This window comes from Pongo abelii, chromosome 13, assembly GCF_028885655.2.
Source record: "Pongo abelii isolate AG06213 chromosome 13, NHGRI_mPonAbe1-v2.0_pri, whole genome shotgun sequence".
NCBI classification, from domain to species: domain Eukaryota; kingdom Metazoa; phylum Chordata; class Mammalia; order Primates; family Hominidae; genus Pongo; species Pongo abelii.
In genome coordinates, this window is record NC_071998.2 from 122,611,572 (window position 1) to 123,181,430 (window position 569,859).

Sequence of the window (569,859 nt, forward strand, 5' to 3'; positions counted from 1 at the left end):
AACCGTGAGTGTCTGTGGCCCCATCCTGTCCCCCATGTCTGGACACTACAGTCGGTAGTTTGGGCTAGCCCACCAGATCCCATGGGGATCCCTCCCAGCATGGTCCCAGCCACCCCACCTTGACTACTTGTTTCTTTTTTCTTTTTCTTTTTTTAATTGAGTTTCGCCCTTGTCACCCAGGCTGGAGTGCAATGACGCGATCTTGGCTCACTGCAACCTTTGCCTCCTGGGTTCAAGCGATTCTCCTGCCTCAGCCTCCTGAGTAGCTGAGATTACAGGTGCGTGCCACCAAGCCCTGCTGATTTTTGAATTTTTAGTAGAGACGGGGTTTCACCACATTGGCCAGGCTGGTCTCGAAGTCCTGATCCACCTGCCTCGGCCTCCCAAAGTGCTGAGATTACAGGCATGAACCACTGGCCCGGCCTTTTTTTTTTTTTTTTTTTTTTGAGACGGAGTTTCGCTCTTGTCGCCCAGGCTAGAATGCATTGGCATCATCTTGGCTCACTGCAACCTCTGCCTCCCAAGTTCAAGCAATTCTCATGCCTCAGCCTTCCAAGTAGCTGGGATTACAGGCGTTAGCCACCACACCCAGCTAATTTTGTATTTTTAGTAGAGACCAGGATTCACCAGGTGGTCAGGCTGGTCCTGAACTCCTGACCTCAGATGATCCACCAGCCTCGGCCTCCCAAAGTGCTGGGATTACAGGCATGAGCCACCGCGCCCGGCCTTGACTACTTGTTTCTATCCTGCTTTAGGGCACAAGGATATATGTAGAAGGACAGCCACCCTAGAGTAGTTTTTGAATAGTTACACAATGGAAACAATGAAATGTCCAATAACAGGGGATTGGTTACATAAATTCTGGCCCATCCATGTGACAAAATGCCAGGCAGCCTTTGAAAAATAATAGAGTGACATGGAAACATGGCCAGATTTATATTGTTAAGTGAAAAGGAAAGGTTGCTTTTCAGAAGAATGTATAACGTCATCACATGTTTAAAATGCATATTTTGGGGCCAGGCGCAGCAGCTTACATCTGTAATCCCAGCACTTTAGGAGGCCGAGGCAGCAGACCACTTGAAGTCAGGAATTCAAGACCAGCCTGGCCAACATGATTGAAACCCCGTCTCTACCAAAAAATACAAAAATTAGCTGGGTGTGGTGGCATGCACCTGTAGTCCCAGCTACTCGGGAGGCTGAGGCATGAGAATCACTTGAACCCGAGAGACGGAGATTGCAGTGAGCCAAAATCATGCCACTACATTTCAGCCCGGGTTGACAGAGTGATACCTTGTCTCAAAAAATAATAATAATAATTTTAAAATGCATATTTTTGTGTATGTTGCATATATATGATATATAGAGATATAGGTTATTTAGTATATATTATTTTCTAATTAATAAAGTAATGCTTGGTTGATGCAAAATATTTTAGTAATTGGAAATGAGACAAGTGAGAAGCCCTTTATATACTGATCACTCTCATGTTAACACTGGGTGGTAGGATGAAACCTATATCAACCGTGTGTGTTGAATCTATTGCAGTAAGTATGTAACACTTTGATAGTAAGAAAAAATAAGGCTATTGGTAAAATTATACTGTTTTATAAATTGGCTAATTATTTTGTGGATGTGTGTCCTGGTATCCCCAACTAGACTGCGAGATCAATGAGAGGACGAGATCAATAAAAGCACGGAATGAATGGATGAATGAATGAATGAATGAATGAACGAATTCTCAGTCTCTTGGAAAGTGGGATTGTGCGGCCCATATTGGGTGCTTATAAAGGTTTGTGGGGGGCAGGCACAGTGGCTCGTGCCTGTAATCCCAACACTTTGGGAGGAGGAGCAGGAGGATCACTTGAGCCCAGGAATTCGAGACCAGCTTGGGCGGTATAGTGAGACCTCATCTCTAAAAAAATAAAGTAAAAATAAAGGCTTGTGGGTTGAGGCAACCAGGAGTGTCTGTGGTCCCATCCTGCCTCCCTGTATCTGGGTGCTATAGTAGGTGGTTCAGGTTAGCCCACCAAGCTTGCTTGCTCTTGCTTCCCAGCTACCTGAGAATGTGAACAGAGTCACCCCACCATACAAGGGAGAGAAGCAGGTCTCAGGGTCCTGGAGGAAGCCACCAAAACCATCACAGACAGAAACAGCCCTTCACACAATCTCCTTGCCAGCCCTCAAAGGGGAAAATGGGCCTGGAATGGCGAAAGGACTTGCCTGGGGTCACTCTCTGGAGGTGGCTGAGCCAGGGTTTGAACCTGGGGCCATCCTACCCTAGACTTTATGTCTTAACTACTGCTGGGCAGGAGTCAAATCAGACCCCATGGCCCCGACAGTGTGAGGCCCATTGTGGCTCTCAGAACCTGCCAGCAGCTCTAGGCAGATGAAATGCTGACACAGCCTCTGGGTATTAATAGCCCCTGTCTGGACCGGGCTCCTGTGCCCCTCCTGAGGCCACCCAGGGAGAATGGGGTGAGTGCTTGGTGGAGAGATGAGCAGATCAGTTCCCTGTGGTCCAGGGACCTGAGTCCAGCGGCCCTTGTGCCACCCCCCATAGGGACCACTTAGGAGCCGGACCTCTTCTCTTTTCAGCTTCCTGGCTGGAGGCCTTCACCCACTCAGCCTCAGCTTCCATGTCTGTAAATGGGGATATCATGGCTGCATTACAGGACTGTCATTAGACTTTGTCGATAAGCTGAACACATAGAGAGCTCAGCACACAGAGAGCTTGTACACACTCAATATCCATGCCTGGCTTGCACACTTCCATGTGCACCAGTTTCCAGCCATCTAGTGTCCAGGATGAAGCAGCACATGTCATCATTGCTGCGCCCAAGATGGCAGGACGTCTCGCGGCCACGACATCCCCTCTATGGCCGCACAGTCTGAGTGGAGCACGCTGGAGAGGAAGAGGGGGGAATGAGGCAGGTCTAGCCTGCTCCAGCCCAGCCGGACCCAGCCAGGGCATCTGCAGGGAACCCCAGACTGAGGGCTCCTGGACTCTGGCCTCGTCCCTACCAGGGATGGGGTGGAGGCCAGACCACAGGGTTGGGTCCTTCTGAAGAGGGCACTCAAAAGGAAGAAACGGCTGTGCCTCGTTTGTCAAATGAAATCAATTACTAACCCACAGGGCTGAAATCGATTCTTAACTCACTCTGCAGCAGGGACCCAGCTCAGCGTTTCACAAACACCGTCTCACCCAGACTCACGAGAGCCCTAAGAAGTGGACACTGTCATTCCCATGCGACAGATGGAAACACCAAGGCCCAGGGAGGCCAAGTGACTTGCTCAAGGTCTCCCAGCTGGTTGACGGCGGGGCAGAGCCCCATCTGTCTGACTCCAGAGCCTGAGTGCCCGTCCCCCGTGGCCAGGGAACACCCATTCTCTCCCAGGGCAGCTTCCTGTTCTTGGGAGGCTCTAGGTGGGCCTGAGGCACCGTGGGCTGGCTCCATGGTTGGAAGAGAAGTTGCAGCCCCCTGCCTTCATCTGGGTGAGCAGACAGGCCTTGGCCACTGAGAATCAGCAGACGGAGGAGCTCACTTCTGACTCTTCTGGTCAGCTTAAATTGGCAGCTTCCCCCATTGAGCCCAGGCCCAATCAGCCCTAAAAGGGCTGTGGAGACTTTGGGTTCCCACAGGTGGCCCAGGTGGGAGCAGGGATACCTACCTCACATCCCGAATCCTCAGTTGGGCCCTCTGGGTCTGCGTTCTGGGTTTGCAGCCTCTCGCCCCTTGGGCCCCATGCAGCCACACGGGCCTCCTGGGCCTCCTGCAAGGCAGGCTCTCCCCAAATGGGGCTCCCCCTTTGTTCTTCCTTCCTGGGGGCAGCTGTCCATGACTCCCAGACCAGACCCAGAGGCCCCAGAGCCCTGCTTCTAGGATCCTGCCACACATTTGCACACTTGTGACCACTTACACATGTCCTTCTTTCCATCCCCACTGAGCTGTGAGCTTTTTGCAGTGTGCCCAGCACTGACACAGTGCCAGGCGCTCGGAAACTATTTACAGGTGGCCTGAAGCTGCTGTCACACTCCTGTCCTTTGCAAAGTTCCAGGTAGTGGAGGCAACCTCCAAGAGGCGATCCATTACCAACCGACTCATGACCCCTCCCTCTGATGGAAATCAGAGCTCACGGATTGTCATTTGATTGGACTGTGATGCGCTGAAGCTGAATTCAAGACTGATTTAAAAAAAGACCTGCCAGCTTAATGAATGCTGTCACAGAGAGAGGAGCTGGACCTGGCCCCAGGGACCCAAGATGATGCTGTCAATGACGTCGTTCACTCCATCTGGTGCCCAAAGAGGCCTCGGCCCGAGCAACACCGTCCAGTTTACAGGACCAGGTCCAAGCTGCCAGGCCGCTGGGGCAGGCAGGCCTGGCTTGCAGGGGTCTGGACGGCTCAGAGGGAAGCTGGTAAAAGCAGGGTAAGCCCAGGTCCCACCTCCGCCCCTTCAGAGGCCAAGGCCACTGCAGAGTCCAGAGCAGCTGGAGGACTACATTTCCCAGAGTCCCCCAAGCCCAGGGATGAGCCATTGGCCGATTTAAATAGCCCAGGCCCGAGGCAGCCAGGCCGCAGCTGTGGACTCCTCGCCTCCTGGAGGCTCTGCTGGTGCAGGCCCCGCACTGGAGGGCTCGATTGGCTGCCCGGCTGGCACTGACGTCCCCTTGGAGCCGGGTGGCAGCAGAGATAAACAGCCATGTGCAACTCTCCACCCTATATTTAACAGCTGCGGCGGAGAAGGCAGGGAGGCAGCCACGGTGGCGGCTCTGGGGGCAGCTCTTGTCTTCGGGGAGAAGGCCCTTGGAGCCGGGCTGGCATCGGCCTTCTCAGGGTGAGCGAGGTCACCATGCCAGCTTCCCAGAGCCGGGCCCGTGCCCGGGACCGCAACAACGTCCTCAACCGGGCTGAGTTCCTGTCCCTGAACCAGCCCCCCAAGGGGGGCCCGGAGCCCCGCAGCTCGGGCAGAAAGGCCTCGGGCCCATCGGCACAGCCCCCACCTGCTGGTGACGGGGCCCGAGAGCGACGCCAGTCACAGCAGCTGCCAGAGGAGGACTGCATGCAGCTGAACCCCTCCTTCAAGGGCATCGCCTTCAACTCCCTGCTGGCCATCGATATCTGTATGTCCAAGCGGCTGGGGGTGTGCGCCGGCAGAGCGGCGTCCTGGGCCAGTGCCCGCTCCATGGTCAAGCTCATCGGCATCACGGGCCACGGCATCCCCTGGATCGGAGGCACCATCCTCTGCCTGGTGAAGAGCAGCACACTGGCCGGCCAGGAGGTGCTCATGAATCTGCTTCTGGGTGAGTGTGCCTGCCGTCCGCCACTCACTGTCAGGCCCATCGGGAGGGAGCCCGGCCTGCCCAGCCCTGCCCTGGCCAGGACCTGCACAGCCCTCTGAAACCGGCTGGGATGGTCTAATGAGGTTAGGCAGGAAGGGTGCCCCAGAAACAGGCAGGCTCCGGCGTGGGGGAGCGACACCAGGGATGCATAGACGAGGCTCTCCTGCCACATGCCAAATGAAGGCAGAGGGCAGTGCGGCCCTGTGAGAAGGGCCTGCTCAGCAAAAGGCACCACTGCCCAGAGGCAGCTTGAAGGGAGGCTGGGCCAGAGGCGGTGGCCTCAAGGGAGACGGTCAGGGCTCTGGTGGGCGTCCTGGAATGGGGTGTCACTGTTTGACTCCTGCCCCACGGCTGAGGTCCTCGCTCCTTGACAGCTCCCAGCCAGGCAGTGCCCGTGAGCTGCCCCATGAGCACCTCCCGCCTCGGTTCAGGAACCTGGAAAGCTGCCCAGCCTTCTTCCCCAGGGTCTGGGGATCCAGGGAGTTCCCCTGGGACTGCCACCCACTCACAGCCCCCTGGAGTTCTTCCCTGCTCCTTCCCAGGGGGAGTCACTGGAGAAGGGGTCGGGGGGCCAGTTGTTGGTTTGTTTGTTTGCAAAATCTTTGCCACCAACGTCTTGCAGATTAGCACCGCCCTGTGCCAGGTGCCATGTGGGGCACATGTGGAGGCAAGCCATTCCCTCCACCCAGAGGTGATGCCCAGTCTGCGTCCGGCCCACCCTTTGGGCACCACCAGGTCCCCAAGGTGTCCCAGGAACGTTCCACCCTCCATGCCAGGCCCGCATCAATTTCCTTGTCTTTCCCAGTGTGGCCATCATTTGGGGCACATGTGAGGTGGAGGTCTCAGGCAAGGCAAACATTAACAAGGGGTCTTGGTTCCAAAAGGGCATTGGGTTGGACCATGGAGAACACGGGTTCCAGAGGAAGTTACAATAAAAACATGTATCTCCCTGCTCTAGTCTCAGTCTGGAGGCTCTACGTTCTGTTGGTGGGACTCGGGGAGGCAGAAACCATCAGATACTTCATGCAGGAGATGGCTGGGTCTGCCACCTTCGAGGTTTTCTTGTTCTTTTTTTTTTTTTTTTTTTAGACAGAGTCTCGCTCTGTTGCCCAGGCTGTAAGGCTGAAGTGCAGTGGCGCGATCTTGGCTCACTACAACCTTCAGCTCACTACAACCTCCGCCTCCTGGGTTCAAGCAATTCTCCTACCTCAGCCTCCCGAGTAGCTGGGATTACAGGTGCACGCCACCACATCCAGCTAATTTTTGTATTTTTAGTAGATATGGGGTTTCACCATGTTGGCAAAGCTGGTCTCAAACTCCTGACCTCAGGTGATCCACCCACCTTGGCCTCCCAAAGTGCTGGGATTACAGGCGTGAGCCACCGTGCCTGGCCGGTTTTCTTGTTCTTATTACTAAATTATTTACGTTACAATAACTTATGATTTACTCCTGAATAAACAGTCTCACGAGGTTGGTGCCATTATCATGCCCATTTTACAGGTTAGGAAACTGAGGTTCCTATAAATAAAGCAACCTGGCCCAGCCTCAGGGCTTGAGATTTGCACCGGCTCCAGCTGACACACAGGCCTCTGCTCTTCCAGGTGCCGTGCCACCGGTGTGGGAGGGAGGGACAGAGCAAAGTGGCCGAGGCACTAGGCCAGGCGCTTCCAGGGGCAGAACCTGCTCTCATTATCCACAGTTTCACACAGGGCCACGTGGCTCAAGAAGACTGTTGGGATTTAGAGAGGTAGGTTGCCTGCTGTCAGAAGATGGGGTGGGAAGGCATATGCCCGAGTCTGTCTCTCAACCCTGCTCCCTTGACCCCATCTCTTCCTTCCCACCTTCTTTCCCCATGTGACAAGGGAGGTGATGAAGTTGTCATTGGTTGAGTGCTTACCGTGTTCCAGGGCTTTGCATAAATCATATCATTACTTCTGATCTTCACCATAACCCATGGAGCTTGGTGCTGTTATTATTCCCCATTTAAAGAGGGGGAAACTGAGGCACGGGGTGATGATGGTTCTAAGGTCGTGCAGCTAGTCAGTGATGGAGCCAGGAGCAGAACCGGGAGCAACTCTAGCTTTCCTTTGCATTTTCAGAGGAGAGGGAGAGGGAACCAGCTCAGACTGTGTGAAGCTTCCAGCAGGGGGAGGATCAGAGAAGAAAGGAGGTGCATCTCAACTTACCCACAGTCAGTGGATGCTCTAGTAAGGGGGTGAGCTCCCCGTGGTAGGAGGTATGCAAGCAAGCTGCCTCTCATCACCAAGTAAAACAGCTCTGCTTTGATTTGTTTGTTTTTTTTTTTTTTTACAGGAATGTTTGCTTTTAAGAACATTTCCCCTGCCCCAACCATTGAAAAATTTACAACCTACTTGTTAAGATAAGGCTTCAGGCTCATTCCAGCAGCCAGCTGCCATGGGCACAAAACTGTTTGCCCCACAGGATAAAGATGAAGATTTGAGATGCCTTCCTCCTTGAACAGAAGTGATAGACATTTTAAAAAATCTTTAAAAACATCATTTATTGAGCTTTATTATGTACCAAAGACAATGGCATGAACGGCCTGTATTTTATGATGTAAAAAAGCTGCTGATGACCTTTCAAGGTAAATATTAATATGCCCATCTTACAGCTGAGTAAACTGAGGCTCAGAAAGCTCAAGCAACTTGCCTACCACACAGCTATAAGCGGTAGGTTCAGGAAGTAAATCCAAGGCCCTGTGACTGCAAACCCGCCACTCCTTGCTGCTCACCGTGGGGCTGCAGGTCGGGCGTATCACCAGTGTTCACTGCACTCCTGGAGCATGTATGCTTTGTGGAGGGGAATGATCTGGGAGGAGGTTGACTGTCTTCATATCCAGGTATTGAGACCATGGGGACATAGGGCCTGGCACAAGTCAGGCATTCAGCACAGGCCACAGAGCAGGCCGGGTGGGTCTGGGGACCCTGAGGTCATTCCGTGGGGATGCCAGCCCAGCCCTCGGCTTGGTGGGGGAAAATGGCAGCAAATGGCCAAGGCAGGCTCTAATCCTGCAGCTGTGGTCTGACCTGCCAGGAAGGAAGGTCCCACGGTCCCCTGCCCCGGGGAAAGCAGACCACCCACTGAGCACACGCTGCAGGTTCCATCTGTCCTTTTGTCTTTGGAGGGCACCCTTCAACCCTGGAGCATAGGCTCTGGGGTCAGACTGGCTGTTGTCTAGGTCCTTGCTCTGACCCTTACTTGCTGTACGCACATGCTCAAGTCAGTTCCTGTCTCTGAGCCTCAGTTTCCCTATCTGGGGGCTGAGGGGGATGTGGCAGGGATGTGAAGGGAGCTGGCAAAGCATTTGGCATGGTGGATGCCATGCTGCACAGTGACATCACTGCAATACTGAAGGGGGAGGGAGCCCTGCCTAGCCCTGCCCACCCGCTCTGGCCCCGTGGCACTGAGCTAACCCCCAGGGGCAGTCTCTGGGCTGGAAGCAAGACCTCCGAGCTTGTGGTTGGGACCTGGGTTCCACTTGGCTCTGAAGAGGCAGACTTGGGAGCTTGGGAAATGGGAGCTGCAGCTACGAGGCCTAGGAAGGGTCCCACTGGGCCCAGGGAAGTTCTCTGCATGCTCCCTGCTTGCCCCTCCCCTAGTGCACACTGTCAAGACTAGAAAGCTCAGAGCCAGAAGGGGTCTTAGCAGCAGGCAAAAGCTTCGACTCCAGAGGCAGCTGGACCTGGGTGCAAATCCCAGCCCTACTGTGGGAACTCAGGCAAGTGACTTTGCCTCTTTGAGCCCCAGTTTCTTCATCTGTCAGATGGGTTGTTGGGAAATGTCCCTGATGAATCACACATGAAGTGCTTGGCACTTACTGATGTTGGTTAACGCTTATGTAGCAATGATTATCATCATCATTATCACCATCATCATTGTCAGAAGTCCAGGACTAGCCTCCTGCCGGGTACCTTCCAAGCTCTAGATGCCTTGAGACCACCTGTCCCCTTCTCCCTCCCGAGCAGCACCCAGCTTGATGATCTGAAGGGAGCCAGGTGACAGGTGACAGGTGACCAGGCCCATCCTGGTTCACTAAGCCCATCCTTGTTTCCTCATGGGCCTGTCCTGTGATTGGAAATGCCTCCGGTCTTGTTCCTTGATCTATGTCCTTTATGAAAGTATCTTTTTGTTTGTTTGTCTTTTTGTTTTTGAGACAGAGTCTCTCTCTGTTGCCCAGGCTGGAGTGCAGTGATAAGATCTTGGCTCACTGCAACCTCTGCCTCCCGGGTTCAAGCAATTCTCCAACATGGTTTCGCTATGTTGGCCAGGCTGGTCTCGAACTCCTGACCTCAGGTGATCCACCCACCTTGGCCTCCCAAAGTGCTAGGATTACAGGCTTGAGCCACTGCACTGGCCTATAAAAGTATCTGTTTTTTTTTTCCCTTTGAGACGGAATCTCGCTCTGTCCCCAGGCTGGAGTGCAGTGGCGTGATCTTGACTCACTGGCATGAACCCAGGAGGCGGAGCTTGCAGTGAGCTGAGATCGCGCCACTGCACTCCAGCCTGGACGACAGAGTGAGACTCCGTCTAAAAAAAAAAAGCATTTTTATTGAGATTTTCCTGAATATGAAAAATACTTTTTTTTTTTTTTGAGACGGAGTCTCGCTATGTCACCCATGCTGGAGTGCAGTGCTGTGATCTCGGCTCACAGCAACCTCTGCCTCCCTGGTTCAAGTGATTCTCCTGCCTCAGCCTCCCGAGTAGCTGGGATTACAGGTGCCCACCACCACGCCTGGCTAATTTTTGTATTTTTGGTAGAGATGGAGTTTCACCATGTTGGCCAGGCTGGTCTTGAACTGCTGACCTCATGATCCACCTGCATTGGCTTCCCAAAGTGCTGGGATTACAGGAGTGAGCCACCACGCCTGGCTAGGAAAACTACATTTTTATGTCATTTTTTATTGTGATAAGCTGTACCTCACATAAAATTGATCATTGTAATCATTTGAAGCGTACAATTCAGTGGCATTGAGTCCATTCACACTGTTGTGCAGCCGTCACCACCATCCATCTCCAGAACTCTTTTCATCTTTCATCTTAAAACACAGAAGCTCTGTCCCCATTAAGCACTGACTCCCCACTCCCCCTCCCCCAGCCCCTGGCAACCTCCATTCTACACTCTGTCTCTGGATTTGACTGTTCTAGGGACCTCACATAAGTGGAATCATACTGTATTTGTCTTTTGTGACTGGCTGATTTCATTTAGCATGATATCCTCGAGGTCCATCCATGCTGTAGCAGGCGCCGGCATTTTCTTCCTCTCTAAGGCTGAATAATGCTCAGTTACAGGATGGACCACATTTCATGTATCCATTCGTCCACCCATGGACACTTCGGTTGCTTCCACCTTTTAGCTGTTCTGAATAACGCTGCCATGCGCACAGGTGTATATGTATCTTCTTGAGCCCCTGCTTTCAGTTATTTTGGTTGTATACTCGGAATCAAGCTGCTGGATCACAGGGTAATTTTATGTTGACTTGTTTGAGGACCTGTCCTACTGTTGCCCACAGCGGCTGCGTGATTTTACATTCCCCCAGCAATGCCCAAGGGCTCCGATATGTCCGCATCTTTGCCAACACTCATTGTCTGGTTTTTCAATCAGAGCCATCCTAATGGGTATGAAGTGGTATCTCTTGTGGTTTTGGGTATTTTTTGTTTGTTTTTGTTTTTTTTTTTTGTTTGGGGGGTTTTAGTTAGTTTGTTTTTTGAGACAGAGTCTCACTCTGTCACCAGCCTGGAGTGCAGTGGTGCGATCTCGGTTCACTGCAACTTCCGCCTCCCGGGTTCAAGTGATTCTCCTGCCTCTGCCTCCCAAGTAGCTGGGACTACAGGCGCCTGCCACCATGCCTGGCTAATTTTTCATAGAGATGAGCTTTCACCATGTTGGCCAGGCTGGTCTCAAACTCTTAACCTTAAGTGATCCTCCTGCCTTGGCCTCCCAAAGTGCTAGGATTACAGGCGTGAGCCACCGGCCCTCATTGTGGTTTTGCTTTGCATTTCCCTAACCATCAGTGATGTTGGGCGCCTTTTCATTATACATTCTTTTTTTTTTTTTTTTGAGACCGAGTCTCACTCTGTTGCCCAGGCTGGAGTGCAGTGGCGCCATCTCGGCTCACTGCAACCTCCGCCTCCTGAGTTCAAGTGATTTTCCTGCCTCAGCCTCCTGCGTAGGCAGGGATTACAGGTGCACGCCACCATGCCTAGCTCATTTTTTGTATTTTTAGTAGAGATGAGGTTTCACCATTGTTGGTCAGGCTGGTGTCAAACTCCTGACCTCAGGTGATCTGCCCACCTTGGCCTCCCAAAGTGCTGGGATTACAGGCGAGAGCCATGGTGCCCAGCCTATACATTCTTGGAATAAGAAAAAATGCAGTGATTACAAGGCTAGATCAAGAAGAAAGTGAGCCTCTCCCTTAAACCCTCTCCCAGGAAGAGCCTCTGCCGCAGCTTGGGTCACGCGCCCCTGGATTTTTCCCCGTGCGTATGCTAACGTGTGATGTTTTTCTCAGGTTGTGTTTTGCCCGGTTTGGCCTCACTCTCACAGCTGTGGCCCTCCCACCTGGAATCCTGATCTGGACCCTCCATGTCCCTCGCACCAGCATGAGGGGTTCAGATGCTCCAGATAATCTGTTCTGGCAGCTCTCCCATCCCCTGCCCTCTGGCTCTTGCTCTCAGGGACAATTTAGGTGACAGCCTCTCCACGAGGCTTGTCTAGCCTGTTCCTAACTGAGGGATATTTAGGCTGATCCCAAATCTTCACTCAGATACCCTCCTGTGGGAAACCGCACGTGCTACCTCCTCGGAAGTAGAGGGGTTCCCTCCCCAGCCTCCTTTCTCAGCATCTCAGTGGGCCTCAGTGCAACAGTCAGTCCCTCAGGGGGGCCTTTGGCCACCCCCAGGCCAGGTCAGGGCCCCTTAATACACTGCCTTGGCAGCTGTCCACACAGCGGATGCAAGAGAAATGCAATAGTTTGTGATGCCAGTAGGCAGGGTCTGGATCAGCATTGCCCACCAGCACAGCTAGTGATTTCATGTCCCTGGGACCTGCTCCTAGCAGGGCCTGGCGCTCAGCAGAGTGAATAACCAGCGCCATCAGTCTTTCTATTGATGATCCTGAGTGCTTTGCATACCACTGGTCTTCAAAGATAGGGAGAGCTGGCTTTAGCAGGTGGAGTCTTTTTTTTTTTTTTTTTTTTTTTTCTTGAGAGGGTCTCTCTCTGTCACCCAGGTTGGAGGGCAGTGGCGCGACCTCAGCTCACTGCAACCTCTGCCTCCCACATTCAAGTGATTCTCCCGCCTCAGCCTCCTGAGTAGCTGGGATTACAGGTGCCTGCCACCATGCCTGGCTAATTTTTGTATTTTTAGTAGAGACGGGGTTTCACCATGTTGGCCAGGCTGGTCTCGAACTCCTGAGCTCAAGCTATCCACCTGCCACTGCCTCCCAAAGTGCTGGGATTACAGGCATGAGCCACTGTGCCTAGCCTATAAAAATAACTTTTTAAAAATGTGCACAAATAATGCGTGCTTGTGGCAAGAAAGATTTTAAAGTGCAGAATTACAAAAAGACAGTAAAAATCACCCCTAATCCTCTTGCCCAGCAAGAAGCATTGTTAGCATTTAGAGCAGTACCTTCTAGATTTTTTTTCTCTTCATATAAGCACATTTGCTTACATACAAATCTTATTTTATGAAGATGGCATCCTACTGGAAATCCTATTTTATAAGTGGCCTTTTCCACTTAACATACCCCATGGCCTCTGATATAGTCGGGCTATAAATATACATGGGCCTTATCATCTGCAGTGGCCACAGCATGCTCTGGTGTCTAGATTAGGCCACGGTTTGTCCCGTCTGTCTCTTGAAGGGCGCTGGGTCGTTTCACGTTTTTCGGTGTTATAAACAATGCTGCAGTGAACATCCCGGGCCATGAATCATGGCCCACATCCCTAACAATTTCCCAAGGAGATATTCCTGCAAGGGGAAGAGCTGAGTCCAAGGGAGACACGCAGAAGAGAGTTCTGATTCCGAAGCCAAATGCCCTTCAGGAAGTTCAGACCGATTTACACACCCCCTGGGAAGTATATGGCTGGCTCCCAACCTTCCAAAAGCCAGAATGGGGGATGAGAAGCAGGATTGACTTCCCAGCCCAGGAGCACTGGGACCCCTCCTCTCAACCCAGCCGGAGAGAGACATCTGCCCACAAACCCAGCCCTTCACAGCCTGCAGGGCATCATGGAAGCCCCGTCCTTGCTCCTTGCTTTAGAACAGCTGAGCCTACAGCCTTCACCTCCCACCCCTACCCCACTAGCCCCAACTCCCCAGAGACCCTGCCCTGCTCTGAGCTGGTCCCACAGAGTGCGTCTTCAGGGGGAAAGCAGCCCAGAGCCACAAAGGGCCACACTAGGTCACCCCGGCTGCCCCTCTTCCTGCAGGGCACATAGCTGCCGGCAGACAAGTGACGTTCTGATTTTCAGAGGCCTCAGGAGGAGATGATTCCAAATCTTCCAAGATGGCAGCAGCTCTTTTCCAAGAAAGCCCTGGCTCCTGCCTGGCCTCTGGGAGCCTCCAGCACTCTGGTTCCCTGGCCACCACCAACCCCGAGGGACCTGGGCTAGAGGAGAAGGGTGGGCCTCGAGGTGGGTTCTTGTTGCCCTATGAGGGCCGGGAAGCCTCTAGGAGAGCAGGGCCCTGGGGACAGCTGTGCTTCCTGCATGGGGGGGTTCAGACATTCAGGCCCCAACCCTGTGAAAAGAGCTGAGAGTGGAGCTGGTTGGGACGGAAGAGCGTGAGGGGTGGTGGAGCCAAGCCCTGGTGTCCTCTGACATGGTCCCAGGGGTCCATTACCGAGTGTCTGCTGCATACGAGCATCAGAGCAGGCCCCTTGTCATCCCAGCGTATCCATGGCAGGGAGCTCTGGGGGATAGACACACCGAGGTTATGCTGTCCACAAGTGGCCGACCTTGAAGCCGGTCTCTTTGTGGAGCCTGAGTGCGCAGCCACCGCCCTGGGTGATCCTAGTGAGTGGAGGCCAGTGGAGGCTGAGTGACCTCCCTGAAATGTGCACATAGCAGGTCCAGGGCAGTGCAGCTCCCACCAGCTCCCCGGCTCTTGCCCCTGAGCCTCCTGCTGGGCGGACCTTTCCCCTCACAGGGGTCTCCTTGCCCTCCTTGAGTCGAGAAGGGAATGTAGGTCGGTCAACTGGACAGGGCCACGTGGGCAGAATCAGCCTTGAGTGATGGCGCCATTTGCTTCTATTTCTGGGCACCAGATGATGCTCTCACAGTGTCAGAATCACAGTCACACCGAGGCCTGGCTGCACTGGAGGAGGGAGAGAGGCCCTGCAGGGGCAGCGGGAGAGGGCAGAGTGGAGTGGGAGGCCCAGGGGAGGCTACGGCTCTGTTGGAGAGCCGCCCTGTGGTCTGAGGGTGGCAGACGGGCCGCTGCCTCTTCCATTCACAACCCTCCTGGCCAGACGGCTGCGGCATGGTGAGGGCGAAAAGCCACGCACCCCGTCACACCTGTGATAGAGTAACGCTCTGTGTCACTATGTGCTTACTGCCCACTGTCCCGCTTGGCCATAGGGGACCCTGCCAGCCTCGTTCACAGTGCCAGGCCTGACACACACCTGAAATACCCAAGAACCGGCGGGGCCCAGGAACAGGTGGAAAAGTGAGTGAACCAGGCACAGACTGGGTGGGTCAACCTGGCTAGAGAGCCAGGCTGGGCCCTATGGTCCCCGCAGGGCCCAGGGAAGAAAAGGGGCAGATACCCTCCATCATTACGGCCTGAAGAGAGGGAACCAGCCCGAAATAGCCACAGCTTCCCAAAGGCCCAGCTGTGGGGCATCTTAGTCCATTTTGTGCTGCTGTAACAGAATACCTCACACTGATTTATAAAGAATAGAAGTGTATTTGGCTCATGGTTCTGGAGGCTGGGAAGTCAGCCACATCTGGTGAGGGCCTCGTTGCTTCCTGTTGCCTTCTGCATCACGCGCAAGGGAGCACATGCCTGACAGGGCGAGAGGTGACCACACTCACCCTTTTGTCAGGAACCACCCCCGATACCTGCATTAATTGATTCATGAGGGGAGAGCCCTTGTGGCCTATCACCTTTTTATTTTATTTTATTTATTTATTTTTGAGACAGAGTTTAACTCTTGTTGCCCAGGCTGGAGTGTAATGGCACGATCTCAGCTCACTGCAACCTCCGCCTCCCGGGTTCAAGCGATTCTCCTGCCTCAGCCTCCCAAGTAGCTAGGATTACAGGCACCTGCCAACACGCCTGGCTAATTTTATACTTTTAGTAGAGACAGGGTTTCTCCATGTTGGTCAGGCCGATCTCAAACTCCCAACCTCAGGTGATCCTCTCACCTTGGCCTCCCAAAGTGCTGGGATTACAGGTGTGAGCCACCATGCCCGGCCTCCCCTTTTTTTTTTTTTTTTTTTTTTTGAGACAGAGTCTGGCTCTGTCACCCAGGCTGGAATGCAGTGGCAAGATCTCGACTCACTGGAACCTCCACCTCCTGGTTCAAGCAATTCTCCTGCCTCAGCCTCCCAAGTAGCTGGGATTACAGGCACCTGCCACCACGCCCAGCTAATTTTAAAAATATTTTTAGTAGAAATGGGTTTCACCATTTGGCCAGGCTGGTCTCAAACTCCTGACCTCAAGTGATCCATGCGCCTTGGCCTCCCAAAGTGCTAGGATTACAGGTGTGAGCCACCGCAGCCACCCTGATCACCTCTTAAAGGTTCCACCTCTCAAAACTGTTGCATTGGGGATTCAGTTTCCAACACATGAACTTCAAGGGACTCACTCAAGCCATAGATGGAGTTTCCAGATCATGAGACGTGGGCACCCACAGAGACCTATCTGTCAGCCAGGGGAGTTCCAGATGACCCCCACCACACACGAGCTTCAGCCACATCTGTTTCATACACCGAGTCTGTATGCTTTCATCGGGAAAAACAATGTTTTGCTGCTAGAGATTTGAAAGGAGCCAGGCACAGTGGCTCACACGTGTAATCTCAGCACTTTAGGAGGCTGAGGTGGGAGGATCACTTGAGCTCATGAGTTCAAGACCAGCTTGGGCAACAAACTGAGATACTGTCTCTACAAAAGAATCAAAAAATTAGCCAGTTGTGGCCTGTGCCTGTGGTCCCACCTACATGGGAGGCTGAGGCAGGAGGATCATTTGAGCCCAGAAGTTCAAGGCTGCAGTGAACCATGTTTGTACCATGTTTGCACCACTGCACTCCAGCCTGGGCAACAGAGGGAGACACTATCTCAAAAACATTAAAAAAAAAAAAAAAAAAGGGAAGATGTGGGTCTAGCTTAGTTCTTGGCCTATGGATCCTGACAGCCCATGCAGAGAGCTGGGGCATGTGGGGAGGTCGAGGCACCCAGCCCTCCCTGCCTTTGGCCACCCCATCAGAGTTGAGGTGCTGGGCCCAGTGTACCCCCCGGGTGACTTAGTAAAGTCACCCTTTCCTCCCCACTTTTTCCTTGACCACAGCAGCTGTCCATTAGGGCCCCTGTGCTCGCAAGGCAGATTTTATTTATTTATTTATTTATTTTGAGACAGAGTCCTGCTCTGTCACCCAGGTTGGAATGCAGTGGTGCCATCTCAGCTCACTGCAACCTCCATCTCCCAGATTCAAGCGACTGTCCTGCCTCAGCCTCCCGAGTAGCTGGGACTACAGGTGCCTGCCACCACATCCGGCTAATTTTTGTTTTTTTAGTAGAGATGGGCTTTCTCCATGTTGGCCAGGCTGGTCTCGAACTCCTGACCTCAGGTGATCCACCCACCTCAGCCTCCCAGAGTGCCGGGATTACAGGTGTGAGCCACTGCGCTGGCCTCGAAAGGCAGATTTTGAACCCATCAGCTGCTGAACCCTGATTTTCAACCTAAAGACCTGGTTGCCAGTAGGACTGATGTCCCATGCCTTCCAGTGGCTGGTGTCATATTTCAGCCTACCATGGAGCCCAGTCCTGGTCTGCATGAACCACCCCCTACCCCAGATTCTGGCAGCTCTTCCGGCACCCAGACCCTAGCTGGCCACCAGTCACCAGCCACCACCACCAGGGAGGTCCTGGCCTTGCCTGGCCCGGCCTCTCTTACTTGCCTTGAGGTGGTGGAGGTCTTGGAACCTGGGCCAGACAATTTTGACCCTGGTGGGACCTTAGGAAAAAAAGACTTCGCTGATGCTCCTGCACGGTGCCCCAGCCTCCAGGACCAGAGCCTCCCACGGCTTCCCGGGCCGGGCGGGGCCAGGACTTACAGGCAGTGTAATGGCAGCAGTATGCTGTCAACCACCACACTCCTCCCAATTCATTGGCTCATTTCCTCCTGGGACCACCCTTGCTATGGGTGAGTAGACCAAGGCCCTGAGAGGGGAAGGAACTTGTTCTTTTTTTTTTTTTTTGAGACAGAGTCTCGCCCTGTTGCCCAGGCTGGAGTGCAGTAGCGCAATCTTGGCTCACTGCAACCTCTGCCTCCCGGGTTCAAGTGATTCTCCTGCCTCAGCCTCCCAAGCAGCTGGTACTACAGGCTCCCGCCACCATGCCCAGCTAATTTTTTTGTATTTTTAGTAGAGATGGGGTTTCACCATGTTGGCCAGGCTGGTCTCGAACTCCTGACCTCAGGCGATCCGTCCACCTCGGCCTCCCAAAGTGCTGGGATTACAGGCGTGAGCCACTACGCCCAGCCAGAACTTGTTCTTAATTAGCAGGGTCGACCCCTAGGCCAGAAGCACCAGGACCCCTCCTCACAGCCCCAGCCAATGAGACTTGAACCCCACCTGTGACTCCAGAGCCTTCAGATTTAACCCCCTCCCCATGAACTGCCTTCCCTCCCGAGGTGGAGAGAGCCTGTGGCCAGGCCATTTTTGGGGAAGTGGGGGGGCTTGCAGATGAGAGGGGCTCCAGCTGGGCTGGAGAGGACCAGCTGGCCCCTCTAAGCTGGCTTCCTCAGCTGCTTCATGGGGCGAAGGCATGCCAAGGTCAGCACAGCTACCTCCCTCTCCCACCTGCCCTGGGGACCTAGCAGTCCCCAGTCCCTCTCTCCTGCTGGAACTGTGATCTCCCACAGGCTTCAGATGGCACCAAACCCAGGTATGGTCAGCACATGAGCTGGCCAGCCACACGCCTCCCCAGCCACCTCCTGGGAAGACCCAGCCCAGGGGAACAGCTGCCATGAAATTGGCAGGCAAGAGTAGAGTAAGGTTTTCTCCAGACCTTCAGGCCCCGCCCTCCTTGGGCCAGCCAGCTCCTCTGTGCACCTGCTCAGCCCCGTCCTGTGCTGGCCAGGCACTTCCAGGGTGAGAGGCTCTCAGCCAGCCCTGTGGCTAATGAGAGGGGCCAGGAGAGGCCAATGTTCAAACCCCAAACAGAGAGACCAGACTACAAGCAGCAACCCTGAAGTGGGCAGGAAAAGGGGAAGTCCTGAAGTTCTAGTCCTCCAGGGAGGACTGCGTGATCTGAAACAGTCTAACTGCCTGGCATGGACAGTTAGGTGCACCACAGTGCCTCACACCCTGCAGCAAGGCGATCGGGGGTATGCGATGGTGCAAGACTTTCAAAAGCAGGCAGCAGAACAACATATGTAAACCATGTTACAAGCTTTATTAAATCTATGACCTTTGGAAAAGGCCAGGTGTGGTGGCTCACGCCTGTAATCCCAGCACTTTGGGAGGCCGAGGTGCATGGATCACCTGAGGTCGGGAGTTCAAGACCAGCCTGACCAACATGGAGAAACTCCAGCTCTACTAAAAATAGAGAAATTAGCCAGGCGTGGTAGCACACACTTGTAATCCCAGCTACTCGGGAGGCTGAGGCAGGAGAATAGCTTGAACCTGGGAAGCGGAGGTCGTGGTGAGCCGAGATCACACCATTGCACTCCAGCCTGGGCAACAAGAGCGAAACTCTGTCTTTAAAAAAAAAAAAAAGCTATGCTCTGTAGATGGATGGAAGGGTCTGAAACAACGGCTACCTCTGAGGGACAGGATTACAGGTGATTTCAACTCTAACTTTTGTTTTCTGTTTTGTAAATGTTCTGGAGTGAATAGCATCTTCTGTGTCTTTTTTTTTTTTTTAATTTTTTTTTTTTCCATTTCTGCCAAGAGCTGACTATTCTGATAAACCCTGAAAAGTTTTCTAGGAAAGCTCCCAGCATCCGGCTGCACTGAACTGTCATTGAGTCATAACCCCCCACCATTATCCAGCCCTCCTGGTGGGCCAGGCGTTTGGGGGGACCAACTCAATCGTTTGCTGAGACTTCCCTGCTTTAGCACTGAGTGTGTTGTGTCCTAGGAAACCCCTCTGTCCCAGTGAAACCTTGTCACCCAGCAGTCAGCCTGCAGGCATGGTGCTGGGCCCCCTCTGGGAGGTGGGTGTCCCTGAGCTTCATCTCACAGGTGAGGAAAGTTAGGCGGTTTGCCCAAGGTCACACAGCAGGGAGGCTTCAGGGCTGGAACTCACAACCGGTTCTCTGGCTGTGATGCCTGTGAGCTTTGCCACCACACTACACTGTGGGTGTTGTCTTCACTGTCCACGAGGCAGGGCTTGCAGGGGCTGTGACCTCACTGGGGTCCCCAAGGTCACCTGAGGTGGGGAAGCACAGGGGGCAGGGGCACGGGCTCCCTGCTGACTCTGCACCAGCCCTGGGGGTGCTATCTGGCCTGCCGATGCCAGCCCCACCCTCAGGTCAGAGGGTGTGAGCTCCAAGGGCCTTTCTAAGGGTGCGGAGTGTTGACCCGGAACCCCCACATTGGCTGTCTGGGTGCCACTCAGATCAGCTGGGTGAAACTGGGGTCCTGGCCTGGTGCCTTCCTCTCACGGCACAGAAAGGCGGAGCAGCCCCCCAAGGCCATGCAGCAGGGTGTGGCAGAGACACAATGGAGATCCAGGTCTCCCCTGTATTTCCAAAATAGGGAAAGAAAGGCCAGGCGCAGTGGCTCACGCCTGGAATCCCAGCACTTTTTGGGAGGCGGAGGTGGGCAGATCCCTTGAGGTCAGGAGTTCGAGACCAGCCTGGCCAACATGGCAAAACGCTGTCTCTACGAAAAATACAAAAATTAGCCAGCCGTGCTGGCAGGTACCTGTTGTCCCGGCTACTCGGGAGGCTGAGGCCGGAGAATCACTTGAACCAGGGAGGCGGAGATTGCAATGAGCCAAGATCATGCTGCAGCACTCCAGCCTGGGCGACAGAGTGAGACTCTGTCTCAAAAAAATAAAGAAAAAGAAAAGGAAGGAAAGAGCCCACCTCGCTGGTTATGAGCCTCAGGCCAGTAACTCAACTACGTTTGGAGACTGGCTCTGTTTCTAGCCCTGGGGGAAAAAAACCTATGAACAAACAGGCACGGCCCCTGCCTCCACAAAGTGATGACTTCATGCCGCAGACAGCGAACCCTCACCTCCCAACAGATGACTCAGTGACTGCGGGGGAAAAGCCACGAAACAGAGGGCCAAATGTTGAGACTGAACCATTCAGGGCCTGAGCTGTCTGGAAGGCCGGGACAGGTCCCTGAGGTGGTGGGTTGGGAAAGAGTGGAACATTCCAGAAAGCAGGAGCCTCAGGTATGAATGCTCTGAGCTCCAGGGGTTCATCTTGTCCTCTGTAAAGGGGGGATGACACAGTGTAGTTGCTGGGGAAAACAGTGGGGTTCCTCAAAGAGTCACACACAGAGTTACTGTCATTACCAACCAGCGACTCCTGTCCTAGGGATCTACCAAAAGAACTGAAAACAGGCACTCGGCAAACACTTGCACACACGTGCATAGCAGCATGAGTCACAGCAGCCGAAAGGCGCAAACAACTCGATAGCCATCAATAGATGAATGGATAAACAAATTGTGACCGGGCACAGTGGCTCACGCCTGGAATCCCAGCACTTTGGGAGGCTGAGGTAGGAAGATAGCTTGAAGCCAGGAGTTTGAGACCATCTTAGGCAGCAAAGTAGGATGCCCATCGGTAAAAAAAATATTTTTTTTAATTAGCTGGGCATGGTGGCACACTCGTAGTCTCGGTGGCTCAGGAGACCGAGGGAGGAGGATCTCTTGAGCCCAGGAATTCAAAGTTACAGTGAGTTATGATTGCACCACTACACTTCAGCCTGGGCAACAGAAAGAGACACCATCTGTGTCTCTCTGTTTCTCTCTCTCTCTCTTTTTAAGACAGGGTCTCGCTCTGTCACCTTAGCCTCCCGGGTAGCTGGAATGAGAGGCGTGCACCACCACACTCAGCTAATTTTTGTATTTTTTTGTAGAGATGGGGTTTTACCATGTTGCCCATGCTTGTCTCACACTCCTGGGCTTAAGCAGTCCTCCCACCTCAGCCTCCTGATAGCTGGAACTACAGGCGTGTGCCATCACGCATGTCTAATTTTTGTATTTTTTGTACAAACAGGGTTTTGCCATGTTGCCCACGCTAGTCTCGGACTCCTGGGCTCAAGCAATATGCTCACCTCAGCCTCCCAAAGTGCTGGGATTATAAGTGTGACCCACCGTGCCCAGCCAGAGACATCCATCTCTTAAAAAAAAAAAAAAATGCCGGGTGCAGTGGCTCACACCTGTAATCCCAGCACTTTGGGAGGCCAAGACGGGCGGATCGCGAGGTCGGGAGATCAAGACCATCCTGGCTAACACGATGAAACCCCGTCTCTACTAAAAATACAAAAAATTAGCCAGGCGTAGTGGCAGGCGCCTGTAGTCCCAGCTACTTGGGAGGCTGAGGCAGCAGAATGGTGTGAACCCAGGAGGCGGAGCTTGCAGTGAGCCGAGATGGCACCACTGTACTCCAGCCTGGATGACTGAGCGAGACTCTGTCTCAAAAAAAAATAAAAAAAATAAAAAAGAGGCCGGTCACGGTGGCTCATGCCTGTAATCTCAGCAGTTTGGGAGGCCAAGGCAAGCGGATCACCTGAGGTCAGGAGTTTGAGACCAGCCTGGCCAACATGGCAAAACCCCGTCTCTACTAAAAATACAAAAATTAGCCAGGCGAGGCAGCATGCGCCTGTAATCCCAGCTACTCGGGAGGCTGAGGCACGAAAATCACGTGAACCCGGGAGGTGGAGGTTGCAGTGAGCTGAGATCATGCCACTACACTCCAGCCTAGGCAACAGAACGAGACTCCATCTCAAAAAAAAAAAAAAGAAAGAGAAGATGAACAAATAGTGGTCCATCCATACAATGGAATATTATTCGGCCATGAAAAGGAATGAAGTGCTAACACATGCTGCCACATGGGTGGACGCTGGAAACATTATGCTAAGGAAAGGAAGGCAGACACAAAAGGTCACTTACTGTCTGATTCCATTTACATGAAGTGTCCAGAGGAGGCAAATCCACTGAGACAGAAAGCAGATTGGTGGTGTCCAGGGGCTGGAGAGAAGGGGATGGGGAGTGGCTGCTTTGTGGGTATGGGGCATTTTTTGGAGATGATGAAACGTTTTGAAATTAGAGAGAGGAGGTGGCTGCCAACATTGTGATGTGCTAAATGCCGCTGAACCATGCACTCTAAAATGGTTCACTTTACAAGATGTAAATTTTGCTTCAATTTTTGAAAAATGGGAATGGGGCTGGGCACAGTGGCTCACGCCCGTAATGGGTGAACACTTTGGGAGGCTGAGGCGGGCAGGTCACCCGAGGCCAGGAGTTGGAGACCAGCCTGGCCAACATGGCAAAACCCCATCTCTACCAAAAATACAAAAAATTAGCCAAGGATGGTAGTGTGCATCTGTAATCCCAGCTACTCGGGAGGCTGAAGTATGAGAATTCCTTGAACCTAGGAGGTGGAGGTTGCAGTGAGCCAAGATCGGGCCACTGCACTACAGCCTGGGCAATAGAGCAAGACCCTGTATCGAAAAAAAAAAGGAAAAGGGGCCAGGCGCAGTGGCTCATACCTGTAATCCCAGCAAAATGGGAGGCTGAGGCGGGTGGATCATCTGAGGTCAGGAGTTTGAGACCAGTCTGTCCAACATGGCAAAGCCCCATCTCTACTGAAAGTACAAAAATTAGCTGGAAGTGGTGGTAGGGGTGCCTGTAATCCCAGCTACTCAGGAGGCCGAGGCAGGAGAATCGCTTGAATCCAGGAGGCGGAGGTTTCAGTGAGCCAAGATCTCGCCTCTGCACTCCAGCCTGGTCGACAAAGTGAAACTCTGTCTCAAAAAAAAAACACAAAAAAACGAAACAAAAAACAAAAAAAAACCTAAAGAAATAAAATGCGTATTATGTCAGGGCATGAAAAAAGCTGTAGGAAAAAATTAAACAAGGTGAGGGGAGACAGCGTGGTGGGGGCTTTTACAAACAGCATGGTCAGGGAAGGCCTCTCCGCTAAAGAAGTAGCTACGGGAAGGCAGGACGTGCCAGGCAGGGGAGACGGCAAAGGCAACGGCCTGAGGGGGGCCGTGCCTGGGGGTCAGCGTGGCTGAGTGGCCTGAGTGAGGAGCAGGAAGGGGAGGCGAGGTGGGGGGAACGTGGGGGGCCGGGGCCTGGGCCTGGCTGGTGGCCCTGATGGCCCAGGGGCCTCTGTCTCCCCCCAACAGCCCTTCTCCTGGACATCATGACGGTGGCCGGCGTGCAGAAGCTCATCAAGCGGCGCGGCCCGTACGAGACGAGCCCCAGCCTCCTGGACTACCTCACCATGGACATCTACGCCTTCCCGGCCGGACACGCCAGCCGTGCCGCCATGGTGTCCAAGTTCTTCCTCAGCCACTTGGTGCTGGCGGTGCCCCTGCGCGTGCTGCTGGTGCTCTGGGCCCTCTGCGTGGGCCTGTCCCGCGTGATGATCGGCCGCCACCACGTCACGGACGTCCTCTCCGGCTTTGTCATCGGCTACCTCCAGTTCCGCCTGGTGGAGCTGGTCTGGATGCCCTCCAGCACCTGCCAGATGCTCATCTCCGCCTGGTGAAGCATCCATTGGCCCACACAAGGCTCTGGGGGCAGGGCTGGCCCTAGAGAAGGGGCAGGGGGTGGCAAGGTGGCGGGCGTGGGTGGAACAGAGCGGCCAGGAGTCGGAGCGGCCATCCTCACCTCATCTTCCCCTCCTGGTTGGAGGCCGGCAAACCCAGGCCACCCCTCCCGGTGACAAGCGTGTTCGGCAGTGCCAGGCCTCTTGCCCCTTTGCTTGGACTCCAAGTCTCCTCTCAAGGCAGCCAGGACCCACCCACGGGGACAGCCCTATTTAGCTTCTGCTCTGGGAACAGCAAAAACCAGGATGGTGGGAGGGGCCGAGTCTTGTCTTGTCCTTTCATCGTCATGACTGTTGAGTTCTTGGCTGTGCCTGTCACGCCACAGCACGACGCCTGCCAGAATGCCCCCAACCTACTGCCTGATGCAGGTGCCATTGCCATTAACGGTCATCGACAGCTTAGGGCAGCACTTTCCAACGGGTGCCCATGGGACACCAGCCTGTGAGACGCTTTTAGGGGAAAGGGGTTTTGTGGTTCGATAACTTTCGGAAGTGCTGCACACTCTGTCCCCAAGTTGGACATTCACAAAGGCCGTTATTGCCATAAAGGCTCTGACAAACCCTGTAGAAAAGCTTCTTGCTAAACCTTCTTTAATCCATATTTTCTAAACTTATTTCACCACAGAACCCTTTTCTTGGGGAACAGCTATTAACCCCCAAGGAAACATTGGTTCCTCAAGCGCATTTTGGGAGCTGCTGCCAGAGAGCTAAAGGGCCTGGGGTGTGAGCTGACTCTCCGCTGGGGAGACCGGGTGCACGCGCCACAGCCCAAGGAAAGCGCTGGCCACCGCCCATGGGCATCGATGAGGCTTTGGCCCCCAGGGGCCGGACTCCGTGTGACCTAATAGGTCGTTTCCAAGTCACCCGTTTTGGATGTGCATTTCATGTGACAATACAGATGACATGCAAATGGCCCTCTCCCGTGTGGCTTTTTCCTCGTGCAATTCAATTGCTCCAGATGCATTCGACTTATTAGCATGGAACGGGCCGGGGGGGTGGGTGGGGGCGGGTAATTCTTCGGCCCTAGACAGTGTCATGATGCCAGGGATCAGGGGCTCTGGGCACAGCTGGCCTGCTCCTGGACTTTACCAGGCTGGCCAGTCCCTTTGCCCTGGGGTGGCTGCCTGGTACTCCCTCAGCCCCCAGGCCCTGTGCTGGCTGCTACCTGGGGCCTGGGCAGGGACCGTTTGAGAAGGCCTCACTGTGATGCTGACGGACTAGAGACCCTCTCTCACTTCAGCCTCAGGCCTTCCCAAGCCCTCCGCCCCGACTCCTGGCTAACCTGATCCTCATCTGCCAAGAAGTAGGCAAGTGACCAGTGAAACACAGCCAAGCCTACAAGAGATGCCACGAGGGATGTGCAGGGCAGTGAGGGCTCAGAGAGAAGGCCCTGGAGCCCAGCCTTGGGGTGTCAGCGCATAGGTCCCAGAAGGGGGAAGTCTGAGCCCAGATGGAGGGAATGGGTGGAAGAAGCCAGGAAGGAGGGGAAGATGTTCTAGACAGAGGGAGGAAAGGGGTGAGGGCCAGGAGGCAAGAGCCCCCAGGTCCTATCACAGATCGGCAGGAGGCTTGGGGATACCCCGAGCTCCCTGAACTACACTTTGAGTGTGAGCGCTCGTCTGCGGCTCTCAATTGCCCTCTGATGTGAGGTGATCGACATGCCCATTCCACAGATGGGAAAATTGAGGCCCTGAGACTCGCCCAAGGTTGCCCAGCCAGGAGGCAGCACAGTGGGGTGGGAGCCAGTTTGCCTGGCGGTGGCCAGCCGGCCTCCGCGTTCCTTGGCTCTCGGCCGCATCCCGCCACTCTCTGCCTCTGTCCCCACATGGTCTTCTCCCTGTGTCTGCGTCTGTCCTCCTGTCACTGTCTATGGTCCCCTTCCTATAACAATAACAGTCATACTGGCTTACAGTCCATCCTACTCTAGTATAACTTCATCTCAACCCACATCTTTTTTTTTTGAGATGGAGTTTCACTCTTGTTGCCCAGGCTGGAGTGCAGTGACATGATCTCGGTCCACTGCAACCTCCACCTCCTGGGTTCAAGGGGTTCTCCTGCCTCAGCCTCCTGAGTAGCTGGGATTACAGGCATGTGCCACCATGCCCGGCTAATTTTTTTGTATTTTTAGTAGAGATGAGGTTTCACCATGTTGGCCAGGCTGGTCTCGAACTCCTGACCTCAGGTGATCCTCTCACCTCAGCCTCCTAAAGTGCTGGGATTACAGGCGTGAGCCACTGTGCCCAGCCCCCACATCTTAGTCACATCTACAAAGACCCTATTTCCAAAGAAGATCACATCTATAGACACTGGGAATTAGAGCTTCAGCATCTCTTTCTGGGAGAACCCAATTCAGTCCATAACCCACAGGACACTTTTGGGGAGGAACACATCATCCCCTCCTAGCTGGGTGGTCTCTGGAGTCTTTAGGATAAGGAAGGGTTTCTGAAGGATGGAGGGCTCTGGGCAAATCCTCTAAAGCTTGGAGGGGATGGTGGAGCCCCAAGGGCGCCTGGCGCACCGTGAAGGGGAGAGGCTCCCGGAAGGCAGTCGGCGTGCTGCCTGGGAGCCACATCCTCTGTGATGGCAGTGGCAGCCGGTGCTGGCTCAGGACAATGCCAGCACTTCCTGGCGGTGCTGACGTCCCGCCCCAGAGCGTTGGTGTCGTTGTCTGTCAAACGGGGATGACAGGGGCCCCGTGGGGTTGACGTGTGACTCGGGGTGCCCTCCACCTGTGAACCTGACACATCACAGGTCACGCTCAGTGTTGGTCGCAGGGCTCCTGGCGTTGTTGCCCCTGGTGGCAAGGAAGGAACTGGGACACGCTGTGCTGACATGGCCGTTAGCACAAGGCAGACCCGGGCTCTGACTCCTCCAGGCTTTCCCTGGACTTCATCACTCTCAGACACCAATGTGTCTCTAGAACCATCACTCTGCAGCCCCTTTCCATGAAGACCCAAGGGCCATGGGAGGAGCTGCCAACCTCAGATTCCAGATGACAGGGAAGAGGCTGTGACTCCTTCAGGACTTGCCATCCTGCCTTGTTGCAGGACAGAGCCTGGGTGGGGAGGTCGATGCCGCTGTGCATTGGTTGACAGCTTCCAGTGCCCATCATGGAACAAGAGAGATAGTGTGTACCTGCTCAGGCATGGGTAATGCACTTTGCTGAGTAAAGCCAATAACTGCTTTTTTTTTTTCAAGAGTTGAGGTCTCTTGGCCAGGCACAGTGGCTCACGCCTGTAATCCCAGCACTTTGGGAGGCCAAGGCGGGTGGATTACCCAAGGTCAGGAGTTCGAGACCAGCCTGGCCAACATGGAGAAACCCCATCTCTACTAAAAATACAAAAATTAGCCAGATGTGGTGGTGCATGCCTGTAGTCCCAGCTACTTGGGAGGCTGAGGCAGGAGAATCACTTGAACCGGCACGTAGAGATTGCAGTGAGCTGTGATTGAGCCACTGCACTCCAGCCTGGGTGACAGAGCGAGACTCCATCTCAGGAAAAAAAAAATAAAAGAAGAAGAGTTGGAGTCTCGCTCTGTCACCCAGACTGCAGTGCAGGGGCACGATCACACCTCACTGCAGTCTCAAACTCCTGGGCTGAAACGATCCTCCCGCCTCAGCCTCCCAAGTAGCTACAGGCATGCACCACCACACTGGCTAATATTTTTATTTTTTTACTTTTTTTTAAATTGAGATAGAGTCTCACTCTGTCACCCAGGCTGGAGTGCAGTGGCGTGATCTCAGCTCACTGCAACCTCCGCCACTCAGGTTCAATCGATTCTCATGCCTCAGCCTCCCGAGTAGATGGGACTACAAGTGCCACCACGCCCGGCTAACTTTTTTTTGTATTTTTAGTAGAGACGGGTTTTGCCATGTTGACCAGGCTGGTCTGGAACTCCTGACTTCAGGTGATCCACCCGCCTCAGCCTCTCGAAGTGTTGGGATTACAGGTGTGAGCCACCACGCCCAGCCTGTTTTTATTTTTGTAGGGATGGGGTCTCACTATTTTGCCCAAGCTGGTCTCCTAGCCTCAAGCAGTCCTCCTGCCTTGGCCTCCCAAAGTGCTAGGACTGCAGACGTGAGCCACCGCGCCTGGTGATTGACATGCCCATTCCATTTTTTTATGGTGAATTATAAATGATTTTTGAATGGCAGCCGCTTCTGCATATCTGAGACACACCCCACGTGGCCCTGGCGTATTTCCCTTCTAAATATGGCTGGGTTGGATTGAACAAAGAATGTGTTCTGGGTTCTGGCATCAACGTCCATGAGGGATGCTGGTGTCTGTTTCTTGATTTGGTTACCAGGGGCATGCTGGCCTCTTCTATACCTCTGAAAGAATCTGTGTAAAATTGGTATCATCTCCTCCAGCCCTCAGATCCCAGATCTCTGCTCTCCCTCTCGTTCCCAGCCTCTTGCAAAGCACCCTCTTCTTAGAGTTGACATTCTGTTCTCAGCCATGATCTGAGGGGAGGAGTGAAGAGCGGGGCTCACACCTCCCACGGGCCTGGCCATACGTCTTCCATATGTGTCACTGTGATGACCTTATCCCTATTTCACAGACGAGGAAACTGAGGCTCAGAGAGGGAAACCCACTTCCCTAAGGTTGCCCAGCTTGGATGTGGTGGAGCCAGGATCAGAAACCAGGCCTGAGTGGCCCCAGCGCAGAGAGCCCTCCGGAAGACAGAAACGCAGGGCGCCCGCCAACCTCGGAATGAGGCTGAACTGGCGAAGCGACAGGCACAGGGAGGCGGGATGGGGGTGACTTGTTTTTCTATTTTTTAAACAGAACCAAACCCCACCGCGCCAGGCGGCTGCCTGTGCTGCCTCCGGCAGTCTTTGGCCAGACTCTGTGGGCCTCACCCTGGGATTCAAGTTGGGTGTGGCAGGAATGGGGCCTGCTCCGTCCTTACGTGACCCCAAGAGGTCTATACAAAGGTGACACCTCCTCCACCCCCTGCTTGTTCCCACCCACACCCTCTCCTGCCATCAGACAGACCCAGCCCTATGGATTTCGGCCTTCTCTGCACCAGCTGGGATCCCTGGAGCCTGGCGCTAACCCTGATTTTGCCCCATGCCCTTCCACCACCTGGTTTCTTCCTTCCCACCCCACCCGCCTGGCATCACCTCCTCGCCACCCCAGCTGTCATGGCCAACGTAACCACTTCCCAGAATACAGAAGAACGGGAGACCGGAGACGGCCTGCAGGAATCATGACTATGGAAAACGGAAAGGGCGGTTTTCAATGTGTCATTTCGCCCCCAAGCAAGAGCCGTGAAGGTCTAAGGAGCGTGGCAAACTGCGGAAATGCGTGGCTTGTCCTCAGTTCTGATCTGGCCAAGGAGTCTGGGTCTGGAGGGTGGACACCCACAGCATAGTGTGTTGAGCAGGGTCTGTCGGGGGGGGGTCTCTTTACTTTTTTTTTTCTTTTTTGAGACAGAGTCTCAATCTGTCGCCCAGGCTGGAGTGCAGGGGCACAACCTCGACTCACTGGAATCTCTACTTCCCAGGTTCAAGCCATTCTCCTACCTCAGCTTCCCAAGTAGCTGAGACTACAGATGGTGCCACCATGCCCGGCTGATTTTTTTTCCCCTTGAGACAGAGTCTCGTTCTGTTGCCCAGGCTGGAGTGCAGTGGCGAGATCTCGGCTCACTGCAAGCTCCGCCTCCCGGGTTCTTGCCATTCTCCTGCCTCAGCCTCCTGAGTAGCTGGGACTACAGGTGCCCGCCCCCACGCCCGGCTAATTTTTTTGTATTTTTAGTAGAGATGGGGTTTCACCATGTTAGCCAGGATGGTCTCGATTTCCTGACCCCGTGATCCGCCCACCTCGGCCTCCCAAAGTGCTGGGATTACAGGTGTGAGCTGCCACGCCCGGCCTAATTTTTTGTATTCTTAGTAGAAATGGGGTTTCTCCATGTTGGCCAGGCTGGTCTCGAACTCCTGACCTCATGTGATCTGCCCGCCTCCGCCTCCCAAAGTGCTGAGATTACAGGCATGAACCACTGTGCCTAACCCCTGCTTTTTTGATTTTTTGGTTTTTTTGAGACAGAGTCTCGCTCTCTCACCCAGGCTAGAGTGCAATTGTGCGATCTTGGCTCACTACAACCTCCGCCTCCCAGGTTCAAGGGATTCTCTTGCCATAGCCTCCCAAGTAGCTGGGACTACCTGCGTGTGCCACCACGCCCAGCTAATTTTTGTATTTTTAGTAGAGACCAAGTTTCACCATGTGGGCCAGGCTGGTCTTGAACTCCTGACCTCAAGCAATCTGCCTGTCTCGTCCTCCCAAAGTGCTGGGATTACAGGCGTGAGCCCGCTCCTGGCCAGGGGTCTCTTTTCAAGCAGAAAGGCCAGCTCGTGGAGTAGTGGGGAGAAGCAAGGGAGAGCCTTGAGCACACAGCCCCCTTGAGGTGGCAGGCAGGGTCCCACCTCCAGCTGTGGGCCACAGGGCTTCACTCTCTGCATGTCCAGACACATCTCTCTCTAAGCCTCAGCTCTGTGCTTTGGGAAGGTCACTGGCTGGAAGCCCAGGGTAGGCTGAGGGGGCCAGGCTGGAGCTGGGCTGGGCTGGGTTGTGTGAGGGAAAGAGCACATACATGCGAGTCGGGCAGACCTGGGTTCAGATAACAGCCCTGACAGGTTGCTGACCCCTTCTGAGCCTCAGCTTCTCCGTCTGTGAAATGGGGCTAATACTTGGCTTTCACAGTTGTGAGGGTTGGAGACAGGGCAATGGGACCACCCAGCCCGGTGCAGAGGGTTGCTGGAGAATGAGCTGCTTAGGCCACTGCCCCCTGGAAAGGACCCTGAGCGTTCCCTGGGCATTTAGGGACACTCTGGGGCTTGGACAGGTGGGCAGCAGGAGGGACTTGGGGAACCTCCAGGCAGGCAGCTCACCCATGTCATGATGGCACCTGTCCCCTGGCCACAGTTTGCCTGGGTACCTGGGTGTTTGGGTGGCAGGGACAGGGTGGAGGTGTGGGGAGGAATCTCTGTTCCTGCCCCTGTGAGCCTCTGGGAAGCTTTTCTGGGAAGCTCTCATAAGAGTGTCCAAGGTATAAGCACCTCTCAGGGGTGGTGAGGGTGTTGCGTTGCCTCCTTCTACAGACGCAAATGCCACCTAATCACACAGCTCCCTCTGCAAACCCGCTCCCATCTCCATAGCAACTACAGGGCTTCGGCGCTCCTGGGCTCCTGGTCACTGTGGTTCAACTCCTAAGAGAGGGAGGGACCCCGGGTTTGTCCCCATCCAGCCCCAGGAAAGAGATGTTGGCTCGAGGAACCCGTCTCAAGGTCAAAGAGGGCGAGGTGAGGGCAGGGCGGGGACAGGCAGGCTGCAAACAGCTCCGCTGTCTACCGCTCTGGTCAGGAGGCTTCTGGGAAGAGAGGACGGAGGGACAGAGATGCAGCTCTGGGTGGGAGGGCCACAGAGCTCAGCGTCCGCTCCTCCTGTGTGCAGCTCCCAACCGCCCCATCTGAAAAGTCTCAGGGAGGCAGTGGGGGCAAGGGCTGGCTCTGGGCGGTTTCCTCACCTGTAAGATGCGTCAATGCTCTGCGCCAGCATATGGAAAGGCGGCCGCTGCGGTCTGTGCCCCCCACAGTCTGTACATTGAAATCCCAACCAAAACACGAGGGTATGAAGAGGTGGGCGTTTGGGGTCATTAGGTCATGAGGGTGGGCCCACACGATGGGATTAGTGCCCTTACAAAAAAGGCTCCAGAGGCCAGGCATGGTGGCTCACGCCGGTAATCCCAACGCTTTGGGAGGCTGAGGTGGGCGGATCACTTGAGGTCAGGAGTTCAAGACCAGCCTGGCCAACATGGCAAAACCCTGTCTCTACTAAAAATACAAAAATCAGCCCTGGGCAGGGTGGGGCATGCCTGTAATCCCAACTACTCAGGAGGCTGAGGCAGGAGAGTTGCTTGAAGCCAGGAGACGGAGGTTGCAGTGAGCCAAGATAGCGCCATTGCACTGCAGCCTGGGTGACAAAGCAAGGCTCCATCTAAAAAAAAAAAAGGCTCCAGAGAGACCCCTTCCCCTTCCCCCAGGTGAGGACGCAGTGAGGAAGCCCCATGTATGAACCTGAGAGCGGACCCTCACCAGACGCCAAATCTGTGGGCACCTTGATCCTGGATTTTCCAGCCTCCAGAACTGTGAGAAGTCAATTTCTTCTTTTTTTTTTTGAGACAGAGTCTCGCTCTGTTGCCCAGGATGGAGTGCAAGGGCGCAATCTCAGCTCACCGCAACCTCCGCCTCCCAGGTTCAAGCGATTCTCCTGCCTCAGCTTCCCAAGTAGCTGGGATTACAGGCACCTGCCACCACGCCCAGCTAATTTTTGTATTTTTATTAGAGACAGGGTTTCACCGTGCTGGCCAGGCTGGTCTGGAACTCCCGGCCTCAGGTGATCCGCCAGCCTTGGCCTCCCAAAGTGCTGGGATTACAGGCATGAGCCACCGCACCCAGCCCAATTTAAAAAAATTTTTTGTAGAGATAAGGTCTAGCTCTGTTGCCCATGCTGGTCTTCAACTCCTGGGCTTAAGCAATTCTCCCGCCTTGGCCTCCCAAAGTGCTAAGATTATAAGTGTGAGCCACCTCGCCTGGCCCAATCCAAATTCTTTTTTTTTTTTTTTTTTTTTTGAGATGGAATCTTGCTCTGTCGCCCAGGCTGGAATGCAGTGGTGCAATCTCTGTTGCCCAGGCTGGAATGCGGTGGTGCAATCTGCCTCCCAGGTTCAAGTGATTCTCTTGTAGCACCTGCCACCATGCCCAGATAATTTTTTGTATTTTTAGTAGAGATGGGGTTTCACCATGTTAGCCAGACTGGTCTCGAACTCCTGAACTCAAGTGATCCTCCTGCCTTGGCCTCCCAAAGTGCTGGAATTACAGGCATGAGCCACTGCACCCGGCCCCCCAATCCAAATTCTTATGCATGTACACACACACACATTCTGAATAGGGAACTTCTCCATACTGTTTGCTGATCTGCTCTTCCACATACTAAGATGTCATGGACCTCTCTCCCTGTAGTTTTCATCCTCACCTATAGTATTCCCTTGTACTGAGCCCTGATCACCTTCCTAACCAGTATCCGATGGGTGGATGGCCCCCAAACCCACATGGCTGGAAATGCAGGGAGTGAAGCTCTGTGACCCACACCGTGAGGTGGGGCCCTGCCTGCTTCCTCGAGGGGGCTGTGTGCCCAGGGCTCTTCCTTGCTTTTCTGTTAGGTTTCTCAAAACTTTTCATAGCGCCCAAACGCAGTGGCTCATACCTATAATCCTAGCACTTTAGGGGGCCAAGGTGGGAGGATCACTTGAGCCCAGGAGTTTGAGAACATAGTGAGACCTCATCTCTACTAAAAAACCAAAACAGGCTGGGCGCGGTGGCTCACGCCTGTAATCCCAACACCCTGGGAGGCCGAGGTGGGTGGATCACCTGAGGTCAGGAGTTCAAGACCAGCCTGGCCAACATGGTGAAACCCTGTCTCTACAAAAATACAAAAAAAAATTAGCCAGACGTGATGGCGGGTGCCTGTAATCCCAGCTACTCGGGAGGCTGAGGCAGAAGAATCCCTGGAACCCGGGAGGCGGAGCTTGCAGTGAGCTTGCATTCCAGCCTGGGCGACAGAGCGAGAGTCTGTCTAAAATAAAATAAAATAAAATAAAATAAAATAAAGTAAAGAAAAGAAAAGAAAAATAAAGTAAAATAAAATAAAGTAAAATAAAGTAAAGTAAAATAAAGTAAAATAAAATAAAATAAAATAAAAGCTGGGCACGGTGGGTGAGCCTGTAGTCCCAGTTACTCAGGAGGCTGGGGTGGGAGGATCCCTTGAAACCAAGAGGTCAAGGCTGCAAAAACAGTTCTTCACGGCTATAAACCACACCACAGTAGAAACGTGGTCCATCTTTGTGCATATCTGTGATTATTTCCTTAGGATACATTCCCGGGCGGGGCGTGGTGGCTCACGCCTGTAATCCTAACACTTCAGGAGGCCAAGGCAGGCAGATTGCCTGAGCTCAGGAGTTTGAAACCAGCCTGGCCAACATGGCAAAACCTCATCTCTACTAAAAGTACAAAAAATAGCTGGGCGTAGTGGCATGTGCATGTAATCCCAGCTACTCAAGAGGCTGATGCAGGAGAATCGCTTGAACCCCGGAGGTGGAGGTTGCAGTGAACTGAGATTGTGCCATGCACTCCAGCCTGGGCAACAGAAGAAAAAATCTGTCTCAAAAAAAAAAAAGGAGAAAGGAGATTAAGACAGGACAGATACCACAGAAGGAAGGCAATGGGAAGATCTGAGTAGAAGGCGGCCGTGCGCAAGCCAAGAAGAGAGGCCTCCTGGAAAAGTCACCCTGCTGATACCGCAATCTCAAACTTCCAGCCTCAGAACTTCCAGCAGGTAAATGTCTTGTTTAAGGCCCCTACTCTGTGATCCTTTGTTATGGCAGCCCTGGAAACACACGTCGGCTGGCTGTCACCTGTCCCCACAGGAAGAGCAGGGCTGGGGGGCTGGGGCAAGATTGAACGCACACCAGCCAAACCTGGGGACAGATCCACAGTGCAGAGACTGCTCCGGAGCATGGCCTACATTATGCCACTGGCCTGGCTGCTCTGCTTCTGAGCCCAATAGGAAGAGCACTGTGCGAGGAGTCCACCCTAGAGGAGATGCATTGGCACAGACCCCATCATGGCTTCATGAGGCCCTGCCCAAGGGAAGCAGCTTCCCAGGCCAAGGCAATTGTCACCAGGACAAAGCCCCCGAGTCCCCAGCCCTTCCCTGCCTGGGGAAAATCCGGGAGGGTCAGGGAAGGGGATGGCAGGAGCTAGAAAAATCCACCAACTCCCACATCCGCCGCCATCTGGCTCCAGGAAGAAACAGAACATCTGGCACCGGCTTTGGCCCATGGAGTTTATGAAAGCCATATGTGACCCCACGTGGCTCAGGCGGCCCCTCGCAGGCTGGTGCCCTGGCCTCTTCCCACCTGACTTTTCCTCACGTGTGAAATAAGCGTGATAATCACGGGGCAGTCAGGGGGCGAGATGATGCTCAGAAAGCCCTGCTGCTCCCCCGAGCCCGAGCGCACACTCACTCACACACGCAGTCTCAGCCGCTGGCCCCCGTCTACTCATATGTAAAATTATGTACGTGAAATCTCCAAGCGTCCCTCCAGCTACAACAGTCCTTCAATAGTCCCCCTCCATACATATCCACAGGAATTTCCATATCTAAACTTCATGCATGCATACATGTAGATGCAAACATGAAAACACATGTGTCCACATTTGCACACAGTCACATTTATACATGCACCTAGATATAAAACGCACCTTTCGCCGTGGGCCAAAAGCCACGGCCAGATGTCCCATTTCTTCCTGGAGACAGATGGCAGTGGGTCTGGGAGTTCCTGGGTTTTTCTAGCTCCTGCCCTTCCCTTCCCTGACCCTCCTGGTACACATACAGGAAAACCTGTCCACACGCTGTGTTCTGGTACACACACGTCCATGTGTATATGTACACGCTTAGCTTTACCTACATTCATGCACAAATACTTTTTCTTTGAGACAGGTTCTTGCTCTGTCGCCCAGGCTGGAGTGCAGTGGTGCAGATCTTGGCTCACCGCAACCTCCGCCTCCTGGGTTCAAGTGATTCTCATGCCTCAGCCTCCCAAGTAGCTGGGATTACAGGCATGCGCCACCACGCCCAGCTAATTTTTGTATTTTTAGTAGAGACGGGGTTTCACCATGTTGGCCAGGCTGGTCTCGAACTCCTGACTTCAGCTGATCTGCCTGCCTCAGCCTCCTAAAGTGCTGGGATTACAGGCGTGAGCCACTGCGGCCGGCCGTGCACAGATGCTTATACATATGTGTGTTCTTGCACTGCTGTACACACTCACATGCCTGCATGTTCTCTTGAATGCACAAATTTACATGTATTCTGCCAGATTTAGCAAATCAATACGCAGGATGCATTATTTGGGACATATGTATACTAAAATACTATTTCATTCATCTGAAATTCAGTTTCACGGAGTGTCCTATATTTTATCCAACAATCTAACATGGATGTATAACATGCTCACACACGAAAACTCATGAAGCCATCAGGGTCCCCGGGGCCCAGCCCAGGACATACTGTTTTGCCAGAAGAATGTCCAAGCCCTTCTCTTTATCTGATAATTAAATCCACAGATGCTCTCCTGGCCACAGCGCAGCCCCGGGGCCCCATTGGCTGCATTTAATAACCTGGCCCTTGGTGGGGAGGGGCCAGCTTCCAGCAGGAGAGCCTTGGTTTGCTGGGATGCAAAGAAAGTTTCTGTCAGCCAGGCACAGTGGCTCACACCTGTAATCCCAGCACTTTGGGAGGTCGAAGCAGGTGGATCACCTGAGGTCAGGAGTTTGAGACTAGCCTGACCAACATGGTGAAACCCAACCTCCACTAAAAGTACAAAAATTAGCCAGCGTGGTGGCTAATGCCTATAATCCCAGCTATTCAGGAGGCTGAGGCAAGAGAATCACTTGAACCCGGACAGCCGAGGTTGCAGTGAGCCAAGATCACGCCACTGCACTCCAGCCTGGGCAACAAGAGTGAAACTCCATCTCAAAAAAAAAAAAAAAAGTTTTTCTCGCCAGCAGCCCAGCTGTGAAGTCTGGCAGCAGCGGGAGCTCTGGGAACCCTGGGGCCCCACCCGTGAGCCGAGGCCTGGGGCCTGGCCTCGAGGAGGGTTGTCCAGCTCGGGTGAGGGATGCAATCTCAGCCCCCAGGGGCCGGCTTGGCCTCTTCTCCATCCGGATCTGCTTCTGCTGGTGGGAGACAGGTCAGGACAGGACAAGGATGCTGTGAAAGCTGCTTCCTCCACTCAAATCCTTCAGCGGGAAGGGCAAGGAACAAGGTCCTCAGGGGACCTTAGCTTGGAGAGAGGGAGTCACAGAAGGCAGGACACAGCCCTGCCCCAGACATAAGACTTGGGCCCTCCTGTCCTCTCCGCTCCCGCGCCTCCCCTTAGCAAAGAAGGGTTCTGATGCTGAGCCCTGGGCCAGCAGATGCGCGATGAGTCTCTTAAGGGCCTCACAGGGAACAGGATGAATTTCATTAAGCAATCATCTATTTCCCTGATTAGTATGTGTTTTGGTTACACAAGAATGCTTTTTTATTATTTAAAAAATTAGGGGCCGGGCACGGTGGCTCATGCCTGTAATCCCAGCACGTTGGGAGGCCGAGGCAGGCGGATTACGAGGTCAGGAGATCAAGACCATCCTGGCTAACACAGCGAAATCCCGTCTCTACTAAAAAATACAAAAAAATTAGCCCAGCGTGGTGGCGGGCGCCTCCCAGCTACTCAGGAGGCTGAGGCAGGAGAATGGCGTGAACCCGGGAGGCGGAGTTTATGTTGAGCCAAGATCACGCCACTGCACTCCAGCCTGGGTGACAGCCGAGACTCCGTCTCAAAAAAAAAAAAAAAAAAAAAAAAAAAAAATTAGAACTTACAAGGAAACCAAAGCAAAAATATTTTAGTTATTCCTTTCAGATGTTTTTCAACACGTTTGTAAAAATGTAGACATATTTTGAAGGAAAAAAAGCAATTATATTCTATAGTTTTGTGACCTACTTCTTTTTCACTTACTAACATATTGTGAACATGTTTCTGCATCAAAAAGTAAACACCAGCTGGGTGCAGTGGCTCATGCCTGTAATCCCAGCACTTTGGGAGGCCCAGGCAGGCAGATCACTTGAGGTCAGGAGTTCGACACCAGCCTGGCCAACATGGCAAAACTCCATCTCTACCAAAAAATACAAAAAATTAGCTGGGCGTGGTGGTGCACGCCTGTAATCCCAGCTACTCGGGAGGCTGAGGTGGGAGAATCACTTGAACCCAGGAGGCAAAGGTTGCAGTGAGCAAAGATTGAGCCACTGAACTCCAGCCTGGGTGACAGAGTGAGATCCTGTCTCAAAAAAAAAAACAAAAAAAACTAAACACCAGCCAGGCGCGGTGGCTCACACCTGTAATCCCAGCACTTTGGGAGGTCGAGACAGGCAAATAGCTTAAGCCTAGGAGTTCAAGACTAGCCTGGCCAACATGGCGAAACCCTGTCTCTACTAAAAACAGAAAAATTATCTGTGTGTTGTGGTGTGCGCCTCTAATCCCAGCTATTCAGGAGGCTGAGGTGGGAGGATCGCTTGAACCTGGGAGGTGGAGGTTGCAGTGAGCCAAGATCATGCCACCCACTGCATTCCAGCCTAGGTGACAAAGTGAGACCCTGTCTCAAAAAACAAAACACCTATATCTTGACTTGTCACAGCCTCACAGTGGTCCCTGGTATGGAAGTCATTGCTTTTTTTTTTACGTTGCTCCTGGTTTTGTTTTGTTTAAATTGAGGTAAAATTCATATAAAAATATTAGGTTGGTGCAGCCGGGCACAGTGGCTCACGCCTGTAATCCCAGCACTGTGGGAGGCCGAGGCCGGTGGATCACCTGAGGCCAGGAGTTCGAGACCAGCTTGGCCAACATGGTGAAACCCTGTCTCTACTAAAAATACAAAAAAATTAGCCGGGTGTAGTGGCAGGTGCCTGTAATACCAGCTACTTGGAAGGCTGAGTCAGGAGAATCTCTTGAGCACGGGAGGCAGAGGTTGCAGTGAGCCAAGATGGTGCCACTGTACTCCAGCCTGGGCAACAAGAGCGAAACTCCATCTCAAGAAAAAAAAAAAATTAGGTTAGGTTGGTGCAAAAGTAATTGCAGGTTTTGCCATTACTTTCAATGGCTAAAACTGCAAATACTTTTGCACTAACATGATACAATAAACTATTTTTTTAATTTTATTTATTTATTTGAGACAGAGTCTCACTCTATTGCCCAGGCCAGAGTGCAGTGGTGCAATCTCGGCTCACTGCAACCTCTGCCTCCCAAATTCAAGCGATTCTCCTTCCTCAGCCTCCCAAGTAGCTGGGATTACAGGTGTGCACCACCACGACCAGCTAATTTTGTATTTTTAGTAGACATGAGGCTTCACCATGTTGGTCAGGCTGGTCAACTCCTGACCTCAGGTGACCCGCTTGCCTTGGCCTCCCAAAGTGCAGGGATTACAGGCGTGAGCCACTGCGCCCAGCCCAATGAACTATTTGAGAGTGTATGATTCGGTGGTATTTAGTACATTTACAGTGCTGTGCAACTACTACCTCTACTTAGTTCCAAAATATTTTCATTGCCTCAAAAGGAAACCCCATCTCACCTCCCCCAGGTCCTAATCTGCTTTCTGTCTCTCTGGATTTGCCTCTTCTAGATACTTCATGTAAATAGAATCAGACAATATGTGACCTTTTGTGTCTGGCTTCTTTCCCTTCGTGTAATGTTTTCAAGATTCATCCATGGGAATTCCTGGATCGATCAGTGCTCCATTCCTTTTTATGGCTCAATAATATTCCACTGTATTGATAATGCTATATTTTGTTTATCCAGTCATCTGTCGATGGGCATAAGTGTAGTTTGCACCTTTTGGCTATTGTGAACACAGTTGCTGTGAACAGTGAGGTACAAGCATTGTTGAGTGCCTGTTTTGGGTTCTCTTGGTGTATACCCGGGAGCAGAATTGCTGGTTCCTGTGGTAACTCTATGTGTCACATTTTGAGGAACCTTGAACTGTTTTCCACAGCAGCTGCACCATTTTCCATTCCCATCAACGAAGTACAGCAGCTCCAGTTTCTCCACATCCTTGACCACATTCCTTATTAACTTTTTCTTTTTCTTTTCTTTTTTTTTTTTTTTTGACATAGAGTTTTGCTCTTGACACCCAGGCTGGAGTGCAATGGCGTGATCTCGGCTCACTGCAACATCCACCTCCCTGGTTCAAGCGATTCCCCTGCCTCAGCCTCCTGAGTAGCTGGGATTACAGGCACCTGCCACCACGCCTGGCTAATTTTTGCATTTTTAGTAGAGACGGGGGTTTCACTATGTTGGCCAGGCTGGTCTCGAGCTCTTGACCTCCAGTGATCCACCTGCCTCAGCCTCACAAAGTGCTGGGATTACAGGCATAAGCCACTGCACCCAGCCAGAGACAGGGCCTTTAAAGAGTTTATGACGTGAAAACGAGGCTGTCACGGTGGGCCCTGATCCAATCTGACTGGTGTCCTTCTAAGTAGAGGAAACTTGGTCACACAAAGAGACACCAGGGATGCACAAGCACAGAGGAAAGGGCTTGTGAGGACACGGCGAGAAGGCCGCCATCTGCAAGCCACGGAGAGAGGCCTTAGGAGAAACCAAACCTGCTGAACTTTGATCTTGGACTTCCAACCTCCAGAGCTGTGAGAAAATAAAATTTCTGTTGTGTGAGCCACACAGTCTGTGGGACTGTATTATGACAGCCCTGGGAAACGAAACACTCCTCTCAGCTTGTCCACCATCTGATGTGTTCCCTGCGCCCACGGTCTGCCCTTCCTTTGTCACGGATCTGAGGTGTGCAGAGCCCCACACCTGTGCCGGTCAGCAGCTGCCATGTAGATAGTGGGACCCTGATGCTGCACAGAAGGTCCCTGGGAGCAGATGGTCCCTCTCAGGATGTGTAGAATACACATTAAAGCTAAGGCTTTAATTATTTTTTTTAAATACAGAAGCTCAGGTCTCACCTGAAGAGGTTTGGGTGTAATTGGTGTGGGGTGTGGGCTCCTCACGGGGATTGTTTTCCAAGCTTCCCAGGTGATTTGAGTACAGCCAAAGTTAAGAATCGATCCTGGAACCGGGCACCGTGGCTCACGCCTGTAATCCCCACACTTTGGGAGGCTGAGGCGGGTTGATCACAAGGTCAGGAGATCGAGATCATCCTGGCTAACATGGTGAAACTCTGTCTCTACTAAAAGTACAAAAAAATTAGCTGGGCGTGGTGGCGGGTGCCTGTAGTCCCAGCTACTCGGGAGGCTGAGGCAGGAGAATGGCGTGAACCCGGGAGGCGGAGCTTGCAGTGAGCCAAGATCACGCCACTGCACTCCAGCCTGGGCGACAGAGCGAGACTCCGTCTCAAAAAAGAAAAAAGAATCAATCCTGGGCCAGGTGAGCCAGCTCACACCTATGATCCCAGCACTTTAGGGGGCCAAAGCCGGAGGGTCCCTTGAGTCCAGGAGTTCAAGACCAGCCTGGGAAATACAATTAGACTCATAGCAAGATCATGCAGCTGCAGTGAGCCATGATGGTGCCACTGCACCCCAGCATGAGCAACATGGCAAGACCCCATTTCTACTAAAATTCAAAACATAGCCCGGCATGGTGGCATGCACCTACAGTCCCAGCTACTCAGGAGGCTGAGGTAGGAGGATCGCTTGAACCCAGGAAGTTGAGGCTGCAGTGAGCCATGAATGCACCACTGCACTCCAGCCTGGGTGACAGAGCAAGACTCTGTCTCAAAAAAACAAAAAACAAGAATCAACCTAACCTCCAGGCCCCTCAGCTGGAAAGGCCAAGGGAATCCATTGGGGTGTAGCCCAAGGCTCTGAGTCCAGGAAACGATGGGGTGGTTTGTAGGGCAAAGGTCCTTCTGCCTCTGGCCTGGTTCCTGGATAGCTTTGCCAAGAGGGGTCAGGTCAGGTCTCTCATGGGAGGGATCAGCAGCCCCTCACTCTTCAATGATCACATTCAAAATCTACGTGGGGGGTTGTGTTGAGATCTCAAAGGGGAGAAGGAGGAAGCCTCCATGCACTCCAGGGGCAATGGGAGACCCTCGACCTTGTTCCGTCTCCCCTTCCTTCCCCCACCAAACCCAAGCGGCTGCAACATTCCACTCCACGCCCAGCAGGCACGGGGTCCGGCTAGGATTCCGTTTCTTGGGAGAGACGGGCCACGGGACTGTGTCCTGGTTTTCAGGGGACTGGGGCGCCTAACTCTACCATCCGCGCTGTGGAGGCCGAGGCAAGGCTCGCCCGCAGACATGGGCTTGTGTTTGTTCTGTTCCTGGAAGACATGCGCCGCTACCGAGTCACTGGGCTTTTGACTCAGCTGTGTTTCCTCCTGCAGATGAACCCAAACCCAGGCTTTGGAGTCAGCAGAGCCAGCTGGGGCACCAGCCTCCCACTGGCGTCTGTGACTTTGGGCAATGCTCTTGACCTCTCTGAGCTTTGGTTTTCAGTCTCTCTGAAATGGGAGGAACCAACTAGGCCAGCGTCTCAATCCCTGGACTCAAGCCTTGGACATCTCAAGTGGGTGAGTCCTTTCCCTTTTTGGCTGCAGTGAGTTGGAGCTGGGCTTCGGTTACTTGTAACCAACAGAGCTGAGTGCAGGTGGGATGCTTTCTGCAAACGGCTGTGGAAATGAAGCGTGTGAGCTTTAACCAGGGTGGGACTCAGAGGGCTCATGGGGTACTGGGCTGTTCCCCACTCCACACCCAGGAAAGGGGAAAGCCCAGTGTCCCCTTGCATTCTGGCTTCAAGTCCCTGCACAAAGCACAGTAAGAATAGCTCCCACTGATGGGAGCCCGCTAGGCCATTGTGGACACTTCCCCGAACTCTTCAAGTGGGCTGTTATCATCTCGGCCCGCTAAGCAGAGTCAGGAGGTGGCTGAGCTGCAGTTCTTGCTAAGAGACCACAGAGGTCCAGAAAAGGATTAATCATAATCTTTGGGTCATCACAACTCTCATTATTTTGCCATGCTGCTTTACGTGTTTGCTTTTAAGATGGTTTTTTGTGCCTTTTTTTTTTTAGGAGATGAGGTCTCCCCCTGTCACCCCCGCTGGAGTGCAGTGACACGATCCTAGTTCACTGCAATCTCAAACTCCTGGGCTCAAGCAATCCCCTGACCTCAGCCTCCCGAGGAGCTGCATTGAGTCTCTAGATCAGTTTATGGAGAACTGACAACTCTGTAATATCAGGCTTACCTGTCCTTAAGAATGGGTTATCTCGGCCGGGCGTGATGGCTCATGCCTGTAATCCCAGCACTTTGGGAGGCCAAGGTGGGTGGATCAGGAGGTCAGGAGTTCAAGACCAGCCTGGTCAAGATGGTGAAACCTCGTCTCTACTAAAAATACAAAAATATTAGCCAGCCGTGGTGGCAGGCGCCTGTAATCCCAGCTACTCAGGAGGCCGAGGCAGAGAATTGCTTGAACCCAGGAGGTGGAGGTATAATTGCCTGCCTAATTCTTGCCTATATTTCATTATACTTATTCTTAGGTACTTATTATAATTTTCATACTCTTGTGAACATTATCCTTTTTTTTTCAAGGACATTTTCTAATTGTTTCTTCCTGGTATATAGAAATGAAATTAGTTTTTGTATATTTTTCTTATATCTAGGTATCTTGCCAAACTCTCCCTTTGGGGTTCCATATAGCTGGTAGTATCTGAAAATAATGTGTTTTATTTTCTCTTTCCCAATCCTTATGTTTCGAATTTATTTTTTCTAGTCTTAATGTTTGAGTGGAAGCTCCAATACTCTCTGTTGAACAGAAGTGATAATAGCAAACAGAACATTCTTGTTTCCAGTCTCAGAAGGAATGCTGCTAATGTTTGTCCTCCTATTTCTGACTTGCCAAGAGGCTTAATCACAAATTTATGTGAACTTCTAAAAATACTTCCTCAGCATCTATTAAAATGATCCTGTAGTTTTTCCTCTTTTCATCAGTTAATACGATAAGTAAGACTGATAGACCTTTTTTTATTTTGAGACGGAGTCTCGCTCTGTCACCCAGGCTGGAGTGCATTTGCACCATCACAGCTCACTGCAGCCTCAAACTCCTTGACTCAAATGTTCCTCCCACCTCAGCCTCCCAAGTAGCTAGGGTTACAGAAGCATGCCACCATTCCAGGCTAATTTTTTTTTTTTTCGTTTTTTTAAAGACAGGGATTTCACTGTGTTGCCCAGGCTGGTCTCAAACTCCTGGCCTCAAGCGATCCTCCCACCTCAGCATCCCAAAGTGCTGGGATTACGTGGTGTGAACCACCATGCCTGGCCCCACCCTTTCTATTATTGATAATGCTTTTAAAGTATAAGACAATTTTGCCTAATATCAAAATATATCTTTATACATATAGATAGATAGATAGATAGACTAGGCGTGGTAACTCACGCCTGTAATCCCAGCATTTTGGGAGGTTAAACGGGCAGATCACTTAAGCTCAGGAGTTGGAGACCAGCCTGGGCAACATGGTGAAACTATGTCTCTGAAAATTATTTTTAACCTTTTTGGATCCTTAAATTTTTGGTAAGCTCTCTTTTTGTGTGTGTGCAGATCTCTTTTAAGCTTCATCAGTCTGGATTTTTTTTTTCCTACCCAGTCTCAGAATCTCTTATTTATTGATTTACAGACAGGGTCTCAGTCTGCCACCCAGGCTGGAGTGCAATGGTGCAATCACAGCTCACTGCAGCCTCCACCTCCCACTTCAGTCCCCTGTGTGCCTGGGACGACAGGCATGCACCACCATGCCTGGCTAATTTTTGGGTTTTTTGTTTGTTTTGTTTTGTTTGAGACAGGATCTAGTTCTGTCACTCAGGCTGGAGTACAGTGGCGTGACACAGCTCACTGCAACTTCTGTCTCTTGGGCTCAAACAATCCTCCTGTCTTGCCTCCCGTGTAGCTGGGACTACAGGCATGCGCCACCACACCCAGCTAACTTTTGCAATTTTTGTAGAGACAGTGTTTTGCCATGTTGCCCAGGCTGGTCTCGAACTCATGAGCTCAAGCAATTCACCTGCCTCAGCCTCCCAAAGTGCTGGGATTACAGGCGTGAGCCCCCATGACCAACCAGTTTTTTGGTTTTTGTTTTGAGACAAGGTCTAGTTCTGTCACTCAGGCTGGAGTGCAGTGGCATGACACAGCTCACTGCAACTTCTGCCTCCTGGGCTCAAGCAGTCCTCCCATCTTGCCTCCCACGTAGCTGGGACTACAGGCATGCGCCACCATACCCAGCTAATTTTTGCAATTTTTGTAGAGACGGCGTTTTGCCATGTTGCCCGGGCTGGTCTCAAACTCGTGAGCTCAAGCAATTCACCTGCCTCAGCCTCCCAAAGTGCTGGGATTACAGGCGTGAGCCACAGTACCCAGCCAGTTTTTTGGTTTTTGTTTTGAGACAGGGTCTTGCTCTGTCACCCAGGCTGGAGTGCAGTGGCACAATCTCGGCTCACTGCAGCCTCGACTTCCCGGGCTCAGGTGATTCTCCCACCTCAGCCTCTTGAGTAGCTGGGATCATAGATGCACGCCACCACACCCACCACGCCTGTGGCAGTGTTGCTGTGGGAACCTGGCCTCTGACCTCCCAGCCCACTGATACTTGCCAGGCCAGACCAGTTTCCTCCTCTCGGGACCTTTGGTTGGCCACTGCCCTGGGCCCAGATCCCACCTCTGTGCCCAGCACCTGACCACCCACACTTTCTTCTTCAGCCACTGTGGGGCGGCTCACATTTCTTGATTTATCTCCTGTTTGAATCGGGGAGGGGGCCGTTTCCATGAACTCTCCTTTCCATAAGACCAACAGTGCTTCAAAACATATGCTCATCCAGGGTCAGGTGTAGGGAGCAGGTGTGTCCCTCAGGGCTCCCACAGTCATGACTCAAAAGCTGAGGCCCCTCAAGCACTGAAATCTGAACCACTCATGTGGAACTGGAAGCCGGTGCCCCTCTGCTGTTTCCCAGGCTTTTCACTGTTGGGTGACTCTGCCGTGACACCTCAGGGGCTGGCGACGTGTCGGGAGCTGTTTCCCCCCAAGCTGAGTGGCATGGCCGGCTTTGCTTCTAGAGTCCTCCTGGTCCCCCTCAAAAGCTTCCCCGCACCAGCCTTGCTGCCAGACCCTCAGGAGCATGTGGTGCTGTGGCCTCTGCGTGCCTCACTGGGCCGAGCCGGCACCACCTTCCCCGTCTGCTGCTTCTGGTTTACCAAGGGCTGGAAAGACAAGGCCGCAGGCTCCAGGGTTTGTGCAAAGGGAAGTAGAGTCCACGCAGGGCCTGGAAAGCTCCTCTGTGATCAAGGGGACCTTGGAGAGCATGGCACAGGCTGCTCTTTGCATCTTGCCTTGGCCGTGGGTGGTTCATGAATCCATTTGAAGGCATGAAGATGTGGCGCCTAAGAATGCACATGTTGAGGTCAAACAGCCTGGGATCCAACCCTGTTCTTCTGCTTAGGCCGGTGTGACCCTAGACAAGTGATTTCATTCATCTAAGCCTCAGTTTCTTCATCTGTACCATGGGAATAACAACTGTGTCTTGTTCTCAGAGTGCTGATGAGGATTGAGTGTGCTTATCCGTGTAAAGAGACTGGCTATGCCTGCTATTTATTTATTTACTTATTTATTGAGATAGAGTCTCACTGTGTCACCCAGGCTGGAGTGCAGTGACGCAATCTCAGCTCACTGCAACCTCCACCTTCTGAGCTCAAGTGATCCTCCAACCTCAGCCTCCCGAGTAGCTGGGACCACAGACATGCGCCACCATGCCTGGCCAATTTTTTGTATTTTTGGTAGAGATGGGGTTTTCAGGGCAGGTCTCGAACTCCTGAGCTCAAGCAATCCGCCCACCTCGGCCTCTCAAAGTGCTGGGATTACAGGCATGAGGCACCATGCCTGGCCACCTGCTGTTTAATTAGTGTAAGTGTCTGTATGTGTGAGTGTGAGTGTGTGTGTGTGCGCGCGCGCGTATGTGGCCCACAGAGAGAGTTTCAGCAGTACCCACCAGGGTCAGCTCTATACTAAGCCCTTTACACAGACTGCCACATGATGAAAGAGCTTCCAATATCTGTCATTAAGGATAAGAAAATTGAGACTCAGCAAGGCTTACTGACTTTTCCAACATCCAACCCAGCCACCTGATTTGCGTCTCCAAATCCTCAACCACCCACTATCAAGCCTGACTCATCAAGTATTGCATGAAGGAAATGGATTTTCTACAAAATAAGAAAATCCAGGCTGCGCAGTGGCTCACACCTGTAATCTCAGCACTTTGGGAGGCCGAGGCGGGTGGATCACGAGGTCAGGAGATCGAGACCATCCTGGCCAACATGGTGAAACCCTGTCTCTACTAAAAATACAAAAATTAGCCGAGCGTGGTGATGCGCGCCTGTACTCCCAGCTACTCGGAAGGCTGAGGCAGGAGAATCGCTTGAACCCAGGAGGCGGAGGTTGCAGTGAGCCGAGATTGCGCCACTTCACTCCAGCCTGGTGACGGAGCAAGACTCCATCTCAAAAAAAAAAGAAAACCTGAGCCTTCAGGCCTGCATTCTGGCTCGTTTATTCCTTCACCAATTGGAGCCCTTCCCCGTGGCAGGTGCTGGCTGAGCCTGGGGAGAGCAGGCCACACAGGGGAAGGTGCTTTGAGACCCTCCCCAGAAGAATTCTCCAGCCTCTGGCTAAACCCCCAACCACCTTCACCAGCCACATCCAGGCTCCCGGGAGCAAACATGAGCTCTGTTGGCTTCCTAAGAACCAGTTGTCCCTGTCCCCACCCACCCTCACCCCAGCGGGGTGGGGGGGGTCCCCTCCTGAGAAGGGTCACATTCTAGGCCTAAGGGCGGCCGAGCCAGCCCAGTGGTGTTTTCTCAAGCTGCCTGAAGAAAACAAGTCCAGCATCTGGTCTTCCTGCTGTGATAATCCTCCTCCTGCCCCTGCACCCCCTCCCCACTTGGCCGGAAAGCGTCAGGCTTTCTCTCCCCCTCCTTACAAGGGAGGCCTGGGCTGGAATGTGTCCCTTGATAACGGGGCTCGTGAGGGGCTTGGCATAGAATGGGCCGCCTGCTGTGGGCTCTCAGACACATGTGGGGCTGACTGATAAGGGCCCTGCTGGCCTTCTGCACTGAGGCCCCATTTGACAAGCTGTGGGCAGGATTTGAAGAGGGGTCAGTGTTCACAGAGTCCCCTGGAATCCATCAAATGTGCAGGAGCAGGCCAGGCACAGTGGCTCATGCCTGTAATCTCAGCACTTTGGGAGGCTGAGGTGGGTGGATCACCTGAGGTCAGGAGTTCAAGACCAGCCTGGCCAACATAGTGAAACCCCATCTCTACTAAAAATACAAAAAGTAGCTGGGTGTGGTGGTGCACGCCTGTAGTCCCAGCTACTCGGGAGGCTGAGGCATGAGAATTGCTTGAACCCAGGAGGCGGGGTTGCAGTGAGCTGAGATCGAGCCATTGCACTCCAGCCTGGCGACAGAGCAAGACTCCATCTCAAAAAAAAATTGTTCAGGGAGCACAGCCTTGGGCGGACCCTGTGTGTGCATGGGGGTGAGAGTGAGGGGAGGGAGATCCAGTCACTGTCCCCAGGGGCTCACAGTGTAAGGGCCCCTGGGGTCAAGGACTTGAAAAGAGGAATTTGCTAGGTACAAAGTTGTTTTTTTTTGTTTTGTTTTTCAGACGGGATCTCACTCTGTCACCCAGGCAGGAGTGCAGTGACGCAATCATGGCTCACTGCAGCCTCTACTTCCTGGGCTCAAGTGATCCTCCTGCCTCAGCCTCCAGGGTAGCTGGAACTATAGGCATGCACCCCCATGCCTGACTAATTTATTAATTTTTTATAGAGACGGGGGGGGTCTCACCTACCCAGGCTGGTCTCAAACTCCTGGGCTCAAGTGATCCTCCCACCTCAGCCTCCCAAAGTACTGGGATTACAGGCATAAGCCAGTGCGCCCAGCCTGAAGTTATTTTATTCACACATTAATTGCGTCGACAAATCCTACAGATGTCACACTGAATGAATGAGTCTACAATGAAGGTTAAGAATCAGGGCTCAGATATCAGCCAGGCCCAGATTCGAGGCATGGCTCCATTACTTGGTGGCAGATGACTTGCCGTGCGAGACTCCATTTCCTCATCCGTAAACTGAGGAGAACCAGCCGGCCGGGCGCAGTGGCTCACGCCTGTAATCCTGGCACTTTGGGAGGCCGAGGTGGGCGGATCACCTGAGGTCAGGAGTTTGAGACCAGCCTGGTCAACATGGTGAAACCCCATCTCTACTAAAAATACAAAAATCAGCTGGGCATGGTGGCAGGCGCCTGTAGTCTCAGCTACTTGGGAGGCTGAGGCAGGAGAATTGCTTGAACCCGGGAGGTGGAGGTTGCAGTGGGCCCACTGAACTCCAGCCTGGGCGACAAGAGCGAAACTCCATCTAAAAAAAAAATAGAGAACCAAGTACCTAACTCAAAGGCACCTCATGAGGATTTGGGAAGATGGCACACATATTGCACACAAAATGGGCTTGGGGCCTGGGAAGCCCTCAGTAAATGTTTTGTTTTTGTTTTTTTTAGATGGTGTCTTTCTCTGTCACCTAAGCTGGAGTGCGATGGTGTGATCTCAGCTCATTGCAACTTCCACCTGCTGGGTTCAAGTGATTCTCCTGCCTTAGCCTCCCAAGTAGCTGAGATTACAGGCCCCCACCAGCATGCCCAATTCATTTTTGTATTTTTAGTAGAGACGGGGTTTCACCATGTTGGCCAGGCTGGTCTCGAACTCCTGACCTCAAGTGATCCACCTACCTCGGCCTTCCAAAGTCCTGGGATTATAGGCACAAGCCACCATGCCCGGCATGTAAATGTGGTTTTTTTGTTTTGGTTTTTGTTTTGGTTTTTTTTGAGACAGAGTCTCACTCTGTCGCCCAGGCTGGAGTGCAGTGGTGCAGTCTCCGCTCACTGCAACCTCTGCCTCCCAGGTTTAAGCGATTCTCCTGCCTCAGCCTCCCGAGTAGCTGGGACAACAGGCATCCACCACCACGCCCGGCTAATTTTTTGTATTTTTAGTAGAGATGGGGTTTCACTGTGTTAGCCAGGATGATCTCGATCTCCTGACCTCGTGATCCGTCTGCCTCGGCCTCCCAAAGTGCTGGGATTACAGGCGTGAGCTACCATACCTAGCCCTGTAAATGGTTTTTAAACCATGACACTGGCTCCCAGTGCTTTGGGAGGCCAACGAGGAAGGATCCCTTGAGCCCAGGAGTTCAAGAGAAGACTGGGCAAGAGAGCAAGACCCTGTCTCAAAAACAAAAGCAAAAACAAAAAAACACAAAAACCATGACTGCTGGAATCCCAAGGGCCTGGAGATGAAGAAATGCTCTCCCCTCCACCTGCCTCTACAGGGCTGTGTGTGGGTTGGGAGTGGCCATGAGGGCAGTGTCTGGGGACACAGGGCAGCTTCCTGGAACCTGGGCTGGGAAGGGGGTGCAAGGGGCAGAGCTGAGAGCAGGGGAGCCTCTCTCCTGGGGCCCCGGGCTTTTGTGCATGTGCCTCATTCCGTCCTCTGCAGACCGGCCCCCTCTGCTGTCATGGCTGCCCCTCATGGATCCCTCAACCCAAGTCCAGTTTCTCTTCAGTTAGATAGGGCCCACCCCATGTGACCAGAGTCTCCCAGACCCGATTCCAAATGGCCAGGAGAGCTCGAACCCAGGCCCAGCTTGTGTCCAGCCCTGGCCGAGCCCACTCAGCTGAGGCTGCTGGTGGGGGCCTGTGGGTGCAGGCAGTGAGCTCTGTAAGAGAGGGGCTGGGCCACCCCTTGCTGTAGGACCCCAGCCTCCAGGCTGGGGCCCATGTGTAGCAGGCCCTCAAAAAAGCATTTTCTAGGCCAGGCACGGTGGTTCATGCCTGTAATTTCAGCACTTGGTAGGCTGAGGCAGGAGGATCATCTGAGGACAGGAGTTTGAGAACAGCCTGGCCAACATAGTGAAACCCCGTCTTTACTAAAAATACAAAAATTAGTCAGGTGTGGTGGTGGGCGCCTGTAATTCCAGCTGAGGCAGAAGAATGGCTTGAACTCAGGAGACAGAGGTCACAGTGAGCTGAGATCACGCCACTGCACTCTAGCCTGGGCAACAAAGCGAGATTCCGTCTCAAAAAAAAAAAAAAGCATTTTCTAGGACAGCTCTTGCTTCTTAGCCCTTCGCTTACATCAAACCGTTTAGGAACACTGTCTAATTACAGCCAGGGCAGGACAGTTCTTGTCTCCATTTCACAGTCCGGGGAAGTGCTTTACCCCAGGCCACGTGGCAACTCAGGCCTGCAGGGCCCCAGCCAGGGGTGGGCAGTGCCGGTGGGAGGGAGAGGGTGCCTGGGGAGTTAAGAATATCCCTGCAGTGCTCAGCCACTGGGTCTTGTGATGCCGAAACTCAAGAGCCCCCTGACTCAGCAGGATATTAATAAGCCTGGCCGGTTCCCAGGGGGCCGACTCTGCCAGGGGCTGGAACAGAAGGACTCCCAGCCCTGCGGCCCAGATCCCCCTCCCCATGGCAACACAGCCCCACCCCTACTCCTTCTCCAGGTGCCGTCTAGCAGCCCCACAGCCCAGAGTCTCCCAGAACAAGTTAATGTGGGGGAGCCCCCCAACCACCTGCTGAGCATATTGGGCAAATCTCACCGAGCTGAAGGGACCCTTCCTAGAAGGGATCCAGGAGGAAAGACAGAGCCAAGCAGCCTGGGAGAGGGGAGGGGTTTGAGCAGCCAACAGTGTGGGCTTTGGGATCGGAGCTGAGTTGCAGCCCTGGTTCTCCCATTTCTAAGGTGCCCACTTGGGACAAATCACTTAACAATACTAAGCCTTGGTTCGTTCGTTCCTTCCTTCCTTCCTTCCTTCCTTCCTTCCTTCCTTCCTTCCTTCTTTTCTTTTCTCCTTCTTCCCTCCCTCCCTCCCTCTCTCTCTCTTTCTCTCTCTTTCTTTCTTTCTTTTTGAAACAAGGTCTCACTCTGTCACCCAGGCTGGAACACAGTGGCACAATCATAGCTCACTGCAGCCTTGACCTCCTGGGCTCAAGCAATCTTCCCACATCAGCCTCCTGAGTAGCTGGGACTATAGGCCTGTGCCACCACACCCAGCTAATATTTGTATTTGTTTTTGTAGACACGGGGGTCTCACTATGTTGCCAAAGCTGGCCTCAACTCCTGCGGTGAAGCCATCCTCTGGCCTCAGCCTCTCAAAGTGCTGGGACTACAGGCATGAGCCACACACCGCTCAGCCTGAGCCTTGGTTTCTTTCTTCTTTTATTTTATTTATTTATTTATTTTTTGAGACAGAGTCTCGCTCTGTCGCCCAGGCTGGAGTGCAGTGGGTGGCGCGATCTCGGCTCACTGCAAGCTCCGCCTCCCGGGTTCACGCCATTCTCCTGCCTCAGCCTCCCGAGTAGCTGGGACTACAGGCGTCCACCACCATGCCCGGCTAATTTTTTGTATTTGTTAGTAGAGATGGGGTTTCACTGTGTTAGCCAGGATGGTCTCGATCTCCTGACCTCGTGATCCACCTGCCTCGGCCTCCCAGAGTGTGCTGGGATTACAGGCATGAGCCACCCGTGCCCGGCCTTTTTTTTTTTTTTTTGAGACAGAGTCTTGCTCTGTCGCCCCGGCTGGAGTGTAGTGGCTCGATCTTGGCTCACTGCAACGTCTGCCTCCCGGGTTCAAACGATTCTTATGCCTCAGCCTTCCAAGTAGAGATGGGGTTTCTCTCTATTTTTAGTAGAGATGGGGTTTCACCATGTTGGCCAGGCTGGTCCTCGATTTCTTAATGTGTAAAGTGGGGATGGTAATGGTACTTCATTTCTGGTTTTGCTATGAGGACGCAATGAGGCAGTTGTCCCGAAAGGCGAGCCTTGGGAGCCCCGGCTGTACAGGCTGGTCTCAGTGGACCCAGCTGTCAGGGCCACTGTAGGCTGAGTTTCTGTCCTACAGCGCTCTCTAGTGGGAAAAGGTGGTCATTGCAGGGGCATCCAACTCAAGTGGCCAGGGAGCTTTCCTTTCCCAAATTGGAGTCCAAAATGTGCCCTTTCTGATCAAGTTAAATTCATGGCCCTTATTACGTATGCACCAGCATGGTACGGCGAAGGAGGACAAAGAGAAAGGAGACCCACTTCCTTCCCTTTGGAAGCTCAAAGGACAGCACTGCCTGGTTTGGGCATCAATGTGATAGTCAAGTCTGGGTCCTGGTCCTGCCCTCTCTGGCCTGCACAAGCCACACCCTCCTTGAGCTCCAGAGTGTTCCTCTGTAAACAGGATCACAAAACCTTCTGGTGGTAAGAGCTACGGAGACGAGCTAGGAAGAGCCAGCAGGAGGCTTGTGTTTGAGATGCGGTGGCCAGGGAGCCCACCTTTGAGGAAATACCCGAAGCAGTGAGGGAGAGATCTTTGCAGAAACCTGGGAGGCCAGCAAAGGCCTGTGCCAGTTCAAGGAAGAGCAAGAGGTCAGTGGGGTCAGCGCGGAGCGATGGGAGCTGGAGGAGACGAGGGGAGAGGGGATGTGTGTCACAATCAGTGCAGTAGGACGCATAATGAAGGGCCCTGGCCCAGGTGGCCAGGGAGGCCTCCCAGAGCAAGGGGTGTCCAAGCTGCAGCATGGCAGAGGGGTGGGAGAGCTCAGAAGACCTGATCCCAGCGTGGACCCAACACTAACACTCTCTGTGGTCCAAGATCAGCCCACATCCCCTGAGCTCAGTTTCCTCATCTGCAACATGAGGGAGCTGGCCTAGCTGCAGCCCCTCTTTCTCTAATCTGACACCTGCCGCTGGGGCCAGGGCTCCAGCCTGACTGCGTAATGCACAGGGACCCCCAGCTAGCTCAGGATAGGGGGCGTTCGTGAAAGGTCCTCACACCCTCCAGTCCAGGCTTTTGCATCCCCTGGGTCTCAGCTGGGTGTGTGAGTGGAGTAGCGGCAGCATCAGATCTTTTGCCCTGAGGAAGACCTGCAACCAAGGCCCCAGGATCTGAGAGCTTTCTGTGCTCGCTGCTACCAAGTTGTCTTTGCTTACAGGCTGTTAAGGGGTGAATTGTGTGTCCCCAAAAAAATATGTTGACGTTCTAACCTCCAGTCCCTCAGAATGTGACCTCATGTGGTCTTTACCGAGATAACCAGGTTAAGATGCGGTCATCGGGGGTGAGACCCTAATCCAATATGACGGGTGTCCTTAGAAAAAGGGGAAATGTGGCCCGGTGCAGTGGCTCACGCCTGGAATTCCAGCACTTTAGGAGGCTGAAGTGGGAGGAGCCCAGGAGTTTGAGATCAGCCTGAGCAACGTAGGAAGACTGTGTCTCAATAACAACAAAAAATTAGCCGGGTGTGGTGGCACCACATGCCATGGTCCCAGACACTCCGAAGGCTGAGGCAGGAGGATCACTTCAGCCCAGGAGTTTGAGGCTGCAGTGAGCTAGGATCACACCACTGCACTCCAGCCTGGGCGACAGAGTAAGACTCCATCTCAAAAATATGAAATTAAAATAAAAAAGAGGGGGCAGGCATATCAGCTCAAGCCTGTAATCCCAGCACTTTGGGAGGCCAAGGCAAGTGGATCACTTGAGGTCAGGAGTTTGAGACCAGCCTGGCCAACACAGTGAAATCTCGTCTCTACTAAAAATATAAAAATTAGCCAGGCGTGGTGGTGCATGCCTATAATCCCAGCTACCTGGGAAGCTGAGGCAGAAGAATCACTTGAATCTGGGAGGCAGAGGTTGCAGTGAGCCAAGATCATGCCACTGCACTCCAGCTTGGGCAACAGAGCAAGACTCTGTCTCAAAATAAATAAAAAAATAAAATAGGAAGGAGAAATGGCCACACAGAGAAGACATGCAGAAGGAAAGAGGGAAAGCAACATCAACACACAGAGAGAAGGCCGGGCGTAGTAGCTCAAGCCTGTAATCCCAGCACTTTGGGAGGCTAAGGTGGGTGGATCACCTGAGCCCAGGAGTTCGAGCCCAGCCTGGGCAACATGGTGAAACTCCATGTCTACTAAATACAAAAATTAGCCAGGCGTGGTGGTGCACGCCTGTAATCCCAGCTACTTGGGAGGCTGAGACAGGAGAATTGCTTGAACCTAGGAGGTGGAGGTTACAGTGAGCTGAGATCGCACCACTGCACTCCAGCCTGGGTGACAGAGCTCTGTCTCAAAAAAAAAAAAAAAAAAAAAAAAAAAAGACACAGGGAGAAGATAGGCTGTGAAGAGGGAGGACAGGATTGACTCCTTGACTCCGCCACACGCCAAGAACACTGGAGGCTGCTGGAGGCTGGAGAGAGGCCTGGGCAGGAGGATTCCCAGCACCTTCAGACGCAGCGTGGCCGAGGCTGCTGGAGGCTGGTCAGAGGCCTGGGAGGGAGGATTCCCAGCGCCTTCAGACGCAGCGTGGCCCTTTCCAAGCCCTCACTTTGGACCTCAGGCCTCCAGAACTTTGAGGCAGAACATTTCTGTGTACTAAGCCACCAGTTTGTGACATTTTGTTACCACAGCCCTGAGAAACTACGCCACAGCTCTTCCAGTGTGCCAAAGACGGGAAGGATACCCCAAAATTCATAAGTTCATGTTGATATTTCTTTCTTTTTTTAACTATTTATTTATGTATTTATTTTTAATTATACTTTAAGTTCCAGGCTACATGTGCACAACATGCAGGTTTGTTACATGTGTATACATGTGGCATGTTGGTTTGCTGCACCCATTAACTCATCATTTACATTAGGTGTATCTCCTAATGCTATCCCTCCCCCCTCCCCCCACCCCACAACAGGCCCCGGTGTGTGATGTTTCCCGCCCTGTGTCCAAGTGTTCTCATTGTTCAATTCCTACCTGTGAGTGAGAACATGCAGTGTTTGGTTTTCTGTCCTTGCAATAGTTTGCTCAGAGTGATGATTTCCAGCTTCATCCATGTCCCTGCAAAGGACATGAACTCATCCTTTTTTATGGCTGCACAGCATTCCATGGTGTATATGTGCCACATTTTCTTAATCCAGTCTATCATTGATGGACATCTGGGTTGGTTCCAAGTCTTTGCTATTGTGAATATTGCCGCAATAAACATACGTGTGTATGTGTCTTTATATTAGCATGATTTATAATCCTTTGGGTATATACCCAGTAATGGGATCGCTGGGTCAAATGGTATTTCTAGTTCTAGATCCTAGAGGAATCACCACACTGTCTTCTACAATGGTTGAACTAGTTTACAGTCCCACCAACAGTGTAAAAGTGTTCCTATTTCTCCACATCCTCTCCAGCACCTGTTGTTTCCTGACTTTTTAATGATCACCATTCTAACTGGTGTGAGATGGTATCTCATTGTGGTTTTGATTTGCATTTCTCTGATGGCCAGTGATGATGAGCATTTTTTCATGTGTCTGTTGGCCGCATAAATGTCTTCTTTTGAGAAGTGTCTGTTTATATCTTTTGCCCACTTTTTGATGGGGTTGTTTGATTTTTTTCTTGTAAATTTGTTTAAGTTCTTTGTAGATTCTGGATATTAGCCCTTTGTTGGATGGGTAGATTGCAAAAATTTTCTCCCATTCTGTACGTTCACTCTGATAGTAATTTCTTTTGCTGTGCAGAAGTTCTTTAGTTTAATTAGATCCCATTTGTCTATTTTGGCTTTTGTTGCCATTGCTTTTGGTGTTTTAGTCATGAAGTCCTTGCCCATACCTATGTCCTGAATGGTATTGCCTAGGTTTTCTTCTAGGGTTTTTATGGTTTTAGGTCTAACATTTAAGTCGTTAATCCTTCTTGAATTAATTTTTGTATAAGGTGTAAGGAAGGGATCCAGTTTCAGCTTTCTACATATGGCTGGCCAGTTTTCCCAGCACCATTTATTAAATAGGGAATCTTTTCCCCATTTCTTGTTTTTGTCAGGTTTGTCAAAGATCAGATGGTTGTAGATGTGTGGTATTATTTCTGAGGGCTCTGTTCTGTTCCATTGGTCTATATCTCTGTTTTGGTACCAGTACCATGCTGTTTTGGTTACTGTAGCCTTGTAGTATAGTTTGAAGTCAGGTAGCGTGATACCTCCAGCTTTGTTCTTTTTGCTTAGGATTGTCTTGGCAATGCGGGCCCTTTTTTGGTTCCGTATGAACTTTAAAGTAGTTGTTGCCAATTCTGTGAAGAAAGTCATTGGTAGCTTGATGGGGATGGCATTAAATCTATAAATTACCTTGGGCAGTGTGGCCATTTTCACTATATTGATTCTTCCTATCCATGAGCACGGAATGTTCTTCCATTTGTTTGTGTCCTCTTTTATTTCATTGAGCAGTGGTTTGTAGTTCTCATTGAAGATGTCCTTCACATCCCTTGTAAGTTGGATTCTTAGGTATTTTATTCTCTTTGAAGCAATTGTGAATAGGAGTTCACACATGATTTGGCTCTTGTTTGTCTGTTATTGGTGTATAGGAATGCTTGTGATTTTTGCACATTGATTTTGTATCCTGAGACTTTGCTGAAGTTGCTTATCAGCTTAAGGAGATTTTGGGCTGAGACGATGGGGTTTTCTAAATATACAATCATGTCATCTGCAAACAGGGACAATTTGACTTCCTCTTTTCCTAATTGAATACCCTTTATTTCTTTCTCCTGCCTTATTGCCCTGGCCAGAACTTCCAACACTATGTTGAATAGGAGTGGTGAGAGAGGGCATCCCTGTCTTGTGCCAGTTTTCAAAGGGAATGCTTCCAGCTTTTGCCCATTCAGTATGATATTGACTGTGGATTTGTCATAAATAGCTCTTGTTATTTTTAGATACATCCCATCAATACCTAGTTTATTGAGAGTTTTTAGCATGAAGGGATGTTGAATTTTGTTGAAGGCCTTTTCTGCATCTCTTGAGATAATCATGTGGTTTTTGTCTTTAGTTCTGTTTATGTGATGGGTTATGTTTATTGATTTGTGTATGTTGAACCTGCCTTGCATCCCGGGGTGAAGCCAACTTGATCATGGTGGATAAGCTTTTTGATGTGCTGCTGGATTCAGTTTGTCAGTATTTTATTGAGGATTTTCGCATTGATGTTCATCAGGGATATTCGTCTAAAATTCTCTTTTTTTGTTGTGTCTCTGCCAGGCTTTGGTATCAGGATGATGCTGGTCTCATAAAATTAGTTAGGGAGGATTCCCTCTTTTTCTATTGACTGGAATAGTTTCAGAAGGAATAGTACCAGCTCCTCTTTGTACCTCTGGTAGAATTCGGCTGTGAATCCGTCTGGTCCTGGACTTTTTTTGGTTGGTAGGCTATTAACTATTGCCTCAATTTCAGAGCCTGTTATTGGTCTATTCAAGGATTCAACTTCTCCTGGCTTAGTCTTGGGAGGGTGTATGTGTCCAGGAATTTATCCATTTCTTCTAGATTTTCTAGTTTATTTGCATAGAGGTGTTTATAGCATTCTCTGATGGTAGTTTGTATTTCCGTGGGATCGGTGGTGGTATCCCCTTTATCATTTTTTATTGTACCTGTTTGATTCTTCTCTCTTTTCTTTTTTTTTTTTTTTTTTTTTTGAGATGGAGTCTCACACTGTCGCCCAGGCTGGAGTGCAGTGGTGTGATCTCAGCTCACGGCAACCTCCGCCTCCCAGGTTCACACCATTCTTCTGCCTCAGCCTCCCGGTAGCTGGGACTACAGGCGCCCACCACCACGCCTGGCTAATTTTTTTTTTTGTATTTTTAGTAGAGACAGGGTTTCACCATGTTAGCCAGGATAGTCTTGATCTCCTGACTTCGTGATCCGCCCGCCTCGGGTGGATCCCAAAGTGCTGGGATTACAGGCGTGAGCCACCATGCCCAGCCTCTTTTCTTCTTTATTAGTCTTGCTAGCAGTCTATCTATTTTGTTGATCTTTTCAAAAAACCAGCTCCTGGAGTCATTTATTTTTTGAAGAGTTTTTGTGTCTCTTATCTCCTTCAGTTCTGCTCTGATCTTAGTTATTTCTAGCCTTCTGCTAACTTTTGAATTTGTTTGCTCTTGCTTTTCTAGTTCTTTTAATTGTGATGTTAGGGTGTCGATTTTAGATTTTTCCTCCTTTCTCTTGTGGGCATTTAGTGCTATAAATTTCCCTCTGTGCACTGCTTTAAAATGTGTCCCAGAGATCCTGGTACGTTGTGCTTTGTTCTCATTGGTTTCAAAGAACATCTTTATTTCTGCCTTCATTTTGTTATTTACCCAGTAGTCATTCAGGAGCAGGTTGTTCAGTTTCCATGTAGTTGTGCAGTTTTGAGGGAGTTTCTCAATCCTGAGTTCTAATTTGATTGCACTGTGGTCTGAGAGACAGTTTGTTAAGATTTCTGTTCTTTTACATTTGCTGAAGAGTGCTTTACTTCCAACTATGTAGTCAATTTTGGAAGAAGTGCGATGTGGTGCTGAGAAAAATGTATATTCTGTTGATTTGGGGTGGAGAGCTCTATAGATGTCTATTAGGTCCGCTTGGTGCAGAGCTGAGTTTAAGTCCTGGATATCCTTGTTAACCTTCTGTCTTGTTGATCTGTCTAATGTTGACAGTGGGGTGTTAAAGTCTCCCATTATTATTGTGTGGGAATCTAAGTCTCTTTGTAGGTCTCTAAGGACTTGCTTTATGAATCTGGGTGCTCCTGTATTGGGTGCATATATATTCAGGATAGTTAGCTCTTCTTGTTGAATTGATCCCTTTACCATTATGTAATGGCCTTTTTTGTCTCTTTTGATTTTTGTTGGTTTAAAGTCTGTTTTATCAGAGACTAGGATTGCAACCCCTGCTTTTTTTGTTTTCCATTTGCTTGGTAGATCTTCCTCCATCCCTTTATTTTGAGCCTATGTGTGTCTTTGCATGTGAGATGGGTCTCCTGAATACAGCACACTGATGGGTCTTGACTCTTTATCCAATTTGCCAGTCTGTGTCTTTTAATTGGGGCATTTAGCCCATTTACATTTAAGGTTAATATTGTTATGTGTGAATTTGATCTTGACATTATGACGTTAGCTGGTTATTTGGCCCGTTAGTTGATGTAGTTTCTTCCTAGCATTGAGGGTCTTTACAATTTAGCATGTTTTTGCAGTGGCTGGTACCGGATGTTCCTTTCCATGTTTAGTGCTTTCTTCAGGAGCTCTTGAAAGGCAGGCCTGGTAGTGATAAAATCTCTCAGCATTTTCTTGTCTGTAAAGGATTTTATTTCTCCTTCACTTATGAAGCTTAGTTTGGCTGAATATGAAATTCTGGGTTGAAAATTCTTTTCTTTAAGAATGTTGAATATTGGCCCCCACTCTCTTCTAGCTTGTAGAGTTTCTACTGAGAGATCTGCTGTTAGTCTGATGGGCTTCCCTTTGTGGGTAACCCGACCTTTCTCTCTGGCTGCCCTTAACATTTTTTCCTTCAGTTCAACCTTGGTGAATCTGACAATTATGTGTCTTGGGGTTGTTCCTCTTGAGGAGTATCTTTGTGGCGTTCTCTGTATTTCCTGAATTTGAATGTCAGCCTGCCTTGCTAGGTTGGGGAAGTTCTCCTGGATAATATCCTGAATATTGTTTTCCAGCTTGGTTCCATTCTCCTGGTCACTTTCAGGTACACCAATCAAACGTAGATTTGGGCTTTTCACATAGTCCCATATTTCTTGGAGGCTTTGTTCTTTTTACTCTTTTTTCTCTAAACTTCTCTTCTTGCTTCATTTCATTCATTTGATCTTCAATCACTGATACCCTTTCTTCCACTTGATTGAATCGGCTACTGAAGCTTGTGCATGCGTCACGTAGTTCTCGTGCCATGGTTTTCAGCTCCAACAGGTCATTTAAGGTCTTCTCTATGGTGTTTATTCTAGTTAGCCTTTCGTCTAATCCTTTTTCAAGGTTTTTAGCTTCTTTGCAATGGGTTCGAACATCCTCCTTTAGCTCAGAGAAGTTTGTTATTACCGACCTTCTGAAGCCTACTTCTGTCAACTTGTCAAAGTCATTCTCCGTCCAGCTTTGTTCCATTGCTGGCGAGGAGCTGCAGTCCTTTGGAGGAGAAGAGGCACTCTGGTTTTTAGAATTTTCAGCTTTTCTGCTCTGGTTTCTCCCCATCTTTGTGGTTTTATCTACCTTTGGTCTTTGATGTTGGTGACCTACAGATGGGGTTTTGGTGTGGATGTCCTTTTTGTTGATGTTGATGCTATTCCTTTCTGTTTGTTAGTTTTCCTTCTAACAGTCAGGACCCCAAGCTGCAGGTCTGTTGGAGTTTGCTGGAGGTCCACTCCAGACCCTGTTTGCCTGGGTATCACCAGCAGAGGCTGCTGAACAGCAAATATTGCAGAACAGCAAATGTTGCTGCCTGATCCTTCCTCTGAAAACTTCGTCTCAGAGGGGCACCCAGCTGTATGAGGTGTCAGTCGGCCCCTACTGGGAGGTGTCTCCCAGTTAGGCTAGTCACGGGTCAGGGACCCACTTGAGGAGGCAGTCTGTCCATTCTCAGAGCTCAAACTCCATGCTGGGGGAACCACTGCTCTCTTCAAAGCTGTCAGACAGGGATATTTAAGTCTGCAGAAGTTTCTGCTGCCTTTTGTTCAGCTATGCCCTGTCCCCAGAGGTGGAGTCTACAGAGGCAGACAGGCCTTGTTGAGCTGCGGTGGGCTCCACCCAGTTTGAGCTTCCCAGCCACTTTGTTTACCTAGTCAAGCCTCAGCAATGGCAGATGCCCCTCCCCGAGCCTGGCTGCCACCTCACAGTTTGATCTCAGACTGCTGCGTTAGCAGTAAGCAAGGCTCCATGGGCGTGGGATCAGCTGAGCCAGGTGCAGGATATAATCTCCTAGTGTGCTGTTTGCTAAGACTGTTAGAAAAGTGCAGTATTAGGGCGGGAGTGTCCCAATTTTCCAGGTACTGTCTGTCATGGCTTCCCTTGGCTAGGAAAGGGAAATCCCCCAACCCCTTGCACTTCCTGGGTGAGGCGATGCCCCGCCCTGCTTCAGCTCACACTCCATGGGCTGTACCCACTGTCCAACCAGTCCCAGCGAGATGAACCAGGTACCTCAGTTGGAAATGCAGAAATCACCCATCTTCTGTGTCGATCACACTGGAAGCTGTAGACTGGAGTTGTTCGTATTCGGCCATCTTGGAACGATCCTTTTTTTTTTTTTTGGAGACAGAGTCTCGCTCTGTCGCCAGGCTGGAGTACAATGGCGGGATCTTGGCTCACTGCAACCTCCGACTCCCTGGTTCAAGCAATTCTCCTGCCTTAGCCTCCTGAGTAGGTGGGATTACAGGCATGTGCCACCATGCCTGGCTAATTTTTGTATTTTTATTAGAGACAGGGTTTCACCATGTTGGCCAGGATGGTCTCGATCTCCTGACCTCATGATCCACCTGCCTTGGCCTCCCAAAGTGCTGGGATAACAGGCGTGAGCCACTGCACCTGGCAATGTTGATATTTCTAATTAAAATTCAAAATTCACAGTTGTTTCTTTTGTATTTGCATCCCTTTTCTCCTACATATTTATTTCCATTCTCCTACACTACACATTAAATAGTTTCAAGATCAATTTTGGGTTTTCTTAGAGACAGGGTCTCATTCAGTCACCCAGTCTGGAGTGTAGTGGTGAGATCTTGGCTCACTGCAGCCTTGACCTCCTGGGCTCAGGTGATCCTCCTGCCTCAGCCTCCCAACTAGCTGGGACCACAGGTGCACACCACCCTGGCCAGCTAATATTTTAATTTTTTGTAGAGATGGGATCTCACTATGTTGCCAGGGCTGGTCAACTCCTGGGCTCAAGCAATCTTCCCTCCTTGGCCTCCCAAAGTGCTGGGATTACAGGCATGAGCCACTGCACCCAACCTCAAAATTAACTTTAAAGAAGCAAAATCCCAGGGCCGGGCACAGTGGCTCATGCCTAGAATTCCAGCATTTTGGGAGGCCAAGGCGGGCAGATCATCTGAGGTCAGGAGTGCGAGACCAGCCTGACCAACATGGAGAAATCCCGTCTCTACTAAAAATACAAAATTAGCCAGGCTTGGTGGCGCATGTCTGTAATCCCAGCCACTTGGGAGGCTGAGGCAGGAGAATCACTTGAATCCAGGAGACGAAGGTTGCAGTGAGCCAAGATCGCGCCATTGCACTCCAGCCTGGGCAAGAAGAGCGAAACTCCGTCTCAAAAAGATAAAAAATAAAAAGCAAAATCCCAACCAATCTAAGGGTTTTTATATTTATTCTTCCCCCATATTTGTACAATGCTCAAACCTGTCTTGACTCAAGTCTCAGCTCAAATGTCACCCCTCCGGGAGGCCTGAGCACCTGTTACTGCCCTGACCACTGCACCCATCACATTCCCAACACTGCCCAACATGGTGTCTCTATTTAAGTCTCTGTTTACTGTTTTCCCTTCTGGAATGTCAGCATGGTGCAGGCAGTGGTTGCTGTCCATTTCTTCACTGCTGTGTCCCCAGTGCCCAGAACAGTACCTGGGACATAGCTGGCATTCAGTAAATATTTATAAAATGGATGGATGGAACCGGGCACGGTGGCTCACATCTGTAATCCCAGCATTTTGGGAGGCCAAGGTGGGCAGATCACTTGAGGTCCGGAGTTCGAGAGCAGCCTGATGAACATGGTGAAACCCCATCTCTAATGAAAATACAAAAATTAACCTGGTGTGGCGGCACACGCCTGTAATCCCAGCTACTCAGGAGGCTGAGGCAGGAGAATCACTTGAACCCAAGAGGCAGAATTTGCAGTGAGCCAAGATTGTGCCACTGCACTCCAGCCTGGGTGACAGAGCAAGACTCTATCTCAAAACAAAAAAAGAGTGGATGGATGGATGGATGAACTCACCTGCTGGTTGTCTCTGCTGGGCTAACTTCACACATATGCCAGCCTCATTTCTGGAACATTCCATAGGCTATGAAGTACCTGTTGGAAATAAATGCAGATGTAGATGGTCACCCTCACAGCACATTGGGGCCACAGCTTGGAAGTCCCCTGGCCACTGTGTCACCTCGGACCTAGGATGCCTTTCCATTGAGACAGTCAGGTGGCCTTAGCGCCACAGAAGGACGAGGTCCATGAACATTCTGGTCTCCAGCTTTCCAGGAAACGTGAGGCTCCTGGCAGCGCCCTGGCTGCCAAGACAAGGCTCCTCCAAGCCTGGCTGACTCAGCATATTCTCCAGGCTTCTACTGAGACACCCCTTCCCGGTGATGGCCCCTCTGGTCTCCCTGTCATGGGAACTTGTGTGTGGGATGCTTCCTTCTCTTTCGTGGCATTGTCTGTGCGGGTTCTGCCTGAGCACATGAAGTGTGTTCACTGTGCCCAGCATGGTGCCTGGTACATACATGGCTCAACCTGCTCCATTTGAAGGTGAGTGAAGGAGGCGGCGTGTCCACTAAAGATGCTCCCTCTATGTGCCTCTGCCTTGAGAGCGGGTGTGGGGGGAGGCATGGCAGACCAGAGGCAGAGCTTCCTGGGCACCAAGGCAAAGGGAGGAAACAAAAGCCATGTGCTAAAGGCCAGACTCAAATCATGGGGGCAGCGGCAGGGAGTCTTTAGTGATGTGGAAAGATGGGTTCTGCTGCTCATCTCGGAGGAGAGGACAAGAAACCCAGACATGCTAGGCCATGCGCGGTGGCTCACGCCTGTAATCCCAGCACTTTGGGAGGCCGAGGTGGGCGGATCACGAGGTCAGGAGATTGAGACCATCCTGGCTAATACGGTGAAACCCCGTCTCTACTAAAAATTCAAAAATAAAATTAGCTGGGCGTGGTGGTGGATGCCTGTAGTCCCAGCTACTCGGGAGGCTGAGGCGGGAGAATGGTGTGAACCCGGGAGGCGGAGCTTGCAGTGGTGCAGAGATCACGCCACTGCACTCCAGCCTGGGCAACAGAGCATGACTCCGTCTCAAAAAAAAAATACAAAAAATTAGCCGGGCATGGTGGTGTGCACCTGTATTCCCAGCTACTTGGGAGGCTGAGGCGAGAGAATTGATTGAACCCGGGAGGTGGAGGTTGCAGTGAGCTGAGATCGCGCCATTGCACTCCAGCCTGGGCAACAGGGCGAGACTCCATCTCAAAAAAAAAAAAGAAAGAAAGAAACCCAGACATGCCTGTTCCAGAAGCAAAGGGAAGAGTGGAGTCCAGGCTCTAGAACACCCAGCCTCTGCCATTCCCCTCCCGCCCTCACTGTCTGTCCGTGACCTTTCCAGGCTGTCTGGAGCCCCCTACACTGGGCCCAGGTGGATCTTATCAATTCACTTAACAAATATTTGCTGAACTCCCATCTGTGCTGGCTCTGCCTGTGGGGCTGGGAACGTCAAAGGAACCCAGGCAGCCAACCCTCCAGGACCTTGGGATGGTGTGAGGGCCCCAGATTTCTGAAACTGGAACAAAGCCAGACCCTGTGGCCACCACCTTCTGGCCAACCTCAGATGGAGCCTTCCAGACACATCAACTCCCAGGGCTGTGGAAAGAAAGGGTGCGTTTTATGGAGACTTACAGAGGGGTGGGGCGGGGGGCACTGCGGTCCAAACAGCCATACTTGGTGTCCTCTCCCCCACGGCCCTTGCTCTCCCTTCCCCTCTCTCTACCCTCCCAAACCCCTCGCACCTGCCCCTCTGCCTCCCTCATCCCCCAACCCTCTTGGCCTCTTCACCTGCTCCTGAACAGCACAGCAAGCTCCAGGAAGGCTGGGTGGCAGCAGGCTCCCTGGAAAATGGGAGGGGGCCAGGCACACTGGTTCATGTCTGTAATCCCAGAGCTTTTGGAGGCCGAAAAGGGAGGAGTGTTTGGGCCCAGGAGATGGAGACCAGCCTGGGCAACATAGGGAGACCCCGCCACCCCCATCTCTACAAAAAATTTAAAAATAACCCAGGCGTGGTGGTGCACACCTGTAGCCCCAGCTACTCAGGAGGCTGAGGTGGGAAGATCACTTGAGGCCTGGGAGTTTGAGGCTGCAGTGAGCCAAAATTGCACCATTCCATTCCAGCTTGGGCAACAGAGCAAGACCCTGTCTCATACACACAACAAAAAGGTGACTAGTGTGATAGAGGAAGTGAGTCCTCAATTGTAGTTGTTATTAATTAGAATTAATTAGCTAGCAGCTTCTGGATGGGACAGTGCAGCTCTAGAGGCTTGCTCAGACTCAGGTTTACTTTCTGGGTGAGACAACCCCATGGGCGGGGTGTGCTGCATTCAGGTAGGAAGCCTGAGCCCGGAGCCCAAGCCCAGGCTCGAGGGCTGAGTCACGGTCTACATCCCACAGGCTGTGTGGCCTTTCTGGCGCCACCTGCCCCTCCTGGAATCTGAGGCTTTCTGCTCTTCCAGCCTGGGGGTGCCAGGCTGCTAGGGGTGGCACCTTCCCCTCCCCAGGAAAAGATGCAAAAGCCCCTGATGGCACAGGCAGCCCCTCCCCAGAAGGGACAGGATGGAAAGGGGACAAGTGGCAATGGCCCCAAACCAGGACCGCAGCTCATGGGTTCCCGGGTCCCTGGGGAAAGGGCTGAGGTCCTTCCTGCACTCAGCAAACAGGAACTGGGCGCTGAGCACCCAGCTGGAAATCAGCCATGGACAGGACAGACCTCTTCTCTGCCCCAACAAGCTCACGGTCTAGCCGAGGAGACTCATGTTGAAACATATAAATGGCCACTTCGCCAGGTCATAGCCACGGTAGTGGGGCTCGGAAGGAGAAGCCCATGGCGCTATGAGAGCGTGTGGTGCGGCGGTCGCCAGGGAGGGCTTCCCTGGGGGAGTGACAGTGAAGCAGAGCCCCCAGACCTGAGCGGACTTGGCCAGAAGAGAGCGAGGAAGAGCGTGGCCGGCAGAGGGAGCTGCGAGTGCAAGGCTGAGAGGCAGGAAAGCCCGGGCGCTTGCAGGGAGATGCAAGAAGTTTAAGGACGATGGCCCGGCTATGGCTGTTCCGTTTGGGGTGTTCCTGCTCTCCTTCCGCCCTGCGGGAGATGTTCCGATTCTACCGGGCGCTCTCCAGTCCGTGGGCTCAGTCTTTCCTTGTGGACTCCATTTCCCAGCTTCTCATCTCTCTGCGGCTCAACCCCTCTTCCCCTCCGTGTAGCCATGAAGCCCGGAGCCACCCCAAGAGCAGCCTTGGAGGCCTGATTGAGACAGCATCACCCCATCATCCGTGATGGTCACGGTGGAGCCTTTCTTGTTTTTCGTTTGTTTGTTTGTTTGTTTGTGACAGAGTCTCGCTCTGTCGCCCAGGCTGGAGTGCAGTGGCGCGATCTCGGCTCACTGCAAGCTCCTCCTCCCGGGTTCACGCCATTCTCCCGCCTCAGCCTCCCGAGTAGCTGGGACTACAGGCGCCCGCCACCGCGCCCACGCCCTGCTCATTTTTTTGTATTTTTAGTAGAGACAGGGTTTCACCGTATTAGCCAGGATGGTCTCGATCTCCTGACCTCGTGATCCGCCCGCCTCGGCCTCCCAAAGTGCTGGGATTACAGGCATGAGCCACTGCGCCCAGCCGCTGTGGAGCCTTTCATGCAAAGGCCCAGGAAACAACCTATGACTCAGGCCAGGGACAGGACTTGTCCTTATCTACTGCTTCACCCTCAGCCCGAAAGAGTGTGGTCAGAGGCTGGCACCACTGTGGCTGGGGACGTCCTGATTTCTCCCCTGCAGAATGTGGTTATTCTGGCGCTGGGGTGGCCCTGAAGCTTGGCTATGAGGGAAGCCTGTTCTTAGATACCCCAGCCTTGGGAGAGAAGAGCTGTGTGCTGCCGCTGATAATGAACAGTGGCTGGCCAGGCATGGTGGCTCAGGCCTGTAATCCCAGCACTTTAGGAGGCCCAGGAGGAGGGAAAACTGCTTGACCCCAGGAGTTCGAGGCTGCAGTGAGCCATGATCGTGCCACTGCACTCCAGCCTGGTCCACAGAGCAAGATCCTGTCTCAAAAAAAAAAAAAAAAAAATACTTTCTTGGCCCGGCATAGTGGCTCATGCCTGTAATCCCAGGACTTTGGAAGGCTAAGATTAGAGGATTGCTTTGAGATCAGCCTGGGCAACATAGTAAGACCCTGTCTGTATGTGAAACATTTTAAAAACTTTTAAAAAAAAGTCTTTCTTCAATAATAAATTAACCCTTAATGTAACTTTTAAAATTTTTACTTTATAAACTTTTTTGAACTTTTTCACTCTTAACGATAACGTTAGCTTATAATGCAAATACATTGCATAGCTGTACAAAAATATTTTCTTTATATCCTTATTCTATACCTTTTTTCTATTTTTAAAATTTCTTATTTTTTATTTTTTACTTTTTTTTTTATTTTTATTTATTTATTTATTTTGAGACGGAGTCTCGCTCTGTCACCAGGCTGGAGTGCAGTGGCGTGATCTTGGCTCACTGCAACCTCCAACTCCCAGGTCCAAGTGATTCTCCTGCCTCAGCCGCCTGAGTAGCTGGGATTACAGGCACATGCCACCACACCCAGCTAATTTTTGTATTTGTATTAGAGACGGGGTTTCACCACGTTGGCCAGGACGGTCTCAATCTCCTGACCTTGTGATCCGACCACCTCAACCTCCCAAAGTGCTGGGATTACAGGTGTGAGCCACCACACCTGATTTTTTTACTTTTAAAACTTTTTTGTTAAAACCTGAGACACAAACCAGGTAAGGTAAGATATGCCTGCAGTCCCACCTACAGGAGGCTGAGGCAAGGGGATGACCTGAACCCAGTCTGGGCAACACAGTGAGACCCTGTCTCTTATTTAAACAAAACAAAACAAAGACATTAGCACACACATGAGCCTAAGCCTACACAGGGATAGTCCACCTCCACATCTTGACCACCTAGAAGGTTTTCAGGGGCAATAACATGCATGAAGCTGAGATATGTGATAATAATGCCAGTGGGCTTGGTGGCTCATGCCTGTAATCCCAGCACTTTGGGAGGCCAAAGTGGGCAGATCACTTGAGCCCAGGAGTTCAACACCAGCCTGGGCAACATGGCAAGACCCCGTCTCTACCAAAAAACACAAAAAGTTAGCTGGGTGTGGGGTCTTGCACCTGTAGTCCCAGCTACGTGGGAGGCTGAGGTGGGAGGATCGCCTGAGACCAGGCGGTGGAGGTTGCGGTGAGCTGAGATTGCACCATTGCACTCCTGGGTGACACAGCGAGACTCCGTCTCAAAAAAAACAAAACAAGGCTGGGTGTGGTGGCTCTCGCCTATAATCCCAGCACTTTGGGAAGCTGAGGTGGGTGGATCACCTGAGGTCAGGAGTACAAGACCAGCCTGGCCAACATGGAGAAATCTCATCTCTACTAAAAAAGTACAAAAATTAGCTGGGCATGGTGGCATATGCCTGTAATCCCAGCTACTCGGGAATTGGAGGCAAGAGAATTGCTTGAACCCGAGAGGTGGAGGTTGCAGTGAGCTGAGATTACGCCACTGCACTCCAGCCTGGGCAATAGAGCCAGACTCTGTCTCAAAAAGAAATAATAAAAAATACTAGGTTCTGTACATAATCATATGCGCCTGCTGTTCTTTTACACCAGCATCACCACAAACACGAGTAACACATTGTCGTAGACATTGTGACAGCTACGATAGACTGAGCGATAGGAATTTTTCAGCTCCATGATAATCGTGTGGGAGCACAGTCATATGTGCGGCCCATCATTAACCAAAACATTGTGGTGCAGGACTATAGCACATCGTGCTTGTCCAGTCCTCTGCTGATGGACGTTTCGGTTGTTCCCACCTTTTGGCTGTTGTGAATAACCTCGCTATGAATGTTGGTGTACAGGTTCCTGTTTGAGTTCCTGCTTTCGATCCTGTGGGCATAGACCTAGGAATGGAATTGCTGTGTCATATGGTAACTCTGTGTTGAACTTTCTGAGGAATAGCCAAACCGATTTCCAAAGTAGAGACACCATTTGCATTCCCACCAGCCATTGTTACTTCCCATTTTTTTTTAATTAGAGCTGGCTCTAATAAAAATTAGTGGGTATGAAGTTGTATTTCACAGTGGTTTTGCTTTGTTTGGGACAAGGTCTCCTTCTGTCACCCAAGCTGGAGTGCAGTGGCGCAATCTCGGCTCATTGCAGCCTCAACCTCCCGGGCTCAAGTGATCCTCCTGTTTCAGCCCCCTTTGCTCATTTTAAAATTGCATTGTCGCCTGTAATCCCTGCACTTTGGGAGACCAAGGCAGGCAGATCACTTGAGGCCAGGAGTTTGAGACCAGCCTGGTCAACATGGTGAAACTCTATCTCTACTAAAAATACAAAAATTAGCCGGGTGTGGTGGCATGCGCCTGTAATCCCAGCTATTCAGGAGGTTAAAGCAGGAGAATCGCTTGAACCCGGGAGGCAGAGATTGCAGTGAGCCAAGATCGCGCCACTGCACTCCAGCCTGTGCGACAGAGCAAGACTCCATCTTAAAAAAAAAAAAAAAAAAAAAAAAAAAAAGGCCAGGCGCAATGGCTCACACCTGTAATCCCAACACTTTGGGAGAACGAGGCGGACGGATCAGGAGGTCTGGAGATCAAGACCATCCTGGCCAACATGGTGAAACCTTGTCTCTATTAAAATACAAAAAATTAGCCAGGCGGGGTGGTACATGCCTGTAGTCCCAGCTACTCGGGAGACTGAGGCAGAGGAATTGCTTCAACCCTGGAGGCGGAGGTTGCAGTGAGCCGAGATCGTGCCACTGCACTCCAGCCTGGCGACAGAGTGAGACTCCGTCTCAAGAAAAAAAAAATTGAATTATAGGGATTATTTATATAATCTGGAAATTAAACCCTCATCAATATGTGATTTGCAAATGTTTTCTTCTATTCTGTGGATTTTTTCATCCTTCATAGTGTCCTTTGATGCATAGAAGTCTTTAATTTTAATGAAGTATGATTTATCCATTTTTTCTTTTGTTGCCTGTGCTTTTGGTGTTGTTTAAAAAACCACCGCCAAATGGCCGGGCGCGGTGGCTCACACCTGTAATCCCAGCACGTTGGGAGGCTGAGGCGGGCGGATCACGAGGTCAGGAGATCAAGACCATCCTGGCTAACACGGTGAAACCCCGTCTCTACCAAAAAAAATACAAAAAATTAGCAGGGCGCGGTGGTGGGTGCCTGTAGTCCCAGCTACTTGGGAGGCGGAGGCAGGAGAATGGCGGGAACCCGGGAGGCAGAGCTTGTAGTGAGCCAAGATAGCACCACTGCTCTCTAGCCTGAGCAACAGAGCGAGATTCTGTCAAAAAAAAAAAAAAAAAAAAAAAAAAACCAAAGCCAAGCTCATGCAAATTTTCCTAGATATAGATATAGATACATAGTTTTTTGTTTTTTTTTTTTGAGACGGAGTCTCACTCTGTCGCCCGGGCTGGTGTGCAGTGGTCGAATCTCAGCTCACTGCAACCTCCGCCTCCCGGGTTCAAGTGATTCTCCTGCCTCAGCCTCCTGAGTAACTGGGATTACAGGTGCACACCACCATGCCCGGGTAATTTTGTATTTTTAGTAGAGATGGGGTTTCACCATGTTGGTCAGGCTGGTCTTGAACTCCTGACCTCAAGTGATCCACTCACGTAGGCCTCCCAAAGTGCTGGGATTAGAGGCATGAGCCACCTCGCTCAGACTCTCATGTATTTTCTTCTAAGAGTTTTATAGTTTTTTGCCTCTTAAGCTTTGGTGTTCAATCCATTTTGAGTAAATTTTTGTATGTGGTGTAAGATAAGGATCCAACTTCATTCTTCCGCATGTGGATACCCTGTTTACCTAACACCACTTATTGAAGAGGCTTCTTTCTCCCATTAAATGGTCTTGGCACCTTTGTTGAAAAGCACTTGACCATAGAGGTACGGGCTTATTTCTGGCTTCTCATTTTTATTCCATTGTCTATGTGTCTAGCCTTATGTCACTATCACCTGCTTTGATTACTGTAGCTTTGTAGTACGTTTTGAAATCTGGAAGTCTAAATCATCCAACTTTATTATTCTTTTTCAAGATCATTTCTGGCTCTTCTAGGTTCCTTTAAATTCCATATGAATTTAGGATGGATTCCGTATGAATTTAGGATAGATTTAGCGATCTGCCCGCCTCAGCCTCTCAAAATGCTGGGATTATAGGCATGAGCCACTGTGCCTGGCCAGGTTGACTCTACTTTTTAATATGTTCAAAATCGACATAATGGAGAGTTAGTAAGAAGAAAGTTGGTTGGGTGCGGTGGCTCACGCCTGTAATCCTAACACTTTGGGAGGCTGAGGTGGGTAGATCACTTGAGGTCAGGCGTTCGAGAATAGCCTGGCCAACATGGTGACACCCCATCTCTACTAAAAATACAAAAATTACCTGTAGTCCCAGCTACCTGGGAGGCTGAGGCAGGAGAATCACTTGAACCTGGGAGGCGGAGGTTGCAGTGAGCCAAGATCGTGCCATTGCATGCCATCTCAAAAACAAACAAACAAAACCAGGCTGGGGGTGGTGGCTCATGCCTGTAATCCCAGAACTTTGGGAGGCTGAGGCAGGTGGATCACGAGGTCAGGAGTTCAAGATCAACCTGGCCAACATGGTGAAACCACATCTGTACTAAAAATACAAAAATTAGCCAGGCGTGGTGGTGGGCGCCTGTAATCCCAGCTACTCGGGAGGCTGAGGCAGGAGAATTACTTGAACTTGGGAGGCGGAGGCAGCAGTGAGCGGAGATCGTGCCACTGCACTCCAGCCTGGATGACTCCATCTCAAAAAAAAAGGCCAAGTGTGGTGGCTCACACCTGTAATCCCAGCACTTTGGGAAGCCGAGGTGGGTGGATCACCTGAAGTCAGGAGTTTGAGACCAGCCTGACCAACATAGTGAAACCTCATCTCTACTAAAAATACAAAATTAGCTAGGTGTGGTGGCGCATGCCTGTTAATTCCAGCTACTTGAGAGGCTGAGGCAGGAGAATTGCTTGAACCCGGGAGGTGGAAGTTGCAGTGAGCAAAGGTCGCACCATTGCACTCCAGCCTGGGCAATAAGAGCGAAACTCCATCTCAAAAAAAAAAAAAGAGCTCATGTCATCCGCAAATAGAGATAGTTTTACTTCCTTCCCAATGTGGATGCCTTTTACTTCCTTTTCTTGCCTAATTGTTCTGGAGAGAGAGAACTTCCAGTGCATTGTTGATAGAAGTGGCCAAAGCAGGCATCCTTGTGTTGTTTCTGCAGAGGCTGAACTTTTAACCGCATAATGGACTTTTTCTGCTGAGTTGTCCTGATTCTTGGTTTGGGGCCGGAGATTACGGTTTGTGTGTCTACGCCAAAGGCACGGGTGGAAACAGGGAAAGCCAGCCAGTTAGCCGCTATGTGGGCTTTGATGCAGCCCCACCAGGTGGTTGCTTATGTCCACACCTGTAGCAGTGAGAAGGTGCCCTGGCATGACTAACTCCCTTCTCCATTTTGCTCGTAACTTCCCTCCCCTCCCCCGGCACCCTACAGGCCATGGTGGTGATATCTTTTAGGTTAACTGCTTTTGCCTGTCTCTGCATGTAGGCCAAACTTATTATGGGAGAAATTTAGTTTACAGTTTAACTTTGAAGCAAGGATGATAATAGTCCCTCCCTAAAACTAATCCTCCCTCCCTTCCCCCACAGAAGATGAGGAGGTTGTACACACAAGTAACAATGTTATGTTACAAATGTACATAAGCTGGCAAGGGTGACTCATGTGTGTCTGTAATCCTAGCACTTTGGCAGTCAGAGGCAGTGAAGTGGCATCGTTTGGGGAAATACCCAAGGATCGTTGTCTTGACCTAAGGAAAATGAAGACGCAGACGCACGAGGAGTCAGAAAGTTTGGGCCAAGCGCGGTGGCTCAAGCCTGTAATCCCAGCACTTTGGGAGGCCGAGACAGGAGGTTCACCTGAGGTCAGGAGTTCGAGACCAGCCTGGCTAACATGGCGAAACCCCATTTCTACTAAAAATACAAAAAATTAGCCAGGCATGGTGGCGTGCACCTGTAATCCCAGCTACTTGGGAGGCTAAGGCAGGAGAATAGCTTGAACCCGGGAGGCGGAGGTTGCAGTGATCCAAGATCGTGCCACTGCACTCCAGCCTGGGCAACAGAGACTCTGTCTCAAGAAAGAAAAAAAAAAGAGGGCAGAAAGTTTAATAGGTGAAAGAAGCAAGAGAAAAGCTCCTCCGTGCAGAGGGAGGGGGTTCCGTTCATGGTGGGATGCGGTTGGTTTTACAGAGGGGCTTGAAGAGGTGGTGTCTGATTTACATAGGGCCCAGAGGATTCACTGGACAAAGTGTGTCATTTACCTGGAGGTTGAAGAGGCTGACCATCCCACCCTAATCTTTTATCATGCAGATGGAGTCTCTACCTGGCTGGTGCCTGACACCTGCACACGTAGCAACAAAGAAAAGGGAAGAGAAAGACTCCATGTTGACTCTACCTGGCTCCCAGGTATCCCTTCTCTATTGGCACGGCTGCCGACTTCACCTATGCAAGTTTCCAGCTTGCTTACCTATGCTTGCAGCTTGATTTTTCAGGCTGCTTTTTGTTAGAAAAGAAATTAGTTGGGGGCTGCTTTATTATTAAAATAAAAACCTTACTTCCTGTACCCTAATAGGTTAAATAAGAAATTATTTAACCTAACTGCCTAAATAATTACTTTTTAACTCCTATATCAGCGGGAGGATTGCTTGAGCCCAGGGGTTGGAGACCACCCTTGGCAACACAGGGAGACTCTGTCTCTACAAAACATTAAAAAATTGCCAGGCGAAGTGGCTCACACCTGTAATCCCAGCACTTTGGGAGACTGAGGTGGGTGGATCACGAGGTGAAGAGATAGAGGCCATCCTGGCCAACATGGTGAAACCCCATCTCTACTAAAAATATAAAAATTAGCCGGGCATGGCGGTGGGCACCTGTAGTCCCAGCTACTCGGGAAGCTGAGGCAGGAGAATCACTTGAACCTGGGAGGCGGAGGTTGCAGTGAGCCGAGATTGCACTGCTGCACTCCAGCCTGGTGACAGAGCAAGACTCCGTCTCAAAAAAATAAATAAAATAAAAATAAATAAATAAAATAAAATAATTAGCTGAGTGTGGTGGCATGCACCTGTGGTCCCAGCTATAGGGGAGGCTGAAACTGAGCCGAGATCGTGCCACACCATTGCTCCAGCCTGGGTAACAGAGCGAGATCTTGTCTCAAAAAAAAAAAAAAAAAAAAGCGTATGCGCACTGTGACCTGACCAAAGGACGAAGAAGTTTCACAACACCCCTCTAGCCCTTCATAGCCAGTCAGACGTCTGTGGTCATTGGTCACCTTGTGACCTCAACCTCTTCCGTCTTCTCCCTTCTGCTAACAGAAAAAGAGCCTAGAAATTGATGTTAACTTAAGCTGATTCTTTAGAACACCAGTCTGCCATCCTCTTGGTTTGCTGCCTCTCCAAATCAAGTCACTTTCCTTGCCCCAACACCTTGTCTCCTGACTTACTGGCCATCATGTGGCAATCTGTACAAGCTTTGGACTCAGTTACAGCTTAATGGCCCAAACTGAGGCGTGAGAGGCAGCACTGGACCCAGCTATGGATAGAAGTTGGTCTTTGGACAGGTGCCCCAAAGCCTTCACACTTGAGAAGCTTGAGCCACTGATGGGGAAAGATCAGGCAACCTGACCAGCCCAGGGAGCCATTTCCTAGCAGTGGTTCTGCCCCTAACAGTGCACCCTGGGGACTCCTGCCCTTTCTGGGGCAGGTCTTGGAGGAAACCTTTGGCCACGTTAGTATCGTATATTGTACAACCCACAAGAAAATACACTTGAAAGGTTGGGATAAAATAAATTGATATGGCTGAGCACTGTGGCTGACACCTATAATCCCAGCACTTTCAGACGTCAAAGTGGGAGGATCATTTGAGCCCAGGAGTTTGAGACCAGCCTGGGCAGCATGGAGAGACCCTGTCTCTACAAAAATTTTAAAGTTAGCCAGGCTGGGCAGATCATGAGGTCAGGAGATCGAGACCATCCTGGCTATCATGGTGAAACTCCATCTCTACTAAAAATACAAAAAATTAGCCGGGCGTGGTGGCAGGCGCCACCCACTACTAATCCCAGCTACTCGGGAGGCTGAGGCAGGAGAATGGCGTGAACCCAGGAGGTGGAGCTTGCAGTGAGCCAAGATCGCGCCACTGCACTCCAGCCTGGGCGACAGAGTGAGACTCCGTCTCAAAAAAAAATAAAAAATAAATAAAGTTAGCCAGGCATGGTGGCGCATACCTATAGTCTAAGCTACTTGAGAGGCTGAGGTGGGAGGATCACTTGAAACTGGGAGGTCGAGGCTGCAGTGAGCCATGATCACACCACTGCACTCCAGCCTGGGCAACAGAGTGAGACCCTGTTTCAAAAAACAAAATGGGCCAGGCGCAGTGGCTCACGCCTGTAATAGCAGCACTTTGGGAGGCTGAGGTGGGTGGATCACCTGAGGTCAGGAGTTCCAGACCAGCCTGGCCAACATGGTGAAACCTCATCTCTACTAAAAATACAAAAATTATGGCAGGGCACAGTGGCTCACACCTGTAATCCCAGCTACTCGGGAGGCTGAAGCAGGAGAATCGCTTGAACCCAGGAGGCAGAGGTTGCAGTAAGCCAAGATTGCACCACTGCACTCCAACTGCGGCTACAGAGCAAGGCTCCGTCTCAAAAAAAAAAAAAAAAAAAAAAAAAGAGAGAAAAGAAAGAAGAGCGGCCAGGCACGGTGGCTCACACCTGTAATCTCAGCACTTTGGGAGGCCGAGGCGGGCGGATCACCTGAGGTCAGGAGTTCAAGACCAGCCTGACCAACATGGAGATACCCCGTCTCTACAAAAATACAAAATTAGCGAGGTGTGGTGGCTCATGCCTGTAATCCCAGCTACTCCGGAGGGTAAGGCAGAAAAATTGCTTGAACCCGGGAGGCGGAGGTTGCGGTGAGCCGAGATCATGCCATTGCACTCCAGCCTAGGCAACAAGAGTAAAACTCCGTCTCAAGGAAAAAAAAAAAAAATTAACTGGGCATAGTGGCCTGCCCCTGTAATCACAGCTACTTGAGAAGCTGAGGCAGGAGAATCGCTTGAATCTGGAGGCGGAGGTTGTGGAGAGCCGAGATTGCACCATGGCACTCCAGCCTGGGCAACAAGAGTGAAACTCCATCTCAAAAACAAACAAACAAACAAACAAACAAAGCCCCACATATACACCTTGATTTAATACTTCCCAAGAGCTATTGGTTTGGCCCTATGTCTGTGACAGCTGGAAAGAATGCTTTATAAAAGAAAGAAAAGGCTGGTCGTGGTGGCTCATGCCTGTAATCCCAGCACTTTGGGAGGCCGAGGCGGGTAGATCACGAGGTCAGGAGTTCAAGACCAGCCTGGCCAAGATGGTGAAACCTTGTCTCTACTAAAAATACAGAAATTAGCTGGGTGCAGTGGCGGGTGCCTGTAATCCCAGCTACTCGGGAGGCTGAAGCAGGAGAATCGCTTGAACCCAGGAGGCAGAGGTTGCAGTAAGCCAAGATTGCACCACTGCACTCCAACTGCAGCGACAGAGCAAGGCTCCGTCTCAAAAAAAAAAAAAAAAAAAGAGAGAAAAGAAAGAAGAGCGGCCAGGCACGGTGGCTCACACCTGTAATCTCAGCACTTTGGGAGGCTGAGGCGGGTGGATCACCTGAGGTCAGGAGTTCAAGACCAGCCTGACCAACATGGCAAAACCCTGTCTCTACTAAAAATACAAAATTAGCCGGGTGTGGTAGTGCATGCCTGTAATCCCAGCTACTCGGGAGGCTGAGGCAGGAGAATCACTTGAACCCGGGAGGCAGAGGTTGTGGTGAGCCAAGATCGTGCCATTGCACTCCAGCCTGGGCAACAAAAGTGAAACTCTGTCTCAAAAAAAAAAAAAAAGAAAAGAAAAGAAAGAAAGAAAGAAGAGCATCCTGGCCAGGCGTGGTGGCTCACGCCTGTAATCCTAGCACTTTGGGATGCTGAGGAGGGTGGATCACATGAGATCAAGAGTTCGGGACCAGCCTGGCTAACATGGTGAAACCCCGTCTCTACTAAAAATACAAAAATTAGCCGGGAGTGGTGGCGCACGCCTGTAATCTCAGCTACTCGAGAGGCTGAGGCAAGAGAATCGCTTGAACCTGGTGGAGCAGAGGTTGCAGTGAGCTGAGACCGCGCCACTCACTCCAGCCTGAGTGAAAGAGCAAAAACTCCATCTCATTAAAAAAAAAAAAAAAAAAAAAATCCTTTGCTGTGCCCAGCAAATCATGATAGCATATTTTTTCAATCCCATCTACCAATTACACAAAAGTTCTTGGTTACATTTGGCTTCTTAACTTTCTTCTTACTAACTCTGCATTATGTCACTTTTGAACATATTCAAAAGTAGACAGAGTAGTATAATGAACCTCCATGTAATCCAACACCCAACCCCATCAATCCTCAGCCAAGCTGCCTCGTCTATTCCCTGACTTCCACATTATTTTATTTATTTATATATACTTTTAAAGACAGGGGTCTCACTATGTTGCCTAGACTGTCCTCAGAATCCTGGCCCTAAGGAGTTGGGATTTCTAGCATGGGAGTCACGGTATCTGGCTCCCACATTATTTTAAAACAAACCCCAAACATTGCATCATTTCATCACAAATAATTATTTTATTTACTTATTTATTTTTAATGTTTAATTTTTCTTTTCTTTTTTTTTTTTTTTGAGATGGAGTCTCACTCTGTCACCCAGGCTGGAGTGCAGTGGCGCGATCTCAGCTCACTGCAAGCTCTGCCTCCCGGGTTCACGCCATTCTCCTGCCTCAGCCTCCAGAGTAGCTGGGACTACAGGCGCCCGCCACCACGCCAGGCTAATTTTTTGTATTTTTAGTAGAGACGGGGTTTCTCCGTGTTAGCCGGGCTGGTCTCAATCTCCTGACCTCGTGATCCACCCGCCTTGGCCTCCCAAAGTGCTGGGATTACAGGCGTGAGCCACGGCGCCCAGCCTTAATGTTTAATTTTTTTATGTTTATTTTTTGAGACGGAGGCTCACTCTGGCACCCAGGCTGGAGTGCAGTGGCGCTATCTTGGCTCACTGCAACCTCTGCCTCCCAGGTTCAAGCGATTCCCCTAACTCAGCCTCCCAAGTAGCTGGGATTACAGGCATGCAACACCATGCCTGGCTAATTTTTGTATTTTTAGTAGGGATGGGGTTTTGCCATGTTGGCCAGGCTGGTCTCGAAACAAATAATTTTATGATTTTATATAAAGCTCTAAAAGAGGCCTGGCACGGTGGCTCATGCCTGTAATCCCAGCACTTTCGGAGGGCAAGGCGGGTAGATCACCTGAGGTCAGGAGTTCCAGACCAGCCTGGCCAACATGGTGAAACCCCATCTCTACTAAAAATACAAAAATTAGCCAGGCGTGGTAGCAGGCATCTGTAATCCCAGCTACTTGGGAGGCTGAGGCATGAGAATCGCTTGAACCTGGGAGGCGGAGGCTGCAGTGAGCCGAGATAGAGCCATTGCACTCCAGCCTGGTGACAAGAGCAAAACTCCATCTCAAAAAAAAAAAAAAAAGCTTTAGAGCAGGAATGAAAGGAAGTAAATAAAGTACACTTGGAAAAGGGCCAAGCGGGTGACTTGAGAGATCAAATAAGCAGTTTGGCCTTTTGACTTGGGGTTTTACATGTTGGCATGCTTCTGGGGTCTTGTGTCCCTTCTCCCCTGATTCTTCCCTTGGGGTGGGCTGTCCGCATGCGCAGTGGCTGCCAGCACTTGGGAGGTGAGCATGCACAGTGTGTTTCCTGGAGCTGTGCACATGTTCACTTGAGGCATTCTTCCCTTACCAGTCAAATGCCCCTGGAAGTTCATATACCAGTTAAGGTCTACCATTTTGCCTCTTAATGCACATGCTCGAGCCTACTTGCCCAGCTCCTGAGATCTTATCAGGAAGCTGCTGATCCCCAGTTTCAGGTGTTCCTGTTTATTGGAAGACTGCTTTCTCTGCTGCCCGGTGCTGAGTCACGGTGCCTGGCACCCACATTATTTTTTGAACAATTATTATGTTAGAGAGACAGTTAACAACCGCTTAACCATCACATGATAGTTGCGGACATTCCTGGTTGGGGGGACCCCCTCCTGCTGTGCTCATGCCTGACTAGCTACCTACTGTAACAAGACCCTATCCCTAAAAAAACTAAAAATAAAAATAAATTTAAAAACTAGGCCAGGCACGGTGGCTCATGCCTATAATCCCAGCACATTGTGGGGCCGAGGTGAGAGAATTGCTTGAGTCCAAGAGTTTGAGACTAGCCTGGGCGACATGGCAAAGCCCCACCTCTACAAAAAATACAAAAATTGGGCTGGGCGCGGTGGCTCACGCCTGTAATCCCAGCACTTTGGGAGGCCGAGGTGGATGGATCACCTTAGGTCAGGAGTTCGAGACCAGCCTGGCCAACATGATGAAACCTCGTCTCTACTAAAAATAAAAAAATTAGCCGGGTGTGATGGTGGGCATCTGTAATCCCAGCTACTTGGGAGGCTGAGGCAGAAGAATAGCTTTAACTCGGGAGGCGGAGGTTGCAGTGAGCCGAGATCGCACCACTGCACTCTAGCCTGGGTGACAGAGCAAGACTCCATCTCAAATAAATAAATAAATAAATAAGAAGTATGGTCTTTCTGCCATAAGCAGAGACAGGCTAAAAACATCTGTAACATCTGTCTGACCCTGAATACTTTGTTCAAATTCAGCCTTGCTTTCTGCTGGCTTTCCAATGATACATGTGATTGATGAAGAAATATGTTTTAGTTCCTTGCCAGATTTTATTTTTATTTCTGTTACAGTTTTTACTGCAGAATTTTTTTTTTTTTTTTTTTTTTATTTGAGACGGAGTCACTCTGTGCAGTGGCGCGATCTCAGCTCACTGCAAGCTCCGCCTCCTGGGTTCACGCCATTCTCCTGCCTCAGCCTTCCGAGTAGCTGGGACTACAGGCGCCTGCCACCAGGCCGGCTAATTTTTTGTATTTTTAGTAGAGATGGGGTTTCATCGTGTTACCCAGGATGGTCTCAATCTCCTGACCTCGTGATCCGCCCGCCTCGGCCTCCCAAAGTGCTGGGATTACAGGCGTGAGCCACTGCGCCCGGCCAGAAATTTTTATCATAACAGGAAGAAGAAATGACTCCCAACGGTACGCAAGTTTCTGCTTTTGCTATTAAGAAACCTCAAAAAAGAAACCGGGCGCAGTGGCTCACACCTGTAATCCCAGCACTTTCAGAGGCTGAGGCGGGAGAATTACTGGAGCTCAGGAGTTTGAGACCAGCCTGGGCAACATGGCAAAACCCCATGTCTACAAAAAATACAAAAAAATTAGCCAGGCTTGGTGGTACACACTGGTAAGTTTCAGTTACTTGGGTGGCTGACCCTGTCCCAAAAAAAGCAGAAAGCTCAAAAAAGGCTTTGAATCATTTATCATTAAGTTTGAAGAAACTCTGGGGGAAGCACTGGATTAAGTATGACACAACTTTAAAAATCACTGGAGAAACTGTAGAGGTTCGCCTGGACATTTGATTTTCACATGCTCCGGTTCTTGGGATGGAGTCATATTATGTAACCCAGTATCTCAAGGCCCATCTATGCCCAGTGTGAGGTTTTTCATTCAAATAAATGGGTATAAATCCACAGTTCAAATAATCTTCTGGATTAATTGAAGTCCTGGGCCTTGAAAAAGGGTCAGTTTGACATTTTTTTTGGTCTCACTCTGTCAACGAGGCTGAGTGCAGTGGCAAGATCTCAGCTTACTGCAACCAACAACTCCTTGGCTCAGGTGATGCTTCCTCTTCAGCCTCCCAAGTAGCTGGGACTACAGGCATGTGCCACCATGCCTGGCTAATTTTTGTATTTGTTTTTTTGTAGAGACGGGGTTTCATCTTGTTGCCAAGGCTGGTTTCGAACTCCTGGGTTCAAGTGATCCTCCTCCCTTGACCTCCCAAGGTGCTGAGATTATAGGCACGAGCCACGGCTCCTGGCCTAATACTACCCTCATTCATTCATTTCTTTTTTCAAGAAGGCTTTATTATTCTTTTACAGCTTTACTGAGGTATAATGAATGTGCAATAAACTGCACATATATGAAGTGTAAAATCTGATGCGTTTTTGTGTTTTGACCTATGTCTACACATGTGAAATGATTACCACAACCAAGATGATATTTCCTTCACCCTCACAGGGTTCTTCCTGCTCTTTTTTTTTTTTTTTGAAGCAGAGTCTCACTCTGTTGCCCAGGCTGCAGTGCAGTGGTGAGATCTCGGCTCACTGCAACCTCTGCCTCCCTGGTTCAAGCGATTCTCCTGCCTCAGCCTCCCTAGTAGCTGAGATTACAGGTGCCTGCCACCATACCCAGCTAATTTTCATATTTTTAGTAGAGATGGGGTTTCACCATGTTGGCCAGGCTGGTCTCAAACTTCTGACCTCAGGTGATCCACCCACCTCCGCCTCCCAAAGTGTTGGGATTACAGGAGTGAGCCGCCATGCCCGGCCTCTTCCTGCTCTTTTGTAATCTATCTTTTACTTCTCCTACCCCCAACCCCCAACCCTAGAAAATCACTGATCTGTCCCTTTTGGTTTGTATTTTCTATAAATCAAATCACGCAATGTGTATTCTTTTTTTTGTTTTGTTTTTTTTTTGAGACGGAGTCTTGCTCTGTCACCCAGGCTGGAGTGCAGTGGCGCAATCTCAGCTCACTGCAAGCTCAGTCTCCCGGGTTCACGCCATTCTCCTGCCTTCGCCTCCCCAGCAGCTGGGACTACAGGCGCCCGCCACCATGCCCGGCTAATTTTTTTGTATTTTTAGTAGAGACGGGGTTTAACCGTGTTAGCCAGGATGGTCTCGATCTGACCTCGTGATCTGCCCGCCTCAGCCTCCCAAAGTGCTGGGATTACAGGCGTGAGCCACCGCGCCCGGCCACAATGTGTATTCTTTATCTGACTTTTCTTTTTCGAGAAAGAGTCTCTTTGTTGCCCAGACTGGAGAGCAGTGGCACAATTATAGTTCACTGTAACCTTGAACTGGGCTCAACTGATCTTCCTTCCTAAGCTCCCTAAGTAGCAGCTTGAACTACAGGCGTGTGCCGCAGCCAATTATTTTATTTTATTTTATTTTGTTTTTTGAGACGGAGTTTCGCTCTTGTTGCCAGGCTGGAGTGCAATGGCACAATCTCAGCTCATCACAACCTCTGCCTCCCAGGTTCAAGCGATTCTCCTGCCTCACTCTCCCAAGTAGCTGGGATTACAGGCATGAGCCACCACGCCTGGCTAATTTGGTATTTTTAGTAGAGACGGGGTTTCTCCATGTTGGTCAGGCTGGTCTCAAACTCCTGACCTCAGGTGATCCACCCTCCTTGGCCTCCCCACCCTCCTTGGCCTCCCAAAGTGCTGGGATTACTGGCATGAGCCACCGTGCCAGGCCTTTTTTTTTTTTTTTTTTTTGGAGAGATGGGGTCTCATTATATTACTCAGGCTTGTCTCAAGCAATCTTTCCATCACAGCCTCCCAAAGCACTGGGATTATGGGCACCACAACTGGCCCTTTTGTCTAGCTTTAAAAAAAAAGTTTATATTATATAAATAAATATTTTAAATTTTTTCTAGAGACAAAGTTTTGCTCTGTTGCCCAGGCAGATCTCAAACTCCTAGGCTCAAGCAATCCTCTTGCCTTGGCCTCCTTAAGTGCTGGGATTACAGGAGTGAGCCATGGCACCCAGCCTGTCTGACGTTTTGTTTTTGTTTTGTTTTTTGCTTTTTGAGATGGAGTCTTGCTGTGTTCCCCAGGCTGGAGTGCAGTGGCACAATCTCGGCTGACTGAAACCTCCGCCTCCTGGGTTCAAGCAATTCTCCTGTCTCAGCCTCCCAAGTAGCTGGGACTATAGGCAGGCAACAACACCCCTAGTCAATTTTTTTGTATTTTATTTTTGTATTTTATTTTTGAGATGGTTGGAGAAAGGTATTGTTTGTCCAGAGCAGAGTTACTACTTGAATCAGTCTCCCCTAAAATTTTGAGGCTAGGCTTTTTCAAGGATAGTTTGGCAGGCAGGGGCTAGGGAACAGGTGCTGGTAATTGGTTGGGAATGTGATCATGGGGGTGTGGAAAATGCTCCTTGAGCACTGAGTCTTCCTGTGAGTTGGGCCACAGGACCAGTGGGCATTAGTTTTTTTGTTTTGTTTTGTTTTGTTTTTTGAGATGGAGTTTCACTCTTGTAGCCCAGGCTGGAGTGCAATGGCGCAATCTCGGCTCATCACAACCTCCACCTCCCAGGTTCAAGTGATTCTCCTGCCTCAGCCTCCCGAGTAGCTGGGATTACAGGCATGCACCACCATGCCCGACTAATTTTTGTATTTTTAGTTGAGGCAGGGGTTTCTCCATGTTAGTCAGGCTGGTCTCGAATTCCCAACCTCGGGTGATCCGCCCATCTCAGCCTCCCAAAGTGCTGGGATTACAGGTGTGAGCCACCACGCCTGACTGGGCATTAGTTTTACAAAGGCAGTTTAGTTTGGGGAAGGACTACTATCATCCTTGCTTTAAGGTTAAACTATAAACTAGATTCTCCCCAAAGTTAGTTTGGCCTAAGCCCAGGAATGACCAAGGAGAGCTTGGAGGTTAGAAGCAAGATGGAGTCAACTATGTCAGCTTTCTGGTTCTTTCTGTTTGTTTGTTTGTTTTGTTTTTTTGGTTTTTTTTTTTGAGACAGAGTCTCGCTCTGTCACTCAGACTGGAGTGCAGTGATGCGATCTCAGCTCACTGCAACCTCCACCTCCTGGGTTCAAGTAATTCTCGTGCCTCAGCCTCCAGAGTAGCTGGGATTACAGGTGCAGGCCATCACACCTGACTAATTTTTGTATTTTTAGTTGAGATGGGGTTTCACCATGTTGGCCAGGCTAGTCTCAACCTCAGGTGATCTGCCCATCTTGGCCTCCCAAAGTGCTGGGATTACAGGCGTGAGCCACCGTGCCTGGTCTAGATTTCTTTCACTGTCATAATTTTGCAAAGGTTTCAGGGCTGAGATGAGAAAGAGTGGGAACAGGGCTGGGCTTCAGCTCACTCCCGCTAGAGCATTCTTCCGTGCATTCCCAGTGATCACAAACCCCACTCCACTTGATGCCATAATGTTTAACCATGCCTTTTACTTCAAGAATGCCAAGAACTGGCTTTAGGAAATCCAAATATGAAACCAAGGTTGTGGAGTGTTCCACCCTGGGAAGGAATGCTGAGCAACTGATTTACAGCCTTCTTGGTACCAGCCACACCACCAGGTGGCCCCTTAGTCAAGACAACCATAGCAACCAGCCATGCTAACCCATATACCCTACCCCTCAGTGTTTTGCCCAGTCCAGTCTGCACACCACCCTACCCCTGACGTTAACTCCCACACTTTGCCTAATAAAAAAGCCCTACTGACTCTTTTTAGAGAGGCAGTCAGGGAATTCTCCTCTCTCTCTCTCTCTTTCTGCTTCTCGTGCTACCTCCATTTTGTCCAGGCATAAGCTCCAATTAAGTCTTTCCTGGGAAAACTCCAGGCTTCATGACGATTTCTATTGCATTGAGAGCCCAAGAATCTATGATGAACAACAGGGAGCAGTGGCTCACACTTTTACCCAGCACTTTGGGAGCTTGAAGTGGAAGGATTATTTGAGCCCCGGAGTTCAAGACCAGCTTGGGCAACACAGTGAGACCCCATCTCTACAAAACATAAAAACAAATTAGCTGGGCATGGTAGCATACGCCTATGGTCCCAGCTGCTTGGGAGGGTGAGGAGAAAGGATTGCTTGAGCCAGGAGCTCGAGGCTGCAGTGAGCTATGATCCTGCCACTGCACTGCAGCCTGGGTGACAGAGTGAGACACTGACTCAAAAAAAAAAAAAAAAAATTTTTTTTTTTAAGGAATCACCAGCTTCTGCTGTGAAGAATACTACCAGGTAGTTAGGGAAGTACACCCGGAACCTGCTAATCTGCTTGTTAATCTCTCAGCAACACAGACTTTCCAAATCATATTCTTAAACTAGAAATAAAGGGGAAAAAAGATCTCTGGGGCAAGAAATTATTATCACAAAGACCTTATGCTAAATTATAATACTTACAAAAAAAAATTCATATTTGGATTTTTAGCCCAAAGCATTTGATCAGCCACATTTTGGGGGTGAGGATGGAGAGAGGTGGTTGGAGAAAGGTACTGTTTGAGACAGACCATAACCACAGGGAGTTTTGGCTGGGAGCCTGATAATAAGGTAACAGCAATCCAAAGAACAAAACAGAATTTTCCTAAAGCACAGGATGACAATGTTACACAGACTATTTCCACCCCTGCTGCCCCAAATTCATATGTTGAAATCCTAGCCCCGGCCAGGCGTGGTGGCTCACATCTGTAATCCCAGCACTTTGGGAGGCCGAGGTGGGTGGATCACCTGAGGTCAGGAGTTCAAGACCAGCCTGGCCAACATGGTGAAACCCTGTCTCTACTAAAAATACAAAAACTAGCTGAGCACAGTGGCGGATGCCTGTAATCCCAGCTACTCGGGAGGCTGAAGCAGAAGAATTGCTTGAACCCAGGAGACGGAGGCTGCAGTGAGTTAAGATCGCACCATTGCACTCAAGCCTGGGCGAGTGAGACTCCGTCTCAAAAAAAAGAATAAAAAAAAAAAGAAAGAAATCCTAGTCCCCCAAGGTGATGGTATAAAGAGATGGGGCTGGGCTGGGCGAGATGACTCAGGTCTGTAATCCCAGCACTTTCGGAGGCTGAGGCAGGAGGATAACTTGAGCTCAGGAGTTCAAGACCAGCCTGGGCAATATATCAAGACCCTGTCTCTACTAAGAATTAAAAAAAAAAAAAAAATTGTCGGGCAAGGTGGCTCACACCTGTAATCCCAACATTTTGGGAGGCTGAGGTGGGCAGATCATGAGGTCAAGAGATTGAGACCATCCTGGCCAACATGGTGAAACCCCGTGTCTCCTAAAAATACAAAAATTATCCGGGTGTAGTGGCGTGCACCTGTAATCCCAGCTACTCGGGAGGCTGAGGCAGGAGAATTGCATGAAGCAGGAGGCAGAGGTTGCAGTGAGCTGATATCATGCCATTGCACTCCAGCCTGGTGACAGGGCAGGACTCCGTCTCAAAAATGAATAAATAAAGAGAGCAATGGGGCTTTTGGGAGATGATTAAGTCACGAGAGGTGGATACCATGTAAGGACACAGCCAAAGGACAGCTGTCTCTGAGCCAGCAAGCAGGCCCTCACCAGACAATGAATCTACCAGCACCTTGCTTGTGGAACTTCCCAGCCTCCAGAACTGTGAGAAATACATTTCTGTTGTTTGTAAGCCACTCATTTTATGACATTTTGTTATAGCAGTCCAGATATGCTAAGACAGGTTATAAATACTAACAATAGTGCTAAGCTATTAAGAAAAGGTTGGGCCGGGCGCGGTGGCTCACGCCTGTAATCCCAGCACTTTGGGAGGCCCAGGCGGGCAGATCACGAGGTCAGGAGATTGAGACCATCCTGGCTAACACGGTGAAACCCCGTCTCTACTAAAAATACAAAAAATTAACCGGGTGCGGTGGCAGGCGCCAGTAGTCCCAGCTACTCGGAGACTGAGGCAGGAGAATGGCGTGAACCCGGGAGCGGAGCTTGCAGTGAGCCAAGATAGTGCCACTGCACTCCCGCCTAGGCGAAAAAGTGAGACTCTCTCTCAAAAAAAAAAAAAAAAGAAAGAAAGAAAAGTATAACTATGTCCAAGATCCTCTATTTCATAGGACAAAGATAGTTTGGTTTTTTTTTTTAGACGGAGTTCTGCTCTTGTTGCCCAGGCTGGAGTACAATGGCGCAATCTCCACTCACTACAACCTCTGCCTCCCGGGTTCAAGCGATTCTCCAGCCTCAGCCTCCTGAGTAGCTGGGATTACAAGTGCCCGCCACCACATTCAGCTAATTTTTGTATTTTTCGTACAGACAGGGTTTCACCATGTTGGCCAGGCTGGTCTTGAACTCCTGACCTCAGGTGATCCTCCCGCCTTGGCCTCCCAAAGTGCTAGGATTACAGGCATGAGCCACTGCACCTGGCCAATGGATCCATTTCTAAAATCTCTTAATAAATTTTACAAAAACTCACCATGGTATAAATGTGCCATCATTCTTTGCCTGACCAAGTTCCTGTGTGTCACCTTGGTGATGTGGTGCAGCACAACAGAAAGCAGAAGGTCTGTGATCAGCTGCATAGGGGTTCACATCCTGGCTCAGTCAGTTACTTGCTGGGAAAATTACTTCTCTAGTCCTCAGTTTCCTCATTTTGAGATGGAAGTCCATTTTGAGATGGAGTCTCGCTCTGTCACCCAGGCTGGAGTGCAATGGTGTGATCTTGGCTTACTGCAACCTCCGCTTCCCAGGTTCAACAGATTCTCCTGCCTCAGCCTCCCAAGTCGCAGGGATTACAGGCACGTGCCACCACGCCCTGGACAGTTTCCTCATTTCTTAAGTGGGGCAATAAGGCCGGGCACAGTGGCTCATGCCTGTAATCCTAACACTTTGGGAGGCCGAGGCAGATGGATCACTTGAGGTCAGGAATTCAAGACCAGCCTTGCCAACATGGTGAAACCTTGCCTCTACTAAAAATGCAAAAATTAGCCGGGCATGGTGGCAGGCACCTGTAATCCCTGCTATTTGGGATGCTGAGGCAACAGAATCACTGGAACCTGGGAGGTGGAGGTTGCAGTGAGCTGAGATCGCACCACTGCACTCCATCCTGGGCAACAGTGAGACCCTGTTTCAAAAAAATAAATAAATAAATAAAAACAAAGTGGGGTAATAATAGTACCTACTGCAGAGGGTTGTCGTAAGGATTTAATGAACTGATGCATGTAAAGCACCTGCACAGGTCTGGGACGTAAACTCAGGGTGCACTGGCTGTTTCTGTAGTATGAGTTACTATTCATGTTTCAGCATGCATGCCCCTTACTGGTTCTGAAGAACACAATGGTCTTTGGTTACCAAGATACAAGTAAACAATTCAAGATTACTTTTGGGTGTTCCTATACTGATGAACAATCCTGTGTGTTTTTATCTCCCTAGAAAATTTTAATGATCTGGAATGCTCTTAATGACCTAATTTGGGGCTGGGCATTCATACCTGTAATCCCAGCACTTTGGGAGGCTGAGGTGGGAGGATTGTTTGAGCTTAGGAGTTTGACACCAGTCTGGGCAACATAGTGAGAGCCCAGTCTCTACAAAACATTTTTTTTTCCTTTTTTTTTTTTTTTTTTGAGACAGAATCTCTCTCTGTCGCCCAGGCTGGAGTGCAGTGGCGCGATCTTGGCTCACTGCAAGCTCCGCCTCCTGGGTTCACACCGTTCTCCTGCCTCAGCCTCCCAAGTAGCTGGGACTACAGGCACCCGTCACCACGCCCAGCTAATTTTTTCTATTTTTAGTAGAGACGGGGTTTCACCGTGTTAGCCAGGATGGTCTCGATCTCCTGACCTCGTGATCCCCCCGCCTCGGCCTCCCAAAGTGCTGGGATTACAGATGTGAGCCACCGTGCCCGGCTGGGAGTATTTTCAAAACAACTCTAAAGCAGAATGCTGTTCAAGTCACCTAATTTCTGCCTCATATGGTGTCTCTTTATATGCATAAGCCTCACTATTTCCCTAGGTCCCTTGGAGATACTATCACGAAGGTGACTGACTGATGGAGTTCATCTTTTGGTATCATTATATACTTCCGGTGGCATGTTACCCTTGTTCAACAAGCCCAAGGGGCACTGCGTGCAGGGATTTTCACTAGACAGGATCGCGTCAGCTTATTAAATATAAACAAGTGACATCAGAAGTAAGATCTACCATTATCATTTCCTGTTTTTCTGATAACATGGAAATTTTGCCCAGTTTTCAGGCTGTTGCCATTCTTGCCACTGCCTAGCTTTATCACACTAGAAAGTACAGCGTGCCTGAGAACTCGAATAAACCTTCCAAAAATCTTCTCTCAGAAAGTGAACTGGATCTCTCCCGGGCCTCATACACCTCACAGATAACAAATCTTCATCCAGAAAAACGTTTAGCTTTTTGTCGTGATTAATTTCTTGCGAGTCTTCCATTTAACTTCTTCCACAACTTCACGACGATCTTTGCAGGTAAGCTCATTCCCACAGAGGTTCCTTCTCCTACAGAGAATTATGTCGAAGACAGGGAGTTTTTGGTTTTTTTTTCCCCCCCACAGATAAAAAACTACAGAAATGAGAGGACATGCACCAATTTCTGCTGATCACAGTTCTGGATCCTTCTCCTTTGACCAAATGTCCTCAATTCCCCCAGTTGACTCTGGAGATGGGTTTGTAAACCGAGAGACCTCGCTGTCAGCAATTAGCTTCCCCTTCACCCCGCCAAGACGGAGTCTCACTCTGTCGCCTAGGCTGGAGTGCAGTAGTGCAATCTCGGCTCACTGCAACCTCCGCCTCCCGGATTAAGCAATTCTCCTGCCTCAGCCTCCTGAGTAGCTGGGTTTACAGGCGTGCACCACCACGCCCGGCTAATTTTTGTATTTTTAGTAGAGACGAGGCTTCACCATGTAGGCCAGGCTGGTCTCGAACTCCTGACCTCGTGGTCCACCGGCCTCGGCCTCCCAAAGTGTGGGGTTACAGGCGTGAACCACCGCGCCCAGCCTTTAGCAATTAGCTTTTTGACTTTTTTTCTTCCGGTTCCTTTGCTCATAAACCTCTACAAGCGGATCACTTGTTCTGCCGCAGAAGCGCCACCTGCCACGACAGACTCAAGTTTGTGTGCTGCCGCTGATGGGTTGTGTCCATTTGCTTTCGGAGAAGTCTCCAAGTCTAGGTTCCGAATTCGGCTGCAAGCTGGGGACCTTACTGGGGGTCCTGTGCACAGACCACGGCGTCTGGCTTCCTCTCAATCTCCCCAGCCAAAGCTCCTGTCAGCATCTTGGACAGTCTTTCCCGGGGCAGCGGCCACCACCCCGCTTTGGCTGGCCCTCCGCCCTCAAGCCGGACTGTCGCTGTCCCGGACCGCCTCGCACTACCCAACACATGCACCGCGGCTGCGGGCGCCGGGACCCTGCGGGAGTCAACTGCTAGCATCTCAGCCCAGCCGACGCGAAAGCTGGTCAAAACCCAAGGCGGTATCTCGGCCAATCGGAGCTGGCCAATGGATGAGCGGCAGCTACTTCACTCAGTCATGTCCTTCCGACGGCCCGCAGCTCTCCCAATCGCAAAACGATGCAGTCAAAGTCGCTCCCGGAAGATGCGTGGAAGGCGGGGAATAGGGAGGGGGTGTGGCCACAGGCCCCGCCTTCCGCGCTGGGCCGCCGCGATTCTGGGCGTGCGTGAGGGAGGGTGGGTGCTGAAGGCGGAGGCAGCACCCATGCCAGGTGAGCCGTCGTTTCTTTGCGTGGATCTGTTAGGATCGCTCGTCTAGGCCGGGCGTGGTGGCTCACGCCTGTAATCCCAGCACTTTGGGAGGCCGAGGGGGGCGGATCGCAAAGTCAGGAGATCGAGACCATCCTGGCTAACATGGTGAAACCCCGTCTCTACTAAAAATACAAAAGATTAGCAGGGCGTGGTGGCGGGCGCCTGTAGTCCCAGCTACTCGGGAGGCTGAGGCAGGAGAATGGCGTGAACCCGGGAGGCGGAGCTTGCAGTGAGCCGAGATCGCGCCACTGCACTCCAGCCTGGGCGACAGAGAGACTACGTCTCAAAAAAAAAAAGATCGCTTGTCTACAAACAAAAGGTAATGTATGAGGTAATGGATATTTCAGTCACCCTGATTCGTTCATTACACATTGTATGCATGTATCAAAATAACACATGTACCCCCCAAATAAGAGGTATATCAATTTTAAAAATACCAGAGAAAATCACGCGTCCACACTTGTTAGTGTGGTTAAAACTAAACACACTGTGCATACTGTGGCTGGGTGCGGTGGCGCCCAGCGGAGACTCTGTCTCAAAAAAAAAACAAAAACTAAACACACTGCACTGATTCACTTATCCAAGAGTTGCAGGTGACGCCTTCTGTTTATGTTTATCTGTATTCTAAAAAAAGAAAAAAGTCAGAATGATATTAAATTTTGCTAACATGTATTACACAGATTGAACGCCACTCGGCATCAGTCTGTATAATGCATATTGTATAAAGTTTAACCTCGCTCTTTTTTTTTTTTTTTTTAGACAGAATCTCACTCCATCCCTCAGGCTGGAGTGCAGTGGCGCGATCTTGGCTCACTGCAACCTCCGCCTCCTGGGTTCAAGCGATTCTCCTGCCCCATCCTCCCAAGTAGCTAGGACTACAGGCACACGCCACTATACTCAGCTAATTTTTGTATTTTTAGTAGAGACGGGTTTTCTCCATGTTGGCCAGGCTCGTCTCGAACTCCTGACCTCAGGTGATCTGCCCATCTTGGCCTCCCAAACTGCTGGAATTACAGGCGTGAGCCACCATGCCCAGCCGATTTTTTTTTTTTAAGATTACAGATAAATGTAAATAGAAGGATCATATTTCCCACAAACATCCCAGAGGACCAGCTTGCACCCTCCCCAGGGTACCACTGCCTCTCTTAGGAGACTCTGCCCCACAACACTTCACTTCATTGTTTGTAGAGAGGCAGAAGCTGGGCAATTAATGTGTAGGTAGACTGGAGACAGACTACCCAGGTTTGAGTCCTGTCCCTTCCATACATGTGCTGAGTGACTTCAAGTCACATAACTTTTCTGTGCAATTTCCTCATCTTCAAAATAAGGGCACTAGCCGGGTGCTGTGGCTCATGCCTGTAATCCCAGCACTTTGGGAGGCCAAAGCGGGTGGATCACAAGGTCAGGAGTTTGAGAGCAGCCTGACCAACATGGTGAAACCCCGTCTCTACTAAAAATAAAAATTAGACAGGCATGGTGGCGTGTACCTGTAATCCCAGCTACTCGGGAGGCTAAGGCAAGAGAATTGCTTGAATCCGGGAGGCGGAGGTTGCAGTGAGCCGAGATTGCGTCACAGCACTCCAGCCTGGGTGACAGAGCAAGACTCTGTCTCAAAAAATAAATAAATAAATAAATAAATAAGGGCATTAACAGTAGCTGTCTGGCAGGGTTTTTGTGAGGATTGAATGAGTTATTATGAAGGTGCTTAGAATAGTGCCTAATCCATAATCTGCACTTAATAAATGATGCTGTTGAGGGAATGGATGTTGTCTGAGAGCAGGTAGGAGCTCGCAGTGTTATCTGTCTTTATTTCATTGTCTGCTACAGGCTTTGGGGTCGGAAGGATCTTGTTCCACATTGGTTCTCCAAGCATGCACCTTTTACCTTATAAAATTTACTTAAACTTTCTGAGACTCAGTTTCCTCCTCTGTAAATGAGAACTGATGTTAAGGGTGAAATTCGGCTGGGCGCGGTAGCTCAGGTCTGTAATCCCAGCACTTTGGGCGGCTGAGGCGGGGCGGATCACCCGAGGTGTTCAAGACCAGCCTGAGGTCAGGAGTTCAAGACCAGCCTGGCCAATGTGGTGAAACCCTGTCTCTACTAAAAATACAGAAATTAGCCGGGCATAGTGGCGAGTGCCTGTAATCCCAGCTACCTGGGAGGCTGAGGCAGGATAATCACTTGAACCCAGGAGGCAGAGGTTGCAGTGAGCTGAGATCTCACCACTGCACTCTAGCCTGAGCAACAGAGTAAGACTGTGTCTCAAAAAAAAAAAAAGGCCAGGCATGGTGGTGGTGGCTGACGTCTGTAATCCCAGCACTCTGGAAGGCTGAGGCAGGTGGATCATCACCTGAGGTCAGGTGTTCAAGACCAGCCTGACCAACATGGTGAAACCCCGTCTCTACTAAAAATACAAAAAATTAGCCAGGTATGGTGGCACGCATCTGTAATCCCAGCTAATCGGGAGGCTGAGGCAGGAGAATTGCTTGAACCTGGGTGGTGGAGGTTGCAGTGAGCGGAGATTGCGCCAATGCACTCCAGCCTGGGTGACAGAGCAAGACTCCATCTCAAAAAAAAAAAAGAGGACGAAATGATAACATGCATGTAGCATGCTTAGCATGGTGCCAGACATGTAGTGTAGAGTCTCAGTAAACGGTAGCTGTGACAGAGACTACTGGGTGTTCAGCAATCCTCATTTACTTTTCCCCCAGGGCACACCACTGGACTACAATTCCCAGCCCCCTGTGTAGTTAGATGGGGCCATAAGACAGGTATGGATGATGGAATGAGGCCAGAGTGATGGGCATGCTTCCCGGCCTGTGTTTCCTTGTTAACACAACTGGAAGTGGGAGTGGAACCAGGAGGTGACGTTTCCAGAGTCTTTACAGCACCACTTGGAACAGAGCAAAACCTACTTGGGACTGCTGTGTGGGAGAGAAATAAAAAAATAAACTTTTGTGCTGGTGCCTATAATCCCAGCTACTCAGGAGCCTGACACGGGAAGATCACTTGAGGCCATGAGTTTGAGACCGGTCTGGGGAACACAGTGAGACTCCCATCTCTAAAATCATTTAAAAATTAGCCAGGCATGGTGCTATGCACCTGTAATCCCAGGTACTCGAGACACTGAGGCAGGAGGATAGCTTGAGCGCAGGAGTTTGAGGCTGCAGTGAGCTGTGATGGCACCACTGTACTCCAGCCTGGGTGACACAGCAAGACCCGGTCCCTTGAAAAAATAAATAAAAAAACTTTGTTGTGATGCACCACTCAAATGCTGGGGTTATCTGTCGGTAGCCAACCTGACTAATACATAACCTTTTCTATTATACTGTACTATTAATTTTTTTTGTTTTTGAGGCGGAGTCTCGCTTTGTCACCAGGCTGGACTGCAGTGGCGCATTCGGGGCTCACTGCAACCTCCATCTCCCAGGTTCAAGTGATTCTTCTGCTTCACTTGTATCTGGGATACAAGTAGCTGGGATTACTGGCACACGCCACCATGCCCAGCTAATTTTTGTATTTTTAGTAGAGACGGGGTTTCATCCTGTTGGCCAGGATGGTCTCAGGATCCGCCCACCTCGGCCTCCCAAGGTGTTGGGTTTACAGGCGTGAGCCACTGCACCCGGCCTATACTATTAATTTTTTTTTTATACCTCCACAATTGTAGTTTTGGAGGATATGGTCTTTTGTGATGGCATTTTATTTAATTTTTCCTTTTTCTTGTGTGTGTGTGTGTGTGTGTGTGTGTGTGTGTGTGTGTGTGATGGCATTTAAATGTGTGCATTCCTCTCCTCAATAGAATTGTAAGCCCCTCTTTGAGTTCTGTTTCTGCACCCCAACCCCAGCCCTGGGATCCACATCCACAGTGCCCAGGTCCTGGGACAATGCCTATGGAATGACAAGAGGGTTTAGTGTCCAAGGGGAGGTGCAATGATTGTTTTCTTCTTTGTTGCATTTCATTCTGCCTCTTTCTCCTCTCCTCTCTGTTTTGTTTATTTGTTTGTTTTGTTCTGAGACAAGGTCTTGCCCTCTCGCCCAGGCTAGAGTGCAGTGGCACACACATGGCTCCCTGCAGCCTCAATTTCTTGGGCTGAAGTGATCCTCCTGCCTCAGCCTCCTGAGTAGTTGGGACCACAGGCATTCATCACCACACCTGGCTAATTTTAAAATTTTTTGTAGAGATGGCATTTCCCTCTGTTGCCCAGGCTAATCTTGAACCCCTGGGCCCAAGCAATCTTCCTACCTTGGCCTTTCAAAGCACTGGGATGGCCGGGCATGGTGGCTTACCCTTGTGATCCCAGCACTTTGGGAGGCTGAGGCAGGTGGATCATGAGATCAGGAGTTTGAGACCAGTCTGACCAACATGGTGAAACCCTGTCTCTACTAAAAATTCAAAAATTAGTGAGGCGTGGTGGTACCCACCTGTAATCCCAGCTACTCGGGAGGCTGAGGCAGGAGAATCGCTTGAACCCAGGAGGCGGAGGTTGTGGTGAGCTGAGATCGCGCCACTGCACTCCAGCCTGAGCAACAGAGTGAGACTCTGTCTCAAACAAACAGAAAAAACAAAGCTCTGGGGCTGGCACGGTGGCTCACACCTGTAATCCCAGCACTTTGGGAGGCTGAGTCAGGTGGATCACCTGAGGTCGGGAGTTTGAGACCAGCCTGACCAACATGGAGAAACTCCGTCTCAACTAAAAATACAAAATTAGCTGGGCGTGGTGGCACATGCCTGTAATCCCAGCTACTCGGGAGGCTGAGGCAGGAGAATTGCTTGACTCCAGGAGGCGGAGGTTGCAGTGAGCCAAGATCGCACCATTGCACTCCAGCCTGGATGACCGAGTGAGACTCCATCTAAAAAAAAAAACAAAAAACAGTTGCTGGGATCACGGGCCTGAGCCACCACACTTGGCCTCTCCTCTCCCTTTCTTTCTTCTTTTTTTTTTTTGAGAAAGAATCTCACCCTGTTGCCCTGGTTGGAGTGCAGTGGTGCGATCTCGGCTCACCGCAACTTCTGTCTCCTGGGTTTAAGCGATTCTCCTGCCTCAGTCTCCTGAGTAGCTGGGATTATAGGCGCTCGCCACCACACCCGGCTAATTTTTGTATTTTTAGTAGAGACAAGGTTTCACCATGTAGGCCAGGATGGTCTTGAACTCCTGACCTCAGGTGATCCACCCCCTTCAGCTTCCCAAAGTGCTGGGATTACAGGCATGAGCCACCGTGCCCAGCCACACCTGGCTAATTTTTGTACTTTTTGTAGAGACAGGGTTTCACCATGTTGGCCAGGCTGGTCTTGAACTCCTGACCTCAGGTGATCCACCTGCCTTAGCCTCCCAGTGTTGGGATTACAGGCGTGAGCCACTGCGCCTGGCCTCTCCTCTCCTTTTCATGGAATCATTTGTTTATTCCTTTATTCACTGACTTAGCAAGTATTTATTGAGCTCTTCTCTGTCCCAGGCACTGTGTGAAACTCAAGGATATAGTGGTGAACAAGAAATGCTGTCCTTGTCCAGAGGATTTGATAATCTGATGAGCAAGTAAGACAAATAGATGTTGACCCATTAGCTCCGTGAACGCCATGCCTGGCTTGTACGTCATGGCGTCCCTGGTCCTCGTGTTGAACAAGTGAGGAGGAAACTACCAGGTAAGAAGGCTGGTACTGGCTGGGCCTGGTGTCTCATGCCTGTAATCCCAGCACTTTGGGAGGCCAAGGCAGGCGGATCACCTGAGGTTTGGAGTTCGAGATCAGCCTGGCCAACATGGTGAAACCCCATCTCTACTAAAAATACAAAAATTAGCCAGGCGTGGTGGCACACACCTGTAATCTCAGCTTGTCGGGAGGCTGAGGCAGGAGAATTGCTGGAACCAGGGGGGTGGAGGTTGCAGTGAGCCGAGATTGCGCCATTCCATTCCAGCCTGAGCAACAGAGCTAGACTCCATCTCCAAAAAAAAAAAAAAAAAAAAAAGAAGGCTGGTACCATGATGGCAGTTTGGAGGTAGACACCCACAGGGAAGGGTTCTTAAAGGAGGATGTCCAAGATGAGTCCTGAGGGTTGAGTAGGATTCACCTGTGCCAAGGAGGCTGTGTGGGAATGGGAAGAGTTTCTTCCAGGCAGAAGAGGGTACCAAGGCCTGGAGCTGGGGGAAAGCTGAGTGTCTAGAAAGGGAGGAGGTGAGAGATAACATCTGGAGAGGCAAGTAGAAGGCGGATTGTATTCCAGAATGCCAAGGAGCTCTGCCGGAGGCATTAATGAAGACCTGGCACAACTGGTAGCTGGTATTTCACTAGTTAACTTCTCCTCTGAAAAGAATGGGAGAGAGCACAGGAGTGTTCAGCTCACCCTCCCAGGGCTGGGATGGAGGCTGAGCGCCTGGGAAAACCTGCTGCTCACAGCCCTTGGGGAACTTTTGCAGGTGGGGACCTGACCTGTGGGGACATAGTCCAAGGAAGCCCAATTATCTCATTATTCTTGGTGCATTTTAGATTCCACACCTGGGCCCCAATGGCGTGTCATTCCCCCTCCGGCTATGGTCCTCCTCTGGGAGGCTAGAGACCTGTGGCATAGGAGCACCCCCTGCCTTTGTGAGCGCGGGCCTGCCAGCATTTTTTTTTTTTTTTTTTGAGACAGAGTTTCACTCTTGTCGTCCAGGCTGGAATGCAATGATGCAATCTCCGCTCACCGCAACCTCCGCCTCTCGGGTTCAAGCAATTCTCCTGCCTCCGCCTCCTGAGTAGCTGGGATTGCAGGTGCTGGCTACCATGACTGGCTAAGTTTTATATTTTTAGTAGAGATGAGGTTTCACCATGTAGGCCAGGCTGGTCTCAAACTCCTGACCTCAGGTGATCTGCCCGGCTCAGCCTTCCAAAGTGCTGGGATTACAGGTGTAAGCCACCATGTCCAGCCCTTTTTTGGTATTTTTAGTAGGGACGGGGTATCACCATGTTGGCCAGGCTGGTTTCAAACTCCCAACCTCAAGTGATCCACCCACCTTGGCCTCCCAAAGTGCTGTGATTACAGGTGTGAGCCACTGTCCCCAGCCTAAATAAAAAAAAAATTTCAGTAGAGATAGGCTCTCACATGCTCGCTTCGGCAGCACATATACTAAAATTGGACATAGGCTCTCACTATGTTGCCCAGGCTGGTCTTGAACTCTTTCCTTCAAGGAGTCCTCCACCTTGGCCTCCCAAAGTGCTAGGATTACAGGGGTGAGCCGCTGAGCCCAACCTTGAATATTTTTAATGGTGTGTGGTAAAATATACATACAATTTACCATTTTAACCACTTTAATGTGTCCACTTCAGTGACATTTAATACATTCACAGTGTTGTGCAGGCATTACCTCTCCCTAGTTCCAGAATTGTTTTATCATCCCAAAAGGAAACTCGATATGAATTAAGCAGTCGCTCCCCATCCCTGCTTCTCAGTCTCCGGCAATCAGTGATCTGCTTTTTGTCTCTGTGGATTTGCCTATTCTGGGCATTTTGGGTGTTTTTGTTTTTGTTTTTGTTTTTTTAATTGAGATAGAGTCTACTCTGTTGCCCAGGCTGAAGTGCAGTGGTGTGATTTTTGGCCCACTGCAAACTGCCTCCCGTATTCAAGTGATTCTCCTGCGTCAGCCTCCTGAGTAGCTGGGACTACAGGTGCCTGCCACCACACCCGGCTAATTTTTGTATTTTTAGTAGAGATGAGGTTTCCCATGTTGGCCAGGCTGGTCTTGAACTCCTGACCTCAAGTGATCTGCCCACCTTGGCCTTCCAACGTGCTGGGATTACAGGTATAAGCTACTGTGCCTGACCTTTTTTAAAAATTATTTTTGCAACCTAACTCAGGATGGACATTTCGTACAAAGGGAATCATGCAATACCTGACCTTCTGTGTTCGGCTTCTTTCCCTTAGCATAACGCCTTTGAGCTTCATCCATGTGGTACCATGTGTCAGCACTTCTTTCCTTGTGTCTATCCATTCATCAGCTGATGGAATTTGGGATTGTTTCTGCCTTTGGCTATTGTGAATAATGCTGATATGAACATTTGTGTATACTTTTTTGTTAGAACATCTGTTTTCCATGTGTTGGGGTATATATCCAGGAGTAGAATTTCTGGGTCATATGAGAATTCTGTGTTTAACTCTGAGAAACCACTAAACTCTTTTCCACAGCAGCTGCACCATTTTACATTTCCACCAACAATGTATGAATGTTCCAGTATCTCCATATCTTTGTCAACACTTGTTATTTTCCATTTTTTTGGATGATGGCCATGCTAGTGGGTACAAAGTTGTATCTCATAGTGGTTTTGATTTGCATTTCCCTGCTGGCTGGTGATATTGAGCATCTTTTCATGTGCTCATTGGCCGTGTGTATATCTTCTTTGAAGAAATACCTATTGAAGTCCTTGGTCCATTTTTTTTTTTTTTTTTTTTTTTTTTGGAGACGGAGTCTCGCTCTGTCACCCAGGCTGGAGTGCAGTGGTGCGATCTCAGCTCACTACAACCTCCAGGCGGGTTTTACAACCTCCTGGGTTTAAGCAATTCTCCTGCCTCAGCCTCCTGAGTAGCTGGGATTACAGGCATGTGCCACCATGCCTGGCTAATTTGTGTATTTTTAGTAGAGACAGGGTTTCACCATGTTGGCCAGGCTGGCATTTAACTCCTGACCTCGTGATCCACCCGCCTCAGCCTCCCAAAGTGCTGGGATTACAGGTGTCAGCCACCGCACCTGGTCAGCCTTTTTTTTTTCAATGGGTTGTTTGCCTTTTTGTTCTTGAGTTGTAAGAGTTATTTATATATATATATATAATTATTATTTTTTTTTTTGAGATGGAATCTCGCTCTGTAGCCCAGGCTGGAGTGCAGTGGTGCAATCTTGGCTCACTGCAACCTCCGCCTCCTGGGTTTGAGCAATTCTCCTGCCCCAGCCTCCCAAGCAGCTGGGACTACAGGCGTGCGTCACGACGCCCAGCTAATTTTGTGGATTGCTTGAGCCCAGGAGTTGGAGGCTGCAGTGAGCTGTGATCACGCCACTGCACTCCAGCCTGGGTGACAGAGTGAGATTTTCTCTAAAACATAAATAAAAATCTTAATGAAAGAGTTCTTAGGCTGGGTGCGGTGGCTCACACCTGTAATCTCAGCACTTTGGGAGGCCGAGGTGGGCAGATTACCTGAGGTCAGGATTTCGAGACCAGCCTGGGCAACATGGTGAAACCTTATCTCTACTAAAAATACAAAAAATTAGCCGGGCGTGGTGGTGCATGCCTGTAATCCCAGCTTCTTGGGAGGCTGAGGCAGGAGAATCCCTTGAACCCAGGAGGTGGAGGTTGCAGTGAGCTGAGATTGCGCCATTGCACTCCAGCCTGCAAAACAGAGCAAAAACTCCGCCTCAAAAAAGAAAAAAAAAAAAGTCCAGGCGCGGTGGCTCATGCCTGTAATCCCAGCACGTTGGAGGCTGAGGTGGGCGAATTACAAGGTCGGGAGTTTGAGACAAGCCTGGCCAACATGGTGAAATCCCATCTCTACTAAAAATACAAAAAATTAGCTGGGCATGGTGGCAGGTGCCTGTAATCCCGGCTACTCGGAGAACCGCTTGAACCTAGGAGGCAGAAGTTGCAGTGAGCTGAGATCACACTACTGCACTCCAGCCCGGGTGACAGTGTGAGATTCTGTCTCCAAAAAAAAAAAAAAAAAGAGTGATTTGTATATTCTGGGTACTAGACCCTTCTCAGACATATGGTGTACACATATTTTCTCCCACTCTGTGGGTCGTTGTCTCACTTTTTTGACATCAGGTTAGATTTTGAGATCTATTTCTCCAGGGCCTACACTTCTAAGATACCGGCCTACGCTACATAGGGCAAGACTTGATTACTAAATTCTGCTGCCAATGACCCTCCTTCATCCTACCCTTATCCTACCACCTCCACCTCATATGTCAGCTTCACTAGTTGCTGTGTCTTCCTGGGTCTCCATGTTGAGGAATATTCTGAAGCGGTTGAGCAGGAAGAGGCCTGTGGTTCAGGAATGCTGACATGGGCACAGAAAGGGAGCAGGTGGGATGGCTTCCTGGGACTTGGCCATTCCTGTTCTTTATTTGGGAGGCTCCTTTGAGAGCTGCCTCTTTTTTCTTTTCATTTCCTTTCTCAAACGCAACCCTTCAATAATTTTTCATTGCTTCTTATACTCAGCCAGAGTTTCCAAGTTCTAGTTCTTTTTTTTTTTTTTTTTTCTGAGACGGAGTCTTGCTCTGTCCCCCAGGCTGGAGTGCAATGGTGCGATCTCGGCTCACTGCAACCTCCACCTCCCGGGTTCACGCCATTCTCCTGCCTCAGCCTCCTGAGTAGCTGGGACTACAGGAGCTCGCCACCATGCCCAGCCAATTTTTTGTATTTTTACTAGAGACGGGGTTTCACCGTGTTAGCCAGGTTGGTCTCGATCTCCTGACCTCGTGATCTGCCCGCCTTGGCCTTCCAAAATGCTGGGATTACATGCGTGAGCCACCGCACCTAGCCAATTCTTTTTTTAAGTTTGTTATTTTTATTATTGTTTTTTTGGGACAGTCTCGCTCTGTCCCCCAGGCTGGAGTACAGTGGCGTGATCTCAGCTCACTGCAACCTCTGCTGCCCAGGTTCAAGCGATTCTTGTGCCTCAGCCTCCCGTGTCACTGGGACTACAGGCACGTACCACCATGCCTGGCTAAATTTTTTATTTTCAGTAGAGACAGGGTTTCACCGTGTGGGCCAGGCTGGTCTTGAACTCCTGGACTCAAGTGATCTCCCTGCCTTGGCCTCCCAGAGTTTCCAAGTTTTATTTATTTATTTATTTTTGGAGACTGAGTCTTACTCTGTTGCCCAGGCTGGAGTGCAGTGGCATGATCTCGGCTCACTGCAACCTCTGCCTCCTTGGTTCAAGCAATTCTCCTGCCTCAGCTGCCCAAGTAGCTGGGATTACAGGCGTCTGCCACCACGCCCGGCTAATTTTTGTATTTTCAGTAGAGACGGGGTTTCACTATGTTGGTCAGGATGGTCTCAAACTCCTGACTTCAGGTGATCCACCCTCCTCGGCTTCTCAAAGTGCTAGGATTACAGACGTGAGCTACCAAGCCCAACCAGGGTTTCCAAGTTGTAAGTCTTACCCTCATTTCTTCTTTTATTCACCAGTCTCTGGTCTTTGTCTCCTCTCTTTCTCCAGTGTCTGGTAGGAAATGGAGGGCAAAATTATAAGTACTGGCTGTGGTTTGAAGAGAGGGTGCCAGGGGTCCCAGGGAACCCCTGTGTTGTTGAGCCCCTCGGAGACTTGCTTTTATCCTGTGTGTGTGTTCACTGCTGAGGCTCAGATGTCCCTCCCTGCTGTGAGCTCCTGGGTCTGTGCAGGGGCCCCCTGCTGCTGGTTCAGACCCAGTGTTGTATTTTTAGCTCCAGGCCCCCATTCCTTTTTTTTTTTTTTTTTTTTTTGGAGACAGAGTCTTGCTCTGTTGCCTGTCGCCCAGGCTGGAGTGCAGTGGTGTGATCTCAGCTCACAGCAACCTTCGTCTCCCGAGCTCAAGCGAATCTCCTGCCTCAGCCTTCCAAGTGGCTGGGATTATAGGCGTGCACCACCACGCCTGGCTAATTTTTGTACTTTTAGTAGAGATGGAGTTTCACCATATTGGCCAGGCTGTTCTCAAACTCCTGACCTCAAGTGATCCACCCGCCTTGGCTTCCCAAAGTGCTGGGATGACAGGCGTGAGCCACCGCACCCAGCCAGGCCCCCCATTCCTGTAGGAGTGCACCTTCCCTTAGGTGGAGCCACATCTCTAGTGGCTACCAGACAGCATGGAGTGTCCTCCCGGTGCTCAGACTCTCCCATCCCCAGGCCTTTGTTCATGCTGGTCCCTCCATCTGGACTGTTCCTCCACAGTCTCCTCTGATTAAACTCTGCTCTTCCTTCAAGGCCTGGCCTCAAAAGCACCTGCACCGAGAAGGCCTCCTCCGGCTCCCCAGCTGGAATCCATTTCTCCCTGGAATATTGTTCATTTTTCCCCTTGAGTTTAGATGGCTCCACTTTCTAAACTGAACATGGGAACTCATGCTGTGTCTTGTTAGTACAACTGCACTGTGGAGAACAGGTGCAGAGCATTTGAAAGCGGCCAGTCCAAGAATCCTGGAACAGCTCATGACTGCACCAGCTGGAGGCCTCACATTCCTGGATCGGATCATATTACAAGTTAGCTGTGGCCAAATCCCTGTTATCCTCCTGCCCTTTCTCGGGAAGGAGGAAGCACTAGACCACGTAAGAGCCAGGTCCCAAGACATTCAGGCCCAGCTTAGGCTGTGTCTGGCAGGTAGTAAAAGCTCACGAAATCAGTCTTTATTGTTGTACTTTATTGTTGTAGGGTTTTTGTTTGTTTGTTTTGATTTTGGTTTCTCTTTTTTTTTTTTTTTTTTTGAGACAGAGTCTCGCCCTGTCACCCAGGCTGGAGTGCAGTGGCCCAGGCTGGAGTGCAGGGGCTCGATCTCGGCTTACTGCAACCTCCGCCTCACGGGTTCAAATGATTCTCCTGCCTCAGCCTCCCAAATAGCTGGGACTACAGATGCCCAACACCATGCCCAGCTAATTTTTTGTATTTTTAGTAGAGACGGGGTTTCACCGTGTTAGCCAGGATTGTCTGGCTCTCTTGACCTCGTGATCCCCCTGCCTCGGCCTCCCAAAGTGCTGGGATTACAGGCATAAGCCACTGCGCCCGGCTGGTTTTGGTTTATTTTTTGCGACAGATCTTGCTCTGTCGCCCAGGTTGGAGTCCAGTGGCACAGTCATGGCTCCTTGGAACCTCTGCCTCCTGGGTTCAGCTGATCTTCCCACCTCAGCCCCTGAGTAGCTGGGACTACAGGCACTTACCACCATGCCCGGCTATGTTTTTTGGTTTTTTTTTTTTGCGACAGAGTATTGCTCTGTTGCCCAGGCTGGAGTGCAGTGGCACGATCTCAGCTCACTGCAACCTCTGTCTGCCTCCCATGCTCAAGCGATTCTCATGCCTCAGCCTCCTGAGTAGCTGGGATTACAGGCACCCGCCACCACGCCTGGCTAATTTTTGTATGTATGTATGTATGTGTTTATTTATTTTATTCGAGGTGGAGTCTCACTCTGTCGCCTGGGCTTGAGTGTGGTGGCACGATCTTGGCTCGCTGCAACTTCCACCTCCCAGGTTCAAGTGATTCTCCTGCCTCAGCCTCCCAAGTAGCTGGGATTACAGGCACGCACCACCATGCCCAGCTAATTTTTTGTATTTTTAGTAGAGACAGGGTTTCACCATCACGGCCAAGCTGGTTTCAAACTCCTGACCTCAAGTGATCCGCCCACCTTGGCCTCCCAAAGTGCTAGGATTACAGGTGTGAGCCACTGCGCCCGGCCAAATTTTTGTATTTTTAGTAGAGATAGGGTTTCACCATCTTGGCCAGGCTGGTCTTGAACTCTTGACCTTGTGATCCACCCGCCTCAGCCTCCCAAAGTGCTGGGATTACAGGTGTGAGCCACTGCGCCTGGCTTAATTTTGTACTTTTTTAGTACACACAGGGTTTCACCATGCTGATCAGGCTAGTCGTGAACGCCTGACCTCAAGTGATCCACCCACCTTAGCCTCCCAAAGTGCTGCGATTACAGCCGTGAGCCACCGCGCCTGGTCAAAGGAGACATTTTCACATTGGCTGTAACAGAAGTGGAACTAGAGCTGGAAGACGGACAGAAAGTAAGAACTGAGTGAACCCAGGAGACCAAGGCTGGAGAGAGTGGGCATGAACCAATGAGCAAGTGTTGGGTTGTGTTTTGTTTCCTTTTAATTAATTAATTAATTTTTTTGAGATAGAGTTTCACTCTTGTCGCCCAGGCTGGAGTGCAATGGTGTGATCTTGGCTGACTGCAACCTCTGCCTCCTGGGTTCAAGCGATTCTCCTGCCTCAGCCTCCCGAGTAGCTGGGATTACAGACATGAGCTACACCAGTAAGTTTCCTAATATTTAAAAGAAAACAGCTGGGCACGGTGGCACATGCCTGTGATCCCAGCTACTTGGGAGGCTGAGGCAGGAGAATCACTTGAACCTGGTAGGCAGAGGTGGCAGTGAGCTGAGATCACGCTATTGCACTCCAGCCTGGGCAACAAGAGCGAAAAACTCCGTCTCAAAACAAAAAAAAGTCTCCTTCAGGGTCCCCCAAATGTCCTGGGAAATCCCACCCAGGAGCCAGCCCTCGCTGGCAGCCTCAGACCACAGACAGCAGCCGCCACAGCCGGCCCAGCACATCAGCCTTGCTCTCCCCTGGAAAGGCTAAACTTCCCAGACTGGCACTGCTGGATTCTTCTAGTCCTGGCTCGGCCACCCATGTCATTTGTGATCTTGCCTATGTAAGTCACTTAACTTCTGACCTAAATTTCCTTATCAGTAAAGTGGGAGAAATAATAACAGTCTTGCAAGTGTTAATTAAGTTATCTTAGCAGCATGCCTGGCCCAGAAAAGATGCTCAGTAAACAACAGCTATCATCATTCTTTTTTTTTTTTGAGGCAGAGTCTCACCTTGTCGCCCAGGCTGGAGTGCAGCGGCGCCATCTCGGCTCACTGCAAGCTCCGCCTCCTGGGTTCACGCCATTCTCCTGCCTCAGCCTCCTGAATAGCTGGGACTACAGGCGCCCGCCACCACGCCCGGCTAATTTTTTGTATTTTTAGTAGAGATGGGGTTTCACCATGTTAGCCAGGATGGTCTCAATCTCCTGACCTCGTGATCCGCCCACCTCCGCCTCCCAAAGTGCTGGGATTACAGGCGTGAGCCACCGCCCCCGGCCCATCATTCTTATTGTTGTCATCTTGGAGAGAAGTGCAGAGAGAAGAGGATTTCCTGAACTTGGGATGTGGTTTGGATGTAGCCTAACTGTTGAGTTTTGCGGGGCAAGTGAAGGATCTCTGTTTTTTTTTTTTTTTTTTTTTAAGAGATAGGGTCTTGCTCTGTTGCCCAGGCTGGAGTGCAGTGGCGTGAACATGTCTCACTGCAGCCTCGACTTCCTGGGCTCAAGCAATCCTCCCACCTCAGCCTCTGGAATAGCTGGGACTACAAGTATACGCCAACATTCTCGGCTAATTTTTTAATTTTTTTTGTGGAGATGGGGCTGGTCTTGAAATCTCAACCTCAGATGATCCGCTCACCTCAGACTCCCAAAGTTCTGGGATTACAGGCGTGTGCCACCACGCCCAGCACTTTTTTTCTTTTCTTTTCTTTTGAGACGGAGTCTCGCTCTGGCGCGATCTTGGTTCACTGCAACCTCCGCCTCCTGGGTTCAAGCGATTCTCCTGCCTCATCCTCCCGAGTAGCTAGGACTGCAGGCACACGCCACTATGCTCAGCTAATTTTTGTATTTTTAGTAGAGACAGGGTTTCACCATGTTGGCCAGGATGGTCTCGATCTCTTGACCTCGTGATCTGCCCTCCTTGGACGTCCAAAGTGCTGGGATTACCGCACCCAGCCCCTCCTTTTACCTTTTTTTTTTTTTTTTTGAGATGGAGTCTCGCTCCGTTGCCCAGGCTGGAGTGCAGTGGCATGATCTTGGCTCACTGCAACCTCCCCCTCCCGGATTCAAGCAATTCTCCTGCCTCATCCTTCCAAGTAGCTGGGACTACAAGTGCATGCCGCCACCCCCCGCAAATTTTTTGTATTTTAGTAGAGATGGCGTTTCACCATGTTGCCCAGGCTAGTCTCGAACTCCTGAGCTCAGGCAATCCACCCACCTTGGCCTCCCAAAGTGCTGGGATTACAGGTGTGAGCCACTGCGCCCGGCTCCTTTCATTTTTTTTTTTTTTTTTTGAGACAGAGTTTCGCTGTCATTGCCCAAGCTGGAATGCAGTGCTGCGATCACGGCTTATACCACAACCTCCGCTTCCCCAGTGAATCAAGGGATTCTCCTGCCTCAGCCTCCCAAGTAACTCGGATTGCAGGCATGCACCACCATGCCTGGCTCAGTTTTTGTATTTTTAATAGAGACGGGGTTTCTCCATGTTGGTCAGGCTGGTCTCACACTCCCAACCTCAGGCAATCCGTCCACCTTGGCCTCCCAAAGTGCTGGGATCACATGCCTGAGCCACCGTGCCTGGCTAGGCAAGTCATTGAACTTTCTGATGCTCTATTTTCTCGACTGTTAAGTGCAGGTATTCAAAACACCAGGTATGTTTTCTTCCTCTGACACCTTGCTGGATGCTTTGTCCCCATAGTGGTGACAGTAGTGGAAGGAAGGCTGGGAACTCACCTCCAGGCTAGCTGAGGTTTGGAGGCTTTACTGCATGTGCTTATTTGGCTGGTTTTGTGAGCCGTGTGTTTTGTGTGGTTGGTCAGGAGCCACGTTTTTGGCCTCAGTTGGCCAGGCATCCACTTTTCAACCACCATGGAGGCTGAGTGCTTACTTTGTGCCAAGCTCTCTTCTCTGCTTGGGGATCCCAGCTGGAGAGACACTACAGTGCTCCCCACACAATTTTCGCAGGTAGAAACTCTTAGGCACCAAAAGGCTAGCTCTGCTGGTTGGAGACAGAACCAGAACTAAAACCTCAGAACATGCGTTTTTTTTGTTTTTTTTTTTTTTGAGACGGAGTCCTGTTTTGTCACCAAGCAGGAGTGCAGTGGCAATCTTGGCTTACTGCAACCTCCAACTCTCGAGTTCAAGCTATTCTTCTGCCTCAGCCTCCCGAGTGATTACAGGTGCCCGCCACCACGCCTGGCTAGTTTTTGTATTTGTAGTAGAGACAGGGTTTCAATGTGTTGGCCAGGATGGTCTCGATCTCCTGACCTCGTGATCCTCCCGCCTTGGCTTCCCAAAGTGCTGGGATTACACGCGTGAGCCACTGCGCCCAGCCTGTGTTTGTTTTATTGACTGTAGTGGCCTTTGTCTGCCCAGTTCAACAGCATGGCCCCAGAGCCTGGCACAGTGGGCACCAGAGTGCAGGTGCCCAGTGAATGAACGGATGAACTTTGATTCCCAGGGCTCTCCTCTGGGCTAAGCACTTTGCAGGGATGGATGACTGCATGTCATTCTCTCCATGAGGATGGCCAGGGAGGTGGGACGTGGCTGAGCTGGATTTGAAGCCAGGTCTCTTCTCTCCCAAGGCTCCTAGCTTGCCTTTTTTTTTTTTTTTCTTTTTTGAGACAGAGTCTTGCTCTGTCGCCCAGGCTGGAGTGCAGTGGCGCGATCTCAGCTCACTGCAAGCTCTGCCTCCCGGGTTCATGCCATTCTTCTGCCTCAGCCTCCCGAGTAGCTGGGACTACAGGTGCCTGCCACCACGCCTGGCTAATTTTTTGTATTTTTAGTGGAGACGGGGTTTCACCGTGTTAGCCAGGATGGTCTTGATCTCCTGACCTCATGACCCACCTGCCTCGGCCTCCCAAAGTGCTGGGATTACAGGCGTGAGCCACTATGCCCTAGCTTTTTTTTTTTTTTTGATACAGAGTCTCACTCTGTTGCCCAGGCTATAGTGCAATGGTGCAATCTCAGCTCACTGCAACCTCCACCTCCCGGGTTCAAGCAGTTCTCCTGCTTCAGCTTCTTGAGTAGCTGGGGTTACAGGCACGTACCACCAGGCCTGGCTAATTTTTGTATTTTTAGTAGAGACAAGGTTTCACCATGTTGGTCAGGCTGGTCTCGAACGCCTGACCAAGTGATCTGCCCACCTCAGCCTCCCAAAGTCCTGGGATTACGGGCTTGAGCCACTGTGTCTGGCCCTAGCTTGCCTTTTAACCCTTACCTTGCTGTGTTGCCTTCAGCAAGTCTCCAAGGTTGTACTAGTTTTCTATTGCTACATTACCACACATTTAGTGGCTTATGTAACTTTGTTATCTTAAAGTTCTGGAGGTCACAGTGGTTGGCAGGGCTCATTTTCTTCTGGAGGCTTTAGGGGAGAATCCATTCCTTGTCCTTTGTAGCTTCTAGAGGAGGCCTGCATTTCTGGGCGTGAGGTCCTGCGTCATTCCTTTGTCAGTCAATATGATGAACTCCGCTTCATCAACCACATCTTCTGCCACCCTGACCCTGCTTCCTTCCTCTTGTGAGGACCCTTGTGATTCCACTTGCCCAACCAAATAATCCAGGATTCATCTCTGCATCTCAAGATCCTTAACTTCATCCCATCTACAGAATCCCTTATGCCAGAGAAGGTACCATCTTCACAGGTTTCAGGGATCAGGACTTGGACATCTTTGGTGGGGGGCATTGTATTGCCTCCACAAAGTCTACTTTTCTTCTCTGTTGGATGGGCACACTAGTAATGTCTGTTTTGTGGGTATGTCATGAGGATTACCTGAGTGACTCTATAGGGAGTATTTAGCACAGTGGCTGTCACATAGTAAGTGCTCAGTAAACCACCCTGTTACTGTTCAGCCTCCTCCTATCATTTTGTTTTGTTTTGTTTTGTTTTGAGACAGAGTCTCTGTTGCCCGGGCTGGAATGAAGTGGCGTGCTCTTGGCTCACTGCAACCTCCACCTCCTGGGTTCAAGTGATTCTTGTGCCTCAGCCTCCTGAGTAGCTGGGATTACAGGACCCCACCACCATGCCCGGCTAATTTTTGTATTTTTAGTAGAGACGGGGTTTCACCATGTTGGCCAGACTGGTCTCAAACTCCTGACCTCAGGTGATCTGCCTGCCTCGGCCTCCCAAAGTGCTGGGATTACAGGGGTGAGCCACCACGCTTGGCCTTACAAATAAGGAATCTGAGGCTTCAGACAGTTTATTTATTTTTTGCTTGTTTATTTGCTTTCTTTTTTTTTGAGATGGAGTCTTGCTCTGTCACCCAGGCTGGACTGCAGTGGCACGATCTCGGCTCAGTGCAACCTCCGCCACCCGGGTTCGAGCAATTCTTCTGCCTCAGCCTCCCAAGTAGCTGGGATTACAGGCGCCCACCACCATGCCTGGCTAATTTTTGTATTTTTAGTAGAGATGGGGTTTCACCATATTGGTCAGGCTGGTCTCGAACTCCTGACTGCGTGATCCGCCTGCCTCGACCTACCAAAGTGGTGGGATTACTTACAGGTGTGAGCCACCGTGCCAGCCTTACAGATGAAGAACCTGAGGCTCAGTTTATTTATTTAATTTATTTTTTATTTGTTTATTTGCCTTCTATCATTTTTGTTAGTTGCTGGGTTTTGAGCACTGGGCCGATTCTATGGCCTTCCTGAAGATGGTCAAGGAACAAAATGGAAAATAAAAATTAGGGTTACATCCTCCCTGTTTTGTAGAGATAGCGAAATATTGAAGACATTGGCAGGGGAGTAATGCAAATTTGATGATGTAAAACAGAGTGGCCAGCACTGTAATCCCAACACTTTGGGAGGCCAAGGTAGGTGGATCACTTTAGCCCAGGAGTTCCAGACCAACTTGGCCAACATGGTGAAATCCCGTCTCTACTAAAAATACAAAAATTAGCTGGGTGTGGTGGCAGATGTCTGTAATCCCGGCTACTCAGGAGGCTGGGGCAGGAGAATCGCTTGAATCTAGGAGTTGGAGGTTGCAGTGAGCAGAGACTGCGGATTGCGCCACTGCACTCCAGCCTGGGGGACACAGCGAGACTGTCTCCAAAAAAAAAAAAAAAGAAAAAAAGGATAACACTGAAAATGACCATGGATAAAATGTAGGAAAATTCAGAGAATTATAAAGAAGGCTATAAAATTATCCAGAATCCTACTCCCCAAAAACTAAGCTTTGTTCACCAGCCTCAGTTCTGGAGTTAGGCTGAAGTGGGTTAATTTTCCTTCTGGGTCCAGCAGTGTGGCCTTGGGCACATTCTCTCAGAGCCTCCTTTGTCTCACCTGTGAATTAGAACAGTAATATCTGCCCTTGGGTTAGGATTAAGTGAGACAAACCACGTGCTTTAGCATAGGGCATGGCCCGCAACTGGTGCTTAGTGCAACCGTGACTGGAAGAGGGTGGGATGAGTTGGGTGCCAGGCCCTAACATTTTTTTTTTTTGTATTTGCTTTTTGAAATTGCTTTTATAGTTGGTTAGGTGTCTAAAAAAGTAAGAACCCTCCTCCGCTCTCCAACCTCAAATCACGGAGGTAACCAAGACGGGAGTGCAGTCTCCCGGACCTTTTGTTTTGCAATCACACAAACACACAACACTTAAGAGGAGGGGCTTATTAGTTTTCATTTTGTAAAAATGGGACAAAGTACCCATATTGTGCAACAACCTTGCTTTTGAAATGAAAAAAGTATTATTTCTGCTTCCTTTCCGTGCATATACCGTATACATATTTTAACAAAATCCGGGCTCAGTCTGTTCTGAGGCGCTGCAGTTTTGAAGGGGGAGAGGGCGGAGATCCGGGCTCGCTCCCCCGTCACTGCCCCCTCCATCCCTTCCCCCTCTTTCCGGGCGCCCTTCCCCCGGGCCCAGGCCGGGCCCATGCCCTTCCCAGGCCCCTTCTCTTGGCTCCTGGCTCCTCCTCCGGGTCTCCTCCCCGAGCCCCGCTCTGCCCCGTTCACTCCCGCCCCTCCCGCCGGCCCCGGGACCCTCCCCCCTCCCCGCCCCCTCCCGCCGCTCCCCGCCCCCTCCCGCCGCTCCCCGCCCCCTCCCGCCGCTCCCCGCCCCCTCCCCCCTGGCCCCCGCCCTCGCCCGGCCCCCGGGCCGATCCCAAGGCCGCGGCTCTCGGGAGGCGCGGCAGGGGGCGCTGCGCACGCCCAGGCTGCGGGCGGCGGCGGGAGGAGGAGGCCGAGGAGGCGGGGGCGGCGGCAGGCGGGGGGCGGGGAGCCGAGCGCGAGGGAGCGAGCGGCGAGACAGGCGCCGAGGCTCCACCGCGCAGCGACGAGCGAGCCCGGGAGGAGGGAGGGAGCGAGCGAGCGAGCAGCCCGCGCCGCCGCCTCGCAATCCGCCGCCATCCCGCCGCCCCCGTGCCCGACCGCCGCCCGACTGCCATCGCCCGGCCCGGCCGCGCCCGCGGAACCAGACCAGGTGGGCCGGGGCCGGGGCGCGGGGGCGGCGGCGCTAAGATGGAGGCGGCGCGGCCCGGCCGGGCTTTGTTTCCCGCGGCCGCCGCCGGGGGCCCTGCGGCCCTGCCCGACCTTTGTCCGCGAGCGCGGCCCCCGCTGCCGCCGCCGCCTCCTTCCCGCCGGGCGCGGGGCTGCGGGGCTGGGAGGCCGCGGGGCCTGGGGGCGGTGGGCCCGGGCGCGCTCGCCATTGTTGTGGCGGCGCCGCGCGGCCTCAGGCTGGGGCGGGGTCCGGGGACCGCGCGCCTCCGTCAGGGTTCGCCCGCCACCCCCGTACCCCCGAGGCCGGGCCGGGCTGCAGAGGCCGGAGGGGCGGGGGTCCCGGGCCCGCAGCCGGGCTCGGGGTTCCGGGGCCGGCGTCTCTGCTCCCCGCCCCGCCCAATTGACGGAGCAACGCGCCCGAGGCGGGATCCTGCGGGGTCGGGCCTTGGGTCCGGGGCGCTGAGTGGCGTTCGCGGGGCCGTTCCTGGTGCGGGGTGGGCCGGGCCCCGGCGGCGCTAAAGTTGGCGGCTGGGGGAGGGAGGCGAGCGGCCGCCCAGTCTCGGTGTGAGTGCGGGAACCAGAGGGTTATTTTCGAAATGCTGAATGCTCCATGCTAAAAATGTTTAATAATAAACAGGATGTCGCCACTCGGGGCCTGCCAGATGGGTTTTTTTTTTTTCCTCCTCTTTTGCCTCCCCCCCAACCCCCAAGAGAGGAATTCAGCCCTGTTGAAACTGTGGGCCTCTGAAGAGTGGATTTGCCTTAAGAGATGGATTTTTTTCCTTTTTCTTTTCTCTTCCTTCTAAATATCGTGGGAGGTCGGAGCCCACCTTTAGGCAAGAATTGGAGGTGTTTTCAGTGGTGAGCTTGAAGGAAGTGGGAGAAGGGGGGCTGGGGAGTGTCATTTGCTAAATGGCTTCCTGGGATAAATCTTTAAATATCTTTGGTTTACAGGACTGTTAAACTTTCCCTAAGATTCTTTTTTTTCTTTAAGGTTTAGTGTGCATTTGATGTGGCTTTATACAGTATCATCCAGTTTGGTTTTTGTAACCATTCGTATGCGGTCTTAGCATGGTTTCTCCGAATCTCGCTGCAGCCATTTAGTCAGGTCTATGCACAGCGCTGTGGTGTAAGGTGGGGCTGGGGAGGCCCAGGCATTGGGGTGCAGATCCTGCTTGTTTCTTCCGTAAACCTGGTGACTCTGGGGCTGTCTGAGGCTTCATCTGCATAAATCGGGGCGTGCACCCTCCACCTGGCAGGTTTGGGCAACGGTGAAGGGCCTAGCAGAGGGCCTGGCACAGTTAGTGGTTCCACCTACGGTTGTTGGTATAACTGCTGTCAAGTCCTAGGACAGACATGAGCCCATTGTGGTGCCACCCATAGAGCCAAACTGTGCGCGTGAATGCCACAGGTGCTGGCCTAAGGCATGGGCAATACAGAAGGAATTCAAGGCCCAAACATGAGTGGGCGCGCTTATACAGTGCTGAGCCTCTCGGGAGGCAGGGATGGGAAAAAGTAGCATTTGGAGGTCTCTAGAACTTAATAGACCCGGAGTGTGTGGTAGTTGGTCAGCTTAAGGCAGGGTTAGAACAGTACGAGATGCTCAGGACAAACAGACGCCCAAGGAGTCCTGCCTTCTGAGGATAACTGCTTTCCTTGGGGATTGGCAGATAATCATTTGAGAGTGAGTTTCTACTTGTTTGGGCAAGTGTGTCTCTTGGAGCCTGCGCAGCTGGATTCTGGTCCTCATCGGGTTACCTTTACAAAGCAAGTCTCTGAGCCTCAGATCTTGCATCTGTAAGATGGGAATAATTATGCCTGCCTTGGGTATCTATTAGGGCTTTTGGGAGCCTCACTTAAGATTCACAGTCAATTTTCTCTCTCCATAGGAAGGTGATGAAATGTATGTGTTTGTTGGTTATCTGTTTTTCTGGTTCCTTTCTCCTTCCTTCCTCCCTCCCTTGCCCTCTTCCTCTCTCCCTCCTCCTCTTCCTCTCTCCCTCCCTCCCCTCCCCTTCCTGTTCCTTCCTTCCCTTTCTTCTTTTTTCTTTTCTTTTTTTTTTTTTTTTTTTGAGACAGTCTCACTCTGTCGCCCAGGCTAGAGTGCAACAGTGTGATCTCAGCTCACTGCAACCTCCGCCTCCTGGGTTCAAGCGATTTTCGTGCCTCAGCCTCTGGAGTAGCTGGGATTACAGGCATGAGCCACCACACCCGGCCAATTTTTGTGTTTTTAGTAGAGACAGGGTTTCACCATGTTGGCCAGGCTAGTCTCAGACATCCGACTTCAGGTGATCTGCCTGCCTTGGCCTCCCAAAGTGCTGGGATTACAGGCCTGAGCTACTGCGCCCAGCCTTCTTTCTCTTAATGCTTATTTTTTCCTCTTCTCTTGGTTGATGGAACTGTGACCTCCCCACCCCAAATTCTTTGGCCGGCTAATGTTTTGCTATGGTGGCTATCACCCGTCTGCCTGGAAGCACCAGAATGGCTTAGTACAGCTAGGGAGCTCAGCCAGATCTCGGTGTCTGCTGTTTGAGACTTATGGAAGGACTATTGTTAAGAAGCAGGAGACAGACTGAACCCAGTGTTGGCCACAAGTGAGGACTGAGACCCAGGTCGCCTCTTGGCTGAACATGTTAACTTGTTGGTAAATGGCTCTGCAGTGGTTCTGCATTTTAGTGGGGAATTTGTTGTGGTTCATTTTGGCATTCCCGCAACCATCTCGTTGGTTTTTTGGTAAAATGTGGCACCCCCTCCAGACCTCCTAGCTGTGGAACTGAGATGTTTTAGCAGGGTCCTGTCATCCTTTGATTTTTTCCTCGCTTCCTGCCTCTTGGCCCTTCCTTTTTGTCTGACTTCACTCAGGCCCAGTCTGGCTCTATACTGTTAACTGGTTAGTTAGGCCAGGAGACAGTCACTGCCTCTCCCACGAGCTTCTGCATACCTGTGAATTTTGGTTATCTGTGGCCCCCTAATGCTGATTGCATGCCCTTGCCTTAGCCCCTAAGCCCACTATGTGGGCGTCCCGTCTCGTACAGTGGCCCTCTCCAGCCTCCACTGGGCCCAAATAGGTAAAAAGAAAGCCTGGGGAAGGAAGAGCGAGGAAACCTCGGGAGAGTGGAATTTCAGGAATGGCAAGTCAGAACTGGTTCCAGCATGGGTCTCGTTGCCTTGTGCTTAGCTGAGGGATTTTTGTTATGAATTTGTTTTATTTATTTATTTATTTGCCTGTTTACCACTCCTAACCTCTTTTGAATTTCAGTTCTCTTTTTTTATCCTGAAGGATTATTTTATTGTACTTTTGAGGGTTTTTTTTTTTTTTTTTTTGCCTTGCACAAAGTACTGACTCATGTTGCTAATGGCTGTGGCTGTATGCTGGTTATATGTCTCATTATCCTACCGCTTAAGATTGATCATTTCTGGGTTGGTTTCTATTTCAAACCAGAGTAGGCCAGGTGGGTCAATTCATGTATTTCTGAATTCAATAATGAGGCTTCCCTACCATGAAATGTACGTATCTTGTCATGAGCGGACAGGTACTAAATAGGGCCTATCTATACTAGATTTTAAAACAATGCATTTCTCCCCAAAAAACAAAATTTCCGGCAGACAATGGGCTATGTGCTCCAAATCTTGTAATTTTGGTTTTAAATAAATTTCATGTAAGGAGGCAGGGCTAACTAGACTGTCTTCTTTTCAGATCATAACTCGATATCTTTTTAAGATTTTTCCTGGGACTTGTACAGCCTCAGGAAACTTGGGTCTGTCATTGGGACAAAGAAATACAGGCACTGGCTGTGGTGTTGGAGATGGGAGCGACATGGGATATGGTGAGCTTTGTTTCTGGTGAAATAGAATTGTTTATCATTAGCTTTAGGTTTAAAAGGTGCCATTCAGACTGGACCTTCTCACCTGGGAGCTGGCAGACCTGGGCCTTGCCATTGGTGATATTACTGTTTATACCTCTGGGTGGCACGTGGGAAATCTCTTTTGTACTGGGAGGGAGGTTTGCCTTAGTGACTTGAGCCAGAAGTTGTGGTTGAGCTTTGTTCTCAGCTGTACTTGTTGGTTTTCTGTGTGACCTGAGAAGCATCCTTCGTCCGAGCTGAAGTGCACCTCTGAGGTGCTGGCAGCAGCACTGGTTTGTGAAGCATTGCATGCAGCAGGAGTAGCTGGCAGAACAAAGCCTATCTCAAGTTGCTGGCCATCTTTTGCATCTTGTACAGGACTTCCTTCCGTTCTTACCTCTGCAGCCAGTTGTGTGGCTTCCGTCTGGACCCTCTTCCTCCTTTCCAAGATAACCATCAGCCTTTTTCTCTGTGGGGCCGCAGAAGCAGTATTTATTGCATTTTTAATTGACTTGTCAGGCAATAGATACTCCTTGAGCACCTATCATTTGCCAGGCATTGTACAAGGCCCTTTAAATACATTTTTCTTGTGGTAGGGCAAGGTGGCTCATGCCTGTAATCCCAGTACTTTGGGACGCCAAGGCGAGTGGATTGCTTGAGGCCAGGTTAAGACCAGCCTGTGCAATGTGATGAAAAAATAATGCCTCTTAAAAGAAAAAATTAGTACAGTATAGTGGTGCATGCCTGCAGTTCTAACTACTTGGGAGGCTGAAGCAGGAGGATCACTTGAGCTTGGGAGGTTGAGGTTGCAGTGAGCCGTGATCATGCCGCTGCACTCTAGCCTGGGCAACGGAGTGAGACCCTGTCTCAAAACAATAAAAAGTAGGCTGGGCACGGTAGCTCACGCCTGTAATCCAAGCACTTTGGGAGGCCGAGGTGGACGGATCACCTGAGGTCAGGAATTCAAGACCAGCCTGGCCAACATGGTGAAACCCCGTCTCTGCTAAAAATACAAAAATTAGCTGGATGCTGTGGCGAGTGCCTGTAGTCCCAGCTACTCAGGAGGGTGAGGCTGGAGAATCACTTAAACCTGGGAGGTGGAGGTTGCAGTGAGCTGAGATCGTGCCACTGCATTCCAGCCTGGGAGACAGAGTGAAATTCTGTCTCAAAAAAAAAAAAAAAGGTCTGGGCACGGTGGCTCATGCGTATAATCCCAGCATTTTGGGAGGCCGAGGTGGGCGGATCACGAGGTCAGGAGATCGAGACCATCCTGGCTAATACGATGAAACCCTGTGTCTACTAAAAATACAAAAAATTAGCCGGGCGTGGTGGCGGGTGCCTGTAGTCCCAGCTACTCGGGAGGCTGAGGCAGGAGAATGGTGTGAACTTGGGAGGCGGAGTTTGCAGTGAGCCGAGATCACGACACTGCACTCCAGCCTGGGCGACACAGCAAGACTCCATCTGAAAAAAAAGGAAAATACTGAAAAGAATAAATACCAAAATAAATATATAAATCACTTGTGACCTCACCATCCAGAGCTAACTACAGTAAAGTTGCTGGTGTGTTTCTTTCCTCTGGTAATGTCTGTGGTTTCTAAATTAGAGTAATAGTATATATACATTGAATACACAGTTGATAGCTTGCTTTTTCCCTTTTAATGTTACAGTATATTCCTCTAAGTTATTTTTATAATTATACAATTGCTATTATATGGATATGCCATAATTAATATTGACTCCTGTATTACTAGACATTTAGATTATTGTTGCCCTCTTTTCCCTCTCATAAGAAAAACCGTAGGGAGCATCTTGGCATGTAAGTCTTGGTCTACGTGGCTGATTATCTCCCGTAAGTGGAATTTCTGGGGTCAGAGGATTGCAGGCTTGTTCTTCTCTTCTGGACAGGATCGGTTGTCTCCTTCAGTCTTTGTCACCTCCCTCTCCAGCCTTGAGCCCAAGGCAGCCTCTTTCTTAGTTTTTTCTTTTTTGAGGCAGGGTCTCACTTTGTCGCCCAGTCTGGAGTGCAGTGGTGTGATCTCAGCTTACCGTAACCTCTGCATCCTGGGCTCAAATGATCCTTCTGCCTTAGCCTCCCAAGTAGCTGGGATCCTATAGGCATGCATGCCTAAGTTTTGTATTTTTTTGTGGAGACGGGGTTTCGCCATTTTGCTGTTAGTTTTTCTTTTCTTTCTTTCTTTCCTTTTTTTTTTTTTGAGATGGCATCTTGTTCTGTTGTGCAGGCTGGAGTGCAGCAGTGCGATCTTGGCTCACTGCAACCTCCGATTCCTGGGTTCAAGCGATTCTCCTGCCTCAGCCTTCGAGTAGCTAGGATTACAGGCGTGCACCACCACGCCTGGCTACTTTTTGTATTTTTAGTAGAGATGGGGTTTTGCCATGTTGGCCAGGCTGGTCTCGAAATCCTGACCTCAGGTGATCCACCTGCCTTGGCCTCCCAAAGTGCTGAGATGACAGGTGTGAACCACCGTGCCTGGACACCCAGGCTGTTTGAGACTCCTGGACTCAAGTGATCCCTCCGCCTCCGCCTGTCAAAGTGCTGGGATTACAGGCATGAGCCACGGCACCTAGCAAGGCAGCCTCTTTCATGAGCCACTAGGTTCTGGGGGTCTCAGTCCTGGTTAAGCCCTTTGATGAGTGGGGCTTGAGGTCTTACTCCATTTACTGGTTTGAACCTGGACAAGCCTTTTGTCTTAAACAGTTTTTGTTTCTAGGGACATGGATGCCCCATTGACTCCTGGGGAGATCCTGGTCTGGTGGGGAGGAGGCTCTGGAGAGCCCCCCACCTAACTTTGGCCTCATCCTCTTGTGATTTATTTCTTTCTTTCTTCCTTCCTTCCTTCCTTTCTTTTTTTTTTTTTTTTGAGATGGAGTTTTACTCTTGTTGCCCAGGCTGGAGTGCAATGGCGCGATCTCGGCTCACTGCAATCTCCACCTCCCAGGTTCAAGCGATTCTCCTGCCTCAGCCTCCTGTGATTTCTTCGGAGCCACCTACAGTTTCTCTTTATAGCACTTTTCACAACTTGTAAATAGGTGTGTTTTTTTTTTTAATTTTAAAAATTGTGAAGTATACATAACATAAAATCTACAATTTTTAAGTGTACAGTTGAGTGGCGTGAAGCACTTTCACAGTGTTGTGCAACCATCACCACCATCCATCTCCAGAAAGTTCTCATCTTCCCAAACTGAAACTCTGTTCCCATTAGATGCCAACTCCCCTCCCCCATCCACTGGTGGCGGCCACCATTCTCACCATTCTTACCATTCTTTCTCTTTTTTTTTTTTTTTTTTTTTTTTGAGATAGTGTCTCACTCTGTTGCCCAGGCTGGAGTGCAGTGGCACGATCTTGGCTCACTGCAACCTCAGCCTCTTGAGTAGCTGGGATTACAGGCACACACCACCACACCCAGCTAATTTTTGTAATTTTTTGTAGAGATGGGGTTTCACCATGTTGGCTAGGCTGGTCTCGAACTCGTGGCCTTAAGTGGTTTGCTTGCCTCAGCCTCCCAAAGTGCTGGGATTACGGGCATGAGCCACTGTGTCTGGCCTAGTTTTTGTATATTTATTTTATTGAGACGGAGTTTTGATGTTGCCCAGGCTGGAGTGCAATGGCGCGATCTCGGCTCACTGCAGCCTCTGCTTCCTGGGTTCAAGAGATTCTCCTGCCTCAGCCTCCCGAGTAGCTGGGATTACAAGCGCCTGCCACCATGCCCAGCTAATTTTTGTATTTTTAGTGGAGACGGGGTTTCACCATGTTGGCCAGGCTGGTCTCGAACCCCTGACTTCAGGTGATCTGCCCACCTTGACTTCCCAAAGTGCAGGGATTACAGGCGTGAGCCACTGTGCTTGGTCTAATTTTCGTATTATTATTGTTACTATTTTTGAGACACAATCTCGTTATGTCTCCCAGGCTGGAGTGCAATGGCACGATCTCGGCTCACTGCACCTCTGCCTCCTGGGTTCGAGCGATTCTGCCTCAGCCTCCTGAATAGCTGGGATTACAGGTCTGGCTAATTTTTGTATTTTTAGGAGAAACGGAGTTTCGCCATGTTGGCCAGGCTGGTCTCGAACTCCTGAGCTCAAGCGATTTGCCTGCCTCAGCTTCCCAGAGTGCTGGAATTACAGGCATGTGTAATCCCATGGTGGCAATGGTGAGCCACCTTGCCCTGCCAACCATTTTACTTTCTTTCTGTGAAACTGAATACTCTTAAGTACCTCATGTAAGTGAGATCATCCAATATTTGTCATTTTGTGTCTGGCTTATTTTTAGCATAGTATTTCCAAGGTTCATCCATGTTGTAGCATGTGTCAGAACTAACTTCCTTCTTAAGGCAGAATAATATTCTCTTATTTGCATGTATCTACCACATTTTATTTATTCATTCAGCGATGGGCAGCAGCCTGTAGATAGTTTTGTTTTCATGTATTGAATGGTCCTTTCCCCCAGTGGAGTGAGTAAATGCATCCAGAAGCAGAATTCTGTTGTTTCCCATTCATCACTGTGTGCCAGGTGTCTGAGAAGGGGGTCTCATAGGAGCCCACCCAGAAACCAAGCTCACCTCAGTCTGGGTGTGGGGCGGTCAGGGAAAGCATTCTGGAAAATGTAGCTGACTTGGAATAAGCACCTATTGAAAATAGTGTGCTGAGCCCTGGAACATTAAAAATGTGTTCCTATGTGGAAATCAGAAATGTATGGGTCCCAGAAGAGAACCTGTGGGTCAGCCTGCTTTCCAGAGTGCTGAGGCCCTTTGAATGGTGAACATTATGCACGCATTCTCGTATGGCCAGTGCCAGTGGGGAGGAGGGCAAAGAATGACTGTGGCTCCGGGAAGCCCACATCAACTTCCCGACACGCTTCAGGATCATATCTTTGTATAGAACCATGGGATGGATCGCTGCAGGACCTACTGGAAAAAGGAGGTCATCTCCAGCACTCTGTCCATGGGTCCTTTGTGTCTTGCAGAACTTTTTTCGGCAGGTGTTGTTTACATATGGTTCAGAGCTTAAAGAACAGCTCTGTTCCAGGCCAGGGCAGAAAGCACAGGCCTGTCTGGGAGGGGCATCATCACTCCTGCCTGCCTGCCCGCCCAACTGACCTGTCAGTGGACTGAATGGGCCAACTGTTCAGAAATCCTTGGGGAGAGGATAGTGTCCTGAATCATAATGTGGTATTTTCTGGGTTTTTTTTTTTTTTTTGGTAAAACAATTACAGAAGTATACAGAATTTTTTTTTTTTTTTTTTTTTTTTTGAGGTGGAGTCTTGCTCTGTTGCCCAGGCTGGAGTGCAGTGGCATGATCTGGGCTCACGGCAACCTCCACCTCCCAGGTTCAAGCAATTCCCCTGCCTCAGCCTCTTGAGTAGCTGGGACTACGGGTGCATCCTGCCACGCCTGGCTAATTTTTTTTTGTATTTTAGTAGAGGTGGGGTTTCGCCGTGTTGCCCAGGCTAGTCATGAACTCCTGAGCTCAGGCAATCCATCCACCTCAGCCTCCCAAAATGTTAGAATTACAGGCGTGAGCCACTGCGCCTGGCCCATACTTTTTTTTAAAAAAAGAAATTAAAAGCCAAGTGTTTGACGAGAAATGAAAGCTTCTCCCCAATGTCCTAGGCAGTAACCATTATTGATAAATTTGCTTTGTTTATCCTTCTAGGCTCAGTGCACATATAAATATGGCCTCATGTATGCAGGTTTTTTAAAAAACAAAAATGGCATATACTATATTGTATTGCAACTTGGCATTTTCAAAATATCACAATCATTTTTCCACATATATTTTTAAGCATAACTTTTCTTATTTTTATTTTCAGTAATATTTTTTTTTCTTCGTTAGGGATGTGGGAGTGGGTCTCGCTATGTTGACCAAGCTTGTCTTGAACTCCTGGCCTCCAGCTGTCTTCCCATCTTGGCCTCTGAAAGTGCTAGGATTACAGGTGTAAGCCATCACACCCAGCCATTTTTCCATATTAATGTGAACAGACCTGCCACACTAAGTGTTTTAAAAATAATGTTAGGTTTGTAAAAAAAATACAAGTATGTAAAAGAAGAAAAAATCGTTTATAATCCCATGGTTTAGATATTCCCAGTTGACTTTTTTTTTTTTTTTTTTGGGTGGTGGGGACGGAGTTTTGCTTGTCACTCAGGAAGGCAATGGCGTGATCTTGGCTCACTGCAACCTCCGCCTCCTGGATTCAAGCAATTGTCCTGCCTCAGCCTCCCTAGTAGCTGGGACTATAGGCGTCCACCACCATGCCTAGTTGATTTTTTTTGTATTTTTAATAGAGGCGAGGTTTCACTAAATGTTGGCCAGGCTGGTCTTGAACTCTTGGCCTCAGGCGAGCCACCCGCCTCAGCCTCCCAAAGTGCTGGGATTACAGGCGTGAGCCACTGCACCTGGCCCCCAGTTGACTTTTTAAAAGGAAAATTCAAGTTGCTCAGGGAGATATAAAGGCTCTTCCCCACTCTCTCTGAAAAAAAAAAAACCACTGAGAGAAAGTTCTTGGGATTCCTCCCAGAAAAAACCCACATTATCCGCATGCATGTTTGTATTCTTCAAGCATGCTGCTGCCCTTTCACGTGATAAAATGTCTCGGCGTGCTCCCTGACAGCCACGCAGACGGATTATGTCATCTATTTTAGCAACTGCAGAGAATATTTTGTGGGTGTACTTGATTTAACCTGTCTCCTACTGGTGGACATTTGGCCTATTTGTAGTTTTGGAATATTACACAATTTTGGTAAAACTGTACCAGATTTGTTTTCAAAAACATACAATTTGTATGTAAGCATGTAAGTGTGAGCACGTGGTTCTGCAATGTGGACTCTTCAACTGAATAGCTTTTTGGTAAGAATTCTGCCAAATTTCTCTTCAGAAAACTTTGTATCAGTTTATATGTGTGAGCGTATGTTTCTGGACTATGGGCTTTTCTAAATGAACAGGCTTTTTGGATTGTTTTGGGTGTACACATTTTCCAATCAAAAGCTACTGTTTTGCGGCTTTCTGTGGTGAGCGTAGGGTCTGATGTTTTGGTGAGCTTGGGCAGGCAGCGATCAGACACAGCAGCTCCGTTCACAGTGCAGAAGCGGCCACTGGAGGAGTTGCTCTGGGTGTCTTGTTAGGTGAAGGCCACTGTGGGAGCTGGAAGGAGGCGATAGACACAGGCAGCCAGGTCTAAGGTTGATTTTCTGTATCAACTGAAATGATTGTCCTTGCTGCCTGTTTTCTTCCAGCTGTTATACACTGGAGCCTGGTGCATAAAATTCAGAGACTGCCTCCATTTTAAGTTTTCTCATAGCCCCGTGTTTCACAGCCCTTGGTGGTTTTGTCGCTGTTAATATTCATTGCCGTTGGCGCTTTTGCAGCTCCTGATAGTGATGGTGGCTGTTGTGCACATCTCACTTCTCGACTCAACCTCTTGGCGTCACTTGCCACCCCTCCTGCCCCCCACTTTGGTTTAGTTCTTACAGGAGATCACACCATTGGTTGAAGTGACTGCAGAAATGAAGCACTGGAATGCCTGGGTGGTGGTGTTTCATCAGGCTAGGCTGGCGGGGATTTGTGCTCTGGCAAGAGGAGGTGCGGTTTGGAATTACACTGCTCTGGCTCCTGGGGGGTTATTGTTAGCTGGAATTCAGAGAGAGCTCGCTGGGAGAGTTGGGAATGCCATGCCCCCTCTTCCTGGTGGAGAGTAGCTCTCCCTTGCAGGCACAGTGCAGCACCCCACACTGGAAGCCCTGCTTTGGGGTCAGCTGCCTTCAAGTCCGGGTTCTACCACTTAGAAGCTGGGTGACCGGGGCCAGCTTTTAAATCTTTTTGAATCTCCATTCCCTTCCTCTGCAAAATGTGATAGTAACACCTTCATAGGACCTCGGAAAGGATTCAGAGGGTCATGTGCTGCAGAGTTGACAGGGCACCTGGCACAAGACAGCAGGCTCTCCATAGACCGCAGCTATTAATGGTTCCTGGATTCAGCCCTCCCTGGGGGCCTGGGGGTTTGGAGCAGGCAGGGTTTTGTACACTTGGGGCTCGTTACCTAGGTGTTGGGGTTTCTAATTGTGTGCTCGGCACTGTGCTACATGCTAAAGATTTGGACCCATAGCGCATTGCCCTCACCTCCTGGAGCTCAGTCACCTTAACTAGCAAGGTCCTCCCATGGGCAGGTGCATCGGGGCTCTTTCTTCTGTCCATTTCTCCACGTTGAACACCACTGCAGATGTCTGTTCCCATGAGCAAGGGCATTTGATAGCTGGCAGCTGCCCTGTATCTACTCTGTTCTGTTGTGTTCTTGGGGAGTTTCAGGTGAGTGTCTTGGAAGGAATGAAGGTAGGCATGTTAAGGCGGTTTGTGGGTTCTGGCTGTAAGGGAGACTGCAGCTGGGCCAGCAACAGCTCTGACTTCACCTCGGGCCGACAGGAGTGTTCCTTTCAGCCACTTAGACCCACCTGCTGTGAGGTCTTGAACAAATCATGTCTTTTGCTCCTTTAGGTCTCAGTTTTCTTATCTGCCAAGTGGATATGGAACCTGTCTCACAGCATTGCTGCAAAGATTGGCGTAATTTCTGGGATGCAATTAGTGCAGTGTAGGAAACCTAGTCAACTTGGAACAGTATATGGTATTGATACTATGTTGCTCAGTTCACTGAGATCTTAAAAACAATGTAACAGTTACAATACAGGTGTGTCATTGTTACAATACAGGCTTGCTACAAACATCAAGCTCCAGAAGTGTATAGAGTAGAAAGTGAGTCATTCCTTCTTACCTGCTGTTTCTTTTTAATATCAAGAGAGGACTGCTGTCTTGAACAGTTTTTTTTAACTAAGTAAGGGGACTGTTTTAACTGTGCATATGAATTCTAAACCTGAAGTGACCACTGGAAGGTGGGAGGTGTGACTGTTTATAGGTAGACCTTAATATAAGCAAAGACATCTCATATGGCTCCTTAGTGTGGTCACTTCAGCTTTTTGAGGGGAGAAAAGGCCGTTGTAATTCTTTGCAAACCCTGGATGAATCATAATGTTGTATTGGTAAAGTTCAACAGTGGCATAGACTGGGTTTAATTAACAAGTGCTGCTTCCAAAGATCCCACAGCTTTACAATTTGCTGTTGACATGGTTGGAGGGTGGGGGAAGGGGAAAGATGGGCATGCCCTTAGGGTAATGGGGCAGTGCAATCTGATTTTTTAGGAGCTTGGGGGAGATAGATGGTGGGTGGGGGAGGAGAGTTGTGAGTATAGAGTTTTGGGTGGGGTGAGGGGTCTGTGGGTAAGGTGTTTATAACGTGTGTAGTGTATTTGGAGTGAGGGCGCATGCTCCCCTTTCCCACCATTCTGAAGTCACAGCTTGGCTTACCTGGGAATGCCCTTGGAGTAGTAATCCCTGGCCCTTATTTTGGGTCTGTCCTTTATTCCTTTGTTGCTTTAGACCTGGCTTCACCGGCGATTGTCCTGGGTTTCCTCTAGTGTCTGAGGCTTGGAGGAGAAATCATGCACGGCTTCTGGGGTCCAGTCCTTTGGCCTTTGCTGGAGATTATACCAACCCAGCCCTTTTAGCTCCCACTTCAGTATTTTTGGATTTATTTATTCTTATCAAAGAGAAAGTTCCTTTGTCGCGGCTGAGTTGATGAACATCTCTATAGCAGCAAACACCCGAGGGCGTGTGGCCCAGTTCTGAGAGGCTGTGGTAGAGTGAGGAGGGCACTGTGTGATCCTGGTTCTCACTTCACCTCTGAGCCTCTGTTCCCTTATCTGCAAATAGGGGGTGATAGTAAGGACAGCCACCTCAGTGGTGGTTAGGAGGATTCTCTCCACAGCTGTAATGTTTATTCAGGCAGCCTGATGGAGTATTTCCTCACCGGGGTAATGGGAGGCATTGCATCCAGGTTGGAATGGTTGCTAAGGAGTCCTTCGGTGCTTCTGGTGATAGTCATTGTTGGCCCTAATCCGCCTTCTCCAGGTGAACTGTGGGAGTGCCACAGCTAGAGGGGGTGGGAAGAAGAGGATGGGTTGTTGTAAGTAGGCTGTGTTCTCTGCCTGTCTGGGCATTTGCTGCGAAGGGCGTCTGACTCCCATGTAATTTACCTAATGAGAGGTCTCGGGCCTTGCTGGGCCTTGCTGGTTACTCTGCGCGGGGTTACAGCTCTCAACTCTTTTCTTTCTATGGACACAAATGAAAAACGTACTTTGCAGAGATGCCAGGTTGTAAAGAAATATTGGCCCCAGCACGTAAAGATACATGTACTGGAGTGTTGATTGTGGCATTATTTGTGGTGGGACATGTTCAGTTGGACATTTCCGTAGGGAAATGGGTAAATAGAATACGATGCCACTGTATAGTGGAATGCTGTGTAGGCATTAAAAAGAATGAGGTAGATCACTATGTGTATTTTTATCTTTTAATTTTTAAGTCTGAACTAAACAGAACTGTGTATATTTTTAGAAAGATGAGCATGTATAGAAAGAGAAGAACCCAGGTTGAATAATATAGTAGCTTCCTGTGTTTGTAGAGAAGACCATGACTGCTTATATGAATGTGTATAAGCCTGGAGGCTGTCCACCAGTTTGTTAACACTGTTTACCTTTTGAGTTGGATTGTTTTCTTGTGCACACATTAGTATCTTTTTTTATTTTTTATTTTTTTGAGACAGAGTTTTACTCTTGTTGCCCGGGCTGGAGTGCAATGATATGATCTTGGCTCACTGCAGTCTCCGCCTCCTGGGTTTAAGCGATTCTCCTGCCTCAGCCTTCCGAGTAGCTGGGATTACAGGCATGTGCCACCACACCCAGCTAATTTTTTGTGTTTTCAGTAGAGATGAGGTTTCTCCATGTTGGTCAAGCTGGTCTCAAACTCCCAACCTCAGGTGATCCACCCGCCTCGGCCTCCCAAAGTGCTGGGATAACAGGCATGAGTCGCCGCGTTTAGCCACTTTTTTTTTTTTTTTCCTGAGATGGAGTTTTGCTTTTGTCGCCCAGGCTGGAGTGCAATGGCGCGATCTTGGCTCACTGCAACCTCCGCCTCCTGAGTTCAAGCGATTCTCTTGCCTCAGCCTCCCAAGTAACTGAGATTACAGGCATGTGCCACCACGCCCGGCTAATTTTGTATTTTTAGTAGAGATGGGGTTTCTCCTTGTTGGTCAGGCTGGTCTCGAACTCCCGACCTCAGGTGATCTGCCCGTCTCGGCCTCCCAAAGTGCTGGGATTACAGGCGTGAGCCACTGCGCCTTACAGGTGCCTGCCTCCATGCCCAGCTAATTTTTGTATTTTTAGTAGAGATGGGATTTCACCGTGTTGGCCAGGCTGGTCTCGAACTCCTGACCCCAGGTGATCTGCCCATCTCGGCCTCCCAAAGTGCTGGGATTATAGGTGTGAGCCACTGCGCCCTGGCCACATTAGTACTTTTGAATTTGTCTTACTGAATGTGTATTAGTAACATGTATTGGTTACAAAGATAATAACAAAGGTAACTTGCATGCATTTCAGTACAGTGGAGCCCGTGGGGGCTGGGCTGAGCTGGGGCAGCTGCTGTGTTGGTGGCTCTTTTCCTGGTGCCAGATCAAACCTACCGTGAGGTAAGAGCTGCTCCAGGCTTCTTATTCCACGCAGACCCATCCAGTGCACCCTGGCTCCTGGTATTGGGCCCCAGTGGTTCCCGTGAATTTAACTAGTTCAGTCGTCTGTCTCTGTTGATGTGTCAGTGGCCCTCAGAAACTGCTTTGTTGATCTGGTTAGAAGGAACAATCCAATACAAATGCTGTCTCCGATTTCTCTTCTCTACTAAATCAGATTGTACAATAAAGAACATAGATTTTGGTTGCATTTGCAGATTACTTCTCGTTTGTTAATTCACCTTTATTTGGAGGTGGAAAAGGAAGGAGTAACTGAAAGAAGCTCATGTATTTCATGTATTTCTTTTATTTGCCAGGTCCTTGTTAAATTTTGATGCCAGAGAGGGAGGCCTTTGTATAGCACATCTGTCTAACTGTTCATCACTCACCATATGTTGAAATCATCTTCTTCCCCTCCCCCCTTGCTAAATTAACCACATCTTCAAAAGGGGAGGTAGGCGGGAACTCGGAGACTGCATATGGGCTTTCCAGCCAGAGTCCTCTCAGGCTTCAGCCCAAGCCTGCCTGCCTGTGAGCTAGATGAGGAGGGGCTCCAGGCAGACCCTGTGGGTGAGGAGCCCAGAGCTGGTGCAGACTCTAGGGTCTAGGGGTGTGGGATGCTGTATTAGAGTAAAGATACCAGTGCCAGCGCCAGTTCACACCCCACCGCAGGCCAGGTCTGCACTTCACATTCACCTCAGGTCCCCAGGGGCACCGGCAGGGCCAGGGAGTACTGTGGGCAGGTGGGGCCATTCTCTGGGGCCCACCGCATGGGCCTCCCAATCATGGCAGCAGGCGTCGTTCTTCCAGTGCCCAACACTGCCCAAGTAAGTGTGGATGTCACATCACCCCGGGTTCAGGTTCAGGTTTTTTAGACTCACTAACTGGATGATGGTGACCTTGGGCTAGTTATTTAACCTTGCGGAGCCTCCATGTCTATAAAATGGAAGTACCAATACCCTTTTCTGAGTGGTTTATCTATTTTGTTTCTTCTTTCAAGGAACTAATTTTATTCATTTTTTCTTTTCTTTTTTTCCTTGTGGACCTCACCTGACTGGAGGAGCTCCTATTCTTAAATGCAGTTTTATGCAGATGTATTTATTACACTCCCTAGCTCTCTTCAGGCTTTTTCTTCATTGTTTCTGCTTTCTCTTACATTCACTTGCATTGGTTTTTTTCTGATTTCTTAACTTGGATGCTTAATTTATATATATATTTTTTTCGTTAGGAATTTGGTTTTTAGGATATTTCCTCTGAGTACAAATTTATTTTTGCTTTGAAAGTTTTCTTATGGCCAGTAATCCCAGCACTCTGGGAGGCTGAGGAGGGCGGATCACCTAAGATCAAGAGTTCGAGACCAGCCTGGCCAACATGGTGAAACCCCATCTCTACTAAAAATAAAAAGAATTAGCCAGGTGTGGTGGCAGGCACCTGTAATCCCAGCTACTTGGGAGGCTGAGGCAGGAGAATCGCCTGAACCCGGGAGGAAGAGGTTGCAGTGAGCCAAGATCGCGCCACTGCACTCCAGCCTGGGTGACAGAGCGAGACTATCTCGGCGGGGGAAGAAAGCTTTGTTATGTAGTGTTCTATTTTTCATTTGTACTATTTATTTTCTTTCTTTTTTTTTTTTTTTTTTTTTTTTGAGACGGAGTCTTGCTCTGTTGCCCAGGCTGGAGTACAGTGGCGCAATCTCGGCTCACTGCAAGCTCCGCCTCCCGGGTTCATGCCATTCTCCTGCCTCAGCCTCCTGAGTAGCTGGGACTACAGGCGCCGGCCACCACGCCTGGCTAATTTTTTGTATTTTTAGTAGAGACAGGGTTTCACTTCACCGTGTTAGCCAGGATGGTCTTGATCTCCTGACCTCGTGATCCACCTGCCTCGGCCTCCCAAAGTGCTGGGATTACAGGCATGAGCCACCGCGCCCGGCCTCATTTGCACTATTTTCTAGATATTTTGCAGGTGTGGTTTTGAATTCCACTTAGATTCAAAACTTTTTTAGTAGAGAGTGTTAGGTTTTCCAGCTCTTGGGGTTATTCTTATTTCTACTTTCATCATGTCTTGTTTTATTGCACTGTTGTCAGTTTTACTTTACAGAATTTGGGATTTTTCTTTTCTTTTTTCAGACAGAGACTTGTTCTGTCACCCAGGGTGGAGTGCAGTGGCACAGTCACGGCTTACTGCAACCCCAAACTCCTGGACTCAAGGGAGTCTCCCAAGTAGCTGGGATCCAGGCATGTGCCAACACGCCCAGCTAATCAATTTTTTTTTTTTTTCTCTAGAGATGGCGTCTTGCTATGTTGCCCAGACTGATCTCAAACTCCTCACCTCAAGCGATCCTCTCACTTCGGACTCTCAGAGTGTGGGGATTACAGGTGTGAGCCACTGTACCTGGCATGGATTTTTCTTAAAGTCTAATCTAGTCACTTTTAGAACATGTTTGCTCATCTGCGTTGACTGTCTCTATCTTGATGGGCTTGATCTACCAAGGTGGACAGGCTTCTGTTTGTTCTAATGTTTGTACTTTCATTGTGGGTGGTCCTCTTGGCCCTTTTAAAACTACCCTGCTCTGCTGCTTGCTCTTTTGTGTCTATCTCCTTTGATTCAACATTTTTTTTGTGCATTTCATGTGTATAGTTGTGTATGTTTATTTGTTCTTATTGTAGAATGGTTTTTGGTTATGTGGATGTAATTATCCATGTGACAGACTGAGCTCATTTCCATAGTTCTTCCAAACAGTGCTGCCACAGTGCGGGTATGTGCATGCATGCGTGCGTGCGTGCGTGCGTGCGCGCGCGCTGTTGGGTATGTACCTAGGTTTGGAGTTACTGGGTCATGGGTGGGCATATGGTGGCTGCATGGGCAGCTGCCAGCTCTCAGTGATGGCACCAGGTACATGAAGGTCATCCTTGCTCTGCTGGCGCTGTAAAGATGTTGCTTCTTTGCAAAATAACCGCTAGATTCCTTATAATTCTAGTGAAAATCCCAGCAGCTTTTCTTTTGTTTTAGCTGTTTATTTCAGAAATTGACAAACTCATTCTGAAATTTATATGAAAATGCAAAAGGGCAAGAATAATCAAAGCATTCTCTCTCTTTTTTTTTTTTTTTTTTTTTTTGAGAAGGAGTTTTGCTATTGCTCAGGCTGGAGTGCAGTGAGACGATTATAGGTCACTGCAGCCTAAAACTCCTGGGCTCAGGAGATCCTCCAGCCTCAGCCTCCCGAGTAGCTGGGATTATAGGTGTAAAAAGTAAAGTAGAGGTTTCATTTTAAAGATTTTCCTCTTCATCTAATTAGGAATAAATACTAACTTCTTTTAGAAGCAAAATTTATTTAAAGACCTGTGCTAACATTCTTAAATATCTGCTAGCTGTAATAAATAAATTAATGTAGTTTATATTCTTAGCTCCTACAATTTAGCCTGAATATTTGCCCTGGCATGCTTACACTGGTCCAAGCAAGCATTAGGTCATAGCCTGTTCCTTTTTCTTATTTGAAGGTGTTTTTACCTTTCTTAGCATTCCACAAGTTACTTTCTCCTTCCTTTGTTCTCCTCTGCCTTTGCCTCTTTTAAAAAGTTCTAAGTTGCTAGCCAATCGGGGCAAATACAGAATGTGAGGTCCCGTTCCAGCCAATGGAAACCGAACACAGTAGGGTGGACCGTCAGATTGTAAATGACCCTGTCTCCTTTGTTCAGTGTACTCTGTCTCCTTTGTTCGGTGGCAAAACTGCTGGCGACTGTACCCTTTCTGCAGAAAGTATAAAAATGGCCTTGCTGAGGGAATTAAATTTATGTTCAAGTGCTATTTCTTTACAGCACCAGAGAACAAGCATTTCAAACATAGGCATGCACCAACACACCCAGCTAATTTTTAGTGGAGATGTGCTCTCATTGTGTTGCCCAGGCTGGTCTCAAACTCCTGGCTTCAAAGGATCCTCCTGCCTTGGCCTCTGAAAGCGCTGGGTTACAGGTGTGAGCCACCTCACCTGACTAATCAAAGCATTCTTTTGTTTTTGAGACAGAGTTTTTGCTCTTGTTGCCTAGGCTGGGGTGCAGTGGCGCGATCTCGGCTCACTGCAACCTCTGCCTCCCAGGTTCAAACGATTCTTTTCGGCCTCAGCCTCTGGAGTACCTGGGACTACAGGCGTCCACCACCAAGCCCAGCTAATTTTTGTATTTTTAGTAGAGATGGAGTTTCACCATGTTGGGCAGGATGGTCTTGATCTCCTGACCTGGTGATCCACCCACCTCGGCCTCCCAAAGTGCTGGGATTACAGGCATAAGCCACCACGCCGGGCCTTAATCAAAGCATTCTTGAAGAAAAACAAAGCTGAAGGACATATCCTACCAAATATCCAGACTTTACAAAAGCTGCAGTGATTAAGACAGTGCAGTGTTGCCAAAAAGATAGACAAATAGGCTGATTGGAGGGAACAGTCTTCAAACAAACTGCACATCAATAGTCACTTAATTTATGACACATGACAAAGAGAAAAGATGGCCTTTTCAGAAAAGGTACTGGGAGAACTGAACTCTCCATAAGGGAAAAAAAATGAAACTTTTATCACAAATCATATCCAGAAATCAGTGTTAGGTAGATCATAGATGTAAATATGAAAGATAAAACAATAAAGCTTCTGGAATAAAACATAGAATATCTTCATGATTTTGGAAAAATCGGACACAGCAGTAACCAAAGTAGAAAAATTTGATACATTAAACTGCATTAAAGTTTGTATCTTTTGCTTTTTACATTGCTACAAGAAAATGCAATCAGTACTAACTTCTAATTTCCTGGAAATGGTAGATAATCCATCCTGTTTGTTCCTCCAGAAGCCTCTATCCTGCTCTTACCAGGATTGTTGCCCCTCTGGCCCATGGTGCGGCTACCATCTTGGGCTTTTTTTTTTTTTTGGAGATGGAGTCTCTGCTGTGTTGCCCAGGCTGGAGTGTAGTGGCCTGATCTTGGCTCACTGCAACCTCCACCTCCCGGGTTCAAGTGATCTTCTGCCTCAGCCTCCCAACTAGCTGGGACTACAGGTGCCTGCCACCACGCCCAGCTAATTTTTGTATTTTTAGTGGAGATGGGGTTTCACCATATTGGCCAGGCTGGTCTTGAACTATTGAGCTCAAGTGATCCACCCGCCTTGGCCTCCCAAAGTGCTGGGATTACAAGCGTGAGCCACTGTGCCTGGCTGCTATCTTGGGCTTCTGTTAGTCGTCATTCTGGGACTTGTTTTTGTCCCTCCACACGTGGTCCTTATTTCCTGGATCTTGTTTTTATTGGTTGGATAATTTGGACATCATGACAGCAACTGTCTTTTTTGTTTGTTTGTTTTTTGTTTTTTTGAGTCGGAGTCTCACTCTGTTGCCCAGGCTGGAGAACAGTGGCACAATCTTGGTTCACTGTAACCTTTGCCTCCCAGGTTTAAGCGATTCTCCTGTTTTCAGCCTCCTGAGTAGCTGGGACTACAGGTGTGCGCCATCACGCCCAGCTAATTTTTGTATTTTTAGTAGAGACGGGGTTTCACCATGTTGGTCATGCTGGTCTTGAACTCCTGACCTCAGGTGATCACCCGCCTCGGCCTCCCAAAGTGGTGGGATTTTCACACCTGGCCAACAGCAACTATCTTAATAAGAACGTTCATTGACTCAAGTAATTGCAAGTCCAGAAGTAGACAGGTTTGGGATTATTTGGGTGCACCCATTCTGAAGTAGTCATTAGAACCGGGACTGGGCTTCTCTTAGGCCAGGCCCCCCTCCCCTGGGGCTGGGTCTGGGTCAGCCTCCCTCAGGCTCCATCAGGAAGGAGGAAGGGAGAATTAATTGCTGGGTAGGCAGACAGGAATGGTCCCACTGACATTGCCAGTCCCTCAGTTTGCTCTCTTGTAAAAATCCTATTTTGAGTTCTTATGTAAGTCTGAAAAAGTCTTTTTCTGTCCCTACACTTGACTTGGTCAGCTGAGTATTGGATTCTAGATTGAAAGTCATTTCCCAGAGAGGATGGTGATGCTGGTAAGAAGTCTCCATCATTGTTGCTCCTGAGAACTCATTGCCATTCTGATTGTTCCTCCCTGGGAACTTTTTTGCAAGAGGGATGACTTTTAGAAGCTTTTAGGTTCTCAAACTGTATCCCTAACGTGCTGAAATTTCACATTGTACTTTGTGTTCTTTTTATATCCGTTGTTCCGAGCACTTGGTGGGCCTTTGAAGTCTTGGCTACTTGGCTACTTCAACTCTGGGAATTATTTTAGGCATTTTTTACTTAATAATTTCTTCCTCTCCTTCCCCCCACTCCACCCCCATGTTTCTGGAACTCCTAGTTAAATCTGGACTCCTGGGTTAATCCTTTGATTTTCGGGGTAGGATGTGACTAGCATTATCCCGTCGCTCATTTTCTGAAATTTGCTTGGCTTGCTTTTCCACCTCTTCTTCATTTTTTTTTTTTTTTTTAATTTTTTTTTAGACAGTGTCTTGCTCTGTTGCCCAGGCTGGAGTGCAGTGGCGCCATCTCGGCTCACTGCAGTTTCTGCCTCCCAGGTTCAAGTGATTCTTCTGCCTCAGCCTCCTGAGTAGCTGGGATTACAGGCGCATGCCACCACGCCTGGCTAATTTTTGTATCTTTAGTAGGGTTGGGGTTTCACTATATTGGCCAGGCTGGTCTCAAACCCCTGACCTCGTGATCTGCCGCCTCGGCCTCCCAGAGTGTTGGGATTAACAGGTGTGAGCCGCTGCCCCTGGCCTCTTCTACCTCTTCTAATTGGATTATTTTACTTTAGAATAGTTTGGCTGTACAGAAAAGTTGGAGTTCCCATATAGCCTACTCCCAGTTTGCCCCCATTAAACACATCTTATGTTAGTATAGTATATTTGTCACAACTAATGAACCAGTATTGATACATTATTATTAACTAAAGTCTATGCTTTATTCACATGTTCTTAGCTTGTACCCAGTGTCTTTTTTTTTCTGTTCTAGGATACCACATTAAATTTAATCATGTCCCCATAGTTTCCACTAGATTGTGACAATTAAGTTTTTGATGACCATGACAGTTTTGAGGTGTACCGATCCCATATTTGGTAGAATGTTTCTCGATTTGGGATTTGTCGGATGCTTTCTTCATGATTATCCTGAGGTTATGAGGTTTGGGCTATCACATGCTTAATTCTAACTAGGGTGATTATTGTTTTCTAGTTATTCTTTAAGGGGGAAAAAAAGTTTATTTCATGGGTGTGGTATCTTCTCTTGATTTTCTGAGGATATTAATTTTATAATACATATTTTTAATCTTTGATCTCTGGCACTGTCTGTTTCCTCTGTTATTTTGTCTATTTATTTGGTGTCTGTCTTTTAGTTGATCATCTCTCAGATACCTGTGGTCTCGGGCACACAGCTGATTGGAAACTGGGTGGACTCTTCAGAGTGGGTGCCTGCATGGGACGCTGGCCTTTTCATTTCTTGACTCCCATGTTGGTGTATATAGGTTTTCTTTCTCTGGGGCTGGTTTTTCAAGAGAAGACTCCCTTGTCTTTGCCTGAGGAGTGGAGGGTGGTGTGGTGTTTGTCTGCTGCCCTCCTGTGAGGAGCAGTGGAAGTGGGGGGGCCTGAAGCTTCTGAGCTTTGCCACTCAGGTTCTCTCTTTACTTTTTTGGGGGGTCTCCTTTCCCCATCCCTTCCCCCTCTGAACCTGGCATTCTCAAGTCTAGACTTCTCTTGTTTAATGTATCCAGTGGGGGAGGGAAGGGGCCGTGAGTGTCCAGCTGTTGCACTTGCAGCCTTCAGCCAGTCCCCCCACATCTGAGTTCCCACCTTCCCCTTTCATGCAAGGTGCCTGCCACCTCCTAGGACCTCCTGAGCCTTCTGATGTCCTGGGTGAAGGGAGGTTTTCCCCTCTGCAGTCCTCATGTTGTGGCATCTTTCAGTCTGTGAAATCTGTTCATACTTGTGCCCCGTCCTTGCCGAAACTGTCCCTGTTGTTTGGGTTCTTCGCTGTTTTCATTTTCAGGGGTTGGAAGGATGAGCTGTACAAGCCCTTAGTCTTTCTGCTCTGTTTAACCAGAAGCCACCTGTATTCTAAGTAGTTTGTCTGTGAGTTGGATGGAATTGAATTAAGGGCCATCTGTGGGATGTGTGTGCATCGAGATGTGTGCACAGCCCTCTTTATGTACACGGGTGTGGGAGTATTTTTGTCCGAGCACCACTCGACTGCCTTTTCCCCATGATCAAGAATGGCTGTCTTTTTGTGTCAGAACCTCAAGAGCTGCCATTTGCTGTGGTCGCTACAGAGCGTGGTGAGGCCCAGAGGTAAGGCTGGTTTTGACATCTGGTCATTGGCACAACCTTCTTACACATATGGAGGGTGAACTTCTCTGTTCTTCCCTTCAGATGCCTAGAGAAAGGGAGCCCAAAGCCCCGGAGGCAGAGAGTTTAGCCAGCTGCAGGGGGTGATGGCGTCACCACCATTATCTGCTGAACTCCTCTGTGCCAAGGAGCATTGCATCAGGGTGCTGGTGGCACACCTGGGGATCATCATCTCTTCCTTCTAAAGCAGCTGTCTGTCTCCACTTTGTCACTGAGAAAACAGTAAGTGCAGGAGGTGACATTTGGCCCCTGGTCCCCTCTTCCTTCTGGAAGCTTGTGTGTAGAGAGCGAGCTACTGCCTGCAAACGGGGTTCATCCTCTGTAAGGAGTGTTTGCCCCAGAGAGTGTTTACCTAGAGGTTAGGTGGGAGTTTAGATTCAGCATTGGTTATTATTTGGGGGATGATAGAACCAATCTTGGTTTTTTTACCCCCCTGTGTTTTTTTCTGTGAGTCTCTGTGAGGACATAGGGTTTAGGAAGGTGGGGAGGAATGCTTTCTCCTGGGCTGAAGGAAGTCACTTGCTGCCAGAGACAGGCCAGCCTGATTTGTCCTCTTCTCTTGTGCCCAGATTCCAGCTTGCTCCAGGTGACGTCATTCCTACAGGGGAAAGGCTTTGGGTGTAAACAATGGCACTGCCGGGCAAGCCAGGGACAGCTGTAGCTGGCTGGGACTTGGCCTTCCTCCTCCATGTGTTTGTGCTCAGCTCAGCCTTTCTGCCATCCTGAGTTTTCTTTAAAATTATTTTCATGGTTTTAAAAAGCAAATAGCAAGTCTGTTTGGAATTAATACACAGTGTTTTATGACCCTTACTGCTGAATTCTTTTGAAATAGGAAGTCAAAACACAATAGAACACGGGCAGAGGCAGATGATTAGTATTGCAGCGTGACAGCATCCAGAATTTAAGTGGCTCATGTTGGTGAAGAGAGATCCAGGAATCTAATCTGGGAGCTAGTTTAGGGATGATACTTTTCTGTAATTTTTTTTAAGATTTACAGTTTTTCTGTATCAAGCGTTTATTTCTTTTGTTACTAAAAAATGTGATGGGGAAATAAATGAGCAGAACTGGGATTATCCACTTCCGTAAGGCCATCTATTGTAACATCAGAGGGTGACTGCAGTGAATAGCTACATTTATTGCCCCAAAGTGGGAAGCCTTGAAACTGGGGCAGTTTAGTGTGGTTTAAATTAGTCACAGTAGAGTGTTTATCTCGAGAGGGTTTTCTGAGAATCACCCTGCATCTCTGTCTTCCTGAGAATTAATTAAAGGGGTCCACCAGCAGATCCTAAACACCTGGGAGTTTGTCCTCATGGTGTTTGAAGGTCTCCTCTCTGTACCAGCACCCTTAAACTGTGACACACCAACGTGGGGACGGGTCCCCGGTACACAGGAGGAGGTAGAAGCACAGGTGCCTGGTCTACCCAGCACCACCCAGAGCAGCCCTGCTGGGGAACAGAGGCTTTCCTGGCTGCACAGGAGTCTGGAGAGATGGGCGCTGTCGAAAGCTGATAATTGGGTGGGCCGCAGAGAGAACAAGAGCAGAACCACGGTGAGGTGACAGCCGCCATTGGTCGAGTGCCCGCTGAGGACAAGTGCTGGGTCAAGTGTGCAGTTTTTGTTCTCTCATTTATTCCTTACAGCAGACCTGGGAGGCGGGAGATGAACATGGTATGTTCATTTTACTTAATCCATGAGGAAATAGACCTCAAGTCACAGTGTGGAGTGGAGGCGAGATGCAAACCCAGTGTTTCAGATTTGAGACTGCTGGGGGTGGGGTGGAGAGAAGGCTGGGTGGCAGCGTGGGGCCAGCATGTTGGGCTGGAGGCGGGGTCTGGACTTGACCCTGGTGTGGTGGGGGGTGATGTGGAAGGTGTGTGAGCAGGTGCTCCTCGTGGTCTGTGTTGCTGTGTGAGCTGTGGCTCTGGTGGAGGGGGACCCAGCTGACCATGTGGTTCCGGCAAGGGTCTTGCAACTAAGTGCCGGAGAACCCCCCGGTTCTCCACTGGGGGTGGGGAGTGCTTCTTGTGTCCCCACCATACGCCTCAATGCTTCTTTGTTTTTCCTTTTCTCTTATTTTAAATTTGTTGCTTCCTATATATGCTGTCTCCTTGCGGTGCATGGTCTTCTGGGGATGGCTCATGTCTCCCATAAGGAACACTGGGTTACAGGAACCCCACTTTCCCCACTCTGTGGTTTCCTCAAACCTTATTTTCAGGCTGTTTATTCTTGGAGAGTTTGTGCAGTGTTCTGCAGGGACCTCACCCATTTGGGCTTCTGCAGGTAGAATGCCTGGATTGTGCTACAGCTTTCAGCTTTCCAGCCTTCAGCTTTCCACATGGGCCAGTGCCTGGCTTTTAGGGAAGAGAAATGTGGGCACTTTAAGGCTCTTTGAAAGCCACCTCTGCTTTTCTTTTTCTTTTTCTTTTTTTTTTTTTTTTGAGACGGAGTTTCCCTCTGTCGCCCAGGCTGGAGTGCAGTGGCATGATCTCGGCTCACTGTAACTTCCGCCTCTTGGGTTCAAGTGAGTCCTGTCTCAGCCTCCTGAGTAGCTGGGATTACAGGCATGCACTACCACGCCCAGCTAATTTTTGTATTTTCAGTAGAGTCAGAGTTTCGCCACGTTGGCCAGGCTGGTCTCAAACTCCTGACCTCAGGTGATCCACCACCTCAGCCTCCCAAAGTGCTAGGATTACAGGCGTGAGCCACCACACCTGGCCTACCCTCGCTTCTCTGACAGTGCCACGTAGGGAGCCTCTGCAAGCTGGAGATGTGGGGTTTGGGTTAGGCTGTCATTGAGTGAGGCAGCAGAAGTGTCCCCTCAAACCCACCTGGTTCCCCCACCCTGGTATGCACACAAGTTCTTCATCATCTTGCAATGTATTCATGTCCATACTTTACCCGCTGAACCAGAAGGCAGCAAACTGCAACCCCGACTGCAGCCCACCTCCTGTTTTTGTAAATACGGCTATTCCCCTTTGTTTATGTGTTGTCTGGGGCTACTTCCATGCTACGACGACAGCATCAGGCAGAGTTGAGCAATTGGAGCAGAGAGCGCTGTGTGGCCAGCAAAGCTGAGTACATTTACTGTCTGGCCCTTTACAAACTTTGCAGATCTCTCCTGCTGCAGGAGTGCAGGGTGGAGTCTCCTGTCTCCATGTCCCCAGCACCAAGTGGCACAGGGTCTGGCACACACATGGGTCAGTAAACATTTGAGTATTTGAAGTAGGTGAGGTCACCTTACTTATGTTAAAGGTTTTTTGCGGACACTGGTTGGTGTGTTGGAGAAAGACAGACTTCTTTAATCTTGTCCCTGGGTTTCATGGTGATGGTTCTTGACCGAGACTTAACAAGTAAACTGTCCAGTGGCCACGTCCTTTTCTGGCCCACATTGTTATTTCCTGAAGTGTTTATCCAGCCTGCTATCAATTTCCATTCCTGTCAAATCATGATTTTTGGTATGTTTTGTCTAGCAATGGAATCTTTCCGTTCCTTCTGTAAAGAGACATCCCACCTTTCTTTCTCACTATCCCCAGCCTCACGGCCAGGGCACGTTGCAGCAGTCACTGTGTCCCCCTGAGGTCGGGCCTTGGGCCTTTATCACTATTGTGAGTGGAGGAAAGAGCCATGAAATCTCTAGGTGCCCACCTGTGAAAAGAGTGAAGCGACTGGATTTGCCTTGGGTGAGAATCTGGCTGTTGGTGGCATGGCGTAAATAAAATGCTTGATTTTGAAGCTGTCCAGGACCATCATCTGTGCAGTTCACCAGAAAGCAGCTGTTGAGCCTGGGCTGACTTATATCAGAACCCATAGTGCCGCCTTTCGTGTCTGCACCGGTGCTCCCACTGGGAAAGCAGATTCCAGGTTGTGGGACATTCAGTCTGCAGCCTGGCGGCGTCCAGTGCAGCCTGGGCTCCAAGCCTGGCCCTGCACTTGGCAGCCTTGTGACCTTGGGTGCGTTACTTTTCTTTTTCTTTTCTTTCTTTCTTTTTTTTTTTTTTTTTTTAAGATGGGAGTCTCACTCTGTTCCCAGGCTGGAGTGCAGTGGCACGATCTTGGCTCACTGCAACCTCTGCCTCCCGGGTTCAAGCGATTCTCCTGCCTCAGCCTCCCAAATAGCTGGGACTACAGGCGTGCGCCACCACGCCCAGCTAAATTTTGTATTTTTAGTAGAGACGGGGTTTCACCATGTTGGCCAGCATGGTCTCGATCTCTTGACCTTGTGATCCACCCACCTTGGCCTCCCAAAGCACTGGGATTATAGGCGTGAGCCACCCGCGTCCGGCCAGGTGCGTTACTTTTCTATCCTGATTGACTGAACCTTAATGTCCTTCTCTTTCAAACAGGCAGTAGTATCTTCCAGAAAGTTGTTGTTGTGAAGGGGAGTAGAGCACATGAGGGCTTAGCAGGGTGCCTGGCCCTTGAAGTGCTGGCGGCCACTGATCACCCTGAATGCGGAGCTGTAGTGGTTCCTGGTGAATGATAGGTCATCCCAGTGCCCTGGTCAGGCATCTGACACTGGCTGGCACTCAAGTGTGGAGTGAAATTAATCCTGTTACCCGGAAATGGCTTTTGATAAATTAATTACAGGGCAGAGATGTTCCCTCTGGTGGACAGATAGCAGGAACCTGTTGGACAGGCGGGCACTGTCTGGAGAGGCGGGGCTTGGATGTGAAGTTGCCGTTGTTGTCGAATCTTTCTGGTTGTTTTTTTTCCAGCACAGCCTGGGAGCATTTCTTTAGATTATGTGCTAAAATATGTAACTTGGATTCTTTTTCAGTGTTCTTTTCTCCATTCATTTATTCCCAAATCTGTCTTCATATGGGTTTTAGGCCCCTTTTTCATTTGCCTAATGGCAATATTTTCTTTTAGGCTGGCAAATTTCAGAATGCTTTAGCTCCCCATGGCAGTGTCTCTGAGTGGCTTCTGTGGGAAAGGAGGGCTTACAGCAAGGGGGCACACAGGCTGAACTTCTTTCCAGCAGGCATCGTTGGGTTGTGTCTGCTTCATATGTCATACTGAGGTTCCAAGTCAGATTGTTTGGGGAGAAAACGAATTCTGTTGCCTACAGAAGGGAGAGAAGGTGAGGTAAAGCTGTGGCCATAAGCCAGGTTTGACTTACGCTAACCTGCGAGGACCTGGTGCGTCTATGCCGGGTCTAGTCCCACAGACCTAGGGGTGAGTGAGAGCTGGATGGAAATGCCTCAGACCCGCTGGAGAGCTGTTCTCTTGCCTCAGCTGGCTTCCTGCTTCACACTTGGATGCTCACCGGTGCTTTCTCCCTGCCTCCGGATGGGCTAGCTTACCTTGGGGTATGCATGTGTGTTGATGGATGGAAACTCGGCAGGTATTTGAAGCCTGGTAAAGCCCTGCTAGCAGTGCCCTGGCCTGATGTTTGTGAAAAGCGGCTGGCAACGGAGCCAGATGGTTGTGGGCGGGGCCAGCCTCGCACTTAGCCCGGTCAGTGGAGATCCCTGCAACGGGAGGAAATTGGAATGATTCTGGTTTATTTTGGAGTTGTGTCCAGTGAAAGATCTTCCGACTGCCGTAAAGCTGGTGTGTATACACAAACTTTGTAAAGGACCAAGCAGTAACTTTTTTAGGCTTTGTGGGCCATAGATGGCCTCTTGCTTATTTCTCTTCAGGCTGCCGGCCCCTGCTCTGAGGGAACGTTGAGGCTGGAAGATTCTCCACCTGTGCAGTCTTCACTGTGGAGAGTGTGATTGTCCTCATAGGGGCTGCTTTCATTCACTGCAGCAGTGACTCGCCTGGTTCCTTGTTGGTATCCCAAATTTACATAGGAAAATAGGATCCAATCCCAGGCTTGTAAGAGGTGGCTGATTCCACAGTAAGCCATTTCTTTCTTTCTGGTGTGTTTTTTTTTAAGACACATTTTTCCCTCTGTCGCCCAGGCTGTAGTGCAGTGGCCCAATCTCCGTTCACTGCAACCTCCACCTCCCAGGCTCAAGCAGTTGTCCTGCCTCAGTCTCCCCAGTGGCTGGGATTACAGGCATGCATCACCACTCCCAGCTAATTTTTTTTTTTTTTGTAGTTTTAGTAGAGATGGAGTTTTACCATGTTGCTCAGGCTGGTCTTGAACTCTTGGGTTCAAGTGATCCACCCGCCTCAGCTCCCCAAAGTGCTGGGATTACAAGCGTGAGCCCCTGCGCCTGGGTAGTAAACCATTATTTCTGTGGCTGTCAGTTGTAAACATTGATGGGCTTGATTTTAGGGTCAGTGCTTGTCTAGGCCACTCCTTCAGTAGATGAGGAAACAGGTCTAGAGAGGCCAATAGCGTGCCCAACAAGTGCAAAACTTGGTTAAAAGGTTGGGGGCACTGGCTGGGTGCAGTGGCTCACGCCTGTAATTCCAGCACTTTAGGAGGCCAAGGTGGGTGGATCACTTGAGGTTAGGAGTTTGAGACAAGCCTGGCCAACATGGTGAAACCCCGTCTCTACTAAAAATACAAAAATTAGCTGGGCATGGTGGCGCGCACCTGTAATCCCAGCTACTCGGGAGGCTGAGGCTGGAGAATCACTTGAACCTGGGAGGCAGAGGTTATAGTGAGCCAAGATTGTGCCACTGCACTCCAGCCTGGGCAACAGAGTGAGCCTCTTTCAAAAAAAAAAGATGGCGGGCACTAAAGAAAACATTGTACAAGCAGGTTAAGTGCAGATGTTAGTCCAGTGTGTTTCTTGTACTGGCTTCACTAAGGCTCTGTGATTGGAAGGGATGGAAAACATTTCACCTGGAACATAGAAGGTGCCCAGTTAGTATTTGTTGGGTGGCTGAATTTACTGGGAGGACATAGTTCAAGCAACAGTTGTAGACAGACTGACATCTCTTAAACACAATTCTAAATTTTTGGGAGAATGTCTCATGTTTGAGCAAGGTTTTTTTTTTTTTTGAGATGGATTCTCACTCTGCTGCCTAGGCTGGAGTGCAATAGCACAATCTTGGCTCACTGCAACCTCTGCCTCTTGGGTTCAAGTGATTCTCCTGCCTTAGCCTCCCAAGTAGCTGAGATTACAGGCGTGCACCATGCCTGGCTCCTTTTCGTATTTTTAGTATAGACGGGGTTTCACCATGTTGGCCAGGCTGGTCTTGAACTCCTGACCTCAGGTGATCCTCTCGCCTCGGCCTCCCAAAGTGCTGGGATTACAGGCGTGAGCTACCACGCCTGGCCTGAGCAAGGTTTTTTTCCTTTTGTTTCCACTAGGGTATGGGGAAGTATGAATCAAACCTTCTCAGAGAAGTGTGGTGTGTGCCAGGTAGTTACACTGAGAGCTGTGTGTGTCCATTCTACCTTTTTCCCTCAGGCCTGGTCAACACAGAGTCAGAGAAAGTAGAGGCTCTCACTCTGTCACCCAGGCTGGAGTGCAGTGGCGCGATCTCAGCTCACTGCAAGCTCCGCCTCCTGGGTTCATGCCATTCTCCTGCCTCAGCCTCCTGAATAGCTGAGACTACAGGCGCCTGCCACCATGCCTGGCCAATTTTTTTTGTATTTTTAGTAGAGATGGGATTTCACCGTGTTAGCCAGGATGATCTCGATCTCCTGACCTCATGACCCACCTGCCTCGGCCTCCCAAAGTGCTGGGATTACAGGCGTGAGCCACCGCGCCCGGCCCCCGAGGACTTTTTAAGCAATATTTATATAAACAAATGTATTTCTGGTCAGTTTTCAGAATTAAATGACATTTTAGCTGAGCATGGTGGTTCACGCCTGTAATCGCAGCTACTTGGGAAGCTGAAGCAGGTGAATCGCTTGAAGCTAGGAGGCGGAGGTTGCAGTGAGCCGAGATCATGCCACTGCACTCCACCCTAGGTGACAGAGTGAGACTCCATCTCAACAGAAAGAAAAAAAAATCACATTTGATTTAAGAAATCATTCGATGTTGCCAGGCACGGTGGCTCATGCCTTTAATCCCAGCACTTTGGGAAGCTGAGGTGGGTGGATCACTTGAGGCCAGGAGTTTGAGACCAGCCTGGGCAACATGATGAAATCTTGTCTGTACTCAAAATACCAAAAATTAGCTGGGTTTGGTGGCACACACCTGTAATTACGCCCAGCTACTCAGGAGGCTGACACAGGAGAATTGCTTGAATCTGGCAGGTGGAGGTTGCAGTGAGCTAAGATGGTGCCACTGCACTCCAGCCTGAGCTACAGAAAGAAACTCTGTCTCAAAAAAAAAAAAAAAATCATTCAATGTGAAATCTTGCCATGCCTTTCTTTTTTTTTTGAGACAGGATCTTGCTCTGCCCTCAAGAGGCTTGCAATCTAGCCCAGAGAATGATGCTCTTATTAATTATGACTTTTGGGGAGTGGGACAGCAACTCACTGGACCTAGCCTGAGGGAGGGAGATTTAAAATGGCCCATGGACCCCAGGGCAAGGAAGCAGCCAGGTCATGGGCACCACAATCAGAATTGGGCACGTGGGACTGACTCCCATTCTGAGCATTGCTGCCCTTTGCTCCAGTGCAGGAGGCGAACTCTGGGGAGGGCTGCTGGGGTCAAGCAGCTGCTGGCAGGTAACTTGGCGGCAGTGAGTGCTTGGAAGCACTTTTGCTGGTATGTTTCTTCATTGTGCCAGACTCTCCTACACACTCTAGTACATTCAGCATCCTTGGGCTTGGCCACTGAATGTGGGCGGCACTCCCATCATTGTGACATCAAAAATGCTCCTGCACATTTGCAAACACCCTGGTATTCCTTGGCCCATGGCAGCAGCTGAATAAACTGGGATTTGGGTGAGGGAAGGGAGTTAAGTAACCAGCCAACATGGCTGAAGCCACGTGGGGCGGAGAGGAGAATGTCCTTGAAGAAAGGCGCAGTGTCGGCCCGTGGTTGTGTCCCCTGCTCATACAGATTGGACTTATGACCGCTTATCCCTTGGCATCCATTGTCCTGCGTTCTTCATGAGCATTTCTTGATACGAATTGCATGCGGATCTGTCCCTCAGTGACTGGCAGATCTTAGGTATCAGTCGATACCTGTTAAATGAATGAAAGGATGGTTTGCACACTTGCACGTTTGACATGGCACCAGCTCAGTTGGCGTCTTTTGTCTCACTTGTTTTGGCCCCTGTTTGTAATTGATTTTCACTCCCTATGTTTTATTTGGATCATAATATAGTCGTGTGTGTGTGTGTGTTTTTTTGTTTTTTTTTTGACGGAGTCTCGCTCTGTCGCCCAGGCTGGAGTGCAGTGGTACAATCTCAGCTCACTGCAAGCTCCGCTTCCCGGGTTCACGCCATTCTCCTGCCTTAGCCTCACGAGTAGCTGGGACTACAGTCACCCACCACCACGCCTGGCTAATTTTTTGTATTTTTAGTAGAGAAGGGGTTTCACCATGTTAGCCAGGATGGTCTCGATCTCCTGACCTAGTGATCCACCTGCCTTGGCCTCCCAAAGTGCTGGGATTACAGGAGTGAGCCACCGCACCTGGCCCATAATATAGAGTTTTATCTTTAAAATCATCCTTTGGGGTACAGATTGCCCCCCACCACATCGCATGTGTTCCTCCTGGCCTGCATGGTGTCAGAACAAGATGGTGAATTGGCAAACCTTGCTTCCGCAGCTACTACCAAGTGCCTTTTACCAGTCAGTGGTAAAATGGGGAATTGTAGTTGTTGCCATTATGTCATTTAGGACATGTTAAACATATGCCTTAATTATTGCTTTAGCTTTGTTTTCCAGTAAGAAGTGATGATCACTTATACAAGTGGTTTTTTTTTTTTTTTTTTTTTTTTTTTTGAGGTGGAGTCTCGCTCTGTCGCCCAGGCTGGAGTGCAGTGGCACAATCTCGGCTCACTGCAACCTCTGCCTCCTGGGTTCAAGAGATTCTTCTGCTCAGCCTCCTGAGTAGCTGGGATTACAGGTGTGCACCACCATGCCCAGCTAATTTTTGTATTTTTAGTAGAAACGGGGTTTCACCATGTTGGTCAGGCTGGTCTTGAACTCCTGACCTCGTGATCCACCCACCTTGGCCTCCCAAAGTGTTGGGATTATAGGTGTGAGCCACCGTGCCCGGCCTACAAGTTTTGTTTTTAAAGAGATAGGATCTTGCTCTGTTGCTCGGGCTGGAGTACAGTGGCCTGATCATAGCTCACTGCAGCCTCAAGCTCCTGGGCTCAAGTGATCCTCCTGCCTCAGCCTCCTAAGTAGCTGGGGCTACAGGTGCATGCCACCATGCCCTGCTAATTATTTTTATTTATTTATTTTGAGATGTAGCCGCCCTCTGTCGCCCAGGCTGCAGTGCAGTAGGGCAATCTCAGCTCACTGCAACTTCTGCCTCCCGGCTTCAAGCAATTCTCATGTCTCAGCCTCCTGAGTAGCTGGGATTGTAAGCATGCACCACCATGTCTGGCTAATTTGTGTAATTTTAGTAAAGATGGGGTTTCACCATGTTGGCCAGGCTGGTCTCAAACTCCAAACCGCGGGTGATCTGCCCACCTCAGCCTCCCAAAGTGTTGGGATTATAGGTGTGAGCCACCACGTCCGGCCTATTTTAATTTTTTTAGACACAATGTCTTGCTGTGTTGACCAGGCTGGTCTCAAACTTCTGGCTTCAAGCAGTCCTCTTACCTCAGCCTTCCTGAGTAGCTGGGATTATAGGCATGAGCCACTGAGCCCATCAAGTGTTTTTGGTTTTTGGTAAGGAAGCTTAGAACCTATTGCCAAGGTTGTGTATGGAATAAAAAGCAGTGAAGCTCTTAGTCCTCAGTGCCTGGCACACAGGCCCTTGGTCGGCACTTAGTATTTGTTTTTGTTGTGTTTTTTTTTAAGACGCAGTCTCGCTCTGTCGCCCAGGCGGGAATGCAGTGGTGCAATCTTGACTCACTGCAGCCTAGGTTCAAGCAATTCTCCTGCCTCATCCTCCTGAGTAGCTGGGATTACAGATACCTGCCACCATGCCTGGCTAATTTCTGTGTTTTCAGTAGAGACAAGATTTCGCCATGCTGGCCAGGCAGGTCTCGATCTCCTGACTTTAAGTGATCTGCCCACCTTAGCCTCCCAAAGTGCTGGGATTACAGGCGTGAACCACCACGCCCAGCCAGCTTAGTATTTTGAGTGAGTGAGTGAGTGAGTGAACTGATGAGGAGAGCACTAGTAGACTCACGGACACCTGTAGCACATTAGAAAGTGGCAGAGGAGGGAAGCTTCTTTCTTGGAGGTCTTTTCAAGGTTGTCCCTTCAAAGGGGCAAGTGCAGATGGCATAGCCCCCATGTGGCCTCTCCCTTGACAGCCCTGGGGAGTTCTTGCTTTCTGTTTTCCATGTATGTACTTTAGAGAGCCCTTTTGTTGCCTAAGCAGATGTTTTCTCTCTGGGTACTTGTTGTTTATTTTGAAAAGTGCATATACTTGATTATTTCTGAAGGATAATACTCTGGCTGCCCTCCTTTGATTTGGTTTTGCTTGTCCTTGAGATGAACAGCCATGGTGTAAGTGGGTTGTGTACCTCCTCTATTTTGCTAGCCTTATTTTCAGTGTTATACATGGATGTGCTATAAGTACTGAGCATTTATTTTTCCATCTTGAGCTGTCCTTGACTTGGAGAGGGCTCTGTTGAAGTTTACATGTCAGTGTGGCTGGTGTGCAGTAGACTCCAGCCAACTCAGAGTGGGAGGAATTAACAGCAGGTGGGGGTTGGGGGGATACTCCACAGATCGCCTCGGGGTGTCTACAAAATGCCCTGTTAATGTGAATGAACAGCCTGTGGGTGGTGAGAGCAGTTTTCTAAGGACAGTCCAAAGCCATCTTCAGATCTTCAAGGAGATCCATGATTCGTGAAGGATTCACTCTGCTGGATCAGAGGTTCTGCTGGAGTGACACTCTTGTTTTTTTTTTTCTCTCTTTTTTTTCCTTCTCTATTTCAAAGGCAGATCGGGAGCGGTGCCGAGAAAAATTTCCTTACTAGATGACATTTCATCGCAATGTCCGATCGTTTGGGGCAAATTACCAAGGGCAAGGATGGGAAAAGCAAGTATTCGACTCTCAGCCTGTTTGATAAGTATAAAGGAAAATCAGTAGACGCGATTAGATCCTCAGGTAAGGCCCGGGGTTGAAGGCCAGTTCCTCAAACCTTCTCCGAGTGACATATCCCAGAAACCCAGAGTCCCTCACCTGGTTAGACAGATGTGGTCCGTGCACACCAGGCTTCTGGGCGTGCATGTAGAATCACTCTCTACTTCCCACTTGAGGTGTGATTTCAGAGCCTTGAGCATTCTGACTCTTCTTTTAGTGAAATTTTCTTCATCTATTACCTTATTGAAGCTGGGGAGATATATCTATAGATATCTATATATCTATCTGTAGATATCTATATATCTATCTGTAGATATCTATATGTCTGTCTATAGATATCTATAGAGGTGTGTGTGTTTGTGTGTGTATATATATATATACGTATATATATGTATATATATACGTACATATACATATATGTATATATATGTATATATATACGTACATATACATATATGTATATATATGTATATATATTTTGAAGACAGAGTCTCACTCTGTCACCCAGGCTGGAGTGCAGTGGCATGATAGCTCATTGCAACCTCCACCTCCTGGGCTCAAGCGAGTCTCTTGCCTCAGCCTCCCTAGTAGCAAGGATTATAGGTGTGTGCCACCATGCCCAGCTAATTTTTGTATTTTTAGTAGAGACGGGGTTTCCCCATGTTAGTGAGGCTGGTCTCAAACTCGTGACCTCAGGTGATCCACCTGCCTCGGCCTCCCAAAGTGCTGGGATTACAGGCATGAGCCACCGCGCCTGGCCAAAGCTGTGGATTTTTATCCTGATGGGTAGAATGGGACTTAATAGGCATTAGTGTTATCCGGTTTTTTTTTTTTTTTTTTTTTTTTTTGGAGACACAGTTTTGCTCTTATTGCCCATGCTGGAGTGCAACGGTGTGATCTCGGCTCAGTGCAGCCTTCACCTCCTAGGTTCAAGTGATTCTCCTGCCTCATCCTCCTGAGTAGCTGGGATTACAGGCATGTGCCACCACGCCCAGCTAATTTTGCTTTTTGTTTTTTGTTTTTCTTTTTTGAGAAGGAGTCTCACTCTGTCACCCAGGGTGGAGTGCAGTGGCGCGATCGTGGCTCACTGCAAGCTCCGCCTCCCGGGTTCATGCCATTCTCCAGCCTCAGCCTCCCGAGTAGCTGGGACTACAGGCGCCTGCCATCACGCCTGGCTAATTTTTTGTATTTTTGGTAGAGATGGGATTTCACCATGTTAGCCAGATTGGTCTCGATCTCCTGACCTCATGATCCGCTCGCCTCGGCCTCCCAAAGTGCTGGGATTACAGGCGTGAGCCACCGCGCCCAGCCTAATTTTGTATTTTTAATAGAGATGGGGTTTCTCCATGTTGGTCAGGCTGGTCTCGAACTCCCGACCTTAGGTGATCCACCCACCTTGGCCTCCCAAGGTGCTGGGATTACAGGCATGAGCCACTGCGCCCGGCCAGTGTTATCCTTAATAAAGAATTTTTTTTTTTTTTTTTTTTTTTTTGAGACAGACTCTCACTCTGTCGCCCAGGCTGGATGGAGTGCAGCGGCGCAATCTCAGCTCACTGCAAGCTCCGCCTCTCAGGTTCACGCCATTCTCCCACCTCAGCCTCCTGAGTAGCTGGGACTACAGGCGCCCGCCACCACGCCCGTCTAATTTTTTGTATTTTTAGTAGAGACAGGGTTTCACCATGTTAGCTAGGATGGTCTCGATCTCCTGACCTGGAGATCTGCACGCCTTGGCCTTACAAAGTGCTGGGATTACAGGCGTGAGCCATCGAGCCTGGCCATCCTTAAAGAATTTTTTAAATTTTGTTTTAAAATTTATTTATTTATTTAGAGACTGGGTTATGAGACTGGCTAATTTTTGTATTTTTAGTAGAGACAGGGTTTTGTCACATTGCCCAGGCTGGTCTCGAACTCCTGGGCTCAAGCGATCTACCCACCTCGGCCTCTCAAAGTGCTGGGATTACACGTGTGAGCCACCACGCCTGGTGTGTTATCAGCCTTTTTAGCTTTCAGGGTTCTTGATATTCTGGAATTTGTTGGAAAGATTCATGTTGATCCTTTTCACACCCCATGAAGACTTCGTGAATGTCGAAGGGCTCCTGTTCGGTCTTGTTTTGGATCTAGGCAGAGGCTGTCCCTTTAGTCCTGTAATGAGACCAGAGCTGTCTCAACTTGCAGAGAGGTGGTTCCTCTGTAAGCTGGAGGTTCCTGGGCCTGGCTCCTCACCCATGTTGTAAAGTCTGCGAGCCTTGTCCTGCCCACCAGTGAAATGGAAGCCTTTGTACAGGTTTTAGCAGCTCCTTTGTCCCTGTAGTCTTCAGTGAAGAGCTTGTAAAGTGACTAAAGTGACACCAAACACTTGTTTGTCCCACTGCTGGTCTGCCCTTAGTTTTTTGTCTCGTTAGCTTTGTTATGATCACTTAGAGTTTGAACGAACAGCTGAATGCATCAGGCCTCTTTCCTTCTGTGATCTTTTTTGCACGGTGTCTGTTCCGTGCCCCTCTCCCTGCAGTTATTCCTAGACATGGCTTACAGAGTCTTGGGAAAGTTGCTGCAGCCCGGCGCATGCCACCGCCTGCAAACCTGCCAAGCTTGAAGTCTGAAAACAAAGGAAACGACCCCAACATCGTGATAGTACCCAAGGACGGGACGGGATGGGCAAACAAGCAGGATCAGCAAGACCCAAAGAGGTAAACGGAGGAAGTGGGTGGTGAGTGGGAGCTGGCACTCCAGGTATGGTCCCGGCATCCTTCCCTTTGGCAAACTAACCCTAACCCTTTGGCTACTGCAGCGCTAGTCTTGCAGTGGCAGAGTTGGAAAACTGGGAGATGCAAATGAAGCTGCTTCCTCTCCTGCCCTGGTGCTTCGTATGTTTCTTTTTCCATGCCTTCATTTTTTCTGGCTTTTAGAGCCGATGGAGCAGCACATCTGTGGACAACCTTGTCCCCAATGACCAGTTTCCCCCTGTGCCTTATTAGGAAGGGCCTCATCACCCCAGAGGAGCTTATGCAATGACTCAGAGCCAATTCCTGTAAGAAACACTGTGGACAGAGCTGGGGCTTCAGGACTTCATTCCTGGTGACGGGTGTCCCTGTGAGCTGAGCTTGGCAGAGAATCATGCAGCTTCCCTAACCGTCGGCCCAGCAGCTTCCCAGACAGAGGAGACTTCTGCCGTTGCTCTAAACAGACCCAGTCATCAGTGAGAGCAGCACAGAATCCTCCAGGATCGCTGTACTGCAGCCTCCCTGGAGGCTCACCTCCTGCCAGCACAGTACTTACAGAAACCCTAGGGGGCAGAGGGTGGCACGGTGCTGTCAATCAGAGAAACAGCCCCTGTGTGGTGGGCTGAAAACACAGGGCCTGGCTGCCTGGGGCCCACTTGGATGGCTGCACCTTTGTCTCCTACTGCTCCTCTCTGAGTGTTTAGCCAGTGCTAAGACAATTCAGGGAAGGGGATGTGTTCAGGGAGGGACAAGGCCTTGCTGAGGCTGGCAGACAGAAACCTGCTGCTGGGGTTTGCCTGTTAAGGAATGTGAACAAAGCTGTCTGGCGGCAGCGCCCTCCTGGCCTGCATCTCTGGTGGCCTCCCTGCTGATGAAGGAAACCAGACGGTAAAAGGGACCCAGATCTCAGCCTGCCGACCCCAGCATCCTTTTCTTTCAAGTCTGTGCTGGAAATGACCATGGCAGCTTTTGTAAAATTGTTGCCTGTATTTACTTCAGACAGGATGTAGAGAGTCAGCTAGTTATTCATCTAGATGATTATAAAGTAGTAATCAAAATAGGGCCTTAGAAGTTATTTTTAAAACGTTTCTAAGAGTTTGCTTAGGGATCATATTGATGGGCGGTATAGCATGACTTTTGAAATCTGCCAGCCCTAAGTGGTTTCCAGCTAGACCACTTATTAGCTTGATGGAACCTGGAGAATTGTTTGACTTCTGAGCCTCAGTGTCACCCCCCTTGAAATAAGAAAGATACCTGGCTCTGCTGGTGGTTACAAGGTATCCATGAGGCATTGATGGGCTAGCATAGGTCAAGTGCTTAGCCTAAACCTGGCACAGAGGAGGGGCAGATATTGGCTGCTGACATCATTCCATTCAAATGGTACTCATTCCATTCACACCGTGAGCTCTGGAACGAAATGGATATTGCACGTTTTAATGGAAGGACTGAAATCCTCTGCACCACCAAAAGTTCTAGAGAGGACAAAGCATTACTCCCTCCTGTTATCCAGCCTTTACTCTGCCTTCGTGGCTCCAGTGAGGGCTAGTTGTGCTGGAGCACGTCCGCCAGGGAAGAGGTGAGGATGGAGTGTTGGTGAAGGCACAGACCCCCATGTAGTTCTCTGCTGTCCCAGGCCACATCCTCCCACCAAGGTATCAGGTGGCAAGTGGGCCCACAACGTGGGGACTCAGTGCTGAGTTTTGGAGAACACAAAAGTGCGACTACTTGGAAGCTTCTCTTTTAGGTAGAAGGAGATGTAAGAACCCGATCAGTAGCCTTTTGTTTGTAATAATCACGAATAGTGACTTGCCTAGGTCAGGTGAATCTTGGAAGAGGGTGTCTGTATAGAGTTTGGCTTCCATTTACAGATAAGCCACTTGTATTGGAGGAGTTCCCACCAGGGGGGTGGCTGCCCTCCTTGAATCTTGTTGAGTGGAAAGTTGCCTACAGTGACTGGAGCACTGAGTTAGAGCAGAAACCTTCATTTGGCCATTTCTTGTTGATTTCATCACTTCACCTGTGGAGTGTAAATTCACTGACACAGCCTTTTTTGGAGGGCAGCCTGGCAATCATTTGAACTTCAAAATATCTTTTGATCCAGCATTTCCATTTCTAAGGTCGTATGCCATGGAATTACTTACAGAAAAAGGGTGTGAAGATATGTATTAAAAAAAATTCTTGGCTGGGTGCGGTGGCTAATATCTGTAATCCCAGCACTTTGGGAGGTCGAGGAGGGCGGATCACCTGAGGTCAGGAGTTCGAGACCAGCCTGACCAACATGGCGAAACCCCATCTCTACTAAAAATACAAAAATTAGCTGGCCGTGGTGGTGCACGCCTGTAATCCCAGCTACTTGGGAGGCTGAGGCAGGAGAATCGCTTGAACCCGGGAGGCAGAGGTTGCAGTGAGCCGAGATCGTGCCACTGCACTTTAGCCTGAGTGACAGAGCGAGACTCCATCTCGAAAAAAAAGAAAAAAAATTCTTATTGTAGGCCGGGCGCAGTGGCTCACGCCTGTAATCCCAGCAGTTTGGGAGGCTGAAATTAGCAGATCACGTGAGGTCAGGAGTTCGAGACTGGCCTGGCCAACATGTTGAAACCCCGTCTCTACTAAAAATACAAAATTAGCCAGGCGTGGTGCTGCATAACTCTAATCCCAGATATTTGGGAGACTGAGGCAGGAGAATCGTTTGAACCTGGGAGACAGAGGTTGCAGTGAGCTGAGATCATGCCACTGCACTGCAGCCTGGGTGGCAGAATGAGACTCCATCTAAAATTAAAAAAAAAAAAAAAAATTCTTATTGCAGTTGTATCTGTAAGGGAAAAAAACCCATATGAGAGATTGGTTAAATTACGGCCTGTCTAGTTGTGTTGTGTGGTCATTAAAAGCAAAAGAAAGATCCGTTTCTATGTTGATGAAAAGATGTTCAGATGCATGAAGTAAAAAAGTCATAGAGCTTTATGTATGGGGTCACTCCACTTCTGTTAGAAAAATACTATATTCCTGCAGTGTAAAACTCTGCTGGTTAAAAACAAACAAAACTGTATTAACAGGTATAGAAAAGTCTGCTTGGAGTTTCTCTCTGGATGATGAGATCATGATGTTCTCTGTTACCTAGTTTTATTTATAAGTTTATTGTTACTATGAGCATGTATTTCTTTTATAAGCTCAGAGAAGGTTAAAAAGTCAGCCCTCTGAGTAGGTATGGGCTCTGGGTCTGGCGTAAGGGGCACAAGCCCTTCATTCCAGTGATTCAGTTTCCCTATTGGCAAATCCTTCATTTGCATTGTTTACAGTGAGCTTTTAGTTTTTGCAGACAGAAGGCTCTACAAGAAGGCAGAAAAGTTTCATTTTTAAAAAAAGAAAGGCCAGGCGAGGTGGCTCACGCCTGTAGTCCCATCTACTCAGAAGGCCGAGGTGAGAGGATTGCTTGAGGCCGGGAAGCGGAGGTTGCATTGAGCCAAGTTTACCCCACTACACTCCAGCCTGGGTGATAGAGTGAGACCCCCCGTTGCAAAAAAAAAAAGAAAAAGGCAGAGGACTGTCTTGTGCTAATTTTAAATGTCAGTGCCTAGAACTTAAGCATGGTTTGTTTTCTCATTAGTTTTTGCCAGCATAAGAATCTACTGGGGAAAGTCGTATTTTTATTGGCCAGAGGAGGTCTGCTTCCTGTGAGCAGCTGAACAGCTGTGGCTCCTGAGAACGCAGAGACCTGGCCAGCGCACTCTGTGCGGTGCCTGACCCCACTGCCCTGCCTTTGTCTAGTTCCAGTGCGACGGCCTCTCAGCCGCCGGAGTCGCTGCCGCAGCCGGGTTTGCAGAAATCTGTCTCCAATTTGCAGAAACCGACACAGTCAATCAGTCAGGAGGTAGGTGCTGGGACTCCATCCCGACTGTTTCCTGGGCATGGTAGCCCCTAAATCTCTTTGTTGCTGGGGAATGGAAGGAGTTGCTACTGAGAAGTGTGGTTGTGCATGACCTGTCTATTCCAGAGGCACACCCGATGAGTGACTTTAGAAAACCAGCATGGGAAACTCTCGTGGTCACTGGTTAAGAAATTTAATCTGCAACTTTTGGAAAAAGACCTCAGATACAGATTAGGATACAGGCACCTACTTTGGTTCCTGTTGATTTACCGTGAGGCAGGGTCACTCAGGCTGGACTGCAGACTAGTTCAGGGTGAAGCTCCATGGAAGCATCACGTGAGCTCCATGGAAGCTTGGGTCACAAGAAGACAAAAAGTGGCAGGTCACAAAAAGGTTCACTGACCAGGTGAGTTTGAAAAACAAAATGAAGAGAGCTCCTTTACTGCGGTACTTCTCAGTGCCTTTCATATGCTAATACCTACTGTGACTCTCTGAGAAGAGGGTGTAATGGGCAGCAGTCCCTGAATTTATTTGTCCCAGGAAACATTTCTTCACCGAATGTCTCTAGGGACTAATGTCTCTCAGAACACACTTTGGGAAATACGAGCTACAATCCTTTATTTGTTGATGTGTTTTAAGTGTTTTTCTAAGCAGAAAGTAATGATTTCACCAAGCAAGAGCTCATAACACACTCAGTCCATCAGTGCCTGGCTACAGGTTTCCAGAGATTGGCAGGAGGATATACTTAGCCAGAACTAGAAATCTAGATGAGAAGTCTATGAATTTTTTAGAAGATGAAAAGAAAAGTAGATGTAGATATCTCGTATTCACCAGCTTTCTTGACAGCGGGAATGAACATATTTTGGTTTTGCTTTGCTGCATGGGCAATATAAAGTCTCAAATGTCATCTCCTCTCTGCTTTAACCATACTCAGGGAAGTCTGTGGCTTTGCCAAGACACCCTCTCCCCACCTAACACTGAACCGTGCTTTTAAAATTAAAGACAAGAAAAGAGGTCTATAATCATGCAAGACGCCCTTTTCGTTGGCCTAAATCCACTGGGACCTGTAGGCTAGTCAGAGTATTTAGAGTTGAATTCCTTTCTGTTTCCCAGAATTTGAAAGAAAAGGAGTGAGCTGATAGAGCTGAGAGATCAGATTTGCCTCTGAAGCCTGTTCAAGATGTATGTGCCCAGACCCCACCACTGGGGCCTGTGGGTGAGGTCCTGGGCATCTATTTGAATGAATTGCTGAAGGGGCAGCACTATGCCAAGGAAGGGGAACCTATCCTGGCACTGGCACAGGGGTCACCTTATCCAGTGCTCAGTGCTTCTTTGCTGCTACCTGGTTTTCTCTCATATGTGAGGGGCAGGTAAGAAGGGGCGCCCAGTGTTGTGCGAGTTTTAGAACATCTACCAGTAAGTGGGGAAAATTCACAAAGCAGCAGCTTTGTTTTGTGTATTTTCACTTTCAGTTACAAGAGGAAGGCTGTGAGATGAATGTTAGTTGAATGGAAAAGACGGGTGAGCTTAGTGGTTAGAGACTCGAAAGGGCACTGGACATAGGCAGGCTGGAGACTGGTCCTGGTCCTGCTGTTCTGCATCTGACTCAGTCACTCTTCTCTGAGCCTCAGTGGGGGATGTGACTAGAACCTTCCCAGGGTGTGGTGAGCATTCAGTCAGGCTGGGTGTGCTTCGCCTAATGCTGACCTTGGCGAGTTTTCATCAGAGGTGACCTCGTAGGGTTCTCTGGAGGGGAGCTGTGCCTTGTAGAGTCACAGTCACTACAGAAAGTGCTGCAGCCGGCCCACCCAGCTCAAGATCTGGCATGTTGGCCTTCCCGTGTTCACATTCCTCATTAGCAGCTGCGCAGTTTTAAAGACACATGCCGGAACTGGGCCTTAGTCTTTGTCTCTGGAGCAAAATAAAGTAGCTCTATGTGGACACGGGAGGTTCCAGAGCACCAAATGGAGAGAAACAGGTTTGGGTCCTGGCTTTGCTGTGTCACTGTCTGTGTGACTTGAAGCTGGTCACTCCCCAAATCCTGCTCCTTGTCTGTAGAGTGGGCCTGGCATTTTCTGGTCCCTGGGACCGCTGTGTGGAGTGTGCATTACAGAGGAGGTTCAGGGCTTTGCTGCTGCCCAGAAAGTGGTGGTGGATGGATCCGTATAGGGTTGGAATCTAAGGTGCTGGCCTCTCAGCACCTTGTTGTAATAGGCTGTTATTGTACAGTGGAATAAGGGAGCTGGCCCTCTTCTGATTCTCTTCCTTCTTTCAGAATACAAATTCAGTGCCAGGTGGACCAAAGTCATGGGCACAGCTGAATGGAAAGCCAGTAGGACACGAAGGTGGTAAGTGCGCACGTGTGCGTGTGTGTTTGGGGACGCTGGGGAGGGGGAGGTGAATGCCTTTTCCAGAATGTCTGGTTGGGTCTAGGCACCCAGAAGCTTTGAGGACTCTCTTCCACAAAGAGGTACTGTCTGTGAAGCCCTTGCCTGTGCACAGCGGGCACTGACTCTGTAGAGGTGCCAGCTCTTTGGTTTCTTTGGATGTGTGCTCTTGCTGAGACAGAGGAGTGCTGACTGGGCTGTGCTGCTGGTGGGCTCCTACTTGCTCCGCGGTGTTGCCAACACCATCCGCTTCCTCTCTTCTGGGACCTCCTGTGGTCACAGGAGGGAGGTGTCACATGGTGTGTCTTGGTTTGATGAAGAAGCTGGCCTTGGGGTTGGAGGGGCCCGCCTGGAGGATGTTCTATCTGAGCACTCCGAGGGTTATGTGATGTTACCAGAAGCGCTGCGCCCAACACACAGGAAGCTCCCTGGAAGCGGAGCACACTGTGCTGCTTCCATGGAGTAGCTCAGGAGAAAGATGAGGGCGATGGACTGAAGGAAACAGTGTTCAGAGTTTTAAAAAATAAATGCATGAGAATTACACATTCACACGGCCTCCGAGGCAGGCCCAGAATAGTGGGCTAAAGCAGTTTGGGTGAGTTCTGTGCATCCAGGCTGCCCTCCAGCCCCCACAGTCCTTGGAGAATGTGGGTCAGCAGATGTTCTTGAGAGAACCAAAAGATCCGAATTTTCTACGTGAGCTCTTCTGATTTTTGATGATAGCTTGAATGTTTCTAGCATACTGTGCTTCAGACCAAACTAGGCAGCAGCTTTAAGTGGGAAGGAGAGTGGTCGTGGTGTGGGCAGATGATTCAAAGGAATGTACTGGGGAAAGCCCACAATTCACTTTCTCCTGTAAAGCAGCACTGGCTGCCCTTTATTATCCTTTGCCACCATCCTGATATCGCCTTCTGCTTCCTGCACTACCCCTGCCAGCCAAGGCTTCACCAGACTTGGTCTTTAGTAGCCTGTATTAGAAAACCAGCTGCACATCCTTCGTTACCTGAACCTCACCCCCAGCCTGCCATGCCTAGGAGGTCCTGCCCCTTATGGGTTGAAATCCCTGTGCTCAAAGGCTCTTCCCTCAGTCTCCAACGGGAAATGACCGATCAGTCAATGTGCCAATTGAATTTCAGTGCCCCAGCTTCTCCCAAGGGGCTGAGGGTACAGATCGAGTGCCAGCAGGAGTGCAGTGGCGCAATTATAGCCCATTGCAGCCTCGATCTCCCGGGCTCAAGCAATCCTCCCACCTCAGCTTCCTGAGTAGCTAGAACCACAGGTGCGTACCATGACATCTGGCTGATTTTTTTTTTTTCCATTCTGAGTAGAGACAAGATCTCACTATGTTGCCCAGGCTGGTCTCAAACTCCTAGGCTCAAGAGATCCTCCCACTTCAGCCTCCCAAGTAGCTGGGGCTGTGATCACAGGCGCATGCACCACCACACCTGGCTTACTGATTAATTGATTGATTGACTGAGTGATTGATTGATTGCGATGAGATCTCACTATGTTGCTCAGGCTGGTCTCCAACTCCTGGGCTCAAATGATCCTCCTACCTTGGCCTCCCAGAGTGCTGGGATTACAGACGGAAGCCACCGTGCCTGACCTCAAAAGGATCTTTGAAGATGCTTTATGAAGAGCATTCACTGGACTTGTAACTGGTTCTTTGGCTTTCCATATCTTATATTTCTGTAAGGCTAGAATTTTTTGTTTGTTTTGTTTTTGTTTTTTTTGAGACAGAGTCTTGCTTTGTCACACAGGCTGGAATGCAGTGGTACAGTAGCTCACTGCAGCCTCCGTAAGGTTAGAATTTTTAAAAGTAGATAGAATATATTAATTTTTATTTAAAAAGAACTACAAAAATTAAAAGAAAAACTTCCGTATAAATTGGCCCAACTCCTATGGAAGCCAGTTTGGCACTGCCTGGCAAAATAATAACACATAATACCCTTTGACCTAGCAAGTGTACTCTGAGGAAATTGCTCTACAAATTATACTTGCCCATGTGTGAAATGACTTGTGCATAAGATTATTCACTGCAACATTATAATAGCAAAAGATGGCAAACAGTCCCTTGAAATGCCTGTAAAATTATGGTACTTTAATGAAATGTGATTTGGCTATAAAGAAAAAAAGCAGAAGTTTTCTATTGATTTGGCAAGATCTCCAGGTGAAAAAAAGTACAGAACGGTATGTATAGTATCTTACCATTTGTGTAAAAAATGGGGATGAGGGCTGGACATGGTGACTCACACCTGTAATCCCAGGACTTTGGGAGGCCGAGGCAGAAGGATTGCTTGAGTCCAGTAGTTTGAGACCAGCCTGGACAACCTGGTGAAACCCTGTCTCTACAAGAAATACAAAAAATCAGCCGAGTGTGGTGGCAGACACCTGTAGTCCCAGCTACTTGGGAGGCTTGAGGCAGGAGAATCACCTGAGCACCAGAGGTGGAGGCTGCAGTGAGCTGTGGTCACACCCCTGTACACCAACCTGGGTGACAGAGCAAGACCCTATCTTAAAAGACAAAACAAGAAAATGGGAGTGTGGAAAAATACACTTCTAAAAAATGTTGTATATGCATGTTTTAAAAGCCACCCATCTGTATACTGATGTATATATATTTGTTTAAAAATCTCCAGAAGGTAACAGAAAACTGCCAGTTTTTTGAGGGAGTCAGAAGGGGGCAAATGGGCATAGGGGTGAGAGGAAGGCTTCTGTGTCTACCTTTACATGGTGTTCACTTCTGAACCATGTCATTGTGTTACCTGTAAAAAATATAGATAATGTAACTATCACAATAAAGCTTGATGGAGAAAATAATTTTAAACTGGACGTGGTGGCACACACCTGTTATCCCAGCTACTTGGGAGGCCAAGGTGAGAGGATTGGTTGAGCCCAGGAGTTTAAGTCCAGCCTGAAAAACATAGCAAGACCCTTTCTCTACACAAAATTTAAAAAAAGAAAGAAAATAATTGCAGGCAGAAACCTGCCAACCCACAGAATCGACGCACTGGGCAGGGTGGGGGCCAAGTATAAAAGTCAGTTTCAGCTCCCCCTCTTGTGCTAGAGTCACGCATCTGTGACACTGTCAGGAGTGTGAGGATTTGAGGGTGTTGCCCACAAGTGTTTTCATGACTCTTTGGAATTCAAAAGGACTTTTCCTGAATTGATAGACTCAGTTGATAGGTCACCTGAAACAGACCCAGGAGAACTGATTGCATGTTTGGGCAGAGGTCAGAGGCTCAGATACCAGCTGCTGCCCCACCAGTGGCTCAGCCTGTGATCTTGGAAGAAGCCCCCTTACTTTCCTGCCTCAGTTTCTCATGGCAGAGAACAGATGGCAGGTGAACATCATAAAACATTGGGACCTTATGAATACTGGTATTTTGGTGTGAGATTTTTTTTCCTACTCTGTATCCTTAGTAAGATTAATTCATGCTTACAATAATATCTTCATGATTCTTGAAGCAGAAGAAAGAGATGGAACAGCAATATTGGACAGGTGCTGGGTTTTTTTCCTAATTTCAAATCTACCTTTTTTGAGGCAGGATTTCATTCTGTTGCCCAGGCTGGAGTGCAGTAGTGCAATTTTGGCTCACTATAGCTTCAGTCTTCTGGGCTCAAGCAATCTTCCCGCCTCAGCCTCCCAAGTAGATGGGACTACAGGCATGCACCACCATGCCCGGCTAATTTTTGTGATTTTTGTAGAGATGGGTTTTCATCATGTTGTCCAGGCTGGTTATACTGTATTTTAAAAATACAGTTTTTATTTGGTTCTTGCCAGTGACCTTCTACCATAATGAAGCGACTCTGAGTCAGAGCCCCCTTTGCAGAGCACCAGAGCTCCTTCATGACACTTGGAGTCCATCTCTGGTTGGTCATTGGTGAATGGTGTCCAGTCTTACCATCAGGTTTATTTGACCCTGGACCTTTTTACTAAGGGAGTGGCACGCGAATTGCTGCCACGTGCCTGTGTGGTGATCCAGCCATGCCTTTCCGGCACAGTCGGCTTTAGTGAACAGCCCTATGGATCAGTGGTGCTAAGAATAATTTAAACTACTTAGGGGAAGATTTGGGTTTAGCTGTATAGGGAACAAGGCATTCCACAGGGGGCCATTTGTTGTGTAGTGGCGCCACTGTTCCTAGATTGCTCCTGTCTGGAGTGTGCTGCATATTCCAGATCAAAAGACATGTGCCATTTTTAATCTGTTCATCCAAAAATGGTGGCAGAACCTCTGTGCTAAGTTCTGTGTAAGGGAACAACATTAGGAAAGGCTTCTTCTCTAAAGCAGGTTGTAATGTCAAGGAATGAATGAAAGAATGAAGAAATAAACTGTTCCCAGGATTATAAGAGTGAAATGTTTGGCCTTGTAGGGCTCAAGGAACTTAGTACAAAATGCGGAAGGACAGGTGAATGAGGAGTTACTCATGTGTATAAATCTAATTTCCACCTGATCTTACCACATTTGATGGTAGAAAGCAGCATTTTATTATTTTATTTTTTTTTGAGACGGAGTCTCGCTCTGTTGCTCAGGCTGGAGTGCGGTGGCACAATCTCGGCTCACTGCAAGCTCCACCTCCTGGGTTCACACCATTCTCCTGCCTCAGCCTCCCGAGTAGCTGGGACTACAGGTGCCCGCCACCACGCCTGGCTAATTTTTGTATTTTTAGTATAGATGGGGTTTCACCATGTTAGCCAGGATGGTCCCGATCTCCTGACCTCATGATCCACCCACCTCGGCCTCCCAAAGTGCTGGGATTACAGGCGTGAGCCACCGCGCCTGGCCTATTTTTTTATTTTTAGAGAGAGGGTCTCACTTTGTCACCCAGACTGGAGTGCAGTGGCACGTTTTCGGCTCACTGCAACCTCCACCTCCCGGGCTCAAGTGATCCTTCCACCCCAGCCTCCTGAGTAGTTGGGACTACAGGCGCCCGCCACCACACTAATTTTTTGTATTTTTTGGTAGAGACAGGGTTTTGCCATGTTGCCCAGGCTGGTCTTGAACTCCTGAGTTCAAGTGATCCACCCACCTTGGCCTCCCAAAGTGCTAGGATTACAGGTGTGAGCCACTGTGCCAGGCAAAAGCAGCATCTTAATCCTTTTGGGGTGGCCTGGGGCAGGGATGGCAGCACACTCTGTAGGTGTTGCCTCCCCAGGAAAGCAGTTGCGTACTTGGCCTCCCCTGAGCTGATTTTATAGGAGGCTGTGCTTGTCTGTGGCCTCAGGCAGTCAGAAGAACCTTCCCTGCTGTGGCCTGGAGTGGCTGTGATGTCTTACCTTATTCCCTTTGTAAGCAGGCACTGGTCCTTGCAGGTCAGCTGGAAAGGGGCATGATGCTGTCAGCAGCAGTCTCCCTTGCCACCCTCAGCGCCCTCGTGGCATCTGCCAGCACAGAGCACCCTTGTGACAAGGCTCCCTTAGAAAGCCCACTTCCAGGCAACATGGCTTTCAAGGTGTGCAGCTGGGAAGCAGACGACTGTTGACTCCATCTCACTTCCTCCATGTCTACCCCGTCTTCTTGACAGGTTTAAGGGGCTCAAGCCGACTGTTATCCTTCTCTCCCGAGGAATTTCCGACGCTGAAAGCAGCTGGAGGGCAGGACAAGGCTGGCAAAGAAAAGGGCGTCTTAGATCTGTCGTATGGGCCAGGACCAAGCCTCCGCCCTCAGAGTAAGTGACTGCAGCCTCTGGGCACTCGATGGAGTCACAGAACTTCCTCCTCTCATCTCTCTGCACTCCTAAAAGGGTGCTGATGCCACTGGGGTCTCTAGTTCGAGCTGGAAACGTGGCTCTTTGGCTTGCCACGTGATCTGTGCATCCATTGGACTTGTTGCCTAGGCCATTGGATTGGGCCTTGTGCCTTTTTTTGTCTCTTGGGTTGGGCCAGGCCTGTCTCCGCCTCCTCTGTCATCCAGTTGTTAGTTTTGCTGTGCCTGGTGGCTGTGGCAAGGATGGACAAAGGACCAATTAACTTAGGTCCCCGGTTCAAGAGCTTGTTTTCTAAAGCTCCCAATCCTAGCTGCATCTAGTCGGAATCACTGGGGAGTTTGTGAATGAGTCTGATTTCCAGTCCTCCCCTCCCCCAGCCCAATTAGGACTTGTATTTTTAACCCATTCCTCTGGGAATTGTGACATAAATCAGCCTGGCACTGGTCTCTACTGGCCCCTCATCTTAGGTCGGGCCGGGGAAGTGGCAGGATTGTGTAGCACTTGCTGGAAATTTCTCCTTGGAAGCCGAGGGTGGCTGGAGGTTAAGGTGGTGTTTAGGAATGCGATTTTCCACATGTTCTACTCAGGAATTTTGAAGTGGCTCATGTAGTCCAGGGGACTTGATCAGGTCTTAAATTGCGAGGGCCTTTTGTTTGCTTGCCTTGATGTATCCCCAAGGCCTCTCCCATTCAAGTCATAAGTGATGTCCTGTAAGTCAGTGATCACTGTGGATGTGTCTTACTTAAACCAGCACTCACTGCCTTTCCAGTGGCCCACAGAGGACTGGTTTATTGTGCTTCTTTTTTTTTTTTTTTTTTTGAGTTGGAGTTTCGCTCTTGTTGCCCAGGGTGGACCAGGGTGGAGTGCAATGGCGCGATCTCTGCTCACTGCAACCTCCGCCTCCCGGGTTCAAGTGATTCTCCTGCCTCAGGCTCCCGAGTAGCTGGGATTACAGGCATGTGCCACCACGCCCAGCTAATTTTGTATTTTTAGTAGAGGTGGGTTTCTCCATGTTGGTCAGGCTGGCCTTAAACTCCTGACCTCAGGTGATCCGCCCGTCTCAGCCTCCCAAAGTGCTGGGATTACAGGCGTGAGCCACCGCGCCCGGCCTGTTTGCTTCATTTTAAGGGACATGAATTATGTCTTTCTGGGATTAATTAAGATGAGCTGCTTTGTGGGACTATAAAAATGTAGACACAGAAGAAGCTTCTAAGCATCAGTTTAATCTCCTCATTGGAGAAGGTGAGAAAACATGGACAGAGGGGTGACCTCGGCTTGCCCCAAATCACACAGCAAAGGGGTTGAAGAGCTGGGATCAGACATGTCCTGGGTCTCTTTCCCTTAAGGGTCGTGTAACTCAGAGACCTTTGTGCTTCAACTTCTAACCAAAAGGTGACCGAAAACAGCGGTCTGTTGTCTCATTTGATTTCTTGTTGGCCTCTAATAATTTCCACCCGATCTTACCACATTTGGCGATAGAAAGCATCATTTCAGCAGGTTTCCATCTGTGAGCTACGCAAGTGCCCCACACCTCCACTGGAAGGACAGCAGCTGCGCCTTGCCTGTCTTGTGGGCTGGGGGATCTTTATTAAAAGGTGCCACTGCTAAACAAAGCCTGAAACCACTGTGCCCGGAACTCGCTCCTGTGTTAATGTGTAGACCAGTGCTGACCCTAAGTGAGCTGGTCAGCGTTTGTTGAAGGAATGACCCAAGGCTGGTTTCATCAGGGCCATCTTCATCTCTCTGAGTTGTGAGACTTGGGGGAAGGGTGGTGATTGTTACTTACTGATGAAGCCTTCTCTCTGAGTAGATCTCATTTTTTATTTCACAGTCAGACTTCCCTCAGCAAGTTCATCCTCATTGGCCAGGGGTCTGCCCCACCCTTCCCTGACAGATTTAACAATTCTTCACTTTTGGTGTTTTTTGTTTTTCATTTTATTTTTTTGGTGAAGGAGGGAGTCCCTTGACCTTCAGAACCTCATACGATCCCTCCTTCCCCCTCCTCTTCCCTCTCCCCTTTTGCCCCCTTTCAATTTCCAGATGTGACAAGCTGGAGGGAGGGCGGTGGGCGACACATAATTTCTGCCACGTCTCTGAGCACCTCCCCAACTGAGCTGGGCAGCAGGAACTCGAGTACGGGAGATGGAGCCCCCTCCTCGGCATGTACCAGCGATTCTAAGGACCCCTCTCTCCGCCCGGCTCAGCCTGTCCGAAAAGGGGCTTCACAGTTCATGGGAAATGTATACCACCCACCTACATACCATGACATGCTTCCTGCTTTTGTAAGTCTTCAGAGTGTACTTCCCCCCCCCCCATGAAGTTGGATTGTGTCCAGCAGATAGGTCAAGTGGTTGAATGTCCCCCTTAGGGTCTCCTCTTGGCCCTGTTACCCTACTTCCGAGGCTTCCACTCGTTTTGCATTTTCTCTCCATGCTTTTTAAATCTTCAGGGCCTCTGGCTTCTTTCCCTGGTGATGTGGATATGATTTTAGCCTTTGGTTCTTTAGAAACAGGAGAGGCAGGTTTTCCCTGACATAGGTCCCCAAGTCTACTTACTGGCAGCAGGAATGAAATGGGGGAGATGGTGGTAGGATTAATTAGGAAACCCCAAGACTTTCCTGTTTCTTTTTCCCATTTTCCACTTTACAAAACACATTCTGATTTAAGTGGAAATTGCAGTTTCGGCCGTTACCAGCAAATCCTGTTCATTGATGTTATGTTTCAGATGTGTTCGCCAAAGTCATCAGAAAACCAGGGTACAGTGGAACGAGGCTCTTTTCCCCTTCCTCAGCTCCGCCTTGAACCTCGAGTTCCTTTTAGACAGTTCCAGATGAATGACCAAGACGGGTGAGTCCATTGCATTACAGTCACGTGTGTAGAGACGAGTCCGGTGGTGATTCTGGTCAGGATGAGGGGCTGATGAATAGAAGTGCTGTGTCTCCTGGAGACCACAGAGAACTTAACCAGCTCAGCGTGGCAGGGTGTGTGGGGTGGTGGCTGGGATTTGGAGCTGGATGACAGATTGAGTCATGATTTCAAGTGCCTGGAAGAGTTGAAGTTCTGGCACGTGTGTGTTGCTGCTGCCCTAGGCCTTAGCAACCAGCATGTAAAACTGCAGGACAAGGCAGAACTTCTTTCTGGGATGTACTTATTTGCTCATTATATATGTCTTTTAAAGGAACTGATAGAAATATTAAATCAAACATGAACCTTTGCAGTGTGGAATTTATTTTTGGAAAGGTATTTGATTTTGCTTCCGTCTGTATACTGGACATGATTCCATCATCTTTACTTTTCTTTTATCAGAAAAGAAAACAGGCTGGGATTGTCTCGCCCACTACGCCCACTAAGGCAGCTGGTGGAGCGGGCACCACGGCCCACCATTATCAATGCGGAAAACCTGAAGGGCCTTGACGATCTGGACGCCGATGCCGATGATGGCTGGGCAGGTGGGCAGAGAAGCACGGGTGGTTTAGATGGGCAGGACCAAAGTCCATCTCTGCTTACCAGGGATGGAAACCCCCTGGTACCACTGTGTGTTTTCCCTTGGCAAGACAGGGATGAAGAGCAGGACAGGGAAGCAGCCCTGATGTGCCCTCCTTCCTCATTTACTCCCCAACTAGCGGTTCCTTCCTGGCCAAGCCATTGGCTTCTTTTAGTCTTTAGTCTTGATCTTAGAGTTTTATTGTTAACTTTTTAAAAATTATTGATGATGCAAAATTTAAACAAAAAAGAAAATAGCTCCCAACCACTGATCACTCAGGTTCAATAAGTACCAATGTTCTGCCATTCGGTTTTTGTTTGTTTTGATTTAATTTTTTTCCAAGAGACAGGGTCTCAGCTACTCTGGGCATACTGCCTATGGGTTAGCCCTGCTCTGCAAGGAGCAGTAAAAAATATAAAGATAAAAAGGAAGGCTGGGCATGGTGGCTAACGCCTGTAATTCCTTTGGAAGGCTGAGGTGGGCAGATGACAAGATCAGGAGATCGAGACCATCCTGGCTAATGTGGTGAAACCCTGTCTCTACTAAAAATACAAAAATTAGCCAGGCGTGGTGGCGCGTGCCTGTAGTCCCAGCTACTCAGGAGGCTGAGGCAGGAGAATCACTTGAACCTGGGAAGCAGAGGTTGCAGTGAGCCAAGATCACACCACTGCACTCCAGCCTGGACGACAGAGCGAGACACTGTCTCAAAAAAAAGGAAAGAGAAAGAGTCTGGCTGTGTTTCCCATTCTGGAGTGGAGTGGCTGTTCGCAGGGTCCATCATGGTGAGCTGCAGCCTCAAACTCTTCCTCCTTCTTCAGCCTCCGGAGTAGGTGGAACTACACGCGGGTGCCACAAACCCAGCTTGTTCTGCCATTCTTATTCGTTTATCTCCACCCACTCCCCATCCCCCAACCTGATTATTGTCTTTTATAGTTCTTTTTATTTATTTTCAGGTAGATTTTAATTATAGTGAAAGGCACCCATGTCACATTTTACCTGTAGAGTTTTATAAATGGATACGTGTATATCGCACACATCCATATCCAGAGAAAGAGAGAACATTTCCCTCACCACCGCAGGCTTCCTCATTGCTTCTCCAGTGCTCTGCCCTGCGACCGCTCAAGGGCCTGCTGCTCTTCTGATTCACTTTACCCTAGATTAGTTTTGCCTAGTTAACAGACTTCAGATGGGTGGAGTCATACAGTTTTTACTCTTGCGTGGTTTTCATATTCATCAGTGTTTATATGCCAGTTGCTTTTAGTTGCTGAGATATGTTCCAGTGCATCAATATACTGTAATTTGTTTATTCATTCAAAAGCCCCACTATATACATCATACTTCTGTTTCTCTTGGGTAAATATCTAGAATTGTTGGGTCAAAGAGTAGACATAGGATTAAGTATTTAAGACCTGTCCAAACCTTTTCCCCCGGTGGTTGTGCCATTCTACATTCCCAACAGCAGTGTGTGAGAATTTGGTAGGTCTGGATCTTACATTTTGGTGTTCATCTTTTTTTTTTTTTAAAGAGACAGGGTCTCACTTTGTTTCCTAGGTTGGAGTGCAGTGGCGTGATCAAAGCTCACTGCAGCCTTGAACGTGTTTGTCTTTGATTTTAGTCATTCTAGTGGGTGTTTAGTGGTATCTCACTGTGCTTTTAATTTGCATTTTGCTGATGACTAATGATGATAAACACACTTTTATGTGCTATTTGACAGCTGATATATTGTCCTTTGGTATCTGAATTTTAAAAAATTGAGTGGTAGGATACCAGCCCTGGATACAAATCCTTTGCAACTTTTATTTTGCAAATATATTTCCTTATTGTATTCTTTGTCTTAATTTTTTTTAAACACTTTTAATGAGCAGAAGTTTGAATTTTGAAGTTTAATTTACAAATTTGGGTTTTTTTGTGGTTATTATTTTTGTGTCCTGTTTAAAAAATGTTTGCTTCCCCTTGGTGGTAAAGATATTCCTAGATGTTTTATAGTTTTAACTATTAATTTTAGGTCTTTGATCCACATTGGATTAATTTTTCTATATGGTATAATATAGGAGTCAAGGTTTGTTTTTTCCCATATGGCCAATTCTCCACAACATTTGTTGATAAGACTTTACTTTCCCTATCGAATTGCTTTGGAACCTTTGCCAAAAGTCAATTGACTATAAAAGCATTGGTCTATTTCTGGACACTGTTCCATTGATCTATTTGTTCCTCATGCCAATACCACACTGTGGGTTTATAGTAAATCTTAAATTTCAGTAGTGTAAGTTTTCCAACTTTGTTCTTTTCCAAGATTGTTTCCACATAAATTTAGAATCAACCTGTCAGTATTTACAAAAGGCCTGCGGGCATTTTGGTTAGGATTATGTTGAATCTGTATCAACATAGATAAGTGACATCTTAATTTTTTTTTTTCCCCCGAGACAGAGTCTTGCTGTGTTGCCCAGGCTGGAGTTCAGTGGCATGATCTCGACTCATTGCAACCTCTGCCTCCTGGGTTCAAGTGATTATCTTGCCTCAGCCTCCCGAGTAGCTGGAATTATAGGCGCGCACCACATGCCCAACTAATTTTTGTATTTTTAGTAGAGACGGGGTTTCACCATGTTGGCCAGGCTGGTCTCGAACTCCTGACCTTGTGATCTGCCCACCTTAGCATCCCAAAGTGCTGGAATTACAGGCGTGAGCCACTGCACCCCACCTGACATCTTAACTTTGAAACTTGGTGGTGTTTTTTTTTTTGTTGTTGTTTTTTTTTTTTTTTTTTTTTTTTTTTGGATATGGGGTCTCACTCTGCCACGCAGGCTGGAATGCAGTGGCATGATCTCAGCTCACTGCAACCTCTGCTTCCTGGGTTCAAGTGATTCTCATGTCTCAGCCTCCCAAGTAGCTGGGATTACAGGTGTGGGCCACTACGCCCTGCTAATTGTTGTATTTTTAGTAGAGACGAAGTTTCACTATGTTGGCCAGGCTGGTCTCGAACTCCTGACCTCAGGTGATCGGCTCGCCTTGGCCTCCCAAAGTGCTGGGATTACAGGTATGAGCCACCATGTCTAGTCCTTAATTTTGAATCTTTAGGTCCAGGAACCTGGTGTATCTCTTTATTAGGGCTTTCATTTCTCTCAGCAGTGTCTTACTTAGAGTTTTCATGTGGAGGTCCTGAATGTCTTTTGTTAAATTTATTCTCAGGCATTTTATGGTTTTTTGATGCTATTAGAAATGACATTGATTTTTAAGAACAATTTTATTTTTTAAGGGTTTGCTGTCATTATATAGAAAATATAGCTGAGGCCGGGCACAGTGGCTCACGCCTGTAATCCCACCACTTTGGGAGGCTGAGGTGGGTGGATCACAAGATCAGGAGATCGAGACCATCCTGGCTAACATTGGTGAAACCCCATCTCTACTAAAAATACAAAAAATTAGCCGGGCGTGGTGGCATGCACCTGTAGTCCCAACTACTTGGGAGGCTGAGGCAGGAGAATTGCTTGAACCCGGGAGGCGGAGGTTGCAATGAGCCAGGATCGCGCCGCTGCACTCCAGCCTGGGTGATAGAGCAAGACTCCATCTCAAAAAAAAAAATACAGTTGATTTTTTTGTGTTCAGTGGTAGCAGACACTTTGTTGAATACATTAGTTTTACTAGTTTTTGTTGATTTCTTAGAGTTTTCTTCATAAACCCTTATGTAGTTTGTAAATAAGGAGTTTTACATTGTCTTTTTCAGATTACATGCCTTTTATTTATTTATTTGTATTTTGCCTTATTGCACTGTGGTATACTTCTAGTATAATATTAACCTCAAGTTCTTTCTAATCTTAGGAAGAAAATGTTTCATGTGTCAGCATGAAGTGTCAGCTGTGGGTTTTTCAGAGATGCTGTTTTATCAGGTTGAGGATGTGTTGCCTTCTGTGTCTAGTTTGCTGAGCCTTTGGGTTTTTTGTTTTTGTAAATTATGGGTATTGCATTGTGTTCAGTGGTTTCCTACATCTGTGTTCATATTATTTTTCTCCTTTATTTTGATAATAGATTGCATTTTTTTTTAATGCTAAATCAACCTTGCATTCTTAGAATAAACCCTCCCTCTTTGTATGCCTAGACTCAATTTGTTAATATGTTTTAAAGTTCTGTCATGAGGGATATTAGTTTGTAATTTTCTATTCTTTTAATGTCTTTGTCAGGTTTTGGTATCAAGTTATGCTGGGCTTATAAAATGAGTTGTGGAGTGTTCCTTCTCTACTTTCCTAAAGAATAAGATTGGTATTTTTGTAAGATCAGTATTATATAGTTTTTTTTTTCTTTCTTTTTTGAGACAGGGTCTCTCACTTTGTCACCCAGGCTGAGTGCACTGCTGCAATAATGGCTCAACGCAGCCTCAAACTCCTGGGCTCAAGTGATCCTCCTGCCTCACCTTCTGAGTGGCTGGGATTACAGGTGTGGGCCACTGTGCCTGGCCAGTATTACTTTACCAGTGAAACAATTTTGCCCCTGGAGTTTTCATTGTGGAAATGTTTTCAGTAATTTATTTTATTTGATTAGTTATGAGACTGTGCAGTTTCCCTATGTCATTTCGTGTCAGTTTTTCGGTAAGTTGTGCTTTTTGAGGAATTTGTTCATTTCTTTTGAGTTGTTGAAATTATTAACATAAAGTTGTTGAAAATACATTATCCTTTTGATGTCTGTAGGATCTGTAGTGGTATCTTTTAATTCATGATAATTTGTATATTTCTTTTTCTTCATTTCTGCCAAGGAATTGAATTGTTAGTTTTATTAATCTTTACGAAGCAGCAGCTTTTGGCATTGTTCATTTTCTCCATTGTTTGACTTGTTTTCTGTATCTATTTTAAATGATTTTTTAAATCATCGAGGCAATTTTTTATTACTGGGACATTTCTAGATTACTCATTTAGTTGTCTTACAGCCAGAGAGCACATTCTGTATGTTTCAATTGTTTTCAAGTTAGTAAGACTTGTTTTATGACTAGGATATGATCTGTCTTGGAGAATATTTCAGGTGCCCTTTGAAAAGTATATATTCTACAGTTGTTGTTGGGTGTCATGTTTTGTATGTTCCAACTTAGTTAAGGTGGTTGATGGTGGCATTCAGATCTCATTGTATATTTACTGATATTTTTGTCTGCTTCTATGAGTTAAGGAAGGTGAGATATTAAACTCCAATTATGGATTTATCTGTTCCTCCCTTTAATACTGTTGGTTTCTGCTTCATTTATTTTGAAGCTGCCATTAGGCATACACACATTTATAGTTTCTATGCCTTTCTGGTGTGTTTCCACATTTCCCTCCTTATCTCTAGTAGTCTGTTATCTTGCAGTCTGTTTTGTTCTGTGTTCATACCATCGCTCTGACTTATTGTTTCCAGCAAAAATCTTTATCTATTCTTTTCCTTTAAGCTCCTTTGTGTTTGTATTTAAAGTGATTATTTAGTAGACAGCACGTAATTGCAACTTGCTTTTTCAGTTCCTAACTCTGCCTTTTAATTAGATTGAGTTTTTGTTGTTACCTTTTAAATTTTTTTTGTTTTAATTTAATTTATTTTTTCTAGAGATGGGGTCTTGCTCTGTTGCCCAGGCTGGTCTTAAACTCCTGGGCTCAAGCAATCCTCCCGCCTTAGTCTCCTGTGTAGCCAGGACTGCAGGCATACATCATGGTGCTCAGTTAGCCTTGTGTTTGAGGCAGGATCTTGCTCTGTCGCCCAAGCTGGAGTGCAGTGGCACAGTCACAGCTCACTGCAACCTCAACTTCCTGGGCTTAGGTGATTCTCTCACCTCAGCCTCCGGAGTAGCTGGGACTACAGGTGTGCACCCCCATGGCTGGCTACTTTTCTGTATTTTTAGTAGAGATATGGTTTCACCATGTTGCCCAGGCTGGTTCAAATCCTGGGCCTCAAGTGATCCTCCTGCCTCGACCTCCCAAAGCAGTGGGATTACAGGCGTGGGCCACTGTGAATTATATGATTCACATAATTTTAATATAATTATATGATTTACATAATTGTCATATAACATAAAATTTACCCTTTCAAAGTCTGTAGTTTAGTGGTTTTTAGTATGTATTCACAAGTTGTACAACTACCACCACTATTCAATTTCAGAATGTTTCCATCACTCAAAAAAGAAACCCAATACCTGTTGGCAGGCACTCTCTCCCACCTCCTAATCCTGTGGCAACAATAAATCTACTTTCCATCTCTATAGATTTGCATATTCTGGACATTTCCTATCAATGGAATCAGTATGTGGCCTTTCTTGTCTGGCTTCTTTCACGTAGTGTAATGTTTTTACAGTTAATTATGTTATAGCATGTGTTTGTATTCATTGTTTTTTATGACCAAATAATATTCCATTGCGTGGACCTACCACACACTGTTCACACAATCCTCTGTGATGGATATTTTCTGCCATCTGAGCCACTTGGGCTGATCAGTGCCTGGGGCAAGTGGTAACTCACAAATCTCACAAGTCAAGCTTCTGTATTATGAGGGTAGACAACTACTTGGTTTCTTCCTGCTTTGTTCATCCTCTTGGGCCTTGAAATAGATTTTAAAGATATATTGTTCTGATTTAAGAATTGTTACCTGTGGGAGGGTTAGTCTAACCAAGCTGCCCTGCTCTTACCAGAAGCCAAAACTGCCCTTCAAGTCACAGGGGGAGGCAGCCAGGTGGTTGACTCAGCTCCTCTGCTGGGATAGTGAGATTCCTGGCCAAAAGAACCTCTCCGATGGTGCCTGGGTACCACTGACCTTTTCTTTTTTTCTTTTTTTTTTTTTTTGAGATGGAGTCTCGCTCTGTCGTCCAGGCTGGAGTGCAGTGGCACGATCTTGGCTCACTGCAACCTGTGCCTCCTGCGTTCAAGTGATTCTCCTGCCTCAGCCTCCTGAGTAGCTAGTATTACAGGCACACACCACCACGCCCAGCTAATTTTTGTATTTTTAGTAGAGATGGGGTTTCACCATGTTGGTCAGGCTGGTCTCAAACTCCTGACCTCATGATCCGCCCACCTCAGCCTTGCAAAGTACTGGGATTACAGGCATGAGCCACCACGCCCGGCCACCACTGACTTTTTCATTCTTTCTCATTCTTCCTGGGCGCTCCTGCTGTTGTAGGCCTCCATGAAGAAGTGGACTATTCTGAGAAACTGAAGTTCAGTGATGATGAAGAGGAGGAAGAAGTTGTGAAGGACGGCAGGCCAAAGTGGTAAGGACCCGTTCCTGCCCCATCAGCGTGAGTGCATCCCTGCTTAGTGCTGCTGTGTGCATTTCCCAGTTTCCATAGCAACCTGGAATGGCAGACAGATGCTGTTTCCGCTTTGTTTTGAGGGTGACAGCTATTGATGATGGCTGTGAAGGAGGGAGCCAGAGTTTGGCTGCAGGTGTGACTGTCCTGTGCATAGTCGGCCTCTTCACCACCGCATCCGTGTGTCCCCAAGTGTGTTATGCAGACCATGTTTTCATGGATTGGTTGTGGCTGTCATGCCCAAAAAGGCTTCCATGGCCAAGCAAGTTTGGGAAACCTCCCTGGGTTCAACTACTTTTTTTTTTTTTTTTTTTTTGAGACAGGCTCTCACTGTCACCCAGGCTGGAGTGCAGTGGCGTGATGTCACCTCACTACAACCTCCTTCTCCTGGGCTCAGCGATTCTCCCACCTCAGCTTCCCAAATAGCTAGGACCACAGATGCACACCACCATACCCAGCTAATTTTTATCTTTCTGCTAGAGATGGGGTTTGCCATGTTACCCAGGTTTGGTCTCAAACTCCTGGGCTCAAGTGATCCACTGTGCCCGGCCTTAACTTCTTTCTTTACTCCAGATTCCTCAGAGGCTTAAACATGCTGAAGTACACTGGGGGCTGGGCACGATGGCTCATGCTGTTAATTCCAGCACTTTGGGAGGCTGATGCAGGTGGATCTCTTGATGTCAGGAGTTTGAGACCAGCTTGCCCAAGATGGTGAAACCCTGTCTGTACTAAAAGCACAAAAATTAACCAGGCGTGGAGGTGTGTGCCTGTAATCCCAGCTACTTGGGTGGCTGAGGCAGGAGAATTGCTTGAATCCAGGAGGCAGAGGTTGTAGTGAGCCACGATTGTGCCACTGTACTTCAGCCTGGGCGACAGAGCAAAACTCTGTCTCAAATTAAAAACAACAACAATTAAGTGCACTGGGGAGGTGAAGAAGCAGAATGCATGCCAGCTTTCCTGAATTTATTTGACCATGTTAATCTTGTCTCTTTTTTTTGGATCATTTCCTTGGACTAGTTTAGTTTTGCTTAATTTCCTTTAGAAAATACTGCATTGTACTCTCATCCCTCTAGTTTTTATAATGTTAGTAGCATTTGCTAGTACTTTTAAAATAATACCCCACAATGACCAGGCACGGTGGCTCACGCCTGTAATCCTAGCACTTTGGGAGGCCAAGGCGGGCGGATCACGAGGTCAGGAGATCGAGACCATCCTGGCTAACACAGTGAAACCCCATCTCTACTAAAAATACAAAAAACTAGCCGGGCATGGTGGCGGGTGCCTGTAGTCCCAGCTACTCGGGAGGCTGAGGCAGGAGAATGGCATGAACCCAGGAGGCGGAGCTTGCAGTGAGCCGAGATCACGCCACACGCCACACGCCACACGCCACCGCACTCCAGCCCGGGCAACAGAGCGAGACTCCACCTGAAAAAAAAAAAAAAAAAAAAATACCCCACAATTAGTTGGGCGTGGTCTGCACCTGTAGTCCTAGCTACTCAGGAAGCTGAGGTGGGAGGACTACTGGAATCCAGACGGTCGAGGCTGCAGTGAGCCATGATTGCACCACTGCACTCCAGCCTGGGTGACAGAGTAAGGCCCTGTCTCAAAAAATTAATAATAACAATCATACCTATGGTTGTCATAATTTGTATTTTTTGAGTACTAGCAAGTAAGAATTTTTCCTTTGCTTCCTTTGTATAATGCCTGTTTCCTTCACATTTATCACTGCTTTCCTTTAAAATGTAATGTTTTATATTATTTAGTTGTTAATGCTTTGCTGTTGTCTTGCAAATATTTTTCTCTATTTTCTTGTCAATAACTGAATATTTGTTAAGTCAAATCTGTGAGTCATCTTTTTCTTTGTTATTTCATCCTTTACTTAAAAGCTCCTAAAGTAAGTGCTCATCTTCTGGAAGGAGTTGGTAATAATCTTTGCTACTCTTTTTCTGATGACACACAAAAAATGAAATTCTGTAATTTCCTTTCATGCTGTTTGATTTCAGCTGAAGCTTTGGATGCAGTCGGGACATACCTGTGGGTCAGTTCCTGGAACACTAAGCTCAGAAGGAGCTGTGATCAAGAATTAAAATCAAAGGCAAAGACATAAACTCTTAGAGACTGATTGGAGCAGTAGGACACTCTGTATTCCTTGTCTCTTTGAGGCGATGGGAACTGCATATTCCCCTGAAGGAATTGGACATTGGTTTTGGAGACAGTTTTGCCCCTGACTTTGACCAAGGGCACTTCAAAATCAGAGTGCCCAAACGATCTCCTCCTGAAACTTGCTCTTTTTTTTCATGTTCTCTGAGCTGGTTGGTGACCTGGTGGAGACTTAGTGCATGCATCCACATCTTATTTGGCATCTTTATTTCCTCATACACAATTGGCTCCCAAAACTTGCCCTGACTCTGTCTCCTCTTTTCATTTTCTCTGGGGCCACTGGGACCTCCTCCTTTCCCAGACCATCCATGGGTCCACCAGTTGATCTCCATCCTTTCAGCCTGTCCTCCATGGCCCGTCCTTGCACCCTGCCCATAGTCATCTTCTAAAAACACAGGTCTTTTAGACAGGTCAGCAGCTTTACTGTGGTCTCCATTTCTCACGAAGTCAAGTCGGAATCACCTTTGTCCCCTCTGTAATTGTCCCCTCTGTAATCTCCTAAGCCGTGTTACCTGCCTCGTCTTCCCTCCCTCGCCACGTACGTGTGTGGGTAGACACACAGGCCCACACATCTGCCATCCCTGATTCCCGCTTTTCTCTGATCTGCGGTATTACCGGGCCCTTGTAAATGCTTTGCCGCAGCACCATTGCTTCCACTGTGAGGCGTCCAGACGAGCATGGCACCCATCCCCTTCTTGTCCAGCCACCCCTGCAGCTCTGTTTGGAATGCCTCATCCTTTTCCATGCTGTGTGGGCTCTGCTTGTCTCCTCTTGCTCTTTTTATTGTGGCACTGTTTAGTAGTCATCTTTTGTTCTTTTGAGGGGCATTTATTGAGCAACTGGCTTGTGCAGAGCATAGGGAGGGAGCTGTACCAAAAGGAGACGGACACACACCTGGGAGTCCTGGTTCAAATCTGTGAGCTCCTCCCTGTGAGGGGTGCCTCGTTAACCTCGAGGAGACTCAGCTACTGACTTTTTAAATCAAGAGTGTCCAATCTTTTGGCTTCCCTGGGCCACACTGGAAGAGCTGTCTTGGGCCACACATAAAATACACTAACACTAACGATAGCTGATGAGCTAAAATGAAAAAGTCACGAAAAAATACCTCATAATGTGTTTTTATTATTTTTTTTCTGAGACGGAGTCTCGCTCTGTTGACCAGGCTGGAGTGTAGTGCTGCGATTTTGGCTCACTGCAACCTTCACCTCTGGGGTTCAAGCACTTCTCCCACCTCAGCCTCTAGTAGCTGAGATTACAGGTGCCTGCTACCACACCTAGCTAAGTTTTGTATTTTTAGTAGAGACTGGTTTCACCATGTTGGCCTGGCTGGTCTGGAACTCCTGACCTCAAGTGATCAGCCCACCTCAGCCTCCCAAAGTGCTAGGATTACAGGCGTGAGCCACTACGCCCAGGCCCTCTTATAATGTTTTAAGAAAGTTTATGAATTTGTGTTGCGTTGCATCCAAAGCCCAGGGCCATCCTGGGCCACATGTGGTTGGACAAGCTTGCTTTAAAGGGAGGATCATGAGGACTTTTTTTTGCATCAGTGAGATAGTGTGACACATCCTGCCTGGGCTCTGTGTATGAGAGGGACTTGATAAACGGTGGGGCTGAACTGTGGAATTCACATGGAAGTAGTGGGACTGGTGGTCCATTCTAATGAAGAAAATGATATGGAATTCTCAAGGCCTCTGACCAGTGAGATCAGACATGCTTGGCCTGACTGCAAAAACTTAACATCAAATGTGGTTTGTCCTAGGAACAGTTGGGACCCTAGGAGGCAGCGGCAGTTGTCAATGAGCTCTGCAGACAGTGCGGACGCTAAGCGGACTCAAGAGGAAGGGAAGGACTGGGCTGAAGCAGTGGGTGCGTCCCGTGTCGTCCGAAAGGCGCCAGACCCTCAGCCACCATCCAGGAAGCTTCATGGCTGGGCACCAGGCCCTGACTACCAGGTACCAAGGGCCTTTGGCTGTCCTATGTATTTGTACTTCATTGAGTTCAGTGGCTGGGTTTCTGAAAAGTTGTAAGTGGGCATTTCTTTTTCATTTTTATATTTCTTCTTCTTTTAAATTTTTTTTTTCATAGAGACAGGGTCTCACTATGTTGCCCAGGCTTGTCTCAAACTCCAGCTCAAGTGATGCCAAAGTGCTAGGATTACAGGTGTGAGCCACCATGCCCGGCTGTTTTTACTTTTTTAAGATAAGGTCTTGCTCTATCCTTCACCTCCCACCCTCAAGCGATCCTCCCACCTCAGCCTCCTGAGTAGCTGGGACTACCGGTGTGCTGCCACACCTGGCTCATTTCATTCATTTTTTGTAGAGACGAGGTCTTACTATGTTGCCCAGGCTGGTCTTGAGCTCCTGGGCTCAAGGGATCCTCCTACCTCAGCCTCCCAAAGTGCTGAGATTATAGGCATGAGCCACTGTGTTTGTCCTCTTGTTTTAATTTAAAAAAATTAAAACAGCCAGGCATGGTGGCTCACACAATTTGCAAGGCTGTGGGCAGGGGGATCGCTTGAGACCAGGAGTAGGATTTCAAGACCATCCTGGCCAACACAGTGAAACCCTATCTCCAAAAAAAAAAAAAAAAAAAAAAAAAGCCAAAGAAATAATTAAAACAGCCTCAAAGTGATAGAAAAGTTGGAAGTACATTACAAACGATATTTTTTCTAAACTGATTGAACAGTAAGTTGACAACCTGATGAGACTCTTTACACTGTGGTACTCGTTTCCTGCCAAGATGGGGATGTTCCACCCAGGTAACTACAGTGACTTCCAGGAAATTAGCCTTGATAATTGATTGTCGTTTAATCTGCAGGCCCCATTCAGCTTTTACCAGTTGTCCCATTAATGTCCTTACTTGAAATAATCCAGTTCAGAATTACACACCTCTAGCCTTCTTTAGTCTGGATCATTTCCTCAGCCCTTCCTTCACTTTCATGATTTTGAGGCTTTGGAAGATGACAAGCCAGTGGAATGCCCCTTAAATTGGGTTTATCATCATCTTTCTTGTGAAGAAGTCCACGGTTTCCATCCTTGGCAGGGATCTTCAGGCATGACCTGACTTTCCTCATCTCATCCCACCAAGGCAACCACGACTTCACCCTGTCCCCCTCTGGCTACGTGCACTTCGGTCTCTTGATTAACGGGGTGCCTGCCAGGTTTCATGCTGTAGAGTTACTCTTTTCCCTATTTGTGGTTGATAAGAATTTTGTTGGGAGAAACTTTGAGACTGAACATCTCATTTTTGATCAAGCTTTTAGTTTACTCATTTATTTACATCAGTGGGTGGTAATCAACTCTCACCTGGTTGGCCATTGGGAGTTCTTCAGGCCAGTGCGTGTCCTTTTTACCTGTTCTCCATCCTTTTTGGAGCCCTTCCTTCATCTTTCCCGGGTGCATGACCTGTGTTGTCCTGGATCCGCCCTTTCTCCATGAAGTCCTAGTTCCTCTTAGTGAAGGATGATATTTAGAAACCAGTGCCTGAGACCCAGCAGGCTCCTTGCTGCTGGGGTGTCGTTGCTCCCGGGCCTCCTCAGCGGACAGTTGCGGGGGATGTATGTAGGTATACGTGTGTGCACAAATACACACTTTCATACCTGTATTATTTCTGGACCTGTCCGTGTTGGAAACTGTGTTCTCATTGACACCTCCAGTTCCACAGACCTCATTCCACTTCCTCCCAGTGTATGTTTGCACCTCCTTTCTGTGACAGTGAGAATGTGTCTCTCATCGTCCCTTGTATTTATACTCACTTGGTCAGTCTCCCTGTGTATGACCAATCTCATTTCTGCTGCCACACTCTCTCCCTTGCACAGATGCCCTCCTTGCCCACTCAGATGTCATTGTCCCCACTCCTGGATGCCCTGAATGTCCCTGCTGGGCCAACTCTGCCTATGAATGTCCCCCTCATCTAGCTTGGGCTCCAGCCCCACACCTCCACGTGCATGCCCTCCTCCCCTTGCCTGTGCTCTAACCATTTGGAGTGCAGTCAGCCGCCAGGACTCCCTGGCACCAGGCTCCTGGCTTGCATTGCCACACCTAGTGACTCTGGGACTGGACTGTTGAGGAGTGGGAGGGCTGGGGAAGGTGGAGTCATGACTTTGAATACACTTGGTAAAGCCTGCTATTTTCAATGCTCTTTGCTATTTATTTATTATTACTTTTTTTTGGAGATGGAGTCTCACTCTTTCGCCAGGCTGGAGTACGGTGGCGCAATCTTGGCTCACTGCAACCTCTGCCTCCCAGGTTCAAGCGATTCTCCTGCCTCAGCCTCCCGAGTAGCGGGATTACAAGCGTGCACCACCATGCCTGGCTAACTTTTGTATTTTTAGTAGAGATGGTGTTTTGCCATGTTGGCCAGGCTGGTATCAAACTCCTGATCTGCCCACCTTGGCCTCCCAAAGTACTGGGATTACAGGTGTGAGCCGCCGCGCCCGGCCTGCTCTTTGCTACTGAAAGGGCTCCTATTCCACATTCTTATAAAATGAAAATGCCCCTTAGCTGCAGTCTTCTTATTGAATATTTATTGTATGCCAGGCACATACATATGTGCTGGGTACAAGAGATACAGAAGTGAAACAAAATAGACACAATGCCACTGCTCTTGGAAATTATTCTGCAGTTAATCCACATTTTCATTCACATGTTGAGGTTGCTCTGTATTCCCTTTTTTTCCCTTTTCACCAGTCAAGAAGTAGTGCTGATCAGTATTCAAAAGGTTTCACTTTAACCTACTCGTAACAGCACTGTAAATTAACTGAACATCAACAGTGATGAAATCTATATACTAAATTTATGTATCCAAGACATCTTCTGACCAAATTTCATTCTTTCTTTCTTTTTTGAGACAGAGCCTCACTTTGTCATCCATGCTGGAGTGCAGTGGTGTGCTCTCGGCTCACTGCAACTTCCGCCTTCCAGGTTCAAGCAGTCCTTCTGCCTCAGCCTCCCAAGTAGCTGGGATTATAGGCATGTGCCACCACACCGAGCTAATTTTTGTATTTTTAGTAGAAATGGGGTTTCACCATGTTGCCTCGGCTGGTCTTGAACTCCTGATCTCAGGTGATCCACCCACCTCGGTCTCCCAAAGTACTAGGATTACAAGCATGAGCCAATGCACCTGGCCTGTTCTGACCGAATTTTTAAGAAAATGGTCTCAATTCGGCCAGCCGCGGTGGCTCACACCTGTAATCCCAGCACTTTGGGAGGCTGAGGCGGGTGGATCATGAGGTCAGAAGTTCTAGGCCAGCCTGACCAACGTGGTGAAACCCCATCTCTACTAAAAATACAAAAATTAGCCAGGCGTGGTGCCGCGCGCCTGTATTCCCAGCTACTCAGGAGGCTGAGGCAGGAGAATCGCTTGAATCTGGGAAGCAGAGGTTGCAGTGAGCTGAGATTGCACCACTGCACTCCAGCCTGGGCGACAGAGTGAGACTCCGTCTAAAAAAAAAAGTCTTAGTTCAAATTACTTTGCAGAACATTTAGTCTATAAAATAATCGCTAATTTCAGGGCCTTTTAGGAAGGCACATCAAAGGTCTTGATGGTGTACATGTGCCCTCTGAGTCTATTATTTCCTTTCCAGGAAATTATCTGAAGGAAGTAATCAGGGCTAGGCATGGGAAGGCTATGTGCAGTGGTGTATTGAATTCCATGGGATAAAGGCAGATAGGCAGATTTTGGTATGAGCCATGAACTGATCAATACACAGCCATTAGAAAGGTATGGATAGATGCTCAGGTTCGATGGCAAAGTGAAAGGAAACTGCACGCTTCGGTTCCGATGATATACAAAATGTACCTTCATGCCTCTAAATTGGAAGTTTATAATCTTATGATTACAGTACTTACCTCTGGCTTATGAGAAGTTAATTTTTAGGAAACTCCTTGACTACAGTAAATTTGTTGTATATTTCTTTTACTGAAGTATAACTCACCTACAAGAAAAGGCCTAGATCCTGTTTCTTTGGTTTGATTTTTGACAGCTGTATACATTTATGTTACTAGCATTCAAAACAGGAAGTTCTGTCTTTTTCTGATACTCAGATCTCATTAGAATTTCAGTGGCTGGAGCTCAGGTGACAGCTGTCCATCATTTGTCCCGTTGCCAGGTCTGCATGCTGCTTGACCCCTGCAGAGCAGTGAGAAAGGGTCCCAGTGTTGAGCTTTTCACTCTTCGTCTTTGGCGCTCTGGTTGTCCAGTAACTGGCAACCAGCAAGAAACTCAGAAACGGATAAATATCCGAAAGAGATTTTTTTAGGCTTTTTTTTTTTTTTTTTTTTAATGGGGTCGAGCCCTGTCCCCTGGCTGGAATGCAGTAACGTGATCTCGGCTCACTGCAGCCTCCTGGGCTCAAGTGATCCTTCCCACCTCAGCTCAGTAGCTGGGACCATAAGCATGTACCCATGCCCAACTAATTTTCGTATTTTTTGGGGGTTGGGGGTGGGGGGTGGGGGGTAAATACGGGGTCTCACCATATTGCCCAGGCTGGTCTCGAGCTCCTAGGCTCATGCAGTCCCCCATGTCGGCCCCCACAAAGTGTAGGAATTACAGGCATGAGCTACCGTGCCTGGCTAGACGTGCTTTTTTTTCCCCCCCTAGATAGAGTCTCACTCTGTTGCCCAGGCTGGAGTGCAGTGGCATGATCTCGGCTCACTGCAACTTCTACCTCCCAGGTTCAAGCGATTCTCCTGCCTCAGTTTCCCAAGTAGCTGGGACTACAGGTGCGCGCCACCACGCCCAGCTAATTTTTGTATTTTTAGTAGAGATGGTGTTTCACCATGTTGGCCAGGCTGGTTTCGAACTTCTGACCTCAGGTGATCCACCCACCTCGGCCTCCCAAAGTGCTGGGATTACAGGCGTGAGCCACTGCGCCCAGCCGACATGCTTAACAAAGATCACTTCGAAGCTTTATGTCTGACAGTGAATTTCATTTTCCTAGGGCTCTTTCTAGCCAGGGGTTTATGTATTGTTGTGTGGGCAGGAGTAGCAGTTTTCGTGACCCAGGAATGATCAGTGTGTGGCTTCCTGTTCCGGTTCTTAGCCTTGGAGGCCCTTCGCTTAAATGCCCATCAGCAGTGGTGGGAGGGTTTCTCACGTGCGGGTCGCATGTTGCTTTGCAAACATGGTTTTCACCTTCACAATCCTAAGAGCTTCCTTTGTTGTCCCCATTTTAAAAACAAGGAAGTGAGGTGTGGAGAGTTGGCACTTGGCCTAAACCACATTCCACATACAGCAGAGGCCAGAGCAGGATTCGAACCCAGCTCTGTCTGCCACACGCCTGTGCTGCCTCTTGAAGGTGCTTGAGGATCTTGGGAGGAGAACTGATCCCAAAGTGGGAGTGGTCCCTGTATCCCGGGTCCAGAACCCATTGCCTTATCTCAGAGACATTCTCTTGGCAGAAGTCCTCAATGGGCAGCATGTTCCGGCAACAGTCCATCGAGGACAAGGAGGACAAGCCCCCACCAAGGCAGAAGTTCATTCAGTCAGAGATGTCCGAGGCGGTGGAGCGAGCCCGAAAGCGCCGGGAAGAAGAGGAGCGCCGAGCCCGGGAAGAGAGGCTGGCCGCCTGTGCTGCCAAACTCAAGCAGCTGGACCAGAAGTGTAAGCAGGCACGAAAGGCAGGTGAGGCCCGGAAGCAGGCAGAAAAGGAAGTGCCCCGGTCTCCAAGTGCTGAGAAGGCATCTCCCCAGGAAAACGGCCCTGCTGTTCGCAAAGGTAAGAGCTGGGCCGTCTTCCCACCAACTGGAAACCCTGGCCTGTTGTCCTCGGCTTGTTACTTGCAACCGCCTTCCTTCTTAGCTAGCAGAACCTATGGCTTACAACGAGATCGTATTGGGAAGCATCAGTTATTAAGAGCATAGGCCTGGGTCAAATGCCTGGGTTCTGATCCTATTTGAACTTCTTTTTTATAATTTCAGCTTTTACTTTAGTTTCAGGGGGTACATTGTGTGATGCTGAGGTTTGGGGTATGAATGATGCTGTCACCCAGGTAGTGAGCATAGTACCCAATAGGTAGTTTTTCAGCCCTTTTTCCTTCTCCCATCTGAATTTGTTAAACTAGCTGGTGAGCACCTCACCTCTCTGAAGGCTGTTTCATCATCTGTGAAATGGGATGAGTATGTACCTGCCAGCACGCGGAGGGGTGTACAGCACGCTCCAGTTTCTGGGACATTGAAACCATGCTTCTACTCACTGATGATACTCATCATCGTCACTATTATCATCACTATCCTTGCCTAACCAAAGACACATGTGCTCCAGGACTTTAATAAAACCACAGATCCTTTAACATGGAATAAAAATAAGCCCACTTGCTTGGTGGAATACATTTTTTCCTGGTGTTGATTCTAAAAGGAATGGATCACATGGCCCTATTTTTTTTTTTTTTTTTTTTGAAACGGAGTCTCTTTCTGTCACCCAGGTTGGAGTGGTGTGATCTCTGCTCACTGCAACCTCTGCCTGCCGGGTTCAAGCAATTTTCCCGGCTCAGCCTCCCGAGCTGCTGGGATTACAGGCGCGTGCCACGACACCGAGCTAATTTTTGTATTTTTAGTAGAGACAGGGTTTTGCCATGTTGGCCAGGCTGGTTTGGAACTCCTGGCCTCAAGTGATCCACCTGGCTTGGCCTCCCAAAGTGCTGAGATTACAGGCATGAGCCACTTTGCCTGGGCAACATGGCCCTATTTAAGAGTAATTAAGCAGTGCTCTATAATGCAGAGTGTCTCTTGTAGCAGTTTTAAAGAATATAATCAGCTGTTTTCTTTGTAATTTTCTTAAATAAACTCAGATCAGCTCTTGTTAGGAGACAAGGGGATGTTTGAGGCTCTGAAAGCTTCTCGGGTTAGAGAGTCATAGTGCCCTTCTGGCCAGGGAACTCATTTCTAGTTTTCCTTCTGCCCTCCTTTCATTAAAGGTTGAGTGAGGACTGTACCACTCTTATAGGGAAGTTGCACTGAGCATTTTCTGCCTGTCAGGCACTGTTTTCAGTGTATTATTGTAATTAATTTAATTCTCACAGAAGCCCTTGGTGAACACATGGTAGTTATTCTTATTTGCAGATGAAGAAATGGCCAAGGAGGGCCTGAAAAATGTGCCCAGGTCAGACAGCCTTTCTCTTGTTTTTGTTTTTTTCCTTTTTTAAAAAACTGTTTTTTCTTTGATATCCTTGCCAGCAGGAAGTCATACGCAGCATTTCCATGTGTTGAGTTCCTGCTGTTCAGATGTTGGATATGTGGGCTGTCACTGAGTTCATGGCTGTTCTCTATCAGTCCTTTTTTTTATGGGGGGATATGGAGTCTTGCTCTGTCACCTAGGCTAGAATGCAATGGTGTGATCTCACTGCAACCTCTGCCTCCTGGGTTCAGGCGATTCTCTCACCTCAACCTCCCATATAGCTGGGATTACAGGCATGCGCCACCATGCCTGGCTAATTTTTGTACTTTCTTTTTTTCTTTTTTTTTTTTTGAGACGGAGTCTCGCTCTGTCGCCCAGGCTGGAGTGCAGTGGCACGATCTCGGCTCACTGCAAGCTCTGCCTCCTGGGTTCATGCCATTCTCCTGCCTCAGCCTCCCGAGTAGCTGGAACTACAGGCGCCCGCCACCACACTTGGCTGATTTTTTGTATTAGTAGAGACGGGGTTTCACTGTGTTAGCCAGGATGGTCTGTATCTCCTGACCTCGTGATCCACCCGCCTCGGCCTCCCAAAGTGCTGGGATTACAGGTGTGAGCCACCACGCCTGGCCAATTTTTGTACTTTCAATAGAGATGGGGTTTCACCATGTTGGCCAGGCTGGTCTTGAACACCTGACCTCAAGTGGTCCACCCGCCTCAGCCTCCCAAAGTGCTGGGATTACAGGTGTGAGCCACTGCGCCCGGCCTTATTAGTCCTTTTTAATAAAACGTCTTCCACCTGAAATCAGATCTCAGCTCTGCTACTGACCGTGTGACCCTGGACATCATCTAACCTCTTAACCCTTAGTGTCCTAGTCTGTAAGGTGACAACAGGTGAAGCCTCCTCACAAGTGTTGTGGAGAGTCCCTGAGCTTGTGTACGTGATGCGTTTGGCACAGGGCCAGGGTTCAGGGATGTGACTGTTCTAGCAGTGGAGCGTACGGGCCAACAGGAAGAAGTACTTGCTTGTAAACACTTGGTTGGCTGAGCTTCTGTGAGCTCACTGTGTCATTTCTCTGCTGGTGTATTCTCTAGGCTCCCCAGAATTCCCTGCCCAAGAGACCCCCACCACGTTCCCAGAAGAGGCACCCACAGTGTCCCCAGCAGTGGCACAGAGCAACAGCAGTGAGGAAGAGGCCAGAGAGTCTGGGTCCCCTGCACAGGAGTTCAAGTATCAGAAGTCCCTTCCTCCCCGATTCCAGCGCCAGCAGCAGCAACAACAGCAGGTAAACAGATGAGATGGTAAAAGCCTGTGATAAACAGGCCTGAGTACCGAGCAGATGTTTCCCCTCCTCGTCCCCATGCCCACCTCCAACTTAGAAAAAGGCCAGAATACCCCTTATGTGCCCCCAAGACCAGTGGGGACGTCAGGAGTTGTACCTCAAAACTTGTGACCTTGGTAGATCAGCCCCTGGCCATTATTTATTTCTCTTGAGTGGTGGAGGTCCCTGGGAATGAATACAGCCCTTGTGGTTTATTGACCTTGTTTTCTGATACTGTTAAGGAACCTGTTCAGTGCTGTATGCAGTGAGCTCCATTTTTCTAGTGTGCAGGCTGGTTGTTTTATTTCAGAGCAGTGCACCTTGGACGTTCCTTAGAGGACGGTGTGTCCCGCCCTGGGGTCCTCCCAAGGTGTAAGGGAGGCCTGTGAGCTGTTTGAAGAGCTGCCCGAGAGAGGCACGTGACCTTTGGGTTACGGACGTAGGTTTGCAGGTTTCAAGTTGGACAGCTCCCTTCCTGATGTTGCTGCTGAACTAGTTGTGCATGGCCTTGGACAAGTCAGTTATGCCCCTCTCACCCATATTTCTTCATGTGTAAACCAGGAAGAATGAATACCTGCCTTTCAGCATGGCAGAGCGTTTCATGCCGTAACGCCTATAAACTGTTTTTTTTTTTTTTTTTTAAACTGTTTTATCAGTGTCACCATTATTGGCTTTTTATAAACTTTATTTTTATTTTTTTATAAATTTTAAAAGGTACCTACTTTTTGTCCTAAAGATCATGTGGATAATGGTTGTAATTCCACCCATCTCTCCTAGTCCTGATAGTCTTGAAGCACTCATCAGCAATCGTGCCTCCTAGAGTAGTAATAAGTAAGGGAACACAGTAGTCAATACTAAGGAATAGTGCATTTTGGTGGGAAGCTGAGATGATACGTAGACATTACTTAGTGCACACCAAACAGCAAGGTGTGCAGTAAATTATTACTAATATTAACTGAAAATATTTCAAAACGTGTGTGCCGTGGAGAAACAAACCAAGGACTTAAGGCTTTTTCCAGTATCTCACTTAATTACCTTTAAACTTCTCTCCTCAGCCTCTTCTCTCCTCTGGGCCCCTGGGAGCATTCCAGGGACTGCCTTTAATGTGATTTTAGAGCATGGGAGTGTAGGCGAGCACTGCACAGTTACTCATGTTCGTGGGGTATAGAATTACTGATGGGGGAGAGCTCTGGAATTACTTGTGCCAAACCCAGCAGTGACAGTTGCTCTAGGTAACTCCTTGGGGTGTGGAGGAAGTGATGGGTGAGTCCTTCCTTAAGAATAGAAGGAATTGCCAGGCGCGGTGGCTCACGCCTGTAATCCCAGCACTTTGGGAGGCGGACAGATCACCGGAGGTCAGGAGTTTGAGACCAGCCTGACCAACATGGTGAAACCCTATCTTTACTAAAAATACAAAAATTAGCCCGGCGTGGTGCTGCACACCTGTAATCCCAGCTACTCAGGAGGCTGAGGCAGGAGAATCGCTTGAACCCAGGAGGTGGAGGTTGCAGTGAGCCAAGATCGTACCACTGCACTCCAGCCTGGGTGACAGAGCGAGACTCCATCTCAAAAAATAAAATAAAATAAAATAAAAAATAGAAGGAAGTCTGAAAGCACCAGGGCAGCCGGTCTGGTCATATTCCCTGGAGACCTAGGGTGTGGACAGGAGGTGGAGCTGGGAGATGGAGGCCCACAGCCTTCTTTGTGGACTGGGAGAGTGAATGACTCAAGTCTCTTGATTGATGGGCTATATTTATTGAGTGCTCTTAATAGGCACTGGGAGTGCCAACAGAACCATCCAGGGAATCAGCTCAGGATGTGCTATAGACTGCTAGGCAGGTTGGCCGCCTTTTTGTTTGCAGAATGGAAGGGTGTGTGCTGGAGGCCGCTTGGGTGTCCTCAGGGTGTGACGCAGCAGTGAGTCCTGCCTCAAGGCCAATTCAGGGTTCCTTTAGGAATTAGCGCCCGAGGTCACTGATGGGATAGAGCAGGGTCTGAAATGAACCCTCTTGAGTCAGGCAAGGGCCTTGATTTTGAATAGTTCACTGATACTTTGTTTACCCATTTGTACAAATGTTCTGTATCCCAAGTGTGGTGCTGTGGGCAAGGGTGCACAGGGAGTCTCTTAGGGTTCGGTGAGGGTTACCAGCAGTAAAATCCATCAGCTGCTGCAAGTGCAACAAGGGAGCACTGGCCGTTCTGTGGGAGCAGAGAACCGGGAACCTGGTCTCGTCTGGGGGTTATGACAGGCTTTCTAGAGGAGGATGTGTTTAAGCTGGAAATCTGCATTTAGGGATGGAGGGAAGAGGCACTTACCTAGGGGTCCCAGTGTGTTCCCGTGGCCTGAAGTGGGTGGCAGGGATATATGGAGCAGAAAGTGGAGGGCCAGTCATGCGAGGCAAAGCTAGAGAGGCAGACTGGGCAAAGTCACACGGGACCCAATCCTCACGGTAACCCCGTAGGTCACGAGTAGCCTCATAGGATTTAGGCTGTCAGGTGGAGAGCGGTGGAGAACCACTGAAGGCTCTTTTGAGCTAGGGGTTGACATATTGGGCATGGGGTGTCTGTGTGAAAAGATCACCCTAGTCAAGGATGGAAAATGGATTGAAGAGGCCAGGAGGGAGCAGGGAAGGGATGCTGGTATATTATTTAACCTCAGGTGGTAGCTGCAGACAAGGAGAGAAGTGGCCAATGTCCAGAGGTTCTGTGGGAGGCTGCTGGTGGGTTCCAGGAGTGTCTGATCTAGGTGAAAACCTAGCCTGTCTCGTGTAGCACAGGCACAGATGAGCCTCCATTGTGATAATGGCATGGCCGTCCACCAGCCTTGGACAGGGACCTGAGCTTGCAAGCTGTAACACACTGGGGGCTTCCCCTTGAGCAGCTGTCCATCCCTCCCCTCCTTGGTCTTCTGTTCTAGGTGGGCTTTCTATGCTGCCTGCTGGAAAGCTGGAAGGGCGTGTATTGGGTGGCATCTCTGTCCCCGGCTGCACCAGCCTGACCAAGTCTCTCTCTCTGCGGGCAGGAGCAGCTGTACAAGATGCAGCACTGGCAGCCAGTGTACCCCCCGCCGTCCCACCCCCAGCGCACCTTTTACCCACACCACCCCCAGATGTTGGGCTTCGATCCCAGGTGGATGATGATGCCTTCCTACATGGACCCACGCATCACGCCCACTCGGACCCCGGTGGACTTCTACCCCTCCGCCCTGCATCCCTCAGGTAAGCACTGTGGTCTAATGGTCCATACCTGTATCACCCAGGATAGCGTGGTGGTCAAGGGTGTCATCTCGAGTTAAACAGATACACCTGGATTTTGGTCTGGCTCTTTGTCAAGTACACAACTGGTCTGAGTTTCAAAGTACTCGCTTGCAAATTGTAGGTACAATAATAGTTCTGTCATAAAGATTTGTTGGGAAAGTAATGAAGATCGTATATCATAAAGTGCTTTAATTAATTTTAGATTTCTGCTATGTCATTTTGTCCTTCTTCTCATTCTTAATGTTCTTTGTGCTGTCTCTTTTTTCTTTGGTTAGTCTTTCCCAAGGTTTGTCTAGTGCCTTTTCAAAATCAATATGGTCTGTGTGATACAGACCAGGGGTCAGCAAACTTCTACTAATGACCAGATAGTAAGTCTTTTAGGCCTTGATCAACTAGTCAGTTTTGGTGTTGTAGGACAAAAACAGCCATAAACAATAGTAAGTGAGTGAACATGGTTGTTTTTCCATAAAACGTTACTTGTAAAAACTGGCAGCAGGCTGAGTTTTGTTTAATGGCTGTAGTTTGCTGCCCAACTCCTGACTTAGGTTGCTTGACATTTGTTGGGTTTTCTCTGTAGCCTCTTCCATGGCAATTCTTTTTTAACATTCTACATTTGCCTGAAAAGACTGTATTCTCTGGTTGGAGATAGTCCATTAAGCTGAGCATGCTAATTGTGTTGTGCAAATGTCTTCATCATTGTAAGTTTTTATCCCTTTGACCAGTTACTAAAAGGTGTTTTAAAATGTCCCACTATGATTATGGATTTGTCAAATCTTCTTTGGGAGCCTGTCAGTTTTTGCTTTGTCTATCTGGAGGCATACAGGTTTAGAATTTCTGTATCTTGTTCCTTTTGTCCTTATGTAGTACCCTTGTTGTCATTAATAGTGCTTTCTATCTTTATTGCCTACTTTGATAGCAATATAATAATTCTAGTTTTCTGTTGATAGTATTTGAAGTCTTTTGTTCCAATTTTTACTGTTAGCCTCTTTGAGCCGTTATGTTTTGGGAGTGTATCTTTGTATCTACAAGATGTGTATAGCTTTACCACTCTGAAAGTCTATGACTTTTAATTGCAAAAGTTGGTCCTTTTAGATTTATTGGGATGATGATGATGATTATTATTATTATTTGAGACAGAGTCTTGCTCTGTCGTGCAGGTTGGAGTGCAGTGGTGCAATTTCAACTCACTGCAACCTCCGCCTCCCGGGTTCAAGCGATTCTCCTGCCTCAGCCTCCCAAGCTGGGATTACAGGCGCCCACCACTACGCCCAGCTTTTTTTTTTTTTTTTTTTTTTTTTGAGACAGAGTCTTGCTCTGTCACCCAGGCTGGAGTGCAGTGGTGTGATCTCGGCCCACTGCAACCTCCACCTCCTGGGTTCAAGCGATTCTCCTGCCTCAGCCTCCTGAGTAGCTGAGATTACAGGCACCTGCCACCATGCCTGGCTGATTTTTTTGTATTTTTAGTGGAGACAGGGTTTCACTATGTTGGTAAGGCTGGTCTCGAACTCCTGACCTCAAGTGGTCTACCTGCCTTGGCCTCCCAAGTGCTGGGGTTACAGGCATGAGCTACCATGCCCAGCCTTATTGAGATTATTATATTTAGATATTCCAATTATGATATTTTATGCATTCCATTCTTATTCTTCTGTTTCTATGCCTTTTCTTCTAATTCCTGCCTTTTCTTGGTCCTATTTTTGTTTTTCTTTTGCTTCTACATTTCATTTCTATATGTTAGTGGTTACATGAAAATTCTAACATGCACCTTCAACTTAGCAAAGCATTTGGGGAGGTAGAAATCTGAAGTCTTTGTCCCTTAAACCCCTATGAAAGGAAGCATGCGAGTCTGAATTACTGGGAGGGGGACAATTGTTTCCCTGCCCTGGTCCAGGCCAGACAGACCCGCCAGCCTGTTCCTGGTAGTAAAGCGCATGTGTCTATCAAGTGTGCCTTTTGAGGATGTGGCCCTTTTGGGTCTTTGTTTTAAACAGTGTCTCAGTTGTATCTCCCTGCCCTGTATAGAAAGGCTTCATCCCGTGTCCTGTGAGTGTTAAGGACCAAGCCTATATCTGACAAATGTGCTTTTCTTGCCCCCTTCCTTGGACTTCACAGGTCTTTGAACCAGGCAGGGTGCATGCGTGTGTGCCTTCAGAGGTCCTCAGGTCAGGAAAGATTAAGAGCCCTATGATGTGTAGGTGGGTGGGGTGCTGTATCCACATGAAAGTCAGGGTAACTGTTAACTTCTTTGGGCCTTTGGTTGACCCTGAGATTGGAGCAGGGCCATCTAAATGAGATGATGTAGATCAGTCTTTGCCTTCTTCAGGACTGATGAAGCCCATGATGCCCCAAGAGTCCCTCAATGGGACAGGCTGTCGCTCTGAGGATCAGAACTGTGTGCCCCCACTCCAAGAAAGAAAAGTGACCCCCATCGACTCACCCCCTGTGTGGAGCCCAGAGGGCTACATGGCACTGCAGAGCAAGGGCTACCCGCTCCCGCACCCGAAGTCGAGTGACACCTTGGCTATGGACATGCGTGTCAGGTGAGATGAAGCCTGGTCCTGCTGCCTTGCCACTGAATGAAGGAAGACTTCAGGTCCTAATTGAGAGGGCCCTGGGATGAGCTACCATCCCAGGAGACACAGCCCATGGGAGATGTGCTCCTTTGAAGGGACTCCTGGTTCCTCTGGGGAAGGAGAGTGTGAGGAGGATTGCTTGAATGCTTTGTCCAAGAGGCTCTTTTCAGATGGTGAGACGTAAGGTGAATGAGAAGTCCCGGGGTCATCAAATCCTGGGCACAGGACAGGCGGGTGGGGGCTTCACAAGGCAGGTGGGTCCAGAGCATGGGTCTTGGCTCATTTCTGTGGAAGTAAACAGAGTTAGCCCTGCCACCCCCATGGCCCCAGACTCTTCACGGCCTCCCAGGCTCCAGCTTGCTCTTGCTCTTTGACCCGGAGGATTACCCGGCTCCTCTGTCTCCAGGGGGCACGCCGCGACCAGCCTGTGGCCACGACACTCTTCATTCTGATGGACTCCAGGGGCCACCGACCAATTCATGGCCTGGCATTTCTGAGACATGTTTAAAGATAGAGCAAATGTTGATGCTTATGTTTTTTGTTGTTGTTGTTTTTTGTTTTGTTTTTCTAGCTTTCTTTTTAAAAAGTTTTTTTTTTTTTTTCTTTTTAAAACTAAGCTCTGTGTTCAGCATGGAAACCAGGAACCAGGCTCCAATCACATTGACTGATTTTTCTGGTTCCTTTTCAGGAATGAAAGCTCTTTCTCTGCCTCACTCGGAAGGGCAGGGGGCGTAAGTGCCCAGCGCGATCTCTTTGAGGAGAGAGGGGAGGAGTACTTGAGTGCTTTTGACAAGAAGGCCCAAGCAGACTTTGACAGCTGTATCTCTTCTCAAAGAATAGGCCAGGAGCTTTTGTTTCCACCCCAAGAAAATGTTCAGGATGCAGGTGCTCCTGGGGGTCACACCCAAAACCTCAGGTGTTCCCCATTGGAGCCTGACTTTGTCCCAGATGAGAAAAAGCCAGAGTGTGGCAGTTGGGATGTTAGCCACCAGCCAGAGACCGCTGACACAGCCCATGGTGTTGAGCGGGAGACACCCCGGGAGGGGACGGCCTTTAACATCTCCTCCTGGGACAAGAACGAGAGCCCCAACAAACAGCTGTCCTCAGAGCCTGAATGGACTCCTGAGCCCCGGAGCTCCAGCAGCCAGCACCCGGAGCAGACGGGCAGGACCCGAAGGTCGGGACCCATCAAGAAACCAGTCCTGAAAGCCCTCAAGGTGGAAGACAAGGAGAAGGAGCTCGAGAAGATTAAGCAGGAGCTAGGGGAGGAGAGCACCCGGCTGGCCAAGGAGAAGGAGCAGAGCCCCACGGCAGAAAAGGACGAGGACGAAGAGGACGAAGAGAATGATGCCTCTCTGGCCAACTCCTCCGCCACCACTTTGGAGGACAAAGGCCCTGGCCGTGCCACTTTTGGCCACGAGGCCACCAAATTTGAAGAGGAGGAGAAACCTGACAAGGCCTGGGAAACCAGACCCCCACGAGAGTCCAGCGATGTTCCCCCCACGAAGAGAAATAACTGGATCTTTATTGATGAGGAGCAAGCCTTTGGGGTCAGAGGGCAGGCCCGGGGCCGAGGCCGTGGTTTCAGAGAGTTCACTTTTCGTGGTCGGCCTGCTGGCGGAAACGGGAGCAGCGTCTGTGGTGGGGGGGTCCTGGGGGCCCGCAGCATCTACTGCAGCAGCCAGCGCAGCGGCCGTGGCCGGGGCCTGCGAGAGTTTGCGCGGCCAGAGGACTGCCCCAGAGCCAAGCCTCGACGGAGAGTTGCCAGTGAGACCCATAGCGAGGGCTCAGAGTATGAAGAACTTCCCAAGCGCCGCCGGCAGAGGGGCTCCGAGAACGGGAATGAAGGCTCGCTCCTGGAGAGGGAGGAGAGCACCTTGAAGAAGGGCGACTGCAGAGATTCTTGGCGGTCCAACAAAGTGTGCTCTGAGGACCATAGCGGTCTAGATGCCAAGAGCCGAGGCCCTCGGGCCTTTGGGCGAGCCCTCCCTCCCCGGCTGAGCAATTGCGGGTATGGACGGAGAACCTTCATCTCCAAAGAGTCACCCCACTGGCAGAGCAAAAGTCCAGGCAGCTCTTGGCAGGAATATGGCCCTTCGGACACATGTGGATCCCGGCGATCTACAGACAGAGACTATGTCCCGGATTCCTACAGACACCCTGATGCATTTGGTGGCCGGGGCTTCGAGGACAGCCGCTCAGAGGACAAGAGATCCTTCTTCCAAGATGAACACGTGGCAGATTCTGAAAATGCAGAGAACCGGCCCTTCAGGAGAAGGCGCCCCCCACGCCAAGATAAGCCCCCTCGCTTCCGGCGCCTCCGGCAAGAGCGGGAGTCCCTGGGCCTGTGGGGACCCGAGGAGGACCCCCACCTGCTGGCAGGTCAGTGGCCAGGCAGGCCCAAACTGTGTTCTGGGGACAAGAGTGGCACTGTGGGCCGCAGGTCCCCTGAGCTCTCCTACCAGAACTCCTCTGATCACGCCAATGAGGAATGGGAGACGGCCTCCGAAAGCAGCGACTTCAGTGAGCGGCGGGAGCGGCGGGAAGGCCCCGGGTCCGAGCCCGACTCCCAGGTGGATGGTGGCCTGTCGGGGGCTAGTTTGGGTGAGAAGAAGGAGCTGGCCAAGAGGAGCTTCTCCAGTCAGAGACCCCTGGTTGACAGACAGAGCCGAAAGCTGGAGCCGGGAGGGTTTGGGGAGAAGCCCGTTAGGCCAGGTGGTGGTGACACCTCCCCTCGCTATGAGAGCCAACAGAATGGGACGCCTTTGAAAGTCAAAAGGTAAAACCAGACACCATCCGGGCCCTTTTTGTTGTTGTGTTCTGTTCTCAGCAGCACTGAGTTCACGCATGCATGCCGCCGTGTGTCGGGGCTGGGGGCCCGCCCCCAGGCTGTCTGTGCGCGTCTCGATTGCCTGCCCCCACATTGCCTGTCTGCTTCTCGTGGTGGTGTTATTGTGGCTAGAGCTCCCACCCCCACCCCCACCCCAGTGGTGCTCTTGAGGCCACTGTCCAGCACCTGGCCTGAGAGTCCAGGCATGTGTCCCTGGAGCCCCGACGAGGGGCCGCTGCAGCGAGGAGCGTTGCCTGTGCACAGTGCCAGGTCCGGTCAGTCCACCAGTCCTCTGCTCTGGAGTTGCTGCCAGGCGGCGTCCTAGGGGGCATCGCTGGCCTCGTGGCTGCATGGAAGTGGCTCTTCCTGGGTGGTTCTGCTTCTCCACTGTGAGGAGATGTGGCCCCACGGTGGGGTTGCCACCTCAGCATGGCAGGAGCCCAGCAAACGCAGAGGGGAGCAGGCTGCACATGGTCTGGCGAGCACCTCTTCCACAGCCAGAGGCATTCGGGTGATGACCTCTGCTCAGGGACCAGGAGAGGGTCCCCTGCACAGTCTGGGTTGACTGACTGCACTTGGCTTTTGCCTCGGACAGGGAGATGCAGGGTCTGCTGAGGCGTTCCCTGTCCTCAGCATACTGAGGAAGATGGCTTCACACCTCCACTCTCCTTAGAATTCAAGGCAGAGAAACTCCCAGAGAAGGAGCCACAGGGAACACTGACTCTCTCAGGTGCCATCTAATCCAACTTTCCAGGCGCCAGAGGCCAACCCTTGGCTTCACCTCAGTTTTCTGCCCCAAGGGCCCTCCAGCAGGGCAATCCTGGAGAGGAGCAGAAATGCTGGCATCTCCATTCTGAGCATATTCCCCTTGTCTCTCTCCCCGCTACACTCTGAACATAGCATGTGGGAGAGCCCTGGGGAGCCACTTTCCCCAGGAGCAGGCAGAGCCGGTGGGGCAGCCTTACACGTGTGTTTGCACACGGACATGGATGCACTGTGGCCAGCCTGCCGCTCCTCCCCACCCAAGGAGTCAGCTAGAGGAAGCGGGCCTAGATCAGGGTGCCAGGCTTGTGTGCAGGCTGTGTGCACGTGCGGTGTTTTCCCTCCTTCCCCAGCTCTGGTTAACAAGATCCTCTTTTCCTTGCAGATCCCCAGACGAGGGCTTGCCTGGAGGTCTTAGTGGCTGCAGCAGTGGGAGTGGCCACTCCCCCTATGCCCTGGAGCGGGCAGCCCATGCCAATGCTGACCTTCCCGAAGCCTCCAGTAAGAAGGCAGAGAAGGAGGCCAAGTTGGCTGCTCCGAGGGCAGGTGAACAGGGAGAGGCCATGAAACAGTTTGACCTGAACTATGGAAGTAAGTCCTCACATCTTCAGGGGAAATAACTCAGGCAGAACCAGGGGCCATGCAGTCCTCGGGCCTCCCGAGTTTGCCCTTGCACTGATACCTTAGCTTTCAGAGCAGCTCGGCCAGGCCCTGGGCTGGGTTCTGGGGCTGTAGAGGTGAGCAGAGTAGGTAGGATTCCCACCGAGTGTTGCTCACAGCCTGTTGAATCCCCGTGACACCCTGCGGCTTCCGCGCTTTAAAGAGAGGAAGCCTGGGGCCCAGAGGCATTCGGTGGTGTGTCCGAGGTCACACAGCTGTAGGAGCAGAGCTGGGGTTTAAGCCCTTTGCGTGTTCTCTCAGTTGTGCCCTTGGGCCTGTTTGGTTTGGGATAACAATGTGTTAGATCAGAGGCGGCCTGAGAAAGGTGCGGAAGTCCTGTCCAGGTTTCTGTCGAGCCTGACACTAGATCTCAGGCGCCTGTTGAATTGGGTTGTTCTTGCCTCCTGGTGAGTGGAAAGACTGTTCCTTCTCGTGAAATCTTGGTTCAGGTGCCATCATCGAAAATTGCGGGTCCAGCCCCGGGGAGGAGAGTGAGGTGGGTTCCATGGTGGGCGAAGGCTTCATCGAAGTCCTGACCAAGAAGCAGCGCCGCCTGCTGGAGGAAGAGAGAAGAAAGAAGGAGCAGGCTGTGCAGGTGAGGGGCGGAGGGTGGGGGGACACGGGGCTGGAGGGCAGGCTGGCAGATGCCCAGGAAACCCAGAGCCAGAGGGTAAGGGAGTTCTCGGTCAAGCTCAAGATGGCAGAGAGGAAGAAAGGAGTATTTAGCAAGCACACATTGTCTCCCCGTTCCTGCTATTACCAAGGCCCTTCTATCAATGTAGGAATAGGTGGTGGCATCACTGTTATGCAGTGGAAGAAACTGAGTCTTGAAGAGGGTGACTTGTCTAGGGTGATAACAGTGGAAACTTGTCCAAGCCAAGATGCAGACCTCTGTCAGCTTCCAGCTTCCCCCTCTCCACTCCTCATTCCTGAGTGGAATGAGATTTGTCTCCCTCAAGTCAAGTGGATCGTGAACCCTATACTAAAATGGAATCAGGGCTGGACCTGCACACAGATCACAGTCCATTGGCCTTTCAGGTCTTTCTTGGGGGGTGCTTTGCTTGGCATTGTGGTTCTGCTTGAGGTTTTGGGAGACGAGTGTTCCACACATCTCTGAAGCATTTTCAGGTGGTGTGATTTTTGGTACCTGGGATACTTATTCTGGGGAGAATTTGTCAGTCTTGGTGCCTTTGGCTAGACTATAGCATCCTTTCTTCCCCTCAGGTGCCTGTCAAAGGTCGAGGCCTTTCCTCTCGTATTCCTCCTCGATTTGCAAAAAAACAGAACAACTTATGTCTGGAGCAAGGCGACGTGACCGTGCCTGGCAGCAGCCTGGGCACTGAGATCTGGGAGAGCAGCAGCCAGGGTGAGAGTTGGGGGTGTGACCCCAGCTGTGGCACCCAAGGTCACATCACAGACTGGGTTTGCTTCTGGGGAGGATCCTGCTTTTGAGCTACAAATATAGATGGAGTAGTACCTGTTTGCTGTGTTCCGCTGCTGAGCTAGTGCTGAATGCTGCCTGAGTGATTTGCTGCTGCAGCCCCCAAACGGATACACAATTTTCCTTGCCTAAAATTTGGTAGAAGAGCAGAGCATTCATTAGTCCAGCGATCTGGAAAAGGATGGCCCCTTGAGCTGAGATCACCTAGTAGTGGGAACGGCCTTCTTTGTCGGTCTCTCCCACTAACTTATGGAAGAGAAGCAAGTGACTGATAGACCAGCCGCAAGAGTTCAGGAGCTCTCTTCTGTGCTGTGCACCCTTTTCTTGACATGGGGAAGGCTCTGGAAAACCCTCCCTGAATGCTCTTCTGGAAAGGCAAACTGAGACCAGAAGAGGGTATACGTTACTTCTTAGAAAATTTGTTGCTCTGAAAACTTTTTTTTTTTTAATTCTATATCAAATGTAATTTTTCTGGGAATTTTTCCTTATAAAATAAAAAACTATTTTCATAGAATAGGTTCTTCTTGAGGCTTACGTGAGGCAGGGCCCTGCGCTGTTAGCCCAGAGCGTGCATAGATGAATAAAACAAGGACATTCGACATTTCACAGCTCAGGCCCATGAGGGGAGCTTGGAGAGGTCACCTAGTGCCAGCTCATTTTTCTGCAAAGCAGCTGAAGCTTCTAGAGGGAAGGGACTTGACTCAGGGACTCCAGGGTCATAGGACAAGCACCCGAGACACTGAGTTCTGGGCCTTGATTCTTTCACTGTTTCCACATAGCTTGTCTTCATGTGCTCGGTGAAAATTTTGGTTCTTGCAAACTACAAAATAACATTCAACATGGCCAGCTTTGATGGAAAGGAAGCACAATCATTTGATAAAACATCAATAACACTACATTTGATAGTGGCTGAGTGACAGGTGTCATAGTATTGATGTCCAAAAATGCCCAGGTGCCAGATTGGTTGAGCTGCCAGGTGTGAATCAGATGTGACTCTCAGGTGTGAGTCATCATCCCCTTTTGTCAGATCTTTTCCTCCAGAATTCTGCAGGGTCTCACTGGTTTCTCAGACCAGGGGTTGTGTCCAAGGATGGCTTCAGAGAGCCCTTGGATATTAAAATAGCATGTGAAAGGATTTTTGTTGTTGTTGTTTTTTAAAGATGGGGTCTCACTATGTTGCCCAGGCTGGACTTGAACCCCTGGGTTCAAGCAATCCTTCTGCATCAGCCTCCTGAGTAGCTGGGATTGCAGATATGTGCCCCCACCCCCTGCTAGCATGTCAACTTTTGCATGCATATCTATTTTTCTGGGCTCAGGATCCATGGCCACTCAAAAAGTGGTCTGTGAGCTTAAAAATTTTTAGTAATACCCACTGGGATCTTTCAGAGACTCTGTAGAAGCCGCCAACTTTGGCCAGGAGTGGTGGCTCACACCTATAATCCCAGCACTTTGGGAGGCCAAGGCGTGAGGATCACTTGAGATCACGAGTTCAAGACCAGCAACAGAGTGAGACCCTGTCTCTATTGTTTAAAAAAAAAAGAAAGAAGGCCAGGCGTGGTGGCTCACGTCTGTAATCCCACCACTTTGGGAGGCCGAGGCGGGCAGATCACCAGGTCAGGAGATTGAGACCATCCTGGCTAACATGGTGAAACCCCGTCTCTACTAAAAATACAACAACAACAAAAAAATTAGCCGGGCATGGTGGTGGGCGCCTGTAGTCCCAGCTATTCGGGAGGCTGAGGCAGGAGAATGGCGTGAACCCGAGAGGCAGAACTTGCAGTGAGCGGAGATCGCGCCACTGCACTCCAGCCTGGGCGACGGAGCAAGACTCCGTCTCAAAAAAAAAAAGAAAGAAAGAAATATATATTTTTAAGTGTAAAAAAAGAGAAGCTACCAACTTTTAGAAATAGTATAAGTGAAAGGAAGCATGAGCATAGCGGAAATAGCGACAGAGAATCCAGATCGGCAGGAGTGAGGGCTCTGCCCTGCTCGCTCTCTCCTGTAATCCGTGAGATGCTGAGAAACACGTTGGGTGAGGATGTGGAAAGTTGGGTAAGGCTGTCAGACCAGCTCTTCCACGTCAGAGCCGTTCACTGGGTGTCATGGGTAGGGGGCTGGGGTTGGGGGGTACAGGGGAGGCAGGGGAGTTGGCTTTCTGCAAGCTGTACCTGTACTTGTTCTTTAAGAGCTCATAAACTCGTGTTTCTCTAGACGGGTTGCTCTTTGATGCCCTGACTCTGTCTCCCTCCCCTGGCAGCTCTCCCTGTGCAGGCCCCAGCCAACGACTCCTGGAGGAAAGCTGTCACTGCCTTCAGCAGCACCGAGACTGGCTCTGCAGAGGTGAGTGTGGCCGCTGCCCACATGCTGCTCCTGGGATGAGTGTGTGAGTGTGTGCTCACCGTCCACACGGCCAGCTTGCCGTGGATCTGTGCATCGCAGCCCACCCGAGCCCCTGCCACAGCAGCTGAGCTTGGAATTAGGTTGTTTCCATGGGGCCAAGCTCGTCAGTGGTTTTCCGTCTTGATTTCTGGCCTGTGCATGGGGCGTGCATGAGCAGGAGAAAGAGAAAAGGGGTAACAAGGGAGGACCCAACGCTGGGTGGGAAGAGGGATTCAGGGCCTCCTCTGAACTGGTGTCAGCGGCCACGTAGTCTGGTTTGGGTCACAAGTGAGATGGGTTTGGCAGCCTCGGTCTGGGGCCCGCAGAAGATCCTATGGTCACGAGCTCTATCGGGGTTGGTGTGTTTGGCCACACGTAAGTTGTCAGGCATCCTCAGCAGGGCAGGATCAAGATGAGGACCAGACTTGGCAAGGGACAGGCAGCTGGGGTAGAAAAGTCTCTGTGCCACATGCAGTTTTACTCTCTGGATAATGGAGTTGGGAGTCGGAGGCTGTAACCCATTTTGTGCTCTGCACAGCAGGGTTTTAAGAGCAGCCAGGGAGATAGTGGTGTTGACTTGAGTGCCGAGTCTCGGGAGTCGTCTGCGACCTCCTCACAGCGCAGCTCCCCGTATGGGACTCTGAAGCCAGAGGAGATGAGCGGGCCTGGCCTGGCGGAACCCAAGGCCGACACCCACAAGGAGCAGGCTCCAAAGCCGTCTGAGCAGAAGGTAACCTGGATGTTCCAGTCACAGTGGCCAGGGCCTGGGCGGAAGGGGCCATCGTCTCGTCGTCTTCCTCAATTCCTGGGACAGTAGAAGCTGGAGAGTGTGGTCATTCCAGTCTGTGTGTCTCCACCTCTCTGCTTTTTTAATCAAGGATTCAGAACAAGGCTCTGGACAGAGCAAGGAGCACAGACCAGGACCCATCGGCAACGAGCGTTCTCTGAAAAACAGAAAGGGCTCGGAGGGGGCCGAGCGGCTGCAAGGGGCTGTTGTCCCGCCTGTGAACGGGGTGGAGATTCACGTGGACTCCGTGCTGCCTGTGCCACCCATTGAATTTGGAGTCAGTCCAAAAGTGAGGCTTTGATTTGTTTTCTTGCTTGCTTTTTTTACTTTTTATCTTGGTACTTGGAGAGATTGGGGGCTCAGACAGGATTGCCCCCTAGAAAGAATAGAAGGATGGGAGCCAAGCACTCTTCCAGCAGCTAGAGTGTTGGTGTGGAGTCCTGCACGTGGCCAGTGCTCTGCTGAGTTGCTTTAAAGATTGCTTCACTGACACCAGACAGGCCAGTGATCTTCCCTGTTTCTGTCAGGCCACCCAAGGGACAGGGAGAAAGAAGTGAGGCTGGCATCCTGTCTCCTGTGCCGTGGGGAAACATCTGGCCATCTTGCTTATATGTGGCTCCAGTGAATGCTGCTCAGTGGAGTTTTTGAGTCTCGGAAACTGCATCACGTTAACATATGCCTCTGGGGAACGTAGAGCCAGAAGGATCTCAGTGGGCTGTGTGGCCTTTTTTTTTTTTTTTCAGGACTCCGATTTCAGCTTGCCACCTGGTTCTGCCTCTGGTCCTGCCGGGAGTCCAGTTGTTAAACTTCAGGATGCCTTGGCCAGTAATGTAAGTCCACACTTCCACTTCTGGCGCCACTCACTGCTTGGGGCTGGCAGGCCCTGGGTGAAGGAGACAGCACATGTATTTCAGGCTGACCTGGGCTGGAACGTGACTCAGTTGCTAGCAGCTCCATGTCCTTAAAAGGTGCTTAAATGTTCCTGCCCAGGTTTTGTGACCTTCCAGTGGGGATCGTATAGTTCCTAAGGTCTGGTTTATTTGGCTGTCTTTGGTTCCATTGTCTCCTCTGTGCCAGGTGTGAGCCCAGACTCAGGCTGCCTTTTCTGTGGCCAGGGGTAAGGGGCACAGATTGAGTAGGAGAGCCCTCCTCAGGAGGCCCCATCTCACCATCCAAGGGTCCGTGCCGCCTGCGATCTAACTGTTGTGATCCAGAAGACCTCCTGGCGCTCCACCATGGGCTCAGGAGCTGGCAGTTGCATCTGTTGTGGCCACTTGGGGCTGCGGCCGAGGCTTTTGCAGTGACGTCTGGTTCACTGCTCTGTCCTCACCGCCTGCAGGGGTGGGTGCTAGTGCATATGCTGAATGAACGAGTATCATTTGGGCAGCGTTTCCCAGAGGATTCCAAGGAATGTGAGTGCTGTACAATATTCATAGGTGTTGAATGAAAACAATGTTGTGGAAGTGCTGGGCTCTACAAGGTTCTTTACTCTGAGAGTCTGCGGTCTCTGTCACGTGCAGATGGACACCGGGGATCTGCAGGAAGCGGGGGGCACTGTTGGATTTCCAGCCTCTGTTACCAGAGCCCTCTTTTTCACAGTTTGCTGAGGGGCACAGCCTTCCCTTTCTGGCCCAGGGCATCTCCAAGCCAGGTGGCAGGTGCCTTCTGAACCAGGTGTTTGCGTGCGGGCTGCCAGTCCATATTTATATGCCGGGACATGGCTCTCCCTGTCTGGAGGGCACTGTGGAGTGTGAATATGGGGGTGGCTCTCTGCAGACTTGTGTGGAGGAAACTGATGGAGGCAGCCATCTCCAGATCAGTCGTGGTCTTGGCTGCCATCAGTTTCATCTGGGTGGTCTTGGGTACATGTGGCCAATACTGAAGATGCATTTGGACAATTCATAGATGTGGAGCTGTAGGTGCTTTTGGGAAAAGCCATGGATGGGTTTGGGCAAGTCATAGATACGTTTGGACGAGCCTTGAGTGTGTTCAGGCGAGCCATGGATGGGTTTGGGCAAAGCCATCTCTGCGCCTGTTTGTGTTCCATGGTTTCCTTTTCCTCCTCTACAGGCAGGGTTAACACAGAGTATCCCCATCCTGCGGCGGGACCATCACATCCAGAGGGCCATCGGTCTCTCCCCAATGTCCTTCCCCACCGCCGACCTTACTCTGAAGGTAACACCAGCCCTGAGCTGGGTGAGGGCCCACCCAGTACCTTAGCTTACGAAGAGGCAGAAGGGAGGTGTCCCCGAACCCCCAAAGCTTAGATTGGCTCTGTCCACTGCCATCATGATAGTAATTTTCATCCCTCCCCCTCCCCTTGCTTCTGAAGATGGAGTCTGCGCGCAAGGCTTGGGAAAATTCCCCCAGTTTGCCGGAGCAGAGCTCTCCAGGCGGCGCTGGCTCAGGCATCCAGCCTCCATCCTCTGTGGGTGCCTCCAGCGGGGTCAACTACAGCTCCTTCGGTGGAGTGTCCATGCCACCCATGCCTGTGGCTTCTGTAGCACCTTCTGCTTCTATGCCAGGTATCTCATCCCCTGAGCCAGGCCTTGGGGTCCTTCACCATTTATTATCAAGAAAAACGGATTAACAGCCCCGAATGCCACCTCCTGGCCTTGTCTTAAGTAGCATGTAGAAGTAGCAACTTGTTTTTAGGCTGAGCGGTCGTAGCTGCCATGTGCTGCAGATAATGTGCACGTCCTGCTTCCCCACGCTGGGAAACAGAACTGGGGGACGACAGCGAGGCACTCCTGCCTACTGGTGAGAGGAGCAAGCAAAGGCTTGGCTTTGAGTCAGACCTGGGTCACGTGCTGGAGCTGTGCCGCCTCGGCCTGCCACAGCATCCTCCTCTCTTACATGAAACGGGGGTGATGACATTGCTCCATGGGGTGGCCACACCTGTGAAGCCAGGTCTTACCTGGAAGGGGCTTTGTATTAACAGAGCCCTCAGTCACTGGCAGCTGTTTTTGTCCTGATTGCTGCCATCCTTGTCATGTGTCGATGTCCCCAAGGGAAAGCGTGGAGGTTTTGAGGGCCCAGCTGCCAGTCTCAGTGATGTAATTCCAATAGATCCTTCTGACCCTCCACTGTGGACTCAATAGCAGGGAGATGAAGAGGACAGTGACTGAGAGACCAAGGCAGCCCTGGTTAAAGTAGAATGCCCCTTCGAGTGTCTGGGGCAGTTGGTGAGTGGGAGGTGGGAAGGGTAGGCCGGAGCCCACCTGCCTCCTCCCTCCTCCTAGGTCTGACACTGCACCCTCCCTACGTTCCCTGAGGTGCGTGCCAGGTGTGTTGTGAGCAGGCGTGTGCTTCAGGCACACAGGGAACCTAGCAGCCTTTGTACACACGCCCTCGTCCCCACTGAGTCCCCTGGGTAGAGCAGACCTGTAGACTGTCTCCCTCAGGGACATTGAGAAGTAGTGAGGCTTGATCCTCTTCTACCTCCCTTCTGCCGCTCTGTTTCCAGGCAGCCACCTCCCGCCCCTGTACCTGGATGGCCATGTGTTTGCAAGTCAGCCCCGGCTGGTTCCTCAAACGATACCTCAGCAGCAGAGTTACCAACAGGTGACAGCAGCAAGCCAGGTGGCCTGGCTGGGGGTGGTGGGGAGGAGCCAGTGCAGGGCGGAATTGGCTTGCTCATCTGTTTCTCATTGTCTGTCTGGTTTTCCGTCCCCCTCACATGTGGTGACCAGCACCTGGCCCGCCACAGCAGCCAGGAGACATTTGTTAAGTGAATAAACAAGAGACAGGGAAGAGGAGTGGAGTTGGCTGCTCCAGACTCTGCTTAGTTTTCTTTTCTCAAAGTTCTCCCTCCTGTGTCCTAGCCGGGGAATTAGCTAAAATGGAATTTTCTTTGGTGATCAGGTATCCTTCTGATGAAGAGAAGAAAGGCCTAAACTCCCAGGCATGGATGCATTAGAAAGAGGTAGTCTTAGAAATGAGCAGGCGTTGGTTATTTATGCAGGACTGGCATACTTTATGTGCTGCCAAGGGGTGATTTCTGGAAGTCTCCCCTCTAATGCTGGTGCTGGGCCTTTGGGATGGTCCAGCTACCCCTCAGACCCATGTGCCTGCACAGCCACGACAGTGGACTTCCAGGCAGAATCTGCTCCAAGTGCAGGCTTGCTGACGGAGGATGTGGCCTCTGCTGACCTCTTTTTAAAAACATGTTCTTAACTGCTGTATTGTTTGGTTTCCAAGATTTTGGTTCTTGCATAACTGGGTCAGACTGCATGTATCTTTCTTTTTGTACATTGTTAAATTCAACGTTATGTTTTTGGAGCTCACCTCTGTTGATGTGTATGCTAGGATCCATTTTTGTTGCTGTATAGAATTCCAGGGTAGGGATATGCTGTGGTTTGGGGTTGCTACCAGTTTTTCCTTATAGGCTTTATCCCAATAGCAAGGGAAGCCCAGGAATGACATGCTGGCATTCGAATTTTGGGCCGTGTTCCAGCAGCCATGTGGAGCGGGGCAGGGGAGGTGGGAGGAGAGGAACCACCTGGATGGGCCTTGCGGTTACCTCCCCCACCCCGTTTTCCCGTTCACAGGCCGCCGCTGCCCAGCAGATCCCGATCTCCCTTCACACATCTCTGCAGGCACAAGCTCAGCTTGGACTGAGGGGTGGGCTTCCTGTGTCCCAGTCCCAGGAGATCTTCAGCTCCTTACAGCCCTTCAGGTGAGCTCATGTACCGGCTTGCGGAGCTGGCAGCTCACAGCCAGGGCCTCGGCCCTGTGTGCAGCCTCTGTCCTGCAGCTGTTTGGTGCTTCTCTGCTTTGGGGCCAGTGGGGTGGGGAGGGGTGGAAGTTTGCTCTGGATCACTCTTCAATCCGTTGTTTACTGTGCTCTAGGAGAGGCCTGGGGTGAGCTGATACGTGGTGGGCCTTGTTTTGCTTTTCATGTCATCTTGCCTCCTTCCCTTGCTCCTTCCTCCTCCTCTCCCCTTGACTCCCCGTCTCCTCCCCACCGCGGGCTGCTCCGTCAGTGTGGCTGCCAGTCATTGTGGCTGATGTCCTGTGCCTCCTACAGCCTGGATGTCTTCACTTGTTTAATCCAGCAGCATCAGCGCCATCTAGGAGCTTGTTCTCAGGCCCCCCTGGACCCTCTGAGTCGCGCTCTGGGGGTGGGGCCGGGGATCTGTGGTTCAGCAGGCCCTCCGGGGGATCTCTGAAGGGTGGGACCAGATCCGCAGCTGGACTCATCCACCTGATCCCGACCATCTATCTGGCTTTTGCAGATCTCAGGTGTACATGCACCCCAGCCTGTCACCGCCCAGCACCATGATCCTCTCTGGGGGCACAGCCTTGAAGCCTCCGTACTCGGCGTTCCCAGGCATGCAGCCCTTGGAGATGGTGAAGCCGCAGTCTGGCTCACCCTACCAGCCCATGAGCGGGAACCAAGCCCTGGTCTACGAGGGCCAGCTCAGCCAGGCTGCTGGCCTGGGTGCCTCCCAGATGTTGGACTCCCAGCTCCCACAGGTCAGGAATTCAGTCACTCCACCCAAAGCCCTAGGCTTCTTTCCTTCACGACCTTGCCTTTTCTTTTCACCCACCTCTCAGTGTGTGCTGGCCTGTCATGCTGTTGGTTGGTAGCCACCGTGCCCGTTCCTCAGCGTGCAGGAAATCAGCCTCTTCTGAGTAGCCCCATCACCTTTTTTTTTTGGACAGAGTCTTGCTCTGTCGCCTAGGCTGGAATGCAGTGGCATGATCTTGGCTCACTACAATCTCTGCCTCCGACATTCAAGTGATGCTCTTGCCTCAGCCTCCTGAGTAGCTGGGACTACAAGTGTGTGCCACTGTACCTGGCTAATTTTTGTATTAGTAGAGATGGGGTTTCACCATGTTGGCCAGGCTGGTCTCGAACTCCTGACCTCAAAGTGATCTGCCCGCCTTGGCCTCCCAAAGGGCTGGGATGACAGGCATGAGCCACCACCCCTGGCCCCTCATCCATCTCTTTATTCTCGAGACCTGCCTGTCCCCTAAGCACTGCCTACTCCTGCAGCCCCCAGACGGGGGCTCCTTCCTTTCTCCCTGCCCTTGTGCAGTAGGGTGTGGAATGGGTTAAGAGTCCTCTTTGCTTAGTTGTTGATGCTTCTAGACTCCTTTTCTTCCTTCCTCCCTGAAACCCCAGCTTTGAAGCCCACCCCATAGACTGTGCCTGACAAGCCCTCCACTCTGCTATGGTGCCGTCACCACATCCAGCGTCTGCTGTGAAATCTTCCTCTCCGTCAACCTTTGGGCAGTATTTGGCACCTTTGAGGGTCACCCTCCTTGTCTGGCCTGGCTTGCAGTCTGTCTCCACGCTCCTGTTCCAGTTCCTAGTGGTTTTGATGTCTGCAGAGATGACCCCAGGTCTTTGTGCCATGGACCCTGTCCACGTAGTTTGTGCCCTCCTCGCCACTGGTGCCCTTGTTCACATGGGCCCCTGCTCTGTGCACTCCTCTCTAGGTTTGGCCGCTCCCAGTAGCTGTGGCTCTCAGATAATCTCAACTCTCAGCATCCCTCTCAGTTGTCACCTCTAGTGACCCAACTCCAAAATTCTTTTTTTTTTTTTTTTTTTTTTGAGATGGAGTTTCACTCTGTCACCCCAGGCTGGAGTGCAGTGGCGCAATCTCGGCTCACTGCAACCTCTCTGTCTCCTGGGTTCAAGCGATTATCGTGTCTCAGCCTCCCGAGTAGCTGGGATTACAGGCGCCCACCACCCACCAGCTAATTTTTGTATTTTTAGTAGAGATGGGGTTTCACCATGTCAGCCAGGCTGATCTCGAACTGCTGACCTCAAGTGAGCCACCCACCTTGGCCTCCCAAAGTGCTGAGATTACAGGTGTGAGCCACCACACCCAGTCTCTGCCACCCATGTTTTTGTCATCCTCCCCCTTGGCCTGGCTTCTTTCTCCCCATCAGCAGATCCACCGAGCCACATGGCCTTTGCATTTCATCCAAGCTGTGGCTCCGAGTCAACCCCCACCCTCCTAGCAGCTTTTCAGACTTGCATCTTGCCCCTCGCCGCCTCCCACCCATGACCTCCCTTTCTGCGTCACCCAGGAAACAGGAGCAGTGACAGTCTCCAAGCCCCTGTGGCCACATCCCTGCCTGGGTGCTGCCTGTGCCCCTGGGGGGCCCCGCCCCAGCACGTCTCCCTCTCTTTTGTGCATCAGATGGCCCTTCCTGTCAGTACACAGACGAGCTACAGTGCTGAGCCCGTAATCCCGCCCCCCACACCCCTCGAACCACTTTCTTCACCCAGTTTCCAGGCCGTCACTCCTGGCTTTCCTGCTGCCTCAGGCCTCCTCCTCAGTCTCCTTTGCTGTCCCCTCTCCTTCCCAGTCTGTAATGGTCGGCATGCCCCTGGGCCCTGCTTTGGGTGTCTTTCAAGAGTCATGGCTCTAAATTCCTCCATCTTCTCCTCACTCCCAAGTGGACATCTTCAGCTCAGATCTGTCCCTGGAATTCAATCTCAAATCCAATGGACTTTCCAGCATCTCTGCTGTGGTGTCTCATGGCATCTCAAGACTCATCATATCCAAAACTCGATTTTCCTCCCGGTCCTTCTGCTTGTCCAGTCCACATCCTCCTTGGCTCCCTGCTTCCCCTCACCTCGCCCCCTGACCCTTCAGCAGGCCTGTCAGCTCTGGCTTTAAAAGGATTCAGAATCCAGCTGTGTCTCATCCCCGCCACCCCCCTGCACGCTGTCCAGCTCCTGTAGGGGCTCCTACCTGGCCTCCCTGCAAGTCAGATCATACCCCAAGTCAGCACTCTATAAACGGCAGCATGTGCCCATCATTTTCATCCTGCACCATTTTGGTGCTCCAAGGAGGAGCACGGTGTTTTGCGGCTCTGGCCACCACAAGTCTCAGTGATGTAATTCCAATAGATCCTTCTGACCCTCCACTGTGGACTCAATAGTAGGGAGATGAAGAGGACAGTGACTGAGAGACCAAAAGTGGCCCAGCCCCCCTACCCCATCCTGTCCCCCTGTCCTTAGAGTCTCCAGGCCCACATCCCCACCTCGCCTATCTTGTTCTAGTTAGTTAGGCCCTGCAGCCACCCTGTTCTCCTGTCAGCATGCTTCAAAGGACCCCCACAGTCCGGAATCCAGCCCAGTCTTGTTTTTACCACCACTTGATGCAAAACAGTAAGAGTCTTGAATGTGTGTGCTGTACAAAGGAATGCAGAGATATATGTCCGGTGCAGCTTTCATCTTTTGGGACTTGGCTTGGCCATTACTTCTGACTTTCCTCATTCGTCCTCTCCTTGCCCCCCCCCACCCCGTGTGCACCCACAAATCTGGTGTGCACCCACAGATCCTATGCCACTCTGCACCCTGAGTGTCCTGCAGCTGTGTCCAGTGTGTGACACGCTGCCCTGGCAGTGTGCAGGCCCATGTTGGACAGGGCCCTGCCGCTTCCTCGGCACCTTGTATGCTTTTAGTAAGCACTTGCTGGACAAAGGCAGAAAGGGCTGAAGATAGACGCAGCCCTTAGCAGAGACGTGGATGAGACACACTTAACGCTGTTAGTTCGTGTGCCTGCAGCCAGCTTAGTCTTGCCCATTTTCTCACCACCTACTCTATTCCAGCAAGAAGACGTGCCTCTGCCATCGAAGGTGTGAAATCCTGGGCGATCTCTCCTGTGCTACAATAGAAATTAGAGCATGTCCTGCTGTGTGCAGGCTTTGCTTTAGTTCTTCTGAAGTGTGTGAATCTGAAGTGCATGTGCGGTCGCTCTTTGGTGCTCTTTGGTGCATTTGGGGTTTCTCCGTAGCATTGTTCCCCCTCCTGACTGTCATTGTCGCCCAGCAGCTGACCATGCCAATGCCTCGGTACGGCTCCGGGCAGCAGCCACTGATCCTGCCCCAGTCCATTCAGCTGCCGCCTGGGCAGAGCCTCTCTGTTGGGGCCCCCCGAAGGATTCCTCCGCCCGGGTCTCAGCCGCCAGTCCTGAACACCAGCAGAGAGGTAAGGGGACCCCATCTGCCTCTGACCCAAGGGAGGGGGCCTTGTGTCACCAACTTTTTCTAGCAAGCTAAGTACCCCTGTGTGGTAGAAAGAGCCAGTGGCTTGGGTGTATGCAGGACTGCCAGGGCAGAAAGGAAGGTGACCATGTGTGGGGCCAACACAGAGGCAGGTCCTGGGGACTCTGAACGTGTCGAGGGCTGAGGGCCAGGAATCATCATTCCTCCCTGGCTCCCCAGGAGGCCCTGCTATGGACAGCCATGCTTCATTGGCTCTCGCACCTCACTTTAAAAAGAACAAAGTATTGTGATGGTTCTTGCTTCTAAGAAGAAGCCCTCTTGAGTCTGGCTTAGAGGGAAGGGGCTTGCAGATTTCTCTAGAACAGAGGTCCCCAGTCCCTGGGCTGCAGAGCTGTACTGGTCTGTGGGAAAATTGCCTTCCATGAAACTGGGCCCTAGTGCCAGAAACCACTGCTCTAGAAGATGCCTCCCTGGGAATTCCCATGGCCCTCACCACCTCTGCCCTGGGTTTTTCAGTAAGTGTGTGGACCAGCTGTTTCCAGGGCCTCAAATGACAGCTTGTTGCTGCTTGGTCTCTCTAGCCCTCTCAGATGGAGATGAAAGGCTTCCACTTTGCCGACAGTAAACAGAATGTCCCTTCAGGAGGCCCTGTGCCATCGCCACAGACCTACAGGTAAAGCCACTCCCTGGGGACTGCGTGCTGTGTAGCTGAGCAGTTGCCAGAGCCGCAGCCCAGTGGCTCAGAAGAATCTGGGCCTAGGGAGAGCCGCCAGAGACCTGGTCCCTCTATGGGCCATGTGTCACTGTGGTGTTTCGGCACTGGGATGCCCTTGTGTTGCAGTTAAATTTGGGGGAGTGAGGAATCAGCAGAGTGGTTTTGGTTTTAATCATTATTAAGATGCTCTGGATTGGGGAGCTTTCTGGAAAGGTAGGAAGAGGAACGGCTGACATTTAGTAGGCATCAGGACTGACGTGACTTCCCATCAGATCCTAAAAACAGGACCCACTGGCCACAGGGCTGCATCCTGGCAAGGGGAGGAGCGTGGCCTTTCCCAGCGTCTCTTTCCTCGGACTTGCCCTATGACCCCTGCCAGGGGACTTTTTATTGCTGGGCGTATGGAGCCGTTCCTTCCAGGCTACAAACCAGCACCCTCTTTTTGCTTCCTTTGTGTCTGTCTCCACCTCCAGCAACTGTCTCAGGTCCCCTTAGCTGGATACTCAGGTGGCTCTGTCGGATGTTGGCAAGAGCCTCTGGTCCACTGCCTTTTCTGCCCGTGCTGGTGTGTGAAGGCAGCACGCTCTGGCCCTGGGCTCCGAGGGCTTGTACAGTCCACCCTTGTTACATGTGGGAGGTTCCTGAGACCCCTCTGTGTTAACAAATGAGTGAAACAGACCTGCCTGACCCGTGGTGCCCTGTGAGGTTAACACCATCGCTGCAGACGCCATGAGGTGTCCCCACAACTACACAGGTACTTGCAGGCCCGAGGGGCACTCTGCAAGCCAGGCCCCCATGGTCTGCAAGTTGCTCCGGCTGCACCTCCTCTGACCCGCTGCCCTCCCTCTGCCCCGCTGCACCCCCTCTGCCCCGCTGCCCTCCCTCTGCCCCGCTGCCCTTTGCCTGTCCTCCATCACAGCATTCCACTCTTGTACCTTCATTTCCAGAGAAAGGGGTTTTTGTAGATTTTCCTCCCATTCCATCTTTTCTGTTCTTATTTTCACTCTCCTGGCTTCATTTATTTCTGTTTTTAGTACGTTTCGTTTTCCTACCATGTCTGTCACATAGACCAAAACATCAGGACTATGTGAAAAAGATAGCTGGACAGCACCGACCATGGAGCGGAACTGGAAGGAGGAAGGCGGCTGCAGGTCTCAGCAGACGCTGTCCCGCTGCTGCCACAGGCAGATTCCAGCAGCCTCTGGCTACAGAGCCTTCCTCAAAAAGCAAAACCCAGAGACAGAGCTTCATGGGACAAGAGTCGCCTGTGTCTATGTAGTTGTAGGAATGAATGGCAGCAGATTATTCTTTGGAGCATATTTAGAAAGTGGAAGCCTTAAACTAGTAGCTTTGTTTCTATGGTGTTTTAGGGGGGTTGGGGAAATTGCTATAATTGTATAAAGCAGTGTTTGCCAAAGTGTTCTGGAAATAGAGCTGCTGAGATGTGCGCTGCAAAAACGAGGGTTCCTTGGTCAGGTCCTTGGGGGAGTGCTGTCCCCGGGGTGGCCTGCTGGGGAGGGTACTCACCACACAGGCCGAGTGGGCCTAGGTTGAGAATCCTGTTGAACTCTGCACACGGCACTTAGGCTTTTTGACCGCAGACTTTTTTTTTCCACGTAGCACCTAATTAACATCCCTGGGAACTAACTAGTGGTCAGTGGAACACATTTAGAAGCATGTTGTACATTTTGGTTCCCCCATCCCCTTTTCTGAAAAGTGAAGACTAGAACAATACTCGGCACAGTTCTGGCTCAGTGTCAGGCTTCTAGGCCTTTTGTCTGGGGCACTGCATCGTGTTGGTCCAGACCCTGAGACGGCCAGTGTCGCTTTCTGCACAGCAGGACAGCCATGCCCATCTGTACAGGGCCTCAGCCTCCCTCTCTTGCGGTGCGACTCCTTGAGCTCTGTCCTGGTGGTGCCAGGGTGGTCAGTGACAGCCACCCCCTCACCCTTCTGCGTTCTGGGCTGTCTTAGGTCTGTGGTGGTTTTCCATCCAAGAGATCCACGGACCGTCCCGAGTGAGCGCCTCTGGCTGCAGGCCCTTCCTTCCTTGTGCCTCCTCCATGTGCTAGGCTTTGACTCCATTTCTGTGGTGACACGTTGTGTATTCTCAACCCCTGCCTTTGGTTTTTTCAGGCCTAGCTCTGCTAGCCCCAGTGGGAAGCCCTCTGGATCAGCAGTTAACATGGGCTCTGTGCAGGGACACTACGTGCAACAGGTAGAAGATGGCTTTCCAGACCCTTCAGCCCTGGACACTTAGGCCCGTCTCCAAGCGCCAAAAGAGAAGGGACTGTCCAACCTATCTGAGCGCTCCTTGTCTAAAGAGAGCCATGCCCTAGCGGTTAGAGCACGGAACCGGGAGCTGGGCCGCCCGCGTCCCTCCTGGCGAAGGCATTTCTCCTCTTGACGGGCGTCTGGATCCTTCCTTGTCCTGCAGAGAAGGGAGGATGCCGATTCCTCTGAGGAGGTGGTGCTGGAAGGTGGACCAGCCCTGGCAGGTCGGGGCTGAGGTGCCCTGGGAGACTCGGTTAGGTTTGGGGGTCGGCTTTAGGAGCCGGGGTGCGCGCGCTGGTTCTAGTCGGTGGTGTGTCTCGTCTTTGTCTTGGCTGGGTGGGAGCACAGGTGAAATTAAGTTTTCCCATTTTATAATGAAAAGGACATCGCAGTGTCTTTTCCTGCACGCACTATTCTCTTCTCTATTCTCTAAAACGTGCTGGGGCTCAGAGCTTAGGCCCCTCAGACCTGGGTTTTTAATCAGTCACTGTGCCTGGCTGGTAGAGGTGGGAAGTGATTGCTCTCATTGGTTCCCCTGGGGGGTCATGAAAGTTGTGTGGAATGAGCTTCTAAAGCTTTCTTCCAGAGTTCAGACCTGGTGGGGGGCAGATGCGCTGGCTGCTCTGTGACTTCCCCTACCCCACTCCCCGTGTAGAGCCACAGACCAGGGGAGCCCTGACTAGGAATGGGGCCCCAGGGAAAGGTTACAGAGTGGGAATGGTGGGGGGTTTGGCTGAATCGCTGCCAGAGATCTGTGGGGGCCAAGTCTGCCTAGGGCCCCAGCAGATAATCGGGAGCTCTGAGACGTGCAGGGGGCACTTGGATCTACTCGAAGGGGCTTTTTTGCCTGTGGGGCAGGAGGTGCACTGATTTGAAAAGGTTCTTCCAGTTGGCCTTGGGACCAGAACTGCTTTCGCCCTGGGATGTGCCATCGCGGAATTCTTTGTGGAGGACCCGGTGTCTTCCTGCCTCTCCGAATCACTGCACTCAGGGCTTATGGGGAGGGAGCAGAGACGGCACTCGCGCCACTTTCCTTACTAGTAGGAGGGTTTCTAAGTCTGGTCCTTCAACCAAGGGACGGATGACTTAGGGGAGCTTTCCCTGCAACTCAGGAGCAGGAAGGGAGTGGTGGGAACTATGTATCCGAACACGTTTCAGCGTCAGGGTCACTTTGTTTTTCCCATTCATCTGTCCAAAGGCAAAACAACGAGTGGATGAGAAACCCAGCCTGGGAGCCGTGAAGCTGCAGGAGGCCCCCTCGGCTGCCTCCCAGACGAAGCGAACCGGAGCGATCAAGCCTCGGGCTGTCAAAGTGGAGGAGAGTAAGGCCTGACGGTGCCTGGCTGCCACCTCGCCTGGCCCCACTGGGGACGGTGCCGCCATGCGGCCTCGACATAGCCGACATTCGGGAGCCTCACCAGATCCACCGTCCAAATGCCTGGCCCGGACTGAGAGACCTCCCTCCTCTCCACTCCCAAAAGCTCCGTTGTCAACCAGCTTGCACCCGTGGATATATGGCATTGACCCGCTTGCTTTGATATGAAACAAAAAAGCAAACGACTCCTTCATCCCATCTGCTCCCACCGTGACCGTGGAGTGACGCCTCCCGTGCAGTGCAGATCCGCCCTCCCTGCCTCCTCCCTGTCCTGCCGCGCAGCCAGGGCGCCTTCTCAGCAGTGCTTCTGGCCCAGCCGCCCATCCCTAGGCACAGTGGTTTGGCAGCAGGGTCATTTTACTTTGAGGCTTTTTGTTTTAAAATGTAGCCAAGGTTTTTACAAAGGGGAAAGGAAAAGAAAACAAAAACGCAAGCTCCATGTGTATAGCTGAACTTTTATATGTTTCTCGCCAGCCCCTCTGCTCCCTTCCATCTCTAGCCTCTGTCCTGTTTAGTTTGATACGTCACTGCAATACCTTAAGAGATGACTCTTAAGAATGCATCTCCCCTCCTGATTCCTCAGCTGGTTCACCTTTGAGGTTATTTGCAAAAAGAAAAGGAGGTTCTTGAGGGCACCCATTGTGAGCATTCTGGTGCCTGGCTCCCCACTTGGGAAGCAATGAGGTGCTCAGAGCAGCAGGCAGGTGTGGGGGGGTCACAGTTGGGTTCCAGCTCCTGGCTTGATGAGCCCAGGGCGCTTACAGGCAGCCCATGAAGTTGATGACGGTTTTAGCATGAGAATCACACAGGGTCCCTGTCCTGGGCTCCTCTAAAGCCAGTGGGTGTGCTGGGCACCAGAGACAAATCATGGAGATGGCTGCTGGTGGCTCCCAGGTTGGCCCAGATGGGGTGAGCTGACACACCACAGGCCCATCCCAGGCCCCGTGGGCTCTGCTTCTGGGGCTCCATACCCTGCCCTGCAGGGGTGCTGTGTTTTTCACACATTTCTTTCCCTGAAGCCTTCTGTAACCTGTCATTTTCCTTCCTTCCTCTTCCGGAGCCTGCTGCTTTCTCTGGACCCGTCTCCACCTCCCACACAGCTCATCGTGAACACCACTTGGTGATGGAGGGAGTGGACCCGTGTGTGGTCCCCAAGTGAGGCCACTGGGAGTTTGTCCTTTTCCTCCTTTGCTTCACTCCCAGCAGCAGACCCAGGTTGTCAGGACAGGAGGGCCTGAGCTAAGCAGTAGGCATCAGTCTCGTTTGTCTTCAGACAGCAGAGGCAGGTCCAGGGTGAGGCTGGGTGGAGGGCTGACCAAGGTCCAAAGGGCCTGCACAGCCTCCGGGAGGGCAGCTTCTCCAGCCAGAGGCTTGTGTGAGCCATCGTGTGCTGGGCTTGTTGTTTTTAAGTAAGAAACAAGGAAATCACTCCAGATTCTGTCATTCCAAGGAAAGGGAAGGGGACAGTTCAAGTTTCTCAGCTGTTCTTAGGGGTCACTGAGCGTCTCCAGAGGAGGCTGGCTCAGAACACCGTGAGGAGGGGGCCGGGGATGCACCCCCCACCAGAGGCTGCCTTCAGCGTCTCACGGGTGCAGGACAGCGCTCAGGCTTGGGCTCTAAGCTCTGTGTCTAGTGTAGAACATGGGGAAGGAGCATCTTAGGAACTGCTGAAGTAACTTCTCACTGCTCTCACAATTCTAAGGAAGTGGGAGAACGGCCTCCTATGAACAGCGCCCATCCCAGAGCTGCCTGGGAAGGGGCAGTTTTACTGAAAGGTGCTTTACTGTCCACCTGCATCTTTCAGCAGCTCCCCTCCTGCCCTCACCTGGTCTTTTCCCTCTTCATCCCAAGCCTTTATGCTTGAGTCCCTTCCCCAGGGGCTGCCCACCCGACAGTTCCAGGTATTCCCTACCTGAGCTTCTTGTCTGCTTTTCCTTCTCCCACTGCAAGTGGCTGCTTGTGGGACCTGGGATGAGCCCTCTCTGTCCCCACCAGCCCTCCTTGCCAAGCCATTCCTGGGTGAGTCCAGGCCTGCGGGAGCCACACATTCATCTCCACCTGGACACTTGAGCCGCATGGCCAGACCCCTCCCACCTGACGCGGTGGTGCGTGTGATTTGTTGAAAGAAAGCCTCCTGGATGCTGTTAAGATGTACCCTTCAGGTGAACCTGGCATCAGACCCACAGTACTTGCTGTTTGAGAAAAAATAAAAACAAAAAGGTCACCTGTTCTCCAGCCCTTTTCTCTTACCTGGTATTTCCTTCCTTTCTCCTCCCCCACCCCAAATAAAAAAACAAAAAACACTAGAATTTATTTATATGTATTGATGTTGTAGGTCTAGGTGAAAAAAAAAGTAAATGTTTCACTGCTCTATTTATATAGAATGTCTGAATTAATTCTGTGCAGGAAAGGCCAGGAAATTGCATGTGAAGTTCGGTGCAGTCACCACCTCTGTGTGACCTGAGCTGCAGTCTCTTCGCTGAGATGCAGGTTTTAAATGAGACTTTGGGGGCTGAGGGCAGGCCTCAGGCCTCCCAGCGCCCCAACCCCTCCTTGGTCTGATGAAATGCAGTTCTTAGTGCAGAGGCGTTTTAAGGTGCAATATCTCTCTTCCTTTCCCGTGGTTTTACAGCCAAGCCCAAGGTAGTAGGACATAAGGTCTTATTTTGTTTTCAAACCCCCATCCTCAGAGCGCAGACACATGCAGAGGCTTCTGCCAGGATACCACGGGGCCTTAGTGGGAACAGGTGGAGACCAGCACTTCCCTTTCCTGCTGCTGAGGTAGAGAGTAGGGGGTCAGAACCCACTCACTTTTGCCTGTTAAAGTTGCCCTCCCGACGCTGGCAGCTCTGCCTTGGTCATCGGGGGTGTGGCCCGTTGCTCAGCAACCAGTGGCCTTGCGGTATTGTCCACCGTCCACTAGAGTGGGATCAAGTCCAGAGTGTGGGTGTGCATCTCAAATGCTCATCCACCCACTGGGGACTTCAATGCCAGCTGCATTTGGTTTGGTTTTCTTAACTGTTGGCTTCTCCCCACAGCTTTTTTTTTTTTTTTTAAACATTCGTATTGTTTTCAAACTTGGGATTCATAGACACTCTGGCTCTAGGTTCCTTAAGGGGGAAAACAAAAGATGACTTTATTTCACATTCAAGAAAATCAGTTCAGTTCCAAAGCTGTGGTCCTTCCAGCCACTTCTAGGGACACTGGGGTACCTTGTTAAACGTTGACATCAGTGCTCTCCAGCCGTGCTGTTGTCCTCCTATCTTCTGTATCTGCCTTCGGGATGGTCAGTGATGCCTTCTGGAAGCTGAGCACGCACAGGTGCATGGCCATGCTGTGGCCTGGCCTGCTGCGGCAGCATGGCAGCTCTGGTGGAGCCTTCTCCCTTGCCATTTGGCTCCCCTCTGCCAAGTAGCTGCAGGCTGCCCCTCAAATCTTCATTTGTCCCTTTTCACTTCCTGCAGAGCAAGCCTGGGTTAGAGGGTCTGCTGGAAATGGCCTTTGAAGACCAAGGATACCAGGGTGTGTGCACTCTGTCGTGTTCTGTGATGAATGGGAAACGTAGGCTTCCAGAAAGCCAGCTCTCTTCTGAAACGTGATGGACCTAAGCAGGAAGTCATCCAGGACAGGAGTGGCTCAGTGTTGGGGATGGACACTGTCGCCCAGCCATGCTCCACCAGGGCCACCAATGTATATTTGGCTGGTGGTCTTTGGGCATGTGAGACCTGCTCTTCACTGTCTCCACCCCAGTTGGTGGCCTCCAGGATGGTAGTGGCACCCCCAGAGCCCCATCTTCAGCGTGTTCTGAAGCCTCAGAGTGGAAATTCCTGCTAAGGCTCTGTGTGGACACCTTTCTCCCATGGTCTGAAGGGGACACTGTACTCAAGCTTTTGACCTCATGCCTTGTGTAGTAAAAAAGGATTTGGGGGTTTTTGTTTGGTTCCTGAGAGGGTTGTGTTTTGTTTTTGTTTCCTTTTGTTTATGTTTTGGCCTTTCCTCTTTGTCTTTCCATGTAGACCAGATATTTGAAAGGGCAGACGATGGCTAGAGGTGTAATGTGCAGCTTGTTTATACGTTATTTCGGGAAACTTACCTTGGATGGGAAATGGAATCGTGGATTCACCAGGCCGGTGCTGGCACACTCACCCTCGCCCTTTCCCTCCGGTTCAGTACCTATTGTTTCTCCTTTCAAATATGTGATTGTACTAGCTCTTTCCATATGAAAGAATTCTCCTTATTTAAATAAAAAAAGTTGAAAAAGATAAAGCTGAACATGCTTTCTCAGGTTGTACATCCCTCGTTTCCTGGTCATTTGACCAGAGAGACTACAGATCAAAGAGTTCACACGGAAATTAGGAGTGGCACGGCTGAAATGCCTTAACAGAAGCTGTATAGGTAGAGAAGGGATTGAAACCCGTGGCTAAGAAGCATCTTCCAAATGCGGCAGCATCAAGCACTCCACTCTCTTCCCACGGATGGCATCTGGCTGTGCACAGTGCCTGCCTATGGCCCTGTCACTTGCCGTGAGAAATGAGCTGGTCAGAGGAGGTAAGCATTTGATGTGGCGTGTTGTGTTGTCACTTCTAGCGGTGCTTTTGCAGGAAGTGGGGGAGGATTATGCTGTGCTTTGGGGTGGGGAGGGAGCAAGCCAGGCCTGGGGTGGCGAAAGGTAAAAGGTAAGAATGGGCTGAGGCAGCAGTTCTCGGTTTTGCCATTGGCTCACTGTGTGACCTGGGGAAAGACGTTTCACCACTTGAGTCAGTCTCCTTAATCATAAAACGCAGACTGTAATGGTATCGACCTCATGGCGTAGTGTGGATTCAAAGTCACCAGTAGCATTTAGCTTAGTGCCTAGAACCAGCTAAGAAAACTTATAAATTACCCCCAAGAAATAAAACGCTGTTTCCATGAGGAACCCCAGTCCCTCAACTTCCTTCTAAGCCTTTTGACTATGGAAGAGAGCTGGGGACCTGGGCACGGGCATCTCAGCTTTAACCAGCCACACTCACTGCCCTGATTCACTGCTCCCTAGGGACAGGTGGCTCACAAAATCTCAAAGGGAGACCGGCCCTGAAGGAGACTAGTCCTAAGGTTGGGGGCTTGCAAGATGGAGGCTGTAAGTCCTGAGGCACCACCACTGTTAGCATGGCATGAACCAAAAGCTTAACAGCCCAGCCCCACTCCCTCCTGGAGCCCAGGGAACCCTCCCTGCCCACTGTAAATACAGTTGCCTGCAGGCTCTGGCCACAAACCCAGGTGAGCCCCAGCTCCTTCCCTCTCTGTGGGATCTTGGGTGAGTCACATAACCCCTCAAGGGTAAGCCATAAAGAAGTAACCACTAAATTCTAACTGGTGTCATCTAATGCTATGTTGACCAACATGGAAAAAAAGTCTTGGAGACAGCCAAGAACCATAATTAAGGTTATTAAACCTGCAGTGTGCCCTTTTGGTCTGTATAGATTAACATACAAATAGCCCAGGAGATCAAGAAGGAGTGAGGCTGAGAAGAGTGATCCATCAGCCTGGTTGTGTTGCTGTCAGTTACTCTGCTCTGGGTGCCGACTGTTCCAGGGAAAACATGGGAAGGGGTGCATTCACCCAACGAAAAGTACCCTGTCTGCTCCAAAGCAGGCCTTTGGGAAGGCTCTTGACCCTCAGCAGAGGGGGCTGGAGAGGCTGATGAGGAGGAGCCCTGGGAAGGGAGGAAGAAGCCTCCAGTCTTCTGCCACGGAGTTTAGGGGAGATGCCCCCACTGGAGCCTCTGATGGCCTTGCAGCCCCCACTGATGTCCAGGTTTTTTTGGTTTTGTTTTTTGTTTTGAGACAGGGTCTCACTTTGTAGTCCAGGCTGGAGTGCAGTGGTGAGACCAAGGCTCACTGCAGCCTCGACCTCTCTAACCCAAGTGATCTCCTGCCTCAGCCTCCCTTGTAGCTGGGACTGCAGGCAGACGCCAACGGGCCCAGCTAATTGTATTTTTTTGTAGAGACGGGGTCTTGCTGTGTTGCTCAGGCTCTCCTGGACTCAAGCGGGCTCACGGATCCTCCCACCTTGGCCACCCAAAGTGCTGGGGTTACAGGCGTGAGCCACCGCCTCCGGCCCTAGGTCGGTTTTAAATGCACTTACCCTCACCCACTTCATCGCTAGATGTATGTGCAAGCAGGTTCGTGGCATCGATGTTTTTTTGGCAAGAAAACTAGGAGCGCCCGCGGGCGTGGGGGCACGCGCCTGTGGTCTCAGCTGCTCTGGAGGCCGAGGCGGGAGGATCGCTTGGGGCAGAGAGGTCGAGGCTGCAGCAAGCCGTGGTCCTGCCACTGTACTCCAGCCTGGGCGACAGAGCGAGACCCCGTCTCTTAAAAAGAAAATTAATTAAGGCCGGACGCGGTGGCTCACGCCTGTAATCCCAGCACTTTGGGAGGCCAAGGCGGGCGGATCACTTCAGGTCAGGAGTTTGAGACTAGCCTGGCCAACATGGTGAAACCCTGTCTCTACTAAACATACAAAAATTAACCGGGCGTGGTGGCGTGCAACCTTCAATTTCAGCTACTCGGGAGGCTGAGGCAGGAGAATCGCTTGAACCCGGGAAGCGGAGGTTGCGGTGAGCCGAGATCGCGCCATTGCACTCCAGCCTGGGCAACAAGAGCGAAACTCCGTCTCAAAAAAAAAAAACAAAAAAACAAAAACTAGGAGCAAACTGGCGCGCCCGGCAGAACGCCATTGTGCAGACGCAGAATTAAGATCTTCACGCCAGATGGAGTGAAAAAGCAAGGAGCAGAAGATGGGTGGGAGCCCACTGCGCTTTTTAAAAGCTGCACGTCTGCTTAGAGTACACAGAAATCCTGGCACACAAAGCAGTAGCACCCGAGGGAGGGCAGATCGCCGCGTTTCACACCTGCTTCTCCACCGGGCCCGGCGCCCTCACCCGCTGCGCACGCGCGTCGCCCTCGCCCAGTGCGCAAGCGCGCTGCTGCCCGTCGGGCCCCGCAGGCGCGGTGAATCGAACGTTGAGCAGGGTAGTGAGTGGTGCGGGGTGCCGAGCGGCCTCACCCCCAACCGTCGGCCCAGTCGGACGGTTCTGAGGCGTTGCCGGGAGCCGGGCGCGGCTCTGCCTGGACTCGGAGAAACGCGGGTACGTTTGGGGACACCGGGGACGAGAGCCCAGCCCGGACTTGGGGGAGTCCGTCAGTGCGGGACGCGGGTCCGTGGCTTGCGGACAGGCTGGGGCCGGGGGCGTCCCCGTCTTTCCGGAGCTGGGGACGGGGTTCGGGCCCGGGCAGGTGCGGCGTTCGGGCAACCGAGCCCCGAAGTAAGAACTCCGTGGCGCGTGCAGCCCTAGGGAGGAAGGGCGTGCTGCGGGTGCAGTCTCAGGCTGAGGACGGAGCTGGGGCCGACGCAGCCTCGGGAGTTGGTGGCCGGGACAGGTGCGGCCTGTGGGGAAGAAGGGCCGGCCAGGGAGATGCGGTCTGCAAGGGGAGAGGAAGCACTCCCAGGACGGATGGGACCTTTTGGGAGGAAGGCGCTCAAGGCAGATGCAGCTCAGGGAGGGAAGGGCGCGTCCAGGGTAGATGGGGCCTGAGGAGACCAGCGGGGCGCCAACGGCCAGATGCGGCTTTGGTGTGAGACAGGGTGTCCCAGGCCTGATGCAGCCTCAAGAGAAGCTGAGCTCAAGGGAAGATGAAGCCTGGAGGAGAACGTGGGGGTGCAGGGTGCAAATGCATCCTCCAGGCGAGAAAGGGAGCACCCGGGGATGATGTGCCGCTGGGATAGAAGGCAGGGAGGCACTGGGGGCAGATGCATCCTTGAGGAGAGATGAGGAGGCCCCGAGGCTCGGCCAGGTTGGGGTCCCTGGGCTGTAAGCAGCTGAGATGGCACCCAGGAGCTGCCCAGGGTCAGGGAGCTGTGGCCGCACTGTGGGCTCCTGGTCGTCGGGGAGGGAGGGCAGAAACCCTGGCGTTCCTTAGCAGTGTTCTCGCTCCCAAGATGTGCTCGGCAGGTTTTGTGGGCTGAGTTGTTGAAAGGAGTGAATGTCCAGTCCTGAGATCCCGTGAATTCCCACCCGAGTTCACTGCTAGTGCCCCTCACCCCACATGTCTACCTGAACCAAGGCTCCAGGAACTTCGGCCCGGCTGTGCTGTGGTTCTCTCGACGCGCGTCTGGGAGCCGGGTGGCTGGGGATTCCTTCTGTAGCCTCTCGTGAGCCCTCACTGACCACGGCTCTTTCCTTCTTTTCTAGGGCATCTGCCTGAGCCCTCTTTTCTACAAGATGTGGGGATTTTTGAAGCGCCCTGTAGTGGTGACGGCTGACATCAACTTGAGCCTTGTGGCCCTGACTGGGATGGGGTTACTGAGCCGGCTGTGGCGACTCACCTACCCGCGGGCTGTGGTGTAAGCTAAATGACTCCATTCCCAGGGTGAATCTAGAATTGTACTTTGTGACAGGAGGCGCCCTTACTGAATAGCATAAATGGGAGAGTGAAATCCTGGCTTCTTGGTGATAGATGTTTTTGGCAGTGAGAGGAAAGACCAGTCTGTCCCCAGGACAGCCCCAGCAGAGTACACCTTTTAGGTCTTGCCCTCTGAGTCTGTAACAGGTGAAATTTGGCCCATTAAAGGGGTGCAGTAGAGGAAAATCTGGTTGCCAGCCTTAGGTAACAGTTTTAAAGTCTGGACGGCAGAGGATTGATGGATTTGGAAGTGAGTCTTCACTGTTGAGAGCACTCTTTAGAATGTGTTTTTGTCATAATAGGAAGTGATTGCTGTTATTATTGAAGGGCTCTTTATTAACTGATTAATTGTGTGTGTGTGTGTGTTTTGTTTTTTTTGAGACGGAGTCTTGCTCTGTCGCCCAGGTTGGAGTGCAGTGGTGCCATCTCGGCTCACTGCAACCTCTGCCTCCTAGGTTCAAGCAGTTCTCTGCCTCAGCCTCCCGAGTAGCTGAGATTCCAGGTGCCCACCACCACACCCGGCTAATTTTTGTATTTTTAGTAGAGACGGGATTTCACCATCTTGGCCAGGCTGGTATTGAACTCCTGACCTCATGATCCACCCGCTTCGGTCTCTCAAAGTGTTAGGATTACAGGCACGAGCCACTCCGCCCTGCTGCATGTTCTTTTTTGTTTAACTTTTTATTATGGAAAACGTCAAACATATACAAAAGCAGGGAGACGAGTATAATGAATGACCCCCCCACACACACACCAGTATATTCATTACCCAGCTTCACCTTATCAGTTCACAGCCAGCCCCCTCCCTGCAGTGGATTTTACTTTGAAGCAAATCCTAGACATATTATATTCATAGATAATTCAGCGGTATGTCTGTAAAAGATGAGGATTCTTTTTTTTTTTTTTTTTTTGGAGACATAGTCTCGCTCTGTCACCCAGGCTGTAGTGCAATGGTGCAATCGTGATTCTCCTACCTCAGCCTCCTGAGTACCTGGGATTGCAGGCACCTGCCACCACACCTGGCTCATTTTTGTATTTTTACTAGAGAAGGGGTTTCACCATGTTGGCCAAGCTGATCTCGAACTCCTGACCTTGTGATCCACCTACCTCAGCCTCCCAAAGTACTGGGATTACAGGCGTGAGCCACCGTGCCTGGCTGAGGATTCTTAAAAACAAAAATCACATAACCACAGTTGCATTATCATGCCTGAGAAATTGACAGCAGTTTCTTGGTTATCTTCACCTCTCCCTGATTGAAAACATGTTATTGCAGTTGATTCCCACGTTTTCCTTTCATACTTGCAGCTGTTTCATTGGGTCATCGCTAGCCACAGACATGTGCTGCTGGTGGGGGCGGGGGTGGGGGGGTGGGTAGGCAGAATTAGCCTTGCGTCCCAGGAGGTCTTTCAGCAGGTTGGCTCATAGTATCCACCTAAATCAAACACGAGGGAGAGACAGAATCTGTATGGGGCAGGCATGCTGAGTGCCAGCTGTGCTTGGTGAATTCCCCATGTCTCTGTGGGTGGGTGATGCTGTATGCATCTTAATATTTGGGGATGGGAAACAATTGGGGCAACAGATCCAGCCTTTGCTGATCACCCACCCAAAGTCATTTGGAAACACATACACATTTATCCTCACAGTTTTTGTTTACAGTTAAGATTCTAATTGAATATAATATGGGTTGTTTTTTTTTTTTCTAGTTTTGACGAAGTATATTATGGGCAGTACATCTCTTTTTACATGAAACGAATCTTCTTCTTGGATGACAGTGGGCCGCCATTTGGCCACATGGTGCTGGCCTTGGGAGGTAGGAGTCATCAGTTAGGAGAGTAGCCCCTACCCTTCAGGACCTCAAATACATTTAAAACTTATCAGTGCATTTCTTACAGGCAGAAACCAGGTCTTATTATTGATGCATCTTATTTATTGCTTGCCACAGTACTCTAGAAATATTTGCTGAATGGGATAGTTACTGATTAATCTTCTGTTTCAGGTTATTTAGGAGGATTCGATGGCAATTTTTTGTGGAACAGAATTGGAGCAGGTAAAAGATAATTTTCATTTCCCTTATTAATGTGCACAGGTTAGAATGGAGAGATTGTGACTTTTGTAAGGATTAACAACTGTGGCTTTTTTTTTTCCTTTCATACCTAGTCCCACAGAAACTGTGCCTTATTAATCTGAGTCCAGAAAATAATAAATTGGTTGGATTACAAATGAAAGACTTTTGAAAAGTATGGTTAAAATCTTAGTGTTTAGTTACAGTCATTATTTTAGCCCTTGTTGTTGGTACACGTATTACATAGCATCTGATTGTAATTATCTTTTGTACATGTAAATTTTGTACATTGCCACAATGTTTTTGAAAATAGGGAGAGTAGGCCGGGCGCGGTGGCTCACGCCTGTAATCCCAGCACTTTGGGAGGCTGAGGCAGGCAGATCACGAGGTCAGGAGATCAAGACCATCCTGGCTAACACGGTGAAACCCCGTCTCTATTAAAAATACAAAAATTAGCCGGGTGTGGTGGCGGGCGCCTGTAGTCCCAGCAACTCGGGAGGCTGAGGCAGGAGAATGGCGTGAACCCGGGAGGCGGAGCTTGCAGTGAGACGAGATGGCGCCACAGCACTCCAGCCTGGGCGACAGAGCGAGACTCCGTCTCAAAAAAAAAAAAAGAAAAAAGAAAATAGGGAGGGTAAATGTATAAGTAAGGCGGTAAATTTTAGAATCCTTAGTCCTGTCTATGCTTCGTGAGATCGGGTTCCGTGACTATGCAAAGCTAATTTCAAAGCCTTCACCCATAGTTTATGCACTCTGCTGCCGAAGTGGTCCCCAGTTTTGTAAACGTGCATTTTAGAGTCTGTGCGCATGATGGCGCTATGTGAAAACACAGCTGCAGCACATGGAGATGGTGTGTGCACAGTGTAGTCAGCTCTGCAGTGTGGTTGCTTTTCCAGAATACAGTAGCAACGTGCCTGTGTGGTCCCTGCGCCTGCTGCCAGCGCTGGCAGGGGCCTTGTCGGTCCCCATGGCCTACCAGATAGTGTTGGAGCTCCACTTTTCTCATTGCGCCGCCATGGGAGCTGCTCTGTTGATGCTCATCGGTAAGACCTGTGCCCCTGCCTGCTCTTGCTGTCACGTAGGGAAGAACTGACCCTTTGGCCCGGAAGATCACGTGGGCTTGGTGGGCAAGCTGCACCAGAAAGTGCATCTGGTTCATCCAGATTTGACGCTGCAAGTCACCCGCTCCCAGGCTGACCCCGTGGTATGGGATTACTGAATTGTGGGATCAGACTCTTATCAGCAGTCAGGGTATGGCAGTAGAAAACTGCCCAGATGATGCTGCAAAGTCCATGCGCACGTGGGCACCTCCATCTCCAACCAATCTTGTAACCAAATGATAACTTCCCCTTGTTCCACCACCTCCCAGGCCTTGGCCAATTGAGATGGACTCGTAAGTCAGTGGATCCTCTTCAGAGAGGGTCTTCCAGCTCATGTTTATGAACAGATGAAATTAAAGCAGATGAAAAGTTAGATTAGGCTGGGTGCAGTGGCTCACACCTATAATCCCAGCACTTTGGGAGGCGGAGGCAGGTGGCTCACTTGAGCCCGGGAGTTCAGGACCAGCCTAGGCAAGATAGTAAGACTGCATCTGTACAAAAAATAAGGGTCAGGCGCAGTGGCTCACGCCTGTAATCCCAGCACTTTGGGAGGCTGAGGCGGGCAGATCACGAGGTCAGGAGTTTGAGACCAGCCTGGCCAACATGGTGAAACCCCGTCGAAAAATACAAAAAAATACGAAAAATTAGCTGAGCATGGCGGCAGGTGCCTGTAATCCCAGCTACTTGGGAGGCTGAGACAGGAGAACTGCTTGAACCCGGGAGGTGGAGGTTGCAGTGAGCCAAGACTGCGCCACTGCACTCCAGCCTGGGCAACAGAGCGAGACTCCATCTCAAAAAAAATAAGCCGGGCACGGTGGCTCACGCCTGTAATCCCAGCACTTTGGGAGGTCGAGGCGGGTGGATCACAAGGTCAAGAGATCGAGAACATCCTGGCCAACATGGTGAAACCCCATCTCTACTAAAAATACAAAATTTAGCTGGGCATGGTGGCGCCCACCTTTTGTCCCAGCTACTCAGGAGGCTGAGGCAGGAGAATCGCTTGAACCCGGGAGGCAGAGGTTGCAGTGAGCCGAGATTGCACCACTGCACTCCAGCCTGGTGACAGAGCAAGACTCTGTCTCAAAAAAATAAATAAATAAAATTAGCCAGGTGTGGTGGCATGCGCCTGTAGTCCCAGCTACTCAGGAGCCTGAGGCAGGAGGATCCCTTGAGCCCTGGTGGTCAAAGCTGCAGTGAGCCATGATGGTGCCACTGCACTCCAGCCTGGGCAACAGAGGAAGACCCTGACTCAAAAAAAAGAAAGAGACAGTAGAAAATCAACAGAGATGTGTATTGGGTGATGACAGTATGAGGCCCTGTGTCTATAGAATGTTTTAACATTCACAGCAGCCCCATACAGTTGTATCGCTTCTGAAGTATGCCTTTTTTCATGAATGTTTTTCATCCTCATACATATTTTCCCTTGCTACCTTAAAATTGACACGTATTTCCTTTTTGAAACAGAGAATGCTCTCATCACTCAGTCAAGGCTAATGCTTTTGGAATCAGTGTTAATATTTTTTAATCTATTGGCCGTGTTGTCCTACCTGAAGTTCTTCAACTGCCAAAAGCACAGGTATGGAAAATGGAGTGTCTTCCTGGTTAACGAGAACAGAGATTCTGGGTGGTTTGTTGGTCTGAGATGGTCCGTTACCTTTTTTTGTTTTGTTTTGTTTTGTTTTGTGAGACGGTACCTTTTCATTTTGAGGAGTTGCTTGCTAAATATCTTTTTTTTTGAGACAGAGTCCCTGTCACCCAGGCTGGAGTGTAATGGCGCGATCTCGGCTCACTGCAACCTCTGCTTCCCAGGTTCAAGCAATTCTCCAGCCTCAGACTCCTGAGTAGCTGAGATTACAGGCACACACCACCGTGCCTGGCTAATTTTAGTATTTTTAGTAGAGACGGGGTTTCACCATATTGGCCAGGCTGGTCTCAAACTCCTGACCTCACGTGATCCACCCATCTTGGCCTCCCAAAGTGCTGGGATTACAGGCGTGAGCTTCTGTGCTTAGTGCTAGATATCTTTTGGTCCTCTAGTATTTTGGGGGTTGGCCCTTGGCTTGTGACTTCATAAATACATCTTCATTTTTCTATAATTTAAACTAACAGGACAGAATTTTCTGGGCAAAAAGAAAAATTCTGCTGGGACGGATTCTTTGGGAGATGGGAATTCTTTCTTACTGCACCTGTCGCTCAGCCGACCCAGAAAGATTTCCCTGAAGAATGTGGAGCTTCTCTAGCCTTTTGGAAATGTGTCTGAACTATTCCTATCTCCGTCTGCTCTGTTTTTATTCCAGCCCGTTTTCTCTGAGCTGGTGGTTCTGGCTAACACTGACAGGGGTCGCTTGTTCCTGCGCAGTGGGGTGAGTTTGAGCCTTTGGTCTTGGGCAGTGTCCTCCTCTGCCTCCTCGTGTTTTCTTGTCTCGTGTTAACTCCATTTCCGTCATGTCTTTGCAGCATCAAGTACATGGGTGTGTTCACCTACGTGCTCGTTCTGGGTGTTGCAGCTGTCCATGCCTGGCACCTGATTGGAGACCAGACTTTGTCCAATGTAGGTGCTGATGTCCAGTGCTGCATGAGAGCGGCCTGTATGGTGCAGATGCGGATGTCACAGGGGGAACTTGGTGAAAAGACTCAAATCCTCAATGTTTCAGAAGCAGGCAGGCCTCGGCAGCCTTGCCTGTCGGCATCTGCAGGTGCCTCTGTATGGGAGGCCAGAGTTTCTGTCACTAACTTTTTCTAAGCTCACAATGTCTAGAGGTGGGTGCGCTTTTCCACGCAGTAGAACAAGACTTTTCTTTGAATCTCTGGCAGGTCTGTGTGTTCTGTCACTTGCTCGCCCGAGCAGTGGCTTTGCTGGTCATCCCGGTCGTCCTGTACTTACTGTTCTTCTACGTCCACTTGATTCTACTCTTCCGCTCTGGGCCCCACGACCAAATCATGTCCAGTGCCTTCCAGGCCAGCTTAGAGGTAAGTAAGCAGTGGGCATCGTGGCCACTGGAAAAGGAAGATGATAGTGGACCCAGAGTTTTCTTACAAATACATCAAGTGAACATTAGCACTTGAATCAAAAAATGAAGAATCCACATCCATATTTCTTTTTTTGGCGGAGGGGAATGGAGTCTTACTCTGTCACCCAAACTCCGCCTCCTGGCTTCAAGCAATTCTCCTACCTCAGCCTCCCAAGTAGCTGGGATTACAAGCACCTGCGACTACACCTGGCTAATTTTTTTGTTTTGTTAGTAGAGATGGGGTTTCACGACGTTGGTCAGTCTGGTCTGGAACTCCTGACCTCAAGTGATCCACCCACCTCAGCCTCTCAAAGTGCTGGGATTACAGGTGTGAGCCACTGTGCCCGGCAGCTGGGAGCGTTTTAAAGTCAAGTCCTACAAACCCTGGGCAGTTTCACCCGCCTTAAGGACCGCACTCAACTGTGACCTTCATTCCTATGAACCTCGCAGCAGTGGTAGAAGGTATCAGTAGAGGCGGTCAGGACCGTGGTTCCTAAAGTCAGCCAAGCCTGCCGACGGCCAGTGCTGTAGTGCTGTGTGTTTCAGCAAGCTGTTTGGCTCACCCCAGTCTTGGTTTTCTTATCTCTTAGACATTATCATTGCTCTTACCTCATTGGATGCTTGTAAGGACTGAATAGGGTGCACGTGGAAGGCTGAACCGAGTGCCTGGCCCAGAGGCAGCATTTGATCAGACTTAGTGTTCATTATGGTTCTATAATGTAACATGACGTGATTAAATGGTAGATCATTACCACTATTACGAGAATGGCCACTAGCCTGAACATCACTCCAGAGGAGGAGTGGCCATCGGGAAGGCTGGCTTAGGGGCATTTTTCTTTCTGTCTCTCACTCATCAACCTTCTGCTTCTGTCTCAGGGAGGACTAGCTCGGATCACCCAGGGTCAGCCGCTGGAGGTGGCCTTCGGGTCCCAGGTCACTCTGAGGAATGTCTTTGGGAAACCTGTGCCCTGCTGGCTTCATTCCCACCAGGACACCTACCCCATGATGTAAGGAAAGCGATGGTTTTACTTTGAAGATGATTAAATGCTTTATTTGCTCATAGATGTGCTTATCTTAGCAACTTTCCCTTTCTTTGAGGAAGTTTGTTTGCAGGGCAGAAAGAAGTTGAGCAGCCTGGGTGCTGATTGCCCGTGAGCTTCGTGGTTCCCGGGTGTTGCTGGAGGGACTTGGCATGTGGCAGGGCCCAGGGTCGGCCCCAGCTCTGTGGCTGTGGCTGACCTCAGCACTGCCTGCCTAAATTGTCTGATTTCAGCTCCTTATCTGTGGTATCTTCATTTTCCCTGAAACCCCTTGCTAGGTTGTATTTGTTGAAATCTGCTTCCCTTTGCAGAAACTTTAGGAGAAAGGTGTGTGGGCCTGATCGATGACCCACTTCCAGATACGTTTCTTTCCCTTTCTTTTCTTTTTTTCACAAATAGAGACGGGGTCTCACTATGTTGCCCAGGCTGGTCTCAAACTCCTAGGCTCAAGCAGTTATCCTACCTCAGCCTCCCAAGGTGCTCTGATTACAGGCGTGAGCCACCGCGCCTGGCCCAGATACATCTCTTTGTTGACTTCACACAGATATGAGAACGGCCGAGGAAGCTCCCACCAGCAACAGGTGACCTGTTACCCCTTCAAAGACGTCAATAACTGGTGGATTGTAAAGGATCCCAGGAGGTGAGTGCAGGTCCTGTGACTCCAGAGCAGAGCTCACCTCCTGGCCTGGCCAGGCGAGACCCTGGGATGCAGTCCTGGGCCCCCTTCTTTCCCTCCCTCACCAACTCTAGTCACCGTTACGGCCTGAACGCCAGCTCAGTGCTGAGTCCAACATCAGGGGAGTAGATCATGAGACCCTCAGTGAGCAGCCTGCTCAGTAGCTGCTCTGAGGAGTTTCCAGGCAAGCTCAGTGCCCCGACCTGTGTCCCTCTCCCTTCCTCATAAAAACAAGAACCCCCCTCCTGCAAAAGTAGCATCATCTTGCACACACCCCAGCTAGAGGCGCCCCTTGCTCTCATTCCCATATCCAGTCCTGTGGATTCTGCCCCCAAACAAGGTCTCTAGCCGTCCCCGGTCACCGTTTCCCGATGGTGTCCTCCCATTGCTGCCTGCCCAATTCCAGCACCTGCAGCCCGAGTGGGCTTTTTTTTTTTTCCTTCTTTTTTTTTTTGTGGGGGACAGAGTCCCACCCTGTTGCCCAGGCTGGAGTGCAGTGGTACAATCTCGGCTCACTGCAACCTCCACCTACCGGGTTCAAGCGATCCTTCTGCCTCAGCCTCCCAAGTAGATAAGATTACAGGTGCCCACCACCACATCCTGGTAATTTCTGTATTTTTAGTAGAGATGGGGTTTCACCATGTTGGCCAGGCTGGTCTTGAACTCCTGACCTCAAGTGGTCCACCCAGCTCAGCCTCCCAAAGTGCTGGGATTGCAGGCGTGAGCCACCACGCCCGGCCCCCTCATACACTTTGATTGGTGGAATGCCCTTCAGAAGGATTCCTTGGCAGTCATGGTACATTTGTCACTGTAGTGTTTGTAGACAAATTCAGAGCAATGCAGGTGTGATGACCGCGGATGGAATCACATTTGGAAAATGACCTTTGGTTTCAGAAAAGAGCTCAATTAATGTCTGTGCTTTGGTTTCCTGTGTTCACCTCATGTGAGGCATACATGGGTTGGGAGGCAGTCTCAGCCATGAGAATTCAGAGCTGTGCCCCTCCAGTGCAACTGTTAGTTCGAGGGGACCAGGCGCTGCGTGGTCCCGACAGCACTGTGTCTTCCAGGCACCAACTGGTGGTGAGCAGCCCTCCGAGACCTGTGAGGCATGGGGACATGGTGCAGCTGGTCCACGGCCTGACCACCCGCTCCCTGAACACGTGAGTGTGCCTGCCGTCTGCTCTGCTGCACCTGTGGGTTTCCTCTGTGGTTCTCTGTTCAGAGCAAAACGTGAGCCCTGCCATGGGCCGCTGCCCCCTGTCTCCCCCTCACCTGCATGTGCAGCAGCTCTTAGACCTACATTTGATGCTGGGAGGCCTGGCCGCGGAAGGGAGCGGGGTTAAGAGGAAACAGAGGCTCCGTGAGGACTGGACAGAAGCACCTAGCACAGCCCATCCTAGGAGAGCTCGGGGCACCGTGGATGAGTGTACACGGACAGGCTGGGAATGTTGACCCGCTTTCTATGCAGAGAATGGAGTTTGGGCGCACCTCCGTAAAGTGGTAAAGCTTAAAGTATGAGTGAGTCCAAGAAGCCTGGAAGTTCGGGCACGAGTGGAGCCGTGAAGGCTTCTTCCCTCTCAGTCCTTCGTCCTTGTCCGACTTGCCTTCCCGCGGTGCTGGGCACAGTTGCTCACACCCTCCTCCTTTCTCCCTGACTGCGCTCTCCACCGCCTCCTCTTCCTCTGTTGCTCTCAGTCTCTGAGGGCCCTCCGGCCTTGCCGCCTCTGCACAGGCCCAGTCCTGGGGCTACCTCTTCTGGACTTCCACCCAGCTGCCCGGGGCTCACCTCCAGCTCTCCACGACTCCCAGCTCCACAGGGGCGGTCACTGGCCCTGGCTCTTCTGGTTCTCCCTGGAAAGGGCCCAGTAGCTGAGGCATCACCTGACTCCTTCCCCTCCTCTCCCATTGCACGTTGATTCCATTGGGAGATCCTGTTTCTCAACCTTCAGAACCAGCCCTGGGAAGGGGTCCTTCCTTCTCCCTCTACTCCCACCTCCTTGGGCCTGACCTCTCTACCTCGCAGCAGCCCGTCCGGCCTGGGGACCATGCACAGCCCACTTGCGTTGTTCCTCTGTGCTCAGTGACTCCTGTCACCCGCCAGGGCCCCTGGTGACCCTGACATGCTTCACCCCCACCACCCTGGCTCCCCCAGCCCTGAAACAACCACCTGCGGGCCCCTTGGGGGCTCCACACTTGCTCCCTCTGTGAGAATGTTCTTGGACTTGGCTCCCCCATGGCCCCTCTATGTAGGGGTCTGCTGGGATGTCACCGCATCAGAAAGTGCCTCCCGGGTGCTGTCCCCCACCATTTGTTTTATTAGTGGCACTCCTGCAGCTGCATGCTCTGTCCACCGGCATGATGGCTGTTTCCCAGAGGGCTGTGAGGGCCTCGTCTTGTTCACAGCTGGGTGGCTGCTCCTAGACAGTGCCAGGTGCATGGTGCGGTACCACATGGTTACTGAGTGTGTGGATTAAGAGGAAGTGGGTGTTCCTGACCGGGCGTGCTGGCTCACGCCTGTAATCCCAGCACTTTGGGAGGCCAAGGCAGGCAGATCATTTGAGGTCAGGAGTTGGAGACAAGCTGGGCCAACATGGTGAAACCCCGTCTCTACTAAAAATACAAAAATTAGCCAGGCATGGTGGCACGTGCCTGTAATCCCAGCTAAACAGGAGGCTGAGGCAGGAGAATCGCTTGAACCCAGGAGGCAGAGGTTGCAGTGAGCTGAGATCGCGCCATTTGCACTCCAGCCTGGGTGACAGAGTGAGACTCCGTCTCAAAAAAAAAAAAGAAGTGGGTGTTCGTTAACATTGAGGTTGATAGCCTTTTCTCCCGGCATATCTGCTGCATCCCCAGGCCAGCTGGGCGCGGGGGCGGGCAGCTCAGCCCTGCAAGTTGTAGCATTGGTACTGCCAGCTGGCATCGCAGCAGTACCGGATCAGGGGCCTGGGCTCGCGGTTCCTTCCTCTGAAACTTGGTTCGCTCATCTAACAGGTGGAAGGTTCCACAGCAAAGTATCCTTTTTTCCTGGAAATGTTCCCACAGGGCCTCCTGCCTGTTTAGTGTCCACTCCCATCGCCGAGCCTCAAGACCTCCGTCCTCAGTAGCAGCAACTCATGGGACCAGGCCACCCCTTACGGCTGAGCCGGCTTTGTTTCTGAAAAGCAACCTTTTCCTACCTGAAAGATTTAGTAACCGCCTTCCAGGGGAATTCAAAGAATTTCCTGAAATCTCGGTCTTGGTTTTCCAGGCATGATGTTGCAGCCCCCCTGAGTCCCCATTCACAGGAGGTCTCCTGCTACATTGACTATAACATCTCCATGCCCGCCCAGAACCTCTGGAGACTGGTGAGTAAGGCTGCGGCTATAGCAGCCACAACCATCAGTAATGAACACTCCCTCACACGGAGCACTCCCTCACACGGAGCACTTCCTCACACAGAGCACTTCCTAACAGAACACTTCCTCACACGGAGCACTTCCTGAAACAGAGCACTTCCTGAAACAGAGCACTTCCTGAAACAGAGCACTTCATCACATGGAGCACTTCCTCACCTGGAGCACTTCCTGACACTGAGCACTTCCTCACACAGAACACTTCCTGGCACGGAGTACTTCCTCTAACACAGAACACTTCCTCACATGGAGCACTTCCTGACACAGAGCACTTCCTCTAACACGGAGCACTTCCTCACATGGAGCACTTCCTAACACAGCACTTCCTGACATGGAGCACTTCCTCTAACACAGAACACTTCCTCGCACGGAACACTTCCTCTCACAGAACACTTCCTCATACGGAGCACTTCCTCTAACACAGAACACTCCCTCACAGGGAGCACTCCATCACACGGAGCACTTGCTCACACGGGGCACTTCCTGACATGGAGCACTTCCTGACACGGAGCACTTCCTGACACGGAGCACTTCCTGACATGGAATGTTTGAAACTGCCATTGAGAATAATCAATTTTCCTTTTTTTCAGTTCACCCAGTTGAGGTTGGATATTTAGAATAATTCTGATTCAGATGTAAAGTTACATAAGTTTTATTCGTACATAAAGTCACAGATGTTTTCACAGGGAACCGATGCATCTTCCTTGGTGGAACTGGGGAACCTGGTGGTTTCCTGCGTCAGAGGCCTGTGTTCACTCAGATTCTAAATGCTTTGTGTTTGCTCCATGTTGGGTGCCAGGTGCGCTTGAGGCTCTGCTAGGTGAAAGTTCTCCCAACCTGTTCAGCCTCAGGAACAGGTCCTGAACACAGGACACGAGCTCCAGCCACACCCCTCTGCCACCATGATCCAGGAGAAATTCCATTTCTCAGGATTTCCCTGGGGACAGGCTCAGCCATGAGTGTGGGGGATGTTCCTGAGGCGCTAGGTCTGTGGTCACCTTTCCTTCCAGCGACCAGGGTCACCTGCTCCACTTATGGAATCGGGTCTCCTGGGAAAGGTTCCATAAAAAGTCTGTTACTGGACCATGTTGCCATCTGAATCTAAGGACATGAGCACTAAATGCAGCCCAGCCCCATGACCACAGTGAAGGCACTGGGCTTATTTCCATAGTGAGGTCACACCCCCCACTTCTAGCTTCCCACTGGCTTCAGCGCTTTCTGCCTACGCAGGCCCAGCCCTGTTTCGCTTCTCGATAGAGTGAGCACCATGTCCCCATGGCCAGCCCTCACAGCAAAGCCAGGTATCTGCTGATATTCTTTTCTTTTTTTTTTTTGCGACTGGGTCTCACTCTGTCACCCAGGCTGTAGTGGCATGATCTTGGCTTACCGCAGTGTTGGCCTCCCAAGCTTAGGTGATCCTCCCACCTCTGCCTTCTGGTATTATAGGTTAGCTACCATGCCTGGCCCCTGTTAATTTTGAATATTTAATTTTTAAAATATTTTTTCTATTCCAGGACAGTCTGACTTTTAAAATTTTTTGTAGAGATGGGGTCTTGCTGTGTTGTCCAGGCTGGTCTTGAACTCTTGGACTCAAGCCATCCTCTTACCTCAGCCTCCCAGAGTCGCTGGGATGACAAGTGTGAGCCACTGCTCCTGGCTGACTGTTCCATTTTTGTGCAGAGTGAGCCCCTCTGCCCCACTCGCCGTCTCTGTGCTCTGCATACCTGTGTGCGTTCTGCATTTCCATCCCCGCCCCCCCATAGTCCTTCCCTGATGTCAGTGCTGTGCACCTGCCCCCTTCTCACAGGCACCCTTCTCTGTCCTTTCTGATGGCCCCTTTGGCACCAGGAGCCCACATTTCAGGTGTCTGAAGTTCATAGAACAAGGAAGGAGGAGCACGCATGAGGTGTGCGCGCCCGGCCTGCGGCGTGGACCCCGGCCAGGCCTCCTCATGCCTGCTCCTGCCTAGCTTCTTGGGTTCTCTGGTTGTGACAGTAAAATGGGAAAATGACAGTCATGCGACGTCATGGGGTCATTGTGAGGCTCCGGTATGTCAGGCTGTGACAAGACAAAGTGCCTTTCAGATGTTAGTTGTCTTATTACTCGATGTGAGGAAATCTCTAAGCTGTGTCTCGCAGGGACAGTGTCTGGCCTTCATCTGAGCCGTCTGCGAGTCCTGCCAGATAGGGACTGAGACTTGCTCACTTTTCGGCCAGGGCTCTGAGCCTTCTCTATGAATAGGCTTTACAGAGAGGCATGAAGAACATCAGGCTTTGTATTTTCTGTGAGGAGACCTCTTGTACAGCCTTGGCGAGGAGGAGGGCGCGCTTCCCTAGCAACCCTCAGAGCAGCCCGGGGTGCTGTGGGCATTGGGAAGGAAGGCCAGCACCAGCCCCTTATAGCTTCCCTCACTTGGGGGCTTGTCCCTTTATCTCAGGCTCAAGTCAATATCATTGTTTGGTGACAGGTCTTTATTTTTACGTTGAAGGAAATTTGAAAAGGAATGAAATAATCCTTGAGATCTCTTTTTGCAGGAAATTGTGAACAGAGGATCCGACACAGATGTCTGGAAGACCATCCTCTCAGAGGTCCGCTTTGTGCACGTGAACACTTCCGCTGTCTTAAAGGTAAGGACACTGTCCGTGGCTTGGCCTGTCCTGAGCTGTGGGCTCCAGGCTGTTCCCCAAGCTCCTCAGGCTTCACCGCCTCTCTACAGGCAGAACGCTTGATTCGAGTCATCATGGCTTCCTTTTACACCGAGGGAGGGAGGCTTCCTTTCACACCGAGGGAGGGCGGCTTCCTTTTACACCGAGGGAGGGCAGCTTTTGTAACTTCTCAGGATGGAATCCCAATGTGAAGCTCCCACAAGGGGCACCTGCTGACAGCGTGACCTGGGCAGGGGTTGCCTTTCCACCCGAGTGGACATGGGAGCCACGGCCTTCCCATCACGCCCTTTTCTCTCCTGCGGTGTCACCAGCTGAGTGGGGCTCACCTCCCTGACTGGGGGTATCGCCAGCTGGAGATCGTCGGGGAGAAGCTGTCCCGGGGCTACCACGGGAGCACGGTGTGGAACGTGGAGGAGCACCGATATGGCGCGAGTGAGTCCGCGGCGTGGCTTCCGCCGCTCCAGGAATGCACGTCCAGCTGCTCGATATTTGATAACACCCCAGAGTTCTCATTTTGGTGGGAAGGGAACTGAGCACATTCTCCATGCTCGGTGGCAGGTCATCTCCCTCCCTGCACCCTGCACTCAGCTGCTGCGGTAACAACTCAAGACGCTTCTTCCGAGGTGTTGCTAGAAGGCAACCAGTTTATCCCCGTGCAAGTGGAGCTTTCTGAGGGTCGAAATCGCCTCATTTGACCGGGTAGTCTTGGGTGTGGTGGGGAAAGCTAAGTGGAATGATGCGGTTCGATGAGGGGTCTTTGTTGGAAAGGCAGGAAGCCAGCTTTTTGCTGCGCTGACAGCTTCTGCTCTGAGTTCTTGACCTTGTGCTACTTCTATCTGTTATGCCCTTGTCTGTTCTGCCAGGCCAGGAGCAGAGGGAGCGGGAATGGGAGCTGCACTCACCTGCACAGGTGGATGTCAGCAGGAACCTCAGCTTCATGGCGAGATTCTCGGAGCTGCAGGTGAGGAGCGGGCCAGGGAAGCTGGCCTAGCTCGCTGAGCATTGACTCCTCAGCAGGGAGGCCTGGGGGCTGCACAGGTCTCAAACCAGAGTCAGGCTTTGACGCTGGAGCCAGAGGCTCACGACAGAATGAGCGTCTCCTCTCTCCAGTGTAAGGGACTGTGTGTGACACCCCTGGCCCACACCTTGTGGCCCTGTGGTCAGGAGTAATAGGGACCCAGGAGGTTCTGCAATATCGCCAGGGTGTCTTAAGGCCCCCAGGCAGTGAAATGGGCCACACTCAACATAACAGAGCCCAAGAGAAGTCACAATCAGAAACTCAGGGTCACAAATCTGAACGTGACCTTAGAGAGCATTCAGCCCAATCACCTCGTCTACAGAGGAGGTGACTGGCGCACATAGGGTGGGGCGACCCTCCCAAGGCCACAGCCAGGGCTAGAATCCAGGTTCTGATCGTGCTGCCTCCGATGCATGATCTGAATGAACTTGAGCTGGGACAGTCCACGTGCAAGGGGCAGCAGTGTACTCTTTTGACCAAATCCACGCGCAGCGGGAGGCATCCCCCATCCTCAATCTCAGAGGCCTCTGCTTTGTTCCAGTGGAGGATGCTGGCGCTGAGAAGTGATGACTCGGAACACAAGTACAGCTCCAGCCCGCTGGAGTGGGTCACTCTGGACACCAATATTGCCTACTGGCTGCACCCCAGGACCAGCGTAAGCGAGCGATGCTGACAGCTGACAGTCATAGATTCATCCTGTTTCTTGAGAATTCCTGGCATTAAGAGCAGCTGCTGCACCCTGGAAAGTGCTGGGTTTCTCCAAAGCTTTTCCTGACAAAGGCCTGTGACTTGGTTTTCTCTAAATGCTTTGGCAACCTGGAGCCAGGAGTAGGGGTGTGGCATGCATGCCTGTTGAAGGAAACCCGGCTTGATTGCTTTTGTGGAGACACATTGTTCCCTTTTTCCTGGCAAAAGTGGTTTTAAGATATTCCCATTCAATTTTCTGTGTGGCACCTGGTGGTGGAGCTTACCCGTGCTTTGTTGATGTGTGTGCCGTCTCTCTCCACCCGGCAGAATGAAAGCATTGGTAGGCCGGGCACACAGTCAGTGCCCCATAAATATTCACTGAATGGGCAGACGCTGGAAATGCCCACCTTTTTGCTCCTCCCTCAGAGGCGGGTAGGTCGGCTCAGCATGTGCACTGAAGGCAGAGGCGCAGGCCCAGAGGCCGCCGCACCCCGAGCTCCAGGCGCACTTTGCATTCTCCTCTGTGGACAGCGCTGCTGTTACAAAGCGGTCATCTGCTCCCAATTTTCACTTTCCAGTTACAAAATTGAGAGCATCAGTGCTGTGTGTGTGTGTGTGTGTGTGTGAGACGTAGTCTTGCTCTGTCACCCAGGCTGGAGTACAGTGGCATGATCTTGGCTCACTGCAACCTCCGCCTCCCAGGTTCAAGCAATTCTCCTGCCTCAGCCTCCAAGTAGCTGGTATTACAAGTGCCCACCACAATGCCCAGCTAATTTTTGTACTTTTTAGTAGAGATGGGGTTTTGCCATGTTGGGCAGGCTAGTCTCAAACTCCTGACTTCAGGTGATCTGCCCACCTCAGCTTCCCAAAGTGCTGGGATTACAGGCATGTGCCACCACGCCCGGCTGGCATCAGTGCTTTTAATGAAAGGTCTGAGTAGGAGCAGACCTGTCCACAGCAGTAGTAAGGCCTAGTGGATGCTAGGCTGTGCCTGGCCCTTTTTCACCCTGCTGAAGTAGTGCGTGCATCTGAATCCCTTTCCTGTGTTCTCCTCTTCCCTCCCTGAGCAGAGGGCAGGTGGCTGACAGCATCTCCCATGTTCCCTTAGGCTCAGATCCATCTACTCGGAAACATAGTGATCTGGGTTTCGGGCAGCCTCGCTCTGGCCATCTACAGCCTGCTGTCCTTGTGGTACCTGCTCCGACGGCGAAGAAATGTCCATGACCTGCCTCAAGGTTGGTACACCTCACACATGGGCTCTGACAGTGAAGAAATGTCCATGACCTGCCTCAAGGTTGGTACACCTCACACATGGGCTCTGACGGCGGAGGCGTCCATGACCTCCCTCAGGATTAGTACATCTCCCACATGGCTTTTTTTCTTTTTAATATAGACATGGGGCCTTGCTGTGTTGTCCAGGGTGTTCTTGAACTCCTGGGCTTAAGCGATCCTCCTGCCTCGGCCTCCCACAGTGCTGGGATTACAGGTGTGCACCACCACACCCGGCCCACAGCTCATTTTTATGTCTCTTCCTCCTCCTGCTGAGCGTTCACCGCCTCAGGTGACAAACCAACTTCATAGGAACCTACCCCTTAAGGCGACCTCTTTGTTTCTGTATTGTGGAACCTTAAATTATGTTTGTCTCCCAAGAGACAAAATGTTAAGTTCCCACGTTGCGTTACAGGCGTCTCCAGTCGAGTGCAGCGTATTGGGTAGGAATTGCCCCCTTGGTCCCATGTTGCCCGTATGCGCTGGAAATGGCTGGATAACACAGGCAGCCAGGCCGGGTGCGGTGGCTCACACTTGTAATCCCAGCAGTTTGGGAGGCCAAAGTGAGGGAGTCACTTGAGGCCAGGAGTTCAAAACCAGCCTGGGCAACATAGTAAGACCCCTGTCCCTCTAAAAAAGCAAAAGAGAGAGAGAAAATCCGGCCTGTGGGAGCAGCAGAGTTGGTGTAGCTTGAACCCTTTCCTATAGATGCCTGGCTGCGCTGGGTGCTGGCTGGGGTGCTGTGTGCTGGTGGCTGGGCAGTGAACTACCTCCCGTTCTTCCTGATGGAGAAGACACTCTTCCTCTACCACTATCTGCCTGCACTCACCTTCCAAATCCTTCTGCTCCCTGTGGTCCTGCAGCACATCAGCGACCACCTGTGCAGGTACGGGGGCTGCAGAGACAGTGGCTGGACCGGGCAGCAGCCCTCTGCTGGGAAGCCCATGTGCAGCAAACACATGGGGTGCAGCGAACCTCACCCATTTCACGTTGCACTGACATCCTCCTGGCCCCTCCGGGGAATGGGCGAGGTTCAGAAGAGACGCCCAGATGAGGCACTGCAGGAACCCAGAGGGAGAAGTCACGGCTGACAGAGATGAAAGCAGAGTGGGTGGGGAGACGGGGAAGGGATGAAGAGATGTGGGTGGCCTGGAGGATTCGGGAGCAGGGAGCAAGGCCCAGGAGCCTCGGGGTGTCAGAAACAGCAGCTGGTTATGGTCGGGTTGTGTGGTGTGGTGGAGAGAACCCAAGAAAGCTTCTAAACCAGGGTGTGTTTGGAGGTTGGAGCAGAAGGCGAGGGCCTCCCGGTCTCAGGAAGCCACACAAGGGAGGACCGTGGGTTTGGGACCAGTCCTCTGGCATCTGTGTGGAGGTGGCCCAGCCACTGTGGAGGCCTGAGGAGTCGTCAGGGGGCCCCTCTCAGTGCATCCAGGCGGGAGATGGTCACGGGTGGCGGGAGACAGTCACGGGTGGCGGGAGACAAGACACAGAAACCTGAAGGCAGAACCCCAGGCCTCGGGGGGTGACCGTGTGGACAGCAGATGCCAAGAGGGTGCCGGGCAGGGAAGCCGCAGTGGTCAGCCACCCTTCCCCATGCTGCTCTGACCTCTGCAGGTCCCAGCTCCAGAGGACTGTCTTCAGCGCCCTGGTGGTGGCCTGGTACTCCTCCGCGTGCCACGTGTCCAACACGCTGCGCCCACTCACCTACGGGGACAAGTCGCTCTCGCCACATGAACTCAAGGCCCTTCGCTGGAAAGACAGCTGGGACATCTTGATCCGAAAACACTAGAACAAGAGTGTGGCAAAGAACACCCGTGCTGGGGTCGGGACGAGGTTGAAGGGTCTTGGTCAATGTACGTAATGAGCAGGGTGGGCCCCACGCTGGGAGGACATGGGCCGGGCTCAGCAGGGCCTCTACCGGAACACGTGGGGGTCTCATTCTTGAAAAGCTCTCTGATGAGCAGCTCCTTTTCGTGCAAAGTTAATTTTTTCTCGACAATGAAGATACCCCCTCTGTGTCTTCACCCCTGAACTAAGACACAGGGAGTATTTCAGAGGCCAGCTTAGGAGTTGACAAAGAAAAGCCGAGAACCCAGGGCCAGCAGTGAAGCAAGTGAGACTCAGCAGACCGGGGCCTGGTCCTTGCTAAGTGCTGCAGGGTGGAGTTTGATCTGGCAGACCCGATCCTCTTTCATGAACACCCAGCAACCTGAGCAAGTCCCAGCCCCGCCCTCAGCGAGGCCGGCAGGCGTCCTGAGACAGCTCAGTGTTGGAGGGCCACCTGAAGCACAAGCCGGGGCTGGGGCCTGCACGTCATTGTCTATGACAGCATCAAGACTGGCCCTCGGCACCGTGCTGTGTGGAAACCCTCCCCGCTGAGACTCCACTGAGACGTGGCTGAGTGAAATCTTCCTCGTCATTGGTCAAGGTGTGTCATCCATACAGCTCCATGCCTTTACTTTGTCTTTTTAATGTAATTAAAAAAGGAATGAACTGGCATTTGTAGTTGGTGTTATTTATTGATTCTCCCTCCAAAGGGGCCTAAGCTCGACAAAACTGTTACAGTTGTCAGAACCCAGCCACAGTGCTCAGCCCCCTTCATCCACGTCACGTCTGCATCACTACTGTGGGTGAGCCTGGACGGACAGGGGCTGGGGCTGCCCATGGCAGCGGCAAGGGATGCGTTCCAGAGACAGCCACCACGCGGGAGGGAGGGTCGCCCCAGGCAACCCAGACACGGGTGTTCATACGTGAGGCCGTGAGCTCCACATAGCACAAAGGAGGCTCGCTGACTTTGGCCTGCCATGTCTGCTGGTACCTGGGTGATCCAGTGCGTGCCACAGCAAGAGGCACCATTCCCTGCATATGGCCACTAGCCACCCCGGGGTGGAACAGCCTGTCTAGACAGCACCTTGGGGGCTCCTGTGAGGGTCAGCGAGGGCCCCACCCCAGGCGGGACTGTGCGTGGACACTGTTCTTCAGCCAGGATAGACCTGGCCTCCGCTGCCTTCTGCCCTACTGCATGGGCTCCCAGCCTGGCCCTGCACAAGCCTGGGTGTGATGCTGGGTGCTCCCGGGGCATCCGCCTCGCTTCTCTGCCTTTAAGGCACAAGCAAGGAGGGAGAACATCCCTCAGTGGCCCCCCATATCCATGTAGGCCATGCTGGACTGTGAACCACTGGGTCATGAAATGAGGTCTGTAGGCCACAACCAGCCTTGTGTTATGAAACAGAAGAAAACAGAAAACAGGAGGACATGTAACATGTAAAAAAGGAAAGTACTTGTTCACAAAACTTTTGAGTTACGTGTGTGAGTGTGTAAGAACCAGATTAGACTGGAAAAAACTCTCTCCCCCTGTGGGTTCACTGTCAACAAAACATCAGGCCAGCCAGTGTCCAGGCTGTCTCCTCAATTTCCCCAATAATGTGCCTCACATTCCTCACAGAAGCCTCCCAGGCTTCCCGCACATTCTGTGGCATTTCTCAGTGACCTGGAGGGATCTTTAAACCGCAGTGAGCCTGAGGAAGTGGCTGAAAACCTCAGGAACGCCTGTCAGTGTCCCGGCAAGTTGAGTCTGAGTGACACATCCGAGTTTCCACTCCTGAGTGAGGAAGGCCTCGCTGCTAACACCCCCCTGGGGTGCGCCGAGAGGAAGCAGTGGGTGTGGGTAGGCATCCCCAGACTCAGTCCCTGAACACACATGCCGGGCGGGAGACCTGCCCCGAGGCTCGGCAGCCCCTCAGTGGGGTCTGCTGCTGGACTCCAAGTGTGACCGTTTGCCAGAGGTCAGCATCCCAGGGTGGTCCCCTGGCTCAGAAAAGGTCCGCTTGTAGCTCCGCCCATTGGACCCTCCTCGGTGCCATTTGCAGATGTCACCATTCAGAATGTCCTGGATGTGCTGCACGATCAGGTTGATGGCAACTGCGCCAAGAGACAGACAAGCAGCTGGTTAGCCGCATCCATCCTCCGTGGAGACCGCCCCTCCCCGCAGCACTCGGCCAGGAGTGAGCGCCCAACCTCTGCCCTGAGGCACAGGCCTGCGGCGCGGGGCATCGAGTCAAATCTCAGCAGACAGAAACATGCATCAGGACACAGCAAAATAAGACTTCTTAGCTTGGTCTTCCAGGAATTTATGTTAGAGTCTGCTTAAAGTACTTTCTGCTAACAGATTTGAATATACATATATTTATGTTTTAAGAAACATGTTCTTACTTTACTGCCCAGGCTGGAGTGCAGTGGCCCAATCACAGCTCACTGCAGCCTCAACCTCCCAGGCTCAAGCAATCCTCCCACCTCAGCCTCCCGAGTAGCTGGGACCAGAGGCGCATGCCACCATGCCCAAATAATTTTATTTTTTGTAGAGATGGGGTTTTGCTATGTTCCCCAGGCTGTTGAACTCCTGGGCTCCAGTGATCCCCCTGCCTCAGCTTCCCAAAGTGCTGGGATTACCGGTGTGAGCCACCGCGCCCAGCTACATACATTTTTAAGCATATTTTAACCCTGTGCCGCAGATCAACACTGGCAGGCCTCGTGCGCAGGGGAGTGCTCAGTAACTGCATGCTGGTGGAACTGTCCCTGCCTCAAGCTCTGGGAGGGGCGGGGGGGACAGGCCAGCAGGCCAGCTTCTTACCCATATTGTCCACTCCTCGCGGGATGATCACGTCGGCATACTTCTTTGTCTGTAAGGCACAAGGGGGGGACTCCTGTGAGGACTTTTCCTTCAAAGGTGATTTTAAGATGCTCAGAAACAGATGCGACAGCAGGAGGGGCGGCCCTGGGGTCCTCAGAGGTGCTGGTGTCATCGGCAAATGGGGGACACAGACTCAGTCATCAGCCAGGTGAGAGGCCATGATCCAAGAAGTGAGGCAGAAAGTGCAGCTGAGGCAGCCAAAAGAAAGTGCCTTTTCCAGTGTCCCATTCCATCACAGGAGACAGCCCCCTTCCAGTGTTCCCACTCCATTACAGGAGACAGCTGGCTACACTAACGACTCAATTCACTGGGCCAAGCGAAGTGTGGCACTTCTACAAAGTGTGACATTGTTCCTCTGGAATTATAAAGCTTCTGCAAATACCCTGGCACAGCAACAGGACGGCCGCCGCCGTGCATAATTACTGCAGGCAGAGATGCCGATGGTACCTTACTCCCTCATCCAACCACTCATTGGTTCAATGCTGACTCTCATTCCCTGTCAGTCAGATGCTCTGCTGCTGAGGAAGGACAAGGATGGAGATATATCAGGAAACGCAGGGCTGCTGGGGAGGGCCCGCAGCCAGATGCTGGGGGTCAGGGGGGTGGCTTTAGGGAAGGGGAAGCGGCCTGGAGAACATGCCTGAATCAGACAAAGCTGAGGGAAGAGGGAGGGCAGGGTCTGGGCCGAAGGACGGAACTTGGAACGGTGGGTGCTGCTGGCATGTGGATTTGGGTCAAGGAGGCGGCAGAAGAGACGAGCAGCAAGAGGCAGACAGGGACCGAGTCCTGGGGACAGCAGTGTCTGCAGTTGGTGGGGCCCCATCTCATGAAAGCATGAGCCAAGGGTGAGGGCTGCTTTCCATTCTGGTCTGATCGTCTGACGGGCTGGAGGAGTCCAGGAGAGCTGGCAGGGGTCTTAACTGCCAGCAGGGATGGGCCTGAATACAGTTGGAAAATACCTACAAGGTCCAGGCAGAGGACTGCACAAGCCACTCAACATGAGGTGAAGGAAAAGGAGGCTCAAGAACGGCTCTGGGTGGGGCTGGGACCGGGTGCGGTGGCTCACGCCAGTGATCCCAGCACTTTGGGAGGCTGAGGTGGGTGGACTGCTTGAGGCCAGGAGTTTGAGACCAGCCCAGCCAACATGGCAAAACCCCGTCTCTGCAAAAAAAAAAAAAAAAAAAGAGGAAAAATTAGCCAGGCGTGGTGGTGCGTGCCTGTAGTCTCTGGCTACTCAGGAGCCTGAGGTGGGAGGATCACTTGAGAGTGGAAGGTGGAGGCTGCAGTGAAGCAAGATCTCACCACTGCACTTGGGCCTGGGTGGCAGAGGAGACCCTGTCTCAAAAAACAAGCAAGCAAACAAACAAACCAAAAACATCTCTGGGACCTGGGCTCAGGACATAGCAGGTGACAGCGCTTCCTCCATTCAGGTCGCTGAGTCAGATTTGATATCCAGAGTTTTACTGCAAATCACCTACTTTTTGCCAAATATCTTTCTGTGAATGAGAGACTAAAACAAGTTAACTTTAAAAATTATATTTCAGAAATTTCAGACAGCATGAATGCAAAAAAAAAACCAAAAGTTTTCTTTATATAGCAGCAGATAGGCCAGGCATAGTGGCTCACACCTGTAATCTCAGCACTCTGGGAAGCTGACGTGGGAGGACCACTAGATCCCAGGAGATGGAGACCAGCCTGGGCAACACAGGGAAACCCCTTCTCTACAAAAATTTAAAAATTAACCGAGCATGGTGGTACACGCCTGTGGGCCCAGCTACTCGGGTTGCTGAGGTGGAAGGATCGCTTCAGCTTAGGAGGTCAAGGCTGCAGTGAGCTGTGATTGCACCACTGTACTCCAGCCTGGGCAAGAGAGCGAGACTCTGCCTCATTAAAAATAAAATTTAAAAAAAGGCCAGGCACAGTGGCTCAATCCCAGGATTTTGGGAGGCCGAAGTAGGTGGATCACTTGAGGCCAGGAGTTCGAGACCAGCCTGGGCAATATGGCGAAATCCCATCTCCACTAAAAATACAAAAATTAGCTGGGTGTGGTGGCGTATGCCTGTAATCCCAGCTACTCGGAAGGCTGAGACAGGAGAATTGCTTAAACTTGGAGGTGGAGTTTGGAGTGAGCCGAGATCGTGCCATTGCACTCTAGCCTAGACGACAAAAACAGACTCTATCTTAAAAAAAAAAAAGAAAAAAAACCCAGCAGATAGAACTTATTTGTCCTACGTTATCAAAGGCAGGAATCTTGGTTTCAGTTCCTTTGTGCTGTATTTTTACCTTAACAGGCAAAATGTTCCTGTGCAAAACACTCCAATTTGAGTAGAGCCACAAGTCCCATCAAGCCAGAAACACAAGATGGAGAAATGGAGAAAAGACAGGTGGGTGTGCAGTGGGGAGTTCCCGCTCCCTGCGAGCCAGCTGGGATCTGGGCACAGCGCTCACTCCAAGATTTCAGAGCACTGGCCCGGAGCAGCCTGGGGACAAAGACCCTGGAGGAGCAGCTCTGAAGCACCTTCTGAGGGCCAGATCCCGGCCTTGGCAGTGAACAGACTAATGTGCTCCTGGGGTTCCCCACTCTGCGGAGAATAAGCACCCAGGACGCATTAGATGATAAGTGCCCTGAAAAAAGGAAGCAGGCAGAGAGGCTGGCGCTGGGTGCAGAGGGTTTTCAGTGTTGAACGGGGACGCTGGGCAAGGGCCTGAGGCAGGGAGGAAGCAGCCATTGTGGATGTGGGGGAGATATGGGGCTTTTCTAGGCAGAGGGAGGAGCAGGCACAGAGAATGTTTTTAGAGCTGAGAACTACTCCCAGGGTATGTGGCCGTAATGAGCCAAATTCTTTTCCTTTTTTTCAATCAGATCACTGTCACCCAGCACTCAGCCCTCTCACAGTACTGGGTCCCACATGTCCTTGTGAAAGGGGAAAACAGGCTCTTAAGCAGCGAGCACAGGTACCGGCAGGCAGAACTCCTCGAAGGCCGGCTTCACGAAGGTGGTGTACTGCGTCAGAATCTGCTCCAGGTCCCTCCCTCGGCGCACGTCCCGGAGAACTGCAGCGGCAAGAGGCAGGTGTGCATCAGACCTCAGGACCTGCTGCCAGCCTCGGCCAGGCAGGCGGGGAGGCCCGCGGCCACCTTACCTCTTCGAGACAGCCTGACGTCGGAGTCGGTGTCCACGAAGAGGCGCAGGTGGAACATGTCCCGGATCTCCTGGCTGTAGAACACCAAGATGCCCTCAAACAGAACCACGTCCGCAGGGTAGACCACCGTGGTCTCTGGTAACCTGAGGGGGGCACAGGGAAAGGGGCTCTGCTGCAGACACAGGGTCTCCGGGCCACACACACAGTCAGCTTCCGTCACAGGGACACTGACTCTGTGGGCGGGGGTGGGGGACCCACAGAAACCAACTGGGGTGAGGCCTGCCACCAGGCAGGTCTGTGTGAGCCCCAGAGGGGACGTCCTAGCTGGCCTCTCTCCTCGGCCCTCCCTAGAACCACCTGCTTACCTTGAGTGCGTCACAAAATCATAGGTCGGCACCTCCACAGTTTTGCCCTCCACAATGTTCTTCAGAGTCCTGTGCATCAAATCATTATCAAAGGCATCTGCAGGGTTGGAGACAAAGGCAAGACAGGCAGATGCCCTCGTGCAGTGGACAGCAGGGAACCCTCTCTGCTCTGGGGTCAGCACAGCTGGGTGCTGGGGACACCGAGGACCCTAGCACAGGTAGACTAGGACACTGCCATACAGTGTATGTTTGGTAGCAACAGCGCCCTCTGCAGCCCTGCAGACCACAGGATGACCCTGTCCTTGCTGTTCTCGGGCTGTGCCACCGCCCAAGCTCTGTGCCACTGGGATGCCAGAACACAGGGGTTTTCTGATCAGCTCTTCCTGGGAGGTGGGTAGGCTGGGCCTCTGCTTCTCTCTCTTTCTGGGACTAACTGGTTAGACTGCGGCTTTGCAGGCCTTCTTCCTACAAGTCCTTGGGAAAAGGCTGACCATGCCAGCCAGCCAGGGTGGAATCTTCTAGCAGTGGCAGGTGTCTCCCTGCCGTATCTGCCCCTGTTTACCTGGCCCGGAGCTTCAGGCCACCAGCACTAGTTTATCCACCGCCTCCCACACTGGCCTCTCTGAGGACTTTGCCCCAAAGCAGGGGAGGGAAATGAAGGGCCAGTGGGCAGAGGTGTGTGTAGAGGGCCCTAAAGGCCCCAACGTGGGAAGGGAAGATGGGAGGATTTCTCCAGGATCACAGTTGTGGCAAGGCAGGGCAGGGCTCCCCAGAGTGCAACAGCCTTCCTGACTGTCCCCCTGGGGGGGACACCCAGGGCCCAGAGAACTCGGCAAAGTTCCCCTGACTTCACTGCGCAGCCAACTCCACTGCAGGCTGCATGGCGAGTTGAGGGGAACAACCCAAGCGGGTCTGCATCCATCCAACCCTGGGCCCAAGCGCAGCTGGTTAGTGGCCGCCCAGAATGGGGTCTGCCCTCCCCACACCATTGGGCTCTCGATTTACCTGGGTGGTCAAAATTGTACTGTCCTTTCAAGGCCTTGGCCTTCTGCTCTGCCGTCAGGACCTTGTAGAACCTGTCCTGGCTCAGGATGACCACCTTCCGCTGCCGCTGCTCCACCTCGTTCTGTCCCAGCAACTCCATGATCTTCTCACACACGGTCGACTGGAGACACAGAAATGGGATTCCCGCCTGGAACCGCTCGTCCTGTGACAGGCACGGGGCCGGCTTCTGGAGACACTGACCCACCCGCCCCCTAGGAGGGGATGCTCGGAAGGCGGGAGGACACCAACAGGTGTGGATGGTCTCAGCGGGATGGCCGCGGGGGCCCAACGGGGTTAGCACGGACTTGGGGCTCCGAGGGGCCCGGCCGGCGGAGAGGCTGTGGGGGAGCCCCGAGACCCAGCGCCCCAACCCCTCGCCCGCCCCAGCCCGCCCCGGCCCATCGCGGCCCGCAGCCCCTTCGCTCCCGCGCCCTGCCCCTGCCTGGGGTCTCCTCTCTGGACCCCAGCCGGACCGGGCCGCCCGTAGGCACTGGCGAGAGGCGAGACCCCGGCCCGCTCGGCCCCTTACCTTCCCGCTGGCAGTGCCGCCGCTCACCCCTATCAGGAAGGGCCGCTGGTGCGGACGGTCGGCCTCCGGCGCGGGGCTCTCGCAGTCGTCGCCTCCCGCCGAAGCCATCTCAGCCTCAGCTCCCGCGCATCGGGTCCCCGAGCCCGCCCCTTCCCTAGGCCCAGCGCGCCCGCCCCTTCCCCAGGCCCGGCGCGCCCGCCCAGCGCCGAGGTCGGAGGCGACCCGGGCGATCACTTCCGGGGGCGCGCGGGACACGCCGGGAGTTGTAGTCCACGCCAGGAGCGGGGGGCGGGGTCGCGCATGCGTGAGGGTGCAGGGCCTGAATCCCGCACACCCTGGGCGCCCGCGTCCAATCGCGCCGAAAGGTGGCTGGCAGGGACTGCTGCGCCCCGGTCTTGAGCCGGCTGCAAGGTCTCAAACTCAAGTGGCCCGGAAGGTGCCCGTTCCGCACCCCGAGGCTGGGGCTGCGCCTTCGTCCGAGTGCTTGCCTCTGCCTCGCGCTGCCTCTGCCCCAGTCCCGGGCCCTCCCCCGGCCGCCCCCGGGCCTGGCCACCTCCAGCCCAGGCTCCTCTTGGCCATCGGGGCCTCCGGACTGTCCGGACGCCTCCCATCCCACCCGCTGCTGGAGCCGTCGGGACGCCCCGGAACGTGGCGGGGGCTGTCGCCTGATGACTTTAGGCTCGCGCCTACAGCGCGCCAAGGAGGCAGAGGCCCGTGTGCCGGGTTCCACTCCTGCCGCCCCCCCCCGCTCCGTGCCTGGCACAAAGAACGTGACAGGCAAATTCTGATCCATTGAAATTGTGGATTTCCAGCCGGGCGCGGTGGCTCCGCCTGTAATCCCAGCACTTTGGGAGGCTGAGGCGGGTGGATCACGAGGTCAGGAGATCGAGACCATCCTGGTTAACACGATGAAACCCTGTCTCTACTAAAAATACAAAAAATCAGCTGGGCGTGGCGGCACGCGCCTGTAGTCCCAGCTACTAGGGAGGCTGAGGCAGGAGAATCGCTTGAACCCGGGAGGCGCAGGTTGCAGTGAGCCAAGATTGCGCCACAGCACTCGAGCCTGGGAGACAGAGCGAGACTCCATCTCAAAAAAAAGAGAAATAAATAAATAAATTGTGGATTTCCCCAAGACAGAAAGCCTGTTTGCAAGTCCAGCTCCTAATGCAGCAGAGCACTCCCTAAATATGTGATGATGCTGAGATATGATGCCAGCAGGACTAGAGTAACCTGCCGGCATGAAAACTCTTGGTTTCTGTCACTTGGCGGGTATTCCTCCATCCCAGGAGGGGCTACAGGCAGCTCCCGGTCATCAGTGGGAGGGGACTTGGGCTCCCGGAGCCCTGTGGACATGGACAGCTGGAAGCTCCCTGAAGGGGCACTGAGTAAGCTTGGCTTGCCAGGGAAAGCAGTCCCCTACACAGGGAAAAACGGTGGCAGGTTAGGAGCCAGCTGACCTTGGGCAGTGACATGATCACTCATGTTTTTCCACTTCCAGTGCAGGGGAAATACCGTGGTGAGATTCCCCTGCCCTAAAGTACACGAAGGGCTTGGCGAGGGCCCGGCCCAGAGGCAGTGCCTGTTCTGTGTTTTCTTAGATTCCGTATTTGTCTATTTGGCATCCATTCATCACCCAACTGGTTCTGTTAGCTACATTTTCTTATTTTCTGTATCCTTGGTGCTCTGGCATTTGGGCTCAGGGTTAGCCGATTCTTAGAGATAGCAAAGGCCAGGCCGGGTGCGGTGGCTCACGCCTGTAATCCCTGCACTTTGGGAGGCCGAGGCGGGCGGGTCACGACATCAGGAGATCCAGACCATCCTGGCGAACACGGTGAAACTCCGTCTCTACTAAAAATGCAAAAAACTAGCTGGGCGTGGTGGCGGGCGCCTGTAATCCCAGCTACTTGGGAGGCTGAGGCAGGAGAATCGCTTGAACCCAGGAGGTGGAGGTTGCAGTGAGCAGAGATGGTGCCACTGCACTCCAGCCTGGGCCACAGAGCAAGACTCCGTCTCAAAAATAAAAAAGAGAGAGAGATAGCTAAGGCCCGGGGCAGAGCATGCTTTTCATATACAAAACAGACAACCCCAGGCGGGCACGGTGGCTCACGCTTGTAATCCCAGCACTTTGGGAGGCCGAGGCGGGCGGATCACGAGGTCAGGAGATCGAGACCATCCTGGCTAACATGGTGAAACCCTGTCTCTACTAAAAATACAAAAAGTTAGCCAGGCGTGGTGGCGGGTGCCCGTAGTCCCAGCTACTCGGGAGGCTGAGGCAGGAGAATGGCGTGAACCCCGGGGAGGTGGAGCTTGCAGTGAGCCAAGATCGCTCCACTGCACTCCAGCCTGGGGGAAAGAGTGAGACTCTGTCTCAAAAAAACAAACAAACAAAACAGACCCCAAGTCTACAGCCCCAGCCACCTCCTTATCTAATTCTCACCCTTGGAGGCAAGATTCTCCCTGCCCTAAATCACCCAGGGCCAGGTATCAGGTGGCTAGAGACCACTCTGCAGCCCAGAGCCTGCTAGAATTACTCAAACTAACCAATTTTAAACTCTTTCCCTGCCCTGCCAGGCCTTTTCCATGGAAACCCCAAGAAAGCCTCAGGCCTGGGCTCTCCCCTTGGCCCTGCTTCTGCCTCCTGACCAAACCTGGGGTTCTCTACAGAGAACCGTGCATGGCATGGGTGCCCCTTCTCTCAGGAAATGCGATCAATCTTGCGATAGCTTTGGCCTCTCTTCATGGTCATTCAGCCCCACCTCTGTCAATTAAGCCCCAGGCACAGAACAGTGCCTAGCAAACAGCCACGCTGCCGGCTTAGATCTGTCCAGGTGTGTGCCCCAAAGGTGGCCATCCCCCAAGCCAGCTTTGAATTTGTATCAAGGGAGAGTTAGACACGGTTTCTTGCCGTTTCTTCCCCCGTGGTCCAGCCACGTAGTGAAATGCAGGGAAACTAGCAGAGTCTGACCAGGGGCGGTCCCTGATACCCCTGGCCTGGGTCTCGTGTGCCCTCTCTGGTGACTGGCCACAAGGCATGGGCTGCCAGGGCCAGTCAGGCTATTGCGTGGTTCCGCTCCCAAGGCAAAGGGACAGTTCAGGGAGGAGCCACTCCCTGGGAGTAGGCCCAGCACCCAGGAAGCCCACAGTCCAGGAAACAAGGCCCGGGCTCACACGGCTCAGGCCTCTGGGCCACAGTGGCTCCCCTATGGGACCATCCCAACCACCACCAAGCAGAGGGCCAGCCCCAAACCTCTAGCTGGTCCCCAACTCCCCATATTGTGAAGAAGAGTGACTTTTGTGTTTTTTGTTTGTTTCGAGACGGAATCTTGCTCTGTCACCCAGGCTGGAGTGCAGTGGTGTAATGTCGGCTCACCGCAACCTCCGCCTCCTGGGTTCAAGCAATTATCCTGCCTCAGCCTCCCCGAGTAGCTGGGACTACAGGCGCCTGCCACCAGGCCCGACTAATTCTTGTACTTTTAGTATAGAGACAAGGTTTTGCCATGTTGCCCAGGCTGGTCTCGAACTCCTATTCACCCGCCTCGGCCTCCCAAAGTGCTGGGATTACAGGTGTGAGCCTCTGCGCCCGGCCGAAGAGTGTCCTTAAAGAAGCGTGAGTCAGCCGGGTGCAGTGGCTCACGCCTGTAATCCCAGCACTTTGGGAGGGCGAGGCGGGCGGATCACTTGAGGTCAGGAGTTCGAGATCAGCCTGGCCAACATGGTGAAACCCCTGTCTCTACTAAAAATACAAAAATTAGCCGGATGTGGTGGTGCGTGCCTGTAATCCTAGCTACTCAGGAGGCTGAGGCAGGAGAATTGCTTGAACCTGGGAGGCGGAGGTTGCAGTGTGGCGAGATTGCGCCATTGCACTCCAGCCTGAGTGACAGAGCAAGACTTGGTTTAAAAAAAAAAAAAGAAGCATGAGTGAGGCTGGGTGTGGTGGCTCACGCCTGTAATCCCAGCACTTTGGGAAGCCGAGGCGGGTGGATCATGAAGTCAAGAGACGAAGACCATCCTGGCTACCACGGTGAAACCCCATCTCTACTAAAAATACAAAAAATTAGCCAGGTGTGGTGGCACGTGCCTGTAGTCCCAGTTAACTCGGGAGGCTGAGGCAGGAGAATCACTTGAATCCAAGAGGCAGAGGTTGCAGGGAGCCGAGATCGTGCTACTGCACTCCAGCCTGGGTGGCAGAGCAAGACTTTGTTTCAGAAAAAAAAAACAAAAAGAAACCCGAGTGGATGGAAGGAATTCCTGGTGCGTTGGAGGGTTGGTTTGACCTTTATGGACATGTGCAGAGCCCTGGCCCTGCACAAGACACACTAGGGGTCACGGAGATGGAGACAACAGGACCAAGGAGTCTCCAGGGCTGCTCCTGCCTCCCAGCCTGTGCTCGCCTCCTCAGGCCCACCCAGCCCTGGTCAGGACGCCTGCCTGTCTGCAGGGACCCTCCCATCCCAACCCTGTCACTGACTCTTCCCCACACCAGTTCCCCAGTGAAGCTCCCAGCTGTCCCTGGATGAGCCAGGCCAACTTCTCCGTTCCCAGTGGCCCCGGCTCCCCTGGGAAGCCACTAACACAGAGGCAGTACAGCAGATGGTTCTGCAGTCACCTGCTTGACAGCTGCCCTGAGCCTCGAAGTGCCAAGAGGGCAGGGCTGTGGCTGCCCACATAGCGAAGTCTCTGCTGTGCACAAGAAATGTGGTGTTAGTGGGCACAGTGGCTCATACCTGTGATCCCAGCACTTGGGGAGGCCGAGGCGGAAGAATGGCTTGAGCTCAGGAGTTCGAGATCAGCCTGGGAAATATAGCAAGACTCTATCTCTATAAAAAATTTAAAAATTAGGCCGGGCACAGTGGCTCATGCCTGTAATCCCAACACTTTGGGAGGCTGAAGTGGGAAGATCACCTGAAGTCAGGAGTTCGAGACCAGCCTGGCCAATATGGTGAAACTCCATCTCTACTAAAAATACAAAAATTGGCCAGGCACGGTGGCTCATGCCTGTAATCCCAGCACTCTGGGAGGCCGAGGCGGGCAAATCACGAGGTCAGGAGTTCAAGACCAGCCTGGCCAACATAGTGAAACCCCGTCTCTACTAAAAATACAAAAAATTAGCTGGGCGCAGTGGCAGGTGCTTGTAATTCCAGCTACTCGGGAGGCTGAGGCAGGAGAATCGCTTGAACCTGGGAGGCGGAGATTGCAGTGAGCCGAGATCATGCCACTGCACTGCAGCCTGGGCAAAAATAAATAAATAAATAAATAAACAAATAAATAAATAAATAAGCTGGGCATGTTGGCATGCGCCTGTAATCACAGCTACTCAAGAGGCTGAGGCAGGAGAACTTGAACCCAGGAGGTGGAGGTTGCAGTGAGCTGAGATCGCGCCACTGCACTTTTTTTTCTGTCTGAAAAAAAAGAAAAAATTAAAAACTAGCTGAGTGTGGTGGCATAGGCCTGTGGTCCCAGCTGCTGGGGAGGCTGAGATGGGAAGATTGCTTGAGCTTGGGGGGCAGAGGTTGCAGTGAACAGAAATTGCGCCGCTGCACTCCAGCCTGGGTAACAGAGTGAGACTCTGTCTCCAAAAAAAAAAAAAAAAGTGTTGCTGAATTGCGGGGTGGGGGTAGGTGAATAGTTGGGTGGAGGCTTGGAGCTCTCAGAGTTTGGGTTTCCCAGAGCCAGGTGAGGCAGTACTCCTAAGAGTGACCACTGTCTACTCTGTGGATTCGCTCTCTTACCTGCGCTCTGGTGCGGGCTGTTGAAAATCGGGGAGGCTGTGCATGTGGGGGAGTGGGGAGTATATAGGAAATCACTGCACCTTTTGCTCAATTTTTCTGTGAATCTAAAACTGCTCCCCCTGCCCCCTCAAACACACGCAGTACAGGAAACACCGCTCTCCATGGCTGCCCTCCTCCCTCCTCCTTCAAACCACCCTAACCCCTGCAAAAATGTCAGCTCATGCCAAGCACGTCCTGAAGTTTTTATTGAACACTAGCTGGCTCTCAGCGCTTAAAGAGTTAAGCAGGTGCCCGTTGTTTTAAGTATTGATTGCCCTTTTCCCTGTAATCATAAAAGTGACTCCTGCTGATTGCAGAAAATGTATACACACAAACACACAACCAAAACTAGAACCACCCCTTACTCCTCACCCAGGGAAAAGCATGGTTTTGAGTTCTGGGGTGTGCTTTTCTGGTCTGACATGGCTGTTCTAGATAACGGAACGAGAGGCTAAACAAGGTTTGGTGGTGTGGGTTTTTGTTTGTTTGTTTGTTTTTTGAGACAGAATCTCACTTTGTCTCCCAGGCTGAAGTGCAGTGGTGCGATCTTGGCTCACTGCAACCTCCACCTCCCAGGTTCAAGTGATTCTCCTGCCTCAGCCTCCTGAATAGCTAGGATTACAGGCGCCTGCCACCATGCCCGGCTAATATTGTATTTTTAGTAGAGATGGGGTTTCACCATGTTGGCCAGGCTGGTTTCAAACTCCTTGACCTCAGGTGATCCTCCCGCCTCGGCTTCCCAGAGTGCTGGGATTACAGGCGTGAGCCACCGCGCCTGGCCGGTCGCATATCTTAAATAGCATTAAAGCCTCACAACCACCCTGTGATATGGGTACCATTGTGATCCCATTTTCCTGATGGGTAAATTGAGAAACAGAGTGATTATATGGCTTGCCCAAGGCTTGCAGCTGCAAGAGACCTCAGTCAAGTTGGCTGAGCCAGCAGGTGTAGGAAGCCAACGCACATATTCACACATACACACTCGACACACACACAGAACTGCACCATCTCCCTGTTCAAAGACAAGATGGGGGGAAACATGACAGCCAGACTCTTGGAATGAAGAAGGTCCCATAGCCAGTGGTTTGAAGCTGCGTTGCCCATAAAGGGTCCAGGACCAGGTATGTCTTAGGGGTGGGAGTCAAAGCCGCAGCTTCACACACAGCAGGAGGTTCTGGAACTGGCCCTCTGCAGACAGCTGGAGCCCAGGATGAGCTGCCCTTTTGTGAAACTAGAGAAACCAGTGCAGCACTCGAACTCTGGGTAAACGGAGTCATATCTAAGAATGTGGAGTTGGGGGCCTGCGCTACACCTAGGCCACCCACGTGGGACAGAAACTCCAAGCTAACAATCTGACATAAAAATGGTTCAGACCAGGCATGGTGGTGCACACCTGTAATCCCAGCATTTTGGGAGGCCGAGGTGGGAGGATTGCTTGAGGCCAAGAGTTCAAGACCAGCCTGGGCAACATAGCGAGACCCTGTCTTTTTTTTTTTTTGAGATGGAGTGTCACTGTGTCACCCAGGCTGGAGTGCAGTGGTGCAATCTCAGCTCACTGCAACCTCCGCCTCCCAGGTTCAAGCAATTCTCCTGCCTCAGACTCCCATGTAGCTGGGATTACAGGCATGCTTTACCATGCCTGGCTAATTTTTGTATTTTTAGTAGAGACGAGGGTTTGACATGTTGGCCAGGCTGGTCTCAAACTCCTGACCTCAGGTGATCTGCCCACCTCGTCCTCCCAAAGTGGTGGGATTACAGGTGTGAGCCACTGTGCTTGGCCAGTGAGACCCTGCCTTTACAAAAACAAAACAAAACAAAACAAAAAACAAACAAAAAAGCAGCTAAGTGTGGTGGTGGCGGCACATAATTATAGTCCCATTTACTAGGGAGGCTGAGGTGGGAGGGAGGCTGAGGTGGGAGGGAGGCTGAGGTGGGAGGGAGGCTGAGGTGGGAGGGTTGCTCAAGCCCAGGAGTTCAAGGCTTCAGTGAGCTATGATGGCATCACTGCACTCCAACCTGGGTGACAGAGACTCTGTCTTAAGGAAAAAAAAAAAAAAAAAAAAGGCCAGCCACAACTGGTGCACGCATAGGAACTCCTCATAGAGACAAATGCGAAACTCTGATATTCCAGGGCACCAACATGGCACGTGCAGGATGCTTTTAGAAGACAACGCCTGCTGAAGATGAACTCACAGACAAAAATTACAAAGATGAGGAAATCTGCCCCTTGCAGAACAGTCAACAGGTGTCGACTAGTGATGAAATCACATGTGAGAAGATACAGATGATTCCATTTGAAAAGGACTTGAAAATAAGTCTGTCGGTCAGGCATGGTGGCTCATGCCTGTAATCCCAGCACTTTGGGAGGCTGTGGCTGGTGGATCACTTGAGGTCAGCAGTTTGAGACCAGCCTGGCCAACATGGTGAAACCTCGTCTCTTCTAAAACACCAAAAATTAGCTGAGTGTCATGGCGCATGCCTGTAATCCCAGCTACTTGGGGGGTTAGGCCAGAGAATCGCTTGAACCCAGGAAGTGGAGATTGCAGTGAGCCAAGATCACACCACTGCACTCCAGCCTGGGCAACAAGAGTGAAACTCCGTCTCAAAACAACAACAACAAAAAACAAAACAAAACAACAACAACAAAATATATATATACACATATATATAGTCTATTAAAGTGTCTGAAGACCTCACAGCTAAATGCAACACGTAATCCTAGGATAGCAACAAATATGCTAGGAAAGAAAAGTCATTCTTGAGTCATTTGACAAAACGGTAATACAGACAGTAGATTAGAGCAGCGGCCCCCAACCTTTTCGGCACCAGGGACATGGAAGACAATTTTTCCACAGACTGGGTGGTGGGGGGGGTAGGGGGTGGGGGTGGAGGGGGTAGGGGGTGGGGGTGGGGGGGGTAGGGGGTGGGGGTGGCGGTGGGGGGTGGTTCTGGGGTGATTCAAGTGTGTTACATTTATTGTGCACTTTATTTCTGTTATGATTACATTGCCATATATAATGAAATAATTATACAACTCACCTTGATGTAGAATCAGTGAGAGCCCTAAGCTTGTTTTCCTGCAACTGGATGGTCCCATCTGGGGGTGATGGGAGGCAGCGACAGATCATCAGGCATTAGATTCTCATAAGGAGCGCGCAAGCTAGATCCCTCACATGCGCAGTTCACAACAGGGTTCACAGTCCTGTGAGAATCTAATGCTGCTGCTGAACTGCGCATGTATTTATAGGAGACAGAGCTCGGGCAGTAATGTGAGTGATGGGGAGTGGCTGTAAATACAGGCAAAGCTTCGCTCTCTTGCCTGCCACTCACCTCTTGCTATGCAGACCGGGGTACGGGTCCGTGGCATCCAAGGGGTTGGCGACCCTTGGTTTAGAGTGTATCTTATTGCACCAGTGTTCACTTCACTGAATTCGATAACTGTGCTGAGGTTATGTAAGAAAATATCCTTATTTTTAGGAAATGCACACAGTTATTTAGGGGTAAATCACCATGATATATGCTATTTATTCTCAAATATTCACAAAAATATTAAGTATACGTGCACGCATGTGTGCGTCTGTGTCTGTGTATGAACAGAGAGCACACAAATACCAAGCAAAGGGTGCAAAATGTGAGCCGCGGAGGGGTCTGTGCAAGGGCTACGGGGCGATGATGAGTCTGCTCCTGCCGCCGTCACGAAGTGCCACGGGCCGAGTGGCTTTGACAACAGAAATCTATTCCCTCAGGGGCCAGGTGCGGTGGCTCACGCCTGTAATCCCAGCACTTTGGGAGGCCGAGGCGGGCGGATCATGAGGTCAGGAGATCGAGACCATCCTAGCTGACAGGGTGAAACCCCATCTCTACTAAAAATACAAAAAAAATTAGCCGGGCATGGTCGCGGGCACCCGTAGTCCCAGCTACTCGGGAGGCTGAGGCAGGAGAATCGCTTGAACCCGGGAGGCGGAGCTTGCAGTGAGCTGAGATCGCGCCACTGCACTCCAGCCTGGGCGACAGAGTGACTCCGTCTCAAAAAAAAAAAAAAAAAAAAAAAAATGTATTTCCTCCCTGTTCTGCAGGCCAGAAGTCCAACGTCAAGATGCAGGGTTGGTTTCCACGGAAGACGGCTGCTCCTCCCTCGCTGACTCTTCATGCGGTTGTCACTGTGTCCGCACACCCCTGGGGTCTCTTCCCTCTTCTGCTTTTTTTTTTGAGACGGAGTCTCGCTCTGTTTTCAAGGCTAGAATGCAATGGCGTGATCTCGGCTCACTGCAACCTCCGCTCCCAGGTTCAAGCGATTCTTCTGCCTCAGCCTCCTGAGTAGCTGGGATTACAGGCACCCGCCATCATGCCCAGCTGATTTTTTTTGTATTTTTGTAGAGACAGGGTTTCACCATGTTGGCCAGGCTGGTCTTGAACTCCTGACCTCAGGTGATCCGCCCGTCTCGGCCTCCCAAAGTGCTGGGATTACAGGCATGAGCCAGCCACTCTGCCCAGCTCCTTTCTCCTTTTTTTTTTTTTTAGACGGTGTCTTGCTCTGTCACCCAGGCTGGAGTGCAGTGGCACAATCTTGGCTCACTGCAACCCCTGCCTCCTGGGTTCAAGTGATTCTCCTGCCTCAGCCTCCCGAGTAGCTGAGATTACAGGTGTGCAGCACCACGCCTGGCTAATTTTTGTATTTTTAGTAGAGACAGGGTTTCGCTATGTTGCCCAGGTTGGTCTCAAACTCCTGACCTCAGGTAATCTGCCTGCCTCAGCCTCCCAAAGTGTCGGGATTACAGGCGTGAGCCACCGCGCCTGGCCTCTTCCTCTTCTTATAAGGACACCCATCCTATTCAATTAGGATCCATCCTTATGAGCTCACTTAGCTTTCGTCACTTCTGCAGAGGCTCTGTCTCCAAATACAGTCACACACTGAGGCACTGGGGGTTAGGACTTCAACATACGAACCTGGCAGGGGACACAATATAGCCCATAACACACCAGGTTACACGGCTGTTCTTTCTACTATTCTTGCAACTTTTTCTAAGAGTTTGAAATAATTAATAGAAGCCATTTGAAGAGAAAGCAAAGCAAAAAAGACATATTACAGTTGTAGATTTTAATTTTATTTCTTTATTTATTTTATGTTTTTAGAGACAGGATCTTGCCCTGTCACCCAGGCTGGAATGCAGTGGCACGATCATAGCTCATTGCTAACCTCAATTTCCTGGGCTCAAGTGATCCTCCTGCCTCAGCTTCCTGAGTATCTGAGACCGCAGGTGGGTGCCACCACACCTGGCTCATTTTTAAATTTACTTTAGAGACAGGGTCTTTCTATGTTGCCCAGGCTGGTCTTGAACTCCTGGCCTCAAGCAATCCTCCTGCCTCAGCCTCCCAAGTTGCTGGGATTAAAAGTGTCAGCCACTGTGTCTGGCAAAAATTGTAGATTTTTTTAAAGAACCAAATGAAAATTCTAATCATAAAAAATAAAGACATCAAAATGTTTTTGTGGGCCTGTTGCAGTGGCTCATGCCTGTAATCCCGGGACTTTAGGAGGCTAGGCAGGTGGATCACTTGAGGCCAGGAGTTAAAGAGTAGGCTGGCCAGCCAGGCACTCATGCTTATAATCCCAGCACTTTGGGAGTCTGCGGCAGGCGGATCATCTGAGGTCAGGAGTTCAAGACCAGCCTGGCCAACATGGCAAAACTCCATCTCTACAAAAAATACAATAATTAGTCAGGTGTGGTGGCGGACACCTGTAATCCCAGCTACTCGGGAGGCTGATGCAGGAGAATTGCTTGAACCCAGGAGGCAGAGGTTGCAGTGAGCTTAGATCGTGCCACTGTATTCCAGCCTGGGTGACACAGCTAGACTCTGTCTCAATAAAAAAATAAAAATCTTTTGTAGAGGCTGGACGCAATAGCTCATGCCTGTAATCCCAGCACTTTGAGTAGCCAAGGTGGGTGGATCACTGGAGCCCAGGAGTCAAGACCGGCCTGGGTAACATAGGCACCAAGCGCATCTGTACAGTTATTCCTGGTGGTGCTCACCTTGGCCACCTGGCCCTAGTGCTGTCTGCCAGGATTCTTGGCTGTAAACTCTCGGATTTACATGAGTGCTGAATTCTGCACGTGTGTGGTCCTGAAAGTGAGTACCCCTGACATTTTGCATCTCAGGACCTCACTGGCCTCACCATAGCCCTAGTCATGCTCTTTTCTATTTGTTTTATCTGAGCTTGAATTGATGTTTCCTCTTTTAATGCTTCCTCATGGGTTAATTGAAAATTGTTTATGGTTCCATTTATCTCCTCTATTACATTATTATTGAGATCTTTTCAATAAAAATCTGGTGATTGCCCTAGGGTTTACAACATATGTATTTAATTAATCTGTTTATCTTCAAATAATGTTATATTGCCAGTGCATAGTGTAGGAGCTTTACAGCAGTGCAGCGCCAACCCCTCCCATCACTTGTTCTATTGTGTCACATAATTAATGAATTAATTAATTTTTTGAACAGGGTCTCACTCTGTCTCCCAGGCTGGAATGCAGTGGCTCAATATGATCTCAGCTCACTGCAGCCTCTGCCTCCCATGCTCAGGGGATCCTCCCACCTTAGCCTCTTGAGTAACTGGGACTATAGGCACACACTACCATGCCCAGCTAATTTTTGTATTTTTTGTAGAGACAGGGTTTTGCCATGTTGCCTAGACTGGTCTTGAACTCCTGAGTTCAAGCAATCCACCCGCCTCGGCCTCCCAAAGTGTTGGGATTACAGGCATAAGCCACTGTGCCTAGCTTAATTTATTTTTTAGTATGCTATAAACACAAATAAATTCCTACTATTTTTGCTTTAGTGTTTTTGTTTTTGTTTTTGTTTTGAGATGGAGTTTTGCTCTGTCGCCCAGGCTGGAGTGCAGTGGCATGATCTCAGCTCACCGCAACCTCTGCCTCCCGGGTTCAAGCAATTCTCCTGCCTCAGCCTCCCAAGTAGCTGGGATTACAGGCACCCACCACCATGCCTGGCTAATTTTTTTATTTTTTTTATTTTTAGAAGAGATGGGGTTTCACCATGTTGGCCAGGCTGGTTTTGAACTCCTGACCTCAAGTGATCTGCCTACCTTGAGCTCCCAAAGTGCTGCAGTTACAGGTGTGAGCCACCGCACCTGGCCTTTGCTTTAGTTTTTTTATTTCTTCTGCCTGAATGAACTCCCTCTGTTGTTTTTGTTTGTTTTGGATGAGAAGTTATTTTTCTTTTTAAAAAAGAATTGTAATAGACTTTATCTTTTTAGAGCAGTTTTAGGTTCATGGAAAAATTGAACTGAAGGTGCAAAGATTTTCCCAGATACTCCCTACCACCCCGACATGCACAGTCTCCCCCATTTTTAACACCCCACACCAGAGTGGTACATTTGTTGCAATCAGTGAACGTATATGGACACACCATTATCACCAGTGTCCATCGCTACATTAGAGCTCACTCTTGGTGTACATTCTATGTGTTTGGAAAAATTTATAATAACATGTATTCACCATGATATTATTATTATTATTATTATTGCTTTTGAGATGGAGTCTCACTCTGTTGCCCAGGCTGGAGTGTGGTGGCATGATCTCATCTCACTGCAACCTCCACCTCCAGGATTCAAGCAATTGTCCTGCCTCAGCCTCCTAAGTAGCTGGAATTATAGGCACCTGCCACCACGTCTGGCTAATGTTTGTATTTTTAGTAGAGACGGGGTTTTGCCATGTTGACCAGGCTGGTATCAAACTCCTGACCTCAAATGATCCGCCCACCTCGGCCTCCCAAAGTGCTGGGATTACAGGCATGAGCCACTGTGCCCAGCCTATGGTATTATACAGAGTAGTTTCACTGCCCTAAAAATCCTCTCTGCTATTCATCTCTTCCTCTCCCTAACCACTGTTCACCATTGATCTTCCATAGTTTTGCTTTTTTCAGAACATCATCTAGTTGAAATCATACAATATGTAGCCTTTTCAGATTGGCTTCTTTCACTTAGCAATACGCATTTAAGGTCTTTTCATGGCTTGATACTGCAAATTTAAAATGTTTTTCTTTTATTTTTAAAGAGGCTTTTTGTTTTTTTGAGATGGAGTCTCACTGTCGCCCAGGCTGGAGTGCAGTGGCGTGATCTCGGCTCACTGCAGGCTCCGCCCCCCGGGGTTCACGCCATTCTCCTGCCTCAGCCTCCTGCATAACTGGGACTACAGATGCCCGCCACCTCGCCTGGCTAATTTTTTGTATTTTTAGTAGAGACGGGGTTTCACCGTGTTAGCCAGGATGGTTTCAATCTCCTGACCTTGTGATCCGCCCACCTGGGCCTCCCAAAGTGCTGGGATTACAGGCGTGAGCCACCGTGCCCGGCCTAAAGAGGTTTTCTTAAATCTTGTTTTTTAATGAGATTTTTACTGGGTATAGAATTCTGAGTTGACAGGTTTTTTTTTTTGTTTTTGTTTTTTTCATCACTTCAAAGACATCACTCATTGTGTTCTGGCTAGCATAATTTCAAACAAGATGTCTGCTGTAATTCTTCTCTTTTTCCTTTTTCTTTCTTTTGTTTTTGAGACACAGTCTCACTCTGTCACCCAGGCCGGAGTGTAGTGGTGTGATAACAGTTCACTGCAGCCTTGACTTCCCCAGTTCAAGTAATCTTCCCACCTCAGCCTCCTGCCTAGCTGGGACCCACAGGCACACCACCACATCTGGCTATTTTTTTTTTTTTTTATACTTTTTGTAGAGATGTGGTCTCACTATGTGGTCCAGGCTGGTCTTGAACTCTTGGACTCAAGCAATTATCTTGCCTCAGCCTCCCAAAGTGCCGAGATCTCCATGTTGATGGTTGTGCCATCACACTCGGCCTCAATATTTCCATTGATAATTCCATTTCATTCTGATTCTTGATCTGATAAAACTGACTTTGTTTCCTATGGACATTTACAGAATCTTTCTTTGATGCTAGAATCTTGCAATTTCACAATCACGTCCCTTTGGAGGGTATTCTCCCCAGTATGTTGGGCCCTCAGTGACCTCTTTCCATCTGAACACTTGTGTCGTTTAGTTCTGGGAAATTTTCTTGAATTCTTTTTTTTTTTTTTTTTTTGAGACAGAGTCTTGCTGTGTCACCCAAGCTGGAATGCAGTGGCACGGTCTCAGCTCACTGCAACCTCTGCCTCCTGGGTTCAAGCAGTTCTCGTGCCTCAGCCAACCAAGTAGCTGGGATTACAAGTGTGTGTCACCACACCTGGTTAATATTTGTATTTTTTGTAGAGACAGGGTTTCATCATGTTGGCTAGGCTGATCTTGAACTCTTGGGCTCAAGCAATACACCCACCTTGGCCTCCCAAAGTACTGAGATTACAGGTGTGAACCACCATGCTGGGCCTCTTGTCAGCTTGGATGGGGGTCATGTCCCACCAGAGTAGTTTTACGTTTGCTTTGGACCAGAGCTCTTTCCTAGAGCCAATTTTGTTTTAATGACAATTTTAGTGTAAGGGCATCTAGACTAGCAGATAGGCTGAATTTGAACCCCATATTCATGTGAGGAACAGGCCCAGGGCTACAACTTCCAGGGAGATTTTATTTCCAGAATCCAGGCTGGGTCACACCAGCTTCCTTGTCACCCCCTTGGGTCACAGGCAGATTTTGTTTTCTGTTCATTTCTCTTCATCTCAACTCCCTGCTTCCCAGACCCAAGGCTTCACCTCCTGTCCACATCTGGATGGAAAAATCAAGCCCTAGACTCTGAGACCAAACCCCCCAGGGCTGCTGCACACTTCCTGGGCTTATCTGTCCCTCCCTCTTCATTGCTGGTCCCTGAGGATTCTCTTGGCTACCTGGGAGCTCAGCTATGAACATAAAAGGCTGCCTGGCATGCTGGTGTCCTGTCTCTAGCATTTCCACGTGGTTGGATTGGCACCTGCCTCAGATTCTCCAGTCTGGCACATTTCAGAGAACAGAAGTCCCACACAAATGATTTTTAAAAGTCAAGATATTTCGGCCGGGAGCAGTGGCTTACGCCTGTAATCCCTGCACTTTGGGAGGCCGAGGTGGGTGGATCACGAGGTCAGGAGATCGAGACCATCCTGGCTAACATGGTGAAACCCCGTCTCTACTAAAAACATAAAAAAAATAAAAAAATTAGCCAGGCGTGGTGGCGGGGCCTGTAATCCCAGTTACTCGGGAAGCTGAGGCAGGAGAATCGCTTGAACTCGGGAGGCGGAGGTTTCTGTGAGCTGAGATGGCGCCACTGAACTCCAGCCTGGGCAAAAGAGGGAGACTCTGCCTTAAAACAAAACAAAAACAGAAAAGAGAGATTTCACATAAAAACCTACGTTTCTGGCTTCTCTTGCTGGAAAATTAAAAGAAAGCTACAGACACCACGACTCTCGTCTGTGCAGGTCACATCCGTCCCGCTGTGGTGTCCAGTTGCCCAGGTCCCCACCACTCCTCTTTGTCTCATGCTGACCCGCTGGCCTTGAGGGCACTCTCTTGTGCCACCCTGCCTTCTCTAGTCCGGCCTGGCTGGCTCCCCCTCCTACCCCAACCCCTCCAGCCCTGCACAGCGCCGCGGAGTCTCCACCAAGCCCGTTCTACCCAGGCAGGCAGGGAGGCAGGTCCGGCCGAGCGCAGGGCGCCAGGGAGCGACTGTTGACCCAGCCGTGGGCAAACAAGGCGGTCAATTATTAACCGGCCGCGCGGCAGGCACCAGGAAACCCGAGCCCGCGGCGCAAGCCGAGCCGGCCCGACGGCAGGCGCCAGGCCAGGGAGCCGCGCAGCCCTTGCAGCCGCCGCGGGCTCGGACCATGGAGGCAGGAGCTGGAGGGGCAGGTGCCGGAGGGGCAGGTGCTGGCGGGACAGGTACTGGCGGGGCAGGTACTGGCGGTGCAGGTGCTGGCGGAGCGGGTGCTGGAGGGGGTGTAAGGGGTAGATACCAGAGGGGCCGCTGCTGGAGGGGCAGGTGCTGGTGGGGCCGGTGCTGGAGGGGGTTTAGCGGGTAGATACCTGCGGGCCATGTTCTGGAGGGTCAGGGATCAGCAGGGCCGGCCCAGGACCGGAGCTGTGGTGCCCCGGAGGCCGGCGGCAGCAAGATGCGGGAGAATGCCCGGCCCAGGACACCCCATCCGGACCCAGGGTGGGGAGGGCCAGGAAGTTGCTGTGGAAAGTTCGGGAGCTCTGGGGGCGCCCCTGCGGGCAAGCCAGGGAGGGGGCCGCGGCGGTTCATTCTCTGCGCATTTTGCCCCCTCCCGCCCCATGTCCCGCCTCTGGCAGCTCCGCTCACCGCCCGGGCCAGGCTGAGGTCCTTGCAGCAGGGGAGTGGGCGGCCCTGGCCAGGGCGGGGTGGAGACAGAGCCTGCAGTGGGGAGCACGACCTGGGAAGAGACCCCACGGGCTAATTCGGGGACGGAGAGCTGGAGACAGGGACCGACAGAGGTGGGGTGGGGGCAGAGCTGGAGAGAGGCGCGGACGCGGGTGGGATCCGGCCAAGGCTGCGACCAACTCGACGTCGCCCACCCCCAGGCGCCAGGCGCTGGAAGGGGCGGGGGGCAGGGAACCGAGACCTCGTCCTTGCCCTGGGGAGTCTCTGGCTGGCTGGAAGCAGTGAGGCGGTGGCAGTGGGACTCCTGCAGAGTCTCGCACACTCCCCGCTCCCGCATCCCCCAGCGCGGCTGATCTTGAGAGCTCGGGGATGGGGCGCACCCAGTCCCATCTGCAAGCAGCTCCGGGAGATGCTGGAGCGCTGGCCCCTCCCCCCTCGCCCCGCCCTCCAGGACTCCCCCCCAGACCCTCAAGCACTTGCCCCGCGGGGAGCCCGGACCACCTTTCGCAGCTGGAATGCCTGGCGGAGGCTCCGGTGTCAAGAGCCTGAGAACCTGAGAACCCACCCGAGGCTCCCGCCAGGCAGCGCCGCCAGCAGATTTATTTACTCTGGGGCCCTATCTCCGCGCCATTGGGCCAGGTATTTGCCCTGGCGGGATCCAGGGAAACTGCGGTTTTTGTTATGATACCTGGGGCAGGGACACCATCCCGGAGAGACCTGTTTAGAGTGGAGAGCTGACTCGCTGAGACCCACGTTTCCTGCTGGGAGCCTGGGTTCCCTCGTTAGTAAAATGGGGAGCATAAAAACAAAAGCGCGCCCGAGATGACCCGGGGTACCAAGCAAAAGCTCTCAGAGCAGAGCCTGGCCTCATGTTCGCCTTTTTTTTTTTTTTTTTTTTTTTTTTTTGCGACTGAGTCTTGCTCTATTGCCCAGGCTGGAGTGCAGTGGCACAATCTCAGCTCACTGCAACCTCCTTCTCCCAGGTTCAAGGGATTCTCCCTCCCAAGTAGCTAGGATTACAGGCGCCCAATGTCAGGCCTCTGAGCCAAAGCTAAGCCATCGTATCCCCTGTGAACTGCATGTACACATCCAGATGGCCGGTTCCTGCCTTAACTGATGACATTCCACCACAAAAGAAGTGAAAATGGCCTGTTCCTGCCTTAACTGATGACATTACCTTGTGAAATTCCTTCTCCTGGCTCATCCTGGCTGAAAAGCTCCCTCACTGAGCACCTTGTGACTCCCAACCCTGCCCCCCAGAAAACAACCCCCTTTGACTGTCATTTTCCTTTACCTATGCAAATCCTATAAAACGGCCCCACCCCTATCTCCCTTCGCTGACTCTTTTCGGACTTAGCCTACCTGCACCCAGGTGATTAAAAAGCTTTATTGCTCACACAAAGCCTGTTTGGTGGTCTCTTCACACGGACGCGAGTGAAATTTGGTGCCGTGACTAGGAGCGGGGGACCTCCCTTGGGAGATCAATCCCCTGTCCTCCTGCTCTTTGCTCCGTGAGAAAGATCCACCTACGACCTCGGCTCCTCAGACCAACCAGTCCAAGGAACATCTCACCAATTTTAAATCTGGTAAGCGGCCTCTCTTTACTCTCTTCTCCAACTTCTCTCACTATCCCTCAACCTCGTTCTCCTTTCAGTCTTGGCACCACACTTCAATCTCTCCCTTCTCTTAATTTCAGTTCCTTTCCTTTACTGGTAGAGACAAAGGAGACGCGTTTTATCCGTGGACCCAAAACTCCGGCACCGGTCACGGACTCAGGAAGACAGTCTTCTCTTGGTGTTTAATCATTGCGGGGACGCCTGCCTGATTATTCATCCACAATCCATTGGTATCTGATCTCCCCGGGGACGCCTGCCTTGATCATTCACCCACATTCCGTTGGTGGCAAGTCAATTGCGGGGACGCCTGCTTTGGCTGCTCACCCACATTGCAGCCAGGGCTGCTCACCCAACCCATTCTCTCCGTGTCTCTACCCTCTCTTCTCTCCACTTTCCTGTGGGGCAAGCACCCCCCACCCCTTCTCCACTTTCCTGGGGAGCAAGCATCCCCCACCCCTTCTCTCCATGTCTCTACCCTTCTCTTTAAACTTGCCTCCTTCACTATGGGCAATCTTCCACCCTCTATTCCTCCCTCTTCTCCCTTAGCCTGTGTTCTCAAGAACTTAAAACCTCTTTAACTCTCGCCTGACCTAAAATCTAAGTGTCTTATTTTCTTCTGCAACACTGCTTGACCCCAATACAAACTCGACAGTGGTTCCAAATAGCCAGAAAATAGCATTTTTCATTTTTCCGTCCTACAAGATCTAGATAATTCTTGTCGTAAAATGGGCAACCAGTCTGAGGTGCCTGACATCCAGGCATTCTTTTACACATTGGTCCCTCCCTAGTCTCTGTTCCCAATTCAACTTGTCCCAAATCTTCCTTCTTTCCCTCCGCCTGTCCCCTCAGTCCCAACCCCAAGCATCACTGAGTCTTTTGAATCTTCCTTTTCTACAGACCCATCTGACATCTCCCCTCCTCCCCAGGCTGCTCTGCGCCAGGCTGAGCTAGGTCCGAATTCTTCCTCAGCCTCCATTCCCCCATCCTATAATCCTTTTATCACCTCCCATCCTCACACCTGGTCCAGCTTACAGTTTCATTCCGCGACTAGCCCTCTCCCAGCTGCCCAGCAATTTCCTCTTAAAAAGGTGGCTGGAGCTGATGGCATAGTCAAGGTTAATGCTCCTTTTTCTTTATCTGACCTCTCCCAAATCAGTTAGCGTTTAGGCTCTTTTTCATCAAATATGAAAAACCCAGCCCAGTTCATGGCTGTTTGGCAGCAGCCGTGAGACGCTTTACAGCCCTAGACCCTAAAAGGTCAAAAGGCCGTCTTATTCTCAACATACATTTTATTACCCAATCCGCTCCCGACATTAAATAAACCCCCAAAAATTAAATTCCGGCCCTCAAGCCCCACAACAGGACTTAATTAACCTCGCCTTCAAGGTGTACAATAATAGAGTAGAGGCAGCCAAGTAGCAATGTATTTCTGAGTTGCAATTCCTTGCCTCCACTGTGAGATAAACCCCAGCCACATCTCCAGCACACAAGAACTTCAAACGCCTGAACCGCACCTGCCAGGCATTCCTCCAGAACCTCCTCCCCCCAGGAGCTTGCTACAAGTGTTGGAAATCTGGCCACTGGGCCAAGGAATGCCCCCAGCCCGGGATTCCTCCTAAGTCATGTCCCATCTGTGCGGGACCCCACTGAAAATTGGACTGTTCAACTCACCTGGCAGCCACTCCCAGAGCCCCTGGAACTCTGGCCCAAGGCTGTCTCACTGACTCCTTCCCAGATCTTTTTGGCTTAGTGGCTGAAGACTGACGCTGCCCGATTGCCTCAGAAGCCCCCTAGACCATCACAGACACTGAGCTTTGAGTAACTCTCACAGCGGAGGGTAAGTCCGTCCCCTTCTTAATCAATACGAAGGCTACCCACTCCACATTACCTTCTTTTCCAGGGCCTGTTTCCTTTGCCTCCATAACTGTTGTAGGTATTGACGGCCAGGCTTCTAAACCTCTTAAAACTCCCCAACTCTGCCAACTTAGACAACATTCTTTTATGCACTCTTTTTTAGTTATCCCCACATGCCCAGTTCCCTTATTAGGCTGAGACATTTTAACCAAATTATCTGCATTTCAACTAAATTATCTGCTTCCCTGACTATTCCTGGACTACAGCCACATCTCATTGCCGCCCTTCTTCCCAACCCAAAGCCTCCTTTGCGTTTCCCTCTTGTATCTCCCCACCTTAATCCACAAGTATATCATGCACCCCTTACCATCCTATTGAAACTTAATCACCCTTACCCTGCTCAATGCCAATATCCCATCCCACAGCACGCTTTAAAAGGATTAAAGCCTGTTATCACTCGCCTGTTACAGCATGGGCTTCTAAAGCCTATAAACTCCCCTTACAATTCCCCCATTTTACCTGTCCAAAAACCAGGCAAGCCTCACAGGCTAGTTCAGGATCTGTGCCTTATCAACCAAATTGTTTTGCCTATCCACCCCGTGGTACCAAACCCATATACTCTCCTATTCTCAATACCTCCCTCCACAACCCATGATTCTGTTCTGGATCTCAAACATGCTTTCTTTACTATTCCTTTGCACCCTTCATCCCAGCCTCTCTTCGCTTTCACTTGGACTGACCCTGACACCCATCAGGCTCAGCAAATTACCCGGGCTGTACTACTGCAAAGCTTCACAGACAGCTCCCATTACTTCAGTCAAGCCCAAATGTCTTCCTCATCTGTTACCTATCTCGGCATAATTCTCATGAAAACACACGTGCTCTTCCTGCTGATCGTGTCCGGCTAATCTCCCAAACCCGAATCCCTTCTACAAAACAACAATTCCTTTCCTTCCTAGGCATGGTTAGTATGGTCAGAATTCTTATACAAGAGTCGGGACTGCGTCCTGTAGCCTTTCTGTCCAAACAACTTGACCTTACTGTTTTAGCCTATCCCTCATGTCTGCGTGCAGTGGCTGCTGCTGCTTTAATACTTTTAGAGGCCCTTAAAATCACAAACTATGCTCAACTCACTCTCTAATCTTTTCTGGCAGGGCTATGCTGAACCTCCTTGGGCACTCTCTAATTGGATGTCCTGGGTCCTCCCAATTCTTAGTCCTTAATAATACCTGTTTTTCTCCTTCTCTTATTCGGACCTTGTGTCTTCCGCTTAGTTTTTCTTTTTGTTTTTGAGACGGAGTCTTGCTCTGTTTCCCAGGGTGGAGTGCAGTGGCGCGATCTCAGCTCACTGCAAGCTCCACCTCCCGGGTTCATGCCATTCTCCTGCCTCAGCCTCCCGAGTAGCTGGGACTACAGGCGCCCGCCACCACGCTCCACTAATTTTTTGTATTTTTAGTAGAGACGGGGTTACACCGTGTTACCCAGGATGGTCTCAATCTCCTGACCTCGTGATCCGCCCACTTCAGCCTCCCAAAGTGCTGGGATTACAGGCATGAGCCACCGCGCCCGGCCTGCGTTTAGTTTTTCAATTCATACAAAACTGCATCCAGGCCATCACCAATCATTCTATATGACAAATGCTCCTTCTAACAACCCCACAATATCGCCTCTTACCACAAAATCTTCTTCAGCTTAATCTCTCCTACTCTAGGTTCCCACGCCGCCCCTAATCTCGCTTGAAGCAGCCCTGAGAAACATCGCCCATTATCTCTCCATACCGTCCCCAAAAAATTATCGCTGCCCCAACACTTCAACATTATTTTGTTTTTTGTTTTTCTAATTAAGAAGACAGGAATGTCAGGCCTCTGAGCCAAAGCTAAGCCATCACATCCCCTGTGAACTGCATGTACACATCCAGATGGCTGGTTCCTGCCTTAACTGATGCCATTCCACCACAAAAGAAGTGAAAATGGCCTGTTCCTGCCTTAACTGATGACATTACCTTGTGAAATTCCTTCTCCTGGCTCATCCTGGCTGAAAAGCTCCCTCACCGAGCACCTTGTGACCCCCACCCCTGCCCGCCAGAAAACAACCCCCTTTGACTGTCATTTTCCTTTACCTATGCAAATCCTATAAAACGGCCCCACCCCATCTCCCTTCAGTGACTCTCTTTTTGGACTTAGCCTGCCTGCACCCAGGTGATTAAAAAGCTTTCTTGCTCACACAAAGCCTGTTTGGTGGTCTCTTCACACGGACGCGAGTGAAACCCGCCACCACACCTGGCTAATTTTTGTATTTTTAGTAGAGACGAGGTGTCACTGTGTTGGCCAGGCTGGTCTGGAACTCCTGACCTCAAGTGACCCACCCGCCTCAGCCTCCCAAAGTGCTGGGATTACAGGCGTGAGCCACTGCACCCAGCCATGTTCGCCTCTCTAAAAATGATATTACTGTGATTTATCTTCACTTTACGGATGAGGAAATGGAGGTACAGAAAGTTTGTCACATGCCACTTCTCCCTTTTAGAGAGGACAAGGTCTCACTCTGTAGCCCAGGCTGGAGTGCAGTGGTTCGATCACAGCTCACTGCACCCTCCTGTGAGGAGGCCACAACGTCTGGCCAAGTGTGTTTCCCTTGACCTCATGGAGCATAGTTATAATGGCTGCTTTTTCTGAAAATTCCAATATCGGGTCATCTCAGGGTTGGCATCTGCTGAGTGTCTTTTCCTTTGAGTACTGGTCACTGTATGGCGAGCGATCTTGGATTGTGTCTTGGACATTGTGAATAGTATGTTGTGTAGATTCTTGATCCTGTTACAATTCCCCAGAGAAGGCGGGTTTGTTTGGTTTCAGGAGGCAGTCAGCCTGCTTAGTTTCAGGCCAGAAGTTCTGTTTCACCTTCTATGAGTGGCATTTCCAAACTTGGGTCAGTTTTCAGAGTTTTTGTTAGGCTCGTCTGGGTTTGTCTCCTGCACATGCAGTTCGGGGGGAGCCCAAGACTTGTGTGAATTCGTTCTAGGGAGTCCAACCATTCCAGTTTGGGACTAAGGAGTTTCCCAGGATGTGAGACTCTCAGCAGTAAATCCGAGAAAGTCCTGGGCAGACAGTGATATGGTGGTCACCCAGGTCACCCACATAATCAGGGACCCCCTTTCTCCAGCTCTGTCTCTTCTAGGTCTGCCCCATCTTCCCACTCTGCAGAGAGTGGGGAGGCCTTTCCTTTCTGGTTGGTCTGGTCAGAATGCCAGGGTTTCTACTGGACTTTTAATCTCCTGTTCTGCTGCTCCAGTGTGGGTCCGGTGCTGGTGCTCTGAGCTGCGAGGGCAATGAGAGGGGAAAAGCAGGAAACTCGCCCCCTCAAAGTCCATTTCTCTCAGTTTTGTGTTTTGTTTTGTTTTGTTTTTTGAGATGGAGTCTCACTGATGCCCAGGCTGGAGTGCAGTGGCGCGATCTCGGCTTACTGCAACCTCTGCCTCCTAGGTTCAAGCAATTCTCTTGCCTCAGCCTCCTGAGTAGCTGGGATTACAGCGGCCTGCCACCACGCCCAGCTAACTTTTTTGTATTTTTAATAGAGACAGGGTTTCACCATATTGGCCAGGCTGGTCTCAAACTCCTGACCTCAATTGATCTGCTCGCCTTGGCCTCCCAGGCATGAGCCATGGCTCATTTCTCTAAGGTGTTTTTTTTTTTTTTTTTTTTTGAGATGGAGTCTTACTCTGTAGCCCAAGCTGTAGTGCAGCGGCGCGATCTCGGCTCACTGCAACTTTCACCTCTGGGGCTTGAGCAATTCTCCTGCCTCAGCCTCTCAAGTAGCTGGGACTAGACACATGCGCTACCACACCTGGTTAATTTTTTTTTTTTTTTTTTGTATTTTTAGCAGAGACGGGGTTTCATCATGTTGCCCTGGGTGGCCTCGAACTCCTGAGCTCAGATGATCCACCTGCCTCGGCCTCCCAAAGTGCTGGGATTATAGGCGTGACCCATCGTGCCTGGCCATTCTCTAAGTTTTGACTCCACTCCACAACCTGCCTGCTTTTGTTTGTCTTTCAGTGACCTCAGATGGTTCTTTTTGTATTTTGTCCAGACTTTTCAGTTGTCATCAGCTGGAGAGACGGGCTTTTAAAAAATGGTGCTAAATACGTATAACATACGATTTACCATTTGAACCACTTCTAAGTGTGCGATTCAGTGGCATGAAGAACACTCACATTGTTTTGCAGGCATCACCACCATCCATCTCTGGAATGCTTTTCCATCTTCCCAAACAGAAACTCTACACTCATGAAACACTAACTCCCCAGCCTCAGCCCCTGTTAACCTGGAGAGAAAGGTTTTTAAAGCTTCTGCTTACAAAATGTTTGTCAATGTCCCATTGTGCAAAGCAAGTCACATGGTCAAGCCCAGATCCAAGGGGTGGAGAAACAAGGGGTGGAGATCCAAGGGCTGGAGATCCAAGGGGTGGAGGTATAAACAGCATGGCAGGTGCATGGGGTGCGGGGGCCATGAGTGAGCCCCTGGCTGCTGGGAGGGGGTTGAGGCAGGACACGCCCAGGGGCTCAGCATTCCCTGCCATTGGGATCACTCTGGCAAGGATCCCTGCCTCCACCCGTGGGGGACTTCAGGAAGGGTCCTCCCACTCCCACTGAGATGTCTGTGTGATGTCTGTTTCACTCATCCCCCTGCCTTCTATAACCCTTAAGGACACTTAGGAAATGGACCTCCAAAGCCAGACCCCTGGCTCTGGGCTGCCCACTTCTGCTGTGAGCCCTGAATGCCCACCAAGGTCAGGGGAGCCCACTCTGCGATTCTCTTCCAGGGCCTTCCTTGTACCCTTGCCTGAGGCCCTCTGGTGCTCAGCTGGTCGGGATGCTCTCAGGAGGTGCAGGGGACCTTAAGAATTTATTGGGACCTGACCAGGCACCACCAGGACCTATCTTTGGGTGCTGAAGGCCAGGGCCTGGGTCGGGAGCAAGGCAGCTGGGCAGCTTTGAGGCTCTGAGCCCTGGCTTCAAGCTGCTGGGCCCTGTATGTTCTGGTTTCCATTCTCAGTGTGCATACGGCCCTTAGTTACCTCCTGGCTCCACCATGTTACTCTAGCTACAGTTTGGCAGCTCCTGGGCACCTCACCCCTCCCCCACAACTCCAAGCCAAGAATCTAATTGGTTCAGCTCATCTCCTCAGGTAGGCGTCCCCTTCATTAGAGGTGTATCTCAGGACAGCCAATCAGGGGCTTCCCTGGGCTGATTCTCCTTTTCTGGTCCAATTAGCTTTGACATAAAGGCCTTAGCTAGGGGCGAAACTACCTCCCAAGTGAGGCCATCTGCCAAGGAAAAGAGGTGGGGCAGCGCGGAGAGGGGCGGGGTCAGCAGCCTGGGTTCCCACCCAGATGGGTCACTCAGTCTGTGTGACTCCAGCAAGGCAGGTGGCCCCCTCTGGGCCTGTTTTCTAGTCCCTTTGCGTCAAGATCCTATGAGGCCCAGCTGCAGAGAGGGCTGGGAGCTTGGTTCGTGGGAACTTCGGGACCAGCGACGTCCCACCTAGCCCGGCGGCCTCTTGCTCACGACCGCTGCCATTTCTTTCTAGGGTCCGACACGCAAGGGGGCGGCAGCCCCCTCACCCCTGAGGACCCCCGGAGCCCCGCGAAGCCCGCCGCCCCCGAGGATCCCCAGATGCCCGTGCAGCCCGCGCTCCCGCAGCTCCCGCGCCGCCCGCGGACCCTGGACGACGACGGGGCGCCCAGCGAGGACGGGGCCGCGGGGGGCAGCAAGCCCGCCCCAGAGGACGCCCCGGCCCAGGCGGCGGGCGAGGCCGGGCCGGTTTCCAAGGCGGTGGCCGGCGGCGCCCCACACATCGGCTTCGTTGGGGAGCCCCCGCCCTACGCGCCGCCAGACCCAAAGGCCCCGCCGCTGCTGTACCCGCCCTTCCCGCAGGTGCCCGTGGTCCTGCAGCCCGCGCCGTCTGCGCTCTTCCCGCCGCCCGCCCAGCTCTACCCGGCCGCGCCCACGCCGCCCACGGTCTTCTCGCCGCCGGGCGGGGCCGCCTTCCCCTTCCCCGTGGTGAGTGGCCGCCTCCCTGGGCGCGCTCCCCTCCGTGCTGTCTGCGCGTGGTTGGGGGAGCCCGTGCGGAGGCCGAGAGATCACTTCTGTCCTTGCAGAGGAGGAAGCGCCACCTTGGCCTGGGGGCGGGCGAGTCCGGGAGGCTCCCTGGAGGGGGGGACATTTGAGCGGGGTTTTGGAGAATGAATAGGAGGGCTAAGGCAAAGACAACGACGGGCACCCTGGACGGAGGGCACCGCACAGGCGTGGAGGGGCCAAGACTGGGCGTTCTGGGGATGGTGGAGGCTTGTTTGGCTTGGTAGGGAGGGGAGGAAGGTGGGACCCGTGGTGAGGGACCCCAGAAACTTTGGGCAGGAGGTGACTTGATTAGATTTTCTTTAAAAACAAAACAGTCCGGGCACGGTGCCTCCTACCTGTAATCCCAGCACTTTGGGAGGCCAAGACGGGCAGATGGCTTGGGCTTAGGAGTTCCAGACCAGCCTAGGCAACATAGTGAGCCCTCATCTCTACTAAATGTAAAAAAATAAGCCAGGTATGGTGGTGCGCGCCTGTAGCCCCAGCTATTCATGAGGCTGAGGCAGGAGGATCGCTTGAGCCAGGGAGGTTGAGGCTGCAATGAGCCGAGATCACACCATTGCACTCCAGGCTGAGTGACAGAGCAAGCCTCTGCCTCCAAAATAAAAATAAAAATATAAAAAACCAAACAAAAACCCTGGGCTGCCTGTGGGGGAAAGATTGGAGGTCCCCCAGGGAGGGGTGGCGAGCCCAGTAAGGACGATGGAGATATCACAGAGGCTGGACCCCGGACTGAGCCAATGGTAGAGGGCAGGACTGAGGGCTCAGCGGGGCTGAGTGGCCAGGGGTGCAAGAGGGAGAGGGCAGAGGGGCACCCTGACCCAACCCCTCCGTGAATTGCAGCCTCAATGGGAGGGGACTTGGGGGACTGAGTGAGAGAGCTTGCATGGCCTGGCTGGCCTTCTCACTCACTCTGTTGTCCAGAGGCTGGGCCAGCTCCCTCACCACTGTGGCTCTGCCCCCACAGTACAATGGCCCGATGGCTGGCGTGCCAGGCCCTACCACGGTTGAGCACAGGCCCCTGCCAAAGGACTACATGACGGAGTCAGTGCTGGTGACCCTCTTCTGCTGTCTGCTCACCGGCCTCATCGCCATCGTCTACTCCCACGAGGTAGGTGCGGGGGCGGCCCTGGGCACAGCCTCTCCTAGCACGCAGCCACTGGTGCCCCAGTGGGTCCACAGAGCCCCTCTTCCAGCAACACGGTCTCTGGTGTCTCTCCCTCTGGAGGGGGTTGGGAATTGGGAAGTCAGAGCCCAATTGTTTATGGGGTCCTTGCCCCTCCTGTCTCTGCCCCCAACTACTCAAAATGTGCTGTGAAATGTTTAGCCAAAACAATTCACGGTAAAGGTGTGAATGACTGATAAGACCCAATGTGCTGCCCATTCCAGTGGAGGCTTGTGTTTTAAAGGGGGTACAATCTGCTCATTCATTCCTATGCTCATCTCATCTATCCATCCACTCCATCTCTCCATCTCTGTAGCTACCCATCTATTCACCCACCCATTTATCCATCCACCCACCCATCCACCATCTCTCTTTTTTTTTTTTTTTTTTGATACCGAGTCTTGCTCTGTTGCCAGGCTGGAGTGCAATGGCGTGATCTCGGCTCACTGCAACCTCCACCCTCTGGGTTCAAGCGATTCTCCTGCCTCAGCCTCCCAAATAGCTGGGATTACAGGCGCCCACCACCATGCCCAGCTAATTTTTTCTATTTTTAGTAGAGATGAGGTTTCATCATGTTGGCCAGGCTGGTCTTGAACTCCTGACCTCAGGTGATCCACCTGCCTCGGCCTCCCAAAGTGCTGGGATTACAGACGTGAGCCACCGCGCCCGGCCCATCCACTCTCTCTCTAGCCTCCATCCATCCATCATCCATCCATCATCCATCTACTATCCATCTACCATCTTCCATCCACTCACCCCACTATTCATCCATCTGCCTACTCACCCACCCACCAATCCCTACCTATCCATCCATCTCTCTATTCATCCATCCATCTACTCATCCATACACCCACCTACCACCCATCATCTCTCTACTTGCCATCCATCCGTCCATCCATCCACCCTCCCATCCACCCATCCCTCTACCCATTCATCTATTTATTAGGCCTTTGGGATTCAAAGATGCCATGTGATGACACTCTAATAGAGACAGAAGCAGGGCTGGGCATGGTGGCTCACAACTGTAACCCCAGCATTTTGGGAGGTCGAGGTGTGTGGATCACCTGAGGTCAGGAGTTCGAGATCAGCCTGACCTCGTCAGGCTGAAACCCCGTCTCTACTAAAAATACAAAAATTAGCCGGGCGTGGGGGCGGGCACCTTAGTCCCAGCTACTCAGGAGGCTGAGACAGGAGAATCACTTGAACCCAGGAGGCGGAGGTTGCAGTGAGCTGAGATCACACCACTGCACTCCAGCCTGTGAGACGGAGCAAGACTCCATCTCAAGAAAAATACAAACAAACAAAAGCAGGCAAGCCTCTGGGAGCCTATGCTCAAGGCTGACCTGGACTCAGCCCTGGCTTGACTCTGCTGTTGAAGCCCCCAGCCATAAGCAGAAGGCAGCTCTCAGGACCTCAGAGGTGGACTTGAAAGGCTGCTGCCTGCTGGTGAATTCTGGCTCCACCATTAGTGTTGTGCCCCTGGGTAGGTCACTTAACTTCTCTGAGCCTTTGTTTCCACATCTGCAAAGTGGGGTCAGCCTCAGGGCTGCTGCGAGGATGGTAGAGGCTGAAGCTGAGGGCATCTGTCAGCGCTGAGCGTGACAAGTGCCTGATGGCTGGCGGCCACCGCTGCCATCACTCCTGCCCCCTTTTGAGCTGTGGGCCTAGCAGGTCCCTGACCTTTTCAGCGTGTCAGTTTCTCAGTTTGTGGAACTGGGCCTAACCCTCAATCACACTGGGAGGGAGTGGGGGCTCCCTGTTCGCTCCCACCGCCCCCTCCTGCCCTGTCTCATTGCAGACCCGCGCAGCCCTGGGCAGGGGTGACCTGGCCCAGGCCGAAGAGGCCTCGCGGAAGGCCCGCTCGCTGGTGCTCTTCAGCCTGCTCTTCGGGGTCTTCGTGTCTACCAGCTGGGTCATCTACGTGGTGGTGGCACTCTACCTTCCCTGAGGCTGTGGCTCCTGCGGAGATGCCGGATGCCGGAATGTCCAGGGATAACTGGCCAGGCCAGACCCTTTCTCTGGACTCAGATCCCTGCCGGTGGCCAGCTCTTGCCTGCAGAGGGAATCTGGGGGCCAGAAGAGGGCAGGCTTGGCAACCCTCAACTGACTTGTGGCTGGGCCTCAGCCTCCTCAGCCTCCACAGGTGGCCCAGTGGAGCCTCATTCAGTGTCCTAATCCAAGGTGTCTCCAGAGCTCGGCCCCAGCCGTGGGACAGGAGCCCACCAGAGCCCCATTTCCTAGGTGCCTCCTCTCAAGGCCTTCCTGGGACTCCTCTTGCCTTCATCTGTGCTCCTGGAAGGCCATCGTAGGGACCAAAGCCTTCACTGTCTTCAGAGCCATCTGGAAGGACACTGCAACCTCCACCCCCCGCCCAACCTCTAGCCCAGCTTAGGCGATCAGGCTGCCAGTATTACCTTTCCCTGTGGGACAGTGGAGCATGGTGGCTTCTGGCTGGTTGTTCCCCTATCCCTTCCCCATCCCAGGAGACAGGGTCCCTCATGCTGACCCTACATCCAGAAACCAGGGCCACACTGTCTGGTCAATCAACAGAAGCGACACCCTGTGCAGAGCTTCACACTGCCACTTTGGGGATACTTCCTGGCTCTCTTCCAGGGCCAGTGGCAACATCTGTCCGCAGCTGGGCTCCAGGGCACCCTACCCACCCCTGAGATGCTGTTGACATAGAGGCAGTGCTGGCAAGAACTACCCAATGATAGAGGATCAGCTGGGTCCTCATTTGATGAGGACCACCCTGATTGGGGAGCACTTGCACCAAGATCCCTCAGCCAGCCTATAGAACTGTACCTATGACCCTGGCATCAGATGCCTGGCACCCCAGTCCCATTAGCTGTGGTCCAAAGAATGACCTTGCATTTTAACAAGATTCAAAACCATTGCAGAGGCCAGGCGAGGTGGCTCACACCTGTAATCCCAGCACTTTGGGAGGCTGAGGTGGGTGGATCATCTGAGGTCAGGAGTTCAGGACCAACCTGGCCAACATGGCAAAGCCCTGTCTCTACTAAAAATACAAAAATTAGCCGAGCATGGCGGCAGGCGCCTGTAATCTTAGCTACTCGGGAGGCTGAGGCAGGAGAATTGCTTGAACCCGGGAGGCAGAGGTTGCAGTGAGCTGAGATTGTGCCACTGCACCCCAACCTGGGTGACAGAGTGAGACTCCGCCTCAAAAACAAACAAAAAACCATTGCAGACAGAGGAGGAAGGGGACCCCCAGCTGAGCCACACAGATTGATAGCTCAAGCTAAATCAGTTGGTTTCAGAGCAGCCACAGTGTGCTGCTTACAACCCTGGCACCAGGGGCTGAAACAGGAGAATGGCCCTGCCCAGCCCAGTCTCTCCTCCAGAAAGCTGGAGAGGGAGGCATGAGGAAATAAGTCATGAGCAGCCTGGAGACTGTGTGGATTTTCGTTCAGTAAGCAGGGCGCGAGGTTCTGCGTTTCTAATAAGCTTCCCAGTGATGCTGAAGCTGGTACTCAAACCAATAGCCAAGTGGGAAATTATTAAAACTACTAAAAGGCATTAAAACCAGGATCATGACACGGATGCCCCCTGGTGTCTCTATTATTTGACATTGTTGTGAAGTTCCAGCTAATGCAAAAAATAAAAAAGTGAAATTTGTAGTATGAAAACTAGAAGAGACAAAAAATTATTACCTAGCTAGACTATCCAAGAGTCAATTAAAAACATGGAACTAGTAAGATAACTCAGTAAAGTGGCTGGATACAAAATAAATACACAAAAGCAATAGTAATCACCAGGTACACTTGGAAAAGTTTAAAATTCAACTTATAATAGTGATAACAACAGTAACATTTAGGAATAACTTAACAAAAGATCTGGAAACCAAATTAAGAAAATTATTTTAAAAAACTACCAAAAGGCCAGGTGCAGTGGCTCATACCTGTAATCCCAGCACTTTGGGAGGCTGAGGCGGGCAGATCACCTGAGGTCAGGAGTTCGAGACCAGCCTGACCAACATGACGAAACATCTCTACTGAGAATATGAAAATTAGACAAGCATGGTAATGCACACCTGTAATCCTAGCTACTCGGGAGGCTGAGGCAGGAGAATCACTTGAACTTTGGAGGCAGAGGTTGCAGTAAGCTGAGATCGTGCCACTGCACTCCAGCCTGGCTGACTGTGAGACTCCATCTCAAAATACATAAAAAATAAAATAAAATAAAAAATACCAAAAGACCAAAAATAAACAACAAAACATCCTGGTAGAAGATGTAATATACAAATATCTATTTTTTATAGATATTTTAGATAGATTTAATACAATTCTGGCAAGAAAACTAAGCTTTAAATAAATGACAAAAATTATTTTAAAATTAATTTGGAAGGAAAAATATGCAAAGATTGCTAATCTTTATTTTTAAGTTGAATGAGAGGGGACTTTCTTCACCAGATATTAAAACTTACCATAAAGCTATAATAATCAAAATGGCATGGCATTGCCACAGAGTTAAATCAATGAAAAATTATTGAAAATCTAGAAAACATTACAAGTATATGTGGAAAGTTAGCACTTGCTAAAAATGGCATTTTAATTGAGTGAGTAAAAGAAGGTTCCTAATAAGCAGAGTTGCTATCTGGTTGGAAAAAATAATTATTCTAATATTGTATGCAAAAATAAATTCAAGATGGATTAAAGAGCTAAGTATAAAATGAAGCTCTAATCATAATAAAGCTTAGGAAAATATGTGTGTAACTTCAGGGTGCTGGAGCAGTATGGAAACGGGAGGCCTCTTAAAATCTGGAAAACCATAGAGGGAAAGATTGATTTATTTGAGTCCTATAGATTAGGGACATGCAGATTTAAATCATGAGATATGATTTTTACCCACTGGATTGTGAAAGAATTAGAAAAGTTGAACACATCTAGAGTTGCAGAGGGACTGCTGACTCTCACATTTATTACTAGTGGATATGTATTGCCATAATCTTTGTGGAAAGGAGACTGATGGTATCTGTTACTAATGTATGTATGGGCCAGGCATGGTGGCTCACAACTATAATCCTAGCACTTTGGGAGGCCAAGGTGGGAGAAGTGCTTGAGTCCAGGAGTTTGAGACCAGCCTGGGTAACATGGCGAGATCATCTCTACAGAAAAAAAAAAAAAGCCAGGTATTGTGGCATGGGCCTGTAGTCCCAGCTACTTGGGAGACTAGAGTGGGAGGACTGCTTGAGCCTGATGTTGAGGCTGCAGTGAGCTGTGATCACACCACTGCATTCCAGCCTGGGTGACAGAGCAAGAGCATGTCTCAAAAAAAAAAAAAAAAAGAGTATGTGAGAGGAATTTAAAATTTTTGCACTTTTAACTGCTTATCACTATGATTTGCATATTTATTATTTATACACATATAATGTTCCTGTCATGTATGCATGGACATATAACTATGGACATACGCATGCAAAGAATAGAGTCTGAAGGATTTATTCCAAATTGCTGATAGTGGCTGCCTTTGGGGACAGAATGTGATCAGGAGGGTTTGTGCAATGCATTGCTGAATTTTAAAATAGGATGTATTGTGAATTTAAAAAATAACAAAAAATATGCATGGCTTTTGACCCAGAAATTCTAGTTTTAGGATTCACAGTCATGAAGAAGGAAGCGTCTGTTTTCCTGGAGCTAGCAGTCCAACATGGGAGACAGACATTTAGCAGATAATGTAGCTGCAAACTATTCTAAAGCACCACGAAGGAGAGGTAGCTCCTGCAAATCTGAAATGTTGAGTGCAACTGAGAAAAAACTGTCATTAAATTAGAGTGCACCCTGATTTAAGAGATATGAAAATATTTCTTAGAATCATTCAGAGGTGGTTGAGAGAGTGGTGAAAAAGGGTTTTTCTGAGCATAGGTTGTGAGTATATTAACATTAAAAGTCAACGAGATGCTGCCAAACTACATTCCAAAGTGGTTGCATCATTTTGAACTCCCACCAGCAATGAATGAGAGTTCCAGCGGCTCCCGTCCTCATCAGCCCCTCTGATTTGTCAGTCTTTTACGTTTTACCTCTTCTGGTATGTGTGTAGTAGTATTTCAGTTTGGTTTTAATTTACATCTCTCTGATGACTAATAATATTTAGGCTTTTATCATGTTTTTTTTTTTTTTAAATACAGACAAGGGTCTCACTCCATTACCCCAGGCTGGAGTGCAGTGGCATGTTCACAGCTTACTGTAACCTGGAATTCCTGGGCTTAAGCACTTCTCCTGCTTTGGCCTCCCAAGTAGCTGTGACCACAGGTGTGCACTGCTACATCTGGCTGATTTTAAAATTTTTTTATAGAGACAGAGTCTATGTTGCCCAGGCTGGTCTTGAACTCTTGGCCTCAAACAATCCTCCTGTCTTGGTCTCCCAAAGCGCTAGGATTACAGGTGTGAGCCACGGCACCTGGCCTAGCCTTTTAGCATGTTTATCAGCTATTTGGGTATCTCTTTTTACGAGGTGCCTGTTCAAGTTTTGTGCCCATTTTTATGTTTGACTGTCTTTGTTTTAGAGCAGTTCTGTATGTATTTGAGATGAGTCCTATGTTAGATACAGTATTGGAAACATCTTTTCTCACTTGGTAGCTTCCCTTTTCACTCTTTTTTTTTTTTTTTTTGAGACAGAGTCTCGCTCTTGTCGCCCAGGTTGGAGTGCAATGGCACGATCTCTGCTCACTGCAACCTCCGCCTCCTGGGTTCAAGTGATTCTCCAGCCTCAGCCTCCCTCCCTTTTCATTCTTAATGGTGTCATCTGATGAAAAGTTCTCAGTTTTTTTCTTTTTGTTTTTTTTTGAGATGGAGTCTCACTCTGTCACCCAGGCTGGAGTGCAATGGTGCAATCTCTGCTCACTGCAACCTCCACCTTCCAGGCTTAAGCGATTCTCCTGCCTTTGCTTCCTGAGTAGCTGGGATTACAGGCGCCTGCACCATGCCAGGCTAATTTTTGTATTTTTAGTAAGGACAGGGTTTCACCATGTTGGCTAGGATGGTCTTGATCTCCTGACCTCGTGATCTGCCTGCCTTGACCTCCCAAAGGGTTGGAATTACAGGCGTGAGCCACTGTGACCAGCTGAAAAGTTCTCAGTTTTAATGTAGCCAAACTTATCTTTTCCTTTGTAAATAGTATGTGTGTAGGGGTATTTCAGTGGCTTATGTGGCTTAATAAAATTTCTGTACTTATAGGACATGAAGATGCTCTTATAATGTCTTTTAGATCTAGAAGCTTTATTGCTTTTTTTTTTTTTTAAATTTTTGAGTTGGAGTCTTGCTCCATCACCCAGGCTGGAATGCAGTGGTGCCATCTCGGCTCACTGCAACCTCTACCTCCTGGGTTCAAGCGATTCTCCTGCCTCAGCCTCCCAAGTAGGTGGGATGATAGGCGCCTGCCACCACGCCTGGTTAATTTTTGTATTTTTAGTAGAGATGGGGTTTCACCATATTGGCCAGGCTGGTCTTGAACTCCTGACCTCAAGTGATCCACCTACCTCGGTCTCCTAAAGTGCTAGAATTACAGGCGTGAGCAACCACTGCCTGCCTGTGCCTGGCCTCATTGCTTATTTTCACATTTAGATCTGCCACCAGCCTGGAATAGGTTCCAGAGCTCTGTTTGTCTACTTGTTTTTTTTTTTTTTTTTGAGACGAAGTCTCACTCTGTCACCCAGGCTGGGGTGCAATGGCGTGATCTCAGCTCACTGCAACTTCCACCTCCCGGGTTCAAGCGATTCTCCTGCCTCAGCCTCCAGAGTAAGCTGGGACCACAGGCATGCGCCACCATGCCCGGCTAATTTTTTTGTATTTTTAGTAGAGACAGGGTTTCACTACGTTGGCCAGACTGGTCTTGAACTCCTGACCTCGCGATCCCCCTGCCTCGGCCTCCCCAAAGTGCTGGGATTACAGGCATGAGCCATCGCACCCAGCCCTGTTTGTCTATTTCTTTGCCACTATCACACTTCATTATGGGGATATATATATATACACACACACACACACACACAAACATATATATACACATATATATATACACACACATATATATACATATATGTATATATACACATATGTGTGTATATATATATATATTTGACACATTGTCTTTCTCTGTTACTAAGGCTGGAGTGCAGTGGTGTGATCACAGCTCACTGCATCCTTAGCCTCCTTGGCTCAAGCGATCCTCCCACCTCAGCCTCCTGAGTAGCTAGGACCACAGGTGTGCGCCACCATACCTGGCTATTTTTTTTATTTTTCTGTAGAGATGGGGTCTCCCTATGTTGCCCAGGCTTGTTTTTTTTGTTTTTTTAAGATAGGTTGTCAACCAGGTTGGAGTACTGTGGTGTGATTGTACCTCACTGCAGCCCCAAACTCCTGGGCTCAAGGGATTCTCCTGTCTCAGCCTCCCAAGCAGTTGGGATTACAGGCATGAACCACCATGCCCCAAAATCACTTCTCTTTTTTTTTTTTGAGAAGGGAGTCTCACTCTGTTGCCCAGGCTGGAGTTGCCTCAGCCTCCTGAGTAGCTGGGATTACAGGTGTGCTCCACCACACCCGGCTAATTTTTGTATTTTTAGTAGAGACACGGTTTCGCCATGTTGGCCAGGCTGGTCTCAAACTCCTGACCTCACGTGATCCTCCCACCTCAGCCTCCCATAGTGCTGGGATTACAGGTGTGAGCCACAGTGCCCGGCCCCAAATTCAATTCTTAATTCTGATAATTTATCTGTAGATTCTGTTAGGTTTTCTATATACATAATGTTATCTATATATAATGAGTTGTCTTCCTTTTCAATTCTTACCACCTTGGGTATTTTTCTTGCCTTATTGCACTAGCCAGGACCCCTATTATAATGCTGAATAGGAGTGCTGACAGCAGGCAACCTTGTCATTTTCCCAGTCTCAAAATGAAGGCTTTCAACATTTCATCTTGTTAAAAAAACAGATTTTTTTTTCAGGTTAAGTACCCTTCTATTCCTAGTTTACAAAGAGTTTTAAAAAACTATGCATGGAGATTGAATTTTATTTTCATGTATACTGAGAAAATGATCAGATTTAATCCATTAATATGGTAACTTATGTTACCATATTAATTTTCAAATGTTAAAATAGCTTTTCATTCCTGGAATAACTTCATCTTGATGAGGATGTACTATTATACTTTCTGAATTTCACTTTGCTAAAATTTTGTTTAGGATTTTTGCATTGTGTTCATGAGTGAAATTGGACTGTAATTTTCATTCTTGTTATGGTTTCGGTATCGTAATTATGTTGGTCTCATCACAAGAGTTGACAATGTTTCTCATTTTTCGTTTTTGGAAGTGTTGTATAAGATCTGACATTTTCTTTTCTTCTTCTTTTTTTTTTTTTGAGATGGAGTCTCACTCTGTTGCCTGGGCTAGAGTGTGGTGGAGCCATCTTGGCTCACTGCAACCTCCGCCTCCTGGGTTCAAGCGATTCTCCTGCCTCAGCCTCCCGAGTAGCTGGGATTACAGGCGCCTGCCACCACACCCAGCTAATTTTTTGTATTTTTAGTAGAGACGGGGTTTCACCATGCCGGCCAGGCTGGTCTCGAACTCCTGACCTTGTGATTCACCTGCCTTGGGCTCCCCAAGTGCTGGGATTACAGGCATGAGCCACTCCGCCCAGCCAAGATTTGATGTTCTCTATTCCTCAAATGTTTGGGAGAGGTGTGTTAGCACTTCCCACTAGAAGCATAGATTTATCCGTTTCTCCTTGTAGTACTGTCAGCTTTTGCTTTACATATTTTGAGGCTATGTAATTAGGTGTATACAAATTTAGAAACTGTTAAATCTGTTGAGTGTAATTTGTATCTTTACAAAGTGTTTCCTTTGTAACTGTAGCAATGCCTTTTGCCTTAAAGTCTGTTTTTTATTAATATAGCTATACTTCGGGTTTTTTTTTTTGGTGGACCGTATTTGCAGAGTATATCTTTTTCCAAAATTTTACTTTCAACTTTTCTGTACTTGTAACTTAATTTTTATTTATTTATTTAGAGACAGGGTCTCACTCTTGCCCAGGCTGGAGTGCAGTGGTGGCGATCACGGCTCACTGCAGCCTGGACTTCCCAGGTTTGGGCAATCCTCCTACCTACCTCAGCCTCCTGGGTAGCTGGGACTACTGGCACTCACCACTACACCTGGCTAATTTTTGTAGTTTTTGTAGAGATGGGGTTTTGCCATGTTGCTTGCCCAGGCTGGTCTTGAACTCCTGGGCTCAAGTGATCCACCTGCCTCAGCCTCCTAGTGTTGGGTTACAGGCATAAGCCACCATGCCCAGACAAGACATTTTCATGGCTGTTTTACATAGCGAGTGTTCATTCATCCACCTGTTTACTCTTTTTATTGCTCTTTCATTCTTTCCTGCAAGTGTGATCTTCCATTTGGGATCATTTCCTTTCTGCCTGAGACAGTTGAGTCTTTGCTTAGTGTGGGTCTGCCAGTGGTGAGTTTTCTGTTTTTGTTCTTCTCACAGTATCTTGATTTTGCCTGCATTTTTTTTTTTTTTTTTGAGTCGGAGTCTCGCTCTTTGGCCTAGGCTGGAGTGCAGTGGCACGATCTCGGCTCACTGCAAGATTGGCCTCTTGGGTTCATGCCATTCTCCTGCTTCAGCCTCCCAAGTAGCTGGGACTACAGGCGTCCGCCACCGCGCCCAGCTAATTTTTTGTATTTTTAGTAGAGACGGCATTTCACCGTGTTGGCCAGGATGGTCTCGATCTCCTGACCTCATGATCCACCTGCCACGGCCTCCCAAAGTGCTGGGATTACAGGCGTGAGCCACCGCACCCGGCCGCCTGCATTCTTGAAAGGTATTTTCAGTGAGCGTAGAATTTTGGATCGTGGTCCTGTTCTTTCGGCTTTGAAGAAGATACCATTCCCTTATCTTCCGGCCTCAGTCGTGTCTGTTGAGGAGTCTAATTGTGGCTCCTTTGAAGGTAATGGGCCCTTTTTCCCCCTATGGTTGCTTAAAGATTCCTTTTTCTCAGGCGGGGAGTGGTGGCTCACGCCTGTAATCCCAGCACTTTGGGAGGCTGAGGCGGGTGGATCACGAGGTCAGGAGATCGAGACCAGCCTGGCTAACACAGTGAAACCCTGTCTCTACTAAAAATACAAAAAATTAGCCGGGCGTGGTGGTGGGCGCCTGTAGTCCCAGTTACTCGGGAGGCTGAGGTGGGAGAATGGCGTCAACCTGGGAGGCGGAGCTTGCAGTGAGCCAAGATCGTGCCACTGCACTCCAGCCTGGGTGACAGAGCAAGACTCCGTCTCAAAAAAAAAAAAAAAAAAAAAAAAGACTTCTTTTTCTCTTTGGTTTTCAAAAGCTTCATCATGCTGTGCTTTGGTGTATTCTTCTTCTTTATTATCCTGCCTGGGGGTTCATGAGGCTTCTGGAATCCAAGGCTTGATGCTTCCAGTCAAGGACTGGTAAGGAGACAGAGAGAGTAATTTGGACAGGAAAAGATTAATATAAACAATAACCCAAAGAGAAGAGAAACTGTGAGTGCTAAAGAATACTCTAGGGCTGAAGGTGAGTACCAAAGAAGAAAAAACTTAGAAGGGCCCAATCCCCATGGCTGGGATTGAGAAGTCACTGGAGAAGGTGTGAGTGCATCCACTGGGAGGTAGCACTCACTGGGCCCCGGGGCCAGAGCTGGCTCACTGGGTGGACAAGTCCCTTTGAGGTGCAGGTGGGCTGAGGCTGGTGGGTGGGCATGCGTTGGGAGTTGGGGTGTTGGGAACCTGCTGGCCAGCAGGGTGGCACAAGGGTGAGGTGTGCATTACCCATCTCTGGACGGCCACAGCAAGGTGGCCACCATAACACCACTGGGGCTGAAGTGACAGGTGTGCGGTAGGGGCAGGTCTCCACACATGCTTCTAGCAGCCATTGAGCCAGAGCAAGGACAAAAGGCCAGGGCCTTCCTCCAGCAGTGTCTCTCCAGCGTCTCTATTGACAGAACTTAATGTGCTCACTGCAAAGGAGACATCTTCATTGCAGAGCAGGTAACGAAGGGTGGACTTGGACATGAGAAGCGGTGACATGATAACTGGCCAGTTGGTTTAGGAAAACTTTTTAAAACAACAGCTTTATTGAAGTATAATCTACATATCATAAAATTTACTCATTTAAGTATATGATTCAGTTCTTTTTAAATTTGCAGAATTGTGCAACCAGCACTGTGATCCAATATTTAAAAGTTTCCATCATCCCCAAAGATCGTTCATGTACCCCTTTTGAGACAGAGTCTCGCTCTGTCACCCAGGCAGGAGTACAGTGGCGCGATCTTGGCTCACTGCAACCTCCGCCTCCCAGGTTTAAGCGATTCTTATACGTCGGCCTCCCGAGTAGCTGGGATTACAGGTGTGTGCCACACCGGGCTAATTTTTGTATATATGTATTTTTTTTCCTGAGAGGGAGTCTCGCTCTGTTGCCCAAGCTGGATTGCAGTGGTGTGATCTCTGTATACTGCAACCTCCACCTCCTGGGATCAAGCAATTCTCCCTCCTCAGCCTCCTGAGTAGCGCCCGCCACCACGCCCAGCTGATTTTTGTATTTTAGTAGAGACAGGGTTTTCCTTTGTTTGCCAGGCTAATCTCGTACTCCTGACCTCAAGTGATCCACTCACCTCAGCCTCCCAACGTGTTGGGATTACAGGCGTGAGCCACCACGTAATTTTTATATTTTTAGTAGAGACGGGGTTTCACCATATTGGCTAGGCTAGTCTCAAACACCTGACTTCAGGTGATCCGCCTGCCTTGGGCTCCCAAAGTGCTGAGGTTACAGGTGTGAGCCCTTTTTGTAGTCCGTCTCTGCTTCCACTTCCAGACAACCATGAATCTGCTCTCTGTATCTATAAATTTGCTTTTTCTGGATACTTCATATAAACGGAATCATGTGATAACACACCCTTTGCATCTGGCTTCTTTCATGTCCGTATTTCTTTTCTTTTCTTTTTTTTTGAGACGGAGTCTTGCTCTGTCGCCAGCTGGAGTGCAGTGGTGCAATCTTGGCTAACTACAACCTCCACCTCCCAGGTTCGAGTGATTCTCCTGCCTCAGACTCCCAAGTAGCTGGGACTACAGGCACCCGCCACCATGCCTGGCTAATTTTTTGTATTTTTAGTAGAGATGGGGTTTCACCATGTTGGTCAGGATGGTCTTGATCTCTTGACCTTGTGATCCACTCGCCTCAGCCTCCCAAAATGCTGGGATTACAGGCATGAGCCACCGTACCCGGCCTCCATGTTTCTTTTTTTTTTTGAGTCGGAGTCTCGCTTTGTGCAGTGGCATGATCTTGGCTCACTGCAACCTTCACCTCTTGGACTCTAAGTGATTCTCCTACCTCAGCCCCCCAAGTAGCTGGAATTACAGGCTCCCGCCATCACATCCAGCTAATTTTTGTATTTTTAGTAGATATGGGGTTTCACCATGTTGGCCAGGCTGGTCTCGAACTCCTGACCTCAAGTAATCCACCTGCCTTGGCCTCCCAAAATGTGGGATTACAGGCGTGAGCCACCGTGCCTGGCCCACCCACAGCTTCTAACCTATCTCCAGTCACTAATTTTGCTCTTAAACAGTCACTGAGTTCTTCATATGAGGTATTTTTTGGTTTAGAATTTCCATTTGTCCTGTTTATATTTTCCAATTATTTGCCAAATTTCTCAGGCTTGTGTTACTCCTAGAACATAGTTAAGCATTGCGCATTCACACCCACATTTAAGAACTCCAAATTTCAGCCTTCGGGGGACTGATTCTGTCAAATGCTTCTGGTTTTGTTTTTTTTTTTTTTTGGGAGGAAATGCTTGTGCCCTAGTTATGTTTTGCCATATGTGAAAAATTAAGAAGTAACTAGAGACCTAGGATGATGTTAATCTCTCCAGTTTCTTTTTTTTTTTTTTTTTGAGACGGAGTCTCGCTCTGTTGCCCAGGCTGGAGTGCAGTGGCGCGATCTTGGCTCACTACAAGCTCCATCTCCCTGTCCTGCCATTCTCTTGCCTCAGCCTCCCGAGTAGCTGGGACTACAGGTGCCCGCCACCACTGCCGGCTAATTTTTTTGTATTTTTAGTAGAGACGGGGTTTCACCATGTTAGCCAGGATGGTCTCATCTCCTGACCTCGTGATCCACCCACCTTGGCCTCCCAAAGTGCTGGGATTACAGGCATGAGCCACCGTGCCCGACCAAACCTCTCCAGTTCCTTGCCTTTGTTTCTGGCAAGTGCCTGGGTTGCTACGTGTCCAGAATCATCTTAATCCAGTTTCAGGGACTGAGAGGATTTGGAGCTGGCTCTGTCCCTGTGAGGGTTGGTATACTTTTCATGGGTCACCCTTCCACCTGCAGGGCAGCTCCCTGAGGTTTCAATTCAAAGCCTGGTGAGTTCTGGACTCTCCCCTTTTTTCCTTAACTACCCTTTTGTCTGAAGTTCTGCTCAGTTCCTCGGCCACGTCATCTGGAATTGCCAGACGCCCTTAACATTACATGGCCTCAGGTGTCAGGCTTCCCTCCTGTCTCTTCCTGAATCCTGGCCTAGTAATTCCTCCTTCTCTCGTAGCTCTCTGATGACTTTAGGCAGGGTTTTATTATATATATTACATTATTATTTTATTTTATTTTTTGAGACGAAGTTTCGCCCTTGTCGCCCAGGTTGGAGTGCAGTGGCACAATCTCAGCTCACTCCAACCTCTGCCTCCCGTGTTTAAGTGATTCTCCTGCCTCAGCCTCCCAAGTAGCTGGGATTACAGGAATGCACCACCACGCCTGGCTAATTTTGTATTTTTTTTTTTTTTAGTAGAGACGGTGTTTCACCATGTTGGTCAGGCTAGTCTTGAATTCCCGACCTTAAGTGATCCACCCGCTTAGTGCTGGGATTACAGGTGAGAGCCACCTGACCTGCCCGCAGGTAGGGTTTTAAAATCTGATCAAGCTTTCCTAGCAGGATGGCTGGGTGGAATCACCAGAGTGGTAATTCTTTAACACATGTTAGAATTAACTTTATCAAGGACCACATAAAGTCCTTCTTTGATTTCCTTTAGAATAGTTTTGAATTTATACATTATCTGGGGGAGAAGTGACATCTTTACAAAAATTGGCTGGGCATGGTGGCTCATGCCTGTAATCCCAGCACTTTGGGAGGCCAAGGCAGGTGGATTGCCCAGGAGTTCGAGACCAGCTTGGGCAACATGGCAAAAGCCCGTCTCTACTAAAAATAATAATAAAAAAAATTAGCTGGAGGTGGTGGCATGCACCTGTAGTCCCAGCTACTGAGGAGGCTGAGGTGGGAGGATCACCTGAGCACAGGAATATGAGGCTGCAGTAAGCCAAGATCACACCACTGTACTGCAGCCTGGGTGATGGGAGTTGAAACCCTGTCTCAAAAAACTCCCAGAAAGTTAATTTTCGTATCCACAAACACTCACACCTCTCAATTTATTACGGTATTTTTTATGGTTTTTAATAAAATCTTATCATTTTTCCTATAAAGGTTTCACACATCTTTTGCTGGTCTAGGACCTTAAGACTTGTGATGCTAGTATAAATGGGGTCCTTTAAGAATTACATTTTTTGAAGCTGGGCGTGGTGGCATGTGCCTGTAATCTGAGTTCCTTGGGAGGCTGAGGTGGGAGGATTGCTTGAGACCAGAAGTTTGAGACTGCAGTGAGCTATGGTCACATCACTGCACTCCAGCCTGGGCAACAGAGCATTAAACATTTTAACACCATTAAAAAAAACAAAAACAAAAACAAAACAGAAAACAACCCCAAATCCTCAAAAAACAAACAAAAAAAGGATTACATTTTCTGATTGCTGACTGACTGTATACAGGAATATGCTGAACTTTTTATCTGGTTGTATAGCTAGCCACCTTGATAGATTTTCTTGTTCATCTCTCAGTCATTTACTTTTCTTACATCATTGGCAAGGATCTCCAGTACAATGAACGGACAAGGAGTTAGTGGGATCATTCTCTTGTTTCTGATTTTAAAAGAAGCACTTTGAATATTTCACAATTAAGTATGTCTCTATACGATCTTGGAAGGTAACCTTTATCAGATTAAAGAGGCTTTCTACTTCTAGTTAACAAAAAGGTTTTTTTTTTGGCCGGCCGTGGTGGCTCATGTCTGTAGTCCCTACACTTTGGGAAGCCGAGGTGAGTGGATCACTTGAGCTCAGGAGTTCAAGACTAGCCTGGCCAACATGGTAAAACCTGGTCTCTACAAAAAATAAAAAATTAGCTGGGTGTGGTGGTGCGTGCCTATAGTCCCAGCTACTTGGGAGGGTGAGGTGGATCGCTTGAGCCTGGGAGGTCGAGGTTGCAGTGAGCAGATGCCACGCACTCCAGCCTGGGGGACAAAAGCGAAACCCTGAATTCTTGTTATTCACAATGAAAATAATGGCCAGGCGCGGTGGCTCACGCCTGTAATCCCAGCACTTTGGGAGGCTGAGGCGGGCGGATCACGAGGTCAGGAGATCGAGACCATCCTGGCTAACATGGTGAAACCCTGTCTCTATTGAAAATACAAAAAATCAGCCAGGCGTGGTCGCAGGTGCCTGTAGTCCCAGCTACTCGGGAGGCTGAGGCAGGAGAATGGTGTGAACCCGGGAGGTGGAGCTTGCAGTGAGCCGAGATCACGCCACTGCACTCCAGCCTGGGTGACAGAGCGAGACTCCATCTCAAAAAAAAAAAAAAAAAATGGATGTTGCATTTTTAACAAAGGCTGTTCTGTGACTTGCAGTGACTCTGTGGCTTTCTCCCTTTAATTTGTTAATGTGGTACATTCGGGAGAAGCAAGGCCATGCTGTGAAAATAAACCCTGAAGTCTCCATGGCTTCATTTTTCATTCACATCAAGCAAGCCCTGCGTGGTAAGTGGGGTGGTCCCTGTCCAGGCTCCCCCAACTTGGGGCTCTGCCATCTCAACACCCAGACTCCAGCAGTACCGCGGGTGGGAAAGAGTAAGTAGGGAGCCGCACAATAGTCCTTAAATGCCCAGCCCACAGTGACATGTGTCTGCCTCTCAGATCTCAGGCAGGGGGCTGGGAAGTGTAGTCCCCTGTGTGCCCAGGAAGGAGATGCAAACCAGACGTGTGGAGCAGCAGCGTCTAGCATGGGGTCAGTGATGTCCATTAACTGATTGAAATTATTCCATCCTTGTATTTTTGAGATAAGCCCAACCTGGTCAGGAAGGACTGATTTTTATGTGATGCTGGTTTGGGGTTGCTAAGATGATTTTATAAGTTTTGTATCAGTATTCATACATCGGACGGACTTGTAATTATCTTGTACTGTCCTTGTTTTGATTCGATGTCAAGGTTATATTCCATTCATAAAACAAGTTTAGTGTTTCCCCTTTTTCTTTTCTTTTTTTTTTTTTTTTGAGACAGAGTCTCACTCTGTTACCCAGGCTGAAGTGCAGTGGTGCAATCTCAGCTCATTGCAACCTCTGCCTCCCATGTTCAAGCGATTCTCCTGCCTCAGCCTCCTGGGTAGCTGGGATTATAGGCACCCACCACCCACCACCATACCTGGGTCTTTTTTTTTTTTTAGAAGGAGTCTTGCTCTCGCCCAGGCTGGAGTGCAGTGGCGCGATCTTGGCTCACTGCAAGCTCCACCTCCTGGGTTCACGCCATTCTCCTGCCTCAGCCTCCTGAGTAGCTGGGACTACAGGCGTCTACCACCATGCCCGGCTAATTTTTGTATTTTTAGTAGAGACAGGGTTTCATCATGTTGGCCAGGCTGGCCTTGAACTCCTGACCTCAGGTGATCCGCTTGCCTCAGCCTCCCAAAGTGCTGGGATTACAGGCATGAGCCACTATACCCAGCCTGTGTGATTTTTCGATTAAGAGAAGTAAATGAGGTAAAGCAGTCTGCAAAGTGCCTGGTACCCCAAAATGCTCACCGGACACTGTTCCAAGTATTAACTCATTGAAACTCTGTGAGACCTTAGGAAGCAGAGGCTATTACCCCCACTTCCAGCTGGGGAAACTGGGAAGCAGAGAAGAAAACCACTTACCCAGGGTCATTTTGCTTATCAGCTGCAGAATCAGGACACAGCCCTTTGCAGCCAAGGACATATTCCCCCAGACTGCTGGCAGCCAATGAGGGACTCAGATGGCCCGAACCACATCTTGACTGCTTCCTAAATAATGCACCCCTAGTGAATGAATGAAAAAAAAGGTTTGAATGAATGCTGGGGCCTGCCTCTCATCCCACAGGGGGAACAATGAGCAGTCAGCCATCATACCCTGTTCTCCAGCCTTGTACCACTGGGGGCGGGACCCAGATTGCTGACCCACTGCAAGGTCAGAGCAGGTGGGAGGCTTGGGGCCCTTGGCTCAGACACCTTCGGTGGGACCGCAGTTCTTGGTTGGAGCAGGCATCTGAGCCTCCTGGGTTACTGGCTAAGCATGCACACTCGCAGGCCCTGGGCGGTGACACTGTGGGGGTGGGCTGGAAGCCAAGGTGTTTCCTCCGTAACTATGGCGGCTCCCTTGGTGAATCTCGCGGTCTGCCGGTCTCCAAAGACTAGGGTGGGTCACAGCAGCTGCTGCCCCTCAGCCCTGGTGGGAAGGTTGAGGCCTGAGGTCCATACCTGGCACGTCACCTCCTGCTCACTGGGGTTGCTGGGGCCAGACCGGGTTCCTGGCATTGCTGGCAGGGGAGGGAGATGGGAGTGGAGGACTCAGGAGTGGACTGGTCTCTCTCGGGCCTCTGTGTGCTCACTGGTCGAATTGGACAAAAGCAGATAATGAGGAGCCTGAGGCATGAATGGCTGAGCAATCTGCCCGAGGACGCAACGAACAAAAGACAGAACCTGGGCTTCCATCACCTACAAGGTTCATGGAGGCTTCGGGGTGGCGCCTGACACACAGGCAGCCGACAGCTGAGGGGATGGTGGATGCCTGCCTGATGCGGGGTCCCTTCTATCAGATCTTGTGATCAGCCCAGGAATACTTGGCCCCCTCCCTTTAAAGGGACAGACTTAAGCTGCTGCCTTTGGGGGGCATGAGGGGAGATGCCTCCTCCTCACCAGGCCCGACCTCTGCATGACCAGGTACAGAGAGATGCAGAGATCCTGGGCTTCCCCAGGGGCCGCTGTGGGGCTGAAAGTTGGGGACTGGGAACCAAGGTGAATATGAGGGCTGGCCCTGATCCCCGCCATCCCTGGGTGGCTATGCTGGGGTGCTTGGTCTCAGGTGCTAGGGTAGAAACCCTGGGGCACATGTGGGCCGTGGCGTGGGGGTGGCTCTGGGAGGACAAGGAAGACAGGGAGATGGTGAATGGCCTCCCGGAGCCATTGGGCCCGTGCCTTACTCCGCATGGAGGGGACACAGCACACCTCAGGGCAGAGAAGGGACTAGAATCCCTGGGGCCTCCTCACTCCATCCCTTGTAAGTGCAGAGGCTCTGCTGTTCCTCACTGGGGCTGGGCCCGAGCCTCTGTGTGCTGCCTCCTGGGCGGCAGAGGACACACCGCAAGAGGCACACCATAAAGACAGTGCTTCTGGGCCCCGAGGAGCAATTCTAGAGCCTGCACCCCCGAATCCCACCCGAGGAATGCCCTTTTCACCAGGACACTGGGGTGAGGGGCTCTTGTGCATGAACCGACCTCTGGGGCACGAGCAATTCTTTGTCCAGTTGAATGCCTCTAGGGCACAAGGCCTAGGAGGGAAAGTTCTGGTGACGTCAATTTCACTCAGCCACGACTACCCCAATGGCAGCAAGTGGGCCTGGGAATGGAGTTGAATGACCCTCAGCCTCCCAGGAGCCCCGCCTGCGAGAGGGGTCTCAGAAAAGAGGTAGCAAGGCCAGCCTGGAGCAGGCTGGGCTGTCACTGTAGTTGCACACATGCAGCTGGGCGTGGACATGGCACTGGGCAGCTTTCATCTGTGTTTATTTTTTTCATATAAAAGTTACATGTTTGAAATGTCTGCAGGAAGATGCCACCATCAGACAGGTTAGCTGGGGCATATATATTACAATGTAACCCTGTGGAGGTCGTGGGGCCGGAGCGGGAAGATGCTCCCCAGAATCGGGTTCAAGTCAGACATGGTGTGTGCCTGCCCCTCCTTGCCCCTCCCGACACCTGCAGGTGAGGACTGACCTCTGCAAGGAACGAGTCCTCTGCCTGGCTCATGTCTGTCTGTGAAGACTGATTCCCACAACCCGCTTGGGCCCCTCAAAGGAACAGATGAGCCATGGCCAGGCCGCAGCACTGAGCACAGAGCTCAGCAATAACCAGGGCCAGGCGCAGGGGGCGCAGGGGGACGCCTGCCATCAATAAGTTAGACATACATCGCACCTTGCCGTCCTCACGCAGGGAGTCCCCGGGCACTGCTCATGTGCTGCCTGGGCCCTGCTGCTCAGAACACCAAGGGCTCCCAACGAGGGCCTGGGGAGTTGCTTGGGCACACTGGGGCCAGGCACAGGGTCTGTTCTGAATTTGGGGAAGGTGAAGAGACCCCACCTCTACCCGGCTCAAACCCAAGAACAAGGCAGACAGAGCTGTGGATAGCACCCAACCAGACATGGTTCCGCCTGCTGCTGGGGTGAGAGGCCTGGTTTCTGAGGCTGCAGCATGGCACTGGCATTGCCTGTGCTACAGAGGGGGACTCCTACGAGTCTCACAAATATAGGGAGAATTTCAGTTCGCACAACCCAAGGGCCCTGTGTGCAGAGCGGCCCTCACACGCGCACAGCAGCATTCAACAGAGCTGGGCAAGGGAAGGGGTGAGAGAGGCAAGGATTGAAATGAAGGGACTTCAAAAAGAAGGAACAAACTAAAAACCCAACCCACACACAATACTGTTAATAAGCCAGCGACTCTACACACACACTCCTTAAATAATAAAATGAGAGGTCCCGGCTGGCCCCGCAGGACCACTGCAAGAGGGGGGTCCCACCGCCAGAGGGGGTCCCGCCGCCAGAGGGGGTCCCGCCTGCCACTGCACGGCTTTCCTCCCTCTATCTACAGGACAAACAAAACACGGGAGAGGGGAAAAAGCCCACATTTTCTTCTTGATAAATCCTGTTCAAAAACCCATGAAGGACTCAAAGTGACATGGTTGTTTAAAAAAAATCCTAAATGATCAACAGATGTTGCTTTCTCTATTTTTCCTTTGTTCTGTTTGAACTGGGCTAAGTAAGCACAGTTAGACCCTGCTGTTCACTTGACCACGTCCTAAACCCGGGACAAGTGAGCACTCATTCATGCACAGCAGACCCGGAGGCATGGGCTGGGGCAGCACGACTGGGTTCCCGCAGCGCCCTGCCTGCAGGCTCAGGCTGGAGGCCACGGAGCCAGGCGGCACAGGGCAGATTCTGTTTGCCAAGCGCCCCACAAGCCTGGCCCAGATTGTCAAGCTCAGCAGCGAGAACGGTTTTGATGAGGAGGATGGAAACAGCATCTGCTCTGGAAGCCACTCTGGCGTGGGGAGAGTGGGGAGAGGGTGCGCCTGCTGCAGCTGCTGCCTTCGGAGGCTCCACTGTGGCCAGACTTCTGCCTCCCTGCACCCCGAGGGCCCACTCGGGTGCCTCAGGGATGCCCTTCCCTCCCAGGGGCACTGACAGCACTGGCTGAAAAGTCGGAAGAGCCAGAGGAGGAGCCCCGCTGGCCGGCCCAGGATGGGGCAAGGAGGGAGGGAAAGCCAGGGGATGGGGAGGGACAGGAGATGGAGTTTAAGGCACACAGCGAGCGATGGAGGAGGGAGGTGCTGGCCTCTCCCCTCTGAATTAACTCCCCCAGGAGCTCAGCTCTGGCCTCAGTTTGGTGAGGTTCAGAAGACTCCCAGCAATAAAACGTATTTCTTGGATGATCAAGTCCTCCCTTACTCCAGCCTTCTCTTCTCTGCTCCCCAGGTGGTGTGGGAGGGGCCCGGTGGCCTGGGGTAGGCGGTGAGCGGCGATGGGATAACAGAGACTGTTGCTGCTCTCAGGCGAGCAAGGGAGGCCCTGATGGCGCCAGTACCGTGGGGCAGAGCACCAGCTGCGGGGCTGCTAAGGCGTCACCTGCGTACCTTTCCTGGCCTGCTGAAAAAGCTCACACCATCCTCCATGCATCAGAAGCGGAAGTGGAAAGTGAAAGGACCCTCCCCCGAGTCTACTCTGCATTCTGCCCATCCAGCTGCTTGCCCCCATTCCAGGGCCCCTGGAGGACAGCCCACCCCAGAAGGCCTCCACTCATTTGAGATTTCAGAAGATTCGGGGACCCTGGAGCTTAGGGAGGGGGAGCACCCACCATTTCCTTGGTCTGCTGATGAGGTCTCTGCTGCTCTCTCCCTGGAGGGGAGTGGGTGTAAGGTCAAGAGGGGAGAGATGGAAGTAAAAGCAGAAAACAAAACCAAACCAGAAAACCACCGGTTTGCAAATTGGCAACAAGACCTGCCTGCTGGCTGCCCTGAGGCCCACGGGTCTGCTCCCACAGAGGAAGGAGGCAGGAAGCGGCTGGCAGGCTCCAGCTCCTGCCCGGCCCCGCTGAGGCCTGGCCAGCCTCGTGGCTCCGAGGCCGGGACTCCTGCCATGCGCCTAACAGGTCCAAGGTCCTCTCCAGTCTGGGAGCTGCCCTCCGCGCCCCTCGAGCATTCTCCTCGATCCCGGCGTCTGCTCCTAGGTTTTCTCTTCCCGGTCTGTTTTTCTCCTTGTTATGTTCCTGGGTTTAATTTTCAGAGAAAGTTCCCATAGGGCCTCCTCAGCCAGGTGGTCACTGAAGTCATTGAAGAAGTTTATAATGTCGTCGTTCCTCCGGATGTCATAGTGCCTGGTGCAGGGGATGGGGAGCAGTCAGTGAGCACCTGTGTGGGCTGGATGGCCCGATGGCGCCACCCTCCTGGAAGGTACCGCGGGGACCATCCCCACAGCCTCGCAGCAAACAGATGCTGCAGGGGCTACCATTAACCAATGTGACAGAGGGGACACCAGCGCTCAGAGATGGTGCCACCAGCACATGGAGCACAAACAGGGCCCTGAGGCTGGGCTGCTCACAAGCAAGGGGCCCCAGGTGACCCCACTGCCCCCAACAATGCATGCCAGGACCCACCCTAGGGGAGCTCTGGTGCCTCAGAGTCAGGCAGGCCAGGGTTTGTCAGGCCCTTCTCACAGCAAGGTGGGCACCAGCTTCTGGTGTGTAAAATGGGAGGACGAGCTATGCTGTCACGGGGTCCAGGCCCAGGGCCAGGCTAGGCCTGGCATGGAGCCTGGTGGGCATGCTCTCAAGTCATCCTGGCAGAAACTGAAGGGCCCGGACTATATCTCAGCAGTGGCAGGTCCCTGGGTCCTCTGTGGCTCCCCCTCCCCTCGGTGTCCCGGGCTATCTCTCCTTGTGTGTGGCCTGGGGCTCAGCTCTGCCTGGCACCCCCGGGGCGGTGGCACTCACGCCTGCTGGAAGCACCGCATGCTGTCGAGGATGTTGAACTGCTGCCACCGCTTGGAGAAGTTCACTTTCCCGTCGATGTAGTCTGGGTTTCCCAGGTGAACGAAGGTCAGGTCCTGCAGGATCAGCCCCCTGGGAGGATGAGTTAGGCAGCCTGTTACTGCTACGGGGTTTGGAAGCAGCAAGGGCTAGAGCCACGTGTCAGGCGCTAGGACTCGCAGTGAGCAGCTTCCAAACCCCAGAGCAAACCAAAGAGCCAGTATGGTGTGTCTCTTTCCCAGAACAAACTCCCGCCTCAGCCTCTGGCCTCTGGCTCCACAAGCGCCTGCTGGGGACCTCAGAAGCCAGTATGCTGATGAGGAGCCTGAGGATGATGCGGCTGCCATGGCTCAACCCATATGGGCAAAGCTGTGGGCTACTAAAGTAACATTAACAAATGAGCAGTAAAAAAAAAATAAATAACAAAATCCAAACCAGGGGGCAGGGGCAGGGGCAGAGATCTCATTTTATTAACAGGTGTGGTGGGCTGGGTGCAATGGCTCACACCTGTAATCCCAGTACTATAGGAGGCTGAGGCAGGAGGATTGAGCTCAAGAGTTTGAGAACAGCTAGGCTGGGTGTGGTGGCTCACACCTGTAATCCCAGCACTTTGGGAGGCCAAGGTGGGAGGATCACCTGAGGTCAGGAGTTTGAGATCAACCTGGCCAACATGGTGAAACCCTGTCTCTACTAAAAATACAAAAAGTAGCCGGGCATGGTGGTGCACGCCTGTAATCCCAACTCGGGAGGCTGAGGCAGGAGAATCACTTGAACCTGGGAGGCGGAGGTTGCAGTGAGCCAAGATGATTGCGCCACTGTCTGGGTAACAAGAACGTAATAAGAACTCCAGCCTGGGTAACAAGAACGTAACTCTGTCACAAAAAAAAAAAAAAAAAAAAAAGTTTGAAACCAGCCTGGGCAACATAGCAAGACCTCGTCCCTACAAAAAATACAAAAGTTAGCTGGGCATGGTGGTGTGCGCCTGTAATCCCAACTACTAAGGAGACCGACGTGGGAGGATTCCTTGAGCCCAGGAGTTCAAGGCTGCAGTGAGCTATGATTGCACCACTGCACTCCAGCCTGGGTGACAGAGACTCCGTCTTTATTAAACAAACAAAGAAACAGGCCGGGCGTGGTGACTCATGCCTGTAATCCCAGCACTTTGGGAGGTCAAGGCAGGTGGATCACCTGAGGTCAAGAGTTCGAGACTAGCCTGGCCAACATGGTGAAACTCCATCTCTACTAAAAAAAATAACAAAAAAAAAAAAAAAAAAAAAAAATTAGCCAGGCGTGGTTGTGCATGCCTGTAGTCCCAGCGACTACTCAGGAGGCTGAGGTGGGAGAATTGCTTGAACTCAGGAGGCAGAGGTTGCAGTGAGCCAAGATCATGCCACTGCATACCGGCCTGGGTGACAGAGTGAGACTCCATCACAAACAAACAAAGAAACAAAGAAACAAACAAGGTGTAGTAACTTAATAGGTGCTTCTGACTGCAGAGGACTTAAGGCCAGATGAGAAAGACAGGGGCAGTTCCTCCACTCAGGGAGAACTCAGCTTGAGGGAGCAGACATGGAGCCATGGTGCGAAAGACTGTTAGTGCTCAAAGCAGAAAGCCTGGGGATTTGTATCTCTGAGGGTCGAGGCCTCGAGGGCAGCCCTGCAGTAACCCTACAGGATGTGCCACTGAACACTCAGCCTTGGGATGCTGCTGCGTTTTTGGTCTCTTGGAGATTCTCAGTGTCTACTAGTATATACTAAAGGCTCTCGTAAGTCCTGCAATAGACACTTGTTTGACTTTGGTTATTCAGCTATCCCTTTTCTATGAAACACCTATTTCCTCTCGCCCACGGTCCACGCTCAGGAAGCACTTTCTGAACTTCTTTACACCGAGGATCTCAAGGTCCCTGGGTGGCTGTGCATCCTCAGGTTGTTCTAACGTGCAGCCACTTGTGAGGACACTGGAATACTGTGTGATGCCGTGTGTGGGGAGAGGAGCCATACATCCGTCACAAGCATGGCTGCACATGCTCGCGGGCAGGCTACAGAAGGAAATGAGAGTGGGGCTGGGGGCTGGGAAAGGAGAACCTGTATTCTTCACCTGAGCCCTTCTTTTCTGTTTAAACTGTATTATAAGAAGCATTATATATTATATTATATATATGTATTATATATTATGTATTATAACTGTATTACAAGAACCTTAAGTAAAACCGAAGTACAAATGTCTCCGTTAGAAACCCCTAAATTAGGATTTCTCTGCTGGAGCCTGACAGATCTTCCCCAGAGCAATGGAGGCAAACCCAGGCAGGGCTGGGGGCCTGGAGGAGCTGCTACTCACAGGTACGGGATGCACGGCGGTTCCACCTCCGAGAGGGCGGCCCGGTAGGCTCGGAAGGAGGACGAGCTGTCGATCAGTGTGCAGTACTCGGCCAGGCCCTGGCAGGACAGGACAGGACAGGACAGGGGTGAGCGAGTGCTGGGGCAATGCTGGGGCAGAGCCCTGGTCCTCCTCACTAACTGGAGGGTCAACCACCCTCTGCCCAACTCCACAGGTCCCACTACGCACAAACACCCAGCCAGGTGTGGGTCCTGGCCCTGGCCAGCAGGGATTCTGTCCTTTTCAACGAGTGTCAGCCCAACCCCTGGTCACAGGGGGACTTCAGGCCGTTTTGTGGAGAAACACCCCACAGTACTCATTGTGTCTGGGCAGCCAGCGCTTGCGTGTGTACAACGTCCCGGAAGATGGGCTCCTGCCTGGCCCTGCTTGGCGGTGCAGCCAGAGGAGCTTTCCAGGCACACACTGAGTAGCGTCACTCCTGACTTGGAGCTGCCTTTGCTCTGCCCTGTACTCAGGGAGGACCAACTAGAGATAGCATGTGACCTCGCCCTCCCCAGGGCTGGGCAGCTTCTCTCCTGCAGGGGCGGGGGGCTCCCGCCTAGGAGACTCAGCCAGCCCTGCCCTGCTCAGAAGGCCCCTCTCCTGCCTCCTCTCCTGTTAGGTGCCTCTCCCTCAAGTGCTGCCTCCTTAGAACCCCCCATGCAGAGAGGCCGTGTGAATTTCCCACCTCTCCCCATACACTAGCTTACAACCATCCCTGAACATGGGCTTGAACAAGAAGACCCTGGGTGGCCTGGCTGACACCCGGGTCTCTGACATGACCCCTGGGTGGCCTGGGTCACACTCGGGTTTCTGACACGACCCCCAGGTGGCCTGGCTGACCCTTGGGTCCCTGACCTGACCTCTGGGTGGTCTGGTCACACTCAGGTCCCTGACACAATCCCTGGGTGGCCTGGCTGAACTTGGGTCCCTGACATGACCCCTGGGTGGCCTGGCTGACACTCAAAGCCATGGGTTTTGCCCCCATTTGCAATATTATTTCCCGACACAGGATAAAGGTCCAACTCCTCACCAGGCTCCTGAGGCTCTCATGACCTAGAACTGGTCCCCTTCTCCCAGGATGTGGTCCCCTGGCCTCCTCCTGTCCCTGGAGGTGCCGACCCCCACCTGCTCCTGGCTGTGCACTCCTTTGTCCCCTTTGATTCTCCTCCCTTCCCAGGAAACTCCTCCTCCTCTACAGATGGTGGCATGAGTGACACTTCCTCGGGGCTGGCCCACCTGCCCACCCTTCTTCTTTTAGTGCTTATCTAGCAGAAACTCATCCAACATCATGGTGGGCTGTTCACAGTGCGTCCCCAGCACCTACCACAGCGCCCAGCCCGAAGCAGACCCTTCAGAAGAACGGGCTGAGGGCGGGCGGGGGCGGGGGAGGCGGGAACCCAGGGATGGGCCTGCTGGATGGCAGCAGAACACCAGGATGTGAGCACCCCAGAACCAACCTCGAAGCTCCCAGGGGCCAGAGACAGGAAGATGGGAGGGCAGCTGTTCTGGCCACACAGCATGTCAGTGGCAGAGCAGGGTCCTAGGCCCAGCGTTTGCTCCAGTGGGAGCACTTTCTGCCACAGCTGGTCGCCTGAGGGCTGGGCGGCCCCCCTTACCAGCCACCCTCCCACCCACGCCCCAAAGCCACTCACCTCTGAAGTCTGCTTCTGCCACTCCAGCCTGCGGATGGGCGCCGAGTCCAGGGCAGAGAGGATGGCCAAGTAGGAGTTGAAGTTATTCAGCTTCCGCAAGTGCTGCCAAGAGAGGGGAGGTGCCGTGAGGCAGGAGGGCAGGTGGGTCCCGGGCTCCCAGAGCAAGGACTGATGATGGGGGCCTGGGGAGGACTTGGCCACCATTACCTTCATGATCTTGATGAACTTCAAGAGCAGCCGTTCCCTGTCCTGGGCCTTTTCCTGTAACATGATTATGGACCGGACCCTGCATGGACCAAGGGAAAAAGAAACAGCTGAGTTGACAGGTCCCTGCAGGCCCCAGGGGTCCTGGTGGAGACAGGACCTGTACGACCCCCATGCCAGTGGCCACGAGCCCACCCCTACTGAGTACCTGCAGCCTGCCCCAGGCATAGACCTAGTTTCTGCTCTCCAGGAACTCATAACATCCTGGGACAGAGGCACAAGGGAATCTGGTCGCAATAAATCTGGTGACCATAAGGAAATCTGGTGAAGGCCCAAAGGGGGCTTCGAATCTGCAGGCGGAGCATGGGAGGATGAAAGCAGAGGCTTTCCTGACAAGCATGAACCCCAAGTACCAGGGGGCTGGGCAAGTTCCTTGTGTGGTGCAGGACTGGCTCGGGGACACCCGCTAGCATGTGAGGTAAGAGGTCACCTTTGGCAGCCACGAGGGAAGGAAACTCTCAGAACCTTAGTAGCAACCAAAGCCGAGACCAAAGCCAAAGGCCAGTCTCATCTGTGCGATAAATGCAGCAGGGATGTCACCCTGGCCTCAATTTCCTGTGGTTCACAGGGGCCACTACCAGGGTCACTTGGAGGAGGTGCCGCACTTTGCGCTGCTGGTTCTTCCTTTTTTTTTTTTTTATTTAAGAGACAGGGTCTTGATCTGTCACCCAGTGCTGTGAGTATATCTCACTGTAGTCTTGAACTCCTGGCCTCAACTGATCCTTCTGCCCCAGCTTCCCGAGTAGCTGGGACTATAGGTGTCCACCACTGCACCTGGCTAATTTTAATTTTTTGTAGAGAAGGGGGGGTCTCTCTATGTTGTCCAGGCTGGTCTCGAACTCCTGCGATCAAGTGATCCTCCTGCCTCGGCCTCCCAAAGTCCTGGGATTATAGATGTTAGCCACTGCACTTGCACCTCTGTGCAGCCAGGCCCTGTGGAGTGTACCCCTGAGCTTCCTGTACCCAGCCAGAGGCTGGTGTCAGAAGCCAGGCTTGGGGCCTTGTGTGCAGCTTCCATCTGCCTTAGAAACCACATCCTGTTGGGCAAAACCCTACGCTGGACTGCCACAGCTAAACATGCTTTCCCCAGGACGGAGTGCTTCTGTGGGGAGGAAGGTAGGCAAAGGGGAGACGATCTCTGGGCCTTTAAAACACATCAGACATTCTCCTGGAGGCAACAGGGGGTGGGTGGGGGTGGCACAGCTGCTGAGCTCTAGGGGGTCCTGCCTGATGCTGAGCTGCTATGGGGGCTTTGTCGCTTCTTGAAGAGACAAGAGCTCTGGTTTATAAACACACTACTGGGATTCATTTTGCTTTAAGAATTAAAGACTAGGCCAGGAGCGGTGGCTCATGCCTGTAATCCCAGCACTTTGGGAGGCTGAGGTGGGTGGATCACGAGGTCAGGAGATTGAGACCATCCTGGCTAACACGGTGAAACCCTGTCTCTACTAAAAATACAAAAAATTAGCCGGGCGTGGTGGCAGGCACCTGTAATCTCAGCTACTCTGGAGGCTGAGGCAGGAGAATGGCATGAACCCGGGAGCCAGAGCTTGAGGGGAGCCGGAGCTTGCAGTGAGCCGAGATTGCGCCACTGCACTCTAGCCTGGGTGACAGAGTGAGACTCCGTCTCAAACACACACACACACACACACACACACACACAGAGCAAGACTCCGTCTCCAACATACACACACACACACGTACCTGCAGAGCGAGACTCCGTCTCAAACACACACACACACACACACACACTACACACACACAAAAGAATTAAAGACTAAATGCAAACATTAATGTTATAGAGCCCACTCCTTTGCTAACTGTTCTGTCAGGCAGAGTCAGTGTGAGCGTCAGCTTGAGATCGCCTGGCAGTGATCAGGCCAAGAGGGCAAACTTGATGCCCTTCCCAACATCACCTATAGCAGACATTGCTCCTCGACCCTGGCACTCTTCCCTGCTGAGCCTCCTCGACCAGGTGGCCACTTCCAGCAAGCCCTGTCCTGTCCCTGCCCCTGTCCTCTGCCTGCCATTCATGGTCAGTGCTCACGGGGCCCCCCAGGAGCTTAGCGGAATGAAAGAGGCAGCTCTTTCTCCTACCATTCAGGCTCCCTGCAAAGGAAAACATAGAGCCCACCCAGACGTGCCACCACCCAGAGCAATAGGGCTTGGTGCTGGGCCCCTCTTACCAGTAGGACATGTTGTTGAAGTGCTCCGTGAACTGGGTCAAGTTGGGGCTCTTCTCCTCATTCTGCTCTTTTGCCCAAAGCAAAACCTCAGGAATCTACAAAAGGAAAGAAGGAAGATGGAGGTGGAGCCCCAGCTTTCCCGTGATGGGGGTTTCTCTCATTCAGGGATAACCAGCATGGCTCCCCCTGGCAGGAGCAGCCTGTACCTCTATTTTATAGAAGAGCTCAGCATCCAGCAGCGTTAGCTGCTCCGCTATCTCATGGCTGTGAAAGTCGTGCAAGGTCCCCGGCCTGGAAGAGAGAGGTGTGAGAAGAGCCGTCAGGGGTGGGGAGGGCGGTGGGGAGGGCTGAGCAGGCCCGGGCTGCAGGCATCAGAGCAGGAGAGCCTCTCTGCCTAGCAGGAGTGCGGAGGCTACGGGGCGGGGAAGCCACAAAAGGCTCCCTAGGGCCCTATTGGCCTCCTGCCTCTCTCTGGGATGACACTGTCTGCCTTTCTCTCCTGCTTCTGCTGGGTGTGTCCAGCAGCTTCTGGAATCAGGAGCCTGAGTCTCCCTTGTGAGCTCATGGACAGTTGAGATGCCAAGAAGGATTGCTCATGGCTGGAGCCCACTTCCAGGTGGCCAGCAAGAACAGAGACGGTGCCAAAGAAACGAAGGCTATGCGCTCACTGGAAGGAGCCCACTACTCAACAGACATGTATAGCTGCAAATGACACTCACCGTCGGTGTCGAGGGGACGGGCCACAGACTAGCATCAACCACTGCCATGTTCGTGCTGGGACAACCCAGAACTGACCACAGCCCAGGGTGTGTGCACTCCTGCCCTGTCCTATGAAGCCCCATGCCCTTCTGCCCACTTCCTGGTCACAAAGGGATCACCACCCAATATGTGCCTCCTGGAGAAGAGGCCCAGCTCCCAGGGATCCACGGGGTTGTTCCTGAGGCACCTCATCAAAGGGCCTGTGCAGAACCAGGATGGGGCTGTGGGGCTGGCAGGGAGGGGGGGTAAACTGAGAAAGGCACGGCTCCTGGGGAAGAGGCAGGGCTGGAGAGGTGGGCTTCTCACCTGGCTGCTACCCCCCGGGCCGCCAGGGGCTGGCTGGAGGTGGCACACCTGAGTAGCTTCTTCTGGTCCACTTTGTCCAGGATGTTCTTCCGGAGCACACGAGCCAGGCTCAGCTCCCCGTTGCACACCAGGCGGAAGACCAGTTCCATCAGCAGCTTCAGGATCTCTTCTGTCAACTCCACCAGGCTGAAGGACCAAAGAGCACAAGGTGAGGAGCAGGAACGCAAGGCCCAGGCAGAGTCTGTCTTTGCCTTGAGACACACAAAGGGCACGGGGATGTGACCGGCACAGAGCTGGCTGGGAAACTTCTCATGGAAAGAGAGCAGGAGACGTGAGCCTGGGATGGCTGCCTGCGTTCTTGGAAGTGTCGGGATGTTCACAAGCACCTGCCACACACTCAGCAGCCATCTGCTGGCGGTGGACAAGCGCCAGCGACTGTGCTAGGGCCTGGGCTGCAGGGACAAGTCCCACATGAATCCTGCCCTGGAGAGCTACTGCTCCCATTGGGCAATGAGACACCAAGACTTCCCGGCCTCTCAGACTAGATGATCCCCAACTTGCCCTGCTGAGCACTGTCCATGCGTGGCCATTTCCCAGCCGCACAGCCACTTACAATGGTTGTCTCCCCCAGCAGAAGGAAGGCAGTCCACCTGATGGAGATTTGTTAGCGGAACAGATATGGCAAGTGCCATGCCGTCAGATGGCCAGCCATGGAAATGCTGAGGAGCGAGGGAGAGGCGGCCTCTCCCATTCCAGCCTCCACACAGCCTCCACCATGGCTGGCGGCTGAGAGCACAGCCTGCTGAAGACTGGACCTAACATACCCATGGGAGCAGGTGCGTGGGGTGGGTTCTCTCCTGAGGGTCCAGGAGGGACCTCATGAGGAAATCCAGGGCCTGGGCGCAGGGTGGAGAGATACCTCACCCACCTCACCCTGGTCTATCGGGGACAGGCCATTCTCTCAAAGGACCAAGATAAAGCAGGCAAGAGCCAGCTCTGCCCAGAGTCGGTGGGCAGGAGAAGCAGGTGGAATGGAGCCTTTGCCTCCCCACTGGCCCCCAGGACCCCAAGGGTGAAGCACTCACCACAGCTCATCCACCACCCGTACCAGCACGAAGAACGTGTTCTTGCTGACGCGCTTCTTGAATGTGTCGGCAAAGGGAGAGAATTTCTCGTATGTGGAGAACGGGTTAAAGAAATAGCCATGTGGCTGGCTGGGGGCGGTGGAGTGGAAGACTGCCTCCTGGTGACCACTCGCTGAGTGCTCACAGTGTGCCCATCTCCCTGCCTGTAAAGCACTGGCATCCAGAAACGAGGGCATGGGGACTAGCGCAGTGGAACAATTGCAAAGCCAGGATTTGAGCACAGGCGTCTGACCCCAGGGATGCCCCCAGCTGCTGCCCTCTCCTCCCTGCCACGCCATCTCCGCTGCACTGTCCAGACCCGCCTTTCTATCGGGTTCACCCCGAGGTGCCCGTGAGATTACAGACATGTAGAGAGTGCCTTGCTGAACCTTAGGCAGAGAACGGTGGGCCCAAACCAAACACCCTCAAAACCCCAGGTCCCTGGGCAGGTGTGTAGGCCAGAAGTATCTCCCTCCAGTCTTTCTGTGAGTTTCCATCCTGAGGCTGCCTCCCTGGGCTCTACAGGGGAGCTCTCGCCTCCATGACACCGGGCCGGGTCTCTTTTCCCAGAGCGGCAGCATGCTCCACATTGGCTCCCTGTCTCCAGGACAGCACTTCAAGCACCCGACCAGCTCTGGCTCATGCCCTGAGGTCGGGCTCTGCTTTGCGGTCAGGGTTTCCTGCCCGGCTGTTGTGCTCGCCATCGACTCCCCAGACCACTCTGACACCCTCCTGCCCGCTCTCTAGTCATCCACGACCTTCCAAGTCATGGGGCTCAGGATAGAGCAACGTACCAGGGACAGTGGCTTGGCCCACAGCACAGGGGTCGCCAGCCAACCAGGCCCAGACCTTGATGCTGCAATATTTCCATGATGGCTGAGCCAGGCAGAGGCTGAGAGCCTGGGCGCAGGCAGCAGTGGGGCAAGTGGCGTGTGGCTGCTCTCCCACCAAGCAGCCACATGGGTCAGGTCCTGCACGTCTCTGGGCCTCGGTTTCCTCAATTACATAATAGGAAGTTATAGACCAGTGGTCCCATGTATAATATGGTAATTTTATTCACACCCACACACACGTATTAAAAAATGGTCACAGAGCTAGGTGAAAGCACACGTGTAAAGCACATCTCGCCTGACCAGCAAGTCCTCGACACGTGTGAGTGACAGCCATTCGCTGAGTCAGGCCTGTGGGCAGGCGCTCTGAGTGACAGAACTTGCCGGGGACCCGAGGCTCCGCCAGTGAAAGATGTCCACGTCTGTCTTGATAGATCAGGGATTCTAAAGGTCAACACGAGGGGAGAACGGGAGGCCAGGAGGTCTGCAGGAGGTCCTGAGTGGAGCAGTGAAGGCTCAGGGCACACAGGAAGGAGCGGGGGTGCAGGAGGACTCAGGACTTCCTACCCCAGGTGGTGGTGGCTGCCCAGCAGATGGCAGCCGTGGACTATGTGCAAAGAGGTGGCTGAGGAGCAGCTGACCCAGGCTGCCCTCCTGGAGCAGCAGCTGCAGGTCAGCCTCTTAGGGTGGGCAGGTTCGGACTTGAAGAGGCAACGGGTCACACAAGCGGGTCCTTCCAAGCCCCCGGGGTCCTCCTCAGCCACTACTGCAGAGGGTGACATTTACTGAGGGTGGGCCCGTGGGGTAGATCTGGGGACAGGAGCCCATTCCAGTTGTGGATGTGGCAGTCACAGGGTCTGCTCCGGGGAAGGTGACTGTGCTGACCCCTGAGCTGTCTATTTGGGTCTTGGTATCCTTCGTGCCCAACGCCCTGGGGCTCAGCTCTGAGAAGCTGCCGGAGCCGACCATGGGGGTATCTCAGGGGCGTCTGCAGGACCGGCACACTTACCCCCTCCCAGTCTGGGGCATGTCTGATTCTTTTTTAGAATCATCCAATGACCACAACTGCCACCAGACACACATTCCCAGACTATGTTCCAGCCTCTTCACATCATTTCACTCGGCCCTTTTAGAGATGAGGAGCTTGCCTGAGCTCAAAGCTGGAATGCAGGAGGGTAGAGGTGGGAACCTTGGTCCATGGGGCTCCTGTGTCCCCACTTCAATCACACTGCCACCCAACATGCTGCTCAGCTTCCCCCATGAGGGCTGAGGGGCAAGAGGGCCCCTCTCTCTCCAAAATGCCCACGGTGCAGGGGCCGTGGGTCAGGGAGGAAAGGATATCTGTACTGCAGCTTCTTGATGAGCTCCTCTGGGGAGATGAAGGTCCTGTAGGTGGTCAGGAACGCCTCGCAGTACAACACCAAATCTAGAGGGAAAAGCAATGCAAGCTGCTTGTCTGGGCGCAGAGTGCTGGGGGTGGGAGCCAGGGTGGATTTGAGTCCTTGCTCTGAGAGAGGCAGGGGAGACGGCACGGGGAGTGGGATGGGCGAGGGAGCCGAGGGCCTGAGAACCCACTCTGGTGCCTCCACCTGCATGTCCCAGAGAATTCACACGTCCTCTCTGTCCATCTCTCAAAGGAAATGGCAGATCAGAGAGGGGAAACAGGAAAGGGTTTTATCTCATGGGCACTTTCTACCGATGAGGGTGCTGCCTGGAGAACCGTGCTGTGGGAGCTGAGGCCAACTCTGGTCCCAGCGGAAAAGGGCACTTAGGCTGATGAGTGATGCCTGCCCTAGGCATCAAAAGCCAGCGACATGCCTGTTCCAGGTAGGAGCCAGCCCTGGATTAGACTCTGAGGGGCTCTGCCTGTCTAAGGCTTGATGCTTCAGAGGGTCTCAGCCATCACGGGCACAAAGAAAATCATCTGTTCAAACTTGCCAGCAGGATCCTGAAACGAAATCCGAAGCTTTTATTTTTAAATTTTTATTATTATTATTATTTTTGAGACAGGTCTCACTCTATCGCTCAGGCTGGAGTGCAGTGGTGCGATCTTGGTTCACTGCAACCTCTGCCTCCTGGGTTCAAGTGATTCTCCTGCCTCAAGCCTCCCGAGTAGCTGGGACCACAGGCATGCACCACCACGCCTGGCTGATTTTAGTAGAGACAAGGTTTCACCACGTTGGCCAGGCTAGTCTCAAACTCTTGGCCTCAAGTGATTCACCCAGCTTGGCCTCCTAAAGTGCTGGGATTACAGGCGTGAGCCACCGCGCCTGGTCAGTACTTTTAGATGGTAGGGTCCAATCACAAAAATCCGGGGAAATTCCACGTTTTGGGTCCTAAGGGATAGGCTGAAGAGGCATGGCCTGGGCCGGGTACCAAGGAGGGGCATGGTGCCAGCCACTGGGCAGGTGTGGGCTGGCAGCTCCAGCCTACCCCTCACCTCTCCATGCCTGCCTCCTCTTAGAGGGGGCTGGTAACAGTCAGGGACCCCCAGACTTTCCAGAATTACAACAGCCCTATTTATTTGCTGTGTGACACCTTCTCAACTGTGCTGTCTCTGATATTACAGAAAAAAGTGGAATTTTAAAATGTAGGACACTGCCTGAGCCAACAGGCGGCCAGACTCACTCCCTGTAGCCACCCCCCATGCCTGCTGAGGTGTGAGGCCCAAGGAGGCTCCGCAGCTGTGCTCCTCACTGTGAGGCTGGGTGCAAACACGCACTGCTTAATTCTTGTGCTCTGGACATAGACCACCCGCTCCCACCTTCTCACTCATTCCCGAGCTGCTGGGTAGAGGAACCTCGAGGAACCCACATCTCCAGCTGAGTCATGCTGGTTTGGTTCCTGCCCCCACCCTTGCTCCATCCCCTCCTGCATCAAAGAAGAGAGGAAAACCCACACCTGCTCTTGCACTGGGGGCTGCGTGGGGTGGGGACGGCAGGTGAGGGAGGCTCCGGGCTGGGAATCACAGCAGGGCCCATCTGCACCGTGCTCAGGCTCATTCCTCGGCCCCCACACCCACCCAGTTCACTGTCAAGCTTGGATTTTTGTTTGAAGAGTTTGGGGAAGGAAGCAGAGATGGCACCAGCATAGACCCATACCTACTTCTGGAAGGATGGGCCCAAGTCAACTGGCCTTTGCAGGTGCATCATTGACGGTAGCCCTGACAACTTCGTGGGACTCGCTGGTGAGCACTGGGCCATGCCCTGAACATATGCCACATCCTTCAATGCCCAGAGCAATCCCACAAGGACAGAGAGTCCTGTTACTCCACCGAGAGAGGAGGAGCCCAGGCATGAGGCCACACCACCCGCAAGCAATGTGGCCGGGTTGGCGCCCATGTCTGCCCAATTCCAGAGCCCTCCCCCATCTGCTGTGCCCTGGATTATGGCAGATGGGACAGCGCCTGGCTTCTGGGATGGGCAGTGCTGTGCCACCCCTCTAGTGATCACAGGACTCTCGGTGCAGCCCTGAGCACTCTGTGCGCCCTGGCTCACCTGGTCTTTGTGACAGCCCTAAAAGGCCCCAAAATTGTCCCTCATTTTCCTCCTAAGGAATCGGAAGCTCCGGGGCTAAGTGACAGGCCTGGCACACAGTTGCCGAGGGATAGACAGGATCTAAGCTGAGGCCTGAGGCCAAGGCTGACCTGACCTTCTCCCATGCAGGTCCTGACATCTGAGAGCAGAGCCGCGCAACCACAAAGCACCCCCACACGGCCTCTCCCTGCCAAGCCCTGCTCGGCAGGCTGGGCTCCATGGGCCTGAGCCACGGGGCTCCCGGCTGCTCATGCTGCTGGTGCAGTTTCTGGCTTGCAGGATGCACCTGCCCAAAGAGCTTGCTTTGTTACCTGCCACAAGGTGCTTCACCCTCCCAGTGGAGCCATGGCTTCTGCCTCAGTAATACTTCTTACGTAAAACTGGTTCTGGGGAGCCTCCAACCTTTCTGCTAGTAAAATCAGGCAAAGCTCCCACTGGCACGGAGCGTCCTCTCAGCAGGTCCAGCCAGCAAAAGTCAGAAGCCTCTTGGCTGTCCTGTCTCGGGGACCCCTCCAGCCTTGGCCACAGCTGGCTGTACCCGACAGGACAGTGGAGTTCACCCTTTGGAGCCGAGGTCTGAAGCCAGCTCCCATTTCAGCCCCTCGCTGTGGACAAAAAGGAAATGAAAATAGCTCCTATGCCCGGCTGAGGATGGAGCCCCCTGTGTCAGGCAGGGAGGAGGATTCACTGCAGAGAAGCCAAGCAAGGGCTGTGCTCGGCGCTCGGGATGCTGTTGATCACGCCCCCAGCACCGCTGACATGCGGGGCAGGTTTCACACTCCCTCACGTAATCCACACAACAACAGGCACCGTTCACCCCTTCAACAAGTGGAGTGGGCTCAGGCTGAGAAGGCTGGGGACTGCCCAGGGGCCCTCTGAGCCTGTCATGGCACAGCTGGGGCTAGGATGCAGCATCGCCAGGTCTGGGCCCTGCCCTGTTCAGAACAAACAAAGGGTGAGGGAACAGTGAAGGTGAGGGTGGAACAGTGGCTGTGGTGAGTTTGTGGGAGCCATCTCTTCTTTTTTCTCTAATTTTCTGCAATGTAAATATGTTTTAGTACTACTTCCATAATTCAGAAATTCCCCGAGTCACTCTGGGTCACATGTTTTGGAAAACGTGCTGAGGAAACACAGGGACAGAGTCCTTTACAGAAATGAAACAGGTTGGGCTAGGATTTCAAGGTGGGGGTGTTTTCATTCCCTCCACAATTTACTTCACCATTGCTCTGACATCATCTTTTAAATCATTTTTTTAAATGTAAAAAGAGAAGCAGTGTGTGGAGAGACTGGCCGGCCGGGTGGTGCTGGCCCCTTGAGGGCAGGCAGTGAAGGGTGCTGCGGCCGTGCCCCATCAGGTCACTGGCACCTCCTTTCCAGAACATGACCGGGAATGACAGCTCTTTTGCTAGCAGAGTCCACCCAACAGGACGTCTTAGGGATTAGGGGATGGTCCCTGCTTTTCCAGCCCTCTCAATCAGCACACTGAATGCGTGGTGGGGTGCGGCAGCTGTGTGCTGTGAAACTGAGGCCACTGCTACAGAACTGAAGGTTCCTGGACAGAACAAACTTTCAAGAATTTCCTCATGCAGTATGTGAGTGAAGTCCAGTCTAATGGTTTGGAACAATAGAGTGACTCAGCAGTCAGGAAAGGAATCAAAAGGTACCTGCATGTTATCTTAAGTTTAGTACTACTGGGTGACATGCCATCACTCAAGGCGCTGTCTGTGGCGCGCTTACTATGCGCTGAGCCCCTCAAGGACCCTGGAGGCCCTGGGGTCACTACCTTGTACCAGTGGAGGACAGATGCCACGCACGCCGGGAGTTGAGCATGATCTACTTGTCTTCCAAGGTGGGCTCTCCCTGCTCTGACTCAGGCGCACCAGGACTGCTGATCAGACCTGCTCAGGGCTGGCTGCCAGGAGGGGACAGGACAGTGGGGGAGGCTGAGTCGCACCCAGGGCAGGACCAGCCCCAATCTAGTGAGCTCAGACACAAAGGCCGCTGCGGTGAGGGCACCCTACCTTTCCTGTCAGTCTCAGTAGCATGGACCAATAAGATGTCCCCAGATCCTCCGCGGACGTCCGGCCCGTCATCACCCTGTAATGAACACAGCCAAGGAAGGTATGAGGCAGAGTATGCCCTTCAGAGAATCAGTTTAGGAAGAAACAGGCAGGAATGAGATGACAAAGAAAATGCACTGCAGGGACCCCAAGTCCCCTCTCCTTCTGTGCTCCTCGGCCCAGGAGCAGTGTGGCTGCGCTGCAATGCCAGGGGCGCCCTCCAGACTCACCTTGTGCTTGGTGACAGGCACAAACTGGACTGTGTCTGGGAGCTGGATGGCCTGGGAGCTGCCCTGGCACCAAGGCACCAGGGCATGTCACTGTTTTGAGCACACAACTTGGGCCAGGGGACACAGCATCTTCCATCCTTCCCTGCTCACCAAACCACAAGTCAGAGGCGAGGTAGGACCCCCTGGGGGCAAGACAGTCCCCAGCCTTGCCCAGGATGCCTGTGGGGGCAGCAGGACTATTTCTAAGCATGTTCATGTTCCCCAAAACTGCAGCAAGCTGCCCTACATCTAAATCCATCTCCCCACGTGGAAGTAGAAGTTACTTGCATTGGCACAGGTTCTTCCATGGGGCCCTTCCTTAGAGGAGAGCAAAGCATTACAGACAGAGATATTCAATGACTTCTGACGCTGTACACCTGCCACCAACCCACCTGCCTGTTAAGAAGTAAGTCTTGCTTCCATGTGGGCAAACAGAGGCCACCCAGCGTAGAGCCAAAAAGAGCTGTGACTAGGGCCAGGAACGGAGGTCCAGGACAAACCCCCAGGCCTGTTTCTGGCCCTGGCCCTCAGTACTCCATGCTTTGTAACGCTGGAGGGACGGAACCAGCCCTCTCAGCTGCGGTACACACTCCGGGACTCGCCCACCTTTTTATTTTTAGGCTTTGGTATTTTACCTCCTGACTCCAGAGGCCTGAGATTGTCTTGGGTTTACCTCTAGGAGTAGGAACTATGCCTTTGACCTGATTTTAGGGAACAAATTTATGGCAAGGATCTCTGCAGAGGAGCCCAGCTGTGTGAGTACCCCACCAGCCCTGCCTGCGTGTGACAGCCCAAGGCGCAGACACATTCCTGGGCTGCTCCCTGCCATGGCCAGAGCCAGCGCATCCTTGCCTGGGAGTGCGCAAAGGGCAGTATCTGCCCTTTTGTCCATGTGTCATCAAATTGAAGCCCCAAAACAGTTTCCTCCTGGTGCGGGCCAAGGCTGCTTTATGAAGCTGTTCCTTTGTACTTCTAGCACTGCACGGCAGGAGGGAGAGGCAGGGCACTCTCTGTCCTATTTCCTCTCCACTGTCACAGGTTTGGGCCCTGTTTTCGCCAACGAGGTTCTGCAGGCAAGGCACAGGACCAGGGAATCCAGTGTCCAGGCCTGAATTTTCTTTTCTTTTAGAGATGGGTCTTGCTATGTTGCCCAGGCTGGTCTCGAACTCCTGGACTCAAGCCATCCCCCTGCCTCTGTCTCCCAGACTGAAGCTACAGTGGGGCTATTTTTTCAACAACAGAAAAAGTTTCCCATTAGTGAGGGCTGACCACACGCAGGCTGTGTGCAGAGCATTTACAGGGGTTCCATCTCCACACCCTCAGGAGTTCTGGCATCTTTAGCTAGAGAGGCTGCAGAACTTGACCTGTGTAAGATCACTTTCTATAAGCATCAGAAGGAGACAGCACACTTCCCCTGGAGTCTACCCCTCCAGAGCCCACAGCCCAGAGGCTCACCAGGTACATTGAAAGACTTGGTCTCTAAGCCTCCTAGGGTTGTTCTGCTTATGACAAGATCACATTCTCCTCCACCCCACCTGCTCTCCTCTGTGGGGCCAGGCTGTAAAGTCCCAGCCCCGGAAGTCCTCACCTCCTGCTTGAGCGTCAGCCTGGACATAATTTCGTTGTGGTCGATGAGGGACAGCTCGTCCACTTCCTCCTCTGACTGAGCCGACTCCAGAGCATCTGGTGACTTTGGGGCCCTGTGGGGAGAAGTGGTTTGTGTTGCAAGTGTCAAACCGGCTCAGCTCCCAATGCCTGGAGGCCAAGGCAATGCCGGTGTGCACGGCTCGAAACCGCTCCCTGAACATGCCTGCCCTGATGGCAGCTACGTCACTATGGACTAGATCCTCAGCTCTGCTACTGACTGGCTGTGTGGCCATAGGACAGTCGCTGCTGCCTCTGGATGTCCCATCTGTACACGGAAGTGATTCCGCTGGGAAAATGAAAAGGTTCCATTAAGCTGTTTGAGTGATGGTCTCAGCCACTCCCTGCCAAGGCCCACCGCACAGTCAGCATTTAGGGAGAGGAGGAGCAAAGGGGCAAGCAGAATGGGAGAGAAAGCCGCATTGCTCTTGAGGCTACTCCCCAAGTCTTCTCCAAGGACTGACTTGCCACGGGACCCTTTGCTTGGCATTAAGAAAGAGCTGTGAATCAAGCAGACATAGCCTCTTGTCCCTGAGGGTTCAGTCGAGCAGGAGACAGAATTTATTTACTTGTTTGTTTCTCTTTTTTTTTTTTTTGAGACGGAGTCTCGCTCTGTCGCCCAGGCTGGAGTGCAGTGGCGCAATCTTGGCTCATCACAACCTCTACCTCCTGGGTTCAAGTGATTCTCCTGCCTCAGCCTCCTGAGTAGCTGGGATTACAGGCACATGCCACTACGTCCTGCTAATTTTTGTATTTTTAGTAGAGACAGGGTTTCACCATGTTGGTCAGGCTGGTCTCGAACTCCTGACCTCGTGATCTGCCCACTTTGGCCTCCCAAAGTGCTGGGATTATAGGTGTGACCCACCGTGCCCGGCCATTTATTTATTTTTTTTTTTGAGACAGGGTCTCCCTCTGTAGCCCAGGCTGGAGTGCAGTGGTGCGATCTTGGCTCACTGCAGCCCTTAACCTCCTGGGCTCAAGCCATCCTCCCACCTTAGTCTCCCAAGTAGCGAGGACTACAGGCACAAGCCACCATGCCTGGATAATTTTGTTCATTGTAGGGATGAGGTCTCACTATGTTGCTCAGGCTGGTCTTGATCTCCTGACTCATGTGATTCTCCTGCTTTGGCCTCTCAAAGTGTTAAGATTATAGGCATGAGCCACCGCGCCCAGTCTTTTTTTTTTTTTTTTTTTTTTGAGACAGAATTTTAAAACAAGTGGTCACGGTAGCACAGAGAAAAGGGAAGCCCAGAAGGGTACCATGAGCACAACCAGGGGGTCTGGCCTCATCTAAAGGTTGGGAGGCTTCTGGAATGGGATGGGTGAGCCGAGGCTTGCAGCACTGAGCCTAAGTTGCCAGCTGAAGGATGGGAGAGAACATTTCCCACAAAGGGGAAGGTGGGACGGCCGGGGGTGTCCAAGATGAGTCTCTCAGCTTAGGGTGTTCTGGTGAGACTGGAAGCTGAGCCTACAGATATGCCTGGCTTTCCCCTGGCATTTTCTTTCATGTTTCTCTGTTTTATTCTGGCCCGTCTTGTGGTCATAGGTCACATTTCAACACCAGGTATCTGAGATGTAAAAATATGTGACTTTAGGCCAGAAGTGGTGGCTCACGCCTGTAATTCTAGCACTTTGGGAGGCCGAGGCGGGTAGATCACTTGAAGTCAGGAGTTCAAGACCAGCCTGGCCAACATGGTGAAACCCTGTCTCTACTAAAAATACAAAAACTAGCTGGGCGTGGTGGTGCTCACCTGTAACCCAGCTACTTGGAGACTGAGGCAGGAGAATCACTTGAACCCAGGAGGTGGAGGTTGCAGTGAGCTGAGATCACACCACTGCACTCCAGCCTAGGTGACAGAGTGAGACTCTGTCTCAGGGAAAAAAAAAAAGTGCCTTCAGTAAAAGAATATGGATGGGTCAGAGTGGGCCCTGCCCAGTCTCGAGAAGATCCCTGCTCCATATCTCGTCAATGTTCAGCCTGTGGTTTGGCCTTGATGGAGGGACAACATCCCATAATTATTTCTGAGCAGTCAAAGTGTTCATCCTTCTCTTTCACAAGAACCATCTGGAACTCTGAAGACGATACTTTGGGGTCCAGTGAAGCTGATGGCACACCCACGAGCTGCATTTGCTTGGCCCACACACTCTGCCCCAGGTATTAACTTAGAAACCACACCATTCCTGGCTTCACACCTGGGGAAACCTCAGGCTGGGCAGACAAGTCAGAGAGCACAAGAGTGGCCAGGAGGCAGGCTGGGCAGGTGGCCCTCTTCAACAGGTCCCTATGCAATGCTTTCTCATTTCTTTTTCTTTCTTTTGCTATTTTTATTAACTGCCTCTTCAACCATTCATGCTGAGCCCTGATAATGACAAGTGGGCACTCCCTTGCTCTAAGGTCACCAAAGACCCCAGAGGTGGCTAAAACTTGACCTAAGGAGGGAGGAAAAGCTTGAACACGTGGAACATTTCATAGAGAAGGGGAAGTCAATGTGAAGTTGCAGGTGGGAGTGCCCATTTGCAGATCCTACACATCATATTTCACAGGTGCATACTGGGGAAATTTACTACATATTTCTACACTTGGTCAGGTTTGGTTTGTGCTAATATTGAAAAATGTGGCCAGGCATGGTGGCTCACGCCTGTAATCCCAGCACTTTGGGAGGCTGGGGCAGGTGGATCATGAGGTCAGGAGATTGAGACCATCCTGGCTAACATGGTGAAACCCCGTCTCTACTAAAAATACAAAATAAATAAATAAATAAATAAATAAAAAATTAGCTGGGCATGGTGGCACGTCTGTAGTCCCAGCTACTCGGGAGGCTGAGGCAGGAGAATCGCTTGAGCCCGGGAGGCGGAAGTTGCAGTGAGCCGAGATCATGCCACTGCACTCTAGCCTGGGTGACAGAGCGAGACTCCGTCTCAAAAAAAAAAAAAAAAAAAAAAAAAAAAAAAAAAAAGTTATAAGACATTAAAGAGCTGTAACGACTAAATGCAATGAACAGCTCCTGATCTTGGCTGCAAAAAATTAAGATATACAAGACATTTTTGTTAGCAACACCACATGCACACATGTCTAGAAATGTCCCTGATAACAAGTTTGTAGGTGGAGGGGGTGTCTTTTACACTTCCTATCAACTTGAAAGAGGCCAAGACCAAGGAAGGTTGGCCTGGGATTTGAAAAAGAAAACAGAAGGCTATCGTGGGTAATTTGTAAGGTAGATAATATAGGTGCAAACAATCAAGAAGTAATGGCAAACTACATGTGAAGGCCTTTGCAGGGTGGGGTTATTAGTGATTTTTCTTGCTTTCTTGCAGTTTTCTATGCTTTTCAACAGTTTCTATCCTGAGCTTGTATTATGTGAGAATCAGAAAAAAAGGAAGAGGGCCAGGTACAGTGGCTCATGCCTGTAAGCCCAGCACTTCGGGAGGCTGATGTGGGAGGATCGCTTGACGCCAGGAGTTGGTGACCATCCTAGGCAACACAGCGAGACCTCGTCTCTACAAAAAACTAAAACAATCAGCTGGGCGTGGTACTGCGTGCCTGTAGTCCCAGCTATCTGGGAGGCTGAGGTGGGAGGATCGCTTGAGCCTGGGAGTTCAAGGTTACAGTGAGTGGCAATTGTGCCACTGCACTCCAGTCTGGGTAACAGATCAATACCCTGTCTCTAAAAAACAAGAAAAGGAAATAAGGAAAGAAGGAAGAGTTTCAACTTGAAATACCCTCAGGCCTAGGGGCCAGCCGGGAGGGGCCGCTCAGGTAGGCCTCATGAGTGGGCACACTGCTCTCGGGGGACCCAGCTCCTCTGGGTCCGCTTCCTACCTCTCATTGCCGTCTCTGCCGTCCTTCCCAGGGACGCCGCTGACCGCTGAGGGATCTCTGGGATGTCCGTCTTTCCCAGCCGGTGGCTCCTGGAAAGAGAAGTGGGTGCTGAGTTCTGGACAGGGGCCCTCTGCGGGGCTGCTCTGTCTTCCCAGCATTCCTGCCTGCAAGTGGCTGTGGAGTGCAAGTTCCTATGGAGCAATCTCAGATGTGAACAAATTAACGATGAATGCCATTAATCACAGGAAACACAAGCCCTCGAGACTAGCATTTGGTCTTTGGAGAAAGTGAAAGGTGCCACTATTTGTAACATCTGTAAGCTGCCAACCTAGGCAAAGCCACCTGAACCACCTCCTCAAAGAAGACTGTCATAGCCACTCCCCCCAAGCACAGCCAGGCACTGGGCTCTAGGCTGTGCCCGCTTCTCATTTGACTTCGTCAGTGAGCTAACACCATCATCCCCACTCCATGCATAGAAACAGAGGCCAGAAGTCAAGGACCCTGCTCAAGACCACACAGCTCATAAACAGCAGAGCTTGGATTTGAACCCAGGGCTATCTACCTGCAAAGCCTGTGCCCTTAACCACTGGGCCCTGCTGTCATGAACCAAACTCTGCTGATTTAAAGAAGTCCTCAGGGCTGCAGTGCTCAACCGGGTTCAGTCCCCAAAGGGCCAGCTCTCAGGCCCTGGGGTGCCAGTCCCCTCTTCCTCCGGCAGACTCGCTTCCTCCTGGGTCCCTGGGCTGGCCCTACTCAGTGACAACATGGCCCTCCAACATCCCTGGTCTGCTGCCAAGCCTGATGGAGAACTGGGGCAGGACAAATACAGAAAGAGTGCTTCAAGGCAAGGAGCCCGTGAGCCCTGGAAGCGTCACAGTGGAGGGAGAGACCCACGCAAAGCTGGCCTCTGCCTGCGCATGGACTTCACCATGGGGAGGTTGAGCCGGCGGGTGCCAGATGCACAGGTCAGCAGAGGAGACAGCCCCCACGGACAGGGTCAAATCCCACTGGAGTGAACACTCTTCAATGTTCTACACCTGCTAATGTCTGAAACAGGGCTGGCTCTGGGTGGGCCTCTGAAGCCCTGTGGGGATCCTGCTGAGAGAACCACCTGAATGGGTGTGACCAAGCTCTTCATGGGTGGGGCCCCACCCTGGGGTGGATCACTGGGAGTCTTCCAGCCCTCATGGGCCTCCCTTCAAGGAACTTGTCCCACCTGGGCTCATGGGGGGAGCAATTTCTGAAGCTTTTGAACTTGCTCATGTTTGGCTGAAGCAAAATGTGGAAAGTGGATTGCTCAATAGAACTGCTGTACCGCGACGGTCGGGAGCTGGGGCAGCAGCGTCACGAGGGTGCTGATGTCGGGTACCTTGTGGCTCCCTCAGGAGGGGGTGTGCATAGTCATGGCAGGGGCTACGGGCCAGACTCACCCACTTCCTCAGAAGCAGTTAGTGTTGCAGCAATGGGACATGCTGGAGAGGGAGATGAAGGTCTGAAAGGCCCTATGGGGAGAAGAGTCCCTCCCTCTGCATGAGGGACAGAAGATGAAGCCAACAACAGAAGATAAGGGAGGAAAGAACCCCACAGAGAACACCGGATACACAGCCGGGGCCCGTGCCATGCTGGTCCCAGAGATTTCTAGAAGACCCATCTGGCCAGGCTCTGAGGAGTGCCACACGCACTGAAGCAGGAGCAAAGGGCAGACCTCCACCTGGAAGCCACGTCCTCTCCGAAGGGCCGAGCTGGCTCCCAGCAGCCTGCAGGAGCCCAGTCTGCTGGTGACTAGGAGGGGGCTCAGCCCAACAGAAGCAGGTGCGGGGGAAGCAGCCTCGGGAGGGCAGGGCCCAAGCCCCGCCAGGCCAGGCCACATGCAGGAGGCCGCCCGAGGTTACTTACTCCTCGAGAGGGAGCCAGCTCCTCGCTGCTCTGGCCAGAGGAATACAGATTGACATATTCACCCTCACCAGCTTCCTCACTGGCGTTTTCACTCTGGGGGAGACAGGACGAGAGGAAAGACACATGGGCCAGGCCCTCCAGCCAGCCCTCACAGCTGGCCAGAGGACGCCACGGCCTGCACTCTGGTCTCCCCAGGTGCAGAGAGCAAAGCTGCTTTTGCCACCTCTTGCCTCTGCGCTAGAGGGGACCCAAGTCTCCTGCTGCTGCTTCTTCAATGGTGTCCGGGGCTAAATCATCCTGGAGAGATGGCCCCACTGTAGTGGAGACGGCAGGGGTACCCAGTGTGGCGGGAAACGATTATGGAGGGAGAGAAGCAACACATCAAGACAATCCCACATACTGGGGAGTGGGGTCCGCTGCCTGCGCTTCCTCTGCCCCATATACTTGTCTGCTCCAATCTGCAAGGCAGCATTTCTCTGAGTTGGACGAAGCGCTACAGGTACTTTAACAGGCTAGAAACCAGGCTTCTGTCATCGGCACCACATGCAACCGGACAGATACTTGTCCTGAATCTGTCACCTCCACACTTGCAAAGGGGTTTGTACCTTTCCCTAAAAACAGACAAGTAAATGGAAAGCTAGTAGCATTTTGTATCTTATGCGTCTGATAACTTCCTCTCTAAATGGCCACTAATCCATTTATGGAAAATCAGATTCCTAGTTTGATAGAACTTTGTAGAGAAGAGTCAGTTCTGTTCTGGAAACACACGGGCTCCCATTGCACCTTGTGACCCTCAGTAGCTGTCAGCTCAGCCATGCTGCCAGCAGGTGCGCGCTGGTAGCCCCCAACTGCTAGTAAAGGGGGGGCAGTGTCTTTCAGGAACAGTGAAACTGCTTTTTAAAAAACGTGCAGCCCCATGTGCAGGGGTGTGTGTGTGTGTGTGTGTGTGTGTGTGTGTGTGTGCGCGCTGAGTTCTCACCGAGTCAGTGAAAGAGGTTTCGGAAGGAAGGCAGACAGTATTCCCATGAAAGCTGCTCTCCTGAGAAGCCGAGAGAGGCCCGTCCACGGTGCTGGGAGGTGGACCGGCCATGGTTGGCACGGCTAAGTCAGAGCTCTGAGACTGGTGGGCAGGTGGGAAATGTGGAGAGGAAGAGGAGGTAGGCGGAAGGAAAGGCGGAACGGAAGCTTGGTGGTGAGGCACGAAATCCTGGGAGTAGGACCTAAACACAGACTTATACTACAGAATCCAGGTGGAGAACAAACAAAAACGAGAATATGGGAAGGAAACAGAAAAGAGAAAAAGTAATTAGATTGGCAGTAGCTGAGCAGTGACAGGCTGTTCACGGTAACTTAGTCTAACAGGGGCCACCAATCACGCCAAGCAACCCCCAGTCCTCAGGCCACTGTGATACCCACACCCAGCACCTCCTCCCTTGAGAAGGGCCCTGAGACTGGAGAGTGAACAGCGCTGTCCTCAGGGCTGTCTAAACAGCATGACACAGTGGCTCGAGTGGCCACATGCTCCGCTGGGACAGAAAATAAAACCGGCGTGGCCCATCGCTGTCTTGCCTGCTCAGGAACCTCATGGCCAAATTCAATGTCATTGTAATTACTCATTTTGAATTTCTGGATGAATCTCTCAGGTTTTATTCCTGAAGAGTCAAACACTGCAACTTTTAAACATTGAAATCCACCTTGAATGCTTTTGGAAAGGAGCGGCACAAACCTTAAGCGTGGCTGGCAAGCTGCACTATGGAAATGCTAACGATGTCTGAGTCCATTTCTCTTCCTACCCCATTTGTTTTTTTTTTTTTTTTTTAACAAATGAAGTAGGCTGGGCATGGTGACTCACACCTGCAGTCTCAGCACTTTGGGAGGCTGAGGCAGGTGGACTGCTTGAGCCCAGGAGTTTGAGGCCAGCCTGGGCAACATGGCAAAACTCTATCTCTATAAAAAATACAAAAATGAGCTGGGGGTGGTGGTGAGTGCCTGTAGTTCTAGCTGCTCTGGAGGCTGAGATGGGAGGATCACTTGAGCCCAGGAGGCAGAGGTTGCAGTGTGGCAAGATCGAGTCACTGCACTACAGGCTGGGTGACAAAGCAAGGCCCTGTCTCAAATAAAAACAAATGTGATCTTACAACAGCTTTGATGCCACCTTGTAGCCACAAGGCTATACTCCCCCAGATGCTCATCAGAGAGGAAAGACACTATGCTGAGAAGTGACAGCAAATCCCATGGCTTCTGGGGTCCAGTGAGCACCCCAGGCTGGGGCTCTGCTGCTGAAGGAGGGAAAGAGGGGTTCCAGGACCACTGGTCAGCTGCCACCACGTGGAGAGAACCTAATGATGTGATGTCATCGTGTCCTACAAAGGCCTGCCACCATGCTGCTACCATCATGGGGAGCTGAGAGAGCGCTGTGGGGGTGGCCACGTCCAAAGTCCTTGAAGATATGGGTGAATGAATGAGTCACAAAATTAAACAAAACAAAGACCTTGCCGGGCTCACTGGCCCACTACAGAGGCCAGGACGTGAGGAAAGTCAAGCCCAGTGCAAATGTGCGTGCCACTCGCTCCAACATTCTCTGTGTTTGCTGTGGCTGGGGATTTTCAGAATCCATGGAAAAGAGGAAGAAGAGGAAGAAAGATGAAGTTTTAAACTAACAAGAGGTCAAAGCCACTCGTCCTTAAGTAGTTTTTTGTTTTCTCTTTTGAGACAGGGTCTCACTCTGTCACCCAGGCTCACTGCAGCCTCGACCTCCTGGGCTTAAGCAATCCTCTCACCTCGGGCTCCTGAGTAGCTGGGACCACAGGTGCATGTCACCACACCCGGCTCACTTTTTGATTTTTTTGTAGAAACAGGGTCTTTCTATGTTGCCCAGGCTGGTCTTGAACTCCTGAGCTCAAATGATCTGCCCGCCACAGTCTCCCAAAGTGCTAGGGTTACAGGGATCAGCCACCATGCCTGGCCCTTAAGCAGTTTGGCAAAGCTACCCTTTAACCTGTACAAAGAGCTACTATAACTCGAGGGACAACGCAACCCTCTCATTTCCACCTGTGTGTATAGCTGCAGCCCCTTCCTGGCTGCACTGACCAGAGTTTCAAGCTCCTCCCTCATCTCACTCCTGTGATCTCACACCAGATCCATGACATCTGCCCTAAGCACTCACTACCACTTACACATCTGCTTTCCCATCTAACCTACAAACTCAAGGCCAACCCTACGCCATGCTCAAATAAATCAGTGGAAGAGTCATACATGTGACCAGCACTGAACACTCAGGTACCTGTACAAGTGAAGTTCCCTTCATATTCTTCTTTCAGGAGCTCGGGGGGCAGACACCCTGCTTGGTACACCCTGGCTTGCCGCCCTCACCTATGCCCTCACAGCAGGCTCCACGCAACACTTCACCGTTTCACAGCAATTACCCAGGACGGTGCTGCAGGCCTGGGAGCTCACTCTAGGCCTTCCTGGGATGGCAGTGGGGTGAAGGGCTTGGCTTTCTGGGTTTTCCATCAATCTCTGGAGGATGCCTGCACACAGCAAGCCTCCCTCACTGGCTGGAAAGGTCCACAGAGAAGACAGCGAGCGGGATGCACTGGCTGAGGGTGGGACAGTGTGCTGCTGGGGGGCTGCCTTCAGGGAACCCTTGCATGACTGTTTCAGGGAGTGGCTCAATCTTTTGCAGCCCCAATTCTCAGATCTGCCAGATGTTCATCCCCAATGCCCAGACGCTGCCACGAGATTTGCTAAACAGATCCCCCTCACCTTGCCTTGCTGCCGCCTAGTTTAAGGAGTCATGTTCCGCGCCAACTCCTTCTGGAGTCTTGAAATAGCCTCATTGGCGCCCCTGTGTAAAGTCACTTTGTGCTTCCATGTGCCCTGCAATAACTGAGCACCTGATTTACACATACACAAATGGCTTTTGTGTCATCACGAAATGTACCAAGTTGGAGAAGTGTCTTCCTAACCAATCACATGGTGTGTTTAGCCGGTTTTAATTCAACAAGGTGAGGGGCAGACTCCCACAGCGTGGTGCCTCTTCTGGGAGATGGCACAGGGCAGCTGCTGACTGCAAGGTCTCCAGTTGCCCCTCGTGGCATCTCTGCTTGTGTGCCCTAGTACAAGTGACTGAAGTTCGTGAGCCTCAGCTCAAGCTGTTCATCTTTAAAACGGGGATGAAAATAATAGCCCTTCTCCCATAAGGTTTCTGCGGACGTTCCACGAGACACAGAGCACTACATGCAAGTCCTCCACATGGTGCTGGTGTGGACGACCTCTCGGCCAGCAGCAGCTGTCCTCTCCTGCCCTCCAAACAATCCAGGAACTGCCCTAAATAACAGCACTGGGGCATTCGGTAGGGGCTTAATACATATTTGCTGATATGTATTTTAGTAGGCACCTAATACATAGTCTAGGCACTGTATTAATTAAGGTGTCTAGAATATTGCCTGACTCACAGCAGTGTCTGAGTTTTGAGTGTGGATGGGTAAGAGACAAACTTCACCCACTGCATGGGTTCAGGTCCAGACACTGGGGAGGGGGGCTCGAGGAAACGACCAGGGGTGTGGGCTGCCAAGGAGGGGGCAGCTACCAAGGAGAAAGCAAGGAGGGTCGGCCTCTCTTGGACAAAGGGGCCTGGCCTGCTCTGCCCCTGCTTGTGCAGCTGTGAGCTCACGTTCTGGTATTCAAGCTATGCAGTCGTGCTGGGACAAGAGCCAAACTGGAAAGGTACCTTCAAGGGGCAGGGAGACACAGGGAAAACCTTCTGATCACCATGAAGCCCTTGCTGTGCCCCTTGGGCTCTGCAGATGCCAGGAGCTGCATCAGGGCTCATGGTCACACCATTTACAACAGGCCCCCATCTCTACCGATTTCCCAGAGCAATACTTCCAGCCCCTTATGATCACACTTATCCACAGGGGCAGGGAGAAAGGCAGGGCGGGCCATTCCACAGAAACGCCGCCTCATCACAGCCTGGAGTTTATTTTAGGATCTGGCTCGTGCCCGGCTTTGCTTCTGACGAGCTGCTGCTCTCTGTGCAGCAGGAACTTTTATTTATAGCCAGAATAAGACTGTTTGGGCTGAGGATTTTAGAATGGGAAGGGCTGCCTGTCTGAGACTTGCAAACTTCTGTAGAAGATCTAGGGGTGCCAGTTAGGAGAGGGGTGCCTGGCCCCCAATGTCAGCCCTGGTCACATAGCCAGTTGAAACACAGCAGGGACTGCCTCATGAGGACGAGAACAACTACTCCTACCTCATGCTTCCTGCTAGGCAGATGAAGCGTTGCATGGATCATCTCAATTAACCTACACACAGTGCCTTACTGTTCTCATTACTGATGAAAATACTGAGGCTGGGAGGGGAGACCATGTGCCTAATAACACAGCCGGCAAGAGGTGGCGTGGGGATGGCTGATATCACAATCAGTTCGTGTTTTCTGAAATACTGAGGTATATCCTGGACGAGACAGGCCCTAACCATGCAATCCCACAGCTCTGCAGGGTACAGCCTCACCAACTCTGTTGAGAGTTCCTCAGCTGAGTGCTTTGTGACACCAGGCATGCAAAGCCCAGTGAGCTGAGACTTGATCCATAAGCCAGGATGCAGAGAGGGGTGCACTGGCCAGAGTGCAGCAGGACAGGCAGGGAAAAGGTGGAATCAGCAACCAGCTCCTTTGGAAACACACCCCTGAAAGCCACTGGGCCCTGGAGTCGAAACGATGTTAGAGGCTGATGACCTCATATGCGAGCGTGTGGCCAATTCATTAAAAGGCAAAGCTGCCTGAAGCTGGCCACGCACCAGTTTTCTTTTTTTCTCACAAGTGAAATACTTAGAAAAGGCACCAGTTTTCGGTGACACCTTCTCTCTATTATAGTCCTAGCATGGAAAAAGGACTAGGGATGGGCTCTGTGTTGCCTTAGCAAGAAAGCAGGAAAGATCTTCCTTTCTTTTTTTGAGACAGGGTCTCGCTCTCGGAGTGCAGTGACGCGGTCATGGCTCACTGTAGCCTCAACCTCCTGGGCTCAATTGATTCTCCTGCCTCAGCCTCTCAAATAGGGGGGAATACAGGCATGTGTCACCAGGTACAACTAATTTTTTGGATTTTGTAGAGATAGGGTCTTGCTGTGTTGCTCAGGCTGGTCTTGAACTCCTGGGCTCAAGTGATCCTCCTACCTCAGCCTCCCAAAGTGCTGTGATTATAGGCGTGAGCCATCGTGCCCAGCAGGAAAGCAGATCTTTAAAGGAACAATTCTGAGTCCTCAATATAACAGCCACTCCACTTAATTCCTCTGCTGATCAGGAAGATCGCGTGCCAGAGGAGGCTATCTGCTCATCAGCGGCTGACGGTTAGGGGACACAGGCTGAGGGACCTTGATCAGAATGGTTGCTCCACAGTGACTTGAGCTCCAAGCCCTGGAGAATTGTCAGCTCCACCAGTTACAAGGAAATGTGGTCATGTAAATGAATGGATTCACTGGCATGGTGAAGTGTTTGGGAAGGGAAGTTGCCAGAAATTGGTCATTACTGCATAATCTTGGCTCAAGCAAGGCTTATGACTTCAGAGTTTTTGGATGCTACTTAGCAAAACAGATAAGCTATTGGACAGCTGGTTTTCGGGCTTAAATTTTTATCCCTCATTTGTGAGAAAACACATTCGGGGAAGCTGCTTTTCTAGTGTGGTCTGGGCTTCCTTCCTCAGCGGAGAATCAATGGGAGCCACAGCTCAGCACTGGCGCTGGGCTCAGAGCACATATGTCCTTCAACTAGGGGACTGTGAGCTTCAAAGTGTGGGCCCTAATTTATCTATTCTGGAAGGAAATTGAGCTTTTAACTGCTGATGACACCCACATGATTGCCTGGGGAGAAAAGCTTATCTGATGGAGTATGGAGTATGACCACTCCCAGGACACCCTCCCGCCCCAGGAAAGGTGCTTGGTAACACTCCTTGTTACTCCATTTGGCAAACTATTAGGGATACCTCTGGCTTTGTCTTCTCTTTCCTTACAGTCTCAATTAACTACTGGTTTACACAGTAGGGTCTACCTTAGGCCCAGGGGCAACTCCTCTTCTCTGATGCCCTTGCGTTAATTTATAACAATAACTATACCTCACATAATGTCAAAAGATGAGTTCCAAAGCCAAGTGGTAGGTTCTGAGGCCAATGCCACATGCACCTGAACTGAGATCTGCCATAGACCGTTTTGTCTTTGATCCTGGTAAGAAGGCAGTCCTGTGGGTCACACTGTGTGAATGACAAGATGGCATTCTTCTCACCAAAGAAAGGCAACATTAGCATTATGTTGGGTCCGAAAAATATCTTCTCCCTTTTCAAATAAACTCCTTAGTGGAGCTCATTTTTAAAAACCACTTGAATATCCTAAGAAAAAAGGATGTAAAAGAACAAAAATGTGTTGCTTGGGAGAAGATGGGTGAATGCAAAAGTTCCTTATTAAGTTCCTTCTCATGTGACATATTTTTGCGACTGGAATCACAATATCTCCCTTGAAAATACTACGTTTTGGCCAATGGCTTCATGGCAAATTACACTCTTGCAAAACCTCCAATACATTCTAGGATGCTCTGTAATTCACTAAGTGTTGATCTGAATAGCATCAACCCTTTATAGAAAGATTTAGTACAGACTGAAAAATGATTCAAATTCAGTTCTAGAAGTCTGACGACTATTTTTACTCAGTTTGCATTTCAACAGCCTGACAGGGGCTCTAATTTATACTTATTCTTAGAACTCTATTTACAGCCTGTAGCTACACTTTGTAACATGTCAGAACATGAAGGAGAAATACACGCCTCTCGACGTCCAGCCTACGCACTTTTCTTTTGACCCAGTCTTACGAGATCTCAAAATGTATTTGGCAATTAAGCAGTTCAAAAATGTTAATCTAACGCTGTATTTTTCATGATGGGGATCTGGATTCCAACCCTGGCTCTAGCTTAACTTGGAACAAATGGCTCAGCTTCTCTCTCCTGGCTTCTCCATCTCTAGAACTGCAGTGAACCACTTGATCACAGCGTAGGAAGGAAGGCCCTCGATAGGGAAACGGTAGCCTGACGTGGAAGTAAAGGCGAGAGGCACTGGACGTGGAACTGGCCCTCAGGGTGCGTGTCAGTGCACAGCCTTTACAAGGAATGGGGATCCTTTGGGTACCGGCCTTCCAAGAAGGTTTTTGTCTATTTCCTATAACTTTATCTTAAAACTTCTCCTCTGTAATTTTCCCCACCACCCTGACTGAACTCCCACATGACAGTTTGCCTGTCATAGATGGAGTCAGAAGTACAACCATGGCCAGGTGCTACGGTGACACTACTGTGCCTGAAGCTGGTCAAGGGGCACCGATCAGCCAAAATGCCAGGCTGTAAATAAAGATTCTCAAAGTCTAGAACCAGGGGGTGGAAACAGCTGCATCAGAGTGGCTGCTTTTGAAAGCCCCCAACGCGAGGCACTCTCAGCTCTGTTCCTGCTGTCAAGGCTGTGACCAGTCCTGCTGTCGAGATGGGCACACTCCCTACTGCCCACAGTAAGGCAAGGCAGGCTCGCTCCTGGGCTCAGGAGGTAACGCCGTCTCCTCCAGAGCTGGGCCTTTCTCTATAGGTGGCTCTACATTATCCCCTGAGGGTTGCAGCGACCTGGAAGGGGCTCTGGTCTGCATGTACCTCCTTCCACAAGACCAGGTCAAGCTGAGTGGGATCTAATCCAGCCTTCACACTTCAGAGCAGCACTGGGTCTTTTAGGAAGAGTGGAAAAGCACAGGGGGAACGCACTGCAGGAGCCAAACTGTGTTTCAAGGGCTCTGCAGACAGGAACTACCCGGGAAACTCTCCAGCCAGACACAGCAGCCAGAGCCTCAGGTCAGTAGGGAAGGAAAATGAGGAAGAAAATGGATTCTGGGCCAGAGCCTGGGACCAATGCATCTGTTACATGGGAGCTAGAGGCTAGGCTGCACCAAAGCTGCCAGTTCACAGCCCATCCCCTCTCCTCAGGGGACATGCAATCCTGAGAAGACGAACCGGAGCATGACATAGGAAAGCAGCAGCCTCCCCCACATGGCGACAGATCTGATGCCAATAGCTCCCTTTCCATGAAATGCTGGTTGTGCGTCACGTACTACACGTGTGCTTTTCATCCTTGTAACAACCTTGTGCTCCCACTGCACAGAGGAAAGCGGGGCCCAGGGCATTGGGGCGGGGCGGCGTGCTCAGGTTCACACAGCAAGTAAGGAGAAAACACGGTGGGGGAGAAGACAGGGTTGTGCAGGAAGGAGAAACTCGTATGTTGGGAAGGGATGAAGGGAAGGCAGTGGAGGTGTGCAGGGGACAGGTTCGTGATAAGGTGGGGAGAAGCAGTGTGAGGGCCTCCGAAGAGCCAGGGAAGCTGGCCCTGGTTCTGCAGAGGCAGGAAGGCCAGTCAGGAGCTGCAGTGCATCCAGGTGAGACATGGGGGTGGGGAGGAAGCGAGTGGCCATGGGCTGGAGAGAAGCGGACCCGCTCAAGGCTAATGCCCTGTGCAGTATCAGCAAGACATGGTGGGATGGGGAGAAGAGGGGCAGGACAGGAGTGAATGGGCACTGCCTGCCTGTCTGCTATGTGCCAGGCATGGGGACTCATTTCTGACCTCAGGGAGCCCAGGGTCTGGTGAGGAGAGAAGCCAGCACTCAAAACAGCTGGAGATCCGTGGAGACTCAACCTTGGACTTGTAGATTCTGCCTCAAAGGGTATGAACTTGTAGACTCTACCCCTAAGGGCACAGACTGGTAGATGTGACCCCTAAGGGTATGGACTGGTAGACGCTAACCCTGAGGGCACAGACTGGCAGACTACACCCCTAAGGGCACAGACTGGTAGACCACACCCTTAAGGGTATAGACTTGTAGACTATATTGTACTGCTAAACCCCCAAGAACGGAGGAGAGTCCAGGAGTCAATGGTGTGAAATAACCTGAAGCACCTACATACTACGTGAGCTATGCCAGGCCAAGGAGGAACATGCACCAGTGGGAGGGAGAGGCCTCCAGGGGGCTTCACTGCACTGGGACAGCGGCACAGTCCTTTTCCCCAAAGAGGAGCACTCCATGCGGACAGTGCAAAGGGAGGGTCAGACCAGCCTGTGCACCAACACCCCCCAGGGAGGGGCTGCCTTGAGAAACCCCTTTCCCACCCCCGGCTACCGGGTTCTGCCCACAGATGCTCCCTGCTCTTTCTCTCTCAATGTGATCTAGCTCTGACCAGGACAAAAAGCCAATGAGACAAGATGGCATCAGGGAGGAACAAGGGACAAAGGTCAGGATGGCAGGAACTTATTTTTTCCAACAGGTGCCAAGAGCCCCAGGGACTGTCTTCCACTTCCCTCCTGTGGGCCATTCCGTTTTTCTCCTCCTCTCCTCCCTTCTTCTCTCCTTCTCTCTCTAGCTCTCCCCTTTCCTGTTTGCCCTTTAGGCCCGTCAGTGTGCCCATGGTTTCCGTGACGGCTCATCCTTGGGGATGGTTTGTGGCCAGGAGGTTGGGGGTAGGGAGGGAGAGAAAGAGTGAGCGAGTGAGAGGCAGATGCATGGACAGAGTGAAGGAACCTGCAACGGGTCCTGAGGAGCTGGGCCTGGCATTTCCCAGTGAGGGGACACCATGGCATGGGGACCGAGCACCTGCATGAAGCTCAAGCCTTCTGTTGAGAGCAGATGTGCTGATGCACAGAAACCTGGGCCCATCTCAGAAAACGACTGTTTTGCCCAGAATGGGATGCCAGCTGCTCTGCAGACCCTTTTTAAAAAATTAAAGTCCTCAAGATGATACACACTTAACTCTTAGCCTGCAGTTGTTTTTTTTTTTTTTTTAAACAGATGACAGTTATTACAGGTATTTCAATATAACTTCTACTCACAACTTGGGTCTGCTAGCAGTTTTAATTATCCAGATTCATTCTGGAAGCCAAGATGTTAAAGAAATATTTCAACAGATTTCTAGCACCCAAATAGATCTCTTAGTGAGAGTAAATACCCTTAACTTTCAGTTAGCAAAGAAAGAACGTACAAGAAAGTAGTGTGGGGTATGGAGGAAGGTGTTTTTTCTTTTTTGAGACGGAGTCTTGCTCTGTTGCCCAGGCTGGAGCGCAGTGGCACAATCTCCGCTCACTGCAAGCTCCGCCTCCTGGGTTCATGCCATTCTCCTGCCTCAGCCTCCCGAGTAGCTGGGACTACAGGTGCCTGCCACCACGCCTGGCTAATTTTTTTGTATTTTCAGTGGAGCCGGGTTTCACCATCTTAGCCGGGATGGTCTTGACTTCCTGACCTCGTGATCCGCCCGCCTTGGCCTCCCAAAGTGCTGGGATTACAGGCGTGAGCCACCGCACCCAGCCGGAGGAAGGTGTTTTTTCCAATGCCAACCCTGCAGCACCGGCAGGGCACAGGCAGCCCTAATGGTTACTGAGAGATTCTGCATCTCTCAGTCTGAAACCTGTGCAGGGGACGGTAGGAGGGACCCCCTGGGACCAACTTGTGGGCGGTGCTGGTGAGAGAGAAGCCCAGCAAACAGTCGAGTCCAGGCGCAGCAGAGCCTGCGGGTGGGGAGGACTGGCTTTTCCTGGAGTGGAGGTTCTGGGGAGACAGGGGAGGGCTGGCTGTCATCATTCCCCTCATGACCTTATTCTAAGTGCTTACATTTGAGATGACCTTCCCGAATGGACGCTGGGCTTCCTGGCCTCCATGCCTCTGGCAGGTCCTTCTGTTTGGAACATCTTGACTTGCCTTCCCTGTCCTTTAGCTCCTAAAAATCCCGACTGTCCTTCAAGTCACAGTTCAAGCTCCACCCCCAGCCCCCATGACCCTGTCCTTGCTCCACCACCCACAAGGTTTCTATGCCTACAACTCTCATGTCATTCCTCACACGTGCCTTAATGTGGTGTGAACTTGTATTTTACATACAAGGTATCTTAAGACTCCCATATATTCCAGGGATAAAAACCAAAACGTGGCCAGGTGCAGTGGCTCATGCCTGTAATCCCAGCACTTTGGGAGGCTGAGGTGGGCAGATCACCTGAGGTCAGGAGTTTGAGACCAGCCTGGCCAACGTGGTGAAACCCCATCTGTACTAAAAATACAAAAAATTAGCTGGGCGTTGTGGCGGGCGGCTGTAATCCCAGCTACTCTGGAGGCTGAGGCAGGAGAATCGCTTGAACCTGGGAGGCGGAGGTTGCAGTGAGCCGAGATCGTGCCACTAAACTCCAGTCTGGGCAACAGAGCAAGACTCCATCTCAAAAACAAAAACAAAAAAACAAAAACCATGACGTACTCAGACCCAAAATTAATTAATATGTGTGCAGATGTTCTTTGGCTCTGCACAGGCTTCGTGCCCGTCTTCCTCCGCCTGCTAACCCGCAGCCCTGCGTTGCTCGGGGCCATCCTCCTCAACTGCATGTCTTTTGCAACCCGGCCCGGAAAAGTTGATGTCCTGAGCTTGCTGAATTAAACCCATCCCTGGTATCAGGGGAGGAGTGAATGAGAATACTTCTCAGTATCCACTTCCACTTAAATTGTTCCACACAGGTTTAGTGCCCTACAAATTCCCTTGGCAAGAGGTTTTCAATGGTTAGAATCTTTTAGTGGAAATAATCGTCCACTGTGCCAAGAACCATGTGAGGTGTTTTCAGATTTGACAACTGCTGTGTTTCCAAGGGGCACTCCTTCAGAGTTCCATGCTGGACAAACCACACAGGCCCAGGAGCAACGAATGAAGACATTCAGGAATAAAGGGCCGCTCTGATAGTAATCCAAAGCCCTATGTCTGGGGCTCATCTTAGAATTTAACCAAAGGATATATGAAGAACATGTTGGCACTGTACTGAATCCCTTCTCTGAGGTTCCGGCATACTGGGTACTGAATGTCCCAAAGCTGGCCATTACTAATGGTTCCTGAGGTATTCTCCTTTTAATGACAAAAGGCACCTTATAAGGTCCTTCCCTCAGGCTCCTTGGTGGGCTTGTTGCTAAGAATGCAGTGTTTTAGACACAAGATGTCTTAAGGCTCTTGTATGTCCCAGGGATAAAAACTATGACGTACTCATAACCAAACTTAATTACAATGCCCTCGAATTTAATTTTGTAGCAAACAGTCCAGTTCATTCATAGTCCTCCAACCCTAACTGCTCAAGAGGGATATTGTGGAAACTCTAAGGGGAAAGAAAACAAAAACAAAAACCTAGCTCAGTCAAGAGCTCGGATTGTCTAATGGCCAAGTTTTGCAAGATTTGTGAAAGGAGCTTGCCAGAGCTGCCTCTGAGGAAACCAGGGGCTTCTGTGTGGCCAGAGCAGGGTGAGGGGAGCGCATCTTCCCAGCATGAGTAGGGCTGCTGGGGGCTCTAAGGCGTGAGGCCTCAGTACCCATTGAGAGAATGCACTCCAAGGTCCTCAGACAGGCAGGACCGTCTTGGTCCTGGGCACTGTAAGGCAATGGGCATTGGACTGCCCACCCTGGGCACAGATGGAAACCAGACAAGACCAAACTGGGAACCTGAGTTTGGATAAGTCTTTAGAAGTCACTCAGTCCAAACTCATCATTTACAGAGGGGGAAAAAAGGCCAAACAGGTTAACTCTCATGTGTAAAGTTAGAAACAGAACAAGACTAGAATCCAGAACTCTTATTACTAAGACAATGAGAGCAAGAACAGTAATAAGCTTTCTAAGCTTACTACATACCTAGCCATTTCATATAATTTTACTTAATTCTCACAATTACAAAATACGAGGCAAGTAAAATCCAGGCCCAAAGGAAAGACGCTGAAGCATCTTTGGCAGGGGGCCATGGGGGAAGAACTGCACTGCTCAAGGCCAAACTTCTTTCAAGTGGGACTCGAAATTGTTCCAGAGTTCTTTCCCCTGTGCTAAGTTTCATTTTAACAGACGAAAGGGAGAATGGTGGCCATTTTGGTTCCTGGACATGCGCAGATGCCAGTGAAAGACTCCCCTCTTCAGTGTCAGCCCCTAGGCTTCAGCAGTAAACTGTTTACACAAATGGCTGCAGCCCATTCCCGTCCTGGATCCACGCCCCGTGCAACATGACTTAGCAGCAACTACCATCAAGAGGCAGAAGCAACTTCCCTGCTCCCTGAATCTAGTCTGGCCTTATAATTTAACTGAGCAAATGCAATGGAACAGGCATCACACTACTTCTGAGCTTAGGCCCTAAGGGGCCTTGCACACTTCCATTTGTTTTTTTTTTGGAAGCCTGCCAGCTGTCATGTGAACAAGCCCAGGCCAGCCTGATGGAGGTGACAGACTACATGGGTCACAGCCAAATCAGCCCCAATGTCCCTGCTCAGGTCCCAGGGATGTCAGTGAGTTCAGCCAAAATTGGCCAAGCCTGGGCCAGAGCAGCACACCCATCCTGCTACCCTGTGTCCTAAGCAGTGACAAATGGTCACTATTATTTTAAGCCACCAAGTTTTGGGTGGTTTGTTATGCAGCAAAAGCAAACTAATACAACCCTTAGAGTCAAACCGTCATGTGCTAGTGAAGCCTGCTCTCCTCGACCTGGCTTTCTACGTGAGGAATAGTAACACCCATCTACTCATCCATCTCATCTATCTTATCTATTTATTTTGAGACAGGGTTTCACTATGTTGCCCAGGCTGGACTTGAACTCTGGAGTTCAGGCGATCCTCCTGTCTCAGCCTCCTGAGGAGTGAGGACTACAGGTGAGTGACACCACACCTGGCTATATTCCTTTTTAATCCTGGAACACAGAGGGCTGATCCAAGGTCCAAAGGGAGATTGGGATAAAAAGGCTAAAATGTCTCTGCCAGTTTACGCCAGACTGGTGATGCTCCTAAGGTGGCCACTCACATTTCCCATGCCTGCCCCTGCCTCACCTGGATGCCTCATGGTCTTTAAGGCCCCAGAGAACCAACCATTCATAGCCTTCCCATCTATGTGTAGGGACCCAGAGAAGGGCAGGGGCCGCGATGGGCAGCAGAACACATGGCTGAGGCACACGCTACCAAGGAACGGCCCTGTTCACGCGTTTCCAAGTAAAGAACAGCAGGGAGCAACTCACCGAGGGCACGGGCAAGCTGCCGTGCCGGCTGAGAAAGGAGTTAGAGACGGACACACTGAGGCCCTGAGCGGCACTGCCGTCCTCGGGGGTGAAGGCCACTTTAGTTTGCTGGACACAGTAGGAGACAGAGGAGAAGGAAGAAGCAGCACAGGAGGCCTGCTGGACAGAGGGGAGGAGAGAGAAGGCAGGGAAGGAGGGAGAAAAGCAGAGAACAGTCAGGTCCGTGCAGGGAAAGGCCATGGAGGTTGCTCTCCACATCCTCTAACAGATGTTCTGGAGAGGGATGGCTTCTGGGCCCAGTTCAGGGACTAAAAACAGCTGCCGAAGGCTATCTGCATGAAAGGGCACCCTCCTTCACTTCCTTACACTAGATCCTAAAAATTGTGTCCACTGGAAGCAGGTTGGGTAGAAGGAGGACGAGGGGGCTGGAGCCACACAGAACTGGGCTGACTCTGGGCTTGGAGCTGCTCCTCTGTCGGGAGTGGATCCATGTGTCATTCACACGTCTTCAGAACTCAGATGGGGCTCCGGCTGCCTGGGTTTGAGTCTGGACCCTGCCATTTCTCACCTGTTTGGCCTTGGGCACTACTTAAAGGTCTCCGTGCCTCAGGTTTTCCATCTGTAAAATGGGGATAACCCTGGCGCCTCCTGTACAGGGCTGTTGGGAGGATGAAATGGGATGATACGTGTGAAGCACCTGGAATCTTGCTTACCACACTGTACGTGGGACAACAGGTGTGTGTAATGAGCACCATTTTTGCCTGTGAAGTGTGGATAACGCTTCCTGCATCTGCATTTGAGAGAGGGTGTGACCAGCAGCTGGCAGGACCTGCCAGGTTGTATGCCTGGGCTGTCATTAGGATTGGGTGTGGCTCCCAGGTCTTCTGTTTCTAGCTGTGGGCTTGGATTAAAGTTCGCTGGCTCTGTCAGCCTCAATTTACTTATAATGGGGATGCCAGGAGCTGTGGCAGGGACCATGTAGAGCCAGATGAGAGCCCTGGTGCTTACCTGGGGAGGTGTTCAACACAGATGTTCCTAACAGGCCTCCGGGGGCTGAGCTCACCACTGCCCTGCAAGCGTGGTAGAACAGGTTCTGATTCCACGTGCTCACTAGGGGTGTCTCCCCAAATATTCAGAAGCCTGTGGACTCCATAGTATGGAGAAGATGCCCAAGGATGGCAAATGGGCCAAAAATATTTTCAATAAATCTGGCTCAGCAATGGCTTTTTTTTTTTTTAGACAGGGTCTCACTATGTTGTCCAGGCTGGTCTTGAACTCCTGGGATCAAGTGATCCTCCACCTCAGCCTCCCAAGTAGCTGGGAATACAGGCATGTGCCACCACCACTCCTGGCTCTCGGCAACGGTTCTAACCAAACATTTTAGGCAAGGGTTCTCTAAATGAGGCATTTATGTTTCCATGGTGGGACCCTTTTTGAAACATCTTCAGAGCAATTGAGATTCATATTCTCAATTGTGTCTGTGGGGTGGGCAGGGCAGGTGAGGATCTGAGACCCTGAAAATGGCACGTGTGACACGGCTAACAAGTGGCAGGATTGGAATTCAGGACTCCCAACTCCAAGCTTGGCCTTTCCTCTACTGGACATGGCCACCTCTGAAGGGGCTGAGTGTGGTTTTTGAGTGGAAACAAAACAGCTTGCTTGGTTAGCCAGAGCCCACTGAGTATAGGAAGGCTCAGGAACTCCTGGGACTGGGCTGAGCCCCAGGTGATTGATTATATGGAGTAATCCAGGGTCATTTGTCCTCTAGTCTGCAGCTGCCTCCCAGAAGAATCAGATGGCCCCTCATGTCCTCTTGCAATGGATAAAAGATGGCCCAGTGCACACCAGTCGCCTCCTGGTAGAAGCCACCAGACTGGCCAGCACACGAGCACAGCAGCCCAGGCAGCTCCGAACAAGCCTGGAGCTCCCTGCTGGGGAGCTTCCTCTTCCTGGGGAGCATGGCTGGACAAGAGGCTCAGATCCTCAAACCTGACTAGGGCCCTCCATGTTCATTAACTGGCAGCAAAGGGAGAAAGTTTGGAGGGATGCCGCAGGCACCCCTGATCTGCCCACCCGCCCAGTGCCTGGGCAGTTCCAGAGCCTCATGGGGTGCCCACGGTGGAACAGCTTGCCTTCTGTGCTGACCTGTGCTTCGTCACATGCACAGGAATCCTTAGCACAGGAGTGTTTTCTAGAAGAGGAAGGTGCCATGTCTGAAACAGAGTGGCTCTGTTTAAAGCCATCCTCCGCTTCAATGGCACTTGTTTTCCTTGGGCTCTCCCCGGCTAAGGCTGGGTTGTAAGTCACTCTACACAGTTAGGCCCATTATGCCAATCAAGTCCACAGATGGCTGTGCACAGACCACGTCCTGTGCTTTGATTGAGTCCCTCCTTTCTGGGAGGTCTATGTTGAAGCCAAAGAAGAAAGAAAAAAATACAAGAGACTGTCAGCAGAGAGAGCAAACACCCTGAGTACAAGCCTGTCCCTGCTGCGTAGGGCTGCTGTGGAAATGAAAGATCCCTGCACCCCAGGGTGGGGAGGTGGTGGAGTGGGCACTGGGCTGCTGGTGAGCATCTAAGGAGGAAGTAAAAGCATCTGTGTGGGAGATGGTGCCTTCCACACCCAAAACCAGGGCCCTGCTACGGCAGGGAGGAGGGTTAACTGTGCCCCCGAGGAGGGTCGTTCTGGTTCCTAAAGACCTGCTAGGATCAGAAATTCTAGTCACAAGGGAGGGTGTCACTCACCAGCTGCCGCTGCTTGGGGGGTAGGGCGGGCGGCGGGGCCAGCTCCTGCACGGAGTCCGCCCCACTGAAGGAGTCGCTGAAGCCGTATACCTCCATGAGGAGCTTGTTCTTCTGCTGGTAGATGTGCTCGTTCTGCGGCGTCTGGTAGAACATAGAGGGCTGTGGCTCCGAGTAGTCCTCCAGCAACTGCATGTAGGCCAGCACTGTGAAACGGAGGGAGAGAGCTGCAGCATGGCCGGGCGAGGTCACATCAGGGAACCCCTCCCCCCATTCTTCCCACAGCAGCTAGGGGGCTTTCCACTGAAAGCACCTCAGGGAGGGACGAACAGGTGGAGCACAGAGGACTTTTCGGGCAGTGAAATCACACTCTTGTCTGATGCGCTAACGGAGGAGACACATCCAGACCGGCAGACGCGCAACACCAACGGGGAACCCTAATGTGAACTGGGGACTCAAGCGAGGGCACGTGGTGGGTGCAGGGATGGCAAGTCTCAGCCACCTCCTGAGCAGGCACTTTCCCCTCGAGGCATGTCGCAAGTGCCACGAGCACCTGCCAGGTGGAGCTGAGATTCAGATGCCAAGAAAGAGTGGTGGCTCTACAGTGCTAAATTTTGTATCTTCAAATAAGCACAAAGCCAGAGGCTTCTCTGCAAACCTCAACTAGTCAACAAATCAAGGAAAGCCAGACACTGAGCTGAGGAAGACAGTCACAGAGGTAGGGAGTTTATTTCTTCCCTCAGCCACACTGGGGGTCCAGGTATAGAGGAAATGCTCTCTCTCCAGGAGTGTCACTGAAGGAAAGTGTTCCAAGTCACCTTCTTTATTTAAAAGAATATGTAAGAATTTCTTACTAGCTCCAACAAGCACCGAGCAGAACTTGGTTGTAAAAGATGCACAGGAAGAGATGGTTCCCCCCTGAGGTCAGCTGCTGCTACTGAAAGGGCAGCTCACAGCCCCTTGAGCTTGTCTCACACTTCCTTTTTTTTTCGAAACAGAGTTTCGCTCTTGTTGCCCAGGCTGGAGTGCAGTGGTGCGATCTTGGCACACTGCAACCTCCACCTCATGGGTTCAAGCGATCCTCCTGCCTCAGTCTACTGAGTAGCTGGGATTGATTATAGGCATGCACCATTGTGTCCAGCTAATTTTTGTATTTTTAGTAGAGATGGGGTTTTGCCACGTTGGTCTGGCTGGTCTCGAACTCCTGACCTCAGGTAATCCACCTGGCTCGTCCTCCCAAAGTGCTGGGATTACAGGTGTGAGCCACCGTGTCCAGCCCCACACTTCCTCATTAATGCTGCACAACCAATGTCACCAGGCTCCAGAGGAAGAGGCAAGCCTAGGAAGGTGATCCTAAGTACCCACAAACTGCTCCCTAAAAAGACTAAATATGGCCAGGCACAGTGGCTCATGCCTATAATCCCAGTGCTTTGGGAGGCTGAGGGAGGAGGGTCACTTGAGGCTAGTTCAACACCAGCCTGGGCAACATAGTGAGACCCCCGTCTCTAGAAAGAAAAAAGAAAAGAAAAAAATTAGCAATGGTGGTATGTGCCTATGGTCCCAGCTGTTCAAGAGGCTGAGGTGGGGGGATCCCTTGAACCTAGGAGTTCAAGGTTGCAGTGAGCTATGGAAAAAAGAAAAAGACTAAACACAACCACCTCTGCCTGACTTTTCTGTAAAACTGTGATCTCTTCAGGAGGTCTTTCTGAACTCTTGATTTTGAAGTCCTTGTAGAGACCTGCTAGCCAAGCAGAGAACCGCAGTGATGCTCCCAGCCTTCTAGAAATGAGGAGGACCCAGTCCATTTCAAAAGCAGCCCAGAGGCTGATTTTAGGGGCCTTGCTCCTAACACAGCCAGCATTGCTGGGAAGGTTCAGCAGCCAGTGCTCAGGGCCTGGGACTGTGGGGATTTCAGGTGCCGGACAGTGATCACAAGGCTCGTCTGGCACAAGGGACTCATGGGGCTGCCCCTGGCAAGAGGGGCTGGGGACCCTCATGATGTCAGTGCATCCCAAATGATGAGGACACGTCGTGACACTGGGACTGAGCGTGCGTGAACTCAGGCCAGCGTTAGCCACGCGGCCAGGGTGATGATTCTTTCCTTCTTTCCCTCAAAGCAATTTTGAGCCATTTTCCACAAGGTCACCTGAGGGTCCCCTCGGGGAGTGAACAGCACACTGGGGACAAGGACTGAGGCTCAGGATGCCTAAGTTTGGGGCTCTTTCACAGGGTACGGAGAAGACCACCCCCTGCACAGGGGTCAATACTGTAAACTGGATGGGATCTCAAGGAAGGAGGGCTGAATCTCTTCCTCCTCGGCTTGGGAGGAAGTGTAACAGGCTTGTACAACTCAGGCCGAGCTCTCAGTCCCAGATCTGTGCCCTACTTGCTTGTTGATCTTGGGCAATACTCAGTTCTTCTGAGCTCCAGTTTCTCTACCTAAAATTGGAGCTAATAGAGCCTGCCTTGCAGGTGGTCAGGACTACCTTCGATAGGGCATGTGAAGCTTTAGCTCAGGGCACACCATGGCTGCAGCTCAGGAGTTTTTTAGAGGTTTGCAGGCTCCAGTGCTGGAGACACTGATGAATGGGTTAAAGCCTCAAAATGGTGGCCTAAATTAATAGGGCTTTTCAGCCACTTGAGACTGTTTGAAAGGAAACAATGGCCACCCCTCCCTTTCCTTCTCCCCTCTGCAGACCCCGCATGAGGACCGCCGCCCACACTTGTTCTAGGAGCTGGAAGGGTAAGGCTCTCTGGCATCTGCTGCAGTTTGCAAGGATGCCATCCTGCCCAGTGTCTGAGCTCAGAGGACCCCTCCCCTAGGGAACGAAAGGGGGTGAACCTGAATGGCACGCAGCCCAAGATAACAGGGGTGGAGGGGGAGGCCAACAGCTCTTTAAACACTTGTCCATGCAGAGGGAGGGGAAGAGAAGGAAATGCTTCTGGCACTGCCGTTGCACACCCCTCTGCGGGAGCCCTGGTTTCTGATGAGCGAATATACATGACAGATGGGGATGACATCATTAGTCCCACAGAGCCAGCTCTCCCTCTAGCTGGGGGACCACGCTGCTGAGGCCATCACACAAGCTGGGCAACACCCACTGAGGAACTGGGGATACATGACATCATCGCAGCCGCCGCCTTCTGTGGACCACACAGCCAGCCCTCAGGGTGATCCTTGCTGGATTGAACCAAGTCAGGTCTTCCCTTCTTTGAGAATGGGGCCCAGCTCTAAGTTGGGCTCAGAAGCTCTCATGTGGGAATTTGGAGTAGAGATTCCATTTCTAAGTCATAGAAGTTCTCTGCTGGATGTGTCAACTGAGGCCAGGGAAGCCTGGGGCTGTGTGGCTAATGTGACCACACACATTGAAATGGTGACAGCTGTGCTGCCAAGAAAATCGAAGCAGAACTATGCTAGTGAAGCAGGGAGAGGGCGGGGACAGAAGGGGCCAGGCAACTCCCAGAAGTGTGGAGCAGTTAGGGGAGCTAGGAGAAAACCGAATTTCCAGGAGAACTCTCCTTATTACTTTTACGGCAGATTTACAGTTGGAAAAAATTCAAAACTTCAGCTCCACCCCTGGGCTCCAGTAACATCATATATTAAAATGTCTGGTCCAAGAAGTGTCCTCAATTACTCCTGCCAGGCAACCTCAGCTCCCAAGTCATTCTGGGAGCATGAACAGAGACAGTGTGCTCTAGACAGGGATCCTTAGACAATCACTCTGTGGAAACTAGGCAAGTTCTGCTGAAATTCACGTATCCACCTCGCTCTGCGCAGATGTTGCTGCGATGCTGTTCTGCATGCCAGGACACTCGTTCCCCTCTGTCACTGTGATCAGGCCAGAAAGTCAACTGCTGCCATCTAAAGAGGAGAATCCCTCAGGCTACATGGAGACCCGACCTGAGATTGTCTAGAAACTGTAAAGGAGAGGTCAGCTGACCAGGCTTTAAAAATGATCACGTGTAATGACAAAACCTGGCTCCCAGAAGTGTCCACATACCTGGCTGGCCTATCTTTTATGAAATAATGAGGCCACTGATTTGATTCTGGTCTAATGCTGAAATAAAACATACTGCCATTTCAGGTTATAAAATGCACTTCCTGACAACAGTGCAACAAAAGCTTACTGTGTTTGTTTTTCTTCTCTGGTAGAGGAGGTGGTTTTTCTGGGTCACCCGTTGATTCAGGAGCAGTAAAATCACCCACAAATTCGACAGGGGCTGAGGAACCTCCATGCTGAAAGGGCAGAATAGCAGCAAAGGGCGCGTAGGAGACGGATGGGACCGGGGCTGTGCTCTGCAGGTCCTCCCCAGAGATGTTGTCATACTGCGAGGGATGCCGCTCGTAGGACACCCTGCAGCCAGAGTTGTCCGCCGTCTGGGAGGCTGCGCTCCTGCGCTTCTTCTCGGGGAGAGCAGGTGGCGTATCTGTCTGCTGCCCTGGGGCCAGAGGTCCATCTGGCTGGGGATGGCCACCAAGAGGCAGCTGGAAAGGAGGGCCAAGAAATGGAGACCCAGACTCCCCCAAAGACTCTGGCAACGGGCTAAGGTTCCAGGCCGTCTGCTGAGGTATCTGGTCTGCGTTAGAGAGGTCTTGCTGGAGGAATTCATAGTCGGGATCATAGTGGTCTGCAGTTACAACAGGGAAAAAAGAGACCCATTAGCCACAGGCCCTGCAGGAGCAGCCAGCTCCCCCTGCCCGCCTCTCGCCAGCTCGCTCATGGGTGTGTGACAAAGACCTGTCTCCAGGGCTTATTTTATATTTACATGTTATATTCTTCATTCTTCTCCCCGATTATAAAAGCAAACCAGATGGGAATATGGCTGTTTGCTATACTTTTATTTTTTACATTTCTTACTTAAAAAAAATAAAAATACACAACCGTTACGGAAACCGTGGCAAATTACATCACGAAAATAAAAATCACCCACAATCCCATAATCTAACTGTACTTTCTATTTACATTTTGAAGTATTTCCTTAAATGCCTTTTTTGCCTATAGGATTCCTTTTTGAAAAAGCCCAACTGAGGGCTGCACAGTGGCTCACGCCTGTAATCCCACCACTTTGTGAGGCCGAGGCGGGTCGATCAGTTGAGGCCAGGAGTTCAAGACCAGCCTGGCCAATGTGACAAAACCCCGTCTCTACTAAAAATACAAAAATTGGCCGGGCGCAGTGGCCCACTTTGGGAGGCTGAGGTGGGCAGATCACCTGAGGTCAGGAGTTCAAGACCAGCCTGGCCAACATGGTGAAACCCCGTCTCTACTAAAAATACAAAAAAATTAGCCGGGCGTGGTGGCGCACACCTGTAATCCCAGCTACTTGGGAGGCTGAGGCAGGAGAATCACTTGAACCCGGGAGGTGGAGGTTGCAGTGAGCCCAGATCGTGTCACTGCACTCCAGCCTGGGTGACAGAGTGAGGCTCTGTCTCAAAAAAAAAAAGAAACAGTTGAGAATACTATGTAAATGGTTCTGTACTTTTTCTAGTTATCAATATGAGTGATTTTTAATAGCTACAGATTATTCCAGCAAATGAATGTACCATAATTCATCTGATTTCCTACCAATGAAATCTTGCTATTAATCACTGATTATGCTCCTAGGATACATTCTCAGAAGTGAAAATATCTAGTTCACAGGATACGAACAGCTTCCTGCTCTCTAAGCCTCCTGCCCAGCAGACTCGGAGGGGCCCGCACAGTACACATTCAGTGCTGACTAACGAGAAGGCCAGCTTGCTCAGCTCCCTCCCCTTCAGCCTCTGTCAAGTGTTGTCAGGACCCCCACCCCTTCGTTTAAAGCTCTCAACACGAATGGCTCTTAATTTTGGTAAAGAGAGTCAAATTACTCACTGACAGATGAACTAACAGTCACTGCTTGGATATCTAGGCTGTGGTTTTACGTTGTGATTTCATTTACACGCTCAACTTCCTTGGGAGGCAGATACTGTTATCCTTATTTTGCAGATGAGGAAGCTGAGGCTCAGATTTTAAACAAGTTGGCCAAAGCCACGTAGTCAATGATCGCATGACCTGGAACTCCCACCCAGGACTGTGTGGCCCCAGAGAAGCCACCGAGACAGGACGGAACAGGAGGATGCTGGCGGCTCACCTAGTGTTTCACAGCTTGTGTTCCGGGAGCACTGCCCACTGTCCCTGTCCAGAGAGGACAGCTGCTCGTCTGACTTGCTGAGCTTGCCTATGCTGCTGCAGGGGGAGAGGCGGGGCGACTCTCCACCATACGAGTGGCTGCCTCCTGACAGTCGCCTCTGTGCATAACAGTCAACATCAAAATCCTCAAGTGGAAAAAGAAAAAGCCAAGTCACTTCTGAGAAACGGTGCCAGAGACCAGGGGCGAGGCAGCCGGTGCATTTACTTAGAGAAGGAAATACTGCCAGGCGAACTCAGAAACCACCTCTGATGTCAGCAGTCGAAGGACACATACAGTTGAGAAGGAGCCATCTGGAGTTTGTGGGGGGTGTGGCCAGGGAGGGCCCTGGGGCTGGGCTCACCTATCCCCAGGAGACGCCCTTTGGCTCTGGCCTCCCTGCCCTGACCCTTATCCCCATATGGGAACTTGGACCGTGTCCTGGAGAGAGAGGGATGGGTACAAGGTCTCGCACCCCTCGATGTGACAAACACCAGCGCCTGAAGACCATGGGTTTCTTTCAGCTTCAGGAGCCACATCCCTGAGCCCCCCACCCCCTCCCTGCCTTCCCATGCAGGGAACAGGGGCTGCATTACCTGCCTATTGATTCCAACAGGCAAACTGGAGCCACTGGTGGCTCGGCTCATGGGGGCCACCACAGCCACTCGGGTAGGGGACGGCGCCGACTGTCTTTTCTTGGGTGGCAATGCTGGTGGAGGACTGAAACAGACCAAAACGTCCAGGCAGACCAAACCACACTCACCAAAGCTCTTCAGCGTGATACTGGGGTACAGGATGTGGGGTTCTTTCATTACTAGACTCCCCACACCCAATGTTCACACTTCAACTCCTGCCTACTCCCCTCCGCCAAAATAAAACCTGTAAATACCAAATGAACAAAAAAGAACAACGCTTTCTTTTTCTTTCATAATAAATCATACCACATCTCCCTGGGCTGAGGGCACAAGGAGGCCTTCAGGAGAGCTCAGGGTGGCCAGGGAGGGCCGGCGGGGTGGGGGAACAGCTCCAGAGTCAGCCTCCCAAGTGGGGCCAAGCCCTCAGTGCTGAGGGGAAAGGGCCCGAGCCCTGTCTTCCTCCCTTTCTTGCTCATTCTGCCATGGGAGGCACTGGACAAATAGGAAGGTAATTACCTATTATCAACCACCCGAATGCCAGGCAGGGGAGGCTTGGGGGGCGCGACCTCTTCATCCGTGGCATCTGGGAGGAGCTCAGTTGACTGTGACATCCCAGTCGTCTTGTTTAGGATCTCTACCTCGCGGTCCGTCAGGGGAAGCTCTGCTGGGCTGGAGAATTAGGAAGAACTTGGGGTTACAGAAGGTCAAAGATGGGACAGAGCACACACAGGCCCTGAGAGGGTGAGGATGTGACCAGGAAGAACACGGTGGGTGAGGTGGGGCTGAGGAGCAGGCTCCCTGGATACAAAACCCTGGGGTTCTGGTTTGGTTGCTAATGAGCTACTGGAGCTTGGCTGTGCCCCCAACTTTGCACCTCAATTTCCTCATCTGAAGATATCTAAGGGCTCTCTAAAATGCTCCAGGCTGGGTGCAGTGGCTCATACCTATAATCCCAGCACACTGGGAGGCCAAGGCGGGCAGATCACTTGAGGTTAGGAGTTTGAAACCGGCTTGGCCAACATGGTGAAACCCTGTCTCTACTAAAAATACAAAAATTAGCTGAGCGTGGTAGCGTGCACCTGTAGTTCCAACTACTTCAAAGGCTGAGGCAGGAGGATTGCTCTAATCTGAGAGGAGGAGGTTGCAATGAGCCCAGATCGTACCACTGCACTCCAGCCTAAGCAACAGAGACTCTGTCTCAAAAACAAAAAAAAGCTCCAAATTTATGTTTTATATTTTTACCAGGAGCTTGGAGTAGAGATGAATATAAACCCTTACAACCATTCATGTCATCCTCAGTTTACTCTTGATCAAGCAAGAGTGCTCTCAAGTCAAAGCCCCCAAATCCAAGCCTTTAAAAGTTCTTTGTCATTATGAAATGAAGCTGCCCAGGAAAAGCACTGGTATGTGTCACTGGATGCGCTCACAGAAGATCCTTGGAAACAGTCATGCTGAAGGGTAAACTTGAGACGGGGCAATACTTCAAGCCTGTGTGAAATATACACACACTGCTAACCACTGAAAAAGGAATATGGGCCTCCAGCAGCCCACCCTCATGCTGCCCACCCCCCGGGCCCTATCCTTGTCAAGTGCAGACTTTGCCACTGAGGGTGACCCCCGCGACAGGAGGGTTAGTCAGCACCTACCCATCAGGCTTGCCGGCAGGGGAACTGGGCTTCACGGGGCTCGTCGGAGACGGACGTCCCTGCTTCTCGATGGTGAGCCTGACCAGCTCCTACCCCCACAAGAAAAAGGCAATGAGCAAAGCTCCCGTCACCACTGAGTTTCCACCAGAAGGCAGGCAGGTGCTGTCTGTCCTCTGCTGCTGAGTCTCATTTCTGTGCCTACAGATTCCCCACGCACCATAAACGCAAGTATCACTTGCCTTAGGTAATCTGCATGACTTCCCAAATGTCCCTTGCCCTCCAAAAATACCTTCATGGCATGTCAAGAAGTTTCAAATGCGTAAAGGCACTTCCTCTTGGAAGGGGAAATGGCAAACCCCAGACTCTCAAAATGATTGTTTATCACAGAAATTAAAATATTCAGCAGAACAGGTTCCCAGTCAGTTTGTTGGGGAATAACTCCGTTCCTAGTTCTCTAAAGCCATTAGATCATATGCACGATGATGGCACTGGGTGGTTTCCCAAGGCGAGCTGGCCACAGGTGTGGTGGAGCTGCTAGCTGGTGGGGGTGGGTGGGGGCTGGCTGGGATGCTTGTCAATGGAGAGGGAGTTAAAGGGACATAACCCAGCAAAGAAATCACTTTAGAACCATTAACTGAGAAAAACAGAAAAAGAACCATTAACTGAGAAAAACAGAAAAGAAAAATAGCCTTTTTCAAATCGTAGCAAAAGAAAAAAAAGGGAAGACATAAATGCTCACGTGTTTTTTTTTTTTAAAATTAGAATGCATTTTCTCCCAGTTTGATGAGTTTTGACAACTGCATATACCCAAGTAAGCGCCACTAAAAACACAGAGAACATTTCCATCACCGTCTCCAGCCAATCTGCCCCGCCCCAACCGTTTAACTTCCATTATCATAGATTACTTTTGCCTGTCCTAGAACTTGATATAAATGGAACCATATCATACATACACTTTTGTGTCAACCTTCTTTTTAAAAACAGCATTATGGATCTATAACTCATATGCCATTAAATTCACCCATTTAAAGCGTACAATTCAGTGGCTTTTAGTCTGTTCACAGAGTTGTGTGACCATCAACACAATCAATTTTAGGACTTCTCATCACCCCAAAAGGAAACTCCGCATTCCCCTCGACCCCCAGCCCCTGGCAGCCACCAATCCACTTCCTGTCCGCACATCTTTGCCTGCTCTGTCCCCCGAGCTCAGCGTCAACGGCTGTGCTTCGTGTGTGCGAGGCGCCTGCTGCTCGCTGCCGGCAGTGTTCCCACTCGTGGATGCACCACAGCTTCTCCCTCCACCTTCCTGTCGATGGACATCTGGCCTGGCCAGGGCCTGCGTGTGTGTGATGAGGGGCTTCCAGGCTTTCAGCAGGAAGCTGTTTCCAAGTTATACAGGAGGTGGCAGCGGATGCCAGTGGGCAACACAGTAACCAGAGACCCTGAACCAGTGGCTTCCAAGCCTCTCCAGACTCAAAAAGCACCACACACAAAAACGGCAGCGTATGCTGCAAATAAGGCAAAGAGTCAGTTACCATCCTTCCCAGCGCAAGGGTTCTTTGGAAAACACAAAAACTAGAAGGTGAACACGCCGAAAAAAATATCAAACGAGAAATTTACAGATACCAATGGTCAATAATCATAAGACATTCACCACCTTGGATGGTAATAAAATAGAAACTTCCAGACATGGTAGGTGGGAGCACCACTTCAGACAGCCCCTCCAGAGGGATGACTTATCAGTATATATCAAAAGCCTTAAATATTTGCATTATGAGAATTTTCCACCAGATGCAGTGGCTCATGCCTATAATCCCAGCACTCTGGAAGGCTGAGGCAGAAGGACGGCTTGAGCCCAGGGGTTCGAGGAGCAGTGAACTGTAATCACACTCCAGCCGAGGTGAGCGAGGTGAGAGATTGAGACTCTGTCTCTTTTTTTTTTTTTTTTGAGACAGAATCTTGCTCTGTCGCCCAGGCTGGAGTGCAGTGGCGCGATCTCAGCTCACTGCAAGCTCCACCTCCCGGGTTCACGCCATTCTTCTGCCTCAGCCTCCCGAGTAGCTGGGACTACAGGCGCCTGCCACTGCACCCGGCTAATTTTTTTTTTTTTTTTGTATTTTTAGTAGAGACGGGGTTTCACCATGGTCTCGATCTCCTGACCTCGTGATCCGCCCGCCTCGGCCTCCCAAAGTGCTGGGATTACAGGCGTGAGCCACCGCGCCCGGCCGAGACTCCGTCTCTTAAAAAAAGAATCCTGTCCAATAAAAATGTCATGAATGTGTGCAAAAATTAAACCACAAAAGATGGTCATCACAGAATATACATAAGATTATGTATCATTAATGTGGTAATTTTGAATAGTTCAACATCCCACAATTAAATATTTGATAATATGTACTGATTACATAAGTCATGATAGAACCAGACAATGGGCTGACCATTACATTGTTATTAAAAACAAAGTCACAACAAGAATATGCACTGTATCATGGAAAGATGCTGTAATACACTGAGTGGAAAAATAGTTCTAGGTGATATGCTGGTTTATATTGCACATTTTGTAAACAAAGCCAAATCAAGAATATATGTAATACAAAAAATATGGCTATGAAACACCCTTTTATCTTGCTCTTTTTCTATTTTCTAAATTTTCTGAAGTGAACATATATTACTTCTGAAATAATAATTAAACAAGCAACCCCCCCCCAAATTAAATAAATATATCAAACTCTTGGGCTCAAGGGATCCTCCTACTTTGGCCTCCCAAAGTGCTGGGATTACAGGTGTGAGCCACCACGCCCAGCCAGGCATATCCACAGATGCAGGCTCAGTGTTACCCTACTCTGTGACAGTTGTTACCCCATTCAGATGTCTATTCTTGAAGAAATGTGGAGAAGCAAAATCTCTAAGAGCCAAGTACTAGCAAGAAAGGAGAACCTTAATACTTTCATGTTAGCACAATTTAGAAGTTAATATTTAAGGGACAGCTATTTAGCTGGTGATTACACCAACAGGACAAGATGGAGGAGGAGAGACTACACAATCAGCAAAGAGAGCAGTTAGAACAGAGGCAGCTCCCTTGCACCCTGTCGCCTGGAGGAGGGAGGACGGTGGGAGAGGCAGCTCTTCCTAAAAGCACAATGCCAGGCCCCAAAGAAGAGCATCACGGCCTTAGAGGGAGTTAAAGAGTGCCAGAACACAGTGCCCTGGATGCCCCACTTTCAGATTCACTCTTCTTTACAAGCAGGGCAAAAGGAACAGAGAGAAGTCTGTGTTGTTTGCATCTGTTGATACAGGAAAACATTCCCGGTTCTTCATTGATTCATGAGCAATTATAATTAGATCGTCATCTTTCTGGAGAGGCAGCTGTGAACTCAACTGATGAACAATGGCAAAGCAATCCTGGAATGACAGGCACACATGTGCAGGCATGCGCCCAAATTCAAAGATGACGTCATGATCCCAATGACACTCCCGACACTAGCTCGCATGGCCTAGGCTTAAAAAGAGTATAAAAGGGGCGGGCTGCTTTTTAAATTTACCACCTATCTCCCTGCCTAGACAGAAGGTCTTTAGTCTTAACTTGCCTTAAGTATCACAGAGGAGAAACCTTAAAATGTGCACATATCTGGCTACTGTGCTAACACCCTAATCTCATTGAAAGTTGACCATTTATAATTTGGCATGAGCCCAACACCTCCTACTGAAGTTAGAATTTTTTGAGAGGGATGTCAGACTTTTTAATTGTCCTGAGGCACAAGTTAGAAAAGACTGAAAAAGCCCAGACGTGGTTGCTCATGCCTGTAATCCTAGCACTTTGGGAGGCCGAGGCGAGTGAATCACTCGAGCTCAGGAGTTCAAAAGCAGCCTGGGCAACATGGTAAAAATCTGCCTCTACAAAAATTAGTTGGATGTGGTGGCATGCACCTGTGGTCCCAGCTACTCAGGAGGCTGAGGCTGGAGGATTGCTTGAATCCAGAAGGCGGAGGTTGCAATGAGCAAGATTGTGCCGTTGTTGCACTCCAGCCTGGGCGATAGAGTGACTGTCTCAGAACAACGACAACAAAAAAGATTGGAAGAGACTACTCTAGAGTCTATGTCTACAGCAGTGACTGGAAACTGCCGACTGGTCACTGAAAATCAGTTTTCAAAAGTCAAAAACGGTATTTGGAAAAGTAGCTCTCCAAATATGTAATACTTTATTTCCACGTTCATTTTACTCATATTGAAAATGATCATAGGCCGGGTGCGGTGGTTCACGCCTGTCATCCCAGCACTTTAGGAGGCCTAGGTGGGCGGATCACTGGAGGTCAGGAGTTCCAGACCAGCCTGGCCAACACGGTGAAACCTTGTCTCTATTAAAGATACAAAAATTAGCCGGGCGTGGTGGTACGTGCCTGTAATCCCAGCTACTTGGGAGGCTGAGGCAGGAGAATCCCTTGAACCCGGGAGGCGGAGGTTGCAGTGAGCCCAGATCACACCATTGCACTCCAGCCTGGGCAACAAGAGTGAGACTCTGTCTCAAAAAAAAAAAAAAAGAAAGAAAATGATCACAGAGAAGGAAGGGCTTAAATAACCGTTGACAAGTCAAAATACAGCGCTGGTGCTCAAGTAACAGAGGAAATTAACTGGTGAAGTTGGGAAGAGGTGGGGTACTGATTTCAAAAGGTCATGCTGGGATATCTCTTTGCCCTCGAGTGGCTCAGCCCCCCAGCATCCAGGTGCTAGGCTGGGTGTGGTTCTCAGAGAAAAACATTGAGGGTCTTTAAATTCCTCAGATTTCCTTCCTTCAAGAGTCATAATCAGCTCTGAGCTACAGGCTCCTGGTGGAAAAGCAGCCCCAGAGCCAGTTCAGGGGACAGGGGTCTATCTTTTACCTGAGATGATAAGACTACCTGGAAAAGAGCCATAATCACTGTCAAAAATGGTCACTGTGAGCCGTTAGAAATGAACACTTCTCCAGGTAACACTGTTTCCCTACTGCCTCCTGGTCACCTAGTTCTTACCAGGTACTTTATATACTTTATCTTACTGAATTTCCTCAAATCTTCAGGGTAAATATTTTAAAACCTACTTGAAACTCAGAGAAGTAACTTGCCCAAGGTTATACAGCTTGAACAAGTGGCATTTATGCGGAGGTTTAAATGATAAATGCTACTACTCATTCAGGGACAAAACCAAAGTAATCCTGTTTTACAACCCATGTTCAATCATTTGAAAAAAAAAAAAAAAAAAAAAAAAAGAGGAAAGACTCCCTTGAACAACTGAATGAGTTACGTAAACAATGGTGAGTCAGTGTATAGAACGTCCAACGCCCCTCCTCCAAGTGGGCTGACAACATCTTCATGAGTGCATTTCCCTTCTGCACAGCTCCAGTCCCTCCCAGCTGGGGGAGGCTCTCTCACACCACCAGGGCATGGGCTTTTAAGGTGTCCCAGGCCTGAAGGGGACGGTGAGAGAGGCTGGAAGCCAGCTAGCTTGGAGGTGGGAATGCAGAGAATCCTGTCCTCCCATGGGAGGCAGCTCAGGGTGACATGGTACACAAGAGCTGGGGAGGGGGCAGCAGGTCGAGGGTGGGAATCACGCCTTGCCACTGACTACTGCTCCACCTGAGCCTGAGTCTCCACACCTGTGAAAGGGGCAAGGGGCAGCCATTTATGCCTATTATGGAGGGTTGTCATGAGTATTAAGTGAGGACAATGTACAAAAAGCACCCCATAAATGTTAGCTGTTATTACTATTAGACAATAACAACAAATGCCAGTGTCATAGTGTCTCAATCACTCTCACTGCCTGTAATGACTCCAGCACGAAAAGCTCCCAGCCACAGGCAGCTCCTGTTCATCCTCCAGATGCTGGCCTGTCTCTTCCTTGGGGAAGCATCTCTGACCACCCTGAGAAAGGAAGGTCATCATACCCTTTCATCGCACCCTGTGCCATCTCCCTTGGCAGCGCTATACCACATAGGTGTGCCTTTGTGTTTACGATCCTGCCCCCCTTAGACTGTAAGCGCCACAGGGCAGGGTCTGTGCCAGCTTTGCTCATATTTCCAATTATCTCTCACTGCCTAGCACACAGAAGGTTCTCACTAAATGCTTCTTGAATAAATGAAACAAAACTGAATTTGTAAAGCTTTTCACCTAGAGAATCTTTGTTCTGGCTAAAATATTTTTAAAGCAATTGTGGAAAAGTTATTTGCTCTGACATTGATAAGTTCATAATCTATAAGTTTCTCTCTCCTTTTTTTTGTCCCAGTCACTTTGAAAAATCAAGGGAATTTTTCTTTCAGACATGCCTTTCTGCTAATGAAGTGGTGCCGTAATGACTCCACAGAGGAAATGTACTTGGGACTGCCACAAAGCTTTATGAGTGGAAACTCATTCTCCTCTGTTTTGGCTGCCCTAACTTGTGAACATCTCATCAGAATCAATTCGATAGAAGGAAACCTTAACAATGTTACACGAAAAATAACAATTTTCAATAATAGCATTTTCAGAAGCCTAGACAGGAACAGCAGGGGTGGGTGAGCCAGAGTGACTCGGGGCTGCTGATAAAGCCCCAGGCCACGTTCCACTCTGCTCTGCTGAACCCAGTGTGCTACTGTGAGAACCAGATATGATAATGTACGTGCCTGTCCTCCAAATCCTGGAAAGGCCCATCAGCTCTAATCACAACAGCCACCCTGGGCTACATCCTTGAGTCTCGCTACCCTAAGCAGATACTAGTAACTTTTTGGAATGAAGGGAACATGGGGAGGCTGGACGCAGTGGCTCACACCTGTAATCCCAACATTTTGGGAGGTCGAGGCGGGCAGATCACCTGAGGTCAGGAGTTCGAAACCAGCCTGGCCAACATGGTGAAACCCCATCTCTACTAAAAATATGAAATCAGCTGGGTGTGGTGGCTTACACCTGTAATCCCAGCATCTCGGGAGGCTGAGGCAGGAAAATCACTTGAACCCATGAGGCAGAGGTTGCAGTGAGCCAAGATCACACCACTGCACTCCAGCCTGGGTGACAGAGTGACATTCCGTCTCAAAGAAAAAAAAAAGGAGAACATGGGAGAATTCAGATGTCATCTAGGCAAGCCCCTTTTACATGAACTCCATGGCCCCAGTAGACACGTCAGCCTCCCCTTAAATGCTGCTGGGGGTGGAGGGCCACCCAGATGTCCTGGCAAACACACATTTCATTCTGGAGCAATTTGCAATGCTGAGCAATGATTTCTCAGCTTCTCTCTATAATTTAAGCCCTTGGGGGGTCCTTATTCTACTCTCCAGAACTGCTGGGGAATGTTAAGCCAAGGAGGCAGCTTTCAGGAATTTGTTAGCCTGGTTGAGCGGGAAGGAATTTTTTTTGACCTGGGGTAAATACCTCAGCTATAATTTTGGATTGAGGGATCCAGAAAGGAGAGGGACACAGGTTTTTCAAGCCAAGAGATCTGTTTACAAAGCATGCATCTAGTACCACATAATTAATAATAAATAGCAGCTAAGGCCTGACTGCTTCGTATGTGCCAGGTGCTGTTCTAGAAGCATTATGTGTATTGGCTGGTGTAATCTTTCCTGTAACCCTGCGATGCACGATGCTATTATTATACCTATTTCATAAAAGAGTTACTTAAGGTGCAGAGCAGTTGAGTAAATTGTTCAAGTTCATAGACTAGCAAGTGGTGAACTTGGGAGTCAAATCTAGCCAGATGCCAAGGCTGGCCCCTTTCTACTACATTATATGGCCTCACACAACAGCGGGGTTTCCACTGTCCTGCTGCCTGCAGCCCTGGCCCTGACCCAAAGGCCCTTACTTGGTTCATGTCCAACATTCTGTCTTGCTTCCCATCAGCTAGGACTTATTTTCTCTATTAGGATTTGTCCCCCTAACCCCAATTCCAGACCTTTTATGGCCTTTGCTTCCCATCTTAACTAGGATTCACAATTTCTTATGCTGTTTCTGACTTCTCTGGATAGCAAATACACAGACTGCATCATGGATATCAAGTAAATATAGAAAGTTCCATTTCTTACTCATCTCACTCCTGCTTTTCTACCAAGAATCCTAGAAGTTCCCAGAACATGAAAAGGTAGCGCTGATATGACACACTGGGAGCTTTGCTTAAAGTCATTGTGAAAGCATTTTGTCTAGCTGGCAAGCATGCTCAGCCAGCACGATGCTACGAAGACTCACTAAGATTTAATGCAATGCTCAGTAAGGGCTGACTGCTCTGGACAGTTTTTCCATAAGAGCCATTTGCACCAGTCCTGAGAGAAGTAAGTAGTTATGGGATAGAGTGCACCAACACCAGAGACGCGGAAAGACATTCTAATGTTTGAAGGTTAGGAGCAAGCTCTTATGTGACAAGCACCAGCAGGCAGGCTGCTCTAAGTCCCTCACTGGGACTGTCTGGAACCTGCACCGGTACCTTCACTCCATCCAGCACAGCCTTGATGACCCCCTTCACAGTCGTCACCATCTCCTTGTCTTCTGAGTTCACACCTTCCAGCATCACTTGGTCAGACCAGCGAATGAGGTTGGCGAGACTTTGGTACACTCGGCTATAGCAGGAAGAGAGGGCTGAGCTACAGGGAAGAGAAAAATGAAAAAAAAGAAAATCTAAAGCATGACCATCACTTAGCACAGAGCCAGCTTCTCGGTGACGAGGGTGTGTTTCTCCGTCTTTCTTTGTGCAAAATCCATACTGCCTTTTAATAAGCAAACTTCTCCCATGAGCCTTTTTCCTTACATCCAACAAAGATTTTGTGGAGCTTTATATTCTAATCTGTGTTTCAAAATTTTTTTCATTTCCCAAATGTAACATTACAAAAATTCCACCACAATAGTTAAGATGCTTTTTCAAACTTCACATCCTTCTACAAGATTCTGATCACATCTCTCAGGGAGTGCCCCATCTTCTCCTCCTTCTAGCTGCTAATCACTAGACCAGGTCCAAGCAGTGTATACTGATTGTTAGCAATTAGAATCAAATCTATTTTAGATGTGCCACAAGGAGCTGACAGGTTTGTGGAATTTTAAGTCATGAGCTCAAAACAGGTCTGCAGTTTATTAGAATTCCTCCATCACGGGGCCAGCTTCATCATCTTCTGCACTATAACCATGAGACAGACGTCAGGAGTGCACAAATGAAGACTATTTTGAGAATAGCAAATCAGGGGTGACGGGCCCTGTGATGGTGGTGGGGATGTGAGGGTGGGAACGCAGGTGAGTGTGTGTGTGTGTGTGTGTGTGTGTGTGTGTGTGTGTGTGTGTGTGTGTGTGTGTGTGTGTGTGTGTGTGTGTGTGTGTGTGTGTGTGTGTGTGTGTGTGTGTGTGTGTGTGTGTGGCCACGCTACCAGCCACACTGTGATGCCAGCACCCACAAACAGAAGCCCTGAGTGCCTCAATGATTGTAGAGTAGCAGCCGAATGGAGAATTTTTACATCTTTCACATATTTTTAAATAACTAAAGATAATTTTCCCTAGGAATTGTGGAAAGGATTATTTTTCCATTTCAAACAATTATCACAGAGGAAGAGCAACAATATAGAAAATGTATGTGCTGCAACCTCATGTGCTGCAACCTCCCGTACTCCAAAAAACAAAAAAACAAAAAAACACCCCAAATGATGCAGACATTTAGGAGCCAAAGATATAACTTTGAGGAAAATATATAATATTGTAAGATATGATTAAAACAGGTTCTAAAAACAAAGCTATTTAAAACAAAAATGTGAACCAAACAGTGCTTTAATGAGAAGCTCTTCAAAATCAGGTAACGAGGAAACAATTTTTGCAAGAATCTAAAGTTTCCATTTAGCCAGGCATTCCACTCTGCATGTTCCAACAGGAGAAAAGGGTCGGCAGGAATGAAAGCAAACTTTTCAAGTCCATTAGAAACAAACAAACAAAATTCCCAAAGGAGCCCTAAGAAAGCCAGGATTGGGCTATTTTAGAAGATGATATGGATGAAAAGTATTTGTTGTTGGAACTATTCTCTTAGGAAAGAGGATGGAGAGGGGGAAAACAAAGACCCTGCAGTCTCTCCTGGGGTTGGACCAGAGCTGATCTGATCCTGCAGGGGAATGTACTTCTAACGGCTGGGCTGGACCTCGCTCTGCTTCCTGGCAAGGCCAGGTGAGGCCTCTTGAAAGAAGCCTGCTGCCTTCCCCTGATGTGCTGTAGAAGGATTCCACCGGAGAAAGCATCTCACGGTCACACTGCTGGTAACAGTGAGGTGAAAAAGGGGAAACACTTTTATTCACTACTTCCTTTCTACCTGCACTGGATGCTAACGTTTCCCAGAAGGTGCTGGAATTATGTCCAGCCTTCCCGTCATTAGCTTGGAAGCAGAATATTCCTGTGTCAAGGGGCTAAGACATAAGAAAGGAAGGAAAGTTGAGGACTATAAAAACGCCATCTGAGGCCCAGCTGCTGGCTCAGTTCCACAATGGAGCAAAGCCCTCCGCATGTAACAAGTGTGACTCTTGCTCTCACATGGGCCTCCGCGTACCTCACTCGGGAATCCTCCATTCACAGCTCATGCTAGGAGCCAGCTGCTTGTTGGAGGCCAGCCTATCACTGTCTCAGGAACCAAGGTGAGGGTGGCAAAGGGCCTGTTTGCAAGGACCGCCCCCCCGCCGCCCCGCCCCGCCCCGCAGAAGAAACGAGAAAGGACCTTCCAGCTCGCAAACTGCACTTAGTGAGGAAAGAGATAATGCAAAGCATCTAAAAGGAACATCTGAGGAGGTTATTTCCAATCACTGCGGGAGACCAAAAAACCACCTCCACTAGCCTGGAAGAATTTCAGAAGGAAAACCCCTTCAACGGTAGTCAAAGGACTACCAGAAAACAAACCATATTTCATGGGTCCTTACAGCCACACCCAGGAACTTCCCATTTTCTCCTCTAGGAAATGGTTATAGACATTCAATGTTAATTAAGAGCCACCCCTCAATAGACAAAAAATATCCCCAGCCATTACCATGTGACTTGATCAGTTCTTACCCAAGGTTTGCAAGTGACCTCCAAGCAGAGCCCTGGCTCCGGGAAGCAACACTCCTAGCAGCAATACACTCTGGGTGTGAGGGTCCAGGGGACGCTATCCTGGACTCTCCCAAAGAGGCTTAGCGCCTGAGGGTGCAGGGTGAAGTGATCAGTCCCCTCTTCCCACTGTTCCCCTCTCATCCACGCTCTAGCACGTATACCCTCTGCCCATGACTGCCCGAGTCTCTGCCCTCCCCTCCCCGGGGCACACCAGGCCCAGTGGCCTCAGTGCCCTTGCTCTTGTTCTCCTGCCCCCACTGCCAATCCAACTGCTGCTTTCCCTCAGGTCGGGCTCCAGGAACTACTCAGTCAAGAGGTTTCATCAGATCAACTCCAACACCCCTGTAACTCTCCCTTCTTCAAACTCCAACAGAGCTTCCTCTCTGTACCACAGAATAAGTGCTTTATCATAGAACAGAGGGAGCTGATTTGTTTCAACTAGGCTTTAACTCTTCCAAGGCAGAGACTACCACATGAGACTAGGTCCAGAAGAACATGTTCTAAAAGGGCATCCATACATCTGACTGTGGCATGATGTCAGCACATTCGCTCCCAGGAGCCCAGCACCGAACCCTTCTAAGAGCCGGAGCTGGACTGACTGGGAAAGACAGAGTGAAGACAAGCATGCCCTGCTTCCTCCCTGTCACCAACCAGTGCCAGCGAGCTTCTGGCCAGAAGACCACAATCTCCACGGGTCAGCTAAAACTCCAGGGAGGAAGCCCCAGGGCAGAGAGTTTCTTGTAAATAAAGACACTATTTGCTTTATCCCCCAGAAGAAGAAAACTATGAACTTCATTACCAAGTTCTGAAAGCAGTTCATAAAAGCTTAGCCTCATGGGGCTAAATGAACACTAAGTCATCTTGTGGAATTGCGACAGAGAAGCATTTATCCTGAACAGGTACCATGGAAGAAAAACAAAACATGCACCAGCCTCTTAAGAAAAAGCTCCTGCTAGGCTTTCATTTCAGATTACATTTGGTACTGCTTTTCTTTTTACATTTAACAATAAATACAGGACAAGCTGCTAGCTAACCTTTAAGAGGAAAATGCACTCCAGCAATAAAAGTATTACCCAACAAAAGCTTCTTGGGGCAAAGGCTGGCTCCATGTCCCCTGCAGGGAGTGCTTGTAATTTTATGTTGCCTCAGCATCTGTTTTAAAATACGTTTAGCTTTCTCACACCAGAAGTAAGGCTCACGAACCCTTGACAAGGTTCCTAATACTACATCCTACCCGACTGACTCTAGCTGGTGGCCAGAGACAGAAACTTACAGGCATCTTTGCCCGCCAGCAGGCTAGCTCCTGGCTTACCTACTGATCCTTTAAACAGACCTTTGCCTGAGAACTTAAAGTAACCACCTCTTAGTCACAGGCTGCGCCTCCTGAACACGTGCCTGCTTGCTTTAAACCCACCAATTAAAGCTCCCTGCAGGAGGCCTGTTTGGCTAAGGCCCGCCCTGGACCCAATAACCCCAACAGCGGTGCTGGTCCATGGGGTCCCTTCTCTCTGTCCCAGCTTGTGCTCCTCCACCTCCCTATGCGGCCTCCAGGCTGCTGTGTAACCCCCAAGGTCTAAGGTACTAAAAAACTCTTAGCTTGTGAGCCTGCAATCTAGCCCCTGACAGTGAAGCCTGTGAAGAGACTCATGCAGATGGAGGCCCTGCTGGTGCTCTTCAGTCTGGGCCTTTGGTGATGACTGGAAACAGTAGCTTCTAGCTGACAGATAATGAAACTCAAAAAGTTTCATTCAAAACAGGCTCCTCCCACCCCCAGCGAATCCAGGCTCCATGTCTGGGAGGTGTCCTGGCTTGATGCAGTTAAGTGCTGCAATGACCACAAACTTACACTGTGGCCACATCCCTAGGGATGGCAGAGATGTGTCCTGGGCTTCAGGAGTAATAGTGACCTCAACTCTGAGGTGGCATCACGGGACAGTTGTGGGGGGAGTGGTCAGGGGGAGGATGAGGGGTGATGGAGTCCTTTTCCTGACTGTTCCTAGGAACCTTGAGTTTCCAGTGCCACCAAACCAAGATGCCTCTAAGGCTTCCATTGTTCTGACACAGCCAAGGACTTCAGAGCCACTCACCTGTGCTGAATTCGAGGATCGTTCTGCACCAGGGGTAAGATGGCCTCCAGCACCTTGCTGGCTGACCCTGGAAGCATCTCCAGTACCTTCTTATCAATTGCCATTTTGTCCACAATGGTCTTAAAGTAGCGCAGGGCACTGACAACTTCCTTCTCTTTCTCCTCCAGCCAGCTCAGGTTCTGAAAGGAGACGTTAGGCATAAGGAGGAGGAGAGAGATTAAAGGGAGCTATTTTGAAAAAATAAAGGAATATTTTCTTTAAACCAGCTTGAGATAAATAGGAATGGAAAGGCTCTTGCTACAGAAACCAAGCCAGATCATTTTTCTAAGGATTCTAATCAGGAGACAGAGGGTAGAGCTGAAGGAAGAAGGGAACTTGGACCAAGAAAGCTCATTCAGAAATTTCTGAATTCCCTTTCCAGACCCTGAGGTCTTGAAAACCACTTATCCTCCTGTCTGTCCTCATCAGCCACACTGACAGACCACCACTAACCCCGTTAACTAGAGTGATGACTAATTTGCTGATGACTTGGAGAAGCAACAGTCAAGGCCCATGGTACATCTGTATCCTGTAAATCACATCAAGAAATTCCAGGCTTTTGTTTCAAAGATCTGAGGGACTGTGTAAGACCGGTCGGGGGCATGAGGGGCTGAAACCCATTCCCTCAGGACTCCTCACTAGGTTCCCAGATTGTTCACCCCACTGAAGCCCCCACTCAAGGAAATGATATGCTATTCCTAAAGGGCCTGGAAGCTCCCAGGGCTAGAAGGGGCAGGAAATCTAGGGAGAAAAGGCAGAGAAGCCAGAGCAGATGACCGTGATTCTCAAGATTCAATCACAACTCATGCAGTGGGCGCTAGCAGCATTCATGGTCCCTCTGCTCCTGAGAGAAGCCCACCTGAGAGAAAGGGAAAATACAGAGCCCTGCACTTTCCAGTGTTTAAGCCACAACCCCAAGCTTTTCTCCCTGACCGTGGGAAGCCTTGGATCCAGTCGGTGGGTCTACACACCCCTTTTGTTCTTCTCTCCAGCTTCCCCTCTACTTGCCCTGATGTTAGTGATCCAGGTCTCAGCTGGCTGGCAGGGGAAGGAGGCTAAGAGTAACCTACAGAAATGGAGTCTCCGAAAAGGGAGGCTGTCCTTTTAAAAAAAAAAAAAAGAGTAGTCTACAGAATGGATAAATCCCAAAATGGACGGTGTATTCAAGTAGTCGATTACATGCCTAGTGCAAATTAAGAGAGGTGTGTATGAAGCAAACAGCCACCTGCAGGATCTCAGAGGCCTAGAGGATGTGAATAAAAACAACTGAGGGCAAGAAGATAATTTCTAGAAAAAGGTGATTTAAACAATATAAATATACAAACAAATGGTAGAAATTAATAAAAAGTGCTTATGATTCTGAACACTAGCTCTTTTCTTCTCAAATAGTGCAGATTGGCCAGGTGATGTGGCTCACACCTATAATCCCAGCACTTTGGGAGGCCAAGGTGGGCGGATCACTTCAGCCCAGGAGTCAGGACCAGCCTGGGCAAGACAGTGAGACACCGTCTCAATTAAAAAAATAAAATAAAGTTCAAAAAAAGGTGCAGAATGTCATTTTAAATATAAAAATGTTCAATAGTAGAGGCTTTTATTTCATGGGAATGTCAAAAGAAAAATATATAAATGGCTACTTTAGTCAGACAACGCACAAAAGACCCAGTCATTTCTTTCATTGAGTCTTTCCCAGAAGATGTCCTGCAGACTAGAAGACACAATTCTCCGGTGATGGGGGAAGTGCCCCTTCCTCATCTCCATCCCTGGGTCCTGCACCCTGGCTTTATTTTTCTCTTTTCACTACCCGACAGATTTGTTTACGGTCTGTTTCCAAGAGGCTGGGTGCTTGCTTTTCCACCCCGTGGACAAGAGCTCTCTGCTTCATGTCGTCTGCCCGGGGCAGGGAGGAACCTGAGTGTGAAGGAGTCACAGTGCCGACAGACCTCAGATGTGCCTCAAGCCACGGTCAACCAGGCAAGAAGAGGACTATGACAGTAACACTGCCACCTTAGCACATCAGAAAGTGTTAGAGACCAGCAATGATGAAACTTGCTGAGGAACAGGAAACATTTTAAGAAAACGTGTCATCAGGTCAAATAGGGAGAAAGTGGCTAATCTGAAGATGGGAGGCACTCGAAAGTGGCAAGGCACTTCAGAGCAGAGAGTTTATCTGTCATTGCAGAGAGATCAAATCAGCTGTTTAAGAGTCAGGCTGCCCTGGGCTCCTCCTAAAGGAGCCAACAATGTAGCACAGCCAGGCTGCCTCCGTGAACTCAGATTCTACTCCCAGAATTAATGGCCTCTGGGTGTTGTGCATTCTCCAGCCTTTCAGCTGTCAAGCTGGGGATCCTTGTGAATGCAGCTGGCAGTGAGAGTTCACAGCCACACACCCACATCCAGCACTGGCTCGGACTGGGGACTCCATGCCTTGGCTTTGCTGAAGCTGCCTCGTTGCATAACCCAAGGGCAGGTGCGTTCACCTGCGCACCCCTCCTGCTGTGGGAGATGGGTTGCCATCATTGGTCCACATAAGCCTGGAAACTAAATGAGGCTGTCCGTGTCTGGGGATGGCTTAGAGACAAAGCCAACTGCTGGGCTTCGGGCTTGTCACCCACAAAATGGGGAGAATAACATTTGCCCCGTGTAACTAAAGAGGTGACTGTGGGGGACTGAATGAGAATGCATATGAAGTGGTTCATAACATTTAACAGGCACTATACCAACACCAGAGACCATATACCTGCCAGTAATAAAGCAGAGAAAGATAGGATGGGAACATCTGAAAGGGAAGAAAGAGGCCAGATCGTAGCTGCTACTCATCAGGGACATGGAGGCACCCACTGTGCTATGGATTTTATATAGGCTATTTTATTTAAACGTTACAACCACCCTGTGAAGTGTATACTATTATTTCACAGGTGGGGAAACTGAGGCTTAGTGGGATGTGGGGGAGGTTAAGCAACTTGCCCAAGGCCACACAGCTGTAGTGACAGATATGGAATTTGAACTTGGTCTGTCTGAGTTCAGAGCCTGGAGAGATAGAGAGGAGAATAAAGACCAGATCAGAAATGTGCTGAAGTTAAAAAGCTTACTTGAGATCCCCTGGTCTAAAGATCTCATTTAACAAACGAGTAAACTAAGACCCAGATGGCAGAGATGGACATAAAACCCCCATTGCCTTTCCTGCCCTGTGGGCCATATTCATTCCTGACACCCAGGCTGTGGCTCCACAGCCATGTGCTGCCACAGGAGATGGCGGGGAAGAGGGTGAGGAAAACTGGCCCTCCTCTCCAGACACTTCTCTCCCCACAGCTGTGCCGCAGCCAGGACACCCGACTTGCTCTGTCACTCCTGGTCCCATCTGCAGCCTGGGTGCCTCCCCTCTCCACAGCAACGCAAGCCTCATTTCCACATTATAGGACAGTGTACCCTGAAAATGTGGGTAAAGCCAGGGAGTGACGGGGAGGGCAAGTCACAATCAGTATAATAAAAAACTAGAATTGCAGGATTAAAAAAAAAATGGCAATGCAACATTATTCCTCTCTATTAGCCCAGAACAGTGAGGCCTAGTAAGAAGACATGTCTAACACAGACATCGGTCACAATGAGAGCACCAAATCACCACCCGCCACCAGGCCGTCTGGCAGCAGCATCTCCCTGGAAGAGCTGAAGGGGAAAGGCTTTCAGGAATCCACACAAGAGCCCTGGGATCCAACCTCTGTCCAAATGCCCTCAGAGATGGGGCACTCACACCTCCCAGGACCCCCTGCTCACTGCTCATTGTAATTATACCTTTGGACACCCAGTATATGGCTAAATTCCTCTACCACTTTAACACTCTACAGCTCACTGCTAGACTTGTTAAAAGGTTGCAAAAAAGTTTAGAAGTTCATCACAATGTACTCTGAATTTTTAAATTCACTAAGAAGATGCAAGAGACTGCTAATGTGGAATCAGTCTGGGAAGACAACAGAACATAGTGAGAAAAACAGATTTTGATCAAGAAAATGTGCACCAGGGCCAACATTGTCTGCACAGTGGGAATAATAAAAGCTTCCCCACACAATTATGGTGAGGAGTGAATAAGACAGCATGTCTGAAACCACCCAGGACAGGGCTGGGGTGAGGAGGAGCCCTTGGGAAGTGGTAGCAAATCTGAATCTGTACTTTCATCTCCCTGCACTTCCATTTCCCTTGCGTCTGAGCAGGGAAAGCCATGCGTATGACTGAGGTAAAATAGGAATGTGTGTAATCACTCCCTAAGCGGTAAGAGAGCTAATGAATAATCAACGAGGGCAGCAGATGACAGACCCGCTGCAAGGTTTCTTGGACATAATCCTCTAAGTCCACATACTCTGGCAGGTTTCTCAATGCTTCTGGTTCTGTCCATGGGCCTCCACGAAGCAACAGGTTCGCATTTACTTGTCCCACGCAGGTGGCTTGGGACAGAACACAGTCATCCAACCCTTCCTAATGGGCAATGATGAAAAAGGGGTAACATTCCTTCTTGGGTGAAGATCACACCTACAGCTCCTTGCTACAGAACAGGTTTCTCAGCCTTGGCACTACTGACATTTTGGGGCAGAGAATTCTTTGTTGTGTGGGGGGCTGTCCTGTGTATTGTAGGATGTTTAGCAGCTTCCCAACCCCTACCCACTAGAACCCAATAACATCTGCTTTGCCTTCCTATGGCAACAACCAAAAATGTCTCCAGACATTGCCAAATGGCCCCTGGGGTTTACACGCACCCCACTAAATGAAGGGTACTTTAGCACTGAATTTTTCTCCATGACCTCTCTTGGAAAAATGAATAAAGGGGAAAATCCCGGCTGGGTGCGGTGGCTCATGCCTGTAATCCCAGCACTTTGAGAGGATGAGGTGGGCAGATCACTTGAGGTCAGGAGTTTGAGACCAGACTGGCCAACATGGCAAAACCCCGTCTCTACTAAAAAAACAAAAATTAGCCAGGCGTGGTAGAGGACGCCTGTAGTCCCGGCTACTCGTGTGGCTGAGGCGAGAGAATTGCTTGAGCCTGGGAGGCGGAGATTGCAGTGAGCTGAGATTGCTCCACTGCACTCCAGCCTGGGCGACAGAGTGAGACTCTTATCTCAAAACAAACAAACAAACAAACAACAACAACAACAAAAAGGTGGGAAATCCCAGGAATTGAGTGGCTGAACAGTTTCATATCAGAGTTCACTAGCAGGATAACGTTGTTAGTAAGTGAATCATTTTACTCTGACTGCCTGGACTAGTGTTGGATGACAATTACACTCTACTTGTAGTTAATACTACATTTGGCTACAAGAGGTTACTAAACAGATTGTAATAAAAAATAACTGTGGCACAGACCAAATCTACTGTATTACTCTTCTTCAACCTGGAATTTAGACCAATCTGGCAAACACTGACTGTTTCCCTCTTGCTTGTCAGTCACCTTCTGTTAAAAGAGGGCAGGAAAAATTACTTTTCAACAAAAGACTTTTACATTTAAAACCTTTATTTTCCTCCACTTTTAACTAAAATTTTAAGATATTCTGCTGGTCAACATAAAACCCAAAAATAGATGAATTGCAAAATTCAAGAATTATGTATTTAAATAACAGGCTAGCGTTTACCAGCTGCATTAAACGGATGGCTGTGACAGTAGTTCTGTTACATAGAAATTATACTTTGGATAATCACTAAAGGATTAAGAATATCTGTCTACAAGGTTTATTTTATTTTACATTGCTAAGTTTAGTTTTATTTTATTTATTTATTTTTGGAGACAGAGTCTCACTCTGTTACCTAGGCTGGAGTGCAGTGGCACTATCTTGGCTCACTGCAACCTCTGCCACCCGGGTTCAAGTGATTCTTCTGCCTCAGCCTCCCAAGTAGCTGGGATTACACGCACCTGCCACTATGCCTGGCTAATTTTTTTTTTGTATTTTTAGTAGAGATGGAGTTTTGTCATGTTGGCCAGGCTGGTCTTGAACTCGTGACCTCAGGTGATCCGCCTGCCTCAGCCTCCCAAAGTGCTGGGATTATAGGCGTGAACCACTGTGCCCAGCCTAGTTTTGTTTTTATGTAATGAGTCAGGATTAATATTTAAATTTGCGAGATATTAAAAATTCTGTCTTTCATAAAGAGGAAATGTAGCATCTCGAGAATTCAGACTCTGACGTCAGACAGCCTGCATTCAAATCTTGACTTTGCCACCTTTTTGCTGTGTGACTTTGGCTAAGTGCTTAATATCTCTATAGATCCAGTTTCCTTTTCGGCAAAATAAGTTTTCACACATCAGGGTTGCTATGAAGATAAGTAAGAGGACATGTGTAAAGCACTCAGCACTGGGCCAAGAAAAGGCTCCATTAATGTTAGGGACACAGATGTCTGTGGCTCTGAGAGCACTTGGTTATGCGGCGATCTCAGTGCACTCCACCAGCCTTGTGAGATGGGTAAGAAAGCACTCGAAGGCTTCAGAAGCCTTTTCCCTTCTAAACTATTCAGATCATCTTAGCAATTCAAGGAACAGCTGGTCTTGAGAGATGAGACTCGCCCACATCCCCCGGAACCCGTTGGACCCAAGCAGCACACCCAAACCAACCCCAGAAAGAATCCCTGAGCTTTTGCCACAAAGCTCTCTCCAAAGATCATGGGACCTTGCATAAACTCTCACTTTTATCCAAGGTCCCTTGGACTCTTTCCTGAACAATTCAGCCCACGGTCACCACCCAGTTGAACATAATAATAGTGCAATAGAGTTTTTTTCCATCCCCAAAACCATGGACCAGGATTCTGCAGTAGAAGGCAAGGCAAACCCAATTGTTCTTAATGTTACACTGACCTTCTGCCTTTGAGACCTGGAAGCCACAGCACTGGTGGACATAAATTCTACTGCCTGCTGCTCCAGATCCAAGGGGAGAGGGTAGCCCTCTGGTAGAAATCTGTCTGTTGCCTCCTGGAAGAGAGGAAACCTGGATTCCTACAGAGTTTGAAATGGCTGTTTGAGGCTGAAGGGAGGGGTTGATGAAAGTCAATAGCTGTTTCAACATATCTGGCTTGACTGGCCCTGCTGAGGCCACTAACTCTTGAGGACATCTTTGGCTAGGTCTCCAGGGGTTTGCATGTTTCAGAGCACAGGCCCTAAAGCCGAATGATGGATGTTCTGGACATTACAAAGTTCTCTGTGTTTGAGTGTGCGCCAAGGCAACGTAGGGAACTGCAGGGCAGGGAGGCAGCAGCCTGGGGTGTGGACATGATGTGCTGAGCTGTTTTAAATGCCCAGAGGATGACACAGCTGGAAAAGGAGAACTGTGTTAGCCAACTGAGCTTGGCTAACATGGCAAACACTCACCACCCTAATGGTTCTTATTTTACAAGGACACCAAAGGTCCCACCCATGGAATGCTACGAAGTACGTATGATGCACTGAAAGCTCAATCCCCAGGGAGGGAACATACAAATCGCACAAACTCATACTGCTGGAAGCAGGTGAGGCCAGAAGGAAACACCTAGAGTCAGCTTACTTTGTTCACAGGCTTCTCTGGAATCTTTACGGACACCTCAGCTGGTTTTCCCTTCTTTGATGGCGTTCTCTTGATTTTGGGTGAGTGGAATTTGTCCATCAGCTTCATGGTGAAGGAAGAGAGATGAGAACGCTGAGAGTCTGAAAACAAAGACGGTACTGACTGTTAGATGGGAGTGGGAAGAAGCGACGGTTCACTGACCTTTTGTGGAAATGAGCAATGTCCCCAAACCCATCTTTTTTCTTGGCTATTGAGAGTTTCAAAGGAAAGGATGTATGGATCCATTACAAAACATTTCTGCTTACGTGCTTCAATTTTTGCAATTTTCATCAAGGAATTGTGGAAATCAAAGGCAGTCCAAATAAATATGGAAAGAGAACTTGCAAATATTCCCAAGTGTCCTTACAGAGTTTGTGTGATGATCTAACTAACATCCAAGGGAACTGGCTGAGAAGAAAGAACACCCAGTCAAATCACAGATGTGTAGGATGTGAGAACTGGAAAGGAAGTCCCTTTCAAATCAACCTCTTCATTCTTTAGGAAACTGCAACAAGTGACATGTGCAAAGCTCTGGAGTTGGCAGCGGTGACTGAACCAGCAGTAAGGTGTTCAAAATCCTCTGGGCCCTGGTGAAAGACTGAATGACTTGCCCCAAAGATCAGAAATTAAGACTAGGATATCTGTTCTCGCCACTCCTATTTGACATTGAACTGGATCAGACCTAAATGTAAGAGTTACAACTGTAAACCTCTCAGAAAAAAACAGGAGTTTTTGTGACCTTGAATTTGACCATGTTTTCTTAGATACAAAACCAAAAGCACAAGTAACAAAATAAAAAAATAGAAAATTGGACTTCATCAAAACTAACAACTTTTGCACTACAAATACTACTACTAAGAAAGTGAACAAACCCACAGGATGAAAGAAAAACAGTCATGTGTTGCTCAAGGACACGAATAAGTTCTGAGACATGCATCATTAGGCAACTTAGTTGTGCAAATGTCATAGAGTATACTCAAATGAACCTAGGTGGGATAGCCTACTACACACCTAGGCTATATGGAATAGCCCATTGCTCCGAGGCTACACACCTGTGCAGCACGGTACTGTACTGAGTACTGCAGGCAACTGTAATACAATGGTATTTGTGTATCCAACCATATCTAAATGTAGAAAAGTACAGTAAATGGTATAAAAGATTAAAAATTCCACCTGCGAAAGGCACTATCACGAATGGAGGCTGCAGGCCTAGAAGTTGCTCTGAGTAAATCAGGGAGTAAATGTGAAGGTCTAGGACACTCCTGTACACCAGGGTAAACTTTATAACCATGGCACATTTAACCTTCACTAAATTTATTTTTAAAATGTTCTTTCTTCAGTAAGTTAACCTTAGCTTACTGTAACTTTTTTACTTTATAAACTTTTAATTTATAAAAACATTTTTATTCTTTTGTTTTTTTGAGACAGGGTCTCACTCTTTTGCTAAGACTAGAGTGCGGTGGTGTGATCACAGCTCACCGCAGCCTGGAATTCCTGGGCTCAGACATCATCCTGCCTCAGCCTCTCAACTGGCTAGGACTATAGGCAAATGCTACAATGTCTGGCTCATTTTTAAACTTTTCGTAGCGATGAGGTCTCACTATGTTGCCCAGGTTGGCAAAAATATTTTCTTTCTTTATATCCTTGTTCTTTAAGCTTTTTTTCTATTTAAAAAATTATTATTTTTTTTTTACTTTTAAAACTTTTCATTAAAGACAAAGACAGACACACATTAATCAGCCTAGGTTTACAGGGGCAGGATCATCAGTATCACCATCTTCCACCTCCCCATCTTGTCCCACTGGAAGGTCTTCAGAGTAATAAAATGCATGAAGCTGTCATCTCCTATGATAACAATGCCTTCTTTTATAACACCTCCTGAAGGATCTGCTTGAGGCTGTTTTACGTTAACTTTTTTGTTTTTAGTAAGCAGAAGCATACTCTCAAATAATAACAAAAAGTAGAGTAAATCCATAAACCAGTAAGATAGTCATTTATTATCATTATCAAGTACTATGTACTGTACATAACCATATGTGCTATATATTTACACCAGCATCACCACAAACAGGTGAGTAATGCATTGCGCTGGATGTAATGATGCCTACATCAGGCGAGGCGACAGGAATTTTTCAGCTCTATGATTATCTTATGGGACCATAAGATTATAACGTGGTTTGCCTTATATATGTTATAATGTGGTCTGTCACTAACTGAAATGTCGTTATGCAGAGCATGACTCTATTTGAAAATCATATGCAGCCATCCCTTAGCATCCTCAGGGGCTTGGTTCCAGGATCCCCTTCGGGGATCAGAATCCACGATGCTCAAGTCCCATATATAAAACAGTGGAATATTTGTGTATGACCCACACACATCCTCCACATGCTTCAAATCATCTATAGGTTACTTACGATACCAAATACAATGTAAATGTTATGTAAATAGTTATACTTTATTTTAAAATTTGCATTATTACACTGTTATTTTTATTGTTTTTCCCTGTATATTTTTGACCATGACTGAATCAGAGGCTGCAGAACCCATGGATATGGAGGGCCAGCTATACCTGATAAGGGACTTGTATACAGAAAACATTAAAAAATCTTACAGCTCTAGAATAAAAGGCATATAACCCAATGTAAAATGGGCAAAGAATTTGAGCAGACATTCTCCAAAGAAGATACACAAATTGGCAATAAGCACATGGAAAGACGGTCAACATAATTAGCCATTAAGGAAATGTAACGCTTCATGCACACTAGGACTAATAAAAAATACAGTACCAAGTGTTGGTGAGGACTGGAGAAACTGAACGCCCTACACATTGCTGGTAGGAATGTAACACGGTTTCTCTGCTTTGGAAAATGTCGGGCAGTTTCTCACAAGATCACAGAGTTGACATGTGACCCAGAAATTCCACTCCTGGGCAGATTTGCGAGAGAAATGAAAGCCTAAATCCATGTGACTTGTACAGGTAAGTCAAAGGAAAGTTCACAGCAACATTATTCATAATAGCCAAAGGTGGGAAAAACTCAAATGTCCACATTTGTGAATGACTAAGTAAAATGTATTATATCCATACAATGGAATATTATTTGGCAATAAGAATAAATTAGGTACGGATCAGCTACAACACAGTTGAACCTTGGAAACATTATCTAAGCTAAAGCAGCCAGCCACAGAAGACCATACATTGTATGATCCCATTCATTTGAAATGTCCAGAATAGGCAAATCCATAGAGACAGAAAGTAGACTGGTGGTTGCCTAAGACTGGACAGGGCAGAGAGATGGATAGGGGCTGCTATAATCAGTATGGAGTTTTTTTCTCCTGGTGTACAAAAGTATTCTAAAATTAGAATATGGTGATGGTTGTATAGCCCAGTGAATTACTAGAAAAAAAAGAGCTGTACCCTTTTTGAATGAATTGTGTGATATGTGAATTACATATCAATAAAGCTATTTTTTTAAAAAAGCCCAATGGCAGTCTTCCTTCATCTCAGCATTATTACAACCGGTTCCAGTGTCTGAAAACATCTTATTAATCGATTTATTTAAACCTGTCTCCTCACAAGAATGCAAGTTTGGCTGGGCGCAGTGGTTCCCGTCTGTAATTCCAGCACTTTGGGAGGCTGGGGTGGGAGGATCACTTGAGCCCAGGAGTTGGAGCCTAGGCAAGAGTGAGACTTTGTCTCTACCTACAAAATATTAGCTGGGCATAGTGGTGCACACCTGTAGTCCCAGCTACTCAGGAGGCTGAGGTGGGAGGACTGCTTGAGCCCAGGAGTTAGAGGCTACAGTGAGCACTGCACTCCAGCCTGGGCAACAGAGCGAGACACTGTCTCAAAAAAATAAAGACTTGGGGAACAAGTTCCCTGAGGACTGTACCTGTCTTGTTCATGCCTGTTGGCCCATAGAAGATAATCAGTAAACATACATTCAACAAATGAAGAAACCAACCAACAACAAAAATATCCCAGGAAGAAGACTGCTTCTTTTAATAACAGCAGAAAATACTTGAAATTGGCTGAAAATTAAGCAACCAAACACTGTCCTACGCAATGGAAAAATAAATACCTGTAGTTTTAAAAATAAAAAGCACTCCCTCTGTCAAGTTTTTCCAGCAATTTAGTACAATAAAACAGAAAACCAAACAAAACAACCCTCCAAATAAATAGCACGGCACCTTGCACTACACGGCTCTCACTGTCTACTACTGCTGCATGTGACTTAACAAGGTCAAAGTCCAATTCCCTTGCTAAAGACCTCCCAGGTGGCCAGGCAGGATCAGATAAACTATCTACCCTTTGCAAATTACCTAGGCACCCACTGCACTCTGGACCAAAGAGAAAAGCCAGGGCCTGACCTGCATTCACATGTGGTCAAACCAAACAGCTTCACAGCTGTGTGATGGCCAGAGCTGCAGAAAGCCCTTCTTAGTCCCCAGATGGGGACACAAGTCAACAGGAAGCTGCTGCACCTGGCTAGCTCACCTGGAACAGCTCAACAGGGTCAGGAGGCTCTCAACACCAGCCTTCATATGTCAGCAGTAATCCCTCGCGTTCAAGTGAACTGTGATGGTGTGACTTCTCCTGCTCCCCTCTGTCCTGCCTCTTCTCTCTCCCCACCCAAGCAGAGTGGATCCCATTTACAGTTTATACTTTCTTCTTTATACTTCAACATGGATGTGAACAGTCTAGTCCTTCATGTAATGCTTAAGAGGGTGTGCACTGTTACCCACGCCTGGTGGTACGTGCCTATAGACCCAGCTACTCGGGAGGCTGAGGCAGGTGAATGGTGTGAACCTGGGAGGCGGAGCTTGCAGTGCAAGATTGCGCCATTGCACTCCAGCCTGGGCGCCTGCCACCACGCCCACCTAATTTTTTTGTATTTTTAGTAGAGACGGGGTTTCACCGTGTTAGCCAGGATGGTCTCGATCTCCTGACCTTGTGATCCACCTGCCTTGGCCTCCCAAAGTGCTGGGATTACAGGTGTCAGCCACCGCCCCCGGCCAAAAAATTTTTTAAAAGGGGAGTGTGCACTGGAGTCAGAATGCTGGCATTCAAATACTTAGACATCATCTCTCTAAATCTTTCCCTTATTTTGTCTGGAAAATGAGTGAGATAACATTATATTTCTTGAGATGGCTGGTGTGATGTAGTTTAAATGAGATATTTACTGTGGATAATGCAATAAGGTATTTCACAAAATGCCTGGCACATGGCACCTGCTCAACACAAGGAGCTTGGATGCACAGCAAGGTTGATCGATTCCAAATTCTTATTTCCCAGCTGCTTCCAGATCTTCATCCAGTTATTCTGCAACACTGAACATTTAACTCACTATCCTAAGTAAATGAGGACCTTATAAATGCCCACTCTTCCTTTGGCACTGAACCAGAAGTCTCAATCTGGCCTTTAGTCTATTAGTCTATTTCCCTCTTTAGTTTAACCTGCCTCCCTGCATACGGATCCTATTGCTGTCCCTACCCCATGTCTTCCGATGGCGGCCCCACAGTGTCCCTAAAAGACACAGCCTCTTCCCTCACCAGGCAGGTTCCCAAGTCAGATGGGCTGTCAGAGCAGTTTCCTAATCCATGCGGCTTCTACCCTGTTAAGCAGGACTGAAGCAGGGAAAGCAGACACAAATGGGGAAGTCTGGGCAGGATGCGTGGGTTCTCTGGTGGTCAAAGATCTTCAGGCTGGGTGAGCCAACTTCCGCTTTCTCCACCGTCTACTGCCCTGAGTTGCTGTTCAGGCAGGCATGGGGCTGAGGAGCTGGCAAGATTCACAACTGTGCCATCATGACCAGGGCGGAACTGGGGTAGACAAGTGAGGTGTAGAGGTCGATCACCAAAAACCCTCTCAGGTTCACGCAAGGGCAGGGACCAACTAAGGGCACCTCTGCCTATGAGCTGTTGACGGAACTCAAGAGGTTTATTATTACACTCACAATTCTCGTCTGCCTTGGGCACAGCTGGGAAACCATGTCAGCACCTAAAGACAGTGCAATGCCTACCAATAAATCTCCCTCCTCAGGGTATCCGCCTCAGAACAGCCAGCTCTAGCACAAGAAGCCATAAATCAGGCAGAGAGAAGAGATTCTTTCAAATGACAACCAACCTTCTCAACGCTGGAAATCGAGGACAGCACTAACTAGGACAGTATGTTTGTCACATTCTTCTTGAAACCTTGGGTTAGCAGCACAGGCTTCAGGTGATTCTCAAGGTCATTCACACTACGCCTTTGAGTGCTGAGGAGGTACTATAATGCCTTGCGATAGCAGGGTGGGGAGGAAATGACAGGTGCCCTCGCATGAACACTGCTGTTAGGGCAATCTTGCCAACGGCTCCAGACAGGCAGGCAGACAGACAGAGAGACAGACAGACGCACTCTCCCTGCCCCTCTCTCATGCACGTGAATCATCTGGGGTGGAGGGCGACATGAAGGGAGTGTTCCCACATGACTGCTGCGTCGCAGTCAGTGCCACCGACCGCTCTCTTGCTATTCCCCTGCTTTTCACACTTAGGAAGTTACACTGTAGATTTTGTATATGCGTCTTTTTAGTAATTTTCTAGAATTGAAGTTAAAACAAAAAATTTAAAGATTTCATACAAATATATATATATACAAGTTAGAGAGAATGAATCAAATCCAGGCACCCACCATCTGGCCTAGCAAACAGAACCTTCTGCAGCGATGGAGGCGGCCGGTACCTGAACTGTCTAACACGACAGGCACTAGTGGCTACTGAGGCTGATGATTGTGGCTGCTGTGGCTGAGGCACTGAACTGTGAGTTAACTGTGTAAACAGCCCCCGGGGCTGGTGACTGGCACACTGGATGGTGTAGCTCGAGAAGCGGATGGATTCCACTGGTGCCGCCACGTGCTCCTCTGCAGCCACACCTCTTCCCTACAGGCAGCCCGACTCTGACTTTCAGATTTATCATCCCTTACTTTTCAGGATAGTTTATATCGACATATACAGTTGAACTTATAAGTTTGTGAACGTTACCTAAGTGATGGCATATTGTAAAGATTCTCACACTCTTGCTTTTTTACTCAATAGCAGGCCTGACACTCAGGCATGCTGGGGTGTATCAGTGATTTCGTTTTCAATGCTGAGAAATTCCATAGATTCCATAATCCCAGCTTTATTTATCTGCTCTCCTGTCAGTGGACACTGGGTCGCTTCCAGCATTTTTGCTTTAATAAACAATGCTGCTCATACATGTCTCCTGGAACACATGCCAACAGTCCTCTAAGAGCAGAACAGCTGGATTGTAGGGTATATACCACACTGATTCTTATAGATATTGCAAAACAATTCTCCCAAGTGGCTATGCCACTTTACAGTCCCACTAGCAAGGTTAGGAGAGTCCTAGTTGCTCCATATTCCTCCCGGCACCTGGGGTTGCCAGACGTGCACACTTTCCCACATGGCCATGTCTAAGAAAGGACACGAAAGTCCTCCTTCACCTGGAAATGTCACATGCTGGTGTATTTTATTGTCATCTATCCAATCTGTGAGAGCAACTTCAAGTTCACCTGAACTTAAGAACAGAAAGCCTCAGACTCTTGCTCCATGTGACATTTACCCCAAGGTCAGAGACTCCCAATGACTAATCTGCTAGTCATTCCTTCCAGAGGAAGGGTGGCTTATATGAGCTCACAAACAATTTGTGTATAAATGACTGTGATGTTACCAACAGCAGCCACTTTCTTGGGCAACCATCGCAGGCTACAGATCTGGCTGTCGGATGAATGTCCTTCTCTACCGAGAGAGAAAGAGGATGGGCCGGAGGAGAGGATGTAGCCTGCTCACAGAATCACGTCTCAACAGAAAACCAAGCACAGCAAAAAGACATAAAAGCCAACCCAATTTCTTCAAGTGGTCTGCCAGATGCCAATATTTCATTCTTAAATTTTTAACTTGCCCCTCGGCCAGGCTTAACAATGGTCTCTGCCTGTTGCTGACAAATGTGGCTATCAACTGGCCTTCTTTCTGTGTCACTTGTAGCAGCAGCTGGGATCCCAACTTAGCAGTGGTTTCTGTCTCAGCTTAATCTCTCACCAGGGATGGCGGGGAGTCTCTAAACATCAACCACACGGGATCACAAAGTCAAGGGCAAGGTGGACAACTCGGAGGCAGCCAATCTAGAGAAACACTATGGCTGCTAATTCCTCATTCCCTGTCTTCTACTGGGTTCAGAAGTCGAGCACTGGGAAGGATTTAGAGATCACTTACTTAATCCACATTCCCCATTTTCCAAATGCATAAAAAGGACAAATGGAGAGGATGCGTGATTGAGGACATCAGGAAGGGCTTTTTTAAAGATGAGGATTTCAGATTTTGTAAAAGTCTTTTCACTTGTCTTGGATTTTGTGGACTGCAAGGTAAAGATGGAGACAGAGGGCTGTGGGCACAGGAGCCAGCACAGCTGAAGTCTGTGGCTTTTTTTTTTTTAAATCTATTTATTTATTTTATCTTGAGACCAGGTTACGAGACTGGCTCATTTTTGTATTTTTGGTAGAGACAGGGTTTCGCCATGTTGCCTAGGCTGGTCTCGAACTCCTGGGCTCAAGGGATCCTCCCATCTCAGCCTCCCAAAGTGCTGGGACTACAGGCGTGAGCCATCATGCCAGGCCTGTGTGTCTTTGTTTTAACTTGAGCTCGGCCACTAACCTGGGCAAACTTTTTACTCGACCCTACGGTTCCTCACCTAGAGGAAAGCCATAGCCACAGACCTAGCTCCTCCTCAGGTAATTGTGGGGATTAAATGTGACCTGTGTGTAAAGCATGTAGCCAAGGACCTGATATATAGCAAATACTTAATACATGGCAGCTATTATTGTCATGTGATAACCTCGTCAGGTCTCTGCCAACATTTAAAAAGGCAAAAGCTAAAAATAACCCCTGTCTAGTCGAGCCAAAAGCAACCTGGAGTTATATTTTTCTTTTTTTTTGGATACGGAGTCTTGCTCTGTCACCCAGGCTGGAGTGCAGTGGTGCGATCTCAGCTCACTGCAAGCTCCGCCTCCCAGGTTCACGCCATTCTCTTGCCACAGCCTCCTGAGTAGCTGGGACTACAGGCGCCCGCCACCACGCCCAGCTAATTTTTTGTATTTTCAGTAGAGATGGGGTTTCACTGTGTTAGCCAGGATGGTCTCGATCACCTGACCTCGTGATCTGCCCGCCTCGGCCTTGCAAAGTGCTAGGATTACAGGCATGAGGCACTGCGCCCGGCCTGGAGTTATATTTCTCTAACAACTTTAACATCGAAAGATCCTCTGTCTTACTTAATACACAACTATTCCTGTTAAAACAGAGGGAAAACAATATTTGAAGTTTTGCAATTCCAAAGGCTCTTTTGTCATGAAAATCCATTCCTACTACCCAATTGTTCAGGAAGTCTACTAGATAACTATGACACTGCTAATGGGAATATTAAGCCTATCTTTTAAAAAATTTTCAAACAATCTCATTATAAAAATCCAAGCACTGTAAAAATATATAACGTAGAAGGTAAACATTTCTCATAACTCCACATACAGCAGAACTATTTTTTTCACTTTTTTTTTTTTTTTAAACAACAAGCCATTGTGGGCATTTTCCCATGTGAGTGCAGTTAACGGCTGCATGATGCTCTGCTGGACGGCAACCACAGTGCATTTATGCAGTCAGGCCCCTGAATGAATAGATTCTAACTTCTGCTCTTCAAACAATGCTGCGTTGATGAACACCCTCAAGCTGGCCTGTCTGCGCCCTTGTATGGCGAGACAGACTCCTAGGGATGGAGTTGTTCAGTCACAGAGGACGGGCACGGGAAGCTGGATGCAGCGTAGTCAAACTGCCCCGCACTGAGCTGAATGCAGCCAGCACTGCCTGCCCCAGAGTGGGGCCCTGGATGGCAGCAGAAGGGGTGAGGAGGGATTCTGGGCCCTGGGGCCTTCTCGCCTATGCAGGAAACCAGGCTTCACCTTGGATTTGGGTTAAGATCTGACAGAACCACCCTTTTCATTTTACTTGCATAACTGGTAAGCATTACAAAGAGATTCAGAATCACAAAAGGCAACATTCAAATGGCCAATAAACATATAACAAGGTGCTCAATTTGTCATCAGGAAGCAGTACATTAAAACCACAGAGCTACCACCACAAACATGCCTGAATAGATAAAAAGAAAAAGCAGGGAACACTATTGGTGAGGATGAAGAGAAGGGGGACTCTCTACCCTGCTGACTGACAGCCACCCACTATGGCTGAACACATCCTTCCTCTCCAGCCCAATAACTCCACTCCAAAGAATGCCTGTGTGAGGTCACCATCAGACATGTACCAGAATATCACAGCAGCGCTTGGCGAATGCCTGTTGACAGCAGGATGGGTGAACCGTGGCACCGTCGCAGTGGAATACCATGCAATCGACACCCATGACACGGATGGTTCTCACGAGTGTAGAGAGAAGCCAGATTCAAAAGAGTACGTTTTATACGATTCCATTTATATAAATGCAAAAACAGACAAACTTAATCTATTATTTGGGGATTCAAGATAGTGGTTATGCTCGGGGAGTGGGGGGTGGTTAACTGGCAGGCAACATGAAGCAGTGGGCTTCTGAGGTGACGGTTATGGCCTGTTTCTTGATCTGGGGGTTGGTTGTACCAGTGTGTTCAACTTGTGAAAATCCTGCAAGCTATCTACATAAGGTATGTGTATATACTTCCTGATGTACAGTATATTCCAACAAAAAGGTGAAATAAACTAGATACAAAGGTCTAAGATTCTTCTGAAAAAGAGTCCACATGATTTTTATATGGGTCAGATTAACAACTGCAAAGTTCATTTACAACTTAAGGAAATTCCATTCCCTAAAACAAACAAATGTATTTACCCATGAATATTCCAGAATGAGTATCTTCCCTAAGAACTCTGAATTGACTATCTCAGGAAGAGCCTGTGAATATCTCAGGAAACTTTTGTTTCGTCTTTATAAAAATAATAAAAGATAACACCTACATAAATATATACATTCTTAGGATCTTAAATCACCAGTAAATAAACATTTTCCAATGTCTTCTGCCCTATTGTAAGAAAAATTCTAGGAATATAAATACAATTGAATCTTATAATTTTTTATGTTTAACCAAGATTGAATCAATATACTTTTAATAATAGTATCTATCTCATGAGGTTCGCCTAAGAATTAAAACCAAAACTCATTCAATGACTTTTTAGGCATCTCATCTGTGCCTTACATCAGCGCTGGGGCCCCACCCACCCGGCCTGCTCACACACTGCACCAGCCATTCCCTCTTCTCCCCACCACCATGTTTCCTTCTGCTGTGTGTCACCTCACGTCTGCACATACACATGGTAGATCTCCCCCATCTTAAAAGCCCAAGTCCTTAAGCCCACCTTCTCCTCCAGCTACTCCCACGTTTTTCTCTAAATAGCAAAACCACTTGAAAGACTTGCCTATATGTTGTCTACAGTTCCTTTCCTCTTATTCTTCATTTTCCCCCAACATTTTATTTTTTGAGACAGGGTCTTGCTCTGTTGACCAGGCTGGAGTATAGTGGTGTGATCCCAGCTCACTGTAGCTATGACCTCTGGGGCTCATGTGATCCTCCTGAGGAGCTGGGACTACAGGCATGCGCCACTATGCCTGGCTAATTTTTTTTTTTTTTTTTTTTGAGATGGAGTCTCACTCTATCACCAAGGCTGGAGTGCAGTGGCACGATCTCGGCTCCCTGCCTTCCTGGTTCAAGTGATTCTCCTGCCTCAGCCTCCTGAGTAGCTGGGATTACAAGCACACATCACCATGCCTGGCTAATTTTTTTTGTATTTTTAGTAGAGACAGGGTTTCACCATTTTGGCGAACCTGGTCTCAAACTCCTGACCTCAAGTGATCTGCCTGTCTCGGCCTCCCAAAGTGCTAGCCACCACACCCAGCCCTGGCTAAGTTTTGTTCGTTTTGTAGAGATGGGGTCTCACTATGTTGCCTAGGCCGGTCTCGAGCTCTTGGGCTCAAGTGATCCTCTTGCCTCAGTCTCCCAAAGTGCTGAGATTACAGGTGTGAGCCTCCACGCCTGGTTCCAACGTTGTATTTTGGGGGAAAAGAAAATCAAATCTATTGATGTGCTGAAAGAATATTATGAAGCAAACGTCCACATACCCTTCACCTAGATTCACCAACCGTTAACATTCTGCCATGCTCACTTTCCATCCCTTTGCTTTCTCTATCACAGAAACACACATGCAAATTTATTTTTCATCAAAGCAACTGAAAGTTGCACACGTTATAACACATCTCTAAATACTACCAGCTGTCTCTCTCCTAGGAACAAGGACATTCTCCTGCATAAATAACATAATAACATTATCATACCCAAGATATTTAACACTGACATAATATTTGCTCCATAAGCAAATTTCTCTAATCAGATTCTCTATAGCTTTTTTTTTTTTTTTTAAATCAAGATCCAATTAAGGAGCATACATCTCATCTGGTTGTCATGTCGCTCCAATTTCCCTTATCTAGTCTGGAGGCAGGAGGGACGGGACTGGCTTTTGGACGTCGACATATTTTGAAAAGTGCCTGCCAGTTGTCTTGGAGGAGGTCCCCCGTAAGTTGGATCTGTCTGTTCCCTGTCATGAGATTCGGGTAATACATGTTTGGCAAACACAGTTCCTGGGTGGTATGTGCTTTCTACTGTATTATTAATCAGTTATTGATAATGCTAAGTTCGATCACTTGGTTAAGGTGGTATCTGCCAAATTTCTCCACTGCAATGATACAGTTTATCCTTTGTAACTAATAAATAATCTGTACTGCAATTTGAGATTTTAAGCATCTTGTTCCCTAACAAATTTTCACTGAATAGTTTGGCATCCACTGATGATCCTTATGTGAATCTTTATTTTATTGGTGGTTACACATTGGTGATTATTAATTATTCCTCGATATTTATTGGCTGGCATTCCTTTATAAGTAATAGGCCCCCACCCCTTACTTTTTTTGGTATCACTATGGACCTGGGTGTTCATTTATTATTCAGTGTGTTATAATCCATTATAATCATGCCCTTTGATGTCCAAACTTCCAAACTTGGCCAGAGGGAGGCTTTTTAGCCCATCTCCAGTGTTACTGAGGAGTCTCCATCAATCTTTGAACACTTCTTTGGTTTTTGATGCAAAAGAAGCTCCAGAATCACCCTGTACCCTCCCTACCCCATTTCTCAAGGAAATCAGCTTGGAATCTGCCATTTCTTTAATGTACCCTAGCTCCTTTTGGTGGGGAGTGGTATTTAGAAACCAAGATCTGGGCATTAGATGTGCTCACTGCCACTGAGATGTCACTGTTCTACGTCCTTTCAGTGGACACAGCTAGGAGAGAAATATGTACATATATTTAATGTAAATATATATAATTAAATATGTGTGTATATATATATATTTAAATCATAAGTTAATACTGTTATTTCTTACTGCAAGCCAACACCACTGGGTTCTTCCTCCTTCCTTGATTCCATATTTGCAGCTCCCTTCCACAACAGTGAGAACCCTGGTTTCTAACATCATCAATCTACTCATTTGCCTTATCCTACAATAAACACAAAATTTCTTCAGAATTGCTACACGAATATCATTAACAACTACTAAAGGTAAAAGTTCAAGATTTCTTAGCAATTCTTTTAGTCCTTAGAATATATCCTGTGATGGGCATACAGCGAGTACTGTGTTCAAAAAGACATTCTAATTCTTTTTTCTGTGTGGGTTATATTATCATTTAATATACAGTTAGGTTTGTTTTTACTGATATTCAGTTTCAGGATTTTTTCTGAATTTGTAAAACATTTATACAGTTCAAAAGTTAAAAAACCATATAACTTCTGGTTTATCCCTCATTTACACAGAAATGAGTAGTATATCCATCCTTATTTCCTCTTCTTACAAATACTGTATTAGACATCCACAGGAGCCTGAATTAGGCAGTTCAAGAGAAGTGAAGGAGCTAGGTGAAGGCTAGGGGTATATATTCGGGAGCTGTCGGCATATACACAGTACAGGAAGCTAGAAGACCAGTGGAGGCCCTCAGGGACATGTGTAGATAGAGAAGAGGGCCAAATGACTTCATTGTTGGGTGGTCTCATTACACAACACAAGCTCTTGGTGATTCCCTTGGACATTTGACAGGTGGCTCAAACACAAGTCTAAAACTGTATCTCTGAAGCTTCCTCCCAAACCTGCTTTGACCACATCTTGGTAAACAGGACATTTCACCCTTCCAGAAGCTCAGGTTAAAATCCTTGATTCTTCTCTTTTGCTTGAGTCCATCTGGCAATCCTTCGGCAGATCCTAAGAGTTCTACCTTAATGGTACATTCAGAATCCACCACTTCTCACCACCTGCACCACGGTCAGCCTGGCCAGTGCCATCTTTATTCCTCAAATGGACGACTGTGATGGCTTTCTAACTGTCCCCTGCTCCTTGCCCTCCCCATTCTCAACTCTGCAATCAGAGTAGTCCTTATAAGAGCTAAGTCTGGCTATGTCACCCTTCTGTTTGAAAACCTCTGATGGCGTCTCTTCTCCCTCAGAGAGGCCCTGTGTGATTTGCACCCAACCATGTGCCGCCCCAACCAACCCCCTCCCCACCTCTGAGAGTAAGCCCTCCATGGTAAGCCTGTTCTCCGATGTCCCCCAGATGGGGAGGCCTGACAAGTGCAAAGCCACTATGAGTGGTTGGGTAATGTTGGTCTAATCCTGGGACTCAATACTGGGAAGCTCACTGGGCTCTTAGAACAAGCTGCATCCTTCAAGCAAGGCTTTAGAAATCAAGGTGATATTTGGGTCCCCATCTATCTACTTTACTGTCTTCTTTTCCAACTTTCAGAATTCAGGGGACAGAGAAGGGTTCTACTTACTAGTCTTTTGAGACCCCAATGAGAGAATCAAATCTCATTCATTTTGGAATCTGGCACTTAGCCCAATAACTGGCACATCATAAAATAAATAAGTGCTTGTTAGCAAACACACAGATAAAAGAATCAATGAATGAACCCTGTAACAACCAACAGCTATGACATTCAGTCTACACCAGATGGTAATATTAGATTAGAGATGTAGATAAGATGGTTTATATGGATTTTTAATATAATTCTCTAAGTAGTTCTAGCACATGAGTCAGAGACAACTCACTCAGGAACTTTCTTTGGTGGGACACTTCAGCCTGGGTTACTAGAACATCTGTTGTTCAAGCTACCTCTAGGGAACAGACAAGAAAGATTATACTGTTCACCCTCCTCCTCTAGGTTCTAATGGACTCTCTGGACCAGTACTATCCAATAGAAACATAGTGTGAACCACATATGTAATTAAAAAAAAATTTTTTTTTTTTTGAGACAGAGTCTCACTCTGTCCCCCAGGCTGGAGTGCAGTGGCAAGATCTCAGCTCACTGCAACCTCCACTTCCTGGGTTCAAGTGATTCTTCTGCCTCAGCCTCCCGAGTAGCAGGGACTACAGGTGCCTGCCACCACGCCTGGCTAATTTTTGAATTTTTAGTAGAGACAGGGTTTCACCATGTTGGCCAGGCTGGTCTCGAACTCCTGACCTCAAGTTATCTGCCAGCCTCAGCCTCCCTAAGTGCTGAGATTACAGGCATGAGCCACTGTGCCCAGCCTTAAAAATATTTTTTAATTAACCCAATTTATCTAAAGTATTATTACAACATGTAATATAAAAATGATTAATGAGCTATTTACCTTCTTTTTCTTTCATATTAATCTGCTGTGGATTTTATACTTCAGCACATCTCAGATGGCACTGGCCACATTTCCAGTGCTGCTGGACTAGACGCACAGCCTGGGCCCTCACCTCCTGTGATGGGACGGCTGGGACATGAAGCAAAGAGCCTTGGCCTGGTTGGATCTGCCTGCTTCAGGGTGGAGTGCTGAGGTCTTGAAGGTGGCACTTCCTGCTCGCCTTCAAGGCATTCTTTTTTTTGGAGACAGAGTCTCGCTCTGTCACCCAGGCGGAGTGCAGTGGCACGAACTCGGCTCACTGCGATCTCCACCTCAGGGGTTCAAGTGATTCTCTTGCCTTGGCCTCCCTAGTAGCTGGGATTACAGGTGCCTGCCACCACGCCTGGCTAAGTTTTGTATTTTTAGTAGAGACGGGGTTTCACCATGTTGGTGAGGCTGGTATCAAACTCCTGACCTCCAGTGATCTGCCCTCCTCGGCCTCCCCAAAGTGCTGGGATTACAGGTGTGAGCCACTGCGCCCGGCCAAGGCATTCTTATTACCACTCAACAGATGAGGAGATCAAGTCACAGGCAGCTTCCTGCTCACCTTGGGCAGGGCTCAGGGCAGCACTGGAGTCCCAGGCTATGGAGCCCTCCCACACCCTCTTCCTACACGGAGGTACTGCCCCATTTCCTCCTCCACAGAACCTGGTACAGGGACAGAGGTGGCTGGGTGATGGCCTCAAGAAATGTCACCGTGCAAGGTCTGGTGATGGAACGCATGGAAAAAGAGACAGTCTTCTATTGTTTCAAGAGAAGAAATCTCTATCATCATAGCTTCCCAACATTCCAGACTGATTTTCTCTGAAGGCAGGGACCACGGTCATTCAAAGGGGAACTGCCACCATGTCCTATGGCTATGACATGGTGCAAACAGAAGTGGCACTCATCTCTACACATGGCCTAGGGCAGCCTATCCACATATTCCCATCCCACCCACGTCTCAGATGGAAGGGAAAGGCCGTCATCTTGTGTGATGCTGAGTCAGCTGGCTTCCCTGGGGCTTGCTTTTCTCTGCTGTAAGATGGGAGTAGTGATCTTTACCTCACGGGGCCGCTGGGAGGATGTCATACAGTACTGCACATACAGTCAGTCACTCAGCCCAGTCCTGGCACTTAGTTAACATTCATAAATGTCATCTGTGGCCACCAGACAGTTCAAAAATATACTCCTTTTTGGGATAAATGCCACCATCTTTAGTGGACAGCTGTTATTTCTTAACACAACTGGCTTTAAAAATAGAGAAAAATTCCAATAACTTAAGCATCTTCTAGGAATTAAACAGAACCCCGTCAGGTAAACTTTTCCATGTGAACAAAGCATGGAGATGATGTCCCGGGAGCCCCTCCCCTACCTGCCAGAGATGTGAAGAGAATTCCCAGACTCGCTCCTCTTATAAACCACAGACGCCGCTCGAGGGGATGGAAGGGAAGCCTCTGAGACTCAGAGCGGCCTCCCTCCGATCAAGTGGTTAAATCAGCAGTGGCTGTTTTTAAAACTTCCCCTCAGAAATTTTTTAATTAGATGTTAAAATTTAGATTTTTTAAAAACTTACAATTTAAGAAATCCCCTTAGACGCCAGGAGTGGGGCTTCTAATATGTGGGGAGCTCTTGGCATATGCCTGGTCCTCATGCTAACGTCAGAGGGGAGGTATTCTTATTACCACTAAACAGATGAGCAGACCGAGTCACACGGGAGTCCTGGACCTTGGCCAAAGTCACAGGGTTAAGTTTAAACCTCCCCTCCCCTCCCATTTTCACAGACAAGGTGACTGCAGCCCTAGCAGGTGTCCTGAACCACTCAAGGCGGCCTGTCCCCATGATGGCCTACTCCCAAGGAAGCGTTTCTTTTCCATTACTGTTAGGCATTGACCTAGAGATTAAAACCACAGACTTCATAGGCTTCCTGAGATGTGAATTAGTTATTTCTCAGCTTTATTTTCAGAGGCAAAATGAAAAAAAGAGTGATGGTAAAATAACAGTTTATTCTGAGTAAACCACAGAGCAGAGGCCAGGGCACATCTCATCATCTGGAGGCAGAGCCCTCCCCCGGCCTTTGTCTTTTAGGTGGAGTTGTTTGGGGCAGCTTCCGTGGCTCAGAGGAACCTGTCTGTTAGGACGTGCCAGCCTAGGAGGGGCAGGTGGAGGCAGCATGCCATCTCAGCACTCCAACAGTGCTCTGCTGGGGCCGCAGCCTCCTGCTCTCCAGCATGGTGCCACCAGCAAAGCAGCCAGTCTGGGGGCAGGAAGGCCTGTCTAGCTGGGGCTGGGTCGTGGTGATAGAGTCCCATGGGCCTGCAGGCAGGAGGCGGCAGCAGACGGCCCCCACCTCTGCTGCGCTAGCCCTGCTCAGAGACTCTGAGAACTCACAGTTTGTCAGGCCACCCCCTCTGGGCCTCCAGAGGAAAAACAGCATTTTCATTCGTCAGTGAGCATACATTCATGTATTTATCTCCCAGACAAAAGGGGAAGGAGCTGGCAGCCACAATCCCTAGCAGCATGGGACACTGCAGAAGGAGCTCATGGGCAGAGAAAGAAGACAGTGAAGGGACAGGAGTCACCTCAAAAGTCCCTCCCTGTCACCTTAGGGAAGCAGGTCAGACACTGTGTGGCATCCTCACTCATCCACCCCTTCACTCCATAAACATTTACACGCCAAGCACTTGCAAGGTGCCGGGGTCAGGAGGAGGCCCAGTTTACCACCCAGGCCCCCCTGCCCCCGAACGAGGGCACTTCAGGCTCCTTCCTCCAAACTGGAGGAGAAAGTGTCAATTGGCCTCCCTCAGCCCTTTCTCCTCCTCATGTTCTGACATGACACCCAAGCGTGCAGAGGGCTGGGATAGAAGAGCCCACCCTGGTGCTACCGATACCAGCTGACTCTTACTTCGGAGTTACTGGCCTAACCCCCACGGGAGGCTCCTGAGGGCCCTTGAGGTTCTGGGAAAATCAGAAGTCCTGCTGGTTTAAGCACAGCCAGAATTTCATTGGTTTAGAGCCTAAAATTCAATCCACTTCATTTCCAGTCAAATGTATTGGCCCCCACTATGTACAGGGAATTGTATCAGGTGCTGAGTAACACAAGGCCCTGCCCACATGGAGCTGGCAGCAATGACAATGGCCACACAGCAATGACGAGGACCACTTCTTGTGCAGCGAGCACCCAGCACCACCGCAGGCACTCAACAGGCCTCATCTCACTGAAGCCTCGAAGTGACCCTCCAATACAGCTACCACTGTCTTCATGCCACAGACAGGGAGAGGGAGGCTGAGGAGTAAGTGACAGACCCTGGATTTGAATCAGTTCTGCTTCACACACCAGCCACACGGTCTCCTAATTTAGTAGAGAGAGGAGTGAGTAAGTACCCTAAGGATGGTTCAACCAAAGCAGAATTCAAGTTCAGAGGAAGGAGGGCTCACGTCTGCTCTTGGCCCTGGAGGACTTTTCTTATTTCCTCTGGGTCAGTGTTCCACTTAAGTCAGCACCCACTCAGCGTGGGACACTGGGCTTGGCTAGGATCACCACCATCGTGTCCCCACCCTGGCTTCTGACGCAGATGCCACAATTTTGGTGTAGGCTCCTCTTCCCCCTTTTGAAGCCAAAGACTAGCAAATAAGCTGTTTATTAAGTGTGTTCACAACCTCGATCACCAGGGGAGTAAGTCACTGTAAGAGGAGAAGAAAAGACTTTCTGGCCAGGACTGCTTGTAAATTACACCCTTCTGGAAAAGCCCAGGACCAAGATGGCTGGTTCACAGCAGACGCACATCAAAGATCTCCCGGCTGTGCTAGCACCTGGGCTAAAAATACTCTCAGCGCAAAACCTCGGGACAGTCTCCCGGCCTCAAGGAAGAGGCCAAAGTTATACACTGGCTCTCTCGACTTGGGAGGTGGGATTATGGGTGCAACCAAGACACTATTTTTAAACAACCCCAAAAATAATGGGTTGGGGAAGAACATATATTTCAGTGATGCCTGGAATTGCCAACATTTGGCAAGAAAGCAGAGAAGGGGATCTTACTAAGTCGGAAAGTCCTCCCTTTCTCACTGCCTTTATGCCTCAGCAGTTTGTGATCAGTTACAAAACTTGCCATACTGATTAAAGAGGCTCCTCAACCAAGTGTTTTTAAAAGACAGCCATCCCCCTTCCCTGGATCTTGGACTCAGCCAAATAGCATTCCTCTAACTTCCTCCAAATTACCTCTCTCATTTAACACTCTGTAAACCCCACACTGTCCGGGGAGTGCCCCTAGGAAAAACCAGAGACAACCCAACTTCAAAAACTCAGTTGCTTTACTCTAGAATCCTCAGAGCAGGAAACTGATTGTTTTTCAAGAGGGAATCTCATTTTTCATTGCTCTCCCTCAGCAGCTGTATCCTTTAAGTCTCCTGGAATTGAAGTTCTATTTTAAAGGCCCAAATCCTCCACAGGAGGCAGCCTCCTGCTGTCTGTCTGAAGGCCTACATCTCAGCCCGCCAGGGCGGAGGCATGGGCCACACGGTGGAGAGGCAAAGCAGAGATCTGTCTTTTCCAAGTCAGTTGTTGGAATCAGAACACACCTTCCCCTTGAAACAAAGTTAAAAACCAAGTTCCAGTTCTGGGCCCGCCCGCAAAACTGGGGTTGCAATGTGGCTGAGCGCCTCCAGCCAGCCCGACAACGCAGGGAGGTTCCGGGGGCACAGGAATGCAGGCTCTGCACTCCGGTGGTCTATAAGCTGACAAGGAAGTCAAGCCACCAACCCAGGGCTATGGCACACTGTGGGGTGAGTCAAATGCTGGGGACATGTGGGGGTCACTTTGTGAGAGATGCAGGAAAAGTTCATGAACAGAGGCCCTGGAACCGAGACTGGCAGATGGCGCAGGATCTGGCTGTGGAAAGTGCAGGGCAGTTGAGCTGGGAGAGAACAGGTGCCCTGGAGAGTTGTGGGAACTGGTCCCGGCCACTTGAGGGGTGGATTTGTGGATTACTCCCAATGCTGACGTTTACGATGCACAAACCATTTAGCACTTCCCAACATCAATGTCATAGATGAAAACATGAAACAGAAAATCTCAGAGGCCATGTATGTATTAAGGCTAATATGGTTTCATGAAACTTAATCACAACCAACTTGAAACATTTGAAGACCCTTCTCCCTGGAGTGTGGGGTGAAGAAACCCCCTCACTGGGCCAATAGGTGCTGCTATAGGTTAGGGATCACGTACAGTGGTCAAGACCACAAACTAGCCCGTAGCCAAAAGTTGCCAAGACACTGGTTAGCTTCCCCTCCTGAGCCTGGAACTAAGGACCATGCACAGGTACAAAGGCACAGGTGGGCATTTCAGAGAGGGAGAAGTAGCTAAGGCAGAGGCTAATAAGCTTTTTGACCCTGGTAAGAAACGTATTTTATATTACAACCAACTACACAAAATATGTCAAAAATCTAAAGATTTAAATTCTATTTTACTTTTTCACTACTTGCTATTTCACTGAATCAATTTTAGGACAACATTGTGTCTTCATCCTTCGTTCAGCTGAAAAGGAGCTGGGCATCAGATGACGGCATCAGTGTCACATGGGAGGGGGTCCGGATGCCAGCTCTTTAGCCCTGGTGCAAACCTAATGAATCTGATGAACTGGGGTCTCTGGGGAAGGGACCCAGGACACTGGGCTTCAACAGGTGGCCCTGCAGTGCTGGAGTGTGAGAAGCACTGTTTCAGAAGACAAAGGTCTGAGGTAACTGGTTGAGTTATTAAGATTTTCCACATCTTGGGCCAAAGACGGGGAGGGGCTGATGGCAAGCCCAGCAGAGCCCAGGGCACATGGGAAGTGACAGGCAGATGGGACCCTTTGACTTCGACAGCAGGGGAAATTCTAATCTCATCTCAGATCAGAACAATCCTCAGGATAAGCCCCTCCTGGTTGGGAAACAAATCTGTAAATGCTGAACCTGGAAAAGGCCCGTGTAGGGTAAGAGGGGGTGACCACCAGTTCCAGTCACCAAATTCCAACTAAGCAGTCACCCCTACCAAGGAAATTTAGCTGAATCAGGCTCTTCTGGTAAAAGGCTCAGAGCACCAGTCAGCCAGCATCTCCTGAAGCCCTACTGCGTGTGTGGAGTGACAGACATAAGAACCAGGGGGCCAAAGCCACGACTGAGCCCTGCTCTTCCTTCTGCTTCAGGGCTTGCTTGTTTATATTTGGCTGTAGACTTTGTTTAGCACCTACTTTGTGCTGGGAAAAAATGTGCTTTTTGCCCTCAAATAACTGCACTAAGTCAGTGATTCTCAGGAGAGGAGTGAGGTGGGTCAGAATGACCTGGCGTCTGGTCTGAAAAAGTACACCCAAAAAAACCATACATGTTCCTATTTGCAATCAGAAGAAAGCAAATCTGAACAAAATCTTTTAGTCTCTCTCATAGGAATGCAGAGTAGATACAGTGATTTTCCAATCAGAATTCCTAAGAGGGAGGGGCTGAAACATCAGTGTGTCCCAAATCAGGGCTGGATGAAAAGCCACCATGCCACTTGGCCTGCTAGCAGCAGGCCCAAAAGCTAGAGGTTGGGGTCCCAACTCCACTGCTGACCCTGCCCTGTAGATGAACTGTGTCCTCAGTGGAAAGCAGTATCTTTAAAGTTCTTTGAGCACATTCTAAGATGATAACCACCTTTTACATTTAAGATGGACTTAGAATTTTCTAAACAGGTAAACCAATTGGAACCAATTGTAAATCAATTGGAAGGGAAAGGAATTTGCTGAGGACCCTGTGACTCAAAGCACAGGTCCTCTGCAGATGGTTAGAAAGCAGGACATTCCTATCAACTCCATCTGTGCAGGGCTACAAATGCACCCCCCCTGCTGCCCCACCCAACAGAGAGGAAAGGAGGGGCCAGCAGAAAGTCCAATGGTGTTGAGTCAGAAATTGCCAAGAGTCACCAAGTGACCACGAAGAAAAACATGCCGCTTCATTTTCCACCAGGTAGACGGGGCCTGTCATGTACTCATTGTGGCCTCTGTTTCCTAAAAGACAGTTCCATTCTGCAGCTGGTGTCTGCCAGTCCCCATGTCCTCAGATCTAAGGGTCCCTTGATAATAAAAATATGGAACTCGGAGAGCTAGTAGACGTGTTTGCAAATGCATGACAATCCGTGGACTGAATCTATAAATGGGTCTCTAAACTCTGTAAAAAGCAGAATAATGGGAGCAGAGAGTTATGAACATTGTTCGAAGCCACCTTTGAAAGCATTTTTGGTTCTAACTTTTGCTTTACAAATTGAAGCACCACTGCAGAGCAGGGATTGGGATATATCTAGTTTCTTTATAATAATATTTTCGTGTTCTTTGTGGTGGGGGTTGAGAGCCGTGTTTTAAAATTTTTCATCAAAACAAAAATATTAGCACAGAACTATGTGTCCTGAAGCTTGTTAAAATCCAGGGTGCTTCAAACGGGGCTTGCCGCTTTCAACATTCATTTCTGAGGGCAATGAACCAACTACGTAAAGACCAGTCTGAAAATGCTGAAATAGGCAGCTTGCAGAGCACGGTTTTCCTTTAAAATTCTGCCCTCTTACCCAAAGCAGTCAGCCTGACTTGAAAAGGAGCTCAGACCTCTGTGTTATGAACGGGCCCTGGTCCGGTTCCCCAAGGCGTGAGAAGCCACCACTGTGGTCCCTCTCCCTCAGGTGCAAGGAAATCTAGGTCTCCACACTTGGCTCAGGAGAAAACCGTTCCCCTGCATTGTTTTGGGCAGCTAGGGCTGGAGCTCTGGCTGCTTGGGCGGTGGGCGCGTGGAGGTGGGAACCGCTGGGTAGAGTCCAGTCTGGTGACCGCCTCCCTGACACAGCCCACCTGCTCCAGTTCAGACGGCCTTCCCACCATCCCAACCTGAAGAGGGATCCCTAGAAGGAAAGTCCAATCTGAGCTGGCTGCCTGCTGAGGAAAAGCCTCTGTCCTGTCCCCTACTCCTCAGAGAACAAGAAACCCTGTGGAGGCGCCGGGAGGGCAGACCTGAAGCATCGCTACCGGGGTCAGGGGACAAGTGCTACACAAGTGAGGCCAAAGACCGCTAGCCAAGTCTGGAGAGAGGGGTGGGGGTGGCCTCTCCAAGGTGAATGCTTAAACCTTGGTCTGGTTCCCCAGAAGCAGACTCCTGGGATGTGCAGGGACACTGGGGGGTTGTGGAGGAGCAGCTGGAAGGGAGGGAGCAGCTGGGAGGGAGGGAGCGGAGAGAAGGCGAGCGTCATAGCCCTTTCCACAGAGGGTGGTGGGGGGTGGTAGCAACTGTGCTTGCCACCAAGAGGAAACTGGCTCAAAAAGAAGCTGGTGAGATTTGCTGCACTTGGCTAGATTTGCTGCACTTGGCTGGATTTGCGCTGTATTTCTCGTGAGGATGAGGCATGGACTGAGGGGAAAATGCTCCCAGCAGAGGGATGAGCACATCTGGAAGGCCCCAGCCCAGCAGGGTCAGCTGAACAGGGGACCTGACTCAGGGAGGGCAAGAGCCAGGGGCTGGGTGAGGCTGCGGAGGAGGGCTCTGCGGGAGCAGGGAGCCCGGCAGCTTCCTGCGGGTGCCGGGACGTGCCGTCCACAGGGTTCACAATGTGTTTTTTCTTCACCAGCCATGAGAAAGGATTAATTCAGAAATCTAAAAATGGTCCCCAACAGGCTGACAAGCCAAACACCCACAAGCCACCTTCCACTAAGAGACGAATTACCAATGTACTGGTGGTCCTGATGTTTAGATAAAAATGAATTCCCCAACCATGTCTTACAGCAAATTGCCACAAGGCAAAATCCAAAGTAAGCACACATCATTATCCTGCCCCTGTACCAGGAAAGCCCCCGGGGAATGAAGGTAGAGAAGAGGAATTTAAGGCAAGGGTTAGTCAGGAGCTAGTCTACCTCTTGCTCCTCAAAAGATAGCCTGTAATTTACTGAGCGCTTACTGTATGCCAGCCCTGACAGGCAGACATTAATTGCCATTTTGCAGATGAAGAAACTAAAGCTCAGAGAAAAGAACTAGGTGCAAGGTCACAGCATGATTGGGAAACAGCCTGAACTTGAACTGCTCAGTTTGACGACAAACTGTCTCTTTTTTTTAATCTCGCTCTGTGGCCCAGGCTGGAGTGTAGTGGCATGGTCGTAGCTTGAACTCCTGGGCTCAAGGGATCCTTCCACCTTGGCCTCTCAAAGTGCTGGGATTATAGGCTGGCCTCACAGTCTTAATCGTGACAATAAAGTGCCTTCCTTAAGTGGAGCCAGTGGCCATGTCTTTTAGAATGGGGAGGTGGGCACTACCAGTGCAACAGAAGGGATGTAAAAGAAAACTGTGGACAGGAGGCGGCCACAATAACCTCCTTCTGCCCAAACTGAACAGCTTCCGAGGTGGGTATGGGCAGCCGCTGGGGGTTCTTCCCAGCGCACCCTGAGGAAAGGGGCAAGGGCTGTGAGGAAGTGAAGGGTCCCTCAAGTGTGCTCCCCTCACCCCAATCTCAGTGCCCACCATGGGACATGGGAATCACCTGTGTGGGGGACTGACTCCCCTTCAAGGCAGCTGAGCCCCAAGCACCCTGGCTGTGCTAAGATCTCCAAGATGGGCAAGAAAATCTGGGGACACAACTGCCAAACAATGAGAAAACTTAACTTGGCTCCCAGCCCAACCACATCCTTTGATGGGCAGCAGATGCCACAAAGAGTGGCTGGTGCAGCTAACACATACCTGGAACGACACCTCCTGTCCTCTTGTTCTGTTCCAAGGTTGTCAGGCTGGGACGAAATCCCAAGAAAGAAATGGGCATGTGGTCACTACCACAGCAACTGCCAGTTAGGGACATCAGAATATATTTCTCTGTCCTCAAGTTAGGAAGTGAGAGGACAAACCTGGCCTTCTGTGTTGGTTCTGCCACTAATTGGTTTTGTCAATTAGGCAAAACACAATTTCTCTAAGCCTCTTTTCTCATCCACAGGCATTAGCCTAGTCAGCGGTTCTCACAGTGTGGTCCTGAACCAACAATGACGGCAGCCTCACCAAGAGACTTCTTAGAAATGCAAATTCTTGGGCCCACGCCACACCTACAGAAGCAGACACTCTGGGGGTAGGCCCAGCAATCTGTTTTAACAAGCTCTCCGGTGATTCTGATACACACTAAGTTGGAAGACCACTGGCCTAGCTGATGTCCCTTTTTATTGTTTTAGAAACCATCCTTCCTTACGGCCTCCTACCTGTAGTGCTACTGACTTCATTTACCCAACAAATACTTACAAAGTTTCTACTATGTGCTAGGAACTGGGGACACCAAGGGAACACACATGTCTGCTTTGTGTTTAAGTTCTCATCACAATGAACGTGCACACAGCCTGTTGGCTGGTTGTTTACTAAGTAAGCAGCACAACTGTATTTTCCAGCAACTTGCCTCTTTAGCCATGATCTTCTTCCAAAACTTACCGTACTTTTAAAATTAAAGAGCTCTGCATGCAAGTAGAGATGCAATGTGCTAACAAATACAATGTTACTGTACTGCTGTTGATAAAAGAAAGAGATTATGGATGTCCAATTAACATAAGCACAGGAAATCAACTGGAAAATTTCTAGAAGGAAATATAGAAAAGAGTAACACAGACAACATTCCTTTCTCCTAAAACTATTTTAGTGACTCACAGTGCTCACAGGTCTTGAATGTTATTCTAGGCACAAAATAACAAACACCAAGTGACATTTTTAGCAGTCCATTTTGCTTCAGGACATATACACAGGAAATGCAAAAGCAAAAACAAAAGCTAAAATGCTCTACCCTAAGAGGAAAGACGCAACCAAACTACCATAATATTAAAAACAGGACTAAAATTAGCTTCCTCCCTTACGCTTAAGGGTCTTGCTAAAAACATCTGCCAACAGCTTTTCTTCCTCTCTCCTCTGCTCAAGCAGACCAGGGAAGGCAAATGAAACAGGCTCAGAAGACAAACAAGCGGCCAGCTGCTGCAGAGCTCGGCGTTAACACGAGTCTTGGTCTGCATCAACCCCACAAAGATTCACTCCAGGCCAGAACTAAATTCTCCTAAGTCAAAACTACATCATGGGATTTGACCCTTTTGAGTAGAAGCAGAAATTAGAGTTCTCACCCAGAGCACAGGTCAACAAGCTCTTGTCTGCACGAGTTAAAACAACTCACCTAATAATTAATATAACATACTCACAGCTGTTTCTGCTTAGAATTGAGGTCAACGCAAACCACAGAGCTAATGTGCAAAGTTACAAAGCAATTCCTCCCCTAATGGTAGGTATTTATTTAGGCAACACTAAGCACACAGCAAATGAGACACTTTAAAAGCAAACAGTCAGAAGCTTAGAACTCAAGATTTACTGCAATTGAGTTGTATTCATTTGGTTCTAAGTTTCCCAGTGGCAAAGGTAAAAAGGTAAATAAGATAGGTTTTGTCCATTAAAAGAAAGTAAATAAACTCAACAGAAGAGGGGCTTTTCCTAGCACAACATTCTAGAAGGAATTTCAAGAAGAATGTAAAGTAACTTTGAATCTGGTCTTCAACTTTGCTTTTACAAGATCTATGATGTTCTTCAAATAACAATTTAATATTTTCACTCTATAAAAAATCAATAGTCTGATAACTTCATATCAATACACATTTCTTAGAGAATCTAAACCACTAGTATAAGCCAGTGTGCTGTTTTCAGGAGCTCTAACTTAATCCAGCTGTAACCCTCAAGGGCTTAACAGAAATATGTTCCTCCCCATCTATTTTTGGCAGAAGTGAGATGGTGGTCACATCCACACTGAGCTCTGAGGCCCAATGTTTGCAGCTCAGAGCGGTTAAGTGCTGATGACTAAGGCATGACACACACCCGTGCCCACGGGGACTGTCAGCACTGCAGGTACTAGCAGGACCTCAGGGGTGCAAAAGAACACCCAACACCCAATCAAACAACACACCAGGAGGCCAGCCTCCATGATGGGGGGTGCCGGGGGCACAGGCAGCCCTCTTCCTCCTCAGAGCACCTTTCTTCAGAGAACCAACAATCAAACAGGAGCCAGGACTGCACAGGGAAGGCTGGAGGGTTTGGTTTGACCATTTCCCCCGGCTTTTTATGAGTGAAACTAGATATGGTTTTGAAGGGCAGTAGCTAGACAAAATAGGCCAGCAGGAGCAGGACAGATAAAAAATGCAGGAATTGCTCAGCCCGGAGAAGCAAAGGCTAAGAGGCAGCAGTGACTGGGGGTGGGGGGAAATAATGAGGAGAATCCTAGAACAAATATGGCCCCAGGGTGCTGGAAACGCACATGAGGAAATCCCAACTGCGAACTCATTATTGACAAGGGGGGGCCACAAGCAGCTGTATAAAGGATTATAAATGTCTCAAGATGCTACCTCCTTGGAAGCTACAGCTGACCTCAGGGAAGACAAGCCTAAGGGGCCAGCCCCTGTCCTCCATGTGTCCTTCCATAAAAGAACACTGGGCCAAATGATGTGGGGTGTGCCTCTCTTCCACTATGACCAAGGAAACCTGTCAGTGCTACAAAAAGGACCTCAGGAGCCACTTTTGGCTTTGCCTGATGGGAAGAAAAAGGGAACGGTGGATTAGAAGCTCACCAAGGCTGTGATTCAGATGTTCCCATCCTAAAGTGATCTGACTTGGCTTGGATTTTTATAACATTAAATAAGTACCAGTAACAACTTGTGTAAGTCCTCAAATGTTTCGTATTGCCGCATAATGAAGTACACAAACTTAGTAGCTTCCAACACACATTTATCCTCTCCCAGCTTCTGTGGGTCAGGGGTCCGGGTCCACGCACAGTTTAGCTGGGTCCCTGAAAGGCTGCAATGAGGGTACTACACAGCGGGGACTCCGCCAGGGAAGGGTCTTCATTCAAGCTGCCCACTCGGGGTGTGGGCAGAACTGATTTCCTTGCAGCTGTACGACTAAGGTCCCCAGCTTCTTGCTGGATGTAGGCAGGAGGCCACCTTCAGCTCCCTGCCACAGGGGCCTCTTCCTCAAAACTAGCCAGGAAGAATAGCCCCAGAGGGAGTCAGCTGGCAAGAGGAGTTAGAAGCGGGAAGCCAGTCACAGGCCACATCCAACTCCAGGTGAGACAATGAGACAAAGGCGTAAACTCCAGGAGGCAAGAATCTTAGGGGTCACCTTAAAGTCTGTCTGCCATACGCATCTAGCTCCTTTACAACTATAAAATCAAAGCACATTTATAACTAAACGCAACTAAAACTAACTCACATCCCCAAACTGTGATTAACAGTGCTCACTGATGGACAATAAGGACAATGTCTTCTTGAGACTGCACAGTCAGTTCCAATGTGAATCCAGTGTAGAGAGTTACAGTTATATTGGGGTTCAATATGCTTAACTGTGTGTCACAATGACAACTCATTCTCTTACCACTTTTTTCTACTGAATCACTAGACATCATTTCAGCTTTCCGTTGGCAGAAGTGCCTCATCCACATTATTAAGCCTGCCTCTGCTCTTTTTTCATCAGCCTGTCCACCGCAATTGAAGGAATAGAGGAGTGTTGAGAGCAGGCACCCCAAAATCTGGCCATAAACTGGCCCCAAAACTGGCCATAAACAGAATCTCTGCAGCACTGTGACATGTTCATGATGGCCGTGATGCCCACGCTGGAAGGTTGTGGGTTTAAGGGAAAGAGGGCAAGGAACACCTGGCCTGCCCAGGGCGGAAAACTGCTTAAAGGCATTCTTAAGCCACAAACAATAGCATGAGCGATCTGTGCCTTAAGGACCTGCTCCTGCTGCAGGTAACTAGCCCAACCTATTCCTTTAATTCGGCCCATCCCTTTGTTTCCCATAAGGGATACCTTTAGCTAATTTAATATCTATAGAAACAATGCTAATGACTGGCTTGCTGTTAATAAACACGTGGGTAAATCTCTGTTCAGGGCTCTCAGCTCTGAAGACTGTGAGACCCCTGATTTCCCACTTCACACCTCTATATTTCTGTGTGTGTGTCTTTAATTCCTGTAGCGCCGCTGGGTTAGGGTCTCCCAGACCGAGCTGGTCTCGGCAAGTGGCGTCCATCGTGGGGGCTCGAAGCCAGGTGGAGGGATCGCCAGAGCGATAGCTGGAGAACATGGAACTAGCTGGAGGACACGTGAGTACTCTTAAAGCAGTCCCCACGGTGAGTAAGAAGGGGAGCTCAGAAGCGTCAGGGTAACAATGGGACAAGTGTGGGGGTGTGGTTCGTCCCACCTTGGAACCTTTTCACACCGATGAGGAGGAGGAAGGAGAGTATAGCTAAGTAACAGAAGAGGTTACAGAGCATGTTTATTTACCAGCTAAAGCTAAAGCGGCAAAGGAGGGAGAGGTTCATCCCTACCCTTCTGCACCCCCTCATTATTATTTTGAAGAAAATGATTCTACAGATCTTTTTTTCCCAGAGGACACTGGGTGAAAAGTAGTTGCCCCAGTGACTGTTCGAGCAGCACCTCGAGCGACCACTCTTAGTTCTATTCAGGCAGGAATTCAGCAAGCTAGACGAGAGTGATTTAGAGGCTTGGCAGTTCCCTGTTAGAATACACCCCTAGATCAACAGGGAAATACTATAGCTACATTTGAGCCTTTTCATTTTAAATTACTCAAAGAATTTAAACAAGCTATAAATCAGTATGGATCAGGTGCTCCTTTTGTAATGGAACTGTTAAAGAATGTTGCTGTTTCCATTCGGATGATTCCTACTGACTGGGACGCTCTTACTCCAGCTTGTCTAACTCCTGCTCAGTTCTTACAATTTAAAACTTGGTGGGCAGATGAAGCTTCCATTCAGGCTGCTCGCAATGCCCAGGCCCAACCTCGAATTAATATAACTGCAGACCAGCTCTTGGGGGTTGGCGGCTGGGCTGGTTTAGATGCACAACTGGTCATGCAGGATGATGCCATAGAACAGCTTAGAAGAGTGCATTAGAGCTTGGGAAAAAATCACTTCAAGTGGAGAATACCCTTCCTTTAGTGCTATAAAAACAGGGATCCAAAGAACCATACGGTTGATTTTATAGCTCAGCTACAGAAGTCTCTTAAAAAGATGATTGCAGATTCGGCTGCTCAGGATATAGTGTTGCAGTTATTAGCTTTCGACAATGCTAATCCTGATTGCCAGGCTGCTCTGTGACCTATCAGAGGGAAAGCGCATTTAGTTGATTATATCAAGGCCTGTGATGGTATCAGAGGTAATCTGCATAAAGCTACTCTGCTAGCGCAGGCAACGGCAGGACTGAGAGTGGATAAAGGAAATACTCTGTTTCCTGGAGCTTGTTTTAACTGTGGGAAGCATGGTCATACTAAAAAAGAATGTAGAAAAAATAAGCGAGTCAGGCCGCCAGATAGGGGAAAAAAGAAAACTGCTGAGCCTGAAATATGTCCAAAATGTAAAAAAGGAAAACATTGGGCTAATCAGTGTCACTCTAAGTTTGATAAAGAAGGGAACCCGATTTCGGGAAACGCCATGAGGGGCTCGTCCCGGGCCCCGTTCTAAACCAGGGCATTTCCAGCTCAGGCCATTCTCTTACCCCTGTACAATGTCTGTCCCCCGCCACAGCCGGTAGTGCCGCAGTAGATTTATGCTGCACAAAAGCTGTGAGCCTTCTGCCTGGGGAGCCCCCGCAAAAGGTTCCAACAGGAGTCTGTGGACCCTTGCCAGCGGGGACGATAGGATTACTTCTAGGAAGGTCTAGTTTTAAGTTTAAAAGGGGTGCAAATACATACAGGGGTCATTGATTCAGATTACAAGGTGGAAATTCAAATTGTTGTATCTACTTCTGTTCCCTGGAGAGCAGAGCCAGGACAGCGCATAGCACAGCTCCTGATCGTGCCGTATGGGGGAATGGGGAAAAGTGAAATTAAATGAATAGGAGGATTTGGAAGCACAAATAAACAAGGCAAAGCAGCTTACTGGGTAAATCAAATTACTGATAAACATCCTACCTGTGAAATAACTATTCAGGGAAAGAAATTTAAAGGTTTGGTAGATACAGGAGTGGACATTTCAATCATTTCTCTACAGCACTGGCCGTCCGTGTGGCCAATTCAGCCTGCTCAATTTAACATAGCTGGAGTTGGTAAAGCCCCTGAAGTATATCAAAGTAGTTATATTTTGCATTGTGAGGGGCCCGATGGGCGACCTGGGGCTATTCAACCAATTATAACTTCTGTACCTATAAATTTATGGGGGAGAGATTTATTACAACAATGGGGAGCACAAGTTCTAATTCCAGAACAATTATATAGTCCTCAAAGTCAACATACAATGCATGAATTGGGGCATGTCCCTGGTATGGGACTAGAAAAAAATTTGCAAGCTTTGAAACAACCGCTTCAAGTGGAAAAACAAAGTTCCCGCCAAAGATTAGGAAATAATTTTTGGCGGCCATTGTTAAGCCTCCAGAACCTATACCTTTAAAATGGTTAACAGATAAGCCAATTTGGATAGAACAATGGCCGCTAAGTAAAGAGAAACTGGAGGCTTTAGAGAAATTAGTTACTGAACAACTAGAAAATAGGCACATACTTCCAACATTTTCCCCTTGGAATTCTCTAGTTCTCGTAATTAAGAAAAAATCAGGTAAATGGAGAATGTTAACTGACTTAAGAGCCATCAATTCAGTTATACAACCTATGGGAGCATTACAGCCAGGATTGCCTTCTCCTGCTATAATTCCAAAAAATTGGCCTTTAACAGTTATAGATTTAAAAGACTGTTTCTTTACTATCCCTTTAGCTGAGCAAGACTGTGAACGGTTTGCGTTTACACTTCCTGCAGTAAACAACCTGCAGCCTGCTAAGCGTTTTCATTGTTTTACAGATGGGTCTAGTAACGGTAAAGCTTTATCCTGGATCAAAAAGTAAAGATTTCCAGATGCCCTATACTTCAGCTCAAAAAGCGGAGCTTGTAGCTGTAACTGAGGTATTGACTGCTTTTGATATGCCCATTAATGTGATTTCTGATTCTTCATATGTGGTTCATTCCACACAGTTAATTGAAAATGCTCAGTTATGATTTCATACAGATGAACAACTGATGACTTTATTTACCCAATTGCAAACAGCAGTTAGAAGTAGAAGGCACCCTTTTTACGTCACTCACATTAGGGCTCATACACTTCTTCCAGGACCTTTGACTGAAGGGAATCAAATGGCCAATCACCTAGTTGCTAATGAAATATCTAATGCTAGACACTTTCACAATTTAACTGATGTTAATGCCTCTGGTCTCAAACGCAGATACAGCATTACCTGGAAAGAAGCTAAAGCTATTATCCAGTGATGCCCAACTTGCCAAACGGTACATTCCTCATCTTTTACAGGAGGAGTTAACCCTCAAGGACTGGAACCTAACTCTCTTTGGCAAATGGATGACACACATGTTCCCTCGTTTGGGAGACTAGCTTATGTACATGTATGTGTGGATACCTTTTCTCACTTTGTCTGGGCTACATGCCAAACAGGAGAGTCTTCTGCCTGTGTTAAATGTCATCTTTTGCAGTGTTTTGCGGTGATGGGCATTCCAGCTTCTATTAAAACAAATAATGCCCCAGGCTATCCTAGCCAAGCTCTAGCTACATTCTTCTCTATGTGGAATATTAAACATATTACTGGTATCCCATACAATTCTCAAGGACAAGCCATAGTGAAAAGAATGAATCTTTCCCTAAAACAGCAGTTGCAAAAGCAGAAAGGGGGAAACAGAGATTATGGAACACCGCAGATACAACTGAATCTAGCATTATTAGCTTTAAATTTTTTGAGCCTGCCCAAAGGCCGGATGTTATCAGCAGCTGAACAGCATCTACAGAACAGCTACAAAGACAGAAGCAGAACAACTGATTTAGTGGAGAGATCCAATAACAAAAAGTTGGGAAATAGGTAACATAATAACTTGGAGTAGAGGTTATGCTTGTATTTCTCCAGGCCAAAATCAACAGCCGATTTGGATACCATCAAGACACCTGAAACCTTATCATGAGCCAGATGCTGAGGAAGAGATTCCGGGAGGATTCCAAGGACCCCTCAGTTGCAGCCATGTTGAGACTGACGCTGAGGAGGACCCCAACTGTCATGAGCAACACCCGTCGAACACAGCCACCCACCTGGGGACAGATCAAGAAGCTGTCACAGATGGTGGAAGAAAACCTGAGGAAAGCGGGACAACCAATCACAACAAGTAATTTAATGGTAGCTATGATAGAGGTTATCACCACTGCCGTGAGTATTCCTTCAACAAGGGCTGACACAGAGAACAATTATACTTACTGGACATATTTATCTAGTAACCCATTAAAATTGATAAAAACACTTGGAAGCTCTGTGATTTCAATGATGATCGTGCTTTTAATCTGTGTTGTCTTTGTATAGTCTGCAGATGTGGATCCTGACTCCTGTGAGAAGTAGCTCACGGTGACAAAGCTGCCCTTGCTTTTATCGATTTGCAAATCAAAGAAGGGTGACATGTTGGGAGCAGGCCCCCCAAAATCTGGCCATAAACTGGCCCCAAAACTGGCCATAATCTCTGCAGCACTGTGACATTTTCATGATGGCCATAATGCCCACGCTGGAAGGTTGTGGGTTTAAGGGAAAGAGGGCAAGGAACACCTGGCCCGCCCAGGGCGGAAAACTGCTTAAAGGCATTCTTAAGCCACAAACAATAGCATGAGCGATCTGTGCCTTAAGGACCTGCTCCTGCTGCAGTTAACTAGCCCAACCTATTCCTTTAATTTGGCCCATCCCTTCGTTTCCCATAAGGGATACTTTTAGTTAATTTAATATCTACAGAAACAATGCTAATGACTGGCTTGCTGTTAATAAATACGTGGGTAAATCTCTATTCGGGGCTCTCAGCTCTGAAGGCTGTGAGACCCCTGATTTCCCACTTCACACCTCTATATTTCTGTGTGTGTGTGTCTTTAATTCCTCTAGCGCCGCTGGGTTAGGGTCTCCCTGACCTAGCTGGTCTTGGCAGAGGGGCATATAGCGGAGTATGGAGAAAACTCAGGCGAATTCAGCTACGTACATTTGGACAAACAGAGAGACAGGGCAGGGAAAGGAGGAAGGAGACACATTTTAGGCAAATCACTCTCCAATTCAGTCAGACAGCATACGATGCCAGGTGAGGGTCAGATGGAGAGGCGAGGTGACTGCTTCTTCAGTTCCTTCATGCGTTCCGGGGTGTGAATATCTCACATCACTGACACCATTCTGGTGTTTAAAGGTAACAATTTTCTTTTTACAACATAGTACCTGAATATAAAACGAAATTCCTTCATTTGCTCCAAAGCAGAGGGCAGCAAACTTTCCTTGAAGGGCAACATACAAAACACTGGACTTCGTGGGCCATACAATCTGTTGCAAATATTCAACTCTGCCATTTTGGTAAGAAAGCAGCACCAACAATATGTAACTAAATGGGTATGGCTGTGTTCCAACGAAACTTTATTTACAAAAACAGACAGCCAACTGGATTTGGCCCATTTGCCATCCCTGCTTTTAAGAAACAGCATTCTGTTCCAACGCTGAAGACAACTGGCTTTGTGGGTCTCCGACAAGGATTCTCTGTGTGATTTTGACTATGGGCAATTGGTGCTGCGTGGACTTTTCAGACCCAACCCCCCGCCTGTATGGAATGCAGCTCCACTACACAACTGGGCAGCCACACAAGGAGCTGCCCAATTGGCCTGAAATCAACACAAAGTCACCATCCAGGCCGTCCACAAGATGCTGGGTTCCCTCTCTGTTTGAATAATTTTTTTCTCCCACAGACTTCCTTGACCTCCTAGACTGGGTAACGAGGCCAGAGCTTTCTGCATAGCATTCACCTCTCTGTGTTGTAGGTTACATCTACTCCCTTTGTTTTCCACCCGGCAGTGAGAGGATGCCTCCTGGAAAAGGCAGGCAAAGCCTCTATATTGCTCAGTGCCCAGCACAGTGCCGGAGACTTAGACAGCCCTCATTAACATCTGCTGATGAAGTAGGAAACTGGGTTTCAGTGTATGTTTTCTCAGCCCCAAATGTTTTATATTCACAGTACTTAAATGTAACTACATCGTCATACTATAATTATTTAGTTGAACTATGATGGAGTTCTGATGAAATGGAAGATCCAAAATAAGTTGACTGCTGAGGTGTTGAGCTCAAAACAACGCAAAGATACTAAAATAAAATTACCAATAGGATCCGTCATGTTAAGTCAAATGTTATGTTAAATCAAATCAACACCAGCCTCTGGCTTCTTGACAATACTGGAAAATTTGAGAATGCAAGCCTGGACAACAGACTCAATTCATAATCAATCAGTAATCTTTCTGAGTGGCCAATCAAGTAACTTGCATACAGTTTCTTTTTCTTTTTTTTTTTTTTTAAGACAGAGTCTTGCCCTGTCCTCCACGCTTGAATGCAGTGGCACGATCTCAACTCACTGCAACCTCCACTTTCCAGGTTCAAGCAAATCTCCTGCCTCAGCCTCCCAAGTAGCTGGGACTACAAGCGTGTGCCACCACCCCTGGCTAATTTTTTTTTGTATTTTTAGTAGAGACGGGGTTTCACCATCTTGGCCAGGCTGGTCTCAATCTCTTGGCCTCAAGTGATCCGCCTGCCTCGGCCTCCCAAAGTGCTGAGATTACAGGCGTGAGCCACCGCACCCGGCCTTGCATAGAATTCCCATTCACTCCTCCCCAAAAGTCTGTTCTCAACTGAGCATGTTTTCCTTAGATTTCATTTTTAAAAATGCCTCAAGAGTAAGGTGGTCCTTGGCTTTTAATGGGAAGAAGAAAAGGAAACGCATGGAGGCAATGCAGCCACTTGTACAACCAGCCTCCTGTGATTCCTTTAGAACTCAGAGCAGCCCCTAGGTTGGTGCCAAGGAGGACAAGTTTAAATGTAGCTGACAAACACTAAATGCTTAATCTTCTGTCTCTCCATGCCACAAATCCCAGGATCCTCCACCCCCATGCCTTAAAAAAATCAATTTTCATATAATGTTCTATAAAAATGGGAAATTCACCTGTCAATCTTGATACTCCACCATCACATGGGTCTAAATAGTTTAATAACAAAACCCTGTGGGCTGTGAGGAACAAGTGTGTTACCCACGTGAAGATACACAGCATAGCAGTTCTTCTGTAAATCATGTGAGTCGCCCACGGATGGAGGCTTCCCGGAACCTCTGAATGAGAAGCACTTTCATTAGGAGCCCAAGTACCGAAGAAAAGAAAGAAAAATGAGCCACAGCCAGGTCTCTTGACCTTTCCAAGGTTAGTTCGTGCATGGTTACCTGCCTGGACAGAGGTGCTTAGAGGAGATGTGTTGGAGATGCTGTGCCAGATGAAAGGGAGACCTCTCTCAAGGTGGGGAATTGTCCCCCCAAGTCACTCCCTTTAAAAGCCCCCAAATCCCACAAGTTAAGAACTTCAGGAAGAACTGAAGTCAATTATTCCGAGTCTGTGAACACCTCCAGTCAATGGTTTACACGCTGGTGTTGAATAAAAATGGAAAAAGCCCTAAAAGAACAATTCACTGTTTATACATAAACCAAATAAACAGCAACAAGTGTCCTGTATTTCTTATCTCAGTGGATGTTAACTACCCATTAACATAAGCCAGGAACCTGGTGGCATCCTTGACTCACTTTATACTGCTAAATAAAATGTACAGGGGCCTACATTTCTGGCACTCAGCTGGCTACTTTGAAACTCTGTAAGAAATTCATATCTACAAAGGAAATCTCCATTTTGTCAGGGCTCTGCCTCTCTGCACCCTGAATCACTAGAAACTATTACAATGAAGAAGGCAAGACTCAAATCTAAATAACAAGCCTGTGGCTGGGCGTGGTGGCTCACCCCTGTAATCCCAACACTTTGGGAGGCCAGATCACCTGAGGCCAGGAGTTCGTGACCAGCCTGGGCAACATGGTGAAATTCTGTCTCTACCAAAAATACAAAAAATTAGCCTGGTGTGGTGTAATCCCAGCTACTCAGGAGGCTGAGGCAGGAGAATCACTCGAACCCGGGAGGTGGAGGTTGCAGTGAGCCAAGATCGTGCCACTGCACTCCAGCCTGGGCCATAAAACGAAACTCCGTCTCAAAATAAAAATAAAAAACAAGCAAACAATAAGCCTCACCTTGGACCACTGTGTCTTAACTGGGCTTCCCACTTCACCCCTTTCTTTGTCTTGACAAATAATGGTGTTTAATTTTATGCCTTTGAGATGTCAATTTTTAAACTCGTTTCATCCAAGAGTCATCTTTTTGGAAGGACAGATTTAGGGTTGTCTGGCTAACAACTGCTTAGGGTGATGGAACAGAAAATGGAAAGACTAATGGTTTGAAATATAAAGAATCATGTTTAACTTCTGTTTCTTTGATTCTGTGATTTTTTTATACCTGTCTGTTTGTCAACAAAAATAAAATAATGTAAGATGATGGGGCAGAGGAGGGACTGATGACAGCTGAGTTCTTCTGAGAATCTGTCTTTGGGCAGGTACGAGTTCAGAGAATGCCTCTCCCTGCATTTGTTGTATTTCAAGTACATGCAGCTGGAAGCGATCAATATACTAATATGACATATTCTGGAATGGCATTTCCTGAACTCCTTCACTGATTAGTTTTAAGAAGCATTTCAAGCATAAATATTAAGAATGACTAAATTAGGTGAATGTAAAGGGGATAAAGGTTTATAGATGAATTACATCATAGTTTCAAAAATCCTTTTCATTAACTTGAAATCTTTTTTTTTTTTTTTTCCAGAGACAGAGTCTTGCTCTGTTGCCAGGGCTGGAGTGCAGTGCTGCGACCTCGGCTCACTGCAACCTCTGCCTCCTGGGTTCAAGCGCTTCTCCTGCCTCAGCCTTCTGAGTAGCTGAGACTACAGGTGCCCACTGCCATGCCCAGCTAATTTTTGTATTTTAGTAGAGACGGGGTTTCACTGTGTTGTCCAGGCTGGTCTCCAACTCCTGAGCTCAGGCAATCCGACTGCCTCGGCCTCCCAAAGTGCTAGGATTACAGGCGTGAGCCACCGCACCTGGCCAGTAACTTGAAATCTTAAAGTCAAGTTATGTTAAATTAAGTAATAGTTATGAAATGCCTGAGTTGTTTCTAAATAAGTTAAAATACCGAAACATTAATATCTGAATATAAATGTAAAGTATATGTATTTTGGCATCTTGTTTTTACATGGCATAAATTAAATATATGTAGGCCTTGCGAGTCTGTTAATAAACACGAAAAAAACTGTATTAGGGCACACGTTCCTAAAAATTAAGAAATGGTGCTCATGTACAAAATGCTGATATAAGACAGTTTAAATTTGCTCACTCCCTAGTTTTCACTAGAAATTAAGGTTACCAAGAGTTAAAAAGTCTAATTAATAGATGACCATTAAAACTAGAAGGAAATAACTGTATGTGAGGGAAATAAGATACGTTTTAAATAGGAAGTTATAAAGTATGAGATTTTGTTAAGGGAAAAAGAAAGTAATTTTTTCTTTCTACAGTAGAGTGATGGTTCTTCCAAAATGAGAAAGAGGAACATTACAGGACAAAATGGAATCGATCAGGAAATGGTAAAAGGTTTGTGGAAGATGAATCTTGTGAAAGGAATTTTATGTTTGATCAAGCTAAAATTAAAAGGAAATTATTCATAATGTTCAATTTTTTTCTAAAACCTTTTTTTTCTAAAAATTGAGCATTAATATCAAAAGTACACTGATGGGCCAGGCATGGTGGCTAATGTCTGTAACCCCAGCACTTTGGGAGGCCAATGAGGGCAGATCGCTATAGCCTAGGATGTGGAGAACAGCCGGGGAAACATGGCAAAACCTCATCTCTACCAAAAAAAGGATACAAAATTAGTCAGGCATGGTGGCGTACACCTGCTGTCCCACCTACTCAGAAGGCAGAGGTGGGACCCTGGGAGGTGGAGGCTACAGTGAGCCGAGACTGTGCCACTGCACTCCAGCCTAGGTGACAAAGTGAGACCCTGTCTCAAAAAAATAAATAAATAAAATAAAAAGATGCTAATGCAAAATAGAATTTGGTTCTCTCTTAATATGAGGTTATCACGGTCATTTTAAGTCTTGTTATCTACAGTTAATTGCTTTATTCTGATGCTTTTCTCAATGTTTTCTTGGAGTATTGATTTACTCTTAATAAGAAATAGTGAAAGGTTTTTCTTTCCTTCTAGATAATTGGCCTAGGAAATAAAGATTTTGTGTTTTATCAAGACAATTTCTTGCGCTTTGCATTTTCTTTTATTAGGCCTTTGATTACTTAAGAAACGTTGAGTCTTCTCAATATTAAAAGAGCTAAGTTTTTGCTGACAACTACGTAACTTACTGTATTTGCCTTCTGAATGAAGTCTTTTTCTTATCACTGGTTAAGTGAACAACTATTATTTCCACAATGACATGTGATACTATTTTAATTGTTTTAAACCTGTTGATATTTTTGACTAACTTCCCAAAATCAATTTTAGATTAAGTCTCTCTGACCTCAAATTCACTTTGAAGTTTCTCAGTTGGGCCCCCAGAAAACATCAAAGGATGATCTCTCACCGTGAAAAAGAGAGACATTACTCCAATTAGGCTTATCTGATCATCTGATATGCCATCAGTCATAATTTTGGTTATCATGTTAACTTGTTGTATGCCACAGAAACAGCCAAATTTCCTTGTCAACTGAATCATTATTATAATGAACCCTCATCAGATCTCTAATCATAGTCGCTTTAAGTCTTGTTATCCACAGTTAATTGCTTTATTCTGATGCTTTTCTCAATGCTTTTTGCAAGCAACTATAATCCTAAAATGTTGTGTTTTCAAGGAGATTCATGGAAAGGATGGAAAGGACTTTGACAAGAAGAGGTCTCTGGTAACTTTAAGATCATACCATTGGACTGGCTAAACATTTCCAGAACTCTATAAAGAAACTGATGGGCTTGTGAAACTACTGACCAAGATCAAGCAGAACAAAAATTAATTACATGAGACAGAATAAAATGATAAATAACAATTGTGGGTTTTATGGTTTTTAATTTGACATATTGCTGGTGTTTTATTTCTCAGATTTAAAAAAAAAACACCTTTTTCCTTATATTAGCTTTCAGCAATTTGGTAAAGTTATACTCTTATGAACAAAAATGAAATATTTATGTTTTCTCCCTACCTAATCTCTCCAGAATTCGGAAATTATTTGTGACTCTTCTTATCTTTGTGCTAATATAGTTATTTCCATTAAGTTCAATATGAGTCTGCTCTCATAACAGAATATAGTTGGAAATATCAGTTTGGCTTCCTCGCTTTGAGAGTCCTTTAAAAGTCCAATCTGAGATTTCTTATCCAAAGTTCCAGCAAAGCAAACTTTGTGATCAATCACTAGCATTACTGCAGTTGTGTAAATAATCAGGCCAAGTTTGACGAGACTAAGCTCATTTTGCAAAAAAATTCACCTCACTTTGATTATTTTTAGTAGAAATGAAGGTGACTGTAGAGAGAAAAACTATGTTTCAGAAGAAAAACTATAGTACACCTGTTATTAGACTGTAGCCCTGTTCATTGTTTTTGAGTTTTTACTATTTGTAGACTGGACTGGATCCAGAATTATTCTACTTTCCTATTTGGAAACATCCGGCTACAACTCTCCAAATACGCACAAGAACTGCTCTGTCCCAGAAGCCCTACAAGCTGGAGCTTGACAACTCCATGTATATTATGAGGGACAGGTCTCATACCTGATATGTGGGCCACAGAGAGTTCACCCAAACACCGGATGTTATAATCACAGACAGTCAAACTGCAAACCAGGACAAGCTGACAACTTCATGCTGTGGACAGCTTTTCCCAAGACATCAGAACAAAATTCTTTATCATGATGAGGCTCTGACTCCTCTTGATTTTTCCTTGCTTATGCCTACCTTTTTCACTTGGCAGGATAATGCTATATCGCTGGAACCGCACAATCAGTAGCTTCTACAGAGACTTGATGAACAAACGGATCTGTCATGCCAAACCTAGTCATGGGATGGTAGGTATCAGAAATGCTACCTTCTAGCCGAACAGGAAATAATCTGCACAGTTGCTAATGCTTCTTGTTGCACATGGATAAACCGAACAAACAGGCTGCTTGGCTAAAACAGGTAGATTCCCCATCTGGCTCATTATTTGATCTAAATGATTTCAGTTGGTTTGGTTCATGGGGAACCTAGCTAAGGGGCATACTCCAAACTCTTGGTATTATCATCCTCATAGTCATTAGCCACAACAGTAGTCTCCCTGGTGCATTGTATCCTCTCAAAAAAGTCTTACATGTGCATATGCAGCCATCTGCTGAATGGTAAATGTTCTCTCTCTGGCTGGAATAATGGAAACTCCAAGAAATGCATGATAATGAGGACACCCATGAATGAAGTGTTAAGATTCAAACCCCAAAATAATGATGACAGAGTAGTGCTGATGCCCTAAGTTTTGGTCACACTGTCTTCTAGGTGAGAGCATGACAAAAAGGGAGACATTGTTAAATTAAATTTATAGGAGGTCATTGGTTTGAACTGAGCTCCTGCAATAAGCCCAATAGACCAAACCAAAATGGCATCACTCACACTCAAGTTCCATACCACTAAGCTGAAATAAGATTTTTATCTGACCTTCCGAGAAATCAGGAGAGACAGAGAATAGCCAAATTCCCAAACAGGCCAGTTGTAGCTGGCATGATAAGAAAGTCCCCTCTGCTTTAACCTTTATAAGAAAAGTAACTCTGAAACAACCAATCCGCTTTTTATTTTCTGTTTCTGCTTTCCTCAGTCCTTGTCTTTCTATAAAACCAACCTCCTCTGCTCGGCCCATCAGAACACTCAATTCTATTCAAATGTTGCTCAATTCTGGAATCACAAGTAAAAGCCAATTCAGGTCTTTACATTTGTTGTAATGTTGTCTTTTGACAATACCTTTTCAAACCCCAGATCCCATCCATTCCCAAGTCCTCTTGGAGTTTCCATTATATCCAGGGAATCTGTCCCACTGCCACCACCCTTATCTGCCTGCAAATATAAGGCAGCTTAAGAATTCCATTCTTGCCATTCCGAGGCTTTCTCCCATTGCAGCCAGGGCAATCTCATCAATTTTTCAAAGCACAAATCTCGTATCCTCTCAATCAGTTTCTCTCTCTCTCTCTCTCTCTCTCTCTCACACACACACACACACACACACACACACATACATACATTCTCTGTCTCTCTTCAAACACTTAATGGCTATTTAGCTTGAGCTTGAGTTTAAGTGCTCTTAAACTCAAGGCTTTGACAGGCCCTACAAAATCCATCTCACCCGCTCTCCCACCTCTGCCTCAGGTCTCTGCCCACTGTTTTCTCACCTAGACAGTATCCTCTCCCTCCCCAAGGGCCCACCTCACATTTCACCTAGTTTACTCTGACTTACCCTTCAGATCCTAGCTCTGATCTTTCACAGTATTTACTAGTCTGTAATTACAGGGCAGGGGCTAGGGGCAGAGGAATTCTGCCTTTTTCAGTCAGGGTTCCAGCAGAGAATGAGGCCTAATACCCTAGGGCATGCATTGGATGTACTGAATGAACTTCTCTCCCAAGCATCCAGAAAGCATCAGCTGTGTCACACTCCTGGAAGAGCTGAAGAGCTGAACAAATAGTCACAGAGTTCTGTGTTGTGTGGTTCAGATGGGGAACCCAGGTTTGAAAAGCTTTGTGCCAAATATTACTTGATACAGAGTAGGTGCTCAAAGGTTTGTTAAAATGAAACAGAAATGTAATCTTGCAACAACCCCCAAGGCTGGCACACTCTCGCTCATTCTGCTCCAGTCACACTAGCCTCGTGCTGTTCCTTCAATACCTACCAGGTCCCCCTGCCTGGCATGCCTGTGCCCCAGGTATCTGCTTGGCCAACTCCCTCACCTTCTCAAGACTTGACGCAGATCTCACCTTTCAATGAGGCCACCCCGGACACTCTCTTTAGCTCTGCAACCTGACCCCACGATCCCTGGAATTCCTGATGCCCCCTTATCCTCCTTCCTACAGCACTCATCACCTTCACACTTTTTTTTTTTAATTATACTTTAAGTTTTAGGGTACATGTGCACAACGTGCAGGTTAGTTACATTTGTATACATGTGCCATGTTGATGTGCTGCACCCGTTAACTCGTCATTTAACATTAGTTATATCTCCTAATGCTATCCCTCCCCCCTCCCCCGACCCCACAACAGGCCCCCGTGTGTGATGTTCCCCTTCCTGTGTCCATGTGTTCTCATTGTTCACACACTTTCTTTACATGCAACTCACTAACAGATAATGTTGATTGTCTATTGTGTGTTCACCTACTAGGAATATAGGTTTCATGAGATCTGTAACCCAAGTGGCTAAAACAATGCCTGGCATGCAGCACGTGCCTAATCAATGTTCATTAGATAAATGCATGAACGTGCTTCTTCTGAGTTACCACTCTCTCATAATTTGGAAGCACACAGGGACTGCCTGGTTCCAATTCTGTAGATTCTTTAGCTCAAATCCCCGCCAATGATTAGAATGCCTCTCCGTGTCCGGTTTCAAATTCCTGAGGCAGAACCAATTGACCCAGCTTGTCTTCCTGAAGCAGGCCACACGATAGAGGTCAATGGTAGCTACCCATGGATGAGCCATTTAGTCTAGAAGGGCCTCTTGGCATAACCGAAAAAGAGCAAAGCCATCTGAAGCTATTCAGTGTGGAAGCAAAAGCTCTCCCCAGATTGCAAGCGCACTACTGTGTTACAGCAGAGGCCACACTGGGTATGAGTGGAAGCAGGGGCATCAGGAGCGAGTTGGATCAAGCTAGACGTTTAGCCGCCAATCCTGACCTTAGTGGGGGCTGCTGCCAGGACTGAGTGGTGTACCTCAATGTCTGGCTCACCCAGAAGAGGTGCATCACTCCCTCAGGAAACTTAACTGTCCATATGCAGCCACCTGCTGAATGGTAAATGTTCTCTCTCTGGTTGGAATGATGGAAACTCCAAGAAATGCATGATAATGAGAACACCCATGAATGACATGTTCCCATCTCATCCTCTCCATAAACAGATTTGTTGACAAGTGTAACCAGCAGACATTTAATAAAAAATCAATGTAACTCTGCAGGGAAGCAGGCATTCTTTAGAACTCCTCACCGCACCCCGTTCCCTGCTGCGGATTTTATAATGACCTGAAAGGCAGAGTGGCTGACACAAGCTGGATAGTTCTGGCTTAGGAAGATGTCTCATGAAGCTGCAGTCACCTGAGGCCTGACTGGGGCTGGAAGAACTGCTTCCCTTCCCTGTGGGCTGCTGGCCAGAGCCACAGACCCTCACCTGTGGCCTCGCCTCACCACACTACAGCTGGTCTCCTCCCAGAGCAGGGGATCCAAGAGAGATAGGCTGGCAGAAGCTACAACATCTTGTATGACTTCTGCTGTATTCTACTGGTCACAGGACCAGCCCTGATCCAGAGAGGGAGGGGATGACACCTGAGTGTGAATACCAGGAGGCGGGGACCCCTGGGCCATCCTGGAGAAGACATACCGCAGTCTGTTCATGTAGACAAAGATCTATTTTTTAAGGGCCCAGAGCTAACAAAAGGTCTCTTAAAGGGCTATAAAAAGGAAAATAAAGAAGCATATATAACAGAGACCACAGGTGGCCTGCAAAGCTTAAAATATTTACTATATGGTCTTTATAGAAAAGTCTGATGACCTCTGATGTACACTGTACTTTACAGATGATTTAAGGGATCTTTCAAGGCTAATTCTTCCTCTGTGGCATGTTCTCTTTATGCTCTGACTTTAGAATCTATCTCCCAAGTGAGCAACTCTATTGAAACAGGTGCTCAGTGAACTGCAGCTCTGAATATTATAGTGGCAAGCGCTAAGAAATGAACAGCTCATCATAACCTGAACAGAAAGATAATAATCTACAGTTCCTTGTCCATAAATAGGTGTCTGATAAATACAAACTCAGTGAATGAATGACTAAATGGATAAGAAATACTACAAGGACGCATCTTGAAAGTATGGAGCTATCATGACAATAAAAATATCTTTAACCAATGATTTACAATACAAGCACAACAAAATGTGACGGTTCTATAATAACAATAACAGCTGAAATTTATCGAGGGCTAACTCTATGCTAAGTATTGTCAAGTATTCTCACATTCACACCTCATATGCTGAGGCAGGTGTAATTAGTTGCCTTCATTTTACAGATGAGCTAATTGAGGCTGACGGAAATTAAGTAATTTCCCCTAGATAACATTGATACATAAGTAGTGGGGCTATTTTCTCTTAGCAAACTACATAAAAAAATAAAGAGCAACTCTGCATCCTGAATGTCATGCCTGAGATCAGCTTGCTGAAAGCGCAGCAGAGACAGCAGCCCTCTGCTGGCCCAGGCTTCTCCTCCATCCCTTCTCGCTCCCTCCCTCCCTTCCTCACACTCAGCTGGCTGGGATCCCAACCCAGGGACTCCAAGAAGGGCCCAGCTCTGGGCTCCCTAGGTAAGCAAGGTCACAGAGACTTGAAATGGGTGATTGAACCTAATTACTCACTGCTCTGCTCCCTCTATCCAAAGAGAGCTTGAAAACATTTTCACTGAGGTCTTTGCTGAGATTGTGGACTCAGCACAGGACCTGCCTCCTGCTTTCCTAAATGAGCGAAGTGGCTGGCAGCTGCTCTAGCTCTGGGGCCAACAAGGTTTTGACGCTTGAATTAAGAGAGGGCAGAGAGAAGGCTGCAGCTCTCGCAGCAAAATGCAGGGCTGTCAGGTATACACCCAGGACACACTGCAGCCACTGCAACAGAACTGAGCTCTAGGCCAAGGGTTTCCTAGCCGGACATAAAGAGATCTCACTCTCCCTGAATGGCCTTGGAGATGGCTCAAAGTGTCCACTCTTCCCAGACTCGTGCACCTGAGGGTACGGGACTTGCTCAAGACCATACAACCAGTGGCAGAAACAAAGTTCCCTGATGCTAATTCAAATTTTCCCACCTTTTGGATTCTGCTCTTGGAAAGCTTGAAGTCCAGTTGGTTGAAAAGACAGCTGATTATGACAAGTTCTGGCGGGAAGGACCTGGGCAGAGGGAACCTGGACTAGAGGCTGAGTGTACCTGTGTCAGGGCCAGAAAGAGAGGGGCCAGGGTAAAGGCAGACAGAGGAAGTCAGAGGCCCGGAACAAAGTGGGGCGTGAAGGGGAACATGTGTGACTACCTGGACAGGAGAGTCAGCTGACCAAGGACAAGGGCAAAGACTGTCAAAGGGCACTGAGGGACCAGCTGAGAGCAGAGACATGAATCTGTGTCCATAACACACCGTGACCTCAATGGGATTCTCATAAATACAGCTGTCCAATCCCCGCACAGTAAACATGCAAGCCACAACAAGATGATCACCTCCCTCAGTCCACCCTGATTATGAGATAATTCATCATCCACGAAAATATTATTCCCATGCCTAACAAGCAAAGGGAGGAGGGGCCCTCTAGTCTGCCCTTGTAAACAGACACTTGGAGGAAGGGAGAATAGGGAAGAAAGGGGCTTTGACGTCAGAGACCAGTTTAGGTCCCAATTCTGCCACTTACTAGCTGCATGATCTTGAGCAAGTTACTGGATGCTCAATGACCTGGTTTTCTCATCCATAAAATCACAATCATACTACCTACCCCAAAGAACTCTTGTGACAATTGAAAGCAACATGCTTAGCTCACAGACAGCTGTGACAAATTGTCTGCAGTAATGGCCAAATGATTCCCTGCTCCTCATACGCACAGCTTGGCAAGATGACTTTGCACTCTCCTGTTAGAAGGGCGGGTAGAGGGAGGGGGCAGGTCTGCCTCTCCCTTCCCCTTGAATCTGGGCTGGCCTGTGGCCTGCTTTAGCCAATGAAATAAAGTGGAGGCAACTGTGCGGCTTCTGACCTGGGGCCTCAGGGCAGCCCCCCCTCCCCGACCAGGTGAGCAACCCCACCAGGGGAGGGACCCTGGGCTAGCCTGCTGGAGGCCCAGGGAGAAGCCCTCCCAGCAGCTGATTGTAGACACTTGAGGAACCCTAGGCAAGACCAGGAGCCCAGCAGCCCAGCCTGAACTGCCAGCTGCAGAAGTGTAAACTAGGTGCCCAGTTGTTATTTAAGCTCCCTAAACAGCGGGGTGATTTGTCAGCAATGACTATAATACTCAATGCACCACAGCTGATAATCAGGACTTCTCTCTTATCCGGCAATTCTCCTGGTCTTGAGCGATGTTTCCATCTCTACCAGGTCATTCCCATCAGCATTCAACCTTGCCATTATTTCACCCTTTATGAAAAACTTTCCCTTGACCCCAATACCCTTAACAACTACCACCTTGTGTCTTCACTCCTGCTTTCAGCAAAACTCCAAGAACGCCCATGCTCCCTGTGGCCAATTCTCCTCTGCTCGTTCTTCGACACTTTCACACCCAACACTCCACTGACACTTTTTTTTTTTTTTTTGAGGTGGAATTTCGCTCTTGTTGCCCAGGCTGGAGTGCAATGGCGTGATCTTGGCTCACTGCAACCTCCGCCTCCCAGGTTCAAGCGATTCTCCTGCCTCAGCCTCCCGAATAGCTGGGATTACAGGCATGCGACACCACGCCTGGCTAATTTTGTATTTTTACTAAAAACGGGGTTTCTCCATGTTGGTCAAGCTGGTCTCAAACTCCCGACCTCAGGTGATCGGCCCGCCTCGGCCTCCCAAAGTGCTGGGATTACAGGCACGAGGCACTGTGCCTGGCCCCACTGACACCTCTTGTCAAGGTCTCCAGTTACTGAATGTCAAGGCCAAGTCTTGGTCCTCACATGACTTGACCCAGTCAGCATCATGTGTCACCACAGCCCCCTCTCTGCCTCCTCCTCAGGAACACTTTCTGCAGTTGGCTTCTGAACACCAGTCTCCTGCTTTCCCCCTACCTTCCTGGAAGGTCTTTCGAGGTTTCTGCTGGTGCTTCCTCAACTCCTCCACCTCCTAATGCAGGAGTTCTCTGGGGCTCAGGGTTTGGCCCCTGCTCTTCTCTGACTTACTTGCTGGTATCTCACCCAGTCTCACAGCTTTAAACACCATCTTTATGTCAACAACTCTCAAAAAAGCCTACACTTCTTTTCTGAACTCCAGATTTTTATACTCCAGATTTTAATGGCCTAACGGCCACCTCCCTGTAGATCTCTGATAGGCGCCTCAAACTCACTCTGTACCCACACAGCCCCAATCGTCCCCCACAATCTGTGCCAGTGAAGCTCTCCTGCTTCGAAAGTCAACCTTCTGATGCTCAGGCCAAAACCACTGGGGTCGTCCTAGACTCCTCTTTCTCTCTTGCACCCCATACTCAACCCCTCAGTAAATCCCACTGGCTCTCCCTTCCAAGTCCTTACAGTCATCTCAAGGCCTGGCTTCATCTGCCATGGGTCTCCAGCCTCCGCCCTAGTCACACATTCCCAGGTCAGGACCTCTGCGCCACCTCTTCCTTTTCCGGAGCGTGCCTGCCCAGACATCTGCAACACACAGGCTTCTGCTCCTTATTTCTGATCATTCTCCTTTTCCATCACACGTAAAACTAACAACCCTCTTCCCCCTGGCCATCCTGTCCCCTTCCCTGGCTCCTCTACATGATACCTGTCATCCAAAAGCCTACATATTATACTTGTTCATATGTAAACTAAAAACTCCAGAGGGCAGAGATGTCTTATTTTCCTCATTAGGTATCCCTCGTGCCTGGAACAGTGGAGACATAGGACCTGTTCAATAAACATTTGTTGGATGAATGAACATCCAATCAATAAATGAACAAATATAGAAACAATAGCATTTTTTTTAGTACAGTGTCCCATTTAATGGTAAAGGAAAAATGCTGAAAGCCTCTATAGTCAATCATGAGGTTCTACAAACCTTCCACTGTCTGTTTTCTCCTTATTACAGTGGTGAGAAGAAGAAGGAGGTCTCCATTTGCATAGATGGAGACCCGAATGTGTGTATGCCGGAGAAGCCAGAAGGCTCGCTGAGCAACCCCAGTCAAACAGGAGGCTGCTTTTTCGTAGCCTGCAAGTGAAGGATGGTTTTCATATTTTTAAATGATTTCACTTTAAATGGTTTTATGGGTATCTACATAATAGTCCTAATTTTGCTTCTTGGGCCTGCAAAGCATAAAATATTCACGACTTGGCACTTTTAGAAGTTTACCAACCCCTGAGGGCAAACTCCTTGTAGTCCACAAGGCCCCCTGAAACAGTTACCCAGGTATTTCAGCAAAAAGTGACATCTGAAATCAAGTGCCTTAGAAGCAATCAGGGAAAAGTGATTGGAAAAGTGATTAAAGTGGCCACTGGCGATGGCTATTATCTAAAATAATGGTGACACCCTCTATGCAGCTGGGAAAGAAATAGCCAAACACGGAAATGTATTTTACGCACGTTCCCAGGGTAAAGCATATCTGAAAACCAATGGCTACGGATAGATATTGTTCTAAATTTGGAGGTATCTGATGACAGAATGAAGTTTCCTTCCCTTTTCTTACCCACACCCAAAACTACACCCACACTTCTCATGAGAAAAATTCTGTCACACTTAGGGTTTCCCTTTCCAACATCTGATCTTTCACTTAAGAAAAAACCGATTTCTAGGACACTTTAGTTACATGTCAACCGCTCCCAAATGGAAGCTCCTAATATACACAGACCTTTCAGTGCCATGCCTGGCAAATAGGAAGCCACTGGCATTATTGTAATACTGTATCCCAATATGTTATTATTGTATCGTTACATATATTATTGCATCATATGTTATATATGATATAATACATAATGGATTGCATATACAATGTATTGAATATTCTGTAACATGTAAATATAAAATCATAACATATACAATATGTTGTATGGTTTTATATTATTACATGCGTTATTATATCACTGTTATATTGCTATCCTAACTTAGGAGACACAAAGCCACACTCTAGCTGCAGGGCTTCAGACAAGTTACTTCACTTCTAGAAGCCTCAATTTCTTCATTGGCAAAATTAGGGAATAATTTGAGATTTTTACTCTTCTCTTCTAGCTCAAGACGTCTGTGATTCCAAAGTCATGTTAAATAATCTTTTGTTTACCTTTCTCTCCTACCCTGAACCAATTTATGACTACATCCCAATATGGCCTCTAACCTCACTGATGAACCAATGGCCTTGTCCGTTCTATTCACTCCAACACCCTGACGCTCTGCACTAGTTGATTCAAACTGCCCTCCCAGCAAACTGTTTAATGTATCTATTTTCCTAACAACTGAATTGATGCTCTTGTCATCCATATGCAGTTAGGGAAATGGTTAGCTCTCTACAGAAGCAGCGAAGAGGGATTGCTGGGTCATTAGTCACGCTGCCTAACAGTAAGCATTACATTAACAATGTTAATAACACTTCTGGGCTCACTCTGTCTTTTTCATGTGAAGAAACTCAAGTATTTAATAATCATCGCTCTCTGGGAGGCAGAAGACAAAAAGTTGTGATGTAATTGGGTACGCTTAAATAAAGCCTCATGTCTCTTTTCTATGAAACTCAGCACTTGAATGAGATTGAGTCAAGCCCAAAGCAAATGACTGTGGGAAATTAAATTTTATAACAAAATGAATTCTTAACACTGATAATGGCTTTTGAACTTCCCATACCCTTTCTCTGAGTCCCGTGCCATCAGATAATTCATCAAAATGGTGTTTGTAAGTGTAGTTTAAGTTTTACACGAGGAATGATTTCAAAATAATATTCAGTGCTGATGTGCTTGTGAGTAACTGGTAAATTTATACATCACTCATGAAAATGCATCACTTTTGGAAAACAACAAGGCAAGATCCTTAAAGCTATTTCTATGTTCCTGGCTTGGGAACTTTACACTGGGAACTTATCCTAAGGACATCATCCAACAGAATCACAAAACTATATTAATGAAGCTACTTACTGCTGCCTGACCTGTAAAAAGTGGAAATAATTTTGATATTCAACAGCAGGTGAATGATTTCATAAGTTATGGAACAGTAACATGATGGAATGTCACAGTCATAGCAGTTATTAAGACCACATAGAAGCATAAAATTAAAAGGAAAAAAAAGCAAAGTTATTTGCACATGATGACAATTCTATGAAAAATATGCATCATGTGCAGCCGCTCTGAAAAAGAATAATGGCACCGACTAACACTTTTGCCGCCTCACTATGTTTTAGGTCATTCACTCATTCATTTTAAGACAGGGTCTCAGTTCACCCAGGCTGAAGCGCAGGGAGGATCACCTGAGCCCAGGAGGCAGAGGCTGTAGTGAGTCATGACCATGCCACTGCATGCGTGCCACCATGCCCAGTTAATTTTATTTTTTAAAATTTTTTGTAGACAGGGTCTCACTGTGTTGTCGAGGCTGGTCTTGAACTCCTGAACTCATGTGATCCTTCTACCTCAGCCTTCCAAAGTGCAGGGATTACAGGTGTGAGCCATCATGCCTGGTCTTTTATGTCTTTTAGGCTTAGCCACTCAACATGCATTTTCTTGTTTGCATTTTGTCCGTTTGTTCCAATGTTTTTCTTTAATAATGTAACATCATTTCAACAAAAATTAAATGTAACCTCTCTGTGTGTGACCTAAAAGTAATAACAATAATAAACTGACTGGATACTGACTGCACGCCAGGCACTGTCCTAAGCACTTTGCATGGACAGACTCCTTCATCCTCACAACACCGTATGAAGTGGGCACTATTTGCAGATGAGGAAATTGAGGCCCAGAAATTAAGTAACTTGCTGAAGGTCAGCCAACTAGAAAGTGGGAGAACAAATACTCCACCCTGGCACCTGGGCTCCAGAGTTCTAAAGAAATTTTCAAAGAAATTCAACACCATAAAAAGCACTCCTGTGATCCCTCAGCTCAGCCAAACCCATGCTGTCTAAGCAGGTACTGAATGCTCCAGGAGCTAGCACATATGAAGGGCAGTGACCACTGCTGATGGTCATTGATGCACAGCCTGCAAGGGGTCCTTCAAGACCATCAGGCATGCGATACCTTAAACTGAGAGACGGAAACAGGTGGAGAATTACCCAAACTCATACAGCCACTGGGATTGGGATGAAGCCAGGCAGATAATCCATGTCCATGGATCTGGTAAATCCAGGGTTCTCTTTACTATGCAATGCATAACAAGAATCACTATTATTCATTAAATGCTCACTGTATGCTAAGGGCTATAACCCCTTTATGTGAATTATCTCATTTAGTGCTCATGGTAGTCCTTCAAAGTATGCATTATTATTAATCTCATTTAGAGATCAAGAAACAGGCCTGGAAATGTGGAGTAATTTGTCTTGCCTTACTTATTAGCTAGAAGGCACTGAGCCCATGGTTATTGCAGCACCCAGCCCTTGTGCATTCCGGATCAATATTAATTAGTTGGCACACGGGCATCCAGGTGCCCCAGATGCTACTTTGCTATCTAGTGTGCAGAGGCAAGTCTAAACACCTTTGCTGGCTGGAATCCAAACATTTCTAAATTTGTCCCTATGGCAGAGCAACCACTGGCATTCAAAACTGAGGCAAATCCTTAACTCACCCCCTGCCACCCCCAGCCCCACCTGGGCCTGCCAATCTGCTTCCAGCACAGCAAATCCCACAATCTGCCAAGGCCTGTGGGCTGAAGCTTTTTATACTCAGCTCTTCTACTAAGGGTGTTAATTTCATTCGCTCACACCCACACTGTGTACAAACATGCAAATCATTAACATTTCCATTTACCAGGCTGGTATGGCCTGGAGCTGCTGGGATTTTTGAAGGAGATAACAATTCAATTTGCAATTACTGCTGCAATTTTTAATTCCCAAGGAAAATTCTGTCAGCGCTGTACTCCCGAGAGCCAAAATGAACACTGTAAGCAACTCTTCAAATTATTTCGAAAGAGAGGGAAAAAAAGAGAGGAAAGGAAGGAATGAAAGGAAAGGAAAGAAGGAAAGGAGCCAGTCAGGCAGGGTGCCTGCCTGTCTGCCTACCTCTGGGAGGGCAGGATTATAAGCCTATTTCAGAGAAGTTCAATTTAGCTCTAAATTTCAAAGTTTCCTCCAGCTGTATGAATCAACAACTAAATGTTGACTCTTTAAGAGGGGCTTTTGTGAAGTAATATTTGCAATTGAACAATCATCAATACATTTACTGTTTGTAAACTCAGAATTGCTGTGGGATAGAGGAAGGTGTACCTATTTTCATTCTCCAATGTTACTACTTTGGGCAGTTAAAAGCTAAGAATGAACATTTCCAGGTCCCAAATAACCACCTGCCACTCTCCAAGTCCCAAATACACCTGCTGGCACTGGTAACTACTATTTATTGCACGCCTACTGTGCACTGTGCACCAGGAACCACCATGCCCTACATAAGCCTACCCTTCTTTATAGCAGCAGGGAAACTGCAGCCAGGGAGCACTCACACAGGGCACATGTGCCAGGCACCGTGCAAGTGCTGGGGACAAAACAATGAACCCTGCGACTGCCCGCCCTCAGGTGGTTTACAATCAAGTGGTAAACAGATCAATGAAAAAAAAAAACCATAGATGTAAATTAAATAACACGATAAGATGCAGTCATTTGGAACAGGCCACTGTAGACGAGGAAAGCGAGGGCATTTGGCATTAGAAAATGCATCTGTTCAAGGTCAGAGAGCAGGCTGGGCCACAGCTCTGGCTGGAACTCTCAGGATCACACCTGAGCCACTGCCTCGTCCCACTTCCCATCTTATTTTCTTCTGTTTGGGGCCTGCTGGAACTCACTGCAGTAATACAAATGAGTCAGATTTCTCGACCACGAGAAGCATCCATTATTGTAAAAAACATTTTCTTGTTTGGGGTTGGTCCTGACAGCTATCAAAAAATAAAAACCAGAACCATAAGTCAGACAGTATAATGGTCCCCTCATCGGGTATGTGTCCCACACTGTCTCAAATCACTAGAGAAGCTTCTCTAGCAGGCATCAAATGCTCTGTAGGGTGACAGCAGGTGGAGGCTGTGAGACTCATGTTTTTCACACTGGTGTTCTGCCTCAGCGGCTTTTCAACTCCCCAGGTGTAGGACATGGAAACACACGTAAATGATCTAAGTGGCAGATAACAGTTTCCTTTAAATTTGCCTTTGGAATGCACTCTGGGCCTGCCCTTCCTAATCATGATCATCTTTGGCTCTGGTTAAAGTCTTATTCTCCGGAGCTCCTAACACAGGGGAATCCGGGCAGAAATCAGGGGCCGCCTGGTCTGTCCCAACTGCCTGTAGCAAATCCACATAATGATATGCCCGGGATTCCCATTCACTTGTTCCTAAACTAGACACAGACCATGCTACTTTGCCCTGGAACCTGGGGCCATCATTCACCCACCAAGATTTCACAACCACGTTGAATGTGGGCTGCAGATCAGGGTCATGGTGGTGCCCTGACATTCTTTTTTTTTTTTTTTTTTTGAAACAGGGGTTTTGCTCTGTCACCCAGGCTGGAGTGCAATGGTGCAATCTCGACTCACTGCAACCTTCGCCTCCTAGGTTCAAGCAATCCTCCCACCTCAGCCCCGAGTAGCTGGGACTACTTGCGCGCGCCACCATGCCTGGTTAATTTTTTATATTTTTGGTAGAGATGGGGTTTCGCCATGCTGCCCAGGCTGGTCTTGGTTTCGAACTCCTGAACTCAAGTGATCCACCTGCCTCGGCTTCCCAAAGTGCTGGGATTACAGGTGTGAGCCACCGCACCCAGTGTGCCTGAGAATCTTTAATTCCAGTTCGTAAACACTGTTCTATAATCCCATTTCCAAAACGTAAGCAACCTCTCAAGACAAAGACAAATAAACTGTGAAGGACCACTCCCTATCACTGCTATTTCGGCTCCTCAGCAGGACATGATGCAATATGAAAAATGGCTTTTCCTTCTGAGATGGACTTTGGACCGCAGTCCCTGGGTCTATCAGCCCAAACAAACAAAACCCTATGCGCCTTTAAAGATGTGCTCCTGGTCAATGGGACCTGTGAAGGCTTAAAAACCATGAATTGCTCTGTTCTTTTCTTTAATCTCCAATTCACTGTGGATCTTGAAATCCCTACTACCAACAGTGGTCTTACCACTCTTCTCATTTAAATTACTGAACACAACTAAACAAAACCACAAAATAAAACATCAAACCTTTCTGTCTGTATACGCAGCTGCTTCCAATGAAAATCTTCAGCCATTTTAACTCATGGTTTTCTAAGGAGAACCAGAGACAACCCAAACGTAAGTAAACATATTAAATTTCTATTCTAAAAGTGGTGCTTTTAAGCAGTTGGATCAATGCTGATTTTCTCCTGGCTGGAGACACCAGCCCACACGGTGCTGAATTCAGAAGAGTACCGCATCTTGGTCTGCTTCAGTAAATACCCGTGTCTGCCAAGGCCCATTCTGAAGACGCTGTACTATGACACAGTTAGAACTGGTTCTTTATTTTAATGTGTAAAAATACATGAAAGAAGGTGTAACAAACCTCATATATCGATGACCTGGACTCTAACACTTGTTAAACTTATCCCATTTTGCTTATCTTAGGTCCCCATTTATTTATACAGTATATTTTGCTGAATCTGTTTATTTTTTTATTTAGATTTTTTCTTTTTTGAGACAGAGTCTCTCTCTGTTGCCCAGGCTGGAGTGCAGTGGCATGACCTCAGCTCACTACAACTTCTGCCTCCTGGGCTCAAGCAGTTCTTGTGCCTCAGCCTCCCGAGTAGCTGGGATTACAGACGTGCACCACCACGCCTGGCTAATTTTTGTATTTTTAGTAGAGACGGGGTTTTATCATGTTGGCCAGGCTGGTCTTGAACTACTGGCCTCATGTGATCTGCCTGCCTCGGCCTCCCAAAGTGCTGGGATTACAGTATTGTTTTTAATTGGAGAAAAGGCATACAAATTTATTAACGTGTATACAGGGAAAATCACAGAGTGATTGTGATTTTAGAGAGTAAATTATAGACAGCATAACTCTTCACCCCTAAATACTTCAGCATGACTATTCAAAAAAGCACATACTCCTACATGACTCAGCACCGTTTCACACATAATCACATGAGCAACAGTTCCTCATTATAATCCACCATGGAGTTCATATTCAAATTTCCCGAACTGTCCCCCAATGTCTTTAATAGCTGTTTTGTTCAAACCAGGATCCAATCAAAGATTGCTAAGGAGTACCCTTTCCAAAGTAACGTGTTAGACAAAAGAATGACTCACGGAAAGTCAGAAGGGCTGGAACCTGACAGTAAATTAGCATCCCACCTACTTTCTTTTTAAGAGAAAATGATCTATCATTTGACAAACAGCAACTGCTCTTAATATTTCCATGCATTTTCTTCCAGTTATTTGTTTTCTTTTCATAAACACATCCATATATACAGTTGTGAACAAATTGTCTTGCTACTGATCAAATGCTACCGCAACTTCTTCTGGCAAGAGGAGGCAAAGACCTGGTGAAGTCTCGCATATGTCATCTCTGGCATGCCTGCCAGCCGGCCGGCCTCCTGGGTCAATAACTATGATAAAAGGCCGCTGAGTGCGTCAACAGACTGTCCTGCGCTGAGACACTATTAAAGGTCCTTGAGCTCCAAATGTACCACTGCACTGCTCTGTGGCCCTGCCAACTTCCTCCTCCTCAAGCTGACATGACCCCAAGCCCTAGAGAGACAGAGTGGTGTTAGGAGAGGCTGTTGTCCCACTTCCTGGGTATCCAGGATGGATAAATGTGAGATTTTACAGAAAGTACCTTGAAAGTACTTTGGAACTTTTGGAAGTGCTATCTATTTAAAAGTTGCTAATAACATTCTCTAAATCAAAAATATCACAAAAGCCTCAAACTCCTAGATATCAAAGCTTTGACTTGGAGTATTTCTTTTTCTTTCTTTCTTTTTTTTTTTTTTTTTTTTTTTTGAGACAGTTTCACTCTGTCACCCAGGCTGGAGTGCAGTGATGCAATCTCAGCTACTGTAACCTCCACATTCTGGGTTTAAGCGATTCTCCTGTCTCAGCCTTATGCCTGTAGCTGGAAATACAGGCACCCACCACCACGCCTGGCTAATTTTTGTATTATTAGTAGAGACGGGGTTTCACCAGGTTGGCCAGGCTGGACTCGAACTCTTGACCTCAAGTGAACTGCCCGCCTTGGCCTCCCAAAGTGCCAGGATTACAGCCGTGAGCCCCTGAGCCTGGCTGACTTGGAACATTTCTAAAAAAGTAAAAATGTTCGGCCAGGTGCGGTGGCTCACACCTGTAATCCCAGCACTTTGGGAAGCTGAGACAGGTGGGTCATGAGGTCAGGAGTTCAAGACCAGCCTGGCCAAGATGGTGAAACTCCATCTCTACTAAAAATAGAAAAATCAGCCGGGCATGGTGGCGGGTGCCTGTAATCCCAGCAACTCAGGAGGCTGAGGCAGAGAATTGCTTGAACCTGGGAGGCGGAGGTTGCAGCGAGCCGAGATGGTGCCACTGCACTCCAGCCTGGGCGACAGAGCGAGACTCCATCTCAAAAAAAATAAAAATTTTCAACAGACACATACTGCACTGAATGAAACATCTCGAGCTGAACTAAACTCTCAGCCAAACCAAGCCATCATATTGAGAGAGGAATCATCTTATTCCTCAGGAGAACTGTGAATTTTCTTGAAACCATGTTGGACTACCTGTGCTTTCTGCTCTGGAAGGTGATTCCCCCAGGCACTTCAGCTCTGCTGCTGGGCCAGTCTCTCGGAGAAAACTGCCTCCGTGCTTCTTCCTGGAAAGGAAGCCCAGGGCTTTCTTACCTTGTTTCCAGGGGTACAGATGACTTCGTTTCAAGGGCTTCTGTTTTTCAATAGCATTGCCCATTTTAAAGCCAGAGGACACACGGCCCTTCCCAGCCCCGGCGTCTTTCCGGAACAGCAACTAAAGACCAAGTCACTGGCTGAAAGGAGATCATCTCTTGGACATCCCAAACCACCCAGTGGCAGAGCCCAGGCAGCCTCACAAGGGAAGCCTGAGAAATCTCATTCTCAACAGTCTTTGCCTTCTGCCTTTCAAAATCCCTTTGGCCCCAGGGAGGAAATCAGAAGAAAGGGCTTGTTATCGCCCTACCGGTGCCTCTCAAGCATGGTCTATATTAAGAAGCTCTTTCCTCAGCATCCTTTTGACACTTTATTACTCATCAGCACAGCAGCGGCTTGAAAGATGAATTTTATGTCCAAATACTTCTTTAATACCACTTTTCTCCACAGGAGAAATGGGGAATCAGGTGATCAAAATGCTGAAAGTCATAAATGAACCATTCTGGGGCATGCCAGGAGAAACATTTTCATACAGACCCTTATGCCACGCCTTCTATTTCAGAGTCCCACGCTCAGACCAGTGTGCACCACGTAACAAGTACTGTCAGAGAAAACAAGCTGATTTCACTAATGCTGTGTTTCCAAGCAAACATCAAAACACTGCTACACCTCAGTCTCCAAAGAAGAAAACACCTTGGGGACAAACACAGCTAAGAATTTATAACCCCAAGCTCCAAACTTCCACCGCACTTTGGGAACAATTTTGCTGGAGAAAGTGCTATGCTACCTAAATTCTGAACAAAGGGTTTTCTAGAAGAAAAGAAGGGAATGAAATCAATCACGTATTCTTGGTAAAAAGGAAGACAATGTTGAGGTGGATGAAAAGATTTCATTTATTTCAGTCCCAGAGTTTGAGATTATAAAAGCCCCTAAAGAATCCCCACAGCATATATGGGTAAGAATGCAGGCTCTGAGCCAGGCGAGGTGGCTCACGCCTGTAATCCCAACACTTTGGGAGGCTGAGGTGTGTGGATCACTTCAGGCCAGGAGTTCAAAACCAGACTGGCCAACATGGTGAAACCCTGTTGCTACTAACAATACAAAAATTAGCCGGGCGTGGTGGCACAAAGCTGTAATCCCAGCTACTTGGGAGGCTGAGGCAGGAGAATCACTTGAACCTGGGAGGTGGAGGCTGCAGTAAGCCGAGATCATGCCACTGCACTCCAGCCTGGGTGCAAATCCTGGCTCTTCCCCTTGGCTTTGCCAATTGAGCACAGCAGCCTCAGTTTCTTTATCTGTTAACTGGGCATAATTCCAGTCTCACCTCCTCAGCTGTAATAAGGATCAAATAAAAGAGAACATTTGTGAAGTACCTAGCATGCTGCCTGACACTCAGGAGGTCCTTGGTGAATATTTAACTTTTTTTTTTTTTTGGAGTCAGGGTCTTGCTGTGTCACCCAGGCTGGCATGCAGTGGCGCAATCATGGCTCACTGCAACCTCAACCTCCCCGGCCCAAGCAATCCTCCTGCCCCAGCCTCCAAAGAAGCTAGGACTACAGGTGCATGCCACCTCGCCTGGCTAATTTTTAAAATTTTTTGTAGAGACAGGGTCTCCCTATGTTGCTCAGGCTGGTCTCAAACTCCTGGCCTCAAGTGAACCTCCTGCCTCAGCCTCCCAAAGTCCTGGGATTACAGGTGTGAGCCACTGCACTCTGCCTATTATCACTTTTTTTTTTTTTGAGACAGAGTCTCACTCTGTCACCCAGGCAGGAGTGCAGTGGTGCAATCTCAGCTCACTGCAACCTCTGCTTCCTAAGCTCAAGTGATTCTCTTGCCTCAGCCTCCTGAATAGCTGGATTACAGGTGTGCGCCACCACACCCAGCTAATTTGTGTATTTTTAGTCGAGATGGGGGGTTCACCACGTTGGCCAGGCTGGTCTCAAACTCCTCACCTCAAGTGATCTGCCCACCTCAGCCTCCCAAAGTGCTGGGATTACAGGCGTGAGCACCTCGCCCAGCCCTTCATCACTTTTATAATTGTAGACTGAAAATATATTAGCCTAGGTGGCAGATGTCTGGCTTTGGTCAATTTAGTCAAAAGCACCAAAGTAAATTTATTTTACAGAGTTGGATGGTACAAAATGGGAGCAAGTATAGAACTGGAGTAAAATTTGAGACAACATTCCAAAAAAGACCCACAGAACCAGAGAGAAACTGTTAAGTTTCTGGGCGCAGTGGGCCACTGTGTTACACCAGGCCCTTCCTTTCTGAAGGAAGGGGAAATAATCTAATTTATACAAAACAGACAAAAACCAAAATCCAAATCTCTACAAGATCTTAAGGCCTCATAATTGATCTACCAATACAGAGATCATTTTTGCAAAATCACGGCCTGAGAGTCCAAACTTGGCAAAGCAAATGGCATGTGTCTGTCGCACCCTCTCCAATGAGGTGGCAGGAAAGAGCATGAGTGCAGAGGCTCCCCGTTTCCCTCACAGAGCCCGCAAGCTCCTCCCCAGGTTAAACTGCAGCCACAAACTGGAATAAAGCACAGGGAACCCCCACCACGCAAGAGGGGTCCAGTGAAACCTAACAGTTGCACAGCAGAATACCTGGCACACAGTAGGTGCTTAATAACTCTCTGTTGAATAAATGGGTGGATAGGTGACAGAATAAACCAATGAGAATTATCCCCAACATACATACGCTGATTGTCCCCACCCCCTGGAATGCGTTAACCAGAGTTTCTAATCCATAAACAAACTCTCCTCTCTAGCAAGAGTCAGAGGGTGTGGGCGGCTGGGGTGCTGTTTCCTCCACTTCCCCACTCCTTAGCTCAGGCCACTCCCGGCCCTGGAATTTCTTCCCTATCAGGAGTGCAAAGCCCCCGAAGTCAGGAGCCGTGTCTGGGGCAGCTCCTCCTGGCGCCTGTGCACACAGACAACAATGGGTCACAGTTACAGAACCTGGGCCCAGGTGTGCTCTCTCTCGTTTCTCAGCTGGGGGCCAACACATTCATAACGGTGTTTCCATGAAAAAACGCATCATAGGTTCCAAACAACTAATTTACTGATGAACCTTTAGAATGAACTGGACATTTTTCCCTGAGAGAACAGCTTTGAAATGAGGACCCTGTGGTCCAACCACTTCTCAATGATGGCTCCCCCAAAATAACTCCAATGTGAACCGTTCAGGGGGAGGGGGAGGGGGAGAGCAACAGAATAACCTAATCTTAAGAATTCCTCTCTAATCCCCAGCTCAGAAAGCGTCTTTTACAGTCGTCCCCTCTGCAGTGTCCCAGACTAAGCAAACAAACAAAAAAACATAGAGCCATCCCCAAAGACCAATATGCTTGCAATCCAAGATGGGCAAGCGACCCATCTCCAGTCCACATTTCAGGGAGACAACACAAAATTTTTTTGATTCTTCACAAATGGGAAGAATCAAAAGTGAACTGTTACCAGAAGCAGAAGGCTGAGTGCACAGCCACTGTGATGTTTCCAAGCCTTCCACAAATACGCCGAGAACACTGTGGCTGTACGAACTGCCTTCAATCAGACCCGACCTGGCCATGTGTTATCAAGGTCACTCCTTCAGGTATGACTACTCCAAGCCCCAAATCTCTGTAAAACCCAAGGAGATCCACAAGATCATCTGCTCCAGTGACTCCCTTCCCCATTTCACAGATTCCTCAGAGAGGGGCAGGGATCAACGCTAGGCATTTAGTTGGAAGGCTGGATCCAGCCCCGAAATCTTTATCCTTGGCTAGGAAAACCTCTGCTACCCATTTCCTCATGACCAGAGGAGGCAGGAGGGCAGTGTGAAGGAATTGGCTTTGAAGGCCAGATGGCCTGGTTTGAATCTATGTGGGCACTTCCTAGCTGAGCAACTTTGGGATAGAAACTAAACCTCTCCACACCTTGTATTTTCACATACGTTCATGTGTACCATTATGCTGTCTACTTCACGGGTAGTTTAAAGGTTAAATAAGAATTCAGACTTGGGAGGCTGAGGTGGGAGGTTGAAGCAGGAGAATCATTTGAGCCCAGAAGGTCAAGACTGCAGTGATTTGTGACCACACCACTGCACTCCAGTCTGGGCCACAGAGCGAGACCCCATCTCTAAAAAACGAAAATAAAATAAAGATGTTTAAAATTTGTTGGTACACAGCAGACACTCAATGAGAATAGCTACTGTCACTGTTTTTATTATTATTACCTATAAATCTCCAAGCTTTAGATACAATACATTGAAAAAAATTATTTACCCTTACTAGGGATTTTCTCCCCCATATCAGAGTAAGATCCACTGCAATATTCTAGTAAATAATTCATTCTCTATAGTATAATTAAAATAAAATTTATCTTACAAACATCTGTACCTCAGGAATAATTTTTTTTTTTAAGAGACAGGGTCTCCCTATATTGCTCGGGTGGCCTCGAACTCCTAGGCTCAAGTGATCCTCCTGCCTCAGCCTCCTGAGCAGCTGGACTCCAGGAGGAATGATATTTTGATTGTGGAACATGACATCAGCCAGAGGGGTAATATTGTAGCCACTGAAGTAGGAAACATTTTAAGGAGTGCCTGTCCCTACACGCAAGATGCTGTTGGCTCCAGACGAACTCTGAGTCAGGATCCTGCAAGGCGGTGCTCACTTCTTGAAGGAGTTTTTTTTTTTTTTTTTAAAGATAGAAATGGCTCAGAAGGGAAGGGCTCGTGGATCCCCGTAATGTGCACATTCACCCACCCAGAACCAAAGAAATAGAGGCTGGGCTCTCAGGCGGGTAGCCGGTAGCTGACACAAAGCTTTGTGTATGGAATTTGTCTGCTGGGAGGAAAGTCTGATGTTGGTCACTTCCCTCCTGGAGAAAAATACAACAATACGAGGAAGCGCCAAACACTGTGGGAATGTTCCAAGTGCGAGTTCCAGCTCAGCCCAGAATATAAACAAAGGTGATGACCAGCCTGGAGGTCAGGCCCAGCAGAACACTGAGGCAGAAAGTCTAGGAGCCATTCTTCTGTCTTCTGGGGTCCTCTAGACTCTGCCTTTTTTTTTTTTTTTGAGACAGAGTCTCCCTCTGTCGTCCAGGTTGGAGTGCAGTGGTGCAATCACAGCTCACTGCAGCCTCCAACTGCTGGGCTCAAGCAATCCTCCTGTCTCAGCCTCCTGACTAGCTGGGACTATACGCTCTTGCCACCATGGCTGGCTAATTATTAAAATTATTTTTTGTAGAGATAGCATCTTGCTTGGTTGCCAGGCTGGTCTCAAACTCGTGGCCTCAGGTGATCCTCGAGCCTCAAGCCTCCCAAAGTTCTGGGATTATAGGCATGAGCCACCCAGTCTGGCCTAGACTGCTTTGAAGTAACTTTCCTGTGCAGGCCTGGAGGAAATCATCGAAGGCAAAGGCCACCACGTGTCGAATGTCACAGGAAATACAAACTCAGGGACTCTCTTATGACACATCTGCAAACTTATAGATCAGCCTCAGAATGTCATAGCTGGAGGGGCCTCAGAGATTTACTCAACAAATACCAACACGGAGCTTGGGGAGGGTCGGATAACATGCACGAAGAATCACTTAGTTATCCCTGTGATCAGTGCTAAATTCAGGGTGGCGGATGCATGTCTGACAGGGCGACCTAATCTAATCTGGAAGTCAGGGAAGGGTGAGACTTGAAGAATGAGCAGAGCTGGACCAGGCAAAGGGGCAGCGTGTATGAAAGCCCTGTGTAGCTGGAGGTATGTGCCCAGGGGAAGGCCGGGGGTCAGATGGGACACGGCCTTACAGATCCAGGGCTTTGTCTCATGGGCTTTGGGGCTTCCTAAGGTGTTGGCAAACCACATGTGTTCATTTTTCTGGGAAGAGAGGTCTATGGCTTTCACCAAAGTCTTAAGGAGTTTCAAGAGGTTAAGAATGGCCAGGCACGGTGGCTCACGTCTGTACTTAGGATCCCAGCACTTTGGGAGGCCAAGGCGGGCGGATCACAAGGTCAGGAGATAGAGACCATCCTGGCCAGATGGTGAAACCCTGTCTCTACTGAAAATACAAAAATTAGCTGAGCATGGTGGTGAGCACCTGTACTCCCAAGCTACTTGGGAGGCTGAGGCAGAAGAATCACTTGAACCCGGGAGGTGGAGGTTGCAGTGAGTGGAGATTGCACCACTGCACGCCAGCCTGGTAACAGAGCGAGACTCCCTCTCAAAAAAAAAAAAAAAAAAAAAAAAGAGGTTATGAACTACTGATCTAGCTCAACTCATTACAATAAAATGGAGAAACTGAGGTCCAGAGAAAAAAGACCTTTCACAGGAGGCTAGAGGCCCCAAGTCACTGACTCCCATTGCAGTGCTCCCCCACAGCTAGCCCGCCGACCCACTTCTGCAGGGGATGTGTCAACAACTACATATGCTGGCTCCCATCCCACTGGCCACTGCTGCTGGATCCCACACGAGGCTGCTTTGTTTCTCTATCCAGGCAGGCCTAGAACGACACTCTACAGAAATGAACTGCAAAGTCACCAGCCCATCTTTCTTGTGCAACCTAATCTGCAAAACACGAGGGCTCAGAACCTGTCCCTTGCTTCAGATTTCAAGGACCCCCACAATGAGACAGTTTCTAGCTTTTCAAGGAGCTTCTTGGATGAGGCTGGTTCACTGAAGGGCAATCAAGGCTCAGCATCCGGCCTTCTGAAGAAGCTGTTTACTTGTTGTTCTTTACAAAGTCAGGACTTGGCCAGGAACTAAACGTAGCCCTCAGTACGGGAAAGGCAGAAATTTGGAAGACTTGGTGGAAGTCTAAATACGTAAGGAGAATGCTTCTTAAACCCCTGATGTGGCCAGGCACTATGGCTCATGCCTGTAATCCCAGCACTTTGGGAGGCAGAGGTGGGTTGATCACTTGAGCCCAGGAGTTTGAGACCTGCCTGGGCAACATGGCAAAACCCTGTCTCTACAAAAAAAGGAAAAACATAATTAGCTAAGCATGGTTGTATGTGTGTCTGTAGTCACAGCTACTCAGGGGGCTGAGGTGAGAGAATGGCTTGAGCCTGCGAGGCAGAGGTTGCACTGAGCCAAGATCACGCCATTACACTCCACCCTGGGTGACAGAGGCAGACCCTGTCTCAAAAAAATAAAATAAAAAATAAAAACCCCTTGATGCTTCCTGTAATACTAAAGGTAGAAGTCCTAAGTACATGGATCGGCATTCAAGGCCTGTTGGAGTCTGGTCCCAAATTACCTTTCCCACCTTCATCTCCCACTTCCTCACACGGAGACTGGACACTGTGCATAGCCTGCACCTGCCTGCCTGCACTGTAGCTCCTGTCCCTCCTCTCCAGCGAGTCAAAGGAAACCTCACAGCCAATATCCAGTGGACTCTCAAAGATCGGTGTTGAGGGTCTCACAGCCTCTGCTTCACTTGGACCATGGCAGTATTGGAAGAGGTAATGCCTGCGCTGGGGAAGACTCCGGCCCCTCTCCTGGCCAGCCCGCTGACCTCAGCCTCCAGGCTGTGATGCCTCTGCCCTTTACAACTCCTCGCCTCCAGATAAACTTGACAGAGCCACTCACTGCTGATGGCCCTCTGCACTGAGCTGCACGAGTGTGAACAGCCTGCACTCTGGCTGTGCTCCTCAAGCTTGTAAAAATGCACCCGTCTCCCTTAAGAGGTCTGGAGTCCATACACAATGGGTACTCACTATCCATTGAACAAAAATTAGTGAGCGTCAGCTATGTGCCAGGCACCATGCTGGGCTCTGGTGAAATAGTAGCCAACAGGGAGCTTAGCTTCCAATGAGGGAAAAAATCATAAAAAAGAAGCAAATAGGCCAGGCGCAGTGGCTCACACCTGTAATCCTAGCACTCTGGGAGGCCAAGGCAGGCAGACTGCTTGAGCTCAGGAGTTCAAGATCAGTCTTGGCAACAAGGTCCCTGTCTCTATTAAAAACACAAGATATTAGCCAGGCATGGTGGTGCATGCCTGTAATCCCAGCTACTGGGGAGGCTGAGGCAGGAGAATCGCTTGAACCCAGGAGGTTGCAGTGAGCCAAGACTGCACCACTGCACTCCAGCCTGGGCAACAGAGTGAGACTGTCTTAAAAAAAAAAAAAAAAAAAAAAAAAAGGCTACATTTGAAGGGGGAAAAAGAGCGGGGGGTGAGGGACAGAAAGTGATGGGCACCCTATCTGCTATTCTGGGCCCAGTGGTTAGGGCTGACCTCTCTGGGTGGCATCTGAACAAAGATGTGAGGGAGCTAGGGAGCAAAGGACACAGGAAGAGGAACCCATGTTTGCCCAGTTCTTCCAATCCAGTACTCCCCAGCATGAACTCACCACAACCCTACCGCAGGATCCACCTTATCAATGAGAAACTGATTTTTAAAAGGAGATGGGTGAGCAACTTTTCCCAAGATCACATGATCAGCAAATGGTGGCACCAGCAGCCTTTAAACTGCGGCTCTTGTCCATGGCTTCTCAGCAGGTGCCCTTCAATATCTGGGGAATGAAAGTTCCAGTAAGAGAACGGCAAGTGCCAAGGCTCTGAGGGAAAGGAACACCTGGAAGAAGAGCACAAAAGCCAGTGTGGCTGGGACACAGCGACAGGGAGAGGGGTGTCAGGGAGTGAGTTAAGGGCCAGAGTCCAGGGCGCACACAGGCCACGTCAAGGACCTCGGATCTCTTCACATGTGTGGGGAAGCCCTGGGCAATCATAAAGAGGATCCATGTGATCCAGTTCACACTCTGGCTGTGGAATGCAGAATGAATGGCTGTGAGTTGGGAGAAGAAAGCAAGAAGCTGGTTAGGAAGGCATGGGGCAGTCCAGGGAGAAATGGCGGTGGCCTGGAGTAAGGGGTCAGCAGAGGAGGTACTAAGAGGGACCAGTCAGGATTTATTGGAGTAAATTGCAGGGGCTTACCTAGGGACTGGATGTGCGCTGGGAGAGAGGAGGCAAGGACACCCTCATTGTTTTCTCATCCAAACCAAGATTTCTAAGCCTGAACAATCAGGTAAAAAATGGCATTATTTACTGTGATAGGGGAACCCAAGGTGAGTCACCAGGCAGAGAGTGAAGGGGAGAACCAAGAGTTCTGGTTCAGGTGCATAATGTCCTAAAGAGGGGCTGGAAACATGCGTTTGAGAAGGACCAGTGTTTAGCTAGCTGGCTTAGTGCCACGGGACTAGGCTGCCTGTTCCCAAATGGAGAATTCAGGAGAGAGAAGAGCCCAAAACAGAAGGCTGAGATGAAACCCTTTACAGAGCACGTACACTTGATGCTGTAAAATTACTCATGTGAGTACTGCGTGACTTCAGATATAATTTAATTTTTTTTTTTTTTTTTTTTGTGAGACAGGGTCTCACCATGTTGCCTAGGCTGGACTTGAACTCCTGGGTTCAGGTGATCCTCCCACCTAAGCCGCCAGAGTAGCTGGAACTATAGGCACATGCCACGGTGCTTGGCAAAATTTTAGTTTTCACATTCTGGATGCTTAGTTTGTAAATGTCTTGCTTATCATGACTAATATGTCATCCAAATTAATCAGCTAATATCCCAAGGCACAATATACATTCAGAGTGAGATTCACCAAAGAGTTTTCTTCCCAATTGCTCAGCTTCTGGCCATCTCTTGTCAGGGCTCATTAGATCACTGTTGTTTTTCCCTCACAATACTGCTGACAAGAAGCATGAACTGGAAGCAGAAGTGTCACCATTTTCTTGTTCACGTGTACTTATACTACTAGAAAAGTCTTCAGTCTGTGATGTCTTTTTGGGGCTATTATTAAGCTACTTCTCCATTTTATAAGGGTTTGTTTCAATGCTGGGCAGCAGCTTCAACCTAGCTCTCCCAACCTAGCAACCCAGCTGGACAAGTCACATAAACCCTTCAGGGCTTTTTTTTTTTTTTTTTTTTTTTTTTTTTGAGACAGAGTCTCACTCTGTCACCCAGAGAGATAGTAGCAGCTGATGTTCATTAGGCACTTAGCTCATGCAGTACCAGGCTCCTTTCTGTGTATTTTACTCTTGTGGTTGCATTAAATCCTCACGATAAGGGAAAGATACCGTTACTGTTCTCATTCTACAGAGGAGGAAACTAAGACACAGAGCTTTTCTTTGAGATCTGAAAGATTTAAGATTTGTACATAGTCATACACCGAGTTGGGGCAAAGTTAGGGGAATAGTTCATTTGACTATTGCCCACACAGCTATATTTTCTTCTTTTCTTTTTTTCTTTTTTTTTTTTGAGACAAGAGTCTCACTCTGTCACCCAGGCTGAAGTACAGTGGCACGATCTCAGCTCACTGCAACCTCTCCCTTCCGGGTTCAAGCGATTCTCCTGCCTGAGCCACCCGATTAGCTGGGACTACAGGCATGGGCCACCACATCCAGCTAATTTTTGTATTTTTAGTAGAGACAGGGTTTCATCATGTTGGCCAGGCTGGTCTCAAACTCCTGACCTCAGGTGATCCGCCCACCTTGGCCTCCCAAAGTGCTGGGATTACAGGCGTGAGCCACTGTGCCCAGCCTTGGGCCTCAGTTTTCTCATGTGTAAAAGGAGGCCACTGTCACCTCCTTCCAGTGCTTTTGGGATGATTAAATACATGTAGCACAGCTCCTGGCATTACTGCATAGAAATTCTTTGTTATGTCATCATCATCATTATTATTGTTATAAGGGCAACCTTTTATCTTATAGGTAAGTCCCTATGACCCTTCCAATTCCTCTCCAGACTTTGAGTGGTGGTTCCAAAGATATCCCCCCACCTCCACCAGCAGTGTCACCCAGGGAACTTGCTAGAGATGCCCATTCTCAGCCCAACCACAGACCTACTGAATCAGAAACCAGGCGCCGGAGCCCAGAAACCTCCAGGTGCTGATGTTTGAGAGCCACCGAACAGGCAGGCGGCATTCTGGGCACCCGGCAGGTCCTCAGGACAGCGACCACCTGGCCCCAGATGACCCTGTCAGCAACACCTGCCAACATCACAGGCTGCAAGTTATCAATCTGTCACAAACATCAAGCTTCTTACCTGTCTTTCTGGCTGTTCCCTTTAACCTCCTCCCACAGTATATCACTTGCATAAAAAACGAAACTTCTTAGAAAAATCCTATGCCTGTACCTTTTCCATAGCAACAGAAAAAAAAATCTCTGTCCAAGTTAACCAAGACTAGTGTCCCCATATAATTATTTTTCCAACTTTTTCTATAAAACTTAAATTGACAAAAATACTAATATCCTTTTTATCCATTTCAAAGAATAACAATTTGAGATTTGATGTGACTTTTACCTTAAGATAATGTGCTCTGGTTGTTATATGTACATGTTTATGTTTCTTGAACCAAACCATCCCAGATTTTGATGCTTGTAGGAGTGACCGGAACATGCCAAGTAGCGGACGCCCATGGGAGAATGGAGCCCCAGACAATCCCACTGACCCTCCTGCAGACTCCATGGACTTGACCTGCATTAGAACAGGCTGTGGACTTGAAGCAGTTCTCTCACTGCAAACCCAGACCCTCTCCAGTGCAAATTTGTGGAATGCGATAGATGTCAATGATTACTCCCTCAGTGTTTTCTCATCCAAATCAGGACACTTCGAAGGGGGTAGGGAGGGCTCTGTTAATAACGATGCCAGGACAGCAGGCAGAAGCCGGGAAGTGTGATCATCCCTCCATCTGTCACACGCTCTGTCAGCACAGTGATCCTCAGGGTAATTTTCCCCTGGTGTCCGGATATCTAACTGAGAGACCAGAAGAGAGGTGCACTGACAAGCAAAAATCCAGAGTCCAACCCTTCAGTCTAAGGGGAAGTCTCGTTTGGAGGGGTGCACTTGGACCCAGTCACGGCAAGCTCCACAAGGGCAGGAGACCTGACTTCTTTATTGATGTTCCAGGCTTCTATTGCCACCAACTATACGGAATAGGCGCCGAGGAAATCAGCTCCAAGATGGGTCAGTGGCTTATACTGTATCTCCCTGATTCTAAGTCATATACAGTTGGCCCTCTGTAGCCATGGGTTCTGCATCTGTGGATTCAACCAACTGAGGATTGCAAACTCAGGAAAAAAAAAATGGATGGTTGTGTCTGTAACTGAAACACGTACAGATTTTTTTCTTGTCAATATTCCCTAAGTAAGATGGTATAGCACATATTTATATAGCATTTCCACTGTATTAGGTATTGTAAGTAATCTAGAGATAATTTAAAGCATATGGGAGGATGTGCATAGGTTATCTGCAAGTACTATGCCATTTTGTATCAGGGACTTGAGCATCTGTGGATTTTGGTATCCGCTGGGGGTCCCAAAATCAATCTCCCTTGGACACTGTAGTTTTTCCCAGCTTCACTTTTGAAATCAAGGTGCGTTTTATAATCCACGTGCTAATGTATTTTCTCCTTTGTTTCCTGAGAAACATTAAATTGGTAACACCTTACATGTCTTACATGTGTTGGTGTCTTAGTGTCAAAAAAAACCCCAAGGTAATTGGTTATCACCCAGATTCATAGAGAGACGTGTTAATGATACTCGTGGGAACAGAGATCCTATCGTGGCCATCTCCAGGTGGCGCTCTCACTCACACAGCGGCACCATGCCACCTAACAGGACCTGCCAAGCTGGAAAATTCTCGGAGAGGGCCTTGATCTTGCTTTTGCCTAGATCGTCCTCTCTTTTCCCCTCCCCCAAGCCAGTGATACCTTCTCAAGAATGTGGCAATAGCCTGGAATCCTGCCAAACAGCTCTGGAGTAAGTGCCATCTGTGTTGTCAACTCAGAAAGAGTAAGTGCCGCTGATGGATCCAGGCAGAGCCCTCAGAGGAAAGCCACTGCAGAGCTTGAGAGTCTTTACTAACAGCCGACATGAGCCAAGCACTAACTACGCGCCAAGCTACATCACCACCAGGGGCTAGAGCTCAACTAGACATTTAGGCTCCCAGGGACTTCCATCGGCCCCTGATGGGAATGGGAGCTTGCCGGGGGACAGCAGGGGCCCAGTACAGCTGAAAGGCCCAGGTGCAAGATGACTGGGTCCCCATCCAGAGGTGTGGGATCTGCCCTGGATTAAAAGCTTCATGGGCTGGGTGCGGTGGCTCCCACCTGTAATCCCAACACTTTGGGAGGCTGAGGCGGGAGGATTCCTTGAGCCCAGGAGTTTGAGGCTGCAGTGAGCCATGATCACACCACTGCACTCCAGCCTGGATAATAGAGCAAAACCCTATCTCTATTTAAAAAACAAAACAAACAAACAAACAAAAAACAACGGGGCGGGGGGCAGGCATGGTGGCTCACGCCTGTAATCCCAGCACCTTGGGAGGCTGAGGCTGGCAGATCACTTGACGTCAGGAGTTTGAGACCAGCCTGGCCAACATAGTGAAACCCCATCTCTACTAAAAATATAACAATTAGCCAGGTGTGGTGGTACATGCCTGTAGCCCCAGCTACTCAGGATGCTGAGGCAGGAGAATCACTTGAACCCAGCAGACGGAGGCTGCAGTGAGCCGAGATCACACCATTGCACTTCAGCCTGGGTGACAGAGCGAGACTCTGTCTCAAATAAATAAATAAATAAAAATTTTAAAAAGATATTTAAGATTAAATTATGTAATTATATACACATTGAAAAAACTGTGGTAAAGTACACATAATATAACATTTGCCATCTTAATCATTTTAAAGTGTACTCTTCAGTGGTAATAAGTAACATTCATAATGTGCCACCACCACCAGCAGCCATCTCCAGAACTTTTCTACCTTGCAAAACTGAAACAGTCTCCATTCCTTCCTCCATCCAGCCCCTGGCAGCCACCTCAGCGCCTTTTGGTTGCTATAATTTTGTCTAGTGTAAGCACCTCACGGTCTAGTGGAATCATATGGTACTTGTCTTTTTGTGACTAGCTTATTTTACTTAGCATAATGTCCTCAAGGTTCATCCACATTGGAACATATGTCAGAATGTCCTTCCTTTTTAAGGCTGAATAATATTCCACGTATGAACAGCCCATGTTTTCTTTATCCATTCACCCATCAATGGACACCTGGGTCACTTCCATCTTTTGGCTGTTGTGAATGATGCTGCTACAGAGATGGTGCAAAAATGTCTCCTCGAGTCCCTGCTTTCCCTTGTTTTGCGTACACACCCATAGGTATATACTTTGCTGGATCATGTGGTAATTCTATTTTTAGTTTTTTGGCAAGCTGCCATACTGTTTTCCACAGTGGCTGCACCATTTTACAGTCCTGCCAAGAGCACACAAGTGTTCAGATTCCCCCACATCATCCACAACACTTATTTTCTGTGGGGTGTTTTTGTTGTGGTGGCAGTGATTGTTGCTGTGGAAAGAGTTTGACTGCTTTACTACATTTTGCCATTAATGTTTTATAAAAAGTAGTGAAAATGAGAAAATGGAATAGTTAATACCAGTGAAAAACACAGGTTTCATAAAATACCACTGCCGAGAGAAGACAGAGGTGAGTGGCCATGCCAAAGCTGTAGATCTTCGTCCTTACTCAGGTAACTCATCGGACTGTGTGAGTGTCCGGCTGACAGTGTATTGTTAAGATACAGGTTTGATATTCAATTTTCAGACATGTTTTCAGGAAGGTCATATACACATACGATGTAGCAGACTGCCCATTAGGGTTCATGGGGAAAAAGTCCACTCGGCCGGGCACGGTGGCTCACGCCTGTAATCCCAGCACTTTGGGAGGCCGAGGCAGGTGGATCATGAGGTCAGGAGATTGAGACCATCCTCGCTAACACAGTGAAACCCTGTCTCTACTAAAAATACAAAAAATTAGCCGGGTGTGGTGGTAGGCACCTGTAGTCCCAGCTACTCGGGAGGCTAAGGCAGAAGAATGGCATGAACCCGGGAGGCGGAGCTTGCAGTGAGCCGAGATCACGCCACTGCACTCCAGCCTGGGCGACTGAGCAAGACTCTGTCTCAAAAAACAAACAAACAAACAAAAAAAGTCCACTCCTGTTCTATAACACCACGATTGTTACTTTCAGCATCCACGGCCTGGTAAATCTAAGGCAGGCTAAAGATGATTAAGGAACTTAGAAAGAAAGCCTATAGCAACTCTGATGGATGAAATGAGTTCTGACCAGCAATACTGAAATCTGCCACAGGAAATGTCAAGGTCCCCCCTAAAGATCCTGTGATTCTGTTCTCCCTTGTTGCAGAAAGACGGCCCATCCTCCAAAGAGACACACAGATATTGGCAAACCCTGTTTAAAAACAGCAGCCACAGTCTGTTAATTCCATCTGCCTTGTGCTTACCCATTTATCATAAAGGATATTACAAAGGACACAGATGAAGAGCCACACTGGGCAGGGCCTGTGAGAAGGGGCACGGTGCCTCCACATCCTCCCCAGCTGTGCTACGTGTTCAGCTATCTGCAAGCTCTATTTTCTGTGTTTTTGGAAACAGCCATCCTCATGGGTGTGAGCGGGTATCTCCCTGTGGTAGGTATGTACTTAGGTATGTATGTATGTACGTATATATATGTATATATGAATGAATGAGATGGGGGTCTCACTATTTTGCCCAGGCTGTAGTGCAGTGGTTGTTCACACGTGTGATCCCAGTGCTGATCAGCACAGGAGTTTTGACCTGCTCCACTTCTACTCTGTGCCAATTCACCCCTCGTTAAGCGACATAGTAGTCCCAGAGGTTACCATGTTGATGCTGAACTTAGTACAGACACCAGGTAGGCACGGTGCACTACAGCCCAACACTCCTGGGCTCAAGCAATCCCCCTGCTTCAGCCTCCTAAGTAGCTGGGACTACAGGCTTGCACCACCGTGCCTGGCTAATTTTCTTTTTCGGGGTCTCACTCTGTCACCCAGGGCAGAGTGCAGCAGCGCTATCAGAGCTCACTGCAGTCTTGACCTTGCGGGCTAAAGCAATCCTCCCACTTCAGCCTTCTGAGTAGCTGGGACTACAGGCACGCACCACCGCACCCAGCTCTGTCTGTAGTTCTGATTTGCACTTCCCTAATGATCAGTGATGTGCAGCACATTTTGACGTGTTTATTAGCCATTTGCATATCTCCTTTGGAGAAATGCCCATTCAAGTCCTTTGCCCATTTAAAAATTGGGTTTTTTTTTTTTTTTTTTTTTTTTTGAGACGGAGTCTCGCTCTGTCGCCCAGGCTGGAGTGCAGTGGTGTGATCTCGGCTCACTGCAAGCTCTGCCTCCTGGGTTCACGCCATTCTCCTGCCTCAGCCTCCCGAGCAGCTGGGACTACAGGTGTGTGCCACCACGCCCGGCTAATTTTTTGTATTTTTGAGTAGAGATGGGGTTTCACCATGTTAGCCAGGATGGTCTCGATCTCCTGACCTCATGATCCACCCACTTCGGCCTCCCAAAGTGCTGGGATTACACGCGTTAGCCACCGCTCCCAGCCAAAATTGGGCTGTTTTTTGTTGGTCCCATGCCATCTTTGTCTGTTTCTAGCAAATGGACAGATAGTTAGCCAAGGTCAAATTCTCATGCAGATAAGCAGTTATTATGTCAATGCAATAGAATACTATTCAGCAATAAAAAGGAATGAACCAGTGATAAAAAGGACAACTTGATGAGTCTCAAAGTCAGTACAGAGTAAAAGGCCAATCACACACTTTATGGTTGTATTTACATGGTATTCTGGAAAATGCAAATCTATAGGTATGGATAAAAAACAGATGAATGCTGGCCAGGCACGGCGGCTCACACCTGTAATCCCACCACTTTGGGAGGCTGAGGCGGGCAGATCACTTGAGGCCACGCATTCGAGACCAGCCTGGCCAACATGGTGAAACCTGTCTCTACTAAAAATACAAAAATTAGCCGGATGCGGTGGTGGATGCCTATAATCCCAGCTACTCGGGAGGCTGAAACAGGAGAATCACCTGAGCCCAGGAGGCAGAGGTTGCAGTGAGCCGAGACGGCACTGCAGTGAGGCGAGACGGCACTGCTGCACTCCAGACTGGGGGACACAGCGAGACTCTGTCTCAAGAAAAAAAAAAAAAGCAAGCAAGCAGATCCATGCTGCCAGGGTGGGAGAAGGGTATGACCTCAAAGGGGTGGCAAGAAGGCTTTTTCTCCCAGGATGATGGAATTGGCCTGTATTCTGAATGTGGTAGTGGTTATGCAAATCTACACGTGTTAAAATACACAAAACTTTATACCCCACTAGCCTGGCAAACATAGGGAGACCTGTTTCTACAAAAAAAATGTTTTTAAATGAAAAGGGTGTGGTGGTACACACCTGTAGTCCCAGCTACTCAAGAGGCTGAAATGGAAAGACTCCTTGAGCTCAGGAGGTCGAGGCTGCTGTGAGCCATGACGGTACCACTGCACTCTAGCCTGGGTGACAGTGTGACCCCATCACAAATGAAAAACAAAAAATACAACTGTATATCCCCAAAAAATCAATTTTACCATACATAAATTTTTTTTAAACCTCACCCATAAGGGGAAGGTTCCCCCTTTTATCCATGCAGGCATTCCACCCAGCAGCTTACAAGCCCCATTTCACAGAATCCTTACCAAATTCTGGGAATGCATAATTACTGTTACTAGGGCTCAGATCTGACTGAACTAAGTCCTGATGGTTTCAGACAACAAAAATTCTATTTGATCTTTCCAAGACCCCAGGTATTTGCAAATTCTCACTTATCATATAGTAGTGGGAATTTACGGCTTGGCAGAAACATGTCCACACATAATGAATCTTTCTCCCTGGGGACAAGGTCCACAGAGTTTCCATCAGACTCTTGGGAGACCTATGATCTTAAAAAGCTCAGGAACCTCTGTTCCAGTTCAAGGCCCTCAAATTGTAGAGTGGGGTTCAGAGGCCCAGGAAGGAATCCTGGCTTGCCCCAGAGGACACGGTGTGTCTGTGGCAGTGCTAAGCTGGTTCCCTCTTCAACGCCCAAAGATGCCACAGGTCCAAGCATTTCTGGTGATCATGACTCACACGCTCCCCATGACTTTAGCCTACAGAATTTCCTCAGCAGTATGTGCATTTCTCCTGCCAAGCTGAGGCCAGGGAACTCGGCAACCCTGCAGCATGGGCGGTCCCTAACCCAAGTCCCTGTAATCCAGGTCCCTAGCCCAATTCTTACTTGTCAAATATAAAAGCTTCATTCTACAACCTTGCATATTTAGGGTAATTAATAGAGAAAGCTCCTCATGAACAGAAAAAAACAAGGACAGATCATGCAGAAAAGCATGCTTTTGATCTATGCCTTTGGTTTTCTGATGAGCTCAGAGAATTAATATTTGTAAGGCACTCTTGACAAGCTGAGGCAGAAGCACAAATTAGTGTGGTTATGCTAATTGAGAGGTTCTGTAGCTCCAGGACCAAATGATTACAGAAAGTGAAAAGGGTTGACTGGGCTTTGGTCTCTCTGCAAATAGCACTGTGCTTCATGCTAGCTGCACTGACAAATTTGCAAGGAGACTACACACATTTACTTTCACATACCCGAAATTCCCAGTGGAGCAGGGGTTAAGGAAGACTCAGAACACCCCAACAGCATTTCTGAATTTATCTTTACTGTGAAAGTTAATCAAGAAAGAAAAATAAAGGGTATGAAATCCCCCTTCTTGCAGTGCTCAATGCAATTTGTAAGTTACTTTGTACACGAGGACCTTGAACATCTTGTGGTTTTTAACTGTCACAAACACAACACTCTGTGATCATTTCACCTCCAGAGCTGAACAAAGATGATTTATTTAATCCCCAAAAGTCACCCCGCAAGGAGAAACTGGGGAGGTATCCCTTGAGACAGGGCAAAAAATATACCTGTTGGTGTATCAGCCCCGCTGTGGCTCTGACATATACCACAGCCTGCAAGCACAGGCCCACTCCTTCCAGAGAGACTCAAATTAAAATCAGGGCCTCCTGGTCTGCCTGCATGCACTCGGATACGTGTAGCTGAAATGAATTGCCCTCTACTCTTCCTATGAGTGATCACTTCAAAAGTTTATTACTTAATTGTAAAAACCTACTCCCTGGACTTCAGCTTTCTTAGAGAGAGAAAGAGAAAAAACAAACCAGCCTAAAAGGAAGTACCTCAATAGCCAGGGACCTCCCCTTCTTTGTGAGTGCTGAGGTTTGAATTTTAGTTACCAGATTACCATTTTTAAAGAAATTGTCACTTTAGAGTAGAAGGCGACCTGAAGTAAGAACAAAAGCTAAGGTTTATCAAGCACTTCTTATGTGTCCAGACTCTGATTAAATGCTTTATGTACATCATCTCGTTTAATTCTCCCTCGATACCATAAGGTAGGTACTGTTAGGATTTCCTCCATTTTACAGATAAGGAAAACTGAGAGTTAGACAAGACGGAGTGACATGCCCAAGATCCCACAACAATGACACAGGAGGGCTGGTATCTAAAGCCACAGCTAGAGGACCTGAAGCACATACTCTCAGACACTGTTCTGTACTGGCTCACTGCACAAATGGAAAGACAGGGTTGGGGAGGGGCACTGATCCAGTGCATCGGTGCAGGCCCAGGGGCCATGAGGCAGGTCTCCCACCTCCCAGCTCAGGCTCATGCTGCCTCTAACATGGATGAGGGTGTGAGAGCCAAGATCAAAAGTCTCCTGTACACAACACAGGTGGTGGCTGATTGTCAGTTCCCCAAGGGCACTGACGCCTCAGCCCTCTCAGTACCCTCTCCTCCCCTGGCAGGCTGCTTGACACTCAGTGACAGCCAGTGTTGGGTGGGTGGGTGGATGGAACTACTTTAACTCGTAAGGGCCACTTCCTACTGTTGTGCCATCTGTGAAAGGTTTCTCCAAAACAGATTCTCATGCAATATTTTCAGCAAATGTACTTTTTAAGCCACTTCAATAATAGAGAAACCAGGGGCTTCTTCATAAATCTGTAGGCAGATGTGGTGCCACCTTAACAGTCCTACAGAGAGGCTGGAAAGCCCCAGGGGGATCCCCAGAGTACATTCCAACCCAAGGCAGTGGTGGTGCCGCCAAGTCAGCCCTAGACCCCAGGAAGGGGAGAGAAGTGAAACTCCAGTTCTCAGCAATACACAACCCACCCCTGGCGAGTCACTTCCCTCTTGCTGCCTCCCTTTCCTCAACTGTCAAATGGGCACAATACTTGCCATTGCTGACTCTTTATAAGAACAGAATTAATTAAATCACACACACACACATCTGAAGATAAAGCTCCTAGCATCGTTCCTGGCACACAGGAAATAATAAATGTGAGCTGCCATCATCCTCATCCGGGAAAAATCTTGGGCAACTCCAATACCTTATGATAAGAAACAAATTGGCCGGGCGCGGTGGCTCACGCCTGTAATCCCCGCACTTTGGGAGGCTGAGGCGGGCAGATCACGAGGTCAGGAGATCGAGACCATCCTGGCTAACACGGTGAAACCCCGTCTCTACTAAAAATACAAAAAATTAGCCAGGCAAGGTGGCGGGCGCCTGTAGTCCCAGCTACTTGGGAGGCCGAGGCAGGAGAATGGCGTGAACCCGGGAGGTGGAGCTTGCAGTGAGCGGAGATTGCACCACTGCACTCCAGCCTGGGCAACAGAGCGAGACTCCCTATCAAAAAAAAAAAAAAAAAAGAAACAAATTAACAAAGCCCAAAACAACAAAGAAACTAATGTGTACAAAAATGTTTCAAAAGCTATTTTGATGACTAGTTAAGTGCTGTCTAACATTTACTGTCATTAAAAATCATCAACAAAACAACCCTCAATAAGTCTACCCCACATACTGCAGTCTAGACTCACAAAGAACCAGCCTTAGGGCCAGGCGGTGGCTCACGCCTGTAATCCCAGCACTTTGGGAGGCTGAGGCAGGCGGATCACAAGGTCAGGAGTTCGAGACCAGCCTGGCCAAAGAGACCAGCCTGGCCAACATGGTGAAACCCCATCTCTACTAAAAATACAAAAATTAGCCGGGCGTGGTGGCGGGCGCCTGTCATCCCAGCTACTCGGGAGGCTGAGGCAGGAGACTTGCTTGAACCTGGGAGGGGGAGGTTGCAGTGAGCCAAGATCACCCCATTGCACTCCAGCCTGGGCAACAGCAGAGTGAGACTCCATCTCAAAAAAAAAAAAAAAGAAGAAGAAGAAGAAGAAGAAGAAGAACCAGCAATAGAAACGGCTCTGGGGTGGGTTTATCCACCCTACCAAATTACAACAAAGGCACCTGAGGCTCAGCAGATTAAGCAATTTGCCCACGGTCACCCAGCCAGAAGCAAGGCTTCCGCAGCCCCCTGTGAGCTCCAGCAGGATAGTCAGGAGGAGAGCTCTCTTCCGAAGGAACCCTCAGGATGATGGGGCGTCCTGTTAGTGCAGCAGCTGCCTCTGTGGCAGAGGAGTCCCTAGAAACACGAAAGCTCATTTTCACCCAAGTCACATAGCCAAGAGAATAACATCAGAATCAATGAAAATATAGATGCATGGGGAATAGTCAGATGGGCTTTAGTCCTAACTTTGCCCCAACTCAGTATATGACTATGTGCAAATGTTAACTCTTTCAGCTCTCAAAGAAAAGCTCTGTGTCTTAGTTTCCTCCTCTGTAGAATGAGAACAGTTAACAGTACCTTTCTCCTATTGTAAGGATTAAATGCAACCACAAGTGTAAAATACACAGAAGCGAGCCTGGTACAGCACGTGGTAAGTGCCTAATGAACATCAGCTACTACTATTATTTGTATTTATTATTGAAAGGAGGGGTTGAGAGTAGCCAATTCCACGACTCATGAACAATCATCTATCTATTTACTCAGAACCATCACTTGAAGGAGGATGGGTGCATGTGATAACCAGCAAATAAATACAACCACTGTTTCCAACCAGGGGTTTTGTTTGTTTGCTTGTTTGGGGTCAGCTAAGTGGCTATTTAACACGGTCACATTCCACTGGATGTCAGCTGTCCTCTCTTCTCATTCCGTGTCCTTCCTTCTCTCAGTTACTGTCAGTGTCACACTCCTGCTCCGTTTTTAACAATACAGTGTGTGGCTGGGAATCACATCTGTCAGGTCCACATCAGTGGCACAAATTTTAAAACGCTATAGAGCAAATGCCTGAAATCTGCTCCTCTGAACCCAGCCCTGGGCAAACCACACAGCATCCTGTGCTCAGTGCTCCATTTCTACGCTTTAAAAGCACTGCAGAATCGCCTGATCACAAAACTTAATATGCAGTAAAGTCACTGTGTGGCTTGGGCAAGCCAGTGGAAAGCAAAGAGAAAGCTGCTGCGAAGGAACTGATGAGGACAGAGGTCTAAGCTGTTACGGGAGTCGTGGTGTTCCGGGAAGCAGCAGTCCAGACTGCAGGGTGGGATGTGGGTTCAGAGAATTGTCACCTGTCTTTCAAACTACAGCCTGGGAGAAGAAAGTGGGAGAAAGAGGAATTGTGACCAGCAGACAGCAGATTTCTAATAAACTCAGATGAGCCTCTCCCCTGTACCTTAGCTCATGGAGGAGGGGGAAGTAGCAAGAAAAGACTGCCCATGCCCCTTGACAAAGAAGGAAGGGGGTGCCAGAGGCACCCCAACAGCCTGCACCCCAGCCCTAGACAGCACACACCGCACAGTCATCCTGGGAAAAGAGAGTAATGCTGCAGGAAGCTAGTCCTAAATCACATTCAAAGGCCAACTGAAAAAAAAAAAAATAACAAGTAGGGACAGGGATTCCTGGGATGGTGCTCGTTATGGGTGTCAGGCTGAGTAGAGCTGGCACAGGCCTTGGTTTGTAAACATAGGGCAGAACGAGCATTGCCTAAGAGCGCTTTGCTCCTGCACATCCCAAAGAACCAGGCAGTCACTACAAGTGGAAGCTCAAAGAACGTGCACTCAAGTGGAAGCTCAAAGAACATGCACTCAAGTGGAAGCTCAAAGAACGTGCACTGACCAACGGATGCGGCATCAGAGCCGAGTGGCGGCTCAGCCTTCACGGTGTCCTGGCGTTCTCCCAACAGTGTTCTGGGAATTTGATCCTAACCTCATCATTAGTGTTCAGAGGACTACAGGAAAACACAGAACCCCCAACTAACTGCACACCACTGATCAGATATTGGTCCTACTAATGTACCAAGAAACATCCTAACTGGCAATTCGAAACCACAATAAGCTACGTCTAAAGATAATTTGAGGCTTGGAACCAGAAACTGAAATTCATTCTATGATAATATTAACTAAATTCACTCATTCTTTTAGTAAGTATTTACTGAGCACCTATTGCGTTCGAGGCACCGTAATGGTACCACAGTGGTAGACAGGCACACTCCCTCATGGAGCTAATCATCTGTTTAACATTTCACTTGTTGATTTTTTAACTTGCAGAAAGGAAACTGGGGCTTTGATTTTGAATGAGTTAAACATCATTCTACTCAAGCATTGATCTGGGGCATTTCCACGGAATTTACTATACGTTAGAGGAAGAGAAGGCACAAAGAGCCCAGAGGAAGTTGATTTTGGTAGAGGAGGCTGTGAGAGCATCCAGGAAGTGGGTTTTCACATTGTGTTTGGGGTGGAGGGTCCAAGGAGGAGCCTTAGCCACGGCTAAGCAGGAAGGACTGCATTCAAAGAGGCTTCCCCATTAGTGGTTACCTAATGGCCTTCTTAGGTATAAAAAAGGGCCTGCAGTCACGCATGCGGGGCTTCAAACCTAGATGACGGGTTGACGGGTGCAGCAAACCGCCACGGCACATGTATACCTATGTAACAAACCTGAACGTTCAGCACATGTATTCCAGAACTTAAAATTTTAAAAAGTGGGGGCGGGGGGGGGGGCGGGGGCAGTGGCTGTAGCTTAAAAACACAAACAGAGGAGCACTCCTTTTGAGTCCTACTCCTTCCTGCCACTGATGGGGAAAATCAGCCCCAGGAAAGGGTACGAGTCACCCAAGGACACAACTCAGACATTCTCAAACAGATGACCAGAAACTAAGATGACTGGCCTGCTGGATGACAGATCCCTTAATAATTCACAAACGGTGGGTTTTATTTATTTACTCATAAAACAGCCTTTGGGGCAAGACGGGTGATGAGTCAGAGGAACACCTGTCCCGGCGGCGAGGCGGCCGCGGGGTGGGGCAGGCGGCGGGTTGTCAGGCCTCTCCTCTTTCCAGAGCGTGATCTTATCCTGGCCACGGGGAACATGCTCAGCTGGCCTGAGGTAAGACCCAGCCTGGCACTCAAGGCAATCTCCAATCCGGGCTACTTTGGGAGATATTTTTCTGCAAGCTCACACATGACTCATCTCTACAGACCTCCTATAAGGTCTCTTGGCTACAAGGAATCCCATTCAAACCACCTCTGCCAACAGCTGCTCTGGAGACCAGGAAACATTTGGGGTTGCTGTGGTTGATTTTTTCTAAAAACACATTTAGCTGGCGTTAGTGCTATTTCTTATCTCTCTACAGCACTGTTAATGTGATTAGTATTATGAGTATCAGACGCAGTCTAAAGACTGTAGTGAGCCTCCCTTAATTTCACTGGTAGATCTTTTTTTTCAAAGATCAGAAAAGAGATTGAGAAGCCTGAAGAATTAAGACAGAAAGCTACTGTGTCCCCAGCAACCAGGGAGGCTCTAACCAGTGCTCTGTAAAGGCAAGAAAGGGGGCTGGTTCCCCATTCCACTTCTCTAGGGCATGACCTTGGGCAAGCTACCAAATTTCCCTGGGCCTTAGCTGCCCTTAGGGGCAAAAGAGGGATACTCAGCCCTGCCCTCACCCCCGGGCTGTTGTGAGGATGAAATGAAATGAGGTAGTCTATAAATGCATTCTGAAAACCATAGGAAATTGCAGAAATGTTCAAGATCGTTCTGATTCTACCCCTGGACTCCAGCCTCCAGGGACAGGTTCCTGCTGGCTCCCTGCCACGAGGCATCACTTGGTGTTTGCCAACGAGGAGGCACTCAGTAAGTGTTAAAACGCGTGAGCGAAAGGAGGCAGAGCAGGTGCCATCAAAATGTCTCATTGCTTGACTGAGTACACTTTGACCACAAAAATTCCTAACTATGGGGGAAAAAGGAAGTACAAATTTGAGGAGTTTAAAATTGATCGAAATACAATGACTGCCAATCTAAGAGGACCTCTTTCTCAGGCTACAAAAATGTGCAGCCCCACATCTTGTACTCTTAGTATCTGTTCTGAGAAAATACATCATGACAAAAATGTGACCATGAATGCAGTCATTATAAATTTCTTTTCGATTTACAATAAAAGCATCTTCACACATTTGAAACCATAGCACACTGGGCGTGAGACACCTATTTATTCCGTCTTCAGGCAGTGTGCTGGGCAAGCCTGCGGCCACTTTAGCAGGCCCAGTGAACTGCTCCAAGGTGACGGGAGCTACAGCGCTGGCAGGAGGGTCTGGTAAATGATGAAACTCCCAGCCAGCCTGTGGTTCGCTGGGAGCACAGAGAGGAAGGAATGGGACTTTAAAAACATATATACAAAACTGCTTAACTTATGGCCAGCCCAGTTAGAAGGTATGGCCCAGGAGGCCGGGATCTTTGCTGTGTCCCAAGAACTAGAACAACTCCAGGCCCTCAGGAGATTGCTCCGTGAGGCAGGCGATGAGTGCAGCCACTGAAGGAAGAAAGGAGCGAGTGACTGAAACTGATGGGTGCAGTCCAAGGACCTTCTTCCCTTCAGCTGAGGAGGCCTTGGTCTGCTCCCACCCCAGGAGACTGGTCCCCTACCCCACTGCCTGTGCCCAGCTAAGTGGACCCATCCTCCACCTCTCACCTTAAGTCCCACTTTGTCACAGGAGCACAGGAGTTTCCTGACCATCCCTCCCCACTACAAGTCTGATCTCTTGCCACCTTCCTGCTCACCCTGTGACACACAGAGGATGCCTGTATCCAGGGCAGGCAGCACGATATCTGCTGAGTTCACCACTGAGTCCCCAGAGCCTTGTATGGAGCCTGATGGAGCCGGTGCTCAATCCCTGATGAATGAGGGATGGAGTAATGAGTCAATGAAGGGATGGGGCAAAGGTTTCAAAGTCCAGACAAAAACAAACAAACGTGAATCATTTCTCCAAGGAGGGGATGCAAACGCAAATGTCAAAAGTCCAAGTCGGCCATTGGAGGTGTGGCTGGCTGTGGGAGCGGTGAGGGGCTCCGTGGGAGTGGCCGCCACCTGACTCCCGCCCATAGCTGCCTTGTAGGCAGGAACAAGGGCTCAGAGTTACCAGAGATTCTCTATTTTCAAGGGAATCATCAGGAACCAGGCTTTTAAGATTTTTGAGTGACTTCCTGATTTTTCAATATTGACCATTGATTCTTTTGTTTTTTTCCTTAAGAACATGTGTGGATCCAACCCAACGTATCTGTGGACTGAATCCAGCCCGCAGCTGCCAGTCTGCACTTAAGCTCCAGAAACATGAGGGTATTAACTCTCCTCGCTCAATGTCTTTATTGGAAGACACATGAGCAAACAGAACCACAGTAACTGCTTGCACAACCAGAACCATGTTCATTTGTTCTCCAAAGCAGCCTCTAAACAGTTGCATACATCTCCCATCAGTCTTCCAGAACAAGTCCCTCTGAGCTCCTAGGGAAGAGCCTCTTCTCCTCTGCAGGCCTGCCCACAAGCTCACCCTGGGAGCTCCCTAATCTGTCTGTCTCTCTTCTACTCCCCACCTCCTGGTCATCTCTGGAAGCACTGTAGAGTTTAGAAAGCCTCCCTGCATCCCAGCTTGTTCCTGGCCTTCCAAATTCAACCCTTCTCCACCAGGCCTCACTTGACAGGCCCCCACCAGCCCAGCAAGTTGTCCCTGTGCCACCCTCTGGCCCAGACTGTCTTGATTCCCCATGGTACTTGGGACCCCCAAATGTGAGGCCTATGACCTTGTGTATTCTCTGAGGATATACATAAGTATGGATGAACCCCTCAAGGCCCTGCCCCAGCCAGGCACTGCTGCATGAGAAAGAAAATGTCCCAAAGAGCAGCAATGACTCAAAAGATCTCCCCCAGGGGTTAAGGAGAGTCCTGCACACCAAGGAGGTATCAGGCAAGGCAAGGGGGTGGGATGAGGAACAGGCCAGAGCTGCACATTATGCGGGATGTGAAGGGGTTTCCTGTTTACCCAAAAAACCTTGGATGCCTTAAGCACTGAGAATTAAAAACGCTGGCTCCTCTACTTTCAGGGAGAGGAGATTATGAACATATTTAAGCAACATTTCTGTTGCTTTGAGATAACAGAAAACAGCAAAACTCCAATCACAACAATTGTTTGCCGGGTGTCAGGCTCTGCCGCCACTTCACCTAAGGGCCTCCCCTCTGAATCAAATACTCCTCTGGAGACTGAATAGTGGGAAGTCCATTAAAAAAACTCCAACAGAAATCTAACAAAATCTCGTCTAAATGCAAAGGGAAGTTCACTGAGAATAACCAGCAGAGACCACCAGGAAAGGTCATCCTCACTCCAGGAGCACCCCAGTCTTCCTTGGCAGTTGTTGTAATCTTTCACTATGATTCCTATGAACCGCAGCAAGAGACCTTCTGCAAGGAGGCTGGACCTCCAGCCAGCTCCACGTCTGTGATCCCCAATCTGCAGGCGAGGTCCTGACCCTGGTCTTGCCAATCTCAGAACTCTCTTACTTTTTCTGCTTCTCACAAAATGCATCTTCCTCCCACACTTTCCGCAGCTCCTGGTCAGCCCCTTCCCCTCTCTCCTCTTTCTCCCTGTCTCCAGCAGGTATATATCTCAGCCCTCTCTTCAGAGCCTAGCACAAACGCTGTCCCCTCCAGTGTCTTCCTCATTCCCGCACTCATGACACCCCTCTCTCACCTGTACCCATGGCAGCACGGTCGCTCGGTCTGGCAGCCTGGGTAGCTTAGGAACTGTGCTAGGTCAGACAAGCTTCTCTGGGAGCAGGCACTTGCATCTACAACCCCCTAGCAGAAGGCGGTGCCCAGAAAAGGCCCAAGGACAACCTATGCTGAAATGAACTGGCCTCAGGTCTTTCTCCCAAATAGCAGAGAACTCAAGTGAAGAGTCATTTCATTCCCAGCGGTTTGGGCTGTGGAAACCAGCTTATGGGATGACAGGTAACTTTTTCCTTTTTTTAAAAAAAGAGGCCCAGTGCGGTGGCTCATGCACGCAATCCCAACACTTTGGGAGGCCGAGGTGGGCGGATCACGAGGTCAGGAGATCGAGACCATATTGGCTAACACGGTGAAACCTTGTCTCTACTAAAAATACAAAAAAATTAGCCAGGCATGGTGGCAGGCGCCTGCAGTCCCAGCTACTCAGGAGGCTTAGGCAGGAGAATGGCGTGAACCCAGGAGGCGGAGCTTGCAATGAGCTGAGATTGCACCACTGCACTCCAGCCTGGGCGACAGAGCGAGACTCCGTCTCAAAAAAAAAAAAAAATTTTTTTTAAAGTAGCAATGAGGTCTCGCCATTTTGCCAAGGCTTATTTCAAAATCCTCCTGCCTTGGCCTTCCAAAATGCAGGGATTACAGGCGTGAGCCACTGTACCTGGCTGACAGATGATTTTCAATCCTGTTCGTTTTACTTTTCTGTGATTTCCAAGTTTTGACAATGAACACAGAATATTCTTATATTATAAAGATATAAGATCTAATATAATCATATTAGATATAAAGATATAAGATATAATACAATCTTATATTATATATTATAAAGTTCTTATAAAAGAACTCAGTGAATGTTCTTTTTAAAATAAATTATCCAAGTTTCCCAACAGTACCATTCTCACAAGACACTATACAAGAAGTTCCTGAGAAATGCTGCACAGATGAACCCAAGTTATTTCTGGAGCAGCAGGTGTACAGGATGGCGACTCATGGTCACTCGGCAAGGCTGTGGGGGCTCAAATTCAGTGAGAAAAATACTCAAGAAATGGCACCTGAACCCAAGCGCCCTGCCCCTGAGAAAAGCACCCTGGCTTCTGGTCAGAGGGCCGGGAATGAATATCCTAGGGGCCTGCCGCCCTCTTGCTGGCTGGACAGCCGGAACTCACTGAACCTCTCTGAGCCTGTAAAACTGGGACCATATTCTTTCTCACAGACTAGCTTCAAAAATTTAAGAAGCAATGCATTTTAGGTGCTAAGAGTTAGACATATATTAAACCCTCAGTAAAGCCTGCAAAAATACCCTTCTGTGCTCCAACCACAGCCTGCAAGTATTGCCTTGTGGGTCCGCTGCAAGGGTGCACCCCACAGAAGTATCCCAGATTCAACCCAGGAAACATAAGCAACTTCCACAATCAAAGCCACAGACCTCCTTTGCAGCTCCCTAAAAATCTGCTTTCCCTCATTCAGCCGCCAAGCTAACCTGGTACCTGGGTTACGACCACAGGGCATGCTCCCAGTACAGGAGCCCAGGAACACCCGCCCACTTCACCTTAGACCCAAGGATTCACATTTGCCCTGCAAGGTGCTGCAGGCTAATGAAGCCCGGGGCCCCACAGGCTCGACAGTCATTGAAGCTTTGGAGACACTACTTCCAGGACAGGCAAACCCAGGGACTCGGAAGGTAACTCCCCCAGATTTCTAAGAACACACAAAGGACGAGGTCTGCAGCAAGATTTATCATCTACTCCAACCCACCGGCCCCCCACCTGCCCTCCTTGCAGAGCTGAGCTTGATCGGGGTGGGGAGGGGAAACTTGACTACCTCCTCAAAATGCCCCCACTCATCCAGCCTGCTTCCTTTGAAGCAACCGAAGTGGACGCTTCTGGTTAAATTTAAACTCGAAGCTCCTTAGAAATGACACATTTTACAGCTCAGCTAGGTTCACCTTCCTAGCGCCGAGCCCAGGCCGGGCACCGAGCGCTGCAGCCGCAGCAGCACGCGGCCCAGGCTGTTCTTTCCCCTGACTGGGGCTCGAGCCATTTTCGGAAGTTCCCGGGGACCGCGGAGCGGCAGCGCGCCCGGCCCCGGGTTGCAGGGGCCCCTCCCGGCCCGGCCCCTGGCGCCCCCGCAGCGGCCGCTTCCCCCCGCGCCCGGCAGGGAATGGGCCTGGAGAAGCTGCCAGGCACCCCGGCGAGGCCTCGATGGCTTCACCCCGCCCCGGCGCACGCAGGGCCGCACATCCCGGGCGACCCGCGCTCGGCCCGGGGAGCGACGGAGCCCCCGGGCCGGGCCCGGCCGGAGGGAGCCGCCCCACGCCCGCGCCTCACCTGCTTTCTCGATCTTGCCGGACATTTCCGGGCTGCGCCGGAGGCCGAGGCCGCCGCTCATAGGGCCCGGGCCGGGCCGCCGCGGGGCGACAGGGGCGGCGCGCCCGCCGCTCGCCTCGGCCCTGGCTCGCCACGCCTCAGACCCGCGCCGGCATGGCGGGCTCCGCGCGGCCGCGGCCCTGCGCTCGGCGACCGCGCTCCAGCCCGCCCGGGCCCAGCCGCTCCCGCCGCGCCCGCCGCCGCCGCTCCGCCTCCCGCGCGCCCGCCGCCGCTCCCCCGGCCCGCGAGCCGGCCGCAGCGCAGCGCCGCCGCCCGCCCGCCCGCCGGGCCTCGGCCGCGGCCACTGCCACAGCGCCACCTGCCGGGCGCCCGCCGCGCCGCCACAGCGCCCCCTGTGGGCCCGGAGCCGCCCGAGCCTCCTGCGCGACGCGCGAGACGCAGCGCCCCCTGCCGACCGGAGTCCCCACGCCGGGGCCTGGGGCCTGGGGTCTGGGGTCTGGGGCGTGGGGCGTGGGGCGTGGGGCGTGGGGCGTGGGGCGTGGGGCGTGGGGCCGTCCCCGCCCGGGACTCCGCATTCCTCTGCTGTGGTACCAGAGTCACCAGGTCCAGACCTGGGACTGACAGCTCCAACCCAGGATCCTCGGTTGCCCAAGAGCCCTCACCGGAGACACAGAGAACCCTCCTGGGTCAGATTTTCCAACCCAGGACGTGGAACTGACGCCCACCCCACCCTAGCATCATCCCGGACCCAGCATCCCCTGTGGGCCAGAGGCTCCACACCAGGGCCTAGAACTCACTCTCACCAGGACTCAACAAGCTCTGCTGGCTGGGAGCCTGTCCTGACCTCCCCCAAACCAGAGATGCAGCACCCCCTTTTTTTGTTTTGTTTTTTGTTTTTTGTTTTTGAGACCGAGTCTGGCTTTGTCGCCAGGCTGGAGAGCAGTGGCGCGATCTTGACTCACTGCAACCTCTGCCTCCCGGGTGCAGAGGCACCAGCCTCTGAATAGCTGGTATTCAGGCCTCAGCCTCCTGAATAGCTGGGATTACAGGCACATGCCACCATGCCCGGCTAATTTTTGTATTTTTAGTAGAAACGGGGTTTCGCCATGTTGGCCAGGCTGGTCTCGATCTTCTGACCTTATGATCCACCCACCTTGGCCTCCCAAAGTGCTGGGATTACAGGTGTGAGCCACTGCACCCTGCCCGCACCCCCTTCTTAATTGGAGACCCCACACCAGGGCCTGGGAGTGGCCTCATAGCACCTCCTGCCAGCCCAGAGGCTCCAGCAGGGGAATGACTCCACTCTGGCATGAAAGCCCTCTGCTGGCCCAAGGTCCATGCCAAGGCGGAGGATTCATTCCCCACCCCAGCCCCGCATGTGGGACTCAGTCATCCTGCCAGCGAGAGCCACCTGTCCCGGGCAGGGGTTGTCCCTACTCAGGCCTAAATGTCCCCTGAGGCCTAGAGCCTCCATGCTGGCCTGGGCCCAACTCCCTCAGGGACACACCACACCCTGCCTGCCCTGCTTATTTGACACCCAGAAGGGCACCTTGGGGCTCAGCTGTGGAACTTTTCTAGTGTGGAAATGAGTTCATTAAAAGTCGTGGCTGGGCACGATGGCTCACGCCTGAAATCCCAGCACTTTGGGAGGCTGAAGCAGGTGGATCACGAGGTCAAGAGATCGAGACCATCCTGGCCAACATGGTGAAACCCCATCTCTACTAAAAATACAAAAATTAGGTGGACATTAGGTGGACTACAGGCACGCACCTGTAGTCCCAGCTACTTGGGAGGCTGAGGCAGGAAAATCGCTTGAACCCAGGATGCAGAGTTTGCAGTGAGCCAAGATCATGCCACTGCACTCCAGCCTGGTGGCGTCAGAGCGAGACACCGTCTCAAAAAAAAAAAAAAAAAGTCGTGGTTGGGCATAGTGGCTCACGGCTGTAATCACAGCACTTTGGGAGGCTGAGGTGGGTGGATGACTTGAGCCCAGGAGTTCGAGACCAGCCTGGGCAATGTGTGAAACTCTGTCTCTACTAAAAATACAAAAATTAGCCAGGCACAGTGGCACCTGCCTGTAGTCCCAGTTACTCAAGAGGCTGATGTGGGAGAATCACTTGAGCCCTGGAGGCAGAGGTTTCAGGGAGTCATGATCGCACCATTGCACTCCAGCCTGAGTGACAGAAGGCGGCCCTGGCTAAAAAAATAAAAAGGAAAAAAAAGAAAAGTCATTTAAGAATCAAAGGATCTGCTAAGGCTAAGCACTATTTCGGGTGCTGTGAGCCCTACAAAACTGGGCACAATTGGTGCTTCCCTCCAAAGAGTTCACAACTTAGCCGGGAAGTCAAAGTTAAATCCTATAATACAAGTAGTAAATAACAACAAATTAGTAACACAAGTGATGTTCCAATGTGGGGCAATCTGCTGCCTGCTTGCTGTTGTTAGTCCAAAATGGAATACAAAGAAGTAGCACGCACCACCTGGGCTAGTTTTCCCTCCTGTTTCCCCAAAAATAAGTAAATTAAATAACCTAGTGATGGGGACAGGATTTGGGGGAGGTGCAGGGAGGAGGAAAAAATTGTTAATGTTGTGAGAGAGTCTTATTCCCATCTCCCTGGACAGTCTAAAGGGTCACCGATTCCACAACTAAGAGCTGGTCAGGCCGGGTGTGGTGGCTCACACCTGTAATCCCAGCACTTTGGGAGGCTGAGGTGGGCGGATCACCTGAGTTCAGGAGTTTGAGACCAGCCTGGCCAACATGGTGAAACCCCATCTCTACTAAAAATACAAAAAATAGCCAGGCTTGGTGGTGCGTGCTGGTAGTCCCAGCTACTCAGGAGGCTGAGGCACGAGAATCACTTGAACCTGAGAGGCGGAGGTTGCAGGGAGCCGAGATCGCGCCACTGCACTCCAGCCTGGGTGACAGAGCGAGACTCCGTCTTTAAAAAAAAAAAAAAGGAGCTGGTCATAGATGGCAGCCAAATTTCCCATCATCATTTCATCAGTTGCAGCCCTTTAGGGGTCAAAGGCAAATCCAAAGATTGACAAATTCATTTTCCTCTTCCAGCTGATGAATGGATGCGCTGATCCAGGGTGGCCCTGTTCAGCCCTCTTGGCAGATGCCTCACCAGGCGAAACTGGCCCCTGGCCCCAGGCCCAACTCCAAAACACTCTCAATGCTGCCCCCAACCCTTCTAGGCTTCTGAGCTGAGAAGAGCCGATATTTTAAATCCAAAATCCTGGTTGAAAAGTAGAAAATTAGACTGCATGAATACTAGGTGCAGTCAGGGGTTTGCGAGAACACAAATATATTTAATAAATTATGACATATCCAATGACAAGAGATTTGCAAACAACAAAGTACTTTGCAAATGGACATTATGGTAAATCAGGGTCCCAGAACTTATTTAATAAAGGCTATTCATCAAAGATGTTTATAGCTGTAGTAGAACACACACAAGGTAATGAAGCAAATGGATTCCCAAAGCCCAGTTCTTGCTGACTTGGAATCTTCTCATGAGCTGCTCCTGCTGTCTAGAATGTTCTCTCCCCTCCTCTCCACGTGGCTGGTTCCAGTCATCTTTTGCTTCTCAGTTTCACTGTCACGTCTATGGAGAATGCTTCCCTGACACGCCCCAACACGGCCATCCTCCTGTACTGGTTAGGAAACTTGATTTCACTTTCAGAAACCTAGCTTTGCTTTTGGTTAGAGCAAGAAGGGCATTTTTTGAAGATCATAATTAGTAAACTGGGTATACAATTAGGTCCAAACGCAGCTAACCCAGGCTCTGGAACAAGGCCATTGGTCCTCTATGTTGGTTCCTTTCTCAGGCCATCTCTCTCTACAAGGTAGCAAAGGGTGAACCTGGGCACCAGCAGTCCTGGGCCTGTCACCTGCCTGCTTAATAACCCCAAAGGACAAAGAGGATCTCTTTCCTCATTGTTTCAAAGAGAGCCCCATGGCAGAGTCTAATTAGCTCAGTTTGAGTCACACGTCTATCTCCAAGCCAATGACTGCAAGAATGGGTTAGAATATGTGACTTGGCCAGCCTAGGAATTGTGCCAATTGTGAGAAAGCTTGGGATCAGAGGCTGTGGAACAGCCTAGCATCTCAGGAAGCTGAAGCAAGAGAATCACTTGAGCCTAGGAGTTCAAGCCTGTAGGGTGCTGTGATCACACCTATGTATAGCTACTGCACTCCAGCCTGGGCAATAGAGTAAGACCTGTGTCTGAAAACAAAATAAATTGTAAGATAACAGAAAATAAAGCCCTATTAATACAAGGGGTCATGCCGGGCTCTTGTACTGCGGCAGCACCAACTCCAGCAGAGGGAAGGGGCTCAGTCAACACTTGGATGGGTGCTGTTAGGCCTTCTCCCAACATTCCAGGGAAGGATGGGGTGAGCCAGGTGACTGCTCTACCCTAGCAGCTCTCCAGACTCCATGGTGGAAGATGGAAGAAATAGTTAGGTGGCTCTGAGCCTGCTCACAGAGACTATTTTAGACGGGGCCCCTTGCAAAAGCGCCACATCCTCTTCTTGCGTTTGCAGACAACACTCAGCTATTCAGACAACAGGAATTCCACAAGACTCGGGTAGAAAACAGCCAGAGTGAGGCTGGTGGCCAGGGGCCCACCTCAGCTTGGATTGGTGGGATCTGTTAGCATGCACCTGCCTGAACTCCCAGATACCACTGTCTGTTCCCTGTGGACAGAGAGTATTGCTTCATTACATCACCATTGTAGATCAGAGGAGGAGGTGAAACCATTACTAACAGGGGTCGTGGGAATGAGGGCTGATGCTTCCTGAGGGCTGCCTGCGGCTGGGCCCTCCCTGCTCAGTCACTGCCTCAATCCTCACACGAATCCTGGGAGGGCGGGGTCTAGATAAGAGAGTGTTTGTTTGGTCGTGTGTTGTAGATACTTACTTAATGTTGGCAAAGGGGAATTTATTGGAAAAAAAATGAATGTCTCATAGGTAGAACCAAAGGGCAGGAAATTCAACACCTTGCCAGAAACTGAACTGCACATGACAATCACTCACTTTTCCACACACCCTGAGGCCTCTTCCTCCCCCAGCTCAGCCATGAGACCAGACTCGCTAAGGCTGCTCAATCCAAATCCAAGTTCCAGGAGAGAGGAGCTGATTGGCCCGGCTGGGGTCAGTGGTCCACCCCTGGCCCAACTGGGTCTGGCCAGGTGGGTGGGGTTATGCAGGGAGCTGAAGGCCTGAGGGACGTGACCAACTCAGCATTCCACTGGAGTCTATATGATCAAACAGCAAACTGTTTATCGTGAATGCAAGATGTGAACAAGCTCATGACTGCTCCTGCCGACAGAAGATTTGCTGGAGGCAATCACTCCCTGGAGCCAAGGTTATCTACTGCGACATCTAGAGCCTGTTGTTCGAGGAATGCAGTCTTACAAGCCTACTCTGGACCGAGCAGCTGACCCCTTCTTCCACCCCTCTTCTCACTACCTCTTTTGCCTAATAAATACAGAGGGCTGTGTAAAGCTCAGAGCCCTTGTCCACTAGAGGCAAGATGCCCCCGATCCCTTCTTCCAAATATACTCTTTTGTCTCTTGTCTTTTATTCCCGCGTTCGCCCCCTTTGTTCAGTCCCCCTAGGTCCGTGCGGGTTACATAGTGGCGCCCCGAACAGTGACAGAATCAGGCTCACAACAGGGTTACATGGTACAAACACAACTGCTAGAGTCTACACTTGTGGGTCCAGTTCTCAGCAAAGGATGGCTTGGCGTGGGCATACACCTGCATCCTCTACGGCTCGTATTAACTCCACGTGGCATAGTGGGAGACAGGAAGACACATTTCTAGTAAGCGGTGGGGCTGGAACTCACACAGGTCAGCCTGCTCGGAGCTCATGTGTTAACCACTGTGCTACAAATTCTCTACTCAAACTTCTCTTTATACCTCCTCCCCACAGTGTTTTACATATATGCTTGAATTTGAGTTCAATTCAATTCAATCCACATAGATTGTATATCTTTAGAGTACTGGGCCTTATGAGAAAAACAAAGATAAATAAGACCTACATGCTGGTCTCCAAGAGCTTCAGGGGTGTTTGGGGGCAGAGCTTTCAAGTCTTAACCAACTCTTCCAAGAAACCAGCTATGAGGAATGCTCCAGCCGGGGGTGCCTAACATGCTTTCTGAGTGTGCAGGTATTCATTTCAATTTGGAGTATCAGGCAAGTCCAAATAGAGAAGGCAAATGTTTCAGTGACTTTAAATAGGGTCAGTGACATCATTTTTTTGTTTGTTTATTTGTTGTTTGTTTGTTTGAGACGAAGTCTAACTCTGTCACCCAGGCTGGAGTGCTGTGGTGCAATCTCGACTCACTGCAACCTCCGCCTCCCAGGTTCAAGTGATTCTCCTGCCTCAGCCTTCCAAGTAGCTGAGATTACAGGTGTGCTACTATGCCTGGCTAATTTTTGTATTTTTAGTAGAGATGGGGTTTCACCATGTTGGCCAGGCTGGTCTCGAACTCCTGACCTCAGGTGATCCGCCCACCTCGGCCTTCCAGGGTGCTGGGATTACAGGTGTGAGCCACTGCGCCCAGACGATGTTATGTTTTTATGGAGATTTTGCTCATTATTTATTACGGAGAATATGAGGCTCCCACATTCCCCCATGCCTTGGGCCTCCCAACAGCTGAATCCTGTTCTGGTGTCTATGTCCGTGAAATTGAAGAGATGTCCACAGAGATCCTTAGAAAGGCCAGGACAGATGTCTGGGTCATCACTAATGTGGGATCTTTCAGGCTGACTCCAGCAGAACAGGCAGCAGATCAGCTTCATAGTAGTTTTGGCCTTTTTTCTCACAAGTAGGGATTCAGGCCAATTAGACCTCTTAGATCTCTGTGTACTCAAAGGCTGGTATGAAACAGACACATTTTTGATAACGACCCATAAGGCAACCACACAGCCTTGAGGATCAGGTTAAAATGGAATAGTCAAATTCATAGAGACAGAAAGTAATATGGTAGTTGTCCAAGGTTGGGAGTATGGGAGTATGGTGAGTGACTGGATAATAGGTACAGACTTTCAATCTTACAGGATATGAAGAGTTCTAGAGATGGACGGTGGTAATGATTGCACAACATGAGTGCACTTAATACTACATAACTATACACTTAAAAATGACTAAGGTGGGCCGGGCATGGTGGCTCACGCCTGTAATCCCAGCACTTTGGGAGGCCAAGGCGGGCAGATCACGAGGTCAGATCGAGACCATCCTGGCCAACATGGTGAAAACCTGTCTCTACTAAAAATACAAAAATTAGCTGAGCATGGATGGTGGTGTGCGCCTGTAGTCCCAGCTACTCAGAGGCTGAGGCAGGAGAATTGCTTGAACCCAGGAGGTGGAGATTGCAGTGAGCTGAGATCGTGCCACTGCACTCCAGCCTGGTGACAGAGCGAGACTCTGTCTCAAAAAAAAAAAAAAAGAAAAGAAAAGAAAAGACTAAGGTAACCTGGGCATGGCATACCTGTAGTCCCAGCTACTTAGGAGGCTGAGGCAGGAGGGTCCTTTGAGCCCAGGAGTTCGAGACCAGCGTGGGCAATATAGTGGGATCCCATCTCTACCAAAAAAAAAAAAAAAAGACTCAGATGGCAAATTTTATGTAATGTGTATTTTACCACAATAATAAAAAATTGGTGAAAATATGAGATTATTGGGCCCACAGCTGATGTCTACTAGTGTGAGAGGCCTGGGTGCTGTCATTTCCTTAAACAAATCTATAAACCTTACAGATGACCTGATGAATGGGGACATTGTGCCAGTAACCTGGTAAACAGTGACAAGCAAACAGCGAGCGCACGCACACACACACCTCTTCTGCCCCCTAGTGAACGTCTAGAATTCTAAACTCCATTTGCTTAAAATCTAAAGAGCAATGTGCTATCATTTTACAATTCTTTAAATTGTTAAATCTCACAGGAAATATGTGCTCATTATTTAAAAAATAAAATCAGGCTGGGCGCAGTGGCTCATGTCTGTAATCCCTTCACTTTGGGAGACCGAGGCGGGCGGATCACGAGGTCAGGAGATTGAGACCATCCTGGCTGACATGATGAAACCTTGTCTCTAATAAAAATACAAAAAATTAGCCGGGCGTGGTGGCGGGTGCCTGTAGTCCCAGCTACTCAGGAGTCTGAGGCAGGAGAATGGCGTGAACCTGGGAGGCGGAGCTTGCACTGAGCTGAGATTGCGCCACTGCACTCCAGCCTGGGCGACAGAGCAAGATTTTGTCTCAAAAAAAAATAAATAAATAAAAATAAAAATTAAAAATAAAATCAAACACATATGTAAAATAAAAACTGGAAGTCCCACTTTCACTCATAAGAGTTAACAGTTTAATGTACATCTTTCCAGATTTTTCTCTACTAAAAATATATCCATGTATGCTTTTTTTTTTTCCTTTGAGACAGGGTCTTGCTCTGTCTCCCAGGCTGCAGTGCAGTGGTGTGATCTTGGCTCACCGCAGCCTTGACCTTCTAGGCTCAAGCGATCCTCCCACCTCAGCCTCTTGAGTAGCTGGGACTACAGGTGTGCACCACCATGCCCGGCTGATTTTTAAATTTTTTGTAGAGAGGCGGGTCTCACTATGTTGCCTAGGCTGGTCTCAGACTCCTGGGCTCAAGGTGATCTTCTTTCCTCAGCCTTCCAAAGTGCTGGGATTACAGGTGTCAGCCGCTGCACCCAGCCCCATGTACACATTTATGGTGTTTTGTATGAGTGAGTTTAAATGGTACACATCAGTTAGCGAGACAGAGGCTGGCTAAATGCTCACCAAACCTATTTTTGGGGCACACAGCTGGACTTGTCTCCCATTTAGGTGTGGCCAGGTGCTCTGAACAATAGATGAGGGTAAAATAATGATTGCCACTTCCATGCCCCATCCATAAATTTCTCCAGCACCTGATGGTTGACATTTTCCTTTCTCTTTAGGCTCTGATGATGTGTGGAGATAGAAGGAGCCTAAGTCCCTGAATGACTGTCTGGAGTAGAGCCGCCCCCTCCCAATGGATCTGCTTTGGGCTGTGACATCAGAAAGAAATGTAGCTTTACTGGATTTGTTATAGCAGTTCACCTATCCTGTCCAATGCAATCTACGACTTGCATTTTTCATTAAGTATATTAATACATTGAACATCTTTCATGCTAGTACGTATAAGCCTAGTGGATATTTTAAGTCATTCAAGTGTATGAATGTATAAGAATGTATTTAATGATTCTCTGCTTTTTTTTTTTTTTTTTTGAGACTAAGTCTCACTCTAGCACCCAGGCTGGAGTGCAGTGGTGTGATCTCAGCTCACTGCAACCTCTGCCTCCCAGGTTCAAGCGGTTCTCCTGCCTCAGCCTCCCCAGTAGTTGGGATTACAGGTGTGCACCACCATGCCCAGCTAATTTTTATATTTTTAGTAGAGACGGGGTTTCACCATGTTGGCCAGGCTGGTCTCGAACTCCTGACCTCAAGTGATCTGCCTGGCTTGGCCTCCCAAAGTGCTGGGATTACAGGCATGAGCCACTGCGTCCAGCCTCTCGTTCTCTTCTTGATAGATACTTATATTAAACTCCTGGGCCCAAGCGATCCTCCCATCTCAGCCTCCGGAGTAGCTGTGACTACAGGTGTGTGCCACCGCACCCAGTTAATTTTTTAAAAAGTTTTTGTGGGGCTGGGGGTGGTGGCTTACTCCTGTAGTCTCAGCACTTTGGGAGGCTGAGGCAGGCAGATCACTTCAGGTCAGGAGTTCGAGACCAGCTTAGCCAACATGATGAAACCCCATCTCTACTAAAAATATTTAGTACAAAAATTAGCCAGGTGTGGTGTCTCTTGCCTGCAGTCCCAGCTACTTGGGAGTCCGAGGCACAAGAATCGTTCAAACCTGGGAGGGGTTCTCCTCCAGGGTTTTCTCTCAGGAAATGTCACCTCCTTCCATAGGTTACTCAATTCAGCTGGGCTTGGGATCCACTGTCACCAACACCTCGAGCCATTGGTCTGCCCTCCAGCCCCACCTCCACTCTCCTTGCGTGTCAGGCCTCGTGATCTTCTGCCTGAGTCGCTCCTAATGGGGCTCTACCTCCCTTCTTCTCACAATTTCTTCTCCAAACTGTGGCCAGAGGGGTCTTCATGCTAAACCGACAGTGGTATCACTCACCAGGTTAAAATGCCTTCAGGGCCGGGCGCGGTGGCTCCCGCCTGTAATCCCAGCACTTTGGGAGGCCAAGGCGGGTGGATCATACGGTCAGGAGTTCAAGACCAGCCTGACCAATATGGTGAAATCCCATCTCTACTAAAAATAAAAAAAATTAGCCTGGCGTGGGATTCCGAGTAGTAATCCCAGCTACTCGGAAGGCTGAGGCAGGAGAATTGCTTGAACCTGGGAGGCAGAGGCTGTAGTGAGCCGAGATGGCGCCACTGCACTCCAGCCTGGGCGAAAAAGAGTCCATCTCGGGGGGAAAAAAGCTTTCAGATACTCCCCATCTTCACAGCACAGAGCCCAATCCTATGGTGGTCTTCAGTCTCCTCTCTCCCACCAACCTCACGAGGCTCACGCTCTTCCTCCTGGTCATGCTTAACCAGTGGAGCACTCTGTGCTGGGCCCACCCCCACTGCCTTCCCCCCTTCCATCATTGTCCAGATGGTCCCTCCTGTAGGGCTCACTTTAAGGGTAACCTTTGAGAAACCTATCACATTATGCAGAAGGAGCAGCATTGGAGGAAAAAAGAAAGAACGAGAAACCTATCACTTCAGCTCATCACTCAACCAAAACAATATTTTATCAAGCAGAGTCTAATTCATGCCCAATAAACAGCATCCATTGAAAGTATACAACGTGATACTTGTTGTATACTTTTGACGGATGTCTACACCCATTTTGACGGATGTCTACACCCATGAAATCACGGCTGTCAGTCAAGATGCAGAACATTTTCTTTCCTCCAAGGGTCTCCTTGTGCCCCTGGGTCCCTAAACCTTCTTCCACCACCAGCCCCAGACAACCACAGCGGTGTTTTCTGTCACTGTAGATGAGTTTGCATCTTTTAGAATATGACATAATGGAATCATCCAGGTGTGCCCTTTTTTGGTCATATGTGAATTTTAGAATTTCTTTTTTTTTTTTTTTTGAGACAGAGTCTCACTCTGTCACCCAGGCTTGAGTGCAGTGGTGCAATCTTGGCTCACTGCAACCTCCACCTCCTCAGTTCAAGCAATTCTCCTGCCTCAGGCTTTTGGGTAGCTGGAACCACAGGTGTGCGCCACGATGCTCGGCTAATTTTTGTATTTTTAGTAGAGGCGGGGTTTCACCATGTTGGCCAGTTGTGTCTTGAACTCCTGACCTCAGGTGACCCACCTGCCTCGGCTTCCCAAAGTGCCGGGATTACAGACGTGATCCACTGAGCCTGTCCTAGAATTTCTTGGGTTGAGCATCTCCCCTAGCATAGCGTAAGATACACAAGGACAGTGTCCGTCTTATGCACATTTGTGCGCAGGGCCTGGTACATAGTAGGTGCTCAGTGAATCCATGTTGAGTGAATCTGTAAATTCTCCACTCTTTGTTTATCGGGGGCAGGAGCTATTTGGATCAGGAAGATCTTGAGTCTTTTTAGCAAGCTGAGAGACAAGGTGCTTGCTAGCAGAAAAGTGTCTTCTGGCTGGGTGGTGTGGCTCACCATGTAATTCCAGCACTTTGGGAGGCTGAAGAGAGAGGGTCATTTCAATCCAGGAGTTTGAGACCAACCTGGGCAACATGGAGAGATCTCGTCCCACAACAAAGTTTAAAAATTAGCTAAGTGTAGTGGCACATACCTGTAGTCCTAGCTACTCGGGAAGCTGAGGCAGGAGGGTCACATGAGCACAGAAGGTCAAGGCTGCAGTAAGCGCTGATCATGCCACTGCACTCCAGCCTGGGTGACAGAGCAAGACCCTATCTCAGAAACAAAACAAAACGAAACGAAACAAAACAAAACAATACAAAACAAAACAAAACAAAACAGTGTCTTCTTGGACATCCCTGTTTCAGGGGTCTAGTATCCCTGGAAGCCCAGGCTTCCCCTCCCACTCACACCCCCTGTGGCAGCTGCTAGGCCCACAGTTCTCAGCATGAGGCGTCCTTTTTTTTTTTTTTTTTTTTTGAGATGGAGTCTTGCTCTGTCGCCCAGGCTGGAGTGCAGTGGCATGATCTTGGCTCACTGCAAGCTCTGCCTCCTGGGTTCACGCCATTCTCCTGCCTCAGCCTCCCGAGTAGCTGGGACTACAGGTGCCTGCCACCACGCCTGGCTAATTTTTTGTATTTTTAGTAGAGACGGGGTTTCACCATGTTAGCCAGGATGGTCTTGATCTCCTGACCTCATGATCCGCCTACCTCGGCCTCCCAAAGTGCTGGGATTATAGGCGTGAGCCACCACGCCCGGCTGAGGCGTCCTTTTGAAAATCAACTACTTTTTTTAATAATAAAAAATTTACATTGTGGTAAAATACACACAACGTAAAATTTACTATCTTAACCCTTTGTTTTTTTGAAGAGGCAGGGTCTCCCTCTGTCACCCAGTGGTGTGATCATGGTTCACTGCAGCCTCAAACTCTTGGGCTCAAGTGATCCGCCTGGCTCAGCCTTCAGAATAGCTGGGATTACAGGCATGTGCTGCTGGGCTAGGCTGTCTTAGCCATTTTTAAGTGTGCACTCCAGTGGCATTAAGCACACTCACATTGTTATGCAGCCATCACCACCATCCATCTCCAGAATGTTTTCATCATCTTAAACTGCAACTCTGTCCTCATGAAACACTGACTCCCCATTTTCCCCTTCCCCAGCTCCTGGCAACCTACATTCTATATCCTGTGTCTACCAATTTGACTATTCTGGCACCTCGTATCAGTGGAATCATCCAGTATTTGTCCTTTCGTGACTGGCTTATTTCACTTAACACACATCCTCAAGGTTCTCCTGTGCTGCAGCATGAGTCACAATGTCACTCCCTTTTCAAGGCTGAATAACATTCCTTTGTATGGATGAATGGACCACATTTTGTTTATCTATTTGGACACTCAGCTTTTGGCTACCGTAAATAATGCCGTTATGAATATGGGTGTAGAAATATCTCTTTGAAACTTTACTTTCAATTCTTTTGGGTATATACACAGAAGCTGAATTACTGAATCATATGATAATTCTATTTTAATTAATTAATTTGTTTTTTGAGATGGAGTTTCGCTCTTGTTGCCCAGACTGGAGTGCAATGGCACGATCTCAGCTCACCGCAACCTCTGCCTACCGGGTTCAAGTGATTTTCCTGCCTCGGCCTCCCAAGTAGCTGGGATTACAGGCACCACCACACCTGGCTAATTTTTTGCATTTAGTGGAGATGGGGTTTCGCCATGTTGGTCAGGCTGGTCTTGAACTCCTGACCTCAGGTGGTCCACCCATCTTGGCCTCCCACAGTGCTGGGATTACAGGTGTGAGCCACCGTGCCCGACCTTAATTAATTAATGTATTGAGGCAGGGTCTCACTCTGTTGCTGAGGCTGGAATGCAGTGGCATGATCCTGGCTCACTGTAACTTCAACCTCCTAGGCTCAAGCGATCCTCCTGTCTCAGCCTCCTGAGTAGCTAGGACTGACTATAGGCACGTGCCACTACAGCTAACTTTAAAATGTTTTAAATTTAAAAATTTCGCTATGTTGCCCAGGCTAGAATATGTTGCCCAGGCTGGGTCTCAGCCTCCTGGGCTCAGGTGATCCTTCCACCTTTGCCTCCCAAGGTGATGAGATTACAGGCATGAGCCACCACGTCTGGCAGATTATTCTATTTTTAATTATTTGAGAAACCACAGTACTGTTTTCTCAGCGGCTGCATCATTTCCATTTCCATCAACAGTGCATCAGGATTTCATTTTCTCCACATCCTCATCAACACTTTATTTTCTGCCTTTTTTTTTTTTTTTTTTTTTTTTTTAGACAGAATCTTGCCCTGTTGCCTAGGCTGCAGTGGCGTGATCTCGGCTCACTACAACCTTCGCCTCCTGGGTTCAAATGATTTTCCTGCTTCAGCCTCCTGAGTAGCTGGAACTACAGGCATGTGCCACCACGCCCAGCTATTTGTTGTATTTTTAGTAGAGACGGGGTTTCACCATGTTGGCCAGACTGGTCTAAAACTCCTGACCTCCAGTGATCTACCCACCTCAGCCTCCCGAAGTGCTGGGATTACAGGCGTGAGCCACCGCGCCCAGCCTATTTTCTGCTGTTTTATAATAGCTGTCCTAAGGGATGTGAGGGAAAGCCGACTTCTGAGGACTGGCTTTTGTTTTGTTTTGTTTCGTTTTGTTCTGTTTTTTGAGACGGAGTCTCGCACTGTCACCCAGGCTGGAGTGCAGCAGTGCAATCTTGGCTCACTGTAACCTCCGCCTCCTGGGTTCAAGTGATTCTCCTGCCTCAGCCTCCCAAGTAGCTGGGATTACAGGCAACGGCCACCACGCCCGACTAATTTTTTGTATTTTTAGTAGAGACAGGGTTTCACCATGTTGGCCAGGCTGGTCTCAAACTCCTGACCTCCAGTGATCTACCCACCTCAGCCTCCCGACGTTCTGGGATTACAGGCGTGAGCCACTGCGCCCAGACTATTTTCTGCTGTTTTATAATAGCCATACTAACGGATGTGAGGGAAAGCTGACTTCTGAGGACTGGCTTTTATTTTGTTTTGTTGTTTGAGATGGAGTCTCGCTCTGTCGCCCAGGCTGGAGTGCAGTGGTGCGATCTTGGCTCACTGCAACCTCCGCCTCCTGGGTTCAAGTAATTCTCCTGCCTCAGCCTCCCAAGTAGCTGGGATTACAGGCAATGGCCACCACGCCTGACTAATTTTTTGTATTTTTAGTAGAGATGGGGTTTCACCATGTTGGCCAGGCTGGTCTCAAACTCCTGACCTCATGATCCTCCCGCCTCAGCCTCCAAAAGTGCTGGGATAACAGGCATGAGCCACCACGCCCAGCCGAGGACTGGCTTTTTACCTCTGCAATGTCTCCTCCCCCCAGAACCCTGGTCCCTTAAATCACACAAATCTCAATGCTGGGAAATCTCAGCTCTGTCTCAACAGCGATTCCTCAGCTTGAGAGCCATCAATGGAAGCCTGGGGCCGTCTGGACTTTTCAGTGTTAAATACGCATTCACTCCATGCTTGTGAGAGCCTGTTCTGAATGCACCCGGCCGGGGGGGCTGCCTGCTGACTCCAGCTCCTGCTTTGTTCCTCCCCCTGCCCCTACCACTGGGAATTCCAGAACAACAAGGTCCCTTGCTCACCTGGATAGCGAGGAGGGGCCGAGAAGACGCCTGGTTGCTGGCTCCGGTTGGCACCCAGCCTTGTTCTCCTCTCTTCTGCCAACTGCTTTTAATTTTATACTCTCTTGTCTTATTTTTATGAGCACTTGTGAGACATGCTTAATTGTTTTTCTTCTCCCAGAACAAGGAGGGTATAAATAAATAAATGAGAAATTCACAAAAGAGTGGACTGAGGACAGTGGCTCACGCCTGTAATCCCAGCACTTTGGGAGGCCAAGGCGGGAGGATTGCTTTAGCCCAGGAGTTCGAGACCAGCCTGGGCAACATGGTGAAACCCCTTCTCTACTAAAAATACAAAAAACTAGCCAGGTGTGGTGGCGTGCGGCTGTAGTCCCAGCTACTTGGGAAGCTGTGGTGGGAGGATCATCTAAGCCCAGGAAGTCGAGGCTGCAATGAGCCATGATTGCGCCACTGTACTCCAGCCTGGGAGACAGCAAGACCCTGTCTCAAAAAAAAAAGAGTTGTCTGTGGATATAACTAGCAAGGTCTCTTCTACACGCTGACTTAATGAAAAATAGACTCTTCAAAGTCTCCAGGATGTAACCACCACCAGCCTTACAGGTGACTTCACATCCCCTCTTCCTCACCCACCAGCCCCGATGTGGGTGGCATTAGGACCGGCTCTTCCTCCCCAGGGCCCTGCTGCAGTACAGTGAGGTCTCACGGAGTGCTGTGATGTCAGCCTTTGCTGTCACCTGGTGGCACTGTGGAGCGCTGAGTGACTTCCGGTTCCCCACTTCCTCGCTCCCCCTCCTGTGAATGAACTGCAGGTGCTGTGTGTTTTCTGCTTCTCCCTTCCTCCTGGAGATTCTTTCCTGGGCTTTTTTTCCTGCTCCTATACACTGGCACCTTGTGGCCGCCCCCACCTCCCTCACCACCCTCAGCTTGTTACAGTAATACTTGTTACTGTGTTAGTTCTTTGTTTGTTTGTTTTTTAGAGATGGGGTCTTGCTATATTGCCCAGGCTGGACTCGAACTCTGGGGCTCAAGTGATCCTCCTGTCTACAGGTGCATGTCACCATGCCTGGCTAATTTTTGTATTTTTTGTAGAGACAAGATTTCACCATGTTGCCCAGGCTGGTCTCGAATGCCTGGATTCAAGCCATCCACCCGGGTTGGCCTCCCAAAGTGCTGGGATTACAGGCATGGGCCATCGCACCTGGTCCTTTTTAGTGTTTGTATTGAATAATATTGTTATTGATTTTTTTCGGTTAACAGAAAAAGAAGGAGAAAGTAAAAACCACTCCGAATCCCACAGTTCTGTGATAACCACTGTTAACATTTTGGCAGAGAGGCTTTCCGACCAGTTTCCCAGAGTACGCTCCCTGGAACACTAGCCCTGAGAAATGCTCCTTAGGGGGAAAATGTGGGGAGTCCCTTAGTCAAAAGATCCTGGGAAGAGCCACATTCTTCTCATTGAGCATCACACATCAGCAAAGTAAAGGCACAGAGTTCAGCTTTTTCCAAATCAGTGAGCCCCTCAGAATCTTCAGGGGATCCCCTGGGATTGCAGCTTGTAAAATGCTATTTCAAGTTCTTTGCTATGAGTGGACCCCATGTATATGCACAAAGCACATTCTTTAAAAAAAAAAAAAAAAAAAGGTTTGGCCAGGCGCGGTGGGCTCATGCCTGTAATCCCAGCACTTTGGGAGCCCAAGGAGGGCGGATCATCTGGGGTCAGGAGTTCGAGACCAGCCTGGCCAACATGGCAAAACCCCATCTCTACTAAAAATACAAAAAAACAAAATTAGCCAGGCATGATGGCACACACCTGTAATCCCAGCTGCCTGAGAGGCTGAAGCAGAATTGCTTGAACCTAGGAGGTGGGAGTTCTAGTGAGTGGAGATCGCGCCACTGCACTCCAGCCTAGATGACAGAGCGAGACTCCATTAAAAAAAAAAAAAGTTTTACAAAAATTAGAATATACCAAATATCCCTCTTGTAATATTTTTTCTACTCAATATGTTGGCATTTTTTCATATTAATAAGTATAGCTGTATATATCATCAATATAGTTTTTAAATTAATTTTTGATAGATAGTACATGCACATGAATAGAGAACCAGAAAGAGAGCTCTACAAGTATGCCCAGCTAGTTTGTTGACAATGATGCAAAAAGAATGCAATAAAGTGGCTCATGCATGTAATCCCAGCACTCTGGAGGCTGAGGCAGGTGGATCACTTGAGCCCAGGAGAGTTCAAGACCAGCCTGGACAACATGGCGAAATCCTGCCTCTACTAAAAAAAAAAAAAGAAAAGAAAAGAAAAAAGAAAAAATTAGCCAGGTGTGATGGCATGCATCTGGATTCCCAGCTCTCGGGATGCTGAGGTGGGAAGATCACCTGAGCCCAGGAGGCGGAGGTTGCAGTGAGCCGAGATCTCTCCACTGCACTCCAGCCTGGGTGACAGAGTGAGATCCTGTCTCAAAAAAAAAAAAAAAAAAAAAAAAAAAAAGCAATAAAAAGGAACGAACTATGATCTATTGATACATGAAACAATCTGATGAATCTTCAGAGAATTATACTGAGTGAAAAGAGTCATCCTGTAAAGGTAATATATTGTATTTTTCCATTTATATATAATTCTTGAAATGACAAAATTGTAGAAACGGGAAACAGATTAGTGGTTGCCAGCAGCTAAAGAGGGGGCGGGAGGGGGAGAGAAGTGGGGTGGCTAGAAAAGGAAACCAGGGCGGATAGTTGTGATGATCAAATGTTTTGGATCTTGACTGTATCAGTGTCAATAGCCTGGTTGAGATAGCTTTCTATTGTCTTGCAAGCTGCTATCAATGGGTAAAGGGCACCAGAGATCTCTCTGTATTATTTCTTACAACTGCATGTGAATCTACAATTATCTCAAAGTAAAACTTATTTTAAAAAAAATCACAAAACTATTTAGATGATGAAAAGTACATTTCTTCCCCTCCCTGGGAGCAACCACTGTGCTCAGTCTCTTCATCCTTGCTTCTAAAAGCTGTGCTGTATTTCTCTGGGTGGCTGTGCCATATTTTATTGGATCAATTCCATATTGTTAGATGTTTAGGTTGTTCCTAATTTTCACCATTACAAACTGTGTTATTATGAGCATCCTTGTATATATCTTTGCTAGAAGTGAGATTTCTGGGTGGAGAAATATGTATGTGTGAAATGCTGAAATGTTGATACATGTGGCCATATTGTCCTCTACAAAGATTGTATCAATTTACACTTTGCCTGAGCGGTTTATCTTCTGACTCTAACAAGCTATTAATACTTTTCTTCCCCACTAATCCACATTTCAAATTAAGAAAGGGTACCACCAATAAAAATCCTGGAGAAACCTTTCTCTGTGGTATTACACACAAACTGGGGAGTCGGAATGGGAAACCAAGGCACAGCTTCCTTATTTACCGAATTTCTAAAAGGCAAATACATCACCTCATCGCACAGACCTTTTTTTTTTTTTTTTAAACAGTGAAAGGACAACGCCATACACTTTAAAAGATGAACCATGCCCAGTTTTGCTATAACATTTCCTTTAATCTTCACCTAAAGAAGCCTTCTTGAAATCCTTTCTATCTTCACTTCCACTGCTCTGAAAAATAAACTCTGTAACCTCGTATTTCCTAGGGAGGAAAAAGGTTGATTTTCACAGTCTAACATGCCCAGCTGAGAACGAAAAAAATTGAACAGTCAATGCCAGACGGAGCATGAGCACCATGGTGGAGAGCTGTGTTCTGGGCCAGAAAGTTCTGGTTGTATCTTGCTGCACTGTCACTTATGGGTTAGGGGATTTTGGGCAAGTTATTGAAATGCTCTTAAACCTGTGCTTTTGAGTGTAGAATGGGGATAATAATGGTGATTGACCTTGTAAGACGGGGAATATATGCTTCTACTACAGCTTCCAGGAAGAATAAGCCAGGTAGAGGTAGGGGTCTGCAGAACATCCAGGCAAGAGAAGGGTCAGAACTGGACAGTGGAGCTCCTGACTGCCACCCAGGGCCAGCCATTTAAGCCACTGTCACCAAAACCACTATAAGCCATTTACTAGCTGTGTGGCATGCACCACGCCATGCTTCAGTTACTTCCTCTTCTAAATGAAATTGATAGTAGTACCTGCCTTCTAACTTGTTACAAAGCTGAGAAGGGAAATTCTGCAAAGCACTTAGTTGAGTAAGCAATTAAGAGAGGGCGCAATCTGATGATTCATGGAGGCAGCTGCTCTTGCATTTGTATCAATAAAAAGGCTGCTACCTCCTAGACTGGAGAAGCAGGCAGAGGCAGTTTTGGCCAAAAGACTCCAAACCCCCCACCCTTTCCCTGACTCAAATAACCTTAATGCTCTTAGAGTCTGCCTTTCTGCAAACTCCACAAATCAGAATCTGCACACACAGCTTTTTTCCTTTAATTAAAATAGCTCTTATTGCTTTTTTTCATATCACAGAAGTTATAACACATTTATTGTAGAAAAATGCAAAAATACAGACAAGGAAAAAGAAGGGAGGAGGGGGAAGCTACAATCCTATTCTGTAGCTTTGAACTAGGAAATTAAGTATGTTTCATAAAAGGAAGATGTCTAGGAGGATCCTCTGGGGTTTTGAAAACAATGAGCAGAAGCCAGTATGCCTGGGACTTCTCTGTGCCTGTACTTCACCAGCATTATCTCAGTGAGACCCTACAGCAATCCTAAGTCCACCTGATCACAGCCCTAAGTCCCCTCTGCTCAGAGCTGCCTCCAGCAATGAGCCCGGCACCCCTCCCCTTCCTTCACTGTCTCTGGGTTTTTATTTCTAGGTTGTTTTTAAAGTTTTTCTTTGATTTTTTATTCTTTTTCGAGACAGTCTTTCTCTGTTGCCTAGGCTGGAGTGCAACGGTGTGAGCTCTGCTCACTGCAAACTCTGCCTCCTGGATTTAGGCGATTCTCCGGCCTCAGCCTCCCAAGTAGCTGGGATTACAGGCACACACCCCTGTGCCTGGCTAATTTTTCTATTTTTAGTAGAGACGGGATTTCACCACGTTGGCCAGGCTGGTCTTGAGCTCCTGACCTCGTGATCCACCTGCCTCGGCCTTCCAAAGTGCTGGGATTACAGGCATGAGCCACTGTGCCTGGCCTGATTTTTTTTTTTTTTTTTTTTTTTTTTTTTTTTTTTTTTTTTGAGAGATGGGATCTTGTTCTTTCACCCAGGCTTGAGTGAAGTGGCACAATCATAGCTCACGGCAGCCTCAAGGTCCTGGGCTCAAGTGATCCTCCTGCTTCAACCTCTCAAATACCTGGGACTACAGGCGCATGCCACCATGCCTGGCTAATTTTTTGTTTGTTTGTTTTAATGTTGTAGAAACGGAGTCTCACTATGTTGTCCAGACTGGTCTCAAACTCCTGGTCTCAAATGATCCTCCCACCTTGGCCTCCCAAAGTGCTGGCATTACAGGCACGAGCTACCATGCCTGGCCATTTTTAAGGTTTGCAGACATGCAATAAAGCAGGATAGTCTTACATGTACAGCTTGGTGAGATTTTACCCCTAGATAAACGCCATCCAGAACAAAATCTAGAACCTTCCCTGTATCCCCCTCCCCCACCCACCAAGGCACCCTTATACTGCTTCCAGTCAGAAGGCCTCACCCTGCTGGAGGTAACCATTATTCTGATGTGTATCACCATAAATACCTTAGGCCTTTTTTTTTTTTTTGAGATGGAGTCTCACTCTGTTGCCCAGGCTGGAGTGCAGTGGTATGATCCCAACTCACTGCAACCTCTGCCTCCCGGGTTCAAGTGATTCTGCTGCAGTCTCCCGAGTAGGTAGGATTACAGGTGCCCACCACCACGCCCAGCTAATTTGGTTTTTTTTTTTTTTTTTTTTGAGATGGAGTCTTGCTCTGTCGCCCAGGCTGGAGTGCAGTGGCGCGATCTCGGCTCACCGCAAGCTCTGCCTCGCGGGTTCACGCCATTCTCCTGCCTCAGGCTCCCGAGTAGCTGGGACTACAGGCACCTGCCACCAAGCCCGGCTAATTTTTTGCATTTTTAGTAGAGATGGGGTTTCACCATGTTAGCCAGGATGGTCTTGAACTCCCAACCTCAGGTAATCTGCCTGCTTTGGCCTCCCAAAATGCTGGGCTTACAGATGTGAGCCACCACATCTGGCCCTTAGACCTGGTTTTGAACTTCATGTAAGTGGGAAGTTTGGGTCTAGCATCTTTTGCTCCATATTATGTCTGACATCTGCTTATGCTATTGCCATAGTTCTTTTTTTTTTTTTTGAGACAGGGTCTCATTCTGTTGCCCAGGTTGGAGGGTTGGAGTGCAGTGGTGCAATCATAGCTCACTGCAGCCTTGATCTCCTGGGCTCCAGCAATCCTCCCACCTCAGCCTCCTGAGTAGCTGGGACCGCATGTGCATGCCACCACACCTGGCTAATTAAAACTTTTTTATTATTTTTTTTTGTAGAGACAGGCTGTCACTAGGTTGCAGGCAGGTCTCAAACTCCTGGCTTCAAGTGATTTTCCCACCTTGGTCTCCCAAAGTGCTGGGATTACAGGAATGAGCCACTGTGCCTGGCCAACATGTAGTTCTTTTTCACTGCAGTGTAATATTTCATTATATGAACTATATATGACTACCACAATTTGTTCATCCAATCTACTCTTTTTTTTTTTTTTTTTTTTGAGACAAGGTCTTTCTCTGTCACCCAGGCTGGAGTGCAGTGGTGTGATCTAGGTTCAGTACAGCCTCCACCTCCTGGGCTCAAGTGATCCTCCCACCTAGGCCTTCTGAAGGGCTGGGATTACATGCATGAGCCGCTATGCCTGGCCCATTCTACTATTGATGAGCATTTGGGTTGCTTCCAGGTTTGGGTCTTTACTAATACAGCAACCATAAACATCCCTGTGCCTGTCTTTTTAAAGTGTGTGTGTTGTGTGTGTGTGTGTGTATGTCCAGATTTCCGTGTGCACACCCAGGCATAGAGCTGCTGGGTCTCAGAGCACATGTATATTTCACTTCAGCAGCCAAACATTTCCTGAGTCGTCGTACCAATTTACACTCCTGTGTGTTTCCTTGGCTTTAAAAACTTGCAATGATGATGTTGGTAGCTGCAAAACATACACCAAGAAAGAGTCCCAACATTTCCCTAAATCCCCGCTCAGTGTGGCATTGAATTTGTAGGTGACAGTGTACACAGTTTGCACTGGAATCCTGCCTTGCTGTTTTCCTTCTCACCTATTTATGCTGCCTTCACAGGATCCTGACACAGGAGCACACACACGCACAAACGCTTGCACACTTGGGCCAAGGCGTCTACGTGGGGATTCCACGTTGCCCCTTGATCCAGCCACTGGGAGGGCGGCACTGGTTTCGCCCTGGCCCCGGCTCCTAGCTAGGCCTGTAGGCTGCCCCGGCAGTGGCTGCCACTGTTCCAGGCGGGGCGGGGCCATCGGGTGGACGACGTGGGGTGTCCGCAGCTCTAGGGTGAGGAGGAGCTAGGATGGAACAGTGGCGGCCAAGGGCGCGCGGCCTTCTGGCGGGCCTGGCTGCCTGCGGAGTCCTGCCGTGCGGCCACCAGAGGGCGGCACAGTCCCACAGAAGACAGCCCCGCCCGGCGCCTCCCAGGAGCCACCCGGGAGGACCTGAGAGCCAGCGGTGGACCTCGCTGCGAACTGGGTCGTGGGGAGCCCACGTTCCCCTCGCCTCACACCCTGCTGTGGTGGGCTGAGCCCGGGGAAGGAAATCCAAAGACCACTTGGCTTCTGTCACTCATGAGCTCTGGGACGTTGGGAAAATGATTCGGCATCTCTGTGCCTCAGTTTCTGCACCTGTAAAATGGCAACACCATAATGATAATGGCCCACCCCCCCGGGGTCCTATCTCGAGGCTCAGTACCGACAACAGTGTTAGAATAATGATGACGGCCATTGCTGAGAGCATTGCAGAGCTAAAAACGAAAATAAAAATAAAAAATAAAATAATAATGATGGCCAGGCATCCTGGTCCACGCCTGTAATCCCAGAACTTTGGGAGACCGAGGTGGGAGGATCACTTGAAGCCAGGAGTTTGAGACCAGCCTGGGCAACATGACCAGACCCCATCTCCTCAAAAAATACAAAAATCAGCCAGATGTGGTGGCTCGGGCCTGTAATCCCAGCTACTCAACAGACAAAGGTTGGAGGATCCCTTGAGCCTGGGAGGTCGAGGCTGCAGAGAGCCGTGATCGCGCCACTGCAGTCCAGCCTGGGTGACAGAGCGAGACCCTGTCTCGAAATAATAAATTAATAATGATGACGATGATGATGATGATAATATTAACTATGGTCTATTGAGAGCTTACTCCATGCCGGACGCTGGGCTGGTGCTTCCAAAGCCTTCACTCATTTAATTCTCACAGCCACCCTCTGAAGATGTGAAGGCAGGTGGGATGGGAGAGCTTCAGCATCGGTGCCATCTACACCCTACGCATGTCCCCAGCTGTCCTGCCCTCCCTGGGTGTGTCTTTCTCTCCTGTCTTCAGATCACAGCCCACCCCAGGGGGTACTGTTATTATCCCCACCAGACAGATGGGCAGACAAAGGGCAGAGGGGCAAGCCAGCCTGCCCCAGCTGCAGGAGCCAGGGTGGGGCTCCCCGACTCCACCCCACACCATCTGGCCAGAGCACCTGGTCAGAGTCGCTGGACAACAGTCAGTGGCCATTGGTAAAGCCCGAGGCACCATGCAGATATGTGGCTGTCATCTCCCCGGGAGAAGTGAGCATGGAGTTGGTCGGCCTGGGGCTCCATTCCACCCCCTCAGCCTCTGCTGCTTCCTCTGTAGTGTGAGGGGTAGAAATCAGTGTTTTGCGGCCAGGCGCGGTGGCTCACTCCTGTAATCCCAGCACTTTGGGAGGCCGAGCTGGGCGGATCACCTGAGGTCAGGAGTTTGAGACCAGCCTGACCAATATGATGAAACCCCATCTCTACTAAAAATACAAAAATTAGCCAGGTGTGGTGGTACACATATGTAATCCCAGCTACTCAGGAGGCTGAGACAGGAGAATCGCTTCAGCCTGGTAGGCAGAGGTTGCAGTGAGCCGAGATTGCGCCATTGTACTCTAGCCTGGGCAACAAAAGTGAAACTCCGTCTCAAAAAAAAAAATTTCTTTTGCATTTTTAGTTGAGATGGGGTTTCACCATGTTGGCCAGGCTGGTCTCGAACTCCTGACCTCAAGTAATCTGCCTGCCTCGGCCTCCCAAAGTGTTGGGATCACAGGCATGAGCCACTGTGCCCAGTCTGCAATTTTCTTTTGAAGAAAACAGTCCTGATGGTAACATTTTATTTTTATTTTTAATTAATTAATTATTTTTTTGAGACAGGGTCTCACTCTGTTGCCCGGGATGGACTGCAGTGGTGCAATCACACCTCACTATAGCCTCGACCTCCCGGGCCCAAGCATTCCTCCCACCTCAGCTTCCCAAGTAGCTGGGACCACAGGCGTGAGCCACCATGCCTGGCTCTGATGCTAAAAATTAACCAAAAATAAAGTTTAACACCACCAGACTAGATAATTCCTGAGGCCCTTCCTAGTTCTAAATATTTTATGAAAACTTTCTTGAACCTGTTTGTATTTTTGGCTGGTAAGTTCAATTTACCTTTACCCTACTGGGTCCAGACTTCCTCCTCCTCCTCGTCCTCCTCCTCCTTGTCCTCCTCCTCCTTTTTTCCCTCCTCTTCCTCCTTCTCCTCGTACCTTTTCCTCCTCTCTCCTCCTCCTCCTTCTCTTCTTCTATCTGAAAGATTATCTTTCTCAAGTTTTAGGCACTCAGCTTTCCAATCCCAGTTTTGGCATTCCCAGGTTTTTTGATAAGTCTCCGTCCTACCCTGCTTAGCTCTGTTTCTGTGGCCTCCCTCGTGCCTGTCGTTCCCTCTGTTTCCTTTCTGGATCAGCTTTCTAGCTTTTCCCTCTGGAGTTTTCCATGCGACTACCCTTTACCATTATCTATCTGGTCCTTCCCTAGACAAGATCTGCGGCATTTCTCAAGGAAGACGGCAACTAGGAGACAGACCATGTGGCATTCTGGGAATGGGTCACCCGGGTCTGGGAGGAATGAATTTGTTATTAACCAGGTGAGAGAGAAAAGAGCTGTTCCCGTGACAAAAAGGAAAAAGAGTATCAAGTATAAATGCACGCTTTTTCATCACCATCTTCTGGTCTCTGCTTCCAGCCTTTTCTTTTGAATGTAGAGATAAATCCTCTCTATTTTAATAAACTCCACATTTTATGCAGTTTTCAAGGTGTATTGGAAATAGGGTGAATTTTGATGCTAGTATATCTGAAAGCATTTTTAATAGCATCTATTCTGCTGGGGAATCAAATAGTATGGCAAAAAACACTACTTTGCCTGTAAATAAACTACCTTCCATCCTAATCTGTAGCCCTGCTTTGAAGGAGAGCCTAACACTTTCTACACAACACGGGTGGAGATGTCCACATCTTCCAGAGGACTCAGTGTCCTTCAGGATGATGTATCCCCTTCTGCTGCATAATAACGAGATGATCAATCAGCATCAGCTAATCAATCAATCAATCAATCAGTCCAGAAATGTTCCTTCTCTGCCTAACATGGACCTCGTAATGTTACAAACATCGGGGAGGGGCAGGGGATAAGAAAACTAAGCATCCCCCCGTAACTCCTGCTCCCAGTGCACAGAAACACATTGAGTCTTGAGAGCAACATCAGCTTCAGCTTTGGGTGCTGCCGTGAAATGCAGCATGAACAATGAGAGAAGAGAGTTTAGAATAAAATCTGTATCCTTGCCCTGGCCCCCAAGGCTGTGCCTAGCCTCCATTCCTTCTGGGTGACTCCACCTATGCTCCCCGTGCTCTGGCCACATAGCCCTCCTTCAGCTCCTGCTGGGCCGACCTCCTGCCCCCAGCCCTGCACACGTGGAGTCCCCACCTTTCAGCTCCTCTTCAACCCCTGTCTCTGCTTGGTGGGATCCCTCAGAGATTCCCCAAAGGAACCAGGTCCCAGTATTAATTCCCTTTTTCAGCAACCTTGATCCAAGTGGGTGATTACATCTTTTTTTTTTTTTGAGACAGAGTCTTGTTCTATCACCCAGGCTGGAGTGCAGTGGTTTGATCTCAGCTCACTGCAACCTCCACCTCTCGGGTTCAAGTGATTCTGCCTCAGCCTCCTGAGTTGGGACTATAGATGCATGCCACCATGCCCAGCTAATTTTTGTATTTTTAGTAGAGACGAGGTTTCACCATGTTGGCCAGGCTGGTCTCGAACTCCTGACCTCAGGTGATCCACCCACCTTGGCCTCCCAAAGTGCTAGGATTACAGGTGAGAGCCACTGCAACCAGCTGTGATTACATCGTGTTCATTTAATTTTGGCCTCTCTGGCTGGACTGTGAGTTCCGTGTCTGTCTGTGTCATGGTATCCTCAACATCCAGCAATGTGTCCGCACTGGTGTCCTGTGAGTGCTGAATAAATGAGAGTGTGCGCTAGGGTTTGATGAGCAGCCACAGGGGTGGAGCATGGGTGCAGTGATCAATCCTCCCGGGCAGGAACTGCCAGGCAATTACCCCGAGGGATAAACCCTGTGTCCAGCACAGGAATTGGCCCTGCAGGGATGTGGGGGAGAGGGAACAATGGTGGGCAGGAGAATAAGACAAACCATGGCGGGGGTGGTGAAGGCCTGAGAAGGAGATGGAGCCATCGCAGGTGTGCCAACTGCAGCTGTGTGCCAGGGAGAAAGAGATCAGTCCAGCTTCAGGCTTAGGGCAGGTCCTCTCCACAGCAGGGACATCAAATAATTAATCCAGTTGATGTTATTGAGTGCCTACTACGTGCCAGGCACAGGCTCCGGATGCGTGGATGCAGCTGCAGGCAAAGTCCCTGCTTTCATGGAGTATTCATTCCAGGCAGGAAAGATTACATGCAAGTAAATATCCATTTATCTCTGTTGATGAATATTTGGGGATTTTTTCCCCAGCTTTTGGCTGTGCCCGATTAAAAAACCTGTGGTTTATCCATTTCCTAGCAGAGCGCTTAGCAAAAAAAAAAAAAAAAAAAAAAAAAAAAAGAAAGGACTGAACTACAGGTCCACACAACATGGAGGAATCTCAGAATAATGATGTTATGTTTGGTGAAAGAAGACAGACCAAAAAAAAAAAAAAAAAAAAAAGAGTAGACAGGGCGTGGTGGCTCATGTCTGTAATCCCAGTACTTTGGAATGAGGACAGATCATCTGAGGTTAGGAGGTCGAGACCACCCTGGCCAACCATGGCCAACACAGTGAAACCTTGTCTCTACTAAAAGTACAAAAATTAGCTGGGTGTGGTGGCGGGCACCTGTAATCCCAGCTACTTGGGAGGCAGAGGCAGGAGAATTGCTTGAACCCGGAAGGCAGAGGATGCAGTGAGCTGAGAAAAGAAAAAAAATTAGTACATATTGGAGAATTTTTTTTTCGAGATAGAGTGTCACTCTATTGCTCAGGCTAGAGTGCAGTGGTGAGATCTCAGCCCGCTTCAACTTCCGCCTCCCGGGTTCAAGTGATTCTCCTGCCTCAGCCTCCCGAGTAGCTGGGACTACAGGTGCATGCCACCATGTCTGGCTAATTTTTTTTTTTTTGCATTTTTAGTAGAGATGGGGTTTCACCATGTTAGCCAGGATGGTCTCGATCTCCTGACCTCATGATCCACCCACCTCGGCCTCCCAAAGTGCTGGGATTACAGGTGTGAGCCACCACGCCTGGCCTGGAGAATTTCATTACATAAAATTCTAGTAAATGCGAACTAAACTACAGTGATGAAAAGTGGCTCTGTGGTTGCCTGGGGACACTTGGAGCTAGAGGTTAGTACCTCCAGGGTACCACAGGGCGTGAGGAAATTTGGGGGGAAAATGGGTATTGTATTAGTTTGCTAGGTCTGCCATAACAAAGGACCACAGACTAGGGGGCTCAAACAACGCAAATTCATCTTCTCATGGTTCTGGAGGCCAGAAGTCTGAGACGTCGGCAGGATGGGTTCCCTTCGAGGGTCGTGAGGGAAGACTCTGTCCAGGCCTCTCCCGGCTGGTAGACAGCTGTCCTCCCCTCGTCTTCCCTCTGTGTGTCTGCGTCCAAATCTTCTCTTCTTATTTTATTTATTTATTTATTTATTTATTTATTTATTTAGAGATGGATTTTCTCTCTTGTTGCCCGGGCTAGAGTGCAATGGTGTGATCTCGGCTCACTGCAACCACTGCCTCCTGGGTTCAAGTGATTCTCCTGCCTCATCCTCCCAAGTAGCTGGGATTACAGGCACCTGCCACCACGCGTGATCTCGGCTCACTGCAACCTCTGCCTCCTGGGTTCAAATGGTTCTCCTGCCTCATCCTCCCAAGTAGCTGGGATTACAGGCACCTGCCACCATGCCCGGCTAATTGTTTTGCATTTTTAATAGAGGCGGGGTTTCACCATGTTGGCCAGGCTGGTCTCGAACTCCTGACCTCAGGTGATCCAACCGCCTCGGCCTCCCAGAGTGCTGAAATTACAGGCATGAGCCACTGCACCCAGCCAAATCTTCTCTTCTTATGAGGATACCAGTTCTCACTGGACTAGGGACTAGGCCCACCCAATTACCTCATTTTAAATGAATTCCCTCTGTAAAGAACTTGTCTCTAAATACACTCATATTCTGAGGTACTGGGGGTCAGAGCCTTGACAAAGAAATGTTCAGAAGATCTCATTTCACTGCCTAACAGGCGTATTCGCTATCTTGACCCTAGTGATGGTTTGATGGGTGTCTACATATGTCCCAAAGTATCAAATAGTGCACTTTAAACATGTGATGTCAATTACGCCTCAAAAAAAGCTGTTAGGAATACAAGTCAATGAACATATCACCCATGAGGCAATGCTCCCTATGAAGGGAGAGGGCTTCCAGCATTGGAGAGGGCTGGTGGGAGGCTCCATCTTTCTCACATGGGGAAGAGGCAGAGCCTTGCCTGAAAGGGAATGGCAGGAGGGAAAGCCTCAAGGTGGGAGCCACGGGGCTCATTCAAGAATGGAAGGAAACCCAGAGAACTCACATGGACAGGAGCAGTGGGGTCTTCCGGGGAGGTCAGAACTGGAGATAGACATTGGAGATTCATTTTCTATCCATAGTTTCTTTTATTTATTTTTTTTTTGAGACAGAGTCTCACTCTGTCACGAGGGTTGGAGTGCAGTGGCATGATCACAGCTCACTGCCACCTCTGCCTCCCGGGTTCAAGTGATTCTCGTGCTTCAGCCTCCCGAGTTGCTGGGACTACAGGGGCACGCAACCACATCTGGCTAATTTTTGTATTTTTTTTTTTTAGTAGGGACAGGGTTTCATCATGTTGGCCAGACTGGTCTCGAACTCCTAACCCCAAGTGATCTGCCTGCCTCAGCCTCCCAAACTGCTGGGATTAAAGCAGCCCAGCCTGTTTCATATTTTGAATGATGAGAAGCACTTCATAGGGAAGAGGGAGCAGCCTGAGGGCATCCTGGGCAGGGGGTGGAGGTTTCCCAAAATGCCAGGGGAATTAGATAATTCGTTCAGATACCACAAATGCCTTAAGGATTCTTACTCTTACTCCAATTTTGGCTAGAAGAACAAGAATAAGAAGAACTTTTTAAAACACCCATTTCCATAAATATATTTAAAGGCACACATAGACAAACTCAAAGAGAAGAAATATAGAGCTTATTAGAGGTGATGATGACTTTAAAGAAAAACTCACCACTGCTTGTAGCAGGACTGGCAAAACGTTTCATCTTGCATTCGAACTCTGGCTCATTCACTTCTTCAACAAGTGTTTATGAAACACCTAGTGTGGACCCAGCCACCATTCTAGGCTATGAACAAAACGGACAAAGTCACTGACTGTGTGAGCTTCTTGGCTAGCTGGTCTGGAAGACAAGTTGAGCCTGGCTGCCAGGAGGGCCCCCTTTAGCCAGGACTATCTTTATGGCTGTCATCTCAGTGTGATCACTAACAGCACCCTTTTCCTTGTTGAGACTCTGGCTTCGAGGTTGGTGGCAAGGCAGTTTTCCCATCCCTTTTAGCCCAGAAGAATGCTATAAAATGCAGTGCCCTCTTCAGAGCCTGGAAAGTCTAAAAGTCTTATTACCTTAAATCCCTGTGATCAGTCACCAGATTTGGATTGTTCTATATTTAAGTGTTAATTTAGTTGATTGTATCCTTTAGACCCAAACTTGAAGATGTCTGTCTCAGGGGGAAAAAAATCCAATCAATTATAAATTGAAAACATTATTTTGAGGATAATGTTACGGGGAAGGAATTATGAACTGCATGTGGGAGATTGACCAAAACAGTCAGGGAGAAGATGTAAGGCATGTTTTTGATTTGTAGTATCTTTTTAAAAATTAACATTTGTTGCTTTTAAAAAATTGATCACCTGCTCTGTGCCAGACCCTGTGCTAGGTACTGGAGCATCACATTTAATTCTCTTAAAAGTCATCTGTGTTATGTATTTTTTATCAAAGGGGAGCCCATCAGGCTTGGAGGAAGAAGTGAGTGAGTGAGAATTTGAGTCTGGTTTGCCAGGCTCAAAAGTGTGATCTTTTCCATGCACAACACAACCTCTTGAGCCTCATGGGAAAGACTATATTTCCCAGGGAATATCTCACCTGCCCCAAAACTCCAAGCAAGCAAGTCATCATCGCCCCCTCTCAGGCACTGAGGACTTTTAGCCTCATTATTTCATCACCTACTAGCCCCTACTTGATAATAATAACCCCTAACGCCTGAGATGGAGCCTCCTTGCTGGCCAAGCTAACTCCTTTATGATGTGCAACTTCATTCGTTCAGGCATTGGATGCCAGACGTATAGGGGTGCACAAGACAGATGTGGGCCCCAACCCCAGAGAGCCTATATCCCAGTGGGAGGGACAGATAGTTAAATGGAGAATCCCCTGTGAGGGCTGCTGGGATGCAGAAAGCACAGGTGCTGCAGGGCACGCAGCAAGAGCACTTAACCTGGAAGTGCTTCCTGGAGGAGGTAACACTGAGACTGAGACCTAGAAGCTGGGGAAGACTTAGCTGGGGAAAGAGGAGCTGGGGGAGTATTCCACAGCATTTGCACAAGCCTGGAGGAGTGAGAGAGCATGGAAGCTTCCAGAAGCAGAGGGAAGTTCAGGGAGGCTAGAATGTAGAGTACAAGTGAGAGGGTAACAGGAAACAAGGCTGGAGGTGTTACTTTAAGAGTAATCGCTTGCCGGGCATGGCTCACGCCTGTAATCCCAGCACTTTGGGAGGCCAAGGCGGGTGGATCACTTGAGGTTAGGAGTTTGAGACCAGCCTGGACAACATGGTGAAACCCCGTCTCTACCAAAAAATACAAAAATCAGCCGGATGTGGTGGTGCATGTCTGTAGTCCCAGTTACTCGGGAGGCTGAGATAGGAGAATCGCTTGAACTTGGGAGACGGAGGTTGTAGTGAGCTGAGATTGCACCAACTGCACTCCAGCTTGGAAGACAGAGTGAGACCCTATCTCAAAAAAAAAGAAAAAGGACTCACTGATGACAGATCAGTGGGCCCTGCCAGTGAGTCAGGTACACTCATCATCTCATTTCTTCTTCCTGTCTGCCTATGAGGGAGCACTTTTATTATCCCCACTTTATGGATATGATAACTGAGACCATGAGGTGGAGTAGCCTGCCTGAGGATTTAACCCAGGTCCGCTTGGCTCCAGAGCTTGCAGTCTCCACTTGGCCCTGTGGCAGGCCCTGGCTTCATCCTGAGGCACTGTACAGCAGATGTGCAGCCATGAGGCTGGCATGCCCAGCCTGCAGACTCCTGGCCCACGCCTGTTCTGTTCCTCCCACTCGGCTTGTGCTGAAGCTCCTGTGGTATCCCTGAGCTCCGCCCAAGCTGCAGCTCAACTCTGCAATGGCTTCTGGCCCTCTGTGGGGTCCAGCTCTTCTTTTCTGGCCAGCAGAATCACAGCTGCACAAAGGCACTTGGAGGCCCTCCCCGACCTCTGCCTGGAAGCAGGGCTGCCGCTGCACTGGAAGAATAACCCCCATCGATTGGGGTCTCCCCAGGGTCCTGCCTTTCTTCCCTGCCTTTCTCCGTGGCCAGGAGATCCTCTGGTAGGGCCGACGGGATGTGAAGGTGACCCCAGGCTGCCTGCAAGAGGACTCTTCCAAACAAAAGCCTGACCAACAAACAGCCATGCCAGCAGGGAATACAATCAATATTCCAAAGTCACAAAAACCAGCTTCGAAGCCAGCAGCGGCTGGGAAGCCAGAGTGAGGGGTTGTGGAAGGTTCTGCTCACTCCTGCTCTGTTGCCAGGGCCCAGTGGCGCTAGGGAGAGGAGTGGCAAAGGCGGATGGTAAAATGGTTGGCTGGTGGAGCTGACATGGGGCCCTGGAATCAGAAACCCGTTCTCTGTACCCTGAGTACAAATTAACTCTACAGCCTTGGGCACGTCTCCATCTCTCTGGGCTTCAAAAGAGGAGAAAAATGAAGAGGTTGAATAAAATGTTCTTTCTGGGGTCTGAAGAGATTAGGTATTTCCCCTGAGGTCCCCCAACTGTGAAGCAGAGACTGTTCTCAAACTCAAGTGTGACTCTTGGGCCCACGCCAGCAGTCCACGGTCAGGCTAGATGGAGCCATGTCAGGAGCCACCCCCGACATTCAGGCTGTGCTCAGAGCCCTGCCCAGCACTGGCTGGACCAGGTCTCTCTGATGAGGAAGACAAGGCATGGCTGGAGGCTCTCTGCAGGTGGAGAGTTGGAGGAGAGCCTGGTCAGGGGGACAGGGTGGGTCCTGGGGCTGACTCACCACCATGCCAGCACCCTTCCTTGGGGGACTGCCCTTCCTCAGCTGGGCAAGTGGAAGCCTCTGAGGGGTCAGTCGCTGCCCAGGAGTTTGGCCGAGACATCCACCCTCTGTATGAATCCTGCCTTTTATGTTCTGCATTTCCATTGCTTTGACATCTTGGGGCCTTGCTGACTCTGGAGGGACTGCCCCAACCCAGGGCCAAGTCCCAGGGGTAGTAAAGGGCTCACTTAGGAGCACCCTTTCATATGAAAACCATGCAGTCTGGTGATCACACCCCAATAGTCTCCTCTTCCTCACTCTGACACTCTGGGCCACTGCCTACCTGCCCCAATCACCCCAGGGCCAGGTACCAGACAACTAGGGACAGCCCCTATGCCCCAGAGAACCTGAAATTATTCAAGTGAGCCAACCCCAACCCTGCTCATTCCCATGGGAACCACAATAAAGGCTCTTGGCCACCCTTTCCCCCGGCTCCCTCTGCCTCCTGACTGACCTCGGTGTTTCCCTGTGTGGCCCTTTGTGATGTGGTGAGCCCCCTCCTCTTGGGATCTGTGGGTATAACAAACCTTCTTTTTTTTTTTTCTTTTTTTAAACGGAGTCTTGCTTTGTTGCCCAGGCTGGAGTGCAGTGGCGAGATCTCGGCTCACTGCAAGCTCCGCCTCCCAGGTTCACACCATTCTCCTGCCTCAGCCTCCCAAGTAGCTGGGACTACAGGTGCCCGCCACCAAGCCTGGCTATTTTTTTTTTTTTTTTTGTATTTTTAGTAGAGACGAGGTTTCACCATGTCAGCCAGGATGGTCTCTATCTCCTGACCTCATGATCGGCCTGCCTTGGCCCCCCAAAGTGCTGGGATTACAGGCTTGAGCCACCGCACCCGCTAACAAACCTTCTTTCTAATGGCAGTCCCTTGATGTGTTAGCCTCACCATACCTGAATAAAAATAAAACCTACATTTTAGAACGCCTTCATATATGAATGCCTGCATCAGTCCCTCCTTGGATAGCCTGGGAGAAGAGCCTACTCCTGGGGCGTTGATGTAGTGGAGGGAGCCCTGGATGAAGTCTAGGTGTCTGAGGATTTGAGTCCCACGCTTGGCTGTTTGATGCCCCCTCGCCAGCCTCACTCTGAGGCAGGGCAGCCGGGCAGGGGCTATGAGTCCCTTTGCTGTATCAGAAACCGGAGTGACCTGTCCAAGGTGCTGAACTGGGCTAGTCCTCCCACCCTCTCCCACTCAGTTCTTCCTGACTCCCAGACCATGGCCATAGGCCCTTATTGGGACACCTGTGGGAGTGACTTCCTGCTCAGGACTAAGGGTGTTGGGAATGTCCCTCCCCTCACTCGGAGGGTGGGGGTTCTCAGCTAAGAGTTCAGACTGTGCCCATAGCTGATTGGACGAAGTGAGCACATAACCAAGAAGGACCAATCCATTCACTCTCCCAGGTACTTGCAGGTGGGACCAGGGAGGGTCTGTAGGTCCAACTGGGGTTGGTGAGTGGCCATTCTTCTCCCCGTGGTTTGGAGAATACAGAGGGGAATGCGGCAACCCCTCCAAGGGGGGTTCAGCAAAAGAAGAAGCCAGGAGCCTAGGGGTTTGATCTGTAGGCCTCAGATTCTGCTCTGTCCAGAGGCCTGGCTGCCTCTTGCTCCTGGGTAATGGATGACACTCTGGTAACTTACAAAGCCCCCCTGCTCAAGGGCTCTGGCTCTTTGCCTGCACAGCCTCCTCTGCGGCACCTCAGGGCCCCACTCCCTCCCCTGCAGCTTCATGAAAGCCCTCATTTTACAGATGGCCTGAGACACAGAGAGGTTAAGCTGCCTCCCCCAGCGTTTGGGGGCCCCAGGGCAGCTGGGGTGGCAGTTGTGGAAGGGGCATTGGAAAAGGAGTTGGGCAGTGGCTGGGAGCTGGCAGCTGCACCCTGTCCAACAGCTCAGGGCTCACCAGCCTTGCTGAGCCAGCACTCCGGCCGAGCCTGAGGGAAGCTCGGGCAGTTTGTGAGGTCTCAGGAGACTCCCACTGGCAGAGAGCTGGCTGCCCCCAAGCTCTTTGCCTGGGGCCCAGGCTGTCTGCTGTGTCACTGCCACCACCCTGGCTTCTCCTGGGGAGAGAGGACAGACGGAACGGCAGCCAGGAGAAGGCAGGCTGGCCGGCCAGACCCTGGGTGGGCTGGGAGGTCTTAGCTCTGTTTGAATGCGGCTACCTTTTAGGAGGCAAACCCCACCTGAGGCAGGGCTAGGTCACTGGCACTGCAGACTTAGGGAGCCAGGCCTCTTGCCCATGCGTGTCATGTCACAGACTGTCTGTGAATCCCCCTTCCCAGCTTCTGTTTCCTCCAACCTTCTCCTCTGTGTTGAACCAGATACCTTTCAAAGGGAATCAATGCAGAGAGCGGGTTTTTTTTTTTTTTTTTTTTTTTCAGAAGCAACACCAGGCTCTTTAATTTAAACTCTCCATGAGCTGTTCCATGCAGCGAGCTTTCCTGGCTCATCTGAAAGTTGGGCCCTATCCCTGACCTTGAGGGAGGGATGACCTCTGACCTGGGGGGAAGAATGACCTATACTTTGGGGGCTGTGGGGGCCTCCCTGCCACTTCCTCCTTCTGTGTGGGTGGCATCACCTGTCCTTGCCACCTTCCCACCTGCCCCAGATTGCACACCTGCCCCCAATGCAGCCCTGCCCCGGTGAGGAACTCTGCCCACTTGGATGGTCCGTTCTGACAGAGGACTTTCTGTTTGCTGGGCAACCAGAGGCAGAGTGACCCGGGCCTTCTGGAGGGCCACAGCCCAGGGCTAGAAGGAGGAGTGACAGGAGGGCAACAGTTCATGTAGGTCACAGAGTGTGAGCTTGAAAGGGACTTGAGAGACCATTAGGACCACTGCCCCTTCCCTGCTTCTCAGAAGGGATTTCCCCAAGACCAGCCTTGAAACCAGTAGACTAACTGATCTGTTGAATAATTTTAACACCCACCACTTACTTGTTAGATGCTTACTGCATGGTATGCACTTCACTGCGTCCTATTACCTGTTAGCACCACAATGAGCCCATGAAGTGGGTGCCCTTTTGTGCAGTTGAAAAAGTGGAGGCTACAGAAGGCTATACCATTTTCCCGAGACATAACCTCTGGTTAGCAAGAGAGAGAGTGGAACTTGAACCCAGGGATGGTAGATTCCCAAGTGCAAGCCTGAAGGCTGCCCCACCCAGCCCACCTCCTGAGAGATGAGAACACCCAGCTATGGGGGCCTCATAAGAATTCAGCAAAGGAGCCATTCCTGGCGCCCCCAGCCAGCCCTAGCTCCCTCCCCGCCCTGAACAAGGACAGAATGCCTGCAGTTCCCCATGGAGTGGCAGGATGGCACATCCCTGTGGGGTGCCTGCAGCCTTGGGCCTCAGCCACTGGGTCTGTGCCAGCCCTACCACGGGCATCATTTGAGAATGTCAGCGAGGCCCTCACTCCCTGCAGTAGGCTTGCTGGCTCTTTATGCCAATATTTTTGTGGGACATCCGCTCTGCCCAGATCTGTACTTGGTGCTGACCCCCTGTCCTTCAAGGGTGGGCCGTCCAGTCCAGAAAAGAGCCCAAGACCCATGACAATCCTTTTGGGATATAAAGGATCTAGAGGAAGGCAGCCGGCAGGAGCCCTGGAGACCATCTGATCTGTCCTGCCCATCTCTCAGATGGGGAGCCTGGGGCTCGGAAATAGGGTAGGACTTGCCCAGGGCCACACAATCCACCATTGGGCAGGCCGGGATGTGAACCTCAGGCCTCAATCAGTGTAGGACCCTGGACAGCTCCCAGGCTCTCGGGGACTCCAGGCACGGGGTTCATGGTGAAGCTTGGGCCTGATCCACACCAGCAGGGCGGGATTGTACACAAGTTTCCCGCCTGGCCTTCTGGTGACCAGTCATAGGATGTGCAGTAGCAGAACAGCAGAGGTGACACTCCGAGAGCCAAGTCCCTTCCCCCAGGAGAAGTGGTACCAATGATCAGACTGTGAGGAAAGAGATGTGACACCAAAAAACAGAGAGGTCAGGTGCAGTGGCTCATGCCTATAATCACAGTACTTTGGGAGGCCGAGGCGGGTGAGTCAACTGAGGTCAGGAGTTCGAGACCGGCCTGTCCAACATGGTGAAACCCGGTCTCTACTAAAAATACAAAAATTAGCCAGGCATGGTGATGTGCACCTGTAATCCCAGCTACTTGGGAGGCTGAGGCAGGGAAATCGCTTGAACCTGGGAGGCGGTGGTTGCAGTGAGCTGAGATTGTGCCACTGCACTCCAGCCTGGGAGACAGAGAGAGACTACATCTCAAAAAAAAAAAAAAGAAGAAAAAAGAAAACAACAACAGCACAGAGAGAGCCCAAAACAGTAGAAGCACCTCACAGCCCAAAACAGGAATTCATCAGGTCAAAAGCTGCACCATGAAACTGATAACTGAGAACATAAGCAGTGCATTTCAGAGAGACTTGACTTTTCACTCTCTTCTTCCTCTTCCAACCACTTATATTTCATTCCTTCAAGGAGGTACCTTCAGTTATCTAGAAAATGCACCATATGGCAGGGCACAGTGGCTCACGCCTGTAGTCCCAGCATTTTGGGAGGCCAAGGCAGGAGAATTGCTTGAGCTCAGAAGTTTGAGACCAGCCTGGGCAACATGGTGAAACCTTGTCACTACAAAAAATACAAAAATTAGTGGAGTGTGATGGTGCCAGCTACTTGTGGGGGCTGAAGCCAGAGGATTGCTTGCACCCCGGAGGTTGAGGCTGCTGTGAGTTGTGTTCGTGCCACTGCACTCCAGCTTGGGTAAAAAACAAGACCGTGTCTCAAGAAAAGGAAAGAAAATGCACCATATGAGGCCTCTGTTTTCTCAAAGATGCCATGTCCTTCAAACACTTTTCATATCTGCAATTAAATGATTATGTGCTTAACACCTAACTCTTGCCAAACCGCCAGTCCTACAAGGGCATGGGCCCCATCTGCCTCTATTCCAGCTGCATCTGAGTGCCTGGCACAGGGCCTGCCCCAGTGTAGTTGCCTGATCAACGTGTCTTGGGTGAAGGAGTGAATGGAGGAAACAGTGCAGTGCCCTTCTGATAGGCTCAGCAGCTTGAGGGGCAGCTGGGTGCCCACTACCCCTGGAGTTCTTGCAGCTCTCCAGGGCCATGAAGCTAGACATAGATGCGGTGTGTCAGCTCCCTAGACCTCATGCAGGGATGTCTGTTCGAACAGGGAATGCTGGGTTCTAGATCCTAGCACTCCTTCCCAGGGAGTGACCTTATTAGGCTGGTAGGGGATAAAAGTTGACAAAGGGGCCAGGCAAGGTGGTACATGCCTATAATCCCAGCACTTTGGTAGGCTGAGGCAGGTAGCTCACTTGAGGTCAGGAGGTCAAGACCAGCCTAGCTAACATAGAGAAACCCCATCTCTGCTAAAAATACAAAAATTAGCTTGGCGTGGTAGTGCATGCCTGTAATCCCAGCTACTTGGGAGGCTGAGGCAGGAGGATCACTTGAACCTGGGAGGCAGAGGTTGCAGTGAGCTCAGATTACACCACTGCACTCCAGCCTGGGTGACAAAGCTAGACTCCGTCTCAGAAAAAAAAAAAAAAAAAAAAAAAGGCCTCACCCTGACACTGGCATGAGGTCAGCCTGATTGGGTGTCAGTGCCTCTGCCCCAGCTTTCCCTGAGCTGCTTCTAGGGAGTGAAAGGGGGATTTGCTTCCTTTGTGGGCTTCTCATAGCCTCTCAGTGAAGTCTGAGCTTTCTTATGGAATCTTCTGTCATTGGTCTTTTCCCCACCCCTCTCCACTCACTGGTGACAAGCGTAGTCTTTGCAGGGAAGACAGTTGTGGGAGACAAAACAATGCTCCCCACCAAGATGTTCCTGTCCTAATCCCTGGAATCTTCGAATGTGTTCCCTGACATGGCAAGAGACTTTGCAGATGTGATTAAATCAAGGGTCTTGAGGTGGGGAGATGGTCCTGGATTATCTGAGTGAGCCCGATGGAATCACAAAGGTCAGAGCCAGAGAAGGAGGTGTGACAACGGAAGCAGAGGTCAGAAAGAGAGACAGGAAGAGGCTATGCAGCATATGGCTTCAGAGATGGAAGAAGGGGCCAGGAGCCAAGAAATGCAGGCGGCCTGTAGACGTGGTAGAAGGCAAGGAACAGATTCTTCTCCAGAGGCTCCAGAAGGAATGCAGCCTTGCCAACACCTTGATTTTAGGACTTTTGACCTCCAGAACTGTAACACATTCGTGTTATTTTAAGCTACTGAGTTTGTGGGAATTTGTTAGGGCAGCAATGGGAAACAAATAGAACAACTATGCAACTTTGAATTTGCCTTTCACTCTTTATTTTCTTTTTCTTTTTTTGAGACAGGGTCTCACTCTGTTGCCCAGGCAGGAGTGCAGTGGCACGATCATGGCTTACTGCAGCCACACTGTCCTGGGCTCAAGCAATCCTCCCACCTGAACCTCCTGAGGAGCTGGGACCACAGGCATGCACCACCATGCCTAGCTAATTTTTAAATTTTCTGTAGAGATGAGGTCTTGCTACATTGTCCAGGCTAGTCCCGAACTCCTAGGTTCAAGTGATCCTCTCATCTTGGCCTCTCACAGTGTTAGTATTACAGGCATGAGCCATTGTGCCTGGCCTTTGTTTCCATTTTATAGTGAGGCGATACACTGTAGGATCCTGGTATGGGACCCCGTGGCTTCACAGGTGCCCTCAGTCTGGCTCTGCTGCTTTTGCAGATGTGTGACCCTGAGAAACTGCTTGACCCCTCTGAGTCTCCATTTCCTCACTGATAAAAGGGGAAGAGCAGTCCTCACCGCGTTGCACTCTTGTGAAAGTCTCATGAGACAGAGTGTGCAGAGGGCTGAGAATAAAACAGATGTGTTGTGAGGACCCATATCTGGTTGGTGTTCTTTTTTTTTTTTTTTCCCGAGATGGAGTCTCACTCTGTCGCCCAGGCTGGAGTGCAATGGCATGATCTCGGCTCACTGCAACCTCCCCATCCCAGGTTCAAGTGATTCTCCTGCCTCAGCCTCCCGAGTAGCTGGGATTACAGGCGTTTGCCACCATGCCCGGCTAATTTTTGTATTTTTGGTGGAGACGGGTTTTGACATGTTGGCCAGGCTGGCCTCGAACTCCTGACCTCAAGTGATCAGACCCCTCTTGGCCTCCCAAAGTGCTGAGATTACAGGTATGTGCCACTGCGCCCAGCCCAGGTTGATGTTCTTATGATGTGTCCCAGACCCAAACTCGTGTTGCTTGATCTGGAAAAAGTACTAAACTATTTAAAGGCCGCAGAGCTGGGCAGCTGATCACAGACATCGGCAAACTTCTCCAGGCCTCAGTTTCCTCATCAGCAAAGATGAGAGGTTGCATACTGTGGTTCTCAGGTTGCAGTCAGCCTGCAGACAGGTATTGTTTGGCCTGTGCCATGGTTTTAGAAAGTAAGCATTAGTTAACAGTGTTTGAAAATTGGGAAATACCAGCTGAGCGTGGTGGCTCATGGCTGTGATCCCAGCACCTGGGCAGCCTGGGCAACATGGTGAAGCCCTGTCTCTATGAGAAATGCAAAAATTAGCTGAGCATGGTGGTGCACACCTGTAGTCCCAGCTACTTGGGAGGCTGAGGTGAGAGGATCACTTTAGTGCCTGGGAGGTCAAGGCTGCACTGAGCCGTGATAGTGCCACTCCAGCCTGGGCGACAAGAGCAAAACTCTGCCGCACCTCCGCCCCCCCCAAAAAAGAAAAGAAAATAAAAAGAAAATATGGCATATATACACCACGGAATATGATTCAGCTATTAAAAAAGAACATGTCTTTTGCAGGAACATGGATGGAGCTGGAGGCTATTATCCTTAGCAAAGGATAACCAAATACCACATGTTTTCACTTATAAGTGTGAGTTAAATGATGAGAACTCATGAACACAAAGAAGGGAACAACAGACACTGAGGTCTACTTGAGGGTAGAGGGTGGGCAGAGGGAGAGGAGCAGAAAAGATAACTGTTGGGTGCTGGGCTTCATACCTGGTTGATTTAGTAATTTGTACAACAAACCCCTGTGACATGAGTTTACCTAAGTAACAAACCTTCACATGTACCCCCAAACCTAAAATCAAAGTTAAAAAAAAAAGAAGAAATGCAACTAACTAAAACACATCAGGCAAATCAATAGAAAAAAAAAAAAAAACCAACTCTTGGAAGGAGGCCTTTCAAGGTTTCAAAACTCTTGCATGAAAGTTCATGAACTTGATCCACGGGAGAGCTCCCTATGAGTCACTGAGTCTCATTTGAGACTCATTTCTAAGAAGCATGGGTTTTCTTTTTTTCTCCCCTGGAAGGCTGGAAGCAGTGAAGAGGGACTTTGTGGAGAGGAGACTTTGTAAACAGCACAGCTTGACCAGAGCCAGCGAGACCAGAAGCAGGATAGAGGGTGTATAAGAAGTGGCTGTGAGAACTGCAGCAGCAGAACCAGCTTGGGCCATCTAGTGTGGGGCACACACCCTCATGGGACTTCTCTTTTGACAAAGGAGTTAGACATTAAGCAAATCTAACTTGCTTAAATTTAAAGCCTTTATGAACAGTGCTTCAGAGAAGTGGCATCATTGAGAAATGAGAGACCACAGATTCATTGCTGGTTTATAGCTGATGATCACAGTGCACATAACTGAAATTCTTGAGAGCATATAACCCAGGGGTCACAAGCATGAATGCCTTTATGGGGGTAGACAGGTCATGTAAAGTAGAGAAACAAGAGAGTGAGGTAATAGGGAGTGTTCCAATGGCACAATCTCGGCTCACTGCAGCCTCCGTCTCCCAGGTTCAAACAATTCTCCTGCCTCAGCCTCCCAAGGAGCTGGGATTACAGGCGTCCGCTAACCATGCCTGGCTACATTTTTGTATTTTTTTTTTTTTTAGTAGAGATGGGGTTTCACCATGTTGGCCAGGTTGGTCTCTAACTCCTGGCCTCAAGTGATCCGCCCACCTCAGCCTCCTAAAGTGCTGGGATTACAGGTGTGAGCCACCATGCCCGACCACGTACCACATTTTCTTGATTCAATTTGTTATTGATAAGCATTCAAGTTGGTTCCATGTCTTTGCTATTGTGAAGAATGCTGAAATGAACGTTTGCATGCATGTGCCTTTATGGTAGAATGACTTATATTCCTTTGGGTATATATCCAGTAGTAGGATTGCTGGGTTGAATGGTAGTTCTGTTTTTAGCTCTTTGAGGAATTGCCACACTGTTTTCCACAAGGGTTGAACTAATTAACACCAACAGTGTATGAAGATTCCCTTTTCTCCACAACCTCACCAGCATCTGTTATTTTTTGACTTTTTAATCACAGCCATTCTGATTGGTGTGAGATGCTATCTCACAGTGGTTTTGACTTGCATTTTTCTAATGATCAGTGATACTGAGTCTTTTTTCATATGCTTGTTGGCTGCATGTATGTCTTCTTTTGGAAAGTGTCTGTTCATGTCCTTTGCCTACTTTTTTTTTCTTTTGCATCAAAAGATGATATTTATTCAAAGAAAAAAAATGACAAGACTTCCATCCCTTGGCTCCTTTCCTTTCCCTCTCCTGCTGCTCCTCAGCCCTCCAAGATTGAACCCTCGCTGGGGCTAGGGAGCAGCAGAGCCCCTCAGATGAGGTCGGGAACATTGAGGGGAATTTCCTCAATGGAGGTGTTGTAGAAGGTCTCCATGTTTTGAAAAGTCCCCTTGTCTTCTTCTGTCACCATGTTAATAGCTACACCCTTACGGCCAAACCATCCACCTCGACAGATTCTGTGGATATAGTTTTCCCTGTTGGTGGGAAGGTCATAGTTGACTAAAGAAACCTGCTGCACATCAATGCCTCTGGCCTATGTCAAGAAAGACAACTCTTCAGCATGTGCGTGAGATGTATCCCAAAGGGAAGAGACTTAGGTATCCATGTAGGCAGCCAAGGAAGGCAGAGGAAATAAGCATCCCTGTTCCCCAAAGACGTTACTTTGCCCACTTTTTAATGGGGTTGCTTTTCTCTCATAAATTTGTTTAAGTTCCTTATAGATGTTGGATATCAGACCTTTGTCAGATATATAGTTTGCAAATAGTTTTTCCCATTCTGTGGGTTGCCTGTTTACTCTGTTGATAGTTTCTTTTGTTGTGCAGAAGCTCTTAAGCTTAATTAGATCCTACTTGCCAATTTTTGCTTTTGTGGTGATTGATTGCTTTTGGTGTCTTTGCCATGAAATATTTGCCCATTCCTACATCCAGGATGGTATTGCCTGGATTGTCTTCCAGGGTTTGTATAGTTTTGGGTTTTACATTTAAGTGGTTATTCCATTGTTATTTGATTTTTGTATATGGTGTAAGGAAGGGGCCCAGTTTCAATCTTCTGCATATGGCTACCCAGTTATCCAAGCACCATTTATTGAATAGGGAGTCTTTTCCCCATTACTTGTTTTTGTCAGCTTTGTCAAAGATCAGATGGTCCTAAGTGTACAGCCTTATTTCTGGGCTCTCTATTCTGCTCCATTGGTCTATGTGCCTGATTTTGTACTGGTATCATGCTGTTTTGGTTAGTGTAGCCCTGTAGTATACTTTGAAGTTGGGTAATGTGATGTCTCCTAAGCTCTTTTTGCTTAGGATTTCCTTGGCTGTTCAGGCTCTTTTTTGCTTCCATATGAATTTTAAAGTAGTTTTTTTTCTAGTTCTGTGAATACTGTCATTGGTAGTTTGATAGGAATAGCATTGAATCTGTAAATTGCTTTGGGCAGTATGGCCATTTTAATGATATTTATTTCCTATCCAGGAGCATAGGATGTTTTCCCATTTGTTTGTGTCTTCTCTGATTTCTTGGAGCAGTGTTTTGTAATTCTCATTGTAGAGATCTTTTACCTCCCAGGTTAGCTGTATTCCTAAGTATTTTACTCTTTTTGTGGCAATTGACTTGGCTATCGCTGGTATATAGGAATGCTAGTGATTTTTGTACATTGACTTTGTATCCTGAAACTGTGCTGAAGTTGTGTATCAGCTGAAGGAACTTTTGGGCCGTTTTTTTTTGTTTTGTTTTGTTTTGTTTTGTTTTGTTTTGTTTGAGACAGGATCTCACTCTGTTGCCCAGGTTGGGGTGCAGTGATGCAATCATAGCTCACTGAAGCTTTGATCTCCTGGGTTCAAATGCTCCTCCTACCTCAGCCTCCAGAGTATCTGGAAGCACAGCTGTGTGCCACCAAGGCTGGCTAATTTTCGGATTTTTTTTGTAGAGATGGAAGGTCTCCCTGTGTTGCCCAGGCTGGTCTTGGACTCCTGGGCTCAAGTTATGCTCCTGCCTTGGTTTCCCAAAGTGCTAGGATTACAGGCATGAGCCGCTGTGCCTGGCCTCAAGGATTTTTAGAAAAACAGACTTTATTTTTAGAGCAGTTTTAGGTTCACAGCAAAATTGAGTGAAAGGTACAGAGATTTCTCATATACCTCTGCACCTGCACAGCCTCCCCTCTATCAACATCCCCCCATCAGAGTGGGACATCAGTTACAATGGAGGAACCTCTGTTGACACATCATTGCCACCCAGTGTGTGTAGTTTACACAGAGTTCTCTCCTGATATTGGGCACCCTGTGCATCTGGACAAATGTCTAATGACAAAGATCCACCACTGTAGCATCACACAGAGTTTCACTGGCCTAAAAACCCTTCAGATGACTGAGGCAGAGGTCAGAGCTCTCTGGTTTCAGGACGTGACTCCTACCTTGCCCCCAGGTTATGCCATAAAATAGCTGGCCTTGGAAAGAGCACAAAGAGGGAAACTGAGGCACATCCAAGGGAAAGCTGGTGAGAGGCACAAAATACCACCCGCCTCCCCTGGCCCCGACCTCCCATTGCTGTTTCCAGGTCTCCCTCCCTGTTCTGGTTAGGACTGGGTCCCTCCAGCTACCGACAATGACAGGGCAGGCAGAGGGGCTGCAGTTTGCGGGCACTCCAGTGGCCCGGCAGCCCTGGGGAGGGGAAATGACAGTCTATCCCTTTAAACAGATTAACAGCGCTCTCTCGTGCTTGCCTTCCTTAAAAAGAGAACTTGTCAAGGTTTACATCAATAATAGATAATGGTGCATCACTGTGGCAGGTTCCAGCCGGAGGCTGTTTTGATATTTTCTAGAGAATTTGTCAGCAATCCGAAGTCAAGAACAGTGGGGGATGGGGAGGCAGGGGCTGAGACAGAGCCCTCATTAATTTTTCCTCATTTGCATTCTTGCTGTTAAATAATGTATTGATCGCTCTCTAAGTCTTCGGCCCTTCCTCCTCGTCGAGCCGCCCCTCCTGGTCCTGGAGCCCTCCCCTCCATGAGGGATGAGCTTGTCACAGGCCTTTGACAGGGGCAGAGGGGGCAGGGCTGGGACGTCTCGTCTCCATGAGGCTCCCAGATCCCCACTGGGCCTGTCCCCTGGATCCTCATGGAGAGCATCTCCCTGCTGTCTGGAGTATCATTTTCTACCATTCAAGTCTTTATCATCAGCTTGTCCTAAACTAAGTGGTTTACAAAGAAGCCCCCCTGACATTTGTGTGACATAAGGCTGGTGATTAAACCTATTCTACAGATGAGGAAACTGAGGCTCAGAGAGGTCAAGTGCCTTCCCCAGGTCGCATAGCCAGGAAATGGTGAAGCTGGACTTTGAACCTCGGAATGTCTGGCTCTAAAGCCAAAGCTCTTTCTTTCTAAATCTGCAAATCTCATACGCCGCTGTGGCCCTGGGAGGCTTGTCCATGCCAGTGGGGAAGGCACCTTTCTCTCCAACCAAGAGATGAAAAAGATGGGTGTGCGGGCTGGGTGCAGTGGCTCATGCCTGTAATACTAGCACTTTGGGAGGCCAAAGTGGGAGGATCACTTGAGCCCAGGAGTCCAAGACCAGCCTGGGCAACATGGTGAAACCCTGTCTCTTTACAACAACAACAACAAAAATACAAAAAATTAGCCAGGTGTGGTGGCATGTGCACCTGTAGTCCCAGCTACTTGGGAGACTAAGGTGGGAGAATTGCCTGAGCCCAGGAAGCCGAGGCTGAAATGAGCTGTGATTGTGTCACTGCACTCCAGTCTGCGTGACAGAGTGAGACTCTGTCTCAAAAAAAAAAAAAAAAAAAGATGGGTGTGAGGTTTGGTTTTGGGGTGGAGACCAGGAGACCGAGGCTGAGGGACAGACAGACAGTGTGTGTCACCCCCAAGTGCAAAATTGAATTGACATCAGTGTGAGGAAGGGCTTGGGAGGCAGATTCAGCCTCGACCTCAGGAAGGATTTCCTAACCCCGGAGCTGCCTGCAGTTGGAATGTGACTCTCTTGTGAATAGCAAGCCCCTGTCACCAGGGATGGTTCAGAGAAGTTGGATGTCTGCCTGTCTGGTCACTTGTTTCCAGTGAAAAAAATACCAATCGTTAGCTCTCTACCCCAACTGGAGATTGACTGATTCTGTCAGAATCCATCCATACAATGGATTCTTACATAGCCAGTAAAAATGATGTTGGAGGTACATTTTTAAAAATGTATTTATTTAGAGACAAGGTCTCACTCTGTCACCCAGGCTGGAGTGCAATGGCACAATCTTGGCTCACTGCAGCCTCAACCTCCTGGCCCAGGTGTTCCTCCCACCTCAGCCTCCTGAATAGCTGGGACTACAGGCACACATCACCATGCCTAGCTAATTTTTTGTGGAGATGGGGTTTCGTCATGTTGCTCAGGCTGGTCTCAAACTCCTGGGCTCAAGTCCACCCACCTCGGCCTCCCAAAGTGCTGGGATTACAGGTGTGAGCCACTGTGGCCGGCTGCAGGTGCATTTTTATTGATGAAAAACAAAAAACAAAACATCCAAAACACATAGTCACATTGTCATGTGAACAACACTGGGCCAAAACCCAATGCGGAGCATGATCTCGTGTAGGTAAAACTGTACCCACAAACCACTCATGAACAGGTGCCTGGAAGGACAGCGGGAAGGTGTGCTCTGGAATATCACCAGCAGGTGCCTTGGAATGGTGGGATTCAGGTGATTTTTCTTCCTTCTTTGTATTTTCCTACAGTTTCTCATTTCTGATGCCAGCATTTCCGGTGTCATTCTTAGGTAAGGAGATCTGCACATATGGGGGCTCTGGAGGGTCAAAAGGGAGTGAAAACAAGGCCCCCATGGGGACCTTGCCCCAAACATCTGGCTAAAATCTGACATTACATCTCTGTGCTCCTCTTACGACCAAAGTCACCCTAGGCAACTCTTCTGTGCCCCAGTTTCCCCACCCTCCTGGTCAGTGAAGAGGATGGTCTGGCTGGGACTGTCTTTCACTCTTTACCAAGTCTGTAGCAAGCGTCCTGCTTGTGCCAGACCTTGGGGAGGGACCTGGGATCAGGCAGACACGGAGACAGCATCCTCGCGGTGTTGGGTATGAGGCAGGCCTTGTACTTACCACTTCCTGAAGAGGAAATGAACTTCAGAGATGTTTAGTGCCTTACTCGAGGTCACACAGCCAGGAAAGGGTGGAGCCTGGGAGACAACTGTGGGTCCTGGGTTTGTGGGCTGACGATACCACCTCTCTGCCCCTCCTCAGTGCCAGGTGACACGATCTGTGTCCCTGGGGCCAGGCCGTGGACTGAGGGCCCTGCTAAAGTAATGGCCTTGGTGTTGTAGTCCTCGTTGGGAAACAGAGGCGACCCTCACCACATTCAGGGTGCATTCTCCCCCTCGGCCCAGAATGGTTTCACACTCTGCATTTGGCCATTTTCTTTTCAAAGCCCTGATTTCTGCTCTTTCCTGCTGTCAGGGGGGCTTTCTTCTCTAATCTGCTTTCCGAAGCTAATGTCTGCCCCTCCCTGCAGCTCATCCCTGGTATTTGGGATCCCGCTAGGAGCCTCATTTTCAAATTAGCCTAGGGCTGTATGGTCTGAGCTGAAAATACTCTTTGCAGCTGAGAAGTACCCTGGAGGCTGCCCGGGCGCAGGGGGTGGGGTGGGGATGGATGAACTAACTCTGTGCTGGGGGACCCACTTAACTTGTGAAACCTCTGGGGCCACGCAGGGTCTGTCTGATGGGTCCATTCCTCTGAAGCACCAGGCTCAGTGCTTTACACAGAAAACCTCCCCTGGCCCCACTGACTCCTTAACAAAGCAGGCATGAGTATGACCCATTTCACAGATAAAGACACTGAGGTCTGGAGAGGGTAAGTGACTTGCTCAAGGTCACAAAGCAGAGTCAGAAATCGAACCCAACTGTCTCATTTCTGAGCCTGAACTCTACGTAACGCCTGAGTCGGAGGGGGACACACACTGGGAGGGGAGAAGAAACATGAGAAAGAGGAGGGGGCAAGCCTGGCGAGAAGCCTGGTGGTGGCTGCTGACCTGTCACTTCACGGGGGCCCCAAGGACCTGTGGGCTGACCAGTGCTTACACCTTCCATGAGCACCTCTGGGAGCTCGGCACAGCTGACAGCGAGTGATGAGCATGTTAGACATTGCGTTTATGAATCTCTGTAGATTTAATAGAGATAGGCATAAATAGGAGGTCGAAATGCAGTTTATAGCTACAAACAGGTATCTGGGCTGCAGCTACAGCTGTAAATATAAAGACATGGCAATCATTTCCTCATTTGTCCATTCAGTAAACATCTTAGCCTTAGGAGGGAGGCTGGGCTCAGGGACATGCAGATGAAAAGGCACAGCAGCCACCTACAGCCACAAAGGGTGCCCTGCTGGGGATGCCGAGCAGCTGGACAGGTGAGTTGGAGCCAGCAGGTGCAGGAAGAGATGCTCACTGGGGGAGCGTGAAGGAGGAACCCCCGACTCAGCTGGGGGTGGGTGTGGGAAGGACTCTCGGGAGGAGTGAGGCCAGGGTTCGGGGGGTCTTTACATACCATACACACACGTGCATATATACAGATAACACAAATGTACAATGGAGGTATGATTAAGGCGCAGTAAAATGCCCAGGTCACAGGTGTTTTTTTCAGCAAATTGTATATACCCCTGTAACTGCCTCCCAGAACAAGACATAGACCATTTCCGTCACTGTCTAGTCAGTACCCTCCTCTGCTGTTCTGATTTTTAATACCATAGATCACTTTTGTCTGTCCTAGGAATTTCTTTTTCTTTCTTTCTTTCTTTCTCTCTTTCTTTCTCTTTCTTTCTTTCTTTCTTCTTTCTTTCTTTCCTTTTCTTTCTTTCCCTCTTTCTTTCTTTCTCTCTTTCTTTCTTTCTCTTTTCTTTCCTCCTTTTTCTCTCTCTCTCCCCTTCCTTCCTTCCCTCCCTTCTTTCTTTCTTCCCTCCCTTCTTTCTTTCTTTCTTTCTTTCCTTCTTTCCCTTTCTTTCTTTCCCTCTTTCTTTCTTTCTCTTTCTTTGTCTCTCTCTTTCTTTCTTTCTCTTTTCTTTCCTCCTTTTCCTCTCTCCCCTTCCTTCCTTCCCTCCCCTCTTTTTCTTTCTTTTTCCTTCCTTCTTTCTTTCTTTCTTTCTCTTTCTTTCTTTCTTTCCTTCTTTCTTCCTTCCTTCCTTCCTTCCTTCCTTCCTTCCTTCCTTCCTTCCTTCCTTTCCTTTCGTTTCCTTTCCTTCCTTCTTTTTTTTTGACAGGGTCTTGCTCTGCCACCCAGGCTGGAGTGCAGTGGTGGAGGCTTGGCTCACTGAAACCTCGAACTCCCAAGCTCAAGCTATCCTCTCACTTCAGCCTCTTGAGTAGCTGGGAGTACAGGCACACACTACCACACTCAGCTATTTTAAAAAAGTTTTTTGGGGTGGAGATGGGGTCTCACTATGTTGCTCAGGCTGGTCTTGAACTCCTGGCCTCAAGTGATCCTCAATTGGCCTCAGAAAGTGCTGGGGTTACAGGTGGGAGCCACTGTGCCCGGCCTGGAATTTCATTTGAATGAACCACACATACTCACCGAGCGCATCTCAAGAGTCATCCATGTTGTGGTGTGAACCAGGAGCTTGTCCCTTTCTATAGCTGAGCTATATCCCATAATAAGGATACACCACAATTGGCTTAACCATTCGTCTGTAGATGGACATTTGGAGTTATTCCTAGTTTCTGGTCAATATAAACAAAACTGCTATGATCATTCCTAAGCAAGTCTTTTTGTGAACATGTGTGTGCATTTCCCTTGACTAAATACCTAGGAGTGGAGGTGCTGGGCTGTAGGGCAGGTGGATGCTTAACCGTGTAAGAAACTGCCCAACAGTTCTCCACTGAAGGCATGTAATCTTATGCTCCTGCAGAATGCATGCAAGTTCCAGTTGCTCCACATCCTTGCCAACATTTTGTGATGTCGGTCTTCGGGATCGTAGCTATTCCACTGGTGCTGAATGGAGTCCTGGAGCATGACTTGGGGTTATCCATGAAACAGAGAGGGGCCATAGAGAGGGCACTCCAGGCATGGGGGAGAGAAAACCACAGGCAGGTGGGGGAAAAAAATAAAGAGCCTTTGGGGGAGGTGGGAGTGCTGGGCAGTCTGGAGGTGGGGTCAGTTGTGCCCAGCCAGGTCAGGGACTCTGGCCTGTGGGGGTTTTCTCCGGAGCACCCCACATACCTTCTCTGGGGCCAGGCTCTGTGACAGACCCCAACATGGCCTGGGGTTTGGGCTCCTTTGGCAGTCAGTATTTCCCTTGGATTCCTACTGGGAGAGTCAGGGAGGCCCATGACTGGTGACCCCATTTAGACAGGAGGGACTGATGTGGAGCTCTGTGGCTGAACTGTGTAAGAAACTGCCCAACAGTTTCTCTGGGGTCTCCTGCTGCATGATGCCACCTTCCTGCTCTGAGACACCACAGCGCTGCACTGTCCTGGGCTCCCCAAGGAGGCAGGAGAGTTAGGAAATCTCAGCCAGACTCAGGATGAGACCACACTCAAGAAAACCAAAGTGCTGTGGCTTGAGCAGTGGCCCCCCAAAGAAAAGTTCAAGTCCTAACCCCAAGTGAAGTCCTCACCCTTGTGGATATGACCTTATTTGGAAGTACAGTTTTTGCAGGTGTCATTGGTTAAATTAAAATGAAGCCCTACTGGATTAGAGTGGTCCCTGAATCCAACGGCTGGTGTCCTGATGACAAAAAAGGAGAAGAAACAGAGACACTGAGGGAAGAGAGCAGTGGGGAGACAGAGCCAGAGATGCAATCATGAGTTGAGATACACCCCAGCCACCGGAGAGCAGAGGCTGGAACGGATCCTCCCTCAGTGCCTCCAGGAGGAACCTGCTTGCCAGCGCCTTGATTCTAGACTTGCGGCCTTTTTTTTTTTTTTTTTTTTTTTTTTGAGATAGAATCTCACTCTGTCACCCAGGCTGGAGTGCACTGACACGGTCTTGGCTCACTGCAACCTCTGGGGCTCAAGCAATCCTCCCGCATTAGCCTCCCAAGTAGCCGGGATTACAGGCATGTGCCACCATGCCTGTCTGATTTTTGTATTTTTGGTAGAGACAGGTTTTCACCATGTTGGCAAGGCTGGTCTTGAACTCCTGGCCTCAAGTGATCCACCTGCCTTGGCCTAGGACTTTTGGCCTTCTGAACAGTGAAGAAACGGAGGTGGAGTTAAGCCACCCAGTTTGAGATAACGTGTTACAGTGGGCCTAGCACCTGAATATACGAAGCCAGGAGGGCCGCTGTGCCCTCTGCCTCATGCTTCCCTCTGGATCCATCCACTGGCATTCTTCTGTCCCTGGAGAATCACCTTCCAGCATCTTCTCCAATTTACTCCCTGACCTCTCCAAATCCCAGCCCCCACACCAGCTCCTTCACAGAGCTCTCGAACTGAAGTGAGACCCACACAAGTCCTGTGTCCCCCTTGTCCATGTGCAGAACCTGACACTCTGAGCCTCTCAACCAGCATTTGCTGGATGAATGAATGAGTGAAAGGATGAATGAATGAATGAAAGAATGAATGAATGGATACTTGCACTCTGCAGCAGTTTGCAACTCCTCATGAGGTTCTGCTGCGGAACCATGTTTCTGCAAAGCAAACCTGACCCGGAAGGCACAAGTATGTGAGCTGGATTTGGGGTGACAGCTCCCCTCTCCACAATGGAGCATGGAGATCATTTTACTTCAGCCAGCCCTGGATGGGCTCTCCCCTGCGCAGGTGATTAGCAGGCAGCTTAATTGGCCTGGCAGAGCTGTGGGCTAAGCGGTGGGGAGGGCAAGCTTGCTCATTACTTCCCTGACCAGCTGGGACCTTCCAACCACAATGCAGGACTAGAAGCGATTTCTGCAGGGAGAGGCAGGAGACTGCGGGGCCCCGGAGCACTCGACACCTGGAAAGGACCCAGGCCTGGGAGGTTCTGCATTGTGGCTGTAGGGCTCGCTGGCCACGGGTCTCCCATCCTGTCGACACACGGCCCCTGGCTCTCCATGAGTGCAGGGGCTGGTCTGCTGGTTGCCGTGTCCTCAGTGCGCAGCCAGCGCAGGCCAAGGCAGGGCTGCTGTGTCACACAGCCCTGGGGGCTCCTTCCACCTCAGCTTCTGTGTGAATGGTACCCCTTGGACTTGTGCATCTTGGCAGCCCTGGCTCCCAGCACCCACCAGGAACTCAATGAGTATGCATGGTGGTGGAGGGCACAGGCCACCGTGCTCAGGTTCACAGCACTGACCAGCAGGTCCAGAGGCCTGGGACACAAATGCTTTTTCCTTAATGCAAGCTTCCAGGTCCTCCTGAGACCAGTCCAAATGCCAGCTCCTTCACGGTACTCCAGTCAGAGCCAGTTTCCCCTCCTTCCTGCCTGCATACGAGCCCCTACCCCCACTTCCCACGAATGCCACCGTGATGGTAACTGTCACCAAGAGCTTGCTGCGTGCTTACTGCGTGCTGGGCACTGAGCCATGGCCCTGGGCGAGTGGCTGCATTCTATCCTCACTGCAACACGGTGGGGTGCATGCTATCATCCCATTTTAGAGATGCCAAAACTGAGGTCCCGAGAGTGAAACAGTCTGCCCAAGGTCATGCAGCTTGTAAACCGCAGAGGCAAGAAGCCGACCCAGGACCCTCCAACCCAGCCCCACCTTCCAGCACGCTGAGCGCCACCGTGGCAGATGCCTGGAGTCTGTGCCTGCTGTGCCACCCTCGAGCCCCTTGTGGGAAAGGAGAAGGTGCTCCAGTGCTCTCCCCAGGCTCCAAGCACAGAGGCCCACTTGGTGTTTGGAGAACAGAGGCTGTCCGGCTGCAGGACAGGGCTCCGGCCCCTACCTCCCTTGTACTGTTTACTTATGATCTGTCTCTCGATGTTTCGCCCCCAAATGCCCAGAGCCTAGCACAGGGCCTGGCACAAGGAATGCCCAGTGAAAGTTGGTTCCATTCAACCCAGTTGGAGGCACTAGCCCAGAAGTGGGAGTGACAGGGAAGGCTCCCCTGAGACCAACAGCGGCCTGACGCCCCGTTCACCCTCCGGGATCCCACCTGGGTCTTGGTCTGTTTTCCTTCTCTCTGCATGAGCACTGACATCCTTCCAGGCCACGCTGGTTGCTGTGACAGTAGCCCCTTCCCCACACAGCAGGGTCTGTGACACCCTAGCCATGCCCACTGCAGCCTTCTCAGGAGAACTGGGAGGAGAGAGAGAGTTTTTTTGTTTTCGCTTTTGTTTTTTGAGAAAGGGTCTTGTTCCATCACGCAGGCTGGAGTGCAGTGGTGTGATCATGGCTCACTGCAGCTTCTGCCTCCCAGGCTCAAGTGATCCTCCTGCCTCAGCCTCCCAAGTAGCTGGGATTACAGGCATGCACCACCACACCTGGGTAATTTCTTTTATTTTTTATTAAAATTTTTTTTTTTTGAGATGGAGTCTCACTCTGTCACCAAGGCTGGAGTGCAGTGGCATGATCTTGGCTCACTGCAACCTCTGCCTACCGGGTTCAATCGATTTTCCTGCCTTGGCCTCTCAAGTAGCTGGGATTACAGGCATGCACCACCATGCCCAGCTAAATTTTGTATTTTAGTACATGTTGGCCAGGCTGATCACGAATTCCCGACCTCTGGTGATCTGCCCACTTTGGACTCATAAAGTGCTGGGATTACAGGCGTGAGCCATCACAGTCGGCCTATTTTAAAATATTTTTTATTTGAGGTCTCACATGTTGCCCAGGCTGGTCTTGAACTCCCAGTCTCAAGTGATCTGCCTGCCTCGGCCTCCCAAAATGCTGGGATTATAGGTGTGAGTCATTGGGCGCAGCAGAAAGAGAGGTTTTTATGAGGTAGGAGCAGGAGACACCAGAACACATGAGGGTGTGCGAGGTGGCCATGGATGGCTGTGACCCCCAGAGGAAGGGCAGGGAGAGGTGGAGTGGCTAGAGGTCAGCTGGTGGCCTCTGGAGTAGGCCACACTCCAGCCATGCTCCTGTGGGGCCCAGATGACCATGGAGGCATACCCAGGGAATGTGGGGGGTGGGGGTCTGGCAGCTCCTGGCAGCAGCCCCATTGGTGGGGACACTGCCATTCTTCCAGGGTCGGAGGGAAGTACCCCAGGTCCGGACTGTGGGCAGAGGCCAGGACAGCAAAGGGGAGCAGGGTTAGGGGCCATGCGGTGGCTGCGGTTGAAACCGCTGTAGGGGCGCGCATGATGCCCACTTCAGGAGCTCCTGGACACCTCTGGGCACCTGGTGTAGGTGAGGTGGGCAGGGTCCTGATGCCATGTGGGGGAGGCCGAGCCTGTGGGCATTAAGCATTCCCTAAAGGAGGAGGTCCTGGTTGAAGGTGTTCACATCCTTTGATTCTGAAACAGATGGGAGAGACGAGGAAGGGAAGGGGTAGAGCGGTGGAGTGCCAGGGAGAAAGCCAGAGCAGGGACACCTCCAGCTAATGAGTAGAGAGGCAGAGACACGGGAGACGGCAGGGCAGGAAGAAAGGCAGAGATGAAACGTGTTGGAAGCACTGAGTTAATGGAACTACTAAGTGGTTCATATTTCCCAGCTAATAAGACCCCCTCTGCAGGGAGGAGGGGACGGGACAAGAAAGCACCATGGCTCGAATGACTCAAGGCGCTGGAGCTAATGAAGTCACCGGAGACTTGGAATTCCTCGGGTACCTCGGACACAGCTCCGTGGCAATGCTATTTTAATTCAGTCTGAGGATGAGAAAAGGAAGGGAAGTCTCCTGTTAACACGACGAACTTGGGATACAGGAATTGGGGGTTGAGGGGACAGGAACTCTGCAAGGGGTTGTCTGACATGGGACAAAGGACTCAGGATGGACGCAGAGACAGGGAGGGGTGAGACATGGTCCTGGGAGGCAGTGAGCACACCACAGATACACTCAGGATGAACTGCACTCCTCGAACACAGCACAACGAAGCCCATCCGTCCATTAGCTAGTATTAATCCAGAGCTGCAGGCATTGGAAGGGCAGAGACCAGCCAGACTCAGATCCCTCGGGGCTGACCTCTCTCAGATTCCAGGCTGGAAGCAGCATCCTATTCTTTCAGCAGAAAGTACAGACTCCTCTGGGGCAGGTGTTCTTCCTCTGCCCACCTCTCAAGAAGCATCTGGCGTTACCTCCTCCCTCCCCAATGTGCCAGTCCTCTGGGTCTTTCCTTCCTTCAGATCCTTTTTCCTGCCTCGAGGCCCTTGCACCTGCTATTTCCTCAGCCTGGAATGCTCTCTGCTGCTAACTCATATACCTCCTTTAGCTTTCAGGCCTCTGATCAAATGCCACTTCCTCTAGGGAGCTGTCCCCTGATGTCCCAGACCAGGACAGAGCCTTGGACATTGTGTTAGTTTCCCGCGGCTGCTGTAACAAATGACCACAAAGTGGTTGCTTAAAACAATGGAAATTTATCCTCTCACAGTTCTGGAGGCCTGGAGTTCAAAATCAAGGGGTTAGCAGGGTTGGGTCCCTCTGGAGGCTCAGAGAGAATCTATTTCGTGCCTCTCCTGGCTTCAGGCAATCCCTAGTCTTGCTTGGCTTTTAGCTGCATGGCTCCAATCTCTACCTGTCTTCACACAACCCTTTTCTCCATGCATCTGTGTTTTCTTTTTAGTCTCTTAAAAGGACACTATCATTGGGTTTAGGGTCCACTCCAATTCAGGATGACCTCATCTTCACAGCCTTACCTTAATGACATCTGCAAAGACCCTTATTCCAAATAAAGTCACTGTCCTAGGCTATTCTTGCACCGCTATTAAGAAATATTTGAGACTGTAATTTCTAAAGAAAAGAGGTTTAATTGGCTCACAGTTCCACAGGCTGTACAGGAAGCATGGCTTGGGAGACCTCAGGAAACTTACAATCAAGGCAGAAGGTGAAGGGGAAGTAGGCACATTTTAGATGGCCTGAGCAGGAGGAAGAGAGAGAAGGGGGAGGTGCAACATACTTTTTTCTTTTTTTAGATGGAGTCTCACTCTGTTGCCCAGGCTGGAGTGCAGTGGTGTGATCCTGGCTCACTGCAACCTCCGCCTCCTGGGTTCAAGTGATTTTTCTGCCTCAGCTTCCCCAGTAGCTGGGATTACAGGCACATGCTACCGTGCCTGGCTAATTTTTGTTTCACCATGTTGGCCAGGCTGGTCTCGAACTCCCGACCTCAAGTGATCTGCCCGCCTTGGCCTCCCAAAGTGCTGGGATTACAGATGTGAGCCACTGTGGCTGGCACAACACACTTTTAAACAACCAGATCTCTTGCTTAAAAATGTGGCACCCTCCCTTTCTCTCTCGCTCCCACTCTGCCATGTGAGATGCCTGCTCCCCCTTCACCTTCCTCTACGATTGGAAGCTTCCTGAGGCCTCCCTAGAAGCACATGCTGCTATGCTTCCTGTATAGCCTGCAGAACTGTAAGCCAATTAAACCTTTTTTTTTTTTTTATAAAAAAACCCCAGATGTCTTGAGAACTCCATATCATGAGAACAGTACCCAGGGGATAGTGCTAAACCATTAGAAACTGCTCTCATGATCCAGTCGCCTCCCCCAGACCCCACCGCCAACAGGCCTGACCCAACTGGATTGGGTCACGGCCCTGCTGCATCCATGATGTCCAGCCAGGGCAGGCTCCTTGCAACTACTGCCGAGTGACTGATGGGACTGTTGGGCCCTTGGGAAGCCTGGTAGGAGCAATGGGGAAAGGACACACCCAGGGCCACCCCACATGAGGCCGTAGCTTTTGGTCCCACAGTGAAGAGCAGCCAGGAGGCCCCCCCAGACAGCCAGAACTGGAAGGGGCTTACAGGTCAGCCAGCTTAGTGCCTGTGTTAACAACTGGGGAGAACAAGACTCAGAGGAGGCCAGGCAAGGTGGATGGTTCACACCTGTAATCTCAGCACTTTGGGAAGTTGAGATGAGCGGATTACCTGAGGTCAGGAGTTTGAGATCAGCCTGGTCAACATGACGAAACCCCGTCTCTACTAAAAATACAAAAATTAACCAGGTGTGGTGGTGTGCATTTGTAGTCCCAGCTACTCAGGAGGCTCAGGCAGGAGAATTGCTTGAATCCAGGAGGTGGAGGTTTCAGTGAGCCAAGATCACACCACTGTACTACAGCCTGGGTGAAAGGGTGAGACTCTCTCTCAAAAAAAGAAAAAGACTCAGAGGAGATCAAGGGCCTCTCTGAAGGACACGGTGTGACCACATCACATCATCAGCACTCTTCCTGTCCCTTTGCACTGTGTTCCCTGCCTGCAGCATGGATCTGAAACTTAGGGCCAGTTCTCAGGACAGGATAGGGAAGGCATGGGTAGGAGCCCTGAGATGCCAAGGACAAGGTGCCGTCAGCTGGAGTCACTCCCACATGCTTAGCCTTCAGAGGTTTCCTCTCAGTGTCTTCAAAGAACTCCAGTTTTCCTTAAGTAGTTTCATTTTGCCTAATTATCCTCCAGCCACAAAGCGAATAAGAGGCGTGAGGGATTAAGGAGAATCAAGAGGAACAGGTATTAGGGCTGTGAGCTGGAAGTGGGGAGGATGGGGAAGCCAGGGCAATTGGAGAGTCGGGTCAAAGCATATACAAGTTGCACTCCCTTTGAGAAACAGTATGTCAGAGTGGCTAATAGAGTGGGCTCTGCACTCAGACTGACCTGGGTTTGAGATCCATATGGCCACTGGCTAACTCAGGGAACTTGGGCAAGTTCCTTGACCTCTCTGAGCCTTATTCCACATTTGTAACTTCAAAATAATGATGTCTACTCCAAACATGGATTGTCAGGATTTACTGAGAGAATGCCACCATGCCTTGCTCTCAGTAAGGCTCAATAAACAATAATGATTATGCACAGAGGTCAGAGAGGGTAGAGGAACTCGGAAAGTTATAAAAAGTCTCAAAATCGCTGAGTTTGATTCTAAATGTCTTTGCAATCTAGTCCAGGAAGGCAGGGTCATGTCTGTCTTGTGACTACTGCACTGGTCCCAGCAACCAGCAAGGTTCCTGCCTATTGGAGGGCCTCCCTGGCTCCTGATTGAAAGGAGGAATCAATGAGTGGGTGAGTGAATGAAGGGCAACAGCCTTCCTTCTTTGCAGCTGCAGAGGCTGGGCAGTTATTGGGCCATGCAGGACTCAATCAGTCTGCCCTTTCTTGTTTCCTGGTGCCCTCCAGCCTCGAGGCCATGTTTAGACCATTGATATTCACAGAATAATTTCCAGCATTGATTACTGAGATGGAACACCCTCCCTCCAAAGCTCCGCCACCTTCCTCAGTCCTCCCCACCACGGGCGACTCCACCGAGTTTCCTGATTAATTCCCCTTCATAAACATTCTGATGAAGCCGCCAGCTCTCGCCAGGCAGCCTCCCAGAGCAAGGATTATTTCACAAAGCTGCTTTTCTCTTTGTGACCTATGTTCATTAGCTGCTGCAAGGGTCACAGTCTGGGCTGCTTCAGTGGGGCCACCTCTGGGCGGGCAGTTCCCCTAGAGGAGAAGCTCTTCCCAGCCTGCCCAGGGTGGAGAAGGTTACCCCTGCCCAGACCCAGTGGCCTGAAAGCCGTGGGAAGAAGCAGATTCCTGGCAGGGGAAGAGATGCTCTCAGAGGAGAAAATACTAGGTGGAGGTGCATGACACTTCTGATATTCAGCCATTTGCTGACCCATGAAAATGGCAATTCAATTTAATAGGGCCCTCTGCGGTTGAGCCTAGACAGAGAGAGGGGAAAAAGGAGTGAGGGGTCTGGAGTCAGAAACACAGGCAGTCCTGCTCTGCGTCTTCTCAGCTGTGTGGCTTGAGGAATGTGGCCTCATCCCTCTGGGCCGACTTGTCAAGTGTTGATAGTCACAGCACCGCCTTGCAGGGGGATGTGTAGTTTCAGTGCAATCATTACATCACAGCCTGCTTCCGTGGTTGCTGCAACATCCCTGTGCCCTCAACAGCAGCTATTTTAGCAATAATGAGTGAGTCGGGGGCACTGGGAGAGTGCAGCTGCCCACTGACTGGCTCCCCAGGTGCCTACCTTCACTTCTTCGGAGTCACTTCTCTGGCAAAGGCACCCAGGGGGGCCAGGAGACCTTGGACACAATGGATTTTAGTGGCAACAAGAGAGGTCCTCTATAGCCCACTTCCTTGAGTGGATAAGCATGGTGCCTGGCACAGACGGGATGCTCAACAAACTGGAATGAATGAGACAAGTGTATCAGCTGATGTCTTAGAACACAGAATTCAGCTTTGAGAAGTAAAAGATACAAAAAAAGTCACAGGAGGTTGGAGAGTGAGCATGGTAGGAGAGCAGCAGCCAGCTCCTGGGGGTGGGTTAGCAGGTACTTTTATGGGGCCCTGGAAGTCACTGGCACTTTGAGCCTAAGGATGTGGTGAGGGTCTGGGGTGCTGTCCGTGGTGCTGAAGCACAATCACTGGTGAGGGCAGCTGTCCTTTCTGTGCCTGTGCTCAGCGGATCCTGTCCACCTCCTTCAGGAATTCTGAGTCCAGAAAGGAAAGAAGCAGTGGAAAGGGGGGCAGAGAGTGAGAGGTGAGGCCTGCACAAAAGGTTATTGGTCAGACAATCACTGCCAGACTGGAGAAAGCACTTTTGTTTTCACATTATTGCAGTCACCAAACACTAATTCCCTCCTGAGGGAAACATCGGCATCTCTCCCACCAATACGCTCTGAATGCCATCCTTTTTTCATTGCTGTGTAGTATTCCATTACATGAACTATGTGTAACTACCACAATTTGTTAATTGATTCTATTTTTTTTTTTTGACAGACTTTTTCTCTCACTAAGGCTGGATTGCAGTGGCACAATCACGGCTCACTGTAGCCTCAACTTCCTAGTCTCATGTGATCCCTCTGCGTCAGCCTCCTGTGTAGCTGGGGCACAGGCATATGCCACAATGCCAAGCTAATTTTTTTTTTGTAGAGATGGGGTCTCCTTATGTTTTCCTGGCTAGTCTTGAACCCCTGGGCTCAAGCAGTCCTCCTGCCTTGGACTCTCAAGATGCTGAGATTACAGGTATGAGCCACTGCACCTGGCCCCAATGCCATCATTATGGCAAAAGTCAAATCAATCTTGTGTCTCCAAATTTGTGATGTGCACCCACCCTCCTTCCTCTTGTCTGGAACCTCTCTGCAGGCCACTGCCCACTGCTCCTTCCAGCTCCAGGCCTTTTGCCCTTCCTACTTTCCATCATCTCATCTGACACATCCTTTAGAGCCTGTCTCCAGATTCTCCTCTTCCAGGAAGCCTCCCTTGACCACTTCAGCCCACTCTGCCTTCTTGATCCTCTGACCTTCTACTGAACTTGGAGCCAAGTTTAGCAAGCTCTGCTTTTCAAGATATTCTCCATAAGTGCTCTCTTTCTCCCCACTCAGTTGTGAGCTCTCAGGGGACCCAGTTCTTGCTTCTCTTACCTCCTTCCAGCAGAGCCAAGTCTGAATTCTGCAGGAATATCAACAACAGCAGCAGTGGCATCAGCCACCATGAATGAGCACTAAGGCTGTGTTGGGGCTGTGCTGCACTTCCTGTGCTTTATCTCAGTGAAAACCCATGGTAACTCTGTGAAAGCAGATCCTATGATTACCACCATTATAATAGGAGGCTCAGAGGGATGAGGTAACTTGCCCAAAGCCATACATGCATGAGAGCTAGGGTTCAAGCAAAGGTCTGCCTGACCTCAGGGTCTAGTTCTTAACCAGCAGTCCATCTGATTCATAGCAGTGACCCATAATGGCAACACACATTCTGAAACCAGTCCCCCTCTGCTGTTTACTTATGTTGAGGCTGTGCCCCTAAAGAATCAGTGCTAGAAGAACTGGGGATAGGAAGGTTTTTTTTTTTTTTTTTTTAAATCAGTACAGAGCAGAGAGCACTGCATTATTTTTCTGCCTCTAAGAACATTCTCATTACTTACAAATTACATTAATTTCTACAAACACTTATTGACACCCACTGCCTGCTGTGCACCCTGCGTTATGATGAGTACTGGATTAGACAGTCATAAATAAAACACACGCTGGCACAGTCAGTCCGTGATAGAAGCTTTTAGAGAGAATTAGAAAAGGGCTCTGTGGCTCAGCCCCATCCTGGGGGCCCAGCCAATAGATGGCACCAGCTTCTATGCTTTTAGAAAGACCCTGGAGTGTCCTGAATACCGCTCAGACTCCTGGAGAGACATGAGGAACATGTGGGGCTGGGGCTCTGGAATTTTCAGGAGACAGTGAATCTTACACACCTCTTACCTGTTGGCTGCTTTGCTTTGTCAGGTGGTTGGATAACATCAGATTGCCCAGGAAGCCAAGCTGACCCATCAGGATGGGTTTCTGTGTATGTGTATATGTGTACATGTGTGCGTGTGTAGGGGGGTGAGGGGTGCACATGCACGCCTATACATTTCTGCATTCCTTCTTAATTGGAAATATATCAATGCTGACAAGGAGCAGGGGTAGGAGCACGATATAATCACAAGGTTGGTGGAGCATGGGTGCATGGTGGGGAAAATAAGTGAAAATCAATTTTCCCCTGGATCTGTGTGTGTGCGTGCATGTGTGTGTGTGTGTGTGTGTGTATAAAACTCCAGCCAGTGAGACAATGTTCACTCCTCTGAACAGCACTCAACGCTAATGCTGGGCAGAGCAGGGGCTTTCTGGGGAGCTCTTGGAATTGCAAGATTGGGATGAAGAGGGGTGGGAAGAAAGCTTTATGAAAGGCCTGGTCAAGTTCTTTCCCCCTCCAGTCCCCAGAGAGGTCCCTCTGGGCAGCTTCTTGGTTTCAACTGGTCTCATCTTGGCCTGTACCAAGCAGCAGCCCCTCTTCTCTGAGACCCCCCTGCCACCCCCCTGAGCTCCACCCTGCATTCTCTTCCCTACATCTTTCCCCGAGGGGCTGTCATCGTGTCAAAAAGCCCAGTGATTTTAAAAGAAACTTTCTCTCCTTGTGCTTTGATTCTGCCCCAGTTTCCTCTGGGTCTGCTAGAGAACAAAGGGCATGATTGAGTGGTAATGCATCCCCAGTGTCTGCCTTGATTCCAGGCTCCTGTTGCTGGAGAGAATTTTGATCTCTGGTGTAGTGGCTTCCTCTTCTCCCTGCTGTGAGGGGAGAGTCAACGTCCCCATGTGCTTCCTGGGAGTAAGAAGGGCCTCTCAGTCACTGCAACTCAAAAGCAAGATCCTTTCACCCACTCAACAAATATTGACACCTACTGAATGCCAGACACCATCATAGTTGAGTGGAGTTAAGCAGTTGTCAAGTCTTTAGACAAAAACTTTGGCCCTTGTCTTATCCCATTTTTTTGCTGATATACCAGCATACTGGAGACTGGGTAGTTCATAAAAAGCAGAGGTTTATTTTCTACAGTCTGGAGATTGGGCAACCCAAGGTCAAGGGGCTGTATCTGGTGAAGGCCTTCTTGCTGTGTCATGTCATCCCATAGGTGGAAGGGCAGGAGGGCACATGCAAGACAGAGAGTGGAAGAGCCCCTATGACCTAATCACCTCTTAAAGGTCCACCTCTCAACACTGTTGCATTGGGGATTAAATTTCCAACACACTAACCCTGGGGGACAGTAGCCCTCATGAAACTTGTGCTCTAGTGGAGAGTACAGTGGCTAGAGAGATACAGGGGCACATTCAGGCTCTACCATTTGCCAACTGTAAGACCTTGAGCAAATTAATTAACATCTCTCAGGCTCAGCTTTTCCATCTTCAAAAGGGAGAGAACAAGAGCATATTAGTTATCTATTGCTACAATAATGCTGCATAACAAACAACCCCAAATTCTAGTGGCCTGCAACAGTAAGCATTTGCTTCTCATGCATCTGCAGTCAGCTAGGGGAGAAGGATCATGAGTCTCACAGCTTTGTAGGCATTGGCTGGGCTCACTCCCACGTTTGAGAGTCAGCCAGCTGTTGGCTGGCATGACTCAGGTGACTTGGGTCTGCTCCAAATCTCTTTCATCTTCGATCAGGTTAGCCTGGGTGTATTCTGGTGATGACAGAGGTGCAAGAATGAGAGCCAGCCCCATTACATACATGATTTTTGAGCCTTTGCTTGTGTTAGTTTCTAACATCCCACTGGACAATGGAAGCCTCTTGGAGGATTCCAGGGTGACAGTGCAAGGAAACGACAGATTCACATGGCAAAGATGTGAATACAAGGAGGGATGAAGCATTAGTTCCATTTTTACAGTCTACCATGGACTTTCCTCCTGGGACTGTTGGGGGTTAAAGGAGAATGGCATAAAGTCCTTGGCTCAGCTCCTAGTTCATAGCAAGGGCGACATCGGGAGCTAACTTAAAAAGAACAGAGGTCTTTGGGTGAATGAGGGCAAGGTCCAGGTAGGTCTTTTTCACTGTTATATCCCCAGTATAATAACTGCTGAATGAATGAGCTGACCACAAACTGAGTTGTTTTTGAGATCAAGGCGGCTGATTCCAGCAATTGTTCCATCCTACCTGCTGGAGGCTAATGGTTTCCCCTAGAAGGCCTTGGATGGAGCCATTCTTTGTGCACTATGGGGCTTCTCAGCCTTCCCAGAACTCAATATTTGGGTGAGAGGAATAGCTCCAGGAGTGTACTGGGAGAGCATTCTCACTGTCAAAACAGTGAGGAGGGAGGTTCCTATCTGGAATGAGGAGGGAGGCTTCCTATCTGGGAGTGATTGTTGTATGGACCAGAGGTAGGAGGAGGGAGCAGGTGACCACTCGGATCCTCGTGCACACAGAGAAGACTACATTTCCCATCTTCCTTGGCAGGGAGATGAGGCCACGTCACTGAGTTCTGGCCAGTGGGATGTGGGTGGAAGGGATGTATGCCACTTCCAGACCTGTGCCCCCCCAAACCTCCTGCACAATCTCCCATAGCTCTCTCTTTCCTGGTCTTCTCATCAGACGCAGAGGGTCCAGAGAGGAACTCCAAGGCTCTAGGACAGGGGTCAGAAAACTGAGGCTCACAGGCCAAATCCAACTCTCTGCCTGTATTTGTAAATAAAGCTTTATTGGAACACAGCCTTGCCCATTCATTTCTAGGTTGTTTATGGCTGCTTTTGCACCACAATGATAGAAATCATTAGTTGTCACTGAGTGGCCTGCGAAGCCTAAGATATTTCCCATCTGGTCCTTTAGGGAGAAAGCTTGTTGACTCCTGCCCTGGGGGATGGTGGAGCCACCACCCAGGATGGCAAGGAACCTGGGGCCCTGGATGACTGTGTGGAGTACCGGCTCCTCCTTCCCAAGAGCCTGCGCTGGACAGTGACACAGCAAGAAGGAAGCTTTTACTGTGCTGAGCCACTGAGATTTGGGAGCTGATTGTTTTAGCAGTCAGTCTACCCTGGATACACACTGCCCAAGGAGCTCTGACTCTGGGATGAGCAGAAACATGGCTTCCTATTCATCTTCATCCTCTCTGTGCCCTGCACACCTAGGAAGCCAACTTGTCTCCAGGTCAGGGCTCATGCGGGAACCAGTCGGACATCCCATAGTTGCTCGGACCTGGTGGCCCATCTGCCACCAGGGTGACTGCCATCTGGGTGAGGTCGCTTTGACAGAGTGGTAGGAGTCCTTCTCTCCTCATAGGAGGATAAAGCAATAAGAAGACCAGAGCCAGGAACAGGAGGCTCCTGGGAAGCCCAGGCTGGTGCCAGCCTGGTGGTCCTAGAGAGGCAGCCTTGCTCTCAGACCAACCATCTTAGGAAACTTGAGCTTGAGAGTTTGTTGATTAATGGCTGTGCAGTCCTAGATAAGTTACTTAACTCTCCCTCCCCAAGCTTCAGTTTTCTTGTCTGTGAAATGTGATCAAGAGTGCCTATATCCTAGAGTTGCTGGTAATAGCAAGATCTTCAGCAGCGAGGGACGCCCGCACCCTAGAGTGCCATTTACACGCACAGTGCCATTTCTCTCTTACTCTTATTCTCCATGTTCTGGGCCCTGGAGCCGTGTCCCTCCCCAGGAAACCCCCCTGCCTGCAGCCCTGGCTTCCCAGGCATGGCCCTGACATCTGGCACAGCCACCTGCACCTGGTGCTCACCTGCACTGGTTTCTCTCTTGAGATTTCGACCAAGAAGAATTGAGGGGGTGGGTGAGCTCAGAGGGTGCAAGGCAGCCCTGGAGCCGGGGGCCATGCTGGGCCACATGCCAGAGGAGCAAAGAGAAAAATCCAGCTGTTAGATGAGGGATGTTCCTCGCCCCATGGAGAGGAACATCCTGGTCTCCAGGATACTGGCTGCCCAGCGGAACTTTCGCTGCCCAGTGGAACGTTCTACATTTGCACTGGTGGCCAGGTGGGGGTGAGCTCTCTTAGGCTTGGTCTTGGTTTATGACACGTGGCTACTGAGTACTTGAAATGTGACTAGTACCACAGAGGAACTGGACAGTAAACTTTATTTACTTGAAATAAATTTAAATTGGACTTAGTTTTGTTTTTTGAGATGGAGTCTCCCTTTGTTGCCTAGGCTGGAGTGCAGTGGCATGATTTCAGCTCACTGCAACCTCTGCCTCCCAGGTTCAATCGATTCTTCTGCCTCAGGCTCCCCACTAGCTGGGATTACAGGCACCTGCCTGACAAATTTTTGTATTTTTAGTAGAGACAGAGTTTTGTCATGTTGGTCAGGCTGGCCTTGAACTCCTGACCTCAAGTGATCCACCCGCCTCAGCCTCCCAGAGTGCTGGGATTACAGGCGTGAGCCACTGCGCCTGGCTGGACTTAGTTCCAATTCAAAGTGGCTAGTGGCTGTCATCTCAACATACAGTGAGTGCTTCCTAGTCATCCCCTCAAGGCCCTAGATACACTTGGAGTCTTTCCTGCCCTTATGCCAGGAGCTGTTTCACCTTTACAAGGCCCACCTCCTTTGACTTGAGCCACCCTCAGTGGGGTTGCTTCTGAAACCTGGAGGTTTAGGGCTAAGGTCAACCCCAGCCTGGGTTCCTGGGGCTTGGCAAGGCTGCAGTGTTGTGTGTGTGCGTATGCATGCATGTGCACATGTGTGTACCTGCGGTGGGAGAGAATGGGCAGATCATGACAGAGGGAGCCAGACAGGCATGATGGAGATGCAAGCCAGACACACGCGTTCCCTTTGGTGGGTGTGGCCTTGAACCTCAACGTTTGCCTGCAGTTTCCACTGCACGAAGCTCTCAACAGCAGAATGTTTGAAATGAGCTGTTCTGGGAATGTGTTTCCCAGGCCATGCATTCCCGAAGCAGCATTATTTATCCTGTTCCTTCTCAGACCCACTTTTCATTTTGCCTCCCGATCTGGCAGCTCCAGAGGTGTCAAAAAGAACAGGTGGAAGAGGAAGGGATTCTCAGATTTGCAGGACGCGGCGGCACGCAGGGGCTATGCCACCACAGACTGGAGCAGAGTCACGCGAGCTCAAGCGCTCGTGGTGCCACTGGTTTGCTAGGTGACCTTGGGCAGGTCAATGAACCCCTCTGGGTCTCCGTGGCCCCATCTGTTGAGAGGGTTAAGTGAGGCCTAGGACAGGCCTGCGAGGAAGCGAGGGGCTGGTGTCATGGGTGTCATGCCACACATCTCCTGCTGAGCCCAGAGACACCAGGAACTTGCTTCCAGGGAACAAACACGGACTAAGTCACAACTGCCATAACCCGGTAGCTTCTCACTTGGAGAGCGAAGGAACTCCTCGGTTAAATAAGATCTGAAGCCAAAGCGAATGCCTGAAGGGGGAAAGGCAGTGGGGTGGTGAGGAGGGGCTGAGGAGCCAGGGCACCTCCCAGCACTGTGGGGAGACTAGCCTCTGGCCAGGACCACCGTGGGGCTCTTGGGAAGAGGATTTGGAGGTCCAGAGTCCGTGTGCCCCTACCCCCGCCCCAACTTGGCTAAACTGTTGGCATATTCTGTTACCCTGCTGGAGCCTCGGCTTTCTCATCTGCAAAATGAGGATGATGACAGCAGCTGGGTCCTGTGAGGGCAGCTGGGACAATTCGGTGTGCTATTGTATCTGAAGCCTGGCACACAGTAGGTGCGCAAAAAATAACTCCAGCTGGTGCAGAGAAGAGGGCTGTTCAGAGAGGAGACTGGGATGATGGGATGTGCTTATACCTGTTTTAAATAAAATTTTTTGGTCTTTTTTCTTTATGCAAGCCATTCATTCCACAAGCTTATACCTTTTTAAGCGCAGCCCCTAAGCTGAGAGAGAGCAGAGGAGCCTGAGGGGGAGAGGTGCCCAGAGTAAAAGCCCCTCTCCTGGCTGTGACCTTGGGTGACCCTTCCCCTGCAGGGCCCTGGAGCTCACCTCTAAAGGGAGGGGTCGAGCTAGCACACCTGGAGGTTCCTCCAGTCTGAAAGTTTCCATAGGTCCCCTCCCCGCCTCCCCCACCTCCCTGCTCTAAGAGGGAGCCTGGAGGAGAGCGCCGGTGGAGGAGGAGGCTTCTGGCTTCCTTCCACCCAGCCTTGCCCTGGGGTTCCCGAGTACCTTGAATTCATTAGCGGCTGTAGCTCTGAGCGTTGATTAAAAAGATGCTGTTTTTTTTTTTTTTCCTTCTCTTTTCCCCTTGGTTCTTTCCCGGAGCAGTGATTTCAATTTGCAGCCGGCTCCCTCTGGGATGGAGGGGAGGGTGGGGCTGGGAGCGCGTCTAGCTGGGGGTGGGGGCGGGGGTGGGGACCTGGGCGCCCTCTCTTCCCTTTCTCTGCTCCTCTCCTCCCTTCTTCCCCTCCTCGCCCCTGGCTCCCCCTCTACTGCCCCTCCCTCAGTTGCAGGCCAGGATCTGACACACCTGCAGTGCACATTGATTGCCTGATTAAGGGAAGATTGATTGGTCCTTGCTGTCATTAGCATATAGTTAACGGTGACCCCTCTGCTTGGCCTCCAGCCTGCACTGACCTGAATGGCTCCAACAGCTCAACAGGAAATGGGAACTCGGAGAGAGGAGGGGCTGGCCTGGCCTGGTCTGGCTGTCAGCCCTGGGCCAATAGGGGACCCCTAGGGCCCTCTAGCCTGGCTGGGCCCTGGACTTTCCATGGGGATCAGTGGACTATTTTCCTTTCTTCTGAACAGGGAGGTTGAATGCAACGCTTCCTAAGTGAGAAGAGAGTTGTGCAGCCTTATCTCCCCAACCCTGCACCATCTTCTCCCGACCCTCCCAGCTCCTCCACACACCTTGGACTGGAAGCCCCTTTAAGCCGAGCTTTCCTTTCCTTCTCGGAGACTTTTTTTTTTTTTTTTTTTTTTTTTAAAGAGACAGGGTCTTGCTCTATTGTCCAGGCTGGAGTGAAGTGGAGTGAACACGGCTCTCTGCAGCCTCAGTCTTCTGGGCTCAGGTGATCCTCCTGCCTCAGCCTCCCGCGTAGCTGGGACTGCAGGCGTGTGCCGCCACACCATCTAATTTTTAAGTTTTTTGTAGAGACTGGCTCTTGCCAAGTTTCCCAGGCTGGTCCCAAACTCCTGGGCTCAAGTGATCCTCCCGCCTCAGCCTCCCAAAGTGCTGGGATTACAGGCGTGAGCCACCGCACCCAGCTTCTCTGGGAGACTCTTGCTTTCAAAGCACATTCACTCTGGTTTCCCACAGGGAGAAGCAGCCAGCTGCTGGGTGTGTCAGGAGGTCCAGGTCCTCCCTTGGGCTCTCATAGCTTCTCCCTAGGCCACTTGCTGCAGGATTTGGGATTTTTTTGTTGAATGATTGTCTCCCCATTTGAGTTACTGAGGGCAGGGAACCTGCTGTATCTGTATCTGTGGCCCAGCACAAACACCAGAGGTTAGAGTGCATATCTCCCCCTCCCTCCCCATTTCCAGGGGAAAACTATTTTGAAACTGTCAAGAGTACATAAAACTAGCTCTAAACACTGAAAGGGAGCCACAGTTCTATTTGCTTGGTGGCTGTAAAAGGTCTATTTTCTTCCTAAAGCAAAACCCAGCAATGCCACTGCTCTGGGAGGGTTCGGGTGGATGACCCCAGAGCGCCGCGTCCAGCTGAATCTCCCAGCCACACCTGCTGGGACGGTGAGGTCGCTGCAGGTGGGATCTCCTGGGTGGGGCTCATTCATTCTCTGTCCTCAGAACCCCACCCTGTGCAGAGCCTGTGGCCGGGGCCTGGAGCGGGGGCACACCTTGAACACAAGCTTTAGGGTCACGTTTGAATCCGGCTCAGTCACTCAGCAGCTTTGTCACCTTCTGCAAGCTCACCACCTCTTTGAGCCTGATTTTCCTCCTCTCTGAAATAGGATGACAATAACTATCCTAGAAGGATTGCTAAAAGCTTTAATTGAGATAATCTATGTGCACAGCACATAGTAGGCACAAAGAAAAGGGAAAAAGAAGACTAACGTTTGATGTTTTCACGCTGCCATATTATGGTTTGCTTATTGGCCTCCCGAAAGCATGTTATTTGAAAACAAATATAAAGGATATTATAAGCTCTATCATCACAGGGAAGATGCCTCATTCATCCTAGCACCACTGCTGGTGCCTACACAGTGTCAGGGACATGGCAGGTGTGCAAGAGATGTTGGGTGAGTTGATGGATTTTGGACTCAAGGTGCTCTGGAGCCCTGTGCAGCGCCCCTTGACAGGGTGCCTGGCTCAGCCCTGTGGGCTGAGATCCCTTGGCCAGGGCTTTTAGAGGATGACAGTGATGGATGAAGTCAAGCCTAGGCAAACCCTCCAGCAACTCTGAATGGAGATTCTCCACCTGGCTACAGTGAGGGGAGCCATGGGTCCGTGGATGGCAGTGGGGGACCCACAGAGGGGTTGGGAAGGATATGAGGTCTGGTGAGCATCCTTTGGTCAACAAGAGACAAACTGTACCCACTGGGCTGAGCAGATGTCCATGTCCCCAGCCACATGCTGAAATCCTGGGGAGGTGGAGCTCAATGACACCAGTAGCCTCCTGGGCAAGGTCACTTTGAGCTCAGGCCAAGGGTGGCACCGTGAGGATGGCCGTGGGAGACCCTTTGATCTGGTCCACCCTGCTGGTGGGCATACAGGAAACCTCAGGACCCAGGAAGCAGCAGTTCTCGGGTATAGGAATGGGGTTGAAGGGTACCCTGCTGCAATGCCCAGGATATAGCAGCCTCTGGCAGGGCCAGGCAGAGCCAGGCGGTGCGAGCCGGGGGGCGAGGCAGTCCCAGCTGGCTGGGCCAGAGAAGGCTTCCTGCGAAGTCGCAGCCCTTTGAAACTGACTAATAAGGTTTTCTTCCCTTTCTAAGTTGAATGAGTCAGGAGCTTCATATAGGATCCCATCTGTCTGCTCCATCCCTGCCAGTTGGATTCTAGGCCTCTAGCCAATTAAAAAACCCAAACTAGCTTAGTGGGAATCTGCTTGACTGGTTTGGTGAGAGCTCTGTTTTCCCTCGGTGGAACAGAGGCCTCTTGGCTGCCCTTCTGGGTCGTGCCTGAGAAGGAGTCTGGAATCCTGCAGCCAAGGAGCCGGGATGGCTTGAATTAGGACCAGGAGGTGGGAAGCTGCAAGGAGATGGAGCCCAGCAACACAGAGGAAAGACGTTGTTCCCCAGGCTGTTCATCGCTGGAGCCCACCACACTCTGGGTCTCAGTGCTTGGCCAGGCATTGGGGGAGCTCAGCTTGACCTGGCCCTCGAGGACTCCTGGCCCTCGAGGACTCAGTGCTGGCCGTACCTGGAATGAATGAACACGTGCCAGGCGGGGGCAGGGGGATCTCATCACCAGAGCTGGTCACATACGGGCTTTCAATCCCTCGTTCACACCACAGCTGGCCGGTTGGATGGGACAAGGCCCCGGGATTCCCTGAGGCTGAACGAGCTGGAGCTGCCGGAGGTGTGGGTAGGACGGAGGGTGGGTGGCCTGTGTGTCGCTGGGATTAGGCTTCCTGGGCCATCACCTGCTTCTCCTCGGAGAGGAGTGACAGCGTGAGGCTCAGGAGGGTAAGTGCCACCCAGAGGCCAGATTCAGCAAAGAGTAAGCAAAATCCCTTGGGGGTGGGGTGGGAAGAGTTGCTGCAAAACCTATGCACTTTGCTCAGACAGGACTATTACAGCTATGAGGAGAAACGAAGGTGTCTGCAGCCAGCCCGCAGCAGAGCAGACGAGCTCTTGAGCAGGCACCTGCTCCTGCTAGAGGTGGACCCTTGGTAGCAAAGAGACAACAGCTGTCAACAAAATAAATGAGGACTGGATGTAGTGGCTTACACTGGTAATCCCAGCACTTTGGGAGGCTGAGGCGGGCAACATAGTGAATATTCATCTCTAAAACAAAACAAAACAGAACAAAACAAAAAAGGAGGTGGGTATGGGACCGTGCATTTGGGGGCCATTTAGTGCGGGGGAAGCACCAGGCAGAACATGTAGCTATTAATGAATGTGCTTATTATGTCAACGCCTCTCCACATGCAATAGCCCATAAATTCTGTTTTTCTTTTTTCTTTTTTTTTTTTTTTGAGATGGAGTCCTGCTCTGTTGCCCAGGCTGGAGTGCAGTGGCACAATCTCAGCTCACTGCAACCTCTGGCTCTCAGGTTCAAGCGATTCTCCTGCCTCAGACTCCCAAGTAGCGAGGATTACAGTCTCCTGCCACCATGCCCGGCTAATGTTTTTGTATTTTTTAGTAGAGGTAGGGTTTCGCCATGTTGACCAGGATGGTCTCGAACTCCTGACCTCAAGTGATCCTCCCGCCTTGGCCTCCAAAGTGCCTTGATTACAGGCATGAGTCACGGCACCTGGCCAATTGCCAATAAATTCCACTGTTTTTAGGATCAGGCTGGCCGTCCTCACCATGTTCCATCATAGCCCCATCTCATGCCTCCCTGTCTGCAGCCACTCTGACCTGGTTCCCCGAGCCCTCTGTGCCCTGCCCCCATCCCCGAGGGCCTTTGCACACACAGTCCTTTCTGCCCGGTGGTCTCTCCTCCCTTACCTCAGCTTCTGGCCTCTTTCTATGGACACCCTGGGGATCTGATGTCAACCCCAGCCCTCCCTGACCCCGGGGCCGGTCCACGCTGCTTCATCCTGGGTTGTCACCAATGCTCACCCCTTTCCCTCAGAGCGGGCTTTGAGCCTTGAATGCCACCCAGTCTCTCTGGGGCTGCTTGATCCATGCCTCGTCTGCCCCACCTGACTGTAGGACCCACTGGAGCAGGGATGTTGTCTCCTTTTGTCACTGTTTTACCCTGAGCCCAGCACAAGGCTTGGCTCATAGAGGCTCCCAAGAAACTGTTCTTACCTGAGAGTGACCCTGAAAAGTTCAGGACAATGGCATGGAAAGGGACACTGCTTCTCACGAGGCCAGAGTCCCTGACATGGAATTCAGCAGTTCAGAGAGGGTTTCCAGACCCAGCCTGAATTCACATTTTCACTCTGGCGCCACTGGCTTAGCAGTGACCTTGAGAAAGTTGAGTTAGCTCTCCGAGCAGGTGTTGTCACCTGTTCCTTGGACAGGGCAGGGGGAGGAGTCGCTGGGATGACATAGCACACAGAGCCCTTGGCACAGACCCTGGCACAGGGGGTGTTTAGTGGCCGGTGGTGGGGGAGGCAGGGCAGCGGTTCTGAGGCCTGGACACCTCTCATCTCTGGCTAGGGGTCGGGTGAGGAATTTTCCCTGGCTTCCCCAGAGTCGTCCAAAGCAGCAGCTGCCCGGAGCTGGCAGGGCGGGTGAGGCCCTGCGGAGACCTGGAAGGTGTTCAGGCCACGGGCTGCAGGCACAGTTGGCAGCAGCGGCTCTGCTCCAGCCTGGTGACCTCTGTGAGGAGCTGCCTCTGCTCCCCTCTGGCCACTCTCTGTCCACAGCCAGTACAGCCTTCAGGAAGAACAAGGAGGACTGGAGTCCCCACAGGACGTCAAGCCCTCCCTGTGCCCGGGCTGCGGGCACCTGCCCTGAGCTTCCCCAAAACTGCCCTTTTCCCCTCGTCAGACCCTGATAAGACACCCAGCTGCACGTTAACCAGCCGCACTGTGTCCAGTGGCTCACAACACTGGAGACTCAGTTTCCCCACCCTCATCTGTAAAGTGGAGATAAGAATTCCTGCTGGACACAATGAGAAGATGTTTATAAAATTGCCTGGCACAAAATAAGTCCTTAATAATGCCAGTTCCCTTTTCTGTTCCCCTCACCAGCTGCTTTTCCCCTGAAGTGCTCTGTCCCCTCCATTGTAGAAGCAGAAGTCTCTCCCTAGTTTTGGGAAAGGATTTCACACTCCTTCCCACAGAAGAGTTGAGGCACACAGTGGGTTCTCCCCAGTGGAAGGCGGTATTCATAAAAGAGTAGCCTTCGGTCAAAGAAATCGGGCAATGATGGTGATATTCCAGGCATTGAGATTTTGAGGCTGGGACCGCTCTGCCCATGAGTCACTGGCCTCTGACAAAGAATGAGGTGGCAGGAGGAGGTAGCCAGACCATGTGATGAGGTGTCCAGTCCCAGCTTCTCCACTGCCTAGCGGTGTGACCTTGGCTGGGTCTCCTGACCTCTCTGAGCTTCCTGGTCTGTAACACGTGAGTAATAATAGGTGGTAATTCCCACCTCCCAGGGGCGTGCTGGGGATTACGTGGGCTCCTCCTGCAGCACAGGGCTGAGCCGTGGCAAGAGTTCAGGGCGTCACAGGTCCTGCCACTGTTTTTTTTTTTTGAGACGGAGTCTCACTCTGTCACCCAGGCTGGAGTGCAGTGGCACGACCTCAGCTCACTGCAACCTCCGCCTCCCAGGTTTGAGCCATTGTCCTACCTCAGCCTCCCAAATAGTTGGGATTACAGATGTGTGTCATCACACTCAGCTAGTTTTTGTATTTTCAGTAGAGACGAGGTTTCACCATGTTAGCCAGGCTGGTCTTGAACTCCTGACCTCAGGTGATCTGCCCGCCTTGGCCTCCCAAAGTGCTGTGATTACAGGTGTGAGCCACCACACCCAGCCCTGCTGTTGTTTTTCTTTTCATCACTGACAGTTGGCAGTGTGTTTGGCCAATTCATCAGCCCCAAACCCTCCTCGCCAGCAGCATAGCTGAGGGAACGCAGCTCGAGGCTTGGGCAGGCTCAGACATTTCCAGAATGCTAACAACCTGATTTCTTTGACAGCATACCTCATGTTTGGCCTTGGACTGGCTAGCCGTGTTGGTGGCTGGGTGGGCTTCCAGCATGGGGAGGGAGGCCCTGTGAGGCTGAGGGACCCCAACAAGGCCACTGTGACCCAGAACCTCTGTTTGTTCATAAGTGAAGCTGCTGTCTCTCAGGGCTGCCCAGCACTCTCGAGGGCCTGGCCAGTAAGAACAGGGGACCCCAGGCCACAGCATCGGGGACGGGGCTGGAAGTGGAGAGGGCTGCGAGTGGGAGGCCTTTGGACACGCAGCACCTCAAGGCCATGGGAAGGTGGAGTTTCCTGGACCTGCCTGCCAGGGAAGTGACCCTGGCCAACCTGCCGCTCAGTGTGGGCACTCCTGGCACTTCTCCAGAGGTAACTTCTTAGTGCTGTTAGGTGGAGGGTGCTGGGAAGCCGGTCCAGGCCCCCCAAACACAGACTGAATGGGTCACGTGGTTCCCCAGGTTCCTGAACTGGGGGCAGTGGGGCTACCTGGGTTGATACCTGGGAGGAGGGACCCCCGTGCTACCAGACCCCAATAAGGGGAGCAGGGCTCGGCCAAGGCAGCTGAGAGCTCCAGGCTGGAGTGGGACTCTGAGGACAGAACTGGGCAAGAAAGCATCTCTGTCCCCAGCTCTCCTGTCCACAGGAAGCAGAAAGGCAAGAACACCCCAGTGATGTGGAAGGGGCAGACAAGAAGGTAGAGGAGACGCCTGCCCTGGCCAAGGGCAAGTGAGGGAGGGGGGTGGCTGTGTCCCCATCACACTCCATCGTAGCCAGGGAACAAGCTCTCCCCGTGAAAGCTCTGGGCTTCCTCTCCCCTCCCTGGAGACCATTTTCCCATGGGGTTTGCTGCCATCCTGGTGGGAAAAGTAATTAGGTGACCAAGTACCCAAAAGTAATTAGGTGATCCCATCCCAGGTGGAGCTCACCCCTCTTCCTCCAGGAAGCCTTCCTGGATTACCCTCACCCCTACTGAGCACCCTTTATCCCTCTGGGGCCCAGTCGCCCCTCAGGCGGTTGCCATGGGATCATGTGGAGACACAGGGGAAGGGGTCAGTTCACATCCATGGAACAGCAAGCCCTTCACGGTGACCCGCTCAGCACCGTGAACTCAGAATCGTTCAGTTCTAAGTTCCTAGCAGCATCCGGGTAACTTCCCAAGCTCCTAGTCAACATCCACCAAAGGACCAGCCCTTCCTCTGCATGAGTCAGCTGTACTGAGGGCAGGGAAGGGCGGGCAGAGGGTGGGAAGAGGCTTTGAATCTTTCTCTTTGGCTGATTCAGCAGCATCAATGACATGAGATGGCTCTTCAGTAGGCTACAGTTAGAAAACAGCAATGTGGGTTAGCCATGGTGGCTCACGCCTGTAATCCCAGAACTTTGGGAGGCCGAGGCGGGTAATCACTTGAGGTCAAGAGTTTGAGACCAGCCTGGCCAACATGGTGAAACCCTATCTCTACTGAAAATACAAAAATTAGCTGGGCGTGGTGGCATGTGCATGTAGTCCCAGTTACTCAGAAGGCTGAGGCAGGAGCATCGCTTGAACCCGGGAGGCAGAGGTTGCAGTGAGCCGAAATCGCACCACTGCACTCCAGCCTGAGCAACAGAGCAAGACTCCATCTCAAAAAAAAAAAAAAAAAAAAAAGAAAAGAAAACAGCAACGTTGCCCAGCATTTTTCGAGCACTTCTTGCAGGCCAGGGACAAGGCTGAGTGCATTCTGTGCACGCCCTCCCTGCGTTCTGACCGCATCTTTGAGATCACTTACTGTTCCCACTGTTTGGTCTTGGAATGAGAGGCTGAGAGGCTTGGAAATGGCCCGGGGTCTCGCGGCTGTAGCAGGAACTGGTGCTTGTCAAAGGCTACCTGTGCCCCTGAGAGGGGAGAGCACTTGAGCCCAATTTAATAACCAGTCTCTCTCCTACATTCATCCCCATTCTACAGATCAGAAAATGAGGGTCGTGAGTTCAACAATCAACTGGAGATATCAGGAGGAACCAGGGGCTGATCTGGAGCTACAGCCCGGGTTCCTGATTCTAAATCTGGTCCTCCTTCTACCCTAAATATTTCCCTGACCCACTCCCATCAGTCACTCTTGCTGCCGTGGGCTAAGAAGGATTCAGAAGACATGCTGGGGATCGGTGGGAATGAGCACGGGGATGGATTGGTAATGCCTGCCAAGGGTGTGGGCAGGGGAGTGGCAGACTGCCTGCTACACATTGCCATCCTGCCTGATGCCCTGCTGGCCCTGAGCTGATTGACGCTTTCCTGCCCCAGCAGTTAAGAAGTCCATTTATTTCCCTCCAGGGGCCTCACAGACCCATTTACCCCAGAGCTGTGAGTCTGGTGGATTCAAAGAGAGACCTGGTGACTGTGACAGCCTCTGGAAACCTGAGTTGACATTGTCCACTGGGCATTAGTGGTGATGCCCCAAAGTGCTCAAGCCTCTCTGCACTCTAGGTCTTAGACTGAGCCACTGGAGGGAGGAAACTGGGGTTTTTAGTAAACCTTTCTGGAGAATGTCTTTTGGAGCTGGTCTGTCTTAACCTGGAAGAATTCCCCTGGGGTCTGAATCCAGAGGCGGGGTTGGGGGACATTTGGAATCTACTGCATCATTTTCCTAAGAGCCAAGTGAAACACAAGCTCCAGCTGCCGCTGGCTCCCAAACCGCAAGCTCGGGCTCATTCTGTAGCTTGAAGCTGCAGTAATAAATTTTCCCCTGTGAAACCTGCAGAGGCGCTTCTCATCTGCTCACCATGGTTGCAGCCCAGGTTGTTGCAATAGTAAGCGCATACTGCATGTGAGTTGCAGAAAGAAGGGAACAGATGGTGAACACAACATTGCACCTGGGTACTAGTTAGTTGTGTTGACCATGTGGGTTATAAAGACTTCATCTCAGAAGTCAGTTTGCTACTTCTGTTAGATATTGGATATTATCGTACAGGTTTGAGGAATGGTGAGTTCACAGACCTCATTCAGAGTGGTGAAATCTAGATGCAGAAATGAACTAAAGAGTGAGAAAGGAGAGCGATGGTAATGACAGTCAGAGTGCTAGGTGCCGTGTGCCGAGGGCTGTGCGAGGCTCGGTGCTAAGCGATGCTTTGTGAATATTCCAGTTAATGTCCACGACAACTCCGTCAATGGGGGCTTAGGCCTATGCTGCAGATAAGGGAGTGGAGGTCCAGAGAGGTTATCTAACTTGCCAGGGTCACACAGCCAGTAAGAGGCAGAGCTGAGATTTGTGTAGCTGGCTTCTAAAGTCGCATCAGCAATGGGTTGGGCTGCCCGACTTTGCTGTGCAGAGCCTGCAGTGCCAGCCTGTGTCAGCAGAGAGCCTGGAGAGGCCCTCTCTCCCTGGAGGGGCGTGGGCTGGGCAGGGCTTCTCAGTGGTTTCCGTCTGCTGGTCTTGGAACTGGACCCTGAGCCAGGGTGAGAGCCAGCTTTCCCCAGGAGGTTTTGGATTTCTGAATTATCAGAACCCTTATTCATTTATTTATTTTTTGCGATGGAGTCTCGCTCTGTCACCCAGGCTAGAGTGGAGTGCAGGGGCTCCATCTCGGCTCACTGCAACCTCTACCACCCGGGTTCCAGTGATTCTCCTGCCTCAGCCTCCCGAGTAGCTGGGATTACAGGCATGAACCGCCACGCCCGGCTAATTTTTGTATTTTTACTAGATTTCACCATCTTGGCCAGTCTGGTCTTGAACTCCTGACCTTGGTGATCCACCCACCTCCACCTCCCAAAGTGCTAGGATTACAAGCGTGAGCCACTGCGCCCGGCCCAGAATCTTTATAATGTGGCAAACAACAATGGCACCTGGATCTGCTAATGGCACAGTGGCGACTGGCTTGTTGGCATGATTCCAAATCACACCTGGGAACAAAGACGTCCTACTGGAGGCCTCTTGGGGCCAGGAGAAGGGGTCTTGGAGATAACCCAAGTCAGAGGTCACAATGTCAACTGAGTGGCGTATGGTAAGCCAGAGCCACGCCCCATCTTTTTGTCCCCAAATGTTTGTGTTTACTTTTATTTAAGTATAACTGACATAATAGGAAATATGTATTTGTTCTCCGCCCTGGCTCTTGGCTCCTGGCACAGAGCTTCTAAAACACTTGTAATTTCCTGAGTGATGAGGTGATGGAGGCATCTTTTGTTAATAATATTTAATAATATTTGGTCTTGTCCCTGGTTCCTGACCCAAGAGCTTCTAAGACCCTTGGCATCTCTGGAGTGATGAGTGTCTTTTTATATGCTAATGAGATGACTGGTGGCTGGTGACCCCTAGGTAGCTTCAGGGTGGGGGCTGGTGGCCACAGGAACCAACCGTGAAATTGGAGGGCTGGAACATTCAGCCCCCTCATCTCTGAGGAAGGGAGAGGGGCTGGAGATTGAGTTAATCTCCAATCCTCATTCACACCAATGGAATGGAACCTCTATAAAAACACTCCACGCCGGGGTTTGGAGACCTGTGTCGGTGAACACACGGAAATGCTGGGAGGGTGCCGTGCCCAGAGCGGGCGTGGAAGCTGTGTGCTCCTCGCCCATGTCTTGCCAGATGCAGCTCTTCCAACTGGCTGATCCTGAGTCGTGTCCTTTATAAAAACTGGTAAATGTAAATGAATGTTGCCCTGAGTTTTATGAACCATTCTAGCAAATTATTGAACATAAAAGGGGGTTGTGGGAACCCCCAATTTATAGTCAGTAGTTCAAAAGCACAGGAGGCCCCAACTCGGCCTCTGATGTGTGATGCAGTCTGTAGGATTGTGGGGTCTGCGCTAACTCTGGGCAGCTAGTGTCAGAATCCAGTTAAATTGTAGGACACCTGGTCGACGTCTGCCAAGAACTAAAGAACTGGTTGGTGTGGGGCGACCACACCAGACATCAAACCACATGTGATGTCTGAAACATGAGGATTTAGAAAGACAACTATTTCCCTTTAATAACACATGTAGTAAATTGCCTGTAAGTGTCCAGAGTATATGAATGAGTGAGTGCCCATGAATGGATGGATTTTCACAAACTGGTCCCGTGGAACCAGCACCTCTGAAGGCCCCTCGTGTCTATGTCTGTGCTTCATATAAGTGGGATGACACAGCGTGTACCCTTTGGTGTCTGGCTTCTATTTCTCAGCATACATTCGGGAGACTCATCCACGTTGCTGTGTGTTGAGGTAGATGATTAATTTTCCTTGCCGTACAGTATTCCAATGCGTGAGAATACTATACTCTGCCCATTCTATTGTTGGGCTTCTGGGTAATTATAAATAGTGCTGCTATGAACATTCTGGCGCATGGCTTTTCTTTTCCAAAATGTTGTTCTCATTTTCCTCCCACCAGCAGTATAAGAGAGGTGTATTGCTCCACATCCTCACCAACTAGTATTATTATTTTCTATCTTTTTTGTTTTAGCTTTTCTGGTGGGTGTGTATTGACATTGCACTGTGGCTTGTATTTGCATTTCCCTGTTGGCTAATGAAGCTGAGCCTCTTGTTATATGGGGTACTTTTCGGTTCATTTGGGAACCCTGTTGGCCTCTCTGCCTATCCAGACCCATTTATCTCCTGGGATGTTTGTCTTTTTCTTACTGGTTTGTAGGCACGTTATAAGTATGAATCCTTATATTGCATTAATTACACTGTATGGATGACCTTTTCACTCTCTTAGTAGGTTCTTCTGATGAATAAACATTCTTACTATAGTCCAATTTATTTTTTTTATGGTTAGTTTTGTGTCCTATTTAAGACATCTTTGCCAAGTCCAAGATCACAAAAGTGTTTCTTGTAAATGCTTTATTGTTTGCATTTCACATTTAGATCTACAATCCACCTGGAATGGAAATTTTGTTATTTGTGAGATATTTTTATTTTGTTTTGTCATAAAGACAGGATCTTGCTCTGTTGCTCAGGCTAGAGTGCAGTGGCATGATCACAGCTCACTGCAGCCTTGACCTCCTGCGCTCAAGCAATCCTCCTGCCTCAGCCTCCAGAGTAGCTGAGACTACAAGCACCCACCACCACGCCTGGATAATTTTTAAATTTTTTAGAGATGGTATCTCACTGTGTTACCCAGGCTGGCCTCAACCCCCTGGCTCCAAGCAATCCTCCTGCCTCAGCCTCCCAAAGTGCTGGGATTACAGGTGTGAGCCACCATGCTTGGCCTTGTGAGGTATGTTTTTGAGATGACCCTCTTTTCTCCATTTATGGCTGGGTTGCCCTGTTGAGCACACTGTGGGGAGGGCAGGTCTCTTTCTGGATTCCCTCTGTTCTATCGGTCAGTTTGTCTATTCTTGTGCCAATCCCACACTGTCCTAATTACTGTGGCTCTTTTTTTTTTTTTCTGACGTCTTGTAGTGTGAGTCTTTCAGCCTTTTTCTTTGTTCTCAAGATCTTCTTGGCTATTCTTGGCCCAATGCTTTCCTATATGAATTTTAGGCTCAGCTCATCAATTTCCATGAGAAAGAAACCTCCTGGGATTTTGATTGAAATTGCATTGAATTTAGATATTAATTAGGGGAAAGCGATATGTTTACAGTATTGTAGCTTTCCAATCCATGAACATGGTATATACCTCTATTTGTTTAGGTCTTTGTTAATTTATCTCAATGGCATTTTGTAGTTTTTAGTGTAGGTTGCACGTCTTCATTAGACTTCTTTCTACTCTCAAACCTACAGCTAATTTGCAAGAATGGAACAATGAAGACTCCTAGACCTACTCACCTGCCTTAAAGATACGATATTCTCCCACAGAGAGGTGGCAAAATGGTTTGTATTTTTGTCTTAAGCCTTGGACTTTTAAAATCCTGGATTTTGATGTGTGTGAAGAAGAGAACTAAGATAGCATGCTTGAGACTGCTCTCCTTTAAAAGGCCTGCTTGCAAGAGTAGCCTCTAACTGGCATCTGGGAACTTGGATCTTGAGAGAGTTGTCACCATTCTCTAACTAATAATAGTGCTTTGCTGGGCCTGAACTGTTTGCACACAAAATGGGGTTTATGCAGAACACCTGCTTGCCCTCTGGAGGTCTGGAATTTTGTTACATGCTAGATAGAGAATGCTATGTGACCAGATCTCCACAAAAACCCTGGGCACTGAGTCTCTAATGAGCTTTCCTGGTAGATGACACTTCGAATGTGCCACTACAACACGTTGCAGGAGGAATCGCTCCCATGAGACTGCCCTGGGAAGGAACCCTTGGAAACTGGCACCTTCTTGCCTGGGACTTTGTCCAATGCACCTTTCCCTTTGCTGATTTTATTTTGTGTCCTTTTGCTGTAATAAGTCATAGTTGTGATAAAAAGATTGTGCTAAGTCCCGTGAGTCCTAGTGAATCACTGAACAGGAGGCAGGGGTGGTGTTATGGACCCTTGACACAGTGTGAAGGCTCCAGATGTTTTATGTTGATTCAAAATGAAAACTTCTGAAGCTCACATGAATCGTATCTATAGGCCAGACATGGCCTATGAGCAGGCACTTTGGGGCTTCAGAGTGAGCTCAAGCCCCTCACTGGACAGCGGTAAGTGAGGCCTAAGGTGGGACTTGCCCCCTCCCAGGTGCCCAAGCTGGAAAGAGGGCCTGGGCTTCCCAGGCCAGAGCTGCTTTCAGGAGAATGTACCTGGTGGAAGAAGTGGTGGAAGGAAGGAAATCACGTCTTGGTTTCAGATGGGAGAAGGTTTTCAATCTATGTTGTGTGAAAAAGCAGTTGGTACAGAGACTCTGTACCCATAACATGATTTTATTTCATAGATAGGATCTCTATATCTCAGCCTTAGAAAGAAGGAAATTCTGACGCATGCTACAACCTGGATGAAGCTTGAGGACATGATGCTGAGTGAAATAAGGCAGTCACAAAAGGACAAATGCTGCAGAATTCCACTTCTATGTGGTCCCTACAGTTGTCAAATCTATAGAGGCAGAATGGAGGTTACTAGGGGATGGGGAGGGAGAATGAGGAGTGAGTGCTTGATAGGACGGAGTTTCAGTTTGGAAGATGAAAGCGTTCTGGAGATGGATGGTGGTGATGGCTGCAAATAATATACATCTAAAAATGGTTAAAATGGTAACTTTCATGTTATATATATTTTACCACAATTAAAACATAGTAAGATAAAATAGGATGTCTCTCTGTTCATATCGCTATGGTCCTGGGAAGACACAGACCAAGGTGCTCATGGTCGTCATCTGTGGATGGAGGGATTGTGGGGGAGAGTTTTCTTTTTGTTTATTTATTTGGTTTTAGAGATGGGGGTCTTGCTGTGTTGGCCAGGCTGGTCTTGAACTTCCGGCCTCAAATGATCCTCCTGCCTCAACCTCTCAAAGTGCTGGGATTACAGGTGTGAACCACCGTGCCCAGCCTGGGAGACAGTTTTCTTTCTGCTTTTCTATTTTCCATGTTTTTTTTTGGCATGCAATATATACTATGTTTTAATGTTGAAAAAAATTTTTTTTTTTTGAGATGGAGTCTAGCTCTGTTGCTCAGGCTGGACTACGGTGGCACAATCTCGGCTCACTGCAACCTCGGCCTCCTGGGTTGAAGCAATTCTCCTGCCTCAGCCTCCTGAGTAGCTGGGATTACAGACACACGCCACCATGACCGGCTAATTTTTTGTATTTTTAGTAGAGACGGGGTTTCGCCATGTTGGCCAGGCTGGTCTTGAACTCCTGACCTCAAGTGATCCACCCACCTCGGCCTCCCAAAGTGCTGGGATTACAGGCATGAGCCGCTGCGCCCGGCTGAAAAAATTTAAATACAGAAAAGCACGGAGAATAACAAAACATTTATGTACGTATTAAATTTGCAATTTGAAAAAAATCTATTAACAATAAATACTATGAGAAAAAAATCAATGTCATCAACCAGAAACATTGGGAAAAAAAAGACAACCTAATTGTTTTGCAGAAACACCTCCAGCCACACTCCAGTTGGAAAACATCATAGAATTGGGCCTGGGCCTCTTCCCAGGTATCTGTTTCTGGCTAGGCAGCGGCCACCTCGGTCACATCAGGAGAACTGCGTGGATTCCTGGTCCACCAGGACCTCTGAATCTGAATTCCTGGGGAGGCCCAGATGCTGTCCTTTGCAAACTCTAGGTGGTTCTGCTGTTTTTGCTGGGCTTGTGAACCACCTCCCGGGGTTCTGAGAAACTGAGTTTGACAAGGCTTTCCCTACCCGATGTGGCTCTGTTCTGTGCTCCTTGGTCTAGCGTGGGTCAAGGTCTGCGCCTCAAGGTCTGAGTGTGAACCAGGTCCTGAGACTCTGCCTATGCCCGCACCCCAGGAGATGGAGCTGGGGAGCGACATGGAAAAGAGGGGGCTGGGTGTGACTTGCTAGGAGAATCCCAAGTGACCATCGCCTCCAACAGTGCAGCGGAAAGCTGGGTTGCAGGTGGAAGGGAGGTGCCTTCACCTGTTCTGCTTATTATCCCTGTGCTTTTGCAGGGAGAGAGTGTGGCTCAGGCCGGCTGAGTGACCTGTGCAAGGTCACCCAGCTAGTCGTGTGTGCAGGACTGTGGCCTGAGGGCCTCCCTTAGGGGCTGCGCCCTCCTCTTGCCCATCTGGAAGGGTGTGCTCGGGGTTCCAGGGGGTAGATGGGGCAGGATCCCTGCAGCCCTGTCTCTGAGACGATGGACTGTGCCCGTGGACACCCCCACAGCCCCGGAGCCTCCCTTGAACTCTTCTCTGCACCCTGCTGAAGAAGCATCTCCTGGGGACGGCGGCAGCCAGGGGTGTGGCAGAGGAAGAGAGGACGGGTAGGCCCCATCTCCCTGTCCCAGGCCTGGAAATGACGCCCGCGCCCCAAGCCCTTCTCTCCTGCCCAGCTTCGTCTGTGTCGTCTGTGTCGTAGAAAGGCCTGCTCAGAATTCACAGCTGCTCAGGGGCTCATGAATTATGTACGGCTGCAGATCAATCCGTCAGCGCCCCGTCAGGGAGGAATCAAAGGCCCCGCGGCCGGCAGACAGCTCTTTCTGCGTGGGGCTGCCGCGCAGAGCCCGGCGCCGGCGAGTTGGTGGAGCCTCGTGGGCGCTCTGCTCCCCGTCCCTCCCAAATGCCCCGTCTCTCTGTTTCTCTGCCAGACGCAGATTTGACAAATGTCTTTAAAGGCGGGGTGAGTAACAACAAAAAGCCCTGGCCCGTGTGTTTTGAGCGCGTTCCAAGGTGCTCGGCGTGAATAATTGATGCCAGCGCCGCGTCTGTCATGGGAAGGTCACCCTGGGTACCGTACAGTCTCTGCTACCACAACAGCACAAGCTTCCTGCAGCACTGATGAGACGGCCCCTCCTCGGCCACGCCACCATTCTGGGGCTGGGCAAGCTGGCCATGAGGGGATGGCGGCCTTGCTCCTGAGAAGGGGCATCCTGCTCTGCTCTGTCCGGGCCTCCAGGCCCAGAAGCGAGGGTTGAGAGGGGAGCTGCAGGGAGCCGCAGGGAGCAGCCTGTGGCCCCTGGGCACCGCTGCCTTCTGGGAGGAGCTGGAGGTGGTTGAGATGCTTGGGCTGGCTGTGCACCAGCGTCCTGGAGCTGCTGTGACAAATGAGTGCGAGCTGGGCTGCTGAACACAGGGTGATCCCACAGCTCTGCGGCCGGAGGGCTGGAGTTAAGGCGCCCGTGGCGGTGGCTCCTTCTGGAGCTTAGAGGGAGACTCCGCTGGCCTCTGTCCCGGCGTCTGCTGCCTGTGGGTTCTCCTCGCTGTTCTTTGACCGCGTCCCTGTCTCTGCCCTCAGGTGGCCTCTTCCTCTGTGTCTCTGTATCCTCTCCTCTTCTTATAAGGACACCTGTCATTGTCATCGCAGCCCAGTCCAGGATGATTGCATCTGAAGATACTCATCTTAATGACATCTTTGAAGACCTTTATTTCAAATAAGGACAGTTCTGAGGGTCTGGGTGGACCTATCTTTTGGGGGCCACCATCTAACCCACTACGGTGGGAGACGCAGCAGCCCGGGCCACAATAGGGCCAGGGCCGCCTAGGCCTGATGGCTGCGGCGACCTTCTCATCCCAGGGCATGGCTGAGCCCACACCCCAACCCAGGACAGAGGCAGGGACCCCCGAAAGAGCGCCCCCCAGAACTGCTCCTGCCTGGCTTCCGATGGCACCAGGGTCCCCACCTCTCTCCCAGCTGCTCTGGGGTTGGACAGGAGGTTGTGGTGCCCGTTCAGCAGACAGGCAAAGTGAAACCCAGACAGGGAGGTGATTTTCCCCGGGTTCCAGGGAGGGGCTGGCGGGGCCAAGATCAGGGTCCACGTGACTCAGGTAGGTGCACGTCCTCCTGCGCCAGGCTGCCAAGGTGTGCTTGGGCCCCTCTGTGCTCCCCCCGTCTGTAGGGCATTATCTGCTTCTAGCTGGCCCCTCCCACCCCAGCCTCATCTCTCCCCACCCACACTCTCCAGGCCAGCCTCACCGACATTCCAGTCCACGGGTCTCAATCCTGCTGCACATTTGGGTCCCCAACTTTGGAAGTTCAGGTCTCATTTGAGTGAGGTGGGAGCAGGTGTGAACTGTTAGACTCTCTCTAAGTGACTCTAATGCGCTCCTATGGACCCCACACTCCTCCTGGCACAGGCTCTTCTCTGTCTGAGATCCACTGGTTTTGGTCCTGACATCTGCTCAGTGGTCACTTTCTCAGGGAGGCTGCCCTAATCTCCCTGACAGGGCCTTGACTCCCTGTTTAATGCAGCATGTCTTACTCTAGCTGGATACAGCCCAGCTGGAACGTTCATTTCTGTATGTAATTCTTCGTTTCGTGTCATCCTCTTTGTATCAGGTAGAGTGCCTTAGGCTGTAATAGAATATCCAGGGAAAAGTGGCTTTAATAATAGGAGCTTATTTTTCTCACATAATAAGAGGTTTGGGCCAGGCACAGTGGCCCTGTAATCTCAGCACTTTGGGAGGCCGAGGCAGGAGGATCACTGAGGTCAGGAGTTCGAGACCAGCCTGGCCAACATGGTGAAACCCCATCTCTACTAAAAATATTTTAAAAATTAGCTGGATATGGTGGTAGGCACCTGTAGTCCCAGTTACTGAGGAGGCTGAGGCAGGAGAATAACTTGAACCCTGGGAGGCAGAGGTTGCAGTGAGCCCAGAAAGTGCCACTGCACTCCAGCCTGGGCAACTGAGCAAGACTCTGTCTCAAAAAAAAAAAAAAAAAAAAAAAGAAAAGAGACCTGATTCAGCAGCTCAGTAACAGCAGCAAGGAGCTAGCATTTTACTATTCTCAACTTCTCCACCATAATGGCAAGGCCTCATCTCATGGTGACAACCTGGCTGCCACAGCTCCAAGCATCACATCACACAATAATAAGGTCTACAAGGAAGGAGGGGAAAATGCTACTCCCAACTCTTCTTGTTGGAGATGCGAAGCTTTCCCAGATCCCCCCAGCAGACCACAGGTCCTAATGGATAGAGCTGGGCCACCTGCCCGCACGCGCATGCAAAGGAGTCTGAGGAGGCAGGCAGTTCCCAATTTTATCTTCTACTTGGGAGCAGCGCTCTGATAAGAAGGAACTCAGGGAGGGTCGTGTCTCATGGGTGGGTCACCCAAAGTGTCTCAGTCTCCCTGACTATGGTGTAGACTTCATGGGGGGAGGAACTAGGTGTAAATTTGCTCCCATATAACCCCAGTGCCTGGCAAGTACCTGGTGCTCACCAGATGTGGGCTGAATTAGTTCCCTGGCACACAGCTGATTCTCCAATCAGCCTTGAGCTCCTTTAGAGCAGGGGCTCCTCTGCTCATGTTCGTAGCACCCCCACATCCCCCATCCCTCCCTGCACACAAGAGGGGACTATAGCTGCGGTCCTGCTGCAAGCGGGGTGCTAATAGAGGGCACAAGAGAGTGCCAGCTCTGGTGGACTCCTTAAGCTTTAGTGGTTCTGACACGAGCAAGTCTCCCCTCTAGGATAAGTCAGGGTTTTTCTGCCAGCAGCCGAAAGTAACTCTGGCTAATTTCAGGACAGATAAAGAAGGATTTATGGAAGGAATGAGGCTCACTTAATCAAAAGCAAAGGTGAACACTTCACACCCATTAGGATGGCTCTTATGAAAACAAAACAGAAAATAACAAGCGCTGATGGGGATCTGAGGAAATAGAAAGCCTCGTGCACCGTTGGTGGGAATGCAAAACGAAGCAGGCACGGTGGAAACCAGCATGGAGGTTCCTCAGAAATGAAACAAGGAATGATCATGTGATCCAGCAATTCCGTTTCTGGGTGTACACTCAAGAGAACTGAAAACAGAAATTCAAAAAGATATTTGTACACCCATGTTCACAGCAGCATTCTTCCTAATAAGACGTGGAAGCAGCCAAGTGCCCATTGCTGGGTGAATGGTAGATGAGGTGTGTTCCATCCATACAACAGAATATGACTCAGCCTTAAAAAAGAAGGTGATTCTGACACAGGCTACAACACGGCGGAACCTCGAGGCCATTATAGTCAGTGAAATCAGCCAGTCACAAAAGGGCAAATACTGGCAGATTCACTTCTACAAAGTACCTGGAAAAGTCAAGTCCATAGAGACAGAAAGTCCAGTGGAGGCTGCCAGGGGCTGGGGGAGGGGGAAGGGGAGTGAGTGTTTCATGGGGACAGAGCTGCAGTTGGGAAGATGAAGGCGTTCGGGAGATGGATGGGTGATGGCTGCACAATGCAAATGTGCTTAATGCCACTGACTTTCACACTTAGACATGGCTAAAATGATAAATTTTATGTTATGCCTGTTTTACCACAGTCAAAAATTAAATTAAAAAACAAAAAGCACAGTGAAGAATGCGGGGGTGGAAGGGCAGGTGGGGCAGCACGGCAGCCTGGGGAGCAGGAGTGGGGCCAGGTTCTTCCAGGCTCCTCTGCTTGGAGCAACACTCCAGCTCTGGCTCAGTGTCTGCCCAGGACACTCAGCCCAGGAGCTGGCATTCTAGGGCGGGGGTCCAGCCAGCATGATGTGGGGCAGGGGGAGGACAAATGGGGCTTCAGGGACATTCACAGGGCCCTGCACAAGTCACCTGGGAACTGGGGGACGGCTGCGTGGTCCCGACCTCCTCTGTCTGCTGTAAGGGAACTAAGATGCCTCCTCTCCTCTGCACACCGCAGGGTGGCGAATGGGGATCTGGAGTTGCAACCTGACGGACTCAATCTCATGTGACAGCGTGAACCACCGACATGGAGGCCGCGGTGGCAGTGGAGTGGGGAGGGGTCTGCTGGGTGTGGCTGCCCAGGCGCCTCCGGGACTGAGCACTCCTGGTCTAGTGGTGTAAGGAGGTGGATCTAGCAATTGGGGCGCTTGGCCAGGCTGCCCCGGCTGGAGATCCCACTGACAGCCTAGAGGGTGGAAGACTTGGAAAGTCCTCTGAGAAGCTCGCCTAGACGGTGATGCTCCACTCGATTCCAAGATTGCCTCCGTTTTGCTGGGAAGAGGTTGATCATTAATTTTTATTCGCTTTTTTTGATGTCTGCTCCGAGGATGTCAGTTTCAGCATTCTGGCTCCTCCAAGGGAGGCCTCGGCAAAGTTGGCTTCCAGACGTCGGTTCCCGCCAGCAAAACCATCCATCATCGCGTGCGAATGGCTGGCCTCCTAAAGGCCATGTTATGAGAAGATGCCAATAAGTGTACTTACATTCGCCGTGCCCATCAGGGCAGCCTTGCAGAGGCATCTGCTGAATCTGGACTTTCACTCAACAGCCCGGTCTGCTCCTCTGTCCCTCCTCATCGATTGCAGGTTGAGTCCATCTTCGGTAACCAATCACCCGGGGGTTGGTGGGCATTTTTTTTTTTAATTTTCTGTATGAGGTTTAATTAAACCAAGGTGCGCCTGACCCTGTCAAATCATATCAAAAAAAGGCCTCTCTGCTGCATGAGGAAAAACATCCGCATAAATTATTGATTAATCCTCATTCAAACTAATCTATCAATGACTTTCTCTGGCTTGGTGGGCCTGGGGAGCTCTTAGATGTTTCCATGCAAACGGCATTTGAAAGCTCCATTTCAAAGTGATCTGAGGCCCATTTAAAGCAGTCAGCAGCCAGTGGGAGCTGCCCCTGAAATTCTGAAGTGCAACCGTTCACTCTGGCCTCAGTTCAATGGTGCCTAGATGTGTCCTGTCTGGGCAGTGAGTTCCATCTGGTCCCTATGCCTGGGGGTGGGGAGTTCACAGTTCAGTGGGGGGCAGAGAAGAAGACAAAGACAGACACATACAAAAGACATGCTGATATACTTTGGTGAGGGCTATGATACAGGCACACAATGCGTAAACCTCTAATCATACAGAAACCTCTTGTAATCATACAGAGGTCTAATGTTTAAACAGAATGGACAAAGAGAGCAGAGCAGCTTATGTGGATACATTTGAGAATTAAAGGAAATAGGCAAAGTATTTTAAAAATACAACTTACTAAAGCTGTCACAAGAAAAAAAAACATATCCATTAAGGAAATTGAGCCCCAAATTAGGAACAATCGGGCAAAGAAACTCCAGGCCTAGATGACTTCCCTGGTGAATTCCACCAAACACTGAAGGCAGAAAGGATCCCAGTCTTAAATCAAATCTCCCAGAGAAGACAGAAAACAGGAACACTGTCTAACTCATGTTATGAGTCTAGCAAAACTTTAATGCTAAATTCTGATGAAGACATTACAACAAAGAAACATTATGGGTCAACTGTTCCCATGAAAATAGGTGTGAAAATCCTTAAAAAATATTAGCAAGTCAAATAAAACAATATCACAACTAAGTGGGATTTATTTCAAAATGCAAGGTTGGCTTAATAGTCAAAAATCAATCACATGGCCGGGCATAGTGGCTCATGCCTGTAATCCCAGCACTTTGGGAGGCCGAGGCAGGAGGATCACTAGAGGTCAGGAGTTTGAGACCAGCCTAGCCAACATGGTGAAACCCCGTCTCTACTATACAAAAAAAATTAGCTGGGTGTGGTGGTAGATGCGTGTAATCCCAGCTACTTGGGAGGCTGAGGCAGGAGAATTGCTGGAACCTGGGAGGCGGAGGTTGTAATGACCCAAGATCACACCACTGCACTTCAGCCTGGGTGACAGAATGAGACTTTGTCTCAAAAAAAAAAAAAAAAAAAAAAAATCACAGACCAGGCTCAGAGGCTCATGCCTATAATCCTAGCACTTTGGGAGGCTGAGGTGGGAGGACTGCTTGAACCCAGGAGTTGGAAAACATAGTGAGACCCCGTCTCTACCAAAAATAAAAAAAAATTAGCTGGACATGGTGGTGCACACCCATAGTCCTAGTTACTTGGGAGGCTGAGGCAGGAGAATCACTTGAGCCCAGGAGTTTGAGGCTGCAGTAAGCTGTCTTCATACCCACTGCACTCTAGTCTGGGTGACAATGAGACCTTGTCTCAATAAAAAAATAAAAAACAAAAAACATAATAAAAAGAAAAATTGGCTAGGTTCAGTGGTTCACTCCTGTAACCCCAGAACTTTGGGAGACTGAAGCAGGAGGATCAGTTGAGGCCAGGCGTTTAAGGCCAGTTTGGGCAACATAGTGAGATCTTGTCTCTATATAAAAAATTTAAAAAAAGAAAAATCATATGATCATCCTTATCGATGCAGAAATATTATTTGATGGCGTAGGCATTTATTGATAAAGATGTCGGCTGGGCGCAGTGGCTCACACCTGTAATCCCAGCAGTTTGGGAGGCCAAGGCGGGCGGATCACCTGAGGTCAGGAGTTTAAGACCAGCCTGGCTAACATGGTGAAACCCCATCTCTGCTAAAAATACAAAAATTAGCCGAGCGTGGTGGGGGATGACTGTAATCCCAGCTACTCTGGAGGCTGAGGCAGGAGAATCACTTGAACCCCAGAGGCGGAAGTTGCAGTGAGCCAAGATTGTGCCACTGCACTCCAGCCTGGGCAACAGAGTAAGACTGTGTCCCCCCCCGCAAAAAAAAAGATGTAAACATATGCTTATTGACATTAAAAGATGCTCATGATATGCCGGCAAGTAAAAGAGCCAGTCAGAAGATGGCATATAATATCATCCCATTTTCTTGTAACAAAAAAATCTGTATCTGTCTCTGAAAGGGTTTGCCTCAAAATAGTAATTGTGCTTATTATCTCTGGGTGCTGTGATTATGAAAAATTTTTTTTTCTTCTTTGTATTATTCTTTATTTCTTGCTTTTTAAAATAGTGAACATGTACTATTTATGTAATAATTTTTTAAAAACAACTTATTAAAAGAAGAACATTATAGCCCATTTTTCTGCCCTGGAAATTCACTAGAGAAAAGCAGGAAGAGAAATTCCAACAACTGACAGGGCTCTTATTTGTAGGCCACGGAAATAGTTTCCAGCTGATTTAAGCAGCAAATGAATTCATTCCAAGGGCACTGGGACTCCCAGAACCTCTGGAGGCCGGAGGACCCAGCTCGGAGCCCGTGAGGCTGGGAGGGAAGCATGGGCTCCAGCAGAAGTGGTTGGTGAAGACACCACTGCCATCGCTGCCTGGCCTGAGCTGTGTGGGGGCCTCTCCCCTCCGCTGCCACCAGGCAGCACCATCCCTCAGGCACCGCCACGTGCCTTGGTGTCCAGGGTCGCCACCCATCCCAGAACGGTTCCCCTCGGTCCCTAGTTCCCAGCACGTGCCTTGGTAGAGGCGGGGGCAGCGGCTGCCAATGGCCGTCTGGGACACATGTGCACATTGGCTACATTTGGCTGCAACAGCAGAAGTCAGGCTCTGCCTCAGAAGGGGAGGTCTCCGCAGGCCCGTAAGTAGGCTCAGGAGCTGAATGACCAAACCACAGGACACCCTTGGCCCTTCTGGACTAGGACTAGCGTTGGCAAACTACAGCTTATGGGCCCGATCCAGCCCGCTGCCTGCTTTCTGTACAGCCCACAAGCTAACAATGGGTTTTACATTTGATGACAATCAAACAAAGAATGGTATGTCTTGAAATGTGAAAATTTTAATGTAATTAACATTTCATGTCTATAAAGTTTTATTGGCACATAGCCCTATTCACTGTGTATCTATTGTCTGTGGTTGCTTTTGCACCATGAGGGCAGAGTTGAGCGATTGTGATAGAGATCTGCAAAGCCACAAATCCTGACCACTGGGCTCCCTGCAGAAAGTCTGTGGACCCATGATTGAGAGTGATGATTCTCTCTAGCTGTGTCTGCACTCTGTTCGTTGCTCTTGATTCATAAGGACCTGGGATATCTTGTGAGTCTCCTGCTCAGGATGAGACTAAAGTGTGCTAGAATATGCCACCCTCAAATGTGCCTCTTTGACATAAGGGTTATTTTAAGCTAAAGGCACTTAAATAAATAGCAGGTGTGTTGGGCACAGTGGTTCACACCTGTAATCCCAGGGGGTGGGAGGCTGAGGTGGGCAGATTGCTTGAGGTCAGAAGTTCGAGACTAGCCTGGCCAATACGGTGAAACCCCGTTTCTACTAAAAATACAAAAATTAGCTGGGTGTGGTAGCGTGCACCTGTAATCCCAGCTACGCGGGAGACTAAGGCAGGAGAATCACTTGAACCCAGGAGACAGAGGTTGCAGTGAGCTGAGATCACACCACTGCACTCCAGCCTGGGCGACAGAGCGAGGCTACATTTAAAAAAAAAAAAAAGAAAAAAAGAAAACCAAAAAAAAGAAATAGCAGCAGTGACTTAAGTACTCTGACCTCTGCTCTTTCTTCCTAAAAGTAGGAGATAAAACCCTTGCATAGAAGATGTCCTCTCTATACCAGAGAGGAAGTAACATTCTTATCACCAGAGATGGGGAGTCAAGGCAGAGAAAGATCTGTGCAAACACACGTGGTTAAACTGATCCTTATCTTCCTACTTTTCCATCATAAACTACCTTAGCCCAAGCCCGTTTGTCTTGTCACATTTTCCTAATTTACTACTTTGTCCAGTTCAGTTCATAAATATTCCACTCTGCCTGCTGCTTTATGTGTTCATTTCCTTATGAGGGCACCAGGTCCTGTAAAACATACATGAAAGCAATATGTATGTTTTTCTCTTGTTAATCTGTTTTTTTTTTTAATTTTTATTTATTTATTTATTTATTTTGATGGAGCCCCTGCTAAGAGCCTAGAAGGGTAGGAGGAAAGGACTTGGTCTTCTCCTGTGTGGTGTAAGATGGCTTCTCAGAGTCCTCAGAGTCCTGAGAAAGATCTTTGCCAGCACATCTCAGCTAGGTCTCATGGTCTCTGCTTCTCCTTCATCACCTTGTCAGAACTCTTGCACCCACCCGCTTCCTTCCCCTGTTCTCTAGAGCTTTCTGTGTCAGCTCCCAGCTCTGCACCCGAAGGCTGTGAGATCTTGCTTGCCCCAGCCCCACACAACCCACACTCCATACTGTGACCGCTCTCTGCCTCTTTTCAGCTCAACTCTGGCCGGCGTAGACTCTGGTTGGACCAGTCTCCCCAGGCAAAGCTTTTCATGCCAGGTCCCTTTGTGGGACGGTGACCAGCCTCTTTTTGTTTCCTCAGCTGTGGACAACAGGGGATCCATGGGATGCATGGCATGGGCACCTGGGGCTACCCACACGTGGGGGATGTTTCCCTTTGCAGGTGCCACAGGACTGGCAGGTGCCAGTAGGAAACCACACAGTGATGCAGGCCAGCCATGCCCACTGCCCACATGCTCAGAAGTACTTAGAGGAGGGGAGGATGGCCATTCAGGGCTGCCAGTGGTGGGTCAGGCATCCTTTTCATGTATGCCTCGCCTCAACCTTGGGAGGGAGACCCACGGACTGTCCAAGCCTGTCTCCCTTCCCTCCAGGCACACAGCTGGATGGCATTTCCTAGCATCCTTTGGAGTTCAGTGGAGCCATATGCTGAATTCTGGCCATGAAGTGTGCATGGAAGTGAAATACGCCTGGGTCTCTGAGTCACTATGTGGAGCTGAGCCCTTCCTGGCCTAGGTCTCTGAATCACTGTATGGAGCAGGGCCCTTCTTGGCCTGGGCTTCTGAGTCATTGTGTGAAGCAGAACCCCTCCTGGCCTGGGTCTCTGGGTCACTGTATGGAGTTGAGCCTCTTGTGGCATGGGTGTCTGAGTCACTGTGTGGAGCAGAGCCCATCCTGACCTGGGTGCCTGAGTCACTGTGTGGAGCAGAGCCCCTCCTGGCCTGGGTCTCTGGGTCACTGTATGGAGTTGAGCCTCTTGTGGCATGGGTGCCTGAGTCACTGTGTGGAGCAGAGCCCCTCCTGGCCTGGGTCTCTGGGTCACTGTATGGAGTTGAGCCTCTTGTGGCATGGGTGTCTGAGTCACTGTGTGGAGCAGAGCCCACCCTGACCTGGGTGTCTGAGTCACTGTGTGGAGCAGAGCACCTCATGGCCTGGGTCTCTGAGTTATTGTGTAAAGCAGAACCCCTCATGGCCTGGGTGTCTGAGTCACTGTGTGGAGCTCAGCCCCTCACGGCCTGGGTCTCTGGATTACTGTATGGAGTTGAGCCTCTTGTGGCATGGGTGCCTGAGTCACTGTGTGGAGCAGAGCCCCTCCTGGCCTGGGTCTCTGGGTCACTGTATGGAGTTGAGCCTCTTGTGGCATGGGTGCCTGAGTCACTGTGTGGAGCAGAGCCCCTCCTGGCCTGGGTCTCTGGGTCACTGTATGGAGTTGAGCCTCTTGTGGCATGGGTGTCTGAGTCACTGTGTGGAGCAGAGCCCCTCCTGGCCTGGGTCTCTGGGTCACTGTATGGAGTTGAGCCTCTTGTGGCATGGGTGTCTGAGTCACTGTGTGGAGCACAGCCCCTCACGGCCTGGGTCTCTGGATTACTGTATGGAGTTGAGCCTCTTGTGGCATGGGTGCCTGAGTCACTGTGTGGAGCAGAGCCCCTCCTGGCCTGGGTCTCTGGGTCACTGTATGGAGTTGAGCCTCTTGTGGCATGGGTGTCTGAGTCACTGTGTGGAGCAGAGCCCCTCCTGGCCTGGGTCTCTGGGTCACTGTATGGAGTTGAGCCTCTTGTGGCATGGGTGTCTGAGTCACTGTGTGGAGCACAGCCCCTCCTGGCCTGGGTCTCTGAGTCACTATGTGGAACCCTTCCTGACTGCTGATTGTACTTTTCCTAAGTGTGGTAAAGATGGTCACAAATTCTGTGAACTTCTCCTATTGAAATGAGGAGGTCTATATCTCCTCCCTTTAAATCTGGGTGGGCCTGTTACTGCTTCAAGCAATAGGATATGGTGGAAGTGACTCTCTCCATTTCTGGGCCCACTTCTGCCTCCTGTCTCTTGGGGCACACTTGGAGGTCTGAGCTGCCATATGAAGAGTCTGACCACCTTGCTTGCGGGGAGGAATCAGGACCAATAATTCAGTGCCTCTCAGGAGGCTCGGTCGCCACTGACCAGGAAGGCAGCTTCAGGCTAAAGGAGAAATCCCGTGGGGCTCCTGTGAGGCCCTACTCTGATTAATACTTTAGTTCCTGTGTGATGGTCACTAATACGTTAGTTCCCACCACGGGTATTTTGTCCCTTCTCCTTCTTTGAAGTGGCTGAGTTCTTGTCACACAGGGGCAGTGAGCTGTGGCCCTCTGCCTGGTCCCAGGAGGCCCTGGGACCCCTGAACATCGTGGCTCAGAGTTCAGCTCCCCTCCTGGGAGGTGGAGCTGCCCTTCTCCGAGGCCATGAGCTGGGCCCTCCACTCCCCCCGGGGCACGTTCTAGCTACTGCCTTCCTCGCTGCCTTTGATCACCTAAGGATTTCCAATCCTGCCCACTGCCACTCAGCCCTTGCAGGCCCGGCGGCCTCGGGGAAGATGAAAGGTGTCGCCCACCTTGCTCCTCCTGCACAAAAGCAGGATCAATTAAAAAGTTTCTATCCACGCAGCCGGAAGACTTGTCAGAGGAAGCTTCGGAGAGAAAATCAGGCTCCAGAGGGAGATGCAGTCCTTAAAAGTAAAGGTATTTTTAGCTGGAAAGTTTAGCAGAAGAAAGGCTGCGTCAGGCCCGAGAGGACCCGTCATCCGTCACAGGCCGGCCTCGGAAAGTGGGGAAGAAACCCCAGAAAGGCTTGAAAAGCCGTCCTCCCACGTGGGCGGGCGCCTCCCGGGCTGCCGGGGGATGTGCGAAAGTCACTGCGGCTCGGGGCTCTGCAGCCCCACCTTCAGCTTTTCCAAGTGTAAACGGAGGCTTTCTGCCTTGAACAGCTGTGTTTTCCCTTTACTTGGAGCGGATGCAAAGTTCGGAGGCTGTCCGGGGCCCTCCTCTCTCCCCCTCCCCCAGATGCTCAGCCTTAGGCCTTCTGCAGGGTGCGGAGCCTGCGGGATCCTGGGCCTTTAATGGGGGCTCCAGACCCTCCCTCCACAGCCACACAACTTTGCCAATGATGCTGGGAGCCGGGAGAGGGCCTGGGGTTTGTGCAACCCAGATTCAGACTCACGCGATCTCCCCAACTCCGGCCCGGGGACTTGGGGCTTCCCTGTCCTCTCTCCTCCCTGCACACCCAGCCTCTGGGAAGGCGCAGGGCAGCTGCACAGTGTTGGAATTCCAGCTCCTCTGCTGAAGGAGGTGGTGGGTGTGCCAGGCACGTGGGGCCCTCGGGTGTTCACAGCTTCTGGGACCCCCTTGCTAGTTTCCCATGGATTTTCCCAACTCTGACTTCTCTTGATCAAACCCTACTTATGTTTCCAGGCTCATTTCAAATGCCACCACCTCCAAGAAGCCCTCTTGGATGTCCAGACAAGGGGACACGCTCCCCCTTCTGAATTCCCTATGGCCTTTTGTCTCTTCCTTCCTTGTATCCTCTGGACCCCACCTGACAGGATGTGTCCTGAAGGAAGAAGTAGCGTAGCTCTGGAGCACGCAACCCTGGGGTGGAATCCGCCTCCTCTACTTTTTTTTTTTTTTTGAGACAGGGAGTCGCTCTGTCGCCCAGGCTGAAGTGCAGTGGCGTGATCACGGCTTACTGCAGTCGGCCTCCTGGGCTAAAGCAACCCGCCTGCCTCAGCCTCCCAAAGCGCTGGGACTATAGGCGTGAGCCACAGCGCCCGGCCTACGCCTCCTCTACTTCTTAGCTTGTGATCTGGGGCAAGTTTCTTATCCACTCCAAGCGTCAGTTTCTCCATCAGTGAAAGGAAAAAATAACACCGTCTTCCCTACTGGGTTCCTGTGAGGATTCAGTGAAGCGAGTGATCTACACGTGGGAAACCCTAACCCAGTCCTCGGTAGTGAGGTGCCTGTCCTCCCGGGAGGAGCCCAGCAAGGCCCTGTGGCTGAGACTCGGGCACCTGGCTCTGCTCTGGCCCCCCTAGAAGACCCTGACGCCTAGTCTCTGGATTCAGACCTCGCCTGCAAAAACAACGTGACCACATCAGCTCAGCCTGCACCACCAACTGCTCTGAGATGAGGCGTGAGGTTCCCTTTGGAGGTAACTCTGGGGAAGCGAGAGTGGCGGCCGGTGTCACAGGGCCACCTACACTTGCCCTGAGGATCACTGTATCTGCCCGGAGCTGGATTGATGTTTTGGAGGACCCAGGACACAGCAGGCGAGCGCTGGCACCCGCAGACCCCCTTTCTCTCATTTCACGTCCCTGGGCTGCAGAGGGAAGGACCCTCTAGCCTGGGCAACACAGTGAGACCCCGTCTCTACAAAAAAATTAAAAAATTAGCCGGGCATGGTGGTGCACGCCTGTAGTCCCAGCTACTCGGGAGGCTGGGGCGGGAGGATCACTTGAGCCTGGGAGGTCAAGGCTGTAGTGAGCCATGATCTCACCACTGCACTCCAGCCTGGGTGACAGAGCAAGACCCTGTCTCCACCACCAAAAAAGAGGCCCTCGTTAGTTTACTTGGGAGGAGCTGGGCCTGCAGTGAGCTGGGCAGGCATAGGCCTTGTCCTGGTGCTCACTGTTCTGGGGTGGGGGTGCAGATGAACAGGCAGAAATTCTACTATGGGGGGTACGGGCTCTGATGGCCATGGGGGGCAGGTATCAAATCATGGACTGCTTCCCGGAGGAAGGTGCATTTGAGTCTCACACATGTGCAGTTAGTGGTGAAGTGGGATGGGCTGGATGGTCTGAGCCCTGTTGGGGAGAAGCAGGAGCTGGAGCAGCCTGGCATCTTTGAGCTTCTGAGGTCCAGCCTAGGACCCGTCAGGGCATAGCCAGGAGCAGGGGCAGGGGCAGGGATTGGCAGGACGGAGACAAGGTCAGGCTGGGCGGTGCCCCTGTCTTCATTGTGGCTGCTGCAGGCTGATGGCAGGAAGAGGCAGTGGGACTCTGGGAGTCCCAGTAGCCACTGGGAGGCAGGGCAGGGGTGCTCAGGTGAAACATGGCAGCAGCCCTCTCTGGAGTTACAACCGAGGGCTGGAGAGAGGCAAGGGATTCTGGAGAGAACGAGGAGCCAGACTGCTCGTGACATGTGGGGTCTGGGGAAGGGACGGGAGCGGGGGCCCGGGCTCCATATCTCTATCATCCTCTTGCCTTCCATGGCCTGGCCAGGGGAACCTGGGCTGGGGCTGATCGTGACCTTGCCAGTCCGTGCCTGGGCTTGGGGGCTGTTAGCCCAGGAACAGCCTGCACATCTTGAGTGTCTGTCAGCTTTTTCTGGGAGAAAGATTCCCAAGCAAGCCCTGGACACTCTCAGAATGTACACCTCTCTGCTCTGTTCCCAGCTCCTGCTGTCTCCCCCAAAACACACAGCCCTCTGCTCTGTTCTCAGCTCTGGGTGTCCCCTCTGCTCCTGCCACCCCCCACCCTCACCTTAGATCAATCTCTGTCCTGAGCTTCTCTAAACACTTTGTGTTGCTTCGAGGGGCGTGGGACCTGCACTTCTCAGCAGTGTGACCCGAGTTTGCCCCTGGGCATCTCCGTTTCCTCCTCTGGGAAGTGGGCTCACGGCAGTCCCGCCCCCGTGCAGGGCTGCTGTGCAGATGGAATGGGAGGAGCAAGGCAGGCCCTGGGTCAGCGCCTGGCTCTGGACTTATCAGGACCATAAATGGGGTTTCTGGTGGTCGCTGTCTTATTCGTGGACTGCTGGCTTACGAGCTGCCCTGAGTGACGCGTGGGGTGACACCGCCAACACCTGGCTGCCGAGGTCCCTTCAGGGAGGACAGGAGAGCCTTGTGGTGAGGAAGCCTCTTCGGAAAGTGAGACTCAGTCATCAGAGCTCACCGTGCAGATGACAGGCTTCCGGAGCTGGACCTGGTGCGGGGGGCGTCAGGCGGACCCCCATCCCCAAGGGGCCCAGCTCGTCCTGAGGGGGCAGCCATAGCCCCTGTTCCAAGCTCCCCCAAGGATCCGCGGGTGGCCTGAGCCCCGCCCACCTCACCCTCTCGCCCCGCCCACCTCACCCTCTCTCCCCGCCCACCTCACCCTCTCTCCCCGCCCACCTCACCCTCTCTCCCCGCCCACCTCACCCTCTCTCCCCGCCCACCTCACCCTCTCTCCCCGCCCACCTCACCCTCTCTCCCCGCCCACCTCACCCTCTCTCCCCGCCCACCTCACCCTCTCTCCCCGCCCACCTCACCCTCTCTCCCCGCCTGACCCTTCCCCACTCCTCAGCCTCTGGTTCTGCTCTCAGCAGATGCCCCTGCTCAGCCTTCCGGAGCCCCTCCCATCTTAGCGTCTTCCTGGGAGCACTGCTGTGCAGCTCCATGACTGTCCCACCTTCTAGGCCAGAATTCATTAATTCATTCAGTCGTTCGGCACCACTGCCTGAGGGCTCACCTTGAGCAGGTCCCACGCTGGCTGACACTGGCACGCCAGAGACCCTGGGCTGAACACACAGCGCCACCCACGGAGCCTGAGCAACGTCTGCTGCAGGCGGTCAGTGAAGCCCCCAGGCGGGGAGGCCGCTGCAGGGAGGACTGAGCGGGCCTCGAGGGAGTGAGTGGCTAGGGACAGAGGGGTGCAGCCTTCCCAGGGATGGGACAGGGTGTGGAGAGGGAGAGGGGTCTGGGGAGAGGTGAGCAGGCATCTCCTGCTGTCTGAGGAGCTGGAACCTGGTCCGACCCAGAGGGCACCCCGGCATGGTCCAACCCAGGGGGCGCTTCTGCCGCGGGCTTCGAGAGGGCAGGGAGAGGGGAGAGGAGCTGCAGATCCCCTGGCTCCAGGCGATTAGGACCTGATCTCAGGTGGGGCTCGGGGGCACTGAGCAAACTGAGAACCACTCCCAGGCCTGGGTGAGGGAGCCAGGAGTCTGGGGTCTGGCCTGCCCAGCGTTCACAGCCCACTTTGCCAGGGAGGCCCAGGGCTGGTGAGGGCCCAGCCGAGGTCCTGCCGCCACCCCGGCTGCAGCTGAGCTTGGATAGGAAACCAGGTGTGGCTTGGGGACGTCGCTGCTGTAACTGCCCGCAAGGGGTGCTTCCGGGGCAGGCCTGGCCAGGACAGGGCGAGGAGTCCTCTCTGGAGGTCATGGGGCCCCTGTGTCTTCTCTTCCTTCACACGCCTGGGCCTGCGACCTCACAGAGGCCACAGCGTGCCCTGTCCGTCCTCACCAGCTGCAAGCAGGAGGCGGCCTGGCCGTAACACCAGCCTGGGAAGGCCGAGCACATTTGAGCAGCCTCATGGAAAGTTCTGGGGTTTATGACAACAGATTATCTGGTGGTGAAAGCAGATCTGGGATGGTGCTTCCTGCCCGCCGCCTTCTCTCTCTTTGAAAACAAAACCATCCACACATTTTGAAAGCTGGGCCCCTGTGGTGGGTTCAGGACGGCGCCAGCCCTGAACTCACGGGGAGGCTTGTCCCACAGAAATGATGCAGACTTTTCCAGGGACAAACTCAGCCTTCTCTTTCCACCTGAGGGACACTCAGTCTCAGCCTGGAAACCAAAGGTGGGGCTGGGCGGGTGCTGCGATTTAGGCTGAATCATCGTCATAGCTGTGACCAATTGTAACAACAACAAAAACAGCAGCAGCTGCAGCTCACTTTTCTCTAACAGGCTTGTTGCATCTGCACTAAGTCAAGGTATCGTTCCTGTCAAGGAGGCTTCCAGCCTGTGCTTGTTTGCTTCTCCTGATGGGGACCTCACTACCTCGAGCAGCTATGTGTGTCCCCCAGGCGTGTGTCCAGTGTCCTGCTGGGGGTGCTGGCCCCCGATGTGCCTCTTTTGCTTTCAGACAGCCAGGACCTTGGGCTGCAACAGCCTAAACTGGCTCTGGTATCTTACACAGCAGAGGAACTGGAGGGACAGCTGAAGCTATTGGAATCCACGGGGAGGCAGGGAATGGTGGAAACCACGGCCAGCGGGGCAGCTGAAACCACAGCCCAGAGCCAAGCTAAGCGTGCACTCTAAATGATCTCCATTTGCCCAAAATTCAAAACCAGAAGGAAGTATTTGATTGGCTGAGCCAGGCACAGGCCCCACCCTCGCTGCTAAGGGTAGAGGAGGCGGGAAGCGGAGGAGAGGAAGGGGAAAGGAAGGGCCGGGGCTGCTTCCAGCAGGGTGAGCTGGGACCCCAGGCGACCACCACAGCCACCCATTTCCTCCCCATTTACTGAGCTCACCGCGGGCCGGGCCACCAGGCCAAATTGGACAATGTTTTATGTGACACCGCCTCATCCCGGGGTGTTTCAGCACCATAACAACGCACACCCCATAATAAGCAGTGGGCTAGCTGGAGAGGCAGGAAATTGCCTTTGGGGTCCCATTGTAGGATCATCCCTTGTGGGTTTTGCCCTTTTATGGTGTCAGCCTCCCTGCCGGTGCTTCCCTGAGAGGGTCTCAGCAAACCAACATCTTGGTACCAACAATGGCACAGGACAACTCTGTCTTTTCCTCCTTTGGCATCAAAAGACAAACCCAAATGACATCCAGCCCAGAAGCTGCTCCCAGTTTCACTGGACAATGAAGAAGGGAAACGGGAAGGAAAGTGGGGTAGGACTGGCTGGGCCGATCTGCGGACTAGGAAGCAGAAACTCTCCTGAGGGAGGAAGCCAGGCCACCAGACAGGGCCAAGGTCTCTTCCCTAGGACGGTAGAGCACACAGCACCTCAGTTTCATCTTTCAAGTCCCATTAGTTGGCTGGGTGTGGTGGCACACACCTGTGGTCCCAGCTACTCAGGAGGCTGAGGTAGGAGGATCACTTGAGGCCAGGAGATGGGGGCTGCAGTGATCTGAGATTGTGCCCTGCACTCCAGCCTGGGCAATAGAGTGATCTGAGATTGTGCCCTGCACTCCAGCCTGGGCAATAGAGTGAGACTCCAACTCTAAAAAAAAAAAAAATATTCCACAAATTCCACTATTTAGCCTGAGAGGCAGTGCAGCAATGGTTACAAACATGGGCCCCGCAGCCAGAAAGATCTGCACAAACCTCCAGCTGTGTGACTGTGGGCGAGCAACTGAACCTCTCTGAGCCTATTGTCTCATCTGCAAAACAATCCCGGGGCATTGCGGTGAGGGTGAAGTTGGGCCACATAGATGAGAGGTGCTGCCCAGATCATCTTTGGGAAGGACCTGCTGCCCAGCTGCAGGGCGTGGTCACCAGACAGGCTTGGCTCTCAGTTCCTTCAGGGTGGGCTGCAGAGACCGCCTCGCCCAGGCCATGCCTGGGGTCCTGCTGGGCTGGTGGAGGGCTCCCGGGACTGCGTGTCAGTTCAGCTCCTCCGTCTGCCCAGTCCTGCCACCTCCCCTGGCAGGCATCTTCATCCATCCTCAGCACCTGCCACCCCAGGAGCCAGCCTGCATAGCTAGGCACGCAGCGAGCCCTCCGTCTACATCCTGTGACTACATTATTATTATGAAGCCTGCCCTAATGCACATATTAGGCTAGAGGACAAGTAGATGAATTCAAAATTGGGAAGAAGTGAAAAGCCAGAGGCAGGAGGGGCTTGGGACATTTGCCCTCAAAACGACTGAGACCCCAACAGCCTCAGAGCTGGGTGAGCCCGAGAAATGGATATACATTGAGGGAAGAGAAAAAGCCGAGAAAAAAGCGGTTTGAACGGGGGGTGATGTCACTGGTTACACGCGTGGTTTCTGATGGTTTAACGCGGGCCCTGGAGATATTTGCAGAACCTGCGCTCAAATGCCAGCTTCTTGCTTGCGATGTCACCGCCCATCCCGGTTCACGGGGGCAGGTGACGATGTCTCACACTCCCCAGCATGCACACCCGCGTGAATCAGGGCTTGGGGGAGTGGGAACTTGGACCAGAATATCTTGGTATTTAGTAACGCAGGAAAGGACACGGATGGGAAGCTGCGGATAAATGCCTAGCGAGAGCCGCTCACGGCGGGCTGATGGGATGTTTTAAGTAAATTCCACATAGCCATCCCATGAACCCCTTGAAACTGGCGGTGGAGGAGCTTGCTTGGTGATGGTCAGGGCACACATTGGAGGCTTCTCAAGGGGCAGGAGGGTGGGGATGGGCTCTGGGCTGCTGCTGGGGAGAATGCGGTTATCTGGGGGTGTCATCAATGTGGGTTTGGTGGAAATCGCCTGTGGGGAGATGACTCCAGGAAGAGCTCGGGAAGCAGCTGTGGACCTCTGGCAGGTCGGCGGCCTAGGTTCTCCGCTTCTGTGTTGAGTCCTAGGAAAGCAGGGATGATGTGGAATATATCCCACCCCTGGCTGTGGCACCGGAGCCAACCCAGGAGCCTCCCTTCTCCAAGAGGGGCTTGGAGGGGAGCCGTGGCACCCCACAAAGACTATCCCGCTGGCTGGCTGCAGAGGAGTCGTGCAGTTTCATCCTGCATTCAGGCCAAGTTGTTGGCAACAGGAGCGCCTATCCATGAGCCCTGCTTTTGGGCTCCTCTGGAGAGCTGGGGTCCCATGGTCTGGGTCTCCCATCCCTCTTCCTGCCACAGACTTCCTACACGACAGAGCCAATCACGCCACGGCAGGGCCGCCTCGAGAACAAACCCCCCATACCTGGTGCCAATCTCCCTTCTCTACTCCCGACCCGCCGGATAAGCTGATGACCAAGCCGGTGGAGGTGACAGGGTGGCCACCGAGCCCTCATCCAGTCTCCAGGTACTGGCGGCCCCACAGGCCAGAGCCCAGCGAGGTGACACGGTCCCTGCCTTTCAGTGTATGGGGAACGCGAGACCATGCCTAGCACAGGGCCCTACTCCAAGTAGACGGGTGTTCTGAAAGCAGAAACTCCCCTCTTGCACCCCAGGGTGTCAGGGGACACAGCTGGGGACTGCAGGGAGGGCAGGGACGGGGACCCTCAGGACTCCAGGCCGGGAAGGAGCAGCCAGGCTGTGTGGAAGCTCCTGCAGGTGGCTGCAGGGGAACCAGGCAGGTGCATCTGCAGCAGGGCCAGGGGCGGCTAGCGTGCCCTGCATTTGACGCCAGGGCCATTAGAAATTGATGGGGAGTGGCCTGGGGTGGATGGGGCTGGAGGGAGGGAGTCTGGAGGGGCCGGAAGGAGTCATGGGGAGGGAAGTGGGAGCCAGGCATTGCACTGGGTGAGGGAGGCCGGGCCGCCTGCCCCCGAGACGCCCCTCCTGACAGGCTGGCCATGGGAGAGTCTTTTCTTGTCCGTGGGTACAACTTCCTCTGTGGGCCTCTGAGCAGCTGCTTGGCAGTTTTACAAACCTTGTACCTGTCTTCAAAGGCTCCAAAGGCCCCAGAGGCCTCTGAGGAAACTGGTGTGCCCTTTTTTGAGATGGAGTCTCGCTCTGTTGCCCAGGCTGGAGTGCAGTGGCATGATCTTGGCTCACCGCAACCTCCAATTCCTGAGTTCAAGCGATTCTCCTGCCTCAGCCTCCCGAGTAGCTGGGACTACAGGCGCCTGTCACCATGCCCAGCTAATTTTTGTATTTTTAGTAGAGATGGGGTTTCACCATGTTGGCCTGGCTGGTCTTCAACTCCTGACCTCAGGTGATCCGCCCGCCTCGGCCTCCCAAAGTGTTGGGATGTCAGGCGTGAGCCACTGCGCCTGGCCTGGTGTGCCTTCTGTATGCCTGTTTACCCTCTTCTTCCTCCTCAGAGCGAGCATGAGAGGGCGGCTGGTTCCTGGGGCATTAAACGCTTCAAGAGGACCCAGATGTCATCAGGTGAGGAATGTCTAACCTGTGGAGGTGTTTAAAGCTGAGTCCATGAACCTCACATATCCTCATCTCCTTTCACCGACTGTTCACATTTTTCACGTTTGTGCACCTGCCTGCTCTTGCTCTCTCTCTCTCTGTCTCCCTCTATCACCCCTGCCCCGCCAAACCCTTGCAGGCTGAAGTTACCGTAGCACTTCACTGTCACACTTCAGCCTGTGCCTGCTGAGAACATGGTGCGCTCCTACAGAGAGAGACTCCGTCATCCCGCCCCAGAAAACAGACGCCGACGCCACCATCGAATGTTCAGTTCACATCCCAATTTCTCCAGCACTGGGACTGTACCTCAGGCTGCCCTGCCCGGCAACTCTGATTATTGGCTATTCCATTTCTCCATTCCTTCAGTCCACAAACAGTTATTGAGCACTTACTGTTTGCCACATCCTGTTCTAGGTACACGGTACACAGTGAACAAGGTGGATCGGGCCCTGCTCCCTGGCCCCCGTGCTAGCGGGGAGAGGAAGTCACCAGGAGAAGCTGGAGTCATTCCAGGGGGTGCCAGGGTGTCAGGATGGTGATCGGAGTCAGGCCTCAGCTCGTGGTCAATTTGGTGGTTGCAAGTGAGCTGGGACCTGGGTGACAAGCGGGAGCTGACCACACGTCTTTGCATCTGAGTCCCAGGCTGTTCCCTCCCTGGCTCCCTCACTCACTGTCTAGGTAGTGGCGGTTCCCCAGGTGCTCAGTGCTGTGCCAGGAGCGAGGGATGGGGGAGTTTGTTGTGGTTACCCCAGGCTGCCCTGCTGTGGGTGCAGGGCCTGTGGGGCTGACCGCTTGGCTCTCGGCATGCAGGCCTTCAGGTGGAGCGGCTCTCAGGTGAGGAGCTGACCCAGGAACAGTCCTGGGGAGCTCGTCCTCACCTGGATGAGATCCCGGACTCGGAACAGGGGCTGCGATGGGTTGAGACTTTTGGGGTCGTCTGGCAGGGGGAGTGAGGATATTTTGCACAGGAAGAAATGCAGGACTTGGTGGCCAGAGGGTGGAGGGTGACACTTTGAAATGTGTCCTCAAATCCTTGGGCCTGCTCGTCAAATGGTGGGGCCTAATGCCGCACTTCCCTTGAATGTCGGCCAGACTTGGTGACTCGTTTCTAACGAACAGAAAAGGAGCAGAGTGACGATGGACATGTGAGACCAGGCCATCGAAGGCACCGCAGCTGGCCGCCGGCCCTCCCTAGGATTCGTCACCTGCGGGGGCCGGTGGCCACATGACCACATGGGAGGACACTCCAGACGCTCAGATGGTGACGCCCACGTGGTGAGGCACGGAGGCCTCCTACCGACAGCCACGTGGGTGCTGCCACCTGGGAAGGGGAGCCGCCCACTCAGGGGCGCATCAGATGATGACCTCTGACTCTGTGACTGCACCTTTGTAGGAGACAGAGAGCCAGGCAACGAAGACACGCCTGAATCCCTGACCCTCAGATCCTGCGGGACATCAACTTTGTGACTTTAAGCTGCTAAGTTCTGGGGTAATTTTTATTTTTACTTTTATTTATTTATTTATTGCAGCAAAAGAAAACAAATATGGAGTTTGGGTTTAAATAGGTCCTTGAAAGAGGGGTCCTCTCTAGAAGTGTAATTAAAAATGATAATACAGTTGGCCAGGCGCAGTGGCTCACGCCTGTAATCCCCAGCACTTTGAGAGGCCGAGGCAGGTGGATCGCCTGAGGTCAGGAGTTCGAGACCAGACTGGCCAACATGGTGAAACCCCGTCTCTACTAAAAATACAAAAATTAGCTGTGCATGGTGGTGCACGCCTGTAGTCCCAGCTACTCGGGAGGCTGAGGCAGGAGAATCGGTTGAACCTGGGAGGCGGAGGTTGCGGTGAGATGAGATCGCACCATTGCACTCCAGCCTGGGCAACAAGAGCGAAACTCTGTCTCAAAAAACAAAAAACAAACAACAAAAACAACAACAAAAAATACCAGGCCAGGTGCAGTGGGTCACGCCTGTAATCCCAGCTACTCGGGAGGCTGAGGCAGAAGAATCGCTTGAACCCGGGAGGCGGAGGTTGCAGTGAGCCGAGATCGTGCCACTGCACTCCAGCCTGGGCTACACGAGTGAAACTCTGTCTCAAAAAAAAAAAAAAAAAAAAGATAATAAAGTTGTGGGGTATTCTGTTTAGGTGACAGGTGAAGCATCATCCAAGGAGGGGCCTGGATTCTCAACAGTTCATCTTTTGATGATTCAAACACACCCGCAACATCAGGGCGGGGCTGGAGGGGTTCGAGGGGGGAACACAGTAGCAGGGAGGGAAGAGAACTCAGGGCCCGGGGTTAGAACATTAAAGCTGTTGGCTGTGACTTGATGGCTTAATCAGCCAATCAATACGGTTCCCAGGCAGAAGGAGTCGATGAAAAATGCGTGAGGGGGGCTGGGGAGGCCTGGGAGGAGAAAATGAGGAAACAGCCTGCTCTGTTTGTCCAACACTGGCCAAGAGATTAAATCGGCAAGGAGGACATGGGGAGCCGCGGGCTGACTGAAACTTAGCACGTAACACACGTGCGCACGGCCTTTCTCTTCATGAGGCAGAAACCCACTCATTAAACTGCTTTTCTTGACTAAAGATGGATTTGATAACCTTTACCAGTGTTAAACACCAGCAGAAACTGAAATCATGTGGGGTGCAAGAGAGGCTGGTGGACTCGGGTGGAACCGGGGTGTTAATGATCGTAGGGAAGACAGCCAGCAAGAGGAGAGTGCGAGGGGGCCCCAGCCCCGGCTGGGCCTTGGGTGTAACTGTGGTGAACACCACAGTCAAGAACAAAATCTGGCAATGAGATGGGACTTTTTTTTCTTTTTGAGATAGAATCTCGCTCTGTCGCCCAGGCTGGAGCGCAGTGGCACAATCTCTGCTCGCTATAACCTCCACCTCCCAGGTTCAAGCGATTCTCCTGGCTCAGCCTCGAAAGTAGCTGGGATCACAGGTGCCCGCCACCACGCCTGGCTAATTTTTGTATTTTTAGTAGAGACGGACTTCCACCATGTTGACCAGGCTGGTCTCGAGCTCCTGACCTCAAGGGATCTGCCCGTCTCAGCCTCCCAAAGTGCTGGGATTACAGGCGTGAGCCACCGCGCCCGGCCTGAGCTGAGACTCTCGATGAGCTCCTCTGTAAGGGGACTACTGTGGATTGTTTTAAAATGCCAATTTTCACTTGACACCCTGTGACAAGTAGGATCAAATCCAGCTGCGAGTGACAGAAAACCCAGAACATTAGTGGCTTAAGCCAGATAACTTAGTTCCCTCCAGTACAAGAGAAGACCAGAGGTGGATGGTCAAGTTGCCAGTGAGCCAGCCTCTCATCTTCCTGCTCTGCCATCCTCAGCATGTGGTTTCGACCTCAGGGTCTAGAATGGCTGCTTAACCACCAGCCATCATGTCCACACTTCAGCTAGCAAGAAAGAGGAGGGGGCAGAAAAGACCTCCCTCCTCTCACCATTCCCCTAAGGACAGCTTCCAAAAGTTGTGCATAACCTGAGTCGCACCTCCACAGCCGCTCTTAATTGTAAAGAAGCTGGTTGATGAAGTCTTTATTCCAAGCTAAAATTGGGAGCTCTATTAGGAAGGAAGAATGGAAGCGTGACCACTGGGGAGGGAAGCGACAGATTCTGCAACGTCCTACAGTTAAAATACATTCAGCCCGAACAAAAACGACATCTTAGGTCAAAAGAAGACATTGACTTTGAGCACAGCGCCAGGGACAGAAGGATGACAGAGAGGGAGCGTAAGTCCCCACTTGAAGGGGGAAAATGTCACATGGCGGGATGTTAAAAGTACACGGGATTAGTCACATAAACCGTGACATTTCAGTCGTGATGTGATACATGTAAAAACAGCAAACTTCATCCAGACAGAAAACAAAAATTTACCTGATCACATCTGAGTAAGAGGTCCCCCGGCCGCCCCTCCACCCCTGCTGCAAGGAGCTTCGTGGGGTCCCTGGGCTGCACAGCCTGGGGAGGAGAAGCAGAGTTCATCCTCTTTACCCCCAGTTAACAGTGAACCAGCCATGAAATCCTGGGCTCTGAATATATACCCACTATGCGCTGAAAACGTGCCAGTGGGTAACACACACCCCGATCAGACGCGTGCATGGACAAATAGCACTTTCCCAAGCCGTAGGTGCTAACAGAGCCTGTCACAGGGGGTGTATGAGTTGGAACCAAGTTAGGTGGTGAGGGACAGAAGGCCCCAAATCACGGTGCCTTGAACAAGGCAGAGGCTTCTCTCTTCTGTCTACACCCGGGGGTGGGTGGGGAGGGCTGGTTGAGGACCCACGGTGCCTTCAGACGCCCAAGTCTGTCCTATCTGTTCTGGAAGGGTGGGCTCCATGCCCAAGACATTCCATTCCCACTTCCTGGTCCAAGACACTGCTCCGTATCCCACAGCAGGAGGAAAACAAGGGCGTCCCCTCCAGCTGTACCTGTGTCTCCTTGGCGGGGCGAGATCACATGCCCATCCCTGGGCCTGCCACAATAAGTGTGTATGTGATGTGTGTGTGTGCGTGTGTGTGTGCATATATGTGTGTATGTGGTGTGTGTGTGCGTATGTGGTGTGTGTGCATGTGTGTGTGCATGTGGTGTGTGTGCATGTGTGTGTATGTGGTGTGTGTGTGCATATGTGTGTATGTAGTGTGTGTGTGCATGTGTGTGTATGTGGTGTGTGCATATGTGTGTATGTGGTGTGTGCGCGTGTGTGCATATGTGTGCGTGTGTGTATGTGTGTGTATGTGGTGTGTGTGCGTGCATGTGTGTATGTGGTGTGTGTGCGTGTGTGTGCATGTGGTGTGTGTGTGCATGTGTATGTGGTGTGTGTGCATGTGTATGTGGTGTGTGTGTGCATATGTGTGTATATATGGTGTGTGTGCACGTGTGTGCATGTGTGTGCGTGTGTGCGCATGTGCGTGTGTGCGCATGTGTGTATGTGGTGTGTGTGTGCATGTATGTGGTGTGTGTGCGTGTGTGTGTATGTGGTGTGTGTGCATGTGTGTGTTCGTGTGTGTGTGTGGGTGGCTCTGACGCTAAGACTGGCCTGGATCTCCTTACCCTGGGGTGCAGTGGGGAGGGGTAGTTTGATTCGAGCCAATCTAACCAAAGGATGTGAACTGATGGGACGCCGAGGACGGGTTCCCCCAAAGTGAGGCCCTGCATCTCTGGCGTGCGCTCAGCAGCCTTCAGTGGCCCCCAGGGTGGCCCCCAAGGTGTCCGGTAGGTGTCTACTATGCCCCGGAACCTGGGAGTATATTAGGTTACACGGCAAGAGGGAAGGCAGGCTGCCACTGGAGATGCGGAGGCGAATCCGCGGAGTTTTGAGTAGGGAGCACGGCCTGGATGATGCGGTTGAGCCTGGTGTTGTCCCCACCATCCTTAAAGGGGTAAGAGGGAGACAGAAGGGGAGTCAGAGTGACGGCTGTGAGGCCTCGACCCACGCCTGCTGGCTTTGAGGGAGGGAGCGGCCGTGACCATGAACCAAGAAAGGAGGGTGGCCTCTAGAAGCTGGGAAAGGCGAGGAAATGGAGTCCCCCCAGCGCCTCCAGAGGGGAGCACAGCCCTGC

The 569,859-nt window shown here is 50.0% G+C and overlaps 6 protein-coding genes, 2 non-coding genes and 1 pseudogene across 56 annotated transcripts; 6 read left to right on the top strand and 3 right to left on the bottom strand.

Moving 5' to 3' along the window:
* The first annotated feature begins 4,272 nt into the window (after positions 1-4,272).
* PLPP7 (phospholipid phosphatase 7 (inactive)) lies at positions 4,273-25,240 on the top strand. 4 transcript variants are annotated; one of them, XR_010136417.1, is made up of 3 exons: positions 4,274-5,301; positions 7,654-9,610; positions 9,864-12,529. XR_010136417.1 is itself a non-coding variant. In NM_001131744.1 (3 exon segments), coding segments are annotated over 2 exon segments (522 nt in total). In that variant the 5' UTR covers positions 4,737-4,850; the 3' UTR covers positions 7,725-7,945; positions 23,901-25,235.
* A 65,931-nt stretch (positions 25,241-91,171) lies between these two features.
* On the top strand, positions 91,172-216,329 carry PRRC2B (proline rich coiled-coil 2B). 36 transcript variants are annotated; one of them, XM_063714478.1, is made up of 35 exons: positions 91,175-91,253; positions 96,748-96,934; positions 104,826-105,006; positions 105,145-105,257; positions 147,934-148,103; positions 150,589-150,766; positions 154,565-154,667; positions 156,940-157,012; positions 162,578-162,721; positions 164,801-165,042; positions 165,485-165,606; positions 166,066-166,208; positions 173,360-173,450; positions 177,409-177,601; positions 183,050-183,365; positions 185,856-186,046; positions 189,105-189,300; positions 191,660-191,876; positions 192,598-194,688; positions 195,887-196,092; positions 196,611-196,756; positions 197,386-197,527; positions 199,860-199,942; positions 200,520-200,711; positions 200,860-201,057; positions 201,512-201,598; positions 202,839-202,943; positions 203,101-203,293; positions 204,235-204,332; positions 205,319-205,446; positions 206,006-206,246; positions 209,566-209,724; positions 210,323-210,414; positions 212,593-212,674; positions 213,929-216,329. In XM_063714478.1, exons 5-35 carry the CDS (start codon positions 147,989-147,991, stop codon positions 214,061-214,063), a joined length of 6,702 nt encoding a protein of 2,233 aa, XP_063570548.1. In that variant the 5' UTR covers positions 91,175-91,253; positions 96,748-96,934; positions 104,826-105,006; positions 105,145-105,257; positions 147,934-147,988; the 3' UTR covers positions 214,064-216,329. The 36 variants fall into 36 exon arrangements, with proteins under 36 accessions (XP_054376715.2, XP_063570559.1, XP_063570548.1 ...); XM_063714486.1 differs by having other exon boundaries at positions 183,053-183,365; XM_063714494.1 differs by lacking the exon at positions 212,593-212,674 and having other exon boundaries at positions 91,176-91,253; positions 200,523-200,711; positions 209,569-209,724.
* On the top strand, positions 203,815-203,900 carry LOC112135029 (small nucleolar RNA SNORD62). Its single transcript, XR_002916345.1, has one exon. It is a non-coding gene; the product is annotated as a small nucleolar RNA SNORD62 (small nucleolar RNA).
* On the top strand, positions 208,619-208,704 carry LOC112135030 (small nucleolar RNA SNORD62). Its single transcript, XR_002916346.1, has one exon. It is a non-coding gene; the product is annotated as a small nucleolar RNA SNORD62 (small nucleolar RNA).
* A 797-nt stretch (positions 216,330-217,126) lies between the features above and the next one.
* LOC112134919 (uncharacterized) lies at positions 217,127-220,151 on the bottom strand (annotated as a pseudogene).
* A 902-nt stretch (positions 220,152-221,053) lies between these two features.
* On the top strand, positions 221,054-241,966 carry POMT1 (protein O-mannosyltransferase 1). 5 transcript variants are annotated; one of them, XM_063713900.1, is made up of 21 exons: positions 221,054-221,231; positions 222,336-222,487; positions 224,250-224,356; positions 224,543-224,593; positions 225,505-225,651; positions 227,173-227,284; positions 228,006-228,071; positions 228,166-228,259; positions 228,523-228,678; positions 229,596-229,726; positions 230,304-230,399; positions 231,503-231,595; positions 233,683-233,779; positions 236,362-236,454; positions 236,805-236,925; positions 237,357-237,454; positions 238,053-238,166; positions 239,307-239,433; positions 239,592-239,684; positions 240,176-240,353; positions 241,082-241,966. In XM_063713900.1, exons 2-21 carry the CDS (start codon positions 222,366-222,368, stop codon positions 241,254-241,256), a joined length of 2,271 nt encoding a protein of 756 aa, XP_063569970.1. In that variant the 5' UTR covers positions 221,054-221,231; positions 222,336-222,365; the 3' UTR covers positions 241,257-241,966. The 5 variants fall into 5 exon arrangements, with proteins under 5 accessions (XP_063569970.1, XP_063569972.1, XP_063569973.1 ...); XM_063713901.1 differs by lacking the exon at positions 225,505-225,651 and having other exon boundaries at positions 221,072-221,231; NM_001135380.2 differs by lacking the exon at positions 239,592-239,684 and having other exon boundaries at positions 221,102-221,231; positions 241,082-241,961.
* UCK1 (uridine-cytidine kinase 1) lies at positions 241,967-249,477 on the bottom strand. Of its 3 annotated transcripts, none has more exons than XM_063713888.1 (7): positions 249,239-249,477; positions 248,671-248,830; positions 247,666-247,762; positions 247,301-247,443; positions 247,117-247,211; positions 244,098-244,146; positions 241,967-243,388 (listed from the first exon to the last, which is right to left on the bottom strand). In XM_063713888.1, the coding sequence occupies exons 1-7, from the start codon at positions 249,344-249,346 to the stop codon at positions 243,207-243,209; spliced, it is 834 nt and encodes a 277-aa protein (XP_063569958.1). In that variant the 5' UTR covers positions 249,347-249,477; the 3' UTR covers positions 241,967-243,206.
* Positions 249,478-265,715: 16,238 nt separating this feature from the next.
* PRRT1B (proline rich transmembrane protein 1B) lies at positions 265,716-280,646 on the top strand. Of its 2 annotated transcripts, none has more exons than XM_054519609.2 (4): positions 265,716-265,833; positions 275,373-275,845; positions 276,888-277,031; positions 278,884-280,646. In XM_054519609.2, exons 1-4 carry the CDS (start codon positions 265,809-265,811, stop codon positions 279,031-279,033), a joined length of 792 nt encoding a protein of 263 aa, XP_054375584.1. In that variant the 5' UTR covers positions 265,716-265,808; the 3' UTR covers positions 279,034-280,646. The 2 variants fall into 2 exon arrangements, with proteins under 2 accessions (XP_054375584.1, XP_054375583.1); XM_054519608.1 differs by having other exon boundaries at positions 265,716-265,848; positions 278,884-280,279.
* A 16,319-nt stretch (positions 280,647-296,965) lies between these two features.
* On the bottom strand, positions 296,966-459,092 carry RAPGEF1 (Rap guanine nucleotide exchange factor 1). Of its 4 annotated transcripts, XM_054520743.2 has the most exons (27): positions 458,939-459,092; positions 370,123-370,262; positions 369,441-369,554; positions 362,576-362,754; positions 357,871-358,027; positions 349,453-349,541; positions 348,323-348,475; positions 347,768-347,891; positions 347,136-347,319; positions 345,153-345,653; positions 341,028-341,230; positions 338,284-338,439; positions 324,205-324,462; positions 323,226-323,318; positions 321,330-321,418; positions 317,454-317,565; positions 315,558-315,633; positions 311,342-311,426; positions 309,132-309,224; positions 308,047-308,232; positions 307,188-307,272; positions 306,982-307,076; positions 304,739-304,817; positions 304,532-304,633; positions 302,838-302,935; positions 300,464-300,592; positions 296,966-299,848 (listed from the first exon to the last, which is right to left on the bottom strand). In XM_054520743.2, the coding sequence occupies exons 1-27, from the start codon at positions 458,997-458,999 to the stop codon at positions 299,698-299,700; spliced, it is 3,792 nt and encodes a 1,263-aa protein (XP_054376718.2). In that variant the 5' UTR covers positions 459,000-459,092; the 3' UTR covers positions 296,966-299,697. The 4 variants fall into 4 exon arrangements, with proteins under 4 accessions (XP_054376718.2, XP_054376719.2, XP_024107962.1 ...); XM_054520744.2 differs by lacking the exon at positions 369,441-369,554 and having other exon boundaries at positions 338,284-338,442; XM_024252194.3 differs by lacking the exons at positions 323,226-323,318; positions 324,205-324,462; positions 338,284-338,439 and having other exon boundaries at positions 458,939-459,088.
* Positions 459,093-569,859: the final 110,767 nt, after the last annotated feature.

Coding starts and splice junctions, on each gene's coding strand:
- PLPP7 (XM_054519378.2), top strand. CDS start 4,851: ATGCCAGCTTCCCAGAGCCGGGCCCGTGCCCGGGACCGCAACAACGTC. Junction 5,302..23,900: donor GCTCATGAATCTGCTTCTGG/GTGAGTGTGCCT, acceptor TCCCCCCAACAG/CCCTTCTCCTGGACATCATG.
- PRRC2B (XM_063714478.1), top strand. CDS start 147,989: ATGTCCGATCGTTTGGGGCAAATTACCAAGGGCAAGGATGGGAAAAGC. Junction 197,528..199,859: donor CTGGGAGAGCAGCAGCCAGG/GTGAGAGTTGGG, acceptor CTCCCCTGGCAG/CTCTCCCTGTGCAGGCCCCA. Junction 210,415..212,592: donor CCATCGCCACAGACCTACAG/GTAAAGCCACTC, acceptor TGGTTTTTTCAG/GCCTAGCTCTGCTAGCCCCA.
- POMT1 (XM_063713900.1), top strand. CDS start 222,366: ATGTGGGGATTTTTGAAGCGCCCTGTAGTGGTGACGGCTGACATCAAC. Junction 222,488..224,249: donor ACCTACCCGCGGGCTGTGGT/GTAAGCTAAATG, acceptor TTTTTTTTCTAG/TTTTGACGAAGTATATTATG. Junction 224,594..225,504: donor GTGGAACAGAATTGGAGCAG/GTAAAAGATAAT, acceptor TTGCTTTTCCAG/AATACAGTAGCAACGTGCCT.
- UCK1 (XM_063713888.1), bottom strand. CDS start 249,346: ATGGCTTCGGCGGGAGGCGACGACTGCGAGAGCCCCGCGCCGGAGGCC. Junction 247,763..248,670: donor GTACAATTTTGACCACCCAG/GTAAATCGAGAG, acceptor CCAACCCTGCAG/ATGCCTTTGATAATGATTTG. Junction 247,212..247,300: donor CGTCAGGCTGTCTCGAAGAG/GTAAGGTGGCCG, acceptor TTGCCGCTGCAG/TTCTCCGGGACGTGCGCCGA.
- PRRT1B (XM_054519608.1), top strand. CDS start 265,809: ATGGAGGCAGGAGCTGGAGGGGCAGGTGCCGGAGGGGCAG. Junction 265,849..275,372: donor GGCAGGTGCCGGAGGGGCAG/GTGCTGGCGGGA, acceptor ATTTCTTTCTAG/GGTCCGACACGCAAGGGGGC. Junction 275,846..276,887: donor CCGCCTTCCCCTTCCCCGTG/GTGAGTGGCCGC, acceptor CTGCCCCCACAG/TACAATGGCCCGATGGCTGG.
- RAPGEF1 (XM_054520743.2), bottom strand. CDS start 458,999: ATGAGCGGCGGCCTCGGCCTCCGGCGCAGCCCGGAAATGTCCGGCAAG. Junction 369,555..370,122: donor CAGAGAAGCCTGTGAACAAA/GTAAGCTGACTC, acceptor CCTCTCTTCCAG/GAGGCAACAGACAGATTTCT. Junction 347,320..347,767: donor CTGTTGGAATCAATAGGCAG/GTAATGCAGCCC, acceptor TTTCCACTTGAG/GATTTTGATGTTGACTGTTA.